The 510,915-nt window shown below is 39.3% G+C and overlaps 10 protein-coding genes and 1 long non-coding RNA gene across 30 annotated transcripts; 5 read left to right on the top strand and 6 right to left on the bottom strand.

Annotated features, from left to right (window-relative positions):
* Positions 1 to 95,233: 95,233 nt before the first annotated feature.
* Positions 95,234 to 211,731, top strand: PEX5L (peroxisomal biogenesis factor 5 like). 5 transcript variants are annotated; one of them, XM_054835925.1, is made up of 14 exons: positions 95,234 to 95,758; positions 167,255 to 167,359; positions 181,785 to 181,896; positions 183,732 to 183,941; positions 185,392 to 185,518; positions 186,678 to 186,774; positions 192,706 to 192,801; positions 199,254 to 199,370; positions 200,300 to 200,443; positions 201,304 to 201,374; positions 202,599 to 202,796; positions 204,551 to 204,716; positions 205,089 to 205,246; positions 205,971 to 211,731. In XM_054835925.1, the coding sequence occupies exons 1-14, from the start codon at positions 95,738 to 95,740 to the stop codon at positions 206,173 to 206,175; spliced, it is 1,827 nt and encodes a 608-aa protein (XP_054691900.1). In that variant the 5' UTR covers positions 95,234 to 95,737; the 3' UTR covers positions 206,176 to 211,731. The 5 variants fall into 5 exon arrangements, with proteins under 5 accessions (XP_054691900.1, XP_054691901.1, XP_054691904.1 ...); XM_054835926.1 differs by having other exon boundaries at positions 183,744 to 183,941; XM_054835929.1 differs by lacking the exon at positions 183,732 to 183,941.
* Positions 211,732 to 215,228: 3,497 nt separating this feature from the next.
* Positions 215,229 to 271,386, bottom strand: USP13 (ubiquitin specific peptidase 13). Of its 2 annotated transcripts, XM_054835571.1 has the most exons (21): positions 271,030 to 271,386; positions 260,505 to 260,630; positions 256,258 to 256,318; positions 246,436 to 246,557; positions 245,874 to 246,016; positions 245,488 to 245,672; positions 240,909 to 241,003; positions 239,024 to 239,211; positions 237,305 to 237,376; positions 236,946 to 237,039; positions 232,243 to 232,368; positions 230,802 to 230,955; positions 229,580 to 229,754; positions 227,442 to 227,530; positions 226,931 to 227,053; positions 225,299 to 225,325; positions 224,410 to 224,553; positions 223,251 to 223,417; positions 221,709 to 221,871; positions 219,971 to 220,055; positions 215,229 to 219,321 (listed from the first exon to the last, which is right to left on the bottom strand). In XM_054835571.1, the coding sequence occupies exons 1-21, from the start codon at positions 271,180 to 271,182 to the stop codon at positions 219,228 to 219,230; spliced, it is 2,586 nt and encodes an 861-aa protein (XP_054691546.1). In that variant the 5' UTR covers positions 271,183 to 271,386; the 3' UTR covers positions 215,229 to 219,227. The 2 variants fall into 2 exon arrangements, with proteins under 2 accessions (XP_054691546.1, XP_054691547.1); XM_054835572.1 differs by lacking the exon at positions 260,505 to 260,630 and having other exon boundaries at positions 271,030 to 271,374.
* A 3,816-nt stretch (positions 271,387 to 275,202) lies between these two features.
* On the bottom strand, positions 275,203 to 280,301 carry NDUFB5 (NADH:ubiquinone oxidoreductase subunit B5). The gene is made up of 6 exons (XM_054835360.1): positions 280,116 to 280,301; positions 279,298 to 279,386; positions 278,299 to 278,365; positions 277,477 to 277,538; positions 276,329 to 276,435; positions 275,203 to 275,450 (listed from the first exon to the last, which is right to left on the bottom strand). Exons 1-6 carry the CDS (start codon positions 280,240 to 280,242, stop codon positions 275,330 to 275,332), a joined length of 573 nt encoding a protein of 190 aa, XP_054691335.1. The 5' UTR covers positions 280,243 to 280,301; the 3' UTR covers positions 275,203 to 275,329.
* Positions 280,302 to 280,358: 57 nt separating this feature from the next.
* On the top strand, positions 280,359 to 287,824 carry MRPL47 (mitochondrial ribosomal protein L47). Of its 2 annotated transcripts, none has more exons than XM_054835358.1 (7): positions 280,359 to 280,503; positions 281,115 to 281,260; positions 281,534 to 281,594; positions 282,378 to 282,474; positions 282,793 to 282,923; positions 284,400 to 284,495; positions 284,960 to 287,824. In XM_054835358.1, exons 1-7 carry the CDS (start codon positions 280,403 to 280,405, stop codon positions 285,075 to 285,077), a joined length of 750 nt encoding a protein of 249 aa, XP_054691333.1. In that variant the 5' UTR covers positions 280,359 to 280,402; the 3' UTR covers positions 285,078 to 287,824. The 2 variants fall into 2 exon arrangements, with proteins under 2 accessions (XP_054691333.1, XP_054691334.1); XM_054835359.1 differs by lacking the exon at positions 280,359 to 280,503 and adding an exon at positions 280,542 to 281,035 and having other exon boundaries at positions 284,960 to 285,363.
* ACTL6A (actin like 6A) lies at positions 286,514 to 296,424 on the bottom strand. 2 transcript variants are annotated; one of them, XM_054835356.1, is made up of 14 exons: positions 296,226 to 296,424; positions 295,181 to 295,257; positions 294,814 to 294,988; positions 294,342 to 294,442; positions 292,930 to 293,027; positions 292,340 to 292,434; positions 291,989 to 292,095; positions 291,815 to 291,904; positions 291,567 to 291,628; positions 291,132 to 291,246; positions 290,704 to 290,784; positions 289,627 to 289,722; positions 288,440 to 288,526; positions 286,514 to 287,823 (listed from the first exon to the last, which is right to left on the bottom strand). In XM_054835356.1, exons 1-14 carry the CDS (start codon positions 296,248 to 296,250, stop codon positions 287,743 to 287,745), a joined length of 1,290 nt encoding a protein of 429 aa, XP_054691331.1. In that variant the 5' UTR covers positions 296,251 to 296,424; the 3' UTR covers positions 286,514 to 287,742. The 2 variants fall into 2 exon arrangements, with proteins under 2 accessions (XP_054691331.1, XP_054691332.1); XM_054835357.1 differs by lacking the exon at positions 296,226 to 296,424 and adding an exon at positions 295,786 to 296,211 and having other exon boundaries at positions 287,380 to 287,823.
* Positions 296,425 to 296,573: 149 nt separating this feature from the next.
* Positions 296,574 to 369,557, top strand: GNB4 (G protein subunit beta 4). Of its 5 annotated transcripts, none has more exons than XM_054835752.1 (10): positions 339,096 to 339,239; positions 356,930 to 357,029; positions 361,395 to 361,433; positions 362,117 to 362,223; positions 363,186 to 363,249; positions 364,066 to 364,228; positions 364,428 to 364,494; positions 364,634 to 364,835; positions 366,062 to 366,278; positions 367,499 to 369,557. In XM_054835752.1, the coding sequence occupies exons 2-10, from the start codon at positions 356,973 to 356,975 to the stop codon at positions 367,603 to 367,605; spliced, it is 1,023 nt and encodes a 340-aa protein (XP_054691727.1). In that variant the 5' UTR covers positions 339,096 to 339,239; positions 356,930 to 356,972; the 3' UTR covers positions 367,606 to 369,557. The 5 variants fall into 5 exon arrangements, with proteins under 5 accessions (XP_054691732.1, XP_054691727.1, XP_054691729.1 ...); XM_054835754.1 differs by lacking the exon at positions 339,096 to 339,239 and adding an exon at positions 339,934 to 340,063; XM_054835755.1 differs by lacking the exon at positions 339,096 to 339,239 and adding an exon at positions 340,235 to 340,315.
* Positions 369,558 to 373,012: 3,455 nt separating this feature from the next.
* Positions 373,013 to 399,326, bottom strand: MFN1 (mitofusin 1). Of its 3 annotated transcripts, none has more exons than XM_054835749.1 (18): positions 399,201 to 399,326; positions 398,603 to 398,724; positions 397,625 to 397,760; positions 394,556 to 394,718; positions 393,785 to 393,909; positions 391,983 to 392,091; positions 388,712 to 388,819; positions 387,816 to 387,969; positions 387,619 to 387,686; positions 382,790 to 382,911; positions 381,097 to 381,223; positions 380,688 to 380,792; positions 379,595 to 379,697; positions 378,390 to 378,619; positions 377,730 to 377,885; positions 377,015 to 377,211; positions 375,599 to 375,733; positions 373,013 to 374,680 (listed from the first exon to the last, which is right to left on the bottom strand). In XM_054835749.1, exons 2-18 carry the CDS (start codon positions 398,715 to 398,717, stop codon positions 374,611 to 374,613), a joined length of 2,223 nt encoding a protein of 740 aa, XP_054691724.1. In that variant the 5' UTR covers positions 398,718 to 398,724; positions 399,201 to 399,326; the 3' UTR covers positions 373,013 to 374,610. The 3 variants fall into 3 exon arrangements, with proteins under 3 accessions (XP_054691724.1, XP_054691725.1, XP_054691726.1); XM_054835750.1 differs by lacking the exon at positions 399,201 to 399,326 and adding an exon at positions 398,909 to 399,194; XM_054835751.1 differs by lacking the exon at positions 377,730 to 377,885.
* Positions 399,327 to 401,609: 2,283 nt separating this feature from the next.
* ZNF639 (zinc finger protein 639) lies at positions 401,610 to 407,787 on the bottom strand. Of its 3 annotated transcripts, none has more exons than XM_054836071.1 (6): positions 407,714 to 407,787; positions 406,321 to 406,458; positions 405,835 to 405,911; positions 405,147 to 405,254; positions 404,179 to 404,316; positions 401,610 to 403,904 (listed from the first exon to the last, which is right to left on the bottom strand). In XM_054836071.1, exons 3-6 carry the CDS (start codon positions 405,890 to 405,892, stop codon positions 402,757 to 402,759), a joined length of 1,452 nt encoding a protein of 483 aa, XP_054692046.1. In that variant the 5' UTR covers positions 405,893 to 405,911; positions 406,321 to 406,458; positions 407,714 to 407,787; the 3' UTR covers positions 401,610 to 402,756. The 3 variants fall into 3 exon arrangements, with proteins under 3 accessions (XP_054692046.1, XP_054692043.1, XP_054692045.1); XM_054836068.1 differs by having other exon boundaries at positions 404,173 to 404,316; positions 407,714 to 407,783; XM_054836070.1 differs by having other exon boundaries at positions 404,173 to 404,316; positions 406,321 to 406,424; positions 407,714 to 407,773.
* Positions 407,788 to 408,207: 420 nt separating this feature from the next.
* PIK3CA (phosphatidylinositol-4,5-bisphosphate 3-kinase catalytic subunit alpha) lies at positions 408,208 to 456,126 on the bottom strand. 3 transcript variants are annotated; one of them, XR_008578360.1, is made up of 22 exons: positions 455,853 to 456,107; positions 439,156 to 439,569; positions 437,420 to 437,629; positions 436,478 to 436,728; positions 434,637 to 434,882; positions 433,669 to 433,754; positions 432,371 to 432,476; positions 431,093 to 431,245; positions 430,852 to 430,986; positions 426,935 to 427,059; positions 426,479 to 426,560; positions 425,842 to 426,006; positions 425,173 to 425,276; positions 423,781 to 423,952; positions 423,338 to 423,444; positions 422,712 to 422,833; positions 422,099 to 422,177; positions 420,183 to 420,353; positions 419,527 to 419,644; positions 419,210 to 419,361; positions 417,463 to 417,997; positions 408,208 to 416,774 (listed from the first exon to the last, which is right to left on the bottom strand). XR_008578360.1 is itself a non-coding variant. In XM_054836066.1 (21 exons), the coding sequence occupies exons 2-21, from the start codon at positions 439,505 to 439,507 to the stop codon at positions 417,727 to 417,729; spliced, it is 3,207 nt and encodes a 1,068-aa protein (XP_054692041.1). In that variant the 5' UTR covers positions 439,508 to 439,569; positions 455,853 to 456,126; the 3' UTR covers positions 417,424 to 417,726. The 3 variants fall into 3 exon arrangements, 2 of the variants coding, with proteins under 2 accessions (XP_054692041.1, XP_054692042.1); XM_054836066.1 differs by lacking the exon at positions 408,208 to 416,774 and having other exon boundaries at positions 417,424 to 417,997; positions 455,853 to 456,126; XM_054836067.1 differs by lacking the exons at positions 408,208 to 416,774; positions 455,853 to 456,107 and adding an exon at positions 440,246 to 440,380 and having other exon boundaries at positions 417,424 to 417,997.
* On the top strand, positions 420,209 to 425,846 carry LOC129210275 (uncharacterized). The gene is made up of 4 exons (XR_008578361.1): positions 420,209 to 420,345; positions 421,092 to 421,140; positions 423,951 to 424,067; positions 425,482 to 425,846. It is a non-coding gene; the product is annotated as an uncharacterized LOC129210275 (long non-coding RNA).
* A 1,987-nt stretch (positions 456,127 to 458,113) lies between the features above and the next one.
* Positions 458,114 to 473,014, top strand: ZMAT3 (zinc finger matrin-type 3). Of its 3 annotated transcripts, none has more exons than XM_054835337.1 (6): positions 458,114 to 458,285; positions 462,336 to 462,661; positions 464,259 to 464,378; positions 466,133 to 466,299; positions 466,409 to 466,509; positions 467,528 to 473,014. In XM_054835337.1, exons 2-6 carry the CDS (start codon positions 462,392 to 462,394, stop codon positions 467,737 to 467,739), a joined length of 870 nt encoding a protein of 289 aa, XP_054691312.1. In that variant the 5' UTR covers positions 458,114 to 458,285; positions 462,336 to 462,391; the 3' UTR covers positions 467,740 to 473,014. The 3 variants fall into 3 exon arrangements, with proteins under 3 accessions (XP_054691312.1, XP_054691311.1, XP_054691310.1); XM_054835336.1 differs by having other exon boundaries at positions 458,114 to 458,274; XM_054835335.1 differs by lacking the exon at positions 458,114 to 458,285 and adding an exon at positions 458,391 to 462,049.
* The last annotated feature ends 37,901 nt before the right edge of the window (positions 473,015 to 510,915 follow it).

Here is a 510,915-nt window from a genome sequence, read left to right on the forward strand (position 1 = left end):
GATAGAAAAAGGAGTTACTTGCTTTAGTTTATATTCTAATATAACCTGACTTACGAGTTTAAGAGTGTTTTGGGGATACTCACTCAATGTAGATCTATACAGACTCTTCTCTGAGGTCAGACTGGTCTCAGGTCCTGTCATGGGTCTGAACTGCATTTATTTGCAGCTCGCCGTACCCCAGCCAAGCACTAACAGCCAGCCCAGTCCCTTCTGCCGCTGCATAAGGCACATACAAAACACACTGAAGTTAATGAGTTTGTGAGAAGGTCAGGTACTGATGCTAATAGAAAAAAATTATTCACTGAATTATATTTAGTCAAGACTTTGTCTAAGCCTTCAAGCAATGAGGTTTAAGCAGTTCCCTGGGAGAATTTTACACTATACAGTTCATTCCTGGATCAGAGTTTTTATCTTAGTATTCAACCTGAGTTTTCATTTCTTCCTTCTGCCTGCCTGCCTCAGAACATCCTAAATAATTCCTTTTCCTTCTTGCTGCTTATCCCATTTGTAGATTGTTGGCAAGTTCTTTGATGCTCAACCGCTTAACCTTCCTTTCATCAACCTATACATCTTCCAATCTTCCCACTTTTGTCTATTCAAAAATCCCTCAGTAATTTCTGCTGTACACTGAATGACCTTCAATTTGTTCATTGTAATGAGCTACCTAGAAATGCATGTATTCTATCAGAGTTGTATGGAGATGAACAATTACCTCCTTATTCATGTTGCATGAGCACAGGCACTCCAACAATTTCTCAGTCCTTCATGTTACTGCTTTCCAGATTTGTCCATCACAGTAAGTATGTACAACTTGAAATATTATTTTTTTTTTTTTAGATAGATTAGCTGGCATTTTTCTGGGTTGAATCCAATTTTTGTTGCATTTCATTGAGCTTTTAAGACCTCCAAGAAACAGATTATTTGTTTCCCAGTTGCTTTCTATCCTTTTTTTTCCGTAACTCATCCAGAGCACATCCAAAGCATAGACAGGAGGTTTCATTAGCATGTGAGTTACTTCTTTGTCTAGGTTATCAGTGACTGTATTTTTCCAGGAGCTACCACTGATCTCTACTGTACAATTAGTCACCTTATGCTAACCCAGCATTTGCCCATTTATAATACTGGACATTGATGTTACTCTTGACTCATCTATAGCTTTAGGAAATAAACAACTGCTTGGCTTACATTAAAAGGTATCATATCAATTGAATCAAATTCCAGGAATGGAGACAAGTGCAATTTTTGTGTATATATGCACAGATATATTTATGATAATGAATATGATTCACTGCATAGATTATAATTTTGTATTTCATACTGAAAATCATTTCAATCAGTTTCTAGTAATATAGTAGATGCTGCAGCGACTGCTGCCTGCAGCAATAGCTCATGTAAGCTTGCAGCCTGAGACATTATTGTAATACTCTATGCAACCATAGTAGAAACTGCCCTGGATGATGAACTGAAATTGTCAAGAACTTTCTGCAAATTCCCAATAACAAAATTTGTCTCTGTTGTCATAGAATTTCTTCTGCTTAATATCTATATACAAAAGAAGTCTGTTTGAGGGAGTTATTCTTAGATCATTTGTCTGTTGAGAAGAAATTTTCCTTCTGCATTCCAGCCAGAGCAAATGAGATGCCATTGAGCTTTTGGAAGCAGACCCATAGCCACCTGCATCTTTCTGGCCTTAGTCTAAGGTCTTTTTTTGGATCTAGACAAATAAGACATCATGTAGCAAAATCCCACTGTTCAGGGCTTACAACACCTGTTAAAAATATCTGGTTATTGCTATTTAGCTAGAGCTCAGAATCTTTTTTCTGTCTTGTGCGTTTCCTCAAGCTTGTCCTCACAAAAGGTCACAGAATAGAAGAAAGTCCTCCCTTTCTGTGACCCTTGTATAATCCTATTGATTTGCCCTGTGTTCAACCCAGTTAATTTCAATTTACTCTTTTATGATTTGTTTCCCTCAAAGTTAATAAACCCATGCTAACTATTTTAGTTCCAGCTATTATTTGTTTGTGCCAAACCACAGGGGAGAAAAATGAATGGTGATCTCCTGTGCTGTGCCTCTAAGTGATGCAGCACAGAAATCCCTGCCCACGGCATGGCAAGCCCTGATGGCTTACACAGAGCTGGAGGCAGCTGCAATGATGCTAGTGGACCACGCAGCTGCTCCCGGTACGTGACCACACTGGATGAGACCTGTGGTTGGTTCACGTCACCCAGTCCCCTCGAGAACACCTGCCTTTGTTTATGGCTTGATAGGAGATTCAACTCAAGTTTGATGATCTCTCTGGGCTGTGACATAATTCAGGATCTACAAATGAATATACAGGCTCATCTACGATATATCTTTCAACTTTGTTATGCCTTTTACACAAAAATCCTGCAGGCAGCTTTCTATGGCAACAAGCACACTGCGGGGAGAACTCATGACTACTGCTGACCAGCGCTAGGACATTCAGACAGCGCACACAGCACTGAGGTGTTGACAGGAACGTAGCTGCTTTGGTGTGGTGCCAAAGCTGAGGTAATAACACCAGCTTCACAGGCAGACTCATTAGTTCGGGAACATTGCGTTAAAGAAGTTACACTGCTCTCACTTGCATTGTGTGGTGTAGATGTGCCCTTCGCGATGCCTGAGCATGGGAAGTTCTCTCCTGGTTGGCCCCCCCTTCTGCTATTGTACCTCTTTCGCTCAGATGTAACAAAAGAACCTGCAAATTGCACCACATACAGGCAAAAGAAATCAGGAGAGATCAGGGTATGTGACAACGTAATCTGTAAGCCTCTGGACCAAGCATATGTTTAAGTGGTATGTTGAACAGGGATGTATTGTTAAGGAATGGCATCTGCATTCTCTTGTGACCATCCCCTGAATGTATTTTGCAGTATTCTGGGACCTCCTCAAAACATGCTGAAATCTCCATGAATTCTGAAATCTACATAACTCTCCATGAGTTTTCTGATAATATTGATATAGGAAGGTCAGAATTTCACGATAGCAAACACTACTGAAGTCCCAACACAGGGCAGCAGTGAATGTAGCCCAAATGCATTAGTCCTCAATTATATTTTTCAAAACATTTACAGGAAACTGTACCCATGCCTAATAACATATAATTTGGTGCTTCTTTCTGTATAACGTGAATGTTCTCTCTAAAATCCAGTTCCAGTGGGTATCTGTATCATCTATAACTTTTTCAGCCAGTATTTATTTCAGCTCATCTTGGAATTTGAGGCCTGTGTCTTAGAGCAAAAGAAATATTTGAGAAAAGATAATATCAGAAGTATGGTATTAGATGGCAAAGTAGGGCTGAAATTTATCATGCTGTGACCTCCATGTTACCCCTATTTCAGCCAAGGCAAACATTTTTCCAAGAAAAACAAATGCGTAACTATAGATCCTGCACCAGTATTATTTTAATTAGATTTGTAGCAAAGAGAAAGCACAATATATAATTGCTGACTGCCTCAAAACTAACTTCAACTACAAATAATAAGAAACAGGTTAGAGCAGGGCATAGTGCCTGGAGATTTTACCAGGCAGTAGATCAAACAGCTGAACTCCTGATAGACTGCAGCTTTCCTTTGCCTGCTGTTTCCTGGAACAGCGAATTTGGGAGCCATTTGTGAGTCACTGGCCAGTTCATCTTCACAAACCATTAATGTCACATCTGAACTTTCAAATGTCACAATGGAAAAAGCTACCATTAAAAAAAAAAAAATCAACTCAGAACTTTCCTGTTTCTCAAAGAATAGTTTCATTGTATTTTTTGGAAAGGTTTTTGGAATGTGCATTTCAGGTAATTGACAGGCCAAGGTCTGACATAAGTTTGGGTGGAAACAATCTATATAAAAGCCCTTAAAATGTTGTCCTACAGCTATTTTTCCACTAAATAAATATTTTTATCATGATCAAGCATCAAACGCAAAGTGCCATTTCTGGAGTGCTTGCTGAGGGCTTTTATATTTTCTTTTATTGAGAAAATTAGAACAGCAGTTGTAATTTCCCACAGGTCCCCAGGGAACTAATGCATTTTACTCCAGAGAAAAGCACAAGGACTTAAAGCTCTATATACATGTATTTTTTAAACAATTTTACTCATTGATTTTGTGCCTTAATGAGTCCAGAGTTCAGAACAGCTCTTTGTGTGCCACGACAATGAAGATACCAGGCAGTGACTTTTATAAATCTACTATTAATTGCATGTGCTTGTATGCCTGGACTCTAACGCATAATGCTTTGAATCACATATCTAACAAGGTCTAGACTAATACATGCCAAAGATGATGATGATGATGAGAAATCATCATATAGAGATGAAGAGCCAGCCACTCTCCTGGCTGCCAGCTCTCCAAGGCTCTGCTGATTGACCAGCAAAACCTAAGGCTGAGAAGGGTTACCTGTGACACTACTGCTGCTATTCTTGTTCCATCTAGTGTCACCAGGGCACTATTTATCTCCAGAACACTCTTGTTAATGCTGGCTCCCCAGCTGCAAAAAGCAGGTAAAGATGCGAATGACAAGAGCTCACCTCTCTCTTGCTCATGAACAAACTCTTAACATGAGCCCAGCTCCTCAGATCTAATTATAGTCAAAAATTCCCTCTCCACTGACTGTGAAGAGGGATGGAGTAAATCTTACCTGAATCAGAGATAGAATCTGACTGAGATTATTGCCTGCTGGAGATACAGAATATAATTTTTCTTTAGGTACTTTAATCTCTGTTTTTTGGATAGTCTGCATCTTTAAAAATATTAAAAATACCAATGCTCTGAAATGATTAAAAACAGGCTTCTAAGAATATCATTAGATGCTTCTCAGGGCAGCACACACTCTGACCTGTTGCACAGAGCAACAATTTACAGTTGAAGGAGGTGAGAGCTCTGAAGTTCTCAAGAAGACTTTGTATACAATAAATCCCAAAAGAATTGTATAGATTCATATGGAAAAGCATTATATATGAAGAAAATGAATCTCATATATCCACAAACTGCCCTGTTTCATTTAAGTCTCTTATCACTTTGAACTAAAACCAAACTGCTCCGATTTTCAAGATGGAGGCATTGCACAAAAAAAATTCTTATAAAAATCATACTGTTCTCATACAGCACTTGCAATCATTAGGTCTCAAAGTAATATACAGAAATATGTCTTTCCTCAATTTCTAGATGGGGAAATTAAGGTACATAGAGGTGAAGTCACTTGCCTAAAATCCTCCAGTAGGTCAGAAATCTCAAAGAACAGATTTCAAAGCCTTTGCAACAGCTTGATGTATTGAAGAATTCCAAAGAGAAATTACTGATATTCAGGTCCATTCATAACCTGAAAATGAAATTCAGGTTCTTGAAGTACCCAAATACTCAAAACGAGCATCAAGTATTGCCACTGAAAATTATCCTCCTTAGCTAGGTAGAGGAACATAATGTGCTAAGTATGTTATATAAAATTAGTAGATATTAGAGTTTGGCTTGAAGAGATAAAATTATAGTCCTTTTTGTTATAAAAAATTCTTTCTTACATTTTAAAAGTTTCACAATTTTGGCTCCCTTCTTAATGTTTTCAAGTAACAGCTGCCTCCAAGATCAAAGCCGATCAAAATAACAGGGGGCGCAGGGAAGGAGCTATATTCTCTTTAGTACATTCCTGTGGTTTTGATCAAAGTATGCAGAGAATCACATTAAGCAGAGACTGAATTTCGTGGGATGCAGCTATATTCAGCTGACAAACAGAAAAATAATCTCCTCTAGTTTATTGGATACAAAAGTCTGTGTTTATCCTCTTTCTGTCTCTCATCTCCATTTTTTCCTGTAAAGTGTTCTTTATATATGTGCAAACTGAATGGGTTCAGGGTTGTTCAAGACTGGAATCCAGCCCATAAACTGATTAGGGTCACAACTGCTTTCACTTTACCTTCTGCATTACGTTCTCAATTGCCAAACTCTGTAACCACCAAAGGATGGCTGTAACAGCACAATGATGAGTTGCATCAAAGGTCCTTAGCAAATACTGGAGAGTAATTGTTAATGTAGATGGCCCCAGGCTTTGCTTTTCTGAACAGAGGTATTACCTTTATGCATAAATCCACACTTTGAGGGCAGAATATAATACTTAGATATGTCTTGTATTGCTTAGGAAAGGGTCCAGAAAGCCGTTGTTGTATATGTTTGAAATGGAAAAACCCAGCCTTTATATGACTATTCAGATTCACCTAAACAGAAGAGTGACTGCCAAGCAGATAAAATAGCCTTTTTAAGGCTGTATTGTTTTCCAGTGCCAAATGTTCGCAAATAGATCCTCCAACAAAGCAAGGAAATCTATAGGTATCTTTAAATTTTTTACTGCACATAGGATGATTATATGAGAAAGTAGCATTCATATAAACCAGATTCCCTACCAGTGCAATTACATCAACACAAAAGATTTCACACATCCTATTACTTTAGTGAGAAGAGTAGCTTGTTGCCAACTAGATTAAAATGTTTCTATCAATTACACATAAAATGAAAAAAATAACCCACTCAAACTGAACTAACAGAAACCTAAGGTTTTCTGCACTAGTTTAAACATATTAGATTAAATTAATATTTTAAATTATACCAGTGCAATTCTGCAGTAAAAATAAGGCTGTAAATAAGTATGTTCATTAAAACTGTGGAAGAGTGAATGGAATACCAATGAAATGAAACACGTGGTCAGCGACAAATGTGCATCCATCAGACTTCGTAAAAACCGTAATCTATTCCTAAAGTTAAATAAAACACGCACATGGTCACGGACCCTAATATTTTTGTGAAGACTAAAACTCTGAAGCTCTGGCCTGAGCAATGCAGGACATGGGATCCAACAGCTGCACTTGGGCAGACTTCCCTCCCTTGCCTGATTTCTGGGGAGGGCGCCGCCATAGCACACAGTCCAGCCAAACATTTACATTTTGACATTATTTGCATTTTCCAAACAAAACATATTCCTCCAGAAAACTTCCAATGAGTTCTTATCATATGCCCAGACTGAAATGCCAGCACAGCCAAACTGCACTTTTCTAATTTCATTTTATCTATGCACCTAAATTCTCCCTTTTCCATTTGGGATCTCCTCCTCTTCCTGTCCTGAACTCAACCATTATACAACACTGCTGTGTTCTTTTGCCCTCTTAAAGGCTTTTGTTAAGTGGTAGATTATTACTCATTTATAGTTAGATAGCTACTCACTTATAAAGGGCCTAATTCTGCTTTTACAGTCCCCTTAATTGTGAGACACTGCATAAAAAATACATAAGTGGTGAACAAATGGGGAGAAAGATAAGGTGAAGCCCAAACTGATGAGGTTCTCTAGAATAAAAAGGAGTTATATAAATAGATTATATTTTCTCATTAACAAGAAATTTTTTTCATTTTCTTTCTGGGGCCTTGAATCTGCTATTCACGTCAGTATGGACTTTTGTTTTCAGTGCCTAACTTTGGTTTTTCTCCAAAACTTCCAATAAACAGTTTAGCTTGCAACTTACTTGCTAGCAGATGGAGAGCTCTGGGATTAACGTTAGCGGGCAAGGGATGAAAACAGGCTGAAGAGCTCTCTAAAGATGAGTACTTCTGTCTTACTGCCAATAGCCAAATTCTGCTTGCAGATTCCTCAGCATAAATCAAAAGCAACATAATCACAATCATGGGTATTAGGTAAAAACCTAATAAATGGGAGGAAAACAAAACCTCAGGGACTTTTAAGAAAGTGGATTAGTTTAGGTAATTTTGAGCAACTATTCTCAAGAAAGCACTTGGGGACAGTTAAGTTTAATTAGGCTCCAGCTCATCCTAGCTGCAGGTGGTTTTGTTTCTGCCACAAACCTCTTCTCCTCTCATGTGTACCAGCGAGTAGTACTGAAAAGCCCCTGAAACTGCTCCTGTTTGGCAAGGGAGGGAGATGTGAGCAAGCTTTTCTACAAAAGAGGTGTGAGTGGACTCATCCTTGTCACTTTTGAATTAACTAGAGCTAAATCTTACTGCAAGGGGCTGGGTTGGAAGAGGTACTGAGATATATATATATATATATGAACTGATCTGAATGAACAACACACTTTGTCTGCCCTAAGTAGCACTGGCAGCGGGAGAAAGGCTGGGATTGTGACTACTCCTGACCATTACTTCTGCCTGGGGATCCCCCAGAGTGTTTTGTGCTCTACTGGGATAACACTATATTCTTCACATTTCCCTACTGGGACCTTTATGAAAATGCTGTATTTACCTGCTGGAACCTTCACAGCTATTATGTCTTTGGAGTCAACACAACTACAGGAAGAAAACTTCAGCAAATGTACAAAGCTTAGGAAGAGATTTCAGGTTGCTGGGAGATTTTTTTCAATTACTTTGAAATTATTTGGGTTAAATTTTAATCAGGCAGAAAAATGTGAGTCTAACAGCAGAGTTAATTATATTTTGTGTTTTCTATATTCACCCATTTTTTTTTTTTTTTTAATGTGGTGTCCTTGACATCTTGTATTTGTGACAACAATGTGGCGGAATGACTCAATTTCATACATAATTTATTGAAATTTTTTAAACTGTACATTCCTTGAGTCATTTTCATGTATAATTGAGCTTAACTTGCATTTAGCTTATTCTGAATTAGGAAATCTTGTATTGGATCAGGTCAAATTTATACATACTTGGCATCTCAATAAGAAGCCAATTCTAGGTCCTTACTAATTTTTAAAATATCCTTGAATCTTATTAAAATGAAATTGAATTGCTGTGATTTTACAATCTAAACTTGGGGTTTCAATGTATGAAGATACAGAATTTTTTTTACTTTCTGAGTATTTTCTTACTTTCTCTTGAATTATAAAGTTTTTCCAAAAATCTTTCTGATTATATTATCTGGTTTTAAAGTATTTATGCTAGTTTTAAAGAAATGTCATAAAACCAGTAAACTTCTAATAAAACAAACAAAATATATTTCAGGCCTAACTGTAACCCTAATACTATCAGGCACTGTGAAGCATTTGCTGAGGAAATCCATTTAGATGCTTAGATATTCTACAATACATAGCACTGCATACATATGGATAGCACCTTCTTTTATACACTTGCAAGGGCAGCTGGTCTTGCCAAAAATGGGACAAAGAGCAGAAAAACGGGTGCATAGAGGGTGCTAATTTGGGAAGATGTGAATTTGCCTTCCCAGTCTTCCTTATCACACAAACTCTCACAGTAGTTGCTGAAGCATCCAAAAATAGGAGACTGCAGCCCTAACTATAGCCCCGTAAAACAACTAGAAACTCATAACATCTCTTATTAGAAAGACTTGCCGTTTAGAAAGCAGACAATGTGGCACAGTGCGTTTCATCCACTTTCAGTAAGTTGGCAGAATATTTCAAAGCACAACGGAGCTCAGCAATACAGTGCTATCACTTTAATTACTACTCGTCTCAGGTTTCATCACTTTAAATCCTTTTGGCCTAATTTTAATTCATACTGACATGCTTACAGGAAGCAGGGACGATGGGGAAAGAGAAGGAACACTACAAGATATTAATATCCATGTAAGCAAACAATTCCAAAAGTCATGCTAGTATATGGTGTGACCTTGCACCACTAAAGTGTAAATATAAGGAAAAATAAGAACATTAATAACAAAGGTAGCACTTGGGAATGTCACTGTGTTTACACTAGCGTCAGCATTTCTGTAGGACATCATTTGCTTTCTTCTTGTCATTACAATTGGAGCTTAAACCCTTCCTCAGTTCTGCAACTTGGAATTTCGGTGCCAGCTCAGCAGAAACTTCCCTTAGAAAAATATCTGGAAAGTCAAATCTGTTCTGAATATTGAATACAGCACAGTTATTTAAATCATTTAAGTAATCATGGCACCTTCTTGTTCAACAAGGCTGCTCTCTGATATGGCTACTCACTTAAATGCTAAAAGTAAATTTTTGCTCTCCCATACCTCCTGGAACTGATGCATCTAAGAGGATGAAAATTTGTTTCTATTACTACATTGCACAACAGCAGAATTACTACATTTTAATTACCTCCCTTTGTAGGATCTCCCTGAATGCACTGGGGTTGCATAGGTCTAGGAGCCTAAAGAGTCTAGCTTTCAGAAATTTTGTTCTTGGCAATAACATATGAAAATGCATTTGACTTTTTTCCTGTCCTGCCACTTCATAAAAGATATTATAAAATGTAAAGTGAGTGTATTTGATATAGAAATCAGTAAGACTAAGCAAACAAAGCACCAAAAATATTTATTTACAGCAGAATTATACTTCAAATTTTTTTGTTCTGCATCGCTGTAAGTGTAAAAAAAATTAACTGTAAAATATTAGTGTTAAAATGTTTATTTTCTAGGATTTCAGATTGCACTGCAATATGGCTTATTTTTTTCAGATTAGAAGTTCAACATTTCTGAAAAAGTATATATCAAACAATGATAGTGAATTTGCAGAATTTGCAAGAGTTCAGGATGCTGAGAAAAGAGCATTTTTGAAACAGCTAGGGGATTTATAGAAGCACCTAAACATTGGTTGTTAGTCAATGAAAATTAAGCATATAAGACAGTGAGATGCTTCTGTAAATCATACTAGATGTCCAGCTGCATATTTAAAAATAGAAAACATTTATAAATCAATTCCTTTGATACTACAACCTCTCATAAACCATATCAGCTATCTGGCATCTCGGTATCCAGGGATGGATTGCTCTCAGCCTGGATCCTTATTTTAAAGATGTCCTTTACCTGCATGATGGACCAACGAAACACAGATGGACAAATCACAACTGAAGCATCAGTTGTGATGTCACTGGTTAATAAATTTATATATCTTTTTGATTGATTCACTCCCCACCCCCCAGACAAATTATATGCTGTTTACCATCACATTTTGGAAAACATATGAAAATATGTTTCTTCTAAGGGATAGTACATGAGCTACCATAACCTTTCATATGTCAATGAAATGGTGAAGTATTTTGAGATGTTTTCTCTGCTGAGATTTTACATTCATGTAAAGCCAGGTAAAAATGACAGTGATTTGCAATTAATTTCCCTGTAATCTAGAAAGGACTTTTTCCTGTTTCACTTTCAGCTTACTCATGTGTTGTCTAATATAGACTTGCTAGGAATATACAGGGAGATGGCACATGTTTTGCTTGAAACAGATGCAAACTTGGATCTAAAATGAGAGGTGTGTTTTGTAAGTTGTTACTGATGACATATGGGCATGACAAATTCAGGACAAATTGTCATTTAACACCACCAAGAACCTTCCCTTCAAATAAGGCTGGATATGACCCTAAGTGATTACATCACTGCCTGCACTCATGTCTCTGTGTCCAGGATGAACTGTTTCAACTCCCTTGGCATTGTGACAAATTCACAAGATCACATATATCATTTAAAAGAATGAGTTTGATGACCTCTATACTGCTGCAAGTGCCCTTGCTCTTGTGATGCTATGTATTTCTTTATGTTCAAGTGTACCTACCTGTGTATGGCACACAGCATGCACACAGAGACAGTGATGAGAAAGAGGAGAGCACAAGATCCTCAGTCCTCTGTGATACTGAGGCTTACATGAGTAATTCTAACATGGAACACCCTGATGCTAACATCTGATTCCCCAGTATTTCATTTCCAGTTTTATGTGGTGTAAAGCAAGTGAGAGCCACCCTGCCTTGACAGTGCCAAATGATGAAAGGAAACCTCACACAGGCAATGTTATGATCATTCTTACTGGCAGCTTAGAAATGCTGATTAGAAGAAAGGTATTAGGCTTTAGCTGCAAATCTGAAACTTTTTGCTTGATAGACAGTCACCTATAGGTGACTATGGATTAATGATGGGAGAGATGGCTGCTTTCCATGTGGCTGCTTTCTGGCTTGTAATCAGTTCCTTATTACCTTACCAGCCTAAGCAAATTTCCAGAGATAACTGTGCTGACCTTTACTCCAGAGTGACATGAGGAAGAGATATCAAAAGAAAGGGAAAATAAAAAAAAAAAAAGAGATCAGTAATAAGTCACTTACTATTCTGCTCCTCAGACAAAGAAGCTTAGAGACAGATGAGCGAAGAGTTGTGTGAGTCGTCCAGCTGCCAGAGAAGGAGACAGAGCAGTCATCTGAGTGTCTGAGCATGCATAGGATACCTGGCTCCAGGCAACTGCACATTTTGCTTGCACGTGAGACTAGTCCTAAGTGATGCTCTCAATTTCCATATTAATTCAAGGACTGCAGCCAAAGGTAAAAGCCCAAAGTCTCCAGGGAAGGGAAACAAATCGCTTTGACTTCTGAAGGAAATCAATATTAGACGGTGCATTGATTAAAGTGTGGAAACCCATGGATCAGTTCCAGATTCTGTGTGAAGAGATCCCTTAGGAATTCTTAGAATAGATCTTCATTATATTCAGCTTAGAAACACTTCAAGCAGGAGACAAAGTTAAGCTGGACAATTCTGCAAGTAGCTTGTCTTTTGGCTTAGAAACCAAAATATATTTAAGTGTAATTTCAAACAGTCTGCTAAACCTGTGAACTCTGCCAGCAAAAACACCGCTCTGCCTACACAATCTTCTGCCTGGGAAAATAATGAGCAAAAGAACAAACCTCAAAAGCAAAAAAGTCCCCTTTCCCAATGAAAGGTTACAAGGCACTTGGATACTAGGTGATAGGAGAATTTACAGAAAATGAGATACAAGAAGACCATCTTCAGTTACATTCCAACTTACAAAGCTGAATCCTAGAAGACCACTCTGTGGCCCTATGAAATAACATGAAATTAGAAGCAAATTCGCAGGTGAGTTACAGGAATATGAACTTTAAGGAGACATTGTATTGGTTTAACTACTCTTAGACAGTAAAAGGACATTCTCTTCTGGTTCCAGCTGTGCCAATGTAATATGCTGCCACCCTCAATCTAATTCTTGTTGTAAATCATCAAATTTCCTGTGGTAGAAATTATGCTGCCTCAGATCTGCTGCCAGAGCTGCTCACGTGACTTTTCCTTAGCCTGTATCAGTCTAAATGAGGCACATTAGTTGAAATGGTTCAACAATACATTTTTTCACTAATCCATCTAAATTTTGAATAAAATGGGTTAGGGAGCACATGCGCAAGCAGTCCTGCTGGCAGGTTTGAGGGGGCTGTTACCTTCAGCACAGGAATGGTAAGTAGGTGCTGGGAACTGTTGAACTTTCGACAGCTCGACAGAACTGTTTGCAAAGTGAACCTTGCTTCTTCACCCTTCTTCAGTTACCTCTTGGCTCTTTTGTCTTTCAGTTTCATTGAAATCTTAATGCTCTGGGCAATCAGGAAAGTAAGCCGAATGGTGGAGAAACAAAACCAGAAAAGAGCAAAAAAATTAAAGACTGTAATAAAATCTTGCTTTGTCCATTCCCACACTCTAGGATTGCGGCTGCTCCCATTTAATTAAAAATCAACACCAAAATACCCGTTTTACAAATAAGGTTGGTTTCAGAAATCAATGCACAAACTAAATTTTCAAGAACAACTGAAATCTTTAAAGAACCAGTAAAATCCATATCATCATCATGACACATGGTTTCATAATTAAATACTTATTAAAACCTAAAAGCACACATACACACTCTCAAAGTCAAAAAGCATACAGAGATCCATGCCACACTCCATTTACACAAAAGCCTGGTTAAAAAAGGAGCAAGTCACCATCTGCTGAACCATCTGCTTCATCCAAGTCCTGTTCTTCATTTACGGTCACTGGGATAGGAGCTTCCACAGGAAAAAACGTTCAGCATCATCAGAATCCCCAAATAATATTTAATACCTTCTAATACCACCCTCAGCTTAGTCACAATAGTGGTTTCAGGACAAAATTTTGGCTCAGGACACAGATTTGACTTAGCTGGCTATATACTTGAGGATTGAGGCCATGTTTTTAAACAGCACTTCAAGTGCTAGCGAGGTATATATGGGGTTCTGCTATTTCTGCTTTAATGCTTGCAACGGGGTGAGTAGACCATGACCTTGGCAGAGACCCATCATGTGAAAAGACTGTATTGTTTGAGTCTGCGGGGTTGTGGCCATTTGCAAAAATGGTGAGTTTTGCCTGTTGATCTTGGTGTGCTTTCAGTTCACAAAGGAAAAGAAGTGAGATTTGCAAGCCATGTATTTCTTTCCGTATAACCTGGGAACTATGTAATTTTTTACTACGTAACAACTATTTAAATCTAAGCCTATGTTAATGTTTAGCTACCAAAGTATTTGGGCATGCAGAAGGAAATTACTTTCCTGCTTTTCTCCTAAAACAAGCTTTCTGTGTAAGAACTGTCTCTCTAAATGTGACGTGAGCACAGAAGGGCAGACCTTTTCTTTGACAGTTAAATATTTCTTTATTGGTTCACTCTTGTCTGTGTCTTAGAAGCCTGCCCAGGCAGGCAGAAAACCAGGCTTTATACTTTTACGCGTTGAGAACACCTGCATATCTAGGGAATAGCCGTATGCCTGTATTATTTACTGTGCAAACAGCAGAAGATGGAGCAGACAGCTATTCCCGTATATTTGTCTGTAAACAGTACAGTTTGGTAAACTTTTAATCCAAAGCAGGCCTGTTTGATGCTGACCAAAATGGTGCCTTCCCTAATTCCCAGATGCAGATGTTACTACAGCGGTCAGAATTTAGTGGAGATGGGAATAGGCATTATAAATCGCACGTGACTATGGTAGCAGAGAGATGTATTTTTGTTAGTCTCTCTGAAGCAGTTACCACTCCTAGCTCTGTGCTTCACTCTCCATTGGACTTTACTACAGCAAAGTAGCAAAATGGATCAAATAAGCCTTGCTTATCTGCTCCAATGCAAAGCAGTTGGTTTAAAAATCCCAGTCCAAACCTGTCAGCTCTGACACCCTGTGTTACCTGAGCTGTTGTGGGGCACCTCAGCACAGCAAAGCAACTTCCTGCTGCTCATAGTTCAGATGCTCTGTACAGCCTTTCTTTTCCTGTCTGAATCATGTTTTTTTCACATTTTTTCCATTTAGTTTAACTAAACTTATCTTGCCTTCAAACACTGAAGAACAGAAAACATATTAAGAAAACTAAATTTAAAAAGTCCTCTTTCTCCTCAAATTCTTATTCTTCCTTTTGACCCTTCCTTTTCGGCATCCATTTGAGTGGATTCTCCCAACAGGGATTAACTGCAACGGGCTATCAGCCCAGTTACCATTTTGCCCATGTAAATTAGTGTATTTGTTATGGGACTGAAAATTACATTTGAATAAGAGGGAACCTTGGGTGCTTTCACCAGTTTCCTGTAGCAGCTTTGCACTCAAGCAGGTACGGCTTAGGGTAAAGTGGCTATAAATCTTTCGCACTCTGACTTTTGTTTTCAGGTAGAGATTGGCCCAGTTTCATGGCACAAAGCCATCTAATAGAGGTTGCTCCGGTACATCATGGGCTGGCACAACCCCAAAGCTATAAAGGATATGCCATGGCTGACAGGCATTTCCCTGGTCGTGTTTTAAAGACAGGAGCTAGAAGGTGGCCAATAATGTGCTGCCACTTTGTCACTCTCCCACCTCAAAGGCCCACTTACTAAGAAGAAATTCCCAGACACGTTGGTATTTTGGTAAGTTTAGTCCCTAGAATGGCAGAATGGAGCTGGAAAGGGTCATTATCTAACTCAGTGGGCTTTATTTTCCAGCGTTTTGGAAGTTGCTCCTTAGAGCTGCACAAGGCAAAGGTAATGTCATTGGAATCCTTTTACAGTCATATTTCATAAACATAAATGATAATACAATGTGTAAAGCATAAACTAACAGATTTTAAGTTCATGCTAATAATCTATTCTTCAGTACAAAAGGAAATAATTTGCATAACTGTGTTAGCCATTGTTTATATAAATATTGTACAAATTTATCATAAACTCCCATTCTTGAGGAATCGTGAACTATGATAGCGATTATTGCTGAGCAATTCTCAAGGTACCTATTTACTAGAAAGACAATCAAGACCTAAATGAGCAAAATGTTGTGTTTAGAGGGGGTGCCCAGAGCAGCGTGCTCATTTAAAACAGGAAGGGTGAATGCTAATTGCAGCTAATAGCCAAAGCGGGCTCACTTTCTGCAGCAAAATGATTTAGTGCTTCCATTAGAATTTCCACAAAGCTTGAAAGCAAGACTGAGAAAACTGGCATGGAGCTGTGCACCAGTGTAGGAAAAATACAGCTCTGCTTTGAGTGTAGGAACCTGCAGAGGTAATGATAAGTGGATAATGGACAGGATTAGCACAAAACCTCACTGCCCCACTGATACAGTTCAGAGCCATGGTTTATTCCTCTCTTCAAGCAGAGGGAAGGCATCCAAGACAATATACCTGAGCTGGAGAAGGTACATCCAAAAAGAGATTAAAGGACTTTGACTGTCCTTAAGGGTGAAATTCTGCAGCAGCAAAAATGTGGTAAACTACTGTTCACTCCTGTAGTGACTGGCACATTTGGGATCCTTCTGGGCTGAAACATGAATTTGACTGGAAATGGGATATTTCCATCCTGAAACAACATTCATATATTTTTTTTGCTTCACAGTGCATAGGCTTGCCTGATTCAGAACCATTTTAGTGAAAAAGAGGTAGGACTTTGTCATAATGAGGAATATTGAGGCCATAAAAATGGACCATGCTCCTCTCTGGCTCTTTAAGTCCCTGACAGAAAAAGCAAACATGATCCATATTTCCTGATCATTTGATAACTGCCTCTCTCGGTCCTGGCTTCTTGTGAAAGCATATTACACTGCCCAGCCGAGAGGGCTGCACATATCCTGGTTTCTGTATTTCATTTATATGGATGATAAGGATAATAAGGATATTTAGAGACAGTAGTTTAGGGGAGCAACTCTTCTGAAAGCTATGCATTTGGCAACATTTTCAGAAGAGCATGACTCTGCGTAACTCTATTTTATCCTCCCTTGTGCATATTTCCAAAGACACGGTAGTATACAGCCCCCTAGGTAACCAGCCTTTTCACAAGTGCATCATTGCTTGCTTCATAAGTACCCTCATATTCAAAAGCCACCAAAATAAATTAATGCCATTTTACTCTACAATTAAATATTGAAGAATATTAACTTTGCACACCGAAGATTTGTTACTGCTGGTTTTCCACATTACAGCTTATTTCTGCTTGTCACAAAACCAAAGTTTTATTGAATAGTCACAGCTGAAGGATGGGGAGCTGACTGCTGTTCCAATTTTTGCTTTTCCACCAGATTTGCTTCCCAAATGTAAGCCATTTGTTTTGCATTGGCAATAAAGAAGTCCCAAAGGTGTCAGAAGTAGCGTTGGCTGGTCTGTAGCATTGCTATTGCCTACAATAATGATGAAGAAATCTGAGTCAGGTTCACTGGCAACACCTAAACACTGCAGTGTAGCTACATTTGGCTGGGGTGAAGGGAAGAAAAAACACATTTAGGTGAAGTTCTAATCGCATTCCTTCTGCAAAGTAAAAGAAGATTAAACCTGTGTCTCTAACGCTTCAACACTTTGTTAGGAATGTAATAAATAATTTCTTGTCTTTTAACCAATCCCATTTCAGAGCTGGTTTCTCCATGAGGAGTCCTAATTTTGAAAAGCAAGGTCCCTTGTGAAGATTAAAATAAACATTTTAACTAAGTCATTAGGAAATAATTTGTGCTTCCTTTTCACACTTATTCAACTACTACATTCATTAATTTTTGAAATTTCTGGTTGTAAAGATCGTAAGTCTTGGTGGAATTAAAGACTAAAGAACTTTATAGTGCGCTGCAGTCCATCATAAATCATGCCAGGCTACATGGCCAACCTCATTTTCCATCATTAACAAAAGTGATTTTGCTTCTTATATTATGAAACTATTTAACAAAATTAAAAATCCTATGCCACCAATGCTGCAAATTTGTCATCGTTTGAACCAGGAGGATCCTTATGTAAAAGGCCTTTTTCTTTTACTTTTCAAATATAACTTAGCAGAGGGCTTGAACTGCATGACTCAGTAAGTTCTTACCATCTCTAACGGCTGTGATTCTATTTAGCAACTACCTTACAATAGAAATAGAAATGCAACCTTTAGAAAGATTTCAAACTCACAGTGGAAAAGGGAGTAAAAACATCATTTTTGAAATTTGAAGATTAAAATTTATTGGGTTGATTTTGCCAGATTTTCTCAAGAGAAATGACTGAATAACATAGCATGTAAGGAATAGATTTTAGTCTTTGTGCTCTCTATGGAAAACACATGAAAAGCCCTGACACCTGTCTTCTGCTCTGAAAAATCAGGACCAGCTCAGCATTAGAGGTAGAGATGATAAAAAAAGGTTTTAATCATTTTTTGTTGAAAAATACCTGTTTATCAAAATAGAGATCATATCAATAGAGACCTGCTGGAAAGCTGCTGGGCTTCCCAAAATTTTTTCTGGGTGGTTTCTTGCAAAGTCCCAGCTTCCCAGATGGTGCTGGTGTGAAGGCTGTGATTCCAGGCTACATTTGCATTATAGATAACCTGGGGACTAGGTGCAGTTCAGCGTTTCTCTGGAGCCCCTTGGTTCTGGAGCCCTAATTCAGAAGGTTAGGCTTGGTGATGCTGCTGTTGTGAGATTTCCAGTTTCCATCAGAATCCACCCATTTCCAGGATGACAGCTGCTCGTTACAGATTTCTACAGAATGCAGCTGTACAGGACCCGGAGCTCAGGCAGGATCCACAAACACTACTGAAATAAGTGACTGCAGATACTTCACTTATCAGTGAAATACATCTAGCTGTGGGTGAGATCTTCACACAACACTGCATAGCAGATAAAGGAACAGTTGATCCAAGTGAAATTGCCAAGAGAATTTATGAAACAATTCTATTGCACAAGGGATCATCTTTGTCTATCCCTGCAAGAAACTTTATGGAATCTTGACTGACTTTAATATAAACTGTGCTTTGGTGTATACTAGGCATACTAACTTTACTAAGATGTCAGAGTTCTATGCCTGTACCCTTACAGAAAGTTTCTTGGTGTGTTTGCTGGTAATAAACTGTCCAGATCTAGTCTGAGAAAGAAAAATTCTTCTTGCATTAACTCAGGATGTATCTTCATTAGTTAACTCCAAAGCTGCAATTCACTATGGCCCCAGAATTACTGGTCTGTAAAAGCTGTAAGGTAGTTAGGTATTGAGCATTTTTGCCTCCTGCTCTCTTGTCTGTTTCACACTGCAATCAACATATGACAGTGGTGCTTAAAGAAAACCTTGCAAAGGCCACTGATAAAATATTCCAGTCATGTCAAATGTCATGCTTGTAAAACACTCAAACTCTATCCTTACCATTGATTACACAATTACTACCAAGAGCTGAATATTATGGATACAAAGTTCGTAAGTCTCAGTACAGGGTCTTGTAAAACTTTTTTCTTTGAGTTCTTAATCCAAATACTAGCCATGCATGCCACTCTCAATTTCAGAAGGCTTAGAGATTTCACGAATGACAGCAGCATGATTCAGACTGCTTTCTTTAAACCTTTCTGCGTGTTGACATTACAGTAAATGCCAAGTGTCAGAGGAACTGTCTTTTCGAATCCTGACTTATTGCTACTGTTATCTATCACTATTACTGAAGTACAGCAGTGCCTAGAATCCAACTTTAGATCGGGTTTTAGAGGGCAAAGCAAAATACACAGGAAGCCAGAGGGAAAGCTGTTACTGTGAGAAATAGTTTAAGCAGACAAAACCAAAGATGGGATAAAACCCAAGTATAGTTACCTAGAAATTTGGAGCAACTTGCCCAGGATTATAAAGCAAGAGTGGCAAAGCAGGAAATAGAGCCGATGCTTCTGAGCAGCCACAATATGCTTCAATAATAAATGTATTACTTTCTTGTTATGATATGACTGGTATTCCCTGTTTAACAGACACCCAATAGAGACTGTTTAATAGAGACTCCCAATACAGTCAAGGAGTATCTCACAATACCTATCTCTAACTGGCAAAAGTTTTTTTAATGTCCTAATCATTGCATGCACAGAGAAATTATACATATATGGGAGGTAAAACAGAAAGAAAAGTGAAGGGAAGGCACAAATCTGTTTGGCAGAATTCCAGTATATTAAAAAGACCATATATGAACTACCCGTACAGAAAAATAATATAACACACAGCATCTGCCTTCAACTCCTGGAGGCTGCTGAACTGCAGTGATGGAAAGGGTTTATCTTTTATATCTTCCACTTCCAGTGATGTTGATCTCCTCCTCCCTTCTTTCCTCCCTGGTGATTCTTTCAATTAATAGCCTTTAAATGTTCCTTTCCTGCAGAGACTTCATCTTTCCATGAATTTTCCTGCAGTATTTACATCGTATGTGATACTAGCAGAGATTACAAGTGAAGACTGCAATTCAAAGAGCTGAACTCTCCTTATGCTAATGTCTCTTAATAGTACTCCGGCAACAAAAGAGCCATAAAGAAGGGGAGATTAATTCACTGAAGTGTCAGCATAGGGACTCCTCTTTTTTGTGCAGAGAACTGGAACAGACTGTTAGCAGTGACATAGGCTATGGCCAAACTCCACTGTGCTGCATGTTTCCTCCATCTCCTGAGACTCACGAAGGTCCTGGGGTAAAGAACTAAATTGCTGCACCTCCAGATCAGATCAATACATGCCAGAGACCAAGCAGATTCCCCATTCTTTTCAGAGCAAGGGCATGTAAAGGATGCCTGGAGTCCAGGCTTTCCTTCTGCCCTTTGCTTGCGTAAGATCTCAGGGGTGAGATCAATTTTCTAACTGTGTAATTCCACTGACTTCTATGGACTCATTTCTGCTTTCAAATGAAAATTGGGTCTAAGAACTCAGATTTGATAGAAAAATGTCCTAAAATATTCTAGTAGGCCAACCCTGCAGTCCCTGGCACTGCTTTTGATGGAAATTTGCATGTGCATACAACAGCGGATTTAGAAGTTATTAGTTAGATTTGAGCCTAAATGTAAAACATCTGATTTAACATTACACATTCCCATGAGTTTTGTTTGTTTATATGCATAAGCAAAATTCAATGATTGCCTGTTAACATATTATTCAAAACATAAAAATCAATTAAAATAATTTTCTACAATTCACTCATAGCCAAGTGCTGACACAGTTTAAACTGGCTCACTACCTCCCTCAAAAGCAATGGGAAAACCAAGCTAAAGATGAATATGGATTTAGCCACTTTAAGAAAAAACTTCAAGTGTTTTTCCTCTGACATTACAAAGTAACTGAAGAACAATGAATAATTAAAAAGATTGGTCAGCTTTTAAGTAAACCATGCTCATACTTGCTCTAGATTAAATAAAGCTATTGTCATAATTTAAATAAAATCATTTCTATTTTTAGAGGATTTAGTCCAACTGAATGTAGTTGGTAATTAAGGAAACAGCAGTTCTAGCACTTGATCTTTCTTGTATTTTCTTGCAGGCAAATACACAATTTCTTACAGCCCATGCCCTGCAGACTTTCCTGGTATGACAAAAGTATCTGTGGTTTGCAAAACCCTGTCACTACAGCTACAAAGGAATGTGCTGGCTGGATAAACCACTGGGGATATCAGAGTCCACACAGGCTTCAACTTTTCATGGAGATAACTCTGCATTTCCCAAGGATTCTTGTAATTTTTGTAGAATGTGACACACCCTGGAGTTTGTAGATTGTGTTTCCCCTTCTTCATGGATTAAGAGCATCCTCTGTAATTCACCTCTTTCCTGATGGACAAGAGATCTATCTACTCCAGTCACAGCAGAATTTGGGCCTGTGAAGTAGGTGTGATGTGGTAACGACTGAGCCAGGACTCAGATTTCAAGAGTAAGACTTATTTGTTATCATTCTGACAGGACATGCTTTGTTCCTAATTTTGTTAGGGAGATATATCTTAAAAAGCACTGAACTCTCCACTGATCCTACATTCAAAAACCAGTGAGAGCCTATTATTAAATAGGAATTAAAATTCAGTAAGGAAATAATTTTCCTTTTCATGACTTGACTAGTTATTTTAAGTATCAAGTAACTTATTTCAATAATTGAGAGAAATTCAATGGTTAGAACACAACGGCTGATTTTCAAAGGCATTTTGTTAACAACAGGAGTTAAGCACTTCTGTGTCTTTATAAATCTGCCCTACAGCACGCTTACTACTAATCAATGAACTAAAATAATATTAATCTGTGTTGGAAACGGGGAGTGGTGCTATGTTTCCATGATCAGCACGTCCCAGGTGGGGAGTGAGGGTGCAACTGAGACAACTTGTTTCTACAGAGGAGAGCTGCTTCTGCTTCCAACTTCTGCTCTGTAGACCCTTCCTCATCTCAGAGCTGTTTCACTGTTCTCCCTCCTACTTCAAGCACTTATTAATTTCCACTATTTTCCTCTCTCAGGCTTATGTTTGCAAGAAGGTTTTTATGCAAACACCCTTTGTTTATTGCCCTATACACAGTATAGTAAGTCTGCCACAGCACGCTCTTCTCTTGTACCCCTGACACAACCCAGTCATTTCCATCTTTCCTGATCTTTTGAAAGATGAAGTACTACTAAACAGTGGCAGAGCTTTGCATGCCTAATAAATTCATTTAATATCTCAGATGTTTCCAGGTCATTAACTCTTTGGTTGTTTTTTTACTTAAAAGTACCCAGTCAAAGAAATTTCCCAGCATGACGAAGCTCATTCCCAAAGCAGCTTCACATGAGCAGAGGCACCGTTACAGGATTAGCCATTATGTAGCTAATATTCAGTCCTGTAGAATGCCATTAAAAAGTCGTAAATATTCTATGCAATTTTGTAACTCAAAATCCACTAAAATTTTACATCAGATCCACTTCTTATACACTGAGATTGTACATTAGGTAAACTTGAATACATTTATAATACATTGGTCTTTATGTTTTCTGCTGTCTGCCTATGAGTCTTCCTGTCCCTGGACCATGATTTGCATCTACATACCCAAGCTAGAAGGATATATTAGCCTCAGCTGAGGGCTTTATTGATTCGTCTGCAGTACTTCTAAAGTCTGAGCTATCATTTCACATTAATGAGCAGAATTGCTTAAGGCTGCTTGAACAGGATTTACCCCATCTTTAACCCCTGTCTGCACCTGCTTGTACCAGCACAGGTATTTTTGCAGTTGTTCAATAGTCCACAGGGAACATGCGCATGGGGAGGTGATTTTTCATTTCCCTGCCGTGTTTCACCATTTAGCCAAACATGTAGAGAGACTGATGCTGGTGCGGGTACAAATTGCCAAGGGCAAATAAATCCACTGAAGAAGTGCATGTGGGATGACAGTTTCTGATACTCTGAACTTTCCTACTTGGTTTTTTTTTAACCTGGTTGTTATAGCTAAATGTGATTTTATAGCTTGCCAGAGATCCTTGGCAGGTTTTTGTTTCCAGCTAAAAACATCGTGCTTTTCCCTATGAGTTATATTTATTCAGATCCCTACTTGTTATAAGTCCTTGTCCCTCACTGCATATCAATGAAGCAATAATATGCAACAAGTTAATAAATGTCCCCCTTAATGTCAAAGGCAAGAAGAGATTTAAGCAACAGCTTATCTTTAGCTGCATGCTTATTCACGAAAGGCAATAGCACTGAAGAACATGTGTAGGTGTTTTGCTGAAACATGGCTCAATGGAAAGTCAGAGCTGAGCTTCCTCTGTCAAAACTCTCTGAAGTTATACAGATTAAAATGCAGTACAAGAGCTTAGGCAGAACCTGTAAAAAAAAGCAAGCAGCTAAATACCATGTTATGGGTTTTTGTCTTTTTTGCAGAGTGGAACTAGCTTAACCAATTTCTGCGCTTTTGGTAGAATACTCACTGAACAATCCCATTAGAGAAACAGAAATTGAATGGGCAGCCAATCGTAAAAATAATTGCTCAACCTTTATCCTTTCCAGCTGATTTTTGAGAATCTGAACTCAAGAGCCCTCCTTATGCTAAGCATGAATTGATCTGTCTAGAATGGAATTAATTTAATTTGGGAACAGTCATGTTGGAAGGCAAAATGTTGCTTGATCAAAATTTCTTATTATTATTCTGTGTAAGTGCAATCAAAAAAATCAAATACTTGTATTTTGACATGATTATGTCTACACATGAGACTGCTACATTTTTATATCACCACCAGCAGGAGCAAACTGTTTGCTACAAAGACCTTTAGACTAGCAGCTTTAATATGAAAGCAAGATGCAGAAGTTCCACAGTTCCATTTTCTCCTTAGGTACTGGGTGAGATGCATAACCTGTCTATATTTGATTTTGACATAATAGAAAGAAATATTTTTGTTAAAAATTTTTTTTACTAAAAAATTGTTATTTTTTTACTAATACCAAAAGCTGTAATTTGAAAGGCTTCAAAATATAAACCACATGCAGATACAAGAATAGTATAGAGACTACCTAGAAGCTGACCTTACACATCAGGAAAAGCTACAAGATTATCTAGGTCTTTTCTAAGGTGTCCCATTATAGAAAACAGCAGTACAAGACTAGAAGTGTATTCCAGAAACTGATATTAATTTATCTACAAGACCACAAATGTGTTAGTTAATGTTTTCATATTAGCTAAGATTGCTTAACTCTGCAAGGAATCAGGGAAAGCCACCATTCAGGCAACTTTTATAGTTAAACTAACAGACCCCAGCTCATAGAAGAGCTAAGAACTTGCTTTTTCCACCAACTTGCCCTAGAAAACAAAGGATGCTTAGTAACTTGGAATTCATGCCCGAGTCTGGCCAGAGAAGGATTGCAGAATTACACCATATATTTACATGTAGCTGTAATGTGTCATTTTGGTTTTTTAATCATAGACAAACAGTAACATGCAAAGAACTAGATTTCTTCTATCTTTTCACCTGTTAGCCAACTGTGATAATTTCCACTGATTTGCGCTACAGCAACACTCAGGATCCCAATGTCGAAGCCGCACTGCCTTATGGTTTGTACACACGTGCTGATTGCTGTCATGCCTGCACGTTCTGTGCTCGTTCATGTGCACAGTAAGTGAATGCAAATTTGTGTCTTTCTTATTTGTTAGCATTGTGAATCCACCTTTCATGTGAAAATACAGCACAGAAAAGCACTATTTTCACTGTAGATCCCAAACACTTTGGGTGTCCAGAAAAACATCAAGGTATCGATGCTATCAAAAAAACCCACCATCTAACTCTCTTTAATTTCTGGCAGCATAGTCTAGCTCACTGTTGGTACAGTTACTCAGTGCTAAAGGTAAAGTTAGTCAGCTGGTCAGTGGATAATATAAAAAAGACACTTGCCAGAGACAGAGGAGGGGTGAGTTACATAAAGATTCACGAGCTAAACATTCTGCTCGCAAATCTTCGAACCATCCTTGTGTAAACTTTCTCAGCAACTAGACAGAATGGAGTTTCCAAAGGGAGAGCTTCTCCCAAGGTCTTTCACAAAATACTTGTTGTATACATCCTATATTGTAATAAATGTTTAAAATCTCCAGACCTATTCTGTCTTTTTATTCACGGTTTGGACAGCATTTTACAAAAGAGGGTTGTTCTATTAGAAACAATAACTGGCATGTGTGTTCACATTTTCTTAAGCCACTGTATGCCTGGAAGCCTTATACAACTTTTTGAGGCATTCTTCATTACCATGCAAAGGAAGTAAGCCTTCTTCAAGAAAGAAATGTGTCCCTAAGTAGGAATATAAAATGGATAAAGATTAACAGGCAGGTTCATAATTCTTAGTGAAAATACCAGACGCAATGAATTCTTGCAACTGTTAATAGAACGAGCAATAAATAATTATTTCAATCAATGGAAGCTAAGCACATTTTTTGAATACTTTACTGACAGGGTGAACTAAGAATCTGGCAAAATGTGTTGCTAGTTTGGAGCCTTATTGAATGCTGAATGAAGTCCCTTAGTACTTGTCTCAGTTGGTCAGAACTAGGTACAGAAGATTTTAGAATCAGCAAACTCCTTAAGATACGAGAACAGTTCTCTTTTCAAGTCTAGTTACAATATATATGTGTGCTTCAAGCTCTTTCCTATCTTCTGCTAGCTTTTAGTCTTTTTTAATGAACTCTTCACTAATTTGGGAAGGTCCTTTCCAATTTGTGACACATTTTTGGATTGCTCAACAGATCTAATTAGCATTAAGTCACTTTATCTCTGAATCAAGCATTTTTCTGCTCCTGCTATCTTCCAGCATTTAACGAATTAGTGCTTATTAATGCCTCCAAGCCATTATTAAAGTTTGTCCTTTAATCTGGAAGTTTGAATTGATGGTCCCCTGACTCTAAAAAACCCATTGTCTGTGAACTCAGGGGAGCGAATGGGAGAGAAGGAAGGATGGCGGGCCTAGAAAGATAGTAAAAATGCACAGAAAGGAAGCAACTCACTGAACAGCAATCCCATCACTAAGCTGAACTGAAGACTGATGTAGTGCTTGAGGAGAAGGTGACTTTCACACCTCCCATTCAAGACCGCAGTAGGTATCTCAGACTCCAGGACAGAAGCCCTGCCCTTCCCAGCATCATTGGCAGACCCTAGCCAAAATCACTGAGCCTCCAGCACTATGGGCTCCTGGAAGGGGACTCTGAATCAGCTTTTAAGAATACACATAAGTAGCCACAGAAAGGAAATCTGCAGTGCAGAACAAGTTATATAAAATTCAGGAGCTACCACCTATACGTGCAAACTGATAACTTATTAGCTTTCTGGCTTGCTCTTCATTAATTGTTTACAGACAAAACAACCTGTGGCATGCACAGGAGGCAGTCTGACATGTGGGGAAAGATAAATAGATAGCTAGATAAATCATATGTAGGATGTTCAGTATCCGAATATAGGTTCAGTGAATGCTCCTTGGTTGGCCAAGTATGAATGAACAACAAATAATTCAACCTGATGACCCTCACCAAGCAACATGTAGTGGCTTTTATTTGTAAAACCTGAAAATCATTCTGTTCTCAGTTCACTGGATTTTGTGTTCCTTTTTCCCTTAGAGAGTGCAGAAAACATTATGCTTTTGTCTGAAAAGGCTATAAAGCAAATCTGGGAAAAGAAAGCAATAGAGAATGAGGAGAGATGTTCTTTAGAGACTATTTCGTGCACCACTTATTTGGGTTTTGCTTTTAGTCATAGTCTGTGTCCCAGTGGATAATAATGCTAAAAGCTGGATGGGACCTCCACATAGCATCCCAAGCCTGACATACTAAAGATAATTCAAGGAGCAGAGAGTCCCTTCTGAGCTCTCAACAGCCCCATCTGTCTCAGTCCTTTGGGCTTTTTCCTTCTCACTCAGCATTTATTTCCTCTCTTTGTATCCGTCAGTTTGCATGAGCACAGAAACCCCTTCTCTTCCACAAAACTGCTCAGACAGCTGCCTGGCTAGAGATGAAAGAAACCTGCATTACAGGAACTGGAGCAATGTCAGAACTTGCATCAAGAGAAAAATGTGCTACACCAGTGTAGTCATGGCCCACTGGCCTGGGCCAGCCTTGGCCAAAACACTGTGGCCTATTTGAGTCTCAAGTGTATGTGTCAAAATCAGCTGGCCAATAGCTTACCTCACCACATACTTCAGCAGCTGAATTAGTTTGTTGAAATTGGGAATTTTTCTATCCACCTCAGTTCAAAGACTGTGCCCACACTACCTCAAGGGGCAAGCAGAGTACGTGCCAATCTGTCCTACTTGTTCAAAGCAGACATACTGAAAGGTAAAATCTTGATGACTGACAAATTGCTTGCTATGTCCTCTACTGTACATCAGCTACTTCCTAGATTCTTTTGTTCAAATTTGGCTGCAAGCTCCATCCACAAAGAAAGTTTGAAAATGTACTTGGAAAAATACCTGTCTCCTCTCCCAGCACCATGCCTACTGCTGCCAGTTTTTATGACTTGACTGAACAACAGCCCAAAGCTCAAAAAAGTGAAGGCCAAACCCTCAGAGCTTTTATTTTTACATTTCATAATTCTTACGCCATTTTCGAGGTTCCCAAATGGCTGGCAGACATTTTCAACATCTGATGTTGGCGACACTCCATATTGCCATAGCTGAGCTCACATGAGCTGGATCTTTCTCAATTTAAAGGAAGCTGATTTCAAAGCATATCCAGTAAAGCGTTTATCTAGAGACCGACTTTCATGACTTCCCTGATAAAAGACAGTCTTCGCAATCAGGCCAAAGCTAAACACTTTATTTTAATTGGCTTTGAAAGTGAGAGCAACTTACCAAGACTTAATATTCAGAAGAAAAGGTAATTCAATGGGAGAACAGCTGGGGGAAAATGTGCCAATGGATGAATGACTGGTTTAGTTTGGCTATCTCTTCTTGTGGCAAAGGAATATTAAGCAAGAGAATGGATCATTTAGACACATTACAAAATATAAAAAAAAGGCAGTTAAAAATTAATATCTTCAATAGTTCCTGTAATTATTCTAAACTTTTCTGTCTAAACAGGAAAACCCTCATGAGCTCCCAAGACCAGAAATTTGTCCAATCCTTATAAGCTGATGTCTTTCCCTGTACAGCAAGATACTTGAATCTAAAATGCTGTATTACTTAGCACTTAAAATCTTGGCTGCATATTCATTCTAATTACTTTCAAAACCAGATTTTGACTGTGCAGCAAATGAGATAGCTGGCATGTTAGAATAACACTGCAATGTTCCATTACTGCCTTTTTGTGCTAAAAGAGGAACCAGTCATGGCATGCTGCAGTCTTCCCACTATTTTTAAAATGAGCAAAAATATATTTCAGCAGTTTTTATAATAGACTGAAACACTCCTTCCAGCTCTACTCAATATGATTTTGGATAGTTCCTCTGGTTCTGAACAGAAGCTTTTATAAGGAAACAACAGATAATTCGCAGCAAAAGACTTCTTTCTTCATCTATACTATTGCTTGGTTTGCTTGATGCATTGGGAAAAATGCAAGTTTTGGACATATTGCAACATCTTAATGTCATGCAATCAATTGTTGGTTAGTCAGTGTCAAAGAGCTATAGAGCTGAAACCAGCAGAAAAAAAGAATGAAACCAGGCATCCTTTTAAAAGTTTTCACAGCTCCTTCACACAGATGACATTTGCAGATTAAGCACAATGCAACTGCACGTCTCCCTGGTTTTGGGTACTTTGCACTGCTCTGGACATGTAAAGGTGCCCTGTAGTCAGCTTAGCCATCTGCAGCAGAGTCATTTGTCAGGTGGAGTGAACCCATAGCAACTCAACAGCCAACAAAAATTTTTGCAACTGGTCAAAGGACCTAGCCAAAGAAAAAAAGGGGCATGGGGGAAATTACCATTGCTTTCATGTCTCTGTGTTTCATGTCTCTCCAGTTGTTGTACCCGCATCTTACAGTCCCTTACACTTTCAAAAATGACTGCAGCCATTGTAGTACTATAATTTGCCTACAAGCTCAGACCCCTGTGGATAAGCATACAAGTGACTATTTTCAACTAACTTTTGCAAATGTGCTTATATATTTTCTGTGAATTATAATGACTTTTCCAGAAATGGATTCATGGATAGAGTCTACAACTAAAATAGAACTGTACAAATAATTTACTGTGGTGGTTTAGATAATGTATTATGCTTCTTTATAATTGCAAATCATTTTAGAAGAGATTGTTAGTTTCTTGAACATTCCCCAGATAACTTTCACAAATAATTCTTGATTTGCAACTGCACTTTCTTGGGAGATGTTCAATATTCAAAGTCTGATGTGAATTGATTGCACATTCCAGTCATACAAAATAGATCTTTGTATTCTAATTAATGACATTCTAAACTAGGGTTTTGGTGCCATATATTATCAATTTAAAAATTACATTCTGCAGAGATTCAATATTTGTTTTATACTTACTGCTTCTGTCAGGTAAATAATTTCTTAGAATATCAATGAAAATGGAGCATAAGAAATATAATCATTGTTGAAAAAAGTGGATTAACAATTCAAGTTTGTATTTATGGTTGCAGTTTCATGATGTTCATTTAATTTAGGATAATCTTACTAATATGGCACAAACATGAGAGTTCTCCTAAGTTATTTCTTTATGCAGAAGCTATGATATTATCAGTGTAGTTATTGATTGTACAATAATGTTCAAAGGTTCTCAGAAAGAGAACCTTCAAGAAGAGAAGATACAAGAGGACCTGCACGCAATATCAAACAGCTAAAAATCAGTGTTTGCAGTGCTGGGAGGCATAGACGAATTGCCCTGCCCTTGGAGGAAGTCATCTTTTTGTATAGACACTGCCAGACTTGACTTTTATTGTGCCTCAAAAATCATTCTAAAGCACAAAACAGGTTTGCCTGAAAGGGCATCACATGACATTTGCAGTATTTCCCTAGGGCAGAGTCCAGCAAGGGCTTACCTCATAGGACTGTTTGAAGAGCCAAGAATTCATTGATTGCTCAGTGCTGTGAAGACAGAAGTGTTATGTTAATGCTTAATGTTTCTCACAATTTTTTTAATGGTTATTTGTGCCACCTCCACCTCTGCAGCACCTTAGGTCTAGCAGAGGAATGCACCTTTTGGAGACGCTCCGGGGCACAGCCTTATTAAGAGCTGGACACTGGATTCAGCTTTCAGGGCATGTGATGCGACTGTCATTTGTGGCTACATTTGAACAGTTTGCCTCTCTCATTATCTATTTATCGTTGCTGCAACTTGACTGTATCAGTATGTAGGCCTCCTGATTTTTTAAAAAAATATAATTTATTTGTGCTCATATAAACCAAACACAATAGGTATAGAGAGAGAATGTATCTGGCTGTGAAGTCCTTTCTCAGTAAACCCCTTTCAATGAGCCAGGCTGAAGCTCTTCCTAATTTTCAGAAAAGTCCTGACATGCCCCTAGTGGATGTCTATGAAGAACAAGGCTCAGTAAACGAGCCTGTCTTATATCAAAAGATGATCCAAGGGAGTAGGATGTGTACAAATCAAGTCCCATGAGAAAAACCTGTCTCTCTCCCGGATGCATCTTCCCAATCCAACACACACTTCAAGAGCACAGCTTTGTCTTCCATCCACATAAAAAGGTTTTACCACCTAATGATAAAAGGTAAAGCTATTCCTGTCACCCCTCCTTGTCATGGCTCTGATAAGTAGTATCCCAGAAGCATGTCTGCCTTGGTGATGTACTACCCAGAATACCGGGAAAGAAGAGATAACCTAGAAGTGCATTCTTTTTCCAGGGTACCCTTGGCATTATTAAAATACAGTGTCTCCTAACCTGCTTCTGCTCCCAAAGTTCCTCATTTGACTTCTGTCACACCTTAAATATTCCAATATTCAAACTGAGACATATCAACTACATTAAATTTAAACCCTGTGCTCTTCTATGCTGACTAGGTGTTCTGCTCCTCACAACCCTATAGACAGACAGGCTCTTGGATGTGGATCCCAGGAAAGGCTTACATGTTTTCAAGATTTTGAGTGCAGGGAACTTTTCCATATTCTGCATGATGCAAGGGAGGGGGGGGCAGCCTTATGTGGCAGGTCATCTCTGCACCTGGAGATCTGGATACAGAAAGGCATCCAAGAAAAAAAAAGAAAAGAAGACTTGGCTAAGGATTTTAGCCATTAGCTTTCAAGTAGCAACTGAATAAGCTGTATGATGGGGTTTTTTAATCATTGTGAAAAGGTTTTGAAGCATTTTGAAATCATTAATAAATGCACTTTCTGGATTTCCATACAGCTTCCGTTTTTCACTGACAATGCATCCTAACTTGGCAAAGCTTTGTATATTTGTATTTTTGCATTTAGTGCATTTATCAGTTGTTTTGAGTTTCAATATGATTAGCTAATATCTGAACAAATTTCCTTAGGCAATCTTGCAACCAGGTTATATGATGATTAAAAAAAATTTACAGGATAACTGAAAAGGACAATCTAAGATAGAGCAATAATCTTCATCAGAAGCGTAAATACAGGAGTCATGGTGACAGTGAAGATGAAGTCCAGGTGTAGTCCAAGGCCATTATTCTGACCAATTTCAACCTAAGCATCACAGCAGAGAGACTTGGGAGAGAGAAAATGAGATCATAGGGTGGGGTAGGAGAAATCATTCTAATTTAGTAAGCATCAGAGAGGTAGGGCTGATGGAGGGATTGTGCACACTCCTACCAGTCCCCATCACAACTCCAAGCAGACTTCGCTGGGTGGTGGAATGAGAGGGCTACAGCACTCTCAGCCTTTTAGGTATTTCTGTAACTTGGGTTGAGTAGAAATAAATGCTGCTCTAAAGGAGCCATAACTATACCATGCCTCTCTGATGAGTCATGTTTCCAAAGCAACTGACTGATATCCCCTTGAACTCATCCTCAGTCTAGGCTCTGTACCAGTTGCATGTCTTTCCATCCATCACCTTGCTCCTTCAGAGCCACTAATTCTTTTTCCTTTCCTATTTTCAGCACTTGGGTCTCTGTCCTTTTCCTCCCTTCCTCTCCCTTTCCTGTGTCTAGATAAGGATCTCTGCTTCCTCCAGCTTCTTCAAAATGTTCTTAAGGTGCTTGCTTGTATTTCAGTTATTTTAGACTACATTTTTGAACATCAAAACCTATCAACCACAGAATTTCCAGTTCCTGAATAGATATGTCTTAGGGTCTGTAAAAATATAGGCAGAAATGCCCTGTCTATTCACCAAGCATATGCACCCCTAGGCAGGACATCACTGTGTGAGTGTGATTTGGCAGTTCGATCAGGAGCTGCGTTGTACAAGAAATCTTTCCATAGCACAGATTTGTGTGCAGCCTTCGCACAGATCACTTGCTTTTTTGTGCTTGAGGTATCAGAAATATCATCCAAGCCGTTTAACTTCAAAACCACTGGACTATCATAGAGGGTGAAGGACACATTGGCATAGGCCATAGCAGGCCACAATCTTTCTAGTGCCAATACTCGTCAATCAGATGGCCAGCTGGGAGGTCAGGGAGGAGGATGGAGACTGAAGCACTGGACCGTCAATGAGGGAGCTATAGGAGATGGCAACCATGAAGCAGGCAGCAGAGGGACAAAGGGACAACTCCTCTGCAGCATGAGACCTGAGAAGTCTGATTTCTTCTTCACGCAAATTCCAAATCATAACACCATACTATTCTAGGCCTTTGGTTACAAGAAATGCATACCATTTTATGGTATAGTTACACCATTTTAATTTAGAAATGGTTTATGGAAAAGATTAGCAATGATTTTGAGACCAATTTCTGCTTCAGCCCCTCTGACATTCATTGGCAAAGGCCTCTGGCACTCTCAGAGAGTTTTGCAAGTGCAGCATTAAAGCTTTTATACCTCCTGTCACTAGTTATCGCAGCTCTGTGGGATTACTTTTTTGCAAATGGAAGGTAAGGGTCTGGATTCTGTTTACCTGTCCGGTGCTATAATACCACAAATTCACAATGGCTTCAGCCTTGAGCATGGCCACAGGCAGCACATTGGAGACCTCAGTTTGACTGCTTTTCCATGAGAAAAAATTAACCCCATCTTTCTTACAGAATATTACACAAAGAATAGAGAGTATTGACAAGTTTGTTTTGAAAGGGGTAAGGACTGCAGATAGTAATGAAGCCAGAGGACTCAAACTAGGTGAGGAAATGGTAACAGAGAGAAGGGAAACAGAAAGGAAAGAGGACAGAAGAGTTTGGGGAATGCAGCTACTGCTATGCTAGCCAGCACAGAACAAGTGTTTCATCTATCTTACAGAATAGATGAAGGCAACAGAGACAGTAGGGAGCAGGGAGATGAAAAAGGAGACTTGGCAGGAACATGTCTGTACACAGGGCTATGGAACTGACTGAGGAAAGCTGAGCCTGGACTCCTCTGGGCTCGGAGTTGTAACTCTCTGCTCTCCTTTGCACGCTGTACTGTGGCACGGTTGAGTCTATAAAGGGTTAAGACAGAGGCTGCATCATTTTAGACGCCCTGCACATTAAAGGGCTTCTGTGCTCCATAACCAATCTTTCCTGGAAAATAGAAGCACGCTAAGCTTCAAATCAAAAGCTAAAAGAAGTTGAAATCTTGTATTTTGAATATAACAGAACAAAATGTTTCAATTATTCTCCAGAAAATAATCTCCTTCTTCTGTTATCAGTAATTATATTAAATCATAACTTTAATTATACTAAAAATATATTTTTTGGTGAGCAAACTATTTGCTTAATGTCATTCCGCTTCATCTGGTACCTGTTACTGTAGCACTCAAGAAATGAGATGTCAGTATATCCCAGTAAATAGTGAACAGGAAAGATTCATTAGATGGGGCTCAAAGATTTGTAACACAGTTCTTCAGGTCTGTAGGAATAAAAAGCCTATAACCTTAAATTGTTGTTGTGCATAAAAGAGACGGCTAGAAGAGACTCCCTAATACTTTCTACACTGGATTTCTGAGAAGAGCCTGAGAAAAAACACACTCTTCCACCAAAGCGAGGGTTAAAACTCCCCCTGATTGCAAAGGTTTATTAATGGGCCCAGACAGGAGAAGAACACCTGAGATAAAAGGGAGATAACCTAACAGTGAATGGAGAGCCCTATTAGCAGACTCCAAGAGAGATTTTCCAAACGTGGCAAGAGGAGAAAAAAAACAGGAGCTGTGTACACATGAAGTGTACAGCAGCCATGGCACATATGAACATCTTTCTTGGAAAGCTAGTTTCCACCATGGGATTAAACCCAGTATAGGGTTCAGTAGCCCCCCAGATGTTTCCTCTGAGTAATACTGTTCATGACAGTCGCTGCCTATCTGTGGAACAGACGAGGGTGTGTCTTCAGATTTAACAGCCAGCTTTCAAAGGCAGGTAACCAGACTGACGAGAACACAACCAACAAAATTGTACACCAAAATACAGAGATAAAAAACCGATGCATGTAGCAGAACAGTGCTGGATATCAAAGTAGTCACACCTGGTATACGTAAGTTCTTTTAGGGTAAATGAAAATTCATTTCATGCAGCCATGACTCATTAACAGAATATGTACACAATATCTCCTAACCCCTTGTTATTAATATTTATTTATAGTGATGTATCAATACAGATTTGAATTTTATATTCTTCTGGCTAAAACTCTGAAGGAACATTATGTTCATGAAGAGCTTAACAGAGCTGTAATTTCAAAATAACTTTTGAGACATTTTTTCATTATATAAGTTGTAAAGGCTGCTGGATAAACAAATAAAGATAGTTTAGTAAGATACAGCAAATAAATAATAGATGCTCAGCATAGAAGATGACTGCTTTTCCTCTCTCAAACATGCTGGTCAAATGCAGAAAAGTAAACCCTAAGGAGACTGGGTCATAGTTAATTTGACTGTCAAGGAAGAATATTAAATGATGGATCACATTTTCACCTCCATAAGAAAATGCAGGAAGAATATTTACTTTGCATGTATAAATAACACATTTTATTGTTCTATTTTAACATTTCTTTTCCTCAGACCACCTCCAAGAAGGTTTCCATAGAAACCTAAAAAGAAAAGCAGAGACGAACATAATTTTGTTCAGTTTACATTGATTTCAAATACCACTGCACTTATACCAGCAATGTGTCTTCTGCACACATTTTTATCAGCTGAAAATCTAAGTGTTGCAGTTGATTAAAATAGCAATTTAGATTTAGCACAGTTATCAAAAACACTGTTTGCAGTTCAGTCTATCACCTACCCAAGTTATGGCATTGTAGAACATCAAAGATGAGCAATTTCTTAAGCAACTGTAATGAGCTCTATCAAGATGAAAACTGCTTTGGAATAGCTATGGTCCTCAATTCTCTCTGTTCTTCCCTGGTGCTGATTTAAGGTACTATAGACAATATATTAAATCTTTAAATAGGCCTCAAATATGACTCTCTTCAATTTCTTAAACTGCCTTGTATGGGTGATTAACATAATTATTTCTACAGAGAGCCTGACCTCTGTTCCTTCCAAGGGATGTGACTTGGCTACTTGCTGAGGACGATGCAAAATCTCTGATAGCACTGGGCCACATGCTTTTTGCAACTTTGATGTCTTGATTTCTTTCCTTGGGTTTTTATTTATTGCACATTGCTTTTTTTTTTTCCCTCCTCCCCTCTCACATTTTTAAATCTTTTCTCCAAAGCCAGAAAACAAGGAAAAGTAAAGAAATACACATTTTAAACAATTCCCAAAGGCTTCAAGGATGCAGCCTCTTTCCTGCATGCAGTTACTTATTACTGTTGTTTACTTCTGACTCATTTATACATGCCTCAAACCATTTTAGGAGAACCAGTCCAACAACAACTGAATATTGTATTCTGAGAAGAAGCCTCACGCTGAGATGCCTGGAAGATTACATCTCTGAGTTTACAGGAACACATAGGTAGCTTCAGTCAGAGTCCCCATTCTCTTTTCTTTAAGGAAGCTCCAAACTCTTTTAGGATTCCAATTTCAATACAATTTCTTCCTGCTTACAAATAGCTGAAACTTGATGACTTCTCACACTGTTTATCCTAAATGCCAGTTGTTGGAAGTCAAAGCTCAGTGGCACGCATCTAGCTTTTACTTTCATGCAGTTCTAGCTTTGCTATTCACAAAAACAGTATACGAATAAAACTGCTGCAATACTAGGCTACAAGAATAAATTACTTCAGTTTTGTTGTCTAGGATCCATTATTTCTGCTGCCTTATCGGTTCTGGATGAAAGTGAACTATTTATGAAAATACAGCTACACAGACTTTCACAGACAGATCGGGTAAAGACGAAATTAGATGTTCCCTTTTTATTTCAGGGTGGACAGTAAAGATGACCTGTGAATTGACGCTTTTGCTCTTAATTTTTAAAAAAATCACAGTCAGTTTAGGGATGGTAGATTTTTTTTTTCTATTCTGCTTTAATCAAAAGCTTTTTTTTTTTTTTCTTTTTTTCAGGACATTCAGAGGACGACAGAACCCTCCCTGAAAAGCAAACAGGGGACTAAACCTTCTCCTCTTTCTGTACTCACAAACACCAAGATAAAGGCAACAATACAGAACAAACAGCAACATCATAAGCCACAGCATTATTTCTTGGGGACTTTCAAGCTTGATTTCCAAATTATAACCCCATTCTAAGATCACATACCACATCACTTTCGTAGTGACGCAGTTTCAGATTTCCTGTGTATGTTTATTTTTAGGTCAGGTCTGCTAATGAGCACAAAGTAAGTGAAAAAAATCCCCTCAATGAAATGATGTAACAAGTATGAGCTCTGAATTTGTGCCCAACAATAGTTAACAATGTTGGCACTTGAATGACGGCCAGAACAGGCTGAATTTCTGCTCCTGCCATTTTAAAAAAAGAAACACATTGGCCTATCTTTCCACATTCTCCGATAGTGAAATGTAAAAATAGAACTATGCACTCCAGAGGGCTCCAAGGGCTCCTTTCATTAATGTGAAAAATCCATCATTTATAGCTCTGCAGCATGAATAGGTTTGGAAGACATTTAATCACTAGTGAAAATGCCACAACCCCAACCCCACTCCTGTGGAAGTATATATAGCTCACAGCTATTCATCTGGGCTTGTTGGGAACCGCTCGAGTGTTCCATATATTCTCTATAGTGAATAAGAGCAAAGGAACATGTAGTGAGAACTGCTAGTCCAAAATCCAATGTAGACTGAAAATACACAAATAATCATTTTGAGGAGTAGGTAAATTATATTTGTTGCTTTCTAAATATAATATATTTTGCCTAAGTACTTTCCAACGAGGATCAAATCACACTTTTGATCTATGTCACACTTCTTGGCATGATATATGGCAAATGGGAAAACAGCTAGAAGAAAATCTATCTTGGTATTAAGGACAGGAAGGCTTGTATCCCAAAGACTAATCTGTATTAAACTTCAGACCCTTCCACGACCAGATTTGAAGGTTCTATGTAGTTTTCTGCTTTCCAGTTACATGCTGAGGAAGATAGAAGAGGTTTTGCTGTGAAAAATGTCTGATTTGAAATGTTCCATATGTTACCAGAGGGAGCATAATTAATCTACCTTTTTGTCTGGATACATACATATAGGGATCTACTTTTGTTATAAAACAGTTTAGATTCCTAAAATATTTCCAAGACTCTACTGTCTCTTTACAGTGCAATTACAAGGTGGATCTAGATGCTAATGAGATCTGTGTGATTCTCCTGACTTTCAACAGTGATTTTCAGCACCACACTCTCAAAACCTGCTTCCTTTTAACAACATTTTTATTAAAATAGAAGTTCTGTTTTAAACACCTGTATCACTGAAATGCTAGGTACTGATTTGGAAAATGATACTTGTGATATGAAAAGTGTGCTTCTTAAAATTGAAAGAAAGCACAGTAGTTAGTGCAAATATTTAACGTAATGGGAAACATCATCTATTCCATAACTCAGTAAGTCTTCAACTGATTGCACAAAGTGAAAGAATGCAGCATAGAGAATGGGAAAGAAAAGCCCTAAAATGTGTGTCAGGATTGAAAAAGATATCCTGGATCATTAAATCCAAATCTTACATAACCACATGCTGTTTTCAAGACAGAGACTCATTTTCCAGGATTTTAATTTTGACAACACCAAGCAAGGATCATTGTGGTGTCTCATTCAGGCCTTTTTCCGACAATATATAAATCCACCTTTAGACCCCCTAGCACTAAATCAGAAACACTGTCAGCACATGAGAAACAGCAGCTATGGTATAACCTCTTATTGCCTTTTAAAATTGGTTGAAAAATGTGTCTAGCTACTGTTGCATTGGCAGGTTTTACGTTGGATCTGGTATTACCTGTCTGTGGCAACTTCATGTGGGTCAGGTACCACCCGTCTTTCAGCAGGCAGCATGCAAGCAGAAAGCCCACATTAGCTCAATGCTGGGCACTAATATTAATTTGGTAGAAAAATGCCTACTTGTGAGTTCTACCCAGTTTGCCCTGTTGCTTGTATTAACAGTTGCCACCTTGATTTCAGATGCAGAAAATGGGCACAGGTACTGTCTGATATACTTTCTGCCCGTCTTCTCTTCCCATGTTTATGCAATGCAGGAAACTTGAGAATGGAAGGTGCCCTTTTGGGGCAGCTCCGTGCTTGCAAGGTGGAACAACACAACCACCTCAGCTGGGTCTTTACACACATCTGCTTAAAGAAGCACAAATACATCATCTGCAATACACATAATCCAGACCATGCAGCTGAGTTTTCACTGACTTCATCAGGGGAGGAAGACAGCGTGTTCCACAGGGTATATTAGAAATCTGAAAAATCTAGAGGTAAGCACAATGAAGACAGAATCTCACTGAACCTGACAGTCATTCATTCCCTTGCTGGCCTTTTCCTATCTCCCAGATATGTCAAGGACACTCAGGAAAAGAAGCTGAATTAACCCAAAGGTGTCAATTTAAAGCAAATTATGTAGATCAGCTCTACTAAATGGATGGACTTTCACTCAGAAATAAAGGTGGCATAACTTGGTTTCATTAATTCATTTCAAAGTGAATTAAACTAAAGCAAATTGAGGCCATATAGATTCTGACTGCATGTACATTAAAACAATTTAATATGGTTTCACTAATACATTTCAAATCCAAATTAATTTGGGTTAATTTTATTGAACATCCCTGACCAGACAAGACAAGATAAAATCCAGCTTTAAACATCTGTCCTGGGATTTTTGGATTTCTGCATTGTATTCTTTTTCATCTTCTTCCTTTAACTTATATACCATCAGTATTTGAATTTCAAGATAAGTGTCCCACAGGGTACTGTGAGGTTTTTTTTCTTTCAGAAAGAACCATCTGGAGAAACTTAGCAATATTGCCAACACTAGCATTAAAATTGTGAGTCAAGCCTTAAAAAAATCATGAGATTTATTGAAAAGTGTGAATTTTTCCCCCACAAATAACATATTTACATTTTTTAGTGTGTCTCTGATATTTTAGATGTACACATTTTCAAACTGAAATATAGGAAAAGCTGGCTAGTCTACATAACCACTGGATGCAAAAGCCACAGCTTTAATAAAACCACTAAATATCAGGAGAGATACAGAGTCCTGAGAATTTAAAAGTCAGGAGCCATGTCAGTACTATAACTGTTTATGTTATGGATCAATTAAAATGAACCTGTTCAGAAGGAGACAGACAAGAGAAAGACAGCTGAGTTTGAATCTGGAAATTGTTTAGTTCAAATCCCAGTGTAGAAATGGCCCATTTTCTCCTTATTGTTTGCGTAAAGCTGAAGTCCTGCTTGCTAGAAGAGGATGTAAATGAAATGTAACGTTTGAGATTTTTACTGAATTCTGATCAAGTAACCTTGACTTACTACCTGCACATATCAAACTTGTCTGTCTGGTATCTAGATTTTCTCCAAAATACCTATAATAAAGAGGTGTTTTGATCAAGTTTTTACTTAGAAGCTTTTATTTATTTAAACATGTTCCTCTTTTAAGTTACATACAATACTAGTGGTGGTGAGCTTATCTTCTTTTAGTAATAGAAGCTTCACAGTATCAAGCATTCTGCAGCCGGGTCAACCAGGCTAGAGATTCCCTAAAGAGACTTGTGAAAGAAGTAACAACTGCTGCTTAAAGCTGTGGAATTTTAATCAAAACAAAACTTTGAAACAAGTTAATGTAAAGAGAAAATATTTTGAACTTGTAATCTGCTTCATTCAACAGATGTTAGTTCACTCTATGCATTCACAGATTACATAGTTAAAGCCTGAGTAGCATGGCAGAAATGTCTATTCACAGGAGCTAAGATCAGAGTTAGAGCTACACAACACTTGGAGGGTCTGGATAAAGAAGAAATTCTAGTGATCAGGAACCAAACTGTGATGCTTGGTCCAAAGTGCTTGGAAGTGAAGCAGCTCCTACAGGTTTACTCATACAAATAATAAGGATTGATCCAAACCTTCAGAGGAACATTCCCACAGGGATCTCTCCCAGCCCTCCAGCACAGGACCTGAGCTTTTCCTCAGGCAATGCAGGGGCGGAAAGATGGAGAGAAGAGCTCTTTCCTGCTACGTCTACACTTTCTGCAAGTATGACAGCATCAAACCTCAAGCCCACTCATCAGTACAGATGGGTTGGAAGAGTCAAAGGGATTTTTTTTCTCTGGCCCCACTCAAAAGAATTATTTTTTCCTAACTTGTGCTTGCTGAATGTATTAGCAGCTCTTCAGTGTTCAGCACTGCATGGGAGCTTTATACTGCATACAAGTTATATAAGAATAATTACTGGCCTGCATGCTGGGATACTTGATGAAGGACATGTCTACTTCTGTTTATTTTTTTTTGCAGTCATGAATATGCCATAAACAAAGAGCATTAATTATAAAGCAGCTCCCAAGAGAAATGGAAATTACTTGAGGAGTAAGAATGATTGCTCTGTCCAGGCCATTCCCACCAAGATGCAATTTGTTTCCTTCTACATCACATCTTTTTTCCTACACCATCACTTCTGTATTTTACTGACTTTTCACAACAACTCTCAGCATAAGGCTCAGTGAACTCCACATCTGTTCTTCACAAAATGCAGTAAAAATGTTTGTGTGGTGTATTTAAAGATATTATCACAGCTGAGGGTTATAAATATACATTTTTACTATAAGTCAGGTCAGAATTTTAAGCCAGATATATAATCCTTCTTTGCCCCTGAATGACTGAGTATACTGCAGACACAGTAGCATCTCTTCTGTTTCCATCAGATTCTTTCTGCAAGAAGGCTTTCATTTCAATATAAACATTTCTAATAAATTACATGAGGGCAAATGAAAGTGTGTCAAATATGGTTATAACTACTAAACAACAGCTTTACTGAGCAGATTCCCCTATCTACAAGATTGCTTCGTGACTGTTATAGGTTGTAGTGATAGGGCAACCATTCATCCTCCAAGCCAGCAATCCTATATGCACTTTACAACCCAGAATGGCCTGCCTCTAGGTAAGCAGTGGGGTGTATTATAAAAATCCTGAAATTTCTTCAAATTCATGGTTCCCATGACCTCCACGACAAAAACGCAGTGTAAAACTCATACTAAATCAGTATTTACTCAGGGCATTTAAGAGACAGACTAGGTATTATAAGAACAAGTTCTGGTCTGTAGCAGATAGCTACTTACACTTCTCTTTCAGTTATTCCTGGGACAAATCCCCCGAGTCCAGGGATTCTACTGAGAATCTCTATCCATATGAAAATACAGCCATTTGGGAAAGCATTAAAAAAACCCAACCAAACAAAAAAGCCAGCAGTTATAATAGCCATTTATACAGAGGACTATATAGTCCTAAGATCTCAAAAGACAAAGTAGCTATGTCCTGACCAAAGCACCATATACTACCTCTATAGCTTTTCCCTCTAGTTTTGAACATACAGTCGAGTTCTTTCCTGTCCTAAACTGCTGTGTGGTATGACAGTGCACACTTCAGTAATTGCTGTGTTCTGCTGCAGCAGAGAATGAAGTCAGCCCAGATGGTATGCAAGGATATACTTGTTTATAATGTGACTCATATTTTGGAACCACATAAATATGATTTTTTTTATAGGCCATATATTGATGTGGTACATCAAACAATTGTGGAGTAAGTTCTGCATTCTCTCTTATGTGGGTTGTAGAAGTAGCACCAGATTGACGGCTCTACCACTGATACATACTGTACCTCTAAATCCTGCTCTATAGGAAGGAGAAACCTCAGCAGCCAGCTGCTCTCAGTAGCCTTGTTCCATGCTACTTACTGAAAGCGAGAGCTGAGAAGTCTGTCCCATAAACATTGTGCCAAAGCACAGAACAAATAATTTGATTCAAGCTTTGGTTTATATCCTACTTAGAACTCAGCCCCAAATTGGTGTAGTCTTTTAGGATCCTTGAAGAGGAAAAGTAAATTATATGCAATGTAATTAAAGCAAATCTAGTCTAGTATTTAAGATCAATTATTCAGGAATAGGTATTAACATGTGTGAGGGAACTGAAGGTGAATTATTCTCCAGAGCTAATTGAAGAGCTTCCTCTAAAGGAAAGAAAACCTGTTTTGATACTTTATTTTGCTAATGAGATGCAACACAAAATGACTTCCTAGTTATTATGCTGAAATATGTCATGCATATTCAAAAACTATCTCTGAGGCACTGAAACAATTTAGACAAGATGAGTTACTGAATACATGAAAGGAATTGACTTCATGATCCAGCTAATGATTAGTTAGGCTCAACTGTTAAAAATAATGACTGAACCAAAAAAAAAAAAGTACATTCACGTTAACTGTAACCACTAAAAGTCACTGTGAGCTTGCAGGCTGAATGGCAATTTAATATTATTTCAACTGTTTGCTTTTCATTCGTTTTAAAAAAACCAAGAATCAATTTATGTTCTTTGCACATGTGGAAACTCAGCATCGGGTTTCTTGGAGTTGTCTTATGACTAAAGTATTGTCAATTATTTTTTAAGGTAGTGCAAAAGTGCTTTAACTCTCCAAGGGTTTTCACACTGCAAGGGTGCACATTCACCCAATAAATTTAAGCCAAACGTCAGAAAAAAATACTACCCAAATGGCATCTGCCTAACACAACCACACAGTACCTTCCTGCCATTACTAAAGATTTTAACTAGCTCAAAGTGGAGCTGCCCAGTACTATGTTAGGTACACAGTAGAACAAGCTTCCAAACTCAAATTGATAAATTCTCAACAGAGTTACAATTAATTGTAAACCAGTGATGCCTGTTAACATTATTTTCATGACTCAATGTTTTTCAGCATCCTCAATGAGCAAAAGATAAGTTAATATACCCAGGAAAATCTCCAGAATCAGCACCCAAATATGAACGTTTGGTCCCTTACCATTATTTACAAAGTAGGCTAAAACTTGGTTGAGCCAAAAGAATTTACAATACATAAAACACATAATGGAAGTAATGACCAGACCTTGAAAGGCTGGAATCATTGCTCTGTAGGAGCCATGCACTGCTGGATCCAAACAGGTTATGAGATCCCACACCTAACCTAGAAGCAAGTTGTACTTACTCCCTCCTTTTCACTCCAAAAAGCTTACAAGTGGCATGGCAGGATCAGCGCTTAAGAATGACATCATTTCCCCTCACTGGCTCCAGGGAACCCTTTTGACAAAGGACATAATTGTAAAATCTCTTTATTTGCAGTTTAACCAAAAACGCACAGCACCTACACCATCGAGAAGATGCAGCTGAGCAGAGAGGATGAAACCTGTATCTCGTCTGTGCTGCTGTACCCTGGGCCAGGCTGAACCTGCTGGTGACAGAGGAAGTCATCCATCCCCAAGCACAGCCGATTACAATAAATCTCACACACCCCGGAACCAGCTGAGGAAGGGTCTGTCCACAATGTACCCCCGAAGTGGTTCTGATGTACATGATGTACTCTGAGATGCTCAAAGACTGTCCAACACAGGATTTTTAACTTCTGCTGCTGACAGGTTTTGACCTTCAGAGCAAGATTGTGAAGACAGGGGTCAGGGAGTCTGATTAATTTCCAAGCTCTATATTAAATCTGTCTCACCCAGGATATCTAATCCCTCTCTGTTTACAGAATTATTATTTGGTTTATTATGTTCTAATATAATATTTAGGTAATCGGGCATCTGTGTATTTTTTATATGACCTCAAGGCTGTGACTAACTCAAGGCCCTGTCATCCACCCTTCCCTTGGCACCTCATCCCTTGGAGTCACTGGGGCTGTAAATGGGCACAGGTTTACTCCCACGCAGAATCAGCTGCAGTACTGGGGCTTTAAATTCTATACATCACACACACAAAAAAAGCCCCAACAAACAGGGAAGCACAGATCAGCAAGAAAAGCCTTCATGAGAGAATTTTTGAAAAATTTTTGGCATACTCAGTACACTTCATGTGTACTTACTGTGAGGAGGCAGAAGGGAGAGGGTAGCAGTGCTTGATCAGGGCAGGGAGAAATAGAATAGGAGCGAAAGACACTTAAAGCAGAGTTTAAAAAGGACATTTAGAAGGGCCTAGCCCGCAGGTAAAGAAAGGCAAAATGCCTTCACTCCAGTTTTCCTAATCAAGTTAGACAGATTTGCTGGGCATATAGTATTTCTTTGCTTGGGGAAACTGATAATTGCCCAGTTTTCAATGGCAGTAACCTGCTACTGTGCTGACTAGGGCAGTTTAAACATAGAAGTCACCCACACTAGCCTCAAGCTCCCAGAAAAGTAGAGAAATTCATCCAGACCCCAATTTGCTTTCGTAAGGAACGCTTAAAAAAATCTCTATATGTTAAAATTAAGTTACTAAGCCAACACTTCATCTCTAAACTGACACTTCACCTTGCTTGGGTGTCCTGTGAATTGCAATAGCTGGAGCTGATGCAGCTAAAAGGACACACAAAATGATAGAAACAGTCATTTGAGAATGTATAGAAATGCACGGGGCATCCACAACTTCTCTGGGCAACCTAGCCACACTTGGTGATTTAAAGTTTCATAAATATAATATAGACTTGTGCTGCTCATTACTCTGATGAATGCAAACAAGAAAATGAAAACACACAAGAATCCTGCTCACTTGTGAAAGATGGTGCATTGAAAGGTGCACAGAGTCAACCCCTAAACTGAAAGTCTGTGACAGCAACTCTTGTACTAGGATGGTGCAAGCCAGAACAAGTCTGATTGCAATACAGCTGCTTTAGCAGACAAACTTGGTCTTAATATCTTGGACACCTTTATGTGGCTGTGCTCCAAGTTTGAAATGTGTCACACTGAACTGCAGCGTTCAGCTTTATCACCTGAAATTCACACTAAATTCACACTAAGCAAAGATCTTTCTTACATAATAGACCATTGTTATCCTTAATGTATAGCATATTTACGGTATCTCAGAGGCTAAATGAATTTACTATTAACATGCAAACAAAAATTGAACCCCCTACATTGTAAACTCAAATGATGTGTTAATAATCCAGGTGGATTATTTCATGCATGATGCTAGGGATTCAGAATAGAGCCCAACTCATTCACCTGCAGCTGCATCATCATTACCATCATACCACACACACACAAAAAAGGGGGAATGTGTCATTTGGTCAATAAAGCAAATACATCTGATTAGCAGCCACAAATATCTGACTAAAACAGTGCCATTATCTCCCTACAGTCAGCTTGCTTTCTTTTTCTTCCCCTTTATTTCACTACTGTCTTTTACGTTGAAAATATCTTTTGCTGACAGAAAGCTCAATTTTTTTTTCATAAAGAAGAGTCTTTGTAACCACAAAGAACAAGTAACCACTCAAGAAAAGATATGAGAATTTTAAAATATTAAACCCATATTTCTCATGTCTATATCTTTTGAAAGCTATCTGGTTGTGCATTGTGAAGATTAAATGTTTTAATTGAAAATTTCCTGAGGTTTGTAAACAGCTTGTTCATTCAATCCACATATCTCTTATTACAAGCATTTATTAATATAGGATACAATAGAATATAACAAGTTTGGAAGTGATGGCCTTGCTAAACCTGAATTGGGCAGAACACTGATATTCTCTCAGCTCATAGAAAATGTGCAATAAAATATACCACTAGGGGGAATTCATTTTGACAGTGGAAAGAAAGTTTCTTTATTAAAATATAGTGCTATTGGGATCTGCTTTTTTCTTGAGAGGTGCTCATAACTCAGACTAGTTCATATTACATCATTAGTGCATAAAAGCTTGTTTGCTCTTGGTAACAAAAATTGGAAATATTTTTCAAGAACAATTGCTGCAAGGCAATCTCTGTACTTTCAACACAGTTGCCTGTGCAGACTCTACACTGAAACTACTGTCCATAAAGTTACTCTGATTAGTGTATCAGCCTTTTTACTAACACGTAAATATTATAAATAAATATTAACAGGTTAGTGTAATACAGCTTGAGCAAATAAGGAACCAAAGTATGATCTCATTATCTCTCTCAGTTATCCCCTCCTTTTAGTGGAAAACAGTTTTGGCTCTTTCCCTAGCAGCTTGCTTTCCTTTTTTTTTTTTTTTTTTTGCTGTGGTTCAGTCGAACAAATAGAGAAACACGGGCAAATAAATCTACATAGAAGGATGAAAAATAACATCAAGGCTCAGTATTTTTCACATGCTTGCTTGCCCACCTCTTGCCCTCCTGCATAGCAGGAGAATAGCAATCTGGTATTGGCCCCTTTCCCATTGATGAAGATAAAGTAGCCCACATACAGGGAAGTAATGGGGCTCCCTACTGTTCCCTAGTCACTTACATGGAAGAGAAGTGTAAAGGCTCATGGCTGAGTACAGCTCTTACATGACAAAGCACTTTCTCTGTTCATTTGAGCCATTCCTTTCTACTCTGCTCATAACCCTGCTTGTTTCTCACCCACCTCAATGAATAAAATCCATGTCAGTGAGCACCAAGCTCCAGAATACTACCCAGGGAGTACCTTTGCTGGTGACAATCCAACTTCAGCTTCACTAGCACAGAGCTTCAAAGATCAGCAGAGATAGAATTGAAGCCAAATTTCAGGCAGAAGCCTTATAGTTATCAATTTGGGAATGTGGTCCCAAGTCCCCAGGTGCTGTTAAGAAGTGGGTGGGTGGGTGGGGAGCCTGGAGGATTTTATCCCACAGAGAGTTTAGTTACTGCCTTTACAAAGCCAGGAGAAAAGAGGTGAACTACTTCACTCAGCATTCTGGAAAAAAGGCTGATGTCCAGATTTCAGCCCTGACAGACCTGAAGGTGGTAGGAACTAGAAAGTATACAGTAAGTTTCAACTTTAAATGCTGGAAACAGAGACGTGGATACTGAGCCCATAGTTCTATGGTTTCACGTTAAGTAACTAAAATCAATCTATGCCATATAGGATGATTCAAACAACATCTCTAGCAGATACAATACCTGAGAAGACCAACTATCAGCTTCAAATCACTCACAAGGAATGTCAAATATGAAAAGCCAGCTGGAGAATTGTATTTGGGATTGTAACTTAAGTGCAGCATTTCTATAAACAGACACATACTTATCAACCTAACTATTCAGATGTCAGGAAGTGGTACTCTCCAATTTCAGAAAATCTATGTAATTTATTATGCAATTAACAAGCATTATGGGCACCAGTACTTTTGAACACCTGATATCCCAAAAGGTCATTTAGTTGGTCTGAATTCAGTTCTGAAAGAAGTCAAGGAAGAGAAAATTGATCATAAATAACATGTATGATATTAGTTATCTCCCCAGACTTGAGAAGATAGTTACATTTTAAAAAAACTTCTGAAAATATATTGTGTGGAAATCATACTGAGGACTGTTTTAAACCAATTCATCAGGATGACATAAACATGTCATACAATTTTGGTTTACATGCTCTGGATGTCCTCTCCACTTTCATGTGGATTGAACCTTCTAAACATGAAAGGCTTAACTGACTGATCTATAGAAAAAGAAACATGGCAGGTACTGTAAGTCAAAGATTTTGCAAAGTTATCAATGCAAACTTGTTTGTTCTTCATCAAAAACCTTTTTTAAATGGTGCAGATGGAATTGGCTACCAAAGTTAAGACAATTTAATGATACTTCAGAAGAATGTAAAAAAAAAAAAAAAAAGGCTTTGACAACATATCAGAATATACTTGAAATATATAGATGGTATTCGACTGAACTCAATTCAGTCCTTAGAACTGTGACAATTTCTACTTCTGACAAGTGGGTTCTTAAAGGAATGTGGAGGGGAGTCGGAAGCCCTCACTGGACTGGGATGGAGCTGTCCCACTCATTACCAGACCATAATCAGTTATTTGCCCACTCCCACCTTTATTTTTTCTCATGTAGTTTTCTCTATACATTTGTATTTCTTGAGGCTCCAGTCTCAGCTTTGGCTTTTAAATTTATTCTAACAAATATATTTAATAAAAATAATGCAAATACAATAAAGCAAAGGAATCAAATGTAGCCAGAGGTGTACATAAACTAAGCAAAATAGCCATCAGAAACAGACTAATAAACCCATGTAAACAGATGATGGTCATCACAGAGCAGGTGTTTCATATGTTCAGTTTGCTGCATTTCAAAAGCAGAACTAGATTTTGTGGCAACTCATGAAAATTTATCTATAAATACCTGTCAAACCCTCGCTTCCTATTGGATCCATCTATCCTCAAACTGTTCATCCCAGAATTTTCTCTCTGCAGGTTATGAATATCTACTATTCTGCTGCAATTCTAAGTGGAATCTTTGTCACATAAACAGAAACTAAAAGAGAGGGTACACAGTCAGATTGCTCATATGTATTTCACATAGCCCTTTTAGGAAATAAGGACAGGGGATACTCTTGATTGAAATTCATTATTCCAAAAGGCTGGTTTCAAATTTTAGCTTAAAAAGAGTTATGAGTTTTCACATCATAACAGCAAGAGCCTTGGTCAGAATCCTCCACATTGTCACTCCACCAACGCCAGCGTAGGGATGATAGTGCTGGATTTGGCTCTGTTCGTTGTCATCACCAGAATGACTGAAACAATACACATTGCCAGAAGGGTGGCACTTTCTAAGTTTTCTGGACCAACCTATTAGAATCCTGAGAAAACCATTACATCTTTAGATTAAAAATTAAAGGTAACATACATTTCCCCCCTCCAAAATTTCTCTACAGTCCCCTAAAATTAACTGGTTTAAAATTTATATAAATATATTAATAATAAATAAGAAACTTATCTCTGGTTTTAACTTTGAAAACAGAAACATGTGGAAGCAGCTGAGTTACTGAACACAGTGGATTGGCTGAGTTTTTCACAACTCAAAAATGAGATGTGCAAGCTGAGAGAATGAAGGATTTTCCCTCCTCCAGACGGTAAGCTGCCTAGGCAGTAATTGATTTTAATCACAGATTCCTACAATACTCTTTGCCTAGGAAAGGTTCAGTAGTTACTGATGTCTGCAGCTGAAAGAATATGGTGCCTATTTTAAGTCACTTTATGGTCCAGTTCCCAACGCTCACAGTGCACTTTCAGCAGCATAGTTTGCAACATTATTAGCCCCTCTTGTTCTGTACTTTACTGCTTAGTTTCAGTGGTAAGTGCGCTTTAAACTGAATTTCTTAAAACACCATCTATCCTTTCCAAACCACTGATCGAGCCATCAGTTTATAGATATATATTGCCTAATCCACTTGGTTTAGCAGGTTACAGTATCATATTTTCTATTCACTCATCTGTAAGATATAACCAAAACTCCTTGACCTCAATTTTTATAAACTAGTTTCAGTATTCTTGCCAGAAACTGTCACTGTAGTTCAACCCAGTCCATTTAATTCTACTATCACTTTAAAGTGAGCATAGTTAAATGCACTTCTTCCTACATTCCCATCCTTCCCAACTGGCTCTTGGGAGAACCACTTCCTGTAATTTTTAATGACACCAGAACATCTGTTTTTCATCTTTGCTTAAGTATTCCCCATCATCCCACAAAGTATGTAAGATAGCCACCTACCATATAATGATAAAGGATTCTTCATATTTTCTTCTTTTTTTCTTTCCACATTTCTTTTAACTGGTTACTGCATCTCATAAAACTTGAACCCTTTGTGTATTCCTTTAATACAGTAATAGGCTGTCCCTAAATTCTGTCTGCTTCTCCTGTATTGCCTGTGAAAACAGTCACAGAAGTCCAAGGACTTCAATCAATGCAAGTGCTTGTGTCCCTTGGGTTTCAGATTACTTCCCCAACCATTACATACTGAAGAGCACTCTCTGATGATGCCCTTCAGAAATTACTAGATATAAGTCCTAACAACATCCTTTTTAATAAACTGCTGTAAGGGATTAAATAACGACAATCAACCCACAATACTCTCCACTGTTCTATTTCTTGCCAGACAAAAAAGGAAGAGATGAAAGTTCTCACACTATCTCAGCATCTCAAGTAAGATCATCTATACTTCAGAAAGAAGAGATCTAAAATACATTCACTACTGGGCTTTTGTGGAGGACTTGAACCAGCTCAAATTCAAGTAAGTTTATTTTTAAAATAGATTCATATATTCCCAAGGAAGAAATGCTCAGATGTACACAGGTAACACAAATACAAGAAGCTCTCTACCCTTCACAGAGTAATTTCTCTTTGGGCTTTACAGATGCTACAGCAAAAAAAAGAAGAGTTAAGTACATGTACTTGAAACAATCACTTACTTTATTATATTTAGCACTAGAAAAAATATAACTGCACCACAGGCATCTCCCAAATTAAATACCACGTACAGTCCCTTCATTTGGTTGATATACTAATGGCATATTGTGTGTAGCCACAGATGTTCTTTACTGGGTTGTGCTGAAACCAATCTAATTTTGTGAGACGAGGTGTTCTGATTTAAGGACTTGATTTCCCAGCATAACAAAAACATGAAAAGAAGTGGAGCCTCTCACCACTCAGAGTTCAGATAGGTAAGCTAATTTCTCTGCCATGGCTTCTGCCTTTTAAATTTGAATTTCAGAAAGGTATATGTGAAGGCAACATCCCTTGGCTATTTGGGAGATGTCTGGAAAACAGAAGATGACATAGACTTATAAGGTACATTAATTTCAATAGCAACCAAGTATGCAAAACGTTGTTTTAATATCAGTGACAACATATTAGACAAAGAATCAACATCAAAGAATGAACAAGGACAGTTATCCATAGAATTTTTTAAACTGAGTCTAAGTAGCTCAGGGACTTGGTACTGTGAAATGGCATAAAGTGCAAGATCAGCTATGTCCTGACTTGACAAGGTACCAAATTTCAAAGCCATCTGATGGCGTATTTGACATGAACTGGTGGCTCCTATCCAGTTCTCGGTCAATTGATATCCTTGACTTACCCACTGACACTATCCAGCAGTCTCAGCCGAGGAATGAATATTAGGGGGAACTACAACATCTTGTCCTTATATAGAAACGGCAGAAAAATTTTCTGCTGTTGAAAAAAAAAAGTTGGAAACTTTTGGAGACCATATCTGGCACTTTCAAACAGCAAATACACTATTTTGTTAAATGGTATGGAAAGATTCTGTGCTGGTTTTCCAAAGGCGTGCCCACACTCTGTGATGCAAGATAGCTCTGAGCAAATTTGTTCTAGCACTGGAAGCAGTGCAGCTCAGTTTGCAGAGTGATCCCTTGGCTAGTTATCCCTACTCAGGAGGAGATTAGATAAGTTGAAATGGTGTGCTGCTCCTATGCATCTGCTACTGTCAAGACTACCTCTGCAAGCACTTCTGGCTGATGCACAGAGGCAACCAGGCTCACAAGCCCAATAAATGGGGGTGGAGAGCAGTTATGATATATGTAAGTCATGTAATGACAGTCTCTCCTTGCTGCTTTAAGGACCACAATATTTCTCAGATTGCCACAGCACTTTGGTTGTGCCATTACAAGTCACTACTGGCATAAGCTGCATCCCAGTGCACCTCAAACACCCCAAAGCATCTTTGCCATATCCTCCCTGCTACCTTTGCAATACCTCTGCTGTGGAGCTTTCTCTACCTAGGCATTTAAGGCTCATATGTCTCACAATTTTAACATGGAAACAAGGGTCTGGTGAAAGCATCAGCCTAGGTTACACTGAATAGGAACTATTTTTCCTAATGAGTAGCACAAGCTGGCAATATTTCTTATAATGATTATAGTAAGTCATTAAGGAAGTTTAACAGTAAACTAATATTTTTATTAAAACAAATTAGTAAGACTGATTAAAAATCTCATGACTACAACAGCAATACAGACTGTGACTCTAATGTAGACTAAAGTATATTCTCCTTTATGATGAGTAATAAAGCACTGAAATGCTCTCACTCTGAAGAACAGAAAAAGCAGTTCTGCTTTTAATGTTCTAGAAAGCACGTGAGCTCATAGTCCTTGCAGGCAATTACAAATAATTTTCTCAGACAAAATTATGTTTTCTTATTTCAGGAAACTTCATGGTGCAAATTATGAAAATTTGCATTTTATTACTATTACTACATTTTTTTCATTGTAGTGCCTGTAGACACCACCCAAACCTGGGACCTTATTGTGTTAGACACTGTGCAAACACATGAAGACAGTTACTTCTCCAAATGCAGAAGAGGGTGAGAGGGTCATACTATTCTTCTTATTTAATAATAAGCTGAAGTACAGGGGATATAAGAGGTTTGCTTAAATCATACACAATTTATGGCAGAGACAGGAGTCAAGCCCAGCACTCTGTAGAACCAGCTCTAGTACCAGGACTGGAAAAAGCATCTTTTCCCTCTAAGGGGCTCATCACACAATATCTTTTAGGGGGAAAAATATACAAGTGATTCTTTGCAGGATTGGAGCTTAATGACTTGTCACTGTAGTCAAGTAACCCAGTGCCGGGGTTAAAATATCACTGTGATTTTTTAATGATTCAGTGACGTACCCAGATCCCATACACATTAGAGGTGCCTGGTTACTGTGCTGTCTCATTAGAAGTTGTACAAAGTAGGATTCAAACATCTTTCACCACTTCCTTAATGAAATAAATTTATCTTCCAGTAGAAGTCCTTCAGTGTTCTAGATCTACATTTTACATTCATATACACTCTGTATCTTGTCTGTTTGCATTAAAAGAAAATCCTTTTGATCAATGCTCTGGCAATGAAATTGCACTCCCCTGCACACATTTCTTCTCAGTCAGTCTGCAGTGTAAATGATACTTAATAGATAAAGAGACATACTGTCAAGATCAGCTATGCATGTGTTAAAGCTCAATTGTCTCTAAGGTAGCAAGGAATACAAGCCTTTCAGATAACACATGACTGTCTAGACTAAACTGTAATACATTTCAATATAAGCAACAGGGCTTCTTTCCTCCTCTTCACTGTACTTATTTCTCTTTGCATAAAGACTCTGTTAGGGTAAATGTGAAAACTTTATCACTTACAAACTGGGAGACTGAGAGAAAGGAAATCAAAGTATCTATCTGACTAAGATTATGCTTTGTCTTAGTGTCACAGGTGGCACTAGAAATCAGGAATCCACAGATTCCAACCCATTACTAGACCATCAAGCCCAAATGGTATGTCAGTGGTTTATTCTACAAAAAGATTTACTGGAAGCCCTAATGGCATTTTACTCTTCCTCATTAGGATTACCCAGTGAGGAATAAGCTCCTTAATGTGTGGTACAGAAATAACCACACTCATACAGACCCTCCTCCATTTGTATTTGGGCGGCATCCACTTCTGGTCCATTCCCTAACAAGAAACAGAAAATCTACAAAATCAGTACCTGAGTGCTGGGCATCCTTTTGCAAATACAGCTTCACCCTGGGGGCTATGAGATACTTCCACATCCTCCTGAGCCAGGTTTGTACCGAGGACTGGTTATGTCACTAGCACATAAACTTATTTGGAATTACATCATTTTGAGATTTAAAATAAAATATGCAGCTTTACCTTTGATTCTTCCATATTTCCCAGTCAGCTACGAAGTTTCATGACATCTTTTGACAGTTGGTATTTGCAATTTAAATAAAAAGAAATCAAAATTTGAACTTTTTTTTACCAAGACAAAACATTACCATGGGGGGTTACTTGCTTACAGTTATCATGAGATCAGGACTATGAAGATACATCCAGAGGAAAAAATAAAAAAGCAGTATCAGTCCAAAGAGAGGAATTTTATATGATTGGTTAGAAAAGGAACTCTGGGGACATGTGGAGGGTCTTTATCATACTAATAGGAGAACAACATACTCTTTTTTGACAACACAAGAAGTAGAAGGCAACCACACTATTAACAATTACGTCATTATCCAGACACACTGCAAATGTTCCCAAAAGTTATCACACAAAGCACGTCAGCCTGAGAGAAGACTTAATTTGTTTGCAAAGTTCTTATACAGCTACTGACTTTGACCATAAAAAATATTTCAAAGCACTGTCTTCATCTCCAGCATTGTTTCCAGCTGTGTTTAAACAAATGCGATTTCCTTTGTCATCATCTGCAGCTGTATATCCCTTATATCCCTTGCTTGCTTTCAAAACCAGTTCACTGTGATAAATTCAAAGAAAATGCAGCTTCATTCCAAGTGTTTTTCATTTCTTCCTCACTCTGATGGTCACTGATCACAGACACATATCATAAAAAAGAAACCGAGACTGAAATTATACTAAAGGCGAATTAGTTTAATATGCACAAGGACTCATAGGTCTGCCCTTAAAAGCACAGTGTATCAATGTCAGGTCGCTGATCGACCCTAGTCCTCTCTGCTGATAGGAATGATGTATTGGGCTAATATTGCCTTCTGCAGCATTAATATACAGAATACAAGAAAATGCACACACACACCCCCAAAGGCTCCACTGAACAGATAACATGAGAGAATAAATGTATGTTATCACATGTTAATGCTGTTTTAGAAAATGTTTGGAGAAGAGATGATAGAGGGAAGGGGAAAGACAGCAGTTGTTTAATTATCTGTCATCTCTGTCATGCGCTCTTATTCACTCACATGCATCTACACTCATACACACTAACAGCATTTAGGGAAGGAGGAAGGGCAGGGAGAGGAAAAAGAGGAGGGGCTGCATAGAAAGCTAAGCTAAAAATAAAAATTCTCGATGAATCCCAATTACAATGCCTGTTTTTCCAAGATATGTCAAAACCTTGGAGATAAAAAGAGAGGTGAGAAATTCACCCTCTGTACATCATAACTGATAGCAGGGGGCTGTAGTGACACAGACCCCAACTTCATTCATAGATACCTCTGAAAACCTGAATTAAGCTGCTTATTATCCTGGGACATAATGTGACCAGCTTTACAGAGATCAATGTCTTCTCTACAGATGCCTGCTCCCCAGCTGAGAAATCAATCAGCTAAGCCTCAATAACTGCCAGAGGAACAACCAAGGGCATGCAGCCTTAATACTAAATTTAAGCAGAGATTACAGCACCTATTTCCCCAGCAGTGTTTCTGCATCAGATTGTAGGAACTCCCATTCAGAGCTGCTGTCACAAATGCTAGGGAAGAGGAGAAACGAGATCTCACTTTAGTGTGTGTGAATTGTCATATCTCAACATCACGAGGTTTTTCCCTGCTACGTATCCCTCTTTGTTTTTTGAAATATCCTCACAGCACCTGACCTAGGCACAGAAAAGCTAAGTGCTCTTAGTGCACAGACTGCTGTCATCTCTGGTGAAAACACTTAACACTCGACTTCCTTATATGCTGGAATATGACAAAATTCACCAACGTACACAGGCTGCACAGTTCTGATTAAGTCCTCTGATAAAATACCCATAACTAAAGCAAGATAAAATTTTTATAATTGCTGATGTACTTTTGGTGGGAAAAAAAAAGTCTGAAACAAAGTAAAAGTACCCAGCTATGTCATGCAGATGTCTGCTTCCCTATTTGGAGCTGATTTTGCATTCTGAGCACTGAAGGAAGAGGAAGGAGGCAGAAAGTAAGAGAAAACCCCAAGAATTCAGCTGGGTGAAATTTATTCTTTCAGAAATCCAGAAAACCTTGGTTATTGCATAAAGCAACTTGTTTGCAAATGCTGTAAAGTCCAGAGCATTGAGGAGGGGTGGCACTCAGTTCTTAGCTCCCTCTTTCAGGGCATGGGAACAGCTGCTGTACTTATGGGCTCAACCTTGGCAGCTGCCACACGCTGATTACAGTGACTGTTAAACATGGGTCTTCCCAAGTCATTTTAGATTCTCTAACAGTTGAAGATTTGAGATTTAGAGATGACCATCTGCGTGCTGCACTGCAGGAAGATACATGCAGGGAGGACACCCTTTTTTGTTCTAATACTTTTCAATCTGTTGTGAAAGCTACTTCTGATTGAGTTAAACAATCTGGTGTGATTTTCTGTTCTGATGAGTTAATGAAGTTTTCAGTTATCTTACTCATCAACATGCAAATTAACTCCAACATGATTTAGAGAAGAAAGAAAAATAGACAGTAAAGAGGGTGCTGGGCTCTCCACCTACAGCAGTTTCAAGCTCAGTTACTGTCTTTGTATCCTGTCTTTGCAAAGTGTGTATCTGGATGCAGTGTGTGTGAGATCCTGACTGCCAGCCAGGAGCCTAACACGCACAGAAGACATAACGGTGCAGCACTTCACTCATAAAGGTATGCAGTGGTCTCAACACCACTGCAGGTTACCTCACCTCCAGGGATGGCATGTCGATTTGCTGAAGTCAATGAGCAGGAGGATCTAGTATCGGTGAGCTTCTATGAATGAGATATTTGTGCCAAACTCACAAAGTTCATGTTCCAAAAGACTCTGAACTGGTTTTCTCCACCAATTTCCTGGGTAGAATTCAAATGAGTGATGAAGTACCTTTATGTTTTTAAATGCAATTAGAAATTTATATTCACAGCCTTCAATTTCCCATCAAGAACCTACAATACATTTTAAAGTCATACATTTAAGTGCATTGTTCCAGAAATCATACAGAGGAAATAAATGAACAACAATATATCCTTATGATATATTGATCCTTATGGGTCCCCTTCCAACTCGAGATACTCTATGATTCTATATGTGGGTGACACTTGTAAATAAGAGAGTATATGAGAAAAACAAGCTCTTTGCATATTTCTCCACGAAAAAATCCAGTAATTAGAGCTTTCTCACATGTACCAAATAATCACAGCGAAACCAAAACAAATAGAATAAAATGGGTACATGATAAGTGTTCTCTCCCCAAACTAAACAGATGGCTTTGTATTCAGTCCTCTATAAGCAAGGACAGTGTCCCCTATGTCAGCAGGGGTGTGGAAAGAAATACTATAGAATGGGATGTTCCTATGTCCCAATGAAAAAAGATCAGAGGAACCTCTGAAAAGGGAAAAACGGCTACTCAAAACGATCCACTCCTTTGTAATGTAGTAATTTCAGTCCCTCCTGCATAACATCTCAGATCGCAGTATTTGAGGAGGTTGGGTTGGTACACAGCGATGCTAAACAGCATTCCCTGCCTTAAGCAGGGATTTTAATAAACAAACAAATGAGGATAAGAACATTCTGGAGACAAAAAAAGAAAACCACACCAAAAAATACCTCAAAAAACACTAACCAAAAAATAACAAAACAGAGACAGAGAAAATAGATAGGGATAGAAGAGGATGAAGGTATGACTGGATTACAAATGAAAATGAAACATTTTGGGCTTTGGTTGCCTGTTTCTTGCTAATTATAAGAAAAAATGTTAGAGGATGAAGAAAAGGACTATTTCACAGCTCACATTTAGGATTTTTTTCTGTAAATTTTAAACTCTACAGGAAAATAATCTATAAAACGGATATAAGATAATCAAATCATTCTTCAAATTTCATTCCTTTCATTAGATTTTCATCAGCAATGTGTCCAAGACTTTTAGATAGTTAATGATGTTTTGGCTGATTGCAAATTCAAAGTCAACCATTAAAAGGTTACTGTATTTTATATGCTGTATAATCTTTCACTGAGTTTAATATTTTTCTGATGTACATTGCACAGATATGTCTACAAGATAGACCTCATTTAGAAAATGGATTATATAACTGCACAGCCCTAGCATTCAAGGCATGCTATCAGTAAAAAAGTTTGAAGAGATAATATTTACTGTGAACTATTTCTTCCCCTTTGAAGTGGAATGTGAAGTATTCTGTAGCTAAATGAGAAATGACTCACTTTCTGAACATAGATCAGTATTTTAACTGAATTGAATTAATTGACATTTGGTATCTTAAGGGGTAGATTGTTTGTAATTTTTCAGAAATATCTAAGTCTGAATGTCTTGTTCATATAATAAAAGTTCAAAGAAGGGAGAAAAATAACAACACTCTTCCTCATTGGTTAATCTTTCTTGCAAAAGTTGCTTCCAGGAAATGTATAGCTCCCATGCTAATGAATGCAATAATTCACAGGGATGCTCAGGGGCCTGGAACAACCCTACATGAACCCAAATTGCAAATAAACCCATCTCATATATGGAAATAAAACAAAGTTCTCTGTACTAAAATAGAGTCATCAATAGAATGGGAAATCATTTTTAGTAAGAACACATTTTCTTAGTCCTGAAATGGATTAAGTGTTTGGCTTTCAGTTCCAGACTGTAAAGAAGCTTGGATCATTTGCATATTCCATACAGCCCTACAGAAGTAACATGGGGCAGGATCCTGATCCAATTGAAAGTACAGGCAAAATTCTGTATAATTTTAATGGAGCAAGGATTTTACTTTTTTTTAATCAACTTTTTTTTTTAAATGTGCATGTATACAGATTAAAAACATATTGTTGCAAATATAGGTCTAATTTACTCCTGTGATTCCAGCAAGATGAGTCTGAAACCACAGAAGCAGAACTAACATAAGAACATGATCTATTATGTGGATAAACATTTCCAAAGCAGGAGAATAATATCTGTTGACTGTAGACAGAGCTAAGAAGTCATGAAGGAAACATTGTCTCACAGTCTCTCTCATAATCAGCTCAAACCAAAAGCTTGATTCTACTATTGTTATACTGCAGCCACATCCCTTATCTCCAATGAAAGATTTCTGGAATACAAATAAAAGGCTCAGGATTAAATTTTGTAATGACAACTCAACACTATTTTCCTTTGGAATACTCCTCTTCTGAAAACCTTTCACCTTCTGTTAGCACAGTTAACTCCACTAAACAACTTTTGCTCTACCAGCTGGTCTAAATACTTAGAAGATTATTTTACTGCACCGTATTTCTACAAGACCCAACTCAGGAAGATACTTAGCTGCATACCTGATTTTATGTGCTGGGGTAATTCCCTTGCAATCAAGTTCCTCACGCACTTTAAATATGGCATTGGCTCAAGAATAATTTTTTTCTTAGTTGATTTTTCAACCTAAATGGGTCCTTTTCTGATTCTGTCCCTTTTGAATTTGACTGTCTCCTTAATTAACTTCCTGTTCATTTTTACAACATCATTACCAAAGTAGTTCATGGGCTGCTTCAGTCTGAATCTGAAATAGTTTTAAAGCAGCAATTGCTCAAACCATGATATCCCTTCAACTCTTGTAAATACCATCTTCTACATTCATAACTAGTTTTTTAATAAATGCATCTGGCAAAGTAGTATGTTAGAGCCCTCCAGCTAGTGATTAAAAAAACCCCTACTGAAAAAAATCCCCTGGCCTGGTCTTTCCTGAATTCTTCCTCAGGTTTCAGAAACTGAAACTGTGCAGGCTCTCAGAGCTCAACAGGGAAGAAATGAGAGTGGTTTTAAGGCTATTCCTGGGCTGTCCTCTGGCTATTATTATTTGGACATGTCTGAGAGTCTGCCTAAAGCTACAGTAAATACTTTGTACAGCATAGCTTGAATCACTGCAACACTGTGCTCTGCATTACCTAGTAGGGATATCTTATCTTAAATCATCACAGAATCTGGCTATTATTGACAAGAGAATTGTTTCTCCTTTCTGTAATTCTGGACATATAAGACATCTTTCCTTTATTCAGGATTTCTTTCAAATTGTGCTTAAATATTTTGTGTATAGTCATGGCTTCATCAAATTCAATTTATTTCTTTTCCTTCACTTATATGTTCCAGCTCTCTTTCTTTGTGCCTTGAACTAGTCAATCATTTAATTTAATTTGCAAAAACACTTGGGGGCAGAATTTGCAAGAAACAAAGTTAGAATACAAGGAATTACATTCTTCTGGTTTTTAGTTTTAGTTTTCACTTTTTCACTGTTTTGGAAATTAGCTTGATGTTAATTCACTGGAAATGAAGCTAGTTTAATTTATTCATTGGCAATTCTCAAGAGGAACTTTAGGATTTTTGTAGCCAGACCTATTAATCTGGAAGTACCTTCTCTATTTTTAATGATCTGCTTTTGCTTTTAGTACACTGCTATCAGGAACTGAAGATGTTATTTGGACATGTTTGAAAACATGACTTTCTACAGAAAGTTTCATCTGCTCATTTATTATTTGCCTTGAAGCTCTCATCAAAGGTAGATGGCAGAATGTTTTTCCAGATACCTGCCCTAAATCCTTTGAAGAGGCTTATTTATGTCATTATTACAGTATAAATGATTGTATTGATATTAATAAGGCTTTACCATTTGCATCCTCTCCACCACTTACGACAGGAATTTAAATGCCCGCAACTGTCATCTTTTCTCAGTTCCAAGAACTAAAAGAAGGTTCAAGAACCTTCATAATAGAAATCTCACTGCACTGGAAAGGCATTTAGGAGTCTGTTTTGTGAGTCTGCATTTAGCGAGGACGGCATTGAAATACCTGAAAGCTAGTGAACAATAAAAAGGGCTTCTCAGCTCCACCTGTAGGTATATGTTTACCTGACGCTCTGGAAGCAGCAGGCTGTAAGCAACTGCTGAAGGAACACAGACAGTGGCTCTCACACAGTTCCCACAACAAGCAGCCTGAGATCCTCTTCCTCCATTTGTCTGACCACTATGCAGCCTAAATCTGCTCCAATTGCTGCCACCCTCTTCTGTCTTGTGCACATTGGAAGAGGAGTTGCTGCAGTAGCAGGCCCATGTAAAGGTACCTCTGCTGTATTCATGCACGTTTTTATTGGGCAGACCCAATAACCATTTTTTAACTCTTTTCATTTAATCTCCTATCACTAAAATCTACCGCCAAAGATTAGTGATGTATTTTTCATTCCATTCATGTGAAATCCAGAAAAGACAGACAGCTTTGCCCATTTCTAGAACAGGGAGAAAGTGCATAGGCAAGACACACAGTCATGTAGCTGATCACAGCATAGACTATCACAGTTGTAATCATTTATGACTGAGATCAGTTTTTCAAGTGTTCAGCAATCTCCCAATGTAATATTTTTTACAAAACTACAGTGAGAGCTTAGCACACTAAGTACATGAGGTGTCTTAGCCAGCTTTCTTCAACCAGAAACATCTTTTCTGGTATTATGTTTTGCTTGTGCTTTGGTATATTAATACTAGCAAGAGATGAAGATATAATTTAGGGTTTGTTTTCACATTTATTAGTACCAGATCTGTGCACTAGTGGATCCATTTCCCATGACACCAGGCACTTGAGGTAATTATTAGTGTGGAAAAGAACCCACCATTTCTTTGCATGACAGGGAGAAATGTAGACAGGTTTGTGGCCTGCCCAATTTGAGGGGTTTTGTTCTGTGGCATGGTAAAGCTTGAAAATATTATACAGCTTGGGGGAAGCTATCCACTGTGTAGTAATTGCAGTCCTATGCTTGCTTTATGTTTACACGTTATTATCCGACTGCCCGTTCAGAAGAAATAATTAGAACTTAGCTAACTATAAATAAGACAGATTTGTTCTTTCTGGCAAATTCCTTAATGCAACTGATTACCCTTGGCAGAAAAGCTACCATGGCATGAACCTCTTAAATAAAACCTGCACAATGATCTTTCCATCTGTCTAACTACCATAATTAAAGACATCAGCAGTGAAGAGGATGAGATCTTTAGGTTTGGTTCTCAAGTATGGATGGCATCTATCATTTATTTGACCAACAGGATTATTTGCCTTCATTTCACCATTTTGATCTTATTGCCTGCTAGCACAAAGAGACCCATAGGGGACCAACAAGTCTGATGGATGCATTCTGCTTTCAGCTACACCAGCAGAACGTTGAATGACTATGTTCAGTTGTACCTACATGCAACAAAAAGCAAAATTTTATTCATCAGGTACAGACAAATCTAGAGTTTTTTAGTGAGATATATGCCCATGGGAGATATAAGGGAAATAAACATTCTTTTTATATGACATAAGAGTATAGATGAGTTCTGTCCATTTTCAGATCATATTGGACCACTGCAGAGAAGCCTGCTGGTACAGAAACTTAAGGGAAGTGAAGTTTCTAGGGCTATCACCCAAACTGGAATAATTTGTCACAGGCCTACTGAAATTAAAATTGACCTATGACAACTTGCTCCAGTCACAAATTAACATTCAACAGCTTTTGGCCTGGTCATGCTCTTGCTGAAGTTTCAAATCTACTTTCTGAACTAATTGTGTTCATTCACTTTATATGTTCTCTCCTTGCCCTGTCTTCTCTCTCTTACATGTGTCTTGTATCAGATGAAGCAAAAAGAGACAGAAACTGTTCTGCTACTGTGATCCATCACATCAGAAAATATTTGATGCCCTGACTCAAGGGAAGCAAAAAAGATTCTTTTTCATAACAGAATCTACTGGGTCCTGGTTGAGGTTCAGATTACACAGATCACCTAGTCTCTATTAAAAGCATAAAGTTAATTGTTTCAGAAAATGTTAATATATCTATGATATTGAAACTTGAAACTAAAATTCTAAATAATTTATAAAATTTGTCATTTTTATTCATACTTGGTCATTATTATAAAGATTTAAGTAAACAACGTTATCTCAAAATGTGTTTGATTTGATAGCTACAGAGACTAGAATATGAGATTAGATATTAGTTAACAAAATATCTACAAAGCACACACCCTTCTGGAAAAAGTAGTCTGAGGGTAGAAGTTCTGTATTCGAGCATCATGTAAGTAGGTTAGTAAGGAGGGGTCCTAAGGGAAGGCACTGCCTCCTGTGGTTTGAATCTGATATAGAACAGTCTTTCCCTGTTGGTATGAGTTGGCTTGAAGCAGACTGTTGTATGCCAGTTTTGCCTACCCTCCTGCAGATGCTCTCAGCCCCTGCTGTCGGTTACCACTGCCAACAGCATACCTCCCACAGCCATGAAGCAGACAAGCGCAGTCACTGTAAATGTTATGGGTTGCAAAAGATGGCATTCTGATCCTTCTCAAAAACACGCAGCTGAGAACTGGCAAACTGATCTTCAGCCTACAGAAAATCTTGCACAGAGAACCCTTTTCTCATTGGATGTGACCTCTTGTTTACAGAGTTTTTAACCTAAATTACCTCATTTGATGCATAAAATGGAAGAAAGTGAACATTTAGGCATGCAATAAGTGTTTCATTTTTCTCTCCTCAGTCAGGTAGACAGATAACACCTGCTTCAGAATGATCTTATAGGTAGCGCAGCCAGATATTTTTGTGCAACAATATAGAGAAAACTTATCTGTGCAGGTGTTCTCTAGTCTCAAAGTCTTTGTTCTCAATTTTCTTTCTTTGTCAGATGTGTTATTCCAGTAAATGAAATACAGTTTATCTCTACTGCAGAACCAATAATCAATTTGGAAACAATAATGAACAAATCCATTAAGTACAGAATTTGTATTATGTTTCCTTTATAGTTTTGTAGGGCTTCAGATTGGATAATACACAAGTCAAATTGCAATAGTTTCCTCACGTCAGAGATTAAACACCGGTTTCCTCTTCTTCAGCAAGCTGTTTATTACTTCTCCTTGTGCAGACCACTGAGTCCCTCGTACCTGCAGCAGTTCCATAAATATAAATAACACTGTAGCACTTTCATCCTAATTTAACACTTCAAAACAGATAAACTGCAAACCTGAGAAGAGTCAGGGGAAGGGGGGACTCTACAGCACAAAGAAGTTCCTGAGCAGAAAGATAAAAATAGAACAAGCACATAGCAGAAAACAGAAAGACAATCTTCAGATTCCGTGGGTAAATCCAAAGGAAACTGCTGTGATCCTGCAAACATCTCCATTTGGATATGTCTCAGAGCTTTCCCACACAAGCCTTGTGCTCCTTTCTCAGTTCTGGTAAACTTTTTCCAAAACCTCCAAGATTATGTATCTCCCTCCTCCTGCAACTTCCTCTGTTCTTTTGCCCAAGCCAAGATGTGTAGCTGAGGCACGTCTACCCTGCCCTTCCTGGCTTCTCCATCCAAATAAGCTGCTCAATGGGATAGAGGTGAAGGACACAGAAGTCAGAGAACTTGATTGGGTTCAACCCCTAGTTTCCACAGCAGCATCTGGCAGCTAGAGCTGCACCTCCTCCAAGAACCACAGCCAGTTGCTTAGGGACTGCTCCCCACCGCTGCTCCCTGCTCAAAGGGATAAAGTCCAGCAACACCAACAGAAATCCTTCCTGAAGGCTCCAGCTGCATCATAGTCTTTCCCAGTTTCAGTAACATGCCCAGGGGAACAACATGTCTGTAAAAGCCTAGCTCACTGTGTCCAGCTTTTTTCTTCATGTACTTTAATCTAGGATTAAATGCACTCCCTGTGTTAAGTGGTGTTAACCTCGATTTCTGCATGTGAAATCCACATGGGTTGGCTTGGCCATCACTATACTGCCCCATCCTTCTATGTGCTGACCCACATAGACTCAGTCCCTGTGCAGTATCTATGCACACTGCAGAGCCATTTAATGCTGCAATAGTTCAGAAATCCTTAACCATGTAAACTGAACTACATCCCAAGAACATCAAGATAAAAAATTAGGGTTATAATTTTAATCAATTAACTTGTGGGTTCAGAGCCTTCAGATTAGACTGTGTTCACATTCTCAGTATTTTGAATGATACTATGAAGGCTTGATCCTTGTTCAACTTATTTCTTTTTTAAACGAAAATAGACTTTGAATCACCTGACATCAGTGTTTGGGGCTTGCACAAAACAAACATTCACTAGGATGTCAAGAAGCTTTTGTTATTTTCTAGTATCAGAATAAAACTGTGATCCCAGCAATGCCTAGCAGGTTTCTTTATGAATAGAAAATAAAGAACTGTGCTATTAAATACAGTATTGCAACTGAAGGTGCAGGTGGGCTAACCACATAACAAAAGAGGCCAACAGATACTGAGGTAATTTAGGTATACTGGAAATTATTGTAACAATGCTTATTTTACAATTATTAAAGGAAGAAAATTTATAAACTTCTGGGCCATTCTACTAGTTCTCTCGTAAAACCTATTTTTTTTCCTTGTAAGCGAGTCTATCATAAATTCTTTTGAAATGAAACTTCATTAACTTCAAAATTAAATTATAATTAAAGCTCAATAATAAAGTACAAGTGTACAAATACTTCACACTTAAATAGCCTTCTTAAAAAATCAATACTGACTAGTCTTAAGACAGGAATTTCTATGTCTGAAACAGAAACATGTTTCTAGAAATAAAAAAGATGTAATAAAATAGTCTAGTTCATGTCTGATGGGAGAGAATAAAATGCTGGAATTTTGTTTAGAAAGCAACAATGTAGCTTAATGTGCTTTAGAGCCAGGTTTCAGCGTGTTGGATAAATTACAGCTTTGCTACCCTTTGCTGCAGAAACCAAGCACAGGAAGGATTCTGGTTTTGCAGATAACAATTTACACATGCTATTAAATTCCCTTTTAACACCCACTGTTATAACATCATGAAGTACATCTATACTTTGGTATCCTGGGCCTTGTCAGTTAAACTGGCAATTTAGAACAAAGAATATTTAGGATACAGTTTCAATACCAGGAAATAGAGAAGTCTGTGTTGATGCATACATTTCCAAAGCTGAAAGGACAAGACTTCAGTCTAAAGCTATAAATTATTCATAGCATATTCTGGCACACTGGGGAAGAGACCTGAATATTCATATGCCACACAACTGGTAAAGTCCCCATAAATTCAGGAAACGATGAGATTGTGGAAACTTTCCTTATTTTCATTATACAGGCCTTGTGGGACAAGCTGTGCCACAGAGGATTTCACTGATACAAGACATGCAATCAGAACAGATGAATCTGTGGAAGACTTGAGCCTTGAATCAGAGTTCCTATTTTTTGAAGCAATTTTCCCCAGAACAACTGGGGATGCCAGCAATTTGAGAACTGTATTCTGAAATCGCAGACACTCATAAAAGATTACCAATCATATTGCGCTCGTTTGCTAATCAGTTTGGAACTTGTTTTCACAATGCATCCATATTCAATAATGCAAACATCTAATCTGTGATTCTCTGTTACCATAGATTTTCTTTAGCCATTTTTGACTAGACCAAACGAGCGCAAAGCATAACTATTCAAATTTGGTGGCAGGTTCTGCCTATTGTGCATTAATAAAATTGACTACTTAATGCCCCTGATGTTAAAGAATGTAAGCGTCCAACAATTAAATCTCAAGAAAGCAAAATATTTCTGTAAACATCAGTAAAAATTTTTGCAGAAAAATTATGTTACAGCACTGGCCAGGCAGTGGAAAATCAAACTGCAGTGTTCTTTTTCCTTTTGAAAAATCATTTTATCTAACCAATTAGTGTTCTTGTCACAAACATGTTCTGGACAGATGCCATATATATGCTTATGCCCTCAAGTTTGATGTCCAAAACTAGAAGAAAGTCCTCTGTCACTTTCCTTGCCTTTTCCACACCCTTTCTATACAATCGGCAAAAGCTGATTAGCAGCTTTTAATCTGCCTGATACATATTTTTATGATCTGAACATAAGTATTCAGAATGCATCCAAAATACAGACCCATTGTGCTTTTGTGTTCTTTTTCAGGAGACAAGTTGACCCCGAAACAGTTTTGACACAACTAGAAGAATGAAAATCAAAACGGATGCAGCATTTAGAGGGCCCAGTTTGCTCTGTAAGTTCTTTAGAAATTCTGTTCTCCCAATTGTTGGTGGACAGAAGGGGCAGAAAAGCCTCAGGGAATGAAATACCTAAGTGAGGATGTGGTGTCCGCATGGTATGGTGATAATGCTCTAAATATGCCGTATAGAAAAAGAATTCTTGTTAAAGTACGGCTTGGAGCCTAAGCACGTGTGAAGTCCACTTCTGAATCTCCCACAAAGTTCCTGCGTGATCTTGGGCATCTACTTTAAATGTTGTGCCTCAGTTCCCCTCTAAAATGGAGTCAATACTTCCCTTCACCACCTTCTTTCCATCTATCTTGACCTGTAAACAACTAAGACATAGACTGACTTACCACATCTCATCCTAATATGTCCTGTTCTTGTCTGGGGTATCTAGGAATGACAAAAACTCTACTATTAATACTTAAATAATAATTAACAGTATGAGAGTACCCAGACCCTGCCTGCACTTAACCTCTGTCCTTCAATTCCCCCACTGCAATATTATTACTTTTTTATTTCTCATGATGTGTAATGAAGCGTATATTAGCTTTGACAGTCCATTGCCTCTTGGCATACAGCACCAGGAGAGCACTAAGGACTATTGAGCTAAACAGCTGATAGCAAGCACCCCTTTATAAATGATTTGGGTAAGATTAAATGACGTGAAGAATAAAACTGATGTTAACTGATGGTCATTGCAAAGAGTTATTTTCAGGAGACTGTTCCCCACAATGGGTTTCACTAATGCAAAACAACAGGAGAGCAAGTTAAAGTGGCTAAGTGTATGGATTAGGTTTACAGTTGAGACAAATCAAAGCTGCCCAAAAGTTGAGGCACTCAATTTCTGTGAATGTTAATGGAAAACAAGTGTTTAGAGTTTCCAAGTTGCCTTTAAAGAGCTCAGCCCCATAAATGATATTTTCTTCTAATGAAAAGCTTTTTCAGAGCTCCTTTTTTCACTTTAACTCCTGAAAGGAGTTGCTGTTTTTTCAGAACTGGCTCTGAGGCTGTGGTTATGCTTTGGGCAGCAGTACAACTTCACCAAGTTGAAACAACCACTCCTGCCATGCTTCCATGTGTACTCCTACCCATGTTGTCTCTGTAACTTGCCAGTAATTGTGGAACATCAGAATCTTACTCATGTAGCTGCCTATCTGCTTTAGAAGTTGCTGTTTGCTCTTTCATAGGAAAAAAAAAAGTCATCATTTTTTATTATGTCTTAAGGTAAACAACATTCATCACTAAGGTGGTCCAGATTCTGCTGGGGTAAAAGCATAAGAAACAGTTACCACACACACACACGTACACTCAGCTGTTGAACTGAACTGTAGCCATGAATAACAGTATATGTGTTAAGTATGGTGATCATTTGCCCTCAAACAACACCTTACAGTCTTTATTCATCATTCCAGCTACTCATTGATACAGGAAAGTACAATCATCTCCACTTAAATATGACAAACCGAGGCATAGAAATCTAAGGCCAGCTTAAGTCTAAGAGCCTGGGTTCGATGACACAATGTCTTTGGCAGCAAGAGCAGCATGAAGTATTCCTGCCCTGAGCCAGTCAATGCTGCTTTTTCCTCCTCACTGCAGCCTACCCATCCCCCTTATCTGTGCCACTTATCATTAACTGAAGTGCTGAGATCAGAGCTAGATGTTTCCTAACAATATTTATCAGATATTCATGAATATTGTTAATAAATTGCAGCAATTTTGCCACATATATTGATGTCTCTGAATGCAGCCAGAGCTACAAATATGTGAAATTCAAAATGTGTGAACTCAGTAGATCATCACCTGTATCTGACACTGATCATACATGTTGTGTGAATGTCATATACTTTGTATGAGCTGACAGACATGACTCTCTCACATAGTTTGAAACAGCTTAAGACTAATGCTAAACTACCCTTTTATCACTGTGAGAAATAAGTAACATTCAGACATCTACTTTAGAGTGAAATGAATTATACCCTAAACTCCACTGCCTTTACTAGTTCAGTCTTTACTGGGAGTTAGGATTACTGTTTCAGGTGAATGCCCTCATGTGAATCTCATGCTGAATGTCTTCTCCAAGATCACATAGCAGGAAATCAGTGGCAGAGCTGGGAAGGGAACTTCAATTTCCTAACTCTTAGCGTGATGCCTTTGGTGCTGGATATTACTTCCCTGCTTTTGAAACTCATGCAGAACAAGTTTTAACTTTGTTGATGGATACAAAATAAGGCAAAAGTAAAAAAAAAAAAAAAACAGACTGAAAAGTCATGTTTGTAACACTGACTTCTCATTACTGTACACATAATCCCCACTGACATGAGCAGTAATGTGGCATTTCAGTCTAGTGTACTGGGTAGTATGTTGCTTAAGGAGTGGAAGCACATAGTCCCTGTGAACCAGCCTCAGGTGGATTTAAATTACTCTCTGCTCTTTCAAAGTGACAGTTTCTGATCTCTGATTTCTATTGGTTACTAAGCTACTAGAAACAAGCATATTGTACACGGGTAAACAGTTATTGTATACGTCTGGGTCACTAGCCAGATTGTAATGCAACCTGCCGTTAGTGATAACGGACACTGTGTTCCGCTACACACACATCTACTGGCTGCAGCAGTTCAGCCTTATTTAGATATTCTGATACTCAGCTTCAGAAATGTGCAATAGGATATGGATGTTGCTCTGGTGAAAGAAATCAGTCCTAAAAATCTGCAGGATTTCCCCATATAGTTAAGTTCTTGAAAAGCTCAGAGCTATTCAGCATTTCTTAAGATTCCCACCCTTTCTTGGACATCTCTCTTCGCTTCAGGGTACATGGTTACGTATAAGGAAATGCAGGTGGGACGTTCCTCAGGCGGAAGTTACAAATGACAAAAAGCCTCTTTGAGTATAAAGGAAGATGTACAAAATAGAGTAGTTTTTGACTTGCATTTTTATGCATGCAAACTAACCAACTACATATATCCATGCCCATTTCATGGTCCTTAAGCCAAGAGAGCAGGAGCAATTTTTTTGCCTAGAGCCCTGAACTGCACCGTGCATTCATCCACAAGAGATCTTGTAACAGCTATAAAGCAGAGTGAAAGCATGAAAAATCAGTTCATATTCCAATCAGTTCTGTACAGATCCAGTAACAGAGGAAACAGACTGACAAACAAAGCGAAAGCATTAAGCAGTTTCTCCTTATGTAACAGTATCCTTCCTACAACTCTGTATAGCAATATAACCTTTTAATTGCTGCAAAGGCTGTAATGATAATCACAACTTGTTTACAAAACAGTGATCCCTCTTTAATCATTCTGTATTCCTCCTATGTCGTACTGCATATTAAAACGTTGTAGGCTTTTTAAAATAGATCTTGCTTATATAACACCAGGCACATCTGAAGTGAACATGAAATGGAAGCCTTGCCTCTACAGCAATTCACACAAAGAAATGAATCTGTATGATTCCTCCATGGCTGCAAGCAACACTGTCTTCACTCAGAAGTTTTTTTTAAATTCATTCTCAAAGTTAAGTATATTTAATAAAAAAAGTGCATAATGCACTGCTCCAAAGGAGTAATCACATACCTTAGCCCAGAATACCATCAGGAAATAGCTCATTTCTTAAGAAGATCGTAACTACACAGCTCACTTGAACTGGTTCTTCATTTTCAGATCTAGAAAATGCCTACTTTATGTAAACAATTGCATACATTCATTAGGCTGCTGTTACTGAACTACAACCGATCCAGGCATAGTGAGTGCTCACTAGAAACCCTTGCAAGGTGGAGGCCTGAGCTGGGGTGCAACACCTCAGCAGGCATCAGGACTGGATCCTACAAAACACTGGAAAGCTATGAGGGTCCCTACAGATGTCAATTTTATAAGGAAGACTAACAGACAGGCTCCAGTGGCAAAATTTAGGCTGTTGGGCAGGATACTGGAGATACGTAATCTCTGTTGTAGGAGTCCCTGAAATGCTCCCAGTACCTCCTGTGGGGACAAACATGGAAGAAAAATCTTTATGAAGAGATAAGAATACGGTGTGAAGAAAGGCATTTCAGATTCAGTGAGGGAGTTTACACAGGACAAATGTGGCACCACCTAAACAAAATGGGAACCAGGCAACTGGTGACAGAAAACTTTTAAAACTAGGGTATCATAGAAAGCTGGAGCAAAAGAAGACATGGTTTGGGTTGTTCCATCCTTAGGATACAGTCATGGGAACACTGCATCTTTCATATATGGCATAGGAAACATTTGGCAAAAGTTTAACAGAAAATTACAAAGACTAGAATACCTAGCTTTAAATGAAAATACTGATATAAAAGGCACAGGAGAAACTTGTAAAAGACAATTAGTAGGATACTGTAAACTCAGTAAAAAGGAAAACCAAGTAGAAGAAAGTATTGTACTGTACATTAAAGAAAACTCAGTTTCAGATGAGAGTGAAAAGCTAACCATGTCAAAAAGTAAGACAGAATCCCTGAGTATTGAAATTCCAAGGTCAAACAGGAAAAGTACAGCACTAAGACTGTATTACTATTCACCTGACCACCATGGTGATAGGCCGTAACATGCTGAAAAGGCTATGAGAGCAGGAAACACTATCTAAACATAGAACATATTGATGATAGACGTGATGTGAAGACTAAATATCTAGACATCCCTGGCAACTGCTTCCTTGATTAGCTCCTCACAATTTGCTGGAATAAAAGTGATTCTTGCCTCAATTCTGAACACTGTATAGCACTGGCTTGTAATGTCCTTGTAAGATCACAGGAATTAAATAGGCAAACTACTCCACCAAGAAAGAACAGCCATGCACCAATGCCCATGCAATCAAGGAGTTCTCAAACTGTTAAACCTGTCTGTGTCCAAGCCAGGTGAGGATTCCCATCAAAGACAAATTTAAAGAGCCCCCCAAATACAAAGCAATTAGTTTATTATCATATATATATATAACTACATGAAGTTAGTTCTTTGAATTTGGTAGCATTTCAGATTATTTTATCCATGCATAGAGAAGCCACAAGAACAGAATCCAGACACACATCCTCTTCCCATAAACTTGAGATGTATCACATCAAAAGCATGGCTTCTAAAAATGGTAATTTTGTGTAAAAGGAACAATAAACTGCACTGTGGCACATTTGCCTGCAAAAAATGTCAAAAAACTATGGGATGCCGACAGAGAACTTAACTGATCGCCTAACCAGTTCCCTTTTCAGTTTAAGACATACTACCTTTTTGCACTACAACTCATTGAAAATATCATATGATTTTTTTTATAGAATGGAATATTCCTTTATACATATAGCACGAACGCACACAGAGAGACAAGCGCAAGTACAGATTTTTCTTCCATAGTGTGATGCAGCTAATTTGAACTTGTTCTTGGTGACGCTCAAAAAGCTAACACATTTTCAAATTAGGCTCTTGAGGTTTGATCATGCTCTCATTACAGGTATTAACGAAACTCCCAGTGATTTTACCAAAAGCGAGGATTTGGTCCTTACGAAGATAAAGAAACTTAATATTAAGTGTTGCAATCTTCTTAAAAGATATTGTCACTATTTGTTGATTTTCAGAACTAGCATCTCATAAGCAGTTCGATCATTTGTTATGATAAGATGTTCTGCTGACGCCTCAGGCTTTTCTGAGTTTCTTTTTACTTTATTTTCTTGTCTGGTAGAAAGAGAAATGCTCAATGAACAAGGCAGTTATAAAGTAATTTTCTTTCATTTTAATTTACAGGTTTTTGTAAGATTGCAGTTGCTGTGTATAATTTCTAAAACCACAATAATTTGCATTCATTAAGAAGGTATGTGTGTGCAGTATGTCATTATTTCTGTCTCCTGCATAGCTTTTCTATATGAAAAGAGATTCTGATTCAGAATTATGAAAAATAACATCTATAAATACTGTAGAGAAATTAATAATACTTGGAAATTATTTCTTGTCTTGAAACATTAATAATTGGGGCTTGTTCAGAACCTAAGACAGACCCACTGGAGCCAGAAAATATGCCATAAATTTTAACTCCATTTAACTGACAAAGAATCTAAGAATTGGAAAGTTTAAGAGACTTGCTACAGTTTTTTCAAACTTTGTCTGCATTCAAAAAAATGTAGGCTTTTTAGAAGTCCTCAAACCCACATACCATGTTCTTTTTGTCACAAAAAGGAGCTACTGAATGTTGAGCAGTTTTAAAGTCCTGCCAGTGCTGAGTCTCCTGATGCATAGCTATTGCATGTTCTGGACTACATGTGTGAATGTATTTTGTGTGCATATTCACTTGTGAGAAAAAATAATGAAGTAAATTGCATTTATGCAAGGACTGATTACATAAATAAATGGTTGAAGGTAAATTGGAAATTTAGAAGAGAACAGTAATTATAACTAGTGACATACATATCCATTATAAACTACAAAAAATACTAACAAAATGTGTTTGTATGTTGCTCACATCTCTGTATATGCTGTTTTACGGCTTGGCTGGCAATGTCACTGAGTTTAGGAGAGGGAAGTTCTTTCACAGTGCTTTAATACTGCAACACCAAGATGAACAGCAGCTTCAGTTATAGCTATGGAAATAGTTAACTTTATCTTCATTTTGCAAGCTCTATTCTTTTGGTCTCCTCTTAAAAACAAAGATGTCTATTGCCTTGAAGTAATCTTTATTAACCTGCCTGATGAGATTTATTCAGAATTTTCCAAGTTAAATGTGTCTAATGCCTTATAAAATTACATTGAAACTTTCTTTCACAGTTCCACTGGAAATTTCTTGACTTACATCTCAGGTTATTGACTTTGTTTCATGACTGCATCAGACTGATGGCTCACAGTAATCCTGTAACTCAAAAATTGCACTTGGCTTCTTCCTCCTCTTGTCATTTTCAAATAATAACTCTCTGGTTTTAATCATACATGTTTATACTTAAATAGCTGTAGGCTTCATGTGGGAATTATTAAATGAGGTTCTCTAGCTTGTGTTAAACAGGATGTTGGATTTCTCATCCCTCCTGGCTTGAAAAGCTAATTCTATAAAGCCATATAACTCAGGGCCTTAGTCAATCTCTAACACAGTTGATTAGGAGGGGACTTGCCTTGATCAAGTTATTCCATAATTAGCCCTGCAATGTTCCTTGCCCCCTTTGCTAAAGCATCCAGTACAGCATTTTCAGAGTATCAATACTAGATTTATATTGATAACAATAACATTTGCACTGGCTTGAGTGTCTTGCCCATGACACAGAACGGTTTGAATTTGTTTGCTTCTGCAGCAACAAGTAAACACTGAGGCAGATTAGAAAACAGACTTAGGAACTTAATCATTTAAAGTAACACCTTTGTTACTGCGTTAGTCGCATCCTTCACAGAGCAAAGGACTATGAAACCTACGGGAATTTTCATACTTATGTGATCCAGACTTAGTCTCTTTCCAGATTTTGTTTAGTTCAGAGCCATTATACTATTAGCTATATTCACTTGTGATCACTTTTCAGCCGTGTTCTCTTGTGTTTCCTTACATGATCCTGTTTTTCACTGTGATTCATCTCTAATTCTTTTTCCTGGCTTTCATGGTTGAACTCTTCTTTTAAGTCTCATTGTTCTATTTGCTTAAAATAATGGGTCTAGCACTTAGATTTGGTTTTGTACTTACATCACAGAGCATGATCTTCCCATTAATTACATTCACTCTAATACAATTCTAGTCTTTGTTTTGATTTGAACAACTGCCTAACTTTTAGTTGCTAAACAAAACCCTTTTTATTTTACATTCACAAACATTTTCTGGTATTTGCTTTTAGAAAGCACCTCTATACTGTTGTACATCTTAGGATCATGTATATGAAGTCTTCAAAGGTTTGACATTTCAGAAACCTTGGGGACACATCTCATTCCACTTCTCCTGCTCGCCTTCACAAGAAACCTCCAAAAGAAAGATTTGCTGTTCTATGCAATGGAAAATTAGATCAACTAAAACTATTGGCTTTTATCTTCATTAATTTAACACCTACTTCATATCTGATTTCTGTGCCCTTTCTCTGCAGTGTAAGAAAGAGAGTAATATAAGAACCCTAGTAAACTCCCACATAATTATTTTTTTTGTTTTTGGCTAGAACTGTACCAAAGTCACTTACCATTTTGATCTGGTCTTTTCCCCCCTCATTTCCTTAGCAGGCCAGTTATCACCCTACCATGGCAAGCTGAGGACTGGGCCACTGAGCTGTAGCTATGTGTCTACCAGGACTCAGCCTTTTGCAGCACAAAATCAGAGAAACACACAAGCAAGAGAGCCCCTCATCTCATCACCAAACTCAAATGCACTTTCTGCCTGGAACATGCCAATAGCTATTTTAGGTATCAGCTCTGGGGGTGTAAGGTATAAAGAGCAAGCTTGTCTATGACTGAAATGGCTGTCATAATGCTTCTTGCTAATTAAGCCTTCTATGATTCTCCAGCACATCCAGCTCCCTGCAACTTTCCTACAGTCAAAGGTGACCTTCTATTTAAGCTTTTAGGGTTTCTCCTGCCAGCTTTCCCCACAGTGAGAAGAGCAGTACCCTAGCTCTGTGTTATACAATTAAGATAAAACAGGAAAAACAGTTGTAGGTGAGAATTGGTCTGCAAATCAATCACTTTACAGGCCCATTTCACTGTACGACACAGCTCATCTCTTACAGTAGCCATCATATACTCAAGAAAACTGTACTCAAGCACCCTCCTGTCAGATGGCAGGAGCTGCCAAAGTCTTGCACATTCAAGGAGCTGAGTGTTCCCAACTTCAGGTGGGAGACAGTGAAATCTCTAAATGTCTCCTATAATCAAATATTTCAAAGGTAGTGAGAACAGAAGGAAAACTTTTGCTCTGGAATATTGAAGACAATCTGACGGAAAAATACCTGACTCCTCTCTAAAATGCTCCTCTGCTAAAGGAATTTGGAACAGTTTTTTAGTTCTCTATAGGTAGATGACCTCTTTATTTCTTACACATTGCTCCATTAGCCAGCTCTGCTCTTTCTGGTTCTAACCCTCAGTGAAGAGTTCTGCAGACTCCTGCTAATTGTTGCAAAAAATTTTACAGTGCTGAAAATTACTTCTGGATCATTGCAATTGCCCGTCACTATAAGTAAAGCCATTATCCGGAAGTACATTTCACAGAATAAAGCATTTCTCTATCATTAGTATGGTCTTGTATGAGAAAAGAAGTATAGTGAATTTGCTGACTATATTTTTAAAGCTATTGGTCTAAAACTGGCATAGGGAATTTCTACAGGAAAAAGAGCATCACTCCACTGTTACATACTTTCAAAATCAGATGCTACTGGGCATCTGCAGTATGGATCAGTTTGTGAGTACCAAACAATTATGGGAAATGCTGCTGACATACCCCCCTCTCAAGATTTAATGGGGTAGATTTGCCTATAAAATAATGTGCTAAAGTTTGTAATAAAAAATATAAGTATTTCCAGTGCTGATCACTCTCTTTCTCTTCTTTCCTTTAGTCCTTCTCTCCTCTTTTTATGTACATATAGATATACACCCAGAGATGACATCCTGCTATACATAGAATGCACGTGTCACCAGTCCTTGAAGATAAATATATGAAGTGCTAGATAGATGTAGCAGAATAACAAAATGTGCACTGCTAAAAGTTTCTTTCTGGTGCAGAAAATGATAAATAAAAGGATGCATGTGGAGATCACTTGAGATAACTAAGACAGATAGATTAGATGTTACTGACAGAGTAGGCAGCCAAATTCATACTGTTAAGAGCTGGTGTGTTATTTTTCTAAAATGCAGAGAAATAAGCAGTGGAGACACAGGAGTGACACATGAAAGCCTACCACAGCGGTGTCTCTGCAGCTCTGTGCCTCCTGGGACTACTCATAGGCTGGTACTCGGAGCAGGACTTGGAAGAACAAGTGGGATTTACTATAGCAATGAGATTATCCAAGTAATCGATGATGTCTTTCTCATGACAGCATTATAATCCAATCCTGAAAATATTTATTACCTACAGTATCATACAGTAGCATGGGAAAGACAAAGTGGTTAATGTGACTTCTCAAAGAAGTAAGTAGTGTATTTGGTATGCATGGGCAGGATCAGGTCCATCCTTAGGTTATATGAAATATTTACAGGATAGGAGTCTCTGAATTTCATTTTGAAGTTGCAATAAAAGATGCCAGTTCCACAGGGAACTTTGGTCTTTGTGAAGAAAAAAGAGTAAATCCTCAGAACTCAAGAATGGTTTTATTTTAGAGATAACATTTTTAAAATTAAAATTCTGGAATTGTATGACTTCATTTTGAATACATCTTTAACAACTACAAATTTCTCATGATTCTGCTCTCGCATAAGACTGATCTGTCAGAGAATATTTTATAAAGTTCATTTCTTAGTTTGTAAAATAATAGAAAACAAAGCTACAAATAAGATTTATAAAAAATACATTTGAACTAAAAATATTAACTTCTCTTTCTCATCCCCATGCCACCCTTGGATCATTGAAACTCTAACATCCTGATGGGAATTTTCATTCACAACAGCTCAAAACAACATTTTGCTCTCTGGAAAAATGTTTACTAAATGCACTGAATCAGTGAAAATGCATTTCATCAAGGCAACAGTAAAAAGAAAAAAAGGTTTTATGACAGTGACACTCAGTACTATGCAGAAGATCATCACAGAGCATATGTACTTTCACATACCACAGAAATTCATTAATTTTACTGATAGACTGTAAGTAGACAGAACTTTTCTTCAAACTGTACTTTGTCAGTTTTTGTATTTTTCTCATTCTCTTCTTTCTAATTGTTTCTCATTTTTGCCAAATCATACCTAAGTGTTTGTACCATATTTTTACTTTTTTTTTAAACTGATTTTGAACCAGCCCTTCCATTAGGAGTTAAAACTCTAAAGTTGAATGATGAATAGCGAATTATAGCTTGCTAGGTAATCCTGGTCCTACAGTTGATATTTCTTGATGCATTTCCTGCTCTCTTTCTACAGCATGGTTACTCATGCTTTATTTTTATCATTTATTATTTACAAAGTGCCATGTGTTCCTCATTCTTCACGAAACAGCAAATGTTCCAGGTTCCTGTCCAGAAAAGCTTACAATTTATGATCAAAAGGAAGTGGACTTTTCTGCTTTTAAACCTTCTTGAATGTTACATCACAGAATCACCAGCAGAAATGTTAACAGACCATTCCAGTCCACTGTTGGCCAAACAAGCCCAAGACAACACTGAGGCCTCATTTGTTACTGTAAAGCCCGAATCAGTTTCCATTCCATTATTTCAGCACAGCGGAGCTGATGTTTACATCACAGTTTGGTACACATCTACAATGTTAGATGCTGATCTGTCCTTATAGCTGTTCACTGAAATCTGAATAAAGAACTTGAAAAGTGCCTATGACATAAAGCTGTATTGCAGAGCATGACATCTAATTTCTTTTGCTCTTTTAAGGTCAAATTCACAAGCATATACTGGATATCTGGTTTAAAGGAACTATAGGTCTATAAATATAACTTATAAATCTATAAATGCAACTTGTTCATTCAATCCATGTCTGAGCATCAGAGACATCTCATTACATTCCAGTCAATGGCCTTTTTTGCTATTCTCTGATGTGCCAATGAAATGCCTGAAAAAGTCACTGAGATGCAGAATTGAACTTTGATTTTTCATCATTCTTTTTACACCAGTGGATGAAGAGTTCAGCCTGTGACGACAGAAGTTAAAACATTCCCAGGTTTCTAAACTGTCTTGTCCTTTGTGTAAGCATTTCAGGCTTTCAATAATTTTGAGTTTTGTAACTTCTCAGAGATGTTACACTGCTGAGAAAACACAATGTGCTTGAAGTTCTCAGCATTAAAACAGACAAACAAGTGATTCTTGTTACATACTGTTACAGCCACGATCATCTAGGATGATAAGCAGAACTAGCTTTTTTATCAGACCAACTAGAATAGCTGTTAAAACTAGGGGGGCTTTCAGGTATATGCAAACCTTTCTTCAGGTCTGAAATAGCGGTTAACTTTAAAGCTAAATACAAGTTATAAACAAGTGAATTTGGCACATATGGGGCCTTCAGAGAGAGGGAGTTTCTAGTTTATAAAACATGCAAGTGTTACTAGCATGAGGGAAATGAAAGTTCCCAATTTCCCTCTATAAAACATTTATTTCCAGATATGATGCAATTGTGTCCTTCTTTCTTTCTAAAGAAAGAATTAATCTTATTTCTAAAACAACTGGTCATGATCCTCATGATCTGTTCATATCAGTTGTTAAGTTGCACAGTACTACATGAGGCCAACATCACTGACTTACATAACCACATTATTGTATTTTCCTTATTATTCTCCAACAAAGACCATGCGTATCTCAGTGTCAGCTTTGCTTTGTAACTGCAGCAGTACATTGTGGCACCTTGTAGCAGAATCACTTGAAGATGTGAATTTTTTGCAGCATGCTAGTACAATGAATAAAGCTGAAATACGGACCAAAAAAAGGAAAGAGGAGTTCAGCTATGAAATTAACTTTGTGACAGTGTTTTGGCTACAGAGGAAGTCCAAGGCCACGCAGCAAGGTTGGAGGAAAAGCCCTGTTCTGGAAATACAGAAAGTATGGGATATAGTCTCTTCTCAATTTTATTATTCTCTTCACAGCTAAGATTTAAAATGGTGAGGGAAATACAAACTGCTGGAGGAATAAATGCAACTGACTTGAACCTGAAGCTAAATTCAGCTCTCTTAATCCCCTGTTAGGTTTCCAACTGAACCAAGAAAAGTAACTCTGGTTTGAGGTAAGGCATATTTCTTCTGCCAGTCCTTATGCTTTGTATTTGTGGGCATGACAAAACCAGAAACATTTCTCTCTAGCTTAGGAGGCTTAGTTATAGATCAGAAACCCATTATGCTAATCTAAGTACAAAAAACAAAGGAAAAGGAAAGGCCTCAGGAGGTAACAATCCAGATTCAACTATCTCTGTTCGCATGTTTACAGTAACCAGGAAACAGCTAATCATCTTTTATTTCTAATAACAGCTCAGTTCCTCTACAGGATGGCCAAGTGAAAATTGGTTATAATTACTGATTGCAGGAAGTGATTACTCACTTCCCTGGCCTAAAGAAACAGCTTTAGCCATACCTAAGATATTTAGGTATTTCTGGTCTAATATAAACACTCCTTTGACTCCCTTTGGAAATTGCAAATCATATTTTGAAAACGCTGTTTTACAGAAATGACAAATGATCTTACATTTCAGAGAGAAGACAACTTCAAAGTTGGAGTTGCCAGTACTTCAAAGTTTCCTTTCCCAGTCATTTAACTTTCCTCTCAGATTCAGTACATTCCTCTGTCAAATGAAGATGGTAACACATATCATCATGATATTTCAAGTCTAAATTCATTAAAACTTATAAAATGTTTTGCAGTGCTTAGGAGAAAAATGTTACAGAAATTGAAAGCATTTTTACTATACCAATTAGCTGAAGAGTGAGACCTTTACAGAACGGTAATTCACGCTTTGGAGGGATTACAGATGTTTTTAAACTGTAATTTTTTTTTGAGTCTGAACACATTGTATTTTATTTACTGCAACTGAAACACATATAAAAGCATCCTGAATGCACGGTGCCATTACAGCTCCCAAAAACATTGGCTTAGCTGGCCTTAATTCTTTACATTTGCATCAGAAATTATGCAGCCATACTGGGAAGGAGTAACTCATATGTTGCCTTTTGTCCTAAGGAAGTGTTGTGCAAACGAGTATGTAGATTACACATAGGAATCATGATTAGAGCTTCATAGCCTGACAGCTCACAATAACTGCTCAACAGGTTAGAGCAGAAATAAAGGATAAGCAGGGGAGCCGACGGGAGTGCTGAGTGCATGGGAAGGAGCTAGAATTAAGGTGGGCAGAACATAATTGTTTAAATTGGAATTTAGACAAGACAGCAGAGCTAACATGCCAGTAATGTAAGAAAACTGAGATGCAGGTACAGTAGATATTTTGATCACTATTAACTCACTTCACAGTTCTTGTAGGGTAATAGCACAATCTGTTACCATGAAAAGAATTGTGAAGCTTTAATCAAATGTATTAAGGTCTCTTTATCACTGGAGCAAAGGCTTCGATATTATACAGTCTAAGTGCATTTTCTGAATCCTCAACAGAAACACCACTCAGTTTTTGAACCAAAGCTTGCATAAACAATGCTTAAGCAGCAAATTGCTTGCTTTGATTCACGAAGAGGCACCAAGACTGGAATATCGTCATCCCAGAATCAGGTGTTGGAAGGATTTACAGCACTTTGGAAAGAGACACCCTGTGTGTCACAAGGAGGAGATACACACTAAGCAAGGTTTCCCTAGCAAATGGAAACAGCAGACGAGCAATAATGCAGATTCAGTTGGAAATCGCTCCATACTTCAGAAAAGAACAAGAGTTTGGGGAGCTTCCAAGGTAGAAAGACAAGACCCAAACTTTTCTCCAAAGTGTCTCCGTCTATGCATTTGGTTACAAAGTAAAGCAGGATGATATGTAGTAATCCAAATAAATTGAGGGGAATGCATTAAAAAAATCAAGTTGTTGCCTCCTCCTTGGACCTGTGAAGTAGTTTTTTTGCCAAAGTACAAATTCTCTACGTGCCCTCCAGCTTCCAAACGTCAGCAATGTTTTTGCTCTTCATCAGCCTAACACTTCTCAAGTTAATTATTTTGCCATGAACTTGTCTAACCAAGTTTCCCAGCACACACTGCATCTTCCTCCTTGTCTCATGAAACAGGGACTTCGCATGCTACCTATATTCTCCCTCGTCTGTAAGCAAATGCGCATGTCTACTACACGATATCTTAATCGCTGTACTTTCTAGAGAAAAGTTTCAACATCTGCTGTATCTTAATTATAGCATCTCAAGGGACGCCAGCTGACTTTCACATTAGTTAGCAAAGCCTTTCCTATTAGGAATTCTTTGGAGGCCAAATTGTTCATCTTAACATTGCCACAGCACAGCAGGTGAAATACTCTGATGCAGCAAAGCAGCACAAGACTTATTTGCTTTCAAAGCCCTTCATACAGGATTTACTTACTAAGCCTACAACAGAGAAGGTAAATATCCCTCTGCTAAAAGATGAATTCCACCTTGAAAGGGGTGGAGTTGTTCAGTAAAGAGCAGGCCTTTGTGAGGTATAAATTATCACAACTCTGTAGTCATGGAGCTATGAGAATTCATCCCTGCTGAGGATCTGCCCCAGGATTTTGCAGCTTTTATTGCTGTGTATGTATTGCAGTGGTGAAAGGTTGTCTATCACAATGAAAGTAAGTGTAACACAACAATTTGTTTGTAGTTATAACTCTGTTACTCATTGCTTTTTTTTTTTTTCCCCCCTAATCACATCTAGTCTTGCTACTTTCTGAATCTGAAATCCCCCATTAAGATGAATCTTCAGTAACAGCCTTTATCGCTCCCTGCTGGCCCTGGGACACGTACACCTAATTACATGCACACACCTCTGCCCCAGTTTACAACTGAGAAAACAGAAATAGGGAGACTGTGTCAGTGACAATGTTTTAACAGAAACAGTGCTAGGACAAGATTAGATGAAGTAAGTTCCTGGTTTAAGTCCTGTATTTACATGACCAGATAACATTCCCTGAGAAAGTGAGGGTGTCTCGTTTTGAAAATGATGCAAAGACATCATTAAAGAAAATAAAAAATTCACCTTAACAGTGAACAGAAAGTGAATAATGAAAACTTGTAACAAAGCCACAGTTAGGAACAAGACTTTTTGAAGTGTTCTCCTTTAAAGTTTTATTTTTATGCTTTATTCAGTTTCACAAGTCCACAGTAGCACTTTTACATAGTTGTTTGTAATGAGCAGGCTCATTTTTGGGCATGAGATTTGCAAAAGCACCAAGAGATCTCTGACCACAAATCCTATGTCTTTCTATGAGACTTGTGTTACTGTATCATTCATGTTTGCTTTGAAAATCACCTCTCCTGAATCCAGTGGGGTTTTTATTCTGGTTTTGGCCATAGGGGCAGAGTTAGTCAAATTGGCCCAAAGTAAAAATATTTTTCCTCCCTGCCATTAGAGTCTTATATTATCAGATGGAGATGAAAGAAACCTTAAAATAAACTTGGTTTACCTGACACAAACTAGGAGCCAGCTTTCAAAGAATCAGTTTATCAAAAGACAAACTTCAGAGCCCAGCTGTGCACTTTAATCACTTGTTTCACAGGTGTGAAAACAGAGACATTTCTCGCCTAAGAATAAGACATAATTGATTATTCTTGTCCTATCTGAGCCTGCTAAACTGGTGATTGCTGCTGATATTCTGCATCACAAGATGTGCATTCTTTAACAAACTTTAAAATCTACAGTGAATTTTTCATTCTATGTCAAAGACCTCAATCACTTTTGTCTCTGTTACCATCAGCATATCCCAAAATCTTAAGATATTTTGTTACTAATTGAAGAAAAGATGAAATGCATTTTTCTTCTCTGTCCAGTCAAAATGAACACCTCTGTTACAAATATGTTTAGAACTATTAAATCATGAGCCCGAAACACAGGTTATTTGTGAATGACAGAAAAACCAAACGGAAAGATTCAGCAGAATTTGTTTGTGGCAGACTAGTCTTACATGCTGACTCTCACATTTAAAAAGTGTCACCATTTAGAAGTTACTTCCTTGCTATTAATTGTGTCTAGCCATTTCTAAGACAGCAGGAGAAAAGATGAACTGAAGCTGGTATATTCACATAACTTGTGACCCTGCAGCTTTTCTCTTGGCAGGTGTCCATCACAGCTCCCCCCACCAGCCTGTGCTGGAATCAAATGGGGATTTGTTCTCTTATCAACTATGTGATGTACATACTTCTCTGCATGGTTGCCTTTCCTGCTGTGAAATGCTGTAAAATACAGAGATCGTTGTGCTGGCTCTCCCCATGACACTACATCAAGCATAAAGAATACCAAATGACTTAAGCAGTGACATTGAATCACTCAGGGAATGGCCCAGTTGGACTGAAAAATTTAAGAGCACCTCTCATATTCAAGCATCTGAGCAAGGGCATAAGGATTTGGCCTACTGAGCTGGTGGGACACACTCATGTTCAGGATTCCACAAAGTCGGGTGTCAGAACAGTCTTTCCTTATGTGGTCCCTTTTCAGTAGTACACATTTCCTGTGTATCAGCAACTGACTCTGATCTGTGTGACAGGAACTTTTTAATCCACACAGATGTTTCAAACTAAAAAAAAAAAAAAAAAAAGGAGGAATCATCATTAATAAAAAATATTTTTTTATAGGTTGAAACTGAGCATGCCTTATGAAAAATCAACATCTGAAACATGAATTTCCTGCTCAGCAGAAAAAAGTAATGACTTTGGGAGCCAGCGTAGCATAGGAAGGCCAAAAGATGTAATGAAAAAAGGTTTGATGGCTCCAAGGTTTGATTCTCCATCTGATAGGGGGTGTATGTGGGAGATTGGCCCTGGCTTCCCAGAAAAGACCTCCCAGAGTGACATCAACTGTCTAGAGGAAAGGAACTGAGGTTCAGGATGGCCACGTGCAGGGTTTCAATGCTGCTGCACTCACCCAATAAAAAGTACAGCTTTATAACTGTTTCTGGGCAAGGAGCACAGATGGGGAAAAAAGCCGCCTTTAATCTCCCACACAGAGCATGAAAGTGGGATTCACACACACACACCAGTGTAAAGAAACACATATTTAAGAAACCCCAGCCTTTCTCTTATTTAAGTAGGAAATTGTATGGTATAAAGGATAACACTGTAGCTTGCAAATCAGTAAGAGCAGGTCCTACCCTAACATCTGCCAGTGTCCTACTAGATAGTCTGAGTGAATCAGTTTAGAGATTACAAAACCAGTAACTAAAACAATCGTTTGTTCCTATAAGACAACTATTGGTCAACTCTAAATCAATTCCTACTTGAAACAGAATATATTTTTCAGAAAAATAAGGAATTTTGATTTTAAAAAATTCCAGACAGAGAATCCACAATGATCCTTTAAAAACAATTTCAACAGTTCATTACTTTTATTATGAAAATGTACACCTGGACTCCACTGTTGTCTAATTTCCAACTTTCCACCATTTTATTTTTTTAAAACTGCTATGTTGAAAATTTTTCCAGTATCATATTCTGTGCCTTATATAGATGAAGGCTGGGACAAATTATCTTTGCTTAAACTAAATAGGTTCAACCCCTTAAATATCTTGCTGCACAGAATGTCCAATCCATTAATCATTCCCTAAGCCTTCATCAACTCTTTATTCTTTTTGAAACATGAATATGAATCTTCACACATACTCAGATATTTAGGAAGTTATCACATCACTACTGACACAAAAGTAGCATAACGTCATGATTCCTGTTTGAAGTTTCTCTTTAGGCCATCTTTAGGCCGTTGGCCAGTATGTGATAGTGAAATCCTACATTCAATGAATTATGTATCATGATCTCCCAAAAACTTTTCCGTCATTATTTCTCAGGATAGTCATTCATCCTGCAAATATAAGCTAAATTATTTGTTCATATATATGAAAATATACATCTATAAAACAAATATATATGTGTGTGTGTGGTATTACCTTCAGTTTTACTGAAGCATATATGATTTGTGGATCACAAGTTAACTTTATTTCCAAAGTCCCAAATTTTAACTCCATGTGTATAAATTTACCATTAATGATTTAAATTTTTTTCTCATTAAAATAAATGGGAAACAGAACATGGCCCAAAAATTCCTGAGGGATTCTTTTAGATAATCATTCCCACTTTGCATATTAAGACTACCAGATAAGCAGTTTTAGGTCCTTTTAATGTGTTGCCCAGTTAAATTTGCATTATTCTCATTTCTTAATCAAAGATTACATGGTACCATGACAAATACCCTAAGGAAGTCCATTACATCAGCACTACAACATTCATCAACCAAACCTCATATATCATAAGAAAGCTATTGAGTTAGTCCGACAAGATATATTTTCCATAAACCAATGAGAACTGCCATAAATTACATTATTCCTGATTATTACTTTACTAATAATGTCCCATATCAGTCTTCCATAATTTTGCCAGGGATTGGCACCAGGCTGAAAGGCCTGTAATTACTAAGCTATCCCATTTAAAATTCTGGCACAGTATTTGCCTTCCTAGTGCTGTATCAATTAATAAAAAACAACATTAACAGTCCAGAGACATTCTTAAGCGGTTCCTTGAATACTCCCTGATGAACGTTATTGGAACTGCTGATCATAAAATGTCTTAACTTGAACAGTAGCTGTTTAACAACCTCCACAGTTAGTGATGAAACGAAAGTAATTTCCCAACCCCTATCTCTACCTGTACAAAATGCAGATAACAGCACTTACTGCCAAAATGCTTTGAGATCAGTAGTTTAAAAACAATATATGAGCTAGGTGTTTCAGGTTTTTAACTCCTCTGTATTGCAGTACCTCTCCAGTGATTAAGAATATTCATACTTCAACAAAAATCCTTCTTTCTTTTGTATGGAATAGGATCTAAGGTATAAAGTATTCTTATATCTTCTTCATGCTGGCTACCCAGAATTTATGCAGCAACATTAAACCTTTTGCTGCCAGAAAATCCCTTATGTAACTGTGTGGAGTCACTCTAAATAGATGCTTCACTGAATCCAGTAAATTCTCAAGGTTTGTCAAGTACAACAAATAGTGAAGTAGTTAAACATGGTAAGGGGAATATGTGTTGTCTATATTATCAGTAATCACAAGTGGATAAAATCTGATTAAAAAGCAAAAATTTTCACTTTGAGATCTCTAAAGTTTTTTTGTACTCAAGAAAAAATGATCAGAAGAAAATCCTTGCAAATCATCCTTTCATTTGAGGTCTAGCATGTTTTAGGTACTGGTACTATGTAAACATTTTTAGCAATATTAAAACATTTAAACCAGATTTTCATTAACTCTATAGCAAGTATTCTATATAAGTAATTTTTCCTAACTTCAAGGTGAATTGATGTGTTTACATTGTACTCCCTGATGTAACGGCAACGTAGTGCAGACATACCAAAGCTAGTTTTAAATCAAAGCCAGCTTGGATACTGGCACCCATCTGGCCACAGACATCAGAAGCTTGGAGTAGGTAAATGCCTGTATATTTATGCAGCTTCTAAAACATGTTTTGGAACCACCGGTGAGCTACATGCTGTTAAAATATTACTGCTATCTGAAAAAAACTAGATTTAAATTACCTAGGATGGTCAGCTGTGATCAGAAGTCTAACAGACCTAACACCAGTGATGGGAAAACACAGGCTTGAAAGTATTTAGGCATATTAGATCTTTTCAGAATAACTACACCTGATCAAATTCACCCTCAGACACTTTGAGCATAGATTGAAGCAATCTCAGAAACATTACATAGAACTTGTAAACAGGTACAAACATAATGCTTAGCATTAAAAAGAGGGAAAAGAAAGGCCAGAAAACTTACTTCTAATTACAGCAGAAATACTATGACAATTAATCAAACAAACAATTTAAGTATCTAGGAGATTATAAGGGGATGAGTAAGCAGCAATGCAGACTGGTTTCTTCTCTGTACAGTAAGGTAACAGGCATTACAGACAGGAAAAAAAGACTGGCTATTTTTAATAAGAACTTTATAATATTGTCATATACGGCTGGGGGAAACATGGTCTAGACTGTCACTGTTAGATGGCTGCTTAACTCAACTCAGAAAACAGTTATTGATGATTCACTGTCAAACTAGAGGGGTTTCCCAAGTGACACTCCACAGAACAGCATATAATTCAGTATTTTGATTAATGATTTGGCTAAAGGAATAGAAAGCATATTTGTTAAATTTGCAGGTAACATGAAGCTGGAAAAGCTTCTGAGAACAAGACAAGGATGTGATCAGAATTTAAAAACGTCTAGATAAAGTGGAGAGATGGTTTTGAATAAGCAGGATACAAGTCGATAAGTACAATGCAAAAATTCTACAGTTAGGTAAGACTAATCAACAACAAAAAAACCACAGTGGGTAAGCAAATGACCCAGGAATATCACCAAAGGTAACAGTAGATCACAAGCTGAACATGACTCAACAGCATCATGGTGTTGCAACGTCATATGGAAGATGTATAAACAGAAATCCTGTGTGTAATACACATGAGGAAATTTTTCTGGTCTACTGACTAAGAGTTGACTAGAGTAGTTACTTGTCCAGTTTTGGACATTGCTGAAGTAAACTAGTCTAAGGAAAGTAGTAAGAAAGATGATCAAGATCTAGAAAACCCAATCTACGTGACAAGGTTTAAGGAACTGGGATTACTTAGCCTAGAAAAGAGAAAATTGAAGGAGACTAAATAATTTTCTTAAACTGTGTACAAAGGGAAAGGGAATACATCCTTCTCTACATCAATTTTGGCTAAAGCAAAAAAAAAAAGGGCATAAAGTTCAGCAATGCATATTTAAGTAAGGTCAATAGTAAAAACTTTCAAATAATAGGATAATTAAGCACTGGAGCTGATTATCTTGGGGGTTGTGGACTTTCCACATTTTGAGACTTTCATTAAGAGGATGCAGAATCAGCCCTAATGCATTCATACTACACTGCAATCACAGTAACTGCAGTACACATGTATGCTTGGAGATTCTACATCTTCCATAAAACTTTTTTCTACTTGATAAAGGAGGAATGGTTGGTTTATAAGTCTGCAACACTTACATAGATAAGGCACTCTGTTTCAACGAAGTCAGTGAAAAGTTTGCGTTTACTTCAGCAGAAGCATGCCAGGGTCGAAATTCAGGAAAACTTAAGAGCATTGGGCATTGAAATGAAGTTTTCTTGGAATCTGCAATCAGGTTGCACAGGGAAAGTGGAGAGACATACTTTCTCCTCCTTCCTTTCTCTAAATAGGCAGAAGATCCTTTTTGTAAAAGGCATTTCTGTGAGAACAGTGTTACTACACATCAAACCCAGCCTCTCTGCAAACAAAGTAAATCTCCTCTGCTGGGAAACTGAATATATGGCTGGATAAGCAACAATAACTATGGTGCTAACAAATACAAACACGCAAGATAAAGGCAGGACAGATCTACTAGAAGGCCATTTCCTGTTCTTATGATATGATGTGGGTGATATGTTAATGGATAGTTAGTTCAGTTTTCAACCCCTCAGTACAAGAAGGACCTTGAGCTGCTGGAGCATGTCGAGAGAAGGGCAACGAAGCTAGTAAAGGGACTGGAGCACAAGTCTTATGAGGAGCGGCTGAGGGAACTGAGCTTGTTTAGTCTGGAGAAGAGGAGGCTGAGGGGAGAGCTTACCGTTCTCTATAACTACCTCAAAGGAGGTTGTAGTGAGGTGGGTGTTTGTCTCTTCTCCCAAGTAACTAGTGAAAGGACAAGATGAAATGGTCTCAAGTTGCATCAGGGGAAGTTTAGATTGGATATGAGGAAAAATTTCTTCATGGAAAGAGTGGTCAGGCATTGGAAAAGGCTGTCCAGAGAAGTGGTGGAGTCATCATCCCTGGAGGTGTTCAAAAAATGTGTAGACATGGCACTTTGCGGCATGGTTTAGTAGACATGATGGTACTGGGTTGACGATTGGACTTGATGATCTTAGAGGTCTTTTCCAACCTTAAAGATTCTATGGATAACCATGACTTGTATCCTCAGCTGCTGCTGAACTCAATACAAGTGTATGTGAAGAGCCCACTCGCAGCCCACCTTTCCCAAGGAAGATACAATTTCTCTACAGTGCTTGTTTCAGATATAGGCCTGAGTGGCACAGGCTATGTGCACAGCAACCTTGGCCCATCACATATCACCACCTGTACAACATGTAAGACAGTGCTAACAGGGATGCAGCTGGACTGCTCCCCCCTCTGCCCACTCACATCACTTGTCCTATACTTAAGATGGTGGTAACAACAAGCTATATGTAAATTAGGGTAACAACTATGGAAGCTGCAACTGAAATAGGACTGTGGAGTTTGTAATTATGCTACTCATAATCTGGAACAATGTGGTATTCTGTTGACAAGTTCTAGGCTGATATTTACTGACAGACACAGAGTTACAGGTGAACAAAACTGGTGCAACTCCAACATAATGAAGAGTTATCCTGTTAGTACTCTACTCAGGCTATTTACAATCTAATTGCTATTTGCTACTGTGACTTGTGGTTTCTACATTGAGTCTTGTTAATTGTTTTATATGCATCATTAGCAAAACTTTTAGCTTTTTAAAATTAATTTTGGATTGTGTGTTGCTCAAATGTATTATTCATTAAAGTATGTAAAAGCACCTCAAACACTTCCTTTACATGCATTCCCTAAACACATATAAATCATGTTAGCATATAAAAGTAATGTGTAAATACACATAATATAATTAGCACTTTCATTAATGTGTGGTTGTACCATTCATACCTTACAACTGCAACTAGAAAAGTATAAAGTGTAATTAGAATGTGTCAGAACTAACAATATTTTAAATTCTTAATTCTATGTTATTAATAAGATTTAAGACTATTAATAAATTAACAACTGAACTTAATTTTCACAGTTTTTGCACTTCACTTGAGTCTAAGAATAAGCTAGGTTATTTTCGGTAGTTAATTTCTAATCATCTCCATGTTTTCACAAATTAGGCCAATTATTTTCAGTTAGCAGAAAATATCATTCATGAAAATATTTGTTAGTATTAATGTTTGTAAAGATCTATTTCTTAATAAAATGCAGGCGTTGGGCCTATATGAACCCAAAGAGTTTCCATGTATGCAAATTACTTATTATCTCCATGGTTACATGAGCTAATAGAGTGTTGTTTTATATAAGGTATATGCACCAGAACATTAATCTACTATTGAACAAAGTGGCAAATCTGTATCTTTATGACCAAACAAATTATATTGTTGAATGCTGGCAACACAATCTGTTGTCATATATGAGAAACACCAAGAGATTCAGAGAGATCTGAGCACAGTAGAGTGATGGAGCCAACAACCTGCCATGCACGCAGAGCTCTGAGTTGCCCAAAGTGCTCTCTCCAAGTCTTGATTCTGAAGCTACAGAAGTACAGCACATCACAGGCAACGGCTGCCTCTGATGCCACTAATCATCATCCTCAATTTGCATTAAAACTCTTCCATTGAACTCTTTGGTGTGCACAACTTACAGCTATGGAAACTCTTTTTCCTTCAAGTTACCTATTGCCCACCTTCAGAAAAGCATCCCTACTAAGGAAGAGCACTTAACTACATGTTTCACATTGAGTATATATTTGCTTTTCTGACTTGGAATGTGCAGGTCTGTTTATCATGGCATGATTCCCCTAATAAAAATCATGACTTGCCCTTGCCATGTGGTTTCTTGGCATGGAAACCACAGACTTTACCATTCCAATCACTTTGTTAATGAAGAATACTACGATAACTGTTATTAATTTGGAGTCTGTATGTGCTGTTTTGTGCAGTTTCAGAATCAGTGATTTAAAACTATGTTAAATTTGCAAGATGACATAAATATCAGTAGGGTCGAAAGGAATGAAATATCTACCACTTTTGAAAAATCAATAGGCCTCCCAGTAGGATTTAAATGTCAGGTTTTTGACAGTAACTAGGTAGCTGCCAGATTCTCCAAAAACACCCTGTGCACTTCTGTATTTCTGAAAATGCCCCTGTACCCATTACTATCTCTGGGTTTCCTAATAGTCCTAATTGCCCCAGAAATATATTTGAAAACAAATTCTGAGCACTTATTTGTAAAATAAAGGATTTTTATTTGACTTTTTGCAAAATTTCCCCTGGCAATTTAATATTAATTAAAATCTGTTGAGCCATATGGTGACTCTTCTTCTTCTTAACAAACATTATGACTTTCATATTTTTTACCATGATTTTTCCCATTTTTGCCATAACAAACAACAAAGCTTAGAGACCTCATAGTATACAGACATCACTGGTTCAAATACTAAGGCAGCCACACAGACCAAAAGGGACCACAATAGAAAAATGTTTTTAAAGCATTTTAGCAAGTGAACCTTGTGCCATTAAATATGCCCTGTAACATAACAGACCTTCACATTCACAAATAGAACAGAGTCACAAACAGCATGGGTCCTGGCACTCACCTTTCTCTAAGCTGTAAAGAACTTGCCTTTATATTTACGTTACAGAATTGCAAGTTAATGCTTTCTGTCCCACCCACCATTGCACATTTTTGAAATTGTACTATAACTGAGGAAAAAATACTGTGCATTGATTCCAGATTAGAACTGGATGGAGACAGAAAAACAATCTTGCTGAAGCTTCTTCTAGTGAAGAGCTGGAGCAAAGGCAGAGTTTACACTTGTGGAAGCACAGCATTGCACGTGAGTGTGGCTTGCACTGAAAGATATTTAAAAAACAGCTCCTTAAGAAGAAACCGCTGTCATCCATCTATCTATGCATACATCTCCCTCCGTCTCTCCACTGCACTGATTGCTGCTTTGCCAGCCTTCTTATTGACCAGTGCCAAGCGATTTAGCCCCCTGCTAAGGAAAAAGGTAAAAGCTGGATCTACCTGGCTTTACTGGATCTGCCAGATCTTGCCAAGAATGTGGCACCAGTATGCCATTGCATCAAAAAATTGCAAAATGAATGCACCTGCTTCTGATGCATTAAGAAAAATGCCTATTCCAACACACTATACTACAAAATCTCATATCTAGCATTTGGATTTTGCCAAATTCTACCAATGTTTGTCCCTCACCCACAAATAATATGGTATGAATAATCGTTCCTGAATTAACAATACTTCTACTATAGGTGTATTTTTTCCTACTCCGTAGGAAAAATTTAAATAATGATGCATATACGTAGATTTAGAGAAAACAGATATTGCTACGTACTGGCGTTGACAAATTTATCTCAGCCTCCTCCTGAAAAAACAAGAAAGCCCTGTACTTAAAACAACAAAAAAGAAACTTTTCGCATGCCTTAAAAACATTCAGCTACAATAGAAAACTTGCACACTAACCCGAGGAAAGGATAATCTGGATCTACTGTAGCCAGAGTGAAAGAGTGCACCTTTGAGATTACTAAAAGCATAAGAGTCTAATACATCTCTGTTCAACAAACAGCAAAGACACCAAGGCTCCAAGTTCAAATAGGACTTGCTTTTTCTCATCTAGACCTAAACTTTCTTCTAGATTGAGCACAAAGGCAGCCAGATACTTACATCTGAAAAATCCATACTCTGTATTTTATATTTTAAATGAAACCATAATAATTCAAATCTGATATTTTCATCTGTGGAAGTGCAGTCACCTTTTGTATTACACAGTGGAGTTTTACAGTAATATATGTCTAACATGTATGGACAATCCCAAAGAAGTATTTTAAGCTCATCAGCTCTTAATTGAGGTTTTCAAAGAGGCTTAAGGGATTTAGACAAAAAAATATTCATTTCGTATTTCCTTTTATCACCAATACATGGCTAAACTCCTAGGCAGTTTGAAAATCTCAGAGTGCTGGATACATATTCATTTGATGTAAGAGAACTGTCACTTTTGCTATCTATCTAAAAGATAAAACTCTCAAGCTTAAGTGAAAAAAAATAATTGGCTAGATTTTGCTTGTGCCATCACTGACGACTTCACAATCTCACATTCTGCAAAACCCCATTTTTTTAGCTGAATAGGAACGCTTCAGAAAGGCATATTTAGTCAGCTGAAATGAGAGCTGCGATGATACAAATGTGCTGGTTTCAGGAATAAGAAATCTATTTTGCATTGCTCTAGTACTGGAATACGCTTAAGGTTGAATTTCTCTGGTCAATCAAAAGCATCATAAAGTTTTGTGCAGTTTAATAGTAAGGCTTGGGAGCTCAGAGCCAAGAAATTATACAATCTAGCAAATTCCAGGCGCTGGATGTTTTCTGTGCCACTGAATATAGATATACTGGGTGGAACAGAAATTTGCAATGAAATTGAAGCAGCTGTTCTTTTTAGCAGATTAGAAATTTAAGGGTTTAGGTGGAGGAGAGCAGAAAAAAGCTGGATCCAAGATGATGCAGGTGTCACTTGCAGAATTTAGCAGGCCTATTGTGCCAGTTTACAAGGTCAGAAGTTTGCACGTACAGGCTATTGCCAGACTTTTTTCTGTATGACAAGCATTGAAAAACATTACCAAGGAATACTATCAAGCCATAAAAAAAGTCTTCTGACACTTTCTGTGAATCACAACAGATCACAGTTGCTCTTCATACGCAAGGCACAAGGTAGGGCCTGGCACAAGCATATTACTAAGATTCAGTTTAATTATGACCACAGCCTGCGCTTCCATCTAGCTCTGCGATGCTAAACTTTTTCAGTGCTGCAGGCAGGCAGGCAGGAGCAAGCAGCCCTCTTCCAGCTGCAGCCGCGGTGGGGAAGGGCTGTGAGCAGGTCATAGCCGACCCCAGGTTGGGAGACAACCATTGCCTGGGATGCGACCCCTCTCCTTCCGCGCGAGGAGGCAAAACTCGCGGCCATCTGGGAGGCTCCGTATGCCAGATCCAGGTTTGGCCGCGTTTTGGCTCCGGGACGCTCCAATATTTTTGCTGTTATGCTGGTTTGGTTTTTTTAAATTTTTGGTTTTTTTGCTGCAGTGGAAGCCGCCAGCCCCTGGCGGGGCGGTGTGGCCGGGGGACCGCCGTTCCCCCGGGACCCCGGCAGGGCTCCGCCCGGTGGCCGCGGGGCTCCCCGCGTTCCCCGGATGCCGCGCGCTCCCTCTGCGGACGGAGGGAGGGAAGGAGGGAGGGAAAGAGGGAGGAGAGAAGAAAGGAGGGAGGGAGGGGGGGGAGGCTGGGGCTGCCTCCAGGAGGCGGGGGAGAGCCGCCGGGGCCAGGGCCGCCAGGCGGGCAGGCCGGGCCGGCTGGCAGCGGGACGAGGCGAGGTGCGGCGGGCGAGGCCCGGCAGCGGGCGGCCCCGCTCCGCCCCGCGCCGCTCCCCGCCCGGCGGCCCCGCAGCAGCCGCTGTCGCCTGGGTCCGGCCCGCCTCCCCCCAGCACCCCGCGAGGAACAGCTCCTTTGCAGTTTGCAGCACCGCATTAAAAAGGCAGAGAGAGGGAGAGAGAGACAGAAAGGAAGAGAGGAGGGAAGGAAGCAGCCCGGATCACTGGGTTATGGAAAACAGTAAAGAAGCTTCCAGGACAAACTGAATCTTTTGCAAAAAACAGGTCTTTCAGGGTTAGCCTTTTTTTTTTTTTTTCCTTTTTTTTTCTTTTTTCTTTCTTTTAGTCGAGTGCACAGGAGAAGTGCCCTCACCTCAGCATACACCCAACCTGTCGGCCTGAGGGGCACCTGAACCAGACAAAGCAGAATGTACCAGGGACACATGCAGGTAAGAGGCTGCAAGCAGGCTGGAGAGGAGAAACCCTTTGAATGGGCTCTGCTGAAATATGATTTGGTGAAGTTTCTGTTGGTTGAGCAGAGGGGAGAGATGCCACCTTGGCACTATGCAACAAGTGAACTGGTGCAATGTGATCATGGCACTCCAGCTCAGGCTGAAAGAAGAGCTTGCCTGGGGCTAGCTCTGCTCAGGGGGGAGGATGGAAAAGGGGTTCTATCAACTTTATAACTAGGTGAAGTTTTGTGTATATTTTTGCATTTATTATGCCTGCTTGTTCAAACAGATTCAAGGGAGCATTCCAGGGCAAAGCTTGTTATGGCATGCTTTAAGTGACACATGTCTCCTGCCATCCTCCTGATGCATCTCTTCCTGTATGTCAAGTGAAGGGCAAACAATAAGGGAAAAGACAGAGCACTTGCTTTGCAAAATCTGCAAAGATTTCATGCCACACTAAAGCCGTCAGTTTGCACAGTGTGTTGTGTTTAAAGGTGATGGATATCTATTCTTCCCTCCCAACATGGGATGAGGATTGATTTTGCTAAGCCCCAAGATGACTTTGTAGAATGAATTCAAACACATGTCTAAGTGACTTCAACATTTTAGACAGAAATCTTGTCTCATGATCTTATTGATCCACATCGCCCTAGCAGAAAATGCCTCTCCCTGATAAAAACATACTAGTGCCTTGGACGTGATGACTTTAACCTTGACTCCCGCTCTCCTTCACATGGCTCTTCCTTGGAAAGCCAAGTCTATTCTGGAGGAGGATGAAATGCCAAAGTGGAGTAAAGGTTTACACTGATCTCTCAAATTAATTTCTTTGCTTTTAGACCCCAATCTGGCTTTGCGTTCATTGCCAGGAATGATCAAATGCTTTTATCATGTACTGTGGCATCAGCCTTGCACATAGTGTTGTTAGTACTAAGGCTGTTTACAGAGAAACTGCAGTTTTAGGAAGTGTAAGCTGACCACTTCTGTTTGGTGTGATTCTGCACAGCATTTAAAAATCTGCTGAATGGTCATCAGGGACATTAAACTTAAGTCAATGTCAAACACAGGGTTGTGTACAATGTATGTGAGTTAAGTGAGGACTCTGATTCAGCACTCTCTGCTTTCCAGAACTGAATGATACCAGTTACTCTCTCATGTTTGTGTTATCTAATCTCAACAATGATAAATAATGTGTCATAATATTGCTTGCAATAGGAGAGCAAACAGGTTTTAACAAGAAATGTAATCCATGGAAGGAGTATACGTATTACTATTTTTTTCTGATAAGATTAGACTATGCTTTGTTTTATGGAACACAAAAACAATCCTATAACTAATGATACCAAATTGGACGTTGGCAAATATGTATTTGTACCCTTAAGAAAGCAGAAGTTCTCTGCTATGAGTAATATATCACAAGGTTTCAACAAACATACAACACTTTTTAAAAGGAAATATAATGGAATATTGAGGTGTCTGGCAGCATTGTAAACTTTGAGTCATTAAAAGGTTAAATCAAATTCGCAATAGAAAATCAGGTCAAAATATACAAATATGTAGTGACTGATGTCCTTTACTTTTTTTTTTCCCCAAAATATTTTCATTTTTCTAGCCCAAATGTAATCAAATTCTAACTAAAATATCTTTAAAAGTTTGCTGAATTAAAAATACTGTTCATATTGAGTACACTTGTCATTGTTAAAAATAAAAACCCATATTGAGTACACTTGTCATTGTTAAAAATAAAAACCCATCTGAGTTTATCAACCAAACTTTTTAATATATTTCTGTCCTAACAGGAAGCATTAATATTCTTCAGATAACACCTAAAAAAGCCTAAAGCATTAGGAGAGATTTTCATGTTTACTATATCCTTAACTAGAGCCTTTAAGTGAGTCAGACAAAGAGAATAAAGAGCTAATTTATTTGCAATGAAATGATCTACTGTAACATTTATGAAGCCCTGTTGAAACACAAACTATCAAAGTTACCATACAAGTACAGTATCAAACCACATGCTAACAAAAATGTAGGAACATCTTAAGCATTATGAGTCCTTTTCTTAGTATCTCCAAGACTTCTGGTAAAACTTCTGCTAACGTAAGGAAAACTATTTGCAATCACCTGCCGATCAAAAATAAGGTGAACCGTAAAACCATCCAAACTTGGGTGGATTAAGTCCAGCACCTAAGTCAGTACCTGGACTCCTAAACAAAACCAACCATGTTTGTGATTTGCTCAGTGTCTTTATAGAGCTTCCACTTAAAGGAATGAAATTGGAGTGTTTAGCTGGACCCTACCTGGGTACTTAAGCATCTAACTTTATACATCCAAATGCAAAATGATGTGCCAATACAAAATGCCTGAGCCTACACTCTTTAAGGCAAAAGCTTTTCTGAAGTTACTGTGATCAAATGTAGGATCTGATTCAGAATGCCAGTCATCGTTTCCCCTTTTCCTAGTGTTTTGTTCTCAGATGTAAAAGTAAAATCTGCAGAAATAATTCCTTAGTCCAGTTACTTTAAAAGATATTTAGAGAGCCAATGTTTTACTAATAATCTGTTATAACTCAGCTAATTCTTGAAAGACTTCTGAAAGATGAGAACATTAACAACTGTAACAATGTAATAAGCGTAATTACAGAGACTGAGAATTTACCTATCCTGAATAGGCATCAAGCATTATCAGCTTCACTGAGGAATTTCTGACTAAGCTCAGTAAATTCTGCAAGTGTAGATGAAATATACTTTGTATTTAAGCACTGCTGAATCCAACAAACACTTAAAGTACTTCACTACATCAGGCCATAATATGTGTATCTCAATTTTTTAGTTTATAGTACAGATTGGTTTTTATTTTTTCTGAATCCCAGAAAATCACTTAGTTTATTCCAAAGACCTAGGTCTAGATTTTCCTTTTACTGTTTTATAAATGAATCCTCACAACACAGAAATACTAGAGAGGTCCCAAGCTAAAATTCCACAGACAGTAAAAAAATAAAAATCTAAAAAGAAGGTATGTTTCTGGTTCAACCACTGTCTTTACATTTCTACGTACCTTTCTAAAGGACTAGCCTTTGTGTTACTTGTGCACCACACGCTTTCACATAAAATACTAGGAGAAAGGCGAAGTGGCCTTCCGCAGAGCCAGCACTGCAAACAGAAACAGGATGCAGAGAAGTACAGTGCCACGGGAGCTCTTTTAAAGCTATTTCACTATCATAATAAGCATTAGCATTTGATTTAGCCATATTTACCAACCTGTTCGGTTTACACAGTAACTGTCTAAAACATAACAGGGACTGGCTTAGGTTCTAAGGCACATAGCTACGTCCTGAAGCCTGAGCCTTTAAAGTGGGACTTTTGCATGAGAAAGAGAACTTCAGATGAGATGCACAGGCTATTTGCCTACAAACATACAACTTCAATTATGTAAGAAGTCCTGTTTAATTCAGTAAACTTAGGGTCTGACAGGATGAAACTGAATAGTTACAGGAGCACACCCTGGGATTACACAGATACGGCAAAAGAACCGAATCTAAATGCTAAACTGTACAGGTGAGAGTATTTCTCCCTTAGGACAGTGTGTGCAATCCAATGTGTACTGTTTTTCATCATCTTCAAGGAAACAGTAGCAGACCAGATGGAAGCAGAACATAAGCTGCATTCATCCAACAGTCACTGTTCTAAAATGTCTATCATTTTAACAGCCAACAATAAGATGTTTTAAAGTTTTTACAGTTTATTATATACCTGGTACCAGTCCCTCCCATTGACTTTTATGAGAGTTCTATAAATGGATGAAAGGTAAATTACAATCATAGAATGGGATTTTCAGCAGCATTTGGCATACTGGGAAACTCAAAATAAACGCTTTCAGAACTGTTTGCCTTGATGCTGTATATAGTCAGCTTTCTCCAGCACAAATGCTTGAACAGAAGTAGTGCTTTGCCAAATGTTGGCATGGGATTTTATGTATGGCAGTGTTATGTTTTGAGATGGCTTAATTTAGACAAAAGAGAAATCTTGACCACACATGGCTATCAGAGTTCCTCTGGCTCTTTTTCACAAGAACAGGCTTGTTAGTCACGATGCCTTGGCCAGGTTCCAGATCAGGTAGTTAATCTCCTAAACTTTTAATTGCATAGGCAGTCAACTTCATGCCCTGAATTGTTATGTTGTGCTTTGTATTATTAAAGATATTTAACATTCTACCACTGGCATTTCATATTTACATGAAATGACCTATATTAATTATTCACATTTCAGTAAGATTTAATTTATCAAACACACACCTATATGATCATAGTGCGTCTACAGAAGAATAACTATCTACACATGAAAATTCTTGCAAGATGAAACCTCAAGGGCTTCACATGTTTTACGGGGCCTGAAAAGTGTTGGTAAATATTTTAGAAGTTATAAAAATATTTTTGCACTGATTTCCCAACACTTAAGATGCAGCTAACTCACTGGGAGAAATGAAGCAGAACTGTCTCAAGATTAGCCGCAGATGCAAGTCCCATCTTTGCTTATTTGGTAACCTATTAAAAATACTATAACAGTATTGGTTACGATGCCACCTAAAGTAAATAACTATCAGTTATGAATAATAAAAAGGTAATCTCTCAGCTATACATTTTGTACAGGAATAAAACAGCCCACAAAGAATATGCACAACATAAAATTTAATTCAATGCTAGATTGAATCTTTGTTCAGCTGTTAAGATCAACATAAACTTAATAACTTTAAGCTACAAAATTCTAAAAACCTGAGCACATAGCTGAACTGCTAACTGATCCCTAGTGATGTCGATGAATCATAACTCCTAGCCTAGCTGAAATTCTATTATGATAAACTGATAATTTTCCATTATTGCAAGCCTTTTCTAAAAGTACTCACAATACTAGGCCAGTGTTTATGGTGGCATGTTTGCCATTTTGTCTTGATATTTTCCAGTTATTCACTAGCAGATTTTCAAGTATTGAACAGCAGATTATGAACTGCTTATAAATGAAACAAGCTAAAAATAATTAACTCGCTTTCATTGAAAGAAGTTCATTCAAAGAAAGTAGGTGATATACTGCTTTTGGCTAAGGCGCATACTGAAACTGCACAAATTGTGGGTATTTGTAATGCTAGTATAGAGAAGCATTCCTTGAAGCTGTTAAGCAGTTTTACAAGAACCTAGCAGAAAATTTTGCAAAGGCTCAGAAACTCTTGGCACACAGGGTATTTTTGCTGGATGCAAATTAAAAGGAACTCGTACTAACTAAATAAGGATCCATCCCTCTATTCTGGAATTAAACTCCTTCAAAACATAGAAAAAAATGCCAGTCCCTAGCACTGTCATTTATGTATATAAATATGTTAGTCTAAATCCAGTATATAGCTTTCACAAAAAAGGCACTGTTTACTCAAGAAATCATGCTGTATTTTTTTTTAAGATCTACCACTATTGCCACAAATGATGATAACATGATGCAGTTACTAATTCTTTAAACTACACATCTAGAAACCTGGATTTTACCTCTAGCTTCATTATATAGCTTCAGCAAGCCCAATCACCTTTCCAAGCATTCATTTTGCCCCACCTATGTTGTCTACTCCAATTACCACGTAAGCTAAGCTTGAATAGCAGTTACTTTTTTTTGTCAAATCATGTTTTCAAATATCCTAAAATGCACCTGCAGAACTACTAAAACCAAGGACTGACGATCAATAGCAAAACACTCAGCTGCATAAAGACCTACAGAGAGAGAGAGAGAGAGTGTGTGTCTATTTTGATTACTTAGCTTAAACTTGTTTGAAAGTTTAGGCTTACACATGTTTGAAAACGACTTAGTTTAATGGGACCAACTGTTAATATATCAGAAAAAGACAGGCCAGCAGTCTCAGAATGGAAGAACATAGATGAAATTGCTATGCAGAGGAGGATGCCAAAAAGTTGGAAAAAAGTCCATAAGCTAGACCAGGATGAAATATCCAAGTAGGACAAGGAAAGGATGGGAAAGATAAGATAACCACATATAGAATTCCCTTTAGGAAATGCAGTCTCATAGACATTCATCTGTAGAAAAGAATTCCTAATTTATAATTATCTTGTTTCTAAGCAAGCTGATTCTCCAGAAACTTTTTTTTTTTTAAAAAAAAAGGGGGGGGGGGCTTTGATGTCTAAACCAGTTCTGTTTAAAACCATCTATGTAGTTTAATTTGCTACCCTTTTTGCAACAGTTAGAAATGAAAATGGTAAAAACATAGAATTAGTCTAACCAGCTTGTTTTTCTTACATACCCAGCACAGGAAGTATCCACTAGTTGTTTGTATCACAGAATGTAAGTTTGCACAGTTTATTTCAGAAAAAGCTGATACTACAAAACAGAGTAGTCATCTTCCAAATCAGGTGTCATGATCTGTAAACTAGGAGGTGACTTTCTGTAGTTATGCATTTTCATCATTGTCCAGTAACATTACTAACAAAATGCCTAAGGATCATAAACACCATATTCAGCAAATTCTCCTACCAGGTCACAATTATTATGAACGGTGTGATATTTCATTGCTTGCTTAGGCTTTTGAAATTCTGAGTCATCAGTACATGAGTTTCACTTCCAATGGTTTATTTGCATATAAATAAATTAAGTCTAAGATATCAAGTCACTGAAACTTATAATACTGAATGGAAAAATAAGGCAAAAGAACGGAAACTAGGAAGGAAAGAAATGCTGTTATTGGTCTGAAGAGTAGAAAACATTGTTAATATTACCACTGTACAGTTACATGAATACAAACATCAGTGGACAGCATTAACATAGAAAATAACAGCTATGCATTTAGAATCTGTCAGTAAAATAACAAAAGCATATTTGATGAGGAAACTACTGTACAATGAATTCAGACAAACAATCTTTCTTGATTACATTAAGACTTTGTTTTCTGTTATGAGATACATAAAAGAAATTCAAATATTCTTATCCACTGACATTTAGAAATGACAACTTCAGAATGTTTTTGACATGCATTTATTTTAAGACCAAGTTTTTCTTTGTCGTTTTTTTTTTCCTTAGATCAATCATTTGGCTGTATAGACTAGTTTTCAAAAGCTGAAGAAACAAACTTTAAAATTTGCCTTGCCAACATTAGAGCCAGCTGTATCTATCTTTACATGACTGAATGTAAATGGAAATTATACTGATGTGAATAAGATAATAATTGGCTTCCAAGCCTTTTTCACATTAATTCTTGTCTTCCTAATGTCACCAGTCAGATTCCAAAGTTAGTGTGTCAAGTAGAGACTACAGCGTGTCCTGAAGAGGGGCAGAAAAGCTGTTACAAATTGCATTTTCTAATTCATTTTCTAACTGGTACTTGTATCAAGAAAAAGGTTCAGGAACTCTTACTCACTGTTCGTTAAAAGTCAATTGAGAGATAATACTTGGCTGTTTAAGCCTACCCAGGAATATAGAGATCTCTTTCTCAATAAGTAACACTGAATATTAGAGTTTAAGTTCACAGAATTTACTAAGGTCGAGTTTGATAATAATGTAAGAGTAAGCAAAGACTATCATAAATAGAAGCTTTTTGAGTATTTTTTAGTATTATGTAAAACGGAGAAAAAACATCACATTTTGATTTTATGTTAATCTGTCAGAGTTTTTTAAAATCCAGAGGACAATCCCCTAATAGGAAGATCTGAAAAAAGTCTGTATCTGGTATTTTACACAGAAGAACAGATTAATATTATTTATGTAAATTAGGAGGATGGCCTTAGTCTTCACTAAGGCCTTGGACACTTGTCATAGAAATAATAACAGAAATATCATAGAAGTGATTAATGAAGTAATAATAAGTGTAGCTCAACATGTGTCTCAAAGTGACAAGTTATTTCTGCTGTCATTCACTGAAGTTTAACAAGGAAGATAATTTTGCAGTTGCAAGCTTCAGATGTAGACAAGCTCTTTCATCTTTTGCTATCTATCATTTAACACTCCTTCCAAGAACAAGGACAATTTTAAGACGACTTTGAAAAATGAATATAAGGAAGAATGACCAGCAGTAGTAAGTAAAAGTAGTAGTAAAAAAAAAAAATCAACCAAACAAAACAAACCCACAAAACCACAAAACGCCCCAACATAATAAACTTCTCAAAATAAGAATGACAACAGAAGGTTAGATGAGAATCGTATCTCTAGTTTGTTAGATAAAAGAAAGGAGGAAAATTATGATGCACAGAGAAAAACAAGGCAAAAGAACGGAAACTAGGAAGGAAAGAAGTGCTGTTATTGGTCTGAAGAGTAGAAAACATTGTTAATATTACCACTGTACTTAATCCAGGTAATGTACACAATATGGCAAGGTATATAAAACTGGAAAGGATGCATAGACTTACCTGTGCAACAAACCAAAGCAATCTGAACTATCAGAAAACAGCTGGATGCTACATGGAAACAGTGAAAGAACACTTATCCCTGGAGCACTTATAATAAAAGATTATGTGCTGTTCTGGAAAAACAGAAAACCAAAGGTGTTGGTTTCATTAGGAACCTGGATGTCAAGAAAGTGGGAGAAAAAAATTGTAAGAAGCTTCAGAACTAATATTTTCAATTGTTAAAATGTTAAGACTAAGCCAAGAACATACAAGGAATGGAGATGCTCCTCAAAGGCAGAAGGAAAAAGTACAAATTGCCAAAAGTAAAGCTTATTTAGATCTTGAAAGTATACTAAAACAACAGGTGAAACTTTTTCAGTTACATTATTAAGGAGGTGTGGGGGGAAGCAAAACATACTTAAGAGGAATTCGTATTATGGATAACCTAATTTATGGTGAAAACACAAAATGGGTACAAGGGTATGAATCCTGCAATTACCAATGTGTGAAGCAAAAGCTCATGCAGAGATACACTATATAATCTCTATCCCAAACTGCTGATGGAACTGGTATATGAAATTGAAGACTTGGTAGCAAATATTTAATAGTCTAGTTATGAATCTGGACATGGTGTCATATGACAGGACAATAGAAAATATGTCAAGATTTAAGATAAAGTGAGAAAAAAGGTAAGACAAATAACAGCTCAGATACCCACATGGCTATCCATAATCTGCAAGGGTTTAGGGGACAGACTTTAAGGAAAAATAAACAAATAAACATATACAGAAAACTGGAAGAAATGCTATTTGAATTTATCAAGAGAAGATAATGTCAGGCAAACTTGACAGCATTTTCTGTTATCATAACTAGGTTTACAGGAAAGGAAGATGTAACTGACTTGATCTATATTTTCTTTGGTAAGCATTTGTTACAGTGCCACAAAAAAAATTATTGGTGAAGCTGGAGAAAGTAAGGAATAGTAGAAAATCTGTAAAGAGGGCAAGAAACTCATTCATGGGGAAATGAAAAATACAGCATTGAAGGAAGGACTATCAGACTGAGAAAATAACAGAGAAGGTCTTAGTGGATAAGCGTTGGAACTGATGTCTGATGTTTCATCCATAAACCTGCTAGAAACTGAAAGATGTTGATTACATTTGTGGATTGCTCAATGCTGGGAAACATCATCAGTATTGGGACACATCATCAGTACTGTATATTGACCTGAAACTCAGAGGGAACTCTGTAAACCAACAATACAAATATGATTAAATTTAACAGCACAATATGCTGTTGAACATCAACAACAAAAAATGTCTACCCTAAGCTGTAAACTATAATTTAGAAATGATTAAGAAGAAAGACTTGCATATACAAGATGACTATAAGCCATTAATACGATATATCCATAAAAAAGACAAATGCAGATCTAGCTTTAGAAGAGATTTTTCCAGAATAGTCAGGAAAATATCAATGCCAGTTTACAATGCCACTAGCAAATTTTCAATTGAGAATCTTGTACAGATCTGGTCAAGAAGAGAGGCATGGAAACAGGTCCAAAGAAGGATGATCAAGAAAAAGGGAAAGTCTATCTTACCAGAAGACACCAAAAGTTTTTGGCTTATTTCATTCAGCGAAATGATGGCTCAGCAGGCACATAATCACAGCATGTAAATGCATCAGGGAGATAAACACCAGATATGGAAAAACCTAAATTAGCTAAGGACAAAACTGGCATAGGAACAAATGGATATTCACCAGCTGTGAATAAATTTAGGTTGGAAATTAGAAGGTTTCTAATCATTAGAGCAATCAAGATTTCCAATAGCCTTCCAATTGGAATAGTGAAGGCAAAAAACATAATTACTTTAAAGATGAAGCACAATCAATTTATGAAAGACTTTGTATGACAAGCTGCCCGCAAGAGCAGAAGACCGAATCTCAACAACACTCTCCTTGTCTTCTGAAATTGCTCTAACTTCAGCAGAAACAAACCCTCACTCTTGTTCAGTAAGACCAAAATCCTTAACATCAAGAAGTCAAAAGTCTTCCTATTATGGCAGCAGAGGGCTTGACTGTCTTCACAGCTTCAGTAGCCTCCTGTTAATAGAGCCATACAGGAACTGACAAATTAGTCTCACTTCCCCCATTGCCTAGCCTAAAACATCCTTTTGACTACTCGTAGAGCTGAGCTCTACAGTTTGAATACTCTCTCTGCCAGCTTCCTTATCAAGTCTCCCACTCAGCTGAACTGAGAGTTTTGCTACATTTAAAACCTTAATAATCAGAGGAAATGTATTTCCCCCATACAGCTAAACTCAATGGTTCATGCTAGAAACACTAAAGCTTTTCCCCATCTTGTATTCACATTCCCACAAGCCGGCACTGAGGGTTTGAAATCACCAGCTGTGTTAACATTGTGTAACAGTAAGCTTAAATTTATTTTAATAACAGCTGAAGTGTGTATGCATGAGAATCCATCAGAACCAGTAGGGATATTTTCCTAGATCTAAGCAGGTAGGATACAGCTTTTTCTCCATACTACCACTACTTTTCTCTTCTAAACTCCAAAAATAAATGTGATGGTCATTATTTAGAGCATATGCTCTTATTTAAGATAATCCAGTGGTCTGTTTTGCAGTCCTACTCAGGAAAAACTGCTGAACTCACTTTGGACTGGTCTCTTTGAAGGGATCATAAAACTACATCTTATAGTCAGTCCCACATCCCTTCTAGTAGACGGAGTCAGAAAATGATTTCTGGGTTAAATCAGGCTCATGAAACTATTTCAGGATCTGATTTATGGGGTTCCTTTCCTATTTCAGATCATGATGGCTGTCATTTGCATTCCTCAATGTATCAGGCAGACAGATGCCCATGAACACTCCATCACAACTTGACAACATCGTTACAGCCTTGTAGCTCTTGGTTTCTAGCATTTCCCGCACTGCAGTTTACTGAGTGTCACTATGCTACTCGTCTTTAAGAATTTCAGGAGTCATGCCAGCAAAGAGTTTCCAAATAGGCAAGATCACTGGATAATGGGTAGTCAAAGATATGCAAAAGCATATTGCTAAATTTACTGAGCAAGGAAATAGGATGGTCATTTGATGAGTTAAGTACTTTTTCCTGCAAGTACACAAAATAGGAACGCTTATTTCCAAAGTGTTTTATAGCTGCCAAAGAGTAACAGAATTTCATTGCCCTTTTCTCAAGTAGTCACTGACAAATATCAGAAATAAAGTTTCAAATAAAATTCCAAGTAATTAACTCAGACTCATTAATCATCACAGAAAAAACTGTATGTAGAGGTTGTTGTGTATATATTTTGTGTTTTTTCTAAGCACCAAAGTAATTTTATGTAAATTTACAAATGAAAGTATTTACTATTCCTTCTTGCACACAAACTTGCTCAAGTTCCATCCTGTGTAAGTGTCGTTAGCAGAATTAGGGAGGAGAAAGATTACATTAGTGAAGTGGCCAACCAGACAAGATAGAGACTAGAAAGACTACGTATACCAAGACAAAGTTTGTCAGATGGCTAAAATGTACGTAGTGTGCCCACTGAACAACTGCAATTGGCTGAAGAACTGCAAATAGAAAATATGGAAATAATAAGGTCTTTACTGACTTTTGCACAGCTCTTCCAAGGAAGTAGAGTGCTTGGCTTAGACTATTCCACAATAAACAATCACTTTTTTTTTTTTTTTCAATTATGAATTGAATGCCTCCACAGTGCTTTTGATATATCACTGCCGAGAGGCATTCTTTGATTTCTAGTCTTTCTTGCTAAATCATCGGTTCTAAAAATTAAAATCCTACCTAGCATTTCAGCAGACAAGAAAGTAGTTGCTTCAACTGCATAATCTTTTGGACAGCAGTCAGTAAGGAGTGTGAAACATTTACACTCATCTTCAAGTGGAAACGTAACACTTTTTTTTTTTCCCACTATGACATTTATACGACACATTCTGGTTTATGTTTTATTTTGAAACTACTGATGATGAGGCTGGACTATCATTCCCACTTCAACTGACAGTTAAAAACATACCTATCAAATATCTGCTAATACTTTACAGAATATCTGCTAATACTTTACAGAATCTAAGTTTACTAGAGACAATTATGTATCTATTTTCAATGGGGTTTTTTTGATTCTTTATAACTGACACTTCTTGAAAAGCAACAGAATCACTGACTACGAGTTCATCTACACTTGTCAGTTGTTCCTCCTCAAATAAATTGTTTTCATAAAGGACAAAAATATATTACAGACATTAAATAAATTCTGCTCTGACTTATATTTACAGGTTCTCACTAAATAACAAGGGAAAAGTTAATGTATCTGGTTACCATTTCTTCCCCTCCAGTTTTAGTTTTGAGCAGTCCATCAGAACTTGTGTTTATGGGCAGTAAAAAAATTTCTGAAATATGAGTAGCATAATTTCAAACCAGGAAATTTATTGCAGATTTCTGTGTTATGTCACTATCTTGTTAATACTTATTACTGGCAGAAGATGATGGCACCAAGTACTCATATACTGCAAGATTCATTTAAAAATATGCTACTCTCTTCATCTACTCCCCATCCAGTGAAATCCTGAAATCCTGGTTCCAGTAAAATCAGTGACAAAGATATTATTAATTTCAGTGCAATCAGGATTTTGTTTAAAATCTTTCACAGTAGGAAGTATTGTTCCTTGCCTCAAAGTAGTCTTAAACGGCATATCTTCATTCTGTGAACACAGAGAAATAACTAGTATAGAAGTAGACTAAATTCTACTTTGTACCTGTTTACACTCCATTTGTATGTGGTACATTATCTACTTTCTGAAGAAACAGTTGAAGGATTAAAATACCTATTGTACAATTTGAAGGGTTTTAAATATAATCTACTCTGTCTATAAGAAAGGCAGATTCCATTCTTTTTAGATCATTTCTTCCAACAGGTTAGATAAGAAAAAGCACTCAATCTACTATGCATTGTTTGAGAAACTGTTGTTTACTGACTGAATTTGAAAAAGGCAACACTTGGCTCAGACCTGGGGAGACAGACAGAAGTTCGAAGACCGAGCATGATCAGCTGCATGTGGGAACAAAGGGCCTTCCTCACCTGACAGTTCAGTATGTGGGAAAGGTGCTGGTAGGACAGTTACAGCAACTGAAGGCGGTTCCCCAGCAAAGATTAAACTGTCCCAAGTGTGCACATGCCAGGTCTTAAGTCCTTCCCTGGAACCGCACAGGATCTTATCTGGCGTTACAAATCATTTACACTGGCACCGACCCCAAATGGATTGTACTTCTATTTAAATGCAAGTTCTGTGCAATAACTTTCTGGATCCACACACATAATGAAGTAACCTCCAATGGTTATGGCAGTACTACAGAGGGATCTGGGGTTAAGTTCCTGCTTTGTCATTGCCACAGATTTTCTATAGGAACTTGGACAAGGCACTTACTGTCTACGTGCCCCTGTTCTCCATCAGTAAGAGAGAAAAAAAGCACTTCCATCCTCACAGAGTGTTATCCAGATGTATTAAAACATAGAAGCACACATTCATGCAGTTATGGAAACCACTTTTGTTTCTAATTCCTAAACTGATTTTTTTATTCTCATACAAATGAAAAAAATGAAAAGTCATCTTAAAAATAACCTTTAGGTTTGAATCCAAGCTTTTTGCCAGATTTCACAGAAATTATAGTTAACAGCATGACACAGCATTCAGTGCCTTTCACATAAGTGAATTGGTAGGGGAGTTGGAAGACATATACAGATAATGGAATCCCAAATACAAGAGGGCTCTCTTCAAAACAGGGAAACGTAGCCAAGTAAATTTAACTCTTCCTTCTGGTATATTGCTGATAAGACATGGATAGAACAATGATTCATGTAAGAGAAGAGAAGCAGATGAGTACTGCAATAACAGAGAACCATAAATGAATGGGGAAAACTAAAAATAACAAAGGAACTATGAAGTAAATTCCATTTGGGAATGTCCTGCCCAGTAACAGCACAGCACTGAGCACACAAGTCACACCATGGAAGTGGGGGCAGGACAGCAGGGTTGAACCCCCAACCACAGGAGGCAAGGAGGAAAATCTCATTCTGAACCAGGCTCAGTACCCAAGTGAAGGGTCAGAGTTTTAAGAGCAGAGCTGGTTAATGTGTTTTAGCAGATAGTGCAGGGACCTCCTCTGAGTTTATACATTGGTTCTATGAAACTAGAACAAATTTTTTGCACCACAGTGTCCCAGTTTAATCCCAGCTATGTCTGGCTAATCAATTATAATGCATTACTTCATAACTGTTGTATACTCAAAATCTGTAATAAAAGAAATACAGTAAATGGAGTAACACTGTGAGCCCAGTCTTGATTTCCACAAATCAGTTTGCTGCATTAGGGCACACTAGCAAATGGTATGGTCTTCAGAAATAAACTGACATTGCATACTTTGGATAGAAAGCCTTGTTTACCTATTGTTTACAGTGAAAGATTATTCTCATTTCTCCATTTTTCACATATAATGCAGAAAAATAACAATGTAGTGCAATAGATACACCTAGTATTTTTCTAAAACAAGATGACTGGGTTTCAGGGTGGCTTTCTAAGACTAATAACACATAATATGATAATCGTAAGAGGACAAGGAACAGACTGGTGTTGAGCAGTGGGATGCAAAAAACCAACTACTCTACGGATACATTTTCAAAGTGGCTTTTCAAGATAGAGTTCGGAAAAGGTATGAAGTTAAAGAGTTTATTCAAAGCAGTAGAACCAGTTTGAATAATTCTGAGAAAAGGGCCAGAAAATGGGTGTACTGTTAGAAAAAACAGAGCACACCACTTGGACCATGAAAGGGTTCCTACCACTTTAATTAGCAGGCATATCGACCTGGAATTTTGAAGAACATAAAATGTCAAAGACTGCGTGATACCTGATGAAATAGTCTTCATAACTAAATTCAGATGGAAGACTTTAGTGAACACAGGGAATTTAAGATTAACACCTTTATATTACCTGGAGCACATCCTTCACCATGTGATTCTTAGTTTGTTACTGCGTTAAAAGCAGCTGTGAGAGTGGGCCAGCCAGTTAAGATAACTATGAGACACACACCCCCAGCCATTAGAGCTCTTCTACAGCGGAAGGAATATGCCCAAGGTGCCCTAAATATCACCATGGTCACCAGATGCTTTAACAGCCTTTATCTGCAGAAAGAGACCGCAGCCTCATACCTGGTATAAATCTCAGTCTGCCCCATGGGTAGAAGATACATACATTCACTTCCACTCTCGTTTCTTAAGCTATGCTGGTAAAGACAGTTTCAACCAAACCTGCTGTTAGGGGCCACAGCTTTTGCTTTAAGTAGTTCTCAGTTTTGAATGCACTACTTTGTCATTAGACTATGTGAGCTGTAGACTACTGCTTGTAGAATCCCAGACCAGCCCTCCAGGAAAGATCACCAACCTCTCGAAAAAGTTAATAAAGATTAACTAAGTAAGATACTTGGATCTCAATTCCCTAGGGATTCTTGCTTAGGAGGAGGAAGGAGTCCTGAGTCCTATTCCCTCTATACGCTGCACTGCCTTTAGAGCTATTACTACTAACGATCATAGCAAAAATTATCTGTAGTCAATCTTAGAGATGGAAAATAGAAGATCAGACAGATCTTGAGTTGAATGGAACAGATCACTGCAAGTTGCTGAGCTATACCCCCCCTCCCTCCGACATCTGCAGAGACCCTTTTAGTTCAAGGGATAATACAGATGTAATTAGAAGAGAACCTGACGCAAGATAATAGAAATAATAGTTAAATAACATAATGTCATGGATGAATACCGAGAAACTATTTAGCAATAAAAGAATAATTTTTTTTCACCAAATGCTGAAAAACAGAACATGCTGAAAATATCCAGAAACCATTAAACTCAACCACTTTAAGAGAAAGCTACATAAATTTTTAGAAAATGAGAACAGAGGGCACTGCTGCTGGCTAGGTATTTGTTAATTTTTCATGTGAATTTATTGCATATGTAAGTGATTGAATTAGTAGCACTGACAGGAACCCAGGCACAGTAAAAGCTTCCTGATACTGACACAGCACTGCTCAAGCTGTACAGTCCTGACCATTAGCAATACCGCTATTGAAGCCCTGAGCCTTTCTCTCAAGCAGAGTCTGCAGAGCACACTGGAACTGGACTGAGCGAGGTATTGTTTCTGTGATGTGAATTCGCAGACATCCATAACAAAGACTAGGATGAGACCACTACACTTTTTTAGATTAATGACCTCATTTGGACTCTGATGCCAGGCTCCAGGGAAGAAAGTCCAGTGCAAGCTAATATCATGCTACCAAAATACTGTAAGGTAAGTTTGGGGGAAAAAATGTTAAGAGGATTTTGTATTTTGTGGTGAAGAGACTAAATGCAAAAAGGTATCAAACAGCCAGCTTGTAGAAGAGACTATAAGGTACAGAAATAAGAATGATTTCCCACCTTTGAGAAAAGAGGGTCTTTTCCAGACACTCGGAGGCTGAGCAGTGAAATCTGGATCTTCTATCACAGAGCAATAGATTGCTTCAGAACAGTGAGGCTTTGAGAGCAAACTAAGGGAATGTAAACTGCATATCTACTAATTTAAACATGCACGTCTATTGCCAAATATTACCATCTAAAAGGAATATAGGTATCATGGTTGCTATGAAGTCCTTAGGGAGACTCATAACCTTTTGGGAACCCTTTCCTCCTTCCCTGCAATGTATTAACCTTTTGACCACATCGGTGCTTGGATTTATGTAAAGAAATCGTACACACAGACAGTAATAGTCGGGGAGTGGTAGAAACAAAACTGTGCAAAACATCAGGGATGCAGGATGTTGTGTGAATTCTGTGTGAAAACCTTATATCCAAGAATAGATACAGATTAAAAAAAAAAACACAGAACACACAACCACAGTATTTCAGATTCATTATGAATGTGCAGATGAGCAGCCACGGGGAAACATTTCATTGCTCTCTTACAAACTATATTCCTGTAGTGTCAGACTGACAACTTATAAGAACATAATATGAGCTTTTTCTAAGAGCAACGCTGCTGGATTTTACGGTACTACTAATGGAGTAAGGTTTTTCTTTGAGTAAGCGTGCCAAAAACCAGCCCTCGGTCACCACTTCCTGTTTACTTCTTGTGGTTTATTCTCTAGAGCAAACACGTATTTCTCTCACTTGAAATTTCTGCTTGTTATGAAAAAAATAATTGCTTAATATTTTCCTTTTCACACCATTCATCCTTATGAAAGGCATTTCTTTTTAAGTGAATCATTTTACATGTAGAAGAGTGAATTACTGTACTCTGATTAGCAGTGGTAGAGCTTCACTTAACATGTTCTTTTTCAGTAGGTCTAGACGGTCTCTTCTAAAATTTCATTTAGATATCATTTGTAATTCATTTGAACAATTTTAGTCACTTAGTAAAGTTACTTCAATATTTTCCTTTTTATTGAAAGTTATTGCACTGCTGCAATCAAGGTATTTTGATGAATTTCCACATGGTTTGTCCCAAAGGAGAGAGGACAAAACACAAAAGACCCCCAAATTAAATTGTAATCCAATTTAACAATAGCTGTAAGGGAAATGAGGAAATATTAGTTACTCTAGAACCTGAACGTCATGGTAACAGGAAAAATGAAGCTGATCATCCAGAAATTTTAACTAGTTTAAGTTTTCACCTACATACAAATGTTCCGTGAGCAACTACAGACAAAACCACACAGAAGCTCCCATTGAATGATGACATTGTACCAACAACAAGATTCATGAGCTAGGATTGAGATATACATTATAAATAAACATACACTGAGGTGCACAACCAATAGTAAAACTAGCAAATGTTTTTGACATTTGGACCACACTTGAAATTACAAAAAAGTGTTTAAATGTATTGACAGATTTTGAGTCTAGAAGGATCCATTTATTATCATCTTACATGAACTGTAACATAATACAGGCTGAACTTCACTTTTTTGATCTTCAAGATTATAGTTTGAATGAGAATAGCATTTACTCAGGGAAGGCATCTAGGTTAAGTTTACAGACTTAAAGTGATGGGAAATCTACTATCACTTGCTCAAGATATTCCAGTAGTGATTCTCCAGATTGTTCAAAGTATTCCTGGAGAGTATTAGCAACATGCTATAAGATGTCTTTCATACACATATATTAGAATACATCAGAAACTATCTTACAAGAATACAATAAAGCAGATAATTTTTTTAGAATTCACTGGTAAGCTGAATTATAATGAGAAGGTTTGAAGTTATATTTATAGGCACAGACAGTGCACCTAACTCAGTCAGGACCTGTGTAAAAAAGGACACGAAAGAATCAGTTAAGTCTCTTCTTGTTCCCAACACAGCATTTCAGTTCACTTACAGTGGACAAAAGTGGCAATTAGAGGAGTTAGAGGAATAACCCTCAAGGCAGCAGCAGCAGCCTCTTTCTTTATATGGCACAAAATGATCTTACAGCGTAAAAGTTTCCATTGCCTTTGGAGGAACCAGGATTTCACCTCCAGTCTTGTGGGAGGGAATTGTGATCAACTTTTAGAAAATGGCTGGGTCAAGAAATAGGAAGGCTGCTTTGTAGAGTGAACTTAAAATCTAGTTAGATATGTGTGTCAGGAGTGTGTATTCCTGTGTATTATAGTAAGCAAAATGCAGTTTACCTTCTCTGAGGTAGTTTAATCATATATATCTATTTTAAAATTTTCTCAAAAAGTTCATGGCAATGAAAATTTTTACAGTCCAATTAACAGAATAGGGAGTGACAGTCTCTAAGCCTGAGAACCATTCCCACTAACAATAATCGGGACAAGGCTACAGTAAAGAACTCCTCTCTTCCTTAGACATGGAAAGGAAACAAAGTTATTCAACCAGTTGCAAAAAATGGATGAACCATTTTTACCCACACAGAATGAAAGCAAAAGACAAAGGTGTTTGAACTTGTCAGTAAAATAAATAGGTTAGTACATGTCCTGATTCGGAAAGAAGAATAATCAATATTTAAAGACACTAAACAGACTATAGTTGCAGACAATCCTGTCATCAAAAAAATGCTAGAAGCCAAGACTAGAGGAAAGGTGAAAGGGGAAATTGCATTGTGCTGGTAAATCAAGGTAACAATAAACACCGGTCAGCATAGAAAATGTGTTGACTCTACTACTAACCTCTTATTTCTCTATTCCATGGAAAGAAGAAATATTAAATGCAATACTACCCACCTCCACTGCTTATCATTTATGATAACCAAGCAAATACTACCAGCACTTACAATATTAACTCTATTCCATGCTTTCCAATTACATTCACTGGATTCACTTCTATCATGTTAACGCCATGAAGACACTAATTCCTTGTATTAATTCCCTTCTCCCCATCTATTAACGTAAATAGTAGTCATTTCTGTGCAACTAATACCAAAATGAAGAGCAATGATTTGCAAACGTACTATGTACAAGCAGAACAGAAATGGAGTGACCTTGCCTGCAAAATACGTTACTAACTGTTTGAACATTTGCCTAACCTAGTCAGTTAGGAAATATTAAATTTTAGAAGTTTATGTATTTTGAATGGTATGATATTTATCTTATTTCACAGAAATTATTCAATATCATTAATTCAAACCAAAATACATCTACCATATATTTATTAATGCTGGATTAGTATCAAAGGGATGTTTTCACTATTCCCTCATGACAATACAAAGGCAAAAAATCCCTCTACAGGGACTCAGTAGTTGAATCAACTTGTTTATGAAGGAAAGCCTACTTGTTTTATTTAGAACAGTCTCAGCAGACCTCAGGTAGTGCAATGAATCTCTACCTGGATGCTGTCAGCCTTATTTAGCTAAAGCAGCTCCTCACCTTGAATTTCAAACATTTTGACCAATTATTTCTTTCTCTCCCAAGTACTTTAATTGTATTTATCCAGCAGCAAAAGTTGATGCTTAATAATTCACTGACAAGATTATGTGCCTGTACCTTTCCCTTGCAGCTGTATTTACTCAAAACAAAGCTATTCAAATAAGCCTTAATCAAGACACATCATTCTACCACACTGTGTTTGCACAAATCTGCTTGGATCCCTTCAGCTGGGAACACCAGCAGTGAAGCCCCAGACTAGCAGGGCAACTAGCAAGGCAAACCAGGTTTATCATGATGGGGCATCAGTGTCATATTTAGCTGATTTAAGTCACCTGGGTTCCCTAAGTACTCAGCAAAAGACATGTTGTTTCTTCTGTGCCTGTAAAGTCATTGTTTGGAAGCTAACAGAGGAGCTCCTGACCTTCCTTCTCACACAGCATTTGCCGCCCTTTCTTGAAGACGGTTCCACAGAGGTGTGACAAATGCCTCTGATTGGTTCAGAGGGGCCAGATCCTCCCCTGATTGGTTCAGCTGTTGGCAGGGCCATTGGGGAGCCAGCTGGAACCGGCTGTGACCAGTATGGGGCAGCCCCTGGCCGCCTCCTGCAGCCACCACCCCTGTGCTACCACAGCCTGGCCAGTTATACCCAGCGTGTGGAGGCGGATGCTTAACCATTTGTTTTTGCAGTACAGCTTTTCCTAGTCTAGCATTCTACTGAACAAACAATGCAGGTGTAAGTCTTTGTCCTGCACTGTAATTGTTTAGCATTGGTGACTGTAACTGTAGGTCATGGTGAGCGGTTCCTCGGCAGCAGCGCCACGTAGAGAACAGCATCAGTTGTTGGCTGGAAATTCCTGGGAAAAGACATATCTTTCTTTTTTAAAGTTTACTTTATTACAATTAGGGGTTAAATTACAGTTAGAACTACTGGAAGTGGAATTACTAAAAATAATTAAATGCTTTATCAGCAACTACAGAGTATTAAAAGTCTTGCTTAACTGTGTTGCGTTTGCATGGCAAGGTTTTGGTAGCGGGGGGGGGGGGGGGGGGGGGCTACAGGGGTGGCTTCTGTGAGAAGCTGCTAGAAGCTTCCCTTGTGTCTGATAGAGCCAATGCCAGCTGGCTCCAAGACAGACCCGCCGCTGGCCAAGGCCTATCTCCTGAATACCATCCATCAGTGTTATTTAAATAACATTTTGACAAACCAATGTATAAAGTTATACTGAGGAGTTTTCACAGAAACTTAATGTACTACATTAATAACAGACAGAATCTGATGTACTGGTGATTCCCCTGTACGTCAGACTTGCTGGATTCAGCCACGCTACCTCACATAACTCAAAGCTAACTTCAGATGGGCGCGTACAAGTTAAGAAGTTGCAGTCATACTTTAGAAGAGAGAGCTCACTTTACCACGTAATGGTACGCATACTCTTAATTACTTTTACTCCCCTTTCACTCCATCACCTTTCAAAAAAATAGCACTTAAAGTGCTTTCTGCATGAAGAGTGATTATGAGCTGAAGTTAATTCAGTGCCTAAGACTCACCAATGCATCAAAAAGTGGGAATACAGTGGAAAGAAACAACAAAACTTCCAATGGCTCCAAGAAAATAGCTTGAACATCCTACCATGAGACAGAATATTTTATCTTTTGACTTGAAATTGCGGATCCTGTATATTTTATGCTCCAAGCACAAAAAAAAAAAAGCCATAGGCAGATGCCAAAAGACAACCATTTTTAAAAACATGTAAACATTTAAAAGTAAACTCTTTTTGCCCATACATGGTTGTGGGAACTTTCTGGTAGTCAGCAATCTGCACATCCGAGTCTGTGATGACAAGCGGGGAAGGCCACAACTGCTGCAGTTCATGCTGCAGAGGCTGTACTGTTCCGTAACTTCTTAAAATAAAGTTCTATATGTTTTATCAGCACAGCAATCTGAAGTTCAAGCGTTTTGAACAGTTTCTCTAAAATGTGAAGTGTATTTAAAAATAAAGTTTTCCTGTAAAACTAGCATGTATGGCCCAATTACTGCAGAAGATAATGGGGGTCTTGTGGGAAATAAAGCTATTTGTGTAAGATTATGAGGGATCTTTTCCAAACAGTATACTTTTGAACATATTGAGCTCTATAGCCATATTTACTTGAAAAAGCTGGTTTTAACTACTACTCTCAAATTGTATACTTAAATCAATCAAAATCTGATTCCACATGAGGTATAGATCATTTTTATATACAAGAAATAACTGATTTTTTTCTAAATAAGCAAATTGTATAACTAGTACTTCAGGCAGAGAAATGCAGGATTAAACAGAATCATTTGGAAGGCCACAGAAAAAGAATGCAAAAAAATTTCCATTCTGACTTCCTACCAGGCTTATAATGAACAAATGTTTCATGATATTGTGAAAATTGGTAGAACTGTAACCTCTACATAATAAGAGCACTCTTGTCCCCAGAAAATCAATAGCTGTGCCTTCATTAGATCTAATCACTAAGGCTAAAATTCTAGATGCGTTTTGGCAAAGCAAAATTTTATTTATATATGTATTTTTATATACATAACCAGAAAAATAAAATTAAAGGAGATATTTTACATTAATACAAAGCTGCCAGTAAACAGCAGAATATCATCTCCAAAGGAATTTTAAAAATTCTTGCTCTGTGTGCATGGACTTTAATACTTTCTTATTAACCCCTCTGCCTTGAATATGAACCTTAGCGCCATGCTGGAAATCATCCCATACAGACCACAAAGTTAGCAAATCAACAATAAACATTTCACACCAATATTTATTGGTATGCTGTCAGCCCTGCACATACCAAAGACCTTTTATTAGGATTCCAAGGTGTTTGAAAAGTGCCAGCACTCTGGAGGATATTCCTGGACTTGTGGTCCACTATGCCTATGAATACAGTCCTCTGTGCCTCTGTTTCTCTCTTTATAAAAATACTTTAGGGACAGTACCAACCTACCTTACAGAGATCTATCATGTGGTTAAAATCACTGATGCCTGTCAAGATCTTCTAGATCCTTGGATTTAAAAAAAAAAAAAGTGAAACAAGGAAATGGTACTGGAATAAGTATAGGCAAATAAGGTATTCTAAACTAGCTTCCCAAAATGCATGCAGGGGAAAAAGGGGCTATCCTCTTCTTATATGCAAAGCACAGGTGTATTTTTTTCATATGTTGGTAATTAAAGTTAAAATGAGACTCCACATAGCTGCAAATGGAATTTTTATCACATTTTCCCATTTTCCTCCTTTTTGTGTCATTACTTACAATGCTTTTCAGGCCTATCATGAAGCCCTTCATCTGAGAATTAACTTTCTCAGCTCCATTCTCTGCCTGCCAAACTTACACAAAATGCAGAAATTACCTGCCTCATTCACTGTTCTAACCACATTTTTTTCTTTTTAGGAGTCTTTCTATCATGACAAGTTTAACCACTTCACTTAATGTGTACATATGAAAATGAGATCAAGACAAAGCCTTAAATTATCTGGTCAGTGTGGGATCATGCTCAGAAAACCATTCAGACCTGCCATCACATTTTGTCCATCATTGTCCTATTGAAACTATGTAATCCCTTTAGCATTGCATTTTAATACCACAGCATTTTAATGTACAGTGATGTTTCAGACTGCCTCATTCCAGCTTTTTGTTTTATATAATCTAGATTTTGAAATAGTGGGAACTGTTAACTATAATATAGCAAGTTATTTATGAGTCATATGATGGGAAATACTAAATCCTGCACCATTAAAAATTATTCTGTACATACATAGCCTAAGTCCAAGAGGGACATATATACATAGACTAAGAAAAATCTATTGTTTCAGCACATCCACAGGGTTGTGTGGGAAAACAGCTCAACCTGTTAAGAAACAGCTCACATCAGCACTTTCTGCAGTATGACCCAGCTACTTCATCTTATTGAGCTTCAGTGTGTTTTGCTGCCTGGCACTAGCGAGCAAAGAGATAATGAGAGAGAAAAAATTAAACTTGGGGTGAGACATTAGCTTGAGAAAGCTGCAAAGGGAATCTCTATTTCTGCCAGACTTGCAGGCACTCAGCAGTGAACTGCAAAAACCTGCTTGTTTTCCACACACACGTGCAAGAAAAAATAAGTTGCATGAGATTTAGTGTCTTTTTAAAAACACATGGAAAGTCTCAATCTAAATTCTAACTAATAAGTAAATCATTGTAAAACTCCACCATAGCTGATGGATTTATAGACAGAAGATCTGGATACACTAATATGTGATCTCTCCAAGTTTTTTTGGGACTCGAGCCCTTGGGTAATGAGAAGAAAGCCCTTGCTAGTTCTGTTGTTCTGTGGATATGTTATAAATATGAGTTTTCAGTGCCTTTAATTCTCCCATTTTTACCAGTATCCACATAATGACTTCCAAAAAAAAAAAAAACCACCCAAAAAACCCCAATGACAAACACAAGCACTAAATACATGTACCACCTCATTCATATGCAGGCAGAGAAGTGCAAGTGTAACACTGGTCAAAGAGCTCCGCCCTAAAATACTCACTGGAGTAAGGGGTGAATAGCAGAAGTGGAAGCCCAGCTCTGGTTAGAGGCTGGTATGGAATTGTCCAACCACGCTGAGGTTTCAGAGACAAGTGTTGTACCTACTGCATGTCTTACTATACTGATAAAGCCACTGCATATGTGTCTTAAACAATTCTGACTTATTTCCAAAATGTAATCAGAAATTGGGGTAATAGTTTTATCTCCATGTTGTAAAAAGTAAAAAGAAGTCACTTTTCAATTGTCTGTGGCAGACTGGAAGTTAAAGCAAAGCAGAATTTGTATACCTAAATTTCAGTATCTGAATCAGCTCCGTAGGCGCCTTTGAAATCAGCAGGCTCCCTTGGAGAGCAATGCAGGCTGTCCCCCTTAAGCAGTTAAGACAAGTTCCTAATGCTGGGTTACATGAATAGCTGTTCACTGGCTTCAGAATCCCACTCAATAATGTCACTTTTTTCTTCATTCATTTCCTTCCCTCTTCCAAGAGCCAGCGCCTGAAGGAAACAGCATTTGCAATTCCAGAAAGCCCATGCCATATGTGTATGAGGCTGATCTACAGAAAGCTCCTCCTTCTGCGGTCCCCCATGAAGCAACAACAATTTGTCTGACACAAATTCATGCTTTTAGAGCACAACCAGAACACAAACCATTTTGCAGTTAGCAATTTTAACCAAATGAGCAAGTTACGTCTTCTATCGCAAATCTTAAAATTGACACGTCTTCATTCTGATGCTCCAGTATAATGTAATTGTATCAGAAATTTTTATGAAAGACATTGTCTGCTTTGAAATTGGTTCACACAAAAATAAAAAAGAAGAAAAAGGTCATGGAAAATAATCTTAGGCTGTGAGCAGAGGAAGTAGCATAACACACAGCTTTTTTCTACCTCTTATATCTAGGAAGCAGTAATATTTCAGTAGCCTCAAAGAGCTTTCAAGGTTCATTTTTCAAAGTGTGGCTTCTTTTTAGAACACCACCACATACATTGCTAACAACCTACAGACAGCTATCCCAAGCACACATTCTGAGAAATTAAGCTAAATGCTGTTACCCTACAGGTTATGTTTATAGTAGTAGTAAGGTCAGGGAAAGTTCCTGGGCACTGCTCTGTAATTATCTTTACTGTTAGATTGCCATAACTGTCCCTGACATGCTTTTGGCGCATGCTAACTAGCAATCTTCCAAAACAATTCCCGGGCATAATTCAGGAGGTGGCAGAGGACAGTGACCACTTCTAGTAGCAATCTGGTTGCAGAGTACCTTTGCAGGAAGTTAAGAGCTTGTAGTAGGTGTCAGTCGTTCTACGCCAATTAGGTTCAACAACAAGGAATGGACTTAGGTACATTTAACTTCTTAGTAGAGATGTAAGCCGAGGAACTAGGGAACCCTCAATTTCTGGCACTGCAGAGCAAGTCCAAACAACACGTACTCCATGAGAGGAATCACTTTTGGCTCCAAATGCTGACAGCTCCCTCCTACTTCAAACCGTTCTGCTCTCAGCAGAAACGCAGACTTCAGGTGCTGGTTTTGTAAGGACCGATTCCAGCAATATGGCACATACAGCTTTTAACTGTGAGAGAGATCACTATGATCATCTAGTCTGATCTCCAGTAACGCAAACCAAAGAATACGACTGTGATTCCTCAGTCAAGTCCAAGAGACTGTTCAGAAGACATTTTAGGAAGCCAAGCAATCTTGACAGAAAGACAAGAGACAGACAAGCTACTGCATTCCTCAATGCATTCACAGTTAAACAGTATGCAGCAGTTCACTTCAAATGCACATGGTTGGTGTATTTTCAGCAGTTACCTGCTTTGTCTAATTATTTTTTCCTAATTGGATAACCCTGCACTAACTGCATGGCAATAATGACTTAGGAAGAAGCTCGTGCTACCCGAGAGAGAAGGTGTTCTGCTTTAAAATCTCCAAGTTGAAAATGCATTAACAGAAATTATAGCATGCCATTATGCAAAAACATGCAGAATTATCTGAAAATGAGCAGTCAGCAAAGGGCAGGTAGGCTGTGCTGATGTCTCTGGGTGATATGTACATTTTGCCATCTTAGCCATTTTCAGCAGTTTCTTTTGTCAAAAAAATAAACGGTGCTTTCTGAAAAAAATCATAGGCAATCTAATGCTTGTTGCAGATTTGCAACTAAGAATTCGTTTGACATACCTTTTCCTCAGACCAGGATACAGTGAGGGTTTATTCCCTACATAATTCTCATCCGGAAAGCACTGATATTATGCGAACATCAGAGATTTAAGACAATGAATGTTTTCAGAAAGTATATGTGTAATAGACTGTTTATAAAGAGTAATTGTACATCTCCAAATATCCACATAAATTATAGTCAACTAAAACCACTTCTTATTCTCACCAGTCAGCATTATCTTATCCTTTCTGTGCCCAAGTCCTGTTCTAAAGGCTTGTCATGGACAAACACTTTGAGATTACTTCCTTGCAAGACTGAATCTCACCCTCAATTAATAGATAATCCTAACATCAACCCAGTCATCTTCTAAAACCAAACAAACAACAAAAGCAAACAGCTGTCCAAGGGGTCCAATCTGATTTAATGTGTTAGGGAACATCATTACTCTTAAAGCTTTTCCTGCCAAACTCTCTTCCCTACTGATGGAAGTGGTTGAGTTCTTTCAGTGCCAGCAGCATGAAATAATGTAACTACTCTAGCATAGAGCATGACATCAGATCTGTCACTGCAAGCCAGAAAATCCATCAAATTGAGACTTTGTTCCCTCAAACAGTCATTTACTACTGATCATTGAGCTGCTTATTTAATATTTATGCAAACTCTTCATGATATTGTACTGGACCACGTGTAAGAATCTGTGCAAAGACAACTTCTAAGAGACTAAAATAAGTCCTAAACACATAAAGAAACACTTGTATCTACTTTGGTCATAAGACCAACTTCATTATACAGCTGCTTTTGCGAGCCTCACAAGTGGTACTTTTGAAAGCCTACACGAACCCAAGGGACTACCCAGTGGTAGTTACATGTTGTTACTGTTGAGACTGGCATATAGTGCTCCAGATCACAGGATTCAGAATCAGTGATTTGCTTGAGGTTCTGAGGAGTGAGATACCAATACTAGGACACAAGCAGTTGCGTAGCCCTAAAACTAGAGCAGTCTTTACACATCAAAAAGGAATTTGGATGGCTCACCACGGGGAGCACTGCTGTGCAGCAACTCAGTATGGGCACGAGTAGCTGGATACAGACTTTGAAAGAGGCGGGTGCTACAAGCTAAGCTCAGAATTTTTTTCCATTGATCAAAAGTATGTAGACTAGTTCAGATGTACTGTTTTACAGAGGACAAGGAAAAATAAAAGGAAGTCCTTTCCCTTTGTGTTCTCTCCAGTCCCCTTAAGGAAGGTTGTCTAGATATATACAAGCGCACTCACCTAACTGCAGTTTCTCAATTACGGTTTCCTCTCCAGCACAATTCACTGGCAGATTTCTAAATTGGAAGCACAGTACAAACCCAATTGCCTTCCAAATTGGTCTGCTTGGCACAGCAATAAAAAAATCTCAGATGCCACATTGTTAATCAACCTAGCCGTTACACAGCTATTTCCAGTGTGAGCTCTGCTCTTCTATAAGTCACAAATGCCATAATTAATATCAGCTCATGCCATAGGAGTGGATCAAAAATCTGTGTTATTTGATCATTTGTTTTTGATCAGAACTCACTTTTGGGAAAGCAAAAAAGAAAGATAAAAGAAAGAAAGTTCACTTTGATCAGAACTTATTTTGCATAATCTTGATTACAGGACTTCATCAGTATTTGCAAACTGTAGTGGTGGTATCTGACTTACACCTTACCGTCCTAAGTAATTCATAAAGTAAAATAAGCATAGAATTAAGATCCCCTTAACTATTGAAATTTTAAAAGTATTTGAGATATTGATAATGTTTACCTAACAATTTCTCCCTTGGAGTTATTACGTTGATTTTATTATTCCTGTCATGTTCAGTCTGTTTAATTGGATAATAACTGCAGTCACATTATTGCTTTGTAAGTACATACAAGCACCTAACAGTGTTTATGCAAAGAACTCTGTATGCCTTGCTGGTTAAATGGGAACATTATATTTTGAATGTGCAGCAAAGGGTGGAGAGTTGCTTCATGAGTGCTAATCACAGAGGAATGAGCAGAACAGAAGGTGAATTAATGAGAACTCTGATATCTGACCATTGAATCACGCTGCTGATAACACAAGTGAGGACTAATGCTTTAGTAGCACAAGGTCTCCTCCTGACTTCCCATACAGGCACTACCCATGCTCCATATTTTTCTTTCTTTCCTTGTTCTCAGATTAAAATCACAGGGAAAGGAGAGGAATGAGTTATTTGAGTATAGGCATCAATAGATCAAACTTCTCCACACACCGTGCCTACATACATTTCACAACACAACAGGTTTCCAAGTCCCGTGCCAGGGAAGAAAAGGCAAGCGAAGCTTTTTGCTTCCTAATCTTGGCAGAATTCACACAAAATGGGAATGTAAAGTACAGTGACCTCAGACTTCAGTCCAGCTGCTTATTATAGGTCAGATTCAAATTTGAAATCAGATAAAATTCTCTACAACTGCATTGATTTATGTAGCTTACCATTAACATCAAGAATAGATTATAAAAATTCTTTTATTGTCATGTCCTAGTCTCTGAAGACACTGGGTCCAACCCAGGACAGCACTTTATTTACCATTATTTATAATGAAGTTAAGCACAGTCTGAGAGCAATATCACTAAAAGCTCTCACAAAGGGGTTATCAGATGCTCACGTTGTATAACTCAGTATAAGCTTGATTTGCATCAATTTAATATGTGATATGTAGAGGAACCCTTTCCAGAGGGTTCCAAATTGTCTCTTCAGAGAAACTGGGAGAGAGAGAGAATTTTAATTACAATATCCATGTAAATACTCTTTCTCTCATCTATTTATATATATTTTTTGAGGGAAAAGTTTCTCCTACTGTACACTAAGGTAGATTTAAAAGAAGAAAAGGTGCAGCTGACATTATCTAAACTTATGTTTTCTCCCAGTGAGCTCATTCTACTTCACAGAAGTTTGAATCCTGCTGGAGAAAACTGAAAATGTAGATCAGTCGTTGAGCAGTGATGTAAATAATTGGTTCTGACACTAGTAAAGGCATGCTGTTTTCCCTCCAGGTTGCCTGCTTTTCACATAGGCAAGCAAGATTAAAGACATAAGACTACTCTTCATGCAGGGAGGTGATAACCTGCCTTCTCAGAGTGGTTTGACTATCTCAGAATGGTTTGAATATCTCAGAATGTGTGCAAAGAAAAAAAATGCACAAGCAACTTCCTGAAGGGGGGTTGTAAGAGGTTTTTGTCTTTTAGTTAGAATATTGTTCAGGGAAACAATGTTTCAGTATCTTTTTTAAGGATAAAAGAAGGTATATCTTTAAATGTATAGCAATCAAGTGACTTCAATGGTCAATGCAAAATGAAAATCAGAAAAAGTCCTCGTTTGTCAATTTAAATCCTGACTACCTACACTCAAGTCATAAATCCTATACTTACGAGTTATTAAGTACCAACAAGTGAAGAAAAGGTAAGAATTTCACAATCTGGAACACCACATGTAAGGATGGTACTCTATCTCACAATCAACACAATCTCTGGATAACAGGACAACCTATAATAATAATATACTAGGGAGGTTAAAAAAACCCTTCCAACAGATATTTTGCCAAATATCTGACAATATCATTAGACAGGCATCTCTCTTGCCTCCCAAGGCAATGTATGACCCCAAAGAAATTTCAAGTCTTAGTTCTATGAAGTGCTTCGCAGTTCCTGGTGATTAAGAGCATCCCCAGTACCATACTGGTCTCATGTTTACTATGGTATCATAGAAGTACTTTGATTTCAAATAATGGAAACTAAATCAACAGTGGGAGACAAACCATTTCAGTGACGGATACCACTTCTGATATTCCCTTAGAAGCTTCCTCGTAAGTTAAGAAGCTGATTAGGTGAAGAAAGAAGGAAAAAAAGTGTGAACTCATAGGTTCTTTCCCATACAAACATTTAGAATCAGCAGTGATAGGTTAATTTTGCTGCAAGGGAGTCTTGCATTTGTAAGATTATAATCACGTCTTAGAATCCTAAATCTTCAGATGAGGAGCAAAAGGTTAGATAAATATGAATATTTTTATTATATTGTATTCAGAAATTCAAAGGAATGGTGCCTTACTAACTGCAGGAATATGGTTTAGTCAATGCATCATTAAGACATATTTGCTTGAAACCCTCCAACATACACTAAGGAAATGCGCTTCTAATCTCTTTACCTGCCACGCATTTCATTTATTTACAGCAATACCAAAGTGTCCAGTTCAAATCAAGAATATAAGACAGAAATAAATCCATATTATCAGGTGGTGTATGAAATTGTGCTGTTCTAACAGTTACGCTCTTAGGAAAGAAACGACTGAGAAGTAAACAATTTACCATGCCACTTTGCATGGCTCTAGGATTCAATGTCTGTATATAAGTCTTATGCAAAATGAGAAAAGTTACATTCTAAAAAAATTTCAGGTCCTCATCTCTCAATTTTCTTCCTAGCAATTGTCTCCCAGGAGAAATACCACTGAGCAAATAACATAGCCAGATTCATAAGGTATTTTACATGGTATGCTTGGGAACCTTCCACAAAAACAGTCCAGTCTATTTTTAGATTCCCTTAACTTTATTGATTTAGGAGGATATGAGGAATGGGCATAAGTGAAGAGAGTTTTGTAAAAAGGGTATCTTTTATTAGATTAGCTGATACAGCTTGAAAAAGCAAGCAGGCTTTTGGGCACAGGGTGCCTTCTTCAGCAAGAATCTAACTCAATCCAGGCAATTTCAGTTTAATCTTATTATATTGACAACAATGCTACTATAACTGTGGAACTGCGTAAGAAGAGGGGTATGTTGAAGGTTTATTTATTTAATCTGAAATTTCAAACTTCCACATGAAGCCAAATGAAATGTCTTTGTCAAGATCATGGGGAAAAAAACACATGATTTCTTCTAACCCCCTCCTTCCTTCCCCTCCCATGCTTATCACTGCTCAGAAACCTGGCTCTGGCTGTTGCTGCTCATCTTAACTCTTGCAAAAGTGATAGTTATTCTAAAGTTTCCACACAACATTAAAGATTCTATTGTCAGTAATGTTCCACACTTACTAGACACATAGAAGAAATGATGAAATGTAATTTTTACACAGTTTTGTTCCTCTCCCAGTTCCTGTTAGAAAAAGACTATGAAAACAGAACATGAGAGATACCCATCTCTGATTGTAGCGTGACTGTGACAGACTGAGAAATAAAGTGCAGCGAGTAAGAGACCACCATGTAGCTCACTATTTAAAGGTCTAACAATAACAGAAAACCTGCACTAAAAATGAAGGAGAGGGAGCCAACCAAGACTAGGGAGAAACTGCTGAGGGCATTTTCTGGTCAGCAGAGAAATAAAGGCAGACTGCCTGAATGCTAAAATGTGTAAGAAAAAGTTATAAATTGATGAGACTAGAGAAAATACCAGACAGCAATCCTGTTAATAAGTGGAGACCAGCCTCTGTGGTGATTCCTGGCAATGCCACTGATAGCTTACAATTACATTTTTCCACAGCAAAACATAACTGCACAACTAAGCAAAAATACATGATTTTTTTTTAATAAGCAGCAGCAAACCAAGTCAGCAGTGTCAGTCAAAATTATCCTAATTAATTTACAGCTAATTAAATGTGAAAGTCCTGAAGAACCAGGCATTTATTAGATGAACTACAGCAAACAAGTCAAGTGCAGCAGTGATTACTGCACCAGTGCAATGTTATTATGCATCTGCATCAAATACAAGACTTCGTTCTCTTCTGATTCTTTCTCTGTTGCTAGAAAACTCGTTCCTGAGAGCAGGACCACGTAAGCAGCATTTAGACAGAGAAAGGCTAGAGGCTTTGCAACCTATCTCAGAAAGATCATCCTAAGCACACAAAGCTGCAGGAAAAAAGAATTATATAGTTGGAAGAAAAAATGGTCCAGTGAGGCATCAAAGCTGACATCTGTAGGACTGCATGGGAGGAATGTGGAGAGTGTCACTGTGTACAGACGGTAACTGTTCTCTATTTTTCTTTCCATTCTGTCCAGGCTTCAGCTTCCATCAATGTTCATTAATAGAAAATATTTCTATTAAGTATTCATTAAGCAGAAAATGAATAGGGAGAAAAGTTCCGGCTGGTTTTATTCCTATCTCTGGTATTAGTGAGCTGCAAAAACCGCAGGCAAGTTATTTATCACCTTGTAATAAGACACTGCCTAAAGCACTGAGGGAGAAGACAGTGCATTTCAAGTGCCTCTAGAGGCTACTAAGGAAAAAAAGAACAACATTGCCTCTAAATTAGAATACAGAGAGGTTCACTCAGCTCAGATAGACCCAGATCTATCTGGGATTACTATAAAAGGGATACAGTATGGCCACACTTCCCTGCTCTTGTCTGCCCTTATTGTCATACACATACTAGGATTAATAGTATGGGGATTAAAGTTTGCCTGTGAGCTAAAAGAAACAAAGGATATTTCTATATCTCCTCTGCTTTTGTACTTTTACTTCTCTTTGCTTTGAATTATCCCATCTGTAAAACAGGACCAAAATAGTTCTTTACTGTACCTGCAAGTGTTACTGCGGCTCTGCAGCTCAAGTACTGGAGAAGGTCATGTAAAGTGCTACTTAACAAGGAAGACAGAAGTCATAGCTCTTTATTCATTGCCTTTCATCTCACAGTACTGTGCTTTGCTAACCTAGCTGGCATGATCTTTAGTAAGCTGTTTCATTTGTGTTTTGACATATGCTTTTCAAATTGCATCATTAAAAACACAGCTTGTCTTTTCCACGTACTATTGGCAGTAAATTTTATCATTTGAGAAACAATTTTATTTAATTATTGTGAATATTCTGAAAATCCTTGCACATAAAGAAAAAGCTTTAACCTGAAATACAGAGAGAAGAGATTAAATCCTTGCAAAACACTTGCTCATTAGGATTTGTATCTTTCCATCAAGCTCCAGAAGTACAGAGGCACCATGGTGCTGAACAGAGCATCATCTAACTCAGAAGTATTGCACTGTCTCCTGAAATCTATAGCTCAAGCTGGGCTCCAGGCACCTGGGGCGAGTGCGTGCCTGAAATCAGCATTCACACTCATTAGTAACTGGAGCAGGAGCTGCTTAAGAAATCCAATGCTCAGAAGAGGCCAATTTGGCTTATTTCTGGGCTACAGACACCCTTTACGAGGAATATGATACCCAATACTTTGCTGTTAAGAAACTGAGATGCCCTATGTCCCACCTCCCAAAATACAAAAAACAGGAGCAGCAGTGCCCTCTCCAGCACACAGCACTTGCTCAGGCTTCAGAAGAGAGCTATCCCATTCTAGAATATGTCTGAGGAACCCAAAACAACATCTGCCATCTTCAAGGTGTCCCCAAGCCAACAGATGTAGGACATTCTGCTATATTAATGGCATTCTCATTCCTTCCTGCTGAATGTGCTCCACTGTGTATGGAATTGATTAAATATTCATAACAACAGTCAAAAAAGGGATAAAAGCAAACTTGGATATAGCCCAGCAGCTGAAGTAGTCATGCTGGAAAGAAAAAAACACCTCAGTTTTAGGCTTTCTTTTGCTGATCATTTGAAAATAAATAATGAAATGTTCACTAGAGCAAGGGTCTGAAACTTAGGGTATTCCCCCTCAGTTTTCCCCACTACGAGGCTTTCTCTATATTGATAAACATAGGCTTTCACCAGCCCCCTGAAAAACATTTATTCCACAGAAATTAGAGTTGTTTTGATAAAAAAGTAGCAAGAATAGCTTCCAACTATCCCAGGATATCCTACAGTTTGGCATGTGAGTACTCTGATGGAGTGAGAAAGCTTAAATAATTTTGAGAAACAGAAAGAATGGGACACAGGATGATTGTTCTAACCGTGACATTACTTGGTGAAAGCAGAGAAGGATGCCGTGGTTGTGTGGACTTGGCATGCTCTGAGAAGGCCTGCCAGATTAAACCAAGCAGCCAAAATAGACAGGAGAACACTTATTTCATGAATCTTGTAGATGCAGGATGAGACAGTTCAGTACTATCAAGATGGAGATGTCCAGAAGCAAAACTTCAGGTAGCTGAGAAACTGCAAGGTAAAGAATTTCAATATAAGGACCCCCTTCCCCCACCAAAACCCCCTCCAAAACACACAAAGAGCTTTTACCTCATTTGGAAGCTCTTTGGACAAGACGGCATTTGATTAGGCAAATTAAATTTAGGACTTATGTGCCTGGAATCAAAATTTTGTATCTAAAAATCTGCCTACCTAAAGGAAACCATCACAAGAGAAGGACAATGCAATAAAGAGGACATGTATACACTATATAATATGTAATTAATGTTCAACACATTTGAAAAACTATCCATTGACTCAATGTTTGAAGCTATGTAAAGCGGTAAGGAATATGGACCATGTAAAGCCATTAACAGGAGAAGATCTCACAAGCACTCAGAATCATACTGGGCCTATTCTCCACTTCTCCTCAAGGATGAAAGTTTTTTTTTACCTTTAATTAACAATAAAAGAATTCTGGAGCTTTCTAGCACAAACAGCATATGTCACACGACATATGACACATACAATACATATGGGCAAGTACAGCAACAATAAAAGCATGGTAACATATATATATATTCTTGGAGCCTAGGCTGAAATCGGAAGAGGGAAGAGGTGGGTGCTAATGCCTGAGACTGAAATACAGCTGTACCAAGGAGAAGGAAATAACCTCCCTCGGCACTATGTGCTATACCTTGTACACCCTGAACTTTACTACAGTATTAATTGCCCTCATTTGTCAGTGTTTAACATGCAAAGTGCAGAATAAAATCACTTAGGCAATTCAGTCCAAGTAATTAGCGATTTTACATCCTTTCCATTGTAAAATAATCTGGTCTCTCATTTTATGACTTGGAAACCCATTCACTACCAATTTAGTGATAATATATTAATAATTGTGCAATGTTCCAAACAGTTTCAATAGATTATGTCATGTCCGCAGAAGAGCTTATTATCAAGAGAACGGATCTGAGATGCAAATCAGTGAGAATTTAATTATGTTAAAATAGATGCTCTGCCATTCACTGAGCTGTCTATTGACAACATTCAATAAAACATAAATGGAATGCAAGTTGTTACACACAACTGTCACTTCCTTGGTCATATAATCTGCATAAATTGCCCGTTCTCTGTACACACTCTCCTGGCTTAATAAACAAAATAACCCCATACAATGAATTCCAGTTGACTTCAATTCAAAGCAACTGTGTACCACACAAAAAGGAGTTCTCTCCCATACATTTCTTTCATTGTTATTCCGTCATTTTCCATTTTCACCAATTTGCTTTTCAGTCTCATTCTGTTCTTTTTTTAAACAGCTAGCCCCTAGAGTTATATGATTATGTCTAAAGCTCGCTCTTTCGGATAAATGTTTCTAGATTTTATGGTTGCTGAGAGAATCTTTAAAATGTAAAGACATGGCAAGCCAGAAAGTAAAATAATCACCAATTTTATTTTTACTATCTCTTTTTTTTAATGGATTGGCTCATTTTTTCTAAAGGAATTCAGAAATTCTTGACTTTCAGAGCCACATTAGGACAACACTGAATAAGACATGAAATTTTCTCTTCAGCAAATTTTTAAAAGGCACAGACCTGCAAGCAGGACAAGTTCAAGAATTTGAGTATAAAACTCCTCAGATTGAAAATACTTGTGTGTGCAAAGTGAATCGTACACATTCTCCTAGAATGCTAAAGTATAGATATAAAAAAAGATGGTTTTTTTAATTGAAAAAAGATAAGACACGTTTAAGCTGATTTGACTTGATTGCATTTGGAACTATAGATAGCACACTGAAAAAATAGAATTTATTTTCTTTTAAAAACAAAGGTGCAAATGTCTTTAAATTTGGTGACTGAAAAGAGAGTTGCTAAAGCAACAAAATATTTTGATGATGAGAAAACCTGACTGATGCCATGTAAATCTAAGTAAGAGTGAGCTGAAAAAAAATCTCTTCTAATCTTTTTCACTGTAAGATGGAGTTTTCCACATCCATATCTCTCTGTTGAAAATTGCCTCCATATATGTGAATAGTTACAGCAACCTATTTCATTCTTGCCATGACACCACAGGAAAGATCAGGTTGCTTCTTCCCTCCCCAGAATTGCCTGGGTTCTTTTTTTTCCTCTAATCTCTCTTAACCCCCAATTCCAACACCGAAAAGCATCTTACAGTAAGCAGCCCTTCTATACTTAACTCAAAAGTAGTTGGATGTGAATCACTATTCTAGGCTTTTCTGCAGCTTCTCTCAGCTGTTCCAACAGTATTTGGCTTTGAAAGATGTCTCAATATACATTAAGCTAGGGAAATGTCTAGGGATTGATTATCATTAGTGCACTGTAGATGTTTTTTTCCTATTCATCCTGTTTAGTTTATCTTCATAACCTGAAAGACTGTGTAAAAGATTAGCTACATAAACTAATTAGCTATTACCAAATCTGCATTCTAAAGAGGGATCTGCTTCTTACTGAAAGCTGCAAGAAGCAGGTGACTTCTGGTTTCTTTGAGCATGCTAATTTATACTGGGCTTTAATCTAGAAAATTCTTTTAAGTTCTCATCTCTGTCTTATGATAGGTACATAAAGCGAGGCACCCCTTGTTGAAGGGGACAGGAATGCTGATAAACACAAATTACCATGCTGTGGAAAGTTGTATCAGATTTATTGTACTATAGGAAGCATGGATGTTCAGATTTGTGTTTAATGTGCAGAACAACTTTGTCTCCATAACTTTGCACACAGAGCTTCTAGTAGTAGAGGCTGAGCACAGATAAATTGGTAGAGGTTTTAGATTTTTTAAAAACATTTTTCAGCCTTTAAAGTGTCTGCTCATAATCACTTACTGACTTTCAGCTTCAGTCTGTGGTTTTACCCTGCTCCTGGAACCAGGATCCAAAGCTTCCAGCCTCTGCCCTGCTTGAAGTCCTACCAGCTGCAAACATATACATGTGCACAGCAGACTTTTCCTTTAGGATTGCTTTTTGTTCTTCTCTAGTATTTTGCTGAAATAAATAGCTGATCTTAATATGAATGGAAAAAACAACATCCGAGTCAAGCTCTTCTACGCCAATTTGAGGTCAACAGACAGCTTTAATTAGGATTGGAAATATACACGTTTTCTCTTTTGTGGCCAAACTATTCTCTCAGCATCAATGGAATAACTCCACTAACCTAAGTCCTCATGGACAATCCTGTATGACCAAAGTTTGCACTATAGACATTAAGAGAATTATTCACATAACAACCATTTAGTTGGAAATTAATGTAAATTAGAAAGGTTGGTGTATTGTTTATATTTTTTTTTTTTTTTTTTTAGAAAATGGATGTATTTCTGTATGTAGACTTCAGCTGACTCAGGAGAATAAACTCCAACTGTGGAAGATATGTATTCCTGCTATGCTTTCTCCAACAGAAAAACGTGTAGTCTCAGCAATTTCTTGTCCTCTTTGGGAAAAGCTGCACAGACTCAGTGCATTGTAATCTACTGTGAATTCAGCATCTGTTGATGATATTCTCAATGGAAAAGTTGTTTCTTTTCATCATCTGCAGATGCAACAATAACAGCAAGGCCCACAAAATGTTCAGATATGAGATATTTAAGACTAGCAAAAAATCTAGAATGAAATGTTACTGTTGTCATAAGATCCCCTGGATTCTTCTGTTCAGAACCCTTTAGAGCTTGAGCGTAAGTATCATGTAACTATAATACTTTGCACCTTTGTTTCACCTTCCATCTCAGCTTTTCAATTCACTTTGCAAACATAACTGGATTAAGTATTCCAACAGAGAGAAGCATTCTGCAAAATGCAAAAGCAGAAGGCCCCAGACATCACACTTGAGCTCTGCATGTCTACCATTATTTACGCGCAAATATGCTAGCACTGTACATGCAAAATAGAAATTTAAGCTTTTGAATGCTAATATGCACATTTACAAAATATATTAATATTTTGACCTGCTAATCACAGTAAGATCTGAGAGCCAGAGGGGAAGTTTCAATGCACAGAGGGTTCAGTGCCATGTTCCCCACAGATTGGGGGGGGGAAAAAAAGTCCCAGGCTCAGAGACTTTAGGTAAATTCATCAAAAGTGCCTATATAATTAAGGGCACTACGGGCTTAGATACATGAAACTGTCATAAGTTTGTTAACCACCAGACGATAAGGATCCACTCTCCTAGCCTGCACCAAATGCAAAACATTGCGTTACTTTAGCCATTCTTTATCAATTTCACAGAATCATATAATTGTTGATATTGGCAGGAACCTCTAGAGATCATCAAGTCCAACCTGCTGCTCAGAGAAGAGTTAACTAAAGCAGGTTGCCAAGGATCATGTCCATTGGGATTTTGAATATCTCCAAGGACGGAAAGTCCACAACCTCTCTAGGCAACCTGTTCCAGTGTTCAATCACCCTTTTAGTAACAATTTTCGTATGTTTAAATGGAATTGCCTGTCTTTCAGTTTGTCCCTACTGCCTCTTGTCCTTTCACTAACAACCACCGAGACTGGGCTCAGTCTTCTTTTCTTTCCCTATGAGGGAGTTACACACATTGACAAAATCCCAGGCTAAGTAATCCCAGCTCTCTCATATTTAAGATGCTCCAGTCTCTTCATCATCTTCATTGCCCTTTGCTGGACTCACTCCAGTGCACTGATGTCTGTCATGCTGGGGAGCCCAGGACTGGACACAGCGCTCCAGGTGTGGTGTCACCAGAGCCAAGTAGAGGGAAAGAAACACCTTCCTCAGCCTGCTGGATATGATTTTCCTAATGCAGCACAGGAGGCTGTTGGACTGGTCAGCCTCTAGCCTGTACCAGCGCACAGGGTTATTGCTCCCCCAGTACTGGACTTTGCAGAACTCATGAGACTCATGTCAGTCCATTTTTCCAGCCTCTTGAGGTTCCTCTGAATAGCAGCACAACCATTTGATGAACCAGCCACTCCTTCCAATTTTGTGTCTGCAGTCTTACTGGGTGCACTGTGGCTCGTCAGCCAGGTCATTAATGAAGGTTTTTAACAGTATTGGGTCCAGTATTGATTGCTGGAGTAGACAAGCAGATATACAGTATTTTCCTTCAGCTGAAATCATTCATTTCTGTCTGATCCTTAGTCCCACTTCATTAAATGACTAAATATGACACTTTGCAGGATTTACAGAATCACCAGACTAGGTCCCCAACTTCCATTTGGATCAGCAACCTAATCTTTGTAGATACTTTGAAAATACCACTGGACCCCTATCTGCATCTTTTGGCAACCAAAAACTTGGCAAAAATCTAACAGGAATCATGTTTTAAATTCCAGCTCCTAAAAAAATTGTCACATTTGAAATTTTTATTCTTACTTTGTAAATGGGCAATTAGCCATCGCTGTCCTCTTAGAGGTTATAAATTGAAACAATAAGAGTCTGAGCAAAGTCTTACAAAAAATTTGTAACCGAGCCAGGAGTTGAACCTAATCACATTGATTTAAGCATCATTCCTTTCAGAATTAAGTTGTGGTGGAATGGCTGAAGATATATGAAAGTTATGCAGAAGGAGCATATATATCCATTCTCATTACAAGTAAAGGACAAGTTGGTTTTGATTGAAATAGTTTGTACTTTATCTTAGGACTCCTCCTTGCCGCTAATTTTCACCAACTCTGCCCTGCTGCCTTGTGTTTCTCATACCAACATTTATGTCTGGTTCACAAGTCTACTACAAGCCAGAGTAGGAGGCTGACAGAAGGAGCAATCAGAAGGTGGGCAGCAAAGCAGGAGACATTGGCTTTGTTTTTCACTGTTTGGTGATGAGCTGATATGGTTCCAGCTAGGAAGTCCAGACCAGACAAGACATCTGAGACCGTACAGAAGGCAACTAACTAAAGGACAGACTTTAAAGCAGTGAATTGGTGGAAATTCTTGTGTGCAAGACAGGAGACTGTTGCACATCTCCAGCTTATGCAATCTAAGTAGATCCTAAGATAGTTTTTCTATCACTAATTAAACCTACCCAAAATCCTACTGCCAGTTTTCAGTGGGATGATTTTGCAAAGATGAATAAGTGTGAAGTTACAGGAAGCAGCGTGGTTTCTGATCAGCTGGCAGTTAGTTACTCTCAAAGATAGAAGACTTCATCTCACTTCTTGCCACACAGTAGTGGTCAAATTTAGATAACAAACTGTATAAAGGGATTAAATTTTACTGTAAGGGTAGTAAAGGCTAAAGTTTAAGTAACTTTTTATTGCAAAGCAACAAATTAGTTGGGGCCAAAATCTGATCCAGAATGTCCAGGTAACTATGGAGCCATCCAGACAGCAGTAGTAAAATACAAAACAGAGACAAAAATACCACCATTACTTTTTTTTTTAGTCTGCTGCATAACGTTGCTTTATCCAATAAATCTTAGCCCACATCAATGGTTTTCCACCTGTGGCCCACAGAGAGAGAAAGTTCATAATTAAGTAAAATTCTGGATAATATCTAGGGAGACTAGAAACACAATTAACAAAAGCAACGTCACAGTTGCTAGGCCTAAATTCCCCCTGCAGAGGTTTGTACCTCCACTGGAAACACACATGGGTCTACAAGTGAGAAAGATTCAGAAATAGGAGACAAAGAACAATTCATTGATTAGAAAGCAAGCTTATGAACTGGAGAAAGATATTCAAATCCCTGCTCTGCCACGCACTTATGTGATCCTCAGCAAATCAGTCAGTTCCTGAGTCTCTGCCTGCAAAACAGGGCATGCACATGCTTATCTCTTCAGATCCTTGTGAGAATAGCATTAAAGATGTGCACTTCAAATGGATTACTGTCAATAGGTTTTCTTTCAGAAACATTCGTAAAGGAAGCTACCTGTAATTATCAGTGGATTAACTGACTTTACCACAGTATGAAAAAAGAAATATTAGAAACAATGCCCAGTCACCTATGTAGTCATTGTGAAAAAATATGAAAAACAAAAGCCAAAAGTATCCCTCAACTGTCATATATGAGATTAATCACAGGATAAAAATCAGTCACTCTGCATTCCACTGCTCAAACTATTCTATTAAACCAAAGAGCCTGCAGGAAGTAAGAGAAAAATCAATCAGTGGCTTAAAAGGATTTGTGATATGCTCAGTCACAACATAAAAGAGGTATCATTTTGCTCTTGCAGGGAAGAAAGGACTTATGTAGGAATTTGTTGTTTCACCATTTCTAGATAGTAAAAAACCCCATAAAAATGCCTCCCATAACTATTCAGAAGTTCTAAGACAGTTAAAGCTTCCAGTACTTTAAACAGTACTCCACAGCCATTTCTGGGATACTCTATATTTCCCCCTCCAGCAGAAATGCTGATGCACAAAGTATCAAAAGATCTATATACTTTGTGAATTTACGTGTCAGTATGGAAATACAGGCTCAAAAGAGGTATAAATTGCAAGATGTTGCTGGTGGAGTTAGAATGGCTAATAACCACGAAGGATTTTGTCCCTGATGTCCAACATACATCTACCAAGTGCACAATAATAATAAAAATATTTTTTTTAAAAAAATCGAGCCTGTAGAAGTAACATAAGGTACAAATGTTTTGCAAGGCACTATAAATAATGCTGAGTATTCTCAGGGCTTTGGTCAATACAGATGCTTCAAAAATGCAACTAGTCATTGAGTGATTCCATGCTGCTAAAGACTTAAATATTTGTGCAAGATCTCCTTGCCTCTTGGCTATACTGTGAAGTCAGAAATTCATGTCTGAACAGGCCACTCTGGATTACTGAAAAGGTGTTACATAGTGCAGCCCAGACCATTAAAAAAAAAATGCAAGCTGCAAGTTACATGATTCATAGTGCATAGGTAGGATGATTTCCAGTACCAGCACCCACATGCTGAAACAGGCAGGGTTAATGCTGTCTTTGCCAGGGTCAAGATAGATCTGGTAAGGGTATGCAAAGATAAATATTTGTAAAGCATTCAGATACTGCAATAACAACCACAAATAATGGCAAGGTGATGACAAAAATAACCGCACTCCTAAAACATCTTTAGTAGCAATAAAAATCTCACCAGGGATTATTTTGATTTACTCAAAAATATGAGTGATAGTACATAAAACACGCTAACAAAATTAAAACCATCATTCAAATCTGTAAAATAAAATACTGCAATATATCATAATTTAGTCAGTACCTTTTAGATAAAGCCTTCTGTAACAATCTTATTTACTCCTTTGCTTAGTGACTACATTTCTGAAGTAGAATCATATGGGTCTTCTGTAGTGAAGGTTTCCTGAGGTTTATCTTTGAAAACAGTATGTCCTATCACTGATAAATTTCTCAGAAAATTGTCTCTGCATCTTGGGCAACACTATTAGTTTCCAGTTCTATTTCAAATCACATAATATATGCTGTCTTCAGTAAGATGACAAGTCTTGGAATAACATGATTTTCTCAGTAGAAAAACAGGAAGAATATAAAAAGGTCTATAAAAGCAGAAGGTAACAACGAACTTCAAATGAAGCATCTGCAAACTTCCAAGGTTATTATAGACAATTTTGTCATTTTGAAGGGGGTGGTGCAAAATTTTATTATTTAGGTTAGATAGCTCTCATTTTGCCTGCCAAAGCATGACTGCTTTTACCATTACATATGCAAATGAAAACACACACTTAAGAGCCGCATATGTGGTCAATCAACACTCATATTCAAACCAACAGAAACAATTGCCCATACATTTTCTCAAATTCTCAAAATTTTAATGCATCTGGAACTCAAAAACTTCTCTGACTAAAAGATTTCAAAGGAATAAGATTGACAAGCTTGCTAATAAATTGCTACAAATTGCTTGAATGCTGATCCACTTAGTAGCATTTGTATTGTAATGCAATTCGGTAACCCAAATTGCTTTCAGAGTCTGCTACGTTTTAGTAATGAATCTAGCAATTCCTTCACAACAGGTTTTTAAGAGTAAAGTTCAGCAACTTCACTAGGAAAAAATGTATAAATAATTCAATGTAAACAATATTTATTAGTTGCTTATAACTTTCTTGAAAAAGTATCTATATCCAATTTCCAATACAAATGTTTTTAGAAGAATTCTCTACAACGTGGCTACAGGCACAATAATAATCCTGAAAGTCTTCAAGGAAATAGCTGATCATATGCCCAAAATATACAACTCTGCCAAAATTTCAGTCTGCTACAGCTTGGACAATGACACATACTCAAGAATGTTATAAGCAGGTGAAAGAAAGACCATTAGAAATGGAAAAAGGTATGGTCTTTTTTTTAATTAAGAGTCGTGTTCATATGCAAACAGTTGTACCCAGTCTGGGACCTACTTACCTTTTAAATACAGCTATCCTCAGCACCAATTTAGGAAAGAAAAAATTGAAAGCTCAGTAGAAATTTGTATTTTGCAAATTAGTAAGCAAATTGTTTCAAAAAGTTACTAAGTAGATAAACTGAAGGATAGATTAACAGTATACAAAACTGAGGAGAATTAGTTTCTGGCAGTAAATTATAAATTTCATCACATACATGCTAGTACATCTCTCAACCTTTGGCAAGATCATCAACCATATCTTATCCTGTTAACTATCTTTTCCCTATTCTCTGTATTTTATCCCAAGACAAAATAAGGTAACATCCATACTCAAAGCATCTGAGTATAGATAGCAGCAGAACAACGGCAATATCTCTGACAATATGTGAGTTATATCCACAGAGTTAAATTTATTTGCTTGGCAAACTTTTTCCTCCTTCATGTATTATCACCTTTAGCTTACAAAATTTGGAGATGATTAACAGAGCACTGCAGAGGCTAATGCTTAATGGATTTAACAGAAGGGCTTGAAGAAATGTCCACAAGGCCTGAGGCTTAAGTCCTGACACAGAAATGCATACACGTACATATGCTTTAAGTTTCACCACGTCAAATATTATACAGGATATTTTCTCCTTGTAACAATGCCTCGAGCAAGGTTCAGCTCAAGAAACCCAGAATAGAATATGTAAAGATCCCTTACTCAGCCAGTCTTCCTCTAGCAGCTTTTACAAAATGGTTTTTAGCTCTGACTATATTTCTCAAGTCTTTGCTAGAGCTACATTCATCCAACCAAGAAACCAAGCGCCAATACCACATCCGGAAAATAACAAATCACACTGAAACTGAGTGTAAAAAACAGATCTGTAATCCTTCAGTAGACTGAAATATGTTTACATGAAAATCCATTCAATAATTCTGAATAAAAAGCCTGCAATTGAGAATGAAGGACTGTTCACATGTGATTTCTTGACAAGAAGAAAGGACTGAATACTCAAACCCATCTCTAGTGCCGTTTATAAAGTAGTATTATTTAAATCAAATACTCACTGGAGAAAAGGTTTACACTCCAAGTTGTTAACCTGTTAGGCATGCTTGCTTTCTTTTGAAGATTTATTTTAGCTCAATGGTTATATGGATATAGACATCAGTACTCAAAGAGCTACTTGAAAACAGTGAGTCTGGAGACATTTTTGTCCTCATACAGGTAATAGAAATTAATTTCTTAGTTCGATGAGTCTGTAAAGTACAAAGAATTTTCTAGAAGCATGAAAATGAAGATGACTTATCTCCTAGGAGACAATAATCTTCAGTAGGATCATCCTCCTGAACATATTTAGCAATTCTGTAGGGTTCAGTAGTTTTACAGGAAGAATTCAGAGTTTACCTGCGGTTTTAAATGTTTCTGAAAGGTGGATAACAACTGAAGCTTTTATACAGCTTTTGAAAGGCCAGTAAAGTGAAATTATTGGAGAGGGACCAATACAAGTTACAATTATTTCTTGTTTATAGTGTCCTGACATAACAGCAGCAATATGTATTTCTTCAGAAGCCTTCTTATTTCCACAGCCAGATTTCATGCTTAGTCTTCAGAGTCATACTGTCCATCAACTCCATCACAAATCATATAAGAACCCTTTTCAAAACAAAACATTCAAAACTCCCAACAGAAATCTAAAGGTCATCCATTTACATTTTAACCAGTTCATACCTTCCTAGCAAAAAAGTCCCATGTGTCTATTCGGCGCATTCCTCATTATTCACACTTTAGAGAAAAGAAGGTATATCACCCTGTGTTAATAAGAATATTGGTGGAAACCAGTTATTAAACAGTAATTTTCTCCTAATACTGAAACAAATAGTTTATAATTTTAAAAATTATTGCCTTGTGTAATAAACACAGAATGTAACATTTTCTTCCACTGGAAATCCCCTAATGAGCCACTGTCTTCTCTGCACAGGAGGATTGCTCCTATGTATCAATCTCAAAATGTGTCAGAGAGTTTTGTCTTTTTTGCCCAGGCTAATCTTAGATCATCAGCCTTGACTCTGCAGAACTTCCTTACAAAATTAATCAAAGTGACAGACACGGAAAGAGGAGCAGATCAAACAGCAAAGTTACCATCAGCAATTAGAGCATTCTCTGAGGCTGCTGCCTGCAACTGGGGAACCCTCTTCCTGCTCCGGGCCAAAAGGCCCCTGACCAGAGCAGGAGGGTGAGCAAGACGAGGGGCAAGCGTGACAGTCTGCTGGGGCTAGCACCTCCCTGTGCTCAACAGACTCGGTTTTTGCATTCAAGTTCAGTAAGAGGGATGGGTTTTCATACTCTTCCCTTTCAGATACCTAATTACTCTATCAAATTGGAGTGTTTTCATATTCCCAGCTAATTCACGTTGCTTCAGAGCTGCTTTTCCCTGAGTCGGGACACAGTTTGCTGCAGTTCACGTTTTCAGGATTATCACAAAGTACATGCTTTATATGACATACTGGAGATTAAATACTCCCACCATTTGTAAGAAAGTCATTTGCCAGATAGCATCTACAGAACAAGAACCTCAGATAACTTCATAAACACTGTCCCTCAGTTCTTACCTAGGTACTGAATGATTCACAGGCAGAAATGCACCATGGGTGGCTCTGTGCTCCCTCACCTCAGGTCTGCAATTAAAAATTTTAAACTTTTTTTTCTTAAAAGAAAGTAAAGATTAAAGTAAGGATAAGAGAATATAATAATATAATAATTTAGTTTGGAGTAGTCCTCTGGAGACCATCTGATGCAAACCCCTTCGCCCCACCAAAGTAGGGCTATTCACATAATACAAAAAGAATCTATAAATCTGCACAAGATAAAATCTTATGCAGAGCCCCATACTATAATACCCTTAATAGGAAATAAATTAATTGAACTTATAACAAGCGCAAACAGAATTGACAAACCCGGTGACTGACCTAATCATAGGCTTTAGCTGGGAAATGCATTCAGGCTCCTGTGATAAGCATTAACAACAGTCTTCCCAAATACAAACGGTTTCCTGCCTCACGCATGGTCTAAGCTCCAACTATCCCACAGACAGAAGGAATGAATAGTTACAATAAAAGAACAAGTATTTTACTTTGTCTTCCTTCTTGCAAAAGGCAAAGAGGAAGCTTCGTTCAGTGACACCATAGCACAGCTAAAGTAACCAAGAAGCTGTGTCATCCCACTCTTCCACACACAGACAGCAGCAGCCAAATACAAAAGGCTTTTAATTCAAACTCTCGAGTTTGTTCTTTAAGTTTGGAGTGCTTCCACTGAAATACACTCTCTCACATAAAATTATAATCAGCCAGTATTGTGAGACCCACTGGCAAGAGGATCAACGGTCTCTCATGCTGCCTGCAGAATTTATTAGTACTCTATAAAGAAATACTATTTTAAAATTATTTTAATGACAGCAATACAGCAAACTCAAAATACAAAGGAACAGACAAGCTGGTTTTGAAAAGCTCATAACTCCATCATTTACTGAGAGAATTTTACTATAGCTAAGAATATACCCTGCCACATTTTTAATTAAATTCTATGAACCCAATAAGCATAATATAAACATCAAATGTCAGGTACAGTCCAGATCATCCATTCCTTCTAGTGAAAATAAATTAAACCAGATTGAAAATAGAGATTAGGATCAGATTATAGCAGTTTGGTTAACTGCAAATAGTTTTTGTCATTTGTGCCTACAAACCATTGCTATTATGCCATCAGCAATATTCATAACATTGGTTATAAACAATTTCAGAGGGAGCCCTGTGGAAAGCTGCACGGGCCACTTCTTCAGCTGCATTTTCTGCAGATACATGCCAAGTACAACATTTTGAAAAAGATGAAACTCTTTAGATGCATCCAGGGACCAAAGCGCTCTCTATGGCAAAGCAAATTTAATAACTCCTTTGAAAAAACCTCTTGAGAAAGTTAGAGAAGCTGCTAGTGTCTTATAAGTAGCACTTCCAATGACTCAATTCCAGCACCACGCTGTGGTGCCCTTTACTTCCTCCATTTAACACAAAGCCTGAATCACACTATTAGCAGGCAGATAATGGTTAAACAAACTGGGCTTAGACAGGAGGACAGTAAAAAAGAAACAGACTACTTGTGCCCCCCTTGCTTGCATCAGTACCTGGAGTGTTCCTAACTCAGCTCCTCCAGGAAGGGTATACAGAAGACAAGGCTACAGTTGTACGCAAAATCCATACTGGGCAGCTGATAACAGATTTATGAGATTGCCTGGTGACAGCACAGAATTGTCTGTCAGCATGACTCATGAACACAGGGGCTGCATACAGCTCTCAGCAGCTCTTACTTCGACCTTTCTGTCAACAATTAGACCCCAGTCCTGATTCTATATGAATGTAGAAGGCCACCTACATTTGCCAAGAGGAGGATATAGCTTCATATGTACTTCAAACTGGTTTAAAAGGTACTGCAACAAAAATACAAGCACATTTTCCTGGCAAAGATATATCTGACACATGGGAGCTACTAACTCAAAGAAGGGCATATTAAAAATTGCCAAGACAGAATTAGGAGGAACGAGGCACCTGGCCTTCCAGGTGTAGCAGATTCCCAGAAGACATCCCTTCACACCCAAGTCCTTTAGAAAGAGGATGCTGAATTTGTAACACATGTAAGGCTGAAGAGCCACACAGTACGATGTGCCAAGGCACACCATTAGTTTCAGAAGGTGCACAGACATACATAGGAGAGGTAAAAAAAGAGATAAACTCTTTACATTTTAATTTATTTTTTCCTCCAAAATTAACTTAGTCTTTGTCAGTAAATTGTCCTCTAGGGGAAGGGGGGAAAAGTGTTCCTACAGTAAATTTTAAAACTTCAGGATTTTGGCATTCTCCTTCAGGGTTTTTTCAGCTGCTAGGTACTATCATGAACAGCTGCTCCCAGGCACAGGACATTTGCCACTGCCAGTCTGCACACTGAGAGCTGGAAATCTACTCTAAGAGGATTGTATAGAGTAAAACTCCACAGGTTACTTTTAAAGTTGATATAGTACTCTAGAGGTCAATAATTCCAGTTTTTACTGGAATTTTACAATTTTACTGGAAGTTTTACTGCTATGTTTGATTATATGAGACATCGTTAGTCTCAAAAAGAAAGGTCGCGTCCTCTGTGCAACTTGTCACTATTTGGTATTTTAGACATGCAATGGGTAAAATAACATGGCAGCATGAACCCTGCAAAATCTTCATACCTATTTACATCCTTGTTTACATTTAAGAAAGCATGATGGATAACATGATTAATTGGAAATGAGTTCATGTTGTTGAAATATGACCATCCAGCAGTTAGAAGCTTTAAAACTCCCATATCCATGTTTCTGCAGCGGCTGAATCTTCTTCCTAACTGGTCTTTTAAAAAGATTTCACTGTAGAAAAAATAAATGCCTCACTTCACTGAGCCTTTTCACTAATTTAAGCAGTAAAAGTAGTTCATTATACAAGGTGGATCACACATGTTTAAAAGCTTAGTTCTCTAGATTATGACTTTTAACAGGATATATATAAGTTCTGCTAATGTATCCCTGCAGAAAAATGTTATGGCACAGAATACAATGCCTTTTGCAGGCAGCAGCTGGAGACAGTATTTTCTAACCATGCAGAGTGCATGGAGATACAGAGCTATAGGATTACTGCAGGTCATATTTGTACAATATAGTTCTGGAGATTAAGACAATCGAGTTTCATTGTTTACTCCCAATTTGAACTCAACAGGAAGTCCAGGTTCATTTGTAGTCCAGAAACTGCCAAAAACTGGACACAAGATGGTTTTGAGCTTTAGCACAAGCAAAGCTTCTATTGAAAATGAGCTGATAGGAGAACTTGCAAAAACACCTTTAACCATTACAATTCTTGGATGATCCTGAGCAGACACCATCCTTCCTCCCTTGTGAAAAGATCTAGGGAACTTGGTACTGATATAGCATGACTTCACATAGTTGCATGTGTCTCATGGGATTATCAAACATATGAGATCTACATCCCTGAAGACCCAACAACACAATTAGAAAAAATATAAGAAAGACTACAAAAGATAACACAAAGACTAGGAGATAAAATATAAATTGCACAAGCATATGTCAATTACCTGCCCGTTTTAATAGAATTATTACTTATTAAAGACACCACTACAAAACAAATCATACCAGGGAAACAGAGGCAGTGATGCCAGCTACACACACAGTAACTCCAAAGCCAGCCAGCTCTATCTCATCTTCCCTCAAAACAAGTAACTTGGGCACGTTGCAAGTGTAAGATGGTACAGTTAGAGCAACATGCTGTGCTGGTGTTCAGATTCCACAATTGCTCTAACTTGAGTGGAAGTCTTCTGAAATCCACAGATGTTAATCATTACCTATAAATGCAAATATTAGTGAAAGTGCACTGCCATGAATTATAACGCAGCCACACTTCCCGAGCTTCACTTGCTGTAGCTCTTGATTGCTGTCATGCATTTCAAGCTCTCTGTGCTAGAAGTTCTGTGGCAGACTCTTTGGAAAGATTAGGCTGTCAAAGTTCATGGGAGAACTGTGTTTTTTTTTTTTACCTCTGAGCCTTTAATCACAAACATGGTCTAAAAAATTCAATGCCACAGATATGTGAATATACAAGCAGAGAAACTTTCAATGTATGGTATATACTTATAATCTCACTTCATCACGTCTAACACCTTTGCCTCTTACAAACCCTTGACTGAGCTCATCCCATGGTTGAGCCACTTCATGAGGGCTGATGATCTCATCAGTCCCTTCCTTCTCTTTACTTCCAACATTTTTCATTATCTGTGTTCTCTTCTTCTGTCTGACCTCAGCACTTTTCACCTCAACAGCTGTCTCTCTTCTCCTGAAACCAGTATTTCTCTATAAGTATACTTAATCCCTGATGGTATTTGGAACAGGGGGACGTGGTGAAACTGATAATAGGATTGTGAATTTTGTCAACAACTATTTTTTTTTTTAATCTGTGCGAAGAACAACTGATAAAGAGTATTTACCATCCAGGAGCTCTGTGGCTTGCCTGCAGCTGTGCACACTGACTGGGGCTACCTCCAGGCTCTCGCATTTCTAAATGTTCAAGATGTTTCCCAATCATATTTTCCTATCATCTATACGATACAATTATGAGCTTCATTTGCTGCTTGGAACCAAGCTTTAGACTAAAGTTTAAAATTTGGAATCAGACATAGTTTTGTGCTGACTGAATATAAACTTTAGGCTGATTTTCAATGTTTATTTTTAATGGATTCTGAATGCTTCCACTAATTCAGGAACTCAACTGATTACAACCAGAGAAGGAGGACTTATTTTGCTAAACATAATTCCTGCTTACGGGATTTACTGAGTACCCCTTATAGCTGGAGAAGGCAATGGGATTGTGAGCATTTAACATCTTACAGGGTCAGGCCACAACCACTGTCTAAATTACACCAGGTTAATACTCTAAGGGCCGAGAACAAATGCTAGCCAGTGTCACATCCCTAACTACAGATAGGGCATTATATTTAGTATTTAGATGTGTGTGAGAGTCTTTATACATGTTAAAATAGATTGTTATATTTAGATCTTAGACAAGCTTTTATCTTAATATAAGCATCACATGTAGCTACAGCTAGAATCCAGGATATAGTTTCTGTTTTTTATAATTGCATTACTCAGACCTTAATAAAAGTGGAGAGGATATGCAAAACTACCTATTTCCTGCTGTGAGCTACCAACAGTTTGGCTTTAGGAAATACTTACAGAACACGCTGTATTCATGTTCTCATAATACAGCAATACCAATGCGGATGGGCAGCAGTATAAAGCCTCACAATAGGAATATTTGTAATATTTTAAACTGACTTCTAGCCATTTTGGTAATTGCTAGTTTTACAGTAAAAAAGCTAAGAACTATTCTGGATTTCTCTAAGCAAAAATGGTATTATTTTTGACTAGCTTATTTTACAGCATAAATTTTCAGCAACCTAGATGGGACAAAGCACCTGTATGATTTTTGTTGTTCTTCACTCTTATTTCAATAGTTTTATATATGAAAGAAGTAAAGACTACAGACATTATTACTGCAAGAAGTTTAAGTACAGTCTCATCTTTGCTTTGACATTAATAGCCAAAACTAGTTTAGAAAACCGAACTGTGGAAAAATATTTTCCTCTTTAAAGTGGTGAGGGACAGCTGTGCTTATTCATTACCCTTTGTGCCACATTCCCTTGTTTCTTTCGATTTGTCTTTCACACTGGTATTCTCTTAGCCAGTATGCTGCTATATGGCCTCTAGCCTTGGTTCACAACTCTGAACAACTTTGAAGAAGTTAATACTCCTTTATAGAAGTGTTTCCTCACATCCACCCACCCACCAGGACCCCAGGGAGAAAAACATCAAACTCTCAGAAGTTGTTCTGTTCTGCTATAGGGATGACAACTGCATTGCAAAGATTTCCTGTTGAGCGCTGAGCTGTGCCGTAAAATTCAGGATTTCCTTTACATCCCTCCAGTCCTGCTGTTTTTATTCCATTTGCTGCTAACTTTAGCTAGTTCTTACAAAATGAACAATTGAGAAAGGAGACAGGATTTTTTTTCCTTTGGAATTAATCCATGAAAATAGCAAGACCAACAAAGTAAAAAAAGGTATGTCTAATGCAGCAAGGTCTGAAGACACATTGTAAAAACCCAACAAAACAAAAAAGTCCTGTTGATTAAACACTTATAAGTTGGTTTTAAACATCCACATTTCTTTTCACTGAGAGGGATTGACTGATGTGACTGACAGTTGCATGCAATTTTTATAAACATTCAATGAACATAAATTTTTTCAAAAAAAATATAGCACATATGGACTGGCTGGCGATGTCTGCAGTACACATCAAATGAATGTGAAATAAAAGTTTGGATAGGGTCAAGCCTGGCTAGCCATCTTGTTTTCAGAGACCCCTGTTCATCAACACTGTCAATTCAGGTATATGTCTGCGCAGAAGACTGAGTTTCATAACTTGCATAACTGAATCACAGGCTGGGGACTGAGGAATAATATAACATTTGCTTTCTGAATAAAAAAAAAATCTCTTGCAAAGAGACTAACATAGCTTAATTACTCCTGTGTTCAGGTTTTCTAAAAAGGAGAGAGAGTATTAGAAATGGCAACACTGCATTCAATGAATAGAAAATATCTCATGGTGCATTTACCTGCTCTGGTGAGCTTCACCGAGACACAAATACAATCACCCATAACAGCTGTTGTATTAGTTTGTCAAAAAAGTTTTGTCACATGATTCATATGTGCCATAAAGCACATTTCCGTATTTGTTTTAACATCAGAATTATGTCATGGAAACATTTAGAAGATGAATCAGTAAGAGAATCTTTTTATAGATTCCTAAACGTAGGAAGCCTGCTGGTTTTACAACATGCAAGTTGCATCCTGCTGAGAGAGAATAAAAATGCTGAACTAAAGTTGGGACAGAATTTCTTAGTCCATACGTCATTCACTGAAAAAACAAGAGTCAGCACAGTATATTCACCCAATAAGAAAGAAATAAGCTTCTTAGTTTGAAAATTTGTTGAGAATTTTGGAACCTAATTTTGAAATGGCATTGTCTTCAAATCTGACATGCACTTATGTCAAAAATAAAGCTAGAAACCCAGGGATATGGATTCACATGAATGTCCAGTCCCTTAATACAGGAACCAATAATAGGTCACTGTCCTTTCTGTATGCAGAGATTCATCTTAAAAAAAATTTTTCCCCTTTGCTTTTTTTAGACAACTTCAGAAATTTTTCATTTCCAACCTAAGTCTACTCCCTATCCATCTTTTATTCTACTAAAGAGATGACCTTTTAAATTTATTTTTAAAAAAAGCTTTCATCTCCCTGATTGGCCCTTTTGTGTATCTTTTAGTGTCAATCACCCCTTCTCAAATGTGACTACTGTGGTATTTAGATGAGGACCTCGTGTTTGGACAATTGAAACACTTCCTGTCTTGAACTGAAATACATGTGATCAATTCACTGCTGCATAACATTACTGGTTTGCAGTAGTCCTGTGACTGACTGGCGTTTTTTCTTACTGGTTATTTCCAAATGATAGACTCCCAGATGTCAGCAGTTACTCCTTGTTATTAGAAAGACCTTTCATCTTGGTTGTATTATTCTGATAAGCCTCTGTATTAATGATGCCTTCAAGCCTTGTATCATCCATAGGTTTATTAGCATCCCCAGCTTTTGGTGCCAGCCTTCAGTGAAAAATATTTGGAGATATCACTCCCTGATGTTCAGCTACTGATTTCCTTTGACCTATATTTTTTCTGTCACCTCAGTAACTATATGGAAGACTTGGACTTAATAAACATTCCATCTGAATCAAAGTTAAATATTTCCATAATTTTGAATTGTACTGATAGTCATTTAGTTGTGGTTCAAACAAGAATTTTTTCATTGTGGTTCTTCCAGTCAGCCAATGAACCAAAGACAACTACTCGTACACCAGAAGAGGCAGAGGCAATCTGGATACGAATAGAACATTTACAGGGGTATTCCCATAGCACGTATGCTGCTGCTGGTGCTAACTGAGCAGAAGTCCCAGTAGTTCTCCTGCTAAATCTGTGTTTGGACATTGCTTTATTCAGATCATCTTGTAACGTGCTCAGTATTCCAGACCATTCACATATGTTTTTCTAAATAATGATATTAAATCAAAATATAAACAAGTTAGGGGTAGTGTCAACATTGCACAATAGCTACTGCAGTATAATATGCATTCTTAGGACGACACAGATGTGCTTTATTGGTCCACAGTGTAATGCTAACTAGGCAGTTTCATTAGAGAATATTTCACATCCTGCTTTACAAACACTTCCTATTGTTTCTAGGTATGATCTTCGGTATAACAAACAGAATAGTGGGCAATATACATCAGGACAAACCTCCTGTTAGTCAAAAAGTGAAACAAATATCTAATTTTAGTTCTGCTAACAGCATTTCTGACTCACTGAACATGTAATTCTCAGAGGATGAATTTCAAGTGTTGATACATTTATGAAAAGTAAAATTAAGGGTCAAAAACTAGCCCTCATTATTATTTTATAAATTATTTCCTAGTAGGGTTTATAGAATTCATAACTTGAAACAGATAGCAAATGATTATTTGAAATTCAACCATTACATACAATAGGACATTACTGTGATAGCAGACTCTGTTACCTTTTGGGCTGTACTATAAAGAGTAGGAAAGTAGCAGCAAAAAAGAAGGCGGCCGGCAGAGAATCCTAATGCCACCGAAGGGAGATACAGAACAGAACTGAAAATTCCTTAAATCCTCTCTGCACACCATCACACCTGACCTGAAGTGTGGGCCCAAGAGAAGAAAGGCAGCAGCTTTCCAAAATCAAACATTCCCCTCCAGATCAAGCAATGCCACTTGAACAGGCTGCTGAAGTCACTGCCTGTGTGAATCTTCTGCACCATGTACTCCCACTGGAGAAGTGAGGCATGGACATGAAGAAGTGAATAGCAAAATGGTTTTTGTGGATGCATCTCATGAGGCAGGAGTGGGGAGCAAATAAATCTCTCAATCTGAGCTTGCTTTTTCTGAGCTGAGAGGTCAGGTAGTCAACAAACGCTCCTCTCAAGAGCAGCACTAGAGAGCTTCACGAGCAGAATATGACAAATTCCATGACTTGACTTTTTTTATAATTAAAACCTCCTATATATATTTGAGGATACTCCCTGTGAGATACAAGTGATGTACAAAGACTTTTTTTTATATCTGTTATACCCCTGAGGTCAACTAAGGTGAAAAAATGTAATATTATAACCTTAAAAGCTATGAATTACTGGGAATCACTACATCACATGGTATCACACAGCCCAGAAATTTAAAGCTACTTTCTTAATGGTACAAAAAACCTTACTGCAAAACCTTGCAAAGAGAGTCCTCCTTTTCTTAGCTCCTACAGTATTTGTAACAACTGAAAGTCATCTATAATTTGCCAATCTGGTGATAGCTGTAATTCTTCTCATTAGACTTAAATAGCTAACTTGAAATAGTCATAAACAAGTCACACTTGGTAATAGGAGTTCTAAATTAGGCAGCTACAAGACAAACAAAAGCTTGTATTCTCTTCTTGATCCTTCTGTTGTGCACAGGAAAGCGATTGTGCACATAGCCTTTGATTCACAAATAGGGAAATTTCAAACTGAAATTTCAAAATGTGGCATTGCTTGTATTCACTGCATGTGTCTCTGATCTACATTTACTCTCAAAAAGCTTACTTTCACACAGAAGACAACATCTCATTTCTATAAGCAATTGATTTCCAGCTATCTATATTTATGGAAAGTAATATGCATGTTTTTAACATTTGCAAGCAAATCTTGAAGACAGTTCCTAAAAACTCACAGCTTCTGGTATTGTCAGGATGTTTACAGATTGCAAAAACAAATAAAAAGCCCATATACAGAAATAATACACAGTTAATATTGTTGAGTTCTCACTCTTGAAGAGTAAAATTTAAATTATATTGTCACAGGCAATAGAGAAATAAAAGGTCAGCATTTGACATAAATGCCAACACAAAAAAAACCACCTTTGGAGAAAATAGCAACAGCCTCAGCAGGCTTACAAAGACTTATTCCTCCACTTGTGAGAGCACAGAAGCATGAAAGAAATTGGGGTTTTTTTTTCCAACACTTTCAGGCTAACACAGTAACATTTGAAAGGCGATGGTCTTTCATGTACTAGGAAATAAGAACAAGTTCTCTGTCTACCTTAGCCAAACTGTCTTCAATCATTGGCACTGTTACTGACCAAAGAAACTTATTCTATTAATGAAATGACACAAAATGCGTGAAAAACGGAAGTGTAGTTGATGAGAGGACAGTGCAATTCAGAAAGGAGTGTGTGAAAATAGCTCCAAGTTAACCTTTCCACTTCACTGACCATGAATCATCTGCTTGAATTTTTTATTGGCTGCTAATGACTCCAAGGGCACTTTATGTGAACGCGTGAACAGGAGGGGGAAAAAGAAAATCCTGGCCATGCTGCGTACACTCTTGGCTCAGTCTGTATAGATCAACTACAGCTTGGCAGGGTTTCAAACAAGGCAGCTGATATGCGGCCCAGGTAACACCCCCCCTTACAGGAAAACACCGGTATTTTCCGATTCTACCAGGAATTTTACATAATTCTTCCTGACCATGGAGTAGCTACATCATGCCAATACCACAGGCTGCCTCACTCCTGGAAATCCTCATTCCTTCATCTGTGCCGGACACTCTCTGGCACTGCTCCCTTGCAACAAAGACACACATTTCTCAGTTCACTTTACTCATTAACATGTCTCCATGGGAAGGAATGATTCACTTCACTCTCTTTACAAATATGCAAGTTTAATTAGTTAATAAGTGTGTTTCTTAGAGCCTGAGATTTTGGCACTTGCTCTGGTGTGTTACCCTACCTCAGTAACTCCCCTGTGGCAAACTTGGGGTTGAAGCACACATCATTTGGCCTCTCACTGCTATCGCCATCTGCGACAGCTTCTTTTTTCCACAATTATGCTCGTGCTATCTGGGCTGAAAAAATCTTCCAGTCCTTGCCAGTCTAAGCATATGTCTATGTATTTATTCAAGTAGTTTTTAATCGATCTGAGTTGACAATGCCATCTTTCACATCATTTTGCTGAGGTTTCATTAACGTGAAGTGTTTGAAGCTTAATGGGAAAGAGTCAGGCTTGGATCGGGGTTCCTTATTTACAAGTTTTTCAAAGTGAAATGGAGCATCAGTGTTTTTCAGTGAGTAGAAAATTCAGAGTGCTGGTTAACAGACTTATTTTAGACAGAGCATCATCATTAGAAAAGCTAAGATCACTCTACTCTCCTCCTAAACCCATCAGGAGACAATATAGTGAATTACTGCCGGACTACACCAACAGTAAACTAGTATTTCACTTCCTGTGCTGGCTCAGTTGCTCTCCCCAGCGAGTAGAAAGCAAAGTCAAGATACATATATTCGAAACTGCACCACTTATCCTCTACACCCAGGCCTAACACTTGTCTCACCCATGCTGGGGTGCTAGAAATAGCCGTACTCTCCCTTCCACGTGTTTGTCAGCTACATCCCAGTCTACTACTCAGCACAAATGGCAAACACGAGCAAGCTGCTGCACCCCTTCCCCTCAGATTCCAGCTTGTTAATTCTCTGATAATAAACAGATTTGTTGAGGCTTTCTGCGAGCACTTCAGAAAGCGGTTAACTCATCCCTGCTCTTTCACTTGATCAAGATTTATTTTGATGTTCAAGAACAGTGTGTTAAATGAATGTGCTCTTGTGGAAGGGGATACAAGCAGCATATAGCACTGGACTACAAGATTAATACAGATTATATTTTTATAGAACCTCTGAGGAGAAATAACTCCAACAATAGCTGTCATGCTATTGTCAGGCAACTTAATCTCCACAGTGTTAGGTTACTATGCCCTGAACTGCAGGGATTTAGTTTAGCTTTAACTACACAGACTGGTGCAAGATTTGACAGCCCAGCTGAAGAGGCAGAATCCACTAATGAGTCCGACAGTACATCCATGGCATTTTCTATGTACCAGAAGCCAATTTTGAAATACAAGCAGTATCGTTTACATCCCAACAAAGTGCTAAAAAAGCTTCACAGCAAACATAATTGATGATTTTACAATTCTTTGCATATAAAATCCTAATTAAGATGTTTTGAGAATTGAGAACCTCTCTGTAAGAGCTTTTTACCGTTACCAGCTGCTTTTTACTACCTGGTCACAGATACACTGTAGGTACTCACAGAGGTTTTTATAAAGCAAAATTACTACCCTACTAGCCAAACTAAGTTGGTTTAAATAGTTGCTATAAGAAGTGTGGACTTACCACCTTCTTAATTATACTGCAGACATCCCCAAACTGACAGGAAATAACTGAGTTTTTAAATACTGTTGGATTACAGGAAAAAAAAATCAGACACACCTTACTTTCTGTAATGAGGAACCCAACAAACTTAGCACATGTGGACTGCAAAACATACTGTGCTTTATAAACATTATTATTATATAATGTTAAAGCATGTGAATAAGTACTTTTTTCTTTAATAGATGCTTCTTACAAGTATGCAAAAATAAGAGGTAAAAAAACCTATGAAAAATAGTGCTTTTGATTGCATTACAGTATCTTGATACAGGAGAGGGTGAATGTCTGTTTAAATAGAAAAATACAAAGCATATCTGATATCAGTGATGTGCTGGCTATTAGAAATAAAGATAATGCTTTCACTGTCATTGATGTAAAGTGAAACTACAGCCAAAAAGAATACAGAATACTTGCAAACACATACGAAAGGGCACATTTATACAAATGTAACTGATATGGTCCATTATGCTAAAAAAAATTATCTTAAACAGTAAAGATGGAAGAATGAGTTTTTAATTGTCCAAGGCAGTTGAACTTCTGATTAGTTATAGAAGTAATTATCTATTAGTGCACCTACATTTCTTCATTTTTGTAATTACAACATTTTTGCAGTACTAGAGCAGAAAAGTCCATTCTCCACACTAATAGGACACATCAAAGAATTAAGAATATCTATGAAGAGTACACTCATAATACCTCAATTTTAAGAACTTGCTTCCTGAACGTTTCCAAACTGTGTGATAAACGAGGGGCTAAATGAAGGGACAGTAGCATAATCCTCTCTAAATGGGCTTATATGATGCTGTTAATGCTACTTTTGAGGCATTAACATACTTCAGTACTTCAGATGAGATCATTCCAAAGCTGAAACTATGTGCAGAGGCCATCTCCAGGTCACGGACATTAAGTTATTTTGCAGTCACACAGATATTCTACTGCCTCATCTACTAGTGCTATTGTCTGAAAAATGGCAACCTGCTATTTTTAGGGAATAAAAATAAGGGGGTAAACATATTCTACTATACTGTGTTAAAAATGGAGTTTTATTCTAGCAAGTCTGTACACTAAGACTCAGAAACCTTTGTTACCAAGAACACACAGCACAAGAGACACAGAATGAAGAATTTTGGGTCAAGGATACAGCATAAAGCCCCTTTATTACCAAAGTGCTGTAACAGCTCTACTTTAGTCTCCATTCATTGTAGAAAGGACTCAAATATTACGGTTGTGGCAGGAAAGTTACATAATAAATTCAAGGGTATCAAATGTTTATTTTATGGTGGGAATCAAATGTTTGTATTACGGAAAACACTAAAACTATCCTGGCAGCATTCAGAGTGGTCACTGGAGAGAACTCAAATGGGTCAAGAAAATAAGTCCTAAAAGTATTTTTCAATCATAAACTATCCTGATCTGTTGTTTTCAAACCTGCCATCTAGTATATGTTTTTATTATTGAATATGTACAGGTCTAATCACAGGCCTGATGAGAAAGTAACAAAAATCTGCTTCAAAACAAATCCAGATCATAACCCTCCATCTACCCTTTTTTTTTATTCCATTCAATCTCTGCCTCACCATCTTTCTACCCTTTTATGTAGTAGAATTACATATATGATTATGTTGGGATTAAATATATTATAGCATTTCATGTTTAAGAAAATTTTCCATCTTTTTGCATAGCATTTAAGCAAGGCATTTAACAAAAGAGCCAAAGAAAAATAAAAATTCTAAACAGATTTAAATCTTTTCCTATAATTATTATACACAAATAATGAAAGAATCTATATGAAAGAATTAAACTGAAGGCATGGATTTTGATCACACAGCATTTACCCTAGATTTATAGAACTCAAATCCCAAGATTTTCATCCTAATCTTCAATAAGAATTAATACTGATGAGAATACATTATATACTGTCTTCTCTGTCCAAGCTGTCTTCCTCCATAAACAAAATCAGAACAATCAAAATAACAGTAATTTTAAAAGCAATACAAGCTTAAAATGGTTCTGAAATTAGGCAGCTAGAGACATATACCAATTCATTTATTTGAATACATATCTTATTATTCAAAACAGTACGCAGAATTTTATGACTCTGAAGTAACAGGGCATCTGAACAGTTGCCCTTAGTCAACATAATTTCACCTTTCCTAAGTAATACTGTCTTCCATAAGGGCTTTCGAAACAAGAGTAAAACCATCCTTACAGTGACAATAAAGTAATGTAAAAACCAGGGGAAACAGACAACTGCTATGTCCATCCAGCAGTTTTTATAAAAATTCCTGTTATATTCTCTATAGGTCTGCAAATTCTTTTTTCTGCGGAAAACCAGAGTTTCAGGACTTAAATGATCTTAAGACGCTCACAGAACTGTACCTATAGGATATGATCGGATTAGTATGCATGCAGAGCCTTCTTTTAGCTCTGTAAGAGATTTATTTTTCTTTTAAATTATGCATATTTCTTTGCCTCTCTTTCTCATTCTAAATGTCTGATGAGTCTCTGCCCAATCTAGAGAAGGTATCTACAAACAAGAATATTGAGCCAATGGGACCTAATTCCTATTTTGGCTGCATAGGCATACAACCGTGAAGTGAATGGTTTTATAATGATATCTGGAACAAGAAGAACGAAGTACTTAAGCTTGCAAACAGTGGGAAAAAAACCACATTTCTTCAATGTTCCAGGCAGGAAGAGCACAGATTATGCCATTTAAAAATCAGAATCTGCATCACTTTCTTTTTTAAAAGAACTTCCATCATATTCCAGGCACAGTTATACTTCCAGTTGTCTTTTCTGCATACTTAAAAGTATTGTCATACACTTTTCATTCTCATTGGTCCCAAGTGAAGAAGTAATAAAAGAGGGAAAACAACCTACAGACTGATCTCTCTCCAGAGATCATCCACTTTTTCCTCTGCAAAAACTGGAGTCAGACTGAAGACAGACTGCTACTAGGTACTTGGAAATCGCCTTTTACATGAGGCCAAAATACTTTTATGCTGCCACATCTAAGAGCATGTTTTTAACTGAGAAACATTAGCAATATCAAGATAACAACAGTTAAGATACAACAGTTTCTGGGAACAGCTGGATCTGTCTTTTTTTTTGGAAAAATAAACAGGAACATTTAAGCTATGCCATCACTCCACATTTTGCTCTGGTCACCACTGCCTTTGTATATTAATATCTATAAATTAATGTTTTGACTCTCAGGGCACCACACACGACAGTACAGGAACCTCTAACAGCAATAGAGGTAAAGGCAGAGATAATGCAAAAGCAGATCCAAGCAAAACCATCAAAATCAAGATTCCCAAAAATCAATAAACATTAGTGACAAGCATGCAAAAAGTTAAATGCTTGTCTTAAGCTCTGTAGCTCAAGCCATTGCCTGAGGTTAAGTAAGAACAGCTATTAATTTCACTGAGGGTTACCCAATCACTACACCTATAACACATTTTATATGACAGCCTCAGAAACAGTTGTCTTGCAATCATCAATTAGCTCAGAACAATGTTCTATATTCTGAATTTCCTACAAAGACTATTCTGTATTCCTGCTTTTTGATAAGCTTGGATTTTGCCACATAAAAATCCCACCTCTCAGTTTATTTTCATTTTTTTCCTAAACAATTATTTTTTAAAAAAGCACAAGCTATGTATATATTCTTCTGTCCTATTTACTCAACTTACCATCAATTCTGTGTTTAGTCCAGATGCGGCATTACATCTTGAACAGCATTAGCACTAATACAAAAGTTCTACATGTCCACAGATTACTTATAATCCAAATTGATTTCAGCTGTATTAAATGGTTTACTCATCATTCTGGATTAACATCCTCTGTGTCTGGGGCAGAGTGTAAAAGAATTGAAATATAATTTCAACTTCTACCCCCCAAAAATAACAAATTCTAGATTTTTTTAAAGAGAAAACATTTAACTAAGTAATTCTGAGATACGGCTTTAAAATCAAATGCTGAAATCTTTACTATGTGTTTTAAGTAAAAATTCTCAATAATTGTTACTGATGATCAAACTTTTAGCCCTCAGATTACTCAGGAAAAGAACTAAATTTACCTAAAGGGTGTCTGCATGTGTGCAAATGAAAGACCAACAATTCATGTCTACATACATCTTTAAGTAATTCTTAAGGCATATTAAGAAGAGTATAGGGAAGAAAGCATATATCTCTACTCTGATAAGAATCTTATGGATTTATCAAAAATTCTTCCATTCAGTATTTATGGTCCACTGACCAACCTGTGTCAGCTGAAACATCTGGGTTTGTGAACCAGCAGAGGAATATAAGGAAGACTTGCTAGAGCCTTTTCCCGTCTCCCATCTGAAGACAAGCACATGGAAGATTATTCAAAATTATCTCCTGCCCAATTTCTTATACACTGAAACATTGCTAATTATTAAACAGAATGTATGTGCACCAAATGTTTTAAGGCACAGGTTTCACTGCCTTCTCACTGATGTGAATTTTTTACAAACTACCACCATTCCAGCACATGCACATAACTCAGGCAGTATTGTTTCTTTATTAGGAAGTGGAATTTTAATTATCATTTGAAAACAACAGATAAAATGTAATGCCCAACCATTCGTATATGTGAATAAATGTCATTGGAATTAAATTATCTACACTCCTGTGCCGTGAAAGCAAGCTCTACATCACTCATCATGGCAGATCCTGTCTGCCAGACATCTGTTCCAGGAGCTCTCTGTGGTCGTAACTTTATCCCTAGTCTCTGCCACTACTGTAACCCTTCATTCGACATATACGGCATAATGGGAAACTCCACTAAAGATTACATGCAAAGTGCACAAAACTGGAAGTCGTATCAGGCAAACTTGTTTCATCAGTAATATTATGTGTATCAAAGTAGCAATTCAGACTTACTCTATAGCCTTTAATCTTACTGCATTTGCCACAGATTGTTAGTCTGACTTCTCTGAACATTTCACGAAACAAAACCAGTACTGTGTAGCAGCTTTCAGACATGAGCAACCCCTGCCACTTTAAAGAACAATATATTATGTGCTGAGAGGAAATGAGTGATCAAAATACATAGTTTACACATCATGTGTGCAGTAAACACACATTTAAACAATGGACAGTACATTAGTCACCAATCTATTTTGAAAGTCATGTGAACTCCTTGAATTCCACTTGAACTAGTACTAGAGGAGTTCCTTTTCCTAATTCAGTACATGCATTACCATAGTAATAAACTGATTCTGTTATAATGTGTATGTTACGATTTGGGCTCATGATACTGAAGTCAACATAAAATGAACCCCAACTGAGAGAGAAAATACTTTAGTATTAATTCTCTGCTGAAGACTACCAAATTTGAAATTGCCAGTTGCTAAATCCAATGATTTCACAACGTTCCTTGACACAGGCTAAGCAGAGATGAAAGAAAGTCTACAGCTATTCCCTGAAATTTTTGAAGTCAAATACCATTGTGCAGTCAAAAGACTCACTCCGTTGATAATGCAGTTCAAAAATTACCAAGAAGTCAATCAAATAAGTGCTAAAAAAATTGTTTCTACATATTCACAATGGCCTTATTAAAAGATGACGCTTACACAGAAAGGACTGCAAAACATCTCGTCCAAGCCTGCTATCACAAGCAGCTATATTATACAACTCGCTCATAAATGGACCAGAACCTCAAATGACCTTTAAGTAATTACTTCTTGTCCCAGACCTCGCTCTTCTTACCAAACTTGCTCTATTTTCCAGGCTGGATTTACTACTTACAGTTAGGTCAACATTACTGTTCCAACAGTAGAAAGTGTTACCTTGCTCAAAAGATACACTCCTTATGTATATTTCGAATAAAACTTTTTGACTTGAGAAAAAAAAAAATCAAGCGAGTTTCACTGCATCTTCCTCCTGTTAGCCTGCAGGAATACTAGCTTACAGAGAATTAGTTAGATTTGACAGAATTATTTTTTTAATTTCCAGTCATAATATGTATTCAGATGCATTAAGTACAATAACTTTGCATAAGTTCTTGAGAGCAAAATGGGTCTTGAAGAGCTTTCACCAGAGATGCTTTGGAAGCAGTCCCACTTGGCTTTCAGAATGAATCTATTGGCATCAGGATGAGACAACTTCTAAAAGGAGCACACGTAATGTGGCAGTTACTGATGGTCAATAAACAGAAAACATAACAATGCCATTTCAATGCAAATGCTTCTCAAACTGGAATGCAATTTAACCACAGTATTGACATTTAAATGGACATAAGACAACCCAATGAAGGCAAATGTGAACGTTTGTACTGAATACCTTCTATCAGCTATTACCTCTTTCTTTGCCAATTTTCTTGTATGCAGTAAAATCTTCCCATATTCATATTGAAATCTGTTATTCCATCAATGTAAGAATGAAAAAAGGAATGAATGATGTGTAGTACGCTTTGAACTCAGCCAATACGGATTTAGCTGCTTTACTGTAAATTACTGCTTAGGCAAGCCTTCTTATACCCAATTCCTTCTCTGCAGCCAACACCTATCTGTATTTCACCATAATCCCATAAGAATGAACTACTAAAGCTCATCGGTCAAGAGCAGTTGGACCATTACTAACAGAAAGCTTGATACAGGGTTCCAAAGGATGCAAGTACAATATGAAAATACTAGCTCAGGCCCTGAAACTTGGTCTACCTTGACAGTACTGCTTCCAGTTCAGGATATATAGCTTAGTCACATGTCTCCACACCACAACTGAGCACTGCCTAAAGGCATTATGTTCCCATTTACCTTGGATATATATCTCACTTCGTTAAGCTCATAATAAAAAAATACCAAGAGCTTTGATGAAAGAAAATTTTCTGTTTAAATATCTATCTTGTATTGGTTCAGAAAACTGCCTCACCATATGGTTTCTCATTATTTTTAATGATATACAAGACACAAGATATAATACCACTAGAAAACACTAGAAAAGCATAGATGATGAAAAGCAAAACATATGGAGAAAACATGACCAGGAAAACCCAAGAATGGAAAACCACAAAGTAATAAACACAGATCCTATATGAAATCAAGAGCTCGCAGTTGTATTGTGGACACTGGAACTCTCATGGTACCATTGCATAGCTCTGTGTGCTCATTGAGAGGTAAAAATGTTAGCACTGCATAATTTTAAACAGTAAAGCCAAGTTTGTCCATTTTTATTTTTAAATTGCACAAAACAAAGATTTGTAGTGCATAAAGCCATTTTGAATAGGCTGCTTAATTGGTACTGCAAGTCTAATACATCAGCTGCCTGGGGATCTGGACAGCAGCCAAGCATCCCAAGTTCAACACATACAGTAGGTCTATCTGTTCTTTCTCCTAACACAGAAGAACTACAGCTACTATAACTTAAAGTTATCACTAATGCATCTTTCATAAAGTTTGCTTTATAAAACCCATCCCCTATTAAACCTATTAAAGCTATTAGAAGAGCAGATCAGTGAGTTCAAGATATTCTGGACTGAAAAGTACTTGGGTGGGGTTTTTTTGTTGTTTTGGTTTTAAACAGACTCCAACTGATGTGAAAAGTTCAGGATAGCTGGTCAGTTTTTTGACATTATATTCATAAATATAGCAAGTTGTGAGTCTGTTTCTCCTGAACTAGAAAGGAGAGGTGCCACATGAAATCAGTAATCATATCATACATGTACTAGCACTGCCTGCATATCATTTTTTTCTACCAAATTTCTTTACAAGGGGAGCTGTTTTAAAACTTCTATTTGACAAAAACTTAAATTTAAATATGCCTGTGTTGAGATGATTTCCAATAGCTCAGTGAATTGTGATGCATTGTAGGGTGTCAACTAACACTGAAACAGCTTGGCAGGATCTTTGCAAAATAAATGGAACAGCACAGATTTAAATAAAGGCAGAATTTCTTTCTCCACGTATGCATATTTAACAAAAGAGAAAAAGAATATAGTCATTCAATATCTTTCTGTTCACTTTCTTACACAAATAAGTGGCATAAATATTCCTGAAAGGTGAATTTGGGACTCAAGTACCTTAAATATTTGTCAAAAGCAAACTTCTACTTATGATATGGATTTAGATAAAATCATTTTATTGCATAGAAGATGACAAAGAATTTCTGTAATTAATCATTATAGCTTAAATACTGTTGTCAAAATGTTAAATACTTATAAGGCACTGGCCATTGGCTTTTCATATACAAGAACAAACTTGCAAACAACTGTAATGAAGAATTACAGAATTATACAGTATTTCACCAAACAGTAATGTTTCAAGCTCTTGTGAGACCCCACTTGAAGTACTGTGTCCAGCTCTGGGGGCCCCAGTACAAGGAAGACATGGACCTGTTGGAGCGAGTCCAGAGGAGGCCATCAAGATGATCAGAGGGATGGAGCACCTCTGCTATGAGGACAGGCTGAGAGAGTTGGGGTTGTTCAGCCTGGAGGAGAGAAGGCTCTGGGGAGATCTAATTGCGGCCTTCCAGTACCTGAAGGGGCCTACAGGAGAGATGGTGAGGGACTGTTTATCAGGGAGTGCAGTGACAGGACAAGGGGCAATGGGTTTAAGCTGAAGGAGGGTCGATTCAGATTAGATGTTAGAAAAAAATTCTTTCCTGTGAGAGTGGTGAGGCACTGGAACAGGTTGCCCAGAGAGGCTGTGGATGCCCCATCCCTAGAAGTGTTCAAGGCCAGGTTGGATGGGGCTTTGGGCAATGTGGTCTAGTGGAGGGTGTCCCTGCCCACAGCAGGGGGGTTGGAACTAGGTGATCTCTGAGGTCCCTTCCAACCCAAACCATTCTATGATTCTATATATTCATTCTAACTGATCTGCCCATCATGACTTGAAGGTGATCTATTGGACCCATGTATTTAAAAAAGAAAAGCTTTCTCATACGTGAGCACAGTTACAAAGCTATATGCATCACTGATTTTAAAGAAAATAAACCTGTGTGCTGTCCTAGAAATTTACATTAATATGCTCTTACAGTGGCTTAATTAAATACTCACTACTAAGTACCACATTCTAAATAGCGTGACTTGTACAAAATTTAATTTGGAACTATTAAAAAACACCAGCTGCAAAAAAATAGAGTATTTCCTTGCAAAATCCTGCCAAATCAGCATACTCCTTTGGAAACGTCTATTACAATCCATTATCTGATCCCAAAGGATAAGCCTAGAGAAACTGTTATTAAGTTTTGACCTAATTCTATTATAAATATTTAGCATCATGGGAATACTCTGACCTCTACTCCTTATTTTGCTCTGGAGACATCACCTAAAGGAACTGTTCCATTTTAAGTGTATCAAATAATGGAATACTGGCATGTTTCTCAGTTTTTCTTAAGCAGTATGTTCCATGAAAACAAATAATATATGTTTTCCTTCATCAGTTTGTGTTTGTCTTGATTTGTACATAGGCTGTCATGCTCTGCATGACAATTGTTTCCATCTATACATTGCAGACAAATAGGGAATGATGAAATTTATTTACTAAATTATTAAACTGTTTACATGAGAAAATAACTTACCTTGCAAATCTGCACTGTCAACAAACTGTTCATTTTAAAGACCTGGCAAGTGTAAAATTAGGCGTTACAGAATTACAGGGTTTAAACAATAAGCTACTATAACAGATAAATACATACAGAAAGCCAAAACACTAAGAAAAAACAATTACTATTGAAGGAGGCCAAGTAAATAGTACCTTTAAAAAAAAAATCCCTTGATGGTTACTGTAATAAATGTACTAGAGATTATCATTTCAGCTGCACTTCACAACAGTAACAAGGTTGTCCTGGTCAGAGAAAACCTGCTTTTATTCCTCTTCAATTCTGCTTAATCACTTCATAGGCACTCACTGGAGCAAATACAGAGACCGAAATTTTCAAGCTTACATAGGACAACAAAATCCATTTCTAGTCACCAGAATAAAAAACTGGATTTTCCAATTAATCGGTCATTCTCTCCCCAGAATCTGAGAAGTTAAGCTATTTCACAGCAGTGCCTTTCTCTTTGGTATCCAGAAAATTGCCTACTAACTTCTGGTTTCAGAATAATGTTTTTCATACCATAGGCTGAGTAGCCAGAAATAAATCAACCTTACGTGTAAACTTTTAGGAAAGCGAAAAGAAAGACTTAAAGTATCAAACCACTTGCTCTGACTAGCAAATATACAAAGTCTGCTCATAGAAAAAATAGCACAGTATTAATCGGGTTACTATTCTACATTGTACTATAGCCACTTTAAACCGATGAGACAAATTTTATATATGGTATCAACAACTCCCAGGGTTTTGCAGAGTTGTGTTTATGAAAGGTTAACAGCAGGCACTAATATGAGTATCATGACTCTTTTCAGGCAGTAGGTGAAACCTTGAAGAAAAAGTGGCTCTGTCTTCAAAAAAGTGACCTGACCTTTGCTTTGGTGGGTTTTTACTCTGCAAGAAATAAAAAGCACTGCATGTTTTCCAATGCATCCTTTCTAGCTGATAAACTATTTTGTTCTAGCACTCCGCACAAAAGGACTACATTTTATAAAGATCAAATAGCATGTTATTAGTGCTAGCTAACGATAGCTCCATGCGTCATACTAGAAACAAGCTTCATAGACCTGGAATATGTCATATGAATCATGAACAAAGTAAATACATAATTGGCCAAGAACCTTTGATATGTTTACCAATCAGAAGTAATTCTTATTGAATTGAATGAAATATATTTAATTTTACAATGACTTTGCAGTTCTTTGGATATCAAAGGCATCACAAATCCAGCATGCGTATCATTTATGACACTTCTGCTCTGAAAATTTCTTGCAGCATGCAAAGAACTCACTGTAGGGTAACTGTGATGTGTTGCACAAGCAAACTAACCTACAAATGACCTAATAATTAATCAAATCTGTTCAAAAACTGCAATAGTATGCAATGTTTTTACCTGCAATCAATGAAATGTTTCTGAACAACCTGCAGTTCAGTGTAAGCAATAGTGGTTTATTATTGGACACAGAATACAGTGCTAGTGAAAGTAATTCTAGTATATGATGTGGTAGTAAAGAACCCCGTCTGTTAACAGACTTTTAAGTATTTAAATATATTTAAGTCTACTGTAAAATACTGCTTTTATGGAGCCAGATCCTGCAGTCTTTGCACAGCTAAAACTTCCATGGAAATCAATGGGAGCTTCTAAAGTATAACAGTAAGGACATGCGCAGGGTCACTAGCATAATACAGTTCTGCTGCTATGCTTTATGTGTACACTCAGACATTCTCGGTCACTTGCAAGAGTATAAGAGATCAAAATAGAAATCCATGTGAATTCAAGAAGATAAATACCATTTTTAAAATAAAGAGTATGTCTTCAAAGTGAGTATGGCACATAATGCATTTTTTGTTTGGCTAAAATATTAAATAATGCTAAAATATATTAACTTTGTCTTGAATATTTACATGTATTGAGTTTTAAAAGTGAATTTTAAAAGAAATCCTTACAGTAAGCTCAACAACAAGGACCATTTTTCAGAGAACTGTAGCAATGCCTATGATGGCAGAATTTGGCTCCATATATTCTGTTAGCAAAAAAGCCACACTATTTATATGACATAAATTGCTTTTTTAAATGTTACTAGAGTTATAAACACTGCGGGTCCAGCCCTACAGGTTATTCATTCAAATTTCAGGGAGAGTTTGCCTCCATGAACTACAAGGAACTGCGCTTTATTTGCAAAATCAGCTTGATGCTATTTTTAAGCAAAAACCAGGTATTTCAGATATAAACTTTTGGGTAACTAAAATTAAACCAAAGGGCTGATCCTCCAGACCCTACTCCTATGGAGATCCTATCCTGCAGAAGGTCCAAATCCTTCCATTCGCACTGGAGTATTTCCAGCCAGCCTTGCCCCAGCAAGGCAGTGCTGTATTCCCATTGACTTCATTGGGGCAACTCTAACGAATCACAAGACTATGGCTAGACCCCAACTGCGTTGTTAATAGGTTCGCAGATAACTTTTTATCATTATTATTTTTAAACAGTGTTTGTGTATTCTAATTTCAACCAAGCTTTGCTTCCAGCCGTAAACGCCGTCAGTTTAATGACTGGATGGTTCTGGGGTGTGTTTTTGGGAAGCGGTTGTTGCCAGGCTCGCTGCTGACTCGCGCCATTGTTGATTTCGCTGTTGTAGGGGAAAGGCTCTAGGGCGGCAGATAAGGCTGTTGCCATGGTGATGAAGGAGATTCCGAGGGAGGAGTCTGCAGAAGAAAAGCCCCTCCTTACTATGACATCACAGGTGGGCAGAGCGCGGGGCTCTGAGGAGGCCACGGACACAGCGCGAGTCACCAGCCGCGGCGGCCTAGCTTGGCCGCACGGGAGATGCAAAAGCCCCACACGAAACACAGCGTGCACAGCCCGAGGGACCCTCACCCACTCCTTAGCTTCCCCTTGGTGCAAGTTCAGGTTTAGTGGTGCTGGTTGAACTCTTCTGCTAAAGGATCTCACACCAATGTCATCACCTTTTCTCATTGACATGGGGAAAATACAGTGGGGTAAATAATGTAATTGCTTGGAGTTTTAGATGTTTTGACATGAAAATTTAAACAAAAATGCATTTTTCCCCCAAATAAAAGGATCTGTAGAAAGTACAGTATATGTCAGTTACTAGAAAGTTATTTAAAATTAATTTAAAATTTCAATTCTAAATCATGTTATCAATATTCACACCGCAAATATTCGTTTGCAATGCATATATAAAATACTCGTATTCAATGCATATATAAAATAAGAAACAGCCACTTCACAGTAGTATTATTTTCCACATCTCAGATCCCATCCCTAAGCTCTCACTGGGATTCTACTCCTGGTCCAGGTCAGAATATGTTATTTTGCACACCCCATTGCTTAATTTCTACAACCTCAGTCGAAGGAAGGAGGTAGTGTTATCACACTAAACCTTACACCTTGGAGTTGCCATCAAACCTTAGGTGGTTTCACTAGTTTCTTGAAGACAGTGACTGAACACTACCATAAAACACAGCACTATCATTTCACTACAAGAGTGGATTTTATTCCCTCCTGTTGCTCACATACACGAATTTGTTCCCTGAGCCAGTGCATTTAGTTTATTGTTAATATTTAGTGCACACAAGTTGTTCCTACTCATCAGGAGGTTTAATGGAAGTAATCTTACCACATAGTTGTTCTTATGTGAAAGCCTACAACAACAACCACAATCCTGATTTACTCCTTTCATGTTTTAGGATAACAGCTACTGTACTTTTCAAAAACATTTAAGATGCACACAAGGCCAGCACATAGTTCTCTTAGAGCATCACAGATGCGCTGCACTGATACACGTTATAGAAATATCATCTATTTGGAAACCAGGTCTGGCAATCTCCTCAGCCCCTATTGAACACCGTATTTTGCTTGTGGTGAACTCTAATGTCTGTGAAGTAATTGCACAAAGGATGCTTTTTAAGGCATCATTTCTAATTTTCTACTAAGTGATTATCAAACTATTAGAATCCCACATAAAATGCTGCTCCCTCTACCCACCCCACCCCAAATAAAAAAAAAAGAGCAAAATTTCCCTTGGCTTCAACAGGGACAGGAGTTCAGCCTGGGTTCACTAAATGTTTAATGCATCATTTGTAGTGGTTGTCTGTCAGTCTACTCAGCAATAGTCTGAGAAATTTATGAGTAAAATGCTTGTGTCTCAGTCAGTGTAATTTCTTCCACTAAACATAAATACCTACTTCCCTGCTATGCACCAAAGGGGTGCAGAAGCCAAAAGGAAGCAGAATCGAGTGAAAAAGTGAGTATTTTCCATAGCCATCTCTGCATCATGTACATGTGATGTAGTTATACGGCCATACTGCATACCTCATCTGTATCCTAGTTGTCGCTGTAATGTTGTTTTGAGATGCTGTCTCTATAGTGTGTACGTGTAAACCTCTCGTTCAGACCATTCATTCAGAATAACACACTGCTATATTGTGATATACATTTAGCCATGACCATCAAAGTGCTTGTGTCTGTCTTTACATGATGAAACAGATGGATGTGGTTGCTGCTCACAGGGTGAGCCACACAAGTTCCAAATCAGCTGCAAACGTCCCAAGCCAGATTAAATTGGGTCATGAGAATAAGGCTTGGTGTTTCCAATGTTATCACCGCCACTGAATCCAGTATGGACAAGTGCTTATCTTAGGAATTATTTACATTAGGTATCTCTGCTGCTCCATCCCTACAACTAAGCAAGAACAACAGAAGGACCAAGCACAGATAGGGGAGTAGTGGCTTTTCTAAAAGTATAAAAAGTGATTTCTCCCATTTCCCAAATCCTTGATGAATGGAGGATTAATCATGTCTGACTGTGGAAGCAGACTCCACGGGAAGCATAAGTGGAATCTGATACACAGAGAAGAGACTAAATCCTCATTTTGAGAGAAATAGTTAGTGATAAAATATAAATTCAGGGGCTGCTGTTAAGAGATGCTTCTTTGCTCCCTTCCTCTGGAAAATGTTAAAAACATATCCAACACAGAACCAGTCAGATAAATACTCACATTTTATTGTTATGCTCCTAGCAAAGCCCTGCTTGTAAAATATGACACTTATTTGTTGGAGTAAATATTGTGAGTTAAATTGTAATGACGTTTCCAATTCACCAATTATTTTATATCATCAGATCGGGAGGCAAATCTTCAGGTAACATGAACCAAAAAAGTACTGCAGACTCCAGTGGGGCTATGCCAATATATGGCAACTGGGAATCTTGACCATCATTCCAGCAGTAATGAGTATACTACAGTAAGCAGAGAGGTATTCTTGGTAATTGAATAGGCCCTTCAGTATCTACTTTTTTGTGATTCTGTCTAAATTACTTTCACTGAAAGTTACTGTATTGGTGTGAGAAAGCATTCACTAGTTGCCAAATTTTATACTTCAAGTATCAGAGTAAGCTTTCAGTACTAATTGGATTTTGTAGAACATAACTCTACATGATGTTGCTGTCTCCCTTTATCTTTTTAAAGATAATTCAGAAGAGACTGGAACAAATGAAAATAGGTATGTTTTTATATGAATAGAACCTAGAAAAAGTGAAAGAAAGTTTGCTGAAGGTTCAAAGATTAACTAGAAGTTAAGCTATGAACCAATATACTTCTAACAATTAGAAAAATAAATGAGAAAAATTGTGAATAAAGGTTTGATTTGAATTCCAAAATAAAATTTTTGTTTAACCTCCTCACAGCTTCTTTGCATTTGTCAGGAAAAAAAAAAGCTTACTTCAGAATTACATTCTAATGAGAAATGTAAACCTAAATATCCCCTGGAGCCAAAGTTTAATTGTATAGTCAGCTATGAAATTACCAATTTACTACAGGTCAGTGAACTTCAAAGGATCCGATTCAATAAATTACTTCGATCCACACTTATACTTTAAAATATGATTAACTGCTTTATTGAGCAGTAAAAAAGTGCATGCTTAAATGCCTTGCCAGCCTGATTTTAAACAAACAAATCTTGCAGTGTCACAAGAGTTATTTGTCCCAGATTCATCACACCTAATTTAGATTCTTCATTAGAGTACATAAATTGGAAAGGTAGTGATGGTAGGATCCCTATAAATATAATAGAAATAAGACCTGCAGGAGGTGATTCACGTCCAAGATGATTCCGCAGCAAATATACTCTCGTATTATATGGAACAGAAATAGGAGTCCATGAAAAATTCACCAAAAGGAAAAAGAAATGCAAAATATATATTGAAAGTTATCTGCACCTCTGTTTGTAACTGACAAATATGGGAACTGCTTACTTAGAATTTACATAAACTACACAGACATTGATCAGAGTATAATTTTGATATTGACTGCTTAAAATTTTAAGTTAACACACAGAACACTTAGGTTTTAGAATTAGAACTGGAAAGAAGAAATTTAAAAAGTTGAAATTACATTATAAGAAAAATGCTGAAATTCATCCTATCCCATGAAAAATGCAGGCTACAACAAACATGTTGTCAAGAAAAAAGAAATGTTTCATGACTACACCCCAATTAACTCCGCCAGATGCTTAAGACTTTTATAGTCTGCCTATGAGGTATTAGTATTCAGAGTAGGAATATTTTTTTATTTTTTAAAGTGAACTTCATTTGCATGCTATTTGTTCATCCAAGCACATTTATATTTGCTCAAGGGCTTATGATTAAGCCTAAATTCCACTGTTTGGATTTCTTCCCTTGGTTGGGCATTTTGTTCTGGGGTTTTGGGTGTTTTTTGGTTTTGGGGGTTTTGTTTGTGGGTTTGTTGTTTTGTTTTTTTTTTAAATTCTGATAGGAGATCTTTTGAATGTTTCCTTTCAACTTTGTAAAGGAAACAGAGTAAAGATAGCCAATATTCAGCTCCCAATGCTGTTAGTAGATTTTCTGATGTGTGTATCAAGGACTCACTACATGAATTTGATTGCATAATCACAGTTTTCCATACAAAAGTTCACAGTCCCATTTGAATGAATCATGTTAATTCTAAGCTTCTTAGCATTAGACTTGCATTGACTTACAGCCCAATAAGTGTTTATTGCTAAATAACATCATAACAGAATGGCAGAATGTTAAAGTGAACATAATTAACTTCTGTTCTCTTTTATACCAATCTAAACCAGAATTAACTCCATTTAACTAATTTATATACATTCATTTAAAAAAGGCAAAAATTATACCTGTTTTAGAAAATGACAAAAATTAAGTCTGGACTACACTAATACACTGTACATTCCAATCTGCTCTCTGAGAACAGTGGCAGTTTCCTCACTGATCTTAAGAGGACTAGCCCTGAGATTATATTAAGTTCTTTTAAAAGGATTCATGATGAATTCATTAGCTGTATTTTTCATTCATCTCAAATCTGTCTCAATTTATTATGAATTTTTTTGAGTAGTTTAGCAGGGGACAAGTCCTACTGATAACTCTTTTTTCATCCATTATTAAACAGGATAAATACAAGAGGAGTAAAAAAGAAAATACAAAATTAATAAATACATTCTTAGCAGTACAAATATTGATTGATACTTTAAGTTAAATACTGCTCAAAACTATTATTGCTTTTAGGTCAGTATGCATAATTTCAGCAGAAGTATTCTCACGAGTATAATAAAGTTGCCTTCACAATATGCTTAACAGTCATAAATTGGCCGCTTGCCTAAAGTTATACAGATTTCTGTCACAAATTAAATAACATTTTCCATGAAATAAGTTTTAATTTGAAATTACCATGGGAATTGATAGTGTAATTTTTTTCACAAAATAAAAATCTAACTATACTGTTTCATACATTTTAAAATGCCTCACCATTCCATAAACACAGAAAGATTTGGACATTTTTTGTAAATAATATATTATGCCATTTTATCCTTGCTTTTTAATATGCATTATTTATGAGGAATTAATTTTCAGAAATTTGTTGGTTCTTCATTCATGAATACTTCAAGTAAGAACATACTATCCTGTTAAAGAGTTGCAAGCCACGTACTACAGTTGTTCTATATTCAATGAACTTGTTGTTTGTACAGTGAAAGTGTTCTAAATTGCAAGTCCAAAAAAATTCACAAACAGCTTTTGAGTTTCAAGCTTTTCAATCTGCAGAAAACATTTCAAAGCAAACACACACCATGATAGATCCCCACAGAGAAAGACTGTATAACTTCAGAAGAAATTATGACTTCCGTCCTATGACTGCCAACAGTAACACATGCAAAACCACAGCCTTATTCTAGATATGCTACAGAACTCTGTTTTTAAAGAAAAATCCATAGAAAGGACAAGAAAAATCTGTGTGATTTCAAAGTAATTACAGCCTATATGCAAAGATACAGCAAGGGTACAGTAAAAGATTAATTTTGTTGCATAGGAAATGAACAAAGGGCACTTTCTACACAGTTGAAGATCAGTAGGAATGGCATAAGCTTCACAAAAATTAAAGCCTGTGATAAGCCATGATTTATTTGATATTGTTAATTCTCACCCTCATCTTTACAGTCTTCATGCTGCTATAGCAGTAGCTGTGCATCTTTCATCTTAATTGACATTTGATTATGTACCATACTCAGAATAGTGCACGAGGCTGTATACAATCCACTACTGCTGAAACTCTTGAACCTATCTATGGATCACTGGTGGTTCACAAAGAATTTCTATGTGCAGCTCAGTTCCATATGCTGGCAGCCTCCTTTACTTTCAGTTAATGAAAAACATTAAAGGATTTTCTAATATTTTGTAAACAATCATCATAGTTGCTCCCAGAGATACTGCAAGAGTACAAATGTAATACCTGCAATGTGAGTGAAACAGGACTCCTAGTTTCTATCCTCTGCACCTTATTTAAAAGCATTTGCAAACTGTCCTTCTCAAAGTCAGACTTCCTCTTCAGCTGGAGCTGCCACACAAAAAGTAATTTCAGTGAATGATACAGAAACCAGAATTTAGCATCATGAGTTACCACTTGTTCCCTGTAGATACTGTCATGACATTTCTGCCTCCTCCCACAGTATAGGTTTCTTCAGGGCTTTCTGAAGAGAGAACTTTGGATTCTGTCGCCTTCCTGTTCTACAAGACTCTCCCAATCTGCATTTACTCAGTTTACATGTCATATTTGTTAGTCCTTCAATTAACTAGTGGGCAATTTTAGGAGTACAGACAAGGTACTTCCATAAACTAACATTACGGAAGTAATTTCTTTAAAGGAACACTTTGTAATTTCTTACTAAGATAAAAGGAAGATAAATAAAAAATAAAATCTAACACCCAAGAAAGGGAAGCACTCTGTTTTAGTAAAGAGCTTCTTTTACCTGAAAAGTGCATAGAGCATGCAGATATTAATGCAACAGATTTACAGTAAATCATGTTTTTGTATGACTAGTAAAGACCAAGTTGTCAGTCACAGTCAAAATATGACAAGAGCAACTTTCCTCCTCTTTCCCCATGGCTCTGATCCAGCAAGACAGTTAAGTACATGCTTAACCTTGAGTTTTGCAGGACATGCTTAAGTGCTTTGCTGGAACAAGGCCAAAATGCAGGAGCCAGGTACAACTGCAATTCCCATGTGTAGTTTCCTTTAGACAGACCAAGAGCAGCAGAGGAAAGAAAGAACTGTGAGATATTTAGTTCTACCATGCAGCAATACACCATAACTTGTACAGGTCAGCACTTACAAACACAGATAGGATGCTACTGTGACACAGCGATCACACCAAACAACACAACTGCTGTTTATGAAGATGCAACATAAGCACGTTCTCATTTACTGATTTAGCCATCAAGCATAGGTTTTAAACACAGCTGGCATACGACTTTAAACATCCAATACAGTGTCTGTAGTAATCCTCCCACAGCTTCTCTGACTTCACACAAGCCCTCTGTCAGGTGTTTGCATTAAGCCCCAGGGCATCACTTGGCTTGTGTGATTTCAGGTAAGATATTGTCACCTCTGATTCACAGGCCACTCCACACACTTCCTACTACTTAGCAACATGGTACCAGTGATCACCTGCTGAGCAAGACTAGTCTTCAAATAGGAAACACCACCAAACTGCTCTTTGCAAGAAGGTGAAATTAGTTTGTCTCAGTTTTAGAGCTTCCCGCAATTCATGTTAGGTGGAAGTCAGTTATACTGTGCGGCCTGTGAATTGACTCTGTGTTCTTGTGAAAACCAAATATTTGGCTGGCACATCAGTTTTGTTGGGACAAATTCACACTACAGCGACAGAGAAAAGATTAGTATGACCCTGGCACAAGGATGATGGAAAAAGTCAAGTAGCAATCACACTTACTATACAATAGTAAATAAAGTGTGTGAGGTGGTAATTTTGATTGTGAAATATTTACAAACATGCTAGAAGAGTAGGTGGGGAAAAAAGGTAACTCATGCAATTTGAACTTTTAGCACAAAACTAGTGATTTTTATCTGGAGTTCCCTTTCCAAACCTCCCTCAGTGAGTAGAAAAGGAGGTCTTCCAGTTCTTATTCTCCCAAGATAATGATCCACAGACACAACTGTCAGGCCAATACTTCTAGTTATGCTCTAGACAGCAATAACCTCAATTTCTAGTTGTGGTTCCCATTTATTAGTTTTTAGAAAGAGCTAGTTAGTGGAAATGAATTCAATTGTTTCCTCTTACTCTAGTGAATGCCACCAAAGATCACAACGTGCCAGATAGATAGGTGCAGAGAACCTATTAAGAAACCATTGCTGTGTATCATACAAATTAATTAGTGACTGAAGGTCATGCTTTAGGAGATGCCTTTGGTTAAAAGAGCAATATAACACTTACAAACTACTCAATCTAACCTGTTCATTTATTTGTCCTGTCTCACCCAAGCAGCATACAAGTTTCTCAAAGTTCAAAAATACAATTTCTCCAATAGAAAACCTGAATTAAAAGGTTCCTGCTTTCTCCCATGCTCATTACCACACCCTGAGTTTTCTAGGTCAAACCACTTCACTGATGCAGTCAGCAACCCAACCACACTCTCACCAGCACACTGAACAGGTAGTACAGCAAAAGGTATAAGCACCCCAGAGCTGCCTTGCTGCTGAACTGTACAAAGGGATTACCCATTAGTAGCTTGGGGCTTTCTAAATTAGTGCCTTGAGTAATTCAATCAGCCTCAGGTGACAAAATGGGTAGAATCCAATCCAACTTGAGTAGCTAATTACATCTAAATTTTAGGTGCCTCTTGAACCAGTCCTTCTGAAATAAGTTCCATATATAGCCAGTGGGAAAGCTAGGTGCCTTTGAGAGCCTCCTGAGGGATAGCCTAAATTAGGCAGGCACAGTTTCCCTCTGGAGTTGCTTTTCCAGGCATTTCTCTCTCCCTATTGAACATGGAGGGAATTTAGGCACTTCATTTAAGAGAACTAGTTCACTATGTGCTCAAAACATAGGTGCTAATTAGCTGCCTATGCCTGACTGGAACCCTCCAATTTAGATTCCAAATAATTTATCTTAAAGACTAGCATTATGTTATGCCCTACTAACATTAAAAAAAGAAACAAGACAGCATGCATTGTGCACTACAAACAAATCAAGATTATGAACATAGGAAGAGAGTGTATAAAACAGGATGTCAGGACCATACCTTACTGACAGCCTCGGCATGCTCCAGCACTCCCACAGCATAAGCTCAGCACCCTAAGAAGCTAAAGCAGACAAGAAAAAACCCCACAACTTTTAGCCATGAGCAGGTGAATGTATCACTATAGATGCAGTGACTAGGTTGGAAGTTGCTCCTCTGAGCTGTTCCCCTGAGCACAAGGTGTGCTCCAGCTTCCTCTGCCTTAAGGCAAAACTAAGCTGCTCTGTGGAAACTTTTCACAACAGAACCCTGTCAAGTGCCTGCTCACCCCCCCACTTTTTTTTTCTTTCAATCAGGCTGTTCCCTAGATGTTTCATAGCTCTCTTACTACAACATAAGATATAGACTGGGAGCAAAGCAAAACCAAAGCCATAGCAGTTGCTTTATACATACATTATCTCACATTGTCTCCAGCACAGTAAAACACACCACTGACACCAGCATTGCAAGAGGCATCTGCATTAAAACCATAAGCCAAAGGCCCTGAAGAGGAGTGGGGAAACAAGTTTTTACAGGACAACAGAGCTCCTACCATGACAGCAGCGAGGCACTCGCTGTGCTCCATGCAAGGGTCCCTAGGGCAGTGCCAGGCCTGAGGAGAGGCCCTGGGGCTGAGGCTCCAGGAAGGTGTTTTACCAGGCAGTGCACTCCTGTGGGGGCATGGGGAGAAGGTAAGGCCTGGGGGATCTAGGGGCGACTGCTGGATGGGTGACTGAGGGAAGCTGAGACCAGGCTGGGTATTAGCTAGAGGGAAGAAATCCCTCTCAGGGGGCCAGTGCTGCACCTCTTCCACCACAACATCTCCCCTCCTGCCCCAGAACACCCAGACCCACCTGGGGTTTCATTTTTTTTTTTTGACCCCAAACCAGTTGCTCCAGCACAATTCATTAGGGTCCCACCTACCCGTCAGGCCTAGGGAACACCCAGAGAGAGAACCACCATGAGTTGCCTGCACCTCTTCCTTCTTTTCACACAGCAGCTCTAGGGGTAACATAGGGACCACTGGCCAAACCAGAGCACTGAGGAAAGGAATATTTAGCAGTAAAGGCAGCTGCAGGTAATAAACTACATCAGCTGAGTAAGTGCAGACAGCTGGGGTGGGGTGGGTGTTTAGGGCACAGAAAATGAAGACAAGGTGATTCCCCTCAGCACAGGCTGGGCAGTCCTGTAGCCCAGGGTGCTGAGGGGAAATATGGCAGACATGGCCTCCAGCACAGGAACTGCTACTGCGTGACCCAGCTTCTGTGCCTTGTCTCAGAGCTCTGCTAAATAATCCTTGATTTGAGTATCTTTAAGCTGTGGGGCTGACATCAGCCATTAGGTGACACTTATGACTCTCCCAGTGCCTCTTCCAAAGCACCAAAAAAATCCACAGATATGCTTTTTTTGGAACAAAAAAGTCCAATAGCAGTACTGGGGTGAGAAAAAGCACCTTCTTCTGTGGTGCTGCCTGACAGTGGAAGACTGTCACAGAAAATTCATTTGACTTTAAGAGTATTTTATACTATGGATGAGTCTCTTCAGATGTATTAGTAATAGGGAGTATCAGCCTCCACAGGTTTTAGATATCCTTCCGTTAAAGGAGCATGTGGGTTTTTTCTTTAATTAAAATAAATTTTATAAAGAAGAATTAAGTTCTTAGAGACATTATGAGAATTTATGGCACTCACTGGCAAAATAGTACTCAGAAATCAACAGTTTCAGAAGCTGAGTCTATATCGCTTGGAGTGTGTACAAATATTGCAGGCAATAAATACTGCGTGGCACCAGCCGCCTGGCTCCCGCTCCCAGCGCCGTTTCCTCCAGTGCTGGGTGATGTTGGGCAGCTTTCTTAATTTCGCTTTGCTTCTCTCATCTGCAACGTAGAGATAATACTTCTTAGCTCTGCGGTGGTGCCAGGCTTGATTCATGAATGTTTTAAAGCATTCTGTGATACTCACCCTGAAAGGTGCTTGAGAACCATAAATTATTACTTTAATATAGATAATAGTTTTCATCTCATGAATGTTTTATAGCACTACTCCAAATTCATGCCTGATATAACTCTAATAACTTGAGCAGAGTTAAACTAGGGATAAATTTGGTACAATATATGAGGCAGTAAAATGAAATTCAAAGTGTGAGACCGAGGACTTACCAAGTGGCATTGCATACACAGTAATGTCAGAAACCTACCCCCCCACCGCCTGCTTACTTACAGCAAAAATATCAGCTCATGGCACTCTTTAACATTAAGGTTTGATTTGTCATGAAATGGCTGCTTCACAACAAAAATGTTTTTTTCTAATATGTTCTATTCCTTTTAATAAGACACTCCTACAGCTTCCAGTACTTAGTCACGGGAGCATAGGACGTAGGACTCTGGGCCACAGGCCACTTCTCAAAAGAAATCATACCATAAAGAGACAAGCAGAAAACTTGTCAAAAGCCATTTTAAATAGTTAGGCCTTTTGTCCCCCTACCCTAAAAAAACACTGTTCATAATCTTCACTGCTGTGATAGTTAGAAAGATTCTTTTAATTCCCAGGCCAGATCTATTCATGGCCAGTTTAGATTTCTTTGTTTTCGTGCCAGCCTTTCTCAATAGCTGAAATAACTTTCCTCCTCCAATGTCATCTAACCACTCTCTATGTATACATAAAGAATAATTATATTCCTACTCAATCTTCATTCTGTTAGCCTAAGCAAGTCAAACTCTTTTAGTCTCCCTGTAAAATATGTTTCATTATTCCTCTGATCATTTGGGTGGCCCATCTCTGATGAATTTTGTGTATATGTTCACAAAGTAAGAGAGTCAGAGAAGAGGAACCTATTCGTTTTCTATTTAAACAAAAATGCCGCAAATGCAGCAGAAATAAGACACAACATAGTAAAAATTAAATTTTGATGTTTGCTGGCAAAATTGATGAAGTGGATATTACTACCAATCTTCTTTCAGTTTGATAGTGGAATTTTATCAAGGGACTTTGAACAATACACTGCTGGTATCAGACTACTGAAGGCCTGTTGCTGAGCAGGTCTTCCTTATATAAACAATATAATAAAGAAATTTCTAGGGATGCGATAACCAGATTTGAAAATAAAAAAATATTTGCCAGACATCTGCTACTTGATACTTCACTTGAACCCTAGAGAAATTCAGACCTTTGTTGATTCTAGTCTCCTTCCCCTCCACAATTCTGATTCTCAGCATTACTGCTGCTATTCCTGGAGTTTATCCTCTTACCCTCGCACCAGGTTTGGGCAATAAATTGCCTTTCCAGCTGGTCTTCAGTTTTTCTATTCTTCACTGTCTCCAGTGAGTGATCTTGGCTGTCTTGGTTCTCATAATCCTTCTTCATTCCCTCCTTCTCCCATTCTTTCCTATTAAAGAAAATTTCCATGGAACGTAAAGGGAAACTGGTTAAGCATCCAGATCTTATGCAATAATGTACCCTATTGATACACTCTTACAGATACAGAAACAGAATATTTTCTATGAAGTTTCTACATTTACAGTGATTCCTACAGAACCTCTTCTCTCTTCCCTCCTGTCCTCCTCCAAATGGTGTAGGACTTTTCTTTTTGCTGTTAGTATATCACAGAATAGATCATTGAAGATCCAGCTGATCCAGAGGCTTTGACAATCTTTCTGCTGGATGCTACGTTCACTGGAATATGTAACTTGTTGCAAAAGTGCAGCAGCTGTTACTGATGCTTCTTCCTGGAATGGGATGTGTAAATGCAGAAAGAAAAATGTTTTCAAGCAATTTTTGCTGGTATCTGTATTTGATCATAAAGAAACTTTTAAAATATTAAAAGTAATTTGGACAAGAATTAACTAGGCATCCACCTTTAGTTTTTCACCAATAGAAATGAGTAAGGACTGTCAGCAAATCATAAACAGAAAAATAAGGTCGTCTTAAGTCTTAAATATCAGTATTAGGTAAAAGTATAGGCTGGAGATAATGTGGGTACTGTAGGGCCAACTTTAATGGAAATCAAAGGTGTGCAGCTGGTATAAATGCAATTTCCAAACAAGTGTTGAGATTTACCCAATTAAGCAAGTACATTCTGTGCGTTGAATGAGACAGCAACCTGGACAATCAATTCGGAGAGTTAAAACCCCACATGATTAAGTCACCTGTAAAGTGCATCTGCAGTCTAGGTTTAGCATATGCAGAAATAGAGTTTGGGACAACATCACTGCCAGATTTCTAAATTAAGTACCCACACCTGCACATTCTGCTACACACTGTTGGGCAGGCAATCACTCACCTGTCTTCCATGTTACTTATGTAAATTGGTATTTCAGTGCAAAACTGTAAGGTCCTGGGCAAATGAATAAGTGCACATATTATACAGTCAGACAGCGTTAGGTACCAGCTTAAATCCATCAAAATAATGGACTTTTTATTTCAATAGCTCTGGTATTTTCTTGAAACTTTGTAATACAGAAATCAAGTACTGAACAACAGTGAATTTAAGCTGTTTTGCTGTAGTAACTTCAGAGACAATCCTGCTACTGGAGTAGCTAAATGCCAGTAATTAAGAAATATAAAATGAGGATGAGTAAATTTTTGGCCAGTTTTAATCCATACTAGCATCCTGAATTTAAAAGGTAAAATATATCTGAGAGAAAATTTGGAAAATTCAACAATGGAAAAAGAGTGAGAACAGAATGGAGAGAGGGAGAGCAGAGAGGATAAAAGTAAAGCTGAAATAGCTCCAGATGAAAGCAACAGACAGAGGGAAAACATGTTTTCACATTATTAAAGATAGCGTAAATGCAGGCCACACCATCAGACATTCATCCAGCTCAGCTTAGGTCTTGATCCTCCAATCAGAGATAGATTGCAGAGAGGAGACTTTTATTTATGAGACTGTTTTACTGTTTTGTCTTTTTAGTCCCTAATACATGAAATAGCCTGTAATATAGCCATTTCTTTTAGGTAGCAGAACCCAAATGCATTCATGCAATTACAATAAAAAGGGAAAACTGCTCATAAATAAAAGCTGTATTATGAGTCTTCACACAATGAAAACTCATGCAGGAAGTTCATACATTCACCAGGCTCCATCCACTGTCATTCATATGTCTTTGTATTGCAGAGAAGTGTTTTCTGTCTCAGCAGGTTATTGTTTAATGGGCTAATGCATATTTGCTGGATGAAATGGTATTGTGGAAGTTCTGCGGGGAGGCATGTTACTTGTGAAAAAAAAAACAAACCACCAAACCTAAAAAGGCCCTGCTTGGTCTCCTGGTGATAGAGAAGGCCAACTTCCCCATTGATTTGAAAGGAGTTACATCAGGCCTTGTATACTTTAACCCTACAGGCAATAGTATGCAATAATTGCTATGGAAAAATCACCCTTCTGCTTTATTTTTGTGCAATTTGTAAAACTGGAATACAATTTTGCCCCAAAAGAGTGACTAATTTTTCTTTAATTTTAAGCCCAGAGCTATTTGTACATCTCCTAATGGCAATATCTTACTCTCTCACAATCAAAATAAAGTGCATGATATTGTGAGAATATGTTTTATTTCTTTAAATTCTGCATCCCCACAACACGCTGTGACCCTGGGTTTTTTTGTTGCTAGCTGGTGAATGAGCAACAAGAAAGCAGACCCCTTCTGAGCCCCTCCATTGATGACTTTCTCTGTGAAACCAAACCAGAAGCTGTTGCGAGGCCTGTAACATCAAATACTGCAGGTAAACAAAATTCTTTACTATCCCTCACTAGAGAGAAATAATTTTAGTTTTCTCTTAATTACAGTACATTTTTGTCAAGTGATTTCTTGATTTATTACTATTTGCACAAAATTGCAAGCTGGTATTAAATTACAATTGCCTGATCTATTAGTAGAAAAAACTTTCTTCATTACATTTGAGGGCAAATCTGGTGTGATCCAAATCACATGTATTCTAGCAGATCTCTGGGGCTGAATTTAAGGGAACTTGTTTAAGTTCAACAGGAAGTACATATCAGTTTGAGCAATTCTCAATCTCTGTTTTTGCAAAATTTTAACCTATGGGAAAGCCACATTTAGTCTGGCTTTAACCAAACCCATTCCTTACTCTAGAAAGATTTTCTTTAATAACAGCTTGGATGGGATGTCAGAGAAAAGAGAAGTTTATCCAGGCTGAGTTCGGACACTTTATTGGTGAAAGGATCTAATATATTTCTTAGCTCCTTTGTGTTGTGAAGAGATAGTAGAACAAATAAGAAAAAGTAAGAGTGAATCCTGAAAGCCTTTTGAATTATATTGTATTATATTTGAAGTATATTGTCCTTTGGAAGTGTTTTTAGAGATTGGCCTCCTCCTATTTCGTATTTGTGCAAAGGTAATCAAAGCGGTTGGGCAGATCAACTGAGATATACAATAAAATCAGCATAGCACTACTATGTTCTATTGCTATCTCATAAAATGACTTGGCTTGTTAGAAGCCATTTAATTAAAATCTATATACATGCACGTTATTAAAATGAATAATTTCCAGCTGGGTGATTATCTTCACATCTAATTAATATGTGTCTAAAGCAATATGCAAGTTCTAATAACAAAAACTGGAACACTGAATTAAATAAAAATTGTAAGTAATATTTTTTCCTTTTATATATAGCTAAAGATATTATAGGGATGAATAGAAATATTTCAGGTTGTCTAAAAGAGTGGTGTTTGTTGTAAATAAAGTAAGTATCTGTAGATGCTATATCTGCCTTGAATATCTGTCAGATTTGGCGGGGGGGGTTAATTAGATTTGTTTAATAACAAAATTAAAATTTCTTATTCTATGAAGATTGATGAAATTCAGTGATTTACCCAGGACACAGATAAAGCACTGCAAGTGATAATACAAATTGATCTGTCAAAACCACCTGCTTATAAAAGGATCTTTTATGTGCTAAAAAATTTTAAATGTCACTCTTTGAGCAACTTTTAAATGAAGACCTCAAACTGAACATGCCTTTTATAGTGATACAGTCCTCAATAGAAATAGCAGTAGAATTTATAATTATATTCAATATTTATGCCCCAAAAGACAAACTGCAACAATAGTAGAAACCATTATTAAACATACCATTATTCCTTTATGACCCAAGAACTCCACTCAAGAAGCTGTCTACTCTTCAGCTTTTTCCATAATAGCATCTGGTACAACAGTAGCACCCAAAGCAGCTGTTACCAGTACTTGATAAATCATAAGATTAAACCAAATCTTATCTAAAATCTCAATTGTACAGGGAACCCTCGCAACCTAAGAAAATCTGTGGAGTAAGGCAACAGCTTTACACCTAAGATGTCTTTATGGTTTTCAGAGGAAAACCCTTTTATGCAAATCAAGTTTTTTTAAACTGCATTTGGTTAAGCACCTGAAATCCCTAGCCATATTTGAATATGCTGGTCATCATCTTTAGCCAGAAAACATACATCTGCTCTAGTCAAACGCAAATAGATTAGGAATTTTTTCCCAATTCAAACAAATTTTAAAAATTGAGCTATTTGAATTAAAACAACATTGAATTCTAACATTTTGTCTCTAAGTATTATCACCAGGTCTGGATCTCTTGGATCTTAGTGAACCTGTCTTACAAACCCAAAACAAAGCAAAGAAATCAGAGAATCCATCAAGAAGTGAAGGCTTAAAAGCTTCAACCCACAGAAAGAAGACAGACAATTCTGACCTTATCAGTGTGGATACTGAGCAGAAAGTCCAGACTGTCAGAGTTTCAGACAAGTCTTCACTAGATTTAGGTAAGAGTGTAGCTATTTTATCAGTGCTACATAGGCTAACTTAGCACAAGTTTCTCCTTGCTACTATCACAAAATAACGAGCAACACCAGAATTTTTGTTGCACTGCATTTTAGCAGGGAGTGTAACCTCTGTTCCACATTAAAAAATACTTGAAACACTTTGTCACTGTAAACACATTTCACTCTTGCCTTTGCCATTATACCTGTTAAGTTGTCACTAAATGTGCAAATAAAGTTTTGAAAGGATTCTTTCAAAAATAATTTAGTCAGGGTCAGTAAAATGGTAGAAAAATCTCTAGGGGTATCATGAGAAATTGGTAGAGGACACAAATCAGAGCCAGGCCATACTGGATGTCCTTTTCAGAACTGCGCATGTCCAAAATACATATGATATTTGTAAATACTGCTTTATCTATGCATAAAGGAGAAAAGAAAAAAATCCATTCTTGACAAAAGAGCTATATTTGTACAGATTGAAAAAAAAAAATCCCAAACACAACTCAATATCCTGCCAAGCGTGATCCATAGATGAGCTTTGGAAAAGGTAAATTTAATTTAGTTCCATCCAAACTAAATTACTTGCACCGCAACTGAGAAATTTGCAAGGTAAATGTAATTTATACCAAGGTAGCGAATTTTTCCATTCATCACCACAGAAATACTTTTAGAGAACTTTATCTTCAAACAGGAGCTGAACATTTGATTTTTACAAAGCTAGTCCAGCATAGGACCGAATAATATCAGTTGCCTACACAGTCATTTTTAAATGGTAGTCACTAAAGGAAGTTTTATTTTTACAATTTGACTACAATTAGGAAATTAAAAATACCCAAAACTATCAAATACTTAATATAATTTTGTCAACAGATCTAACAGAAAGCTGGAGAGGGACTGTTTACAAGGGCGTGTAGTGATAGGACAAGTGGTAATGGCTTTAAACTGAAGGAGGGTAGATTTAGATTAGATATAAGGAAGAAATTCCGTATGATGAGGGTGGTGAGGCACTGGAACAGGTTGCCCAGAGAATTTGTGGAAGCCCCCTCCCTAGCAATGTTCAAGGCCAGGTTGGATGGGGCTTTGGGCAACCTGGTCTAGTAGAGGGTGCTCCTGCCCATGGCAGGGGGTTGGAACTAGATGGGCTTTAAGGTCCCTTCTAACCCAAACCATTCTATGATTCTATAACTTACCTACAAATCACTGATTTTAAGTTGAGATTTCCACTGATATTCTGACCATGAATGCTAATAGATTTAGAAAAATGTTGTGCATTCCTAAATATTTTCACAGAGTATCAGCTAGAAGGGTGCACAACATTTCTGTATACTGGACCTTAACTAAAATATAGACTTTGGTGGTACCATTATCTCTATAACCTACATTTAACAGAGGAGATAAAATTTTCTGCAGTAGTTTCTTTAACAGAGTCATATTTTCTTTTCATATTTTTCAGTTGATATTCAGACACAGATAGAGAAATGGGATGATTGCAATTTTCACGGAGACAGGAGTAGCAAAGTCCACCCTTCTACAGAGAGAGCATCATCATCATCTAGAGCTCCATCAAAAGAGCTTTTATGGTACAACTTTTTGCTTTCCTTACAAAAATATTTCCAGTCCAGATCTCCTAATTCACAGAAATGCTCACTTGATGACAAGTCATATTTTTAAAGCTGTTATGATTACATTAAATGTGTTCAAGCAGACATTTTGGACAATGTATCATAAGCAAGTACACTATAAAATGACATTTTGCCAGCAATTTTTAATGTTGTGAAAAGTAGCAGGTGCAATTACTAAATAAATGGTGAGAATTCTAGAGGCATGCAGTGATCCAAAACCAACTGCAAGCATGTGAGTAACATGAGTAAAAACGGATACTTGGCAGTGATTTGACAGTCACTGGATATCCAGTGTCTTTTGGTTTTGCTATCAAGAGGGCAGAATTTCTGTGTATAACTGCAAGAGGCAAGATAAATGTCCAAGCCAAGTACTAGCTCTTTCACACAGTTCAACTAAAATTGCAGAGGTTGTAAATGAGGGAAGAATTGGACTTTGCCTTTGGGAACAGTTCATGTAGATTAATTCTGCTGCCTCCTTGATATGTAAGCAACATTCATTCACTACATTATGCATGACCATAATTAGCATTTTCATACACTAGAAGCAGTTTCCTACCAAATGATGCTTATCCTGTATCTTAACCTGCCCTTTTTCTGTGTGCTTCACTAACTTAGAGCTTTACACAAGTTTTTCTCAGTTAACTTGATTTTGGTCTCCAGAGTTTCATTTTCTAGGAAGAAAGAATATTAGGATATTGTGGCACAAAAATGCACATACACCAAAGTGAAGTCTTGTAATGTGGTGGTTGATTCTTAGACACTGACTGCAGGTACGGTCTTGTGTCATTGCCTAACCTCATTTTGCCTGGCTATAAAATAGAAACACAGAGGTAGAGGCAGAGTCTTCATTCCATTATACTAGCTTCAAGCCAATATATAGCCAGGGCTCTACTGGTGAATCAGGCCTGACTGTGTTCTGTTGTATTAACTTTTGTCTGCGACTGAAAAGCATAAGAGTGGGAACACTGAGAAGGGTCCAGGCACTTTTGATAACTGAATTTAAACAATTCAGTTAAAAGATATAACCTAATTAATCAGTATGTGCTTAGGAACCTGAAAGACATAAGGCAGCATGTCTTAGTGTGCAGTGGTGAGTATATAAACGCATTATTTCTAGGTCCACAGAAAACAGATCACAGTCTGAGCTGACTAACGTCAAGAGTGCCTTGGACTCTGATTCAACGTCAGAATTAGAACTTGCACCTGCAACACAGGTAAGAGGATTTGGTAGATTTATTAACAATAAAAGGGCAAGTTCAAATTTCTAATGGTTCCCTCTCCCTGTAATATATCTATTCTCAAGGTCTCTTGGTTAATCAGGAATCCCCAGAACTGGGAAATGGCTAAGGAATACAGGAAGGAATCATTAGACCAAGGTTCATTAGTAGTTTATCTCCACAGGTGGGAGAGCAGTGTGATCAAAGGACTTTTTCCTGCTGGAAAAGGAATTCTAATATGGAGGGCTATGGGCCGAAGGTTTGTAGATGTGCCCAATTCCACTGTCATGTTGTATATTGGACAGGACCTTGTGGAAATGATTACTTTGAGTTGTATGGTTTTAGATATGTATGTATGCATATATATGTAAAAACATACATTTATATATGCATTCACATAGATCTGGTTGCTTCTACACCTTCTTTCCTGCTTCTTATTTTTTAATGGAAAGATTTCAGGTTCAGCCAATGCCACTGGCAGGGGAAAAAGAGAGTTGTTTGGTGGATTAACTTGTAGTTGAAAATAATTTTCTCCTCTTCCACAGCTATTTTTAGGCCTGGACTTCAAAATCTTTCTGTCAGATGGAAAATCTGGAAATTAATGGAAAATAATAGCCTCATTTGAAAATGGAAAAATGAGACACTAAAATGCCAAATGCCTTTCCTGAGATTATGCACCAGTTTTTACAGAAAACAGAAATAGAACCCAGTTATTGGGATCCATTCCTGTGTTTTGGTTAGGAAAAATGTCTCCTTTACTTCTCTGCCATCTCTACATTACAAACAGGATCTTTTTTTTCCCTTTGGGAAGCCTAACACTAGTTGTAATGCATGGTATCTTTCCTTTCTGTGCAATAGATTTATACCTCTTGGTAATGGAAAAGATCTATTGCACAATGTCATCCACTTGAGACGGACAGTGTGTTTTCACATCGCTGTCCAGTTTATCTTGAAGTACCTCTAACCCCTTTTCAGGAGGCTGTCCCTCAGCCTAGTAGATCCAAATGCCAGGAAGTTTGTCCTCAACCGAGATGTGTGTATATCAAGTAGACAGTCACAGAATTTAAGTGCTGTGGCTTCCTGTAAAAGCAGTTACAAATTTAGTATATAACATCTCTACTTTATATTGTCTATTTCCTGCTTATCTTCCACTAGAACAACTGCAGAAGCAAAAATCCACATTTTAAATTTGGTATAAATTCAGTAAGTTGAGGCTCCATACTATTTTGTAAAATGACTGGTATTTCAAAATAAAATAAAAAATGGGAAGTTGAATCAGCCAACTCAAAAAAGAAGCAGAGTATAAAATTATTATAAAAATATGGTATATTTCATGTTTTGGTTTGGTTTATCATAAGCTGCTTTTTTTCAAACTCGTGATCCATTCAAGTCATGAAATGTTAAACTGGTAATTCGTAGTGCAGAGAAATGACCTGAAGTGAGAGTGTGTTCTTATTATAGGTAGTTTACTTAGAAATGTAGTCTTTTCATTCACTGCCTATTTCATCCTGCTTATACTCGGACTGTCAAAGTTGTCAGTTCCCAACGAACGGGCTCATCTGTCTTGACTGAGTTCTTAATCTGCTTGTAAAAGAAATCACGTTAGAGCTTCTATCAAAGCATATGTTTTCCATACTTTGTCCTCTATAGATCTTGTCTATCTATCTCATTTAAGGGTAACCATTGCATATGCAACAGATTCTGCCATGCCCTAAAGATTTCATCTTGTCAAACTCGCTGCAGTTTTCCATCAGCAATTTCTCAGACAATCACCTTCATCACTCATCTTTGACATGTTAGATTTAGTTCCTCAAAGTGAAATACTAAGTAACTAGGTCATATTTTCATTAACATTATGCAATCTTCTTAACAAAATCGTGTGTTTACCAGCACTTATGCCAATACAAAATCGCAAAGGCAAGCTTTGAATTAATAAAGAAGAAATGTGTCTGAAGGCTGGAAAGGGCAATAGCACAGTGGCTGTCATTGGATGTGCCCATCTAGCTTCTCAGTATTCTACTCGCATCATATGTTACCTATTATTAACTTTTAAACTGCATTGGCCCAAAGTATCTTTGTTCTTTCTTTTATATCTGCCATTCTGGAATGTTCCTAGTAACGCTTTTATTAATACTGAGATATCCTACAGTCTTTGGGGATTTTTTAAGGTTTATTTTTTCCCTTATAATTACAAACTGCAGAGGGAAATAATATGTTCAGTTGTATATGCATAAAGTCTGCTCATGTTTTAACTGTCTAAATGCCTCCTTGGGCATTTTGATATTTGAGATACTTTATTGCTCACTTAGAATGCATACACAAAACCCCTGACATGCTGAAAAACTGTACCTAATTCTAATACATCAGCACTCTTGGACAAAGACATAGCGCAAAGCCTGTAAACCTTAGAAATCTGTGGTTTGGGGCAGCAATATTTACATCGCAAAATTTATTCCCCACTTCTCCCAGATAGCTACAGTAAGACTAAAGGCCTTAGCTCTCCTTGGATGTACCAGCTATTCTAATGAAATGAAGACTTGCAAGGGACAGATTTAGCTCATTTGAAGACCTGCTCAAAAGTTAAGACTATAATTTAAGCCTTTCACCAACAGTTAAGGTCCAACAGCACATAAGCAGACTACAAGTGCAGGAAAGTGTGTGCAAATACATTGGAATGGAAGATTTTGTCCCTGAAGACAGCAGCCAGTGATCAGCTACAGCACCTCCACTGTAGAGTGGTGAGCATATCAAACCACAGTGTACACAGAGCGTCCATGCCTCAGACATACCCATTCCACCCTGACCCATACCCCACCTTGGGCTCCCCTTAAGGGAGGCAGCTGCAGAGTCCCACCCCATCACCAGCTGGAGATGAGAAGCTGTCTAGTGCTGGCACTCCATTCCCATCCCCTCTCCTCCTGCACTAGCAAAAGGCAGCGTGTTTGTTATCGGTGGGGTCTTTATTTCTGGGTATCACAACTCAGAATGTGACTCTGCGTTGTCTATACATAAATGCAGCTTATGTGGGTTTTGTTAATTACTTCTTTTTTTCCCCTCTGGTTGAGGCAGGTGTGCATTTAATGGAGGACAAGGTATATTTCTGTGGGGATTATGTGGGGACAATGTGTATACACTGACATGTGGCAGAGGAGGGGACTTCTGTCCTCTTCCCACTCACCTCTCTACTGCCCCAACAAGCTCACTCTCCCCTACTGCATTACTACTCAATCTGAACATCATGATTTACAGTATTGTCCTTGACCTAAGGAAACTGCAGTCACTGGAGATGAAAGATTAAAAAGTGGAAGTAATCAAACAGTCTGCAAGACCCAACTTGTAAATAATGAAAAGGCTAGGAACATAATTAATGTCTGTCGACAGAGTTTTGTGTCAAGAAAACCGAATTTAATTCTTTGATCAGAGTACAGGTTGGGTTGATAAATGTTGTTGTGTGATATTCTGCAAGATGTTTGAATTAATGTACTGTATTCTGATTTTAAAATTAGCACCACACAATGTGAATAAAGCAACTGCTAAACAGATTAAACTGGCTAACTTAAGTTCTCAAGTACAGTAGTTATTTACTAGGAATTGTAATCACATGGGGTTCTTTGATTCCAAAGAGAAACCATGATCTTTAATATTATTGATCTGAAAATAAATATGCAAGCCATTCCTGATAAAATTTGCATATGATACAACAGCAGAATGAAAAAAATGTAAATAAAAGAGTAATAAAAATGAGCTGTTGGCCAAGACATCTGTATAAGTACACATTCCAACACAGGCACTTGAAAAATCATACATTTCAGAACAAGAATGCAGGCTCTACTTACAACACTATGCTGGAAGGCAATTTGAAAAGAATCTATGGCTCAGAGTGTACAAGGATGTCAACATGAGTGCTCCCTGTGCAGTGCTGTGGCAAGAAGAGCATGTAGAAGCAGACATAATTAGTGGGAGACAGGAGATCACCTGATTTCTGTACAGAGAAACAGCAAGACAGGTGCTGGAATACAGGGTTCACTTTGGTTGACTCCATGGCTGCAAAAAAGATAAAGCTATAAAAAATAGAGAGAGTAAGAGAGACAGAAAAAAGGTTGAAATCTGAATAAAATGCCTCAAAATGAGAGAATTTAAGATCTCAATCTCTTTATATCATTTAAAAGACAATTAAAACCTGATTAAAGTCATCGGTATCTTTCCTCCGAGAAAATAAGGGGTACTAAAAAGTGCTTTAAACTACTGGAAAAAGAATAAGAAACGATAGTTGGAAACAGAAATTAAAATTAATAAGAGAAACAAGGAGGGCAATTAAATGCATTTGCAAACAAAGAGATAAGATTAAGGTCTCTTGATAACTTTAAATTAAATCCAGGCACCTTCCTCAAAGACATATATTCCAGGCAACCTTGATTTATTCTCTGTAGAACATCACTTTCATCCTGCGGATGTTGAGTGACAAACACCGACGTGATATATAGACAAAAGCATGATTTAAACCAGTTATCTCTTCTTCCCTAAGTTCTATTAATCGGTAAAATAACTGTTTAGTGTAGGATCAGTTTTGGTATGTTTTCAGTGACAACCTGAAATGTCTTCCTGGCCTCACCAAAGAAAATAAATGTTTTCCAAACAACATAGACCAGAGGTAGTAGATGTGAGAACAGAAACAATAGATCCTCATTGAAGACCTTCCCTCGCCCTTTGTGCTTCCTCTCCCTTGCAGCAAAGTCCAGAAGCCAACACAGAAGAATGCACACAGTGTCCCCCTGCCACGTGCTTCTCACAGAAATTGTGCTGTATCATTCTTCTCTAACTGTATGTGTATCATCAACCCAATATACACTGCAATCATCAATCTCTACCTGAGAGACCGAAGACTCAGGAACAAACCAGAAACTTTAGGGCTAGATTGACAAACCAATGTAATCTTTCTAGGTAAAAAACCGTGTGTGTACACACGCAGACATGTTTTTGACCATGCATTGCAAATTACTTATATGAACACCTAGGAATGTATTGGATGTTTCCTCCCAGCAGTGCACATTCCAACATTTGCAGATCCAGCCCAATGAGTCTGAAGTGAGCAAAATTAGTCTTTTAGCAATGTGGCTCATTGAAATTGAATATTACAAGTACAGTCATCAGAACTATAATCACGTAAATTAATGCAATTGGGACCATGGTCAGGCAAATGGCTAATGAGTTTAACCTCTGACAAACACAAGGGAAAGGATTAGCAGTCGGATCTCTGTTTAGCAAGATTAGGCCACTTTGTGCTTTTCTATGCCGTCATTGAATACTGTTTGGTTTTGTACTGTGCCTTTTGTGCAAAAAAAAAAAAAAATGTTTTTAATAAAAGAACAGGGAGAAACTTGTTATGTACTTCCAATGGGATCAACTGATAGTAAGGCACAAAAGAGAGAGCTGCTGATCGTAAAAAGGATTTGTCCTTCCAGTGAAATCCATAGCAAACCTGGCTCTCCAATGTGATCCCCAAACAGAACCTGAAAGAAAAACACAAAATGTACAGGGAAATGAGATGCTTTCCTCCTGGAGCATAGTGAGTGGAATGTGTTGCCACAGTCATAATACAGGAGAAGGAACAATTAAGGTAAAAATCTTACACAAAATAGTCAGCTCTTCCCTTTATAGCCCAACTTTTGCATTGTCTTTTCTTCGATATCTCTTTATCTTTCACGTGTCTTGAGTGAAAAGAAAAGTCTGGAAAAGATAAATTACTCTGCTTCCCATGAGGAATGATCTCTGCTACAGTGTAAGAGAATTCAGAGGAATTCATGCAGGGACACATGCATGCTTTGCCCAAGAAAAAGGCCATTTGGGGCTCTAGGCAATTAAGGAAATAACTCAGAAATGTGGCAGAGAGTATATCATCCCTTTCTGATTTATTCTTTTATTTTTTAGGCACGATCAACTAAGGAGCAGCGTTGGGGAGGGCCTCTTCTCTCCAGAAATCACTCCTTGGAGGAGGAATTTGAAAGAGCAAAGGCAGCTGTTGAGGTATTACTTCATTTACTGTTTTAATTTTCAGCTAATGTTCTATGGATTTCTTATTCATCTTGCAGCACAAGTATAGGAGAAAGTTGGAAGTGGATTATTTAAAGCAGAGAAAATATAAATTTCCTGGAGTTACTCATTCAAAATAGCAGTTTCTCTCTTTAAAAAAAATTAACTATAAACAAAGATTAGACAGAACCAACTATTCAAGCTGGATTTTTATTGCTATAGCAAAGGGGTCAAGAAAAATTCCCCATAAATGTAAGTACTTCCAAGTAAGAGTGAAACATATTTTTCCCCAGCAACTGAATGTGTGCAATCAGTTTTTTAAGTGCAGACAGAAACCAATTCTTCACAGTGAAACTGGAATTCAGAATAATTGATAAACAGAACAATTACCTGCTGTAATGGGTTACTGCGTGTATACCACTAGCCATGCGTCAATGCATTATTATAATTAGTGGTAGAATGTTAAACACAGATGTAATCTTATTTCCTGACAAATCAATTTAGTTGGAAAAGGTGCAGCTGTTTGAATATTGCACTTCTGTTTTTTTCACTACTACTTTTCCAACATGAAAAATGCCTCTGGAGTGTTGTCCTATACCACTAGTCCCAGCTGAAATCCTGATCCTGTCTAGAGACAAGGTGGCATACAGTTTTTTAACAGAATCCAATAAAAAATTAGATACAAGCATCGATCTTGAGCATCATATCTTCTCAGGGGTTCAGTCGGTAACACTTCAAAATCCCAGTGCCACAACAAGCCAAGACAGCTGCATCTTACTGAGGACAACAGTTCAGCCTGAGTTATGTAACAGCCACTGAAATGAGTTTTTAGGGTGGAAGGGATGAGGCTGTGAAACCGATTCCTCAAAACTGGTTATTTTTAGCATGAACTACAGTCTCAGTCTCCAAACGTCTGGAACACTTTAGGGATATTTGGCTTTAGATTTAACTTTTAGTGTCTGTATTTTAATACTCCCGTAACTCAAGTGTTATACCATTCTAATTCCAGTGTTGGCAGTTGAGCTATTCTAGATTAATATTGGTTGATTATAAACAAAACTAGGCCTCAATCATATGCTGGCTTCTAGCTAGAAACAGAATTCCTTATTCAATAAATTAATTTGATTTATAGGGCTTTATCATGATATGCTAAGGTAAAACTGCATGGTTTCTACCATGGTTTCTTAGGATCTCAGTGCACAGAAAATTGTCTCAGCGCACAAGACTAAAATGGACACTATCAGTAAGTTAGCTGTTTTATAAACTAAAAATGCATTTTTCTTTTATTTTCTGAGTGCATTGTTTTTTCTGATCAAATAGATTCTTTATAAACAACTGTTGCTGATGCACAATGGATTTTTTGATGTCGCACATCACACATATTTGCTCCTGGCAGGAAAGACTTGCTTTCACGTTGCCACTGCTTAAAATGTTTTAGATGTTCCTAATTGCACTGCAGACTGATCTTTAAGGTGGGACATGTTGTCCTGTAATCTGTGATTGTGACACAGGGATTCTGATGATGAACCTCTCTGTGTTACAGTTAATGGTTAAGCAAATAGTGCCAGTACTCTTGCAATTGTCAGAAATCATGTGTGCTGGGGAGTTCCCAGACATCCAGCAGAAAGATAAATTAGTTGAGGCCAACAACAGATTACAAGACATTATTGAATTACTTTACACAGTAAAGTAAGGAGGAGAATATATTGTAAAAAAAACCCCTGCACATTAAAAGGTCATTCTGAGGCAACAAAGACAGGTTATTAAAATGCCTTAATGTAGTCTCAAAAACAGCTATTAAAAAGAATCTAATTAAATGTTTCCCTAACTGTGTAGCTGGCAGTCTTATTCTTTCTGCTTAAAATAGAAACTTGAACCAGGTAGTTAAAATGTAAAGGAAAGGATTCTTTGAGACCTTATAGAGCAGTTATTACCATTTGCATATGAAAAGAGTTAAATTTTCATCCTAGCTAAAATGAAGTGGTAAGAAAGCTAGAGTGATTGAAATAAATTGCAGCCCATCTCAGAAAGATTAGTGCTTTCTTAAGCAGAGAATAGATACAGTTCAAAAATTCATCTTTTAGGCTTTGGATGGTTCTGTAATATTCTTCAACTGGGAAAGCTCCAAGTGGTAAGATTAGCCAGCAAACTGATCAAGAAAAGGAAGCAAATCTCAGGTTCTTTGTGGCCTAGTTCGAAAGGAATTAATTAACAATTCAGTAAATGAAGACACCAAACTTTATCCTCCACCCAGTATTCAATTTAGAGCTTTGGGAATGGTTTTAAGATGTCAAACTTTGAGATTAATGAAGATCTGGGAGGTAATTCTTTCTTAAGAAGGTTTAAAGATGTCTATGCCATTGGGGAATCTTTTAAGACTAAAGAGGTAGTAAATCAGCTTTTTTACTAGGGAGGGTCCAGATTCACTTGCAGCAATTGGGTGCTTGCAGACTTGGCTATCTTTTCTGTCATTCTGGAAATTGGATTTGATTTTTGCCTCATCCAATTGCTATACACATGAGGGAAGCACAAATACCTAAAGTCTTCATGATTTCCAAGTGCCATACCAAATATGTTTTAATGTAACCTTTCTAATACTTAGCTGTGTTTTACCAAAAATTGGTACTTTTGAATTTTTAAAAAATGCAAGCATGGGGATTCAGATCCATCCTGTACCTATATTCTCTTAAAATGATTGTTTTATCATGCACAATCCTATTGGTAATGAGTTAGAATAAATAAAAATGAAACCAAGAAAGTGCAAAAACTTCCAACTGAGAAATGCCTGAGATGGAAAAAAGCAATTTTGATACTTTCTTATTCCACATTTCCCTGATGTAGAGATTAAGCTGCAGATGCCACACTGTTTTGTGAGTTTACGCAAAAGAGATTTTGAGCTGTCCTTCTCAGCATCATTTTATTTACAACATCATGTCACATGAGCCATCTGCTGTATAATATACTGAAGCATCACAACATATTACAGCTAAATTATATGACATATAGGAGTAGGAAGAAGATGGGATTAATTTATTCTAGCCTAGCAAAACATAGCCCAGAATCATCAGCTTTATGGTTCTCATGAATACAGGTTAGAATTCTTTGTGTACCTGTGGTATTCCTGTCTCACTATTTCGACATCCCTTTTGGATGTGCCTAAGGCTGCCTAAACCACCTTTTAAACTGGGATCTAGGAGCTTGAGTCATTCAGATGCATTTTATTTGGTACTCTCTCAAATCACAATGGGAATCTTTGCTTTGATATACATTTTTTATCTCTAAACTTTGCTAAAAAGGCATCCTTCCAATTTTGTTTTGAGACAATAATAGCTAAGGAAATCTCACGTAGTTGGCACATAAGTTTAACTTACTGTGTCTTTAACATTGAAGAGGATGTTGATGCAGTAATTCAAAGAAAGAACAACCACAGAACCTTTGTTTCTCATACATTGGTCAAAAAGGAACATTGCAAATTAATTTTTGGCAGGACAGGACAGGCAAAATTCTATTCTTAAAGTTCTGAAAATAGGTAAGTTTAGAAATTAGCCAGCAGTATTCAAAAAGTACACCCCACCTCCCACCCTCCTTCACTGTATCATAGGAAGCAAAGAGCCTGGAAATATTTTGCCTCCCATTTGTTTAACTGCTTCAGCATATTTTTAAATACTAAGAGTAAAAATAGCCTCTTTGACAAAATGCAGAATATTGTGCTTAGAAATAGTCAGATGGTACGAACATTTTTCCTGGTTGTCATTCCACTTAACTGGTGCAGATGATCTGTGAACATGTTAAATGTGTTCAACGGGTTTGAAAACTTTTTGTGTGTCCAAAGTAATTTGCCAGCATTAAGGTGGCAAAAACATGGAAATGAAGTAATTGGCACCAGTCATGGCAATATTATGGTATTTTACCAGGTGTCATAACGGTGCATGATCCAGTTGCTCAGTGCAGTTTTGCCATACCGGTTTCAGACAGCCCCCATGCTGGATGTATTTCGAAAGCTGTAGCTGAGACTTAAGCCCATTTGGCCCAAACAAACAAATCTTTGCTTTTAGTTGCAAAATAACGGTTGGGTCCTGGCCTGTGTCCAAGTAGCATATGATGAGCTGAGAGACGTTATAGCAAAGCAGGTCTTCTCCCCATTACATTTTTCCTCCCCCTTTGACTCACTATAGATAGACATTAAGCATGGCCACTTGAATGCATAGTAACTCATTAGCTTTTCAAGTGGAGTATGCACACAGTGAACTTCTGTGTGAATTATAAATATGTAATTAAGCAGCAGAATTTGAACTTAAGACTTAAAACCACTTATATGCTTGCTTATGCTCTGCAGAAATGTGATTTCATATGTTTCCAAACCATTGATTCATAAGGGATTTTTGTGGGGAAAATACAAGCAAAAATTCTAATATAAACAGCATATATATATGTATCTATTTATGATTAGTTCTATAAGCTAATCTGTTTTTAAAAGCATTACTATTTACTTTTCAGTAGCTTTATTAATATTAATCTGTAGGAAAGGGAAACTTCCACTCCTTTACCTCATCCTGAATCTCAAAATTACTGCTAGTAAAAACATGGTCAGGTAATTTTTTTCTTTGATACAGTGCAGATTTGCACTGAATGCAAAATAGTTGATAAAGACATCTGTTGAACAGGACAGTTTAAGGGATTCAAGTGCCTCTGGTCACGGCTGATAAAAGAGGGAGTGATCTGATTCATTATCCTAGGCTTTTCAAATCCTAAATGGACATTTCAGCACAGTCTCACAACCATTTAAAAGACTGTATTTCCTTCAAATTTGGAATGAAAGCAAATTTTGAAACCTCAGAAGTTGTTGGATAACAGAGTTGTCATGTTTTGTTCGCTTCTGTTACAAAGAGTGAAATTTCCTCTCCAGGAGTGAATGATTCATGTTTGTTTCCTAGTCTACAGAGGAGCACAGCAGGTACCTTCACGCATCCAATAACTGCATAAATCAGGCAGTTCTGAGTCTCCTGGAAGAAAGTGCTGGGTATCAGGAGGCACATGCTACATACAGTAAGAGCCAAAGGGAAATGCCTGTTAGATTTCTAGAGAGGGAATGCACCTTCCCATTTGTAAAGAGCCTTATGATTTACAGCAACCACACGTCATGTTAGCCAGCGCAAGTCCTAATCCTTCACACCTAGTCTCAAATGTTCTCATTGCTGACTCGTCCTAGATCTGTTAATAGTCTCTGCTTTCCTTTTTCCAAGTGCCAAGGAAGGAGGGTTGTAGCAAGTCATGCAATCACAGACTAAGCTCTAGTTTTGCAAATCATGCCTGGCTGGGGAGCAGTAGCAAAGCGGTCAGTCTGGTAATGAAGATTCAGACAAAACTATCTGGAGCAGTTTATAATACCTTCAACTAATTTTGATTAGCACCTCATTCTCAAATAGTTCTGTCTAAACCTCAATAGAATTATTTGTGCTGTTGTCTTTGACATAAATAAGCTTAGAAACTGTGCCCTCAGTAGTGTCAGTTCATTGAAGTTCTGGCCATGACCTTGTAGGAACGGGAGAACTTTGCAAAGGCTCGTAGTGCTGCACATATATTCTGCTACGAAACTGCTATGGAACATTATGACTAATGTGTGGAGGCTGAAAAAATAGCACCTTAACTTGGATTCTCCCCTCCTTTTTTTTTTAAAAATCCTATTTCTGTTTCTCGGCATCATTTTCTAGTAGCCACAGTGGTTCCCTCATTCTGGTCGTTACACATCCTAAATCTCATTTTTTTTATCATTTCTGTTTCTCTTGTATATGCACTTTTACCTCTTGTCTTTGAGGTAAATGTTAATCTTACTGTACAATTTTATAATTTCATAGATTCCTCTTACCAGCACAGTATATGATGCAATATTAGGATTTCTCCACTATGTAAAAACTGCCATTAATATTAATTCTCATGCAAAACACCTTCTGTCTAACCTTTGCCATTACTCTTTTACATATTTGAAAATTATGCTTGTGGGATGATTGTTCTCTTTTAAACTGTTTTATCTATTGTTATTCTTTAGCATGTATGCTTAGTTGATGTTTTCTTTTTTCTTTGTTTTTTTTTTTTCTTTTGGCCAGAGACTAGCAGCATTCGTTTCCTTCAAATTTTATGTAACAATTTGCTGTTAGCATCAATAAGATGCAGTGTAAGCTGCTGCAAATCCTGCATAGAACATACACTGCCTCTGAGATAAAGTTTTCTGTTGATGAAATGCATTCCAATATAAGAGATGAAGTTTAATTATATGGAATTCCAAATTCGTGCTGTATTATTTCAGTCAGTATGATTATTAATAGAATTAATACTGCTCAGCAAAATTGCCAGACTCAGACCACTGGTAGAAATAAATTAAAAGCTTACCATTTTATTTTAAAGTTTCATTGTTCATTTTCTTCCCTTTTTTCCTCCTTTTCTTCTAGTCAGACACAGAGTTTTGGGATAAAATGCAAGCAGAATGGGAAGAAATGGCTCGCAGAAACTGGATTTCAGAGAACCAGGAAGCACCAGGGCAAGTCACCATCTCAACCATTGAGAAGGTAACACAAAGGTTTTTAATACAGTACATCCTTCCTGTGAAACTTTGAGATGAGCCTCAGCTATTCAAGGGAACCGAAGAAAACTCTTTGGACATGGAATTAATTTTACCCAAAAGAGTTCATCTTCTTTAAGTGTCCATAGATTTGAAAGACCTTATCATAATGAGAATGCATTTAGACTTGCACACTGCCTGAATTCAGCTGAAAGGATCACAGAGCAAACTGCTGGATTATGGGCACTTTTGAAGACAAGTGCTTAAGGAAGAGCACCAAATAAAAAAATCTGGGCTGGCACATTCAAACACTGTTGAAGATAGAAATGATAGAGCTTCTGTCTTTCTTCATTCCCTCCATTGTATGTTTTAATTTGATTTATATTATGTAGCTGATATTAGCATACACCCTTTACACTGCAGTGGCAAGAGGAGAAAAAGGCTAAATTTAAAGAAATCCTAAAATAAACTCAGGTGCTTGCAATACTGTTCTGTATCTTGAAGGTTAATTGAAGATTTCAGGGTATCAACTGAACAGACATCAGGCTACAAGCACTGCAGGGAGTCAACTGCTCGAGGTGTGCTCTTTCCCATCAAATGGGATGTACTGGGCTGGCGCTGGGTTCGGTTCTGCAGTTACTGCAGTCAGTGTGAGTTGTTGCCATTATCTTTGATGGGAGCAGGAGAGCCCAACATGAATACCAGTAAGTATAACTTCAGAGCTAGAGTAAAAATAAAGAGAGCCGAAACATAAACGTTCAGTGATGCTGATTTTTTTAAACTTTTTGTCATTGAAATTTCATGAGGAATCTCATACTGTTTTCGTAGAACAAAGGATGTTTACATCCAGTTGGAAAATAGTCACTCATTTATTTTATAGAGTTGCCATTCCTTGCTACAGTGCTTCATCATGAGTCCATTATCTCTCTTCTCCAGGGTTATTATTTCCATACTGAGAATCCCTTCAAAGACTGGCCTGGTGCTTTTGAGGAAGGGCTGAAGAAAATGAAAGAAGGGGACCTGCCAGTTACAATCTTATACCTGGAGGCTGCTATTCTACAAGAACCCAATGATGCAGAGGTATTGACTTGTGTGCCTTTTACTGAGAAAGGAAAAGGGGACTCCCTTTAGCATGCAATGATGGAATGATTTCAGGGCCCAAACCTTTGCTAGTCACGACTGACTGAAACAGGTTGAACACTAATGGTGGTTTTGGAATAGCGTATGCCTTGAAATAGATAAAGGTGAGCTCTTCATAAGATGAGAATCTATTTTTGAAATTATACAATTTCCAAGCTGTCATTTAAAAGCATTCAAAAGAGACAATATTTCAAACCTTTCCTTCTTTTCCTGATGTTTTCAGACTATCTTTTAAACACTGCTATTGAAAAGGTGAACATTTTTGATTTAACAAGAATTTTGACAAATTTTGAAAAGTTTTATCAATTTCTGCAATATTGATGTTTTCAATGAGTATATTTTTAAAATCTGTTTTCTGTGAAACACGAAAAATATTTACAGTGTAAGTATCTAGGTCTCTTGGAATCTATTGCTACATTAAATTAAGCAGCAGTATTTTGAAAAGCAGAGACAATTCCCAGACTCTCTAGAATCCCTTAAACCTACATACCTTAATAATTGTTTTCCATAAAATTCTAGCATTTGAAATGTACAGTAACTCAAATTTAAGAAATCAGCATGTGATCATACACTGACAGAATACCTTTGCATTCATGGATTACAAATATTATCAGGCCCAAAGATACTCCAAACTGCATTGATTTGTACTGTTGGTATGCACACCACAGAAAAATCTGTAGTTAGTGCTGGACAGATCTGCTATTTTTATTCACCCTGCTGCTTAACAGTAATATTAGTTGTAACTCTGCTTGCAGTTGGGAATATATAACAAAATAACTCAATGATGATTATTTTTGCAGGCCTGGCAGTTCCTGGGCATTACACAGGCAGAGAATGAAAATGAGCAAGCAGCCATTGTTGCCCTCCAAAGGTAGATGAAGATAATTGCTAAATAAGGGGTCTGATGAGTACTAGGTAATGGAGGGTTAGGTATATTTAATGTTGTACTTATCCTGTAGCATGAAGCATTTATTTAACTAAGTAAAGCATTGACATAGATACAGAAATCTTCCTAGTGACTTCAGAGGGATGACTAGGGATTGATATTTCTGTTTTATTAAATAAGACCAATATTTAATCTGGTGATTTAAGTAGTTGAACAAAAGAAAAGTTACATGGCCTGATAAACATGAATTAGTCATAATGCAAATAAAGTGCCTTTTTGATATTCTAGCCACTTGGCATATTTTCTGTAGTCTGTCCTTTAATGAAGAGGTTTTCTTAATTGGAACGAGCTCCCTTGAGCTGCTGATTACTAAACTGACAACATTTTTAGGTTGATAGAGATGTGAAGATCACGGTATGCTTTTACGTAAAATGTCAGTTCCAAAATATCAGCATTATTATTATCTTTCTGTAGTGAGTTTTCACGTTTCCATTTGAAGCAAGTACCCTCTCCATATTCACTACATTAGCAATGGAAACTATCAAGCCATTTCACCTAAGGATACTCTAACTTATTTATACGTAACTTATTAGCTTACCTAGATAGAAATCCAAGGGGTTGCCTGATTTAGGGCTTGCTCATCCCTGCAGGTTTGAAAAAAGCAACAGTGATGTTCACAAAATAGTCTAGATTCTGGTTTCTGTTAATGGTATATAACCATAGAAAGACTACTCGAGTTGATTAGCTCCAGCCTTATCAAAGAAAAACTGAGAATTCAGGATGACTGAGAAGATTCATAAGGATGGAAGAAATTTTGTCTTCAAAATACTGTTCTGTATAGCTACAAACCATGTTAAACTGTTCACTTGAATTTACATAAAGCTTCTCTTTGTTTACTAGAGAGGTACTATAAAAATGAATCTACCTACATTTACTCTTAACCAAAATGATGAAAACAAAACTTGTATGCATACGTTTATGTACATATGTGTGGATGCCCAGAAATGTGCATGCATGTGTGTGTGTATACATATGCATAACGCACTTATCACAGAAAAATAAGACAAAGTCCCTTCTTTAAAAGTATTATTGGGTAGATATTACTTGTGTGAGTGATTTTTAATTTTTTTTACACAGATTATTTTGGAAGAATTCAAGAGTTGTATTTGGCTAAAAAAATACCTCAATACATTTTTATTTTCTGACTAGGTGCTTGGAACTACAGCCAAACAACCTAAAAGCCCTGATGGCCCTGGCTGTAAGTTATACTAACACTGGCCATCAACAAGAAGCCTATCAAGCTCTAAGAAACTGGATAAAGCAAAATCCAAAATACAAGTATATAGTGAAAAGCAAAAAGGGCTCCCCAGCACTTACCAGGAGAATGTCTAAGACATCAGATGAAAGGTAAATGCAGTGTAAATCCTGATGGTGGAAATCTTAATGACATGACTAGAAATGATGGTGCATGCTGTGCCCTCTTACTCTGTAGAAGTCTGGCCTGTTCCCTATGATCGAAGACTCTGTCTCTAGTGGCAGGAGTGGGAAGTCAACACAGAACATTTGGTTTAGCAATTGAAGGCTATTATCTTATGCAATCCCTGGAAGTTATAAAAAAAAGAAAAAGAAAAACAGCTAAAAAGAGATGCTTCCCCTCAACTCTCACCACTTTTCTCTGACTCTGCTACCTCTGTATTTCCACATCCCGCACCCTCACTCTTCAGCTGCTTCCAAATCCTTACCAGGCCTATATCTTGCTCCCCATGCGTGTGTTCTTCCTACTGTTCATCATATTTCCTACATACCAACCACGCCACTAGAATCCAGGAATGATAGCCATTTTGCAGTGGGACGTGGCTTCAGTTCACTGAAAATATTTGGAGGTAGCATCTGATCATTTAAAAGCCATTCTGGTTCTAACCAAAGAGATAGTGTAGTCATTTCATTTCACTTCAGTCCAGCATAGTGTAGGGGGAGCTGGCAGCCATTTTAAATAACAAAAAAATTCATGAGTTGCCAGCCCTTTCTCATGATTTCACAAGGCTGATAAATAAGTAACTCTGAATTGTGAGATGCATGATAAAGTCATTAAAGGCATAACCATGATTTATAGCACTAAAACACCAGGGTTATCTCACTGCTTGTCATTTTGAAGACAGGCCTTATGTTTTACCCTTATCACTAACAAGGCCTGGATTGACAAGATAATTTAGTATAAGCAAAAATAAAAGATGCAAGTTCTGCTTAATTGCTAAGTGTGTTACTCTGCTTTGGCTTCATCCCAGTGATATCTGCTGTTGTCAGTGCAAAGATTTTATGAAAACTAGAGTAGGTACAGAAGTCTTAAATTTTGGCATCTTTCTTCGGGGGTCTTGGCTAGTCACTTGATCTATTCCTCTTATGAATGACTACTATTTTTGCCAGTAAAGAACTCTCTTATTTCTGAGAAACACATCCAATTGTAGTAGTTTTAATAAGCCTTCATGTTATCTCACTTGGGTTCATAGCTACACTTTGACTTCATAGAATCATAGCATCATTTAGCTTGGAAAAGACCTTTAAGATCATTGAGTCCAACTGCTAACCTAGCACTGCCAAGTTCACCACCAAACCATGTCCCTGAGCAACACATCTATGTGTGTTTTAAATACCTCTAGAGATGGTGACTCAACCGCTCCCCTGGACAGCCTGTTCCAATGATTGACAACCCTTTCGGTGAAGGCATTTGTCCTAATATCCAATCTAAACCTCCCCTGGTGCAACTTGAGGCCATTTCTTCTCGTTCTAGCACTTGTTACTTGGGAGAAGAGACCAACACCCACCTGGCTACAACCTCCTGTCAGGTAGTTGTAGAGAGCAGTAAGTCTCCCCTCAGCCTCCTTTTCTCCAGGCTAAACAACTCCAGTTCCCTCAGCTGCTCCTCATAAGACTTATGCTCTTCATTATATAGGTGAACTTGTTTATTCTAGACATGAGTTTACAACAGCACCTGGAAGTAAATATGTGTCATGATGAAGTTGAAGAAGCTTTCAGATTTTAGGAGTATATCACTTCTGATACATCCACTATAAGGATTTTAATTTCTGGCTAGGCAATCAATATTGCGGTATTTGTAAAGAACTGTACAATGGAACTTTAAGTTCTTTTTCACCCTTGTCTAGCTCATTACTTGAAGAAGTAAAGGATTTGTACCTGGAGGCTGCTCACCAGAATGGTGATATGATAGACCCTGACTTGCAGACGGGACTTGGAGTTCTTTTCCACCTGAATGGAGAATTTAACAGAGCAATAGATGCGTTTAGTGCTGCTTTAACTGTTCGGCCAGAGGTACATTTTATGCTTTTACATTTCTGAGAATTTAGCTTTACAAGCAGTTTTCTTTCTCCTCTCTTGATCAGGTTAATATTAATGAGATGTCACTTCGGCCATTAAAATTTTAATACCTGAAATAGAAATGTTAATTACAAGACAGTCCCATTTAGAAGCAGATTTATACATGTCCAATTTCTAGCTGTGTGCTGATTAATTGTACTAGTTATATAAAGTTGCCTATAATCATGACTCAGAACCTCACATTCTGTGTCAATTACGAGAAAATACGATACCGTTATTTTCTGCAGTCCTCCTGACTTTGCAAGCAAAAATGAGCTATTATGTCCCTTTTTGACACCTGCAGTAGAAAACTCATTTTCTCACCAGGACTATACGTTATGGAACCGTCTTGGAGCGACCTTGGCAAATGGGGATCGAAGCGAAGAAGCTGTCGAGGCCTACACACGTGCTTTAGAAATACAACCTGGCTTCATTAGGTCCAGATACAATTTAGGGATAAGCTGCATAAACCTAGGGGCATACAGGTAAGTTACAAAACTGTGTAAACTAAAAAGCCAGGGATCATAACTACCAAGTGAAAATCCATTTTCTAGCTGGAGCTAAGAAAAAAAAAATTCAAAATATAGCTATGTATTCTCAAGTATTATAAAATTTTGTAATTATTTTTACAAAGTACTAACAAAGCAATGATACTTTTCTTATATCCACAAATTCTGCATAACAGAACTACTCAATTTCTATCAAAAGAAAATAAATCTCTCACTCAGCAAGCTGCTTAGGCATTTTTTTAGCTCTAAGTGCAAGTACTCTTACTATAATCAGTGGAATTGTTCTCACACTTAAACTCGGTCCTGTGCTTAAGAGCTTTTCTAAAAGAAAATATAAGAGCCTGTCTTTAGAAGGGAAACTTCAGTTAAACTGCTTCAAGTAGCTAATGCCATCGAAAATACTTTCAGTACATCCTTAAGGAATTAAGGGTGATATTCCAGGGTCCCAACTGTCACCTTAAGACCGTTAAGATGAAGGGGAGCTACACAGCAATGAAGACAGTATCCCCAGATGCATGAATAAACAGAGCTCTGCATTACTACAAGCCACGTGCACTTGTTTAAAGAAAATCAAGCAAGAATAACATAAAGAGACTGATGAACTGCATTGTAAAGTAATATACTTGAGTCTAGAACTTTCTAAAGTTTTACTCTAGCTGTTAAGCAAATTATCTTGCTTCTTTTTTCTTCTTCCCTACAGAGAGGCTGTCAGCAATTTTCTCACTGCTCTCAGTTTGCAAAGAAAGAGCAGGAATCAACAACAGGTTCCCCATCCTGCTCTATCAGGCAATATTTGGGCAGCACTTCGAATTGCTCTGTCTATGATGGACCAGCCAGAACTATTTCAAGCTGCCAATGTGGGTGATTTAGACATTCTATTAAGAGCTTTTAATCTAGAGCCGTAATAAAAAGTATCCACAAATTGATTAAATTGCATTAGGAAACAGAGAACTCTTTTACTACTCGTCTCAAAATGACCATATTTTCCAAAAGATCATGGCTGTAGTTCAGTAGGGGAATCCTCTCGGACGTTATTCGAAAAGGAAAAGTTCAAAAGCACAAAATATTGTAAATAAATTCAAATTCAAAGGATTGAAATGAGCTGCAGCTAATCGGACAAAGCCCTGATGAAACAGCCATTTCTGAAGAATCTTCATCCCTTGCAAGCTATATCTCTCTATATATACACAGCTATACAAAGAAAAATATATTAAGAACAAACCTAGATAATCGTTATTGCACATTAGAATGGCAAGCAATGCATCCAGGGAACCTGCTTATTAGCTCATCGCACTATGCTGACATCACTTTGCCCTGCAACGTGGATTCTCTATCATTTGGTTTCTTTGTTAAAAAGTCTTTTTACAGTCTATTTTTAACATATCTCTGAAAATAGATGCATGTAAAATGGATGTATTTTGCTTTGAATATATTTATTAGTTGGCAGTCAAGAAAATTTTTGCTTCCAAAGGTACATTGATTAATTTGGGCCCAAGTCTGCAGGCTCATGGAGTTGTAAACCATGTGCAATGTTAAGAGAACATTGTACATGGAGGTCTATGAGCTTAGGCCATGTACATATGGGACGGCCAAGTGTTGCCAGCAGAAGTGGTAATTTGCACTAGAATCGTTGCTGTTTAAACCAGCTATCCCTGATCTTGGACAGAGTATGACTGCTTCAAAGGAGCTCATAGCAGGATCTGCACCTATCTATGTACTTATGCACTTTAATCTTTCTTTTTGTAAAATAGTGCTATGCTTTTATTTTAGTTACTAACAACAGAATGTACAGGATAGCCTTGTTGGCATAAAGGACCAAATATCGTTTCCTGAAATGTGATGAGAGGGTTTTCAATATTCTTATGTTTAAAAAATGAAAATACAGTATAAACTGCAGTATCTATTAGAAAGATTATTCTATTATGCATCCATCAGCTACTACACATATACATGCACGTGCATGCACATACATGTCGTATGTGAATTATGTCATTTCAGAACGTAAGCCACAGATCTTTATTGCAAATAAAGAAGAGTCTTCGTAGGAGTTAATGCCTGCAGACCATGCTGAAGGGAAAATTTTCCCTGAAAAAATTGATCAATATAATGCTTGTAGGACTGAGACTCAGATTTGATCCTACTGTTACAACAAGCAGTAGCAAGTCTCAGTGACCTCCATGACAGCAGACTAAATCCAGCTGCTTAAAAACGTATATATGTACACACCATCTTATTTTTCCCTGACTAGATGAGTGAGGAACAGTACTGGGGGCAGTACACCGCCACATGATGAATGGATTGATTTGGCTACAGTCAAGCACAGCTAACCGTGGCAGTCAAAGACAGGAATAGAAATTTTTAAGGAGGTAATTTTCAGTTGCTGATATTTAAAATATTTTTCCTAAATAGTGAAAGATAAAAAGTATAATTAGATGGCTACCATGTTGATCTGTGGTCAGGAATTCGATGCGCAGGGTAGCTATCGGAATGTGTTAAAGTGGGACAAATAGCACATTTCCTATAAACAACGTTAAAAAAAAAATCCAGCTCAATCAGCTGGATAAAAAAAAAATCCAACTGCACAGATCACAGAGAGAGAAGCTGTGTGGGAATTGGACGGTTTCACCAGTACAAACCTAAAGTTTCTTGCAGCTGTCTGTTATTTTGAGCAACCATTTAAAGGAAAATTCCATGTAAGACAGTGTAATCACTGCATCTAATCACCAACTATAGTTTGTTAAATAAAAATAATCTGTTCAACCAATAATCAGAATCAACCTGGAAGTGTTCAAGGCCAGGTTGGATGGGGCTTTGGGCAACCTGGTCTAGTGGAGGGTGTCCCTGCCCATGGCAGGGGGTTGGAACTAGATGATCTTTAAGGTCCCTTCCAACCCAAACCATTCTGTGATTCTATGAATTCTCATTACAAAATAAAAGACTTACCCCTCACTCTCTCCCACAGAATAGAGATGTTGAAACAGCTACAGGATTTTTTTTTATTAATTCATTGTTTATATATATAATCCTATTTATCTACAAGCATTTCATAACTGATTCCTGCAACTTTCTCTAAGGATTGGTTACCATTGGAATGTCATTTTAGCTAAGTGGGCTGCTGTATGCATATCTGCTGACAACAGTTTGCTCTTTTGCTTTGACAGCGATGTGTGATGACAGCTCTTTATTGATAAGGCAGAGCAGAAGGTGCAGTGCAATTGAATCTGGAAAGTGATAAGAGAGAAGGGAGGCAGCTTTGAGAAGATGCTGTAAAGCAAAGGCATATGTGCTTAGATTTTGCTTGATGCCCTACCATCACACAAGTTCTTCTAGAATATCCTCTGTGCCGTCATGTATGATAATCAGTGCTTATCCAGAGGAATTGGCTGTTCAGGACCTTTATTTTTATACCTATCAAATAAAAAAAACCCCAACCAAACACAACTTAACTATTTGACTTCTCAGAGTCAGAATGACAAGGGGCATTTGATATGGACAGCAGTCAGTTCACTAAACCTCTTCTACTCGAGCATGTGGACAAGTAACAGCAATTCTGTTAGGAAAACCTAATACAACCCCTAGCCTCCCCAAAAAGAGCAAAGTAGGTAGCTTTTGATTTATCCTGGGATGCACTGCTCAAAACTCTATTCATCTGCTGACAGACACCCACACCCATGTGATCACCCATGTCATTGGTCTGAGGAAAGTTGTCTGTGTAAAGCTAGAGACAAATCGCTGGGGCTGAACTCTGCTTCCCAATGGGACACTCAGGCCCCTAGTTCATCACAAGCACTGCAGTTCTGCTGTACAGGACACAGGCTACAAAACCTGTCCACAGAGATTATGCACGCTCTCGGAGATTATCCTAACTGTTCTGTCCTGGTTTAGACAGCCTATGGCTATGGCCAGTTAACCACGCACCGCTGACCGAGACACTGCGTGAGGGAAAGACTAAAGCAGACACACTTAGAGGGGAGGGTGGCACATCTCCTCATACCAGACACCAGCTGTGGCCTGGTCTGTGTGAGAGAGAAGCCGGTGACTGAGCTCACCTCACTTGTAACAGGTCAGGCTCAGCAGCTCTTAGTACTTCTGGGGACTTCTTCAATATCCTGGGCTTTATCATCCTCCTTTAGCCCCCACTGCCAAGCACTGACACTGCAGAAGACAGGATTAGATAGAGCTTTGATCTGATCTCATTGTGTTTCTTAAATGTTCAGTGGCAAGCATGTATATTTGCCTGAAACAGCAAGAAGAAACATGTGAGGAGGCTACAGCATATTAACACCCTGAAGAGGAAAGTCATCTACTCGTACTTCTAACAAAGCATGAGGTAGGATAAATAAGGTGGCTGCTGAACAGTAGCAGATTGAGCCCAAGAGTGAGAGACAGGAAATCTGGGTCCTGTTCTCAGTGCTCCCTGTGAGCTCGACCAAGTCAAAACCTCCTGCCATCCCTGACTGGCCCAGGTGTGCGAGGAAGGAAGATGGGCAAAGAACAGCCATTGCACATGATGGCACTATATGAGAGCAGGGGAGCGCTGCTGTCTCAGAGACCACATGGGTGAGGTCAGCACTTGTGTAAATTGAAAGGTAACACACAAACACAAGGTTGTTCAGGTCTAAGCAGGGAAGCAGTTTTACATAGACACTAGCAATATCAGCACAGAGGGGACTCGGAGACATTTCATGATTACAGCTGCACGGCATCTATGGGGTGATGCCAAATTAGAGTGCTGCAATGGTTTGTCATCATCTCCCACCCCTGTTTCCCCTTCTTGTTACTCCCCTCTTTCTCCAGAGATGATTTATCACTGCCAGGTAATTGATTCCAAGTTTTTGAGTCTCTCTTCTATTTTATATCTCATGCAATTAAAAAGTGCTTTTTTAAGCCTGGCTTGTGACTGTCCCTCTCCTCTGCAAAGCTTTATGAAAATGTATGACCTATAAGTCTGATCCATCAAGCTGCTGAATGCTGAAAGTCTGTAGTCTTCACAGGAGTGCTCAGCACTTTGCACGATCAGCTCGTGTGCATTTATTCAGTTATTGGACAAGGGCTAGCCTCTGATACCACTGCACATGCTGAACAGGCACTGAAATCAAAGTGATTATTTGTAGAGTTAGGCTTTCTGATGAAAGCAGCAAGAAATGAGTCTATTGATCTCTCTAAACTGTAATGACTCTAGAAACCTTGTTGCAATAGACTGGTTTATGTCAATTTGAAGAATTGATTTGCTCTTTAGGTAAACACATATACATATCTGTATCTAATGGTATTTTCTTATGATCTGATAAATGACAGCACTTGTAAAAATACTGAAGGGGAGGTTCAAATGATACAAAACCTCACATTGCAATATTGCATGCAACTACATTAAAAATAACCACAATGAAATATTAACACAAAGCATGCAGTAACACTACCTGAGTTTATGCTTACAGAATGCATGCAGAAGGCCCACACATAGGGTATTTTTAAACTATTGATTGGTATCTTATGTGGGATATTTTAAAAGTACTTTGCATCTGCCAAACTCAAAACTGAGTTGTTATTTGGAACATGTTTGACCAAACGCAGAGCCCTTTTTAAATTCTATCCTTAGAAATCACTTTGTGTTGTGGATTTCATATTTGCTTCAAGTGTTTAATTAATGATGGACATCTGTAGTAACAGCTTTTGCAGACATGTTTCAGTATCCTCTTAAAAAGCTAAATGTGCGCAGCTTTCACAGTGATGCTAGGTGTTTGGATTTTCACATTTTCTTCTCTAGTCTAAACCAGATAGCACCAGAGAAAAAGATTCCCAAAACCAGTGAAATAACTATTGTCTCAGTCTACACTTTTTTACCATTGGCCAAGCTTTTCAAACTTGCCCACTAGCTCTGAAGGCAGCTCAGTGTCTGACTGTCCTATTTGAAATATGGAGATGTAAAACTTCACAGGATCCGAGTATCTGCTGCATCCACTGATTTCAGCTGCAGACACTTAACTCAGCTGAAAGCACATAACATCAAGTTAAGCATGAAGAGCTAATGAGCCAATTTAGAAAACTTGGGCCTGTCTCAGATGAAAAGGAGGACCCTGCCAACACCAGCAGATCAGCCAGGTGATCCTGTGAACATCCATAGGGCACACGTCTCCATAACACAAAAGCCACCATGACAGAAATAGTAACCAATGTCATTACTGGCAGCCACAGAGGCAAAGCCTGAGGCCTAAATCATTGCCAGTGAGAACTGGAATGAAACATAAATTGGTTGTAGATCTCTTTTGCCTAAACGTGCATCTGCAAAATGAGACATCTTAGTTGCCTTGCATGAATAACCTGCACAATTGAAAAACTGAGATTTCTGGTCACCAGTGTTGTCAGCTTAGCAGTCTGTACAGTGAATTTATGTAATAAATGTTTATAAAATACCAAGTATTCACAGATACAAGTGATGATAGACAAAATGCAGTGCACGTTGTGAAAAAAAATGGTGAGTATGCAATACAGTATTATCTACTATTCAAACCTCATCTAAGCTAGAAATCAGATTCCTTCATTATAGTTCTACTATTTTTGGACTGGTGAAATAAATCAGAGAAAAGGAGTGCCATGCATGAAGAGATCACCGACGCTTTGAACAGACCTAGGCAAAATGAAAAACGAGCATGTCACAGAATCCCCAGAAAGTTTCAGAGCCTCAGCCCACAAAGCAATAGGTATTATGCATAGGAAAGAGACAGAAGGAATCTAAAGTTTCCTAAAATCAGCTGTAACTTTACAAATGCTTGCACATGCGACAGCCCATTGAGCAAGCTTGCATGGTCAAGACAATGTGCTTTGATCTTTTTTCCCCTTCCACATTTACAGAATGCCATCAACATTGGCTAAAACTTTAATTTAAATAGCCTTTTTAATATCAGTAATCTATTGTAAATTCAGAAAAATCAAAACATTTATAAATATATTTTATATATCAGAGTATAACATATCTAGAGTAAAATAAATCTATATAGTTTTGAGAGGCATTCTGTGCGGCTTCTTCTATACGCTGTAAAGAGTTTGAAAACCTTTGCAATCTTGCATCAGTTTTTTTGGCTTTATTTTTAAGCCAACATACAAGAAAGAAGAGATTATAGGGTTGGCAGATACTTTCACCTGGGCCATCTGAAGAGCCCTGCTGCTGCGAAGACTTACATTGCTCACTTAACTTTTTGCATTGACAGTTAAGTGTAGGTGCAAGGCTTAGCAGTGAGGTGGGTGGTGGATGCAGAGGTGGGAGTTCAGCCCTACACCTGAATGTTTACATTCCGTTACAAAGGTTCATACTGACCCAGATTGAGAATCTGAGTCTGTAAGTACATACAGAGTAAAAGATTAGTTTCTTACTACAGGTAACCTTCCCTCTGTATACCTAACATTATCAGCTGTGTATAATACTAAACACAGACCTGTAGTTTACTGATGCTTTAATTTGATGTTTCCTTGCACTGCTCTTTAAAATAATCTATTTCCTCAAAAATGAATGATGTGCATATTGGACGCGTTAAATTTATTAAGGTCATAGGTTACTATTTGCAGAGCACCACATTTAATGTAGTATTTTTGTACTGTAATGGAAGCATGCCTTCCTTGGGTTCTTTTCCACATATTAAATTGTATTTATTTACCTGTATTTATAACTGTGCAATTTTTAAATATGTTTTAAAAATAAACTTTGTCTGTGGCTTCAAATATTTCAAAATCTCTTTTCAATTTGAAAATGGTCTTGACTATAATTACTTGAATTGAAAGGAGGGACCTACTTGTCTAAGTGAAATAAAGGATTTTTTAAATGAGATCTTCTATCCTATTGTTTACAATGTGAACATGCTTCTCTGCTTAAAAATTAAGCCCAGAAGAGGCTTTTTTCATTACCAAACATTTTTCATAAATTCATCATTACTCTGAGGTAGACTTATTTTTATTTCAACATGTTGATTAATTATACTTACAACTGGAATTCATACTAGCTGAGGTCTGGCCCAAAGGATTTTGAAGAAAAAGGGAAAAAAGTAGATTATGCAACTGCACACCTCAAAATTAAAACAGAAGTAATTACACAACGTTTCTGAAAAAACAAAGCAAACTTAAAGTGATTGAAATTGTGACTCAAGCAACATCCCATAAACCACAGTGGGAATTGGCTAGCGATGTTTTTCGGTTTTGGCTTTCATGTGATGAGGTGAAAGAGCTGGCAGAGTAGAAATGACATCATCTTATATTTTTGCTATGGGACACTAACATAAGCACAGACATAAAATTCCACTACACTGCTGGTCAGAAAAGACAACAACCAGCAAGGGGGCTGTGACAATTACAGCTGAGGGTTATTGACAAAGCAGGACAACATTGGCATCGATCTGAAGGCTGACACTCAATGGGCATGTGGGCTGCTCCACAAAAAAACAACCCAGAAGATAACAGCCTGTAAGAAGAAAGCTCTGTCAGAAAAGCCAACTGGCTGCTATAGCTTTAACCAGAACCTTCTACTAAAGAAAAGGGAACAGTCACTAAAAACACACTAACCCTTAGGATGCAAATAATGCGTGCTCTTGACTCTGGCATGTTTTGCCAGGAGATGTTAAGGTTAGTTTAGTTCTCGCTGTTCAAACGTACCAACAAAGAAGCAGCAGGAATGCCCATTAGTTATGTGCTCTGTAGCAACACAGACCAGGAACACAGCACTGCAGTCCTGAAGCCTAGCAAGAGTGGTTGGGAGAGGAGCATTAGTACCAAATCATACAAAGCTGCTCAAAAAAAAAAAAAAAAAAAATCACTGGGAAGGTAAAGAAGTCTGAAAAAAAAAAATCACGTACTCCACACCAGTTGTCAACCATGCACTATGTCTTCAATATTTTTACATCATTTGTCTTTCACCACAGCTGTCAGTGCCTCCGCGATTCATCTTATCCTTGCAGCACACCTAAGGGACAGAGAAGTGTTATTTCCCATTTTAGTGAAGGGAAACAGACACCAGGGGCAGTGTTAACTTGTCAGTTATCTAATATTGCCTTCCACAAGCAGTCCACAAAAGTTAACGGGTACAAATCCTATACAAGAAGCTCTTGCATGAGGTCTGAATGGGGCCCTTTAGCATGCACAAGGAGCCACGTGAGAACCTCTTCCAGTTGCTACAAATGCTGTGAACACAGTGCAGCGTGACTTGCAATGATCACAAAGGACATCTGTGATAGAAAAGAAACCAAAACAAATCATTAAATTTGGACTTCAGGAGCTGAACCTTCTTTACCTTTCTTATCATTCAACACTTCCTGTGTCCTCTACTTCCATGTCAGGAAATGTCACTTGTAGCCCAGTAGGTTTACCTCTTACCTCTCCCTCCAGTTCCTGGTCCCATGATCCTTTAAAGAGACAAAAGGGTTGCCATCCCTCAGTCTTCTTTTTTGGTCTATTCTTGCATCTGCCAAAGAGTCCCAATGGTCACACTGCTATGTAAAGCCCTTACACGTGAGGAAAAAAAGATTTCTCTTTTACTGAATTACAGACCAAGATAAAGCAGGATTTTGGGGGTGAAAAGACAACACTCTTCCACATGAACGTTGCCAGCTTTTGTGTTCAAAGAACGTCAACTGGCTTAAAAGTTAAAAACAACAAAAAATCAATTTTAGTTTAAATCCTATTTTCTATTTTTGCCATGTTTTATATCCACTCAGGGCTTCAGGATTTTTTTTTTTTTTCCCAATCCATAGAAGTTCCATGAGTCACAACAAATCAAGACTCTCACAAACCTCTTTGTTCCTTACTCAGTTTGGGGTTTTTTGGGGTTTTTTTGTTTTGTTTTGTTTTTTTTAAGTAAAACACCAAACATGACCACAAAGAATAACGAAAGAGGCAGCATCAAAACATACTCAGTCTATTCCTCTTCAGCTCACACAGGAAATAAAGCAGCAAGAATCCACATAGTCACAAGATGTGGGAATATTTGTTTTTAATTTAAAACAGTTGCAACAATGTCATTTACAACCTTTCTCATCTCAAATACTCTCCAAAAACTTAACAGTGCTTCAAGCAAACAACTCTTGAATGGTGCCAAGTAAACCAGTACAGACACTTCCAGGATACAACAGTAAAACCACTGAAGAGTGAATAGAAATCAGAAATTGATCTCAGCCATTATGGTAGGAAGGGCAATGGGAAAAGAATAAAAAGTTATGTCCAGTTACATATTTTGCATAGTCTTTCACTACATGAAAACAGTAAAGAAGATAAAAATGGCTGCTGCCAGGATGGAGAACAAAAGGAATGAATTGGAGATGCTTCTAAAACAATCAATCTCTGGTTGCATCCCTATTCAGAATGTGTGCTATGACCCAGTGGAGGCTGCCTAAATCAATGAAAATGGACTGATTCTTGTTTCAGTTACACCAAAGTATGTCAGAAGTAATGCTGCTGAACCCAGTGGAATTACAAGTAATAGCAGTCTAGAACATCTAGGTTTGTTTTTAAACCATAGCTTTGAATAAATTAAAATTTTATCCTAATTATATTTTAGCTAGGAAAATCAAATATGAGTCTGTGTCTACATGTGTTGTGGAGACTGGAGATTGTGACTCAGAATGAGGGGTCTACCGGATTCAGCATGCTGCTAGGAATGAGAGGGGAAAACAAGGAAAAGTTGTTGAGTTTTTCTTCCTTCCACTCTCCTAACCTAAGTGTATCATACAAAAAAGTAAAAATCAGTCCAAAAAATAAGAGCATTATTTGCTGCCAAGTCCTGGCTTGCCATAATTCTCAGGTTAGATTGTCTCTAACAGCTCAGTTATTTTTATTCCTTTGTTTTTTGTCAAGAAGCTCTCAGCACACCTAACCCCCCAACAGGTGTTGCAGTACCCAGACACATGGAGTTTCCTCACCAGCCATTGCCCAGGTTCAGCACTGAGGCCTGGCCCAGCACAATTAAGTGCACGTGAATTTTAGCAGGCTAAGCCTGATAAATTAGTCATCTATTCAGTACAGTCTGTTCGATTGTGGCTTCTGCATGATGAAGTTTAAAAAATGAAACAAATAAAACCCCAAACTCCTCTCCCTCACATTAGGCTGAAGAGTCAGGAGTTTACGTCCTGCTCCTCCAGACTGATAATGTTCTTCACACATAACCCATCGCAAAAGTGAGATAACTGGCCATTTGAAAAAGGAGGGAAGCCACTACTTTGGTAATTCCTCAAACAGTTGAAGAACTTTAACATATTTTCAAGTGCTAAATTTTAGAAGATCTATAAGCTTTTCCCCCTGAACTGCTCCCTGCACTTCTGACCCACTGGGTAGTTTAGGCAGGCAGTACACAAGAGTGATGAACTGAAAAGCTTTTCAGAAGCTGAGCTGCTACAGTTCACCTCTCAGAGCCAGAGAATGGCTCTCCCCTTTCATTTACCATTTCCAGTTTATCACCTGCCAGCTTTCCAAGTGTGCCTCCTATTAACTGAGATCAATCAGTCCCACAGCTATTCCAGTTTTACGATGTACAAGACAAATGGTTTGCAAGAGTCCAAGCTCCACCCTTAATCCTACGAGACCAGCCATGTTTCCAGTTTAATAAGGAACATGGGAACAACTCTGTTGGCCTCTACTTACCCAAGGTTTCTAAATAAAAAGGGTAGTGGCGACCAGATCTTGTTAGTTTATAAATAGCCCTTTAAGTTCATGAGGCAAGAAGGAAGCTATTATGTGGACTTCCTTAGAATATAACTGAGCATTCAAAAAAACTAAAAAAAAAAAAACCAAAAAACAAAACAACCACAAAAAAGGCCTTTTGTCCTTTTTCTACTGCCAGAATGAAATAGCACAAACATACAAACAGACATACAGAAGTTTTGTTCTTTCACTTTAAATAGAAGATGTATCACTGCATAATTTCCTGATCCCATTTTCAAATCTTGCATTTTCTGGTGAAATACACAAATATTCAAAACCTAGAAGAAGGAAAAATTAGTGGCAGCTTTTATTTTGTCCGGAACTGGTGGCTCAATAATTACAAGGCAGCTGAATCTCACAGGAGCCACTCACTCATGTGCTGGGACGCTGTTCTTTTGTGTCAATAAGAGCACTAAGCGCAGGAAGCTTTCCCAGCAATTACGTACCATTTGCCCTCTACTAAATTATTGCATTAGAATTTCTCTCAATCTTTTAAGATCAAAAACTGATTTTAAAAAAAAAATCAACAGTGTTTTTTGGCTCTGCATGAGGATATATGACCAGAGGGAGAACTGTTTTTTTCCCCAAATGCTGGAAAAAATAAAATTCCCTATTCATAACCAGATTTTTAATTTGGGTTCTCTTCCGTAGTGTGTAGCTGCCTGAATTTTGCCATTACACTTGCAGGCACTGACTGCAGAGAAAATGTTATTACACCTCCCTGCCTCTCTTGCAGTCTGTAAGGAGGATTTTTATTTCTTTTTTTACTGTTCCAATTTATTTTGAAGGCTCAGCAAGATTATATGAGGCAACTCCAGCAACAGTCTCTAAGCAGTGGCCAACACTTGCGAACCTTTGGGGTATTTTTTTGGAATCATGAAAGGTTTCACACTCACTACTGTATTTTTTCTAGAATTAGTGTTTTCAAATACAATTTAAAAACCCACATATATATATTTTTTGCCTGTGACACAAACTGAAATAACACCCCCAAAAAAGAAAGGAAAGGCCAGCCCCTACCTACCCACCCCTTCATCCCTGCCAGAGATATAAAACCCCTTTTAGAAGGTGTCTGTTGAAGAGATCAGATTATTGGTGTGTTTGCAAGTTTTTAAGAAAGCTGAAACATCATTTCAAGGTGTTTCTTCTTGTTGCATTTTTGTTGGTTTTGGGTTGGTTTTTCTTTTTTTTTTTTTTTGGTTGTTTGTTTTTTTGAGGGAGGGAGGGAGGCAAATCAATAAATCAGCAATTTTACTAAGCAATTTCTCCCATTCATGGATGGACCTACATATTTAAGCAATCTTTGGCAGAAAGCAGAAATGTACTGTGAATACTTTGTCAGAGAATTAATTTCAGCTGGACTGTAAGTGGTCTAAATGCAAATTTCCCTGAAATAGATATAATGAGATATTAACCCCCTCTTTACCTCCTTCATAAGAAAATAAAATTTAAGTAATAGCCTTGCCTTTCCTGAGGGTATGTGTTTAATTTTATAATCCAAAAGTCTGCTTCTTTTAGCCATCTGTAATCCTGAATCTGTTGGAAGAACTTGCAAAACAAACATCCAAGAGAAGATGAAGAAACCTATGTGTACAAAAATAAAAGTTACTATTTCTCTTTGGCAGAAAACGTACAGGGCACTGACAGGAGATCGCTTCCATCTCCATTAGTTTCTTAGGTTTGTGCATCAAAAAGGCAAACCAAAAGACTATAAAACTGAATTCCAACAGATATAACTTCAGCTGACTCTTCTCACTGTACTGAAAAAAAATCTCTTAAATAAGACATTCTGCTTTGAAGAACACTTGCACACCCCCTCCCTTCAACTTTATATACGATATGATTTCTCTAAGTGGTCTGGACTTTGATTGAAAACACTGGCTTCCAGTTACCAAAACTGCAAATATTCCTTCGTGGTCTTCCATGGATGCATGGACAGAACGGGCAGGAGCTGGGCTGAACTGGGCTATTTTTGTTCAACTCTGAAACTTCTGTTTTCTCCATATGCTAGCTGCAAACTCCACCAGTAATCTGCATGGTCTTAAGGTATTCTTTAAGGTGTACAAATTTAAAACAGTGTACTATACATTACCTAATGGAAATTTTCCCTCTAATACTTAAGGCGGCATCAAATGAGTGTTTTTAAATAAACTATAAACATCCCATGTTTTGCTTTGCTTTTTGGCCATCCAAGGGTTAGGGGTCTTTTGTTGGTTTTAGATTTTCTTTTTTATTGTACACTTTTTTGGGCAGGTTAAAAAGGCTTATGGCTTCTTAAGGCCTAACTTGGTATCCTGTGGTAAAAATAAATGTAGCCCAGGTCTTTGGGAGGTCGTTCTGAGGCACAGACTCTAAGGTCATTGTAGATCACCCATCTGAAATGGAAAAAAAAAGATTGATTACATTCCATGTGTCAACATCATCACAAGTTTTATCAGGGGCTTCTCAGACTCAAACTTCAAAGAGCTTAAAATCTAAAATTAGATATTGCAACAAAAGATCAGAGAAACAGCTGAAGCAGGTTTACTGGCACAGTCAGGAACTGAATAGGAAGAAGACTGTGCAGAGGAATGGGTAGTTATAGTTCAAATGAAGGAAAATCAAGGATTCCCAAGGCCAAATAGCAGCAACACATCAAAATCACAGCCAAGATCAGCACTGCTGTAGTAGCAATACTAGTATCAGCCCATAGTTTGATGGGTTTTCTATTGTTGGGGATTGAAAGAAAGTTGGGGGAAGCTCAGATAAACAAAGCTGGATACAGAACTGCTGCCCCAAAACAGAGATTTGGAACAGCAAGCACAGGAGAGCAGATGATACATTTCAGTGTAGACCTCAGTGGAATCAGAATTGACTCATCACATCTACAATCTGTAACAATCTTCATTTCTTTGGTGGGAAAGGTATACCTGGTAACAACATGTGTGTTTTGTCTGCCATGAATACACACCCTGCTCTGTACAGTTGCACACTTCAAAAGAAAACATTTGCTTATCCTTGTCTGTGTCTCCCAATTCCACTCACCTTCCTTCTTTTTTGAGATGACAAACATAGTGGCCACTCATTGTGGATGTTCCCATGTGGCTGATGAACCCAAACAGCTCATATCCTGTTTAAAAAATACAAATGGGACCATAAGTCTTTTATTGCTAACATTGCAATATGAGTCTAGGAGAAACTTTCTTTCTAATACTGGAGTAGCAGCTAAGCACTCCTAAGTCAGACTCTGCATCCCCAAACACAGTTTCTGTTAAGACTGCAGCATATTCTCACTTTAACTAGCGGTCAGATTCACTGTCAAACATCAAACCAATCCAAATCAAATCCACACAGATCTGTGCCCATGCGGCAGGGCTGTGATCACAGCCCCTACCAGGAGAGGGAAAACAGCAGATTCATTCCCAGTTCACAGAGAGCAGCACAGAAAGTGCCAAATAGGGAGATCATTCTGCTCACGAATTAGCTGTGTCTGTAAGTGTGATCACAGATCCCCTATAAATCAAACAAAAAACATGTTTATATTTCAGCAGCCCATAAAAGAGAGGACAGGAAAAAAAACCTCTTCCTTTAATACGAGGCCAGTTTTTGTGCTTAATGTCTCTGGAGAACTCAGCATTGGTTCTTGTTCCCCACCCATTCATGCCATTCACCCAAATTACCACCAAAAGTAAAAGGGTACCTTCTTTCAGGATATTGCATAAGGACAGGGGCCTGGATTTTGGTGGAGAGGGCTTTCTGGAGCCATTTTACAGTATCATGTTGGTTATCAGGATTTCAGGCACTCAGTAAATGGTCTCAGTCTATAAAGGCTAAGTACCACAAAAAATAATTATTCCAAATCTTTTTTTTTTTTTTAACCTAATGATAATCAATGTTTCCCATGTCTCCAAGAGACTTAAGATTGGTCTTTGTTTCTAATTCTATAAAGAAACGAATGTTCTTATATAATAACAGCAACCACAGAAACATAAATCAAATTGGCTGTTAATTTATTTTTTTTTAATAAGACCATTACAGTCAAGATCAGAGGTAAAAGTTTAGAACATGCTACAGTTATTAGAAATGGTCGCTAGAGACCCTTCAGAAAACGTTGTGTGATATCCTTACATTAGAACCACCGCTGAGCTTTTGTACTCTAGTGCTTTTACACTTAGAATAGGTTCTTTACCTACTTCACAGCTTTGACTGCTGTATGTTAGCTCCATCTTGTGGTTTATTTAGCAGTAGTATGACTGAGGATCTCAAAGAAAAAAACAAAAGAAAATAGCAAAGCAGTATATGCAGGATACCAACTATACCTGCCATTTTTGGAATAAGGAACTTGGTTGAAGGGATTATCAAATCTCCCATCAGACCACAGGAGGACAGAAACTCAGGTGGTCTGTAACAGCAGTGTTATCTTTAGGATGCCTAGCCTCTGAAGATTTAAACATTCTAGCTTTTCTTTGTCTTTTTATCTTATAGCAACAAGACAAAAAATAAAGCTGGGTCAGGAGACACTTACATGCTGTGGCAACAAGCAACTTGGACTCAGGTTATTTAGTGAGTCCAGCGAAATGAGTTCTCTGAGCAAACACAGCCCACTGAACTTAGGAGCCCCACAGAATTGGGCTCAGCCCCAGAAGCAAGATTGGAAGTAAATTGTCTGAATCATGTTCAAAAAACCCACGATAAATACTTTCAAAACAGCAAGAAGCTCTACGAATGGTGTAGGTGTGACGCAGCAACATGACAGCCACTTCTAAGCTGAAGGAGAACTTACTTCCAGACCCATCTTTGATCCTGGGTCCTTCCAACCCTGTCTCTGCAAGGATATTGGCATTAACATTGTTCTCCATATCCATCATGTCCAAAGCAGGCTCACTTTCTTCCTCGAGTTCAGGGTGGCTGAAGATCCATTCCATTGCACGCTCCAAATTATTGTTCTGCAAGTCAAACAAGCAAAAGAGCAGCCTTTAATACACTCTTTAGCATCATGCTGTGTGGTGCGGTTGACACGCTGGAGGGAAGGGATGCCATCCAGAGGGACCTTGACAGGCTGGAGAGGTGGGCCCGTGCGAACCGCATGAAGTTCAACAAGGCCAAATGCAAGGTCCTGCACGTGGGTTGGCGCAATCCCAAGCACGACTATAGGCTGGGCGAGGAATGGATTGAAAGCAGCCCCAAGGAGAAGGACTTGGGGGTATTGATGAGAAGCTCAACATGAGCTGGCAGTGTGCGCTTGCAGCCCAGAAAGCCAACTGTGTCCTGGGCTGCATCCAAAGAGGTGTGACCAGCAGGTCGAGGGAGGTGATCCTGCCCCTCTACTCCGCTCTGGTGAGACCCCACCTGGAGTACTGCGTCCAGCTCTGGGGGCCCCAGTACAGGAGAGACATGGAGCTGTTGAAACGAGTCCAGAGGAGGGCTGCGAAGCTGACTGAAGGGATGGAGCACCTCTCCTATGAGGACAGGCTGAGAGAGTTGGGATTGTTCAGCCTGGAGGAGAGAAGGCTCTGGGGAGATCTAATTGCGGCTTACCAGTACCTGAAGGGGCCTACAGGAAAGCTGGAGAGGGACTGTTTATCAGGGAGTGTAGTGACAGGACAAGGGGTAATGGGTTTAAGCTGAAGGAGGGTCGATTAGATGTTAGAAAGAAATTCTTTACTGTGAGAGTGGTGAGGCACTGGAACAGGTTGCCCGGAGAGGTTGTGGATGCCCCATCCCTGGAAGTGTTTAAGACCAGGTTGGATGAGGCTTTGGGCAATGTGGTCTAGTGGAGGGTGTCCCTGCCCACAGCAGGGGGGTTGGAACTAGATGATCTTTGAGGTCCCTTCCAACCCAAACCATTCTATGATTCTATGCTATTACTCATCCTTTGAGCAGAGCAAGGATCATGTTTGACAGCACTTAAAACTTCTAAGATACATACTCTATCTTCCTAGAAAATAGCATTCAACAAGCTCTCTGCAGAAGCTTGACAGATGGAAAAGAAACCCTCCCACAATTAATCCCCATGATCCCTGGTTTGTCATCTTGAAGATGCATAGTCTTTAGGCACCCAGGTTGTTTCTCAACAGATGGGAAACTTAGCTTCTTTTACCTTATTTTGCTCCACATTTTAACGTTCAAGTGAAATATACAAACCACCTTCCCAACTCCAACCCAGAGAAGTCAGACATCCCACACTTTGCCAGAAAAGTTCTATGCACATCAGCGACTACCTAGATTTTTATACGCGTGTTTCAAAGACATCTGAGCATGCACACGTACAAAGCACATAATATGAAACGAAACTCAAGTGCTACCAATAACTCATGGAACTCACTGTTGCCTTTAGCGCTTGAATTGCTAGATTTCTTTGGAAGCCCATGGAAATGATAATTGCAACGATCTCTTCGGGAGGTTGGTTATCTAGCCCAACAGCTCCAAATACAGATGCTCCACTGGAAGCAACTTCTCCAAATGCAGGTATGACCAACGGCTCAGCGAAGTCTGGAACAAACAAACATTAATCAGTTTGTTCTTCTGCCCCGCTGAACTGGAAAGTCAACAGCAAAGACAAAACAAACAACAAACAGGACCTCAAAAGCAGTCCTGAAATCAATGTAAGATCATTTCACTGGCCCAGTTGGGATTTAGATGTGTGGAAAGCCTTAAAAACAAGATGAACATGCACATCACAAAATACCAAGGTGGACAAATTCAGTGAGCAGGTTGGAACAACCTGGCACATCACAGAAGTGAAACAGCTGCAGAAAAGTAGCAAAGATTGGTATGGAAGCAATGATGACACCAGAATAGTAGACAATCCAGCTGATACATGTACAGATGTAAAATGAACTGATTCCATGGCTGAAATATGTCCGTTAAGCCCAAGTGAAACTCATTCCCCATTTACACAAGCAACACAAAAACCCACAGTGAAGTGTGAACTCAACCAAATCTGGAGTTCCCTGGCAAGGGAGTGCTCAGGTATACTCAGTGCTGAATCATGGGTCCAGACTTTGTATGGATGAAACACAGGAAGTGGAAAACATCTAGCAACTTTCCTACAGTAGATAGCCCAAGTTCTAAGTACGGCATGAATGCTCTAGCCTGAGATAGAGAAGGCTGATATGAAAGAAAAGCATCTGGACCACAGGATTCTTTGTACTTACACTTGATCACAAGTCAGCTTCCCCCTTAGCAGCATGGACCTAATCAAAGGGTGGAAAACAGACAGCTGGCCCACACCATCAGTGAGGACAGGAGAGTGTACTTCCGGTGTAGCTTAGGCTTGTTGTCTTCTTCTAGGCAGAGGATGCCACATAATGGTCAAGATCGGCATATTCCAGGAGCAGCTTAGGAAAATTCACTCACACCTCCAGGTTTCCTGGGGTGGGGAAGGGGGCCATTGTTTTTGTGTCACACGTTATAGAATTTCTACTGACTGCCAAAATATACAACCAGGAGTTGAGTTTAACCTACACCTTCCAATCACTGACCTGGTTCTTCCATGTGTGCAATGATCCAGTTGAAAGCGACTTCAGCACCCAGGTTGCCTGTATAGTACACAGCTTTCCGACATGCTTCCAAAGGAAAACCCATCTCTGCCAGTTGCATAACTGAAGACTCATCAATATCTAGAGCTACAAGAAAGGACTTTCTAAAAGTCTAATTTCATCTATTGTATAGTATTTCTTATTGTTATTCATGGTGCCACATCTTACAATACGCATGACTTGAATTTGTTTTAGTACCGCAATAAACCCACACCCATTAGAAAACAGCCTTGTACAAAGCACTACAGTATTTGTTATGGACTTACTGGTAATCTTTTGTCTCAGTAATCTAAATAGATCCTTAAACCTTGATGTATTCCTACAGGACTTTATTTATTACAAAACCCACACCAGTGGATTTCAAGGGGTAAAGAAGTTAGGTGCTGAGCTTAGCTAAAGGTGGCAGCCAAAAGTAATCACCTCTGTTAAAGGCAGGATCTTGCCGGTGAGAAACAACGGCTGCTGGATCTACCAGTCTCCAGTTGAACTTCATCTCTGAATGACAGGGCCCGACAGCTTCAGCTGAGGTCAGAGTCCAGAGGGAGCCAGGATCAAGCAGCTGTGACCCCCAGAACTGCAAGATCCTGCTGATAAGCAGCAGATAGAGGAGCAGCTCATATTCTGGCTACGCTGATGCTACTACAGAGTCTTAAAGGAGTCCTGCACACATGCAAGTAAATGCTGAACAAGTACAAAAATCAGCTGTTATTTAGAAGCATGCAGGGCAATACTCCATGCATTTCTATGAGGACAGAGAAGCGATTAGCTGAGCAAAAGCATGACAATTTTTTAAGCAGATGAAATACCAGTCTCAGAAAAATGAGATACGTACACTCCACAAAATGGTTCGTCATACGATCTGAAAATTGAGAAAGAAGAAGAAAAAGGAAAAGGACTTGTATGAAGGTGTATGAGGGCTGAGGAGATTCATATGGGAAAAACAATTCCATGTTTTTAAAGTCACAGAAACATTTGACCTCATACAGGCAGGGCGTGTTCATCCTTAGATCCCTGATGTTTTTGCCAGGAATTAGACCAGGGATGTTTCTGCCCAGTAATTGCCTTAACTCAAAGCAAAGCATCACTGGTACTATAGACTAGTAGGAAATATAGCTGATGGCTGACCTAAACCAACTTAAGCAAGAATCTATTTTGTTATAAATAAGGTAACATCACCCATGCACTTACACTAAAACTAGGTCAGTCCATTGAGTAAGAGGATAAAAAAAAATGGGCCTTGGTAAGGAACCTAGAGATAAGGGACAAAATTAAAACCTTTAGAGAGCTGAATTTTGCCATAACCTTTGCTCTGACACACAATTTCAGGTACTACCTTCCTTTCACATGCATACAGCAAACAGGGCAATCATATCATGAGAGTAGTTGCATTACTGCAATACTGAGGCACTCAAACATAAGTCACCTGGAGAAAATTGCAACAACCTGGAACTAAAGTCACACTATAAAAACATGACTTTACTTGCTATAAACCATTTCATTCTCCAGAGAAACCCAAGGAATGAGGATATTCCAATATTCTTGTTTCTGAACTTTAGCTTAAAAGAAACAGTATTTAAGGGGGGGGGAAGCAGCATAGCATGTTAATCACCTCTCTTTCTTTCTGCTCTACAAATATTTCAGTCAGTAGTTTTACATCAGCTCCTTGAGACAGAGCCTTTTTTAATGGGCTGTACAGCCCACATACATCCAGAGAAATGGACTACGCATGCATGCACAGCTGCTAGGGCCTACTGCAACCTAACAATTCTTGTAATTTAAAATGAGTAAGATTTTTAATCCTAATCTATGCCTACAAAGCTGTTTTCTTAAATTGTAGGCCTTTGTGTATTAAGTATTGTTGTACTGTGAATGAATCAATTCTGCAGACATGGTGTGTTTGTTGTTCCACCTTGAATCAAAGTGTTTCAAGTTATCCAAATAAACTCTGTGACTGAACAGAAGTTCGTCTGCTCAGAGCGGTACACTGAAATCCTACAGCAAATAATTACAGCAGCTGACATTTTAAAATTCCTTCTGACCACATACTGTACACAAGGGAGTATACAAGAACCAAGAGATTGATTTAGCTATAGTACCACCCGGACTACTTTATCACCACATTTTAGACAAAATTTAGTACAAAAGCGGTCAAAAGATAACAGCAGTTTAGTAACACCTCTTATGCTAATGTAAGAAATGAGTGGATTAATGCTCCACTCCACTTCTGACACCTATCATGAGACTCAGTGTAGAGCTCTAAGACCAATTCCTACACCAGGCCCTGGGAAGTGCACAGTGACTTTACTGAAAGGGAGTCATGAACGTGCACTAAATGTCAATGAATGGACAGAAGACAGTCTCTGCACATAGCTGTTTTACATAAACGCAGGGGTCTGGTGAAGATTACAGAGAATCAGTATGTGCTAGAGGGAAAGGGCAATACAGGAGAGAAGTCAGTAAATACCTTTTGGATCATCAGGAATGATAATGGGAGGAGCAATGTCTGGAAGTTCCTCTTCTCCTGGCTGGAGACCTCTGGCCCGAAGATGGTTGATATCCAGGAAATCCGGCACGTCTATAGAAACATCTATAAAAGTAGAGAAACAGGCTAAGCTTCTGAATCTGACAAAATGACCTCATGGTGCAACCTACCCCTTCAGAGGGGGGACTCTGGTACCGAAGCTACAAACACAGCCAGGATTCTCCTGAAAAGAGTTATTTAAGAAATTTGGAACACGAAAGCACAATTTAACTAGGAAGTCAGACTACATGAAACTGTATTTTAACTCCACAGACGTGATGGATTCATTTAATTTGTCATAAAGAAAAGAAGAAAATTTGTCATAAAAGAAGAATCAATTAGGATCTTCACAGTATAAACTTGAGAGTCAAGCCAGGTCCTCATTATAGACCAAAGTGTGTATACCTTAAAGATTCTTGGATAGAATGAGAAGGTAAATATAAAAGGCACATACCAAGCTTTTTGGGTATCCAGTCAAGGCCAAAGGTGAATTTCTTTATCTGCACCACTAAGTACTCAGGAAACGAAGCAAAACGAGAAGTCCTGGGAAGCATGAGAAATACAAATCAGTGAAGGCAACAAAATCACAAATGGCACAGATTTCAGTACCTCATGCACACTGAGATGAGTAACTTTAGACCTGAGTGAAATGATTACTGATGGATTTTATAAACATAAATTTCACAAAAAAAAGTTTTCAAGTACAGTGCAGAAGTGTGGTAGTAGCTTTCTATACATTCATATCCTGAATGTCAGCCCAAACCCTTGCAGACAATTCAGCTTGTAGGAAGATTACAGAAAACAAGTAATATTAAACTTCCTTACTCAAGTTGCTCTGAACTTGAATGTCAGGAAATAAATTCTGAATGATATATTGGCTAGAACTTCAGGGCATAAGTTTAAAACTCAGCTCAGACAGAATGGAGTAACAATTAATTCTGCTTTTTTTCTTCCCCATTCCCGTTCTAGTAACAGTAGCATTGTCCATGAGTTATCAGCCCACCTATAAAGCATTTCATTAAGCAAAGATTAAAAAAAGCTGTCATTTGTAGTTTTTCACATGAAAGTGCTATATAAAAAACCTACATGATATTCTTATTGAGCTACTATAATATTTATCAAAATAGAGGATGACTCTCGAGTTTACATGGTTCCCTGATATTTGCTTACTTAGTGAAAAGAAAAAGTTTAATCTTGAACACACAATGTAACATTATATGTAACCACCATTCTCCTCCTCTATACTCCCATTTTCCCCCACATTTAATCTCCTGCATCCTTCCCTTTATCTTTTGTTCACATATACCATCCTTTCTTGTAATTCACCTAACTCTGGGTAAAATACAGTAAATGCATCATAGATACAAGGACTTCCTACCATACTATAAATAACTACTTTCTAAATTCTTGTTAGCATCACCTTGCAATTTTAGTAACTTTATCATCTGCGGCATGAAACTTTTGAATTTTAAATAGCAAATTATTCTTCATCTTTCAATGCTTTTAAAGACTTAGGGGATGAAGAACAGCTAAGTTACAAATTAACCCTGGATCTATTTAAAGACTAGAATGTTCTCCCAACATGTTCATAGGTAATACAAAAACCCTTTATATTTCTGCTGCATTTTTCTCCACCATGTGCACTTGTCTCCCACTTTTCAATACAATGTCAGTGAAACTGTATGCTAAGATAGCAACGAGTCATTGATATGTGAAGCGATCTAAAAATAGAAGGTACCTGGCCACAGCAAACCAGTTGCAGAGCCCAATTTTCAACCACTCCTTGCTGCTGACAAAAATGGAGCCAGGTAAGAGACTAACTCTTGTTCTCACCAAGAAATACTGCTCCTGAAAATTTCACAGATCTCTCCTGCCCTCCTGTTTCTTCTTAATGCTTTCTTAAGCCCAGTATGTTCCTGGTTTCTTTTATCTACCTCATTATAAACCCACAAGATGAGTTCTTTCTTTTATTTGTCCATCCTGTACCACAGCGCCATGTAAGTGACAGCAAACTTAACAGGTGCCACCAAACACTGTAGCATACAAAGGTGATGGGTTGAAATCCAGACACAAACAAGGTTTTCAGCATAGCACTTCACAAATGCAAAAATTTCCATCCATCTAAAGAATTTTCTCACAAGAAACAGCCTTTGTTTGCTTCACCCTGTTTTGTTGCCACACAATGTCCTTCAGCATTTTTAGTCAAATGAAGACACCAAGAGACTAAGCAGAGATTCAGGCTATATCTCCTACCACACAATACAGAACTCTATCACTAGTAGATACATAGGGTCCAATTTTAAAATGTGGGCAGACAATTAAGCTACAAGCATTTAAAGTTTAAGCTCTTAACAGCCAGATCGCAACACCTCTAGGAGTTTGACAGTTGAGAACAATTTATTTCCTGCTCAATTGCTCATTACCACTCTCATCAGGCTTGATCTGCACATTACATTTACAAGCCTCAACACTAATACAACGCCAAAGCCCACTATACCTTTTTCTATTTCTTTCTGCATCATGTCCAGGTAGCAAGATAAGCACACCTCATGACCATATAGGTTTTTAATATGCTGCCAGACACATACTTACTTAACTCCTGCAGATTTTGCTTGAAGGGCACTGCTCCAGAAGTCCTCTACGTTGTTTGGTTCAGAAAAAGCCTGCAGACATGCGCTAAATGGGATCTTGGCACGAACAAGCTCTGGTGGAGGTCTCCTTGCAGCTTCTGCTTCTCGCCTCTTCAATTCATAGGCAATTAATTCATCTGAGAAATAGATATGACACTAAAAGCTAAACGAACATGGTCATAGCTATGATGTCCCTTACCAGTCTTATTCTGGCAAGTTTTAGAACTGCAAAAACCTACTTATCAACAAAACTTTTACATGGCTCTAATTAGTCATCAAATCTTTTTGCCTGCATTGGGATCAGAAGCTACACTTGCAACTACATCTCTTTTTTGAAGGTTTCTGTTCATGTTGAAAACACAGAACTGGAAAGAGTGGGCAACAGGCAATTAAAATCTTGCCATGACAGCCAGAATCCTGTGTTAACAGTAACACCAACTACCCACTTATGAGCTCTATCTGACTTGGAAAATTATTGCTGTCTGTATCACCTGACTTTGTAGACAGGACAGAATTATGTATGATCTAGAAAGAGTCCTGACATTGGCAAGTTGAGCAGCACCATATGTTAAATTCATAAACTAATATACCTCCTGAGCCATTACCTGGAAATAACACGCTCTTTTATAAGCAATAGAATCATCACTGAAATTGATGAACAAAGAATGCAAAGTTCTCCAAAACTTAAATTTTCAAATCAAAATGGTCTTTTTAAAATATATCATCCAGTTCAAGGAGTTGTGGGCTAGTGAAAGGCAGTAGGTAGAATTCTCTATCTTTTACTATTTCAAAGGATCTTATTAAATAATTAGAATAGTTTCTTCTGGCTTTAAAATATTTTAAATTTTGAAGTTATGAAGGAAACCAGAGGCACATCCCCCTCCTAGTGTTCCTGTGATGTCTCCTTCACTTCCACCTCAAGCATACATTTATTCTCTTAGGCTGCAAGACTCTTCACCACTGATTGCAGGACAGTAAAGCCACAAACTGATGCATGTTTAAAATCTCCTTTAAAGTAAACCAAACCAAGTAACTTTCCCCTGATCAGTTCATTGGTTTGATTTGCCACATTGCTTTGAACCATTCTGTCCATATAGAGAGACCACATGGGGGTGAGAACTTCATTCCCTCGTGGATCAGAAAGTCACTAGAAAGTCAGTCAATGGACCAGTTTCTTTCTTTACCTTTGTTTGTTGCTGCCTCCATGGCAACAGGTAACTGCATGATATAGTCCACCCTCTCTGTGTAGCGGACCTTTCTGGACTGGCAGCATTGTGTGCGTTCTTCCACCAGGAACCGGAAAACATCACTAGGGTTTTCTGAACCTACAGGGTTCCTCTGAAAGCAATATTAGATCCAATCATTTAAGTGACAATCGTTAAAATGACCAGAGAACCCAAAGGCTGCTGGTTGGTTTATGGCAAGCACAAAGACACCAATCTTGTACCTAGATCCGACAGCTCAGCTTGCATTTTATTGCATGCAGAACTCTTGCACCCACAGAGAATCCCACTGAAGTCCACAATGTCTGCACACACAGCAGCATGTTCCTACACATAGTAACTTGCAGAGTATGTCCCTAATGAATCTGACTGAGCAGGTGGGACATTGGCAGGTTACAATAAAAATAGAAAGCTCAGGTAAATAACGTGGAGCATCCTTTCAGCAAATAGAATTGCTCCTACCACTCTGAATCTGCATTGAAACAGAACAATCAGCTTGTAGTTCATTATCCAGATGGGAATGTCGTACAAATAATATACCTCCCCTTTATTATCCATGCTAATGTCTGTTATCAGGCAAAAACCAGAAAAATGTCTTCCAACCACCCTATAATCAGTACATGCATTTGGGGATGTAGAACATCATGCATGCAAATGTGAATAACTCCATCTAGACTGTAAAATATGAATAAACACCCTCGATTCTTGGGAAAATAGAAAAAAGACAGAGGAAGGATGGAAAAGAAAGAAATGCTTTAGCTCAAAACTGCATGTATTTGTAAATTTCCTTTTCAGAAAGACAGCATTAAAATTCACAGTACTGATTCTTTTACACACAGCATTGAGCTGGAGCTCAGTGGAACTAATATTTTATACAGAAATATTCAACCGACAAATCGTCACTTTGCTTTCAGCAGAGGAATCCTTCCTTCCATAATGATTCAATGACATACAGCTGGGATTTGTAACAGAACTGGACATGGTAATTAGTTTGCTCCCAGCAATGATAGAAATTTGGAATTAATAATAATAATAATAATAATAATACCACCACCCAATTCATTAATATGCCAAGACAGACTTCAATATTGTAAACAAATGGATAGCATCTAATCATAAAATGAAGAGCAATTTAAAAGGACAGTCACATATGTTTATAAATCTGTATATCTCTTGCAGTTATCAGTAGCATTAGCCTTACATGTGGTCATGCTAGAGTCTGAGGTAAAGAGAAGAGAGAATTAAAAAAATGTTTATAAACTAAAAAACATTTAAGTTTGTGCCATTTTCTACATATCCAAGACTAAAAGAGTATAATAAAAAATGAGACACTCAGATAACAGCTCTGCCCTCATTGTCTAATATAACCAAGGAAAAAAAGCAGTAATTCAGATTTTCTCACCTCTACTAGATTTATAAGATGTAGGAAAAATTCCTGTGCGTCTTGTTGTCTATTAGAGGAAAATTCTGGGTGGCCTTTACTTATAAAGGCCTTAAACATTCGGGGAGATATTCCATTGTGTTGAGGCTAAATAAAAGAAAGAAAAACTTTTTTAAAAAGGATTTTATTCATTCCTGGACCAAGTATCCCAAAGTCACTCCACTAGATCTATCTATGGCCTATTTCTGCCACTGGAGAAAATATAGTTTCGGTTTCATCTGGTTTTCCATTTCAATAAAAAAGTGGAAAGGGTCCTGAAACATGATTTGGGGTTTTTTATGACATAGTTCCTACAGTGTTCACTCTATCTGATTTTTCATTTGCATTTGCAAGTTAAGAGAGATTACTGAAGGTTTCGTAAAGGTCAGTAGTTTTCAGAAAGCCTAAAAGCCTACACTGTTTTCTAACATTTGACATTCCTTTCAGATCCCTGTTCCACCTAAAAGTATGTGGGCATTGAAGCACTTTGGCATATCAGCTAGCAGCTTTATTCAGGACAAAACCTTTCCAGAGATATCTATAGAATCAAGCAAAGAACAAGTAATGTGCACGGCACACATTCCCAGATGGGTTATTAAGGACAGACAGGAATTTTCAATTTGCAGGAGTTGGTCATGTTGAAGGACTATAACGTACTGCCTTTAGTTTCCTACTGATGTAACTGAACGGCTATCCCAAATCAGAAAATCTCTAGCTTCCAAGACAATCCTAGTTTTGATTTTCTCACCCTCTATACCACTTTAAGAAGTCTCCCCAACCACCTTAAATTGCATCCTCAAGACAACACTACTTATTATCCCTTTTAAATAACATTTTTGAAAGGGTCAGAATCTTTTACTCTGATTTGCCCTCATCCTCCATGAGACCAAATAATTTTCAAGACAATCCAAGCAAAAGTATATCTTTTAGTCAGCCAATCTCATTCTTTACTACAGTTGCACTATCATACCAATATAAAAATAGAACAAGAAGCATGAAATGGAAGGCACATAAAGCACACACTAAAAGAGCAAAATTTTATTCTTGGTTTCACCAGGGTAAGGTATTCCTAGACCCACTGAAATCAGCAGCAGATTCTCAATTTTAATGCTTTTTCAATTTCTGGCAGTACACCAGCAACCACATTAGGCTAGGATGCTCTTTAAAGGCTCTTGTAAAGAAACACTCTCAGTATTGCTTGAACAAAGAGATGTTCTAGGAATTTCTGAATCTTGGGTTATGTATCACTTCAGTGTCCTCAGCTGCCTTTCATCAAAGCTAGGACTGGGGAGACAAATGCATAAACCAGCTCCAATTACTATACACCAGGTTTCTTTCTAGGTTAGAAGTAAGAATATGGCAAGGTGGCACATTTGCCCTGATGTATAATGTAATGAGTTTGGAATTAAGCCTTGTTTCCATCTATGCACTTTTTACTGGCCATTTAAGCAGAGAGAAGAGAAACATGCCATGTGTGACAGTCTATAGAAGAGGATTGGATCTTGCCCTCTAAACCCTTTCCACCTCAAGGACAAGAAAAACAACAAAAGAAATGGCCAAGCTCTAAACAGAAAATCAAGTACTAGCAGATGACCCTTTAGGCTTTCAGCCTGTTTTTAATGTTAAAGTGGGTCCAAGAAAACTGCTGCCATTTCCAGGCTAATCTCCTGTGGTGAAAAATTTTAACTCCACACTACCACGAATATTTATAGAATACCTAGCATACTTTCCTCATCAACAGTTGCAAAACAGTTTAGCTAAATATAGACTGTGCTGGACCACTGCAGATCTCATATGAATGCTTTTACAGGCAACAGCTCCCAAAAACTTTGGATGAATTCCAAAGACCCAGAAAGCTACAGAACTTCTTTGCATGTAGGAGGGGGAGGAAAAAAAAAAAGAATAAAAATAAAATTAATAATTGATTTTATAGACACAAAGCAGAAGCACTTGAAAACCCTGAAGGCCTAAAATTCTATGCATTTATATTTATTATCAATGTCAGTACAACTCTCCAGATGACAAAGTACTACCTGTATGTATACCAGTATTAACAGGGGGAAAGACAACCTACACACACAAACAAAAAAACCCCACAACCAAACCAAAAATGAAACCGCAACCCCCTAACTAACAAAACAGATTTGTAATTCCATGGTGAGGGAGTGGAGAAAATATCTATACTTGATTTTTTTGCTAAATAAATCTTCAATACAAAGAAGAAAAGCAGTAAAAGCTTTGAAATCTTAATACATGCTATGAATTGCTTGATAAGGAAGTAATCTGAATGCATGTAACTACAACTTTATTAAACTGAAGTTATGACCAATACAAGTACTGTTAAATTCCAGCAGATGGCTACTGCTACCTGACAGGGTTTTATACGATCTGCCATTAAAATGTTCTCAACATCTCATTGCTAGTAGTGGCTGCTGGGCTAAACATGGAGATGTAGCTTTATTCCCTGAACTTCCAGCACATTATTCTTCATTCATATCCTGCATGCATTTAGAAAGCAGGTCAGTCAGTATACGTAATTTAATGTGAGGAGTCTGATGAAATCTATTCCACTATTCCTTAGTCACAGCAATACATTGATAAGTTTTAAGCTTTATTTAAAGGAAACAAGCAGGATTCATTTGTTGTTCCAAAAGAATAAATAGCTACTTTACAAAGCAATTACTCAGGGACATAGGACTTTCAGATCATGCAAACTACTCTGTATCAGATCTTTGTCCAAAATCTCCTTGGCATTCTGATTTCAGAAGGAGAAATTCCTGTATCAATAACTGATAGATGAAGGTAGAGGAAAATATCTATTTCCATGGAAACTATCACCTTACTTCTGTGACAGAAGCATGGATGACTTCTACAGTGTATGAAACTACAACTTGGTATCAGAGATTCTTTCTCCAAAAAGACAGCTCTTTTCTACAAGTAGTATTTTCAGTATTGGTTATTAGTTGACCTTTAATTTTAAATATCCCATCTGTGGAGTCTGTGGTTTGACTCCACATGCTGCTTGGGGTCACAATAACAGAGGCTGGCAGGGACACAAATACATTCTAGGTCCAGTTTTCCCAGCATCACACTAAACAAGGTGTTTCAAGGTAGATAGTTTGAATGGTAAAACAAATCTAAAATAACAGATTTGAGTAGATAACATTGTCCCAATAACTAACATTTTGCTTAAGATAACTGTTAATGGGATGACTCTAGGGAAAACAAAGGTAATTCCAAAAGCAGCAGAGTTTGAGCAGAAAGGCAAAATCTGAACTAATCTTCTCACTCCCCAAAGGCTGATGGAAACTTACACCAACTTAAAAAAGATAAGAAATTTTCCATCTCACCACTAAGCTACTGACAGTTTTTCTTCTTCATAAAAGCAAGCAAGAACAGGTAAAAAGATAAACCAGCAAATCAGGCAGTTCCCATGAACCTTGTTAATACAAATAGATCAGTCAGGCCTTCGTCAAGAATCATCCTTACTGCTAAAACCAAAAGACTGTTGGACAAAGAGTATGAAGAGGCTTCCCGATGACTGTGAGAGTGAATGTATTCATTGCTGGATGAGGGAAAAGCACAGACAGATGAAGACAGATCTAGGGATGTTACAATGCCAACACATGCCTTAATGATTTTTGCAGCATAAGAGAAACAAGCAACTTTCATGTTGCAGAACACCACCACAAAGACACTATGAAGATTACAGAACCAACGATACTGGAGTTCTCAAAGCTAGACACTAGCTAACTATTGTGAGCTAAATACCTGTTTTGCTGCAAAATTACTGCATATTACAATGAAAATAAAAAGACAATCTCCCACTGGTAACACTCACTATGACAGAGAAATAAAATTCGTTATTATATGAACATGGGAAAAAAGGTTATTTCATCCTCCAATTCCACTCTCCTTTGTGTCTGGCATGTTAGCAATACAGTACTTGCCTCTCAGCATATCTTTGTTCTGAAATTGCCTATTCTGAGAAAGCAGATTCCAAGGTTTTTTCTGTTGTAAATTATTAAAAATCAGGACATATACATTGATCCCCCGAGGTTGTCCAGCAATTAGAGTTTCAATTTATATCCAAACCCACATATAGTCCTATGTTTCCAGGATAGATCCCACTGGCACAGACATGCTTCTACATGATTTCTGTACCATGAAATACTTGAATAAAGCCCCAGGGCACATGGCTCTGCATGGGCCCTCCTTCATCTACATGAAAGCCTCCAGCACCACTTAATCTTGCATTACCTAGACAGCTTCTCCTGAAATCAGATGGAATACTGTCAGACACTTCCTGGAAACAACTCTTTAGCTCTTTATACTTCTTTCTGAAATTTAAAGAGGGTTTAGAAGTTTGTTTCCAAATACTCAAGACTCTCTAGATAACTTTTTTTTTGTTCCTCAGAAAACATAAACGTAAATTGCAAGTTCTACACACTTTTGCTCTCATCACTGGAGCAGCAGAATACTTCATTAGCAGAATCAATGGTTGCTTTAATGGTTTGCACAAATAACCACTGACTAATATATTCCTGACTAGAATCCTGCACATTCCACCTTGCTAAGCATCCCATGCTGGATCCACACGTGTTCTTCAATGCCCGGCACCTGTTCCCTTTTCTCAGGATATCACTTTTACCTAGTTACCAGGCTGTACAAACTCAGTCAAATACCTTGTGTTCTTCTTTCATCACCTGCTCAATAAGCTCAGATTTCATGGGTGGCTTAGAGTACTGGCCTGAAAGGAGGCCGTGTCCCAGTTTAGCCCTGTAGGGAAGAAAGTGGTAAGGTGGAAACGAACGTGAGAAAAACAGAAAAGAAAATATTTTTATTCCAAGCAAAAAGAGAGGTTTACTGCCTTTGCCCCCCTCATGAAACATCATTACCTGCAGCTAAGCAGGCAAATCTTCCCATTCTACCTTGTGCCATATCTCACTTTCAAGCCCATGCAGACATGTTGTTTTTCCCTGCCATTAAATTATTTAGATTCTATTTAACTTGACCAAGTAAATCATTAAGAGGTGTCACTTACATCTGAGTGTTGAAATCTTGTGTTGGATCAAGAGGAGAGTAGTCAAATATTCGTGGAAGGTTTCCCACGTACCTGGGAAGCAAGAACAGATCAGAAACATTGAAATATTGCAGCTAGATTTACCCAAGGATATCCTAATAGATCCTCGGCCGTGACGTATCAGTAGGCTTCCTCTGTGCTAACAGGTCAAATTTTGCATCATAGCAATGACTTTATCTCTGGTGAGTGCTTCTATCATGGAAAAATAATAGTTAAAAAATTAGGAAATGGACGCTGAAGTTTTGCTTAGAAGCTTCTAGATATAAAGGATATGGTGGTGGTTTTCGTCCAGAATTTAAATTCTGTTCCTTGATCTTGAAATAGCTGCAGGATGGTATTTCTCAAAACAATAGAGCTGCGCTGAAAACCAATGTACTTTCTACTCCTAACCAAAATCACCAAATAAATTCTAAATTTGTATCAGGACCAAAACATGTAAAAAGAATGTTTCTATTGAGTTTCTTCAGAGAAACAAAGTCTAACTCCTAACAATAAACACTGAGGTATACACTGTGCTAGCCAGTTTGTTGGAAAGTGAAGCATTTAGTAGCACACTATCTGAGCATTGCTCCCCTTGAGCACAAGGGAAAACAGGCTAGGTAGGTATGGCCATGTTGAAAGAACGCCTCCAATTTCTGCCTGGTCCCTCTTTCATCAAAAGATCTCCACTACTTTGTTGATACTAAGTGCTCCAGGTAACTCCAAGTATCAAGCTGTGGGAAACATCCTCCCTTAGTAAAGTCCATTTTGACATTTTTGAAAACGGAGGTAGGAAAGCTGGCATTTAATGAATCTACAGACTGTACTCCATATGGCTAACAAAGTAAACAAACACAAGTTTTCTCTTTCTTCTCCAGAAGGCAATTGCTACATGAAAACCTGGGAGCCTTTCCAAAATCTAGAAGCCTTACTTCCAGCACACACACTACTACTGCTGTGGAATGAAAGAGCACTCTGAATTTTATTGCAAACCATAGACTGTCCTTTATAAAAAGGCTTCTCTCTTTGGAGTGATGTGTTCCGTTTTTATCAGTCAGGAATATTTCATTTTCTTCTGTTGTGCTTTTGCCCTTTTACTCTCTTAATTATTCAGTGGACAAATAAGCTCACACTACCCTTTTCATTAAATGAGGTGGTTTTTTTTTTTTAAAGTAAGAATTTTAATTACAAAATGCCTCTGATAGTTTCCCTCTTCTTAGCCAGACCTGCATGCAAAAGATGCATTGCTTTTCACCAGCATGGATCAATATTAACATGTTTGTGCCAGTTCATTTTTTTTGCACAAACAACACTGCAGCAATAGAATGATTCCTGCAGTTATACAAAGGCATAGGCCAGTGCAAAAAACCCTAATGTGATACCGATGATACCAAGATAAATAGACATATGTATGTATGCATATAAAAAGCAGTACAGAGCAATCAAGTTTACGAGGTGGCACGTGATTTCCCATGACTGAAGCTAAGCGAGTAAGTTCTGATTTCAAAAGCAGATTGGGTTTTATGTTCCAAGCTTTTCCAGAACAGAAAAATATAATCATTTAATCCTCTAAGCAGCCACTAAACTGACTGAAAAAGACCTGTTTGCAGGTGAGACAAAAATTAAAATACCATTTTGCTTAGAAGAACAAGACTGAGGAATGCAGCAGCTAGTGACAAGAACTAGTTCGAAGCTACTTACGCTCGCTGGAACTCTGGGATGCTGAAAATGGCTTGCATGACGGCATTGAGGTAGCAACTATTTCCCAGGTTCTTCATGCCAGTGTATCCTGGGCCATACATGGGCTTGAGTTTCGCACCAGCTTCCTGAATCACTTCCCATTCGGAGACCCTTGGTTTTATATCGTTATCTCTTAGTCCATTCTCTGTCTGAAAGCAACAAGATTTTTTAAAATCTGTTTAACTTCTACAACAATTATGATGCTGCTATCATCATCACCAACTTTGTAATCTATAGGCTAGAAAAGAAGACCTAAACCAATGGATAATAGGAGGTAAATGCCACGTGTAGGACTATAAGCTACAAGTATCATTCTCCTGTTTCTCTCCCACCCCCAATAAACAAACAAGATCATGGTCAGAAGGCTAGCAGCTTGTTCTTTCAATATACCTCTTAGCTCATTAGCACAGACCACTGGCTCTTTGAGTGTTCCTAGTCGTGACCTCAATCCCAGCTGGGCGCTTCACTTCTCTTAGGGCTGTAACCTCAAGCCTCAGCATAAAAACATTGCATTTTTTCAGGTTTCATATTCCATTTGTAATGGCCAGGAATAGCTGCTGCTGTAGAAGCTGATCCTAGCAAACAAACCAGATTAAAAGCTGCAGATCCAAGAACTCTGCCCTTCTTTCAAATTGGAAAAGCCAAAATTTGTGATGCTGAAGTTTCTCCCCTTTATAACTCAGCTTTCAGCTTGTAGGTACATAGCTTGTTCACAGCTTGTAGGTACAGGTCACTACACTGTCATTGACTGCTCACTACCACTTCACTAAGAATTTTTCAGACTGGTCTGAAAACAGGAGGTGAAACCTTTGCAACAGCTGAAACTAAGTTTTCAAGGTTGCTGAGTAAAGAAGGTTTTCCAGAAAGACCATTGGATAAAAGAGACTTTTTATTCATGATGTTGCAAGGAAATGAGTATACCAAATATATTATTAGTACCATGAAGGCCTTTGAAACTGCAGTTTAACTCTTCTCTATCATTTTAGAGTTATTATTCGTTTTCTCTCCACTTGGACAATGAAATACATTAAAACAGTGTCAGGTTTCTTCATTTTTAACAGTTTCCATGATCAAGTTCTCGTAATACTAGTCTATGTGCTCAAATGAAAAATAAAAAAACCACCCACACCTGTCTTCATAACCATGTTCCATTCAGACTTCTTAGATCATTTAAACAGAACTAGAATCAATATTCACTAAGATACAAATTATTAAAAGGACTTCTTTACTAATACAAACCAGCAACACGTTCAGGAATGGGACCCTTTTTGCCCCAGTCCGTTTCTAATGTACCACGCCATAGATCATGCTACTTTCTAGACTTGAATGTATTTTTTCATTTTGTAATGTATTTGTTGACAAGATCTAAACTGAAATTTATAACTTTGCATAAAGAAACTTTCAACCAGTTTTTAATTATCCATTGCTTATTTTTGCTTAAGATTTGTATCTGTTTACACATGCAATAGGCTTTCCTTCTCTCACTGTAATTAAATATTCTAGATATTCTTCTCTAATTGAATGAGGTTTTTAATCTTGAAGGAAAACGGTATATCACACATGAGAAATTAAACATGTAAACTAAAGGCTACAAAGGAACTCTTTTGGAAGGCAGCTTTTGGAACTGAGAGTAATGATTCATTCATCTCAGACCTCAGAAAATAAAACATGAACTGGCTGGCTGAACTTTACAAAACTAAATACTATCGTAACAGTCTGAAGGAATCACACATATCATATATAAGTATATAGTAGTATCATAAGTATAATTCTTTTCCTGTTTCTCTCTCAACCCCAACTAAACAAACAAGTAAACAACAAACTACATAAGAGACAGATTTCCTACCACTTGCATCTGCAGCATATCAATTCCAAAGTGCGCCAAATGTTTTGCTATATGTGGATCTAAGACTGGCTCCTCTTCATCAAAGGAATAGACATCTACAAAAACAGAGAGAAACAGATGAGCTATAGTATCAAATGTTATCCCTTCTTTTTGTTTACTAACATTGCATTCTCAGTACAGGACTGCTTGTACAAGATGCCTAATTCATATTCTCCAAGTTCGGTTACAACCAGTGGAAAAATGCATGGACATCCATATAGCTCAGTAAATATCTTAAATGTTCTTAATACAATCACCTCAACTACTCTCCTCAAAAGAAAGTACATCCTCTCACAGTATTAGAACCTAAGAATATTTATACTGATCACAGTATTCCCTACCCCACCTCCCCCAATATAAGAAATTTGTAGGGAAAACAAGGAACAGGGCATGTAAAATTCTCAGATATGTGGCCAGTCCACATTTTGAACATGGTAATAAGAGATTCTGAATTTTTGTGGAGCTACTACATACAGACAGGCACATTAAAACTGTGAGTAGATGGGGCCAACTGACTACTGCCAATGGTATTTTAATTTCTAGTACAATTTAAGGAATCCATTTATTCCCTTTTCCCACAGAGATGCAGGGAGAACTGAGAAATTATTTATTAGAAAGAGGTGTTTATTGGATTGGACTTTGAAGATTAATCTTGTGGTTAGGGAGAAAGATTGATTTTGTGACTGAGGTGTCTTGCTTCATTGTATGGGAGATCTGGATTTCAGTTCTAGCTCTATGATAGGTCTTTGTGGCCTTAAGTAAAAGCCCATAAACATTTTGGCAGAGCAAAGTTCAAACTGTGGAGGGACGCAGTATGTCTAGTGATATTTTCATTATGAAATCAAGTTTAATAAATTCAACAGAACAACAAAATATTTGAGAGAAAAAACCTCATTTTTAGTGTTTACCAAGCAAGTCTTGTAACGAAGTTGAGTCCAGAGTAGGTTTCACCTACTTGAGCAAATAACAATAAAGCTGCAAGCATCATAAAAGGGTATGAGTGATAAGACATACAATAGTAAGACTTGAACAGGCCTTCCATCTTTTCTCTTCTCTGGCGTCTTCCTCTGTAATGAAGAACTACTGCCCTACTTTGGTCTCTACTCATACCAAAATCCAGAATACCTCTGCCAGTCTGCCTGCACTTCTCTCAGCCATGTTTCCTTCATGCCCAGCAGAGTTTCTCACGGTGACCTTGCCCCATATGATCAGATCTAAGCTGACAGAGAAAACTTAGCCAGGAGAAAGATGAAACAAACTCAGAAGAGAGCAGGAATCCAGATAAAGTCACAGCACAAATACCACATCTGAAAAGTCCTTACCCTGCTCTCTCCTGGCAACTGCAGACACTGACTCTGACTCAGCCCATCACCTATGTAAGATTTTAACAAAAAGGCTGCCTCCTTGAAGTCAGTTAGTACCAAACCCACACTGAAATGATAGGCTGAAGGTTAGCAAAGACCTCAAAGACATAATGCAACTTTTAAACTTTACCAGCACTATGAAAAACATTAACACTCTCAACCCAGAGAATTGTGCTTTTGAGTTGTGCTGCCAGCTGCTGATTAGCCATCAGACCCTCTATTAACATTGGTCCTGATGACCTCTCTGGCATGCGTGTGGCTGTAGCTGCCCATCTGCTGGAATTCCACTGTATTAGCAAGTGTGCCCAAGATGACATGACTGTTCATCCACACACAAGAGATCACAACATTCCCATAGTCTTCTAGTGAGGTCACAGCGCAGCCAAAAGATCCTGTAAAGTTCAAACACCTAAAGGAGTGAAATTACACATCAGCTGATCTTGGGTGACTACTTTCAATGTGGAAGCTTTGATTTTGTTTTTCCTCAGCTCTGGCAACTGAAGAGAGTGCAGCCATCTGGGACTACTGACCCAGAGCAGCAGATATGGAACACAAGATACATTAATCTTTGCTCAAGCCCAGCTCTTGTGTCATCTACCTTAGTACCTTCTGCTGTGTAGCCAACTTAAATTCATGGAAGACACAGAATTCACTTACTTAAAAAAAAAAAACACCAACAAAACCCAAAACAAAACAAAAACACCAACAAGAAACCCCCACAAAGAGCAACAAGTCAAAGAAAGAAGAGGAGAGCCCCCAAACACAGGTCCGTAGTGCTGTCATACTGACTCTGGTAGATAAGGAATGCAGACAAGTCAGTGAATGTGACACATAAAAGCTAGTATCATTAAAGTGAGAAAGGGGAAGAAGAGAGGAATATAAGGGGGGGAAATATCAAAAAAATTCAAGAAAGATTGAGACAGACAACACAGAATTTTATTAAACAGAGAATAATCATTATTATTCATATCATGGTAAGAAAAGAAAAATAACAATGCTACCTGTACTTCCTTTTCTTCCACAGTTCAAGTTTTACACCTGTTCTGGCTGTGTAGACATCACTCCTTTCTACTTGATGGGTAACAGGCAACAGCAACGTTGTCTCTGAAGAAACAAGTTGCACAGGATCTCCCAAAGAAATATCTGACTCTGGGGCATCCACATTGGCATCCACAAAGCTACTCATTCAAGTACCTGTCAGACAGGGCTTCCCACTGCCAGACCTCCATTCCCTTCCTCAAACCAGTTTCAAACACGCGACCTCACAATGACTTGAAATGAAATCTAATGCCATTGTCAAGAGGGCAGACTGTGCTACTTGCTGCCTAAGTAGTACTCAATCTATTGAGGCAAGCAACTTTTCTGACTCTCTCATGCATCCTGTCCAAGATCCAAGAGTGGAAAACAGAAATTTAGTTCAATTTCTGCCCTGATTCCAGATATGTTTGTTGACAGAAAGCTACAAAATGGGCCTAATGCCCCAGAAATCTTTCATAATGTATAAAACACAGATTTCTCAAGAAAAGACAAGGAGCTCTCCTCTGTTCCCTCTATGTACACGTAGGGTAAGTATAAGTAGAATACTGGCAACACCGCTTTCTCTTTGTTAATGGTGTGAAAAAGGAATAAGATATTTCAGCAGAGGGACTAATGCTTATTACTCCGCTACCATCACCTCTTCACCTCCAGCCCAGGGAAGGACAAACCAGACAGACTTTGCATCACAATCAGCTACGGAGCCTCCTTCCTGAAGCTCACCTGTCATCCAGCCCTATTGAGAGGTTATGATTACCACTGCAATATAGATCAGAGAGAGAATAATAACTAAAAAGGAAACAAGGAGGGTTGGGGGAGGGAAGTCTTTTCTATAGGGAAACCAAGTAAACGTCATCCAGAAGAACAAAGGTCTGTGGAGAACAGCTGCTGCCCCTCATTCAGAGGGAAGGATGACAGCCTGTCCTTTGTTATCCAAAAGGCCAAGTAAGAGAGGAAGCAGCTGATCGGTGGGAGGCAGGAGGACAGCAGCCATAAGGAAACAAGTACTGCTGCTAAAAATGAGAAGAAAAAAAAAATTGGAAAAAACACTAAAGAATATTCTGTTTAATTTGTAGATGCAGTTGAAAGCTACAGCTGGGCAAATCCTAAACACCTTCAACAATTGAGAGATTCAGATAGAAATCATCCAAGACCAGGCTCCTGCAAGGGAACAATATTCCATCTGGGAGAGAAAAGAATGAATTTTGCTCAGTGTTTCTGTGGCACAGCTGGTTGAATCTGACTACAGTCTCCTTTCCCTGACACTGAATAGGACTTAAAGATGAAAAACTCTCAAGCGATGTGTGTTAAAAAAGGGACTGCTCTAAATACCTATTTTTCATCCATATGGTCATAAGCACTAAAACCAAAATATAATCATGGTATGTGTTCTTCTGTTTTTTATTTCTCCATACAGCTGCAGCAAAAGATCTCTTTGCTTATGACTTTTTCAGCTTCTCATGTTTTAACTCCATCTAATCCTCACACACCGTAATTGTCTCAACAGTAACACTGCAGAACGTTACAGTCGAAGAACATGCAAACAAGGATACATCTATGGCTTTTTTCCCCTCTCAAGATCATCAGACATTTTACAAATGAGCATCACAGCAGCCCCATGAAAATGAGCACTCATTAGATTGAACAAAACGTTACCAAAACAATAAGGAAAAATAGCATAGATTCCAGTATGATAAAAAAACATGCATGCTGATAAGAACAGACTTTTCTGACTTTAAAATTCATTACCCTGTTATTGTTTCTATGTTACACGAGATTGAACCATTTGCCCTAGCAAATGTAGCAGAACTGAAAAATACCACTTCTCTGGATTCTGCTATTTCAAAATACCACCATTCTTTTATTATAAACCTACTATTATACTAACTCAAAAAACTATTTACAGCAAATATAAAATAGGAGAGGAACAGATAAAAAAGGTAAGGGCTTTCTCTGAATGGAGTGTGTGTTGTTCCATTCCCCCCAGACCTGATCAAGATTCACAGAATTAAAGAATTTTCCTTCCATATCAGAGTCTCAAATATTTGCACTAGGAAGCACAAACCCAACTGGTAATAGATATACACTGTTAGTCTCATGCACAAAAGATACCCCATCTCAGAACCTGCCAGGTGGCTGACCTGCTCCATCAGGAGTGATCGTTCCCAACTTCACTGCCAAGGGATAACCCGTCTCCTTGTAGTGCTCCATTGCATGCCCGTTCCCCCCACTGCCGTCAAAGAACCACTTCCCGCACAGCACTGAACCATCTGTCAGGTTTAGCCACAGATTCTCCCGCAGGTCACATTTTGAGCATTTCCAACCGCTGCAAGACAAAACAGGAAGAAATGACAGAAATAAGTAAGGCAGGAACCTGTCCTGTATTTCCAATAATGGTAGGTCAAACCAAACATACACTTGCAGCCTGGAGTCAGGCAAGAGAATTGTTGGATGAATTGCTGGCTTTAGTTCTGTTACTCTGGACTGTACTAGAGAGCCTACAATGTACAAACTTTATTACTCTCACCTGGGGGGAATTCTAACACCGTTGTCTAACTGTACAAGGGTTTTGGCATGTTTAGATGCCTGTAGCTCTTCTTCCCAGGAGTCAGGTTCCTGCTTCCTGTAGGGTGATTTTGCACTGAGGAGTGCATCACAAGCTATCGTCACCTGGAAGACAAATGTATGTCAATGAAAACCTAACACAATTCAGTGATTGGACAGAACTTGGCATTCAGCCCATTGCTAACCACATACAGAACTGGATATCATTAAGGCTATTTTTATACCTAAGTATGCACGTATTTTTCTACATTGCAGTTGTTATTTTAGCAGGAGAGCAAGCACATGTACTATGTGAGCTTCCTTGAGACAAGCTGGCATCACAATAAGGGAAGGAATACAGGAGGTAAAAGGAAATCCAAGAAACAAAGACAAAGCAGACTTAAAAGTTACTGACTCTCTATTATACCTGGTTAAGAAATATCTTTATGTAAAAACAAGCACCACATGTAAGAAAACAAAGCACCATCTCGATAAAAACTGAAGCAAGAGACAATTCCTATCACCACTTGCACACACTCACTGACCAGCGCTGGTAACTCTTCTATATTGGGCAATGAGATTTCATAGTGATCAGGAAATATAACGAGTTTTGCTTCATCTTCATATTCAAAGTCATCACTGTTGAGATCGCCATTTGTCTCTAGATCTGGAAAACAAGGTGGGGAATGTTAGGAGATTGTCCCGAGACCAAGGTTCCTAAATTGTGGCAGGGGTACCTGACATCAGCCTGCAAGTTGACACTGTCAGTGGCTAAAAGTGTTTGTGAAATCCTGATCTAAAGTGAAATCTGACCATCCTGCAAGAGGATGTTCTGAGGACCGAAATTTCCATCTTAATCTCATCCCCAGTCACAGTTGATTTGGCCCCTCTCCAAGCAGTGCACTGTTGCAGACATCGCATTCTGGGAAGCGGGCTAACAAAATTCTGCTCATTTCGGACAAAATCGGGATGTAATACTGCTGTGTCTTTTACCCAATATCTTGAAATAGTATACAACGTGGAGACCAGGTCACACTACCCATGCCCAAATCACAGAGCAGGAGCAATGCACCTCTGTTTCAGCCCCCCATATTTCCAGATCACAGACCTGGCTGAAACATGCTATGGCTCCCATCCATCTTGAACCTGTGGCCTTTCCTCCCATGAAGATGTCCATGGCTGGAAGTATTCCTGCATCTCATCCGTAGTCTCAAATAGCTACAGCAAGTACAGTTATGCCAGCATTATCCCTCTCTTGCTAACTCCACTCTGTAACCAGTGTAACTATCTGTTTAAAAAGCACTTCTTAAATAAAGCTTTCCTTTGAAGATTGAGCCTTCCATAGTGTTTATGTACACTCTTATTCCAGTGTAAAGATAACTTTTTTGCTTAATTAGGAGCTTTAATCAAGCAACAGCAGCTAAAATGCTTATCCAGAAATAAGTGGACCCAGAGAGAAGTCAGAAGGATATGTAAGTAACTAAATGGCTAGTGTTTATATCTCTAGCTTCATCAAAAACATAATTATCCCATAGTGACAAATCTTGCTTGGCTCCTTCCAGGACAACTGAAAAAGTTAAGACCAAACGTGCATATTGTGTCAGACATTTCGCAAGATTCAATTGCAAGAATAACCTAGGCAAGGATGGGATCTTATGGATCCTTCTCCCATCTGGAGATACTGGATCTACTGTACTCTTATGTATCAGACAGTCACTGACAGAACAAGGTTCAACCAAGAAAGAAGATGCATTAGTAGTAGCTAAAGTTGGTTCTTATTTTCACTCCAAGTACATGCGTATGCTTAACGAGTCACTCAATACTAAATGAGCATTGGCAACAATCACTGCACCCTGGGAATGCCTGAAATCTCAAATGTATATTTGGGAGAGAGGTGAGGATGACAGAGGCCAGATTCAGAAAACTAAGCTCTCTATTTACCCAGTGGGCAGTAACAGCCTGAACATTGTAAAGGATAAAACAAGTATCAAAAGATATTTTAGCTTGATCTGGAAAGACCACTTTGAGAGGAACATAATCCAGTTTCCATTCAATTCTTGGCTCACCTGCTGCACCAGCTAGTCCTGAGGGGTGACAACACCCTCTGTCAGTAACTTCCAGCAGTATGACCTCTTTCTCAGAAACAGCCAGTAAAAGAAAGCCCCTTCTCATCAGCTGAATATAGACATAAAAGCAAGAACTTTGTCTTATACTGAAGCATGACATTTATAAAGAAAATATTAACTCATTACTAATTCCCTGAATCACCCTATTTTCATAATGATCCCTTCCCTTACTGCAGCATAACAGAGATAACCAGTGACCTCACTTTACTCTGGGCTTCTTTCCTAACTTGTATTACAATTCTGTGTTTTGATAAAGGAGCGAATCTCAACAGATGCAGTGTGCAACAGTAAGCACTTTTGCTCTGTGAAGTAAAGAAACTGAGTATCTCCAAGTTGATGATACATATGGCAACACATCACAGAGAATTTTCACTTAGCGGCCAGCACAGCAAAACCAAAAGTACTGACCAGATGCTAAATATGACAGAGGGTCCTCAGAGAAGATAAAAACTCAGCGTGTGTTCAGACAGGTTTAAAGGCAGTAAACTCCCTTTACAGGGCCTGCGGTTACACATTTCACTCAGCCACCAGAGGGAACCTGAGGACAGCTCACATCGGCTGCTATTATCTGTAGGCATGTGTAAGACCTACAGTATTTTCATTTCCTTATGATATCGACATTAAGTTTGTAGTATTTACAGTCTGCTATATAGAAACAGCAATGATACAGTTGTCTGCCTTCAAAATTCAGGCACACACTTCAGCTCATTTCACAAGCCAGACAACAGTGACATAGTGGCTTCTTTACTGGTACTGACCTGACCTGCATTTGAACTAGTGATCCAGGGATGAAAGACTGAGTATCCTATTAGCAATCATCCACTGCCATCTAAGGACTTCACACACTTAGGAGCATCAGCCTCTTGTGTGCAATGGCTAGGGAAGGAAAGTCTTTTTACCTCCTCAAGCTTCATATCATCCATGTTACCAGAAAAGCAGGAAACGATGTCATGTCAGCATGGCATTCTGGATGTCTGACACACCGATATGGCAGCATCACACTTCTTATTTTAAAGTTACACACAGTCTTACAACAGTTCCAGGAAAACAAACAAACAAAAAACCCCATGAGTATTTAACTGGCGATTCTGCTTTTGAAGGTGACCATGTAAAGCTGGTACACTTCCACTCCACACACCTACTCCCTCTGAATAGGAATTAAAACCACCACTGGTCCTTTTTGGCAATTATCACTCTGAAGACAGTTTCTCAAGGTTCAGATCCAGTACATAAGAGTGGAAAGGACTTCTAAGGTCACTTACTGAAATCCCTTGATACAGCAGATGACCATATAATCTAATCTCTTTTGTTGACTGTCAGACAGCCCCCTTAATGATGTCCAGTTGAAAACCCCCAAATCACTACTCAATTTTAAATATTGGCTTGCACGTGCTGAGAGTCATAGTTACTAAGTTCAGTAAGAAGTTCTATCTGCATTATATTTTCTGTGCCTGTGCAAAAGCCAACACAGCTAGGAAAGCATGGCAGCAGATATAATAAAAACAGACAACTATTACTTTAGAAGGCAATGGAGCCCACACAAGATGAGGGCAGAGGTTGACCCCATAGCCACCAGGCACCATGTGCAATCTGCAGGCAGTTTCAAACTTGGATTTTAAAACTAGAGCCCCCAACATAAGGACATGGAGCTGTTGCAGCAAGTCCAGAGGACGCCACAAAGATGATCAGAGGGCTGGAGCACCTCTCCTATGAAGACAGGCTGAGAGAGTTGAGGTTGTTCAGCCTGGAGAAGAGAAGGCTGCAGGGAGACCTTATAGCAGCCTTCCAGTACCTGAAGGGGCCTACAGGAAAGATGGTGAGGGACTGTTTACAAGGGCATGTAGTGATAGGACAAGGGGTAATGGCTTTAAACTGAAGGAGGGTAGATTTAGATTAGCTACTAGGAAGAAATTCTTCACTGTGAGGACAGTGAGGCTCTGGAACAAGTTGCCCAGAGAAGCTGTGGATGGCCCATCCCTGGAAGTGTTCAAGGCCAGGTTGGATAGAGCTTTGGGCAACCTGGTCTAGTGGAGGGGTGTCCCTGCCCATGGCAGGGGGTTGGAACTAGATGATCTTTAAGGTCCCTTCCAACCCAAATCATTCTGTGATTCTATTAATTTGAGAGGAATAAAAGTAACTAGAAAAGAGGAGCAGAGGGAAATCTACTTGTAAACGGAACATATTTGACTAAAATTTACTCTAAAGGCATTGAAAAATAGGAACTTCCAAGCACTATACTTCATACAAAGCTGTTTCTTGGACAAGGATGTTCTTCCAAGATGCACTAGGAATAGAAGAATCTCTGGTCAAAAAAGAGTTTACTCAGTTCTAAGACTGAGCCACAAGACAACCAACCAGTTTGTAATCTTTTTTAAGAGCTGACAGCTTGATGGTGAATGCCCACATGACATTGTTCCCCTTCTAGTGGGCTAACAGCTTTACGGTGTCTCCTCAGAGCCCAAATTAAACACTGTGGTCACTAAAACAAAGTGTCCGTAGGTCAGAAGTGTTGTGTTGGGAGGCCAGGACAACAGGCAAAGCAAAATAACAGACATGTTAAAACAGAGGCTTGACTGATGATGTTATTTTGGGCAAACAGTCAGTAGAGTAAATTTACTCCAGCTCACAGGCATCCCTTTAGTGACGGTGAGAAATGCATTGCTGCTGAACTGACTGAAAACAGCAGCTGGAAGTGGAAGACAGAGTACTGTAAACCAACTCACCAGAGGGGCAGAAAAGGAATGCCCAGATCAGATTTAGACAAGTTACTAACTGACTGCACTAATAATAGTGGCATAAGGAGACTCCAGGCAGGACCCCCAAACAGGATTTCCTGTGCATATGGATGTGTCTGTGTGTGTATGAAAGGGAATACAAACATGAAAATTGAATGAGGAAGTTGACTAGCGAGCCTACAACTAATTCTGAAACCCCAGAAAGACATCTTTGTAATCTGGGCTTGGTCCTGCTCTCACTGAAAGCAATAGAAAAATCTGTATTGACTTGGAAGCAGAGGACTGAGTCTTTGAGACTGAGTCTCAAATAATTTCTTCCTGAAGCCTCTAAATAACAATGAATTGCAGCAGCAGCACTTTGCAAACTATAAGCTATTCTACTTCATTTGTCTTCAGACACGTTTGTAACACTGACCTTATCAGATGAGCTATAAGAAGAAATATTAAAAAAATTCACTTTACAGTCATAACATTCTCCTTTGTGGCAAAAGGAAAAGCAAAACTTTCTATTAGGATAATTTGGATCATTCACTACTTGTAAATAACATTCAAATTGCTTGCAACATCTCCAAAGCATTAGTATGCTGTTCTTATTGCTAGACATAGACCTTACCACTTGGATTTCTGGCACAGTCATGTGTTAAGCAAAGCTAAAAATTCAAATTGATAACTATTTCACTAGCAGCATTAGCCTTTGTTAATCTAGCCTAATTTCCAACATTCTACCTAAACCAGCAAACTATTAAGACTGTTAGTGTAAGGTAGTGATCATTATTTTATACTTAACTCAAGCTTAGATGGCAAAGCCAGAAAGCAACAGGTTCACTCATGGTCAAATCAGTTCCACTGTTACTGCTGGGGAGTATGCACAACTTTACTTGGCTAAATTTAAAAATATTGTCACTCAAATCCTCCTAAATCACAACTTTCCATTCACAGATATAAACTCTGTATGTGCTTACTTACATAAATATAAATGTAAACCACTCCTGGTAAAAGTCCTCTTCAGAAGCTTACCAAACAAAAACATCCTTACTGAAAACAGGGTTCTGCTACTGACTGCTATGAGATCTAGGAGAGCTAAGGGGAGCTGTGCTCAAATCCAGTACACCCACTCTTATGAATGGTCTTTATGCTTGGAAACGGTAGCCATAAGCACATTCACTGCCATAGGCAGGCAGGTGCCACCCAGGAAAAGCTCAGCAAATTTACATGTTCTCCCAGACTCTCTAAGTGGAAGTTTTCTCTTCCTTTCCGAGGCCGCCTGTGAAACCAGCTGTGTCATGGATACTGCTCCTCACTGACACTCCTCTCACCAGCAATTACCATCCTCACAGTTCTGCTGACAGAGCTGTTGATCTGAGTACTTCAAAACACTATTAATTGATGGTCTAAGTTAGCCCTGACTTTGCTCAAAACAGAGCTCACACAACTTGCTGCACTGGCAGATACTGCCATGGTAACTGAGCTGGAAGAGGACATCTGTCTACAGACAAGTTTTATGACAGCCACTCTGCCAGCTCTGTTTAGCCTACAGTCCAGGCTCTGGCATGGACCAACAGATGCCCAGGAAGATGGTACCAGAACAAGGCAAAAATGCGGTGATTCCTCCCTCAGTGGCACTTCCTAGTTTCCAGATATCTATCTGGGGTTTTTTGTTTGCTGGGGCTGGTGTGTGTGTGTTTGTTTGTCTGGTTGGTTTTAGAGAAAGAAAGACAAGGGAGATACTGCACGCAGCTGTGGTTTCTCTACCTTCCAGATATCTATCTGGGGTTTTTTGTTTGCTGGGGGTGGGGGTGTGTTTGTCTGGTTGGTTTTAGAGAGACAAGGGAGATACTGCGTGCAGCTGTGGTTTCTCTACTCAAAAAGAGAGGTTCACTTCTTATTTATAAACCAAAATAATAGAGAACAAAATATAAAATATCACTCTACTCCTGATGTTCCACTTGATTCTTTCACTGCTACTGACAACTGAGCTGGCATTTTCAGAGAACGACTCACACCATCTCTCTCAGAACTACCTTTCTGAACAGCAACAGGTAATTTAGACCACATCACTGTGGACACAGTTAAAACACATCTCTTGTCATCTTTGCATTTTTCAACATTTACTTCATCTATTGTTTAGTTACTCAGTAACACATTAAAAATCGCTTTTAGATTTAATCTCTTGGATGATGTTAAATCAACCAGCAAATTCTATTTCCTCATTTCTCAATCCCTTTCCAGACCATTTACAATCACATTAATTCTTCATAATTAGAACACTATGAAGGAGTCTGCTGATAACTCCTGGGAGTAACAGGTCCAGGGGGACTCTGCTGGTAACTTTCTACCATAAGAACTGGGCCTCCAATCCCTTCAATACAAGGATCTTCCCTTCTTATTCTACTATCCTTTTTGACCAGGATCTTGTAAAAAAGATCACTGTACACTCTGTTAATTGAATTGCTCTTATTCACATAGTCACTGAATATATAGGGGGACTACTACACAGAGTGCCAGAGTATTCTGGCAGACTCTGAACCATTACTCCACTTTGGAAAATCCACAGTGGTTCTCTTCTATTCTGTCGTATTTATACAACTTTCTATCAATTCTGATCCATTCTTTTTCTTCTAGATAGGCTAATATGAAAATTAAATTTAGTGATGATACTTTTCCTGGTCCCATCATGTCCTTTTTTTTTTTTTTTCCCTCCACAAAACTGCTATCACATTTGCCATACTGTTGCTGCTTTAAAGAAGAGGTTGTATACCAAAGACAACAGTGCAGCTTTTTCTTATCTGAGAGCCTTGTGAAGTCATGGGGAGCTATCATCTTGTCCCATCAATTAATTCCTTTCCATTTTACAGATAGGACCTAAAACTTCTTTGTGCAATAATCACACATACTGACAAGCACAAAGTATCTTCAAACTTGCTAGCCTAGATAACAATGCAGTGAACATACTACTCCATGCATCGTGATGCAGTCTGCTTTAAATATCACTCCAAATCCCCTGAAAACTTGCACAGCCTGAGCTGAAGTCACCACATTCACACTGCCTAGTAACATTTAAACAATCTAGATTAAAGGCAATTCATACATTTAAATGCACAGTGTTATTATGCTTCCTGATTACATAGAACACTCACAGCCAACACCCTCCAGCCTTCTCCAAAAGAAAAACAAAACCTAATGCATGCACACACACATGCACGCACTTTGCTGTGGATCTTTTAATGTTTAGGGAAAGATAAAGCTTCCAGTTGACTGACCCAACAAGTCTATGTTTCTATTGCATTTGCTGGATAGCAGCGGCGCTAGAAAGTAATCAGTGAGCATCCAAAAGATGTTTTCCTAATACTAAGGAGATTGAAAAGGGTTTAGTATCTTTAATAGCTTTACATCAAAGAGGATTATAAGCAGCAATGTAACAAATGCCCAAACTGGATTGGCTTTGTACACAAAGCTTAAATCTCCGGGCCTTCAGGGAATTATTCAGACACCTAGAAACACAGTGATATTAGAGTTAACAATTGATCATGGTCTATTCTTGTCTGGCAGGGTAAGCCCTAAAGGGCAGGCTACATATGTGGGCTGATAATAGCCAGTTTGGTGCAAACCTCTACAATAGATGCCCAAGGTCACAATGAGAAAGACAGAACTAAACCAACCTGTTAAAATGAGAAGTACAGCAGCTCCAAACCAATGAGAAAGATGCTGGATTAAGAGATAAGATGCCAAATTTTGCTAACCATCTCTGCTGCTGTCACACACAAAATTATCAAATCAGCTCACCTCTCTGTGCTTTCATTTCCTCAGCTATGAATAAAGACAGGAATAATTCTTTGTTCTTTTCTTTAAGCATGGCCAAAAAATAATAAAATTTGCTGAGCCAAAGAAGTGGATACAAAGCATCTGTATGCATGGAAGTACTGTCTCAAGGATCAGAGCAGAGTTTTGATATAATTTTAACTCCCAACCAGCAAGGGCTGCAAAGAGGACTGCAGCAGAAAACAGACCAGATGAGATGCACTTTTGAAAACGTATTAGATTGCAGGAGTGCTGGATTAAATGGTGATAGTTCCGTGTGCTAAATCCACCTCAGTCAAAGTGCACTGCCTCAGAAATTCACTGGGACCAGGACACTTGGAAGTGCTACACCAGATCTATTCAGTGGGAACAAAATGCTCATGTGCAAGGATGGAATCTGAGGACTCCAACACGGCACGTCAGAGATACTATGCCATGTACACTGTGTACTGGCATATCACAATGACAGGAGCCTCAAGAGGTATGCAGTAAATCAGCAAGAATAAAACTTGACCGTGCTTTTGTACTTCTTGTTTACACTCACATCGCTAACACTGTACAACCATTGCTGCATTGCAGCCAGCTTTGTTTCTGAACCAATTATTTTATAAGCATCCAGCGACAAACATTATTTTCAATATGAACTGACAGTAAATGGCATTTAGACCAGCATCTGTGACTTAACAGTCTCTTCCTACAAAAGAAGTTTCATTACTTTATGACTCATCTTAAGACTTTTTTCTCTCAAAGCTCTCCTTGCAAAACTTACTCCAGACATTAATGGCAACAATTTAATCGATCACAATCTGCAAAGGTCTCTTAGGGACACATTCCACAGATCAAACCAATTCCAAAGGGAGGCCATGCTATTGTTTCCCCTTAGCCATAAGGGCTGGCAATTGTAAAGGAAACATTTAACCTCTTCATTACCAGAAGAAAAAAATCACTATTCACTACTAATACAGAGAAAATAAATAATAGATGAATAAGAGAAATACCACAAGTGGTGGGAGGAGGGAAAATATAGGCATGGCATCAAGTTCTCCTCATCCATATTTATGCAGCCCTCAGGTTTTCTGGGTAATCTGAATCAATGGATATTGGATGAAATGGACACGGTAAGAAAACTGCTTTCCATGAAGCAAGGGGATATAATTGTGGACATCACAGAATAAGAGTTGGTAAGAGATGCTCATGATATATGTACTGTTCCATTCATTATAGGAGAGACCACAGCATCACTTAAGAACATTTACCTGTGGAACAACTTTGGAATGATAACAACGCTTCCTATGATCAGCTGCTGAGCGGAACAGTGCCACACTAAGGCCCTGTTATATCTAAACATGAAGTATTGATAAACATTTTAATAAAAGTGTGCTTTGTGGATATCACAAAGAAAGAGAAGGGACAGAATTGGTCAAAAAGTACCTATCAAACCCTAGGCTGTTTGAGAATAGTTGAGGGCCTACTTTAGATTAAAATGTTTCATGTATACATAAGTATCCCTGAATAGGCACCAAAATTGCTAAGAGTTACTTGTCTAGACCAACTTTAAAAACTAAACCCAAAAGTTTAAAAAAATAACTCAACAGAAAAAGAAAACCCACAAGGAACCCCAAAAGCCAGACACAATGGTGGACAGAACCCAAGTACACATGCAGACAGGGCCAGAAAAGGACTGTGTGAAAGCAGCTGTTCACAATACCTAAAAATAGCTTAGCATTCCTCCTTTTTGGTAAAGCTCCACCAGATGCCCCTGGTACCTTCTGGAAAGAGAGAAAGAAACAATTAAAAATCCATCAAGTGAGACAATAGTAAATCAGCAATAACCCCTTACCATCACCATTTCCAACACACACCTATCTGTTCATGGTCCTTCTATTATATCACAGTCCTTGCTGAACAAGAATGTAAATCCTCTTCATTCACCTCTGACAATGGGATTCAACTCATCATTGCTTACTACCTTCATGGAGTGAGAAAGCCACCATCCGAATCCTTCATACTTTGCTTTATTAGCAATTAAGCAGAGCATGTCTCTTGGTCACAGTGGGCGACTGCTGTTCTAGCAACAGGACAGGGACATCTAGAATCACTCAGACCTCTCACCACTAGATACCCTACAGTATTTCTTAATGACAAAAGCTGAATTTGAGAGGGGAAGAAAAAGCTATTAACTGCATAAAAGATTCAATCCTTCATAACCAATTCCAGTATGACCACTTTACTGTGATCTATTAGTACAGCTAATTTTCTTCTATCCAGAAAAAAATGCCCTTTCCATCAGGATCCATGCCTGCTTCCATTAAGATCAATCCAAACTGCTTTCTTTAACACGCTTTTCTATGTTTTCTTAATATTAGAGAGTATGGAGGAAACCTGACAACACTCAAGCAGTTGTTTAGGGGGAATTTTATTTTTTAATTTAAACTCCACAGCAGAGGATAATAACTTCCAAATGACATTCAGTTTCAAGCACTACTTTCCCAGTTCAAAATACCTCAAACCACTTGGGCAAACACTAGTAGCTGAGGAAACGTAAAAGTGAATGCACTTGCTTCTTAAGCTGTTTGTTAACAGGCACCATTAAATCAAATCAAGTTAAATCAAATAAGCCTCTGTGGCTATAATGCCAACATGATGCATTATGTAGTGTATAATGTTAGTGTAACTGGTGAGGTTGTTAGGTGGCTTTTTTTTAATAATAATATTGGGATACAACAGGTGGAGAGAAACCAGCCAGGAACCTGTCAGCCTAGGGCAAGTTCATGTTTGCCTCTGCTCCTTGGTAGGTGAAAGGGTCACATATTTTGGGTGGTTCCCTTAACCATGTAAATAAAGCTTTGGCCAAAGCAGACTGCTTGAATCATCAGTGAGGTCTTATACATCACAGGAAAGTTTTCCATTCTTAGAAAGAGCAGATGCCAACTAACACTCCTTGGCTGCAATTAAGAACAGAACCTATTATCCATATATATGACTCCTAGGGAAAAGGAGTCCGGGTTGCAACTCCAGCATTAAAAAAAAAAAAAAAATCCTCAATGAAGTGAAAATAACAAGCAGGACTTTTTTTTCCTTTAATACTACTGAAAAGCAGAAAGAAAGTAGCCAAGAATCCAAATCTAATTTTAAAAAGCAGCAGCAAGATACAATATAACCCAATTACAAATATATTATGAATAAATTACACATACTCCCAGGATTATAGCTTCAGAACTAAAAAAAAAAAAAAAAAAAAAAAAAAATTGTTTCCAGTATTAGGAAGCTCCAATTGAATTATGATGTCACCAAGTGGGATGTTGAGAAAGTCATTAAGACTAGAGATTTCAAAGAGGAAGAAATCACATGCAGTGTTTATCACTGCCAGCCTGACATCAGATATATTCAGCAGTCTGGAAAAATCAAGCTGAAATATTTAAACTGGAATTGCAGATGCTCAATACTCCTGAAAACCCCTAGAACCTGACAGTTTTTTACCTCGTTTCTCCACCTGTCAGAAATCACTGAAAACATTCCCCATTCACAAAAGAACTTTGGCTTCTAACAGATGTGACACACCCAGCAAATGGGAGTCCACACAATGTGTCAGTAGTGGCATTAAATTACGTTTGTGATGCTTCTCATACAAGGTAAGAATGTAGCCTATTCTCCATTTCCCTTAACTGCACCATTGCCACATTTTTTATAACAAGGCCATCACTGAATAATATCCAGGAACTCATCACTGTAGGAAATTTCATGCTTCTCTGATCAGTGTTTTCAACAGGGCTGAGGTATCACCAAGCTAAAGCTCTGCCTGGGACTGAATACTACCCAGACAGTTGTATACAACAGTCATACGCTATAGAATTTTTAAATCAGCTACTTTCCTGAAGAGTGAAATTCAGGGAAAAAGAAAAAAAAAAAAAATCACTTTTCTTGATATAGCTAAGAATTTTACCAGAGGGTGCTCCAGAACTTGCACTTGCACACATTTCTGATGATTCAGCAGATGCCTCTGGTGCTGATCTGCCACTGGCAGATACTTTAGCTCTACTTAAGCCAACAGGCTGAAGATCTGACCCTTATTTTCCTAATTGAATTGTGACATGATACACAACTCATGCTTAAACCAAGCACCTTTGGAAGCAAGCAGGGATTTCTGCAGCAATACAGTGCATTCTGCAAGGACGATGCCAAGGAAACCACAGGCAAGAATAGCAGCCTCACTAAAAGAATCTTAAGATAGCATATCCAATGCCTTTGGCTTTACCATATCCCATGCCATCAAAAGCTTGGCTTAAAAAACCAAAGCCACAATGCAGCATGTGCCAGACACTTCATAAAACTGCTCCAATGAAGGCCTGATATTTCACATCACTCAAAAGAAAACACCGATAGCACGTAAGAAGCAAACAGTCATGGTAAACAAAATCCACAGCTAATGTATGAGGAATCCTATCTATGAACCATGTTAGATGACACAATCTTCACCTGTACTGTATGGTCAAACACTGTTTTCTGCCACATGACCTAGCGCACCAGTGCGTAACCACCTTCAAACACAGATGCCAGGCTCCTCTGCTACATCATGATTCACAAGGAGAAAAATAGGAACCACTGAGCCAGTTCAATTGAAGGTGTACATGACACCGAACAACAGTTGGTATATTTCTATCTCCCTTTTGGAGTTCTTCAGCCTAGTCTTTACTGAGGAGAGGAATTTTTGAGGCCTTATTTTAACCCCAGTTTACCTTAATATTGAAAATTCTCAGGTCACATGCTGGAAGAAAGTTATGCACAAGGAAAGCTGACAGGATTTCTGCCCACCTGTCTCTAGTCCTAGATATCATCTTTCAAGAGTGTTAAATTCACTCAGAAGAACTGTTGCTAAAACTAGATTAGGATCTCCAAAAACTCTGTTAACAGTGTGAAAGAAAATGTTGCTATCACCCTTCCAAGGAGAGACAATTCTAAAGTATAACAAACATCATTAATAATCTCAACCTGGGAGACATGCAAACCACCTCACTATAATTCTGATAGAACATGAATAGTCATCTACTGGAAATAAAATAAGTGGTCAGGGCACTTTACATAACTCAGGGCCTTCATCAGCTTTTCATTGCTGTAGAATGAGAAATGTGAAGTATTCTATCCCACTCCAAGCAGCTATTTTGGGCCCTCTAGCTTGCCAAAAGAGACAGAGCTTACAGGAGAGTGAGCTATAAGCAAACCCAGTGCCTTCCATATAGCTCAGGTCAGAAGTCATCAACAGGCTTTTAAAGATCCAGACAAACCACAGACAAACAGATGTTATGAAGCACAGGTTATAAATGACGGTTGATATGCAGTGATATTATGGAAGAACAGTGAACATTAAGTTTGTATGTATACATCCATGTGTGGGGAAGTGTAAGACTGAATGAAGGCTGTGTGTGGCTCTAAAATCCAGCATTAATGTAAGCTAAGCTTTAGTTCCCAGGCTGGGTCAGGATTAAGGCTCATGATTTAATTGTACAGAAATCTTAGGATGAAAAGAAGTCTTGTCACCCTGAGATGACACTTCCTATAAAAACAATTGTCAGAAGCTTCAAGCCAAATCTGAGCCAAACCCAGTAATTCTACACTTCAAAGGCAGGTTTCAGAAAAGTGTTTAGTTACCTATAGTATGCATGTAATATGCAGACAATATGTATGTGATATGCAGAAGCGTGTAGTAAAAAGGATCAGTGGAAGTCAGGCAACAAGATACCTTTAAGATCTGACTCTTTAGGGCTTTTGCTTCATCTCAGAACTGAAGGTATAGTACTGGTTGGGATCCATGCACCTGAATTTGGGATCCAACCTCAAATGTGAACATGTTCATTTCTGTCATTCAAGATTTGGTCTATGTCTGAAACGCATTACCTAAACAAGCATAAGAGACCCAAGAACTGCTGGAGTAGTTAGTTGGGAAGCCACAAGTCTCACCTCTATCACATGTCGTTTCAGATGCAAATATACACATTGTCCTGTTTTCCGGTAATGCCTTTCAATGTGTTCCCTTCCAAATCCCAGAAATGTGTTCATGCACACATAGACACCTCCTTCTGAATCCTAAAAGGAATGACACAAATAGTTACAGCACAGAAGGAACTGAACAGGACAGAAAGGACTCGGCAAGCAGAAAAACCAAAGAATTGCAGACCCTTTCTGTTACCAGGCAAGCACTTAAAACATCACTTTCATAGCACATCATGGTGTTTACATTATCAGTCCTCTAAGAAACTTCCACATCATACCACAGCCTATAAAGACTCATTGCAATGGGTTACTTTACAGCTACAGGTTAGTGAGTGTCCAAATAGGAGACCTAGAAGCTAGTCTTGAAAAATTCTGCTTGAGTGCCAAATCCACTGTTGATCACAATCTTGTGCAAGAAAAAAATCTCAAGTGATCTTACAGGTCTTAGAACTGGCTAACAAGAAAACTGGCAAGTGTTTTGTGAACATTCTTCAGTATCTATCAGGGATTCTCTCTATTCATGCAATTAGAGTGCTTGGAGACAAGGGCACTACAAAAGAAATATAAAGATACATATTCCTGGTACTGATCACAAATGCTGACATTTCGGTAACATAATTGGGCAGGAGTCCCATCACTTTTTGCTTTCCCAAAAGCTGGGTGTTGATGCTGGCTGTTATCAGGATCTTGCTCTATTTTAACACTGCTCCCAGATCTCTCCTACATCATTCAGACTGCCAGGAGGACTTTCAGTCATATGGCTCATTGGTATTGGATCAATTTTTTAAGCCCTCTCTAGCATGTATTGTTTTGAATAGGTGGTGCATAACAAAGATTGAGCCTTTCAGAAGTACTGTGACCTTGCTTCTATTGTGAATGCGTTTGTGCTATTGAATAGTACAGAACATCTCATCTTAAATTCCCCAAGGAACAACATGAACTAAACTCATCCATAGGCACCTTAGAAAGAAATAATTAAAAAAAGTCATTATCTCCAGAAACAAGTCACATTAGGCACATATATGCGCATAATCATGTATTGAGAATCGTTACAGCAACAATTGCTTTGACAGGATACCATCTGACAGTGCCACACCTGAAACATATTCAATACAGAAAACCAAGTAGCTCTCTCCTGTCTCTTCAAGACTCACAGGAACCTCCGCTCTACCTCTGAGCCCAGACAGAATCCCCTCTCAGAACTAGCACAAAGCTGCCCATCCTGCCATGCCAGCCATGGCATGAATTAAGCTCTCTCCAGTTCTGTGGACTGGAACAAGTAGCAGAGGGCAAGTCAGACAGAGATCACAGCTGATCTCCGATACTTTCCTAACCAGCACCAGGTTAATATACCTTATTCTCTTCCAGAAAAGGAAGCCGAAGGGCTAACAGTGTTGAGCAGTTGTTGCTCATTTGATACCTGGCACAGACCAGCTAGGGCCTGACAAGTCTCTCCCCTCCCACCACCGCCCCACAACCAGGTTTGACTGTGCCACTCTAAACCCCTTTAATTCTCCCCGACCCATTGCAAAGACTGGCACTGAGTATTTCTGTAAGACTTGAAGGAATCTATACTTCCAGCTTACCTACAACCCTCATCCATACCTATATGCTACTGTTCCAAACGTGCTCATTTTTAGTAATATAACTAAAGCCGGAACTGAAGAACTGCCTCAAACACCAATAAATACTGGTACTTCCACAGCAGCCAGCAGAGTCATGGAGCTGAAGAACAGAACTCTAAGAGAGACCAGAGAATGCTGTTTTACCCCAAGACTTTAGAAAACATCCATCTCTTTCACTTTTCTTAATGAGAACCAACACGTACAAGCTTCAGCTTTTTGGATTTAGCTGAAAGATGAACATGTAATGAACTACACAGCTGTAGCTTTAACTACCTCAAAAGGACAGAAAATTGCATTATGTATTCCAGGGTTCAAACACCTAGCGTGAAGCAAGGGTTTAGACTATCTGCCATTCACACTTAACATATACCATGAAGTCATTCTTTCAGCATCTAGATATCAAAATGATTGTCTTTGCAGAGTAAACTATTTAGCCATCTCATTTCTGAACCTCATAACCCCTATCCAAGATTCTATTAAAAAAAAAAAAGCCAACACACAGCTCCTTTGAATTTGAAATATTCACAGCCTTGAGAACAGGGCTGATATCTACAATTGAGCTCAAAAGTAATAATGTGGTCAAAAGAAAACTCCACATGAGGTATTCAAAAATATTCATAAGATACAATTGTATTTAAAATGTATTGCATTTATTTTAATTTCCACTAGTCTTTCCCAGATTTATCTACTTTAGGATCCCTTGTACCTTTGCTGTCTGCTCTTATATCCTGTATTCCAAATCCTTTTGTATTATCTCCTGTGAGAAAGTCGTAGACGTGTCCTCTACAAGAGAATTCTATAGGTACCCAGCCTAAATAAAAATATAGTGTTGTCACTCTACAATCTCAGAAACTTTGTTTATAATTCTGTTTTCTTGGAGACCACTCTCTCTTTTTCTGGAGGTAATCCAAGAGACCACTGAACCGTTTCTGATAAGCAGCCTATGACAACAATCTGACACTTTCAGTATATGAGCTAAATGTAGCATCTGAGTAAGTTGGTTGTGGTTACTAACAAAACAGTTATTTCTTCCAGAGAACACAGGCAGACTATTCTCTCACACAACTTAGAAAGAAGTGGACAGACTGTTCAAAAGCCTAAAAGGTCACAGCAAAACAGGGGCACGTGTGAAAAAGCCACCTTTGCAAAAGGCTGTATAAAGGGTTAGGCCCCTGTTTGGTGCTCAAAGAACACACTCAACTGTGATCTAAGACAGGCTTTGTGCTGGTGAACTTAACCCTACTGAGCACACAACCAGCTCTGGAAGGGACGATATTTTGCATAGGCATGTAGGTCTTTGTAATCAATATTCATTTTAGACGTGTGTGAAAGTTTAGATGTGTTACATTCCTCCAGCATAAAGTACAGAAGACACTATTTTACACCAGAAAAATACAGCTTGTCCTGAGAGACAAAAATAGGAATTTTAGCAGGGGGTTTCCCCTCCTCACACTAGCCTCAGCACGTAGTGGGCACGTAGTGGGAAGTTTAGGTTAAAGTAATATAGAAACATTGTCTTCCTTTATTACTCCAATCTAAAGACATTGTTTATGAGGGCAGAAGCTCATACTTGCTGCTCTGGCCTTGATCGCTACCCAGAAGGCCACTCAAGAGTACACTAGTCTTCCTGCCCTCTGAACAGAAGGAAAAGTGATTGCTCTTCACTGTATTTCTTCCTGTACTTTGCTGCTAAGATGGTCACAGTATGGCAGGAGCTTCATTGATAGAGAGAGGGAGACACACCGTCCACACCAGGGAGAAAAGTACTAAAAAAAAAAGCTCTTCTTACTTATTTAGATAACAATCCACGCTTTGCAGAGGTAGGATGAGAAAGGAAAGGGGCATGGAATCCACAATGAAAGAGAAGTAAAATGCACCAGAGTTACTCCCTCTCAGGCCTGAAAAACAGAGCAAGTAAGCTGATGGATGAGAGGCCTAGCAAACACAAACGCAAGGCCACAAGGAAACAGAGAGAGATCACCACCTCACTTCACACATGCTCGTGGCACCAGACACTAATAGCTTTCAAATGCTACTAGTCTGATCAGGATTTGAACTAATGACCTGTATCTCATTACCAAACCCCCTCATTTAGACCCCTCAGGGAAATCTAGGGTTTAGCAATTTCAAATCCTGAGGTGGCTCAGACAATAGTGCATTTATAAAAATACAATTGCTGTGGTGACCTATGAACACAGCAAACAATTACAGACTTGGGCACAGTGTCTACTGTACAGGTGTTTGCTTTAGATCCACTAGAACAATGGTAAAACTTGCTAATACAGGTATCAGAGAAGAGAGTAAAATGGAACCTCAAGTCTTCACAAGTCTCCATAAAGAATGAAAAGTTTGTTCATCCTATCACATATAAAGTTAAAAGTGCCAGTTACGACAGAGGGTCACTGGCTCCCCTGTACCTTCTGCCTTGGTTTCCATGAGAGTGTTTCCCTAAAAAAACCATGACCATACAGAACCATTACAGGTTCTATTCAGAGCATCTGTTCATCAGGAATCACCATAATTAATCTGGCTGTAGTCACAAGACTCCTGTTGTATAATTACAATCCAACGTTTAATATATTTGGGAAAGTTACAGGAACATCCCTGACATACACATATCACATTGAATCCCACAATAGTGTGGCTAAATGACAGATATTTTATTTCAGGACAGGCTTAAAAAGAATAACAGAAGTTTCAGCACTTAATATTCATCTCAACAATACATAATAGTTTACAATGAGGAATAAAAAGAAAGCCTGTATCTCTGTCATGCACCAGTACTACTTCCATTGAAACAAGAAAAGCAAACAAACAACAAAACACCAAAACCAAACAGCAGCCAACCAACCAACCACAACAGCACATAGACATGGCTCCAGCAAAACAAGTTTCCACTGCAATAAATATGGTAACTTTGGGGGAGAACAACCCAAAAAAACCATATGCCGAAGACCAGGAATATTCTAGTCACATTCAGAAGGAACATGGGGTACCAACACTGACGTAATTATGCCTTTTAGACAACTGTCCTCTGTCAACCAAAGATGACAAGAAAGCAATGGTGACAAAAGGAAAGCAGAGAAGGAATAATAAAAGGGTAAAATTAGGCATCTGATAGGAGGAGAGGGGGAACCAACAGAATCAGAAAAAGGAACTGACGCAGACATACACAAGCATTGATGTGAAAATATATACAAGCAGTGAAGAGGAGCCATGTACTACTGGAAATGGTGAAAGACATGAGAGATGGGGAAAAATAGAGCTGTGTCAGGCAGAGAAAGAAAGGACAGGATCAGGCAGTTGGAAATAAGGAACAGGGCTTCTAATAACTGGACTGTTAGGTTCAAGTGCAAAAGAAATCCTTCCCTTAAAAAAACCCCCAACAACAAAAAACAAAACACCAAAAACAAAGAAAGAGAGAAACAAATATCAAAGTTGCTATTTACTATTTTACCACACTTTGTGACAGCACCATGCAAAATACCGAACAGCTTGAAGAAAGTACATGTCACTGAAATAAAAAAATATATCAGGACTCTGGGGTTCTGATGTTATGTGGACAACCAGATAAAGTTATAACAGCAAATACATTACAGTTCTGAATGGTTTAAAGTCCTCCATGTTCTGGGTTAAGTGCTAACTACTAGGGATGGCACTGAATATTTCCCTATGAGCAGATTATTTCACAATAGCTCAACAATGATGTCTGGTAGCCTCACTATAGCTTGTAGATGGCACATGGACAAAGCCAGTTCAGTACAGCACTACAACATTTCCTGGGAAGAAAAAAAGCTGTGTGGGCCAGTCAGACACTAAAAAGAAACCAAACCACCATTCCAAGAGGTGGATTGACTGCTCACTCATATGCATAAATCATAGGTGGACTCCAGAGCAGGGCATACATAATTCCAAAGCAGTACCTTGTACAAGTCACATTCACAGGCAGGGTCAAGGCTTCACAATAAGTGAGCAGATACAATGGCAATACTAACATTAGGTCATGAGTACTTTTAACCTGCAACCAGGAATGCAGAACTTCCATCCATCAGTCAACACTGTTTGGGGTCAGATTATCCAGGTGCAGATTGCGTGGGCCACTGACAGAGATGGATCAATCTATCACAGCTTACTTCCTAGCCCAAAACCTGTACCGCAGGTACTCAAGCAGTACCACCTGTGCTGCTTCCAAGGCAGCTGAGATTCAGAGACAGCCTGATGATTTTTGCTTTGTGCTAGAGCCCTAGCTGTACAATTCTGTTGGTCACAAAGCCAGTGCTGTGCTTCCAGGACAGAAAATCTGGGGAGAAGAGTTGAGAGGAAACCTCATGTTTCCATAACAATTCAGCAGAACTCCATGGCTGTATGTTCATCTGGACCTCTGGATTTATCCTCTAGCACTCCAGGTACCTTACAATCAAAGTCTCTCAGCTACCCAAAATATTCAAGCCCATCATCACTCTGGATAGCAGGATAACTAAAGTTTGGTCAGTCACGGATGTAGAGGGAAAGCCTAGTAAGATCCAAATGTAGATCAAGCCCACAGATATGCACAATGCACATACCCACTGCTTGTTCTCCGAAGTTTCATAGTTAATTCTCATTTGTGAGCCACTTCAGGCACAGCCCTTACTGATTTTACCATTCTCCACCTTTGGAAGACCACTTAGTTAACCTCAATGTCCCGGTGCACTCCCAGCCAGCAAAACACTCGCCCATGGGACAGCTTTGGTATCTCCCTGTGATGCAACAGTACAACACTGTTCTGATTTTTCAGGTGATCACCCACCACCAAGCCTCAATAACTTGCAGGTCATTCTGCAGCAAGGCCAAAGTCTTTTTTCTGGAGTATTCAATTTGTCTTGGTGTATTCAGTCCTCTTACTGTTTCCTCACTGCTGCTCCTGTCCCATCAACAGAAACAAGATATCACAGCCTACCCCTCCCAGACAGTGGCCTCAGTGACTTTCTCATTTTCTTCAAGGAATATTGACCAAAGGAACAGCCAGATATGAGGTGCTTATTTCTAGAAAGTTTTATGCAGCATGATTGCCGATATCCATTACTCCAAACTCTCAAGGATTTCAGTCTCAACTGTACTATCTAATAAACAGCCGAGCATCAGCACAGTTTAGCCTTTGGGAGTCATCCTAACATAACCATTACAGAGTCCCCGAGCCACAAAAATGAAGTCAGCAAGATTCACAAAGGAAGCTGTTGTCAGCAGCAAGGTTTTCCAGCAGAGTGAAGCCAAGCTTTAAGCTGCTCAAACAAACACAGTCCTGCAATCTACAGAACCAGACTGCTTGGTCCTGTCGCTGTGTTGGACTCATGCCCTGTGCTGTAGTTGTAACCAATGCCCTTAGCAGGAAAGGCTTTGGAGCACATCCATAACCTGCACATAAGCCTTTCCTATACTCCAGTTGGTATCCCTTTTCTAGCACTTGCCTCTCCCTCAGATGCATCTGGTCTAAAATGATCAGAGGTCTTTGAGACAAGGATCCCATTAAAAGGTGGAATTTCCAGCTGAGTATTATACTTCTGTATAAACAATAAGATAACAAAACATTATATAAATGCAACCTTTTTGCCTCCTGCATTCTACTGAACACAAAGTTCATCCACCATAAGAGGAAGAGAGGCCACAGCGGACGAAAAAGAAGAGAAGAAATCTACATTGCAGGGCACAGATACAGAAAAACAGTCATCAGGAGGTACTGCGTGTCAGATCTGAAAAATGAGAGGTGCAGGATCTCACGTGTTAATTTGCAGGGAAGCATCCAGAGATGCCGGCTATTGCCGCTGGGCCAGTCACTAGAGGGAGCGATACTCAACATGAGGCCTCGCTTGTGCCTTGTAGGCAGCCATCCTTTCCTTCTCAATTCCCATATAAAGAATCAGTGGCTAACTGCAGTAGGAGCCCTCATCAGGGAAATACAGGTTTTCTAGAAGACACCAAAAAATCCCAGAAAAGTCATTAAAAATTAAGTCATAAAAAGGCATATTTTCTAATCTTATGAGACAAGCAAACTAAAAAGTGTCACTAGGGCTCTTAAGTGCACAGAAATTTGCCTCCTGTTTCTGCCAAATTTCCTGGAAACTAGCCCTAGTATGTTCTGTTGGAAATAGGCCAAATCTAAGGACATGAATTTCTCATCTGTTTAGTGGTCTAACAATACTACCTTTCTGACAAGATCATCGTGCTACAGTTAATCCATGTGGAAAAAAAACCACTGAATATCCACTTGTACCTCTCCTACATTCACACTTCTGAAGTCTCTCAACTAATGACGCTGTAGCACAAAGGCACCATTGTTCTCAGATCTTCACTCAGGGAAGTAAGATTTAAAACTCATGGAAAGGGAACAGTAAGTCAACCAATTTTGAGAGCAATCTATGTTCCTGGTTCCTCACCTCCTCCATCAAAAATGATAATCTGGAATTTTACAATGGATAATGAAACCAAGAGCATGTTTTTTTTAACACTGATCATTTGCTTTAATACTATACAAAACAAACCACCTGTGTATCTTCTTTCGAAAAGAGGCAGGCAGCTCAATAGGAAGAGGCTCACTTAGGTTATACATAGCTAACCTGAGAAAATAAGTCACTAAACCAACCTAATACAAAGCATACAGAGATAAACATCTCCCTTTAGCCAAGGCAACAACTTGTCTGTACCCTTTCACTTTCCTTCTGGATGAAAACCACAGCTTTGCTATTTTCAATTTGTTTTACCCAAGAAAACACACATTTGCCCTTTAGAATCGTCATCCTAGAAACAATATCCAAGCATCTGTTAGATTATATGGGAATAAAAAATCTGAGACAAGTCTTTTGTCTAGCAAAGCTGAGGAGTGGTATGGGCTGAAAAGCCGTGGAAAACAATAGAAACTGAGACTTTTTTTTTAATGGTACTGCATAGGTTCAACCAAGCCTTCTGCCCAGCAAACGCCTATAACACAATTTAAACAAAAAGCTTTAACAGAGGGCAACATTTTCCAAAATCTGAAATCCCTTCCCCATAAAGTCAAAAGGATGATTTTTTTTTTTTGGGGGGGGGGGGGGGGAGGAGAATCACACATGGTGATTTCAATTCTTTTTACTACTTTTATACATAGTTTCTTAAGTTTTACTCAAATATTTTATGTTTTGTTCAAATGTAGTGTTTTACCAAACACAGCTTTTGCTGTGTTTACTTGAGACTTGTTGGGGTGATGGTAATTGGTTGGTTTTTAATTTGTAGCAGTATTTAATAACCCTTCCTACTGGTTAACAGAAACTTTTTATAAACCATAATGTCGAAGACGACTGAAAGCGTTGCTAGAAATATCAACCATGTGTTCACCCAAGCAGAAATTTGAAGGAAAAAAATCGCAATACATTGATTTCTCCCCCCAAAAAAACCCAACCCCAAACCTTATTAAGTATATAATGCAATTAGCGCCTCCGCAGTAGAGTCTGATTTGGCAGTTTTAATCAGACCGCCTCCCAGTACAGTCAGGACTGCTGGGTGACACTTGAGATCTGAAGAGTGTGGGTAAAAATAACCTCTGTTCAACAAGACATGATGAACACCAGACAGCTGAGTCACCTTTAAAACCAATTCTGATTTTCTGTATTAGAAGGAATTATCAAAGAGTGAGGGATAAAGGATTCAAAAAAATCTGTCTGAAACGTATCTTTCATTGAATATTCTGTAATATAAACCCTGAGCTTCCTTTTGATTGCTGCCATTGACTTTAACATCAATACACAGTGCTCAATCACCTCTGGGAAACCTCAGCTTCATGTAGAGAAGCAACTGTTAATAAAATTTCAGCTCCGTTTAAAAAGTGTAATTTCTAAGCACCCATTTCTTACATAGCATTGACTGTTACTATCTACAAAGGCTTCCAAGTATTATCAGCAAAGTTAAAAAAGAGTTAGGCCCCAAATCTGCCACTGAACACATGCAGTCTGTGGATGTTTTGCAAGACAGCTATAACATCACAGAAAGTTTACTGTACATTAAACATTGATTTAAAAGCAAACTACACAAGCTAGTGGGGAAATACTACAAGTTCGCTGAAGTCCAGTGATGTAACTGAAACATAGGGGAGAGAAAGTGCTTCAGGAGGACTTTCACACTGATTGAGCCTTTACTTTGGAAGCTTTCTCTGAAGATTTTAAAAAGGAAAATGACCACGGAGACAGTAGGAAAGCAAAACGACTGGCACCTGCTAGCCAAAATACACACACAAGAATGCCAGCTACTGCCCCTTTTTACTACCTGAGTGTGAAAGTAAAAACAAGGGCTCCCGGGGGGTGCGGGCACCTCGGACGACCAGAGCCCATTTCCCAGCAGACAGGAAAGTTTCCCCAAAACCACAAAATCCCCACGTCTAAGCAATCACCTCAGACCGCCTTAAGGAGAAAAATAAATAAACGAACGAACGAACACCGCTACCGCCTACGAGCCGGCAGCGATTTGCCGTGAGGAGCCCTGGCCGCAGCAGACCGCGCACCGGGCGCGCAGTGCGGGGCGGTAGGGCAGGGCCCCCGCTCCGCCGCGACCCCCACGCGTGGCGGGGGAGGCACGGCAGCCCGGGCGGAGAGGGCGAGGGCAAACCTAGCAGAGGAAGCCACGGCAGGTGGAGGAGGGCGGGCTGGCAAAGGAAGGGATGGGGAAAATTTTTGAAGCCTGAGGGGGAGGAGCGGCCCGAGGAGGGGACGAGGGGCTGCCTTCGGAGCGGGGGGTGCAGCGGGGAGCGGGGAAGGGGCCGCAGGAGGGGCGGGTTTGCCGCAGGGCGCCGGCTAAGGGCAGGTCGGCAGCCCGCGGCGGGGAAGGGGAGCGGAGGCAGCCGGGGGCGGTTTCGCTGCACTCACAGGCGAGTCGTAGGAGAAGGCACACTCCGTCTTGTAGACCCGGTCCCCTGACTTGGGCACCCGGATCGTGGGCATGTAGGGGACGAGCAGCTCGCCCAGGTCCCCGGCGGCCATCTGCGCATCGCCGCCGCTGAAGAGCGCGGCCCGCTGCATGCTCTCTTCCCCCCGGCCGGCCGGCCGGCCGACGGCAGCGAGCGGGCAATGCGAGGGCAATGGAGGCGGAGGGCAACCGGGCCCGGGGCAGGGCGCGGCGGCGGCAGGAGCCGGGCCTGAGAGAAGGGGGGCGGAGGGAAGATGCTATTTTTAATCCAATGGCAGCGGGAGCGGCACCAGCTGCAGCGGCGGCGGCACTCGGGGGTCCTGGCGAGGGAGGGAGCGAAGGAGGGAGGGGCAGGGCGGCAGGGGCGGGCCGCACCCGGCGGCTCCCCGCGGCCTCCGCCCGTCCCTCGGCGGCGGGCGGCGAGAGGTGCCTGCAGGGGCGGCCGCGGGCCTTGGGGCGGCGGGGCCGTTCTCCTGAGGTGATTCCCGCCCTGCGCGCGTGCCACGGGTGACCGTTAGGTGGCAGCCGGCGTCGCGCGGCCGCTCCGCTTCCCCGCCGAGGCCCCGGGGGATCCTTGGGGTCCCGCAGCCCTGCGCGGCCGGGGCGCCGCGCTACCTCCCCGGGGCTCTGCCTGCAGGCGGGGCCGGAGAGGGACCGCGCACCCTTGTTCACGCGTTTTACCAGAAAACCTTCATTTCCATGAGAGGAAGATGGAGACTTTCCTCTCTTGGTCTCCCATGTAGCTCAGAGCAGGTTCCCCTTTGAGTAGTAGTACCCTACTTTATTTATTTTTTTAAAGCAATTAAATACTATATATATACTAATTCTCAGCCTTGGCGGTTTGTAACCTGCCGGGACAAGCAGAGTACGCTGGTACGGAGGGACGAGCCGCCGGGAGACAGCGGGAATGCCCAGGCTAGGATGCCCCAGGAAGCCTGCGGCAGTGCCAGTAGCCACGCACAGATTTGGTGTCCTGAGGGACAGTACCTTTAGCTTAAAATGACCTTTTTTTTTTTGGTGTTTGTGGCGTTTCTCTTTGATTTTCACTTTGAAAGAATACTGTTAGGGGAAGGAGGAATACAGTGAAGTAACCTTGTAGGAAAAAATACTGGAATTATATTATTTCAAGCAATATCTAATAACTATTGCATATGCCTGACAACAGCAGGATGAAAGAAATGACCGATCCATTTTAAATGATAATGTATATTGTATATAGGCCTTCCACCTATAGTCCACATGATACAGGTGATGTGACTTTTGCTAGAGCCACCTTTTACCTCAAAGTTTCAAATGGTGGTTCTAGTAAAATCTCAATTAAAAACAGAATTGAAAAATAAGTTTTTATCCAGCTATGAAGAAACAGGCTGTGAGAGTGAGCAGACCAGTGCAGTCTGTTCTCAGCAATTTTTCTAGCAAAAAATCAAGTGTTGGGAACAACGTGAAATACTGAGAGCAGAATATGATGTCAATGGAATGGCCTTAGACTTACTCAAGACTAGATGTTACATCAAAGACTTGTGAGCATTGTTGGATGCTGGATAAAAAACAGAAGTTAATACAGGGTCACTAGACAAATGTATTTTGCCTGAGAAGGCTTTGTGCTTTTTTAATGGCTTCTCTTATGATTATCTCAGCATTTATAAACAATGAGAGCTATAAGATGACATACAAACCATCTAACCTGAAAGACTGACTCAAACTAAAAGGACAAGTCAAAGCACTGACACAAAATCAATCAGAGTCTTTCTAATGTTTGGCAGTGCTAGGAAACAGCAGACGCAGTCTTTGCTTAAAACAGCTTATGCAATGTTGCTTATTGTGAAGAAATAAATTTATGTGTTTTGATAGTTTGAAACCACAAGATGATCAGGGGTTACTAAAGGACTTGGGCTTATTGCCTTTAAAAAGTGGGAGTTTTGAGTATGGACGGACAGTTTATGGTCACAAACTGTAAGAGGCACTTTCCATCACTCCCTTGAGGGATTTAAATCTAGAGGAATGCCATGGCCAGTAGAACCTGAGGAAACACATCCCTCTAGTGGCAAGTCTGCCACATAAGGAGAGTACTCTCTATATTCCCTATGTAGTGTTCGAAAGTGGTGTAGCAGAATAGCTGCACAGCAGATATGTGAGTGGATGTCCTCAGGTGCAACTTACCTTATTTGCCTTACATATTTCTTAACTTGTTCTTGGTTAATAACGGCTGGATGGCAAATTTTTACTTCATTTTTTATATAAATTCTTTTTCTTTGCTTTTTAATTCCAGTTCACTCTGGAAAAGAAGCCTTTGAGTAATCCTAAATGATACCAGGAAGACGTTACCATCTCCAAAATCACTTATGTGGCTGACCTCTCTGCGCTAAGTGCATTGGAAGTATAAAATTTGAAGTTTTCATCTTGAGATTTTGCTGTCAAGACTTCCATTTTCATGTACGAAAAGTTGTGTAATTGCACAGCAGAAGATGGTATCTGTTCACCCAGCGGTGACAAGATGATCCATAAAACCTGTTAACTAATGCCAACCTATACCATTCTCCCTGGCTTGATTCTTGCTCTTCAGACACCCAGCAGTCCTTTCATAACAATCTTCAATAAGCAGTTTCCTATTTTTCCCTTGTTCTTCTTACTAAGCCTGTTAGAGGAAGTAGAAAGCTCTCTAGCAACACTATCCATAACTTGAATACATTGCTAAAAATGTTAGGTATACAGCAGTTACTAGGAAAATAGTTTAATATTTGTCCACTGAGAGTCTTCTTTCTCATGAGAAGTTTTACATGACAGAGCACAGACTTCAGCTTAGGAACTGGGGAGTATTTTCAAGACTACATGAAAGACTTAGGCTTATAAAATCCTGTAAAAGTCACTAAAATGTGAATTTATATGCACCACACACTTTTTAATGTTTAAGAACCTTTCCTTTGCTTTCTACTCCTACATCTGACAGTGTAGATAGTCATAGGTCTAGGCAAGCACCTCTGTCTTCTGAAAACACCGGAGATATCTGAGGTAATACAACCAAAGCCTTGTTGAAATTAATTTTAAAGATTATCCTCCCCACAACTACTTGGCATGGATACATATTTAAAATATGAAAGTTACATGACAATGGTAGGTAGCCCTCAGTAAGAGTGTTATGAAGTATTAACATATTCCTGAGCACTGACTGTGTTTTCATCAATGAAGCTCCTTTCTGCCACAAAGGGAGTATGTGGCTCTGGTTTACATCTATTGCCATTTAGATTAGGAAGCATATATCATAGCAAAAGCACTCATTATGCTTTTAAACCTCATTTAAAAACAAACTATTAAAAAACTCCCAACCAACCAAAAACCCCCAGAACAATGTAGAAAGATGTTCCAGAGAGAGCACTTTTTAGATGATCTACACAGAGAATTGTCCAGTTCAGAAAGATGCACAAAGTCAGTCATCTTTGGGGGTGTTTTGGGGGATTGCTTTTTTGTTTTGTTTGCTTTTTTTTTTTTTTAAAGAGTCTGTTTAAGAAGTCTTTTACAGACACAGACTGTATAGGAAGTGAGACTGGAGAAAATGAAAGAGCATCAAGCATAAATTATGCATACACAAGAGGAAAAAAATTTAAAACTGGTGACAAAACTAATAAAGGAAGAGCAGCATGGCTGACACTATCAGGGATGAAGGGTGTTAACAGATATCTAAAGAGAGAAACTTTTGAGATAATGCAGAGAAAGTGATAGCAGATGTTGAAAAATATGCAAGTTGGGGAAAAAATAGTGAAAGATGAGTTAGAGTACAAGTAATGAGAAAGAATGTATTTGTCTAAAGTGGTAGATATAATCCTAATATTCGAAAGATCTGAAGGTATTTTTCTTTCTTAGTTCATCTTCCACAAATTATTTGACACAAGGCATTGTGAAAGAAAAAAAAACTTACAGTTTCTTTTACCTTTCATGTAAAACCTTAAATACTAGAAATCACATGATGAAGACTAACATTAACAACTTGTTTTACATATATTAGATCACAAAGCCCATTCTACACTGATGTTCTGGAGAAAAGGTGTAATTGTTGGCAACTGACAGAAGGCATTTTTTCTGATTAATAACTTCAACAGCTATACAAGCTTAATTGCTACACAGTTTCTTTCAAATTATCAGAATCAACACAAATATTGTTTATTTTTATTCATTTCCATCAGCGAACAGCAGGATGTATATTACCTAGCTCAGTCACAATTTGTCAGTATGCATTTAAGATCATGCATACTGTCTTAAAATTGTTTAATTGTCAGGTGTGGATTTCATAGAATTGTCGATAAGATTTTTATCAGGTGTTTCATAATGATACCAAGGTCCGTCTCCCCTGTGTCTCATCAGTCTGCGTGCCTCCAACTCCATCAGCCTAAAGAAAAGAGCAATAGACACACTTGACATGAAATTTACTGGGTTTGATCATAACACATATCAATGTTTAACATCAGGGCATTACTGACAACAGCACTGAGTTCAGCATCTATGATTTATAAATACTACTGAAACACAGGTAACATGAAAATATGAAGGGTTCAACTAAAGCATGAGCTATTACATCCTTCTATTTCTTTTTTTTTTTCAGCAAGTCATCTCACAAAAGAGTAATAAAATACTTGCAGGACTTCTGTCACAGGTTCTTGCTTAGTAAGGGGCTAGACAGTTTTGATACAGCTTTCAACTAAAAATAAATAGGAGCAAGAAAATCAGAAGTAAATGTGACGGTAGAAGGAGCTATGCTGTCTTGGTCCCAGTAGCCACCGTCTGTGGAACTCAGACTTTCTTCTACCACCACAGTTTACTCTGAGTAAGTATAAAATAAACTCAGTACAACAATGTCGTTGCTGCCCACAAAATTTTAAATAGCAACAAGGAACATGACCAGTCCTGTAAACTGTCTTTTAGCTACTCAATTAAGCTATGAGCATTAGCAGAGGCAAAAAGAGCTGTCCATTTCCTGACTCAGGAAGGCAGAGCTATACCTTTATAAACATGAACTGTTTTGAACAGACACTGTTGTTTTACAAGACTGCCCTTGGGTCATTCCAGTTCTGGTAATCTTAATACCGAGAAGGCAGGGACTACAGATACTGTAACTTCCACTTCATCACCAGCCAGCGCAGCAAGCACTGGGGGTTGAGTAACACATGAATAAGCATGTCATGTCAGCATCCAACTCAGCAGGTTAACCAAAATAAATCAACTCTAGTATGTATCAGTATTTTAAAACACTTCAACTATGTAACATACCTCAGTTCAGTTTTCTTTGCTTCAACATCAAGCAGAGCCATCTCTTTCTCATAGTTCTTTTCAGGGGGGTCAAGGAAGTAACGAGCTATCCAGCGACTTATAGGATGCTGGAAAAATACAGAAGCAGTGATTATTTGTGCAATTTCTAAGTAGAAATGTCATCATAACTTAATTAATTTTGTGTGTTCCCAGTCCTGAAAACGTGTCATCAACACTACGGGTGCTGCCATTCAAACCATAACGGTAAAGTTAAAAACATGCTTTGTAAGACCAGAACCCTAGAAAGCTGTATTTCTTTTGCCATTTTAATACCAAGATAACCTGCAGATTACTATTCTGTAGAAAAATTAGAAGTTAATGGAAGACAGGCCATTTATTTTCTTTCTGTTGAAGTAAAGTTCCTTGAACTGCCACTGTAATCATAGGAACGTATTCCAAACCTCCTACCGTAATCAGTGACATTTTAAAGTTTTGCTTCCACATAGAGGCCATTTCACTAGGAACAAGTGTCTAAGTGAGTTGAAACAGTCCTAATAGTGTTGCTGAATTCAATTACTTCCTATCAAAACCAAAAAAATGCTTGCAGCAAGAAGCAAGAGACTAATTTTAAGAAAATATAATGAAATGAAAAACGTATAACCTTGAGTTTCTGACTATAAAAATCGTCAATTCTAGATATAAAAGCATGTGTGATGTTGGACTTCGAAACAACTAGCAAACAATACAAAAGAAAGTAATGTCATTTTAAACTCCAGTATCTTAAGATGTTGTAGTTCCAGAGCAAGAAACAAAGACAAGACCAGCATGCTAAGAATAAAGAGAACTGAAGGCTGTTCTTACTACGCAGGAATACTACAAAAGAATTCTTGGCATATAGCTTCAGCAGTTTACTTGCATAAAGCTACAGATCATTTGCATCTACCTGTGTCAATAAACAGATTTCCTACAGCAACACGCATGTTCCATAAAGCTGAAAAAAAAGCAAGTTCACCAAAATCATAATTGCACAATTTGAGTTCCATTACACTGATACCCAATGGCAGGGATATGGCCATCCTCATTATCATACTCCACACATTTTACTCCCAAAAGTATCATCAAGAGGAAGGCCGTCCATACCATGCCACCCTTTTACACATTACACTCACTTTGTAATATTCCCAGTACTCTGGAATATAACCTTCGGGAATCTCTGCAAGTTCCGCTTCACCTGACAAGGAAAGAAGGAAAGGAACATTAATTCAAGTACTTTTTTTGTCATACCTTATATCTGCCTTTCACATTAAGAAAAGATCATTATTTCACATGAAGAGTATTTAATCCCTCGATCTGAGCTGTATTCAGAAAAATTGGACTTGTAATTTTTCCAGACACTTCCCACTGCCTGTATCTAGCTCACAGACTTTAAGCCACACAACAAAAGGGTGACATTAGCAGCTATACAGAAGAAATAACTAAGATCAAGTCCACAGAAATGCCCTTTAAAGTATATGAGCTGAAAGCATGGATTTTTCCTCATTTCTTTATTACGTTAATTCCATATTATTACAGTAGTAGACTTAAAAGACCTATTGCCAAGCAGAATTTTGGCTTTTTTACTAGATATAAAGGGACAGTTGTAGTGTATGCAGCCTTCTTAAAGAAGTATGTAAACCGAGGTAATACAGATTCCTCATTTGAATACAGAACTGTTCACTAAACCTCACTGAGGTTTGAAAGACTGTCAAAAGATGGAATTTTTCAGTTTTTCAAAATGTAGAAAGCTTTTTTAAAAAAGCAACAACTAAGGAAAAATAAAAATACCAGGAACATCTTCTATGTACTTATACAATATTACCATAACTGTTAGGCCTATTTCATGGTCTTCCAAAGAGCAAATCTCAAAAGATCTCTTTTTTCTATCCAGCACGCTTAGTTTCCATTTAGTAATTTTGACCGTGTACTTGGCTTAGTCATGACAGAGCACTCACCAATGAAGATGTTGACATATGTTATGAATAGTGCCGCTGGTATTCCCGTCAGAAATATATAGAATCTCTGTATAGGGGATAAAAAGAAAAAGAAACAGTATGGGAAATTCAGAAATCTGACAAAATTTAGGTGAGGTTAGTCTGAAAATGATGTAACAGCCAATAATTCTTAGATTTGCATTCATACGTTAGATAGGGTCGTTGACAGCTTGCTGCTTAAAATTAGTTCATTAACAAACTAGAATACAGAAACAGTGATGCTGTGTCAGTCCATGAGCCTATTTAGTTCAGCTTTGAATTTCCCAGAGAGGTCAGTCTCTGCAGCAGCAGACAGTAATGCTTTCCCCAAATACTGTCTCAGCATCTTGTGATGACTGGCTTCAGCATTCAACTGTAACGAGGCACTAACACCAATGCAATATAATCCAACATAAATACAACCACTGCTGGCTTTGGTAACTGTGGAAGACAGATAAAGGAAGCCCGATCACACGAAGGGACTTGTGTCGGGTTGGCTGTTACCCACCATAATAGGCTTTAGCTGAAACCTAGCTTTTCAGGGGTCGAACTCAGGTCAGGCTTCCTAAGTCTAATCTAATCTAATTTAGGTAACTGAAGACAAACCCTGCAGAAGAGTAACCTAATACATTTTAAAAAGGAGGATGGAGTGGAAAGCATTTGTAGGCTACTCATATATGAACAGAGACACATAATTTAAGAATGCTGCTACAGCATTAGTTGAAGTACCTATCACAATCTTTGCCATTTAGCCAATCTTTTTACTTCACCTGGCCCTGATTTTACAACATATGACAAAAACTTCTTTAGGAGGAGGAGGACTGGAAATTCTTGTTTATGTGAATAGCACCAACCACATTTTAGATGCTGTCACGTAAACAACTGATAAAATTGTATTTTAGACACTCTGACACCATTTGCAAGGGAGGAATATATATACTGAATATTATACTGAATGTAATAAATTTGTCTTTAACTCACCAACAAGTTCAGAAATCGAGTGTCATAAAAACTTGTTGCCTTGATAATAAACATTCTCTTCCCGTGGCCGCTGCTATGTCGTACAGGAGCTGAAAATTGAACCAAAGTATTATGTTTTTTTCCCCCTTTGGTGACTGTGCCAGTATACGGTCAACAATGCATGGTGTAAAAAAAAGGTATACAGCAGCAGCTGAGTAGTTACGAGCTGGTTTTCTGGAGGATACCAATGTTCCTAAAATCCCGCCTGACATAATTTCCTAATTTGCTAGAATGAACTTATTTTTCCTCCAACTTTAGACATAGATCTATTTCTACCTGGAAGTCCCAGCCAATAAATCGCTGAATATCATTATAGAGGGCCAAGTAAATTCACAGATTAGTATATTAGGACGTCTGGCCTGCCACCAGCTTTGATCCACGTTCTAACCAAGAAATGTAATTTCTCAGAGGAACGGAGATCCGTGTTGCCCCCCCTCGAGGGATCCTCCCGCACCTGGGACGGGTTTCCTACACCTGCTCAGCCCAGGAAGAGCCGCAGCAGCCCGTAACGGTACCGCCGCCCAGCTCCGTGTTCCTGCCCCGGCTCCACAGACACGGCAGCCGAGAAAGGCCCGAGCCCTGTGACCGCCCCGAGCCGCGGAGCCGAAACGGAGCCACCCGCCCCGCGGCCCCCGTCCCGCACCGGCCGAACCTCCCTGAGGCGGCGGCCCCGCGGCCTCCCGCGCCCCTCTGCTCAGGGGGGCACCTCTCCTCCGCTCCCCAAGGTCACCCTGCCCCTGGAACACCCGCCCCCCTCATTCCCGCCGCCGAGGCCCTACCGACGGTGCCGGGGAGGCGGGCGGCCCCCGCAAACCAGGGGAGGCAAGCACCGCCCGCCACACCGCTCGGCGCCCGCCGAGCTCCCCAGGCAACCGCTGCCCGGAGCAGCAAGCTCATGGCCGCCATAGCTGGAACTGGCACGGGGGCGGGGCCAGCGGCGCCGCTCTCCACGGCAGAGTGAAGCTAGACAAACGCCATCTTAGCAAAGGGCAGATCATTCTGTTTCCGGCGCCCTCGCGGGACGCCATCTGCGGCGCCAGGCATTGTGGGAAGGGCGGCTGGGGTCATGGCGGCCGCCGTGGCGATGGCAGCTCTGTGCCGGCGCTTCACGGCCGCGCTGCGGCTGTCAGGAGCGCGGCCGGGCTCGACACTTGCCGGCCTCCCCGGGTAGGCACTGGAGCGGGGCAGGCTGAGGCTCAGGAACCGGTTCGGGTGGGGACAGGCGCGTTGCGGGCCGTAGCGCCGTTCCCGGGAGGAAGGAGAGCCGCCCTTAGCGGCCTTCGCGTTCCGCGTTGGCGGGAGGCAGGCAGGCTGTCCGGGTGTCCTGGCTTCTGAAACCTCGGCTGAGGGCTGTGCAGTGGCTTGTGTTGTAAGGCACCGTGTAAACGTAGTATTGAGGGTTCCCCTGTTTTGCAGTCATCTTGCTTCCAGCGTGGGGTTTTTGTGCTTATACCATGTGTTTACTGCTTTTGCCATTTAGTTAAAGTCGTTGGAGAAGGAGGTATTTTTGTACAGTGTAGCTCAAACTTAGTCTTTATTTTATTTTTCAAATTCTTGTATATCTCTGAGTATAGTGAAATGATAATTAGATGAGATGAGGTAGAGGAGAAAACACTGACCTGACATTTTTATGAAGTGTTGAACTCGCATCTTTTGCCCGAGGCCGTGGTGTTCATCTGTCTGTAGGACCTGTGCCTTTGTGAGTGAAAGAAACATTCTCATTTAGCCAAATATTATTTTTCTTATCATACATAGTTTTCCTTCTAATTTTTATGCAGATTGAGGCTGAATCTGTTCCACAAGAACCTAGCCAAAGCTGAGCCCCTCCATCAATTGAAGTTTCTGCACACTACTTTGTCTCGTAAAGGTCTGGAGGAGTTTTTTGATGATCCAAGAAACTGGGGAGAAAAAACAGTAAAGTCTGGTGAGTTATATTTCGCTTTTCTGATAGTGATTGTTGAGCCACTTGTGCTCAGCTGGAATCTGACCTATTTTTTTGCATTATAGGACGTATGCATAGCTACATAAAACATTTTTTTATATGTATATGTACATACATACACTTATACATCTTTGCGCCTGTTAATTTTATTTTTTCTGTGTGTATTCTGTGTTTATGAAAGCAAATAGACACTTTTTTTTTCAGAATAAGAGAACTTTGTTCTATTAAATTGATTATTTTTTTATTTTTTTACAGGGGATGCATGGAATATAAAGCAGCTAAGGGGCAAGAGTAGTGAAGACTTGCACAAACTTTGGTAAGTAAGTTTTAAGTGAAGTAGCTCCTCTTCTTTCAAAGCAGCTCTGCACATTTTATTAAAATGCAGCTAGTGAACTTATTAGCCAGTAAACTTAGTCTGCCATACAGCTCTGCGTGCTTAAGCCCGGTTTGGGCTTAGAGCAGCCCAAGTTCTGGTACTGCTCAGATACAAAAGCTGTACTGCAGGTGGTTGTGTGATAGTTGTGTCCAGTACAAAGGGTTCAGGTTTGGTATGAAGAGGCTGAGTTTGAACCGCAGGACAGACTTGGCTGGAAATGACTTCTGGTGAGGCTAACCACTGCATTCCATCGGGTTGCTGAGGGCTGCATCTGTCCAGATTTTGAAAGACTCTGAGGCTGGAGATGGTGTCACCACTCTAGGCAACCTGTGCCAGGGCTAAAGTAGTACTTAATTATTACTGTGAAGAGCTTTTTTCCTTGCTCTGTCTTGTCCTTTTGCTGTGAGCCTGTAAGAATAGTCTTGTAGTGGAAGACTATTGAGTGTAAACCTCTTCCCTCCTCAGCCTTCTTTATTCCAGGTTAAGTATATCTGTTTCCCTCAGACTCTTCCCCTATGTCCATGTACATCAGCTCTCCCCTGCCCACCTCTGCTGAGCTTTCCCCAGTTGGTCACTGTCCTCTTGCTTCTTTATTGTGGAGCTAGCAGGTGTAGGGTATGGGATTATAGGTTTGACAACTGTGCTTTATCCAGCAGGGTAGCGAGTGAATAACTGCCAATGCATCTAGAAATTATTTTTGAAGTTTTGTGCTTTCTGATCTAGGTATGTCCTACTGAAAGAAAAAAACATGCTTTTAACTTTAGAGCAAGAATCAAAACGACAACTCAAGCCTATGCCAAGTCCAGAAAGATTAGAAAAGGTAATTTTTCATACTAGCTAAAACTGTAACTCTAAGTCTTTAATGAAATACCAGACGGTCAGTTATTTCATATCTGTTCTGCTTGTAAGTTAAGGTTTTAAAGCACCCATTCTTTACTGTTCCAAATTCAGCTGTTTCATTCAGTCAGTCCACAACTGAGAGATTACTCATGATGGAACTCCCTAGTGTATTTTACCTTTGAGTGTATTTTAACCTTCACTTTTCCTTTACATTTTGCCATAGATCTTCATTTAAGATCTTTTAATTTGTCAGCATTGTGTTTTGTTGGCCCATCCTGAAACTATTTCCTATTTCCAGGTAGAAAAATCTATGAAAAATATAGACTTGGTAGTCAAAGAAAGAGAAATTGCTTTGAGGCTTTTACAAACTGGCCATGAAAAACCAGTACCTGGCGAGTGGAGACATGACTTCCTAGGACGGACCTACTGGTATGGAAGAGAATTTTTGTTTTGTATGTGTGAGTTTTTCTTGTACTATGTCTCTTTACCAGAAAATCTTTATCTAATCAAGACAGGATGTATATATTGTATAGAAAGAAACATGTTTTTTCATCAGCATTCAGGTGCTTCTTGAGTTTTGGGGGGTGGGGGTGGGGTGCGTGCCCCTGTGTGTTTAGTTATTTTTTAATGTGGTTACAATTGTTGCTAAATAATCCAATGGCAATTGTTACTAGTAATTGTAACAACATTAGTTCCATGTAACTAATATGATTTCCCTACTTTGAGGATGTCTGTTACTACAGTGATACTGTAAAACATGAACGAACTAGGGAATACTGTTCAAGTCAAACCATCAGGACATCCCCTAAGTATAATGCAAAATCCATGTATTGGGGTCAACTGTGTTTTGAGTGCACCACCCAGAGTATCACATGAGACCACGTAAATGGCTGTTGGAATTCCCTGCTAGTCTTGGCAGATATTTAACTTTGTTAGAAGCTTCTACCTTTAGAATTATTTATTGTTCAGGTATTACAAGTTCTTCAAAGTTTCAGGTGACGACACTGAAGGTTCTGGCAGGACCAGCTATTCCATTAACCAGTATTTTACCCTCATCATACTGGTATTTAAAGCACTATAGTATTCAGCTCTGCAGTAACAGTGTAGATAGCAGAAGGTCACACATTATAACAACTGTGACTTTTCAGTTGTTAGCCATTTGTTTATCCATTAAATATAAATCAGCAGCGTACTAGGTGCACTAACCACTAGATTTCCTTCTCTAAGGATAAGGCTTCTGTATATCTTTCTGCTTGGAGACACTGTCTGTAAAGAAGGGTTTGCCCATCTATTTGGAGTCCAGTCCCCAGTTAAAGCAGGGGGAGAGGGGCAGACACATGAAAGGGTCTTTAGGCACTTGCAGAAACTCTGCAATACACATAATAGTAGGTCTGACACAATCTGGATGCACTGAGTCTGCACAAGCCATCTGTGTGGCCCATATGCAAGAGAAACCCCAAACAGAAATAATTGAGTCTGTATTTAGAGGAAAAGACTTATGTTCAAGCAGATTTGCACTTGACATGACACTCAGACACTGGCATTTAAAAGAAAATAGTAGAAACAAAACACTCTTCACACACAGTTTGTTCACATCAGCTTTTGAAAGTCTTCTTATGAAGGAGTAACTTTAAAATATAAATGCAGAGAATCTATATCTATATTGGGCACTCTCTTCAAACATCTACAGTTTTTAAAGCAGACCACTTTCTACAGAAAGACGCTGAGCTGTAGAGTTACAAACCAAGCCAGTAACAGAGTGGAAAGTAAATACCCACATACAAATTCTGCAATCTGCTGGTCAGACCACTTTATCGCTGTACTGTAACTAAGTGTAACTGGCAGAATCCAAGAATGAAGACAAAAAGTATACATTCTATAATCACTTTTATCTATCTCTAACAGGTACAGTTACAAGGAATGGCCAATACCATGGTACTTAAACAAAAAATACAAGAGGAGGAAATTCTATTACTTACCTCATGTGGATCGCTTCATCAGGTAAAAAGTTCTTTGACACTGAAAATTTTCTGTTCTGTTCTTCAGTCCTCCTTATTCCACTTGGCAAGGAAAAAATAGTAATAATCCTGTTTCATGGTTTGTTGTGTTTTGTTTTTTTTAAAGCTAGCAGACTGAAAATAAGGCTTTTTAAAATTACAGCTTGCTCTGTTTCTTTTTGCTGTTCCCATCTTAGTTATTAAGGGATTTAGTTATCTATGAAGTTGCACTGTAAAAGTAATTTTACATGCAGAGTACCTAAGATCCTCCCAGAGGTTGAATTTCTGTAGAATTCAAAAGCAGAAGAAAAAAAAATAGTTTGCTTTATAGGCATTTTTGCTTATCGCAAGCAACTTCAATATTGAAGTTGTTAATTGCTGGGAGCCTCTATTTGATTAGGGGGCTGAGCTCATAAAGGATGTTATGAACTTATCTAGAAATTAACCACACGGACTTCTTTATTTCAGGCTCAGACTTGAAAAATCTTTACGTATAAAGGCAAGAAGGCAAAACCTAGAGAGAACGAGGCAGAAGGTCTTGGAAAGGAAGTTCCCTCACCTTGCTGTAAAATCTCAGAGCCAGTAACATCCTGGAAGAGTGCTGCAAGCAATTGATTGAGTATGTTTGTGACTGGAACATGAAAAAAGTTCTGAAACCAGTGAACAACTTGACTGAGCGTTCCTGAGAGTCTCCATGTTTGGTTTTTTTTTTTAATCCCATGTTTGACCTAAATTAAACTCATGATCTGGAATTAAAAAGCAGCTTTGGTGCCTAACTCAAATTAATCCTAACAGTTGTTTCTAGAAACATTTGAAAAATGGTGTATTAGCCAGCTACTATAAAAGTGAGACATACATTATTAACAGTGAAAAGCAGTAAGTGACTACCAGATCAAAGTATAAAAAGTGTAGGGATAATATTTACCTGGTTTAGTTTAACAAGTGTGTATTAAAACCAGACAGAAACATGAGAGCCTCTGAAGCTCACATATGAGCTTTTGTTCCCTGATCATCTGAGTTACTGGTATGTGCCTTAACTTACATGTGCTTTCTACATAAAAGCATGGGAAAATATAGTTTTCAGTCTGCTATGAGGAACTTTTTCCTTGCTTTAAGTTGGCTTGTTAGAAATTATGAAATATTTAGCATGTGAACTTTTAACAATGCAGTCTTTCTACCTCCATTTCTAGATACCTATGACAAATTCAAACATTTGTGCAATGCTTTTTTGCAGTATGCAAAGTGTAGGAAGACTGGTAATAGTCTGTGAAACTGAGGTAGAAAGGTACTACTCTCATTTGATGGTAAACACTTCATGAAAGGTTTTAACCTTCAGATGTGGCTGTGTAGAATAAAGTCACAAATACTAGTCTTTCAGGAAGCAAATGTGCTATGCAATGTAATCTGATAAACCAGGGGAACTCCAAGGGAACCAAAACCGTAGGACAGACATGTCTGTCTCCATCTTGACCTGTAGTTACTCCTCTGCATCACACAAAATACCCACTTCTAAACAGAAACTCTTTACCATGGTGAGATAACCCCAGAAAGTGTTTCGCTCTCCATATGGTGCTAGAACATTCACCAGTACTACCACTGTACTGCAATTCTTTTAAGAAGACAGAAGTTGATTAGATGTAATGAAACCTAAGCATGACACAGAAAGCAAGCTTAAAATGCATAGTCAATTCATGAAGAAAACTCAAAAAAGCCTACTTTATATCATTCCCTCTAGCTAGTCAAGTCATACTGCAGTGACACCACAATAACTTTGTAAAGCATTACTCCTTGCAGTGTGCTCAGGTACAAGTTCAGTTGACATTCCAAACTCTACTTGAATGCAAACTAGACTTTTTCTTCCAGTATGACAATAGCTGTCAACTTATGCCACCTTTGTAGCTGACTACAGTTTGCCTCATTTTGGGACAGAAATGTGGTTCGTCAATAGCTTTGAAAATCTAGAGTAAGCAACTTTGCCTCGAGAGCAAACTAGTGGTTATCATGATAAGACAAAAGCAGGCTGTTTTGATAAATTACTTTATTGTGTAGAGGTAATGTGAAACTGCTTTCAACTAGAGGCCTCATCATTATTTACCCACAAGGTCTTTTAAGATATGAAAAATGTAGCAGTACTGTTTACATTTTTTTAAAAAAAAAATCAGTCAAACGCTATTTGGTTTTCCCCAGCTTTTAAAATAAGGAGCAAAACTTCATTGTGTCCCAATACAGAACATCACACAGTTGTAAATTAAAAGTAAGCTTAACCACAACATAGAGCTGCATCTTCACAGCCAGTTCCTGCTGAAAAAATAATCATCCTACTTCCTGTGACCCTGAGTGCACACTCCCATACAAAATGCAGGCACTTCTTGACCCTGCTATGAGTCAAGTGAGGGAGGTAAACCAACAGCAAACAAGTAGTGACTGCCCCGTCAAGTTACAGCTCCCTGTAAACAATGTCAAGCCACATCCTGAGGGTCTTCTGTGACTATTCTCTTGCGGAGACAATTCTTTGCCCTGACTTCCCTGGCTCAAACAAGTTTTGCTTCTCGCCTATATCACAAAGGCATTATACACATTCTTAGAAATCAGGTGGAAAGCACTGATTGTTTACTGAAATTGCTCCATAATAGAAAATTAGAAAACCAGTGCTTAATAGAACATTCACTTCATGGAATGCAGCACTTTCATTAGAGAGTAAAAGTTTACACTGAACTGAGTCACCTATAGTAGATCACTAAATACAAACTTTCCATTTTTAAAACAGAAGATTGACTTTCTCTCCAAGTACTCACAAAGTTGTTCAAATATAAAAGACCAAATTTTATTTTTTAAGAGAGAAGTAAGAGCAATGTAAGGCCAAAGTACCAGCAAGGAAGACTAATATATGAAAGTAGACATGAGATTTTTTAATAAATTTGCATGGGCATTTGCAAGGTTATACCTCTATCTATTAGCTAACCTGTAAAGCTGTTCCCAGGAAAAGATACTAGAGAAAATAGACATTTATACAAAATTATAAAATGCTTGTTACATGAATTATTGCTTTACAAGGGATGTAAACATCCTTTTTCTATGATAGTACCAATTAGGTCTCTCAAAATTTCTAAGGTTTGTTAAAATGGAACTTGAATTATGCAAAAGATCCAATATAAACTTTCTACAAAAAAGAGTCCATCCCATTCCTGAGTATGCTAAAGCTATAAAACAGAAGGAGCACTGAGCAGGCAGCAGTTTTCACAGTAAGAGCTTTAAGGACATTTTCTTTCTACACACTGTTTCCCTCCTTCTTCATACTCTTGTTTAGAAATCCACATCTGTTGAAAAGTACCCTACAAAAACAACAAAAAAACCAAAACAACAAAACACACACAATAAAAAAGAATAAATCAGAAGACAAATGAAGGGTAAGTGAAACATGATTAGCTTTTCTTAGGAGGAAAACCAAGCAAGTCGCTACATTAAATGAAGTAAGAGAACTTGACCTGCTTAACTATCTTGTCCTTTGAGTTTTATATTGCTAGCGATTAAACTAAAGGCAGGAAGTAGCAGTACTGAAAGCTGATTTCAATCTCCCTTTCCCACACTGCCAAATGAATCCCCACAATCCATTTCAGTACTCAGTAACTTGTAGAATTAAGCTCGGAAATATGATGCAGAAACAGGTTTGCTACTTTCATGGTATACAATCTACATGTCATTTCTAGATACCGTGTTTCAAGCCTGCACCTTGCCATTGAAAACAGGAGAACGTGGCAAGTTATTTTTTGATTGGAAAAGCTCATCTTGTCTTGTTTTTTAAATAGATTCCCTTCACCTTACCACAAGGATAGAAAAGATTACGATTGCTACCGTAGCACAAACTCTGCAATACACACATACATGGAATTACATTTTTGGGTGACAGCACTGCTTAGCATGGAAACATAGTAACACAGGTTTACTAACCAAAGAAGCCAAAATCGAACCACCAATCCATGAGCTGAACCTCCGCTCCACCGTTGTGTTGTTCGCTATCAACTTCAGGCGCATGCTCTGAATAGAAAATGAGGTAAAACAAAAGAACACTTAGACAAATTGTAGGCTGGTGACTTTTAGGGACAAGAGAAGGACAGCACAAGAAACTTGGTGTATGTACCAACAAGCAGGTGAAAAAGGTCAATTTTATTAAACTTGCAATAATGCTCATCTGCCTTGTAGTTAGAATTAAAGAACAGCCATAATGGAACAGAACACGTGTGGCTTTTATCTGGCCTCCCAACAGGGCGCAGCAGCAAATGCTTAAGGCTAGAAATAGGGCAGGTAGGGAGCAATACTACTCACAGTACATACTGTCATCTCCAACACTGGGCTACTTAAAATGTGCACTGAGACTAAAATGTCAGCGTTGCTGAACGTAATTCATCTAGTCCTTTTTGGACCCATTCATTCCTTTTGCTTTCAAAATGTCTTGTAGCAATAAAATCTTTGAATTTCAATGGGCTCCTCCTCAGCTATTACAAGAAGCAGTGAACAACTATCTTGCTCATTTTCCCATAACATTCATGATTTCAGAGTTGCTACAAGCAGAACATTTTTTCTTGAGTATGAATATTCAAGAAATATCATAAGCTATATGTGCTCTCAAGAGCACAGGTGTAATGTATTAATACTTTCTTTGACATCAAATGATTAAAAAAATACAAATGTGTTAAATCACCAGGTTTTATCTATGAGTAGGTTGAGTTATCTGTAGAATCCAGGAAGAACAATTCCCATGACAAAGTGACAAGACCTTAGGCAAAGTCACTGAATGTGCCTCAAGTTAGTCAGCAACACTTCAGAAGACAGGCCATCAAGGGAAATAGTGACTGTTGCTTAGGGACAATTACAGAACTTAGAATCACAATCTGAAAGCAGGAATGGAGAATTAGAATATTCAGAAAGCTGTTATAATATCTGCTGGAAGTCATCTCATATAAGAACTTTTCAAGACTTATTTCTTTAGAAAAGGACAAGATTTCTTACTCCACAGAAATCTCTTCAGCTGTTGGGTTCCTAACAAAGTCAAAGCTATGATACATGCTTGCCCATTTATGCGGCAGAAAAGCAAAATTATATGTAACTCAACACAATAATTTAAAGAGTTGTTTTACCGGTGGAGTTTTCTGAGACAGCTCTCTGTTCAATCTGTCTGTGAAACTCTGTATTAGAGTGTTTCCTCCTGCTACAATCACACTGCCATAGAGGCCCTAAAAAGAGAATAAGAAACCTACAATACTAACTCTGAAATCATTCTGAAAACAACTGTTCCACAGCATAGTGAGGAATGGCACACAAATACATATAATCAACAGCAATAATGCATCACTTCACACCAACAGTATTACCTCTCCCAATCCAATAATTTTTTTAACTACTTGAAAAATATTTAAAGACAACTTAATATTAAACTATACAAGGAAGACAGAAGCTATGTGATTAATGATTCTAAATAATTTCACAGAATATTTTCTACTATAGAGAACCCTACACCTACAGATACCTCCTGTATCTGAACTGTTAGTTTCCTTACAGCTGGACGTTCCAACCACAAAGGAAAACCCCACAGCACTGCAACAGTTTACAGTCTCACTCACACTGCAGCTGGTGAAGACAAATCATGCCTGGCCTACTCAGCCAGCCTGACAACACCAGTTAAAAGGAAAAATTTTTGAAACAACCCCCATGCAGTCCATATCAAAGCTGAGTATTTTCAAAAATGACACTTGAGAAACTTAGAATATAGTTTTAAAAACAAAGTTTTCCTTTAAAACCTCTTTTCTTCCTTCTGCTCTCTACAAAAGTTCCGTATGGTTGGTTATGTCTAGAAAGTATATCTGCCATGCCCCAAAACTTGAAGATAACAGTCAAAAAGTTATGAACATAAAACGCTCATCTGAAGCCACTCCAATGTACATTATGCAGTGACAGCCACAAAATCTGGACATTAGCTATTTAAATATAGGTATAAACACCGAGTAAAAAAAAATTCCTGATTTAGCATTTTTAAGACAAAACAGTAATTGTGCATATTTCTATATACAAATACTTAATACTTAGAGATTTTAATATGTTTATCATTATGCTAGGAAATCCACATTTCTTCATCAACAGTGTTCTAGTTCCCCAAAAATCCTTTCCACACAAAAAGAGCTATGCCTTAAAATAATACACATCTGACTAACACTTACCGGCCTGATGTCTATATCACACATTCCAACGCTTGTTGTGACAACGTGGCTCACACCCAACATCGTGTTACCAGATAAACCCTAGAATTAAAATTAGTAATCTACACATCATCACTTCAAAAGAGCAAGACACATGAGCCCTAGATGAGTTGAACTTACAAGTATTACTAGAGAGGGGGCTAAGCAGTTTAGGGAAAGAAAAAGAAATCCTATTTTCCCATTGAGCTCATCACCACCCATTTTGAACTACATTTCATCCTTCACTTGCCCAACCCTAATACAACACAGGCAAATTCTACACCCAAGAGAACCACACATTGTAAACAACACATACAGATCATGAAATTAAGAACATCATACAAAAGGAAGCCATGTGATAATCTAGTAATTTAAAGCCTTCCAACTACTACATATCACAGTTGTTTTACCTTTACATTAGAAGGGTCAAACAATCCCTCAGGAATTTTTAGACGCTCAGCACCGAAGTCACAGTTATAGCCGTTGGGGAACTCATAATGAACTGTTGGCATCTGTGCTGCTACCCTGCAGCATCAGTCAGAAAGTAACACATTAAAGTGCTATGGAAACAGGATGTTATCTAAGTAACATTATAAACTAAGGTTTCAACAGGAATATTGTGACTTATCTGACTTACACTTTCAATAACATTTATTATGATCACATGCATCTTGTAATATTAAATAAAAAAATCACCACCTGGATGTACACTGTACTTCTACTTTCAGAAACAGTTTTTATCTAAAAATTTCTTCTGTAATAAAACCAGCCAACAGCAATGACCAGGCTAAGCACCCCATGCACAACTGATAATTAATTTTACAAGAAGGAAAACAGTGACGTACTGTTCATCATAGGTTGAATCTGATACTTGGAGGACAGAAGCTTGGAAGTCCTGAATGACACACTATGGAGTTAAGAATAATATGGTTATAAGAATTTCAGTCTTGAATTCTATAGAATGTATAGAATTGACACCAACTTTTTAAAGATTTTTCTAGTTCTCCAAGGGGAAAACCTGATCTACTTGCAAACAAAACTTCTTTATGGGACACCTAGGGGAGTTTGAGAGTGGGAGAAATGACCTACTTACATTACACATGTAGTTGTGCCAAGACCTAGTGACCTGGGGTAACTTCTCTTTTCTCTTCCAATTTGCTGGCGACCCCTCACGAACTGCCTCCTGAGATTGTAGGAAACATGATCATCAGTTACCATTTCAGCCTCTCCTCAAGCAAACACTTACTAAACAAAGTTACTTTCTCACCTTTGAGGCAATCATATAGGGAGGAATTATTTCTATGTTCATTTCCTGAAACAATTCCCGGCACTGCATAGTAATAAAGTCTCCTGCAAGTGGTGATTTTACAATACCTAGGAGACAAAAAGGGAACCAAAAACCAAACAAACAAAAATAAAATCCCCACCAACCTGGAAAGTACCAAAATCACAAATAAACTCTACCAATAAGTTATTTGTCAGTGAACACTCTTAGGGGTTTTTTTCCTCCATATTTAAGGGAATACACAGATTTAAAAACAATGATAAAACTGTAAAAGCAGAAAGCAAGCTAGGTCGACCTTGATACTACAATGCTGTTACCCATGAAAATTTTTACCTTGCTGAAGTACATATCCATCATGCACTGGAATAGCAGTGGTGTGTGTTGCTCCACTATCCAGAATGAGGCCTGTAGATCTCCCATTAGCAAAACTAGCCAAAATGATTACAGAAAATATTGTAATTCTTACTTTAGAAAAAAAAAATATTGCCGTACATTTAGAGTATAACTAGGAATGAGCACCCTGATGTGTTATTCCTTGTTATTAGTTTAAAATAATTACAAATATTAATCTGAAGGCTCTGGAAATTTCAAACTCTAATGTCTGTATTTAGTAGTCTGGACAACACTATTTCAGGTCCGTTATATTCTTACCCAATATACAATAGGGAAAAAAAAAAATTAAAAAAAAAAGAAGACATCGCCTCCAAGGAAAACAGTCAAATTGGGAGAACTTTAAAACTGAGCTCTAAAGCTTTAAAGTTCAGAAACAGAATTTGTTTACTTCCTCCTTAGATGTTAATGGAAAAAGTAATTTGAAAGGAGAAAAGTTATACATGCTGTTATACTAGGAATTGCCTAGAATAAGTTTACTGTAATTTCCTGGTGTGGGGCAAGGGGAAGCGGTGAAACATTCCAAAGGATACGCTGTTAGAACAGCAGTTTTACACAAGAAAAAAGCAGGGATGTTGTAGTGTTCAAACATCAATTCGGTCAGTTTTTCACGCTTTGCTCTAGTATTCCACTAGAAAAAAAAACAAAAAACCAAACCACAAATGAGTGACCAAAAAGGAAGATATGTTTATCTTGATGACCATTAGAGCATACTAAAAGAATGCTAACATAATAAAGAAGTAACTAGAATTATTATAGCTACAGTTTCAAATCATATCAAAATTCTAGAGACACAGATTTCTAGTAATTTACTGCCTTAGAACCTTTTAAATTCCAATTCTACTACAATATACTAATGCTTATCTATCACACAGAATTAAGTGATACATACTTTTACTGTTATAATAGAGATTTCTTTACACTTCTACAGCTCTTCCAGTATCAGTCTCTCAAAGAATGCTCTAAAGTAAGTAACATGCCCATTTTACAATGGAAAAGGAACATGAAATAACTTGCCCAGATGAAAGAAAAATAAATCCATATTTTCCTGTTTCTAAGGTATCTTCCTACAGTTCTACTCTACTTGTGATTAAGCCAGGATATATATCAAATACTCTACCCATTACTGAAAATGTGAAGTTTTTTCCAAGCAAATACATTAAAGTAAGATTAGTTCTGTAAGGACAATGTTAATGGGAACCTCTATTCAGACACCCACTGAGCCATTAAACATGAAATAACAATCACAAATTCATCCATAGTCCACAAGCTACAATTCAACACAAGGGAATAATGGAAAAGAAAATCCTCTTCATAAGGTTTTATAAAGGCATAACTTTTGTGTGGTATGCCTACTTTTTGTATTCTTACTTTAAGATCTGCCCTTCAAATGCTGAGCATTATTAAACGACAGAAACCTTGTCTACGTATTTACCCAGAAATTTGTATTCATCCACTTACCTTACAGGGCCATTTACAGAAATGAAGACAGAAAAATTAAAACTTCTCCATTATAAATATTATTCTCTGTCACATAGTATTAGTTTTAAGGCTGAATGATGTGACAGATTTTCAATAGCATTTTATTAAGCATAACTTAACACATAATAAGACATCCAAACATTTTTTTCTTTTTTTCCAGGCAGTAAAATGAGATTATTTTTTTAATTTTTACTTCCTTTCAGTACATAAAAACCAACAGCACATTGTAAATACTAACAGAACTCATGCAAGCTATTTAAAATCATTTTCTTTTTCAGATGTTTTTCTTAAACAGATTACTTCACAGAACCTGGCAAAGTACTGTAAAATTGTTATTTCTGTGGTTAAGTTTTAACACTCACAACCTACAAGCCAATGTCAGACTTGTCCAAGACTAATGTCTGTAGAGTGAGCAAGAAGATACAGTTAAGACTTAACAAAATGCAAAGCCACGTTTACTCACCGGTGCTTCAGACATAAGGACAGGATGCAAACTTGCTTCAGATTTAATGTGCATCTTGTAAGTGTGATCCAAAATTGCCTGGAAACTATCCCAGTCTTCAACTGTAACAACATTGAAGCGAGCAGATTAGTTACTTCTAAGTTTTGTTCCATTTCATAAATATATAAAGGTTTTCCAATGCCTTTTTTGTGTAGAGCTCTTTAGTCAAAAGCTATCCTCAGCAGACATATACCTCCTTTAATAGCTTTGCAGAATTCTCTTCCTCTGTAATCATCACAATCATAACATTTAAAGAATTATGCTGAAAGTCCACTAACACTACACCAACTATACTTCATGCAATTTGTAAATCTGGTGTCCGTTCCTATGGCTTCCATTGCCTTACATAGCAGCTGTTTACATGAAAGCTATGACTTTTTGCAGCCTACCAATGCTATTTTAAAAACAGGTAGAAAAAGACAGAGCACCATACTCATTCCATTTTTTAAAGGTGAAATGGCCTCCATATTTTCCCTTGGAACTCTCAGGGCATTGGTGTCTATGTAGTAAGTCGGGCCCCCTTGTTTGCCTTTGTCACCATCTATCTCCATCAGAGTGCTGCCATTGTCCCTTTCTAGCACCACACCAATGGCTGTTGGAAAATCAACCTGTAAGGCAAAAGGTAAGCGGTATATGAGAATTACTAATGGTTTGGGTGGGTTTTTGCTTATAAATTCAGAGCTTTCCTTATACAATACAGTCAGAACAAAACCTGGCATATTCTGATAACTCATAACTAACACACAAGACCTAAGGCATAAATACATGTTGCATTTCCATTGAGTCACACAGATTCTCACCTTTGGACAGTCCTCACCCGCATAGCCTGCCCTCACTGTATACGAGCCAATGTCAAAAACAAGAGCCCCAACTTCATCTGAAAAGATTGTTAATAAAGAGATAGTGAATAATTATTACACTCTACCACAATCCTGACCTTTCCCTACCCACTGTCTGTTGTGCTTGTAAAAGCAGAAAAGCAAGTCAAGGCATCTTTTTCAAGGTAAGGAGAAACTTCTCTATTCAGAACTCCAGTTGCTGGAGAGCTATTAGAAGACTGCAGATAGGCTTTAATTGGGACATTGCAATACCTTCCTTCAGCATAGGTAAAAAGGGGAATTTTAACAGAAGGAGAACATAGCTGCATCTAAATAAATTACAAGACAAAGCTTTCCAAAAGTACTAACTTAACAGTCACACAAAGCCAGGTGAGCTCAGACCTCCCAGAGGTGATCAGAATTAGAAAGGTGGGCCTGAAAGCACCATGTAAGTGAAGGCTGCCCCACCATGAAGTGCCCTCATCCTTGTGGGCCCCAATCCTCACTGAGGTGCTCTGCACACCCTCAAAAAAAAAAAAAAAACCAACCCAAATTCTGAAACAAAACATGTGGGCTTTAGTCCTCACGGAAGGGTGTGCAGAAGTGCTCTGGAAGGAAACTACACTCCAGTTTCTGAAGCACGGGATCTTCTCAGGCCACCCGGCACCCGAGCAGCGCTAATTCAGCCCAAGGCCACGGCTTGGCCGGTCTCCGGGGGAAGCATCTCAGCGAAACGACGCCGGGAGGGACATAAACAAGGCCTGCAGCCTCCTCCTCTTCCTCAAGCATGCTGCCACCCCACGTCTAAGAAACGGAGGGACCAGGAGCGTTCCGGCTCTGCTGCGGAGTTGTGGGAGAGCCGGGCCGCGGCCCCCCCCCTCCCCGCGCTCGGGGCCTGAGGGAGCGGCGGGGAGGCGGGAAGCAGCCGGGGGAGGCTTGCACGCGCCGCCTCACAGGACGGCGCCGAGCTCAACGGTCTCGGGGCGGGAAAGGGAAGAACAGGCAAGCGAGGCGGCGCCGGACTCACCTCCCCCATACACGCCACCACTCATGGCTGCCGCTGGGCCCGCGCCGCGCCGCCCGGCCCCGGTATCTGCCGGCTTCTCTCCTCAGCGATCCAGCAACAATAGCACCTTCGCCCCTCTCTCCACCAGCCACTCAGCCTAACCTGCAGGCCGCTGCCTTCCCGCCAATAGCGACGCCGCCGCCGCTCGCCCTCCCACTGCGCGGCGCCTCGCCGAACTGCCGCTCGGACGCAGAGGCCAATCGCGACTGGCAGGAGGCGGGGTCATACCGCGGGCAGCCAATCCTGAGGCAGGAAGTGGAGGGCGGGCAAAAAAGTAAGCAAGCGTAGGTGCAGTGCGTGGGAGCGGCGGTGTGAGGAGAGTAGCGAGGTGTGAGGAGCGGGCTGGTGAGGCCTGGGAGGGCAGATGAAGCGGGGAGGGTTGAGGGGAAGGCTGCTGGGTTCGGCGGAGTGGGGCAAGGTAGCTCGGGAGTCCTGAGGGCTCGTGGGGTGGGTTTGCTGCCGCATGAGGGGTTACTGAGGTGTGGGGTGAGTGGAGAACCTCCAGGGGAGAGGGGCCGGCTGTGGAAAGGAATGACAGTTCCTGCAGCTGGGCCCTGCCTGAGTCTTGTTACTGTCGCTGCTCCTTTGGGCTCTTCCACTGAGGCTAAAACGTGTTTAAAGTATATTTTGATACCCAGCCTTGTGGTGTTTCCTTCTTTCTTGGGGCACTCCTTTGCGCCTCAGGTCTTGATCCCTGAGGCTAGCTTGTCTGGAGAGTAGGGCAGTTCTGATTTGCTGGCTCAGCTGCCTGTTTAGCAATTGAACTTGTAATTAGGATTTCACATCCTCTCGTTTGGCGTCAGAGTTCTCAGCCAAGCTTGGTGTTCGGCCAGAACAACCAGAGAGGGGAAACTATGAAGTTGTAGGAATTAAAGGAAATGAAAGACAGACACTTAAGACATAACCAGAGGTTAGCATTAGAGAAGACTAAAATTCTAACTGGAGAATATAGGAATTGGCTTAAAGTGCAAGCATTCCTGGTGTGCACTTTTTTAATTCCTATATGAGCTTTTCTTTTCTTTTTCTTTTGGGGAGAGAGGTGGGAGGGATGTATGGCCTAGTATAATCATGAGTGTTCTTTTCTAGTTCAAATAAGATGCATAGCTTATTTCTGTAATACTATAGTAAGGATCTCCAAGTGATTATATTTAGTCAGCATAATAGAATGGCATTTTATTCATTACCTTTACATTTACCTATGAAGTGTTGCATAGCATAATGATTGAGCTTAATAGCAATTAATTATTGGACTGAATAATAAAAAAGTGTTTCTTATATTTTCACTGTAAGACAAATAGAAGTGCTTTGAGTCTTGCTTTGTCTTATTTTGATAGGGAGTTCAGAACTTTCTACAAAGCTATGTTTTTTTCTAAGTTGTGTCTTAAGTTTCAGTTATATCTCCTTATTTACACTGAATTTAATCAGTGAGGTAAGAAGAGAGATAAAATTTACATTTGATGTACCCAGTAGTTTTATTCAGGAAGTTTGTAAAGCTGTTGTGGATAGAACAGATTATTACAAATTTCAGCAAACTTAATGCTAGTGAAGGAGAAAAACAGCCTACATGTACGTGTTTGCACTCTACCTCCCAAAATGCTGCAGTTAACGTTAGGCTGATGACCAGCAGTCCCCCTTTAATTCTCATCCTGAATCAAAACATAGGAAAAATATTAAAATCCAGCAGTAAGGGACAACCAGTCAGGTGGGGGTTTTTTAAGCACAATTATGAGGCTATCGGGAGATTGGACATACTGTCAATGGCAAGGGATTTAATTTGATGGATAGTTTGATTCTCTGTTTCTTTAATGAGCAAACTCCATAATTTTATTGTGCAATTAAGAAATTAGAAGTTTTTACATAAGTTATAATACAACTGCCAAATATAGATGCTAGCATTAGGAAGATAAATATAAATACTGCTGTTTCATTAATTATACTTCATAAAGTCAGTGTACCTCAATTTTGTATTACAAAATCTTTTAAAGTTAATGCATTATCATGATTTCCAGCATGTGGCACTAATACTCAAGGTAGAGTTGTTGGAGGAGGAGGAATTAATTGCAGATGGGAAAAGCATTTCAGAAAATTTGGAATTAAAATGCCAGAGGATCTTCATTTAGCCTCTGCTTGTACTTTATTTTGTAGTAATGGTTCATTGTATTCATATGATAATTGACACTTTGAGTCAGGTCCTGCTCTCTACACAAGAACTGGTTATGATTGATCTACAAGCCAGAAACAACTCAGCATTCTGCTGCTTTATTTTTCTCCAGTATCCCTTTAACACAGAAGAATTCCTGGTGATGCCATCAGAAAAATGTGTGTTGGAGTGAAGAGGCTTGTGGCTGCATGAGGCATGCAGAGAGGGTGTGCCTGTGCTTGACTCATCTTTACTGCTCCAGTGGTTGATCGGGACCGATAGTAGGAACTGCAAGGTAATGTGCACTCTAAATAATGTTGATATCCAGAAGCCTCAGGATTTGACGAGCGTAAGGACATAAAGCCAAATCTGTGTAATCCTCAAGAAGCCTGGAGGATACGGGGAAGGAAATTTAGACTGACAGCTGTCTAGGTCTTACTTTTCTCTGCCTTGCGCTTTTATAGGTGATTACATCAGTGAAAAGTGTATGGAACATAATCACTGTGGTTTGATATTTTACAGTGACTTTGCTTTACAGCAGTGAGGATAAATCTACAAAATTCAATGCACAAGACATATAGACTCCGGGCATCTTTTTTCAGCAGAGTCCAACCTTGCTTAAAGAAACACAAGTCTAGGGTGGTTTCAGTGAATTCCTGCACATCATCCTATATTTGCATAAGAGCAGGTCAAATACAGAGTTTTGCCAACACTATCATTAAAGTACCCAAATACTTTTGGTTTTTCTTAAGTATTTTTGCTTAGTTTCCTCAGAAGCAAGGATTATGAAATCAAAGTAGATAGAAAGAATGAATGTATTTTATCTGGGTTCCCATGTTGGTACAAATGGCCACGGTGTCTTGGCAGGAGTTGCAGGTGCAGGCATAATGCAAACTATGTGCTTTTCCTGGGAATATCGCATACTGATTTGCTGTATGTAACATTGTATGTAATAACTCTAGAGCCAGACACTACCATAAATTGTCCATAGGAATAAACAGAAGAATAATTTTCAAAGTGAGGCATGAATCAAGACACCAAATGATGATGCTTACTAGTAAGCAAAAGTTAATTTCATCAGTGATACTCTGGAGAATCTGAAGCTTCCTGATTATTGCTTTGAGGTTTTTAAAACTTCATTAAGATGTAATTGTTTCAAGCAAGTGCATTCACCTTTCTACATTGCTTTATATTACCGGAGAGTGATGTATATGTCAAGCCAAAACTGAACAGAATGATGTTTTGTTTCTCAACAAGCTGCACTTCCCCATTGGGTGGCTGATGGCCTGTTGTTTTTGAACAGTGCCATACAACTGCCAGTCAATCTCCCAGACTGCAGCGCCAGCTTTTAGATGTGGCAGCAGACTGGCTGTGACAACGGGTTATTCATAATGTCTGTGTTCCTCCTTGTTTCTTGATTGCAAAATGCATGTTAAAGGTTTTATTTTTCTTATTTTCAGAAGAGACCTTAAATATTTATGTGAACTAAAAAAGTGTCTGTAGATGAAAAAGCAAAATAATCATTGATACTCATTCACTCAAGAACTTTGTATGACCTCTCAGCTTTCCACTTTAAGTACATGGATACTTTGTCAATTGTAATATTTCCCTTCTTTTTAGAGATGCTGTGAGTATAAATACACTATCATCCTCCTTCTGCAGAGAAAGAGCTAGAACACAAACTAAATGCTAAACCTCTCTCAAGGGCCTCACTATTGCCACACCTGACCTTTAGTTTCTTACCTCAGATTGGAATCCAAGCTCTGAGTTATGTTTCATATAAAATGTACTAGAGACAGACAACTTAAACCTGGATTTGCAACAGCATAACCACTGTACAGGATGTTTGGGCTTAGCAGTTGAAAATGCTGAGGAGAGGAGATATGTCTGAAATCTGTCTGTGACTCCAGCAAGGCAGTCACGGGGATTATGTCCCAGAATCTTCTTTTGGAGCTCATGTGTTTAACTTGTCCTTTTGTAAAAGACCCATGACTCACTCTTGTTTTAGAACATGATTGAAGGAAGAGATGATGGTGCTTGCTGTTACTATACAGTCAACTGTCCATCACCAGTAGATGGCCTGACTAGTTTTTGGAGAGAGGAGAAAAAAAAAAAAAGAATGCATGCTGAGATTCCAGCTGACTGGATGGAATAATAGCGGCTAGGATACACTGAGAATGGGGGGAAAATCCACATAATATTAGTGCTGAACCGTGATTCCTGTGAAACCAAATTGGAGGACTGTGGACCACTTTCCTTGTTTAGCTCAGGCACAGTATGAATTGACAGAGCCAGATTAGGTGTGAAGGTGGTACAGCAACATTTGCCTGGAACTGGTTCTGAGATTATAGGTCTGTTGAGCTAAACCAGCCCTGGCCAGAACTTAAGTGTGCCTGTATTGCCCTTCTCAAATGAGTCCCTTGTATACATATGTCTCATTTGGCTCAGATCTGGCAGCACTTACTGTTTCAGGCTTAGTGCTTGGTCTGTAGTCACTTTGGATTCCTGCAGGGCTTATTAGCTTGGCAGCTGGGCCAAACCTGACCTGGCTCAGTACCTCTCATCTGTACAAACAAAGCTACTTACAGTTGGGAAGCCAGCTTAGCCTGATCTTTGTGTCAGCTGAGCCTTACCACTGTATAAGGCGTTTTGATCCCTTGTGCTTCCTACTGCTAGAATGGAAATTTGGCTATAATAGCTGAGCAGGTAGCATGGAGTACAGATCTCCTGTTTCTTGGTCAGATGCTCTGTCTTCAGAACCTCACAAGGTTCAAATTCCTATTCCCAGCTTTCCAGGAGTGTACTGTGTTGCCTCACTAGTAGTTTTGAACTGTGATACCATGCAGCTAAGAATCATGGCACTGTGCAGCCATAGGTAAGGAATTCAAAAGGCAAGCCTGCTGATTAACCTATTCCTCTGATAGCCCTGAGTCCCTGTTTCTGCATATGCATTCTTTATTGGGTGAAATAAGGCAATCTTGGGAGTAGGGCTGTGAGGGTGTGCTAATCAACGATTTTATAGGAGCTGTGACACTTTTTGTGTACCTTTTTGGAACCCTATTAGGCTTGGAATCGTGGCCTGTTTTACTATAGAAAGCTATTTTCACTTGACATCTGGAAATGCTTCTTGTGAAGGGGATTTTTTGGTGTAACCGTCTATTCTGTGCAACATTTGCTCTACTACCAGGAGAGGGCATAGGCAAAGCGGGGCAGAGACTTCGGCAATCAACATCGATGTTGCAGGTTTTGAAAAACAAACTACAGTAGCATTACTTACCGGGTTTCAAAACCACAAGGTATTTGCTTGGTTTTCTAGATTTATATATTACTGTATCACAAAAAAATATTTTTATTAACTTAATTATTAAATGGTAGGTCACTCAGGAAAAATAATAGCGTATTTGCTGGGTGGTCATGTTTGCAAAGAGATTGTCACTTTTTTCCCGAATTCATTCAGGTCATTACTATGACAAGTATGTACTTTATAATCCAAAATGAGTATGTAGAGCAATGTAATTGCACTGCAGCAAGAAGTCTGATGCAGAAAAGGGTGTGCTTTTATTCAGGAGACGCTGGTTTATACAGGGAAGCTTGGGATTGCAGTGCTTTATCTGGATATTTATTCACAGAAAATCTGTATTCTAGGGCAGTCACGCTACTACTGTTCAAAAGTATCAGCTGCTACATTACAGCATGAGGACACATCTGTATTAATATGCTCCATTTTAAAAAGTCGTTGAGGTGGTAGATAAGATCTTTGTATTATTTGATGATCATTGAAATTGCTGTAACAGATAAGTTGATGGCATTTTTAAGAACTATTATAAGAATTCTGTTTTTCATATCACATGCAAATTTGTAATCCCTTTTTCTTTCACTTATGTGGTTATCTTTGGAGTCTGATTCTTCTCTCTCACTACTTTTACACTGGCACAGAGTCTTTTATTTCAGTGCAGCAGAATTGTAGCCAAGAGGTGCATCAGGCCCAAGAAATCTTCCTTGCAAGTGAAATTGAGAGGAATCAGTGTTTCCAAGTGTTGTCAGGAAAAGATGTGGTACAGTGCAGAACTTGAGAAGATCTGCAGATGATGAGCTTTCCTTGAGTCCTGATATGTCAGCTTATGTGTGTGGGTAGTCTTCATTATTTACTCCTTTATATGAAAATTAGCTATGGCATAGGGCATACTGACTAGGAGGGTGGTCGGGGATGTTGTTTCTCACAGGAAATAAACAGCATATAAGAACGCCACTCCATGACAGTTTTGGTATTTTGTATTTTTTAATTTATTGAAACTTTTAATTATGGAAGGCTTTTGGGGGGAGAGTTTTATTGTCAGTCGTGATACTTGTTTTCTTTGAACAATCAAAAAAAATAGAGATAGAAAACTGTAGCACTGTGGGATGTTTGTGGTAGGGGAGAACTAATGTGGGCAAGTCTCAGGTATTTTTAAACAACTGTTTTTCGGAAACTGGGCTTATGCAACCTTTTTGATTGCTTCCACAGGTGATAAGGTTGCAGCATAAGCTATATTATATTAGTTGACAACAGATAATCCATCTAGAACATAGAATGCATGAGTATCTTTACCCTAGTAAGAGCTTTGATCAGAAATTTTTGCTTTTTGAGACACACAAAAGAATCCAAACATGAAACATGACTGGAGGAAACCAGGCCTTTTAAGCTACATAAGATGGAGCAAGACTAATGAATTGCTGGTTTTGGATGCATCTGTGTTAAAGAGCAGACTGTGTCTGTGAATTTGATTAAAATTGAGTACTAAAAGATACTAACAGCAGTTTGTTCATATTCAGATGTCTCCATTTTCTGAATGTTAGTACTTTCTATTCCTTAGTTTATCTCCCTGAATTTCACTGTATTAGTGTTCCCAGTTAAAGCCAATTCATGGGAAAGCCAGAGAACCCTGAAAGCTTATAGTTTCTGCTACTAAGGAATCTGCATATCTTTCAACATGGACATCCTTGACATCAGCTAGTCTAGCTGCAGTATTGCTAATGGAGAAGAACAAGTATACTAATAATGGGTTTGGAATCATCCAACTGACAAGGCACACATCTCTTGTCTAGAAGGACAGGGAGAGAAAAAAATATTTTGCTTGCTTAACAGTGTATTCTTCAGAATCACATTCATAGCTTACGAAACAAAAATCATCATTCACCCCTTTCTGATGTTCTGATGACATGACAGTGTAAGGGCATTTATAGAAATAATATGTTCTGATAGGGTTTTTCTTATTTTATTTTCCATAACTTTCTGGCATATAGTGCATTGGGCCTGCTAAAACCTGAGCTTATATTCTCCAGCTAAAAGCCAGATTGGAGTAGACACACATAAGAGGAAAGACAGAACTTGGAAAGTATGGAGAAGACCCTGTGTGATTGTCTTACGCTAGGTGACTACAGGCATGTTTAAGTGGCTGTATTCTGAAACATGATGCATTTCACAAGCGTTTAAATGGTTGATCCAGAAAAATGCTGCCAACTTTTATCTACTGACTTGAGTGAGCTGATCCTTTCCTGGGATGAATAAAATCAGTAATAACTTACTTATCTGATGATTTCTGTCTCCAGTCTTTTTTTAATGTACTGACCAATCTTTAATTTAATTTTCTAATGTATAGGCAAATTTTATCAGTGTATGGAAAGGATTCTTTAAGGATTGGCAACCCAATTTTCCATCAGGCACTACGTATGTTAGACTCAGCAGCATGGCTGACACAATGTCACAAAATGGGTGTAAGATTCTGTCATCGTGCTTCTTCCTAAGACTCCGTTAGATGCTTTATTCACTGACTGCAGTTCCGCACCAGTGTCTTCCCCTTTCCCCAGTTCATTGACTGGATTTGTCTCCATTGTGCTGCCCAGAACATTCAGATGAATCAATCTTGTATATTGAGACAAAAGCGAGTTGGTAGGGTTGGATATGATTAAAAAAGATGAAGGTTTTGTTAAGACCATCTTTTTGCAAAAACACAGAAAGTTCTTGTATATTTAAAACTACTTTTTGGTCTTACATAGTAATAACATTTCGTACAAAATATGTCCATGACAGGCTGCATTTGTTTTTAAAAGGCATGTTTGGAAACAGATTTTTGTTCAGTTGTGGTGATGAGTGGAAGGTAGGTAGAAAGTTTGTAGTTGGATCTGAATTTCCGCAAAGGGTAATTGTGAAAAAAATGAGAAGCTTAGATTTGGACCATCAAAGAGAAGACTTACATGAAACATAGAGCATGCATTGTCCATCTACATATTGGTGAACTTTGCCTTCTGTGATTTCCAAACACGAAATAGTGCTTTCTGTCCTCCTTCAGGAAAAAAATGTAATATCAAAGGTAATGTTATACTGAGGTTTCACTTTGCTCAGATCAAGATAGGTCTGTCCATTATAATCCAGCAGAACATTTGCTATTATGTTGCGAGAGCTTAAATAATTAAAAATTAGTTGTCTTTAGCAGATAAATAAAGTACACCTAATGGAGCATTATCTTTTGAATATCCTTTCTGTTCATTACTTGTTTTGTCATAAAATTCAGTCACTTGCAATGGCTCGTTTAGCCTTTTTGAAAAATTGTCATGATAAAAGTGCACTTCCTTCTTCCTGATGGCAGAGGGATAGTAAATTTTGAAAATAATAAAAATGAAGCCCTTTCTTATATAAACCTTTTCAGTGACAGCACTGAAAGCACCTTTTAAAGGAGTTATAATCTTTATTCACATTGTACAGCTGGGGAAACATTTTGTGAGAACTCATCCAGCAAGCTAGTAGTGTAGTTGAGTTAAATAACTTGGGTCTCCTTAAATCTCAGCTCACTGCTCTAGTCACGAGGACAATCAAGAGCCCTGCTGCTGATCTAGTTACATTTTCTCTCAGGTAGATGGTGATTCTGTATAGATCTAACACTGACCGGAAACAAGTGGAAAAAGAACAAGTGAAGATACTTGTCTTTCCTCTTGTTATTCTGCTTTCAAATTGTGGGGCTGGACAAGATTCAGTCAGATCTTCAGTCTGACCAACAGCAACCAGAGGGTAAGGCTAATTTACACTTGGTGTCAGTAGGCTCTTTCCAGGTGCGGAGCAATGGTGCAGCAATGTCATGCCTTTGCCACACCCTGAAGCTGATGGCTGTCAGTGTTGCTACATCTGTAAGGAAATCTCACTTTTCCAGAGCAACTGTTCTGATAAAGATTTTTCTTTTACATCAACTTAATTATTTGATGAAGTAGTGCATGTACTTCTCAGTACAATTATCAGTTCAGAGTCTTCTGTTATACTTAGAAAATCGTATTTTTAACAGAATTTCTTTGGTAGAAGTGTATACACTGTGCTTAATATGCTGAGTGTTCCTACCTTCATAGTTTATTTGCTCTTGAAGGATGTGGATGTAATTTTTTAATTTGGGTGTTGGCAAAGTTTCTTGCCATTATTCTTGTATGAACAAGATGGGCTTCTACAGCTTGTCTTTCCCCTTCTTCAAGGACACATAAATTTGAATCCATCTAAATTTCAATGAGTGCTAAATTTTACTCCAAAAAGTCTTAACTAATTGAATTTAGGCAGGTAGGTGCAGAAATATCCTAGTTGCAGCTGCTGGTTACTTCTGTTTCATTTCAGGTTTGAAGTGGGGCAGAGTTCAAATACATCTAATGTGTTCTTATCAGGAGTTCAGCACAAAACTCAGTTGTCATGGTAGAGCCATTCCCATCCAACTTATATGTAATAGCTAAGTGGTTAGAGCAGCTACCCTGGTTCACTTACTTCCTCAGCTTTTATGTCATCTCTGAGAATTGTGCCCTTTCCTTTAGGTTATAAAATGATCTAAGTGCTAATGCTTTCCACTATGCTCTTTGAAAGTTAGCCTATGTGCATTTAGGAATCCAGAAATTCTGAGGTCCAAAGAAGAGCAAGTAAAAGGATGCCTGATCCTGAATTGTAATTGGTAACATATGCAAGCAGGGGTGGAAGATGCTTTTCTTGGGTTTCGTACCCAGAATTCCTTCAGTTTTACTTACTGGTGTAATGAAGAGTGGTGCGGATGCTAAAGAATCTCAAAGCAGATTTCCTTTTTATCTTGTGATTTTTTTTTTTTTCCATCTAATTGTGGAAGAACTAACCACACCCAAATTTCTCTAGCTCCATGATGGACACATCATAGTGTGGTCAAATTCACTGTGATCGTGCTGTGCAAAAATAACAAAATGCTTTTTAATTTGTTCTCTGATGTTTGGCTAGAATCATGTCTTCTTTAGGCAGAGTATAGTTATCAGTAACACTAAATACAACTGCTAATGTGTTTATTTCTGGTGACATAAACACAACTCTTGTACAATTTGTACAAATGCATTGTTAGGGGAAAAATGAGGGTATGAGAACTAATGTGAATAAATATAACAATAAGTAACTTTATGTAACAATAAATAAAAGAAAAATACATCCACTCTTGTCTTAATACCACTGTGAGCTATTTTAATGGGAAATTTTAACAGAATAGAAAAAACAGAATAAAAAGTGTCTGAATTATTAAAATAATCAGAAACCAATTTGCTTCAATTAAAGACTTAAAGATGCTCCCAATGCTTTGATTAAGAAAAAAATTAGAAAGTTTCTTATTCACCTCGGCAAGCATCTCTGCAAAATGGAAGGTCCCTTGTGCTCCTCTGAAGCCATTTAATGCATATGTGAGCATGGATTCTCAGAACTATCTATAATGCATATAGTGCTTTCTGCTCTCAGTGGCTTTTTTCCCACTCTCTTTACGTCATTTGCCATTTGTGAGGGTTGCCAGGGTAATGACCAATCATCCCTGGAGAGATGCCTGCTAGTAAGGACAACATAGGCTTTCTCTTTTTTGGTATTCTGCAGTATGTATTTGAGAGCTATTCTAGCATCAAGATTGCAGAACTTTTGTTTAGTTAGTGGGGAGTGAAAGTTTGCAGAGTATGAAATAACAGCTTACAACTATTGAGGTAAGTGAGGATTTTTCTTTTGTATTTTATTAACAGCTCTGTCTGGATTTATTCAAAATACTGAGCATCATTACCATTTTTTTTATTTTTTTTTGCTATACATGTAGCTGACCTTGAAATTAGTAATAGCAGAGAGGTTTTGCCTAATTTGAACAATGAAATCTTAGTCGTGCTGCATATACAGCAGGTCAGGATTTTATTCTCTCTGTAATTATGAATCCCACAGCCTTTCTCAGTACATTCACCATATACATCCACTCATCCCAAAAATATTTTCAGAAGAATTAATTAAAAACAAAAATACCCCACAGTGTGTTGTAATGCAGATTACAGAGCATTAACTGTGGTTGCCTCTAAGGCAAATGGGAAGTTCTGAATAGTCTTCATTGTACTGTATGTATATAATAGGCCACATCAATTGGAAACTGAAAATCCAGAGTTGAGCCCTATCCTGTAAGATGTTGAACTCCTGTTGTTTTTAAATTTTGTCTATTAAATAGACACTTGCAGGCCCATAGGCTAACTCTTTGCTCACCTGTGGGCAATAAAAAATAGAGCCTCCAGATTGCAGATTTTTTTTCTGGAACTGATCCTATCAGTAGAAGCTGGTGGTGGTAAGTGCCTTGCAGAATGGGCCCAAATTTTCTTTTTTTGCACGTGAGGGGACATAAATAATACATAGGAAAGGAAGCAAAAACAAAACAAAAAAATCCATGCAGAAGTTGCCAATGACCTTAGAAGTTTCTATGCCGTATTTATGTGTAATCTGGGTTATGACACATATGACTTAAGTGGTTGGTTTGGGGTGGGGTTTTCTGTTGTTTTAAATGAACTACATTGGAATTATTTTGAGTCAAGAGCATGTTTGTTGGTACAATATTCTGTGTGCCGGCTTCCTGAGAGAAAGGCACAATTGACGAGGTGATTGTAATTTTTTCTGTAGAATTGCTAAGGTATCAAAGTTCAAAATAGTAACTGTCTCATAAAAATTACTATTTGCTGCTTAATGTATTTGCACCTATGCATAGCTTCCATGTGCTTCACATCCTGGCAATCTTACATGTCATGATGGGCACGACATATATTAACCAGAATAAAGCACATGCATTTATTTCACTCTATTTCCTGCGTATTGCAAATACATAGAGTGTGAGTTTGACTCTCACTTTTCCCCAGTGGAAATATACATATAGGACATTTAATTTAGCATGGTAAATTCCAGTTGCTAAATTTTAGATGCTACTGTGTATTCAGATATGTTTATGATAGCTTTGCATTATCAAAACAACTGGAGCACAGCAGTGAGTCTGGATATGTATGTATGAGAGAGAATTGAGAGTGACAATTTTAGTCTGAGGTGAAAATGATCTTTTCAGCAGACTGTTGAGAAAAGATGTTTGTTCAGAACGTAGACCTGTTTCCTCTTTTGAAAAAATTGTTACTGTTTTTTTGACATCTCTGTTCTGGATATCACTTTTAAGCAGTTTAAGATATGAATAATAGTTAAATGCTTACACTGGAGAAAAAAAATCAGTAAGCTCAAAGAAAATTTATCATTTTCTAATGTTCCTGGTTTATCAGTATTCCATATGATTCCACAATTTTTAGTAATCTGGGAAGCAAAACCACAAAAAGATCGCTTTGTATTATTCTAGGTAGTGTCTTATGACAGAAAAAGAATATGATGACAACTAGGTAAGGCATGTGAGTTAGTAAAGTAGGTTTTCAAATGAGAAATTCAGAGGTAAACCTTTCTAGAGAAGATGGTGGGTAGCAACCCTCAGTCTTTGTCTTTCTGTTCACCTTTTTCCTGTCTATCTGCTTCTTCATCTCCCTCTCTCCGGCTTGAAAATGCTCTGTGACTGTGCTATGCAGAGAATAGCATTTACTTTCAGACAGTGGGACAGAGAGGTAGAAGCTGAAAGGAGAAGGGAATAAAGTCTGCGTTGTGAGTTGTTCACTGTATGTCTGTCAACAATTACGGCAAGGTATTTGTGGCTCTGAGGAGTGATGCATGAGATAGGCAATTCTGCAGCAACAAGTCCAAGAAATCAGGAGGCAAACGGACTGGGAGTAATGAAGGAAAGCTGTAAGGTTAGGTGGAACTAAGTGGTTTTGTGGTGCTTGTACTGGGAGTGCAGTAAACTAACCAAGTAGTAGACAACCAGGGAGCAGGCTGTGAAGATTCCTGGAGCATCTTGATGAAGCGGGTATGCAGGGTTTGGGGTGGTGGGCCTGGGAGGATAGGTTGGATAGAGACAGACACTAAAGTTTGTGATACAGTATTTACCCATGACACAGTTTAAGTGCTGTTGAGCAATGTAACCCTTTTAATGCCATGTATTTAGAGCGGTGAATTGCAATTGTTGAGCAATGTAACCCTTTTAATGCCATGTATTTAGAGCGGTGAATTGCAATTGTTTCTTTATCTTTTACTTTTGAATACGCAGAAAAGATGAGGAAGAATTAACAGCACAAATAGATCCACTGATGAAAAGTCAGGCTTCAGACCAGGATGGAAAAGTATGGCACAGGCTGGGAAACAAGGAGATACTCATGAATGGGAAGACAAGTTAGGATGACAAAAGAGAAGCAGTGCTTATCCTAGAAAGATTGAGACATGCTGGATAAGTGCAAAAACATTGTAGCCCAAACTCCTCATCCCTTGAGAAACAGAAGGCAAAAAATAAATGAAAGTGAACAACTGTCAAGTGAACAATAGTTTCTAAACATAGTGTATGACAAAGCAAATCATTATTGATCACAGTATTAGTACTATCACTGCACTGGACAGCTCAGCCTAAACTGTGGCCCTTGCTGTTGAGGTTAATTGTCACGAGACCTGATAGATTATTTTATCTGACAGGCGTCATCTATCCATGATCTGTCATTAGCTTTTGTGTTGTGTTTTTTTTGTTTGTTTGGATTTTTTTAATGAACAGTATCTCTCTTAAAGGAATACAGTGAGTTTCAATTCGTGACTGTAGTGATTAATGAGACCATCTGATGAAAAATTTACTAATTTGTTTTTATCTAGCCAAAGCCCTATGGTTCTGTATTTTGTTGCTGTTTAGAATCTGAGCTGTTATTGCATTACCTGGGCCTGACTGTCCACTGCTATGAATAAGCGTAGCTCTATTGCTTCTGGGATATGGTGACATAATTCCAAAACTCTGATGTGAAATCATGAAATGCATATATTCAGGGAATTAGAGAAATAATTTAATTGCATGAACTTAGTTAAAGTGGCACCAGAAAGCACAGGGATAGTTACAATATAAATGTCTGATTTCAAATTGCCAGTTACTGACATTTTTTAAAGAGTGGTGAAAATGTGCTTTATCATCCAAAGCTGCAATCCAGGAACACAACAAAGGCATACAGAAGGAAAGTTACTGTTCCTTGACCAGAAGTACACATAGTTAGGAAAGATTGAAATTTAGTATGTATTACAGTACTTTTCCACATCTCTCTTAAAGTGCATGTTAAGGTTCACTTTGAACAAGTAATTAGAGAGAAAGTGTCTTGTGGTTTAAAACAGAAGTGGTTGTCAGAAGATGGTCATTATAAAGCACTTTACTAAAAGCTTCCAATTTATACTTTTAGTTCTATTTTCAATGATTTAACTTGAGTTTTGTTGCACATCTGTAGGCTCTAAGTTTCAGAGAGACATAGATGCTTTTGAACATTGGATCACTTATTCCTGAATCATTACGTATTTACTGTATAATGTTGGACAAATCCATTAAACACTGTAGGCCTGGCTTCTTCCCGTATGTAAACTGGGAATAAGTAGTATTGACCTTATCAGACTGTGGATGTTATCTGTTATTCTTTATGTAGTGTTTTGAGTAGCCATGTTGTTCAGGGCCTAGTTACTTGGATATGCAAAGTACTACAACACACAGCCCTCTGAGATCCCCCAGTTCATCTTGGTTTTCTATTGTAGTTACAAGGTCAAGTTGAAATAATTCATATGATTATAAGAGCTTGTATGAAAAACTTTCCTGGAGAGCAACATCTGTTATCTAGTGGTAATAGTGATTCAAAGGAGCTCTCTGGGAAGAGAACACAGTCTGTCTCACATGAACAGGATGACTCAGTAGTTCACATTTGGAAAAAGAAACATTCTCCAGGCCTCACAAACGTGATTCTGGAGACTCATTACATGCATTATTACATGCTTTTGTGAAGCTCTCTGACACAGCACAATGCGAATGGTTTCTGGCAGCCATGATCCTGTCTTCTGCAGAAATGATACCAAACCCTCTGCAGTGCCAGTGCTGGAGACTGACTCTCATTCCTCTCCGATTCTGCAGTGGCAACACATGTGGCTCTCATTTCACATGCTTGGTAACAAAGCTGAGTAGCTGGGTGTAACTGCTAAGGACTCGAACACTTGCTGAAGTCCCAGAGCCTTCTAAGTCCTGACATAGGGTACCTTGTAAAAACTATCCCGTAACGTGACAGGACTCTGCCACACATGTACCTCTTTATTGATAAAGTGTTTAACTGCTGAGATTGTAGCTTGGGCGAACTTGTATTACTCTGAGTATTATGGGCTATGGACGTGCACATCAAATTTCACAAGGATTTGATTTTATTTCTCATTTTATCTAAAATTTGAATGAAATTCAGTCCTCCTATAACATGACTGACCTTGCTGTTTCAGGCCTACAAATCAAAGTAGCCTTAGAGCTTCACCTAGATAAGTGAATAGATGTTGATTGATGACTGCAGTTTGGTTCAACTGAAACTACACAACTGAACTACATTGGGGTGTTCCAGTCCTGTCTACTTTCACAGAGGCATGCATCTTGCAAATATTGCGCTACACAAATAAAACTACTTGTAGGTGCTATGTAGTAACACTATGTAAAATGCTATAGACCTGAAATACCGTACAGCTTAATTGAGTGCAATTTCTATTTACTTCAGTGGGTGTTTTATTCAATTAAGGATGGCAGAATTTAGATCACTGCCTTTGACTTACATCATTGCAAATATTATTGATGCTTATAAAGCTTTCAGGGATGTTTCAGGCTTTTAGACCACAAATTGACTGCAATGTGAAAGTCTTGCTCGGGGCTAAGAGGAGTACTTATACCCATCTCATCTTTCGTTTACTTATTCCTGAGTCTTTCTGTGCTATTCCTTTGGGAGTGTTCATATAAAACACGCAATTTAACAAAGAGGGGGAAAGTAGGGTTGTCTTAGTATAGCAAGATTCAAGTTTCAGTTTTGCACATTAGAAGCATGCCTTTCTTATTTTCTTGCCTAAAATGTAGAAGTGAATTTGATTAATTTTAATTCTCATAAAATGATGAAATTAAGGCACAGTAAGTTTAGAATGAATATTGAGGAAAATTAACAGTTTCCAGGGGCAAGCATGTATACAGTGCTTGAAACTTTAAAACTACGCTGTATGAAGCACTAGAAATTTTAACAAAAAGAACTAACCTGCTTTGGCAAGAAGGGGCTGGATGTCATAAAAGAATTTTTAGCTTTCTAATCTGCATGCAATATAAAGCCAGTGCCTGAGTTATTCTGCATGAGTAGTACAAGCAGGCCTTGAGTAACTTAATTCTGACCACTAAGTCTCCGAGTGGCACAGTAACAATATGGAAGGGATAGATATCCTTCTGCTGGTTCTGTGTTAGGCCCTGGAGAGAAAAAGGATACAGTTTCTACACTTTTCCATTCAGTGCTTTGGGGAAAAGCAGCGAGTAAACCATTTCACATATAGGGTGTGTAATTGCACTTAATACTTCTTTTTTATCTAGAATCAGCAATGAAACATCTAGAAATAACATTTTTATATATAATATCTTTATTTTTATATATATATGAAAACAAGAAAGTAAATAAAAACAAAAGAGGTTGGTACAAAAGAGTATGGGCACAAGCACTTTTAGAACATGTATCATAGAAAACTGATTGCATTTCAGGCAATATATTCTTACTATAGATCTTCCCAGAAAAATCTGCAGAAAGAGCTAGGAAAAGTCACACACATACACAGGCATATATTTAGGTCTATTTAGTAAAATTTGAGAAATGTATCTATGGGAAAATTGATACACATCCTGGCTAGAACACTATTTAATTCTTAGGTGAAGTGAAACTGGACTTAAAAAAAAAAAAAAAAAAGTAGTCTCCTTATAGGAGGCATTTTTTTTTGCAGCAGAGACCACAATAAATGTTATCTGTCAGGGAAAGAAACAGGCTATTTAAATTCAGGCAGCATAGCATCTTCAGGCAGAAGGGCTATTTTTAACTTCAGATGTAGCTTAATTTAGAAACTGAGCAGTTGAAGTCCCTTTTTTTTTTTCCCACTCCTCCAACTGGAGATTTTTTATAATGATTGTAGATATCCTTGTGTGAAGATACTGGATAGAATAAAAAATACATTATCCTGAGCTTCAAGGTCATGAAAATACACAGCTAACCAAAGCAGTTTTGTGGCAATATTGTCATACGTGTGTAAACACAGAGTGTAGATTGGATCGATGCACTATTTTGTAAGCATAATGGCTACTTTGGCAATTTACCAGGAGGCTGCATATAATTTTTATATCCATTTATGCAAGATCTTACCCAAATCTGTATTTTTTTGTAGGAAGTGCTGTAATTGCGTATAGCCCTATACAACCCATGATAAAGCAAGTGTAAATTTCAATGGTTTCTAAGGGAGAAATATTTATGAGAAAACTGGCAATGATTCCCTGCACTGATTTTTCTGAACCAGCTTCTTGTATTTGGCTTTGTTTGTAAGTTAATCACAAGAATTGAGAAGCTCATCTCGTTACAGAAGATATTCAGCATTAAGAATTGCAGATTTGACTCTATTAACTGATTACAGGCTTTTTAATGTATTCAGATTCAGAATATGAAAAAATCCTCTCACAAATGGAAGTACTTCCAAGATGGCTTGTTGCAAACAGTTTTCTTGCATAATTGCATACTCTGTGTCACTCAACATTCATCTATTGAATTGCAATAGCATTTCAGCATAAAACTCAATTCTAGCTGAATTTTATAGTTTACCTGTTCAAGCTCAGCCAAAAGCGATTCTGAAAGCTATTCTAGTTGCATAACAATAACAAAAAGCAGAGAGAGACATGTGCCATTGCGACAGAAATAATTGGGTTATTAATAAGCCGAATGTGACATGGAAAAGTCGGCTCTATTTCTGAGCATAGTGACACCTTCACCATTAACTCTTAAGCACACACATCTTCTTACAGTTTCTGGAATGTTGCTTAAATGGTTGAGCATTTGTTCATGTACAGAAAAGATAACCTTTTCTGTAGCTACCGAAAATCCTGCAATTATAAGTGAAAGCTTCTGCTGCCATTTATTCTGTAACTTATGACAGCTAAAATTAGAGGCTTTCATTCCATTGTTTTTATACATAGGGTAGCATGATGTAATGTAGTAAGAACATCATAAAACAAGTTAGAAATTTAGAGTTATAATCATTAATGTTGAATGGAGGTTAAAAAGAAATATCGTCTAAAGCTGGACTACTCCTGAAATGCCCACTTTGGATGGAGATTCTTTCATCTTCCTCTTAAACATTTGTTTTTGAGGAATGCTCCTTCCCACGGCTACTTCCTATGTGGAGGGTGTATGGGAGTTAGCACAGAAGCTGTTAGAGCTGTTAGGCTCAGCTGGGGGGCTTCCTTAATTCTCTGCTGGCCAGACAAACCTGAATTAAGGCTGAATTCAATCTCTGGGAGGCATTTTAGTAGTGCTATCAGGGTAGGAAATTAAGACTGTGACGCACAGTTTAGATTGGGAATGTGAATTTGGAGCCCTTTCTTAATGAGGATTTTCTTTATAAAAAGCAGATATATTGCACCAATATTTGCTGAAGCGTTTCAGCTTTAGAAAGAGAATGTGTTTTTTCTCATCAAAGGCTTGATCTGAAGCTTGTAGCAGAAGAAACACTCAGCACATATACTTTCTTGGTTTAGGTATGTTGGTATGTTGTCAGGAGGTGGGATTCAGTTTGCCTATTAAAGAGGTTTGAAAAAAAAGACTAAAAACCATCCGAAAGGAGCAGTGCCATTGTCAAGAAAAAGCTGAAATCGTATAGAATTGAGGCTAACATTTTTGGTCTTACAGAAACATAGGATATACTTTAAATAATTTTCTGAATGGCTTTATAAAATCTAATCGGCTTGAAATTATAACCGTCCATTTGTATCTGCTTTGTTTTCATTCAGTTTGTAGTAAAGAGGAAAACAGCTGTTTTGAGAGCAAATAGTAATTCTGTTTTCAGGCATTCTAACTTAAGTAGCAAAATGCACCTATGAAGAACTATGGTGACACAGATGACGAGGCTTAGGTAAGGCTAGACTTTGAGACCTGAGTTTCAAGTAAAGCTAGGGTTTCTAACAGCACTAAAATACTCGGAATTATCCTTAGGAGATTTCTGCCATTTTAGGCCAAAATCTTCTGATGAGATTATAATTATAGTCACAAGTAAGGCTGAACTAGAAAACTAATGACTTTTGGTTCTGGATCCAACCTAATGATAATAATTAGTTCTTATTTAGTACTTCTCATCCACAGATCTCAAAATGTTTTATAATGAAGGTCAATATCACGGCCTTATTTTACAGAAATGGAAGCACAGGGAAAGGAAGTGAGTACCTAAGATCAGATTTTCCTACCTTGTCATTTCCTACAAATTCCTGCCTAAATGTCCAGATAGATTTGTGTCCCAGAAGCATGAGCAATCCAAGCAGGCATTCAGTACTACCCTGCTAAGAGTAACAGAAATTCCTACGTAGGAAGGTGGCTGTATAGAATACCCCCAGGGTTTCACAAGCAGCCCCCTAAGACCTGCTCAGTACTGTGCAAATTCCTCACTTTGTCTCCAGAGGAATTGAGATACGGATATTCCTGAATATATGGTACTCTGCTGTATATTGTGTGTCTTTACCCTTTATAAATCCGTAGCATGACAGATTCCATGTTTCCCCTTGTAAAGTGACCGCTGTGCAGCTAGGAATATTTTCTGCAGCCATTTACATCTCTGTGACCTCCCTGGGAGGTACTGACATCTGCTGTATAACAAAGTGAGCCTGGTTTTCCTCTTTTTTTTTCTTTTTTTATGCCTTTCCTCCTCTGGGTAGCTACCAGCTATTGTGACTGAGTCACTTCTAAAAGACTTGGTAGTGGTCCATGCTATAACCTGCAGGCTGGATACAGACCTGATGTATCTAGTAGGGTCTCTGAGAGAGATGGAACCAAGCTGCTGGAGCCTCCTGACCTGTATCTCTGATCCCAAAACAGTGACTACACTATTTGCTGTCTATCTATATAGTTTGTGTAGACTGTTTCCATTGGCAGGGAATCACATGCTTAATGTATTGGCTCTTCTATAAGATTTTTATTATAATTTTTTTTTCTTCAAGAAGTTTAAGCCTTCTCTTCTGTGTCACTTGTTACAGAATTTTTTCGCTCAGCAAAGAAAATGTATCAGTGTTTTCCATGCCCACAAATCACAGGAGGGAGGACATGCAGTAGACTGGAGTTTTTATTAATCGGTATGCTGTCTTCTCAGAAATGGGAAATTGATTTTATCGAAGTGTGACAAATTACAAGAAGTAAATAAATTGATATTTAGGTGAAATACAGGACACTAACAGTCATACTGTGTGTCTGATTAATTATAAAAATACCATATGCTATGCCTATATAGGGATTTTCACACATCAGTATGTAAGCAGTTCACAAACCTATGTAGGCATCATCTTCCCATGTTATGTAGATAGGGACATAGAATCATAGGATCATTTAGGTTGGAAAAGACCTTTAAGATCATTGAGTCCAACCACAAACCTAACACTGCCAAGTCCACCACTAAACCATGTCCCTAAGCACCACGTCTGCACATTTCTTAAATACCTCCAGGGATGGTGACTCCACCACTTCCTTGGGCAGCCTGTTCCAATGTTTAATAACCCTTTCGGTGAAGAGGTTTTTTTCTCTTTCATCTTGGAGAAGATGGTCACAGATGAGGTACTAGAAAGAGTCAGATTTAAAAGCGCATGCTCCCTAGAGGGGATCAAAGACTGAGATGCTGTTTAGACATGCAAACAACCAGAAGTATCAGAGCAGGAAAGAGCGTGGTTGAACCAGTTAGAGCGCTGATAAAATCTGCTACTTTTAGCATCAGCAAAATTTGTGAAAGTAATACAAATAGAGTGCAGAAACACAGGGAAAGAGATGTGTAAGGCAGTTCCTATTGCCTATCCTTACATGTCTAATGTAGGTGCCTAAAGGAGGAAGACAATTTTTCCTAGGCTATTGAGAGATTAAATGCAGAGGATGTTCTTTCAGTATAGCTTCTGCTCTGAAGCACCTCCAGAGGAGCCTGACACTCTTCACTGATTATTTAGGAGACTTAGGTAAACTAACTGCCTTCCTTAAGCCCTTGAGTTTGGTATTAAACTTAAGCAGTGGTAAAAACCAAGTCCATGTAGGGTCACTGCAAAGGCAACTTTGTACCTAGGACTACAAACCTAATATTGATAGTGTTCTTTCCTTGTATGCCATCACCTTGGGAAGCTTCCCTCTTCCCCTCAGACTTCTCTTTCTGTTCTTTATATGACATTCAGATCTCATGTGCAGAGGCTGAATAGTTTGTCTGAAAGACAAAGAAAGTCAATGGAAGAGAGTCCATTAGATCTGTGCATTGCATTTTTAACCGAATCTAAAGTCAGACATACTCAAGGACTTTCCTCTTCTATGTTCCTTCCTAGAGGTGGGAGGTTATTTCTCTAATCAGGATTGGCTTTTGTAAAAGTCCCTGGAAAAATCATAAATTGTGCTGTTTAGTTCAAAAAGATCTCTGAAAAATAGAGAAAAGTTCATAATCAAAACAAGAGCAATAGTGTTTGTGGCATATTTGATTTAATAAGAAAGCACTATTTACCAGATTATAACTAAAATCTGGCTTTTCATTAAAATGAATGAAAAACTGAAACTCAAAAAGGATTAAAATTTTTTATTTATGGTTAAAAATACTTGTTTTTAAATGTTGTTACTGAAAATTTTGCATCCAAGGTCAAACTTCAGATCTGTTGAATTCTCTGTCCCTTGCATCTCACTTGCAGCACTATTACCACTTTTCATGTTTCTCTGTTGCACTTGTCTTGTTTAATACAAGACAAGAAGCCATGTGGGTGACAGCTCTATACCAACAAATCTTTACAGACAGATGCTACGATTTGATCCTGATACTCACGGTATGTTTTACTTACTGCTGCAACTGGGACTTAAAAATATAAGCATCAGCTTTTTTCCCTGTTTATAACTCTATAAAAAAGTCTGTTCTGACTTAATGTAATATTAATAGGAAACTATTTTTAACCTAAATGAAGCAGGGGTACAATGACATTAATATGTTTTGTGGTGCAAGAAAGGATTTCTTCCTTTTGGCTGACATTCATCACCAGTTCTTGCATAAGCATTCACATACCTAAATAAAGTAGTAAGAAAAAACTTCCTCCTCCTATTAAGTGGCTCTTTATACAGAGAAGATCAAATTCAGCTGATAATGTCATCAGGAAGTATGTGCAATATTTAAAATCAGGTTGACAGTGTAAATACTGCTGCAGAAGAAAGAAATGGCAGTTTGCCTCAGAAATGATGTTACAAATTTCAGGTTGGTCCTATGACAGAATTAAGGAGAGACTCATTGATTAGAGTTTTTACCACTATGTGATCAGTGTTAGATTTAGGAGTTATGGGTGGGAATCTGAAAAGGAATTTTGTGTGCTGCATGCCACAAAACCATTCTAAAACCCTGTTGGTAGACTGACTCTCTAAAATGGCTTAGTGAAAAGTCAGTTACTGAGCTTATATGCCTGGACAGAAAATATTACATAATATATGTTAAGGAACAGTTTAGCCAAAGGATGAAATAGGAATATGTTAATTCTTTTCTGTAATTTTGTTTGATTTGTTTGATTTGAAGTTTAGTTCTTGTGTGAACAGGTCCTTTTTCATTGGCAGTTTTGGTCGTAAGGTTGGTTGATTAACCAGACCATCTGTGGTCATACAGTACTCCATAATATAGAGGACAGAGAAATAATTTCAGTTAAAATAAAAATTATAAACACCGAGCAGAGATGCCCTCAGCCAGAAAATTAGGAAATTAAATCCCTCATACTTAGTATGGAATAGCAATATCATAGTGGGTATATTCCCCCAAAACTGAAAAGTTAGGAATTGAGCAAGGAAACAGATGTTTATGCAGTATGGTAATTCAGTCTTGGAGATGACAAAAGAATGAAGCCAATGTTTTATTTAGGAATCTAGTAGTATTTTCTTGCATATGTAAGTAAGGGTAAATATGTGTAAAAAATGGACTAAAAAGAATCTCAAGGGAAAGAGCACAAGGACGAAGAAAGAAACGCTTTAAACGTATAAAGCAAGACTTGTTCAGTGAACCACTCAAACATTTGTAAAAAGTGAGCAAAGTGGTAGCAAAGACAGCTAAAGGGAAATGCATTTTAAAATTCTAGCAAGTAAACTTTAACTTCTAAATATAACTACTGTAATAAATGACTTTGGAAAGTTATACATAGAGACACAAAATATCCTCAACCCTGTGGTTGAGAAATGTCATGAATTCAATGGAAAAATACACTAACACTGTTCATGGATGCATGTTTTGTGGAGAGAAAATTTGTTTCCCTGATATGTATTCATGAACAATGAATTAATCCGAGCCCTTAAAATGCATGCAACCTCTGTCTGTGTTGGTGCTAAACTCTTCTAGTGCCAAAGAAAATACATACACATACAAATCTACTCATTGCACCATTGTTAAGCTTTACTATTCTTTTTCTTTTTTGGATGTACTTTTTAACTGTGAGGAGTGAATAAGCAATCATAGTTTCAAACATGTTCTTCTCTAGGCAAAACCGTTGGTGAGCAGCGTGCTTCCACATCCCTAGGCCTACCACTGTGTCATCCCGTTATTTCTGGTGCCAGCAATTCCTCTGTACTTGTCTGATGTGGGTGCTCCTACACTGTGGCTTATAGCAAGCCTTTCAGCTGCGTTTAGACAGACCCTTTAAATGTCCCTCTTTGACGTCAGCTCAGCTTTGGGGACTAGTTGGTATTTTTCATGTGACTGATAACAGGAGGCTTCCTGATATAGCCTTTCAAAGGAATGGGCAAAAGCAGCACAGCATGATTCTCTAGGGGACATCATCTTTGATACTTGAAAGGGACCTTTTCATCTTGGGTTTTGAGAGACTATGCGCCCAACATGCTAAGGAGATTTAGAACATCCTTGTTTAGATTTTTGCTTCAGGAGATTACTGTCTGATAGTTAAGAATGAACAAAATCCAAGGTAAATTCTGTTTTAATTGTTCATTGAGAAAAAAAAAATTTCACGAGATTTTTCAGCCACGTGCATGAGATTCCAGGTGCTCAAGGTGTCAAGTGCGTTTAGAGGAGAAAAAGGAAAACTGTTAATAAGGGGATATTCCTGAATAAAAACAGCACATGCCATTTCTTCAAGCAATTGGTATTCCTGGTTAGGTCATTGTATTAATACTTGTCATTTGCATAAGCAACTGTTACAACTTGTGTGCACATACAAAACAAAGTGTATTGTACTGCATATAAAATTTATATTCAGTATAAAATAAGAAGGAAGTGGGACACTTCATATGAAGGCTAGGATACAGATTAACAGTTTGGTAGCTGTGACCCACATATCAAATGAATGTTTTACCTCAGTTATCAGTATAGTTGATGAGAGCAGTGATAATTCTATCATATGAATTATGATGATGCACTACAAGTTACAGCAGCTGGCATGGAATATAATTCCCAGAATGCTGAAGAAACTGTAATAATGTGGGTTTGTAGTGAGTCTGAGTTTTTGTTTTATTTATTGGGGTTCTTTGGGAAGTTGGGGTTTTTGTTTGTTTGTTGAGGTCTGTTTTTTTCCTGTGGAAAATAACAAGTGTGGACCTATTTTGGAATAAATTGCAACATATTTTTATCAAAGCTAGACCATAATGCTCAATATATTTCAATATGAGAGATAACTGTTTTCTTAGGAGTAATAAAAGTGGGCTTCATCCACTTAGATTCCATGAACCAATATCCCACAGGAAACTGTTCTTGAATTTGGAAATGATGGTGGTGGACACAAGAATTGTGAGCTGGCTAAAGTGCTGACTAAAGGTAATATACAAAAGAAAGTGACAAGGCTGGAGAAACGTTACTAGTGGTGTTTCTCTGGCATTAGTGTTGGAACCTGTTGTATTTAATATACTTACAGGTGTGTTGAGGTGAAATTCCCGTGTAAACCAAGTTTGGGATGTACTGCCAATGCTGAGGAGGACTGGACTGTCATTCAAAAAGAATTAGACTAACTTTTTTACAGCTTGCTGGTAATGTCATATAAGTAAGTAGCATACTGTACAAAGCCATGTGCTTTGGGTTCAATCATTACCTCATCTATAACCTGGGCCTTTATGAACTGGAAGTAACAGAGGTAGAAAGAAATTGGAGTGTATTCAGTTGACGGATGAGTATGATTAGATGATGAAATATAATTATCATAGAAAAGATAATGGAATCTTGGAAGGTGAGAGCTTTTTAACAGAGAGTGGGAAATATTGGTGCCACCTTATAAGGAGCGTTAACTCCTTTTGAGTATTTCTACAGTTGTGTTTAGCTATTTTCAGACAAATGAACTTAAACTATGAGAGGTGCAAAGAAGAGCTACAGGATGAGCAAGGGAATGAAGCTCCATCTTTTGAAGGGAAATCAGAAATGCCTCATATTCCCAACCAAATGGAGGTTTCTAGGGTGATGAATCATTAAATATACTGGGAGAAAATATTGATAAATGGATAGGTTCAATGTCACTTAGCCTCTCTGCTGAGATAGCTAACAAGCTGCCGATTGCTGCCTGTTCAGTATTTTTCTTTTGTGGTGTGGATAGTTGACCGGTGTTAATTCCAAAAGTCCACAAAAGTCTTGCCTTGTGACACTGACAAGAGAATTGCCAGTAAGACCAAATTTTTGTTAGTACTGTAAAAAGTATCAGCAGCCTTAAAAAATGCATACCGTTTTTCAAATCTTGGCTGCAGATTACGTGCAAAAGATCTTACTGAACTTCCTCCTGTTTGGTCTTTTGAATTCAGTTCTGGTGGTGTCACTCCCTTACCCTTGCCTAATGAGCCAGCTCACCATGATGACAGCTGCTGCTGTCTGGTTTTGACTTTCGAGAGCTCCATAAGTGCGAAGTGTGATGACATCATGCTCCCTAGGGTGTCAGTTATTAGCTGCTAAAAATAGTTACAGGCAAACACAGAATAGAAAAATCAAATGTCTGTTTAAAGCACTAGTGAATGGGAGGGTAAAGAGATAGAGCTCAGCTGAGGGGCTTTCTATTTAAATGCAAAGGCAACAACATTGGACTACAGTCCTGGCAAATGTTGCAGATGATGCTCTAGGACTTGTGAGCTGGGAGAGCCCACAGAGACAAGTTCATCCCTGGTGCAATTCCAAAACTGTCATGGTAAGTGAGCTTTTTGTGTTTATTTCCCACTGGTTAGGTTCTCTGATCTGAGTAATCTGTGTTTTGCAGTTCTTAATGTAAGTGTAGCCATGGGATTCACAGCACGAGAATGATGTCAGTGTTACTGCCAGTATAATCACTGTTCTATCAAAAATAAAGCACAAAGCAATATTCATAGTGTAAAATTAAGTGTTGAAAGGTTAAGAAATAATACACAGTAAAAACTATATGCAGGCATAAATGATACCACCAGTCTTCAAGTTCAGGAAAGTATCCTGCTCAGCATGTGTTTGGGGGCTCTTTGGTGCAAGTTCTTTTGACATCACTTATAACCTTTAGGCCTTGATTACGGAACTACGAGCTAAGACAGGCTTGAAGACAGAGGTCACATTTTCCGCTTTTAACTTGTGTTTTGTAATGTGGACTTCTGTTTAATGTTTCTATGGTACTAGCAAGGTGTTTCAGATATTAAGCTACTCCGAATTAAAGCTGATCTAATAAAGAAAACACATATAAATACAGAAGTGGTTCACTGAACAAGTCTTGCTTTCATATAACATGAAAGTTAAGAGGAAACAGGACTGGGTGTCTCAACCTTTGAAAATCTCATCGTGGGTTTTTTATACTAATTAGGCCATGGACTTTCTGTTCAACTAGTCCTATCAGTGGTGTTACCAGATTTTTCTAACCTGAGCTACTCATAATAGTCTTTTCTACACTTAACTGTCTAAGGGCAGGCAGGGGTAGCAAGATGAAGCTGTGACTCTTATGAACACCAGAAATTCTCATTCCAAGTTACAAATGCTAACCTACAGGCCTGAAACTCCCTTAGCCAAAGTATAATCTTTTTCTCACGCATTCGAAGTCATGCACAACAGCTTCATGGTGATTCAGAAGCATCAGAGATCACTTGTAACTAGCACTGGTCCCCTTATCAGGCAGAACAACCTGTTCTCCATCCAACTTTTGCACCCTGGCCCCAAACTGCCTGATCTCCTGTTTGGACCCAGTACACAACCTAAAAACACAAGTCTGCTGATCCTACAGAGCCTGACTCACATCCCTGTCAACCACTTGCAGCAGCCTTCCCCAGAGGGAATGAAGAGCTTGATGGATGTTGTACTGCAGGTTATCAGAGTGCGTGCTAATGAAGCAACAGATCCATTACAGTATTTATCCATTCTGCAAGATCCAATTACAGGAACTTTGTGAAGTATAAAATAGTTTGATTTTACCCAGTGTTCATCCTGTAAAAGATGATGTCTGTAAAAGATATTCCCATCCTATCATTATTTCCTTGTGCTGATTCATCTATGTTCAAGATTGTTTAGAGCCAGGATTTGATTCTGCCTTGTTGCTGATAATGTTTTTTGTAAATCTGTTTGATAATTGTCATGGATAAAGCTGAAGAATCCCTGTCTTTTGCTTGCAGGGTGTGACATGTAAAGTAGAAGTTTCTTTTGCTATTACAGATCAAAAGGCAGGGAACTGATGTAGGAATTATTGTGTGAAATTACATTGTCTCTGTTATGTAGGAATTCAGACAGTGATTGTGATAGTCCCTTTTGTCCTTTAAAAATGAGAATTTATGACTCAAAGGTGCTCCTCTGTCAGTCACAAAATTTTTACCATTATACTGAATCTTATTTTAATGCTATAATAACCTGCCCTTTTAGTGGCAAGTGTGGTGTTTTGAATGCAAACTGGTTTACAGTCATTTTCTTCAGCCTGCAAAACAGGTGCGCGCACACACACACACAAAAAGAAATATGGAAGAAATTCCATATTCAGTGGTGGTGGCTGGAGGGGCAAAATATAATAATAATAAAAAACCCTTATTGAAAAAGTTTTCCTCTTTGCACGGGTTTGTGAGATTTATTGTTTTTAGGAAGGGGACCATTTTTAGGTGACTCCTTAAAACTACCTGAAGGAGAAGCATCTGAATGAGAATGATAATAAGAAATGGAAATACAGTGAAGTTCTTACAACATAAAATGCATAGTTTTTAGCAGGTGGCCAACTTTACAAAGATTTCCTGCTGCATTAAATTTTCCTTGCTGTATCTCCCAGAAGGCTGAATGTTGCTATCTCCTGCAGACAATGCAGCAACGCCCTTATTTTGTACTAGTGAATGATTTTTTTCCATTCACAAGCTGTTTCAGTATTCCAGAGCATCTCACTGCTCTAGCATGCATTTATCTGAATTTAAAGTAATTTATTTATAAAAAGATTATTCTCTCTTGGTTTGGGGGATATTGTCAGGGATAAAGGCACATGCAGTAGCACAAACAACTGAGATCTTCTGGCAGACTTTTTGTCTGCTTAACGCTTTCACTTATGGCCTTGACACTGATTATAATGCCAATAGAATAAAATATCATCTACAGAATATAATTTCCTGTTCAAATGCTGGCAAAGTAGTGCTGACGTGGCACATGCTTATTGCATCATCTATAGGTGGTGGCACTGTCTTGCTCTGTTCTGTTTTCAAGGTTAAACAAAGAAATGTACAAAATACTCTCAGCAAGAACTACCTGAGCCTTAGGCCTGACTTCAGCTGAGCATTTAAACCCTTGTGCTATGCTTTTTGATTCAAATGGACCTGCTGTGTATGGAAATTACTCACTTTAAATAGAAGCAATGTAGAAAAGTGAACTGTGTAAATGATTGTGAATGGATCTACCTGATTTTTGTAGAAAATCTAAGGATGATGGACCTAAATAATCAATAAAATTAGGGTTAAAGTCTTTGTAAAACACCCGCGGGAGTATGTATTTATCAGTTTTACATATCCTGAGCTAGATCACACTGAAATGACGGACAATTCAACCAAATATATGCCTGGAGTATATTTAGATCCAATAGCAGGAAGCTGAGTCCAGATAGATTCAGACAGGAAATGAGGCATATGTGTTTAATAGTGTGGGTCGTTAAATAGTAGCATCTCTAGACAAGAAACACGGGATATTTCACATGCACAGTAAATTGAGGGTTTGTCTGCATAAGACTACACAAATGTAACCTGAATTAACTAACATAGACAAGTTAAAGAATCTGAGGCAGGAACTACTTAGGGAATGCAGTTGACTGTTGCTGTAAAATGTCAGACAAAAAGATTAGAATAATCTCTCTGGCTGGAAAATACATGAGTCTATTGCAATAGCTCGGTCCTGTATGTGCACAGCAGACAGAGAACAAGAAAAGGTTTTTATTCTGCTGCATAAGATATTAATGGCACTGTCTCACCATGAATTTTCACACGATTAGATAGATAGATCATGTCAAATCTTGGCTCATCACCAAGATTACTTGCCATAAAATTTCTGACATCAGAAGATGGACATCCATATTAAAGTGAAATTTGAAGATTGTCTAATATTTAAGTTTGTGAGACAGAGTCCTTGTCCACAGAAATAGTGTTGTCAGCAGCTCTGTTTGAATTAAAGCTGCAGATTGGATCTAGTCATTGGTGCTGATCTCAATTTTTATGTAGGACATAAATTGAATACATTACATTTTCAAACACACCAGGCCAGCACTCTCTGACACAGACACCAAAGCTTAAGTAAATGGGAGCAGACAGTGTTTTCTAGCCCGAGGTGTCAGACCATTAGAAATTTCAGGTGCCTAAATGTAAATGTAGTATAGACATCCAAGTTGAAAGATGTCTTGAAAATATATCCAAAGATATATATTATTCTGACACACACTGGAATCAGCTATTACTACTGACACTGCCAACCTAGCGAAGGAGTCTTTTGATGTATTTCAAGAAACATGTACATTCAGTGTCCTGTAACTGCATCCGTAACTACCAGCCTCTCAGGAAAAAACTTGAGAAGGCTGTTTTTTGTTTTTTAATCGTTAACTTTGCACTCTTGTGCTTTCCTTCCTCTCTAAGCTTCCTTTTTGTGAAGATGAAACCCAGTGATGCAGTGTTTGCCTATAGGCGTCCTTTTTCCTGTGAACATAGAGAACCCTGAAGAACAAATAAACTTTTTAAGTTGCTGATCTTGCACGTTTGCAAATTCATTGGGAGATTTGGCTCACATGTAAGGACACAAGGATCCGGCTCCTAGGGAATAAACGTCAAAGAACATGAAAAGAAAAGCCTTAGTAGGCACTGGGACTATAGGAACAAAGAGTGCTTCCAAACTGCAGTAGTGAAAACCACTGGGAAATGTGGAATAGTCTGACAGAAGCAATAAGAATGATGATTCTGAGTCAGGCACTGAATTGGGGTGGGGGTGGGGGGAGAAGAAAAAGAAAAAAAAAAAGAAGTTCCATCCAAGTGAATTAAAGACACTTACATTCCTGGAAATGAATTATTTCCTCTTTATCAAAAAGGAGAAAAAAGACAAAGAGGTTAAGAATGTAATTATATGTTGCAGAAAGAATTCTATGGCAATTTCTGTCTCCCAGGCTTACGTTCAGGGTACTAACCAAAACTCTGACACACTGACTGACTTTCTGTAGTGAGTCTCAGCAGTGTTGCCTGCACTGCCTATTTACTTTTCAGTACTTCCTCTTGGAGGCTTTCTTTTAGTCTATGTTCTCAGCAGGCTTTTAGAGGAAGCTCTGGGTATTATTTTTTGTCCAGAATAAACAGAAAGCACAGTACTGTCTTCTGTGCATAAGCTCTCTCCTTCCCTTGTGAATTTACAATATTGTAGAAAAAACAAAATGACCACAGAAGTAGTGTGTTGTTAAATGATCACTCAAAACTAGTGCTGAGGACTTGGTTCCTTGCTTTGTCAATGACTTCAAGCATTATCAGTTACGTAATTTACTATTTATGTCATGAAGGCCTTCAAGGAAGTGCTAAAGCCTATGAACCATCTCCCCCCTTTCCTATCTTGGGCTCAGAATATTTTCATTCCATTCGTCTCTGCTTAGATGCAGAGTGTCTGAAGACTGTTTCAGAATATCTGTTTTCAATGCACACTGATGTTTTGCCAGTCATATGTCATGAGGGAGCGTCCTCCCACTGGTATGAACAATATGACCGTGAAAGAAGGCAAACAGTAACTGTATTATGTCCTCCAGAAGATGGATAGAAGTTAGAGGGAATATGTTTTTGTGCACTGTGTTTCAGGGCCTTGCTCATCAGTTGCACAACACTGCTAAATTTGTTTCCTCGCGCTTACAAATGAAATTAAATCAAGGTTGTAAAACAGAAAATTGTATTCATATGCTTTGTAGATGGATGATGACAGACATACCGTAAAATGCTAAAAAAAAGATCAGCTGCAATTAGTCTGTAAAGTACATAATCACCAATGTGAATTTGACAACCAAGATTTCAAATATTTAACTTCATTCTGTCCTATATACTCCCTAAGAATGTCTTTTTGTGGTGATTTTGTTGATAGATGGAAGTTGGTTGTAAATAATTACATTAAGATTCAGTTATTCATAAAACTATCATTTAATAACAAAAATCAATTTGCTTATGAATGCATTTAGGTTGCTGCACTGAACATACCCAGACTCCTATCCTCCAGGCATTGAAGAGGGTCTCTGTCATTCTTCATTGGCTGAAGAGTAGAAAAGGCCTGGGGCAATCTCCTACAGACTTTTTTCTGGCTCTCCTGGTATGATGCCCTGAAGTAGATGAGACACTGCTATATCCTAGAGACCATTGGGTTAAATTAACCAGGATATAATTAAGATTACAAAAACAACCTCAGAAGTTTTATGGGGTTGCAAGCAGCATTCTCTCTCCTTATCCCAAAGAAAGTTTATTCCTTGCTACTTCCCTTGAGAGAAGAGTTAAAAATTCCCTATTATGGAATGAGGACTGCCCAACAGATAGCCAGAAAAAGCAATATGAGAACTAGCATGGCCAGCTGGAGCCCAGCCAGTATGGCTGTGACTGGTGATCCCCTGAAACAAAACTGTGCAGCAGAAGCTGCTGCCCGCTGCTGCTGTAGAAAGCATCCCCCAGCAGGTGCCACCTAGAGAAGCCAGTGATAGCCTGGCCTGTGGGAGTTGAAGACAAAGCAAGGTGAATAGGAGTGAAAGAAGAACAGGAAGGGGAACAGTGGGAAAAGGAATTAATCTTTATTTTGTGTGCTGGAAAGATCAAACTGCATTGCACTGTTGCAGTGTTTTGAAGTACATTTTGTCTCAGGACCTGACTCTCCTTATGCCAGTTTAAGTCATCAGTTTAATACACAGTGATGCAAATAAGCATCAACCCCTGGCTTGTCTACTCATAGAGACAAACATTTATGTTGGATGCTTGCTTTTTAGCACAGTGGTGAACCAACAGTGCTAAAACACCATTTGTTTTGCTGTGTTAAGGGAACCAGCTATCACTGTAGCCACGTCACTAAATCACATTACAACCCTTGGTCTAATGACATTTGTATAGATCTCCAGCTCTCTACTATTTGTCACTAATCAGAGTAGTCTGAAGATAATCATGCAGGGACATTATCCCATTTGATGTTCTTTCCCTCTACCTTAGCTAATCATTTCTACAATGCACACACAAGCCAGCATATCCTGACTTCTCCAATTCCTTTTGCTATTTATTTTTTCTTTCTTTTAGCAGCAATGATTGAGAGATCAATGAGGTTATTGTGCCCGGTCTATTGCACAACTCCCCAGTTTCCTGTTGCGGTGGGATCTACCAGGAAACTTAAATCCAAAGAACAGCCAAACCTCTTCTCATACTTCCTCTGAAAGGCTGACCAAGCCTGTGTAACTGGGGTAGTTGATTAATATTTAGCCTTAAAAGATGAAATATCTTTGTATTACAGTATGCCTCATCCCAGTGGAGACAATGTTAGGGTTCATATTAGCACTACTGGGTGCTTTTGTTTTCTCTTTCTGTTTTAGCAATGAAAAAAAAAAAAGGTGATTTTTCTTCCGTTAGAGGTGCTTGAAACTGCAATGAATTTCATGAAGTGAATGGAATTGTTCAGGATTTTAATCAATGTAGCTGCAGAATTTGACCAGCCATCTTAAAACCATTGCATTTATTTTTAAGATTCAAAATGTTATATTGATAATTACAACAATTGTAGGGAATATCCTATTATATTGACCTTGATAGTGTCATTAAACATAGTGAATACAACATTTGCTTGCTAAAATGGAAAGATGAGATGCTCAGTCACTTAGAGCTTCATATGGTAATCATCAGGAAAACAGCTCCTTTTTTAAATGTAGCTGTCAAACTGACAGGTTGCAAAAGAAACAGATTCCTAGCTATTCAGTAGTTATAAAAGATCAAGATGATCCAGTTTAATCAGACCATCAAAGAGGGAGACTTGAATTTGTTGAATTCAAATCAGGGCTTTTTTGTGTTTGCTTACTTGGGCTGGTCCTAACCACAGGTTCATAAAAAATTCCTAATAAACTTTTGAGCTGTTACTCATTCCAAGATGGCACTGAAGATCAAATAGCTGTCAATTATAAGGTGGCAGAGACTTGAATAAAAATGCAACTGGCTTTTTTGAGAAATACTTTGGGTTGATTACAACCATTTTGACATCAGATGCAATCCTTTGCAAGTGCAGATAGCAACTGATTCTGGCAATTTTCTTACGGGAATTTTTCCAGGGGGATTTGATGTAAGCAAATGTCTCTGAAAATAAGCTGTGGATGCACTACAAGGATCACTTAGAAGTCTTTTCTGAAAAAGACACCTCTGTGTCTGCTGTAGTTTAGACAAGATTGTATAACTTTATTGATTTCTGACCCTTTGTCCCTGTCTGGCACTCAGCCTCCACCACTCTAAACCAGCCTTTTCTTCTTTGGACTTGTGGAAACCTTGGGTTTTTTCACACACTTGTTAATGTATTTGCCAAGATACTCGGTACTTCTTTGCAAAGGTGCTACTGCTCTACTGATTGACATTCAGCATGGGCAGGCAGAGCAGGCCAAGGAAAGAAGCAAGAAGCCAGAAAGGAACAAAAACCTTCAATTTTTGAGTTCTTATTCCAAATGTCTTTGAATTAGCAGCTCTGGGCCCTTCCCAGCTCTTGAAGGAATGCCAGTTCAGTACAGTGAGTGAATAAGGTGTGTGCGGGGGCGACTGCTTCTCTGTCAGTTGTGAGAAGCTTTATTTTAAAAAGTGCCTCTTTTTTTGCCAGCATTACAGAGGTTTGAATGGTTCAGAGGAGCTGGTAATGGTTTAGGGAGGCTTTCTTGTTTATGGCATGTTGCCCAGTCAAATCCAGCCTAGGTCATTAGTGACCAGAAACTCTTACCTTGTTAACAGTGTCTGATGGATGATGTCAACTGTGCCTGAGTCCAGTTTCTAGCAGAAAAAGCATCACAGAAACCAGTATTGCATTGTTCCTAACTGACTCTCTTGCAAGCAAAGGGGGGACAGAGCTGTGCCAGCGGGTTCATTCGGGGCAGAGCTGAGCTGAGGCATGCAGCTGTAGCAAGCTTCCTCCACTGCTGCACATCCTTCCCGTCTCTGCAAAGAGAGAACAGTAGCCTGCAAAGCTGTCAAGCTGATGCTTTCCCCAGCATTGAAATGACATGCAGTGAAAACAGGCAAGCAAAATGAACAAAAATACGAAGCACCTTTGCTAAGGAGCACTGATTTATATCTTCTGGTAAAAGATACATGGAAGAGCATGAAGGGTTTCATTCAGAGTTTTGGACCAAAGCCCTGTGTATGTGAGGAAAATCATTAACACACCATTAGCAGTCATGTGTCAAAATGGCAATTAGTTCTTTATTGTAATCTCTAATTTTATTTTATAATGTTTTTACTATTTGTTTTTTTGCATTTTGCTTATTTGGACTCTCGTACCGGTCATTTTCACTTTGCTTATATTTATTTCACTCCTTTGTTTGCTCTAATGTTCTTCCATCTGAAAAGCTCTCATGTTGGGGAACTTGCTCGGCAGCAAGGGTAGAAGGAAGGCAGGTGGGCAGGGAATCTGAATTCTGATTTTGGCTCTGCCACTGGTTACTTGGCAAGCTGTTTACACCACTCTGTGCCTTACTTTCCCACAGAAAGAGACTCATAGTCGAAGAACAGTTTAAAATCTTTGTCAAAAAAGAACTGTGCATCTACTAGTGCTGTTTACTGAAGGAAAACACAAATGAAACCGAGTATTTTATTCCATGTGCTCCTTAAAGTGTATATGAGTTGATTAAGCCCAGTAAGTCTCTGTTCTTCATTTTCCTTTCCTGAATTAGGTCCAACTGTTGAGTCATCATTGATGCACACATCCAAACCACTATAGACATCTTAGCCTTCAAATTGTAAAAAATCCAAAAACATTCTAGATTCTTCAGCCCATTTAACAGATGTAATATGGAAGAAGCAAATCCTAGTAACTAGTGAAACACAGTTATAGTACAGATCTGAACTGGCACTGCAGAAAGTATGTATTGCTCTCTCCTTAAATGTTGTCTCTATTCCCTCCCCCCGATTTAATTTGGATAAACTGTCCACCAACAGGGCACAGTAGTTTGTTAAGGGCACAGTTGCTGTATAATTTTATATTACTTACAGTCTTATAAAAGTGTTGCAGGTAACAATGGAAATAGTGTCATTTCTCTGCCTAGGCCATGGTGCCATTTCCAGTATCATTAATTCATTGTAACTGAAACCCCTTTTCCCTCAGGAATGGCTGGGGTCATAGCAACAACGTTGATGCAGATGCAGATTAAGAGCCAGTAGCAGCAGTGTGTTGAAAAGCTTACTAAAAATGGTCTCTGTCTCTCTGTAGACCTGCAAACCCAGCCTCTTGTATCAGATTTCCTCATTCATGACCATAAAACTCTTCAGGTACCAAAAATTCTGTAAGTTAAATGGCAAAACTTAAAAATTGCAAGCTTGAGTAATACTGCTAACAGCTCAGTGTAAGCTCAACGTTCAGAGGAAGGTGAAATACACCTATAATTAGTCTAACATGCAACACTTCTTGCTGCACTACACCTGAACGTTAGCATAGATTCCAAAACTGAGGAATAAATACCCTTTGCCATCTTTACCATAATGCAACTGCAACTCACTGAGTTAAATCCTTAGTTCGTTTACTGATCTTCACCAAAGCGTTTGCCAGCGTGACACCTGATAGCTTGGTATTCTGCTGTCTGCAGTTAACAGCACTGAGCTGTGTTCAGTGGGACTGTATTGTATTTATGTACCGTGGGCTTTGGCTGTGTGAATGCCTTCATTTGTTGGTGGCACTATGCAAATACATAAAATAAACAATATTACACCTATTATTTTCTAAGATATTGGGTAGCAGTGGAATGCAAGAATCTTTCATTAAAAATGTGAAAAGTAGTTTGATTTTGTTGTGATTGGAAACTTGCTTATGTTTGTAAGAATTTCTAAAGCTAATTAATGGACATGATCATGCTTCTTCAGTTGACTTCCTATCTTGTTCCGTAAAAGGGCCAAACAATCTCTGAATGGACTGAACAAAATAATACTTCTTTAATGCTTCTTTCTTCGTAATTCCACTCTTTTACTACCCATGTCAGTTATTGAATGCTTTGTTAAGGTCCTTTCATGACTTTTCACATTTTCTCTTTTGTCTCCACTCATTCCACTTTATACCTGGAACACAACTTTAATGTACATTACGCTCTTCAGTTGTTGACAAAGAAGTAACTGAAAACTCTCAAAAAGTGATCACTTGCTGTCCTACGTGCAGCTAACTAGTCCCTGTTTGCTCCCTATTATGCACACAGTAAAATCCTTGGGGTTTAGGATTAGGTTAGGTATACGGTAAAGTAATTGTAATTTCCAAAGCAGCATCTAGAAAATACCAGTCATAAGAGTAAGGAGAAGATCTATTTGGCTGAAAAGGGTCGGGAGATTTTTCAAACTGAGAGTTAAAAAGGGATCTTCATTGTTTCTGCCCCTCCCATCTGCTGTTCTCTGCAGCTGAAAATGGGGCAGAAAGCCAACATCATGACATTTGAGCAGACAGCAGTTTATGGAAGTGTCTATTACAATTCCACACCCACACCCTTGGTAGAAAGGAGCCTTCTCCCTGGCCATTTCAAGCAAAGTTGCTGCCAGAGAGTTACAGTTGATGTGACGCTTCATCCCCTGAGTCTGGGATTTGTAGGCAGACTCTTAAATTTTTCTGTGTAGGTTTTAAATACAGATTCCCCTTCCTCTGCTTGCCTACTCCTCTCCCCCTCTAGAAGAAATCAAAAGAATTTCCAAAACACACTGTAGAGTTTTCTCAGCCCTCGCGTGCCATTATTACAAGTGGGTTGGACTGCGGCATCAGAGAACTTGCAGAAGCACAGTGATTATATGAGCATTGCCTTTTGCCTCATTTAGTGATCTTAAACATTGGTGAAACACCTTGCAAATTACAGTAAGCACAGGAAACCTGCTACTGATCTCTCAGTGTTGCAACTGGTCTTAGAAGAGAACAGTATAGATCAAATGGCTTTTTCAGCCTGTTTGATTTTTGTTGCTGTTCATTTATGATGAGCACTTTCAGCAGTTCCACGAGTATCCTTCGTCATTTTGTCTGAAAGAAATATTAATATATATTACTCATAAATACGTGCATACATATAGGCCACACATAAAGCATCCATGCATATATAGCCACTCCCCTTTCTTCTATTTAAGTGGTGTTCAGTGATTGTTCAGTTCTCTTTAAAGGATGAGTCACCTGGCTCACTCTAGAGTCAGGAATTCAGACTGAAAACTGTAGCTGCACAATGATCCGACTGTGCAGCTTGATCTGCTGTTTTACTGGACCTCAAAAAGTAAATGCACTGACATCCACTGTTTCTTCAGTCTCCTAAATAACAAGAAAAATGCTATTACTGTGTCTCCTTACATTCTCTTTCGTTGATTTTTTTATTTGAATTAAATATTAGAGAATAAGCATGTGGATATAAAAGGAACTGAATTATGCTGGATTGGCAGCCCTAGAAACTGAAGTTCACTGTTTTTTGGTAGCACAAGGACACTAGTAAAACACAGCAAGGATACTCCCCTCCACATGCCAAATTAAACAGTGATCCAAAGACCAGAGCCGATGGTGAGCAGAAAGTGCAGTCGCCATATGCATTCTTTCTTGGATTTCTAGAGAGACATGTACACAGCGTGAACTAAACTGCCACCTTAGATGCGTTTCATGCAGAGCATCAGCTGGTGAGATCACCGCTCCTTGGTGCTGTGAAAGGTCATCCATATGTAAGCAGAGCCACTGACAGAATGACAAAAGATGATCATCTCTCGCACTTCAGTTGTGCGGCTGAGCAAGTGGAGGGTTCTTGAAATGAATGAATGTTAGACTTCAGTAAGAAAGAAAACAGGAGATTGAAGGTAAAGCAGTAAAACCTTTGCTTTCATATTTAGGAATGAGTTGAGGAAGGGTTATGTGAAGATGGACATGCTTTCCTGTCATGTATATAGAATATAAAGATAATATGTGTAATCCTGCTTAACAGAGTAATTAAAATATATCAGTAAATTAAGTGAACTTTTAAGTCTCTGGCTCTTTATAAGGCTTGAATAAAGAATGATGTGAGATTGCTCGCTTATTAGTAAGGGGTTAATCACCATTTTAATTCCTAGATCTGAAGAGAAAGATGGAAAGGTAAGGGGAAAGAGATGTAGATTATTGTATCTCACCTGAATAGCTGCATGGATTGCAGTAGCACAAATGCTGTCAGACATAAACAAAGAATGAGGACAAAGCAAAAGTGTACATACTGCAGGAGTGGCCTGATTTAACCAATGAAAAAACCAATGATGAAAGAAAACCCGTGTTGCCATTGTAGAGGTGTCAAGAAAGTGGATTGTTACATCGATAAATTAATTCTGAAGTCTGAGTGAGAAATTTATTTTTTTCTTTTGTTTTCCTAAAGTCAGTCAAAGGGCTGGTGTGATTCAGTCACACCAGTGGAGGGGATTCCCACTGGATCTTTGTCTCTTAGTTATCTGTCTCCTGAAGAAACATGATTACTTCATGTACATCCTGAAGTGTTTTGGGAAGGAATTAGATAATGGGCTGATGAAATGTGGGGGCTTTCTGGAACATGGAAAGTACCAGGCTGACAATGAACTCTGCATTTCTCTGGAACCAAGACAAGACATGCATAGACTTCAGCAGTATTTCTAGCCATTTAGATTATACATGTGCCTGTCCATCTTTATACCTTCTACTCTCTGGCCCTGCCAAGACTGGGGAGGTTTTTAGAAAATGTCTCATTGCTTCCTAGTACCCGTTCACTGTCCTAACATGCAATATTTCACAAAATTTCCATCAAAAGGGTGTTTAGGGTCTGCTGGAGCTATCTGAAAACTGAGAACTGAGGTTTTCAGTTACCGCTGAATCAGCACAATCTCCAAACAGGTTCCCTCCCTCTACCTTCCCTTTGGAGATGTTTCAGACTCATTGGGCAGGAATCCAAGCACTGGGGGCCTCCAGTAGCATTTAATCTATCAGAAACCGAAGTTGCTTTGTTGGCTGTAGTAACTCATAACTCAAAGAGAACATGTTAGAGAAACTGATCTAGATATTGATTTTAAAACTCATCTGGCACTGTAGCTCAACCTTTCTCTTCCAATGCAGAACAAATTGATTCCTTATATAAATTCTAAAATAATACGAAGCATATTGCTGAACTGGCATGAGAATAGCTTAATTAGGGGTAGCTCTGATTTTGCAGCGTAGGGTTTGTCATATGAAACCAGTGATCAGAAGCAGAACTGGACAAAAACTGGTTGTAAAATATTGCCAGTAGCAGGACTGGGGATTTCTGTTTCATTAGGAATTCGTAACTTCTTCCTATAGTAAATGACTAAACAGACTACACAGTAGGTGAGATGAGTTTTATATGGAGAGGCAGGTTTTTTTATTTGTATCTGTTGATCTAAGAAAAGATATTCCTCCTTGCAAACTTTGCTTTGCTGTTAGCCTTGGACCACCACAGCTGCAGCAATGCCACTCCTGCAAGATGAGTTCCCCTGCTGAGAACCATGTCCTGTGTGCTTCGTTTTCCCAGTCTGCAACTGAAGAAACGTCCCTGTCTCCCAAATGAGTCATGAGGATAAATTATGTATTTTTTATAAAATGTTTTAATTTGCTCCACTGGAAGGACAAAGACTGATAATTTCATAATATGTAACTGCCTAAATATGATCTGAACTTTCTCGGGCTTTGCTTACTGCCTGTTATTTTCCAGAGCTGTTTCAAAACAGAAGATGAGAAATGATGTGCTCATTCTGGGACCATATCTTGTCAGTAATCACTACTCAAAGATCTGAAGATTGAATTAAGAAAAATGTAAGGGAACAAACGTAGTTTAAGGGAGAACTATCCTTGTGCTGATTTCTCCCTTTTATAAAAAGTTAAGCAACTTATACAGTGATACAGTGACTCTGAGGAAGTTTTTTTTTCTCTTCAAGTATGGTTCACAAAATCAAACTCATTCCTTGTTGATTTTTGCTATGTGATCACTCATTAAATGCAAAGTAAACATGTTGCTGAATGACATCTGTCCTTTGGATAAATGGAGGACAGATGTATTGCAGTGCAGGAAAGCACAATATAGACTTTGCAACCAGGACAAAGCTATTAAAATAATAGGTTTGAGTCAGTTAAGGAAAGTGCATAATTTTTTTTTTAAATGGATTTAAGATAAGCAATGAGCTGTTTCATTACAGTACGTACTGTATGTTCCAGTATGTACTACCATTAACATGGAGCCATTTATCAGTAATATACTAATAGCTCAAAGATTGCTTTACCTGCAGTAGTTATGATACTCATGTAAAATATTTTATGAAAATCTTGAAACTTCGTGGTGCTGATGGTGTGGCAGACCCATGCTGAGAAGATGGGTGATGCAAGCATCCCATCTTTAGTGTTGGAGTCCTGACCAGGGCTGCTTATGTTGGCTGTGCCGAGGCAATGACTTTTACAGAGGTGTCCCTGTGGTGTCAAGGTCAGTGGAGCAGGCAGGACTCGGAGAAGGTGTGGCTGGAGCATCCCACAAATTAGCTATTAATATAGTCTCAGGTCTCACGTTGGCTGTGACTGTAGTTTGGCAATTTGATTGTAATTTTAGCACGAGACATGGAAGAGCAGATGGATCCGCACTGAGACTGCTACAACCTTGGCAGTCAGTCTCTGATGGTCTTTCTGCTTTCCATGTGTCAGGATAAGGATGGGTGCACCACTGAGGGATGTAGGATCGCAGTTTTGTGAGAAATACTAGAGAATTGAGCATCTGTTCACACACATCACTTCCACCTTGCTACTAATCAAAGAGAAACACCCCAGCCCACTGAGCACTGAGGGTGAGATACAACTTTTATTGATCAGGTCCACAGAGGCCAGGGCTGCTCATGAGGAGGTAGCCGAAAATGCGGAGCTCAGGGCCTCACCTGTATCACTTCCTAACACCTGTAAGCAGCTCCACAGGGGCCTGGCAGCCCTGGCCTACACCTCCTGGCCAGGCCAGGCCCTCATGCTCCTCCCCAGGCCGCTCCAGCGGAGCAAGGCAACACGGCCATCGAATACTGGGGGGCCACTGGAAAGCAGCCATTTGGATGCTCGGGAGGTGAAAGGCTTTATAGGCAACGTGTGCTCCCCTTGGCTTCATGTAAAGGAGGAGCTTTGGCCACAGCTGCACTAACGATTTGGTGGCCACCTGTGTGCACCAGCACCCGCCCTGGCAGCAGGCGCTGAGCCACCCCCCAGGGGATGTCTTGTGCTTTGCCGGCCTGTTCTCCGCCCTTTGCTCCGCACCACCCCCTGCCAGGCCGGACAGGCCCGCAGCCCCCACCGGCCGCCCTGCCGGGAGGCGAGAGCCATTGCCGGCTGCAGGGAACGGAACGTACATGGGCTGCCAGCCCTCAGCCCAGCTGCTGCTGCCGCCCGGCCCGCCGCGGGCTCTGCGGCACTCGGCCGTACGGCTGTACAGCCGCCGCTACCCGGGGACGGCTTCTCCCCCGGGTGCCCGGTGCCGCCAGGCTCTGGGGCGCTCACAGGGGGCTTCCGCGGGCACTGCGGCTCCCCCGCCCCGAACGTGGTCGCCCTACTGCGGCCGAGGGAGCCCGGCCTCGCCTCGCCTCGCCCCGCCGCCCCAGGCCACGGCGGGCTCGGCAGGCCTCGGCACCGGGACCTCCCAGGCGCTGTCGCTTTAAGCGCTCTGACGTCAGCGCTCCGTAGCCATGGCAACGGCCCGTCACGTTGGCTGGGTCCATGCGGGAGGGGGAGGAGCTCCTCCCGTCGCGACCGAGCGCCATGGAGGCGGCGGCTCGGTGACACCCGCGCGGACCGTTACCCGGCGGCGGCGAGCCGGCAGGTATTTCCCGCCCGGGCCGCGGCGGAGCGGAGGATGCTCGCAGAGCCGGGTCCTCACCGGTGGGGGGGTGAAGCCTGGCCGGCGGGTGGCTCTGCCCATCCCCCGGGGCTCGGCGGGGACGCCTCAGGGCGGCGGCTGGTCCCGCGGGGCGGCCGGCGGCACCCCCTCCCCGCCCCGGCGCTGGGGAGCCTCGGCCGGGCGGGGCGCGGCGGCACGGCCGGGCTGCGGGGAGCCGCGGGCCTCACTTCCTGGTCCGGCGGCAGCAGCGGCGGCCGCCCCCGCGCTTTGCCCCACCGCAAGCGGGGCGGAGGAGAGGGGCTGCGGGCAGGCGGGCGGCGGCCGCTCGGGGCCGGGGGGAACGTTCCAGCGCGCTTCCCGCCTGGGGCGGCGCCGCTCGGGCCGCGGAGCCTGGGGGCGGGCTCGACTCCACCACCCCTCAGCGCGGACCTGGCGCGGGGTGGGCACGGAGGTCCCCGCAGGTCCCCGCGTACGAGGAGGGTCGCGGGGCCGCGCCAGCGGGAAGCCCCGGCGTCCCTTCCGCCTTTGCCCGCCGTCGCGCCCCCGCAGAGCCCGGCGGGGCCGCCCAGGAGCGCCGCAGCCGCCCCGCGCCCACTGGCCCCCGCCCCGCCCCTCGCGGGCGGCCCCATCCCGCGGGCGGGGGGGGAGCATGGGCGGCACCATCGCGCCGCAGCGCCGGGGGGAGTGGGCGGTGCTCGGTGGGGAGAGCCCAGCCGCAGCGGGGGTGAGCGCTGAGGCGGCCGCGGGCGTCGCCGCCAGCAGCGGCCCCAGCCCGGCTGGTAGCACCGCTGCGACCCTGCCAGCAGGTAAAGCCCCGCCGCCGGGGCTGCGCTTCCCGCCGGGGCGCCGGCTGCGGCCGCGGGTGGAGGGGGCCCGCTGGGGCGCCGCCCTGAGGCGGCGGGCGAGTGAGGGGCGCGGTCCCGCCTCGGGGTTGCGGGCGCCGGAGTCCGCCGGGAGCGGCCGGGCCCGGTAGGGGTGGGTGGCATCGCCGGCTTCCCGTCCCCACCGCTTCGGAGCGCGGACATGCCGCGGCGCCGCACCCAGCTTCCGCGGGGACGGTTGGTGCCGGGGCAGGGCTGGTCCTCCGTGGCTTCGGGAGGGCTCCCCGGAGGTGGTGCCGGGGGGGGAGTGGAGGGAGAGGCTCGTCCCTCCGGCGGTTCCCCAGGCTGGGGGGCGAGAAGCGGGGCGGGCGGCTTTAGCCGCCTGGGGAGTCGGCAGCATCGAGCGTCGAGTCCCCGGTGCCGCCAGCTCCGGCACGGCTCCGCCGAAGGGAGCCCGCGGGACCTACAGCCCTGCTGCTGCTGCAAGTTGTGAGAGCAGCCGTAGGTGTAGGTCGCAGAGAAACCGTCTTGCAGGCAGGGTGCCCCTTCTAGCTCTTTGTTGCCGAGGGTCCTCAAGGACAGACTTGGCGCTGAAAATAATGGGATTAGCAATGCGGGTGGCACGTTGACCTGTGCACTGGGGTGTTCAAAATGCTTCTGTCATCCCAACAGCATCAACCAGCCCAGCAGTTTGGATTTAAAAGTCTGTACAGCTAGCAGCAACAGGCAGTTTCCAGGATTATGGAATATGTAGGGAAACTCTTGTCTCTTTATTTCTGTACCTATCTAGAACTTGTTTTGACATTCCATAAATTCGTCTTGTGGCAAGGGGTTATGACTTGAGTGCATTGCCTGAGTGTTGTGACGGGTAAATCTGAAGGTACTCCCCGTCTTTAGGAAAAGTGCAGAGTCATTAGATGCTTTTTGTGTCATACTTCATAGGTATTGCTGGCTTCCGCATCCAGATATTTTTGCAAAATCTGCTGCTTTTTTTAATTTGCACTAATTGCTGAGGTTATCATCTTTCATTTTTCCTTTGGTCGCTGTTAGAAATCATGAAAAGCATCCAAATTGCTTTTATCTGGTAGACAGCAAGTTTAGTTTATGCTGTAATATTATTTGAACCAATGCAAAATAAGCCTCTGATCTGTTCCCTCCTATTAATTATATAGTTTGGGAATAGACATGTTGTCTTTTATAGACTGATTCTTGTAGCTTGGAAAATACAAGATTTTCTGGGCTGGTTTTCAGTCCTGAAATAGGAGCACGGTAGGTCTCAAAGCTAAGTATGAGTTGAGGAAAAAATTGCTCAGAGTTTAATTTAAATATATATAATAATTTTCTGAAACAACGGAATAGTAGCTGTTCTCTGCTACCTAGAGAGTATTAGGAAACATGAAGGGAAAAGAATGGGAACATGGTCTAGAGAAAGGAGGCAGGTAATCAACTTCTAAAACCCACCATAAAAGCACTGGGAGAGATGAAAACTGAGTCTTGTGGGTTTTATGCATTCAGTGGAGTTCTGTGTTCTGGTTTGGTCTCTGCTTTGAAAAATGTTTTATCCGTTTTCTGCTGGGAATCTGAGCCGAGGATTGCTGGATGAGCAGCAGTTCCCCTGTGGTAGCTGGGTGTTTTTCCTCCTTCGCCAGTTGTCAGCGCAAGCCCCTTCTGGTTCCTAGGGGTTGCCGTGCTTCACCTGCAGAGTTAACTGCAAGAGCAGTCGATGTGCTTTCCAGAATTTCATATACCTCCCTGAGTATAAATAGAGGATCCAGAGATTTTTGGTAGTTCTTGTGGGGAGTAGTGGGAATACTGGGGCACATGAGCCTGCACAGTCAAAGGGTGTGCAGAGGAAAACCTAAAACTCCTCTTTGACTTCTACTGGAAATATTGGAAATGATGTAAAAGGTGCTCGCTAATCTGGCAACTAAGTGTCAGATATAGTAGGTGTAATTACTGGTTAAAGGTGGGGAAAGTCTGAAGTAATGTTAACAGGAATAATAACCATATCAACAAATTCAAATGAAACAAACCACATGACAAACCCCTTTCAATCCTGAAAGTCTTTTAAGGGGATGGGAATCTTCAATTGGTTTTTGCAATGTGCGTTTGTGATTCTTAAGCATCATAGGTGTGGTGAAGTTAATTTGTGTTTCCAAAGAACAGACTGATTTTTATCTTGGAAAAAGGGGGCTAGGAAAAAGGAGGAGATTATAAATACATGGATATGTCTTGCTGTTTGCCTAATATGGCAACATATAGGCAATATTAAATTATGTATTATTTCTTTAAAATTAGCAGGTTTTACAGTAGATAATGTAGAAGAAATATACAGATTTCATATGTTGAGAACAAATACTATAATTATAATAATATCTTTCATCTGTTAATCATGAAAAAATTGAGTTTCAGGTTGCAGGGATGTCTTTTTCTGTATTCTGTATTGTTAAAGTAGTTCAGCAAATAGCTGGTGCTCTAGCTCTTGTTTAGCCCTTTTCCCTGAGTGCTTGAAAAGTTGGTCTTGATAGACTGCTCAAGTCATTTAAATCTTAAGTAGAAAATTTTTGGCTATAAATGTCATCTGTTATATTTATGTTGGATAATGAAAGTCAACTATATCTTCATGTTGCTTAGTTGAGTACTAGTATATCTAGTGTTTAATTTGTCCAAATATTTTTTTCCAAACAGTTTCTAAAAAACCTGGGACTCAAATACCTCATTAGAAAACTCTGCAAAAATATTTTTCAATACAGAACTGTGCATAGTTCTCTCCTAGACCATTATGCAACTTTTAAAAATTCCACAAAATGTATGAATATAAGATTTTTGAAGGTGAAGTAAGAAATTAAAAATTCCTAAAAAAACCACCATAATATGCAATGCATTGTAGATCTTCCTCGGTTACTTGCTTCTCTGCCAGAGTCATAAATTAAGACTGGTGTGTCACTGAAGACATAGTCATTTGATTTACTGTTTTTTGTTTCAGGAGGCACTTTAAAAAAGTTTCATCAAACTAGTAAGAAATTCAGAATCTCTGAGCTCAGTGTGCGATGCTTGCTCATGGAATGTAAATACTTAGGGAGAATGATAATGCAGTGATTGTGTTTTGTACTTAAAACTGTCTGAGAATATCAATGCTCAGATTAATGCAATTCCCAAGTGCCTGGAACTTGCCATTTAGAAAGTATGCATAGTATTGCTAATCAAGACGATATTTTTAAAGTTCCACCAAAATTTTTCTCTCCTCTAATTGGACGCAGACCTGTCACTTATTTCATCTTCTGAAGTGTGTAATTAAATTTAGTTGTTATTGTTTTGTTCTTGTATGAAACCTCTGTGTTTTGCAACCCAATGTTTTGTAATAGAATTTATGTGAAAGATGCTAAACAGAACTAAAGCAAACGATCACGCAAAACATGAACGTATGCTGTTCTCTTAAGGTTGTGGTTTGATATCTGATACTAGGGCAGAGAGCTTCATAGAGCTTTCTAGATAACATGAGACAGTGCTATACAAAGCTGTAGCTTTAATTAAAAAAAAAAAAATCTGTACTGTTTAGGATTGTGTTAATGTGTGCAGCAGTGTGTGAACCATGAAACAGTCCATCTTTGCCTGAAACAAAGGACCCAGAGGTGAACTTGGTGTTTTGAATGGATGTCAACTTGGATGCCATCAGTGATACTTGATGTTCTGATTATTATGAAGTGCTGTAGTTAGTGTAGGGAAATACCATAATGAGAAGATGAATGAGAACTGAGCTGAAGGTTTTTAAAAAAACAGAATTCGACCAAATATAGGTGGACATTGAATAGCAAATAGTTATGCTATTCAGTGAAGACAGTTTCATTTCCTTTAAGATGTTTCAACTTCCAAAAGTATGTGAAATGCTGACATACAGTAAAACAAATTCTGATTCAGTTACTATAACTCTTGCAGCCTGTTGCTGTTTGAAAGGACTTGAACTGGAAAGGAGGGGAAAGACAGAAGAGCCTGACTGTAATGGAGAGCAAAAGGCACTTTCAAGTTCCACCTATTACATAAAATTACTTATTTGGAGGCAAAATAGGTTTGGCAATTTGCAGAAGTTGTAGTTTTCCCCTCCTTCTTATGTTAGATCTCAGACGAATATTAATCATATGGATTTTCAACATAAACCAAGTGTTTGAGTCATTGTGAATCCTACTGTTTTGAAACACTAAAAGAGCTGAGTACTGTTAAGATTAAAATTATTTTATAAGATTTTACTTTTCAAATGGGGTGAGGGGAACAAAATAAAATCATCAAATCAGTCCCAGGATTGAACATGTTTCTTAAATGAGATTGAAGATCTTGGAGCTGCTCTTGATGACTGGCTTGGCATCTTTGACAAGAACCAATAACCTCCTCACAGTCAGTGGTGGGAGCTCTTGGACCTGTTCAGTTTGTTTTCATAGTGCAGTTTCTAGTTCAGGTGGTCAGCATCTAGTCTAGCACAGAGCACCCAAGCAGTTTCAAGGTAACTTGATGATTTGATTCTTGTTGGGTTATTTGTTGTATAATTTTTTTCTACCCTGTATATTTTTTAGTGTAGTAATTATTTCTAATATAATTGCAGTTGTGTCATTTTCTGTTTATATATTAAAATGCAATTTATGTGGTATTTGCACACATTTAAAGTCTTGCATTAAAATTAAAGATGCTTACTCACGATCTAATGTTAAAACACATGTGGTGTTTCTTTTAATTAGATAAATTTTGAATATTTGATCTGCGTATTTTTCTGGTGACCCTTTCAGTTATGACTGATTGCTTTAAGTGGTTGTTCATGTAAACCAATTTTATCCCTAGTTTGGAAGAGGAAGATACTTTCCTTCCTTCAGATTCTTGATTTAAATAGAGCTTAGTTGTTACTGGGCTGAAAGAAATATTCACGTTGCATATATAGATGCTACGCTTGTCAAAATCTGATTTAACACACTATACATTTAGAGCCTCAGTGTGTATCTAGTGACTTTGATCAGTTTTGGTGATTTGACTTAGATGCTGACAGATGCTGAATACTAAAAAATTAATAAATCTATGGTATATTAGGTTTCAGGTAGGCTTATCCTATAAAAGCTTCCCCCCCCCCAAAAAAAAAAAAAAAATTGTAAATTAGATTTAAGCAAATGTATTTATCTGGTGTTGCTATGTGAGAATGCAAACTGGAGTCCTTTCCTTTACGTGTGCATGTTGGGGATTGGAAGGAAAGGAAGTATAAGAGCTAATCAAGTTTTGTAGCAATCTCAACATCAGGTACGACAGGCAGAGTTCAAACAATAGCACAGCAAAATTTCCAAGAAGACGTTAAGTCCAGATGCCCTAGAATGTCAAGAAACTAATAATGATGTTAGTACCATTTTCCTTCTATTGGATCAGTAGGAAGGACATAGCAGGGATGTTGGGTGCTCCTAACAATCTTCAGGGAGAAGAGCATTGGTCCACAGGGAAGTGTTGCAGCATTTTAGAGGATATTAAATGTCCCTTTCTAATCTTTTAAATTAGTTTCTTGCCCCACAAGTGTCAGTCAGTAACTTCTCCATTGTGGTTGCTCTTTCTAGTAGTTTGGATACAAGGTGTCTAAATAAAAAATAAAAAAAACCAAACCAAAAAACCGAAAAAACAACCAAAGTGTGGAGAAGGAGGTGGCCAGGAAGTAAAACTACTGTTTTGGGTGCTACAAACACAACCTTAATGTCTAAGATACACAACAGAAAAGGGGAAACTCCTCTTTTGTCTTAGAAGCAGGCCAAAGGAGGGAGCCGAATTATTTTTTTGCTTTGTACAGCAGGATAAAAACGTAATACAAGTCCAAAGTAAAAGCACTATAAATGAGTATGTAACGATGTCAGCGCTTTGCTGCTGTTCCTCACGCTTTAGGAAGAGCAGGTAATTGGGAAGGTCAGGTAGCTGGAGACAGGAAGTCATTAAGGCATTTTTTTTTTTGTCTTATCTATTATAGTTTGTTACAAATGCAAATAGATGGGCATCAAATGCCAAACACCACTTTGAAAAGGGATGAAATGAAGACAATAAAATTGACTTTTCCTAGTGGTGTAGCTTCAGAAGCCTGAGCAATTATCTGTTCTCAGTCTCCACAGATTGAGACAAGAAGTCTTGTGGCCCTGAATTGTAGACCTTGGTAGGAACTCTGACAAGATGACAGCTGAAAGGCCAGCATCCCAGGCAAACAGTTAAATTGCTTGAGAGTTTTCATTGGTAGGGCTAATGTTTGCCTTTTCATTGAGTCAGATACCGTTTTGCTTTGCGCTTAACTTCTGAAAGCAGGAATTTAAGAGTATTGAGCCATTTTTACTCATCTTTCAGTCACAATTGCTGAGGAAAACTCCAGAACAGTAGTATGCATATCCCAAATGTTAAAACGAAGAGACGATGTACTTGGCTAGGCTGCTGTTGTCCCAGTTCACTTTGCTGAGATCTGTAGGAAGCATTTACAAGAACAGAAGTTTCAGTGGACTGGAAGGATAACCTCCAGCAAAGCAGGTTGTGGAGCCATGGCTCTCTTGTGGCCACGGTGCCTGGCAGATACATTCCTGTCTATAACCTCAGGCTTTGTCTCCACAGGGGAATTCTGCCATTTATAACCTAGCGAGTGTTGTGTTTTCATAGAAAAGTTGTTCTCATATTTAAAGAAGAAAAAGTGGCACTTTGGGGAAGACTCTTTCTAGTGGGAACATTGTACGTCTTTCTTTCAGCATTTTGTTTCTCTTCCATCCTCTTCTGTCATTTTCCTGCCAATAGCCATGTAGGTCATTTCTGACTTTGGCCACTGTACTGTCTACGGTTATGTGACCTGAATATCTTTTTTTTTTTCTTTCTTTCTTTTTGGGTTATGAACTGTACAAATACATTTGGATTTTACTGCATTGTAAGGGCGTGAAAAATAATGAATCACAAGTTTAATTTACAGCTTCCTTTTAACATAATGCCACTTTTATCTAGATAGTTTTTTTTTTAATAAGAAAAGTTTTTATCTTGCCTAAAAGTCTTCTACTACTATAAAGACAGCCTTTGAGAACCCTGGAAGCGTCAGGATAATTAGAAGCACAGTGATACGTGTTGCTTTAAAATAGCATCTTTAAATATTTGGTGTAGTTTCTTTTTTAATAAGCGACCATTTGAAAAGAGGCACTACCGCATGAGAAACATCAAGAGTATAGATAGTTTATATATGATTCATCACAAATGATACCTGAAGTAGTTACACAGCCTATGTACTCTTAATCCCATACTTGCATTAGTAGAGGTGAAAAACAGTACTTGGGTTTTTCACTTTCTGGTATGGGGTTTCTGATCATTCAATGGCTCTCTGTAAAGTGAGGGTTTTGATAGATTTTTAAAGGCCTATGATACTATGCATCTAAAAAAAAAAAAATAGAATTACTAAAGTAGCCTGAACTCTAGTCTGGAAGAGAACTTAATTTTTGTGGTTTAGAATCACAAATAATTGACCAGAAATGTATTGTGAACCAAAAGCAAAATTAAAATTAGACCTGAGGGCAATAATTTTATCTGATCTTTGGATAATCAGTATAAAAAAGCAAATGTTTATATTCCCTTGTTTCCTTATGAAAGAGTACAGCTGTATGCTAAATGTTACAGCTGCATAATGATGTGAACTGCATAATGCCTCGCTGTAACTTTGGTACCAAGGGAGTATGTGTGTGGTGCTGAATGGTGAGGAGGAGGGAAGGGTGCTGAAGACTATGTATAGATCAAATGCATTTATTATTTTTTTCCCCAAGCTAGTTGATAGATTTGAAAGGATGCAATGTGTATGTGTAACTGGTACTGCTGGCCTTTCTGCTCCTGAAGGGTGTAAGAATGCTCGGCTTTCAAAAACTGTCAGCCAGAAATTATTTCAGTCAAGTGAACAGTCATCTTAGTTGAATTGAGGCACTTTTCCTGTAGACAGTATTAGTTTCTCTTAATGCGTATCTTCTCCACTGACTTTAAACCTAAAATTTTCTGTGTACTTAGTGCCTTTTATGCAGTCTGCACATTCTCAGAAAACAGGAGGCTGCTTAAGTAATCCTTTGTGCATGTAGGTGCCAGACCAGATTTTACATGCCTAACACTGCTTGGCCCTACAGAATGCAGTGTACTGTGCCACTTCCATAAATTGTAGAGTATCAATAGATAATCATATTAATCATTCATATTCACAATAGAAAATCAAATATTAATGTACTAGCCCTTAAAAAAAAATCCCAAATCAAACTTGTTTAGAGATGGATTTAAATGTAAGTTGTCTTTTGAAATGACTTTGAATTGTCACTCTCCAGTAGGCTTTCCATACCAAAACTTGTTAGAATAGCTTCTGGGTATAGCTGGGTATTTGAAAAGGCAAATAACGTAGTATGTCAGCTCACTCTGTGTGTGTGTGTGTGTGTCTGCCTGCCTGTTCCCGAGGAAGAAATTGGACTGGAACCATCTCTCTCTGTCTTGTTACATCTTTTTCCTTCATTAAGATCTTTCTTGCCACTTCTTACATGCTTTGAATTGCAAAACCAACATTAATTTGTTCAGTGATGGAGTGTCCTTTGGTCAGTGGACCAAATTTTCACTGGAGAATCATTATTATAGTCACTAAAGGCAACATCATTTGAATTTCACATGAAGTTCTGTTTGCAGGGTATATGATAAAAATAAATCTGTGCTTACATACTAAATCATTTTGACCTGGAAATGATCATGATGAATATAAGATGCAAGAATGTCACTTTTGGAAAAATCACTCTTTTGGACTGTGAAACATTCATGACTCTTAAAAATGTCTTCCTTCCTGTGCTTTTTTCAGCCTTGTGCTTAACACTGAATTTCTTAGGTTTTTTTCTAGAATATAGTGTGTGTGGGTAAAGAAGAGTAGGGGCTTTCTGTAGGTGTTTTATCAATGTACTTGGCTTATACTTTAAGTTGGGTTTTAGAAATAAACTCTCATATCTCTGAGCTTAAGACACCAATCTGGTGTCAACTTACTGTATAAAGAAGGGTAAAAGTCTAAAGTCACTGATCATTTTTTACTAGTAAACTTAAGAAGAATAAATTCACTCTAATTTCTAAACTGTGATTTCCTTTGTCTATTTTATGACTGCTGTTAACAAGGTCAGTATTTGTTGGTCTATTTGTCTTCCATGGAAACAGTAATCAAAGCAGCGATCAAACACAGAGTTGTGTTGTGATCTGTTAAGGCTGCTCGCCGTGCAGGTTTGCTCTCTCATCGGCAAGCTGTGCATGTGCGGTGTCGGCGGCGCTGGTGACACGGCATTGACTTCTAAACCGAGCAGCACTACTGCAAGGCGCGTTCGAGCTGCCGCTTCCTCTGCTCTCTGCTGTTAGTGGAAAAACACTATGGGGTGATTGTTACAGTACTGAAGTCCGAAGGTGAACACAGATATTTATATTTGTTTGACTCAAATTATTTCTGTTAATACCTCCAAGTAGTTTTTGCAGTAAATGCAAACGTGGTGGGCTGTGTTTCCAAGTTATGCCAAAATCACAAACTAAGTAACAACGTGTGTATAAAGTGGCACGTATTTCTGTTCTTTCTGATGTATAGGGGTACGAGGTGTTTTGGTGGAGGAAGGAAGTAGCAATGTTGTTGGCTTGAAATTGATTCTGCCACACAGTTTGTGGGTGGGGTTGTATTCATGATGTAACTGCATGGGGCTTGCTGGCACACGAAGAGCCAAGACTACATTCATATCCCAATGATTTGCTGTTTGCTTGTGGGTCTCTGTTGTGACCACTCCTTTCCAGCTGTACGTGCAATTTTGAGCACATACGTTCATCGGTTCCTTAAAACTGGGGATGGTATCTGTTAAAGAAATGGATGTTTAAATAAGTTCTGCTAATACCCTTCCTCTCGAAAGGCGTTGGTTGATTATTTCCTGTTTTTGTACCAACGCTATAATGGAGACATATCACTTTAAAACGCTTCCAAAATGTGCAGAAGTGCAACAATAGCGCTGACCTCAGCGAGCGAGGTCACACCCAAACTGCTTCCTGTTTTCTTCATGGGGAGACCGGAGGCTCTGAATATGGGAGAACTCTCCTGTGCCTGGGGGCTCAGAGATCAGTGACAATTCCAGCTTACAAAATGCAAATTTAAAAATCTTAAGGAAAAGATTCAGTTAGGATTTCCAAGCTTATTTTCTAAATAGTAACCAATTTTTTTTAAAATTAACCGTTATTCCTTTGCAGAACATCTTAGACATTTCAGTAACTAATGCACCCCTGAAAAGTATACGTTAAAGATACAGAAGGGAAGGAGATGCATTGAAGAGGTTTGAGAGCAGAGAGTGTGAGAAAGAGCTAGGGACACAATGGCACAACTATAGCCCTTATACTGTTATTTCAACTTATGCCTCTCTCCGCGCGGGTTTAAGTATTAGTTGACCAATATAAAAGCTTCTTGCTTTGTTGTCTTTGTTTATTGATGCAGTACAGCTAAAAATCAGAACAAAGAATTCTTGAGAAAATGAATAGCTGGTAAGGTCTTTTTGAGAAACAGAGGAGAGACAACATAGGGCCAAGGTACGGTAAAAAAGGGCATCAAATGCTTAATTTTCCTCAGTGGAGAGCTCTGTGTGTGTGGTCCTCAAACAGCTCTACTGTAGTAAATATATTACATAAAATTCCAATTAAGTATTTTTTATGTACAAAGGTATGTAACTACAGTATAGCATTAATGCATTTATTTTAAATGGCTGTTGTGTAGGCAGAGATTTCACTTTATATGAGGCTTTGTCCACTATGTCAAAATGTATAGATTTTGAACCGTTCTTGAATATGTGAAATCCATTCCCTTCAGGCTGTAAGAAATAAAATCTCTTTATGTTTTTCCTCTATTCATGGCTTTGGGGAGACATAAATGATTGGGCAAAGCTGCCGAAGTCTTGATTAGTATCACTAAATGAGGAAATGTTTTATCAAAATCTTCTTTGGCACATCCTGAATATAAAAAGTATTAATCTGTGTATGCTGCTGGAGCTCCACTTCAGAGCCAGAACCCCAGTCCACCACTGTTGAGACAGCAAAGCCTGCATACGCTGCCAGCAGTTACAGAAGACAAGCAGGTAACTTCACACAAGCGACTTCAGCATATAAAGGTTTTGTGGACTGAAGCCTGAATGTGAGTTACCAATATAGCTCCCTTGAGAGAGATCTGGACTATTTCTTGGTGTCTTTTTCTATAATTAGTAAAGTGCTATAGTTAACATTCTTTATGTTTAGCCACCTGTGTGATCACTAGGAGAGATGATCACATGAAAGCTCTGTGAAACCTCCTCTCTTACTTTCTGCTGCTATATGTTGATCACTTGTGAGATCTTACTGCATATGAGTTGAAAAAACTGAGGATGATATGTATAGGTAAGCACTTCAATTCTAAAGGACTGAGAATTTTTTGATACAAATTAAATTCTTGCCTAAATAATTCTTTAGTCAATAGCTCTTAAGAATCCAGTCAGGCAGACTGTTCTTTCTGCAGTCCCTTTAATCTCTATATATTTGGCACAAGAATAGCAATGCTTTGTTGTGGGGAGGGGCGTATTTACACTTCTTTAGTCATTTTTTTTTTCCCCTCCTGTCTATGGGAGTTACATGGGAATAAGCTAAGCTTGTCAAGGCAAGTGAAAATGCCTTTTTTTTTCTTTTTTCTTTTTTAAAAGAAACCAAATTACTTAGCATCTTAGTTTGTAAACTGTAATCTTCTCTGAGACAAAAATAGCTCTGCTTTGCAGAACTAAAGGTTCCTATCACTACACGTCTGACTATTCTGCTTTGAGTAATCTGCCAAATATCAGCCCATTTCCTGGCTTTCCAGAGCTGTATGGGCTCTTGGCCCCTACACCAGCCTTCTGCCGAGTGCCATGGGGTCAGCAGGTCCCTGTCTGACGAAATCCCTGCATCCCGGCTTGTGTAGGTGCTCTGTCCAGCCCTGCCGTCGGCCAGTGTGTTGCAGAGGTCCTGGGTTCTGTGGATCTTCTTACGGTGTGCCCTCTAGTGCATTTGGAGTGAGTTTTTGCAAAGAAAAAGGTGTTTTTTCCAGCCACAATGTTCGAGTTGCAGAGAAAGTACTTTTGAGACAAGAACCTGTGTTAATTTGTCACTGCCTGCCCATATAATGAAGAATTAAACTCTTAGCAAATGATGCTGCTACTGAATCAGGAATAGTGTAAAAGGTAATTTATCTGTGGAGCACTCAAGCCTGCCAGTGGCTTTCTTGACACTAGATATTCTGTGGAATCTGACTTAGTTAATTATTTTGCCTCAGGAGGCACTTTATTTTGGTATCAGTAAATTCACTTGTACAAGTCCGCTGAGGAAAAATTGCACTGAGGTGCAGTTCAGCCTACAAATGACATTGCTTTTATGAGGGCAGAGATGTGCTGCCTTGGTTACACAATAGCTACTGCTCACAACGAGCTGCCTGTGCTGTTGCTTCTGATGGGAAGCATCTCGTGTCCTTGACCCCATTTCCTAATCACTTGGGTGTCCTGCAGTGGTACACCCCCTGGCTACTAATGGTATTAAAAAGTTCTTCCCCTTCCTGTTGCTCATCCCCTCAAGGCGCTTCTGCTGTAGGAGATGATAATATTCATAGTACATCATGCACATCATGAATTGCACTTGAAGAGAAGCATCTGGCTTCTTCATCAGGGTTTCTACCTGTGAATGTTGAAAAGCAGGTACCACTAGTATTCTGTATCTAAGGTAACTCAGAATATTTTTTTCTCTGACTAAACATTTATTAAAAATAATAGTAAGTCAGGGAGGTAGATATTACATTACCTCCAGCCTCCTGAGATGCCAGAAGGAATCCTGACTCTCTTTCTGCCCATAGAAGTGCAAGAACTGATGGCTTCGCTGTGTGCATAGCTGAGTACGCTACAGCTGGACTCCTGGGGAGTTCATGCTTGGAATTTTCCAGGCTGTGGAGTGCACCTTCCTGGCTGTAGTATTTTGATTTTCCTGGAGGGGAGAATGAACAGACATGTGCCCTTTGTAACCTAGTACAGATTGGAGTTGAATCCACTGAGGTTTTCAGTAATTTGTTATATGAGGAAAAATTGGCAATGCAGAGGTCACCTCTGTTCTTTGCAATTCCTGTAAGCCCAGCGAAAGCAGTCCCAGCATTTAATCTGATAAAAAAAACAAGTTGGTTTTTATCTGATGACTTGTAGTGTAGAGAAGTAGCACACTTCAAGGTTGTGGTGATGACCTGCTTCTCGGCACTGAGGACAGGTTTATAGGCTGCAGCCTCTGCTTTGCCATTGCTGCCAACCATCTCAGTTCTGTGTTCTTGCTGTGCTTCACTGGCCACCTCACTGATACACTTACAAACAGTAATACAGCAAGTAAATCTAGTCTGGATAATGGTCTACAGACATAACTACGTCTTGACTATAGCTTCTTTTTCTCTCTTTTAACCATATCACTATAGCATCAGAAGCATTAAACCAGACATAGATAAATCTGCGTGCGCAAGTTCCAAGCACGTGCTTATGTGCTGCGTTGCTGTCGTGAGTATGGCATCAGTAAGGTGTTCACATGGTAGTTTGACAGGAGTTCAGAGATGATGCTTGCAGAGTTAGTGTGAATCTGGGAAAGCATCCATGAGAGCTTCCTCTCTACCCACTCAATTTCTGTAATTTCCTGTGGGCACCTCGAAATAGTGCTTAAAAAAAAAAAAATCCCAAGTGGAAGCATCTTGCTCACAGTTCTGCTAAATACTTTATGGTGGATGATCATCTGAACACACGAGCAGTTGTAGTGGGAGCTGCAGTCAGCCAGCACAACAGAGAGCATTGGATGCACTTCAGTTTAATGGTTAAACTGGGTACTTTTTGTTTATTGTAGTATCCCGGTGTTTATATATAGCTTAAGAGTATCTCAGAGTTTGCTGTTCAGCTGCTGCATACTGGAAAGGAACTTCAATGCTTAACGCTAGAATAATCCAGTTCTAAAATGAATCTAGATTTTGCAGAACTGCGTGCTGGCTTGGAGGCCGTTGTGTTCATTGAGGTATAGCTTGACCTTGAACCACTGATACATTTCTGCTGAGCAGTAATACTAATGACCTTGCAAATTTAGAACATACCGATGTTGCTAGGACTTTTCAACTAAAACCAATTACTTCTTTCAAAAAAGTATTAAATATCATTGTCCTTTAATTCGTTTAGGAATTGATTTTTAAGCTAAGGATGGATGGATGAGAAGGCTTCTGAAGCTGGATTATGTCCATGTAGGAACTTGTACAGGTAAACACGATTTAAAGCTGTTCAACCAGCCGTTGAACTGCTGGTGCAGCTTGATGGAGAAATGGCATTAATGATGAACAGTACTGATATGAATGACATTAAAGTCATTAACACTGACTTTATGGTTGAAGTGCAGCATGGTCATTGATGGTCTTTGAGTGCCAGTGCAGTGCTACAGCTAATTTTCTGATATGCTCATAGTTGTACCTATCAATAAAAAAATTGCCCGACTTTAGCTACTTGTGACCATCTATGCCTGCTTCCAGTTGAATAGTAATGTCTCTTTCTTTATAATCAATTATTCTCTGTGTTGAAGTTATTGTTTACAGAGCACTGAAGTGTGTGGCATATCACAGGGCAGAAGCTGACTTCCCTGCTCAGAAAATTACAGATACATCAACTTCTCTGTTAGGGATCTTTATCTTCGGTTAAAAATAGCATGCAAGACTGCAGAAACGTTGGCAGATATCATGGCTGGCTTGCTTTAGACATTTGAGTCCATTGTTTTGTCTGTCTTACCTTTATGTACGTTCTAGAACAAAAAAAGGGAAAACATTTTAAGAAGGATAATTTGACACTGTCGGAACTGAAAGTGGTGCTATATTTCATAGAAGTATAGCATTCCAATCAAATATATTAAAATTAAACTTCAAAGACTATAAAGGCATGTGATCAGCATGCATGCTAAAGTGATTACAGTTTTTAATGCTTGATTTTTGAAATCGGACATTAGTGTCAATGACTCCTATTTTATGCCTGCTGTGCATTAAGCAATATTAAATAGTCTGGGCCTCTTGAATAGGAAGATGATGGTAAATAAAGTAGTCTCTTAGAACGTTCACATATGGATTATAATGCCTTTGTAGCTGAACAGAGCACAGGTTTAAGGAAGGGAGAGGTGTGAATGTCACAGTTAGCTTATATATAGCTGAAAATATTAGATGTTCTAAGTCACCACTGCGCTCTTACCAAGTAGGATGTCTTTTGATTTGGAGATGATCCAATTTGTGTGTGTTTGTGGGTTTATTCTGAAATGGACTTTGCAGCGATACCTGTGGAAAGCATGGAAGTTCAGAATGAAAGAGAGTAGATGGATAATTAATGAACATACGTTTTTCTTCTTGAGTAGTGAGAAGTTTCCTCTCTCTCACACACTTGTGTAAACTGTTAGTACAAGGGTGATTATCTTACTAGTAAGGTACTTTGAACCAAAACCTTTCACTCTTTACATCTATGAAGTGTCTTTTATAGATGGAAAAAAGCCTTCCAGAGTCTGTCTTTTAGAGCACATCACTACTGAACTAGAAAGATCCAGTAGCTAGACCAATAAAGGGCTTTCCCTAGAGGTCTACAGCTTACCAGACACAGTGACTTTTCTTCCTCTGTTTTTTTGCCATTTTTCTGTGGGCTGTATTGGGGGGATGCTACTGTATTGTCTCTCATGCTTGAATATGTTCTGGATAGGTTCCTTTCCCTGCTTCTTTTTCTTCTTCCCTTAATTTTCATTTTGTGAATAGTAGTCTGACTCTCATCTTTCTTCTATGAGCTAGCAGTGTTTTGGGCTTTTTAGATAGTATAGTGGGACCACCACCTCCACCTTTCTGGTGTGCTTTTTCTATCATGAAAAAAAAATACAAACAAATGCCTGGCTTGTTTGTGAGCAAGCTACTAGCTTATTTTACTTTCACTGCAAGGATATCGAAGTCTACATGTATGTGAAGAGACTTAAGAGGTCTCTGTAGTGGTGTACTGGACATAAAGAGGAAAATTGATCTGAGGAAACTGTTCAACACACTGAAAAAATCAGATGCAAAATCTGATTAAAAAAAATACTAACCTGAAAGTGTGCTTGCATGTGGTCTTACTGTTTATTAAGGTTGCTTTGAATCCTTGTTCAGATGAGAACTGCTTTAGGCTGCTGTGGGCTGTACCAGCATGAGGATGCTTTTAGGGATGGTTCTGTCTTTACTGTCCCTTCTCACTGTGTGGGTGCTTTTGAAATTAAAACATCATTGTGCCTTGGCAAGGAAAATATGGATAAAAATTGTAGAAACCCTGCTATTTCAGCTGTAGCCAGGGATTCAAAATGTTCATCTTTAATTAAAACAAAACCTGCCTTGGATGTCATGTGCAAAGGTGCTTGTATGGTAGCAGAGTTGAGCTCAAAGGGAAATGTTTAAGGTGACCACTGCGGTCTTTGCTCTCTGTTGCCATCTTGGGGTGAAGACTGACAGAGGTTTCGGGGTGCCTGAGTAGAGTGGCACTGCAAATGCATTCAGTAACAGTTCTTTAAAGTACAGTGGGTGGTTCTGTTGACAGTTGCTTCTATATTCAAAATATACTTAAATTTAATTCTGCTTTTTGTGGTAATTCAGGAATTGAAATAACTTAGGTCTTGCCAAATTTATTAGTGTGCTAACGGGAATATCTTTTTTGGAAGCCTTTCTAAAGGCAGAATAAATATATATAGGTTCATGGGGTTTTTTGGTTTATTTTTTTAAAGAGGAGATAATGATACTGAAACTTATTTTTTCACTCTTTTTGGCAGGTTTTCTTGACTAGTGGAGTGTGAGAAATAGAGACCGAAGAAGATGAGTGAGCTGGAACAGTTACGGCAGGAGGCAGAGCAGCTGCGAAATCAAATCAGAGTAAGAATTGCTAACTGCTCATTTTTCATAATAAAGTTCCTCCTTTAAAGGAATAGTGTTTAAGCTGTGCAGAGCGTAAAATATTTTCAGAATATTTGTTTAAAAATCGAAAAAGTAAGCCATTGGTATAATGAAATGCATTCATAATATTTATTGAACAAAATGTTTTATTTCCTATTGAAGTTTGCTATGTTTTATTACTAGAGGTGTGTGTATGTCTGCAATATTTTATTTTGGATTTAAAAAAAGTGAGCAGCAAACTTCTAGAATCTAGGCATGGCAAGTTAAGGTTTAGAACATTAGAAAAGTTTGTTTCTGAGCTGAAAGTGACCCCTGCACTGCCACTTGTAATAAGCAGGCAGGTCAAAGCATGGAGCGTGAGAGAAAACCTTCCAGGGGTGGATGCATTTCTACAGGCTGTATTTCTTTGCCTCTTCTTGAGTTTATTTTTTAAAATTTTTTTGAAAATAAGGATGTGCTAAATTTTTGTCAAAATTACTCATTGAAGATAAACAAAGTATAAGCTGTCATGCCCAAAGGCAGTTTACCAGGAATCTGTTGCAACATGCCTGTGTATTTCAGTGATACAGTTTTCAGTAGAGAAAAAAGTATGAAGCATAATAAAGATCTTTAAAGTCTATTTATTCTTCATCAAAATTTCCTTTTTCTAAGCATGCAGCATCCACAAAGCAGATGTATATGGGAGTGCCTTACTTACAATCACGACTATCCACTAAGACTACAGGTTTCTTAGAATATGTTGCGTGCACACTGACTTTTTAGCATGACATCTGCTGGCAGCAGCTGTTTTGTGGTGGTCTGCTGCCCAGTGCAATGGACTTCAGGCTGCTTCTTAGTTTCAGCCATGCAATAAACACACTTCATGTGTCTGTGCTTGTGTTTGGGGCAAATGTTGCTGCTCATTCAGTATAGTTCAAGGAGAGTTCTGAGTCCTATTGTTTTCACTTAATGCACTGATGAAAGACAAGCCAGGGGTCAGTCAGAGTTGTGACACTGGGTACCCCTTCTAGCAGCTCTGTAGAGGAATGCAAGTTTTAGTTTAAAATATTTTTTTGTGAAGTTAAGCTTTATTATGGCATTGGACAAATAAAAGATATACAGAATTTTTTAATTCTTCCTTGCCTGATGCATAAAGACTTTCTTACTACATTATGTTCGGGTGAGCCAGTTAGTCTTTAATTCAGTCTTAGTAATCAATCAGTCTGGTTTTATGCAAAATGCTGTTGTGTGAAGAAAGAGGTAACAGGCAAGTAAGAGAGCTAGAATGTAAGAATGTTTGCTTTTTTAATTTTGGAACATGAAAATCTGATTGTCCCTTTGTATAAAGAGTCCATTTTGTGGCTTTAGGTTGATTTAACATTTCCCATGTAACTCTCACGCAAACCTGAAACTGGATCTATGCAGATGCAGCAGCTGAGTAACCATGGCTATTGCCATCAGAGTCTTTTGGCTCAGCATTGGCAATTAGTGTTTGCCTCTTTAGATCTGAGTGCAGGGTTGGATACCTTACGCTTAATTTTAACTTCAGATTAATATGCAATTAAAAATGCCTCTGATGACTTTATTCAAGAAACATTCTGACCAAATAATTCAGTTTCATATTTGTATAGGTGACTGCTTATCTTGCTTATTAAATCATTGCACATTTTTCTTTCTAAGTAGGTGTTCTGTTTGGAATGGGTAAGAGGATAGATATAGGATCTAAAAAAATAAGTTGTTTTTTTAAGTGTCTAGAATATCTATCGGGCTGGTAATTTTCAGGAATTATTTTTGATGTACTCCTAAAAAGAGGTGAGGTCACTAACAGCATTTGGTGTTTTATACATAGCTAGCAGTTTGCTGTCTTAGTTGTTTACAACTCTTGGGTTTTGCCTGATATTTTCTCTTAACAATATAATCACGAAAAAGTCAGCTTTGTGCTTGTAGGTGAGTTCCAGATAAGATTGTACCTAGCAGCTTCCTAAAGTAGAATAAACTGTGAAGCATAGCTGTCAATTTTTCAATCGACTTTTTGTAGTCTGCAATGTTTTAGAAATGTTTGATGATTATTTTTTTTTTATATCTAGGTGATGTGAGTATCTTTGCCTCCCCATGCAGTTACTACAGCTGTAGCTCAGTTCTGTACACAGATAGAATATGCTGGAGGGATAAAATAAGACTGCATGAATTTTTAGTGCAGGAAGTTTGAAATATCAGTGAATGACGAATATTAGCTAGCAGCATGGCTTTATGGTTAAAGCTGATTCCTAGTTCTGTCTATAATAAAAGTTCCCATGTGATATGCATGTCCTCACTTTTTGAGAATTGAAATTCAGGATATGATTTTTGGAAGTGTTGCATACTTGGCACAGTGTCATTTGAAACTGAATGACATCGTGAACAAATAAGACACTATATTTTAGAAAATACATGTAGTTTGGGGGGAAAAAACGAAATCTTAAGTGTGTGTGCTAGGAAATCACAGGGGCTGCATGTTGATCAGGCAGATAGATTTTTCTCATAAATTCTGCATTGTCTACTGCATGAACTGAGAAAAATCAATTATATAGAGCAGCTTTTTTATCTTATGACACTAATGATTCTGTTACGATGATGCATATGTAGAAATGACAGTTAAAATGTGAGAATTAAAATAGCCTGTTGAAACTTTGCTTTTCCTGCAACTTTGCTAATTGTATGGCAAGTATTAGACAGCCTCAAGTATAGGTGTTATTAGTAACTCTTTCTTCAAGAAAAATGGCTTTGTTTTGTTCAGACTGCATTCAGAATTCATTTTATGTTGAACATCTTCAAGTGTTTCAGCTAAACTAAACAATTAAAGTTGTTTAAAATCCAGTGTGTTTCTTCCTGTGGATGAAATAAGTCCTGAGTGCTAGGGGATTTGCTGCTCTGGTATTTTAAACCCCTCCTGATTCCAGACGTCAACATTTTATAAATATTTCTACAGTTCAGACATTTTAAAAATAAGTTGAGATGACTTAATCCACTCTCAGGCTTGCTTTCTGGGAGGAAAGCTATAAAGGGTGGTCAAAATAAACACGCGCTAAAAAATTGTGACAGTTGCAATGTCAAGTAACTCTCAAGCAACAGCTTGAAAAATTTTAAGATGCTAGTCTGAATGCATTGATGCAGTTCCAAAATGTGTGAGTACATGTTTCCTTTCCTCCTCTCAGAGGACATTGCCATTAGCGTGCAGATTGAACGCTTTCTTGGGACGGGGGACACACAAATGAGTGGTAAAGAAGGCCATCTGTCATTTGTGGGATGCCTGCTTCATTGCTTACAGAAGTTGGAAGGTATTTGGAGAAAGTGCAGGGAGTTAGAGAGGGTCTTGTGGCTGATCCTTCAATACTGCTGTCGCTAGTTTTATCTTCAACTTACGCTACAGAGTTCCTGTCTAGTTTTAAGCCAATTATTTTAAACCTTGCTTCTCAGAAGTGGTTGCTGACTGTATGCCTAATTTTTTCGAAGACAGGAGCCTGAGTTGCAGGAGTGCAGTGCATTTGCAATTGTAACTGAAACCAGGCTTTGCAAAATCCGTGTTGCAAACCAGGCTCTGCGGTGCTCGCCTGTGTCAGGTTCCCAATCTGTTACTCTGATTATACAAACGAAAGTAAAGTCTGTTTTCTAGGTAGGGTTGAATAATACGCAGAAAGTAAGTCATATGCCTATAGAGTCTGAAATAATGAAAAAAAAACCCCGGAATATCTGTATGGAGACCTGTGCACCATCCATTTTGTGAAACCAATGAAGGTGTTAGTTGACTATTTTTTTTCCTTCATTTTGTATGAAGTGCATCAGCAGCTTAAGCTTCGGTAAGCCTGCTCTCCGTCCTGCTCTCCAGATCCTGCCTGTTAATTTTCATCCTGCCTTTCAGAACTAGCATCGTCCCACCTGCGACGGCAAGGGCGTTAATGTGAGGGCCTTATCTAGCACAAAGCTTGCTAATTGTGTATAATACGCGGTTGCTTTTTCAGGTGGATCGGTTCTTCCCTTGGTGCTCAGCACACCCTGGGCAAGCACATCCACACCAGGGAAGGAATGCAGGGAAGAGGATAGGCGCTGGGACTTTGGGATGGCTCCGGATGCCTTTGAATCACCTACTCTGTAGAAAGGGAGACTCAAAGGTTGCTGGGGCATGGCCCTTCTTAAGTCCCTCTTCCTCCACTACCCCCAGCTTGTGTGCCAGTGCTTTACATTCCTTGGACAATAAAACATAGCAGGGTGACAGAAGGCTTATTTTAACAGATTATAACAGAAGGGTTATTTTCCCTTCAGACTTTTTCTCTCAGGTGATGCTCAGTGTTGCCTTTTAGATTCAAATTGTTCCATTTTTTGTTTCAGGATGCAAGGAAAGCATGTAGTGACACAACTCTTGCTCAGGTATGTTCTTGATTTTGTGTATTACTTGACAAATAAAAATAACAATCCCTACAATTTATGACTGTAATGTGTTCCTATTTAGTAGCTGAAAGAATAAAGTGAAACCAGCCTTTGGAAATGTAACATGTATTTATACAGTTATTTTAAGAAAAAAAACACCAGCAAAAACAAATTAACAACAACAACCAAACAAAAAAAAACCAGTAAAAAAGTCCCCACCTTCTTAATGGTTCTGGCTTCCAGTTTACCTTTTAAATAGATTGTTTAGTATATTTAGAAAGCCTTAAATAAATATCTTCTAGCTGTGTTTTAGAAAGAAAAGGATTTTGCATTTAAAGTTCAGCCATGCTTTAAAAAGTAACAGTGTAGTAAATATTGGAAGATTTTCTTCCATTGATTTTTAACTGAAACCTTTCAGATTTGATAATCTCGGTATTACATAGTATTATTTTTAAAAACTTTCTGAAGTTTCAGTTATAGCCATTGTGTATATCTTCTGTAAAATCTGTTTTCCTCAGTGTTGCACGGACCTAAGCCTGGATTGTGCACTAGTATCTTTTTTTTTTTATATATATTGCATGCCAAGATAGCTTATTTTCTATCAAAGTTCAAATGTATTTAGTTATCTTGTATGTTAAAAATAGTTCTCAGTATCTGAGGGGTTTTTTTTTATTTATTTTTAGATCACAACAAGTCTGGACTCAGTGGGTCGAATTCAAATGCGAACAAGGCGTACGCTTAGAGGTCACTTAGCTAAAATCTATGCTATGCACTGGGGATCTGACTCAAGGTTTGTACAAGTGACCCTTCAACCTGCTGTTTAAGGGTTAGAGATCACATTGTCGACTTCAGAATTAATACCAGGTTTTGGGAGCCGTGTGATACGGTGTTGGTGCCCTCGCAGGGGGGTCACAGACCACGACTGTGGTGGGTTGTTTGTCTTTTGTTATAGTTTGCCTTTTAAAAACCAGTGAGGATTTCATAGCGGTAATAGAGAAGCCTTGATTGAAAGGAGAGGTACTTGGCTTGTTCTTAGCACAGGCATTTTGCCTTTTCCTTCTTTTTCAGTTTTAACTATGTTCTTTGAGTTTATTTAAGCAGAGTGGAGTGTATGTGGTGAGGCATATTTTTGGAGTGATGGATATTGTATTTTCCAAGATGTTGAATAATTATATAACTTCTGTGATAACAGAGATTTAAAACCTTTATGGACAAATTTTATTTAATTGAAAAAAGATCCTTTTGTAGATAGTGGGAAAAGCTACTTAGCTTCTAGGCAGGAGTTTTGTTACGCTGCCTTTAGAGCAGCTGATGGTCAGATGGTAGTAGTGCCTCATGGTCTACTCTCTGTCATGTAGTCCAGAAAGAAATACATATAAAATCTGCTCTTAAAATAAGATTTATTTCACCCTAAATTTCTTGTTTATTTTTGTGTAGCTGTACGGTTAAAATATTAGTATATGAAAAATAAAAGCAGCTGTGGAGAGAGTTCATAAAAAGTGTTTTCAGTAAGCTGTTTGGTTTTGTCCATTGTTAATCATGAGTCCTTGTGGGCATGTGACTCTTTGGTCAGGTAATATATAGATCTTTACAGATTTTTTCCAACAAATGCTCTTCCTTAAAAAAAAAAAAAAAAGTAAAAGAAATTTTGAAATTTCTGAATCACTTGGTAATCATGCATGATGTATGTCTATTTTGAGATTTTTTTGGTTTGTTATATATTAATATATTTTATTTTGTGTTTATATTTAGGCTACTAGTCAGTGCTTCTCAAGATGGAAAATTAATTATTTGGGATAGTTATACAACAAATAAGGTAGAGGTTTTTTTTATAATCCGTATCGATAATTCATGCATAATTTGTGTGTCGGAGGGGGCTTGTGTCTATTTTTTTCTGTGGTTGCAAGACAAAAATGAAAAGAAGCAGTTGTCTTTCAATTCAGATGTAATCTTTTTTTTTTTTCCCTTTCATGACTAGCTGATTACTAGTGATATGTTGTAGGTTGTGTCTCAGAAGCAGTAGTTCTAGGTAATAAGTAATATTTTCACTCTAGTTTGCTGGTGCAGTAGCTCAGTAGCTTGTAGGTATTGCGCTCTGCCTGTGTGGTGTTGCTTCTGAAACTAATTTGGATTTAAATTGTAGAAATACATGACCTCAGAATTTACAAGAGTGCTTTGCAAAAAGAAAAAAAAAAAATCTGTTGAATGAGAAAAATGTAGGTAGTGTGTGGAGTGGTGATCTGCTTCTGTAAACTGTCCAGTCTCCATGGATACAACCATCCCACTTTATAACCTATAGTTCAGAGATGTAGAAGAATTGGACAAAGAAATCTAAGTAGAATAAACAAATGTTATAAATGTTTAAGTTTAGAATAGCTTTGCTATTAAATAATGTTGTACTGAAGTTCTGTATATCTACCCTAGAGACTACTGGTATTTTTCATCCTAGTATGTATGTATAAATATGAACATGGGTTATAATATGTGTTCTAAAATTAAAACACTGAAACTTATGATACACAATCTACCTGGTGTGTTTAATCTGCTATGTCATTAACTGATACGAATGACATCGGTGAAAAATGAAAGCTTGCATGTGACATTAGCGTTCATGAGCTCTGTCTTTCTGAAGATGCATGCCATTCCTTTGAGATCCTCCTGGGTGATGACTTGCGCATACGCACCGTCCGGAAACTACGTTGCCTGTGGTGGATTGGACAACATCTGTTCCATATACAACTTAAAAACCAGAGAGGGCAACGTGAGAGTGAGCCGAGAGCTGCCAGGGCATACAGGTCAGCCATATACTTGCTTCAGCTTTGGGTTTTTTATTGCACCAAATGAAACAATCTCGCTTTGAGGTGAACGGTGAACTGTGAAGCAGTTTTGTTGGTTTACAGACTAGCCATGGGAGAACTTTAATCACTGCTCTTGGATTTTAAACTTCAGTTATTACTTCTGGGTCTGAAACTAACATAACTGTTTTCTTTTTAGGATATTTGTCCTGTTGTCGCTTTCTGGATGACAACCAAATTGTCACTAGCTCAGGAGACACCACTTGGTGAGTTTCTGAGCTCTGTGGGCCTCTTTCTTTTCTTTCTTTTTTTTTTCTCTTCCTCTCCAACGCTTTAATTTGTGTTTAAAACTTAAACTCTCAAATAATGACATACATTGTGTTAACGTTGTCACTTTATCTGCAGCGCTTTGTGGGATATTGAAACTGGTCAACAGACCACCACATTCACTGGGCATACTGGCGATGTGATGAGTCTCTCTCTAAGTCCAGATATGAGGACTTTTGTTTCGGGTGCCTGTGATGCCTCCTCGAAGCTTTGGGATATTCGAGATGGAATGTGCAGGCAGTCGTTCACAGGGCATGTGTCAGATATTAATGCAGTTTGTGTAAGTGACCATTTGTATTTCCACATGGGAAGAAAGGGGGAGGATAAAAGCTGTAGTTGCATGAATCCAGCTTATAGTCTACTGGGCTACCTTGATTTAAAATCAGTTACTTTGTTCGAGACTGTTAAATTGTATATAACGAAGAAGGTTGTCTAGTAACTTGCTATCTAGTTTATACCTCAATTATTATTACCATTATCTATGATGTATTGAAATGTTCTTGGAATAGTTTCAGCTATGTTTTTGTTGAGTAACTGAGACCTTATTTTTTTAAGAAGCAAAGAATGGAGGAGGGGAGCATTTTACAGTGTGGCAGTGTTTTAAAAACTGAAAATTGTAGGTAAATGCAATATGCTGAGAGGGAGAAAAAATAGCCAAGCATCCTTGTCTTAAAGTTTTTTTTTGTTGAACAATAGTGTTCTCGATATTTTTTGTTCAAAAGAGCTTTCAGCGAAATATTCTGGAAGGCAAAGTTAAAATCAGGACTTATGTTGAATATTCGTCCCTGGAATCATTTTGTAATATTTATAAACTGGATTATATTTCCTCTCTGTCATTGTAACACTATGTTCTGATCTGCAAGATACAAACTCTGATAAATAGGGAATGAAATCTAAGTCTAAGCTGCATCTGGTTTTGATAAACATGAAAAATTATTAAGGCTGAGAAAATACCAAAAGCATGACCAGTAGAAAAATGCAGTTCCTATACTTAGACCTGCATCCTGAGATGCGTTGAGCTCTTTTCATTCCCATTTCAATCAATGTGTAAGAATGACTCTGATGCGGAGTAGATTTTTTGGAAATTGAATTGCTTGCTTGCAGTCTTCTATCTTGGCTGAGCCAACCTGGCTGACCAGCTCAAGACAGAACATTATGTACCAGTTCACCCAGGTCTTCCTGGCCCACAGCCAGGATGCACATAACTGCCTTTTGCTTCATTTTGTAGGAATTAGTTGCATCCCCTTTGACTCCTGTTATACTGCAGGCAGGAACTGTCTGGGTAAAATTCCAGTCATTCGGGTGTTACCGGTATTATTCTAGAAGTGTTTTGTTGCATAGCTGTGTATATGCAGGCTCTTTAACATGCAGATTTTTTTTAAAAAAATAAATAATTCTGCCTTTATCTGGTCACCCTGGCAAATAACCCCATGATGTTTTTGAAATAATGCACGAATAATGTATTTTTCTGGTGTCAAACTCCTGTCTCTTAATTAAAACTTCCAGTTTTTCCCTAATGGACACGCATTTGCCACTGGATCTGATGATGCCACTTGCCGACTCTTTGACCTACGTGCAGATCAAGAATTAATGATGTATTCACACGACAATATCATCTGCGGCATCACTTCTGTAGCCTTCTCAAAAAGCGGTCGCCTCTTGCTAGCAGGTTATGACGACTTCAACTGCAATGTCTGGGATACTCTGAAAGGGGAGAGAGCAGGTGAGTTTGAGTAACTGCAACGAGCTGGTTTTCCATTTCCTTAGCAGAAAATGGATTTTCAAAATCTACAGAAAATGCGGAGTCGGTTCATTGCCAGTACTGCTGCTGATGTTAGGGAATCTGCTTGCTTCATTTTAACAGTTTTCTTTCGGAATGGCATCCTTGTATTTTATTGCGTTTGGTTATATCTTCCAGTTGCTGCATTGCGTTATGGTTTCATCTATATGAAATGTGGAGTAAATGCTCCAGTCAGGGAAACACTCCTTTTGTTGGGTATTGGTCATTATATATCTGTGTTCTGGAAGATACCAGCTCTTGAGGCTGAGGAACAGCCTCCAAAATTAAGTCACGCCTGCAGAAAAGCTGTTTCACTGAAGTGTATGAAATTAAGTAATACAAAATCATACATTTGCATTGACTTTTGCACCCATCAGAGGAAGTAATTCAGCTAGTAGGAAGTTACAGTTGTCTTTTTGCTTTGGGGACCATAATTTCCTGCTGTTGGGAGGGAAGTGGACACTTTTAGTCCTTGAACTAGTCACTTCTGTCAGGACAGACAGCGTGTTTATAGCAGAGCTACATCTTTCTCACTTTTTACAGTAATTTAAATGATGGGGTCTGGTTCAGTTCTGAACCTTGATTCTGCTGTTCAGACTGAAAATTAATCCTGTTCCTTAAGGGACCTGGATGTGGGAGAGCAGGCAAGTGCAAGAGTGGGTGGAAGGAAAGCAAAAACAAGGCGGGAAGCAGGGTACACTGCTGCTTTTCTGACACGATACATGGGGGTGGTTCTGATCCTTGGGGTGGGCAAAACATGGGAAACTCAGGGTAGTTCGTGTATCCAGGGCACTGTCAGAAGACATCACATTTGATTTTGGAAGTACTTGATGGCTGAAATTGTGGAGATCATTGCTGAAAGCAGGGAAAAAACAGTAGAGAGCCTGATTAGGGGTGAGGAGATCTTTGGGGCAGAAAGAAGAAAGAAAGAAGGGCAGAGAGAAAATGGAGGCAATATTGTGTGTACATATTTTTAAAAACCTCATTATTGAGTTTCGTGATATGGCTGTTGTGATGTATATAATTCTTCAGGGTAAGGACAAAGACAATGTTTACATCTTGCATTACATCTTTTTTTAGCAATTTTGAAGACTTACCTGAGAGAGCAGAGTAACAGCTTGACATCCCGTGAATATTAACTTTCATTGCTTCTTCTTTTTCAGGTGTCCTTGCTGGCCATGACAACCGTGTCAGCTGTTTAGGTGTTACTGATGACGGCATGGCTGTAGCTACAGGGTCTTGGGACAGTTTTCTCAGAATCTGGAATTAACTGGGAGCCAAACATGTACATTCTCCATTTGAGATCTGGAGAGATCAATGCTGCAGCCTATAGCTGTGAAATAACATTTCTACCTTGTATTTGCAGGTGAAGTTTTTCTATTCACTGATTATTACACAAAAAGGCTTTCTGTAAACTAGAATAAAAATCAAGTGAAGAAATAGGGGAGGGGGGAAGAAATCACTGACTTTTTAAAAGGGGCCAGCACACATAATCATGGTGACCGACAAACTAAGAGCCAGTCTTTTTGTTTTTGGTGGTTTGGTTAGATTGTCCTTGAAGGGTTTTTGCTTGTGCTCAGTCTGCTAATCCTGTACTTTTTTTTTTTTTTGTACATAACAGAATATACACATTATAGCAGCCAATCATGTAACATTTGTCTGTATGTAAAGAAATATGTTTGCATTTTTTAAGGAACTACATTTATAGCTTTGCTTTTAACCGGAGATGTCACTTCTGAGTTTTGTAGTGGATGAACTAGATTGCTGTTTTAAATGTTTTTGTGAATTTACTGTAGATAAAGTGAAGCCAATGGTATGTATGTGTTTTTATAATGGAAGGCATTTGAATTTTTTTTTAAAGGCCCTGGAGACTCCCAGTTAATACCTACCGCCTTATTCACTCACTTCTTGACCTGCTTGCCTATTTTTAATCATGGGGGTTCTTCCTTCAAGCCAGTGGTTCCTGGTTCATCCATTGGCAGTCATGGCCTCCAAACACCAAGGAGTTAACGCCAGGCAGACTTGTAACAACAGCAAAAATAATTAAAAAATAAAATATATATTTAAAAAACCATCCAGTTCCAGAGGTATTAGCTTCCTTACTGCAGCTTTTTGCATCAGTTATTCCACGCGGTCCTTGGGTATGGAAGCCCAGTGACCTGCATTGCTGCCGTTAAGTGGCTGAGTGCTTTTCCTTTTGACAATTCAGCTCTAACTCAATGAGGTAGTTTTGGCCCATCACAAACTCTAGCTGATTTGCACTAACAAAATGATTTGGCGTGATGCTCAGTGTGCAGAAAGCAGTGTATTCGCAAAGCTTGCTCAATTACCACAATCAACTGAGAAATTCAGGAGGACTTTGCTTAAATTCCTAAAGATTTAAATGTGCAGTTAATCGCCTGTAATCCCCCTCCAAATTAGGAGGTTGCCAAAGCATACCACAACCAAAAGCGCTTGTTGTCAGTTATGTGCAGTGTGAATTATAAAAGGAGTTGTGTAACTTACAATGAACCAAATAACCTTACTTACCTGTGTGACCCTTTAAAGCTTCATACTATAGACTTAGTGACTTGCTTGTTCTCCTGTGGCCACAGAGATCTGTACCATGGTGGCTTATTAGATGCTAACTGTTCTGCAGCTCTGTCACTGTAAATAGCCATTTCCTCTCCTGTTCCTGATTTTGTTCTGAATTTGATGCCAGTTGCTTATAAATGATAGGTTCTGATAAAGTACAGTTGAGTGTAGATAGAGGAAAATCAAGTGACTGATGCCCATTTGAAACTACCCGGGAAGATCGCTTAACTTTCTGGTGCCTGGCAGCATGCCTGCGCTCGCAATGGATGTTCTCTTGGGAATCTGGATGTCTGTGGCGGTTTTGGAAAGGGGAATTAAGTCTATTGGCTTCTCTTAAGTGACTTACTTTTTAAAGATACGTGAATTTTAAATCATTGGGTTTGGAAGATAAAGTTAATCTGTCCTCAGCTGAAGTTACAGGGAGTCTGGGTATCTCTGGGTCAGGTAGTAAATATAAGTGCCCGGTATCTTGTAATATACCAAACCAGATTTGTGGCTGAGGTGATTATTTGTCAAGTTTCTGACGTTTGTAATCCTAAATTTCAGTACTTCCAGACTGTGCCTGTAAACCTGCCATGTCTATAATGGTGAAGGTGCCAATAAATGTACCAGTCAATCACAGTAAATTCACTTTTACAAAAGGAAAAAGGCGCATCTTGTGCTGGAGAAGTATACCTTTACTAACAGCAGACTGTGGTGTAGGACCAAAAAAAAAAAAAAATCACACTATATTGTATGTCACAGGAATTCCTCAGCATTTTGTTTTATGATCTGTCTGCATTAACAGAACTACTATGGAATTCTTGTTACTCTCTTAAGCGAGCAGCTCTTTGGGATCTTGCAGACTTAGTTTATTTTTTAGTGGTGCACTTGATTATTGTTTTTTAACTCACAGCTGCCTTGAGTGCATCATTCTGGAAACTTGTTACAAAGGAATTTTAAGAAAATATTCTTTTTTTTAAAAATTTTTTTCCATAGAGGTGTGTTTTGAACCAGTTTCCTAGTCAACACCGTTGCGAAGACAGATGCCATTTTTATGTTCTGGTATTAAAACTAGTTTCTACTTGCAAAACTCCAAAAACAATTTTACAAATGTATATAACTTTTCTTAAAAGTTCAGGTAGACTGTAAACGTGGTGATGGCTCATACAGGTGTTACTGCAAATATCACTGTTGGATGGGCAGTTGTCTGTTGGATTCAGCTGCTTTTCAAATAAATAACACCAACTACTTGCTAATGAGGTTTCCAAAAGCATCATACACCTGTGGGCCAGCTTTTGCCGTTGGGTTAACCAGTGGTTGTAGTGCTGCAGGTCCTGAGGTGGCTCCTCTGGCGTCAGTGCATGAGGAAACCTGGAAGAAGCCTGAGCAGAACCGGGGTAACAGTATCGGGTGCTTCTTGGGAACTTGTAGAAAGCTTGCGATAGATTCTGCCAAGGTGACGTTTGCTGTTTAATTACTGGCCTGTACAGTTCAGTTTGTTTTGTTTTGTTTTTTTTTAAAGCCTACAGATGTAACACATTGTTATTATATGAGGTCAAATAATGAACTTGTGCAGACGGTGGTATTTCCTTTTTAAACAGCCATCAGTGACTTTTTGCGATTGATGCCCTTGCTGAAATGGATGTGGGTTTAATGGTAAAAGCTCACACTCTTCCTAATACAAGGAAGGGAATAAAATGACCCTTCGCAGGTTTTACTCCGAGATTTGGATCTCAAAGAAAATGGTATGTGCCTTCAGTTTACTGCAGCTTGTGTGATTTCTGTGTGCCATGACAGCACACTCACTCACACAGTGGATTTGGCACCACTAGTGGGTACATCTTAACCTGTCTTTTAAAGTTTGTTGCCAACTACGTAATTATCTGAATTTCAGCTAACTTGTGTAATTACAGAAATGGAGTAACTAAGAACATTGTGCCAAAACAGTGGTGGCAAGGTGACCCTTTCCCAGCCTCTCTTCTAAAAAGTCAGTCGGTTATGGCTTGGAAAGCAGAACTGTGCTTCATGTAACAAGATTTATTTTATTCAGGTACTTTTTTTTGGTCAGCATTTTCTAATGTTGCTTTAACTTGGCAATAGAGAACACTGATCAGGCAAGCACCCAACCTGGGCTTCTTCCCGTGCAGACTGGGACACCTGTTTATTGGTAGAGATGGTGGTTGAGATGCTGAAAACCATGAAAAGCTTCTACATGGCATCTTGCTGATGTATACTTGCTTCCTCCAGTAACGTGGGCCTGTTTCCATCTGTCTCCAGAGCTTTTTTCCTTCCAAACATCGCTATCCTCTGCCTTGGTAAATTGCAGATACGTTGCAGTATCTGGCAGACCTGATAGTTCAATGTATTGACAACAATATATACCATTTGAAATGGAACGTGGATTAAATGGGCTTTTCCCCCTGCCGAAGGAGAGGGCCTGACCTTGCCTTGGCAAAGCTGAATTGATGTAACAGCTGGTCCTAGTGTGCTTACTGTAATGCATGGGTTGGAAATAGTTAATTCTTTAATTCAGTTAGTGTAACCGCTTGTCCCACAATGAAGTTCACATTCTTTAGGGTGGAATGAAAACATTGTGAAAACATTCCAAAAGTGCTTAGTCTTTCCTCCTTGAGGACACTGTCACCTCCACTAGGTTTAGTGCTGTGCTTTAAGATGTTGGTGAGAGTATTGGCTAATTCGACTAGTTGGTATAAATGGTTGTGTAGCAGAATGACTGATTTTTGAGATAGCATTTCCTGTACAAGTAATTAAGCATGGGTTGATGGTGCACTTTGTACACAGTAATCTGGCATGCATGCTGGTAAAACTACTTCCTACACTTCAGAGGCACCACGAGCCTTTTTATCCAATTGCTGGTTATGTAAAATACATGCAGAATGTTAATGCAGTGTTGTTATGGTAAATGTGTGAACAGTGTTACTAATTGATATAACTGATAACAGATTACATGTGCCTGACATTCTTATACCACACAGTATGTTTAGGTTTTAACTAATATGGACTTCGGTGGAATAGTCTTAGATATTTCAAGCCTTTGTTTTACTTACACAATGGTGCTCTATTTGTGTTTTTCTCCTTTTTAAAATAAAAGCATCTGAACACTTGTAGTACATATTACATCCAAAGGAGTCCAAAACAAAATGCTTCTAAACATGCTTGATTTTAATTTGCCTTTAGTTTCCAGTATTTCTCATCAGCTAGGTTTCGTTTTTTTTTTTAAACTTGTTGCTGACTACTTTGGAAAACTTTGGTAATGTTACCAATTATGAAGTGATTCTGCACTGCCTTTGGATTGTGTATGTATTCAGAAACAGTCTTAAAGCTTTTATTTAAGCTATGAAAAAAAACCAGGGACTTGTGCCATTTGTTCTTTAACAGTGCTGTTGTAAAAAGACTTCCCTGTGAAAAAAAAAATCACATGCTATGAACTCTGTTTATAGCTTTTTTTTTTTTCCACGATGGATCTTTTTCTTTGTATTTGTACAGTGGCTCAGTGAAAGATGTTGCCATGAGTTGATATTGTAACCAATAAACAAGTGCTTTTAACCAGACTGTGTCACTGGTGAATGTTTTATTAGTGTGATGACGAGAGGATTGTCCTGTGACACTGAATGTGGTCAGACCAACACAGCTAAACTGAACCATTGTGTGTGCATTGAACAGCAAAAGGTTACCCAACTAAACTGCCTCATCAGCAACTAATGAAGGTGAATTTTTTTTTCCCAAAGCAGTATGGGTTGGGGGAGGTATGTTAACGCTATAGTGAAGGCAGCTGAAGTTTACCACCCACCCTGGACTGGAAAAATGAGATTTGGAAACACTCATTTGTTCTTGGTATCAGAATTCCTGTTCCCTCCCTTTAAGGGGCAGCAGCCTTCACGTTCTTCCTTTTTAAAGTCTGTAGCATTAATTATTTCCTCCAACCCCAAAACAATACAGCTGTATAGAGAGCACAGCTTGCTTTGCTGCTGCAGGAAGAAGCCTTTTTAATTCACCCTCAGCAGTTATGGCCTACACTGGCTGTGCAGGACGTAGAGCTATGGTGCAGGCTTTCACCTTCCAGACAGTTGCCAAATAACTCAGTAGCGCAAAGGGGTAGGTTGTGGTTTGTTTTTTTTTTAATAAATACCTGCAGAACACATGCATGTAAAGTTTTGTCTTGATACATTGTCCATAAAAATACTCTTGAAAAAGAGCATTGGTACACATCTATAACCTCATATACAAGAAGGCTGGGCTGTTACTCATGCTTGTATTTCACAGTTTCCCTCAAAAACCTTGAGACTCCTCATGCACACTGCTAATGAAAGCTCCAAGACAGCCATGCTTGTGCCAGCACAGCCAGAAACAAACACCAACATACATTATAGGGAAAATGGTGTTCCTCCTCTTCAAATAGTTACCTGCCTCTAGCATTAGATTTTGAATCTATTTCCATTTAAGATAGCCCTTATTTACTGGAAAATAGCAAATCCCTACCTCTTAAAGTTGAATATTTCATTTAGTCATGTTAATACTGCCATAAAAATATATAAATATTCTGAAAGGCTTTTGCTTTTAAAATAAGTTATTTTAAAAAAGTCTAGTTAGAAAAAAAGCTGTTTGATGACTGCAGATGGCAACAGCAAAAACTTTTTTTTAAAAAAAGAGGCTTTGCATTGCTAGAGAGGAGCAAAGGTGAAACTACTCCAACACACCTGCTGCAAGTCTCACCTAGAAGACCCATTCTGCAGCAGAACCAAGGGACCACACAGGATACTGCATGAGTACAAACTCAAACCGAGCCTCTCCCTGCTCTGCAAATGCAGCAGCAGGAGCTCCAGGTCACGCCTGACACCCCAACCTTCCCCACCCAACAATGCCAAAATTGAGTCAAGCCCACCTGCTCAGCCAATTAATTCTCCTCTGTCAGGATGGTAGCTTGGTGGCAGCGACACAGACCTGAAGCTCACCCGAACCTGGGTTCTAGCAGTGCTCACATTGTGCTCTTTCATCACTTACTTTACCAACTGTGAGAAATCTGACCAGCTTGTTGAAATAGGTTTATTTTTACTTAATGCCATCCATCTTGTCTAAAGGTGGTAGCCAGAGGGGAACATTGGAGCCTACTGCATTTCAGTAGCGAATGCTCTGCAGTTTACTATCACCTTTCACTTCCCTTTGAGGAAGAGGAACTGCTGCCCAACCCCATTTCATTTGCTTTCAAAACAGTCAAGAGTCCTTTCCCCACACTAGGATTTACCTTTCCCTTCATTAAACAAAACCACACACACGTGAAAAAAGCAGCAGCCTCCATCCCTGGCTAATTCCTAAGCAACTGAAAACAGGAGACAGTGACAGCTGTGATAAGCTCACTCTCCCTGCAGAAACTCCTGGATGCCAGGAAGCGAGACTTGCCACTGCTAAATACTAATGAAAACCAATAAGGATTTGGGGTTTTATTGTCAAGTGCCCAAAGAAATTTAGCGTTTAAAGGATTTTTAACCCAAAATCTGCAAAACAAACATAACACGCAGAGTACCACAGCTCTTCAGTTTGGTTCACCATCAGAGTCCAAGTTTTACAATAATTAACAAGTGTAATCAAAGTAACATTTAAAATATAAATCATTTCATGTGACTCCACAGAGGAGAAGTGTTATCTGTAAAATTTCTACTTTGTCCTACAAAGGCTCACCGGGAAAGTTAGCAATGATGTTTTATTTACTCTTTTGAAGAAAATGTTTTGTAAAGCGATCTAGTTCATTCTCAAGGTGAATGGCTTTATTTCTGTAAAACAAACAAAAGCAACGGATTTACTTCAATGCAGGAACATCACAAAGAAGGTAGAATCAATATGGGTGTTTAATTTCTATTCCTCCGTTCCTGAAACCCGCAGCACTAAGAAAACCTAAACATGTCTCTGGTCAGAGCCTCGGGCCCTGGGAAGCGGAAGGCCACTGGCCGTCTGCCCCACCTTTCCTTTTCCCCAAAGGCTGGGCCAGGTCCATCCCAGACTTCCCTGGCTCTGGCCTTTCCTTTCCGCGTTTAACTAGGAGAGGTTCTGCAATTGCGGAGGGCGTTCAGCCAGGCTCCTCACACAGGCCCTTCCTGCAGCGCTACCATGCCACGGGGCACGCTGTGGGGCTCTACAGGCGCGCTGCAGGGCTCTACAGACCTTCATCCATCCCATCTTGGTCTTGAACGCCCGAGGTGAAGAGGCAGCCTGCAGCCAGGGCAGGCTTCCAGCAGGGGAAACAAACATGAAACTAAGGCTGAGGCTGCTCCTAAGTCCCTAAAACCACCAACTGCTGGAAGTTTCTCTTCTGTAAACACCTACTACAGGTATTAAAAGAAAAATGGTATTGCACTGAATGACTCAGCACAGTATAGCTGCTCTCCTGTGCCCCTATGGGAAGGTGCCACCCTAGTTTACCTACAGAAGATTAATATTCTTGAGAGAGCCATCTCTCCCGTAAAATAGAGACAAAGGTAAAGACGATCTAAGAAATAATATTTTGGCAGCTTTGTTCATTCACCTAGGTAGAAAGACACATTTAACTTAATGAGAGCCATTCAGTTAGAAGTAAAGAAAATAGGTATTGCTGCATACTGTTAAGCACCCGTGCCTACCTCATTTCAACCCGAAAGTAACAGCAAACACCAATCCCACCAAATCTGCTTGTGGCCAGTCCCACTCAGACTTACCTCAGCTGCTTGGAGTTGCTCTGTATGGTCTCCAGCTGATCTATTTCTTTGGAAAGCCTAGCAATTTCTTTTTCCAGGTTTTGCTCAGTAATATCCACCTGCTGGCAGAGCCGAGCAAAGGTAGTGGCCATCTCTCTAAAGACAAAACAAGTTTGTAATCATGGTTTACAGAAGTCTGTGCTACAAAAAGAGAGTAAGATAAAATAAATAAATTAAAATCACATAGCATTGCAGTGTGCAGTAGAACACAGCAATCAAAGTCTCCAGCTGTTAAGGGATTACAGAATAGCAGAAAGCAGGAGAGTTTTTTTTTTTTTTAAATTACAAAAAAGAAACCTTAAACATACAAAATGCACCTCAGTCTATGCCAACATCATGTGGCAATGTTTCATTGAGAATCAACAGGTACACATCTGAGATGGGGACTCTGGCAGCAACACATGCCCCCCTGCGCAGCACCCCATGCCACGCTAAGTGCCCTGCTTGTGGGGAATGTGGGCCCTTTGCAGGGCAAGGAGTGCCCCAGGCTCGCTGAGGCACCCAAAGCCTACTTGCCTCCTCAGTCACGTGCTCCCAACCACAGTTCCAAGACTCCTTCTTACACAAAGAAAAAAAACCCAGTTACCACCTTGGACCAGCAACTGGGCTCTCCTACAGGAGAGGAAATGTCACCTCTCCTCTTTGCTTCACCTCACTGGAGCACTGGTTTGAGTCCAGCTCTTCCATGTCCTCACAGAGACACACAGCTGCTGGACACAGGGATGATTTTCTTTCCTCTGCTGAAGCTGAACTTTTTATTAGTAAAGCATTCCCTGGGCTACACAGGAGAGGTGTTCTGCACCCTGGTGGCTGGAGGTCTCACTTAGCAGGCCTAATTTTCTGAAATAATAATTTAATCAAAACAAACTGTTTCAACAGGAGATACTGAGGGAGACAATCACCCAGACATTACTTTGCAGAGACAGGTGGAAAAGCATTTGGGAAAGAGACACAAAAAAAGTGGATCAGTCCAGAAAGGCTCCTAAGTTCCTCTTCTGCAGCGCAGAAAAGCCAGGACCAGCTGCTTAGAGCTCACCCACACCAACCCCTGAGGCAGAACAAGTGCTCATCATTAGTGACCGGGGCAGATTCCACCCCCACCTAAAAGCAGCCCAATTCAGCCTCCACTAGAGCTGAGCCAACTCCCACATCTTCATAGTAAGGTGCCACATGACGAGAGTCTACATCTAAGGCTAACTCTTGCACGTACACACAGACATATGTATTGATCTTTTTAGGTGGTAATTTCAAACTCTTTTAGAACTCCCTCATAACAAGTGCCAAGGGACGCTACATCTGCCTTCCCACGCCACATCCAGCCTGTCCCCCCTCCTGCAGTACCATCCCAGAGAGGGGAAACACCAGTGTGATACTTACTGTTGCACCTGATGGCTGCAATTAGCACTTGTAAGACTGACGATCATCTGCAGCTTTTCAGTAGCATAGTTGACAAACTGCTGTTTAAAGGCTCTCTCTTTTGCCTTAGTAGTCCAAGTTAGTCTCTCATAAAGATACAACAACCCATACATGCTTAAGGAGAGAGAGATGAGTTTCCAGCCTACTGTTCTCCAAATCTGAAAAAAAGGATTCTTCATTAGCTTAAGTAAGTTGCCCTACAGAATAAAATCCAATTCCACCCATTTTTTAAAATCATCTTCATGGCTCTTTCACCAGGTAAGGAAAAATATATTATTTCCATACTACTACTGCAGAGCAATACAGCTCTATTCAAATGAGCCTGTACCCCAGTGGCATGGACAGGTTACAGAAGCCTCGCTGCTATTCAGCAAAGGATGGAGGAGAAAGCAAAGCTCCCACTCAATCCAAACTGAATGAGGCACCATCGAATCATCCTTTAATTCAGAAACTGAACACAGACATATGGCATAGAGAATATGTCCAACTATGCTCAGAGTAATTAGACTAATTTTCTCCCTACACACTGACTGTGGGGATGCAGTGTACTACACGCGCCCATCCGGCCCAGTGTTATTAAGCCCATTACATGCTTCATGTTGCCCCCCAAACAGGAAAGACCAGCTTAATCTTTGCCATTGCTTCTAGTACAGTGAATGCCGCTAATACTACTTGCCACTCCGCCAACAACGATGATGCTCATAGATGTCCGTGATGTCAGTGAAGCTAAACTCATTACCAAAGGAACCATAAAATCATCATGCGATACGTTCTCTGGAGTTACGGCAGGAAGGCTGGCAGCAGACGGGGTGGTAGCTAAAGGACGAGGGATCTAGAAGAGCGGAATATGGCAGCCTGAGTAAAAAGCATTAGGGAACTACGCAGCAGACTGGTTTTATTTTATTTTCATATATTCAGGGTTTGATTTACTTAAAGGAAATGCCTCAGCACAGAAATCTGAACAACACTCCTGACAAACAGTGTTTTGATAGTTCCTTGCCCAATGGGAGACTGGGTTAGGAGAAGGGTTCTGTGTAGGACTGGCGCTGCTGTAAAGATCCGAAAGTTACAAATGAAAAGGTTACCCAAAGGGCTCAATCCAAAGGAAAACAAAACTCAGGTAACAGCTGCAGAAAGTTTAGGAAAGGTTTTTTGTTCCATTCTAACCCTGAATATAATCCAGTAAAAATAACCCTCACCAAAAATATTTCACAAAAAGGGACTAGGGGAAAGTAGCAGCAAGCATGCAAATAGTAGAGGCAAATACAGTAAAAATCAATATATCCTCAAGGTAAATCAAGGCACTTAATGTCAGTCTAATGTCTGAAGCACTCACTTGTAAGTTTGGATCCGCTAGTCCCAACAGTACTCTCTGAGCTTGTTTAGGACCCAAGAAACGGTTTACAAGTGAAGTCCATCCCAAGGAAAAGTGGAACACGATATCCTCTTGAAAATCTGCACACAGACTATGACAGTTTAGATCATAGCTAAGGTCAAACCTCCTGCATGGAATTAGCAAGTGGAGCTGATTCTGAGCACCAGAAGGCAACAATGGTTTCAGATTTTCTAGAAATAAAACAGAATAGTAAAGATGAGTTAACATTAAAAGTTTTACAGCATAACCACAAGTAACATCCTTGCAAGAATCTAAATCGATCAATTTTTAAATGTATTTATTTATTTGTAAAATCAGTGGGCATTTTAGCAGTACTGATCATAGCAGAGCAGGCAATTTATTGCTCTGATAAAAGAAAACAGTCAGGCAAAATCAACTCATAGAGAAAGCACTGATGGAAAAGATGGTCAAATTAACTGAAAGACTTCTATCAATGGTCAAAAGATAAGGATGGACTAAGAAAAAGTTGGTTTATCCAGTAGTTCTGTGGTGCCATACAGAAAAGGCAACATTATTGCATAACATGACAGAAGGCTTCATGTATTTCCGTTATCTAGCTCTGAAACTTTTATTACCAGAAACAGATCAGAAGAGAGATATGCATATGCAATAAAGTTACTACTTATTGAAAAGGAAAAAAAAAGAAAAAAAAAAAGAAAAAATGGCATGCACAAATATTTATGAAACTATCTTGTTTTGCACTCAGAATCTGGAGGGACCCAGGGAGAGGATTATACTGCAGAAACATTATCTAACAATTAGTGTATTTCATATATCTGTAGTGGAAGCCAAAAGTTTAAATGGGTTTATAAAAGGATTAGACAAATTCCCAGTGGACAGGTCCATTACTACTTGCTTAAGCCATTAATCCAGATGCAGTAATCTTGGCTCAGAAGTCTCTAAATTGGGGATGGATCACTATACTTACCCTGCTTCATTATTCTTCTCCCTGAGCATCTGTTACTGGTTAATATCAGAGACAGGCTACTAAGCTGCAGACACTCAGTCTCAATCTAGGATGGCTTTTCCTTTTATCATGTTATAGTGTTAACATTAAATCACGATAGGAAAGAAATTTTTTTAAAGCAAGTTTTCTTAAATTGTCTTCCTCTAAACAAAAAGTCTTAACGTTCCTCCTTTCTCACCAATCATCTCCTGCTGTGACTGATGCATTGACTGATTGACTTCACTGGAGCAACGATCAGCCAAGTTCTTTCCCAAACCATCTTCTATATGTTTGTTCAGTTCCTGAAGTTTTATAAAGAATATACACTCATCAATTTATATTTAGCTAATAAATTACATTATACAGAGCAGTGATATGTTTAACACTAAGCATTGTTATTTACAGTGGGAAGAAAAAAATGTTACCATGGAAATACCGTGCTTTTAAATTGCACACCATGACTGAAAACCTAATTAAAAAGTGACACAGGGAAGATTTCTCTAGGACTGCAATCATTAAAAGGCATATGGAAAAGTCTGTATTTTCAATAAACCATGACACTGAAAAGCATACCACTACCACACTGCCCTGCAAAGCCTTTACTGTCATCATTTGATGGGAGACAATTCCACAGCTCTGCACAAAGGCAAGCCAATCCCATCACTGCCGTGGAGGTCTGCTCCAGACATTGTGCAGAGTCAGGACAGCACAGATTGTCCTCGCAATGCAGCACTCCCACTGATCAACCAGGCTGGAACCAGAGGGAATTATGGCAGTCACTAATTAGCAGCAAAGTTTGAGCTAAGAGGCAAACACTTACAGGTGTATGCTCCTTTAAAATACTAAGTTTGAGAAACAATTTATAGAAGTTTAATAAAAACTGACTTTTTTCTTTAAAAAAATATTAAAAAACCCATAAAGTGTTGGGTATTTGCAAGCTCATTTTATTTTTTAACCTATTTCATTTTAGGAGTAGCGAAATTTGTTTATGTAAAGGGTTTTATTTAATAGATACGAAGACTACAAATCAGGATTTCAGTGAATTAAAGTTTCAGGAACCACTCTAGTAAAAAGACAGTTGAAACAAAAATTAATTTCTTTCCAAAAACAAAGCAGAAAATATTTTCAACTTTTTCCAGTTTTAGGTAAACAGAGATAGACATGTGTCAGAAAGCAAAAATCCTGCAATGCTTAAACAAGTGTCACAAAACGCTATACAAATTCTGAAAATACAGAAGTAGAAATGAAAGAAAGACAAAGAGCCTGACTTCAAACCATGCAAGAAAACTTACTGTCTTATAGAGCTTCAATACTTGAGGAGAAGGGTGAAAATCTGAATAAAATTCATCAACTAAAACTGAAAGTCGGCAAATCTCATCAGTCATGGCAGAAGAGACCTGGAAGAATGCGGTAAATACATAAAATGTTTCTCCTACTTTTTCCAGTCAGAGTGGGAACAGCCCACTGCACTAACTGTTACAATAAATGATTCAATTACCTGATAGTCAGGAAGGATTGTTGTTCTGAGAGGTTTTTTTGTTTGTTTGGGTTTTTGTTGTTGTTTTGGGTTTTTTATATTGGAAAAGGAACATACTAGACATTTCAAGGTATTTCATAAGATGGGTGGGCACCTAAAGGAGCTGCCTTACAGAAGAGACAACACTTGAATCTAGGAGATTTTTTCGCACTGCCACTACTTACTTTATTTTCTACTTCCTCAGTAACACGTTTGATTTTTTCCTTAGTGTCTTCCGTCAAAATGTTCAGCTGATTTCGAACAAAGTCCAGTCTATCCTTCTGATCTTCCCGCTCTTCCATGGAATGGACTCTAACATAGCAGAAAGGAAATCACCATCACCAGCAGGTATTCTCCCAGTAATGAAACAAGCCCCATAATCAGGCACGGATTCCCCAACTGATGGTTTACTGAGCAGCCCAAATGAATCCAAAGTGACACTGGCTGAACAAAGCAGAGGCACTGCTTCAGAATAACTACAATATGGATACTAAATTTACAGGCATATTTAAAGGCCGCACTGATTGAACATAAATTACTGGGGTTTCATATATTTACATGTGGAATTGGAACTGTCACCATTGTACATAATTACAATTAAAAAAGGTGGGGGGAATCAGGGATCTTTAATACTTAGTGTATCCCAATTTAAAAATAATAAAAAAACAGAGAAATCTGATCCAACTGTCCTTATGCTGCTCACCAGCACCACTCAACTATTCCTTAACAGTGACATGGGTCTGATGACCCTGCAAAGCCAAGGGGAGGCAGCAGAAACTAACCTTGTCACAAACAACCCTCTTCAGAAGTCCTCAATTTAAGTAAATATTGCTTAAAATCTAAAGTAGTTATATCTTGAAGGGCCAGCAGAAACATCAAACAGCAATTCAGATTAAGAGGGGTCACTAGACAGGTCGATTGACAGAAAGAAGTAGAATATCAAATATTTTCAAACATTTCACAGAATATTTTCAAGCATTTCACAGAATATTTTCATAGGATCTGACAACGTGAGACAAGTTAGTATGTAAACACGCTGTTTGTAAAAGCTGATACATTCAGGAAGATGAATGTGTTTGACAGGCACAGTGGAGTCTGTTGAAACATAAAGACACACTATTAACAGACACGGAAAGGAGATGGATGGAAAGGATTAAACACAACAGCAAGTTCACCATGTACAAGAGACACAAGAGGTAGCAACAAAAGTGAGAAACACCCCCCCATACATATGCAAACCTCAAAGAATACATGAAACTATCAGACAGAGTAGATGACCTCCTATCATTAGCACTAAAAGAACTACATGAGCAAAGAGAGAATAAAGATATTTAAGGATAGAATCTGGAAATGCCAGAGGCCAAGCTTCTGTTAGCTTGGGCTCTTCTCAACCCTTACAGTATTCTAACCATTCGCAAATTAAAGTTCATCCTCCCATTTATTTTCTCAGTGTTACTGTTAACAAAAAAACCCAACAAACCCAAAACAAAAAAAACCCCAAACTAAAAAACTTACATAAAGTAGGCCCAAATGTCATTTCTGAAATGCTGGATACAGCTAGAAAAACTTAAAGTTTCAAACAGTTTTGGAAAAAAAAAAAAAATTAAAACCCACAGACCACCTTTGTAACTAAGTCAGCAATGAAGAGTAACAAAAATAAACCAAGATCCCTGTACAGAAGTCACAGACCAAGGACAAGGCTGAGCAGTGCAAGTGAACAGTAGTAAGGCTGACGCACCAGAGAAATTTTCTATTTCTTACCAAGAGAGAAAAGTAAATTTTTAAGTCCGTAATGGCCCAAGAAAATCATCAGCATAGAAAGGGCTCCTCAGAGGATCTGGATAAACCAAAATCAACCAATCCCTCCAATCAACCTACCTTTTCTCTGCTGCTGCTACGTTTATGGCGTCCATAATGTTTTTCACAGTATCTATTATCTGTTTAGCTCTGATAGTGTGCTGTTCAAACTTGGTTTTCACGGCTGACTGCGAGATACACTCCTGCGAGGGGCCCAAGCCACAACACATTACTGCAATTCCATGCCAACACATTCAGGAATTTCACTGTCAGAAAGCACATGCTGCTAATTTTACCAATGGGAAAATAAACCAATGGAAATAAAAAGGGAGAAAGTATACAGAAATTAAAAGACAACAGAACTGAAATCTCAAATGAGTCTATAGCAGCAAATCTGTACCTTCGTGTACATTCACAGTAATGTGCATAGGTCTTTATTCTTTTAAAATAAATTAATAAAGAAAACAGAAAACTCAGATGAATACGTAAAATAAATCTAGCTTTTCAGAAAAATTTCCAAACTATCTCCTCAGAATTATAAATGTCTAATGTGAATGCTGGCAATATTGCCTGGCTTTAGTTTTCTTTGGTGCAATAAATATTCTTCCTTTCAAGAAGCAGTTCTGTCCAAATTTGACATGCTCATGTCATTACTGATCATCCAGGAACAAAATACACAATTAGGAATAAGATACAAGGATTCTCTCACAGGATATAAAAGTTGCTAAGTAGTCCTTAAAATACTAACTTATTTGCAGATTATTGAAGTGTTAAAATGAATGAGTAGAGAATAGTCTAAAGATAAAACTTCTAATCAAACTTCAATCTTGAATATTGTACAATGATTCAGAAACTACAGGACACTGATTGAAGAGATATAAAACTGTTCAATTTGCGCAAGTCAATTGTGATAAGCCATAATTTAAGACTTCGACTTCTTTAAAGCAACTGCACATCCTGAGTTGTGTAGCCAATTAAATGCTGTTGGGAGCTCGACCTGCACTACGTCACCACAAAGTAGCAACGTCACCTGTGTTTGAGGGGAAGAAAGCAAGCAGCTACTTTCTCTGTACCAAATCTATGGGATTTTTGAATTGTTCTCAATCTATGGATGCACCTTTCATGGCATAAACAGGTTTGTTAAAAGACTCGCCTATGATCTTAGCATATGCTGTAATAACAGATTTCAGTTATCTAAAAATAATAGATGAAAACAAAAGAAACAAAATGGGTAAAATATATTTCCTGTTCCTCGATGAAGCAGATCTAGAAATCAGCAATGAAAGGCCAGAGTTTCATAAATATCAGCACATTGTAAGAGCTAGACTAGACACAGAGGAAAGAGTCTTCCCAACGTTAGTATGCGATAGATAAAAGGATGACAGTCACTCACAACACAATCAGAAAATCCAAGTTAGAGCACTAGGAAAAACACAAAGGTTAGTTAAATGACTGGGAAAGATAAGAGAGGGACAGCAGCAGTTTTGCTGTTAGTCTGTAAATAAGTATTTATTGAAACAAAAATGTACGTTTCAACAGCGTAACGAAAACCAGTTACCTTCCAGCCAACTTCCAGTATAGCAAGACAGTCTAAGTGCATAGCTTACCACATTCCCGTGCAATGTTAGGGACAAACTCTGCAGTAGTGTACTAATTCAGGCTCTCTTATTCACTCCAATTTACAGCCAGAATTACTATTTCACCCTGCCTCCCTCTTCCACTACTCCCCACACTATTTCTGTTACCAGTTTTTTGAAGAAACTTGGCAAACGCTACAACCCGAGGCACAGTGGGGTTTGGCTCTATGCAGAATATCCACTAAGGACTAGTGCACTGTGCACGCACGTCTCTGCCATCTTGATAAGGCATTTCTATGCATCTCATTGTAAAATTTCAGAAGACAAACACAGACTACTTTCTGTTATTCCACAATATAAAAATTCAGAATTGATCCATGAATCAACCTTTTCCTTTAAGACTGTGTATCTTTTTTTCTTTGTTTTAATGCAGCTGACATACACAGTAACATCACTTTCTAAACCTACTACATGAATCTCTAACACCTTAATTTCACCACCACTTTCAAGTGTTTCTAGTAATGCCAGGACCAGTTTTCCTTTTAGGAACTTTAACCACCCTGTGCTTTGCAGAAAAACAAGTTATATCTATTTTTGGAATGCCTTTTGTCCTCAGACAAAAGTCTACATAAATGTAGTTACAAACCTTTCAAAAATGGTCCAAATTTTTCCGATATTACTAGCACTGATGTTGTTTCTAGATTTTTTGGTAAAGATTCTAGCTATACTGAGCTCATATCAGTCCTGGGGTGAACAGGCTTTCCTATCAGGGAACCAATACTAAAATCAGGAATGTGGAAGTACTGGAGAAGTAACAGCTCCTCTCTCAGCCCACGTGGAAAAGAGGAAGAAGCTGCCCAATTTTAGTGAAGACAAAAGCAGGGTGAGAGAATCCACGAGGAGCAAAACCAAAAAAAAAAAGTGGGAACATGGAACAACATGTGGACTGGTTTACGAGGTGATGAGACAGCTTAGAGACGGGAACTGAACGAAAAAATGCAGGCGATGGTTGGAAAGTCTGAGCAGGGCTCCTCAACAGGGACAAGGAGCTAAAGGCAAGACAGATTGAGGCAGAGAAGGGGTCAGTGTCTGACGAGGACAGACAGAAGCATCTGTGCTCTCATCCCTTCCCTTTCACACACTGGAGCGTAATCCAAGAGTCTTGGGACCTGCAGCTCCTCTGTCAGGAAACAGTAAATGCAAAGCGCTTTAGCCAGAAGTGCCTGGGCTGCACTCACGGCTATACAGCATCTGAATCTGGTCTAGCAGTGCATAAAGCATGGTATCAAGTAGGGTTACTTTCTGAGACTGAACACAGAACATTCTACCTGATGTAGATATTCTTCATTAATGTATGAGCTGGTGTAGCCTAGTGCTGGCAAACATAACTGACACCAGCATACTATTGTCATCAGTTACTCTATCAGTTGAAGTGACAGTAATTTGAGTATTAGGTCTGAAGATTTCAGACCTGGTGAACCATTTAAGTATCAGCCTTGCTGTAAAAGCAAATAAAATGCTATTATAAGTTAGGAAATTGCCCACAAAACCTGAATGTGAAAGAGGCTGCAACATCAGACACTCAAAATTTGAATTGCTTTGGCAATCGTAATGTAAAGAGCATGACAACATATGCTAAGTGATGTGATCACACTCCTATTCAAAGCCATTCATTATGATTTCAGGATGAAACACAGCTGAGCAGGGAAAAACATGACAGAATCCACTCTCGCTGCTGGAGTTGGAAGGTGTGCAGCAAATGAAACAGATAATGTGAAAGAAGAAAAAAGCTGTTTTAAGGCCATACAGTGCTGTCACAGAATTGTTTTTTGTCCCTGCCTCTGCCAAAGAAACTTGTCATGGTTGTGACCTTGTGATGGATGCTTCTCATTTTGGTGGCCAACTTGAGACTGTGACATCTAATTTACAGATGTGCTGAGCACTCATAGCATCACATCATTTAATAAGTCATATGCCTATCTTAATACTGAAATATCCTGAGTGTTGAGTGCTTGACTAATTATAAGAGATTTCGTCAAAAAAGCTTTGGGGACAGCACATGGCAAAATATGTTAAAGAACAATAACTGGTACATAAGTTTACTTTCCACTTTCTTCCTACTAGGTGAAAGTTTCCTACTATACTTCTAAGGACAAAAATTACAAACAAAACCACGTGTTTGTCTACAACTAGTGACACAAGCAAGAAATTTCATGCCTCATGGACTTAGGCCCTGCCAGTACTCTGAACCAATCATTTCAACAACTCAGTCATCTATCGTAAGAGTGTGGATTAAATTTAAACATTAGTCTGACATTTTCTTGCTTTTGCAAGACTGATTCAAGCTGTTATTTTAACACCTTTTGATATACACACATCATTACATAACTCGGTTTTGCTAAGGTTAAACAGGCTTGTTGTAATGAGAGAAGAAATACTTTTCACAGAGGCAGTATGATTTAAAACAAATAATATACCAAACAAGGAATTACTGGTTGAAGCATGCAAGAGCAGTCTTCAGCATTTGCTGTATACACACTAGAGTCATACTGTTCGGGCTCATGTTGCATGAGATATGCCGATACATACCACACAAAAACATCAAGGTATACCCAAGATGCCTCCTTAAGATATCCAAGAATGTCTTTAAATAATTAGTTATCAAATTCAGCAAGACAAATGGATCCTATCACAAAGAAATCACTCAGCTGTCTAGCCAGTCCTATTTCTGAAGAAACTGTGAACTCCAGCTATGAATATAGATAAACTGAGGGTGAAGGAATACAGCAACAAGGATGCAAAAATAGTGTTAGCATTCAGAGTATCAGAGGTAAGTGGTAGATAAGGATGATAATTTCAAAACTCTGGCTTTAAAAATGCAAGTAAACATTCAGATTTACATTGGTGAAACAGAATTTCTTACTATTTGTGTCCTGAATTACAATGATTAATTACAAAGCTACAAGTTCAAAGCAAAATAAGGCTTACTATACAGCCAATGTTTCACCAGCTCACGGTTATAAGTGATACGCTCCTTTCTAAAAGTATTGCCTCTTTTTATATAGACTATACTGAAATCTTAAAACACAAGCTAAGAGTCCAGTTTTGGTCCCTTCCCTCACTGAACAATACTTATTTCTAACAACTACCTGCTGTTCAAGGTGAGAACAGATGATCAGAGCCCACAGATAAGGCAAAGCTGTCACATTGTTTGAATACCTTACACTCCTCTGCTTGTTAACATGGGTTACGTTCAGTAAAATTAAGCTAAGCATAAGCAAGAGCTACCTTTGCATTAAAAACCAGGCAGTCTAAAAAGCCCATTATAAATACCTCAAATATCTGCTCAAAGTGTTGAAATTCCTGGAATCTTGTTTGAAATCCTTCAGCAAGAGCTCCACCTGTGAAACATAATGGACCATAAGGGAGAGAGCAACACCTCACAGCAGTGACTGTATCTTAAATATTTTTGTTTATCAGGTTTTACAATATTTTTCTGTATTTGAGGAAAAGGAAGAGTTTCTACACACCACCCTCTGGCATTCCTTGGGCCTTCTGTCTCCTGGCACTCAGAACTTCTTTTGCTGAAACAAAAAAGATGCGATTCCTCGCTTCCACAGGATCAATAACTTTGAGCTCATCAACTAGAAAAGTCAGACAGCGCTCCATGTGCTGCCTACGCACCTGAGGAAAAGGTAAAAAGCTCATGAGAAAAATGCAAAAATTGAGCCGTCATCAAATCAGAACAGAGTCAGAAACAGACAACCCCTTAGGTAGCAGATGCCTTCTAACCCTACTGATGCATGCAGCAGCTGCTTTTAACCATTTAAATGCCCCAGGAAGCAACAATACTTTCTTCTACAACTGTCTGTATTTATGTAAGTCAGATACCTCGGTCAATTACTGAGATAACCACTTCATTTCCCATATACAGAGAAGTAAGTATCACTGCAAGCTGGTTGCCATTGGAAAGATCTGAGGAGCATACCGAACTGCTACTAACACTGTACTTTGCCTGCTACTCTATGCATGTATACATACATGTGTAATCTGTTCACTCAGGCTACATTACCATTACAGAAATAAAAGGTAACACAAAGAAGATTTAAAACAAGCTTAACTGTGGAGGGAAAAGGTTCTAAACAAGCTCCTCATTGTATCACCTGCCTGCATATATTGTACTTTGAATTGCAGGTTGCTTTTTGCTCTGAACAAGGAATAAGTTATTTCCATTTTCTAACCATGTAACTTATTAATAAAAGAATAAGATGAAGCTGGTGTTTTCATATTAATAACTGTATTACCTAGGCAATTTAGCATGCTTTTATGCACATGGAATCATTTTCTTTTTTATATATATATATACACATATGTATATTTTTAAAAAAAAAAAATCAACCCAAACAAGAGCCATGAAGTCACTCACATCTTCCATGTATTCTGGTTCTGATGCGGAGGCATCCCATCTATTATTCAAGATGAAGATATTTGGCTTGGAAAGTCGCTCATTCACTTTATGGAAAAAATGCTTTTCCTAAGAATTAAAGCACAAACAGAAAACTCCCCAGACATCCAAACCAGAGTCACGCATTCTTCTGTAACAGATTCTGAAGTTAATCCAGCTTTTAAGAACTTTACTAAAAAGAATTCATTAGCATTAAACCCCACAGATATCCAACACAAAAAAGGCTTATAATAGTTCAAAAGTCATCAAAAGTCTTAAAACTGATGCCAATGCTAAAAGTCAGAGATACTGCAAGCCTCTCTAAAAATAGGTACAAATATAAATTAAGAAAACTTCCCAAACAAATAGTTTAGAACACACTGGAAAAATTTATATATTTCTATTTTTCTATAAGTCTATCATGTCATTTACTGTCTTTTTTTCCCTCCTTTCACTCTTACTATCACAAAATTTCATCTCCTTTGATACTTCTAGCCCTCTGGTAAATTTGTTTGCAATTGTGTGACACTCAAAATATTGCTGGGGAAGAGAGGAAGGGAAAAAGAACACACAAAACATGACTGTTTCTGCTCATTTCATTTTTTAAATAAGACACCTCGTCAAAACTGTGAAGTCTTCCTTATTGGAACTACCAAGATGCTCACTTTCACCCTGCCAAATCTGGTTTCCATATCCAGAAATACATCTGCTAATTGTATTCTTTAACTAGGCAACATCAGCTTGAACTGCAGCTGAGTTACATTTCCCATATGAAGATGTATGGCTTGAGCCACGGGGGAAAAAAGTTATTGATGAATGTTTTAATTTTAAAAATAAGACAGGCATGTACCTGAAAATGTATATAGGTCCCTTGCCTGTGCCTACCACCCATCACTGCTGTTTTCATTGTCACAATGGGTAAGTCGTGATGGAGTGAATCCCCCCTCAGCACAGCTGAAACAGAAGAGATCTCTGTGCTGCCATAAGCTTTTTCAATCTGCAGCAGGACACAACCACACATTCTGGACACAACACTGGAGATACATTAGTCTCCATCAGCCAAAGAGTAAGCATGTGTAATCAAGATTTCTCTTCAGACAAAGTTCTTATTTCTGCAGCAGTACTTATGAGGGAATATTAGAAAAATCACATTTATGAAAAAAAAAATAAATCTGTGGTTGTGTAGCAGCTGCCAAGTATTCCCAAACCTTTTATGGTGAGAGGTAAATATAATGCCTAAGGAGGATGAGAACATAGTTATATGCTTTATCTGAAGGATAAATTTGCATAGATGAAGAAAGAAATTACCATTTGCCACAATGCAAAGTAAAATACAAATGCTTTAGAGCAGTTACATAATTGTTAAAGGCAACTTCATTTGTGTCTACCAGGCTGAAAAACTTGAAGAAAGAGCTGTTTACTGAGCCAAAGCCTCAATCATGACTATGATCTACTTCCTTTCCCTCCAATATACACCCTGGACACTGGTTACTTCCAGATTCTAGTAATTACAAGGAGCTCAGTGTTAAGTGAGGATTTATAGGCATGGCAACCAAAAAAACTCAGCAAGACTTTAATGCTTCAAACAAACTGCAAGTCTAACCTATTTCTATTTAGCAGCTTTTGGCCGTGCCCAGCAAGGAACAAAGATTGACCAAAAAATGCATTAAAAAGCAGAGTAGCACTTCTGTGACTGAGTGTTAAGGATCAGACAAATACAAAATTAACAGAATCTTCCAGTAGATGTACAGCCTATGTCTTTCCTGCATATTTACTATCTCAGTCAGATTATTTTTAATGGTTCATTTCTCCTGAGCAAACAAGAGAACCAAATCAAATATGGCCTTTTCCCTGTTATTTCATTATACCAAACTGAAATCTGGCATACAGGTCCTTATCGTTTCCATATAGTAATGAGGTGTTCATGAAAAAACAATCTTTTTTTATTCTTTCTTTTTTAATTAAAAAAACCCAAACCAACTAGGGTACGCACATAATGCAAACAATTTCTAGACTCCCTCCATACTAAAAGCCAAAAAGCATCCTTCACATAGGATAATGGAGAAGATAAAGCCATAGTAGCACCAAATACTCTCTTTGCCTTGAATGTTGTCAGAATCTTCTTTCCTTTTAAATCACATCTCTCTTGTATTTCAGTCTTTGTGGATTTGGCTCAGAAGATGGTATGTAATGTTTTTAAACTCACTTTATGTTCTTCTCAGATTTCTACGAAACTATTTTAATTTGCTAGAGTGCAAGGAAATACTTGTCTTTGTACATTCAGTTCTTTATTGTATTAAAAATTGCCTCAACAATTAGAAAGTTCAGACACTGCATGTCAGAACAATCAGAGCATTTTATTTGTCTACAGCAGGCTTGATAAAAGTCTTCAAGAGATTTCTCAGTAGCATTATACTACATTCTGGCAATCCCACTTCCAATAACTTAGCAACCTTATATTGATGCTGTTTGCATTCACAATACTTAGTTTAGTCAAAACTGGAGATCACTATAAAATTAAAGCAAATCTCTGGTCTTGTATTTTGAGTATCGCACCAGCTCCTGTGGCCACCTTGTATGCTCTCCTTCTACAAGTCATACAATATTTAGGTTGTGAGGTGTACAGAAGTCTTCTCTCTCTTTAAACAAGGCTTTATAGAATAAAGGTGTTAAAACATCTTTAGTTCTCCATGTTGCACAGAACCATGCAGCTTGAATGCTTATTGCTAGCATCCTCAGAAGAAAAAAACAGTCCAACAAGGGCAGTCTGTAGCACTTGTCCTCAACACAAGGTGTATCAACACAAGGAACCTTCTTCCGAGGCAAGAGCACATGAGGAACAAGACAGAAATTCAACTACCTTCACCTACTCTGTGTACTTTACTGAACTTCTGGATATGAAATACTACATAATTTATTTCTTTGACAATACAAATGTCTTCAGCTGACAAATATCGATAAACTGTAAAGTGAGACAAGCACTATGTCATCCATTTGTCAAAAAAGAAATGGAGATAGAAAGGACAAATGTGATGCTCAATTCAGAGTAAGCAAAGCTGGTAAGAAACATGGTTCTCCTTTCCCTAGTGAGGGATATACATTGTTTCCTGCCTCACACCCCCAAGTCCTATTCGCAAGATCCAAGTGCAATAATTCACGGGAACTTCAGTAAAGGTCTACGAGAAGCCATTTCAGTTACGGAACTGCTGAGTATTTAAATGAAGAAGTAACGTAAAATCATTGCACATCATACCGTGTTCATCAGAGTTGATTCAGAATTGGCAACCAAGACAAAGACATCAGCATCTAAGCAGAATTTGTCAATCCAACTGTCCAGTTCTGTAGTGACATCTGTGCCAGGGCTGTTGAGAATAAAAAAACCCCATAAACTCATATTTATCCAGCAAAGGAGTATCTGATTTTTAGAAACTGCTAAAAATAGAGTGGGATTGCCTAAGTGCCTTGTAAAAAACCAAAAAGATACAACACTTTGTATCTTTTCACTGATGCTTAACTCAAGCTTGATGCAAATATAGCAAAAGTCAATTACCATTTAGCATTTATCAGTCACTCACTGGACTACTCGTTCCAAAATGCAATTTCTAATGAATAAATATGCAGAGTATAATAGCCAAGAAAATTGACAGGCAGTCTGTTAGAAATCCAGGCAGTGTCACAGAATGGTTCCCCTCCCCATATTCCAAGTTTTAGATTTTAATCAAAAAGGACAGTTGTTTATAAAATATTTTTTCCATTAATCGAAGCCTTCTTTAAAGTGATATGCTATACAAGCTGTGCATAGATTTAATAACAAATTAAAATGAAGCTAAAACTACAGTGCTGTCGGTTTTTCAAAAATAAGTGGAACATGAGCATTAAGTCACATTTGCAACACCTCACTTATTGCTGGTTCTCATTTGCTCTATTTAACAGTAAAAAGATTATTTTCTCCTTACAACTACCTGTTCTCTTAGATTCCAGGCTGTTTTCTTTCCCCTTTACATCACACCTTTAGCAATTGAGACTCTGCAGATCAAATCATGCCTTATATCATAACTCTGTAAGGATCCCTTCTGGACTTCCAGTATACTTGTGCTACACACAAGTGCCCAAGGAGACAGCACAACTGTGTAAGATTAGCAGTCCAGCAGCACATCAAACTAGTCAGCTCCCTGTGCCAGCCAGGCTGGCTTGCTCTGTGACTAACACGTCCTGAGCTTGCACCCAAGAAAGTAATGACAAACTCCCAGTGATTTCAAAGGATGCAACAAAAAGCACTACAATTTTTCAAAATACGCTCTGAATGTTGTTTTGCTGGATATGAAGAAATCATACTTACAAATTCACTCAAGTATGAGTGAATTACTCAGAAATTCAATCTACATTGATTCACACATTACATATGGAACACCTAGTAGTTTCAAAAAAATATTACCAAGTCGTACCTCAAAGCAGCCAGGAATATGGACATTTGTCATAGGCAAAAAAACAGTTTTCAGAATTCTTTAAATACACAAAGCGTAGGAAATGTTAGCCCAACACACAGGCACATACAGACGACAGTCACAATTACATTTTGAGGTCACCCATTACTTTGATACGTAGGCACTGCAACTCTAATCAGAAGCTTTTAAAACTGAAGTCCAAATTGCTTACACTTCACATGATTGGTCTGAAGCGTTTTATAGAGACAGGAGATGGGCAAAAGCTTGTTGCTGCAACAACCCTATTCACACACCCATACTGTTTGTTTTAAAGGTGGGAGTATCTTCAGCCAAAAGCTAGTCCCTTATTCAGCTCAAAGACACTTGTTTGTTCCAACTGTCACAAGGCCAGTATCAGTGGGGTGATGACAGGCAGCAGTATATACAAAAGAACAAACTCTGCATTTGCAAAAAAAAAAAAAAAAAAAAAAAAAGGCAAGAAAAACCCCCACTTTTCAATAATTTGGCAACCTAACAAGCAAAACACCATCAATCAGTAAAACCAATCTCTTTTCTAACATTGTAATGGCTAATTTATTTAAGAAAATATTTACTAAACTAGAAAACATACCTGTCCACTAAGACCAGATCATCTCTCAGCAAGGCACACTTTGACTTGGGCCAGAAGACATGGACGAGACAGCCAGCTTGCAAATCTTTATCCATGTGAAGTGCATGAGCAAGCTGATTGACTGTCTATAAAGAGCATAAGGAGAAGACAAACAGGAATATGCACCAAAAGCAAGTCTGTATACCAGTCTAATTTGGTTCTCAAGCAAACCTGGCCAGGATCTATCTCGAAGAGGACAGCAGAATTCATGCTTCCTTCTGGTGAATACTTATGATTTTTTTTTTTTTTAACCTCTTAGACTCACCAGCATCTAAAGAATGACTTGTGCCTTGAAACTCAGACAGCAGTTTCTTTGGAGCCACAAAGTGGTATTTCTTACGTGGCTAGAGTGTGTGATACTGAGCACCATCATGAACTTGCCTCAGAGGTTTAACGTATCAACATGAGCAGCTAAATAAGCTAAGCACCATAAGACCAAATGAGAGAGATGTTCCAAATCATTAACAGGTAACAGATCTTACTCTCAGTCCTATACAAATAGATCACTCAACATATGCTATGCTACAATCAGACACACGTGACTTGTTTCTCTGAAATATCCAAGAAAAATTGTAAAGTTGACCATCTTAGTTATTCCCTCCTAAATAAGAGCTTAAAAAGGCAGAATGAGTTAGCCTTATACTTCTGTTAGACTTGAAATCATTGTTAAAAGACAGATCTTTTGAGAAATAGGTACTGTGAAAAGTAGCATTAATCATTCAAAAACCATACCTTGACACTCTTCTTTTCATCTGATCCTTCTGTCATAAGATAAGCCTTATCTCCATCCGTCCCTTCCACACTGAGAAAGCAGTTAGTTGTATGGCCAATCCCACTAGGAAGTACCTTATCCCACAGCATCGCATTAATGACCGAACTTTTCCCACTGCTCGTTCTAGAGGGTTGGAAAATAAAAGCACTCTGAGTACAGTATAGCGGCATTACACATACCTTAGTCTTGAACTGAATCACCCCATTTAATTGCATCAGACCCACATACTGGAAGCTGTTTCGGGTGATAGAGCTTCAAGCCAGTACAGCACAGCTTGCCAGAAAAAAAAACAAGGGGTGCAGGAAAAGTTCATCTGAATAGCAATTCCAAAAACTTTTCTTAGTATCAACACTGTCTATCCAACCAAGAAAACCAATTTTCATTTGCATTAACACATACTGGCTTAACAAGCTCAACCTGTACCGGGAAGCTTGCTTTATCTGCTATACCTCAATCTGCGTAAGGAATTTGTAAAAGATAGTGGTTCAACTTTGCTACGCCAGGAAAAGCATCTAGCATAAAAAGAGGCCTTAGATTAAAGCAATCGCTAAATCACAGCACACTGTCCCACATAAGGGGGCAGCCTGCCCTCTTCTCTGCGCCAGCCCTAGTACTCCCGTAGAAAAGAACCAATTGAAACATCTATGTAGCGTTTTGGGCACAATTATGTTCTGATCAGACAACAATTCCACACTCCCACTCACAGCAAAGCTAAAGGAATTCCAGGGAATGCTAGAGGGGAATGCTGCATGACAGAGGCAAGGAAGGACTACTTTCTATGGTGGTGATCAACGGTGACTCCTTAAAACGTTTGTGAAATTACCACCTCAGCAACTTAACCTGTCTTTAGAGAAACACCTGATTGTTACCAGACAGAAAGGAACTGCTGCTTCTGATACAATCTCCAAGGCATGAGATGAGGTGCAAAAAGAGCATCACTGTATTACTGCCTTCAGATATGTTTCAAAGCATTGCTGTCCTGGAATTCTCATCACAGCCAACAATGACAACTCAGAACAATTTAATGGATGATAATCTCGAATGAATGAGGATTCCTACAGTAAGATGTGAAACAATGTTCAAAGAAAAACTTCAAATGTATTTATTGTGCATAACCCTTATAATGTAAATGCTGTCTTTAATAATGGAACTTAACCTTGTCCTTATTTCAGAAGGAAAAGGTAGCTATATTAACCACCAAACCCCTGTTGATTAAAAGGAACTGTTCACCAACTCAAGATTCTGCAAGAACTTGAAGTTCTCAGTAATGTCCTACTTCACACTAACCCTCTACCCCTCACCCATAAAAAATTGAGGTTTAACTATTACACAATGGTATGAAGTAAGTTACACAGACTGTAACTAATTTCTGAGCTGCTACTTCTGGAAAAACAGTTCAGTGCTCACAGTACAACAGTTTATAAATTTATTCAAAATGTCAGAGGGATAGTTTAGTTCTTTTTTTCCTGTGCTGAATTTCTGCCCTTTGCAAAAGCAACTTTTATCACACATCACATCTCGTAAATGTACTCAACTTCTAACTTTGTGAAATATCAAGGCTGAGATATAACTAGTTTCTTTATCCCAGACCCTTTCATTGTTTTTCTTTAAATAGTTGAACTATTTTTAGCAAAGTGAAGGTAAGACCACTATCATACACGTTTTTTCCAATACTATTACAGAATTTTTAGAACTAAAACGTGAAGATTCACACTCCAGAAAAAAATTATAACCACATGCTTGAATTTAAGCACAGAAAAATCAATCTTCCTGAAGCAAAGTGGACTAACGGACATCAGACTAATCAGGCACATAAAAGCATTTGATAGCACTGGAACCATAGTCTTTTAGAAGGACTTCGCTATTTTACATCTGACTTCACATTCAGTAAGGCAGATTGTCATTGTCTTTCTATACCCTCCGCATTCCATAGGAACAAAACAGCATGATGTTTGGAATGCAGACATTTATTAGAAGTGGTAAGACCCAATCAAAATTTCTCACTGAAAACTTAAGACTTTCCACTAAGATGAGACTGAAATCCAAAACACAATACATACGAGCAGAGACACACAAAACCTCAGTACTTTGGCTCTAAATACTTGACAGCATCTCTTTGGAATACTTCTTATGTAGTAACGCATTTTGGGTGCAACAAATACCTTTCTTTTTAAGTCCCTTTTTTCCTGCTGCAAAAATAAAAAAATACAGCTGAGATGATCCCAAGCTGAACAAAGTTAAAAATTTTCAAATACTGAAAATATGGGGGGGTGTTTCAGAACAGAAGTGAATTTAAATCACCCATAACTTTGGAAATGCAATCTAAATACGCAAAGGTTTAACACTTGTTCTGTAGTAATACCACCAAGGACTGTAAATTAGAACTTTTCCTAATTAGTGAATCAGGAAAGCAGAAATTCATAGCTTCATTCAGATTGATCTGTAAGCGGCACAGTACATTGTTACTGTTACCCCTTATAATCATCACACAAATCTATCAGACTGATGATAAAACCAGCAAGACACCCACCTCTTACCTATTTTCCTTCAGCTGCTTATATACAGAAACACGAGCAGCTCGAAGTTTAGTTTTTCAGTACTTGTGATCAAATACAAACAAAATTTCTTAACAGTAATAGTCCAGAAAAATAAAGATGAAAACCAAAGATACTAAACAAACAAAATCACCACAATAGAAAAAGAAAAGCTATTCTGGAGAAGATGACAAACTCAAACCTTCCCGAGCCAAATAATGGATCTGTACAGGATAATTATTTTACAAAGTTTATCAATGAAAAACATATAACACGACATACGTAATTAATCTACAGTCACAAAGCAAGATGGCAAAGAAATATTCAGCATCGATTAGATAAGAGTGAACATGGTTTTATGTATTATATTTCAAACAATAATTCTACAATGAAGCACTAATTCCAGTGCATTTAAATTAGAAAAAAGGACGCTAAGCACTGCTAGGGGGATTAAAAAAAAAATCAAATTAAAGTTTTAGTAACTCCATTCATTACCTGCCAAAAAAGGCCACTTTCATGTGTCTCCGTGAAAGCACCTCACCAATGACTGCTAACTTCTTTTTATATGCCTGTATTTTCACTAGTTCGTCTTCTGTTGCTACATGTTCAAGCTCTGGATTCTTGTATGTTGCTGCACATAGAAAGAGAATAACATAAAAGCAATCATGTACAGAGTACATGCTCTGGGATACAAGATATAGATTATCAGTACTTTACGTGCCAACAAAGATCTATGTAAATTGTAATTATACAGCAGTAAGAAAACAAAACAAACAAAACCCTACTACAGACACTGATACTAGCCCTTGTCATCTAACAGTTCCACTGCAAGCACTTGTGAAATCTGTCATAAATCAGTGCAGACAAATCAACAATCTAACTGCTGGATTCAGTAAGCCTGCAAACACAGCCTGCTGCACTGACTTGCCACAGTCCTTGCAGCACCTGCCTCCTTCAGAAAGGAAAGCCAGGCCCTCTCATGGATACACCAGCCAGACTGGGCTACCTTCTCCCTGCAGAGCTCATTAGGGTGACGAGCAACCAACTCCATATGGTGACACACGCACCTCCACATTGCTACAACTTCTGAGGGTGCAACCAGCAGTTCCTTGCATTATGTCATGTTGATCTACTTTCCTACTGAATAATGGGAGAACCTGTTTTTCCTTTCCTCTATGCAAAAGAAACCGCAAAACAACTATAAATGCTGGAGAGGTTAAGCTTTCACCCTCACAGAAAGGAGGTTAGGTTACCAGCCCAAGCGATGCAATCAGCTTTTCTTGTATGTAACCATCCTAGGCATTCCTACTAACCTAAGTTGGAAAAAAAAAAAATCAACATCAAACATGACTATTTCTGAAGGCATACACTCACGCAAACAACATACTGGTATACATCGTAACGTACGCTGCGCTGCTATAAAACATACTCAAAGCAACAGACAAAGCCCTTGTGTTTAAGTCAAAAATTAACCTTCCACAAAAGTTGCTCCCTCAGTGACATAGTCCAGCAGCTGGTCGAAGATGGCGGTGATTGTCTTTTTAGCCAGCACAAAGTGCTTCAGTGGAGAGACGGTAGCTTCTGCCATTATGAAACTGCAACAAAAGTTACATAAAAGTGACCATAACACTCAGTGCCCCCGTGTATATGAAAAGGCACGCGCTTCTCACCCATTAAAAAAAAAAGAAAAAAACCGAACCATACAACCAAAACTCCCAACAACAATGAGCGCCAGTAAGCTTAGTTTATGCCAGTTCTATTACCCTGACCAACTCTTACCTCCTCCCCTCACCACACGGGCCGACAGCAGCTCACGAAACTCAGGGACAGGTTTAAAACCGATTTGGTGCGGTCTGTTCTCGAAATACGAGATTTTCTCCCCATAAAACGCGGTTCACAACCTCCCCACCGCCTGGAGGTCAGCGCTGTCCCCTCAGCCAAGCGAGGGCAGGCCCTGCCCCGCCACCACCCGGGGGAGGTCTGAGGGGACGGCGCGGCCCCGGGCGAGGCGAGGGCTCAGGCCGCAGAAGCACCGGGCAGCCCGCGGCCCTGCCCGCCCCCGGTCACTTACGGAGCCGCGGCTGCTTCTGCCGTTACCCGGCAACCGCCGCGCCGCTGCCGGGGCCCTCCCCGCCGCCTTCTCCTCGCCCGCCGCCGCCGGGACGGGGGCGGACGTCACTTCCGCTTCCGCCTCGCGTCACCCGGCCCCGCCTGAGGGCCCAAGGGGGCGGAGCGGCCGCCATCTTCAGCTAGGGCAGAGAAGGGGCAGGAGAAACGGCGGGGCTGCCGCCGAAATGGAGACGGGACAGAGCCCCGCGGACGCACCCAGGGACCGCTCGCCGCGGCTCTGCGCACGCCTGGCGGGCTCTGGAGCTGAGCGCTGCACGGGGGGGAAGGTAGCGGCTTAAACGGCGTATGTGCCCGGAACGATACGGACGGCCTCCGGGCCCGGAGGGTTCTCAGGGGGATCCGAAACAAAGACGGCGAGGCACCACTTGGGATTCCGGCCTACTGTCAGCACCGCGGTTTAATCAAAGTCAGCTAAAATGACAAACGCTACGTACTTCCACGAGTTAAAAAGCACCGATAATTTATACATGTCATACAAGAGCGTAGTAAAATGAGAACAACCACAAACAATGAAAATCAATGACAATAAGCATTCTAGAGAACACAGTATTTGAGAGTTACTAGTTAGCTGTATTTTAAGTTATTGCAAAAATTGGTGGGATTTACATTGTGTTTTGAAGTCAACAGAATCTTACATATAAAAAAGTTCTGTTCAATAACAAACATGATCCAGCAAGCTGAAATACACAACACACATCTAAGGCTCAAAAGTCTGAAAAGCAATGAATCAAAGTACTTCCAAATACAAAATATTTCCATAACTAATCTCATGATTTTTGTAATAGCTTCTAGTTAGAACGCCGTTCCTGAAGGGGATGAATGGTATCAGTGTAACCCACAGCTGAATTGCATACTTTTTGTCTCAGAGAAAAAAATACATTGGTGTACTTCTGATTCCTACAGTTAACTTCTCTCATTCGAGACTGAGATGGATTGCTCAAGCTGTAGGGTTACAGACAGCTGCCATCTCTGCAGGGTCAGCCCAGATGCATTCAGGTGCGCTCGGTTCACCTCGGTGCAGCCATGTCAGAGCACTGACCTTCCACTTACACGCTTCACATAAATAAACCAAACTCCTCTTCCCTTCGGTGGGAACAACACGCTGTCCTTGGCATGTCAGTCGTTCCTTTCAGCCATCCAACTGCTAGACAGACTCCACTCGTTACCTATTTTTTCTACTACTACAGATCTGTCTTGTATTTAGCACGCTGATCCTGTGGAAGCCAACATCCTACTTGTGTTTCTGCTAAGGTAAAGCGAGACCAGCCACTCCTGTACCTTTCTGTTTACTTTCAGGTAGATATTGAAAATAAGATACTAACATTAGTCCTTATTTATAAAATCCAACATAAGACAAACTTGAATATATTCCCAATTAGACACTGTGCCATGCATTTTAGTTAGGAATTATGTGGCTTCATAACATTCCTATGGCAGATTCTTTTCATTCCCAGTTCAGAGATCAGAAATAACCCAACCCAAAGCTAGACATGAAGTTATTCAGGAGTCAGCAAGGAAGCATTCTGTATCACAGGGCTCCACACTTTTACAAGAGCCCACCTTTCCTGTACGGGACACAATGCTGGTCTATATGAACACACACACACTTCTTAAGCCCACTTTTTTTTTTTTTAAATGCCTCTTTTCTCCACTTCTTGTCACTGTCCCCTGGAGCAGCTTTCTCTCCAGAGCTCAACTGTGTTATTCCACCTGTGTGTCATCGCCAAGAGCAAGCAGGGTTCAAGAGAATTGTCGTTCTCCCCTCTCAGTTATATCCATATGAACAAAATTAACTTTCCATATATAAAATAATGCTTATTAGCGCTTTGTTAACTATATTATTGCTACCATTTTAAGCCAGCCAGGATGAATGTGTTCAAAATAGGAAATTAGCGATTCTACTACAGATGTCGTCATTCTCTATAGAGCCAACTAATAAAATAGTCAGGATACCATCAGGTTGCCCTTTTCAATGGCTACACAGAGGATTTAGTAGTAAATCAGCACTTCAAAATGATGAAAATGGTCTTGCCTTCTACAAAGAAATATACGCTAACTGGCTCGTAATGGGCTTTCCAAAATAATTCTCTAGAAAGCAGAACTTCCATAAATTGACTATATTTGGCCAATTTTTATCCTCAGCTTTAAAAATCAAATGCGAAGACCTTTGCATGCCTTGAAGCTGCTAACACCAAATCTCACCGATCAAGAAATGTTTTGTACATTAATTATCTCTATACAAAGCTTGCATTAGACAATCTTACATTACAAATTTACAATCAATGCACAAAAGAAATGTAAACTCCACCACTAATTTATGGGTAATTTCACCCTGATAACTAGCACAATCTAAATGACCTCACATTTATTTTTATCTATCCAAGTATCCACTCAAAGAAATACAGCTACAGAATGAACTGTAAAAATTCACTTCTAAAGACTATAATGGCAGGACAGCACTATCTAATCTGAACAGATGTGTGAAATCACTTGAAAGTGATTAGTTAATAAAATTTTGCACTGTACCAGTGTTTTTAGCCAGTATATAGAAGTTTAAAATTCATATACAAAATTATAATAATTATAAACTAATACAGGCTTGTTCTAAATGAGGTTGGTGACATACATAATTTCAGTGAGAGCTAAATTAGGATTTTAGATATGAAAATCGCACTTCGTACATTCTCAGCTGGATCACTTTGCAAATTCCCTTACAATTAGTCCTTGAAACATGATCCAATCTACACATAAGCAACGTGTGTCTGCTTTGTGCATTAAAAGATAGGAACTGAAGGCAGATAAAGGAGACAAAAATCATGTGGGAGGTCTGTAGTAAATGTGCGGAAGACAGGGTTGTTGGATAGTCCCACAGACAGGAGTTGGGAATCAAACACCGAACAACAAAAGTTTGTTCAGTGAGGTCAGATAGGTCCACCCCAAGAGAAAAACAGGACAATTTTAAAACTTGATCAAGGGTATGAAGTGGGAAATGCAGGCTGGTATGTGAATTTGGAGATGTCTACACTTGGGAATTTTTGGAACACCCTTATCTTTGGCAGGCTGGTGCAATTTGCTAAACATTGGCACAATGACCAGCTGCCACAGAGGGTAACATGAGCTGGAGATACCGTTGAGATCAGTGTGGCGTTACTTAAGCACGGAACTAGGTGTTGGCTTTCTCTTTGTCCCTTTCTGAACTCAAGAGAGCTGGTCTTGTACGTAAGATGTGAAAGTGCAGGATGACCATCAGAATTAGTATCACAACATGCAACTACTCCCACTGTCCCTCCCCTCAAAACCTGATCCCTCACACTTATTCCTACTGAAACCCTTAGGTAAGGAAATTCACAACACCAAGTTGTTACACATGCTTTGCTGATATAAAGATGAAACCATTAGAATTGTACAATTGCCGTTAAAATTGTATTTAATATCACATTGCAGTGACTGGAAATTAATTCCAATTCTAACAAATTGATTACAGGGAAAGAAAGTAATCACGCTGTCTCATGTATCTGAAGATGACTTAAAAGATCTTTTTCATTTCCAAACCTCATTAAACAATCGGTACATTTATGTGGCAAATCTGCTGAATGCCTGAAATCCAAATGAGTTTTAAGGTCTTCGATCTGTCCTGTTGAGTATTCACAGTATTGACACAAATAAATCCCTTCAGATAAATGAGAGCTTAAATGCTTGCAATATTCCAACATACCTGAAAAGCCCTTCCCACAGTCATCACAAACATGAGGGAATATTTTGGTGTGTTCAATAGCTACGTGCCTGTTGACATTCGTATGCAGCCTGCTCCTAAAGCCACACACTTGGCATACAAAGAAGTTTTTGCATTTGTCAAAACTGATTTTGTTTATGAGACTGTACTGTCCATGCTCCTTGTTATTATAGCTGTCGCTTAGCTCTATCAGTCGACACGCATGCTCGTTCACCACATGGCTATGCAGATCTTCTGGATCATTTGTTTCATGCTCGCAAAACTGACACAAGTACTGCTCATCGCAGCTATGCTCCTGGAAGTGCAGGTACAACTCACTGCTTGAGGAGAACTGCATATCGCACTGCTCACACCAGTAAAGGTGGTCATTGAAGTGAGTGTCTGCTATGTGCTGACTCAGATTCTCAAATATCACTGTTTTGTAATCACAGTATTTACAAATGTATGGATCTTCCTCATGTAGCTTTACATGTTCAATGAGCTGCACTTTGCTGGAGAAGCTTTCTTTACAAACTCTACAGACATGAGTGTCTGTACATGTCTTATGCTTCAGGATCATGTGCTGCTTTAAATCAGAAAAGTACTTGCTATTAAACTCACAGAGCTCACACTTGTACAAGCCGCTGCTGTTGGCTCTCAGCAAAGGCCATTTCTGTTGAGCTGTGATATTCAAAGCCTGGTTCTTCTCAAAGATTTTACAGGTTTCCAGAGGGATTTCCTCTAGGTCCTCAGCTTCTAGCTTCTCAGGTGATACAGTTTGTGTTTCTATATCGTGAACTTCTACAGCATTCACTTCTGTTGTGGAAATTTCTACAGTTTGAATATCTAGAGGTTTCTCTTCTTCTGTAGGACTGTCACTGAATATAGGCGAGTCACACAAGTCTCTGCACATTCCATTATTAGTACCTTTATCTGCAGGAGGAGAAAAATAATAAAAGCAAAAGGTTAAAAAAATCCTGCAAAACATATGGGTCCACATTTAACTTTTCAGTTAGCTGTAGCCACTTACAAATGCAAGAAGCAACTTTTTTTCCCCAGCCAGACTATCTTTTATGTTTAACTAACAAATAACATAGACTACAAATCCTTCACCTCTTCTGTCAAAGCAAAAAAGTTACATTAAAAGCCAGCAGCCATGCTCTCCAGCTTCCCAGAACCTCAGCTGCAAATACACATTTACCTCTACCTTTATCCTTCTTTTTAGGGTCCGTATAGTGCAACCCCACAACGTTTGAATGTGACCCACTCCAGTGAGAAGTCCCAGCATGCACTGGACTCCCATCATCATCTGTGTCCAGGCTCTGCACAGGACTGTGGAATCTACCTGCAAAGACGAAAGAAGGATTTTCTCATCATCATTTGTCTAGACTAGCATCATCAGGATTCTTGAACCATAGATCTTATTTACTAGTTATTTATTCTAGTTGCAAAAATTTATCTTTATATACTAATCACATCATAACCTATATTAAAGAAAGTAACAATGAATATCTCAAATTATTTCCATACATAAGGAAGACAATAGAATGTGGCAACTCTGTCTTTAAAAATTTCAGCAAAAAAAAAAAATTTATTATACTGAAAAATAATTTAAATCCTTAAATGAAACTTTACATTTGAAAGACAAAATTTAAAAAAAATATTCTTAAGTATTTCTGGACATTGCATTGTAAAATACAGTACTTTAAGAATTCTGGAGACTCACTGTCTAATTTATTTTATTTGAAGAGAAGAATAAATATAATAAAAATCCATCTTCACATTTACTCTGCTAAACTTTACATCCATTCTTGGATATCGCATAAAAACAAATCTATTTTCCGTAAGTACAGTTCAACACAGTTGCTGGTAAATTCCATCTGAACTCTAAGATTATTTACATCACATAGCTAGTAGATATTTAGATAAATAAGTCTAATCATCATTAGAAATGCTGTAAAATGGAAGGATCTTTTTGTCATCATTATTTCTACTCTGAAAATTGTATGTCAGTTACAATAATTAAACAACCTTCCACCAGTCTAAGGCATATCAGATCAGAATGATGCTCTGAAATCACCCACTATGTATTTTGTATTCTATTTACTTGTATGAATAGGAGCATGACACACTTAGTAAAGAACTGCAGATCAAGACCCCAAAATGTACTCTTACCTCTGTTTTCAGAAAACTTTAAATCTGGCTGTTTCATAGAACAGACGCTATAGCAGTGGTCAGAAAAAATTCCACTGTTATCTATGTATTTGCTTGCACCTGATGAATCTAAAAAAAAAAAAGTGAGGTTTTATCTTAACACATTGATGTAGCTACATACATGTATTTCACGTTCACCAAAATTCTCCTCACCAGCTGTGTTTTTACGTCTTGTGTTGTGAGAATTCTGTGCTGGCCTGATAACATCCCTGTTGCGATTTACAACTTTCAGCTGCTCTCCTGATGTTTGGAGTACCAAATACAGTCATTATCAAACTCTACTCCCACTGAAGACAGTGACAGGAACACAGTTCAGTCGGCACTGAACACTTCTGGACAACCCCATCCCAACTTTTACAAAGTTCCTCCCATTGTATGTTAGTAGAATCACCTTAATTTTGTAGCTTGAGCAAGGTTCCTCGTTTTCAGGGAGTGCAGAACAAAACCTTTCAGATGCATTAACGGAAAGCGGCTTAACAACAGAGCACGCAGAGTGGGTACTCAATACATTTGGACCAAGGCTTCTTAGCCCACCCTTTACGTTACTCATTTTCCATGTATTACCACATATGGTCCCTTCTCATAAAGTAATTATTGTGAGAAAAAATGCACTTACTAAAGGAGTACATAACTCAAGCTCTAGGCTGACCTGAATATCGAGAAGGATGTAGAGTCTTCCTTTTCCTCTTTTTAGGATGTTCATTCATTTTGAATAGTCTAAATTAACTGTAAAGTAAAAGTATTCAGGAATTAGTCTTGTTTGATCTAGTTTATCTTTCATGCCTTTATGAAACAATGCAAACGTTTTTAAAAGCAGCACATTAAACACAAAGAATTTTTTTCCTGCTCCCCTTTCTTGCGCCCCGCCCCCCCCCCAGCCCATTTTGTTAAAGTTAAGAATACATTAAATGCACACAACTGCTGAAGTCTAGTTTCATATTCCTGCCCTGGAACAAAAGAAGGTTCACGGAAAAGCCAGACAAGTCAGGACTCCAGGCACTCAAGTACTCAGTGTAATCTTCAAGGCTGTTTTCCAGCACCCTGTGCCTTTTGTCAGAGGCCAGATATTCTGAGGCAGAGTCCTTCACATAAGATTTTAATGTTGAAAATACTAACAAAAGTCATAGTCTCTTACCAAAAATCCTGGACTCTTCAGTATCAGGAAGCAGAGCAGCTAAGAAGCTGATGGCTGTACAGCTTCCAAATGTAGTGGATACATCAGCTCGAGAAGGTTTTCATCTATGGAGTGATGGCATTTTAAACCACTTTAAAACTTGAGCATAAAGTAAAAAAACAGAATCAGATACACAAGTATTACAAAGAATGAAGCTATGGAAATCGAAGCTAGAAAACAACGTAAAAGGTGACATTAGCTTTGGTTTAGAGTATCAAAGTTAATGAGGTAGATGTATTACAGCATTTATTTTCCATTTGACCCAGGTTAGTTGCCTTTCACTGCACTTGGCAGCTCCTGACAACAAAAAAATATTTGGAGAAAACACCAAAAATACTTGAGCTGTATATCAGCCCAAATAGTCTTGAAGAAGGGCTGCAAACGAGATGTGATGTGGTTTACCACAGCAGTAGAGTATGGGCCCAGAATCTTCTAAAGGCAATGCCATCCACCAGAGGTGAAAAAGACCCCTGTAAACGCTGTTCTTGTAAGATGAAATAATTTGTCTGAATTAAAATTTTATTTTAAGGGGACAACAGCATGAAAACACCCAGGGTTTTAAATGTCATATAATCTAGAAGTATCAAATAATCTCATTGCTTTTTCTGACTGCGAGGAAGAACCTACAGCATATCAAGATACCGAGTTTTATCCCAGTTAACGCTGCTCAACCTTTTCCTCACAAGCCAGTACCACCTGCTATTCTTCTCCAGCGCCTTTCCCCGGTACATCTTTCACCTCCCAGCTGCTTGGCGCCGTTATGGGAAAGGCTCATAAAAGCCCTGAAAGTCGAGATCCCCGGCCCCCCCACAGCCCCCGCCGACCGGCCGCGGCCTGCGCGGAGGCCGGAGCCGAGGCCGCAGCGGGGAACCGCGGGCGGGAGCGCGGCAAACGCGCCGCTCCGCCCCCCCCCCGCCCCAGAGGCGGCGGCGGGGAAGCCGCGGGCGGCGGCGAAGCGCGGTGCCGGGGGCAGGGGCGAGGCCGCGGCCACGAAAGGCCCGGCCCGGGGCCGCCACCGGGGAGCGCCGCAGGCCCGGCGCCGCCTCAGCGCGGGGGGACGCGCGGCTCTGAGAGCGCTGCGGAGCGTAAGTCATTTCTCACTCCCTTCGCGGGGGACGAGCGGTGGCGGTCGGCCCCTCGCCTCACAGCGGCGGGTGCGGGTCCGCGCTTCAAATGGCGCCGGGGCGAGGGGTAAGATGGGGGCGGGTGCGGGGCGACGGTCAAGGGGCGCGGGGGCCGCGCCCGGCGGGGTAAAAGGCTGGAGGAAAGCGGACGCCGGCGGAGCCACGGCGCTCCCCAGGGATGCGGTCGACGCCGGCGGCCGCTCCCCTTCTGTCTCGCCGCCGGGACTCACCTTCCGCTCCGCGCCCAGCGACGGGCCGCAGCCGCCTCCGGACGCGGCGCTCCCCGCGGGGGAAGGGGCGGGGCGGGGCGAGGGGCGGCCGCCGACATGGCGCCCCCTGGCGGCCGCGCCGGCGCCTCCGGACCCCTGCCCGTCGCCATAGCAACGGGGGAGGGGGCAAAATATAAACCTTTAATTTATCCACGATCCCGTCATCCCCCCGCTGCAAATTAAATGCTGAGAGAAGTACACCAGCTCATTTTCATATACAGGCTCTTGTCAAGCATCTGGCAGTATGTAAGCTCAGTTTAGAGAGGGCCCACTAAGAGGGCTGCATGTAAAATGAGGTTAAAATAAACAACTTTCCCCTTCTCAATTTTTTCTGAATATACAGATACAAAAAAATTATCCCTATTTTGCTCACTTCACTTTTTTTTTAGGCCCACAGTAAGGAGCAATAAGTTATATCCCCCCCACAGCAGAATATTTCAAACAGCATATTTCTATTTTTCAAAATAGTCATTTATTTTGAAGAGACAAGGAAAACCATTACAGTCACTTAGGTTGATGACTTAAAACAGATCATGGAATTTTACCAAGCATTTAATTCATTGAGCTATTCTGCTCTAGTTTAGCCTGAAGCTACCTAATTTTAAGATCAAGCATTCAATTAGCAGAGAATCCACAACATCCCTGATGATGTTGTTCCAGTGATCAGTAAAAAAATACCCTACTTCTGACCTCAGTTTTATTCATTAGCTGGAAGCTGAAACTGGACTCACTCTGTTTATAAATCCTACCTTTAGGCCTTTGTCCTGAAAGTTCAAAACATGTCTTTAGGGTGATGTGATTTGGTTAGAGCCACATAGAAAGAGCTTCATCCCGTGATCACACAGAAAGCTTGACAGTAAGCAGTAAATAGAAGTAAAGGTATCACTTTGAAGACACACTCCTGAGCCCTCAGAAATTAAGTAAATGTGGTGTATCTATTATCTCCTGAGCTGAATTACCAATCAAACAAGATCCTGGCATCCCAGTTCAGTTTGTTCTCTGCTGTTTATTCCAGCCATCGGAGCTGACATTTCTCCAGGACAGATTGTGTTAAAGTTCTCGTAAACTGGCTATAGTCACCCAAATGGGTGGATGCCCACATAGTTCTCCCTCTATTCACCAAAATGTTTTCCATGTAAATATACAAAAAAATACCTTCCCCAGTTCCCAGCGGAGGGCAGTAATGAGAACTTAAAATCCATTATTTGCCAAGGGAAAAAAGAAAACAAAAAACAAGACAAAACCCACACCAAACCCAACCCTTTCCTTTGAATTCAGGCCTGCTTGGTGAGACAAACTCAGGCTAACCAAATCACAATATATATTCTGTACCTTTTGACTGATTTCTTCTCCACACAAAGCAGCACAGCCCAACATCACCTATGTCAGACAAAAATACAAGACTTCAAGTGAAAGAAAAACATCTGAGGAGGATCCCCTTTGAAGCCACAAATTCAGTTCAAAGCCACAGGCATCAGACAGTGTCATCAATACTTCAGACAGAAAAGTCTGACTCCCGTTTTCTAAACCATCACGTGCTTGGGATGTTCAGACAACTCTGGGTCAGGTTTTAATCACTTAGAACCCATTCCAACTGGAAACACAGAAAAGCCCGTGTGATACTCACCTTATGGTTGAAATGAGCATCATCTATGTTGATCATTTCAATTAGTAGGGATGTATCCTTACCGAAAGAAGAATGGGATAACCTCCTAGATTCATTAGCTTAAAGGGACATATATTTTCAGCAAAGATTATTATGAGCTATACTTACTGCTTTCATTGAAAAAAGAGTTTATCTGAGATATCTTATCTAGCATCAGTTTTCTTGCTCTTTTATTACATGGGTTCACATTTTGGATAAAGTCTTCCCAATGCAGGTTGAAAACCAGACTGATTTCTGAGCATAAAATCAGGAGGGCTCATTGAGATTCCCATGCTAAAGCAAACTGGCCACATTGCAAATAATTCTTCTGTTTCACCAGCATTATTTTGCAAGTTTTCCATAATTTTTTGGTGCTTTAGGGATTGAAACATAGAACCACCACAAAAATCAAACCATGGTAATGGCAGTAAACTCTAAAATTCACATTTTGACAAGAACTAATAATCCCCTTTCCCTGAACCATTTAAAACAAGGCAGTAACCACTCATAAGCATCTCACAGTTACTAGAAAAGGTAAAGCTCACCTTACACTAACAAAATTACTAGACTACTTCAAAATCACAAGCCATAGTTTGATTTGCCCTCTCCAGCCTAGAGCTCAGCTGGAGCTTCAGAATAACTAAGGATAATGATGTCCACCTTTTATGATGGAGTTCAAATCCCATGCAGACCGAGTACTTGCTGGAACATAGCCCTTCTCAAAGCTAGGCAGCGGTGATCTGAAACAGAATTAACCAGCATACAAAGTTTAAAGCTTACTGGGGGCAAAGATGTGTAGAAATTACCTGATTAAAAAACCCTGACACTTCCCTCATCCCTTCAAAAAAGGGAAATTCTCAGCAAGAGAACTCAAATCCCCCTCCCATAACAATTTCTTAGCAATAGAAGTCCAAAGTAGACCAACATGCCCACAGAAGCAATTCCAGTGCAGCCCCATGCTCTTATACTTGCCAGTAATTTCCCAAATATGTTTCTTACTCTTTCAAAATTCATACTGGATACAAAAATACAACCTAGTTTGTTTTTTTAATATAGTTTTGGTAATGAAAGCATGAAGGATATTTAAAAAAAAAACCCAAAACATCAAACATATTGATTTAGCCGGGGCTTTAAAACCATTCAGCTGAAACTGCAATAGCATCTGGTCTCTTATCAGAACTTTTACAGCCCACATCTAAAATGTTACTTATTTTGAGGATCAAAGTGTACAAGAATGACCACCACATGCCTCTTGACTTCCCACCTATAAATAATGCAAATTCCATTTCTCCCCCCACCCCACCTCAATTAACTGTTCTAGACAATCATCTCCTTTCTTCTAGCCTTTTTCGAAAGCAGAGCTGCAACACCAAGTCACACCTCCACGACTGAAGATTCCTTAAATTCTCACTTCAGAATTCACAAGAGTACCAACCATATTATTTTAATTTAATTGTTAGTATATACATTAACACTCCAAAGTGTGATAAAAAACAAACAAAAGTAGGGTTTTTTTAATAAACAGCATGTGATACAGACCACGAAGATAAATAAAAAGCAGACTTTTTACAGTTTCTAATGAACATGAACTACAGTAAGTATCATAGGCCAAACTTCTTTACTTGAGTAGCACAGCAGAAGGGGAAAAAAGGTGGTGGCTGGTTTTTTGTTTTTTAAAAACATACTGCAAGACTATTCTCAGTATGACAACACATGCATCTTGCTGCATCTTAAATACTTTTTTGGCCCATTGTTACTAAAAAAGTCTTGCTTTCTAACTACTTTACCACAGGACCTTTATTACAGAATGACATACACATGGCAACATACCCCCCCACCCCCCCGCCCCCCCATTAGTGGTTATTTCAAAGATAATGGTCTCATTTTTAAAAAGCTATTTCAAGCACTGGTGGGTGTTTATACTCTTATTTTGATGCAGACAGGTAACTGCTACTAGCTTCAATGAAGTAACATAGAAGCATCAAGAGATTACACCCTCCTGGGCTCTATTTATCCAAAATGCCAACAGGATGCTGGGCTGCCCTAGGAAGAGCGATGCCAGCAGGTCAAGGGAGGTGAGGCTTCATCCTGCCCCTCTGTGCTCAGCACCGCTGCGGCCACAGTGGGAATGCTGGGTCCAGTGCTGGGCTCCTCAGTATGAGCTGGTCCAGAAAGGGCCATGAAGATGATGAAGGGACAGGAGGGGAGGCTGAGAAAGCTGGGATTTTTTAGCCTGGTGAAGGGAAAGCTCAAGTGGCATCTTGTCAATTTATATAAATACTTGATGGAGAGGAGTAAAGAAGACAGGCAAAGCTTCTCACTGTTGCCCACTGAAAGGATGTTAAGCAATGAGATAGAACAAGTTTCATATAAGCATTAAGGAAAAGCTTTTAGCATGGACTTTGTAGTGGGACTTTAAACCCAACTGGACGATGTCCTGGGGAACCTGCTGTAGCTGACCCTGCTTCAAACAGGGCAGGTGAATTAGACAATCTCCAGAGGTCTCTGCCAACCTCAACAATTCTGTGTGATTCTGTGAAAGTTCTTGCAATTGTGGTACCAGTTGCAATGACAACACTACTTGCAAAATTTCAAGCCTGAGAATTCAGAACGTCAGACTGCAGCCATATTATATATTTATATATAAAAAAATCCTTTTCCCCACCAGGGAAGTGGATTTTGATAGCATATGTGGATATTCACAGTTAAAACTTGCAGAGGTACGAAGGGGCAAGGGGAAAGGATGATACTCCCAGATGATGAATTATACATCTATCTTCTCTTGCGAAGATGAAGAATTTGAACCACAGTGGCTGTGAGACAAGAGGGTTCATCTCTTCCTCTCTTCCTTTTCTTTCCCCTGCCCAAATGAAATGGTAAGACAACATTGGACAGCCTAGGGTAGTTGATAATTCAGGATATAGAACACTATTAATAAAGCCTGGAAATAGATTAAAAATAGTTAAACCAAAGAAACAAGGCAGAATGAGATTGCAGCTATGAATATCCATATTTTGGCTCTCAAAGATTAACTAAACTACAACAGACATAAGATTCTTATGAGAAACAGCTTCTGCTTGAATTAGGCTTTCTATAACTTCAGCAATACAATTAAGTCAGGTTTAACTGTGATCAATTTTATTACTGGAACACGTTCCTAACAAAACTGATGCAGTTACACTGAACTAAATGGTTCCCAAACCAGTGTAATAGCTACTGGGGAACCGGCACCAGAATTTCAGAAAGAGTCAAGACAGAATGGTGTATTTTTTGCCTTCCTTATGCCAAAGGTATATTGCATCACATACAGAAGTGACAGTAAGGACACTTAAACTTAAGACATATTTATGCAAACCCATGGGGGCGCTAGCTTCAAAGTACAGACAGAGCATTGCTTCAGTTGATCTTCTCTTACAAGATTTTATATTGTTCTTATGCTATGGGCCTGTCCCTTTTTAGGGGAGAGGGGAAGGGAAGAGACAGGGACAGAGGGATCCACCTCTGTTTTAGAGTCAGGAGTGGTAACACAGTAAGACCTCATACTTAAGAGTCAGAAGTCAAGAATACTGTACTGCAAATTAACAACTACTTTTCCCGAGTGTGGGTACAAGTTCTTATACTATGAAAGAGAAGAAAGAGGAAACATTTAAGCTAGCAAGCAATAAAAATCCTGGATGTCTCAAGAATGAAAGTAACTATAGACAAGATCACAGTAGTTACGAATTGGAGAGCTGAAAAAGCTAATTAATAAAGACAATTTCAAAGTAAAATTGTCAAGTGTGTAACTGGGCTGCTAGTAAACATTCTTCTCATTAAGAGAGCATCGTTCATACTGAATCATATGAGTAAGTAATCTGGGACTTTAATATATTAGTCTAATTCTGATTTCATATGCTGTTGTGAATCCAGAGTGATTCTCCTGAAGTCAGTGTTCTATCAGCATAAAGCGAAATCAGAATTTCTCAAAGACCACAGCACCTATAGATTTGGTTAGTGTATGCAGATAACAGAACTTCTATATCCAATCTCCAGTTGGCTCCCCTTCATTAACACAAATGTAAAAAACAAAACCAAAGCAAAAAACCCCACCCCAAACCCACCCCAACTGTAGGGGTGGTGAGCTATACAACATTTAGCCTTACCTAAACTGAGACAACTTTCAGCATATAAAAAAAGATACAAATTCGTTATTTGTATGAAACATGTATTGCAAAATTAAGTTGGGATTCAACAATCTGCAACAACATCCACAGCTATATAGTATTTAAAAAAAAAAGCGTGGTTCTTCTTCCATTCAAGTAAAACTAAAACAAGAGAAAGAAGTTTAAAAAAAAAAATAATCTTAGAAGCAGCAAGTTACAATTCTTTCTGTAATACCACACCATTTTCATTAACTTGAAGCATTTTCAGAACGTCAGAGACATCAACAAAATAGTAATTTCAAGTGGCTTTTTTGATATTTGTTTTTTGAATGGGTCCAGCCCAGGTCTGCAACCTGTACAGACATGCAAAACAGGAGGAATTCACAATTATTAAGAACAGATGCTGGAACATGCCAGTTATAAAATGACAAAGCAAAGAAAATATCTTCAAATTGTCAACAAATGTGGGCTACTGACCCCTAAAAGGCATGTAATATTTTACATAAAAAGGAAAGTTGGAAGAAAAAACAAAAACAACCCTCCAAACCACCAACAGCAGGGTCATCACAAAGTTCTCTACAAGCCTGGTAATTTCTATATCGCCCTTAATATGCAGGCTTCTATCTTCGCCACAAGATGCCAAACCACTAACAATTTTGGTTTTATTTAAATGCTTTTTTTTAATTTAAAAAATTATACTGAAAGTCTGTTTCACCATGAAAAAACTAACGCCCCCTTTCAGAACAGAGAAGTGTCCACACGTAAGTCAGTACAGGTGCTTATTCTGCTACCTTTACAAAAGCAAAGAACATATTTTAAAGAAAAACTAATCAACAGCAGCCTAATTTCTGTCATTAAATCAAACATCGTTTCACAGTTGAAAAAAAGTTACTGTTTTTAAATTTGTATTTCACTAAATCACCATTTCCTAATGCTTCTTAAGGAAACATGGCCCAGTCGTGGGCTTCTTGCTCTGGGAAGTCCTACTAGAAAGTTTTGCAGGAGCAAGGTGTTCAAGATTCAGTTCAAGCTCAAAATAAGCTACTTAGTGTTTTCTGCAGCTGATTCTCAGAATAAAGGGAACATTTTCAAATCTCCATGAATTGGGAATAGTTAAAAAATAAAAATCCACATTCCAAGCAATATCTGTAAAAATCTAGAGCTCAGTTACAGGTGCTTTCACAGTCTGTAAGCAGATCTTACTTCTGATACTGAAAACAGATGACATCCTCTCATTTACACCAATGGAAGTAAACTACCTCCACTATCTTCAGTGAAGTTACATCAGCACAAAACTGGCATTAGCAGGATAAGGTAATTAGGATTGAACATTTTGAAGCTGAAAAAAGGATTTAGTTTTTTTTCCTGAAACACCTGCAGAATATTTTTCAAATGCCCATCCTGGTTATGGTAAGAACAACTGCTTAAAGCCTATGAGTTTCTCCTACTTTTTTTTTAATTTAAAGGCTATAATTATCCCAAATTATATTATGTCTGTATCACTATGAAGTTTCCTTTCTTTTACTATTTGATGTTAATAACTTCTACAGCTTGTGCGCAGCATTTAGTTGCAGTAACTTTTAGAAACAGAGCCTGATTCCTCATACCTTTCTGTTTGTGCAAAAAGGGTGCAGAACACCGTATGCTTGAACTGAAAGACATTTATACTCACTCATATTTACAGAAGTAAATGGCTAGGAAAGGGCAAAGTACAAAAGAAGTCAAGCTCATAACATCCAATAAATTTGAGTTGATCTTTTCATCCAGGCTAGAAAAGGCTGACCATCTCTTAGATAAACGAGGTAAAGCATTGTTTCAATACCAGATAAATAAGGATAATATAGCACCTAATGTGGCATTTGTGCAAGTTTTACTCAGTTAAATTAAGAGTTACAGCCAACTGGGTTTCAAATTTTGTGAACTAAGTTTAAACTGAAACTAAGCCATGTTTTAGAAGAGCTAAACTATTAGACTATGTTGACTGCAAAGTAATACATACAAGGGTGATTTTGCTCTAGAAGTATGACCAAGGTTAGCAGGAGTTAAAATATTCATATGAACAAAAAGGAATATGTAACAGTCAATAAGAGTAATGGGAAGTCTATTGGACTACTCCAAAATATCTAGTAGAACTAAGGAAATAAAACTTCACATTCCCCATACTATTCTCAGAACTTCTGTAGTTTTCACAAAAACAGATTTCCCCCCACAACATCAAGTATCCATGTGTGCAGTCATCAACTGCAGGATCTTGACTATGAAAGTGTCTTGAAAGACCAAAGTCTTGGCTTTACAATCCCCAGTCTTTCATAATGTAACTGATTGCACATTTTTAATATATTACAATTTGCTAAATGAAGCCAACCACTCATTACCTCATCAGTACAGCCTGCACAAAGTACAGTTTATTTATATTCTAATCTAACACCAGCTGTCAGCATATTTTATATTACATGGGGTATTGCACTTTCTGAGTGGCACCTCGGTGTGTGTTTGCAAGTGAACAAGCTAAACCCCCAAAAGCTACAGACCTTTGGAATAAGTTCCAAGTGCTGCCAATCTAGCAAGTTTAAAATGTTAGGGTGAACATCACTCTCAATCATGGGCTTCACTAAATTAAAAAACCTGTTTAATAATTAGAAAAACAGTCCTACCTGAAGTAGTGCATAAGGGCAATCTGAAATCTTCGGTACTCTGAATAGTTTCAAAAAGTGGTGCCAATTTAATCAATTGCACACATTGTAATTGTGTTAGAGGACAACAACTAGATTTACAAATATACATTACACACACACACGCAAAACAGACATAGCTATAAAATGTTTGGTAACTCCACATGCTTTGAGCTATCCAATGTATCAGCTGTATGTTGAACTGCTTATTATTGATCATATTGAAAAATCTAAATTGCTATTTTTGATGTATCTGTTACTGGATTAAACAACCACTTCCAAAGGAGGAAGAAAGAGGAGAAATGGTGGACCCAAAGATTGAGGGTTTAAATGTATGTTCCTTGAATAGCCAGCATATCACTTCAGTAATATGAAGAGTGATGCCCAAAAATTTGTGAAGAGACTTAGGCCAAGTTCACCTCTCGCATTAGTGGGTGTATCTCCCACTACTTCAATGGTACTTGTGTCCTCTTTCACCAGGGTTGAATTTGGTCCTAGGAGTATTATCTGGTCACCTTCAGTGACGTTAATGGAAACGGGAGTCTTGGACAGATAGAACTGGGCTGCAAAATTAAAAGAGTCAATATTGGACAAATCATGTGAATAAAGAATATATATTAATAATAGTTCCTATTATATAAATAGCCTTTATAAAAAAATAATCTTTCAATAATTTTAATAACTCACCTTTCTTTAGGTTCTGGAAAACATGTATGAAAAAAATCTATTCAGTTCAAGTTAGATTAAAGCAAACCTAATATGAACACTACAACTCTCTGTTGCACTAAACCCAATTCTGACCATTCAATTTCCAGGTTAGTCAGTTTTTGGGGATGATAGGGAGTTTCTTTGTGAAGGTATGAATCGCACCCCTAGAAATACTGAGCAGAAGAAACACCATTACCGAATGGGCCTATTTCCTACTGCTTTCAGAAACTGTGCAGATGACTGACCCAGAAATCAGAATCATCTAAAGCCCATAAACGTTAATGCCTCGAAGCACATTTAAAAGGCACTGTCCTCTCATTATTGTTTTTAGATCTTTGAGCCTAAAACTCCTTCCCTTCAAACTATGCTGCACGTAAGTGTTCACTGTGACTAATTTTCTTTCTACTCCTCTCAATCCAGCATAGTTTCTATCTACTGTACCAGATCTAAGGTAATATGTGATGGACTATGTTCATGCTAGCACTATTTTCTTTTTCCTTCTAATTTATCAAATGAAAAAAGGAAACATTCTTCCAAGTTTACCTTTTTGGGCTTAAGGCATAACATGAAGTCACACATCATACTAAAGCTTAATTTTTGAAGTGTACAACTTTAGTGCTATCTGAAACCCTGTTTTACATTATTTTTCGACAGTTGTCTGAACAGTTCATCTCTTTTCTTGCCATAAATTCTAATGTTGCTCACGGTTTGTGCAATTCCTATGCAACCAGTCTTTGCTGCTAATGGGTATTAACAGTGCAGTACCCACAAAGCGGGCTACCAGTTATTGTTGTCTTTGCTTTTATTTCAGTTCAAAGCATGTTGCTTTATTGTGTGGAAGATCCAGTCCATTTTTGTTGTCCAGCCACCATGGTGAGCATCATTCATTTGCTTCATGAAGTACTCAAGAGCTTCCTGCTCAGTTTTGTCCAATGCAAGGGTCTTTCGAATGTATGCAATATCATCAAAGGACTGCAGTTCTGGCATTCCTGAGCCAAGCATCATGGAGAAAAGATTTATGAAGAGATTGGCATGCTGCCGAATTGCAAGATAAGCCTTATAACACATCTCCTGAAACCTGGAAGAGACAGGAAAAAAACCCCTCAGTGTATTTCTCTATTAGATGCATATTACTACTTCACCTCCCAAAACAGTTTTCAGGTAACTGGATGCTAAAAAAAGTAGATGGTTTTAGTCTAATAAGAACACCATAATGTTGCTGAGAAAACAGACTCATCTTCTGACTTAGGTTATCTTCATTTCTGTAAAAATTAATAGTGGTCAGACTAACACACTAGCCAAACTGAAGACAGGCTTGCTAGCCTTAAACCTCATTTGCAACTCATGCAAGTAGTCAGCACAAGTTTATGGGAGTTCACAGAGCCAGTTTAGTCATTGCTACTGACATTTCAGATTTCAAAGCACGTTTCCCGATACACTGCTGCAACACTGCTTTCCTGGTTATCATCAGAGATGCACTTCTCTACTGTAGTTTTATCAGGGCAGTAGCTGTTGCTCCTTAGATACTCTGCAGAATGCATTGAAGACAGAGGCATTTGCTATGTCACAACATTGGGTGAGAAATGCCCATTTATGCTGAAATCACTAAATTAAGTCAGGTTAAGGGGAAAAAAAAAACACCACAAAAAGCTTCACTGCAGCATTCAGACACTGTAACTTAAAATCTGTCTTCCCCTCTAACATAATGCAATTAAAATTGAAACCTCTCAAAAGCTGGACCTCTGGGAAAACAGATATTAAGAATGACTGCAGCAACAAAATTTATTTGCTTATTATTTTAAAGTTCTCCTTTCTTAGCAGGTTCTGCAGAATGTCACAAACTACACAGGCCGGCTGAAGAGCTGATAGCACAGCAGCTATAGGAGAAGTATTGCTGAGTGACCAGCAAGGCTCTGATGCATGTTACATCTGACATTTTAAAATTCTCACTTCTTGCAGTTATGCAATCCCAAGAGGATTCTGTTCTAAGTGTTATTTTTTTTTTTTTAAATGAAATCAGATATTTAAAACTTTATCTTTATTCCTGTGTGCTGACCTTGCAAGGCTAGAGTGAGGTTTCATGAACCAATGGCCATGTAAGCGCTAAGAGCACCTATTGATTTACAAGTGGATGGCTGATCTTCAACTAAAGAATTACAACATACCCATTGCAAAGCAATTAAAACAGTACTTTTCAGTTTAAAAGTCTAATTACTAAAAGGTCACCAGTAGTAAAATACATTTTAGGTACAAAATACTCTGGAAGTTAAACGCTTAAAAAAAGGCTCACCTTTCAAACTCCCTTGTTTTGGTACATTCTTGGGCTCCTTTACTGATCACTATTAAAAAGTCTTGTGTTAAGACAAATGGCACGCGCTCTCTTTTATAACCAAATTTCTTCTTCTTGTGATCGAGGAAGTGCCCAAAGTCAATGTGAAACAGCTTGGAAAGACAGAAAGGTATTTTAGGATTAGTAATTCCTTGTTTAAATGATACCATAGTAAAATTGATCATTTACTTATAGTTCAGATGGATTTTATTTTTTTTTTTAAGAAACTCAAAATGAGATATGATATTAGGCTATGTTTTGAGAAAAACATATCTTACTTGTCCATCATCTTTTACCATGATGTTACTATTGTGGCGATCACCAATGCCCAGTATAAAGGTAGCAACACAGTAACCAGCACAAGAACGTGTAAACAAGTCAATAGCCGCATCATACCTATTAAAACAAAAAAGGAGACATCTTCCTACAGATATTCTAATAATACGAAAGTGCAGATTTTTTAAAAAAAAAAAAACAAAAACACACCCACCCTCCCCCCATTAAGGAAGACCCAACTTCCACTATCCTCTCTCAATGAAGCAGAGTTCCTGGACTTTATTGCTTTACCCAAGTAAGGAAGAAATTCGGCATACTCTGAATACAGTTGGACCACAGAACAGCGAACTAGCTATTGAAGTGACTGTCCCTCTTTTGAAGGCCAGCAGTTTTCATTCTGATGACCTACTGTAAAATACAGACTTAAGCCGTATCTTCATAGTTCTACCTCCAACTTACACTTTACTGCTGAGAAGTCACACAAGCACCCAAACACATCAAAAGAGGTACAAGCAGGAATACTAGGCAAATGAGGGCAGGGAAAAAAAATCAAACCAAACACAGATGGACGTAATTTCCCACTTCATGAACTTTAGTTCTCAAAGTTTCCATCAAAAAGAGCACATGAACAAGAAAAACAAGCAACAGGAAATCTCACATGTCTCCTTTGTTCTTGTCCTTGAGCCACTGATGCAACGTATGGCTGTTGAACTGCAATGCTCCTTTTAAGCCTCCTTTACACTGAATCTGCATGATCGTATGAGAGCTCCTCACTACCTCGATGAGTCCCACACAGTCACCAATAGACAAACAACCATAAGGTAACATCCTGAAAGATGAAGGTTTTGGTGGTTTGTTTTGTGTTTCTTTAATGTGGGGTTTTATGGGGGGGGTTTTGTTGTTGTTTTTACAGAGTTAAGTTTTAAGACAACAAGCAAGAGGCATGTTTAATAACCCTTATCAGCTAAGTATCATCTGTTACTTACATTAGGATATAAAAATCTGTATTAATGTTTTATAGGTGTATTATCATTAGTCTTGCAGAAAAAATGTACCAGATATTTGTACAGTAAACCTGCCAGCCACTGTAGCCACCAATGTCGTTCTTCAGTTTTATATCAGGACAAAAGGTTAAGGCAAAATTTTATTATCATGTTCTTGGAGGCCTTGGGGAATACATGGGAAAAACCCTTAAAAAGGCATTCGGCATGATTTAATGAGATCTATTCAACTATACTCAAAATGAAGTACTAGAGACAGAATCTAAGCATTCAGAAAATGAATGTTAGGATTTCATGGGTTACTGTAAACAAGTAGCAGGTAATACTTTTTATGTAATGCCAGCATGGGACCTTCAAAATGAGTTTCAAAATAGTACCCAAACATATTATAAAATTGTAACTGGAATCTAGAGTCAGCAACATTACAATTTATCCAGATGTTAATGGGCTAACTGTAAGTGATGTTTATTCATGGACTCATTAAAGAAGATCATAAATCTCAGTAGCCCATTTTGTTCTTTACAAATAGAAGAAATTAATTCCTCTGCCTCCCTTTTCTTTCACAGGTCTCTCTCCTCACCTTCCCCCAAAGTCTGTATTTCTTCTGTTTTGCAGGTACTAAAAGTATATTTATTTACATCTATCTACACTTGCATTTTTATATAAAAGTGTACCTAGGCAACTTCTCTTCTAAAGCTTTATGCTGCCTCTTTAAGAAGAATAGAGGCAAGAGGTAGGAGAGGATATATTTTTGCAGATTTCCATAGCTGGTTATGTTTCAAGACATGGGCACTGTGAACTGTGACTCTGCAAACCATTCTTGGACAAAGCCATAATTCTGTCACTCATTACAGTACTCAAGACAAAATAGTTGCCAGGACACATGAAAGATGACATGGACCAATAGGTCCTTTTGTTTAGAGGATTAGGAAATGAGAACTGGGGGCGCAAAGAACATCCTTGGTTTGACAGTGCAGAGGTAGCTCTGTTACACCACCAGCTAAAAAGTCTACCACACAGCAAATGTGCATTTGGAAAGGTAACCTGTCTAGTATTAGTTTTCCAGAAGTAGAATAATTTATACTGAATGGCATTCTGCAGAAGCTACTGCACACACAGACTATTTAGAGGTGGAGAAGCTGCATATATATCAGACTGGGTAATACCTACTTTGGGTACTGAAATGAAGATACCAACTACCAAGAGTCATCGCTCAACAGGGCTGCAAGTTTGGCAACTTGTTGAAAGCAAATCCTACACAGACAATCAGCAGACCATAGCGTGTATAGTGTGTGTTGGATAGCTCTTGTATTGATTCCTGGTATGTAGATTCCTCGTACCCACTTGATTGAGACTTAAGTATTTTTCAAATACGATCTTATCTTTACAGAATCTAGTAGTTTAGCTAACTGAAGGTCATTAAAAAAATTAAAAGTCGCTCTAACATGTAAAAATATGCCTATTTATAGCATTTTATTTGTTACCCTTAAGAAAACAGAAGCAATCTCTGGTAACAAACCAATGCAAAAACCATTAAGAACAGTACGGCTTGAGAATGACCTCTAATGCTTACCGAAGATCAAGACCCTGATTTTGCCAGATGTTTTCCATAATTCGAATTATCTGAAGTGTCAGCATGTCCTGACGCAAGTCTGGAACAGTCAAATACATAGAGATTGCAAGTTTCATAACACCAGAACACTGTTACATCTTTCTTTACTTTTCCCCCAAAAAGTACATCTAAAGGAAATGAGGCTTGCATGGTTCAGTGTAGGTTTTGTTCTCTCAATAGAGGAAAGCAGGTTTTAAATAGTAGAGAATGAATATAAATTTGTGGTGGCGACTGCAAAGCTGTTTAAAAATATACACTAAAAACATGACAATGGAATTACAGATTATACATCTGTAGTATCTTGAAAACATTTTGAAGTAAAAACCAAGGTGTTAAATAGTATCATGTTCCACCTCAGGCTGAGCATCTTGGAACGTACAAAATTTTTTACCTAACTGAGACAAATACTTAATTGTGGATGCTTATTTTTTCCTGGAAAATTGCTTTGATCAGATCATTTTTTTAAAAAAGTTTTTTTCAGTGTATGTATTTTATATGCTTAGAAAAATACTGAACAGTAGACTAGGAAAATAAACAGATATATAGCTTTTGGATTATACTTATTTTTTCTTACCGTCTCCATTTTTAAAGATTATCTCATTGTTCTGAAATAACAATTCAGACATAATATCTGGGTTTTCCCAGTTCAACCACAAGGGCCTTTTTGCAGATGACATTATCCTGCACTCCTCAAGCCTGTAAGAGAGAGAAAATTTCTATCAAATAGGCACAATTTGATTCTCATACCATGTTTCCATAATACTACTAAGTTCTCCCTGTTTTCTTCAAACTCTTTGAACTAATATTGAATTAAAGATGCATGGGTAACCAACAATCAACCACTTTTACTTTCAGCTTCAAACTTAAATTAATAAGTACAGTGTTAACCATTTGCTAAGCCCAACAGAAGAGCTGGCTATAGTGTAAATTTTCTTTTGGCAGTATGAGTTCCTTACAAATGGAAAGAGGACAGCAGTTTCAGTTACCTCAAAGGAACAGCTAACTGTCATGTTGTTCCCTAATTTGTTAAACCATTAGATGTAAAGTACTTCACTCATAAGTTACTCCGCTAAAAATTTTGTTCAGTTAACATACTAAATGTTAGTATCTTCAAAGTTAACATTTAACAAATTTGTTAATGTTGACATTACTAAGCATTTACTTAAATATCTAGACAAATTTCAAAACTGAAGACAATACCGAAGATTTCCCAGTTGATGCGCAGGATTAAGGGGAGAGATAAAACCTTGTAAAGCATCCATAAAATCTGGCCGCCTCATTTGTTCAACAAGAAACTTCATCTGTACCTGATAAATAATCACATTCAGGCTTTGAGAACACTTATTACATGTAAATGAAGGTAAATAGCAGATTTTAGCTTTGGTTTTAAAGCATAGTTTTGCACAGTTCAAAGATAAGCAACTCTGCTTAGCCACATATTACACAAATTGAAACCCTTAAGTTCTATTGCCTTAAGAGGTAAACAATGGCAACACACATAGAAAATATTGCAGCTTCTAGGGTAACATACTATCTACTGAAGTTAGCATTAATGCTTTTCTAGTTAATCAAATAAAACACAGTTCTAAGTAAAGCCTGTGACACAAGAGCAACAGTTTTGGTACGTGGACAGCTTATAATACCTTCTGGGTCTCATCTTTTTTTTCCTGCTTGAGAATATCTGTGAGGTTAATCAACTTCTCCATAGCCTCCACCTGTCTGCTCAGGTGCTTTAGGTACATTCCACATGCTCGACAATAGGACTCCAGAAGTAAACCAAACCTCTGACTTACAGTTTTATTGTGCATTTCAGACCTACACAGAGAGGAAGAACAGTTATAGCTTAAAGACAAGGCCACTTAGAGGTGCCAAAAATGAAGCTATACCCCTAACATCTTCCTGAGGGCTGCTTATGGATCCTTCTTTTCAGGTAAAGAAATTGGTATTGACCTCCAAAAAAAAAAATACCAAAACAAAACAACCAAAAACCCCACACTCATCTCACTTTGACTGGACCGATCAGACTTCAGTACCCTTTACAACTACTTCAGCACAATTTATAGGCTTTTCCCCCATTCCTTCTTGCTCCATCCTGTCCTTCCTCCACCCCCTTGCCTTTATTCAAAGTCCATGATTCCCAGAAACTGTAGTAAACCTCAAGCTTTCAATCTGAGTTCCAGATTTCTTTGCTGAAAGCAAAGCTAGCCTGTTTCATTTTCTCCTTGTCTCATCAAGCCAATCCCAGGCTGTGGCCTGTCCAGTTTCCTTGTTCTTACCAACTCTGTCTTTGCACAGTCCTAAAATACATCCCCTCAGAACAAGTTAATCTGGCAGTTTATTCCGTTATCCTTCATGATTACCAAGGCAAGTAGAAAACAGGATCAAGGAATCTTTGTACTTTCAATTTTTGTGTGTGATAACACTATCTTAGAACAGCATTTTTAGGCAAGACCTAGCAACAATCCAGTATGCTCCAGGCTAATTTATGCTCAGCCTTCTCAACACCAGGAATTACAAAAGCCCACATTATACTCAGTAAGGAAGAACACTGAGATATTGTGGTTATCAAGCTCTATAAAGTCTTTAATAAGCATGTATGAACAGTTATTTTTCAAAGCCTTATCTGGTCAAATTGGGTGGCTTTCTTTAGGCCTCAACCGTTTGTAAAATTTTCTGGAAAAGACTGGTGGAGGATCTGGCATACAAAATAAAGTTCAAACAGCAGAAATCTGTCAAAGTTGTAAACAGTGAACAATATGGGAGGCTTCCAGCAATCTTAGACAGACTACCCTGCTTTTAGAATAATCATTAGATAAAAAGAAGTACAAGACTAAGTATCTATTATTAACTAACTTTTGAAACTGCAAGGCATGTCTTCTATTACCAAACTATGCATTCAAACTCTGAACCAATATAAAACAAACTTTAAGTGGTAATATTTTCCTAAAAAGGGACACTTAGTATGCCAAGCCTTTAGAACAACTGTTTACAGCTGACAGGAATCCCACCACCCCTTGACACGATATTAAGCTTACTTTAAATGCCAAAAGAAGAAGTGTCCTATCCTTTGATTGGTCAGTGCCTTCTTGAGTAAAAATCTCACAAGCTGATTATCTAAATACTGTTCGTATTTCAGAACCTAGTTAAGGATAAAGAGAAAACGAAACAAAAAAAAGTCAGCTGCAGTTATTATTTCTATGAACAATATACAGATTAAAGGTAGTTAAATAAAAAGCAATCTGTTTTACATTAAATTCTGTAGAATGACTGATTTTGGTATTAATACTTGCACGTTAGGATTTGAACAACATCTGCTAACAATGCATTGACTACCTCTATTTCAGGAACTTCCATCCGATGCTTCCTTTACTGTTACCAAATATTTTAGCCTCAACTTACTTAAAATTTTGAGAAGATGCTTCTGCTTATACTTTCCCATATGTTAGGACAGCTGAAATAGCTGTCTGTTCCAGTTGGTCAAACAGTTCTGTATCTCTGCAAAATTTTGGTGTTAAATATCAACAAGCAAAACCACAGCACTACAGAAAGTGAAGTACATTTAATTTCCTCCTCCTAAATAATCCACAATGCAAACAGTGACTTTTGATGACCTCTTTTCCACTTCTTAAGTTTTGCTGTATTTTAAGCCTCTGTGATCACCGAATATACACAAGACATCAAGTATACCAAAATGTGTTATATACCTGTACCAGCTGGATTAAGTACTGAGACAGTTTGTCATCTGTCAAGTACTTCTCTAGACACCGAACTGCAAAAGCTCGCACCATTGGATCTGGATAATTACAGTCCAAAAGCTCCATTGCTTGCTCTGGCTTGATTGGAGGCCAATCTTTCACCAAACAGTACATCTGTGGACAAGAAGTACAAGCACATTACATGTTTGCATTGATTAGGAAGAAATTGTAATACACAGCCATTAGAAGGTACGTCAGACACAAATTGCATCTGAGTAGAAGCCATTAACTTGCCAGTCCTCTCTCAATAGACAATTTGGTATTAGTTGCCAGCTGACTTTGTTATTTTATCCCCTATAAAAAGAATGAAAACAAAACCCCGCGTTTAACTGTAATTGACAAATCAGCAACATAAGAAGGATTCCAGTAATGCCACCAAGAGGAAATCTTAAGACTCAGACTAAGCTAAACAACAAGAACTATGGACCAGACTGATCAGTCAATGATAGTGGCAACTTGAATCATCTAAGTTTTCATTCAACGTATCATGCACACATAACATGTTTTTAACTTCCAGAAGTTTTCTTAAAACAGCATATTTTAAAGCCTCTTCAAAACTTAAAACTAATTCAGTGCTATACGTTACCTGGGCTACTTCATCTCTCGAATTCCATTTAACAGACAAAAGTAGCTTGGGCAGAATTTCTGGAGTATTCACGCAATAGTGTCTGCAAAAGAAAAAAGTTGTATGTACAAAATGTCATTTTTGCCTCGATAACCATCTACTATGTCCCCTCACCCTTGCACGTTTTTCTTCCTTTGTCATCAGAATCCAATCGATACCATAAGATGGTGTCAGGATCCATGCATGAAGGTATACTGCAGTTAAACTAATTAAACAACTTTTTTCCATAGGCTTATGGACAAAGACATACAATGCAAAATGCTTTAAAAGCCTTTTCTAAAACGCTAACTCCAACAATATAGAATAAACAAAGAAAGGGAGCAAAACCCAAGACAATCATGACAAATTTTGAGTGAATGGAGTGAAGTTTGACTACGACAAGGGTTTTTCTTCGGTTTGGTTTTTGTTTTTAAATACCTGTGGCTCCAGAGGAAGTCTTTCTCTTGTTCAGTGATTTCAGACAAAGGATCTCGTGTACATATGGCTCGCAGTTGCTCCTTGTCACTTTCTCTTAATTCATTATCTCTAGCTATTCTGTTACTCTGCAGAGAAAAAGTGATCCATTAACCCTCCATGTGTTTCCTTCTGTTGTCATACAACATACAGGAAGTATTTTAACAGCATAGCAACACTTATAGCCTATGTCATTAAATACTATCTTATTGTTTCCTTTTGTTATAACTGAAGACTTACAATTTAAAAATAGAGACACATGAAAGACTAGGCCTTTGATGTCTACAATTGCTTTTAGTCACTACTGGGACAAGAAGAGGTACATTTCAACTAAATCAGCTATGTGGAGAAATAGCAGCAGTTGACATATGACGAACAAAATGCAGCACAAAATGAAACTGGTCCTTTCTGTCTCCAGTTTTGAGATTGCTGAATGCTGCTGAAAGGAGTGAAAAATAATCAGAACTGCAAAAGCAGAATATGGGGGGATGAAGCTAGGTAAATAAAAGGTGGAAAACAGTAGGAAAGCTTGAGTAACAGGAAGACTGCAAAACATTAACCAGAATTAGTATAAGATATTCCCCAAAGAGCACAGATAACAAGTGGTACATGCTGAAATTAATTTTACTTAAGACTTCATTTATTAGAACCAGCTTAGACCAATGGCAGAGGTATTGAAACTACTATACTTGATTTTTGACAGCTCATGTGCCAAGTTCAATTCTTCTCCTATACTTTCCATTTCTTAGTTTATTTAATGTGTTTGTCAAAGTGACATATGAAATGCTGTTTCTGAGGTTTCAACCACAGAATCAATTGCACTGCAAAAAAGAGAAATCTTAAGCAGCTTATATTATTGCCTTTAGTATAAAATACAACTGTAATAAACAAGTTTTGACACTTAAGATGAAGCTATCCCAAAAATTCTACACGAGTTCAACAGTGTTTTTGTCGTGAACTTGCATTTTCACACCTGTATGATACTACTACAAAAGAATAAGATTAACTCTTACCCAAGTTCAAATAGTTTAAACAGTAGAACCACAGTATTTAGCCTCTTGTTCTGTTCTTTCCCTCAGCAATTTCTACTCAGCACATTAAACAAGATAATAAGAACAAACTGAGCTTTGTCTGCCAGTTTTGTTGATGGAAATATTCAACTGGTTGAACTAGTACTTCTAAACAGAAATACCTACATGTCTTTTACATAAAGTCTTTCCAATGTATCTAGCTTAAAAAAAAAGAAGCTGAAGAAAAGAACAATCTGAAGTTTTCAGGCAGGAGATCACGGCACCCTTTAAAAGGCAAACTGGTGTTACTTCTGAGTATGCACAAATTTTGCAAACAGTTGTCAGATTATACCACATGATATCTACTTCAGACTGAAAATTCTCTACTTTCTATTTATCTTTAATTACATAAACTGTATGTTCTCATGATGGGTCCGACTACTATTGTATGGGACAAGAATATTCTGGCCTTCAAGCTTACATCTACCAATATGAAGGTATGAATCAACTAACTCACAGGATTTTTAGTACCTTGCCCTGTTAGTAGCGTGATAGTGAGATCTAAGTGCACCAACATGGGTTTTTTAACTACCCTTCTGAAGTAAATGGACTGGACTTGGAACTAGGGGAAAATTATTCAGGACTACTCTGTGGCACAGGAAAGTTTCCAGAACGCATTCTTAAATATTATGTTAACGGATACAGTGCAAGTAGCAAAGCCAGAGTCATTCTGCAAGGAAGTTAATGGATAAATGACTTTATCATCACCCTGCTCCTGACATAAGATCAAATAGTTGATATTGAACAAGTGATTAATGGTACATATTCATCTTGATTCTGAGTCATCCTAAATAGTAAGTGAAAGTCAAAAAAGTATAAAATGTACCTGCATAGTGGGTCAGAAAGATCATAGTTTAGGTCAAGCCCAGAAGGAAAATGCATTTATCCTGTTGCGGTCAACACCAAAAACTTGAAATTCTATGAATTGTGGGACAGTAAATTAGATTTAATATTTGAAAATTCTTTCATATTAGAGATAATAATGGACCTATAAATGATCTCTTATGAGTATGTATTAATTGATTTTAAATGCAGTGTAATGCATTTCAAGGTTAAACAAAAAGTTATGCTCTGTGTATCATAACAAAAACATTTATATAGAAATCATACTTCAGTGACTGCTTTGCTGATTTTGACCATTTCAGACAAGCATTTTTACCTCTTTCATATATGGCCAATGCTACACAATAATCTAGTATCCGATTTTTGAACAAGAAACAACACATTGCCTTTTAACTCCCTAAATATAGTTAATATTACAAACAGCTATAAATATGCACAGTACCTGAATATAGAAAGTTTGGCTTCAGACCTGCAGATACCACACATTAAAACAAAAAGGGGACAAATAAAATACTAAGAGATAACTAGTGATGTTCAAACTTACTAAGCATTTAATGAAATTATTTAAGAAAGGATAAGTAATAAGAGGATTTTGCAGACAACGAGGGAGGGTTGAAAGAAAAGCGGCATGAATAATGATAAAGAGAAATCAAAGCAGTGATATACAGTTTGTTTCCCTGTCAACTCAGCCATCAATGCAAATACGCTTTCTCCATATTTAACCTCTATTACCTTCTTCTACAGAATTTCAAAGATTATCACAAAACAGAAAAAGCAATAATTTAAGATTTTGTTCTACCTCAGAATGTTGGGGTTTGTTTTTTTTAAACTGTAAAGTGTAAGTTGATCATTACTTTGTCCCTGAAGTGAGGGCTTATTCTCCTCACCATTTTCTATTTTTGCCTCCAGATGGAACAAAACAACGAGTTGAGCATATATACAGCCAGGTAATAGGCTATGTTATAGCAAAGGAATGTTATTTACCAAGAAGCCAGCTGGCCTTAAACACTTAAGAGCCCTGCAGCACTGCTCAGTCACAATATATACCATAAGCAGATACGCCACTCTGATGTGCTTCCTGTAGAGTATCAAGAGCAATCAAATGCCTACAACCCTTTCTTCAAGCTGTGTTGAGATGGGAACGTTACAAACATCACCAGAACTCCCAAACTGGAAGCTTACTGACACCTACATGCTTTTTAGCACACCAAAACTTTCCACCCAGAGACTCTTCTTCACACAGACCACAAAGCTCTCTTGGGGAAACTCTCGAGTCTTTGAACCAGCCTCCAGAAGAAAATGTAAAACATACCAACTAATTTTGCAGCCTTGTCTTTAAATACATAGCATTTTTAGCTTTACTGCTTTTCTCTTTCTCTCCTTTTACTCATACAAAGTGTGCTTTTAAGAAAGCTCCAACCTCACCAAAAAGCCAACTGTCAACATCGAGATTTTCTTCATGGAAGAGAGGAGATAAAGGACTACACCCACTCGTACGCCAATCAATTTCCTTAAAATTCCCTGTACTTATGGTCACAACTAGCCCATTAAACAGCCAGTAAAGAGTTTAAGCATCTTTAGGTTACAAAAGCAAGCCCACCTATAGATGTGAAATTGCAACAAAGAAAAACAGTATCACTGAAGGAGAATTACAACTTTTCAAAAGTTAAACTAAGTAGTTTAGACATCTGATTAGCAATATAAAAGTGTCAAAAAGGCCTTAACAGTTTGCAAAGACAGTTTCCCTTTAAAGTGTTTTGGTTGGTCAGTGAAGCATTAAGTCAGTTTATGGTAATATAAAGAAAGAATATATTACTCACTATGCTAAAACACACCAAAAAAAAATATTTCTTGCTTTTACAATAAATTAGGATATATGAAAAAAAAGTTTTCTTTATCAGTAATGCACCGAGTAAAATAATAGTTTCATATGTTAGTAGCTAATCTTGGAAGGAGAGTTTGCCTTACCAGCCCCGCATAGCTGTAGTTAAACCCCAGTTCACGTGATATAGTCCAATTGGCATGTTCTTCAATCACCGTCATATCTGGAAACTTTACAGGATTGCTAAACCAATCAAATTCCAGTTCTAAACATGGAGTTTCCTATGTAAAGGGAATTTAAATTACTTCTTCTGTTGAATGATACTAATTAGAAAACAGCATATTTTGAAAATGTACTCTTAAGGAGAGCTGGCATGCAAACACTTACCTTATTTGGATTTGATCCAGTAACACCAATAGGATTCAACAAATCCTCCAGCCCATGAGGTACTGCCCAAAGGTTCAAAGCCATTTTCCCAGATACAAGAGTGTCTGTGTAATCAAACATGTTTATATTTCCCCACGCTAATGGACAGTGCTCCTTAAAGAGATTAAAAGATGATTTTTCAGTGTCATCTATTAATTACTGCAGAGTTAGGAGAAATAACTTCACCCCAGAGCAAGTTGTTACATTCCCAGATTAGCAGAAAGCAGGTTGTGTAAGCTGTACCATATTTTTCTATATATGACTGTCATAGCAGTCGTTTTGCTAAACGATATCAAAACACTCGAAAACACATGCTAACATCTCCCCCACATCAAAATAACTCAAAATGATGGAGAGGTTGGGGTTTTTTTGACGGAGAGAAACTTTTTACCAAGGCATGCAGTGACAGAACAAGGGGCAACAGATTTAAACTGAAAGACAGTAGGTTTAGACTGGATATAGGAAAGAATTACTGTGTAAAAAAAAAAAAAAAAAAAAAAAAAAAAAAAAAGAGTGGTCAGACACTGGAACAGGTTGCCCAGAGAAGCTGTGGATGCCTCATCATTGAAGCGTTCAAGGCCTTTTGAGCAACCTGATTGAGTGAGAGATATCCTTGCCCACGACAGCGGGGTTGGACTAGATGATCTTTAACAGTCCCTTCCAACCCAAACCATTCTATGATTCTGTAAGATTCATAAACCTGGTTGTAGACAGAAAACTATATAGTACCCGTCACACACACTCAAACCCAAAATGTAACGATGCTGGTGACTGGAATTAGATGCCATACATAGATTCTTAAAAATCGCTGTTTAGAATCTTAACATCAAATGCTAAAGCAGCACAAATTTTCTTTACTTTAAAAATTAACTCTAAATTCAAGTACAAATACTGCCCTTTCCTAATAAATAGGTAACACATGGGTTTAGATACCGGAGTTTAAAGGCACTTGCACCTCAAAAGACTAATGCTGATCTTTGCATCTGTCAATACCAGTATAGACACAATTTACAGTGTTGAACGGTAAGCGTTTTATCCATGTTGTTTAATTTCTGACCACAAAAAAAAAAAAAAGTAGTCTGAGTAAGATACAAGAAAAGAAAACCCCCTATTTTAATCAGATTCAAATCAAACACTGCACTCGGACTCATTGCCAGAACAGCATTTACCAAATATCTTCCCAAACTTGACTCAAGTAGCTTTTGTACGTTAGTGTATTAAAGCCATGAAGTATTTTACCTCTTTAGCACCCTTCCGGCCTTTAACAGAACAGATAGAAAGGCAGAGCCGAGCAGCACGTGGAAGATCAGGAATGTACATGTCATACAATAGCCATTCATTCCATCTGTAACATTTAAAAAGCAGAATAAAACCAGGTTAAAGGACAACATGGAAGATAACTGCATTTAATCAACAGTTGTACTGAAAAGCATTTTTTATATTCCTACCTAAACTGTACACGTGCATAAAGAATATACTTTCTTACTGAATAGGGGTCCTCCTACGCACATTTGACAACATCTACTCCTTCTGGGAATGGAAACTTCCCCAATTAGGCTTCTAGCACCAGCACTGTTTAAAAAGTCATGCTAGGTTCAATTCCTGCAAACTTAGTAATAGGTTCATTCACTTTCACTCTTCCAAACTTACTGCCTGCAACTGTCAGTATAGGTATAACCTAAAGATAACAAACATGCATACGTGCTACATTAATGTAAGGTTTAGCTTGTGAAATATTTTTCACTTCAGAAAAAAAAGCAAATAGAAAAAACGTGGCATAGCTTTCAGAACTCAACTAAATTTCAGATGCTGAAATTTCACCTCTCCTGGTTAGGCAAAGTTCCAGGCAGAAATTCAACGTCTTTTAGATACTTGTTCTCAGTATGGTTATATATGCTCATATAAAGCTTCTTTTTGCACATTAATGGCACTTTTAATTTAATGTTCAAAGATAATATTCATGGGGAAGGTCAAATCTCCCGAAAATAATCAGCCCTGAGCTGGCAGTCACTCCCATGTTAGCAAACCATACCCGTATCTCTCCACACTCAATGGCTCTGCTTTAGTACACACTCTGCAACCTCACTGAAACAAAATTAGCAGGTTACATTACATCACATTGCCTCATGCTGAAGGTGAAGTCTGAACCTGCAACTAGAACACCTGCTATTGATCCACAGTCAAAACCAGAGCTCAGTCACCCAGAGCTATGCTGATTTACACATGCATTTGCAGTTGCCTCTGAAACTCCAATATAATTATTCATTAATACTGTAAAAACAGATCTGTTCACTAATGAAACTATACTATTATATGCAATGATACAAAATACTTGTGCATGAATTAATTCTATTTATAAATACAGGGATATGTAAAAATGTTCTTACAAAACTTTTATGATTCTAACTTAGGTCAAGGATTCCCAGCAAGGAGCTCTACGTGAATAACGGCTAAGTCAAGCCTTTAGTCCTTCAGCGGTATTGTTTATGATGCCCTGGAAGTCAAGCTCTCTATAGTCATTCAAGTACTTAGCTTACCTGGGATTAGAACAGGGTACCCTTTGAGTATTCACATTGTCACACAAAGGCTCCCCTCCATGGTAGATACCTGTTCTAACATAGATCTGAAAATAATGTTAATATTAGTACTATCTTCAAAATGTTAAACAATTTTTTTCACTGCTATCAACACATACTATGATTACAACATATTACCCCTTAATTTCCATCAAGCAAAAACACAAAATCAAAACTGAAAACCAAACAGCCCCACCATCCCCCAAGCCAAATTCATTCATACTCTGCAAGGCATGAAGCACAGTATAAGCATACCCTTCTAGAAAAAAAAATGTTTTGGTCTTTTTCCTCATTAATTGCAAAACTAGTTCTTAAAAACACAACAGTAAACTTGAAATGAACTCTAAAAAACCCACTGGAATTTATTTTCAATTCTTCCTGTGTCCAGCTATAGTGAAAGAAAAGACCAAACAAGTTCTAAGAAACTTAGAGAGCCAGGCTTGTAGCATGACTTCAGTGAGACTGAACCCTACACCGGCCTTTTTTCTTTGGTCTTCCCATACATCCCTTTTTAAAAACAAAGGCAGCAGCACACTATCCAGCATACCCCCATTAAAAGTATTCCCAGTTACTGTAATATGTTCTTAAACATAACGATTATTTAGAATATAGTTAAAAACGTGGGGTTTGTTGTTCTACCCATTACATATTCAGCTGAAGCGAACTACACGAACTGAGTTCTGCTCTTATTAGGCAGAATATTTAGCTAAATACCACAACTCACACCCTTAAGTAGCACACAAAAGTTTTCAGATGCTAAAACATAGCTGTATTTGTCAGAATTGAGTGTTTTATTTAAACAAAATGGTCTAATTTTCTAACATGTTAAATAACACCTCTTTTCAAATGTAAACACGGAACAGAAAACTCAGGAGGGAAACCACGAGCTGCTGAAAACCAGGTATGTTGCCTTACAGCATTTGCCTTACCTTGTCAATGTCTCTGATGTTCACATTTACATAGGTTGCACAGAGGATTTTTATTCTGAGAGCACTGTTTATTGTCCAGAGAGATTTGGCTGTAGCTTCTCCATTCATGTAGGGTGTAGCTGTAGAGATACGCCTGGAGTAAGATGGCATAGTAAAGGTGTCCAGTGGTAGCTGGGTATATAGGCTTTCCTTAGCCATCAGCATCAGATTGGGCATGCGACCAAGCATTATACAGCTTCTGATATACTGCAAGAAAACAAAACCAAAATTCAGAATGTTTTCAAAGTCTAGACTCTTGGTAATCTATACCTAAAAATATTCAGGAAAATATAAATGTAAAAGCACATTTAAAGAGCTTATCATTGACCCTGTATGTGCATCCTTTACAGTGTTTATAGTTAAACCATTCAACAGTTTAAGTATGTTGTTGGGTAGGATTGCACAATGGCGCTTCATACAGATTTTGACATATAACATCTACAACAGTGGAAAGTTGAACTGGAGATAGAACAGAACTGACAAAATGACAGGTCAGGTTTCCTGTAGTGCTCCTTAGCCGTGGTGCAGAGCAGCACAAACAAAGCAGACCCTGGAAGCAGCTGAGCTGCTTTTGCATAGCACACTGCTGCATAGTCTGCTGTGCAGACCTAGCACAGGTGACTGATACTCCTAGTCACAGGCAGAGAGCACAAGACAAGTGGCAGACAAGCAGTTGTGCTTGTTAACTTTAGCCCATCGCTGATCCTGACAGACTCTAGCTGCAAGGCTGTACAGTGTCCATTCAGGACTGGGTGCTGAGAGCATTCAGTCTGGCAACAGCACCACAAAATACAATGCGTTAAGACAGGTCCAGCCCTGGAGTGTAATTAGCAAGCTCTTTTGCGGCACAGTAAAGGCATACCAGATACTTCTGAAGAAACCATGCTAGATCAAATAGGTCTAGTGTTTGATCTCAAGATGACTGTGCAAAATTATTCATGTATGCTTGCACTTGTTCCCCAGCTCCCATAGAAAAAGAGATGCTTTTCCCATTATTCAGGATCCCCCACCCTCCTCCTCTCCCCCACTGCTCTTGAGAGCAGATCGTCGACCATTTTAGATGAAGGAATGGAAGCTGTTTATTGCAACAATACATTCCTCAAAGAGGAAGCAGCAGCAGCCTGTCAGGAAATCTACAGGGTAGCATTGTTGTCTGCTCAGATGCTCCTCTGTCAGCAGTTGTCTCACACTCAGAGCACTAAGAAAACCCAGGCAATGAAGGACAGCCAGCCACAAGGAGGATTTAACAACGATTTGTTTAGTGCTAGAAGTTTATCACTCCTTTAATAAAATCAAAAAATTTAAAGGTGTAAGTAACAGGAAAACAAATAGCTTGTTTAGATTTTTTCCACCCCTAAAGGGGGAAGGGACAAGATGCATAATAGCAATGGTTGCTTCATAAATTAACATCTGATCAAACTTCCTTTTGTATTATATCAACCCTATTCAAGCATAACTCATGTCTTGCCATCAGAAATCTAGGATATTTCTCAAAGTACCTACCACTGATTTATCACTAACGTTAGAGGCAAATTACTTCATTCAAAGAAGGAAGATTACACTAGTGATTTAAATTCTAGTTTAAACTATCTTTTCTCCCCCCTCCTCTTCTGAAGCACAAACAGCAACAAATATCCACGCTACACTCATGCATTAGCCAATTATCTTAAAGATGCATAAACCTTAATTCCTATGTTTTGGATTAATGAAAAAGCAAGCCAGTCATAAAATTGATCACTTTTCTCCCTCACAAATTTGGATTATTTTAGTGTACTTCAAAATAAATCCATTATGTTACTCACCTTATACTGGCTCAGTGGATATTTTTCTAGCAAGTATTCATCACAGCCACACACTTTTAAAATATATTTGCCCTGGTATTCCAAGACACAAAGTTTCAGTTGTTCAGATGACAGCAACATACTTCGCGTTTTCTTCCTAATCGCTTCAGCAATAACTTGCTCAGGCACGCAGTCGTGATTGATTTTTAAGGTGTATTTCTGCTTATCATTGTTTGGTGAGACTATTACCCATATCACCACTATAATTTGCCCTAGAATAAATGTAAAATAATGTTAGGCATATCATTTTCAAAACAAAAAACACACCCCTCAAAAACACAAACCAAGCAACTCCCACCCCCCTACACCACAGAGAACTGCTTGCAATACTAGTAAAAGAAGATATAGACAAGATTCATAGCCTAAATTGACAGAACGTTTATAACTTCTGCAAGGAACTACATGCACTCAGTTTACTTTTGACTCTAGTGTAAATTCAAACTTTTATTTATTGAGATTACGAATATTTTTATTAACCAAATACTGCTGACTATTCAGCCTTCAAGAAAACAGCAGTAACAGTTTTCTGTTTGAGGACTGCAACATAACTCAGTAATTCAGCATTGTTTAATTCCAGATTTCTGAATGTCAAAGAAAAGAAAAATGCAACGCCAACAAGTTGTTTCTACCCATTAAAAAAAACAACACACCTCTATTCACCAAGTTATATTTCAAGATTAAGTTACTAGAATAGCAAAAAAAAAAGTTTTTAAATGTCATCTTCCTTTTCAATCTACACTCTATCAAGGAAGTTATTCTGAGTAACTTAATGTGTAAGATACTGCTAATACAGTGTAGTAAATACAGTATATAAATCAGTGATTTACCTAAGTCACCAGCTGTAATCTGATTTCAATCACTGAAAAAACCCCATTGTGTTTCTACTGTAAATATTTCCCTTACCTTTATCTAGTTTATTGTATATGTGTTTGGGTAGCTCAGATGAAGACTCCACGTTTGGAGGACAGACATATAATGCTCTACTATGTGGTGCGTTGGCATCTCGAAGATCCACTGCTTCTTTACAAACATTAAGAATATTTCTTCTGAAGTCTTGTACTTCTGGATCCTTAACCATGTCAAATTCACAGACAGGCATACCAATAGCAAAACCTATAGTATTGAAGAAGCATGAGGAAATAATTGTATCTGATAACTAAAGCTAAAGGTTCCTTCTATCAGTGACAGAAAAAGCATGCTTTAAGCAAAACACAACTTAAAATATTTGTGTTAACCACTGGCTTCTACTTGTAGATATTTGTTTTGTTTCATTCAAGAACACCACAGTTCTGAAGTTAAGTGCACTCAGGAGTCACAAAAAGGGTTAGAAATCAGGTGTACATTCACAGAAGATCCTGGAAGCCTTAAATCGCCACTCTCACAGCTAACACTCCTCCTGGAGGAAAAGGACCAGTAATAAGAAACTTTGCACACTGACTTCAAAGGAACTTTAAGTGGACCAGAGAAGCTGTGATTTTTTCCTAAAAGCCTAGCCGAATTATTGGCAGCTATTACAACTATAATCAACCTTGCCTACAACTGAGTGACAGCTATTCATTTTTGTATTTTTTTTAAATAAACTATGCTATTTAAAAAATGTGACAAGCAGTCCAAGAGATATTGAACTTAAGCTCTTTGGCATAGATTCATGTAATGAATCCATTCCTCTCAGGTCCTCAGTCTCAGATGTAATTCCATTTACTTTAGTGAGATTACTTGCATAAATAATTATTTATGCATGAACATTCAAATGGAAAAAACTTTCAATTGTCCTGTTGCATGGTTAGCTAACCACTGATCTCCCTAAGTCCTGAACAGGTTAAGCTTTACAAAGCAGTAGTAGTTTAGCTATGATGCATTCATAACAATTAAATAATCTAACAATTAGGAGCACCCCAGAACAAGTATTTCCAGTTGAAGAGTCTCTGCCACTGCAATATACATGTTAGAAACTAAAAGGGAGTAGATATGCTTGTACTGCCTGAATTTAGGTACTTAACCTAGATGTTGAAACATATGCTAGTCCTTTCTTAATGGATAATGGAAAATAAGCTACGCCGGAGACGATTCAAAACATCACCATTTGTCTCCCCTCCAGCAGTTGGTTTTGTATCCCTCGCATCCCATGCTCTTTTTGTAGGAAAGGGGGTAAAACATCTCACTTCTGAAATTTTACTTTCTAAACAAGATAGAACAGTATTAAAACACGTGCTATCACAAATGTGCTTTAAGATTTGTAATTAAATCTAGAATTGTAAATTCTGTAACCTTCAAGACAAATTAAGATTGACTCCCAAACAGGTACAATAAGGCCTCACGCTCTAATAATATGAAATTCTGCTAATAAGAGACAAGCAAAAAAATATCCTCTAACCCTCACACAACTACAAATACGTACAAAGCAAAGACTTTACATGTGAATGAAACATAACAACAAAAAAGTTTAATATGCAGTTTACAAATGTTGGCTTTACTATGATCAGCATCTTCAGACACTTGATGCAACAACTGACAATTACAAAATGCAAACTTTGAAATGGGTTGTGTTTGTCACCTGTATCTGTCAGTTATTTGCTTTGATTTTGAAGAGGAAAAGCCAGTTAAACAGTTTAGCTATGTTTAAATAAAGATAATCTCACCTATTTCTCTATTAAGAATCTTTTCTTCTCTGTTACCTACTGGTTCAATTACTTTTAGAAAAGGTTGAAATAGGCGCAGGTCACAAAGTCTCCGTGTTTCATCGAAAAATTCTTCTCTTTCTGCTTCTTGTGTAACACTTACAAAAATGTAAGAAGATTCATCTTGAAGGAGCTGGTAGAGAGGGTATTTTCTTGCTTCTTTAAAGAGTTCATGTTTAATAGTTAGTAAGGTAGCCTCACGGAGGCATTCTAGAGTCACTATCATTCCATTTGGGAGAAGACACTCCACAAGGATCCTCGGTGGCATCAAATGGATGCCCCATAGTTCGCCAGATGATGGTCGTGGAGGCATTTTTAAGTCTGTAGGTAACTTTGTACTGGAAGTTTTTCAAACAGTGATTCGTATGAGTAAACCTAAGTAAAAATCAGAAATTTAATTCTTAAAATACAAACATCACAAGGAATTTCAGATAAAATTGTTCAGACACTGCTTATAATTGTAGATGAATATCGATGGCTATATTTTGCATTCAAACACCACTAACATAATAGTTATAAGTATTTACTAAAACCTCTACACTTGATTTTAAGAATCCATGTACACACAAAACTTGACCTTGGCTTTTTTTAGATCAATATAAGCTACTTACACCAGGCAACAAAGCCTTTTTTCCACAAATGAGACAGAGAAACTGAGCTCCATTAACACTTTTTGGGTGGGCTTTTTTATTTAGGATCAATTCCCTGGTCTAGTTCCCTTTGGCAGCTGCATGAATATCTTTCCCAAGCAAAGGAAAGGAGATGAACACGTGTCTGACCTTCTAGCAGCACTGCTTTATGCTAGCTTAGAACAGGTAAAAAAAAAATAATTGTATCTGGACACCACATTCAAGGCCCAAACTGAACATGTGTTTACATAGTGATATAATATTTTCTATTGCTTTCCTAATTAAGTTATTTTTCTGACTGTCACTGAGCAGCAAGACATTTTCACTGAACTACATACCATAAACCTAAGCTCTCATTGCAGAATAGTAAGTTACCACAGGGGTCATCACATTATGCAAATCTCAAATAGTGCATTACTTACACTTTGCCTGTAACTTCATTAACTTCAGCATGTACAGCATGAGAAAGTAATATGAACAGGCATCTAAAGAACAGTCCATCGTCCATCATGCCTCCGCCATCAACCAAATGTCTTCAAAGCACAGGGCTAGGATAATTACCAGGCTGCTATTCTACAGCCATTCTTAGTCATCTTTTAAGTCAAAAACTCTCTTAAGGCTGCCCCTCTATCTTAGTTTCTTAATAACAGAAAGGAGGGGAAAAACCCAAACCAACAGCTTCACGCATCTTCTGTTTCATCAGCTTTCTGAAAGCTCCAACTCTGCAAAAGCAATAACTGCTATGCTTACCCTTTGCTCTGCAAGTTTTTAAATATATATCTATAAATATACAAAATTATAAATATATTTAAAGTTATGTATATGTAAAAAAATAAAATCATTATCCTCATCTCCACACTTCTATGCCTTGGTACTTATTTTCTGAAAAGTTTTCTTCCAAGTACATTCAGTACCTGCTTTTGCCACACTTCAGTTCTTAAAAAGAAGCATTAGAATGAAAATGATGTTTTCCCAAATCCACTGCTTCCTAAGCAACTCTGAGTAGCAATAGGGTAGTCTTTTTTTATCCCTCCTTTGTAGTTGCAGTTTGGGCTTTTTAAAATATCAACAAAAGTACTGAAGTGCCACTGCAGGTTTAGAAAAATGCTTTTCCACTAACACCTCATGCATATTTAGAAGGGCTTTGCAACTGATGACTTTTTTAAAAAGAGCTTAGAGAAGCTATTTGATTTTCCTCATCGTTGTAATGGTCTCAGTGAGCGGATGCTGAAATGGAAAGTTCTAAGCACACTCACAGCGTATTTAAAGAGCCAAACTTGGAAAGCTGACCAATTACAAAACATGACAAATGAACCCAAATAACACCATTTAGAGCAACTTGGAGAATTCCGAATTACCCATAGCTATCCTCCACTTACAGATAAAAAATATACAGAAGGTTAAATGGCATCTTTTTGATCAGACAAAGCATGAAAGAGACTCTCTCTCCATACCGGTGAATCATATGCTTATTTACATTTCTTAATTACAGGCATAGGCAGAAACACATTACTGTTAAGGCATATACCAGCATAAAAAAAAAACCATAAAACAAGAACATGCAGTTGTAAGAACTTTTCTGTCCACGCACACAAACAAAGATAATATAGATGGACCGCAATCAGATTAAATATTCACAGCACAGACTGAGTTTATACCAGCCGTCTTTTAAGTTCAGTTCCACAATTGTGTTGAGGCTTCTCTGAACTGATGGTTCTAAGAGCCCATCTTCTCCCTGCCCAAGGCCTGTGTTCTTCTGCAACATGCTGGCACCAGTGCTCCCTGAGCCAGCTTGCTACAGGGTCAGATGGATTAAAGTGGCAGAGAACTACTCGCTTTTCCTTTTTTCGGTTAGCTTCTGCTATTTTAGCTGCCTTATTAAGGATCACCAAGGAGTCAGATGAATGCCAGGGTCTATAGTGGAGAGCAAGCACAACTGCAGCAGAGCTGAGCAAGTTCAGCTTCAAAAATGGTGGTTGCACGGCAAATTTTTCCTCCCTCCCCACCACTAATTGCAAACAAAGAAACAGAGGCAGGGTTGGGTGACACACATACATGGGACATCCCTTTAGACAAATATCTTTTCAAAATAAACGTCAACCATGGCTCTTTAAAAATTTCAAATGTTAAACGCCAACCCAATACCATTTCTTTAAAGACTTGCCAATGGTCCAAAAGGGACACCCCAAAATCTACACTCTTTTTAGAGCAACTGCACCAAAACGGCAGCTTTTGTTTTAAACTGGGATACAGACATGTGCTGGAATGGTGTACATAGTCATTCTGTGTGTGCGTTCATTTTACTTGCACATGTAAGCACGCCTCCAGGGTTTGGATTTGGAAAGCAAAAATGTAAACAGAAACAGTTTTGAAGTATAGTTGGCAGCTTGTGTTTCTGTGTACACTTTCAAATCTGGAAGGCTGCCTGGAATAAATAGAATCAATTATGTTCTTCGACAGTAAAAGGACTATAATTTTAAGAGAATTCTAGAGAGATGTTATTTAAATCCAACTAAGGGTACACGCAAACACTTCAAATGAATATTACATCACACCTGCAATCCCTGACCTTCCAAAAACACCTTAAACTTTTTTCCCCTGCCAAACGCTTTGGGATATCACAGGTGGTCAGAAAGGCCAAACTCAAAGACACCCAGTGATCAAATCACATTCTTTTGATCTCATTACAGCCTTCCTGATCCATTCAGCACATTCTAAATCATCAACCTTGCTGAGCATCCAACCTAGAAGCGATTAAATTTTGAAACTACAATCAAAAATAATAAATATATGTAGAGGAAGAATGAGGGAAGTTAAACAACATACCTCCAAAATACTGATTCCTACTTGCTTCCAGATACACTTCTCATATTACTGTGATATGAATTTATATAATCTTTTTTCTTATAGGATAGAAATCCCCTATAGTCAAACAACTACACCATTTAGAATAAGGGATTCCAAGTTTAGAAAATTTGTTTTTAGTAGGCTATGACAGTTTTATCACCTCACAGCACTGAACTGTGCAGAACTGCAGCAGCATGGTTAACTCAACTTCATTCTATTGAATATTTTATTACAAGTTACAGCCTACAATTATTTTTATAATGCTTTCTTGATGACAATACAAATATGTTAACTCTGAAACAGTTTACATGAGACAATCATAAAGTTTGCTGCTACTTCTTCTGAAAATTCCATCCCCTTGAGGAACCGAGCTCAGCAAGGGAGAAATTCAGTAAGAATTGTACTGCAAGAGTTAATATTGGTTCCAAATCTTAGTACACAAAGAAGTACTTTCTGGGTTCATAATTTAAGCAAACTAAACTTGGGAGAAATTAACTTCAGTCAAACCTCATATACATTTTTCCTTAAGACATCTGAGGCTACTGCAGTTGTTTTTACCACAGTTTTACACATAAAAAGCCCTGTGCATCTATAGCTCAGCAGGACACCCTGGCAGTATTTTTTCCACTGTAAGTGTTTTTTGTACATTAACATTTTGCCAGAAGAGTCTCAAACAGGAGCGTCACTGATCTAAGTTTTATGTGTCTTGCCAAAAGGGCGGACTGTTACCCTTCAGTACAGATGGCATTTACATTACAAAAACAAGCAAATAAGAAATGATCTTCCACGAGCTCTTTTATCAGAAAATGTGGAGAACAGTCATTTTTACAGATTATCTGCTTACAAATTAGATTAAGTGAATTGATTTTCACTGTCTAGAGATAACTCACAAACATTCTACCAACTCCACATAGATATCAATATTTGGCAATTAAGCTATATATAGATATATTTAAAAACATGGTTAACTGATAAGGCTTTTCCCCCCATTTTGCAAATTATTTGTGGGCATGTTCTCCAAAGAGAAGAGCTCCATCTAACATTAACACATATGTCTTATAAAGCAGGTGAAGACCCACTGTGCAAGTCTGTGGGCCAGTCTAAGGGGAAAAAAGAAAAATTGTTCACTTTAGGACACTTAGGTTGTCTGTCATCACAAGCACCTACAGTTACTCTTCAGGCTCTGCAAGAAGAAAATTCCTCCATCTATGATGAATCAACTAGCAAGAAATCTAGCAAGTGCAGAAGGAAGCAAGAAGCAGAAATCTACTGTGCTGTAATACTGTATTAAATATATAACATATGAGATGCTTATGCAAAGAGGTACATACTCCAGTGACTGAGAACTGAATAATTTTGCATTGCTATCAGCTAGTGTTTCAAAATCAATTCAAAGGACAAACACTCAATACAATTTCATCAATCCATACTTGAAACTGAATTAGTCATTCAGTAAACTACTACACTTTAATTGAAGGCCATTAGTTTTTCCAGTCACAAGACAAATCCCATTACATTGCTTTCATAGACAGGACGTAACAATGTTTTATAATAATTTGCGGTATCCTTGGTATCGAAGAGCTGCTCATTAGGATTTGTTGCCTAGATTTGATTTCTTTTCCAGGCAGAAGTTTCCTCTAGACTGTCAGCATTGCCTTAAGAAAAAGTGTTCTACTCATTAAGCAATCCAACTATGTTCATAGATTCCAATTTACTGTGCATTCATGTGTAGGTTATACAGTTTTCTTGATTCACTATCAAATGGACAGAAGTATCAACTACAGGTGTGTCCTCAAATAAGCTTTTTTTAAATTCAGTGGAATCCTCGAAATGAAGGTTATTGAGGGGGACAAAAAGTATTCCTGGGACAAGAGCAACTTTTCAGAATACAAGACCTATATTCCACTTTGTGCCAGACACTTTTTTCTAAAGACCAAAATGTTTTATTCTCATCTTCAGACACATCAGGGACTAGAAAACTGACCATGAAGAAAACTGGACAGACTTGCCTGTGTAATTTTACTGCTGTCCAAATTTGCTGTGCAATGACAGTAAGACTGTCCCAGACTAGATATTTTCAGTACTGTCCTTTTGTTCTTCCTGCTTGCCAAGCTGGCATTTCTCCAAAATCCAGGAAGACTAGCACAAAGATGTCTGAAATTGTCCTCTATGAAAACATTATTACACACAGATTTAAACAGTAGCAATACTGCTTCGTTTAGAATAGAAAAGAGGAGACTGTTGTATTGCAGTTATGTCTTCATATTTCTTACGTATTACTTTTGTCATTATTTCACAGAAAAGACACAGATACACAGAATTGCTTATCTCACCTCAAACAGTAGCTCAAGGGAAATAAACAGAAGGATTTAACTGTCAAAAACACATCTTAGCATTTCGTTTCCTCCTGAAACAGGCAAGTATTTCAAACACTACCAATTTTATTTGTAGTTACCTACTTCTTCCCCCCTGCAAAAACCAGAAAACAGTGCTGAATACCTTTGCCTTGTTCTAGACAGAGCTAAAAAAGCCTAACATTATTGGTAGTATCTACAGAACTACAGCACAGCAGAAATACAGGATCATTCTTTCCTGTGAATGTAAAATCCCACTGGAAAGTAGTGAAAAGTTTCCATTCAGTTAGATATGAGAACATAGGGGTTGACTACATTTCAAAGGTGTTAACTCTGAAGTTATCTTACACACAGTTGTGGCAGTTTTTGTTTCAGAATATAATATTCTTGGATTCTGGCTGTAGTGACTTTTAGATACTATGAATAAAATGAATGGTGAGGTCATCCTGAAAAAAAGAGAACTCACTATAAAGTATTGTCCAAGAGATAATACATATATATGTTATCTCTTACTGGAAAAAAAAAAAAAAAAAAAAGGATCAAACAGCTGGAAAAAAAAAAACCAAGATGAACAGTTTAAAAAGATTTACTATTTATTGGTGGAATCTTTTTCCTTTTTTTACCTCCAAGAAAACCAAAAGACCTTTGTAAATTCTTATTTTCAAATCCCTTTGCTTGCCCTCCCCCATCCATGCAGGCATATTGTTTATCATTTCACTCACTATCTGGGAGCCATGAAAACAGGATCACGAGAAAGAAACATTTGCAAGTTGCTGGTGACCTCTACAACTCCCACTACGATTGTGCTTTTTCCCTAGGGATCCCATGACATACCAACAGCAGAATGTCTGTCCTAGAACATTTTCTTCCAGTTAAAGGCAGATTTTTTCCTCTTTGTTAAACAAAGGAATGCCTGGAATTAAATCTTCCTTTTCAGTCTGAAATCATTCAGTAATTCCATTTCTAACTTCACCTCAAAGGAAAGGATTTTATAATTTATAGAAGACTAGTAGTCATAAGGCACAACAAAGAACTAGAAAAAGCAATGCTGCTTTTCTTTACATTTCACATATCTGCTTACTCATTATTTCAATGATTAGCTTGGCTTGCTATGTAGCAGGATGAGAATTACTCTCCCACCTGGCTCTTTTCTGGTTGGAGCTGTTCCTCCACAGCTAGGCATGCACTCAAACTTGGTGAGCGGTACTCAAATTCTTTCAAGCTCTTTAAATCAAAAGCCTTGGAGTCCAGCAACAAAATCAGAGCAACATGCCATTTCATACCAATAGAAATAAGGTTTTCCTCTGATTACATATTTTTCTTTAACATTCTATTTTATAGATGACAAACATTTTTTCATATGAACGTCAGAAAGAACATGAAGTAAAAGCACACCACAAACCATATTCTGCTCCTACCTACAAATACTAAGGTCTTCAATGTCAGTTTTCACATGCAGAGATGTACTGCTTTTGGAAATTAGTGCAAGACTATGTAAACAAAATATTACTCTAAAAATCATTCATTGAACTAGATTAGATAGGTAACAAATGCTGAATATATATATATATAAAAAAAATATAGAACTCCACCTTAAATAATTCTGTTTACTTTTCTTTCCATGTTTCTTCCCATCCTCCCACCTTCCTTGGATATTTGGAACCCAGACAGTAAACAGGATCTTTAAAAACAGGAAGCGCTGGCACACAGACAAGGACAAGGAGCCAGCACAGAGTGAATCCAGGTGTTCTGCACCCTGGTCTAGTCTGAATCTTCACTTAACCTGAGCAGCTGTGCAGCAGAGCTGTAACTCAGTTACTGGGCCTTTCCTGGTGCTGATCTCCTCCAGACATGTCACTTTGGCTTTTAGAAGTAACTCTCTACTGCAGCAAGATGAACCTCCAGTTGTACTGAAAAAGAGGAAAGATTTGCTCTCCCACTGTTCATACCTAGGAGGGCAGGGAAAGAACTGCAATAAACACCAGAGGTACTGCAGTCCTCACTCCAGTACTCTTGCCCCTCTACCACAAGCAACAGCATCAAGAGGGTTCAATCTACATTTACCTGACCAGCTCCTCTGGATGGAAGGCACAGAGCAAAACGTGTGTTCATAAGAAAATTTGACTGACATTAGGCCCAATTCTGTTTATTAATTTACATCCATCTTTACTCAAAAGATCCACCCTGTGAGCCCTTCCTTTACTAAGAAACAGCTGAAAAAGACATCAAACTCAGACTGACTTACAGCAGATCGTGTACTTCCCACTTAACATTTCTTAGGATGGAGTCTGACAGCAACTTTAAATTGAGATAAAGGGTTTCTTCTGTGCTAAATTACTCAAGACACTGAAAGCAACTAAAAAAAGTTTGAGTGGCAGTGGCAAGCAGTATTTTTGCAACTTTGCAGGTTTTTTATTTTAAGCATAGAACTGTGAACTGGAAGACCAAAGTTTCTGTTCCGTAATCCAAATATAAATTATTTTCCCATTTATTCTATCTTAACTGACTTCTGTAGCCAAACAGAATTTATAGAAGCATATGTTTTGTCTGCATGGACTTACTCAATTCTGTTAGCAAAAATCATTATCTTTTATTTACTGGCCAACAGAGGATGGGATGTGACTTCACTTTTGATAGAGCATTTGTAAGGAACCACATGCCTCAGCAAAAGCCATGGAAGTAGGTTTGGGATCCCTCCCCCCGCCCCCCCCCCCCCTTTGTTTAAGCTCCTGAACTGAAAAAAACAAAACAATACATTCTCCATTGAGGTATTTCTTAACTCACTTTTTAAAACTATTTGTTGAGAGAAGGAAGTTTGTGGCAGAGTTAACACAAAGGCACAGCCACTGTAATGAAAAATTTCAATTCTGCAGCTAAATGCTCTTGCCCTATAAACAGCTGGAACTAATAGAGTTCTCAGCAAATTCTCCTACACGAAGACACATGGAACAAGACAGCAGGCAAACAAATCCTAGTTGCCCACTTCTACGCACACTATAATCACAACAGGAAAACACCATGGCTTTTCAAGAGTCAGTCAGAAATAATGGTGTACTACTCCCCAGTAGACTTGTTTGTGATACAGAGTCAATGGTGATTAACTAAATATTTATTTAGTGGTAGATGATAACCCTGTTGAAAGGTAAGCACCAACAGGTTTCCAAAAACTATTATCAACAGACTTTTATTTCTCCAACAACAGACCAAGACTGTCCTGTCTACCCCCCACACCAAGTGAGCGTGGGGCCGTAGGATACTATTCGGCTGCAAAGCACTGAGCACCACTACAAGCTCCCATCAGGCTTCATCTCCCCAAAAACCACAGATCCCTTAGGTGTATTGCATCTAAGCGCATCAGAAAACTGGGTCTTCTGTGTGAAACAATACTGTTGAATGAATTACTGATTTTGTAAGCATATTTGACTGCTTTATATAAATTACAAAGAAACCAAAGTTTCTCTGAAGCCTTAAGGAGTGTAGGCTTATTCTTGTTCTAGCTGTTGACTCTGGTTGAATAGTAGAGTTTTCTCTGCACTTACAGGTTGAATGCCAAAGCAAAAATCATTACTCGAGACACTAACGTATTTGCATTTCTGTTCAAGAAGTGCAAACATGATTCATTGTACTATGTATGTCATTAGGTCCTGCATGCTTCAGCCTGAAGTATAAAAACAACTATGGTAAACTATGACAAATGGTTCTTCAGCATGTTTAATCAAATGTTTATCATTTCCGTACATATCTGTTAGAAGAATTGGCTTTGCAAACCCTACGTTATGCAAACACGAAAGTACGATGTCAACTGTGGGGCTACTCAGACAGTAAGCTGTTTGTTAGTGCATCTCTCTTTCCTACCCTTCAAGCTGTTACCCAAATTGTTTCTCTAACAAGGTCAGGGTACCAGCAATTTGTGTTTACTACATCTGAAAGAAATAGCTAGTATTTGCCTAAATAGATGATGTTTGCAGTTAACATGAACTTTCCAAAGAAGAAAGTGACATAAGCTCATAGGTATTTAAACAGTGAATATGAGCAACATCTCCACAATAAAGATTTCTCAACTTCCCATCTTGGAAAGTCACTTTCACATTCAGATTAAACACTTTGAAACTAAGGCACACACTGCCTACTACTACAATCAGAGCTCTGCAAGAGGGATATGTTAAAAAGACAGACTTTAATTTTAAAAAAGCTGAAGAGATACTGGCAGTAGTTGGTCACTGCCATTAAGAGAACTTTTACACACCTGCATAAACAAGGAAGTATTTTTAATACATGGTTCTCTGGAAACATTTCATTAATGTTTTTGTAGGTGTGTATATTCAAAAAGTCTGAAAGCAGTTTTCAGCCTGGTGAAGTTTAACCCTGAGATAGAACAGAAGACCACAAAAGTTTAAGTGTTTTGGATTTAATTTCAACCCATAAAACACACCAATTATGGAAGGGTGACTATATTGCAAAGCATTTTTTTTTTTGCTGTTTAAATAAATAACCTGCTCGCATACCAGGACAGCAGGAGATTAGAAGGTATAATAATGGTTACACTTCTCCTATCACCATGCAGTTGCTTGTGATACTATCCTATCTGCTGATGTACAATGAAAGGCTTGGAAAAGAGGTGATGAAAGAAGGGTTGAAGAGCTGGATTGCAAAGTAATTTGACAACACGTTTAAGAAGAGTTTCCACAGTCAGGAATAGGTTTTGCTATCCTTTTCATGTATCAACTCTGCTGTTTTGTTGCTCATTGGCTTCTACTGTCATTCTTTATCTCTTGGTGGTAGTTACTGCATCTTCCTCTACACATGAAAACATCCCAAGTTGAAGGTATCTAAGATTAAGGGAGTGCTGCTGAGCAGTGATAATGACATCAGTGCTTTATCCTCCATTTCAGAACAAGTTCACGAGGAAGACAAGTTACTAGAATTTTACTAACCACAACCTTGGCAAGCAGCTAAACATCAGAAAAACAGTTAAACTTTACCTTCTCAATTAAAATGTTAAAATCAACTTCAAGGGCTTTCTCTTAGCTAGTGACCACTTATAAAAAAATTCACATAACTGGTTACATTTATCACCTACAATGACAGCATTTCACTTTCACATATTATATATAATAAGTTAGGTTTGCGTAAAATAGTAATAATATAATTAATATAATTTATTATAGATCAGTCGTCTTAAACTTGCTAGACTAAAAGCGGCACAGGCACCCTATTTGGGCACATCCTCAATTATACACCACAATCAAGACTATTCAAGATGTCTGGATATTGCTTAAAAATTAGCTCTTCCACTTACACACTAGAGGTTCTCTTGGGACAAGTGCTCTTCTACAGCACTTAATGTCAACATTTAAGGAGATTTCAGAGGTGACAGCATGAAATTGCAAGAAGATAAAATATATTAATCACTTTCCTCCCACCAGTGGAAGCTGCCTTGATAAACAGGTAAGTGGAACTGGTTGTTCAACATCCACACAAACGTTTCAGAAGGCAGCACAAGAGCAATGCTCATTTTATTGGTATCTCTTCCACTTTTACAAACCAGCCACAACGTTTGTTGATTATTCTATTAAGAACTGGGAACATAAATACAAAAATGAAAAATAAGTGGTGTGTTTTATAATCTAAGCAGTTTAATGACCACAACAAGCCTATTTTAGAGTATTTGGAATGGCAGTTTTTACTTCCCTTTTCCCAAAGGGAGCTAGCTCTATCTAGAAACTTCTCCTTATGTTAGTAGTATTAGCTTTTTTATACTGTGCCCGTAGTCAAGAGTCAAATTAGTGTTTTCCAGCCTTAACGAAAAGTAACTTAATGGCACAAGCTCCGAAGTTGGGTAATAACATACCTCATCACACAAAGCATATGTGCTGAGTGTTCTCAGCAGAAACCCCATGCTTCTGGAAGGACCATGACCCAAGTTAACAGCAAGAGTTAAAAATCAGGAACAGTCTTGGAACACATTGGGCAAGAGACATTCATCACCATTAACTGCCACATTAAGTATTGGCAAAAGACTGACTAGTTAGTATGGAAATAACAAAACCAGTGAAGTCTCAAGGACAGGCAAGGTTTTTTGACATATTGTACAATCTAGGAAGCAACCTTCCAGTATTTCTTTTCTGTTTGGACTTTGAAAGAAAACACCCAAGGGATGTTTTTCTACACTGCTTTGCCTTAGAAGAGGGTCGTAATGTACAGCCAATAATGTGACTCAGCCATCTCAAAATTTCAGGGAACTTTTACTGTAAGTCTTAGTCAATTGAATAAGTCTCCTGTATTTGACAAATATGCTTTGTGGTTCACAATCCTCAAAAGCTACATTTGCAAGCGTTTCTTTAATTGGAAGCTGTATGCAAAACTGTCAAAGTTTTCCCTATATAAAATCCACTAAGATAAGTTAATGTAAGGCAATATGTTATTGGATAGACAAAAAACCCCAGTCTCTTTGGGGTATATCTAACCTTCTACTGGTAAAAAGCAATGGGGAATGAAACGAGATCACTGAACCTTAAGTTCTATGTTTGACCCAACTGTTCTTAAACTAGACTGAAGTAGTCATTTACTCCTATCTACTGCTGCAAGTTAGCAACGTCAGAGAGGTGAAAGCTTCACCAGTACTCCATCATTCTCTCCACTTTCACAACGGTAAACTGGTTTCTTTGAATTTCATTTTTACATTTCTAGAGTTCAAGTCTTAGAGCACAGTTTTTAAAAAACAGACTATAAACATTCCCAGCGAGTGTACTTGGTCAATTACACCTGCTAAGTGCTTTTATTCCCTACTTTACTGGTTGTAAGACAAGACCACTCTTAATAGAAAAGAATTCTTGTTTGAAATACACAGGCTGTTTAGACTGCCTTTTACAAAATCTGCGTCCAGAATTAACTAGAAAAATACTTTTCTAGAATTGAAGTGTAAATGCACATTACATAAGATAAAGATTTTGCAGCCAATATGTTGTTTTAAGTACTATGTCAACTGAGAAGACACATCCAGAATTACATAGACTGTACTCAGTCTGCTGCATTTCCATTTGACCATGAGTTAACTTACGATTTTATAAAAAGTGTTTCCCAACCACCACCTTTTAACAGTTTAATTCCCTCTACCCTCCCCAAATTCAGTGTGGTTTTGTGTTGGGGTTTTTTTTGTTTGTTTGATTGGGGTGGGGGGGGTGTTTGCTTGTTTTGGGTTTGTTTTTTTTTTAAGTTAATACTATAGCGGTGCTGCAGGAAAAAAACCCAACAAAAACACCACAGTTAATACTTCAGAGTACTATTTCTGGTTCATTTAACACTCCATTAACCATTCAGAAATACATTTATAGAATAAATTCAGTTGGAAGGAACCTCCGGGGGTTATCTGGACCAACCCCGTACTCAAAACAATTCACATATGTTTGGTGTCCAAGTAAGTATCAAGAGAAACAAATCTATTTTCTCTCTCCACTGCTCACATTCAGATTAGGATACTACAGAGAGAACCTTGTAATAGAATTCTTTGCTATGACACATTCAACTTAAAGGGCAAAAGAAAATTCCCATCCAGTTTTAGCATAAATATTTTTGTGGCCTCTTCTAGCCATAGCTACAATTTCAGACAGGCATCGTCACTTGGAGCAGCTGGATGTCTGGCTTTTTAAAAAGATGAGACAAAACTCCTACAAGCATGGAATGCAATGCATAAAAAGCTGCAAAAAGCCAACAAGCCCTACCTTAGCTTACACTATAAGACACAAGTCTGCTTCTTCAGTTAGCCATAGTACAAACTCTTACTCTTTCCCTAATGTTCCCCCTCCAACTCAATCACCCCCACAAAAAATGCACCTATGGCACTTTTTTCCTCAGCTGGGAGATTTACTAGATCTCACACATTTTTCAGTAATTACAAAACAGTAAGTAATAAGACAACTTAGTTTTATAATGGTATTTTAAGACTAAACTGGAAAGACTAATTTTGCAGTATTACTCCCGCTCTAGTTATAAATCATAAACATCAGTTTCCTCATCAGTACCAAAGTTTCCAAAAAATCATAGCTTCCCCTCACCCAAATACAACATTTTTTTTAAATGTCCTATTAACTACAACCTTTGTTAAACTTGAGTAATATACTCAACTAGGCAAAGCAAACCTACGTATGATACCCATCTGTGAGATGCTAGTATTTCTTGCATGGTTTGGAATTAACATATCATCCCAATTTCCTTTCCCCTCAAACAAGCAAGAAAAGCAATAGCAACAGTTTTCTGTTTGGAAGTCACTGATATTTGCAAGGTGTTCAGATATCCAAGTATTCCCCATACCCAGAGAATCTGCGCCAGAAGTTTAGACAACTACATAACAAATTGACCTTTTACATACAAAATTTTTAAGAAAGCCTTTTTTGCAGACTAAATGTCAGCCTTAGGCTTGTTGTCTGGTCATTTATAGATTAACGTTAATCTCTTTCAGACTTAAAACTATGATTATCATAAAGGTTGTTCAAAATTGTATTACATGTGACCAAGCCATTAAAAAGCACTCTACACATTTGAATCTGAGGAACAACTGTGATTGGGAAGTCCATTCTTTACCCAATAACACCTTTTAAAGGTGTTATTTTCTTCCAATAACTGGAAGCCTCTTATGATCTACTTGGTCCTGTGAGACAGCATGATGGTGAAGCATGAAACCCTTGCTTATTGTAGACATCCTATTCTAAAGCTTCCAGCCACTTTTTAAAAGTGAGCCATCCAGGAAGAACTATCCCCTACTTGCTTCCAGAAAGCAGGAACAGCCTGATCGTCAGAGAAACAGTTAACTGAATATTGAAATACTTTATGACTTCCAATAAAGCACAACTGTGTTGTAAACAGGTCAGCTATATCACCTTTCCCAAAGAATACTCCAGAAAAAATAAACAAAAACCACTTGGTTTCATTATTCATGGAAGTAAACTGCAACAAGTAACACAGAATGACAATTTGAAGCAGCCAAACAACTAAAACACTTTGGCATGAATTTGTAGGCTGGGCTTAGCGTGCTTTGAAAACACACGGAACACTGTCTCCAGGTTGCTAAGAATGGCATCAAGTTAACACCTATGAAATGCAGGGCATCTGCTCCAGTCAAACTCCAACTGCAGCTCTGGAGTCGGCGTATCTATTGTCTTAATGAAAAAGCAGAATATTTCATGGATCACATAAGGCATTGTGTGGCTTCATAAATTCCTCTGTAAACACTATGAACTTGGTTGATGTGTGGTTTGTCTCCATAATGACTAAAATATGACTCCAAATAGCTGATTAGCTAAAATATGCTTCCAAATAACTAACCACTCTGGAAAAGCTTGCCAATGTTATTGTTTGAGAAGAAATTTATTGTGAAACTAAGTTCACATGGGGCTTTTTTTCAGAACAGCTTAGCTAGTCAGAACCCCACAGCAGACAGACCATTAAACCCCATCATCCCGAGTACGAGAATATTCCTAGGAACTAATGATGTTTACACACAATAAGACGTGGACTTTGATTATTACGCTGCATTATGGAATCACAGCATGGAAGCAACAAGTATAAGAACATCTCTATAAATTAATTGTGAGGTGGGAGAAATTAAAGAATGGTCAGCTCATGATGGGAAAGCTTCTAAGTTTACCCAATATGATGAATTTGAAAGTCTATTATAGCTCAAAGCTGGGATGTGAGGGGACAAGTAACTAACAGAACAGAGTCCGGATTTCTTCTTCTAAGTACCACAAAATCCAGATTCGAATCCAGTTTACTACTTCTTTACAAGTTTGCTGCAGAATGCTCATAACTGCAGAATTAACTCAAGCAAAGCTTTATACTCCATGCTGTCTACTTTTAAACATATACTTTCCTTGTGCTTGTTCTGAATACATACTGTTTATAAAGCAACTTCTGTTCAGTCACATTTTTAAAGTCAACAAGAAAAAAGTTACAGAGGAAAAAATTTACAGCAATATACCAGTAAGAGCAACAAAAATAACAAGTCTGATACCTTAAACCATAATAACTTCAGGAATATTGAAAACAGCAACAAAAGCCCCCAAAAGAAAACAAACACGGAGCTTGTATTAGTTTGGTCAAAGTCTTGTTAACATTCTGTCTACTGGAAAATATACAAGTACTGGTAAAAAACAGCAGTTTCATATTTAACATTAATAAAGACAGATCTCTGGAGAGTATGAAATCAGAAGCTCTTACAGGTAGTATAGATGTGACACTGCTACTGTAAGTCTACTGCAGCTGGAAACAGGCAATAGCATGCCACCGATTCATACACACACCCAGTCGGAAGAGGCTCTGCTCCCAGTGCCATTAACTTGCCCAACTTGAGCCTACACATGCTTCCTCACAAAAGCTACTGAAACGTATTTATAGAAAATAGCTCTATTTCGGGGGGGGGGGGGGGGGGGGGGGGGGGGAGAGGGGAAGCCACACTCGAAAGCAACAAACCACTACGGCTTTTTCTCTGCCAGATCACGGCCCTACGAGGACAGACCCACAAATCAGGATCTGGCAGAGGAACGCCTTAGAGCTCTCCCAGCCGAGGGAAGCCCCACCGCAGCGCTCCTCCAGGAGGACACAGCCGCGTTCCGACCACCCTCCCCCCCAGCCACCCGAGGGTCGTGCTTCCCCCTCCGGCTGCCGAAGACGAACCAGACACCCCGCAGCCTACAGAAAGCGGCACTCCCCTCCGCCACCGCCCGGCCAGAGTGCCAGGAAGCCCCCGACCAGGGCCGCGGGACGCCCCAGAGAGCGCTGCCGGGCCACGGGAAAGCCAGGCGGCCCCAGCACCGACCTCCGCCTCACCTACCTCACAGGCGCGGCCTCCCCACCTCCGAGCCGGCCCGCAGCCGCCGCCCCGACAGGCAGGGCAGGGCTGGGCCGGGCCGGGCCGGGCCAGGTAGCGCCCCGCAGCAGTCACAAACCCTTGAGTTGAGCCGCCCCACAGCCACCGCTACACTCCCTCAGCAGGCTACCATCCCCCGCCGCGAGCGCTGACGGAAGCAACGCCAACAACCCACACCCCTCCCACAGAGCCGCCTCCCGCACGGGCAATAACAGGAAGGGCGCGGAGCCCTGACCCCGGATGGGGATGGCAGCGCCTGCCGGAAGTGGAGCCGTGGCGGGAGGGGGAAGGCGGTGACGGGCAGTAGGGAGAGGCGTGGCGTGACGTTAGAGCAGCGTGAGGTGGTCGCCCTGGCCTAGCATGTTGAGGTGCTGAGGGAAGCAGCTCGGCTCCGCCCGGCTGCCGCTCTGGGGCGCTGCCCGCCTGCGCCTTCCGGTCAGCCCGGGGCCGCTCCCTCAGAGCCCCGCTTCGGTGTCCTGCTGCCACCTAGCGCGGCGGCGAGGCCGCGGCCTGCGGTGCCTGTGCCGGCACTGGGACGTCCGCGTTCCCGTTGGCTGGAGCCGCCGGTACCGCATGATTACAGCACCGGGGCCCTGGAGGTGACCTGGCTGGAAACGAGTTTTCAGAAGAATAACGGGCTCGTCCTACCCCGAGCAAGCCGGGCGGGACAGGCTGGTGCTGCAGTGTGGGCCCACAGACAGTGCCTCTGCCTGTTTATTGTCATAAACTCATTAATGCTCCTCTGTGCCCACAGTTACGCTACACACCATGCACAGAACAACACACTTGACCAAGTCCAGTGTGTTTTTGTCTTTTTTCACTGTTGGATCACTGGTAAAACCAAAAGTTTTCCTTAAAATTTTGGCTGCCACTGGGATCAAGTCACTGTATGTGAACCTAATATTTTGCTAAGAGAAAGTGGCCTACTGAGTGAGTACCCTTACAAATCAGAAAGTAGAGATAACATTTTAAATGTTAATTAATTTAAATGAACACTCCCTGGTGTTTCACGTTTTCGGGGTCTGAAGCGAGCATGCAGGGCTGGTTTAGCTTAGTGGGAGCCAACAAGACACAAGTGAGGATTGTTGTACTGTGGTGATGACAGGAAGGAGGAGACAGGGATAACCCAGGTGATTAATCAGCCAGGCATCTTTGTTAATCACTCTGTTTTTCAAGGGATTTATCCTCTCAACAGGAGAGATGGCGTAAGCAAGTTTTGGAGCCAGGTGTGAACGTGGTGAGGGCATCAGTGAATTCTCCTTGAAACGCGGCTGCAAGCCCCAGGCATGGGACCTGATTCCCAGCCGTGGCCAGGCTGAGCTGCTGCAGGTGACTCTGGCGATCAGAGCACCAGCCTCGCAGGTGACAGCAAAACGTACCCCAGCAGACACACAGCAGCAGTGGTTCTCGTGAACACACCTGGCTGTAAACCACCCATTTGCTGCTTCTGCTACAAATCATCACGGTTTGTGATTCAGACCTGGAGTGATCTAATAAATGGGAATTTTTTTAAGATCTCACAAAAATTAGTGGGGCTAACTGATGGATTCCCAGGTGGGTTGGCTGATCACTACCTTAAATCTTGGTGGTGGTTTCAGCTTGTAGTGACTTCTTAGCACTTTCCTGTTCCAACAAAATGGCTGAAAATCAATAGAAACTCTACATGCTTTGAAACAGGGTGGCCCAACCATAAGGGTGAGGCCTGTGTTGCCACCCTGAGTGGGTTGCGGGGAAATTAACTCACTTTGGCTACAAATAGCATGAATAAGCTGGAAATGTTTATATATGCAAATCTAGGTTAATTGCAATTTCTGCTGTTAAAAACAGAAGGTGCCAGAGCAAAACCGAGATGAAATAACCCTGTGCAAAACCATGACTTAGGATTTAACCGAGAAGTTAAATATTTGGAGCAACTTTTCAATCATTTTAGCCCACAATGCCAAAAAAAGCATCTTTTAATGAGCACACGTTTCTGTGAGACCCGGTGCAAGTGCTGCAGGACTGTAACACGAGTGGGGCAGTTGCTGATTTCATGGGAGTTCTCTTCCAGGCGGAACCACCTCTTAACCCGAAACACGGAGGAACAAACCCACCGAGCAGCGTCGCTGAGCGGCTGGCGAGGCCGTTAACAACCCGGTCTGCCGTGCTCCGCGGGCCCGGCCGCGCAGCCCATGCGCCGCCGCCGGCGCAGTCCCCGCCCCGCCGCGCTGCGGTCACTTCCTGCAGCTGGTCCCGGCTGTGCCCGCCGGCCCCGGCCCTCCTGCGGCCTCCGGGAGCGGCTGAAGTTACGCGGGGAAAGCGGCGAGGGGCGCCGTGGGGGGCCGGGGCCGCGGCCGCCGTTCGCTGCCGCCGCTCGCAGCCCCCGCTCGCAGCCCCCGCCGGCGCGGTAGGTGCCGGGTGGGTGAGCGGTGTGCAGGGGTGCTGGTGTGGGTCTGGGGGTGCGAGCGGTGGGGACACGGCCCTGGCCGCGGTGGGTGGGGGTACCGGGTTTTTAGCAGGGTTGGGGGCCGGCTTTGCCTGTCGGTGCGGTATTACGGGGGGCTCGCAATGTTTCTGCCGTGTTCGGGGGTGCTTAAGCGACTTCGGTGGTGCAGATGTCTGTGTCTGCCTCTCCCTTAACGCTGGTTTTTATTTCTGCGTTTCCAAAATTGTGTGTTGGTGCCTTGAATTCTTGCTCAGGTTGCAGTTATTCCAAGGTAGTAGATATGAGGGCTTTTTTGTTTTTTTTTTCTTGGACTCCAAGACTGCAAGGCATGCAACTTTGCAGAAATATCTGCTAGGATGTCACCGTGGTTTCTGATACCCCATTGATGTAAGAAGTGATAAATACCTTCTCCTTCTGAGTTACTAAATATGTATCATCATCAACAGAGGGTTAGTGGGCCCTGCATCTTAAGGTGGAATTGCGTATGATGCGTGTTTGTTTTAGTGCGCTGTCTTAAATCCTGCAGCATTACTAAGTGACCCTGCCTTTCAGGGTGAAGTTCTGTAGGCCTGGTCTATGGCCAAAGATAAACTTTCTGGCAAAGTTAGGTTAAGTGATGTTGATGTTTTGAGATACAAGTGGACTTGAGAAGAAATGCCTTCTGTCTTGGAAAAAAACCAACCAACCGAACCCACAACTTGTTCATCATTTGTATAGATTTCAATCATTGTTATTAGTTGCCTCAACTATATTTAAAAGCTAGGTCTGGTGGGAACATAAGGCATGAAGATGTCTCATTCTGGTTTACACTTACAGCCAAGGAAGGTCATATTTTGTGCATGCCTTCCCCATCAAACGGTACTCAGATTTAAGTCCATACCAGTTCTTTTCCCAGCACTGTACTGTTGACAGCTGGGGAGGTTGCTCTCTGTTACCTGTGCCACCAGCAGTGCATGGGTACTACCAGGCTGTGGTACTCAGGGCATGGTGGCTGGGTCTTCTCCTTCAGCGCTGCCTTTGGGATGCCCCAGCCTAAAAGTAGTGAGGAGGGCTGCGTGCCTGTCTGCCTTGAGGACAACTGGCACGGAGTGGAAGTATATCCTAGCCCATACAGCGTGTAGGAGGAGGCATGGCTGAGATCTGAGAGATGCTGTCTTGAGGCAGAATGTCTCCTTGGCTCACCCTGGAGCGCTGCAGGTCCTTACCCCGCCTCAGGATAAACTGTTATGTGCACGAGTACTGTATGACAGAGGTTCCTCGTTCCTTTGCTGTTTTCCAGTGTAAAGATTTTGCAGCTTCTCATGTGAAGGGAAAGGAGGAGTCAAAGATGTCCCTTTACCTTCTGGACAGGGTATCTGTAGTGATCAGCAGTGGAGGGTTAAAGGGACATGTAAATCAGCTGAACTCGAGTGATTCTTTTTTTTTTTTTCTTTTAAATAATATCTGTAAGAAAGAAATCAACATGATGTGAGCAATTTCCATGATGAAAGATGACTATTAGAAGAAAATCAGAGTTGCATATGCCAGGCCAAGAAGTTTGAATTTTAAAATTGTCTATGCAGTCTTAATTTTATCTCAGACTACTGTTTACTTTAAGAATCAGTAAATAACCTCACAATTAAAGATGTATTACAAATAAAGAATATTACGTTATACTTTTTCCCATGTGGATGCAGATCCTGTAAGCAGTGTGTCCTATCTTGTATATGACAAATCCCCTCCATGACAGTTGCCTATGGAAGACTTAATGCAACAAACACTCATGCAAAATTAAGCAGATGGATCCTGACTGCCATTTACTGTAGATCTCTTTCTATTGCTCTCTGAAGTATTTAGCTATAGTTTACTCCCATCTTAAGGTAAGAGGCCCATTATGGTGATGAAATAATACTCTGAAATTGGATGGCATGTTTATCTACTTGCATAGTTGATCTAAACTGCCTTGATAGGCCTGTGTTATAATGCGTTTAACCGTCACAAATATGAACTTGTTCTGTTAGTAGCCCCACTGAAATCAATTAAACTGTCTACAGAGTTCTAGCTGAGAAAACTAAAGATAGCAGAATCTTTTCTCATAGCTCTATTTAACCAGGAAAGCGTATGCTGAATGTTGGAGGGAAGTTGGGTAACGCTACAGCATTTACACTGCTGACGGATGACTTGCACCATGCCATTCCTGTCTTCCTTCTGTGTGGTGGAAGTTAGTTTTCATGACAGTGGTTTTGACTTTGTTTTTATGGTCACATCATGTTAGGTATAGCTATCCTGGAATTTCTCAGAGCCTTGATGGTGGCAGGCTATTTAAAAACATAAAAACTCCTGCTGGCTCTATTCCTGTCTTAAAAGCTTGTCCCCAGGGCAATGAGTGCTCTTTTTCTTTCTTTTTTTTCCACCATTTCTTTTTTTCCTTACCTTTAGTTACTAGTAATAACTAAATTGCCTCCAATCTTGTATTATTTGGAAATCTGTTTTTAGAGATAAACGTTTCAGAAATGCTTGTGTCACTTGAGCACTTTAGTCCCACTGATTTTCTTTTTTTTCTTTTTTTGTTTAATTATTTTTTATTTTTTCTAATAGAGCATAGACCTCTCTGGAGACAGATTTTCAAATGTAATACAGTACCTAGAAATGCAGGCATCAACTGGGATTTTCCAGAGCTTGAATGTAGCAAGGTATTTATCTCCTGCTAATTTTAGCAGATTGAAAATCGCAGAAGTTATCCCAGATAAATGCTGTCTGCTTCTCCAGGTTCCTAAACGCCTTTGAAGTCAAATTCTATTTTCAAAAGCCACTCAGGAACAAAGTTCTGAGGTGGCATTTAATTTACCTTTCACTAATTTTCCAGAAGTGTTATTTTAAAATGTATATGTGGCTCACTATTTGCTTAAACAAACAAACAAAGCCCATAGCGTAAATATGATTGCTACCAATGCAGCCCTAGCTGGAAGTGATCTGCAAAGGCCAAGATAACGCTTCTCTCGATCCCAGTGTAGCCGTGAACAGGATTTGTTATGATAAGAAGCTAATAAGACATTAACAAAAGTAGCTGTGACTTGATTCATAATATCACTGCTCATTATTCTAGGAATGTTCATCCGGGCTTTAGATGTGATTTATAAACTTTAATTAAATAAGCCTCTCAGAACCCCGTGTTGGAAATGCAGGGTTAGTTCTATAAACTTGAATTAACTGAGAAATAAGTGAATAAAGGTTAATATGGGATAAGCTCTCCATTTTGCAAAAAAAGATATAGCTTAAAATGTTGCATTGGTTGTAGTTAGTGTAGGAAATGCGAGAAATAGCTCAAGGTTGTTCAACAAGACTATGGAAAAGAGCCCTTGGGAGCTGACTGCATACAACAAGGTGTGCTCAAGTTGATTCCCACTCTTCTGCTTTTGTTAATTTACTTGAGAAAAGTTAACTGTAGAATATCTTTCCTCAGGAAGGTCTCTGTGAGTATTTGAGGGATGTGTATGTGTGTGTATTTTATACCTACCTATATAAAACAAATCTGCTTTAAAATATTTGGGTTCTTTTTAAGTCATCAGTGGCAGTAATACCTTGTAATATTTGTTTAGGTTTTGGAGTGTGAGCTTGTCCTTAGGCTGCCAAAAGAGGATGCGGCTAATGGTTGTATCCCTCCCATTCCCACTGACACAGCTGTATCTGCTGTGCGTGTTGTATGTTGCATCTTCTCACAGTCATGGAGCAGAGGGGTGTGTGTGCTGTCAATCAGGTACTATGGGTGGTAGGAATCTTCACCTGCCCAGGAGGGTGCCATGGGGTACTAACAACTAATTTCAGACTTCAATCCACTTGTTATACACATATGTATTAATCTGGCCCTGGTTGTCCATGATGGTGCTGTTCCCATGGGGTAAAGTGTTATAAACTGACTTTATCTTGCTTGGCATTGTGAAAAGGCGTAAAGTAGAGGCAATGAAGTTACAGAAGTTGTCCCCTGGATTATTGATGTTCCTGTTAGTGCTGCTTATTTCAGCATATGTGTCTCTCTGGTCTAGATCTGAAGAAGACTCCTCATCCTTCAGAAGTAGCATGCCCACAATCTTCCTGGCCAATGATTCTTCTACAGCAAACAGGACTTCTTCCTCATCCTGAGAAGCCTTCATCTCTTCCTATGTCAGTGGCTACAAGGCCAAGAGCCAGCTCACCACTGTCCCCACCAAAATCTCTCGGACTGGGGCCTTCCTTTCATCACGCACAAGAAGAAGAGCTTGCAAAGGTGGTGGAGCAGGACCCTATGTTGGAAGAGCTATGTAAACCTCTGTGCTGTAAGCTTTGCAATGTGACTTTGAATTCAGCACAACAAGCCCAGGCTCATTACCAGGTAAGGAGGGTAGCAGGAAGCACGGCATTCAGGGCTGCTGCATCTGCAGCTTGTGTAGACATACCTGTGCCAGCACATGCACTGCCAGTAGCGTTGCTGTGGTAGCACAGAGCTAAGCGTGGGCTAATGCACGAGGACTACCTTAGCTTTTCAAGGGGGTTTTGAGTGCTTTGTTGAGGTGGGTGCACACCAACAGCAGCATTTGAGTTAGCTCATCTGAAGCTACCTACACCATCTAATGGACTGGAAGCTGTGGTTAGAACTGCTCTGTAGACATATCTTCACCCTGCTTGAATTTGCTGTTTGTCCAGACATGCTGCAATGCTTTCATTTAAGGTGTCATCACTGTAGCACATTGTGAAAACTTTGTCCATAAAGACAGAGAGGTAGTACCAAGATGGCATGGGTGAAAAGGGAGACACTCATCATTTTCCTTTGTGTGATCTGTTTTTCACCTGTACACTCCTCCAATAAAATAGAACTTCTGATTCCACAGATGTGATTTTGTAAGGTCTGGACAGATGTTTTCTGTTGGATCCAGCAGTGCAGTTAGGAGAGGGAGCTGCCGCCATGTGCTCATCACTGCCTCCCCGTGGTTATGCACATGACTGATCTTCTGGTGGGGCCATTTACGCAACCTTTCTCATCTGCTTTGGACAGCATCAGCTGAGCCAGCTAAGACCAAATTAATTTTGTTCAAGCTGGTCTGGTTGACTTGTCTGAAATAGGTTAGGGGCTATTTGCATATGATTCTTTGCTGAGAGATTGAATATGTCATAATCTTATGTTACCCCGTTTTACTAGTACCCTCTCTTACTAGTGCTATATTTGTGTGAGCAGTGGAGGTAGTAACTTTTGCCACCAGCAAATCCAAAAGAAAGGTTGTCTGTATCTTCAGAACACCAGACCCAGATCTCTGATCTGCTGTTGGCCCTGAAAAAGCGGTATCATGCCAGTGAAGGGCGAGGTTGAATTAGTGTTACGCTTCAGCATCTGATTTCTGCAGTATTTCTGCCATGAGGGGACAGAAGTGCATTTACAGTACATAACTTGCATTTATGCATATGCCTTACTATATATGCATACTTACACAATGCATATACATACTCTCATGTAGCTCTATCAGGTTTTCAAAACACCAAGAACTATAGTATATGTTTTCCAAGAGAAAATAAAATATGAAGCAGGGTTTTTTAGATTCAATCTTATGTTTTAACTCATGCTTGCAACCTCACGAAAAGAAGTGTGTGTGTGTGTTCAGGCTTATCATAAAGCTGTGCAAAGCAGTTAACATTTCATGTTTAAAATACAAAATACTAGTTTCAAGTGAAACGGAAACAGATTAAAGAACTAATTGTAACCTTACTGATTTGAGAAAATCAGTTGAAAATGAGGCCCAGTTGTGCTAGATGATGAGCTCTTTAGAGAAAAAGGGGGATGCCAGCATCTCTCAAGTCCAGAGTTGTTTTCTGAGTGATGGCTCCTTTACCTGAGGTGCCATCTTCATGGCCACTTTCTCATTTCAATCTCTGGACCTTTTTCTTTCAGTGTAAGATACTACTATTAGGACAGCAGTTAATTTGGGTTCTCTTTCCAGGGTAAAAACCACAGTAAGAAACTCCGAAATTACTATGCTGCCAATAGCTGTCCGGCACCTGCCAGAATGAGTAATTCGGTTGAGCCTGCCCCGCCTCAGGTTGTCTCCCTTCCAGCTCAGGTAAGGCATGAGAAGGTGACTGAGATCATGCTGCTTACTTGTCACCTAACCCCCAATAAGGATAACTAGATCTCACACTTTGAGAATTACTGCGGGAGTTGGAAAAGAATTTTCCTTGTGATGGCACAGGATGGTGGAAATGGCCTGTTGTGAGCCGTTTGCTTTCCTTTGAAGATGCAGATATTGATCTGCCCTTGCAGCAGAATATTGGACTTGAAATGTTCTATTTCTGCATGGCAAATACTTTGATTCCTAGGTAAGTCCGATGTGCTGCTGATTATGGTTGTTTAAGGGCAGGTATTAAACAGCATTGTTGGAGCTGGATTTGGATGCAAGGGCGTGGCATCCGCTCTGCACAATCATCCCTCCATTGTGTGAGTGAAGCCTAAGTGGAAAAAGTGCTTAGGTGCTCCTACACCCATTGCCCAGGGCTGTTACCTAATTCCTCTTTTGTTGCGCCTTTTGCAGTACTCATTCCTGCGCATAGGGTGAACGGATGGTTCCCTCAGTGATCCAGATTAATTCTCTCTCAGGCACGTTAGAGGCAAAAGAGATGATTTTTTGCTTTCTTCTTCATCGCTTCTGATTGTCACAGGAATTAACAGCTAACCCGGCTCTTGCACGTGGCTGCAGGGATTGAAGCTGTGCCTGTCGCTTCCAAAAGCGTAAGCCTCTGTTGTCTGTAGAGAAGCCCAGACTGTTTGCCGTGAGCGGCAGATGGTTATACACGCTGTCAGAGCCGCCAGAGGGAGACTCAGTCCCGTGTAAAATCCCTTTGCGGCTCGGATCTGAATCGAGAGGGCACGGGGTCCAGTCCTAGGTAGTGGGACACGGGTGCTGTACCTGCTAGGGTGTTTGATGCATTTTCTAATGGAGAGAATAAAAAGACCGCTCTGGGGCCATGTGAGGATTCATGTTGTAACGTAGAAGTCAGAATTATGTGCGTGTGTTTATAAGCTTGAACAGTATCAAAGCAGATGTGAAAGAAACTGGACTTGGCAAGTGCCGCAGTGACATGGCTGTATGAATCGCCGCTGCTGCTGCACTGTTTACAAAGCACTTTTCTCTGGATGATACCCACTGAGGAGACGTGGTTGCTACCCCGATCAGTGTGTGGTCTTACTAGACAGGCAAGGTATCCTTCCTATGGCAGGAGCTACTCATGTGAGGCTGGGTCCTTCCTCTGAAGTCTTGATCCAGGTGTCCCCCTACCTGAAGGGTGAGGATCAGAGGTTTGGCAGCTCTGCTATTGTTTGTTTTTTTTTTTTTTTTATCTCTTAGTGTGGTCAGGGAGCTGTGTAGAGACGGAGTACTGTGGAGATCAGGTACACAGTAAAAAGGAGAAAGAAGCACCTTTACCTTTCAGTCGGTCTCCCTCAGTGTGAAAGTCACTGTTCATCAGCTCTCAGCAGTCTGGAGTAGAGGAGTTAAATCATCGTTATGAAGTAAACAAGCCTTTGTAGCTATTGCAAAGGTACAAGGTGTTTGATCAGATAGCTTTCCTCTCCCTCTGAGGCCAGGGATTTGCCTAGATCTTGAGGAATTTGCAGATTCTCCTGGAGGCTGGGGCAGGGAAAATTAAGTTTGTGTAAGAACAGTTTGGGGAGCACTTGAATGAGTCCTAATCCATATGCTCTGATTCCATCTCTCTTGCTGCCTGATGAAGATGATACTGGTTTCGGTCCTTATGATTAAAATATTTCAACAGTTTAACCTTCTTGTGTTTCACATGCTGTCTCTCCCTTTGCTGCTAGATGGGATCCAGTAAACCAGGTGGTCGAGTGATCTTGGCCACAGAGAATGATTACTGCAAGCTTTGTGATGCCTCATTTAGTTCTCCAGCTGTGGCACAGGCTCACTACCAAGGGAAGAATCATGCCAAACGGCTGCGTCTTGCAGAAGCACAGAATAACTCATTCTCGTAGGTATTGTTCAACTTCACGCTCAGGCTGAAAGCATGTGGCAGTCTCTCTGGCTTTTTTTCTCAGAGAACTCTGAATTGCAGCTGTTCATATTTGTTTAATCTTCAGGGATGCATCAGAACTAGGCAAACGGAGGGCAAGGAAAGAAGGGAATGAATATAAGATGATGCAGAACAGAAGAAATATGTATACGGTTCAAAACAACACAGGTAACTGGGAGCTTGCATCTGCCGTAGAGTTGGAATAATAATGAATGATAAACAGACTTGGTTTTCTTCTGTTTCTGAGGTCTGTTTTAGCAGAGACAGGTTGTGAAAGGAGCTGGTCCTAGCTCTGCTAATCCTTCATGTCTGCATTTTTTTTCCCAGCTGCTAAAGTTGCTTTGTTTTGTCAGCCTGCTTGTTAGTTTGGTTCCTCAGTTTGTAACTTAATTTACCATCTGCCTGTCTCTAAGGCTGCTCTAAGTGGTGACAATTTTCCTGCTTTATTTTCTTGGCAAGTGGCCAGGTGCTTTGACTCCTACTGTAGCACATCAACCTGTACTTGCACTCCCATGACCAGAATGAGAGAGCGTGTTAGCCTCCCTCTAAGACCATCTGTTCCTAAAGTAGAGTCCTTCCTCAGGTGTTGGTTACAAACTTTGCCTCTTTACTATGATTTAAAGTGTGTTTTATGGTGTCCAGTCCAGCATCCGTTTCTCTTTCTCATTTTGAGTTGCGTTATGAGCACATGTTAGCTGAAACCCTGTTTCTTGGTAAAGCTTGGTTTAATTGTGTCATTCTAACCACTGTCACATGGAAAAGATAAATCTTTTAACCTTCTATTAAATGTCATTTTGTGATAATTTTAAACTGAGGCAGCTTATTCTAATCAAAAGACTGTTCTAATTCTGGAATTGGAGGGTTAAGAAAAAAAAAAAAGACATCATTGAAATGATTAGACTCCTAATTTTCAAAGCCCTATTGATTCTTGATAGGACTGAGGCATTAAGCCCACTCTACTGCTTTAGAAAACACAAGCAAGTACCGCTCCCCTATGTGCTACACCCCATTAAATCTGTATCTCAGTGGACAAGTCATGTGGGAAAATAAAGTTGAGTCTCTAATCAGTTAAAGAAACTAATCTTTGGCTTCTTTCTAAACATTTGTTTGACTTAGAAGTTGTCACTGAGCTGCCTCAAGCTTTTTTTTCTTACAGATGAAACAGACTTGTCTGTTGTCTCCTCAGGTCCCTACTTCAATCCCCGCTCACGCCAGAGGATTCCTCGGGATCTGGCCATGTGCGTCACCCCCAGTGGCCAGTTCTACTGCTCCATGTGCAACGCCGGGGCCAGCGAGGAGATGGAGTTCAGACAGCATTTAGAAAGCAAACAGCATAAAAGCAAGGTGTCCGAACAGCGGTATAGGAATGAGATGGAGAACCTAGGCTATGTACAATGACGCGCCACCCTTGATAGTAGTTTGCAAATAGAGCAGCTTGTCTCTCGCCTGCTGTTTGCCACATGCCCTGCTTTGTGCTCCATTTGATAGGAGTATGCTCTCGAGCTATACATGTAACACCTGCAAACTTAATGGTATGGTTAGATTTTTTTTCTATCGTAGTTGGCAGGATGATGCTGTGCAGGACATGAAGTGTTTTTGATGTTTGTTTGCTAATTATCTAAGGCTCTTCATTGTATTGAGTGGTGGGGAGGACTTTGTCTTCTCCCCAGCCTTCTGCATGAATATGCAAAGCCCAAGAAGTGCTGGGAACTTCTGTGGTTCTACCACACAGGTGGACCATGTGGAAAGCCTGCTCCTCTCTTTGCACACCACAGAGCAGTGCTCCAGAATGCCTCCCTACAGCAGACTGAATCTCTGGGCAGCTTGTAAAGGAGGGGCAGGAATGGGGCTTGTGAATGTGTGAATAAGGTGGTGTACTTTTCCACAAATTGCTGCTTGTGGCCCCCATTACAGCCCAGAGTAAGTTCTTTCCACATCGTTGTAGAAAGGCTGTGCATACGCCTCCTTCTTGGAGGGTCATGCCTCTTACTGCTTCTTCTGTGATGCAGATTTCATTCTGAACGTCTGACATTGGATATCCGCTGATTAGCCCCATTCAGAAATACTCTCTTCTACCAGTTAACGATGAAAAAAGATTCTCAGTGTTGTTGTAAGGCTGGGCACCTTAATGCAGCATGGGTGTAGCTCATCTTCCTGAAGAGAGTCTCTGGGGGTCTCAGTGGCTTAATGAACTGAATTGGAAAGCAAACCTGCTCAGGTGAGATGTGCTCTGCTCTGATTCTGCTTTAGACTGAGTAGGGTTGAGAATAGGTTGGAAGGTGCTGTCAGCTGTAATTGCTTTGCATACTGATGTGGAAGAGAGCAAGTGTTCGTCTCTGGCCTGCAGCTCTGTTGCTCTGGGAGAGCAGGGCTGCCTGGACCTTGAGGAGCAGGTATCAGTGTGTCCCACTTCCATGCCATTCCCCGGACAAAGCCCATTGGGTGTTATAGAGGAGAGGTGAAATGCTCTTTTGGACTAGAGCTCCCAATATTGGATGAATTTTTCCCCTCTTTCTTTTCTGATCTCAGAATGGATTTTAATTCCATTCGTTCAGTGAACTTCACTGTTTTAGGGACCATCAAAAATCCAAAGTTAGGTAAGATGCAAATATCAGAGGTGGTGATTGTTTGAGTAACAGCTTTTTGGCCACACAGAAGTATTCATGAAACTTGTTAAGCAACTTTGTAAGTGTAGACAAACCCAAAAGGTGTGTGTCTGTTTTGATTTTCCTTAGCAAAAGTAGAAAGAGGATAAAGAGCAGAAGTAGGGCTGACATTTATTTTTCTGCTGATTTGGGTAGATGTGAGGAGCTGTGATTGGAATCCAGTTCACAGCGTTTGTAAAACATTGGTTCCAGTGGCAACTGCAGCTTGTAGGTAACCTCCGTTGCACCTGATTCACCACTGTGCTGCTACAGCTGTACGCTGGTACAGCTTCATTGACTTCAGTGGCAGGTGCAGAGAGGGGGTAAAGGAAGCATCGTGGCTTGTCTCTCGCTCCTCTTTAGGCAGTAGGTTGAATGATGCAGCTCCATTGGTTTCAGTAGTATTTTACCAGGGATAAATTTTACCCAGTGCATAATGTTGAAGGTAGCTCCCCACCCACTTTTTTTGCCATTCTGATCCTGCCTCTTGCATTCCAGAAGGACTTTCTGCTTGCCTTAAAAAAATGAAAAATGAGTAAACTAACAAAAAATCCAGATAGTTTTTATTCATCTTTCTAGTCCACCTCAGAAAGGTTTTGTTGCACTTGGCTGCTCCTCAGAAATCGACTATTGTTATCTTTAGCCACCTGAGCATCAGGTAGCCATACAACCTTAACATAGCCTTCCTAAATCTAGGTAAGGCGAGCTCTTGCACAGTAGTCAAAAGCAACCCTGTACATCATTCCATGCTGATCCTTGCCCTGCAGATACAGGCAGAGCAACGGACACCCTCTTGAACGGGATTCCCTCCCCTCCTTTGGGCAAAGCCCAATTAAATAGGGTTTGCGTACTGGAGCATGTTAGAAGGTAGGAGGACAGGTGCCCAGGTTGCAAAGCACTAACTAAGCAGTTTTGACAGCCTGTAAGTCTGTTTCTTCTCTGCTTTCCTGCCCCTGGCTCACCCTCTGTGTGGCCTTGAAGAACATTCCCCTTGCAAAAAAATCTCTCATCAGCCTTTTCCCCTCATCTTTTGCAGTCAAAGAAGGGCTCTGGTTTTCTCTTTGTGTTCTTGTCTTTTGTTTGCTAGTCTGATGCCACTGTGCAGGGACAGAGAGAGCTGGATGAGCCTTACCACAATGGGTTTCACCAGAGAGATCTCTGCGTTATGCTCAAACATCTTTCTTTGCTGTAAATTAAAGTGTGGCATTTCCCACAGCTCACAATTAGTATCAGAAAACCATCACTTTGTAAAATATGAGCTGGAGGAGCTGTAAGTACTGGTGTTGTCTAGCTTATCGCTAGGGCCAAGAAGGCATTTTTGTCTGCTTTCAAGTGTCCCAAAAATCAACTGTTCACCACCTTGCTTTGGTTTCTGTTCCTGCTCCCAGCACAGCAATCTGCTCCTCATTTGGCATTTCCAGTGGCTGCTGGAGGTATCAAAACTCAGTTTGCTCCATGTGCTGTTACCTCCTGGTAAGAGCTGGTGCAAACATGCCACAGCAAGCCAGTGTGCTAGTGCGTTTGGGAGGGTGTGCGAGGGAGGCGCAGGCTGTTCCTGTGGGCTCCTTTCTGCACAGATCTGAGTCTGGTTTTGAGGAATGGCCCTGAACAGAGAGGTCTGTAGCTGCTTTGTTTTGTCCAAGGGAGTACAGCAAGTAAATGTCATCATCCTGAGAATTTCAAAGCTGTGAGTTATATAGCAGGTATAAAGCAAACAGTGGGACTCAAGCGACAAGAGTAGGACAGGTTTCGTACATGGGAGGAAGGATATTTCTTGCTGGGAGATGCAGCTGAAACTTGCTTTGCCCCAGTGCTCTGTTGTGGTCCTTCCCTACAAGTGACCAAAGCTTGCCTCTCCCTCTTCAGCATTGCTTAATGGTTTGTGATCTTCCCACTCTCCCTTCAGCATAGAAAATGTTGACTGCAAAGAGAAAACACCCCACCTCATTAATATCGTTAGGGTTCAGGCCAATCCAAACTCATACTTGTCAGCATGAGAAACTGGGTGGAACCTGATCTTACTCTTTTTGTGAAAGCTGTTCTCCAAATCAGTGTTCAAAACATGTTGAAAACATGTCCTGGCCAAACCCTGTTTGACATAGATGGGCTGAGGAGAATACCGTACAGCTGTAGTACCATTTTCCAGACCCATTGAATCTTTTTCTCATGTTAAACAAAGTACCAGACCCCAGGAACAGGACTTCTGTGAAGCTGTCACATTGGCCAGTGAGTTAATGATCTTTGCTGCTAGAAACAAAATATAAATCAATGTGTTCATATTTATTTTACTGTGCTGACCACTAATTGATTTGTTAATATTTAAGGCATTATTCTGTTGGTTGTTTTTGTTTAAATAGAAAATTCTATGTCGCACTTTGCTTTTGGATCAGAACAGATATTTATTGTATTTGTGAAAATGTATTCCCTCCCACATATGTATTGTTTTCTTTCCCTTGATGAAAAAAAACCCCAAACAGTAAAACCGACCCCAAAACCAAAAAATATCCAAATCCAACCAGTGAATCTTCCTTGTTTCTTTTCATGCCAAACAAAATGGGGATTTCCTTGCAACTTGCTCTTAAATATCCATTTCTTTTTTTTTTTTTTAATATCCAGTGGTTCCTTTGATAACTTGGGATGATATTTTTAGAGACATATGAAGTTCATACTGCATTTAGGCATTTCTTTTAAGGCAAGGAAGTAAACTATGTGGAATCCATGTATTTGTGAGGAGTATGAAAGTGATACTATTTTGTTTGTATTAAGCATTAGCTGTTATTTTGCATTCTGCACTAATGAGTAAATGTGGTGTTATCTTGCCTAACACTGGTCTATTTTTGACTTTTGCTTTCTTGACATACATCAAAAGGAACCCCGAAAACTTCTGTGGAGTTGCTTAGGATGGTCATCAGTGTAACAAAATGCAGATTTTTTTTCTGTAAAGCTTCTTGTCTGTCTTCCTTTTCTAGATGCCCATTATAGGGCATTAGAAGGGAAAGCTATTGCCATAAGCACGGATTCATATTTTAGCTTACTAATGCATGATGTCCTTTTGCTATGTTACTGAAGTAATACTCTCACTGTAACCAATGGGAATCTTGCCCAAGTCAGGAGTAAATGAAATACCCTAGCTGAATGTATTATGTTGGCTAGGGCCAGGCAAGATACATTGCTAAGATTTGTGGTTTACCCCTATGTTTGGGTTACAACACTCTTAAGGTTTTGCTTTTTGAGGAATGTGTATCTGGTTCTGTAAGGATTTGGTCCTGCTCCAGCTAAAATAATTTGAAGTACGTTGACTTTAGTTGAGTAGGAGCAAGCCTTGAAACCCTTCAGGAATTTCATACTGCTGATGTTTTCTCATGTATGTGGTTTTTGTTCTGTGTTTTTTTTGTTTGGGGTTTTTTGGTGTGTTTTTTGTTGTGTGGTTTTTTTTTTTTAATTTTACAACCATATATACAAGGATGCTCTGGATGAAATGGATACCTGTTGCCAATTATGGAAAAATAAGTGCCGCGGTTGCCAGAGGATTAACAGAAAATGGAGAAGTATGGACCTGATTTCTTTGAAGTTAGTGGCTAAGCTCCTATTTTTTTGAGCTGGGCTGGCTTCTTTGCCATCTGCATAAAATTGGAAGTGAAAATCCACTTTCCAATAAATGTGGTCAAACAGTAGTTCTGGGAATCTCTCCTTAAAAAAAATGTATCATAACTACAGTTGTATCTTTTTATCTGAAGTATCTGCAGGTAAAGGCAGGACTGTGCATTTTTAAAAATAAAATCAGTTTTTCAGCCTGTGTTTTGCAGGGGAAAAATTACATGATTTAATTTCCTTCTGCATCTGTGCAGCAACATCATTTGCAAATGCTTCGACCGTGTTTCATCTAGAGCCTTCTTGTCAGGTTGGTTTTGTACATTTGTCCTTATTTTCTTTATATTGTACTGACCCCTGTGAGGGAATGGTTGATGCAAATGACTTTTTTTCCTTTTTTCTTCTTCATTATATAATAAATCATCTTGCTCTTATCATTGTACAGCCTTAGTGTTTGGTGTTGCTACTGCTCGTGATATAGCTGGACTGTGTATGACTGAATTTATTTTAGCCTAGCATTGAGTGCGGCTACATGAGTAATATGTTTTAATATACTGATAAAGGAGTATAGTCCAGTGTAGAATTTGTTACTCTGGAGGGGGGGTCAGTGTGCTTTCAACTATTACCGAAAGTCTGCTGACTTCTCCCTCTGAGCTGTCTTGGCTTCAGGAGGGGTTGGGAGTGCTCAGCATCTGACAGGATGGGAACCAGAAGGTATGGGAAGGGCTCTGTGTCTGACTGTGCTTCCCCCTTGAGTGGACATCACAGGCTCTGGAACAGCCCCAGGCTAACCACAGACTGACTTTCAACTGTAAAAAGGTGGGGACAAGCTGAACCTGATACTTACATTTGCACATTTTTTTTGCCAGTGTGCTCTTTCATTTCTTGAGGGCTCCAGAAGAGCATATGCTTATGCAGCGTAAATGACTTTCCAAACAGAAAGGACATGCTGAACTGGAGCCCTGAAGTGGAGAAAATCTGGGGTTTGCTGGGTTTGACTCAGGTAAGAGAACAACGTTGCCCTTCCTCAATGCTGCAGCTATGCTGTTAGTGCGGTGAGCTGCTGACCTCAAGGGTGGCACACGTAAGACATCTGGGGGGTGTGACTGTGACTGCTCTTGGGGCACAGCTCTGAGTGGATGAGCAGCTGTGAACAGGGATGTGTCCCTGCACTCCCCTGTCCTCTGTTATTCAGGGCACCGAACCATGACAGGGAATAGTGACACCGTGGTGGAATTACCCTGATTTACTATTTTTTGGGGCTGTGAGCTGCCTAAGTGCTTAGGTGGCTTCCCTGCTAACAGTGAAATGCAGGAAGTTTTATGTGTTCTCATTTATAGTAAATAGGGTCATAAAGACTTGTAAGTGCAGCTTCACGTTAAGTCTGACCCCAGCCCTTCGTTGTCTTATGCCCAAGCAGGTTGGGTTCCTTTCAGTCATCCTAGGAACCAGAGAGGAGCAAATCTCTACGGAGCAGCATGTCCCTGTTACCAGATGTTAAAGCACTGCCTTTTTAATACGTACATGCCGCAATTCTATTCTATAGTAATTCTATAGCAATTTGGTACAGCCAAACCATGGTGACACACAGAGATACCTGGGCAACCTAATTCAGTCACAGGTGTTTGTTAAATTAGGCAGCAAATAATATAATACTAAAATGGGTGAAAATCCAAGACTAATTGTATGATTTGAAAGTATAAATAGCCCTCCTTCCACTTCTCTAATTACTCTGGTGTCTAAGGATCTCAGTTGTCTTGCAACATTTAACAGCTGAGGAAGTAAAGTTTGGAAAAAATAAGTGCTTGACCCAGAAAGTCTGTGGCTGAAAAGGAAGATTGAACCCAGGGCCTCTAAATACCAGGCTGGTGACCTTGCCACATCTCCATTCAGCCTCTCATTTCCCAGACTGATGAAAGTGTCCGGATTTTAAAAACAATTTGATTAATAATAGTTTGATTTTTGTTGTTTATATAATGGCTTTACAGTGGGTTAGGAAATGGACTTTAGCATATGGTTTAAAAACAATGAACCTTGGCAGGGAGAGCTGTCGATACTGCTTCTGCCATTATATCTTAGTGGAGAGGTGGAAAACCAACAGCTTTTAGGAGAATTGTAGAGGGTGCCTGTTTGCAAAGTGCAGGTTCCGGAGGCTCTTCTGTATTCGTTTATATCCACTTCGCATAAATTCCCTCTATTCCTACTTCTAGTTCTCCTAAAGCATTTGGATTGAATGCTGCTTGTCTGTTTTGGAATAGTAATGAGCTGCTGTAACAGATAATACCTAGAATTCATTGGCCTAATCCTTCAGCGAGTGACACGCTTTCAATTGGCCTTATTGCGCTCGGCTTGCTTCGCTTCTCTACCTGTGTGAAACAAGAGCAGATCTATTTAAAGTTGGTGGAATTACACAAGTATAAAGAGAGATAGGAAGATTATCCACAATGTATTATCTGAGACTGGAGAATGTCTTTGGCAGGTGTTTGCTGTACATATAAAGATGTTAAAAGATGTTATTTCTCAATATTGAGGTACTGTGAATGAAAGAACAAGGTGTAGGGTTGTAAGAATTGAACACAGTTGCATGATAAACTAAATATGCTGCATTTGGTGTGTCTGGGATTTTATGCAGGAATGCAGTATTTACCTGAAGAAGCCAGACTATGTACTTAACTAAATGCAATGAGACCCATAGTGTGAAAAACACTACGTGAGCCTGTGTGTTACCCTGGGTTTTAAAAGGTGAAATGTGGGTACGAAAAAACCTGTGAAAAGTCAAATGGCAAAATCCCTGCGCACCAGAAGAGATGATGTTTGGGATAACACCTGATATATTGAGGAGTCTGTAAAGAATACTTCAGACTTAAGGGACATGCAAAAACAACAGCATGATGCCAAAAATCTTTGATTACAGCTGACTAGGGAGTTTGGGAGCTGAGATGTTATTTCTGTGTCCTTTTCCGCTTTGACCTAGGGTGTCCCCAAGTGCACGTGAAGCAGTCCCTTTAAGGGCTCTTCCTCCTTGGTACTATCCACTATTTATAAGGGCTCATTTTCCAGTAGCTCCTTATTGCAGCTACCTCTAATACTGTTTGCCGTATCTTGGGAGCCGCGTCTTGGGCTTAATTAGGAAATAGCCAAACTGCCGAATACGTGGGAATCTTAGACAAGTAGCGTCTGTTTGTAAAAGCCGGTAAGCACCCGCTACTCGTGTAACTGATACTCAAAGCACATTTGGATTAGCAGGTCCAAATTCAGATAGAGGGACAATGCAATTAATCTCCAGAGTACTGCATTTATTTATGTCAGGTGGGATTATGGGGTGCTGTACATCCTGCTGGTCTGTCTGGTAGCTGGCACCAAGGTACCCAGGCACAAGAGCTGGGTGCTTCTCATGCTCTTATGACTGGTCTCTGTGACTATGTCTTTGGGGCTCTTTTTTTGCGTAGTCTACCTTTGGTTTACCTTGTCACACAGTTGCAGAAATGTAATTAATAGGACAGCTTTTATAATGCTTGTTTAACGACTTTAAATTAAAGTCTGTTTACTTGTGTGAAGCACAGATTTTTATTATGCAAAACCCAAGCAATTTCTAATGAACGTTATTGAAAAGTAGGAAGAAAAGCTGTAACAAAAATATAAATAAAAACAAGACAGATGTTTCAAGGTTGCAGTGACCCCAGGCTCACGAAACTGAGAAGGTAAAAATGGGAAGCAGCAGCGGATAGCACCAGTCTGTCTTTTGCCAATCCCACAGTCCCAAGTCACATGCTGGATGTTCAGCTGCCATATTTGCAGTTATACCCTTGAAATAATGTCTGATAAAATCCAAGTTGTACTGCTGACCGTTTGTATTAGCCTTCCCTTGAGGCTGATCTACTGCAATCCCAGACAACAGGCAGGATGCAGAAGGGCTCAGGGATGGTTAGGCTTGGCCGAACAGATTGCGCCTTCCCCTGCGCTCTCTTTCCACAAAGGCAAAGTGCAGCAGGGCCGGGTTAAGCCCTTGTCCTTAGGGTGGGCTGTGTGTTAGCCTGCTATCAGCACAGAAGACACGACGACAATTAATAAAACATGAGATGTATCCACATACCTGAAGCTTTGAAGGAAGCATTGGAGGTTGTGGGTGTACGGAGTATGAAGAGAGACACGAGAAGTTCAGGGTGGACGTGGACACGCAGTGTGGTATCTCTCCTCTTAACAGGGTTTCTTGATAGTTACATCAGCCTGGAGTCCTTTCACGCATTGCCTAGTGTCTAATATGTGGGGCAGATTTCTGAAGACACGTTGTTAATCTAGATTAGCATTGATCTTCACACAGCTTCTCGCAGCTGCTAAGAAATGCAAGGATGGGTCAGACCGCAGCTATATGGATATACGTGCTGGGTATCTAGTAGGACATAATAAGCTTCCAAGGGAGTTCTTCTTAATTTGGGTACAGACTATCTATGCTAATTATATGGCAATGGTCTTGACAATTAGCATGCATACTTTTAACTTGCATTTCTGATTGCGGTAACAAAGCCAGCATTGCCTTCCCCTCTCACTAACTTCAAAGGCATTGTCTTGATTTAAGAAACGGTGTCCTAAAGCTGTTATGAGAAAGTGAAGCTGTGTTACTGTGACTGTCAGGCTGCCCACTTAACAAACTGCGTGGTAAAGGGATGAGCAGCCAGGCTCTCTGAAACGGTTCATGAGAGCTTTGAGGTTACAACACACCGGCCAGCATTTGTTGTCATTGGCATACAAAATAATATTCCCATGGTGAATACAGCACAGGTCTTCAAAAGCAGAGAGCATGCTTCCCTAAAATATCAGGACCCACAGACACAGCTTGGGTCTGGATCGTAGGTGGTAATACTTAAAAGAGAATCTAATGTACACGTCCCAGAGGGAAAAGTAATAATTGGTGAAAGAAATGAGAATAGAAACAGAGACACAGAAGATTTGAAGTTCCCTTGGGTGATCCTGCCAACCCCTGGACGCGAGGCTGGCATAGATCATGGTAACATTTAAAAACATTTGGCACTTTAATCTGCTTGGGTGTTTTCATAAATCTTAGCAGACATTTTACATTGCTGTAGCGTTTTTGTAAATCTGATTGCAAGCCTTCTTTGAAAACAAGGCTTAAAAACCCAGGCGAGTTAGTCTTTTAAAAATTTTTACCATACAAGGAGAGTCATTAGCATGTGTTTGTGCGACTGGAGCGGGTGCAGTTGTAGCCTTTGAGCTAGCTAGAGCCATCCAGGAGAATTCCCTGCACAGAGCTGGGGTTGCCTGAACTGTCTACATCGAAATGAAAGACTACAGTCCCCTGGCTCTGCTAGGGTGCAGCACTGGGTCCCAGTCTGAAGCTACACGTTCCATATAGAACCCCTCATCTCAGTGCTGCAGTGCCACAGTCAGATTATAAATATTTGAATGTCTTCCTGGAGACTGGTTGAGGTCACCCTGTGCTCAGCAGGTGCTGCTGAAGATGATCTAGAGTTCCTCCAGAAGGAAATGAAGCTGTGTTGCATCACACAGGAGAATCACTTACATTTGGCATTTGGGATAAAACTTAATGTTCTACAATTACAGTGTCGGATGGCTGGCAGCAATTTTGCCAGACAAATACCATGTGTCTTTCCCAGAAGGATTCAATCTTTAATATTGTTTTGATGCTGGAGGCTTTTCCAATTTCTGTTTATTAGAAATGACTTATCTATGTTGGAAATGCTGCCTTTAACCCAATCCAGCTGGTGCCACCTACAGCACTGTGGCAAAACCATGGCTGCAGCGTTTTGCTTCCGTGAAGTTGCTCTATGACCGAAGCAAACTGTCACCTTGCAGAAACGAAGCCTTTGAAGGGCTAAATGTGCATTAGCTCTTCATCCGCTTTGTGTGCTTTGAGGCTGTTTCCAAACAGTTTCACTCAAAGAAGGGAAATCTATTGCTGAGACTGCAGGGAAATGTTGAAAGTCAAGCAGTGCACGTGGAAAGCCCGTAGAAGCAAAAGCAAAACAGGAGCTGTGAGATGCTAGGGCTGCGCTGGTCCAGAGCCAAGCTGCGGAGAGGTACATCCACGTAGCTTCACTCTTCTTTAATACCCTTGTGTTATTACCTTTTTTTTTTTAAAAAAAAAAAAACCTAAATCACCGACCGCAGTGGAGGTTCTTGTTATGAAGTTAAACTGGTGATGAAATGTAGTATTTTGGGGGGGCAATCTTGTTCGTTTGCAGCACATGTGCAAAGAAAGCCAGGTGCCCTGAGTCCAGGCAGGCTCTATTACTTGGAAATGACTTCCACGTACACAGCAAGAGGCCAGTTTTAACCAGCATCCTTATGCCCAGGCTTCCTTTGGAGCAGAGAACGGGGAGCTGCTGTTTGTTCCATCTTTACCTATTCGAGCCACCAATTTTTCTTTTATGGGACCTCGGTGAAGCTGTGCCACTTACCTGTCTTGGGGGAATCCTGCCTGTCCTTCTGGGGAAAGAGCAAGTGTGGGATGACTGGATTCGTTGCTATTTCATAAGGATATAAATAATATACAAGGTGTAATACATGAGTGGCAAATCTGTGCTGAATGTAAATGCAGTGAGGCACTTGATCCTTCTTCTAAGCACTTTGACTGGGCAGCTCGGGCATTTTTCTGATGCATTTTATGGGGCAGAGGAGACAAGCGAACGATCGTGTTGTGAGATTACAAGTCACCCTCCTGAAATACCCTAACAAGTGTTTAATCATTGCTCCCTGGAGAGATGGCTGTAGTAACTGCAAAAATTGAGACCAATACAGAACTGAGACCAGTTTTGGAAAAAATGGGTCACAGTAATTCATAATTCTGAAATAACTTATATTAGTTGGTGTTTGCTTCTCTGGGCTCCGTTTTTCCCACTTACCTGCTGGTCCAGCAGCTTTGCTGGGGGCTGCGATGTGCTGCTTGGTAAGCACCAACCAGCCTCACACCCGTTGCAGATTCAGGCCATGGTTTCCTAAGCGGCTACCAAAAAATCGAGCGTGAAACGTTCACAAGTCTTGTAGCCCCTTAGAAGCCTACATGTTTTCATGCGTTTGAGCCTTCAGGATGCAGAAGTCCCATCAGCTGGGGTGAGGCTCTGAAGTCCTGGCTGCAGCTGGAGGGATGGTTGCAAAGGTGGCCGTACCTCGCGGTGGCTCTCATGGGTGCCTGGAGCTGTCAAGATGCAGTTGTCCCTCGAAAGACGTGTGCGGGATGCCCGTCCCTGCATCCATGCCCCAGTGTCAGCCTGTCCCGATGGCTGCGCTGCCGAACTGGGCTGGCTCAGCCTCAGCTCAGGCAAGATTTCGCGTGCTGGGATCGCACCTCCTGAGGGCACTGCAGACATACTTTTAGAAATCGCAGACAATTCCTTCCTTAAACCGATATTTCAAACTCTTATTTAATATTGCCCCATTTTCAGAGGTTTTAAGAAAGGTGGCAGTGCTTTATTGATATTGGTTTGTTGTTTTGAGGCAAGCAAAGTGATGGTATTTTATTTTGATTTCAACAGCACACCCATTAGGATTTCAAAAAGTGGTAATATCCCCTGGAAACAGAAGAGGGCAGCTGTTTTTTGAGAAATGAAGAGTGCATTGACTATTTTTGAGAATGAAATAGCAGTCACTCAGATCTAGATGAAAGGGCTTTTTTTTTTTTTTTCCAATGAATGAATAAAAATAGCACAGTATTCCAGGGCCCGTGCTAGTGTAATTAGTGTATAAAATAGCTGGACCCCCATCACCTTCCACAGAGTCCCTGGGCTTCGTCTGGCAAAATTAGATTCCTTGCAATTTTATTGCAATGTAATTAAAAAGTAACCAGGGGAATATAGAACTCGGTCTTCAGAGATGTTCAGCATCAAGCAGAACAAAAAGCATTTGGCATCTCACTGGATTAATAGCCAGTTTCTTTGTTTACGGCCCAATCTGAAAAAAAAATAGTTGCTGTGAATTGTCACTTTGTACATACGGAAAAATCAGATTTAGTAAAGTGTTATTCAACCCTCTGAATGTATATTTTTTTTTTAATTGAAAGATGTTTTCAATTCATATTTAACATCAAATGCATAAATTCCAAAGCAAAACGTCTTTCTGGAGTGAAATCTTTCTTTAAGTCCAAAATAAGGCATTCTGTGACTTCTTAATTTTTCAAGCTTCAATTTCCAGTGAAAACAATTACACAAGTCTCACATGAGCTTACCGTGAGGTTAAGTCCATCCTGGCAAATATTTAGCTGAAAGCCCCGCCGCTGCTCTGCTGAGCAGCCCTGAGCCCTGGTTTTAGCCACAGAGCAGCCGCTCTCGGGCAGCAGCACCAGCCTGCCTCCCTGTCTAAGCCTCTATACCCGTTTTTCAATATATGCAGACTGCATATAGGCAGCGCAGCCTTGTAGCACAGGGTGGCCAGTTTTTGCATAAGAAATTTCCCACATCTGGTTTGCCACACGACGCCTCTTCCCCGTTTAAAACTAACAACGCCTCGTCCCCGGAGCCCTGGGGCTGGGGCTGTGCTGGGGCCGTGGCCGGATCTGGAGTCAGGAACCTGAGTATATTTCTGAAGCATATTTTAAAGTATATTTTTAAAATAATCATGCTGGTTGGCATGGGTAGCACGCTGGTTCGCTCTATAAGGTACTTAATGAGAGGGATGGTTAATCCCCATTCCCCATGGGACTAAACCTCACGTGGAGGGATGGTGGGAGGAGGTGCCTGGGTGGTGCTGCCTCTGCTAGCGGAGCGGAGTGCCAAGCAAGAGGGATGGTGCTGCTGAAGTCAAGGAAGGCTGAATATCCACGTGGGACTTACACCTCCCAGGGCCTTCGCTGGCCCAGTCGGTAGGTAATTTGGAAAACTCCACAGTGACGCCTTCCAGCACCTTCCCAGTGTCACAGTGCCTTTCTGGCTCTGGGGGAGGGGAGGGGGGAGGGGGAAAGTGGGGGGGAATTTTTGTCTTTGGCTTCAGTGAGGAGCATGTGAAAAACAAATTGTCTTTTTTTTTAAAGAGCTCTGAGGCAGGCACAATTAGAGACTCTGTAATGAAACAGTACTGACTGAAAGGGTAACCCAGAAAGACTACTCTTCTGATTCAGAAAATAATGAGGGCTGCCCTAAACTTTTAATCAGGAACTCAACTTTTATTTGCAGCTCCTGACAAGGATAGCATCCCTTAATAACACTTCTGACAGTTCCAAACTCCTGAAATTAATATGAGAGCAACGAGAATTTAATGGAAGCACTAATTACAGATGCCGGAATTATTCTGCTGCAATTCAAAACCTCTGATGTGGAGAAACTCTTAGCACGGATGGGCTGTCATCTAATTTCTATGAAGTTTTGCTGTGAAAGGTGACCCTGGCTTTACGCACCTTCATTCTGCAAGACGTGGGCATCCTTCCCTCCCATTGACTTCCACACCTTGCAAAGAATTAGGATTCAAGCAATTAATTCCTCTTGCTCTGGAGACTGTAGTACTCATACCCCTCACCCGTGCCGTTCCCTCTATTTCCCCTCTCATGATTAGTCATAATGTCCTGGACTAGCGGGCTTACATCCAGGCTTTTTCCAAAACCACAGACTGATTATGCAGGTGGATTAAACCCAGGCGGCTGTAGCAGTTTGTACCTAGGTTGCCACCGCTGCAGCAGAAACAGCCGAACTGCACACGAAACGGCTCCTGCTTCGCTGTACTCGACAGTCTAACGTGTTAGGACAAACTGGTACCAAAAGTTCAGTGCCACTTCACGTGGTTATTCAGGTATCGGTGGTGCAAGGGATGGAGGTGGAGGTCAGGCAGCCTCTGGGAGATGTGAGAGAAGACTGCTTCGTGAGGAGGAGCCACCTCAGTCTTTAATCTACCTGAGTGAGCATCCCAAAAATCGCAGATCTTTGGAAAAGTGATTTGACATTATCAGTGGACCTACTCATGCCTTGCTCCACAGAATTCCTCCAAAGCTCACAGAGGTACATGGAGACCACGTCCCTGGGTCCCAAAGGGAGGTGGCCCCCCACCGCAGAGCAAACGGCCAGCCCTGGGTGCATGTTGTGCTGGTGGGCTGCACCACTGGTGTGCGACCTGGCTCCTTGCAGCCTTCATAGCGATGCTGTGAGATTGCTGCTGTCCCGATGAGATGCTCTGGACACCCAGAAGCAGCCTGTCGTCATCCTTCCAAAGGTTGTATCAGGTTTTTGGAGGCTGGCTACATGGCAGCAGGCCCACACTGCCCTGCTTGCATACCCTGAAAATGCTCTGTCTGCCTGTTTAGAGCTCAGGAGATCAAGAATTAAGTTTGAAGGCTTTAATGGGAGACCCTCGATTTCAGACTTCTAGTTAGAGATCAGAGGAAGTCACAGGCCTTGGGGCTGAATGTGGATCTTCCCCAAAACATGAACAATTTCTGGTTGGTGTGACTTTTTTCCTGTTTCTTTTACAATTTCAGCTGTGAAACCTGAACCTTGATATTAGTTCCAACTGTTGAATAGCATTAGATGATTCATCTCTTCTATTAATACAAAATGTAATAACCATTTTCTGCTTTGCACGTAATGCCCTTTGAGAAATAGATGAAGACATAAGGGACATCGAAGAATTATTTAATTTAAGCTTTTTTTCTTCAGTCCTGTATTTTGTTGCTTTATTGAATGATTACACTTCGGTTCCTGTCCTTCCCCAGTTACTCTAGAGAAGGTGCACAAAAAAGCAGGAGCTTCAGTGCCCCTCTCGTAAGGGAGGGGTGTGCATCTTTTATCAAAAAGTAATAAATGTCCTTTGGTATAACGGAGGGAAGAAAAGGAGGGGAAAACAACAAGCTGGTTTCACTATGCACTGTTAATAAGCCAAAGCCACAGTCATAAAAATGCCAGCATAAGCATTGAAAATCAAAGTACAGTCTCAGTGATTCAACTGAAAAATCTTATTTGGCCAAAGAGGTGGCTTGGAAATTTCCCACCCTATCTGGTCGATGTTCTCAGAGTCATATGCATAAATACAAATGTTCCCGGGCAACATCGCAATGAGTCAGTACACTCTGTGGCAATAAAGATGGAGAAGTTTTTATTGTTGTGGTAATACTTGGCATGCAACGGGGATTTTGCGGCTGAAAGACAATGGCCAATTTTATGGATTTTTGAGCTTTACTGCATTGTGAGGACCTTGATAGAGTGTCATTTGAACACCCCTTTCCTCCTCCCCTTCCCCTCTGCTGTTAAGAACGGGAGCAATAGATCAAAGATGAATTGATAGAAGTAAAAATGAGAGTCAAGAGAAATCTTATGGCATTAAATTTTGGGGAGGGATATTTGTAAACCCACTGCTTAGTTTTAAATATTACTGTAAAATAACGTTCCTTCTACAGTTCCCTGAAATCGTGGAGCACACACTGACTGGGAATGCGCTCAACCACACCTAAAGGGAACCAACGTCCCACGCTGTCAGAAACATGTGCTGCAGACCCCTGCGTCGAACCTTCCCAGAGCAGGGAGGGGGCGTGATGCCCCTCCCGGGACCAACGACCTGCTCTGCTCGTTACATCCTCATCAACTTACAAAACTAGTTTCCAAGGGAGAGACACCACTCTTCCACCTCCCATCACCCTGCTGCTCTCCTCAAGGGAGCAGCTCTGCCCAGCCAGGGGGGCCGGCTCTGCTTGGGCTGAACTGTCCCACAATCGTGTCTCTGTGGCTGTACGTGGGTTCTGCGAATAAATACATATGCATGCTGCTGTCTCTTGGCTTGCTCCTCTCTTTCGTCTCTTTTGCTACATCCGACAGTAGTTTCATGACCTGTGTGGAGCCCAAGTTCACTGGGCTGCGACCTTCTTTTATGTTATATTTGCACAGCACCTGCCCTGGTGGTCCCCATCCCCAAAAGGGATGGGAGCAAGACGAGACCTTGTGCTTTCACTTCATGGAAGCTCAGTCTTTTCCTCTTTATTCTGCTGGGTGTTGAGGCATGAGGTAGTACTATCAGAGGAGGGCTGACCCCAGCTCACACTAAAGCTACTTACTGAAAGTAAAGAATTTTTTACTAATTTTTTTAGTAAAGGTAAAGAATTTCAGGTGCTGTGAGTGGGGGGAGAATGACATTTTACATAAGCATAAAACATTAAAAATGCCAGTTAGCCATACAACTTAGTGGTGGGTGGCCTCCTAACAAATCCATACTTGTTGTTTACTGGGGTTTGTAAGTGCTGTTATAACAATGGTGAATTGTACAGAAAGAAATGAGTTAACTTCCTGGGACGTTTCCTTTCTCCTTTAGCGAAGTTCTCGCTGCTGTTAAAGGTTTACCAAGAGGAAGCTGCATTTTTCTCAGCACATTATTATTGTGATTATTTCCCCAGCACTGACAGCACCCTCAGTACTTTCTCATTATTTAGTAGATGTGCAAGAGCCTGCTCTGTCTCCCATTAAAGTCAATAACGATCTCCCTTAATTAGCTTTCAAATTACGATCAGTCTCTTAACATTACTATCAATTAGGTGCAGCGCGGCCACGCTCTGTTGTTCCTTTGAATCCTTCGAGGTGAGCCAGGTCCGCAGAGGCCAGGCGGGATCCTAAGCGGGAGCCAGACCCCAGGGATTTGGGTTGCACCCACTGACGATCACAGGCTCTCCGAAATGCTGCTGGAGGAGGAGGAGGCTCTCTGGAAACAACGGACCCAGCTGGTTTAATTGCCCTGTTCCAATCAAATGAATAATTTGAAAGTGTCAGAAATTTAATTGCATCCACAGAAAAGGGAGCCTTTCCTCATTTTCCCTCCGCGCTGGGTCACCGAGGGCTGTAGTGACCTTGGCACGCGGTGAACTTTCCCCAAGAGCTGGGCTGGGACCCAGAAATTAAGACGTGCAGGTTTCTAAGGCCAATTACAGCTCATGGGAGTGAATGATAGCTGGCTCGGATGCTGCGGCTTGGAAAGCTGGTGTGTAATAGCGCCGGGTTTACTCTGCTCCGAGCGCAGTACATCAAGGAATTGATGGAGACGTTGAGGAGGTACAAAGGGAGTTCACAGTGATTGATGTGTCATCATGACTCCTCCAAAGTACCTGACAAGTGGGACACAGGACGGTGCAATGCAGGTACCGGAGACTGCAGACTGTGTTTGCTGTGCAAGATTATTTATTCAGATTGGGATCAGAAGTATTTGCAGTACTTCAGTCAAAAAAGAAAAAAAGAAAAGAGGAAAGAAAGAATGTGCTTTGATGAAGTTAAAGTGCAGAACAAACCTGGCTCCCTGCTGACTGTACCAAGGTTTGCTGAAATTTAGCTTATCAGCACATGGTGATATTTGCTAGCAAAACAGACTAAATTGTCTAAACTGAAGCACATGGGGCTGTTATAAACCTCCTATGCCTTAGAATAGAAAATTGCCTAGCACCAGCAATTTTTCCATAACATCCCTCCCCAGTCTAACAGAGATTATCCTCTGGAAATGTCTGTTCATCTATGAAAACTCAGGCTGCCACTTATTTTCGCTGACCCCAAAGCCTATGTTACATTTGCACTACTTAAACTCCTGCCATTTTTTTGGACTATTGTGTTTCTCAACCACGTGGTACATTTGAATCAATTCTGTATGTGGGAAACCAAGGCAGACAGAAACCTGTGCTTTGCCCTGGGTCCCATAGGTTAATGTGGGAACAAGGACTATTTCCACTTGGATCCCAGACCTTTATACTTTGCCCCCTCTCTCCCTTTCCCTTACCTGAGTCAATGGAAGACCTTCCTGACAAGGACAGCGGTTGTCCATGTGGAAAAGTGACCTTTTAATCTCTATTTTTTGTTTGTTTGGACACAGCAAGCATCTGGAAGAAGGACCGTGGCTATTGCCATGCTGCCAGAGGGCTTTCAAAGACCACCAGCAGCTGGTCCATGGAGGTAAGACAGGCAACTCCAGACCAGAATGAAACTATTAGCATTAATTTAAAGACGGAAGCATCTAAGGAGATGGAGGGTGCCCACATTGCTTCTGGAGAAGACTTAACTTATTAACCTCTTTGCTGCATGTTGAAGGACAAACCCCAGTCACCTCAGGACTGTCCAGTGTGGAAAACATCAGTAAATATTGATGGAACCAGGACCTTTCCCACAGGATGGAGAACATCAGCTGGCACAAAATACTAGCACGGTGCCCAGGCGCCACTTCATCTGGACATTTAGTCGAAGCAGAGATGGGAATTCAGGGGCAGGAAGGAGGAGCAAGGCCCCCTCCCATCTCCACCTCTCTGCCATCTTCTTTATTCATTTACATCTCACAGCCAGGTTTAATTTATCTAGATGTGCCAGCTCATCGAAACTTCAGTTTCTTCTCTTAACTGCTGCGATAATCTCACCTCTGCTGCCTTTTGAAAATAGAAAAAGCCGTGCCGCTGAAATGGACCATTTTGATGAGTATCTCCGTGCTTTTTCAGCTCTTTCTTTGCTTCACATTGTACAAAACTTCAGAACTTCACCTCAGAACCTGAAGCGCTGATTTCAATTTACATTAATTTCAGACACCACAAAGTGATTCCCTAATAGCTGAGAGCATTGTTAATGCTTTTTTTTTTTTTGGTTCGTTTTGTTTTTGAGATAAAGAATGAAGGAAAAAGTCTAAAAGAAATCCATATATTGTACATAATAACAACTCACAGCGAAGCAAATACCCTTAATGTCTCAATGAAAGTTCTTGCAATGAAATATATACGGTTCCCTCTTTGGCTGTTAATTCTTATTTCACACATTTTATCTGCTGAGCTTTTCAGTTTTCCAAGCAAGATGAGAAAACCAAAATCTTGGTGCTCCGGAGCAGTTTCATCGAAGAGAAGAGAGTTTCCTCTCTAACCCTGGGTAATTCACCCGCCTTTCGCAGGTAGGGTGGGGGAGAGGGAAATCCCCTCCCTGAATGGGGTTTTCCAGTTACATCGCAAGGTCTGGTGGAGAGCCTCCAGAGGAGAACTTCAAAGAGTGGTCACTTAAAAACTGAAATTGTAATACATATTCAGGCAAAAAGGCCATAACTCTCTTTTTTAGCTTGGAAAACTGAACAATGGCTTTGTTGAACAGCAATGTACTCATCCCCCCTTGGAATGCGAATGAAGATTAATCCCCAGTCGCACAGGGAAAGACTTAGCTTTGAAATGACTGTTACAGTGATTTTAAATTAACATATACAGCATGCAGAGTGAATTCTTTTCCTCTGAGTGTGTCCACTCTGGGCACTTTTTACCACAATTTAATTGACTGCCAATTAATGTAAAGTAGTCACACATTTTTAGGGCTAGTGTAGACGCTTTCCCACATTAGTCTCTGAGTTGGCTGATAATTAATCTGAGATATCTATTCTCACCAACCCAGAGATAGTTTTAGCTATCAGACATGAGGCACTTGTTACTAAAAAACCAATTATATCTTCATTTAAACCAGCTTGAGAGCAGTGTTTAATTAGAGTTACATGCTATATATTGTGGACAACTGACTTCCATATAGACAGGGTGGTCTGAGTTGTATGTTTAGCTTTACTGTCAGGTTTGCAGAGCATCTCGGGAAATCATTTGCTCCCTTGTGCTTCTCTTTTGACCTCCTCCCTAGTACCGACAAAAGAGAACGGAAAACATTATATCAAGGTTAAGTGGTATTTTTTTTCTTAAATACTGAGTTTGTGGCTTTTTTTCTAGTAAAGGAAACCTAAAAAAATGAAGAAAAATATTGCTCTCCAAAGATTTATTCAAACTGAAGTTATTTGTGACTTTCTTTGAAAAAAACAAACGCATTTTGAGAAGAGCCATTCTGCAAAGCACACTGCTGTTCTTGCCTGCATCTGGTTCATGCGTTATCATTTGAAGCTGGATGAAGTGAATATACAGGTGCTTTTGCTTTTACATGACATTTTCCATTCACTCTGTACACACAGACACAGGATAATGTCAGGCTCACTACAAGCAAAGACTCTGTTCAGTACTTTCACAATTTCTTCCCCTGTCTTGGAGAGATACCCTACCACCCACACAAAAAGCATTGTCTCACTGTACAATTGTTCGGCATCTTCATATAGCACAGCCCTTTACACGGAGCCGTGCTCTGTATGGTGGTACATACAGGGGAACGAGCAGCTTCATATAAATGCCAGAAACACGCATTTCGTGTCTTATCTCATTTCCGAGTGAGCACAGCCACCTGCTTACAGCTGCCTAACGATGAAAACCATCCACTCTGCTAGCTAATAACTATGGTTGAGCCAAGCTAGTCCTTGAAAGAGATAAAAAGGAGCTGGCAGAGCCTTCTGCTGGTAACCACCCCACCTCCCAAAGCGCCAGTGACTCATGCTTAGATCTTGAACAACAGACGTGTTGCCCAGCGCTGTTGTGACAGATGCTGCGGAAACCATTGGGGCCTCTTTTCTTTGCCTAATCAAAGCAAAATATTTAAGCAAGAGAGACCAAGTGGATTATTCTGCTCCCAGGACCCTTGTTGAATTCATTGCCTCAGGACTTGCACCAACACCTCAGTGACTTGGTTTGCTGGGCCCACAAAACCCCTAAATCCTAGCAAATGTCTCAAAATCGGAGTGTCACAGGCATGCTCAGCAGGCTCTGACAGCCGCAGGCTGGACTGGGCTAGCCAACCTTCCCAATTCAGCCACACCAATTATATACTGGCCATACCGGCAGGAGTACAGCTGGAGCTGGTGCTGCAATACAGGTAACAAGGACATTCACAAACACACTCTCACCCCCCCCCCCCCCCCCCAAATAACCCCAACAAAAGAGCTGTCACCCTTCACTTACAAAGATGAGCTTCAGCTTTGTGACTTCCCTCCCCACCCCCTGCCAAAGTCCCTCCAGGTCTGTAGATCTCCCCGTGGCTTAAGGAATAGAAACTCCTGCCAGGTTGACTGAAGAAAAACCCCTGTACAAACATTGAAAGTGTCTTAATCAAGGTCAGTAAGTGCCAGAGCAAAACGAATTGAACTTTAGGGGGAAAAATGGCTTTTCTTTTTAAGAAAGGTGGATACTTTCTATTGATTTATTTTTCTTTACTCAGTATTTTGCAGTGAATCTGTAAAGCAACTTTCACTGCAATGTTCTTGGAAATAAATGGACCACATATTATGCACATTCATTTAAACCCAGCAGATCTATTTAAAAAGAATAGGAGCTGATTGAGTTAGCTTTCTGTAATTGAAAAGGAACTTGGCTGTACCAGTCTTTTTGCAAAGTAATTTATCTGCTTGAAAGTTGGATCATCAGCTGTAGTTAAACCTCATTCTAAATCTCATTCTGCTTTCAAGTTGCTTGTTTTGTGTCTCCAGTCCAGGATTTTCCTAAACCATCCTGAGTTTAACTTTTAGCTTAAGCTTGCACAAACTTCAGTGAATTACATCAGAACTAGGGATGAGCCCTGCTGCTAGTCCAGCCTAACGGCTGCATCAACCCCTGCCCCGTGGCAGTGCATGGGGGGGTGTCACCAGGGCAGCTCCTGGAAAATTGGTCCTTGGTAAACAAGTGACACTAATGCAAAGTATAAACTAGAGGAATTCTGCTTTTTTTTAGTGAGGATGCTTATTTGACATTCAATGGGAAGTCCTGGTATGCTTCTTGAACTTGCAGGCTCCCACATCCTATTGCCCTTTTTGTCTCCTGTCTAGGCAGCCACAGAAACTATGCTAAGAGGTTTGTAAAACCACTCTCTCCTTTTTCCATCATATTCTTACAGACAGTACAGCACCCCCAAATCTTTCACTACCACTAGTCATCTCTGTCTCCTTGCTGAGCTTTTTTCTTCACCACCACATGTCTCGGATATTAGCTATCCTACTGCCCACTTGCTTCCCTTTGATATCCTCCCTCTCGGATAGAGGTTAATCCTGGGGAAAAAACCTCCCAAAGGAGCCTCCTTCCTTTCCGCCTGCCCACATGAATCAGCGAGTGGTTCCCGTGAGCGGGGCTGGGAAGAGCAGGTCAGTGCTCAGGGCACATCCCCAAGCCCCCATGCAATGGTGATGGGGGGAGCTGAAAGCTCAGCACGCCAGAGATGCTTTGATGTCAGGAGAGCATCAGCTTTTCATTTTCACATTAGCTTGGGCTGGCTCTGAGGGATGTGGCACATTGCTCCCCTCTTGCATTAGCCAGATCTGACCCTTCGTGAGAGCAAAGCTCAGTGAGGGCCCTGGGCTGTAACACCAGAGGAAGATCGGGGTATCCCAGCAGTTTGCAGGCACAACTCATCCACAGTCACTCCAGCAGAGAGCTGATGTCACGCACCCAAGCAAGGAGCTGAGATGTGCATGCCCTCAAAAGCTTGAGCAGCAACATCATTTTGCAGGTGAGGAAGCAGGAAAAACAAGCTGATATAACATCCTCAGCCCCAGTGACTCACAGCAGTCCTTTAACTTTGAGTGAAGTTGATGCAATCCATACCCATGGATCAGGACAAACAGAGCCACACCAGCAGCTGCTTTGTTGGTTGTTCCCTTGCCTGCAGAGAGGACTGCAAAGCCTGGGTGGAAGGCGCAGGAGAGCTGCCCAGCCCACAGCACCACACTGGGTGCACAGGCTCTCCCCAGAGCTGCCAGATCCTGGCTGAGGTCTGGAAGAGATGCTGATGACACAGGTGTGCTGCCAGACCATGACAGCATTTTTCCTGACTTGTAACCTTGAGGAAGGAAAACCGTTCAGAAATGAATGTTAGTGGATTTTAAATAAAGTACTAACTTATCTCACCTTCAGTCATAGTGGATTTACTCCAGAATGATTCCTGCAAAATCTTACTGGTTTTTGATACAAAGAAATATGTGGTGAGTGCAGCATTATGTATCCCACTTCCTGACCAGAAAAAAATAAAGGAAACAGTAACAATTCCTTCTCCCTCCCCAAATCTATGTAAAGACCTCCAGATTTACCTCGCAGAGAGTTATTGGTGAATATAGAATCATAGAATTGTTTAGCTTGGAAAAGACCTTTAAGATCATCAAGTACAACTGCTAACCTAACACTGCCAAGTCCACCACCAAACCATGTCCCTAAGCACATCTCCATGTCTTTTAAATACCTCCAGGGATGGTGACTCAACCGCTTCCCCGAGCAGCCTGTTCCACTGCTTGATAACACTTTTGGTGAAGAAGTTTTTCCTAATATCCAATCTAAACCTCCCCTGGTGCAACTTGAGGCCATTTCTTCTCGTTCTAGCACTTGTTACTTGGGAGAAGAGACCAACACCCACCTGGCTACAACCTCCTGTCAGGTAGTTGTAGAGAGCAGTAAGTCTCCCCTCAGCCTCCTTTTCTCCAGGCTAAACAACCCCAGTCCCCTCAGCTGCTCCTCACAGGACTTGCTCTCTAAACCCTTCACCAGCTTTTTGTTGCCCTTCTTTGGACACACTCCAGCACCTTAATGTCCTTCTTGTAGCGAGGGTCTCAAACTGAACACGGTATTCAAGGTGCAGCCCCACCAGTGCCGAGTACAGGGGGACGATCACTTCCCTGGTCCTGCTGGCCACACTATTTCTGATACAAGCCAGGATGCTGTTGGCCGCCTTGGCCACCTGGGCACACTGCTGGCTCATATTCAGCCGGCTGTTGACCAACACCCCCAGGTCCCTTTCCATGGCATCTTTCCAGCCACTCTTCCCTAAGCTTGTAGCGTTGTCTGGGGTTGTTGTGATTCAAGTGCAGGACCCAGCACCGAGCCTTTTTGAATCTCATGCAGTTGGCCTTGGCCCATCGATCCAGCCTGTCCAGATCCCTCTGCAGAGCCTTCCTACGCTCCAGTAGATGAATAGTCCCGCACAACTTGGTGTTGCTTGTAAACTTACTGAGGGTGCATCCCTCATCCAGGTCATTGATAAAGACATTAAACAGAACTGGCCCCAGTACTGAGCCCTGGGGAACACCACTTGTGACCGGCTGCAAACTGGATTTAACTCCATTCACCACAACTCTTTGGGCCTGGCCATCCAGCCAGTTTTTTACTCAGTGAAGAATACGCCTGTCCGAGCCATGAGCAGCCAGTTTCTCCAGGAAAATGCTGTGGGAAAGGCTTTACTAAAGCCCAGGTACACAACATATGCAGCCTGTCCCTCATCCACTAAGCGTGTCACCTTGTCATAGAAGGAGATCAGCTTGGTCAAGCAGCACCTGCCTTTCATAAAGCCATGCTGACTGGCCCTGATCAGCTGGTTGTCCTATATGTGCCATATGATGGCACTCCAGATGATCTGCTCCATACCCTTCCCCAGCACCAAGGTCAGACTGACAGGCTTGTAGTTCCCCAGATCCTCCTTCCAGCCCTTCTTGTAGATGGGTGTTACATTTGCTAACAATATCATGATGTAACATTATTTGTGGAATAAACCCCTCTGCATTACTGCTGCACGTGGCATACATACAGTGATGATATCATACATCAATTATGGTGAGTTTATAAATATACAAATAGAGAATGAACGGCAATTTGTTTTTCCTCTTGGCTGTGGGACCAGGTGTCAATAGCTTTAATCAATGTACACTTACATATTAGTGTAATGCAAGCAAATCTTTTTTTATACAAGGAGAAAAACACCTGTGATAGAAAAACAGCAATATAAATACTTCATCATTTCAGCCACAGCTGCTCTGTGGCTCTTGTGCTGAATTCTAAGAGATAGTAAAACCCATAATCATTTCCCTCTTTTGCAGCTTGTAGCCAAAACATAATTATAGTGAAACATCAAGCTTTACAAAACAAAAGAGGTGAAATCACAACCCCTAGCACCATCCCCATGGTGGGATGGGGACAGGGATGAGCTTGAGGAAGGTACTACACCCCACAGAGCTGAATGCCCCAAAAGAAACAGCACCTGGACCACAGGGGGAGTAATATTATGCTATAGAAGAAGGTCCATGGTAAGACCATAAGAACCCACCCATCCAGTCATTAGGACCAGAAGAAAAGACACACAGACCCAAGGACAGAGCTTAAATGCAGCAGCTGGGCCAATGGTCAGGGGTGTGTGGGTGGGAGCCCAGGTGAGGATGATTAGGGTGGTTAAGGCCCATTGGTGCACTCAGGGTCCCACACTTTAAAAGTAGCAGAGGTAGTAGCAGTCCTTCATTTGGAAGGTTCTAGTCTTTTTTGTAGTATGTGCTTTGGTTCCTGGGACTGTTCCTCAGGTATGTACTGTGCTATAGCAAGCTTAGAATCCTAAATGTGCTTTATCTGATGCTTTTAATGCTGCTATGCCATGACTGTAGTTGGGGGGGGCGGGCGGGCTGCTAATGGTGCTTTAAGAAATGTATGAATTTATTAACGGGTTGTTGTAGCTATAGGCCATTGGTTTGACTCAATCAGCAACTGTTAAAGGCTCTAGATAAGGATGGTGTATCCAGTCTGGTAAGTGGTTAGACAGTCCAGAAAGTCCTTAGAAAGTTGAATTTCCTTACTAATGCAGAAGGTTGTGGATAGGTCACAACTTGTCTAGTGCCTTTTGTAGGGTGTGTTTGGCTGTATCCATCTGTTATGAGGAGGATATGGTCCTGCTAGAGTTGTGGCAGCTCTAGGTGTGTAGGCAGTAGCTCTTGTCTCTGGATGACACTAGAGGTGTAGGTGAATCTTGTGAAGAATGGGGAGCTGTAGGTGTATGGAGATGCTAACAGGTGGCCAGCTTGTCCTAGTGACACTGTCTGTGACACTGGAGGTAGTGCCCCAGTGTTGGTCTCGCTCTCTCCATCTGCACATGGGTCTGGATGGTGTGAGAAGTCAGATTTGCACTTGGAGAATTATGAGTTCTTTCCAAAATCTGGCTGTGAAATGGGTCCTCTGGTCAGTACTGGGAGGCCAGGGCACTAACAAATATGCTGTGGCAAATGCTGGGCTGTCTTGTGGGGCTGTGGGCAGCTTCTTGGGGGAAACCACTGGCCCCATCCCAGCTTGGCCTTGGCCAGATGCTCAGCCCTTGGACCTGCTCTCTTGCATTCCCCAACTCTTGTGAGGTAAATGGCTCCCACCAGCGAACGTCAGAAACTTTTGGTCACGAGCACAGTTATACCCCAGTGCTTTTTTCCTTAAAGAAACTTAAAAAGAGTCAGACTCCATACACTGATGCGCACGTTTTATCTAGTAATTAAAGGCTCTTATCGTACCAAGCTCTAGTTTAAAAATAGTTCACAGTTCCCCCTGGACTACAGAGAAAAAAAGTAATTTTTAAGCAACATGGGATGGTGAAGCTTATGAATTTTCTATCCTTTCTGAAGCCTGGGTGGAAAGCCCTTTTCTGAGGAGAGAATCTGGAGAGACAAAGTCAGTGGGAGCAAAGGGAGAGGAAGAGAATCGCAGCAATGAAACATTCATCCCTTTCTGAAAAAAAGTCTAAGCTCATTTATCATCCCAACTGGATGGGTGTGGAAAGATACCCCTGGTGAGGAGAAATATGGAAGGGTAGAAGGAACAGGGGATGAAGCTTCACTCTGGCTTGAAACAACTCCCTGTGAAGGGCACAGGAAGGCTGGCAGTGCCACCAGGGCTTGTCCCTGTCCCTCTGGGCTTGGTGGTGGTGTTTCTGGAGCTCTTTGCTACATGGGCCACCAGCCTCCCTGGCTAACATTTTTAGCTAAAAAAAAAAAAAAAAAAAAAAGCTGGTGTGCTGAATGAGAAAATGAGGATGGCTTTTGCAACAAGAGAAACTTGTCTTTCACCTTACTGTCCGTAGCCTGGGGCATCCTCTGAGGGTTCTCCAAATGGTCTCTTGCCCAATATCTGAAAAATACCAGCATCTCTGTAGAGTATCCATAATGCTCTGGTGAGAAGCCTGATCCAAGAAGATAATCAAAGAACAGAAATGGGCATTTATTTTTCTACTCTTCTATTAATTCAGCTTGACAATATAATAAGGGGAAAGTCACCCCATGTGCTGGTGGTGTCAGGGTGATGCATGGCTGGAGTGGACCACAGGCGAAGAGGGAGCGCTCCTCCAGCTCCAGCATGAAGCCCCCTCCTCCCTGCTGTGCTGCAGGAGCCTGTGACACATGCCACACACATCACCCAAATTACATGCACAGCTGTTCCAGCACCAATTAGTCATGTGATATTTGAAACATCAAATACTCTTTCCCTGCTTATCAACACTGTAATTATGGCCTGTCAGGGTTTTATGCTCTTCTTAAAATAAACACCCAAATGTTCGTGTTAACCCTTCAGCTCTCTGCTGCTGCAGGCTTTCACGGCAGCTCGTGGGGCGAGCAGGGACCACAGGGCTCCTGTCATGAGCAAAACGGGGCAGAAAGGCAGTGACTTGCTCAGGGCGGGTGCTGCCAAGGCCAGGATTAGGACCTAAGCTCTCAACTGTCTATGTCAAGGCCATCCTAGTATGTCACCCATCTGCATCGCTCAGTGTGTGTGTGAGGTTATGAACATGCTGAAGCTACTTTGACTATAGAAAAGTTTTGGAGCATCCTGGGCAGAATTGATAATTTTTTGATAATGCCTTTTTTCCCTGTGAGATGTGTTTTTACTGTGTAATTGAAGTTTTACAGGAAAGAGCAACATTTTGAAGGAGGTTTTTCGTTTTGTTTATTAAAAGCCAGTTTACTTCTGATCCATCAGCCAAATATGTTCTTGCTTTCAGTTTACAGAACAGAGATGAAAACCAAAAGTTTTGCTTTAAGTATCCTTTTGAGAAAAAGAATTTCTGCAGTTTCACGTACAAAAACAGAGGTTTGCTTTGTTTTCTGAGCTGCCTGAGCCTGCATCAGTGTCAGCTGATGTTGGGTACGCAGTGCTGGGCACACTGCAAAATCTTTTGCCTTGGCAGGGGCTGTGAAGATTTTGCAGGCTTTGTTTTGGTGGCCAGACTGGTTCTGTGTGCTGGGCTGCAGAAACTTGCAGCTGCTGCTGCCCTCCTTGAGCTGTTGCCCTGCTGTGACAAGTGCTGTGAAGGCAAGGAAGGCTCATGGTGCCTTGGGATCGCAGCGGGGAGAGGTCAAGCTTTGCTGAAGTACATGCACTAGCTTACCACTGCTGCAGGCTGAATTTTTCAGATACAAATGATGTGCGTCATCTCTCCCAGGCCACCTCTGCTTTCTTGTGGGATGAGCCTGGCAGCCTGTGCTCAAGAAATACCCCTGGCTACGCTGGATCAGGAGCAAGGGGCACTGGTGCAGCCAGCCCTGGGAAACCTGCCCTGCTCCCACCTTGGGGTGTGCTGGGGTCTCTGGCTGCTGTTTGGGCTTTGAATTCCCCAGCACCAAGTTCACCCCAAACCATTGATGAAGTAAATGAGCAGAGTGAGGCTGCAGGAGAGGTCATGTACATGCATTAGCTCTGAGTGACGGACCTGGCTCTGTTTTTGCCTTCTCGGTGACCTTACTCTCTCCGTTTTTCATGCCTCTGGCTTTGCTATGCAGCATTTTGTTTGGAAACTTGAAACTATACAGCACACTGCAGTTAATAGTAATGATGTGCAAGCTTGGGTTTTTTTCATTATTCTCTATTGCTGCTTAATGACCTAAACATCTTGAACACTTTTGATAAGTTGGCTGAGGTGTATAGATTAAGTTCCTGGAGTTTCTGCTGTGAAGGGCTCTTAGTGATGAGCAATGACATAGCTAATCTGCAGCTCAGGGCATGGAATGCTCTGTAGCAATGTGGGGGACCGCAGCACACCTCATGTAGGAGTCCTGCTTTATGGGTGCAGCTCCAACATCTGTGTCTGCAGCAAATCTCAGAGTAAAGCAGAGAAGAAAGGTGGTGGGATTGGCTTGGAGTAAGAGAAGCTCAGCTGTGGCCCAGCCTGATCTTTCTAGTTTCAGCTGAGAGGGTTAATTTTCTTCATAGTAGCTAGTATGGGGCTATGTTTTGGATTTGTGCTGGAAACCGCGTTGATAATATAGAGATGTTTTTGTTCTATGGACCTATTGTTGAGCAGTGCTTACACAGAGCCAAGGCCTTCCTCTGCTTCTTGCACTGCCCTGCCAGCGGGATGGCTGAGGGTGCACAAGAAGTTGGGAGGAGACACAGACAGGACAGGTGACCCAAACTGACCAAAGGGATATTCCATACCCTATGACATCATGCTCAGTTTATAAGGAGCTTGGGGGGGGCGGCAGTGTTTGGAGTGATGGCGTTTGTCTTCCCAAGTAACCGTTACGTGTGACAGAGCCCTGCTTTCCTGGGGATGGCTGAACACCTGCCTGCCCATGGGAAGTGGGCAATGAATTCCTTGCTTTGCTTTGCTTGTGCGCGCGGTTTTTGCTTTACCTATTAAACTGTCTTTATCTCAACCCATGAGTTTTCTCACTTTAACTTTTTCAATTCTCTCCCCCATCCTGATGGGGGGGAGTGAGCGAGCGGCTGCGTGGTGCTCAGCTGCCAACTGGGGTAAAACCATGACAGTGTCCCATAGGCCTCTCATTACCCAATTTTATCTCAGCCTTGTGGTTATTTCTTGAAGGGCAGAGCTTGCTGCTGCTTTGCATCTTGAATGGCAGCACCAATCCAGTGCAGCATTGAACTGCGTAGGGACAGTTACCCAACTTGTGCTTTTACATTCATTCTTTAAAGGAAAAAAGCAGTAGTTTCATTATTTATAAGGAAATTTTAAGAATTTATGTTTTCAAACAACCCTTTTGCTGCTATCTATTATTTTGCTGTTAGAAGATGGTGTTTTGAAACCTTGCTTTTCCTCCAGGAGCTGTGTTGGGTGCTGTCTTTCACTGGCTGCTGATCACATCTGGAAGACAAACTCTTGCACAGGTCTTGGTGCTGTGCTGACCGGGTCAGCCAGATGGAAACCTCCTTTGCAGGTCCCTCACAGCGTGCCCTGCTCTGCTCAGTGGCTCCCCAGCAGCAATGTGGCAGATGCGAAAACAGCTGGAGTGCAGAAACTGGGGGGGGACACGCTGCTAATGAGGAGTATCAGCCCAGAGTGGTGCCTCAGCGCAGGCTGGCGGGCGCAGCCCAGGCAGCTCGGCTGTTTAGCAAATGTTTCTCTGCTGCCGAAGGGCTATCAGCCATTCAGGGCCTGGATTTGCAAAATGGCTCTAGTGCAGCCTCTAAAAAATGCTGGCTGTAACGTGTCCCTGCTCTTCTGGGCTCTTCAAAAAACCTGAGTTTTGTATGTGTCTGGTATTTCAAAGGTGTTTCAGTGGGGTAGAATGGGTCTGTAGCTGCCCGGTTGCCTAAATCTGCACTGTAGTATGAGCTGGACATGGCAGCCTGTACTTTGGAATATTCACAAAAGTCACGTCTTCAGAAAGACAAGGGCAAATTGTGACTCCAAGGACACAAACTCAGCATCTGGTTTTGAAAAGATGCCTCTGAGAAATGCATATTGCCTATTGATTGAGAACAGTGTGCCTCAGTTTCCCTTCCCTCATGGGCCAGCTCGGCTCTCTGGCATGCCCCGGGACAGGCTGCTCTGCCTCTGCTGTCCTCACAGCACCCAGCTCCAGCCCTTGCCTGTTCCCTGGGACCCATGGGCCATTGAAACAACCCAATTCAGCTTCAGCTTTCAAACCCAAAATGTAACGCAGCTTTCGAGCGCTTTCCCTGCTGAGCTGTTATTGCTGCAGGCTTTGCTCCATGCCAAAGCCAATTGCCCTTGACAAAGCTGAGTGCGAGTCCTTCAGGTCTCAAAGTCTCCCAGGCGGAACACCGTGGGCATTTCCCTGGGCTCTCCACCATGCTTTTGCTCTAATTCCCCTGTCCCCAGAGGCTGCGACTTTCCAAATTCTTCCCTTGTGCCTGACAGCAGAGTTGTGTGTGCTGGGGTGTTTGGAGCATGAAATACCTGCTCTGAGTGTAGGCGCTAGAGCCTGGAATTTATTGCTCTGCACAACGGTCTGGTTTGTGGTTTCTCTCAACATGACAGTTCAGGTTAGTACAAACACCACAGCTGGGTGCTGTCTTGTTTTGATACTAAAATGACATTTGATTTGTTTATAACAGAAAATAAATGAAAGTAAGAAATATATTACTTTGAACTACAAACAGAAAATCCTTATCTGAACAGGTCAAATTCTTTTTTGTGTCTTTTAAGGTAAAATATTATTGATACTGTCACAATCGCCTTTGGAAGTCTTGGGACAAGAAATACTATATCTGATAGAAAAATATTTTTCTATCATCCTGCTTCTGAATAAAATCTCAGATGCCTGTAAGAAGGGATGTTAAGGGGGAAGCCTTTCAGTGGTTGCACATGAGGACACCGCTGCTCCTGACCTGAGTGGTCCAGGCCAAGGTGAAGGGTGCAATCCTGCGCAGGCAGCATGCGGCACCTGGACGAGGCAGGGGACGGCATCTCTGGGTTTCTTGCTGCCATGCTCTGGTGGTGGCTGCTGTCACCTTGCTCATTCTTCGGCCCTTTCTCTGGGCCTGAGCTTTTATAACGCTGTGATTCAACACAGGAGAACTTTGCCTGCCAAATCCCTGCTCAGAGCACTAAATTTGGATGGAGATTTTTCTATAACTGCAAGAGCCATGTAAGTGTAAATATGCAGAAGCTTGGCTTCACCTAGTATAAAGCATTCAACATCTTTGTGCTCAGTAGCGCTGTCCTTGCTGGTGCCCAGGGCAGGGGCACTGGTGTGGTTCAGATATGCACCGAGTTGCCTGACCTCAGCTTCAGATCTTCTTGCTCACAAATTGCCAGTCCGGTGGCAGGGCTGGAGCTGTAGCTGCTGGCGTGTGCTTAGATACCCACGGACAGCGAGGATGCTGTTATCAGTGCTTGTCCTTTACAAGGTATGGGCAAACTTGCGCTGACTGCTGTTGGCAGGTACATAATTAACCTTGCTAATCAGCAGCTCTCTGAGGAAGGAGCTGTACTGCTTCTCCAGGGAATTCATTTTTTACTTCAGGTTGATTGAGATTCTTGTACTTCAATATTTTAGCATTCCCCTGCTAAGAGTATCAGGTCTGGCTGGAGCAGGAGGGATTTTTCCTCTGCCAGAGGAAGGCAGAATATCTCTGTGGAAGCTGGTATCTCCCTGCAGATCTGATCTGGGCTGGGAGCTGGTGGATGCTTAATACCACTTAAGGATGTAGAAGGAAAGGAAGAGAAGGGATCACAATCTACAGGGGGGAAAAAGCACCAAGTGAACTAAAGTAGCAGAGAAAAAATAGGATTCAAAGTGGGATTCTTGTGGGATCCTGGAGGTTGGCTGTGTTGTGCTGTCAGCTGGTCCCACAGGCCCCAGTCTAATGTGGGTCCTGCCAACTCATGTGGTAATTTAAAACTCAAAGATAAACTGAGTTGGAGAGTGTTAGGGTCTGTCTCAAATGCACAGAACAAGCTTAGCTGGCAGAGCAGGCTGGAAGAGCCTGGACTTCAGTTCTTCACCGCTAAAGATAGCGTGTGAAGTAGTGGCTGCTGCCTGGTGAACCTCTTGGCTGGACCCAGTCCTTGGGGTATAGCCACTGGCCACAGGAGAGTGGTTGGACTTTGGTGAATGTTGTAGCAGGCTTTAAAAGCAAAATTTGGCCCAAAATGTGGATACATTGTACTTGAACTTCTCTGTACTCATTTTTCCAGAAAACACCCTGCAGAAGAAACTTCATCTGCATCATGCTTAGCAGCAAACCCCTTCTGCAAACCAGACCTGCATTTTGCTGCCTTGAGCCACCTTTCAGAACCAAAAGTGAGTCCCCAAACTTGTGCAAGAAGGACATTCTACCCATAAGCACAAGCATTTATAGGCTATGTTTGTGCAAGGAAACACACTGTAATTTTTAAAGGCTGTCCTTGTGCCAGCCCATCTTAGAAAAGACCATCTGAACATGCAGATGTGGTCCTCTGTCTCTAGAGTGCTGGTTCAAAGCATCACTGATGGCCCCCATTACTTTCACCAGCCTTAGCACTGCAGAAATGCAGTTGAAGAGAGTGACTCTGTCCCTGCACTTGTTCCTTCAGATTGGCTGTAGCCCGAGACATCCTCTCTATTTAATAAATTCATCACTCTAAAGTATTTTTCCCTAGCTGAATTTATCAGTTTTAAACAGCTCAATTAAAAGGCCAGCAAAAAGTCCTTTAGGGTACTGCCTTTCATCACTGATAAGATGAATGCTGTACAAACAGGTTGCAGATATGACAAATAGCATTGAAAATAGATCCCAAAAATAAAAAGGAAAAGAAAAATTTCCCAAGGAAATATCTACCTTTTCTCTATGTGTTACCCCAACCAAGCTTGGCACAACACCACAGCCCTGTGTGCTGTGGATGTGCCCTTAGCTGATAGGTTGAAATGCCTTCCTTCCTAAACCTGAAGAGGTTTCCTGGTTGTACCCTGTGCAATTCCCACCCTGCAGGGATTCAGCCCAGGGGAACAGTGTTTAGAGACCCAACCAGCCCTGTGCTTCAGGCTGCAGAGAGGTATTTCACTAAAAAACCAGCCATGAAGTTGCTTCTGGGGCTCATGCTTACTTTGGTAACCGTAAGGTAGCTCCAGCTCTGTATATCAAGGCTCAGCTGTACTCTGCACTGTAAAAGCAGAGCAGAAGATGGCTTCATACCCAAAGAGCTCGTGATCTGCAGTGGGAGATCCCAGATGGACATGGCTGGGCATGGGGAGCAAACAGCTGATATTGGTTAGCATGGGAGAGACTAAAACCTTACTGTAGGACAATTTTCTGTATCACCTGTTGTATGAAAGGGAGCTCCTGGGCTCCCATCAAACTTCGCTGGTTTTAGTCTTTTCAGTCTCCTGCTTCCTTCTCTTTGCAACAGCCCCCTGAACCACGAAGCTAGCAGCAGGACTTGTACCTCTGAGTCACCCCGAGCCCAATTGCAATTTCATATGGAAGGTGAGGCTCAAGTACAGCTTGAAACCCATGGTCTCGAGGATGCATAGAAAAGTCTTGAACTGCCACACAGTCCCTGTCTTAGTGCGCTGCTAGACTGTTTCATCTCACATAGAACTGTGTAATATTGACAATGTAAATGTAATTCATTATTTTTTTAGTTCAAAAAGCTTAATGCTTTGCAGCTTGCATATGCTTATTTGCTCCTCAAGAAACAGGAGATGCCACACTGTGCAAATGTGTTATGTGTTGAGATTGCATTAATTCTTTATATTTCATATGCTGGAGGTACCCTAGAGTGACTGAGCAGGAACTCTGCCAGATTCAAACCAAATGTTGAGAGGGGAAAAAAAAGGTGGAGACACTGAAAACAAGGACTGGTGAGGAAAGAGTCTGTTACACTGTCTCCACTGTCTGTGAAGCAGTTAGTCACCAGAGGAAAAAAGTTTTGGAACAATCCAGGTAGGTCAATTAGTTTTGCTTAATTTCTTCCTGATTGTTGCTTTGCCTTATCATGTTTCACCACATTTTGCTAGAATATGCTGATGTGCGCCATGGCTGCTGCTGGCTGACACCTGATGGTAAATCCAGGTGGATGCTCATGGGTTATTGTGGGGATTTTCTGGGAAGAATCCTCTGAGGGGAATAGGACTCAGTCTACCTGGGGGGCTGATGGCTCCTTTTGACCAGTTCCACTTTAAGTGCACAAACACCCTGATCTTTGGCCTGACATATGGGTAAGGCCAGGATGAACTGGAGGAAGTTGATCTATGGTGGCTGTAAAGTCTGTGTCAATAGATTTTTATTTTATCTGGGGAATGGCCAGAGACAGGGGTTTCTGGGAAAGTCTGTTTGCTGGTATTATTCTTGTCTATCTGCTCTGCCTTGAAACAAGCCTGCAGACCTCTCTGAGGAGAGGTGGGGGGGGTCAGCATAGGTGGGGTTCCCAAGTGGGGCTGGTGGAGAGGACCGGCCCTTCACTGGGGACCCCTTTGGCTGCGGGGTGTGCTGGGTGGTTTGGTGACATGCTGCCCAGCAGGCATCCAGAGCCAAGGGGTAAATTCAACCCTGGTGTGGGGAGCTGATGGGGGCTTCTGTCCTGCAGCACTTTCCTAGGGTTTTAACTCTAAGGAGATAAAAACTAAAGGTAAACTGGCTGTGCTTACCAGGGTCAGAAATGTCTGAAAACAATGAATCTGGAGCTGTCAAAATGTTTTCTTCAGGTTGTTTGTGGCAGGAAGCTGACCTGCTTGGGCTGTGCCCTGCTCAGAGCAGAGCGCAATGTTTGCATTCCAGCAGCCCTGATGCTTGGTGGGGTTGAGCAGGTAAAGGATCTGTGGGATTCTGGGGAAAGGAAGGCTCTCCATCAGCCTCTGAGTTAGTCCTCACCACCCTGACAGGCATCACAGCAGTGTTGTCTGAAGGACATCAGATGTGTCTCCATTTTCCATCCTTTCTCTGACTCGTAGCTAACTTTGCATGGTGCATGGAAAGCAGCTTAATCTGAGTGTTTGTGGGTGTCCATCTCTGAGCCGGGCTGCTCGGGGGCTGCGTGGCTGTCCCTGGACGGAGCTGCTTTGTGCCCTGGAGAAGGAGCCAAACAGTTCTGCTGGCAGAGCAGCATTTGGCAGCAGTGCAGTAAGGCATTAAGGGCGCACACTGAACAGCGAGGGTTAAAAAAGGTGTTTTGGAATGACTCATTAACTAAACATCATTTGTCTGGGGCAGGGCCAGGGGCCCTGTGGAAAATGGTATATCACGGTAGAGTTAGAGCCTGCATCGCAATGTGTGTATACAAGTGGTGCTGCATGGAGGCTGTTCAGGCAGCTCTATGCCTGGCATTTTGTAACTTTTGAGTGCTTGCTTTTGCCACCCGAATAATGTTCTTTTAAGCGTAGAGTTTGGGTTTTTTAGGATGTAATTATAATCTTGTTCTACATAATTTAACAGCATCGGGACAGGAGATTTTTAACCAAGGCTGGAAGTAATTGTCAGGCTAACTTGTTAAACAGCTGAGGCAGCGCGAGGGAAGGACAGAGGTGCATATTTCCAGTCACATAATGGAAAGGACAAGCCCACCCGTGGGTGTGCGTGCACAGCCTCTGTGGTGAGCGGGGTGACTTGTGAGCTCGGGGCAATGGTTACAGCATTGCCATGCTCTAGCCAGCTCCTGCAAACCACTGTATGTAAGGGATCACCACCAAGATATCTGTACCCCAGATGCAGAAGAAATGAAGTGGCTATTTGGGACTTAGTGTTGTGTGCCTGATGGCATGCCCAGGGTGGACTGCTACCTCCTGTCCTGCTCTTGGCATGAGAGCTTTGAGGGTTCTCTCAGGCATGGGGCAGCAGGTTCTGGGGGCTGGGGATGTGGTTTAGCCCAGCAGAAGGGTTAGTGGTCAATGGCTGCATGACAGGGCCCTGGATGCTCCTTCCTCACACTCTCCTTTGGGGACACTTGAGTCATTTGTGGTAAAGGGTCCATAGCAAGCTGCTGGTAGTGAAGATCAGCACCAAAATCAAAGGGCTGGTGACACCAAGGCCTCCTTGCCCAAGTGTCTTAATTTGGGTCAGTGCGGACCCAGTTTACATGGCTCTGGGAAGTGGATGGTATTTTGGCTTTCCTTCTCCTGCTTTCCTGCATGTGCTGACCAGCATGGCCAAGTCATCACCTGGAGAAGGGCCAGAAGGGGTGGGAGGGGACTCTGAAAGGGTATGAGAGAACAACAAATTTCCTAGATCATTAATTTGCTATTTGCGGACAGAATGTTATTGGCTCGTGATGAAGGACTGCCAGAGACAGCAGCAGAAACCTGGGACTGCAGATGTTTTTCCTCCTTAAGGTGACTGCTCAGCAGCACAGAGCTAATGGCAGGACACCAGAACATCAGGAGCAGCGAGTGCCTCCCAAATTCCTGCAAGCACACCTGCATGGGGTTCAGGAGCAGGGGCTTTCAAAGCTGCACAGGCTCCCCTGTGCCCCTCTGGCTCCTGTCTCAGGATTAACCTGCTGGTCAGAGATACCATGTAAAGACCTGGTTTTATCAGGAGAGGATCTGAATTGCCTCTAATGCTGGTTCTAATTTTGGTGCTCCTTAGCACAGGGAAAGCCTCCTGGATATAGCTCTGCCTGGTGTCTTCCATATGATGCTTTAAGAGTGAAAAATGGAGTGTGGTGGAATATTAGCAGAAAATAAGGGTTTTTTAAACAAGATTGAGCAAATTCTCCACCCACAGCCAACTCCGTCACAGCTTCTTACTTGGCTCTCATTCATTAGACAAGACCTGTACTCAGGGCACTTACCTACCAGGTGCTGGGGTGTCCTTTCCCTGATGCCACCGCGTGCTGCTGTCCCCAAAGCCCAGTCCAGCATTTCTGCTGTCCTCTGCGTGGGGTTTGCAGTCCCTCCTCGCCCAGCTGGTGGGACCTGGGTCTGACCATTTATCAGGGTGCCTCTGGTGATTGCCATGGGGATGTACTGTGAGAGGACCTGAGCAGTTAAATATTCATCCCCAAAGCAGCTGAATATATCAGTGCTCAGTAATGTAGTGTCTCAAAGGTGGCTGATCCCATGTGTCTACTCTGTGCCATGGTGGAGGAGGTCTGTCTTCAACTTCTCTTTGATAAACAGAGGAGTGAAAACCACCAGTGACTCTGGAGAAGGTGGACCTTTCAGGTCAGTAGAGTCATGTTGGAAATGTTTCCATTGCAACTTTCTGCAATGTTTTTTGGGGTTTGCCTGACACAAACCCCTTTGACATGGAGATTGCTGGTAAGTTGATGATGGTGTCCTAGCCCGGGTATGAGTGAATGTGAGCAGCTCCAGAGAGCACAAGTGTGGACAGGTTTGCTGCTGGAAAAAGTACTTGCTTTCTACATTGACCCATTCATTGGGCTGCTCTTGAATCCTGATTTGTTTGAAATCGGCTGAGGTTTGGCTGCTGATTTCAGTGGACCAAGGTCAGATGTCCAGACTGGATGTTCTCTTTCCTTGGAAATTTTTCTTTGTTTTTTGGTTTTGATACTGAATACTCTAAACTTTTAGCATCTGATTTGGTGGGACTAATAGCAGCTACTCCCTGGGAAGCAGAGATTTGTGAAGGGCTGTGCGTTGTGCCCATGAAATGAAATCCTGGGCAAACTTCAAAGAGGGCATGCCACCTGCATGAGAGTTCTGTGGCCTCAGACCTGCCTTTGGGCATACCTCTAGGGACAGGTCTGTGGGCAGGAGAGGCAGTGATAGCTAGACCAGGGGTTGTCTGGTGTGTCCCAGCTCATCAGACTGCAACACCCAGTGCAGAGCGAGGCCCCCAAACAGCTCATGCCCTGGGAAACCCCTGTGTGGAAGCAGATGATCCTTGTTTCTCCTGAGCAAAGCAGAACATCTCATTTATTCATGTTTGCTATTTGTCTTTTTCCCTGTCTACTGTCCCACTCTTTCCTGGAGGCAGTTTAACAGCAACATTGGGCTCATGGAACTTGCCTGTGGCAGGTCACATATGACAAAATAGCACATCTAGGACAGACCGCCTGGCCCACATTTCACTGCTGGGTGGGAGGTAATGTCTAATACTTGGAGGCTGAGTCCCAGCAACTCCTCTGTGCAGGGACAGGAGCTAGCACGTGCTGGGGAGGGAAGAGAGCAGCCGGTGATGGGAAATGTGCTGCCGTGGGTATGAACTTGCTTTTCCACCCGTCTTTAAGCATATGGTAAAGTGGTGCAGAGGAAGTGACAACTAATTACACCAGGACTCTATCTGCGTTGGGTTTTGCAGCTTTCTGCAGCTTTAACAAATTCCTGTTTGTATTGTTCAGCTGTCTTGCTGTATTAATGGCTTTGAACTCTTGCTTGTAAGGGGAGCGACTAAGGTGTTGCTGCTTAGTCATCACACTTTGCTTCCTACTTAATCTGTGATGAATATAACAGAGCTGATGTGCATGGTGATTAAAACTGTAAGTGCCTTCCATGTGGAAGGGTTTCAAGCTGCTCTTCTGTCTTGCCCACCTGATTTTGGGCCTGGAGCTGCCCGGCAGCCTTTGGCACAGGAGATCCTTTGCTTGTGATCTGGAGTTAAGTGTGTGGGTGACTGGGTATTAAAAAGTGCTTTTATAATTAAATATGGAATAGTAATTGCAGTTATGCAAAAAATAGCCAGATTGGAGACTTTAAGGAGAGAGACAGTGATGAAACCTCCCACCTTGCTCATATAGTTCATCACATGATATATTAGAAATCCTTCCCTAGAAGAACTTTTGAACATTTTAGCTTAAATTGTGTGGAAAGGATGTTTTCAGTTCTACAACATTTTAGCTGTGTTTTTTCTATCCTGTGTATAGGATGAAAAATAAGTTCTCAAAAATGTTCTGCTAACTGAAAAACCTGAAAAAACCCCAGCTGGGTCAATATGACTAGCTCAGTGGGATAGTGGCAGATCACTCATTTCAGGTATAAATTTTATTTGTGTATTTTTTCCAAACCTAACAAAATGGTATATTAGAAATGGTGTATTTAAAAATGAAGCTAGCTTGGGGTGAACTGAGTGGCAAAAAGAATGTTTCAGCAGTTTTCTAACTTTTTTCCCCTGTAATGCATTAGAAATGGAGGACACTCCTGAAAAAAATAACCATAACACTTTTTTTGCAACCTATAGCAGGGGCTGATCTTGCTGTGCTGTACCAGAGGGGGTGAACATATCTGCTCCCCTAAATCTGACCTGCCTGACTCCTCCTGGAGATGCTTCTACTTCTCACCTTGAACTGCCAAAGTAAACAAACTTTTTGTGTGTGTTGGATGAGAAAGCAGATTCCCTATCTCTGCTCATCTTTTTTTGAGTAATTTGCTGCTCTCCTGCCTGGGAATGGCCATCCATTGGTATTGGTGGGCATGTAGGGTTTACAGAGCATTTTAGAATGAGCATCTCTTACCCTCTATATCACAATAAAATGATCAAGGCAATGAAATATGGTAAATTCTCACCTGAATAAATGTAGTTCAGTTAAAAATATATATTCACCTACCAGCTCCCTGTATGAAAATGGAGAACTATAAAAAGTAGACAGGCTTGTATGGAGGGTTCTGCTAATGTTAACACATTTTTCGGTGTTTGGAGAAATTTGATTCATTTAAAGCCTGGTGTGAATTCACCTGGCAGCAGTTCCAATATTTTTCAGATAATTTCTGAAGGACAAAAATGTTCTTTGTGTGAAATGAGATTTATTTTACAGGTCAGGGCCAAAAACCAGCTTGTCAGGGGACCAGCATGTGGCCAGAGGCAGTGTGGCTTTGCTGGGCAGCGTGTGAGGGATCCACCCCCCTGGTTAACTGCGATTTCTCAAAACAGAACACAGCTTGGGAAAGCCAACTCGAATGGGCCAAGTGCTGTGCTGGCTGGGCTCCTGGGGCTACCATGGCATGCTGAGTCCACCTGCCCAGGTGTATGGGCCATGGACCCATTTGCAACAGCTCAGACAATTGAATTGCATGTCCTGACTGCTCCATTTTGTGTATTAAAAAAAAAACCACCAACAAAAAACCAAACCAAACCTGGTTTGGTTTAAAGTGCACAGAGTACCTGCACACAAACTGCTCCCTGGAGCAGCAACATCTTCTACCTGTGGTAGAGGAGCTGATGGCTGGTGGCTGCTGCCCCACACAGGTGATGATAATGGCTAAATGCTCTGTTCTTCCTTCCCTGTGCCTCCTAACTTAGCAGCTGTTACACTCTGAGATGGGTGCTGTGCTTTGCTTTATTTGGAGAACATCACTGATGGTAACTATGAGGTGATGATCACCTGAGCCCAGCTGGGGCTGCTGGTGGTTACATTGGTGTGACTGATTCTGCACTTCACTGGTGGGTGAGAAAAGTGGAACAAAGGAAATGTGGTGCTGGTCAGCCTCAAAAAAAAAAGTTCACAATGTCTGGTGAACCAAACAATTGCTGATAGTTTTGTTTCACATCACAAGAACTATTACATTTATTTTTTCAAGCTTGTCCAATTAAAAAAATCTACCTTACCCCATGATTTTAAAAGGCAACATCAATTCAAACAAAAATGGAAACATCTTGTTTTCAAAAACATGAAACAAAATAATTGATATTTATGTCTGCTTTTCACTTCTTCCTGCATAACAAAACAATTTGGCAAAGTTTGTATCCAGTCGTGAGCTGTTTGGGTACACCACAAACTGTGTGGTTTCTTTCTGAAAAAATAGTGCTGGGAAGGGACAAGTGTTCAGTGGAGCAGAAAAGTGAGGGTTTTTTCCCCAAATCTTTGATAGATGATGAGCAGTACAACAGCTAATGGAGAGCTGATGCTACTGTGCTCAGATGCTGAGTCTATGGGAAAAAAAAAGTTGTATTGCTGCAAAGATCTTGGTTCAATCCACTTGAATGGCTGCGGCTATTTTAACAAGGGCATGACTGTATGAGAAGGGAAATCACCTAGCCAATTTTTAAGGTGCTATTACCTTGAAATTGCCATTCCCTCGAGAGGTTTTACTAGTACAGTTGTATTGCTGTAAGGTCACAGCTTTTGTAGTCAGATGCAGGAGTCTGGACCAGGCTTGCACCAGCAGTTCTTTCTCAGCAGCTTCTTCCATTTAACTCTGGCTGGTGATGAGGGTGTGAAGCCAGCAGCACCCCCAGCCTTGCCTTTGGACTTCATTCCTTTTTTTTGTGTCCCTCAGATTTGAAATCACTGCACTTGCATCTTCTAGAGAGGTGCAGGGTCTTGAGTTTCCTGAGCACTCTCTTTCTGTATTCACCTCCAACTCACGCTGGAGTTGGGTACCCTTGCGCTCTGCATACATTTTGTGAGATAAGATGATGTCTCCTCAATTAGAAAAGCTAAACCAAAATAAGCTCTCTGTTGTCCTAGCTGGTGACATTTAGTAAGTCTGCAAGGTGCCAAGTTTCAGCGTATTACAGCAGGGATGTTCACACTTCAGCTTCAGATTTAGATGTTCCAGAATAGAAATAAGACCTGACATAAATAATCTCATTAAGAAAATAACAACTATTAAAAGGACATGTGAATTTGGCACCTGGAATACTTATGCATGCTTTAAATCCCACAAGGGTGCCTCTCATAGGCTCGTAATGCCCGTGAATGCTGAGCTGCCATTTTCATCTTGCACCTTTCCGTTCCAGGGTGGGTTTCTTGCAGTGCTGGTTGTTAGCTGCTGTCCTGAATGCCCAGCTGGGGTGTCAAGGGGAGAAATGTTTGTGCCAGGAAGAGTCAGGACTAGTCCCAATTTCACTACCATGTATTTTTCATTAATTTGTGCTGCCTACAGGAACATAAGTTGCTTTTGCAGGGGATAAACATGATATTAAAATGGAAATAGAGAAAGAAATAGCACAGGGTAATATCCCTTCTGAAACATAACCTCTGTTTGGGGCAGCAGCAGTTGTCAAAATTGTGTTTGCAATGCTAACGCTTCAGTAGGGGGTTAACTGTGCCGATGATCAGATGGATAATTCCCTTTAAAATTATTGTTTTACCTCACTCCATACAGTCACTCAAGTTGTTTTGCTAGCCTACAGATCTCTCTGTTACTGTCAACAGAATGATTATAGACTGCAACAGCGTCAAGA

This window comes from Grus americana, chromosome 9, assembly GCF_028858705.1.
Source record: "Grus americana isolate bGruAme1 chromosome 9, bGruAme1.mat, whole genome shotgun sequence".
NCBI classification, from domain to species: domain Eukaryota; kingdom Metazoa; phylum Chordata; class Aves; order Gruiformes; family Gruidae; genus Grus; species Grus americana.

What these genes read in the sequence shown, in the direction of transcription:
- PEX5L (XM_054835925.1), top strand. Translation starts at nt 95,738, where the DNA reads ATGTACCAGGGACACATGCAG. An exon ending in CCATCTCAACCATTGAGAAG is followed by an intron (nt 199,371 to 200,299) that starts GTAACACAAAGG and finishes TCTCTTCTCCAG; the next exon opens with GGTTATTATTTCCATACTGA. An exon ending in GCCATTGTTGCCCTCCAAAG is followed by an intron (nt 201,375 to 202,598) that starts GTAGATGAAGAT and finishes TTTTCTGACTAG; the next exon opens with GTGCTTGGAACTACAGCCAA.
- USP13 (XM_054835571.1), bottom strand. Translation starts at nt 271,182, where the DNA reads ATGCAGCGGGCCGCGCTCTTCAGCGGCGGCGATGCGCAGATGGCCGCC. An exon ending in TAGAAGAGTTACCAGCGCTG is followed by an intron (nt 246,017 to 246,435) that starts GTCAGTGAGTGT and finishes TTTGTCTTCCAG; the next exon opens with GTGACGATAGCTTGTGATGC. An exon ending in GATCACTCCTGATGGAGCAG is followed by an intron (nt 241,004 to 245,487) that starts GTCAGCCACCTG and finishes CTGTTTTTGTAG; the next exon opens with ATGTCTATTCCTTTGATGAA.
- NDUFB5 (XM_054835360.1), bottom strand. Translation starts at nt 280,242, where the DNA reads ATGGCGGCCATGAGCTTGCTGCTCCGGGCAGCGGTTGCCTGGGGAGCT. An exon ending in CTCGATTTCTGAACTTGTTG is followed by an intron (nt 278,366 to 279,297) that starts GTGAGTTAAAGA and finishes TCCCCTATACAG; the next exon opens with AGATTCTATATATTTCTGAC. An exon ending in GCAAAGAAAACTGAACTGAG is followed by an intron (nt 275,451 to 276,328) that starts GTATGTTACATA and finishes TCTTTTCTTTAG; the next exon opens with GCTGATGGAGTTGGAGGCAC.
- MRPL47 (XM_054835358.1), top strand. Translation starts at nt 280,403, where the DNA reads ATGGCGGCCGCCGTGGCGATGGCAGCTCTGTGCCGGCGCTTCACGGCC. An exon ending in GAAGACTTGCACAAACTTTG is followed by an intron (nt 281,595 to 282,377) that starts GTAAGTAAGTTT and finishes TTTCTGATCTAG; the next exon opens with GTATGTCCTACTGAAAGAAA. An exon ending in TTCCTAGGACGGACCTACTG is followed by an intron (nt 282,924 to 284,399) that starts GTATGGAAGAGA and finishes TATCTCTAACAG; the next exon opens with GTACAGTTACAAGGAATGGC.
- ACTL6A (XM_054835356.1), bottom strand. Translation starts at nt 296,250, where the DNA reads ATGAGTGGTGGCGTGTATGGGGGAG. An exon ending in ACCTTTAAAAAATGGAATGA is followed by an intron (nt 294,443 to 294,813) that starts GTATGGTGCTCT and finishes ATGTTGTTACAG; the next exon opens with TTGAAGACTGGGATAGTTTC. An exon ending in CCTATATGATTGCCTCAAAG is followed by an intron (nt 291,905 to 291,988) that starts GTGAGAAAGTAA and finishes CTACAATCTCAG; the next exon opens with GAGGCAGTTCGTGAGGGGTC.
- GNB4 (XM_054835752.1), top strand. Translation starts at nt 356,973, where the DNA reads ATGAGTGAGCTGGAACAGTTACGGCAGGAGGCAGAGCAGCTGCGAAAT. An exon ending in AGCTGCGAAATCAAATCAGA is followed by an intron (nt 357,030 to 361,394) that starts GTAAGAATTGCT and finishes TTTTTGTTTCAG; the next exon opens with GATGCAAGGAAAGCATGTAG. An exon ending in CACTGGGGATCTGACTCAAG is followed by an intron (nt 362,224 to 363,185) that starts GTTTGTACAAGT and finishes GTTTATATTTAG; the next exon opens with GCTACTAGTCAGTGCTTCTC.
- MFN1 (XM_054835749.1), bottom strand. Translation starts at nt 398,717, where the DNA reads ATGGCAGAAGCTACCGTCTCTCCACTGAAGCACTTTGTGCTGGCTAAA. An exon ending in ATGAAAAGAAGAGTGTCAAG is followed by an intron (nt 393,910 to 394,555) that starts GTATGGTTTTTG and finishes TGCTCTTTATAG; the next exon opens with ACAGTCAATCAGCTTGCTCA. An exon ending in AATCAACTCTGATGAACACG is followed by an intron (nt 388,820 to 391,982) that starts GTATGATGTGCA and finishes TTTAATTCTTAG; the next exon opens with GAAAAGCATTTTTTCCATAA.
- ZNF639 (XM_054836068.1), bottom strand. Translation starts at nt 405,892, where the DNA reads ATGAATGAACATCCTAAAAAGAGGAAAAGGAAGACTCTACATCCTTCT. An exon ending in ACATCCTTCTCGATATTCAG is followed by an intron (nt 405,255 to 405,834) that starts GTCAGCCTAGAG and finishes TTTTTTTTTTAG; the next exon opens with ATTCATCAGGTGCAAGCAAA. An exon ending in AAAGTTTTCTGAAAACAGAG is followed by an intron (nt 404,317 to 405,146) that starts GTAAGAGTACAT and finishes TCGTCTTTGCAG; the next exon opens with GTAGATTCCACAGTCCTGTG.
- PIK3CA (XM_054836066.1), bottom strand. Translation starts at nt 439,507, where the DNA reads ATGCCTCCACGACCATCATCTGGCGAACTATGGGGCATCCATTTGATG. An exon ending in ATACAATAAACTAGATAAAG is followed by an intron (nt 436,729 to 437,419) that starts GTAAGGGAAATA and finishes CATTTATTCTAG; the next exon opens with GGCAAATTATAGTGGTGATA. An exon ending in GACAAGAACAAAGGAGACAT is followed by an intron (nt 419,645 to 420,182) that starts GTGAGATTTCCT and finishes TTGTTTTAATAG; the next exon opens with GTATGATGCGGCTATTGACT.
- ZMAT3 (XM_054835335.1), top strand. Translation starts at nt 461,932, where the DNA reads ATGCGGCTAATGGTTGTATCCCTCCCATTCCCACTGACACAGCTGTAT. An exon ending in AAGCCCAGGCTCATTACCAG is followed by an intron (nt 462,662 to 464,258) that starts GTAAGGAGGGTA and finishes TTCTCTTTCCAG; the next exon opens with GGTAAAAACCACAGTAAGAA. An exon ending in TACGGTTCAAAACAACACAG is followed by an intron (nt 466,510 to 467,527) that starts GTAACTGGGAGC and finishes TTGTCTCCTCAG; the next exon opens with GTCCCTACTTCAATCCCCGC.